Source organism: Podarcis cretensis (genome assembly GCF_951804945.1).
Source record: "Podarcis cretensis genome assembly, chromosome: 13".
NCBI classification, from domain to species: Eukaryota; Metazoa; Chordata; class Lepidosauria; order Squamata; family Lacertidae; genus Podarcis; species Podarcis cretensis.
This window is the reverse complement of record NC_137182.1, coordinates 5,769,547-6,346,262: the sequence shown is the minus strand read 5'-3', so window position 1 is coordinate 6,346,262 and position 576,716 is coordinate 5,769,547. Positions and strand designations below refer to the sequence as shown.

The 576,716-nt window shown below is 45.2% G+C and overlaps 3 protein-coding genes and 6 long non-coding RNA genes across 22 annotated transcripts; 5 read left to right on the top strand and 4 right to left on the bottom strand.

Annotated features, from left to right (window-relative positions):
- Positions 1-33,598: 33,598 nt before the first annotated feature.
- On the bottom strand, positions 33,599-90,451 carry LOC307200982 (uncharacterized protein). Its single transcript, XM_079950092.1, has 6 exons — positions 90,307-90,451; positions 69,542-69,671; positions 57,960-58,046; positions 57,759-57,826; positions 57,331-57,637; positions 33,599-33,749 (listed from the first exon to the last, which is right to left on the bottom strand). The coding sequence occupies exons 1-5, from the start codon at positions 90,402-90,404 to the stop codon at positions 57,340-57,342; spliced, it is 681 nt and encodes a 226-aa protein (XP_079806218.1). The 5' UTR covers positions 90,405-90,451; the 3' UTR covers positions 33,599-33,749; positions 57,331-57,339.
- LOC307201135 lies at positions 69,582-72,754 on the top strand. The gene is made up of 2 exons (XR_013832573.1): positions 69,582-69,663; positions 71,293-72,754. It is a non-coding gene; the product is annotated as an uncharacterized lncRNA (long non-coding RNA).
- Positions 75,141-80,129, top strand: LOC307201142. Its single transcript, XR_013832581.1, has 3 exons — positions 75,141-75,274; positions 78,007-78,231; positions 79,387-80,129. It is a non-coding gene; the product is annotated as an uncharacterized lncRNA (long non-coding RNA).
- An 11,873-nt stretch (positions 90,452-102,324) lies between the features above and the next one.
- Positions 102,325-443,300, top strand: FHOD3 (formin homology 2 domain containing 3). 10 transcript variants are annotated; one of them, XM_079949220.1, is made up of 28 exons: positions 102,325-103,200; positions 150,476-150,582; positions 156,454-156,518; positions 270,195-270,262; positions 282,171-282,276; positions 317,570-317,664; positions 324,321-324,432; positions 340,257-340,351; positions 343,415-343,558; positions 346,405-346,637; positions 352,001-352,366; positions 354,290-354,367; positions 359,377-359,496; positions 367,785-367,919; positions 370,058-370,108; positions 374,620-374,834; positions 381,725-381,901; positions 387,046-387,938; positions 395,653-395,811; positions 396,718-396,900; positions 398,432-398,551; positions 401,351-401,512; positions 411,401-411,591; positions 412,990-413,182; positions 423,557-423,580; positions 426,102-426,279; positions 429,684-429,845; positions 437,850-443,300. In XM_079949220.1, the coding sequence occupies exons 1-28, from the start codon at positions 102,340-102,342 to the stop codon at positions 437,930-437,932; spliced, it is 5,376 nt and encodes a 1,791-aa protein (XP_079805346.1). In that variant the 5' UTR covers positions 102,325-102,339; the 3' UTR covers positions 437,933-443,300. The 10 variants fall into 10 exon arrangements, with proteins under 10 accessions (XP_079805346.1, XP_079805341.1, XP_079805348.1 ...); XM_079949215.1 differs by having other exon boundaries at positions 381,725-382,042; XM_079949222.1 differs by lacking the exon at positions 352,001-352,366 and having other exon boundaries at positions 381,725-382,042.
- On the bottom strand, positions 348,043-357,970 carry LOC307201127. The gene is made up of 3 exons (XR_013832566.1): positions 357,642-357,970; positions 352,267-352,326; positions 348,043-349,303 (listed from the first exon to the last, which is right to left on the bottom strand). It is a non-coding gene; the product is annotated as an uncharacterized lncRNA (long non-coding RNA).
- A 483-nt stretch (positions 443,301-443,783) lies between the features above and the next one.
- Positions 443,784-448,571, bottom strand: LOC307201110. Its single transcript, XR_013832549.1, has 3 exons — positions 447,693-448,571; positions 445,320-446,215; positions 443,784-444,980 (listed from the first exon to the last, which is right to left on the bottom strand). It is a non-coding gene; the product is annotated as an uncharacterized lncRNA (long non-coding RNA).
- A 29,582-nt stretch (positions 448,572-478,153) lies between these two features.
- On the top strand, positions 478,154-525,126 carry RPRD1A (regulation of nuclear pre-mRNA domain containing 1A). 4 transcript variants are annotated; one of them, XM_079949962.1, is made up of 7 exons: positions 478,154-478,348; positions 494,968-495,097; positions 496,000-496,106; positions 496,205-496,299; positions 497,691-497,817; positions 497,925-498,100; positions 500,137-500,219. In XM_079949962.1, the coding sequence occupies exons 1-7, from the start codon at positions 478,198-478,200 to the stop codon at positions 500,161-500,163; spliced, it is 813 nt and encodes a 270-aa protein (XP_079806088.1). In that variant the 5' UTR covers positions 478,154-478,197; the 3' UTR covers positions 500,164-500,219. The 4 variants fall into 4 exon arrangements, 3 of the variants coding, with proteins under 3 accessions (XP_079806088.1, XP_079806087.1, XP_079806086.1); XM_079949961.1 differs by having other exon boundaries at positions 500,125-500,219; XR_013832471.1 differs by having other exon boundaries at positions 478,155-478,348; positions 497,925-499,119; positions 499,321-500,219.
- LOC307201148 lies at positions 491,061-496,044 on the bottom strand. Of its 2 annotated transcripts, XR_013832586.1 has the most exons (3): positions 495,955-496,044; positions 493,889-494,000; positions 491,061-491,195 (listed from the first exon to the last, which is right to left on the bottom strand). It is a non-coding gene; the product is annotated as an uncharacterized lncRNA (long non-coding RNA). The 2 variants fall into 2 exon arrangements; XR_013832587.1 differs by lacking the exon at positions 495,955-496,044 and having other exon boundaries at positions 493,889-494,147.
- A 3,845-nt stretch (positions 525,127-528,971) lies between the features above and the next one.
- On the top strand, positions 528,972-531,650 carry LOC307201187. The gene is made up of 3 exons (XR_013832628.1): positions 528,972-529,247; positions 529,941-530,150; positions 531,569-531,650. It is a non-coding gene; the product is annotated as an uncharacterized lncRNA (long non-coding RNA).
- The last annotated feature ends 45,066 nt before the right edge of the window (positions 531,651-576,716 follow it).

Sequence of the window (576,716 nt, the reverse complement as noted above, 5' to 3'; positions counted from 1 at the left end):
CAGGACCCACACTGTGAATTGTGCTCACAAATGTACTGGGAGCCACCGTAGATCCTTTAGGACCAGTGTTCTGTGGTCCTGCCAGCTGCTCCCAGTCCCCAATCTAGCCGTTACTACATCTGCTGGCTCCTCTCAGATATGCCTGAGCCAATCTGATCTGAGGGGAATCCCTTCCTGTCCTCCAATATGTGGGATAACCCGTTGGGTCTTCTGTTAGAGCTTCATCAGGACCAAACCCCATCTCCCAGGCGTCCCCCTTGAAGGCATTTCCATTTCCAAGGCACGGGATCCCTCCCCAACTCAAGAACCTGGCATCTGAGCTCCTCCGACCTTCCTGGTTCCTCCTCATGACTGAGTTCCTAGGACTCTACAGATCTCTGCTAATGGGAGCTGTTTCCAGAGCCCCTAACAAACTACCGTTCCCAGGATCATTGGGGAGGGAAGACATCTGCTTTTTAGAACATGCGCTTCAGGTTACAGACTCCACTAACCCAGAAATAGTATCTCGGGTTTAGAATTTTGCTTCAGGATGAGAACAGAACAGAAATTGCATGGTGGCGGCGCGGCAGCAGCGGGAGGCCCCTGAAACTGTTCTTAACCTGAGGTACCACTTTAGTTAAGTGGTACCTCAGGTTAAGAACAGTTTCAGGTTAAGAATGGACCTCCAGAATGAAATAAGTCCTTAACCCAAGGTACCACTGCACTATTAGTAGTAGTAGTAGTAGTAGTAGTAGTTATTTATACCCCGCCCATCTTCCTGGGTTGCCCCCGTCACTCTGAGGTAGATGGAGCAATCTAAGGTCTAAGTCCCCTTCCTGTGTTTCTGTTTGGGAGGGGCTATAGCTCAGTGGCAGAGCACCATCCGGGCACCCAGAAGGGCCTTGATTCAACTCCCTGCTTGGCTTCAGGTGTGGGGATGAGAAGGCCCAGCGTGCAGGTTCAATCCCCATCTGGGACAGCTGCATCCTCCTGCAGGGGGTTGGACTAGATGATCCTCAAGGTCCCGTCCTGCTCTGTGATTCTATGAGTCTAAGGATGCAAGAAGTATTGTCACTCCCGCTGTGCTAATCCAACAAAGGCACACAGAGAGACAGATTGAAGCTCGGCCACGAAATGTTCAGTCGCCAGAGGTGAATATGCAGGAAAGCGGCTGGCCCTTTGCCTGGCAGAAGACCTCACCCACTGGGCTGCATAGACAGCTGCCTCAGGAGCCAGATCCCGGGTCCCGGGAGCTCCAGACTGCCTTCCTCTGGCCTGGCTGGCAGCAGCTCACCTGGGGATCAGATCAGAGTTTCCCAAGCCTCACCTGGAGATGCTGAGGACTGACCCTGTGGCCTTCCACAGGCACTGAGCTATGGCCTAAAAATACCCCTGGGTGGCTCCATCCTTGGTCTATCTAGGCCAGGCTGGGAGCAACTGCTACCTGCCACCCTTTGGAGAACCATGGCCAGCCAGTTGACAGCTGGGATGAGGAACCCAAGGCCCACCATCTGATTCCATGAATGCTAGAGATGGCACAGAGAGAGAGGCAGAGACTGTCTCTTGTGGGGAGGGGACTCTGCAATCTTGCAGTGCAGCAAACACGGCCCACTTTGCCTTGTCCCACGATCAGCTGCAGCTCTAAATATACCATATTTTCTCGTGGGGATTAGAAATTTGTCTTTTCAATTTTTCAATTTAAGATTAGAGCAAGGCGGGCTGTTTTAAAATCGTAATGTGCCTGCCAGGTGGTGGTGCTCCAAAAACATCCCAAAGTGCGTGACCCACGACCAGCTGCAGCTCCAAATTTACCATATTTCCCCATTGGAACTAGAAATTTGTCTTTTCAAATCTTTCCTTCCTCTTACCTGTTCTTTTCTCAAGGGAGGCTTGGGCAGCAGCAGTTTCCCCAAGATTCTTTTAAGTCAGATTCCTCCACTTGAAACAAAAACAAAAACCACCTTGCGGTTTTATCCTACTGTGTTCTAAGCAGCATTTGCAGTATTGCCATAATGTCAAGGGTGTGAATGTACTTAGGGGGAAGCCTCGTAACAACTACATACACACACACACACACACACACACACACACACACACACCTCTGATTTGACAAGCTCTATTGTGAAGTCGACGGTTCCTACGTTTCGGGGGAACTCCAGCCATTGGGAAGAAGCATGCCTTACGCCACCGCCTCATAGGGAACATAACAACTATGGTCCTCCTTTAACAAGTGGCTCCTTGGTAGAGCATCTCCTTTGGAGACAGAAGGGCCCAGATTCAATCCAGATAGGGCTGGGAGATGCTGGGCCTGAAATCCTGGAGAGCCCAGCCGGCGTAGACCATGCACCGAACAAGGTGTGGCCCCTTTGTCTGCATCTCTTGCCTCTGGTGTGGGTGAACAAGGCACCTCCCGGTGGGCTGGATTTGGTTCTGGCGCCTCCAACCACCAACCCAGAAGACAAAAAGCTTTTTTACCCCCTCACAAGGACGTATAGGAGGCCTAGAGGGGCCAATAGTGCACATTTGATTAACCAGTCATGTTGCTCGTCTTTTTCTTGTTGGCCGAGACCCAACTGTGACCTTGCTAATGGCACTGCACCATCTTTTAAGATTTGCTGGACTTTGAAAATCCAAAAGAGGTTTCCCATCTGCGCATTGGCTTTGTACACACCGAGCAAAATGAGCAAGGCGGCTGAAGGCCTCACTTTTTTCTCTTCTGTGCTCCCCCCCCCCCCCCAGAACAACCTTTTTTGTACATTTTTAAAAATATGGTTCAAGCCAAATCGCTCTTTATGTTTGCAAAGCTGTATGATGTTTTAATGTGCTGTAATACATTATGTTATTCATATATTGTTATTGGTGAAAACATTTGTATCAGTGAGACAGTTTGTAAATGGTAATCAGTGCTACAACTTTGTCCTTCAGCTCTGGGGTCTGGGGTTGTTGTCCTTTGCAAGTTCTCTCTCCCCCAACGCCACCCCTCAAAATCCCAAGCTCTGCAAAAAAGGGCCCAAATGGCCTCATCCCAATGGAAAACTGAAGCCTCTTGTCAGTTTAAAGACAATGGGGTGATGGATGTTGTTCCGGACTTGGTGGCGGAGTATGACATATCTATGGCAGCAACCAGATAAAGGGATTTCTCTGATGCTACTTGCATATTGCACCATGATTGCATTATCTTCCTTCCTAATGGTTTCAACACCATGGCTGCTGTTTTTTGTACCACAGAACTCAAACTGTGTTTAGATTTTTTCAGTGAGGCCAAAATTAGAAGTGACATTGAATTTGTTTTTGCATTTTACAGGCGCCATTTTTGCAAAACCACAAATAGCAGCTGGGTGGGTGGGTGAGAGCAGCTTAACCCTTTCAATGAGAGGGAAGCTCCCTTGGGCGCCGCTGGTGGCTTTCCAATCCCAATGTCAATAGTAGTTTCAAGGGAGGAATTTCCCTTGTGACTGAAACAGGGGAGACGTCCTTCCAGTCTGCTGTGATCCTGATAACAATCAGCCCTCTCCTCCTTGCATTTTAAAAAGCTACTTGTTGCATTCAACTTCATATCTAGTTTGTTCCTGGCAGGGCTCTCTGAGCACTCCCCACACCAGATAATCTCTCAATTTCTTTCAAGTGCAGCCCTACCAGTGACTGTGCAAAAACATTTAACGCCATTTTAAAACTGCCAAGAAAAGATGGTTGGGGTCAAACTGAGCCCATCTGCATAACTCCTCCTTTTGCAGAACATTCTGATTCTGTTCAGATGCATTCAGATCCATTTTAAAACTGCCAACTCATCTCCTCTGGGCTTCGGAGCTCCTCCTACCTTCACCGTTCCTTCTCATGATCGCTGATGGGCACACTTGTAAGTCCCTCACCATCATCTGACAGGCACCCCTCTTGCAGGCCACCATAATGCTTGCATGCAAATCAGAACTTTGTGACATCAGCCGGCAAACAGGGGCCAGGCTGCTGGGTTGTCAGGCAGCTCAATTAAGAACAATAAAATGGGGGGGGGGGGTTTCAAAGTGTGCTGGGATGAGGCCCCCGTGGGTTAGGCCAGAGGGTGCTGTTGGGGTGTGTGGTTGTGCCTCCCCTTGTTCTGCATCTTGCTCCTCTGCCCGTTCCTTTAGCTGCTTGATGGAATCATAGCAGGGTAGATTTGAGAGTGATCATCTAGTCCAACCCCCGACAGTGCCAGGATCCTGCCCACAGCCAGCCCTGGCTGGGCTCCAAACTCCGACCCTCTTCTTACCAGCCAGATGCACTGACCCCTTGCAATTCTGCCTGGGCTGGAGAAAGGGGACAGAGAAAGGTTTTGCTCTCTCTCTCTCTCAGGACATGGATATGAGAGCCACACCATGCAGCCCTCTCAATATCTCAAGGGCCGTCACAGGGAGGAGGGAGGAAGCTTGTTTTCTCCTGCTCCAGAAGCTCTCAGGACCTGAAGCCATGGATTCAAGTTACAAGAAAGGAGGTTCCGACTCAACTTCAGGAGGAACTTTCTGACAGCAAGAGCTGTTTGACAGTGGGGAGAAATCCCTCTGGAGGCGGTAGACTCTCCTTCCTTGGAGGTTTTTGAGCAGAGGTGGGTTGGCCATCTGCCATGGATGCTTTAGCTGAGAGTCATGCATTGCAGGGGGTTGGTCTAGATGACCCTCGGGGTCCCTCCCACCTCTACAGTTCTTATGATGTAAAGTGGTTCCAGTGAGCATTTAAAGCACATGACATTTCCCAAATGATCATTGTCATTGTGACTTTCTGCTCGAAGAACTACAATTCCCAAAACCCCTGACAAACTCCAATTCCCAGGATCGTTCAGGGGAAGACACCTGGTTTTTAGAACAGGGGGGAGAACCTGCAGCACACTTCCCCCAATTCTCTAGGAACCAGGAATCGGGAACTCAAGTCCTTCTAACAGGATGACTTGTCAGAGCAGGCTTATAAAATTTTGTTCCCAAAGGTGCCTCCCCTCTCTCTACTGAGCGATGGCAAGAGTCCATGGGGTTCCAGGCTCTCACCTTTGGAGAATTGTGACATGGCGGAGACTGTCTTAACTTCAAGAAATACAGTTTATTCACCTGTTTACACCCTCAGTTTGCATGGAGGGAGTCCAGATCTTACAGCAGAGTCCATCCAAGAGGGACTTGTCCCCCAAACAGGGCAGCCAGCCTTCCCAAGTTGGATTCCAGACTCTGCTCCTCCTCCTCCTATTCCTTCCCTTGCTCAAAGCCTCAGTTTTCCTCACCACGCACCATTATCCTGGCTCCCCTTCACATCCCCAGTCTCTGTTCACACCGCAGGGCAAGGGGAAAGGACTTCTTTTGCTTTTCCAGTTAGGCTCTCCTTGTCCTTCAATTATTTCTTAAAGAACCTTGCTTGGCCAGGTCCTTTTGCGAAGGATAGCCCAGTAAGTCCTCTGCAGCTTGTATTTCTCCCTTCACATCCCAAATAATCCCAAACCCCACCATTTATTAATTTCTAGGGTTTAGTGGGATCCTCCCTCAATCTATAACAATATTGTGCATAATACTGTAATTAAGGTGACTGTATTCAGATTCCCAAGGGAATGTCAAGCAGGGCGGGAGGGGGGAAGAGAGAGAGTGGAATTCTGGGGGAGAGTGATGATTGGAGGAGGCTTTGAAAGGGAGTTTGAATGTTGGAGGGCGAGGCAGTTGAGAGTCAGTTGAGAGCAGTGGGTTCTGGAGGGAGGAGATCAGCTGGGCTGGGCAGATATTCAGCTTAGGATCAGTATGGGAGTCATTTGATGGTGGCCAAAAAGGAACAGAGACGCAGAGAGGGACTGAGTCTCCCATGGAGGCTGAGGAATGTGGCAGTCCCATTGCCAGCGAAGAGGGGCTCTGCCAGCTGCCCAGGAACAGAATAACCTCAATTCAGGAGGGCCATGGAGCCAGGCTTGGCTTGGCTTGTATTCCTAATTCCCAGACGCCTCACACCACCCTCTGGGAAAGCAGCTTTACAGACCTGGGCTATGCCTGATTATCATCTCCCCAAGCAACTTAGAAATGAAATGCTGGTACTCAACGAAAGAAGTTTAAAGACTCTCTCAAGGCAGATCTAAAAGAAATGTTGTGTAAGCAATTGGGAAATGCTGCCCTGCAAACGCTCCAAGTGGAGAACAGCCTTTACCAGCGGTGTCATGGACTTTGAAGACACTCGAACTCAGGACAAAAGGGAGAAACAAGCTAAGAGGAAGGCACGCTTGGCAAACCCTCACCATGATCAACTCCCACCAGAAACCTATGTCCCCACTGGGAAGGATGTGTGCACCCAGAATTGGCCTCCACAGTCACTTATGGGCTCACTGTTAAGACCGTGTTCATGGAAGACAATCTTACTCGGCTACAAGTGATCACCAAAGAAGAAGATGATAGATTTGGGGCCTACGGCCAATTTCATGGAAAATCCTCCTGGGAAGATGCCTTGCATGGGAAGATGTTCCCCCTCCCCCCCCCCCATTCGTCCATCACTTCCACCATTGTGCTCCCCCAAAGCCGACACCCACCCAGCAGGTGGAGGCGCACCTTGGGGAGGGAGATAGTGTCACGGGGCAGGAATCAGCTTCACCTGCTGAACAGCAGCCTGAAGGGGGAGAAGGGGGGTGACTTCACCTGCAGCTTCAAGGACTCTGAGGAGAAGGCTCTAATGAGAACCAGCTGGCTCCAGCCTTCTTAAGCAGAACTCCCAGTAGCAGCCAGAGAAGGAAAGGAAACAGCTCGTTATTTTTTTTATTTTTAACACTGTTTATTATGAAATATTATTTGATCATTGGCATATCGCAAGCAACCAGTTGCTCTAATTTCTTTATTTAGTTTTAACATGTGCCATTCATGCCGCTCTCCTCTTTCAGGGAAGGGCACATTCAGACAGCAACCAGGACATCCCAGAAGACATGCAAGGCACTGAGTAGCATGGATTCTTCCAGCGACATGCAAGGACTTGACAATCCAGAAAAGCAAGACCGAAATGTCATGCAAGACTCAGTTTGGCTCTTGTCCATCACTTTGGGAAGTGGCGACGAAGACCATTCTCTGGAAGTGTGGCCCTATGAAAAAAATTAATCTGAATTTTCAGCCTTAAGCCTTGGTCCAGAGGTCACCTTGAGACCTGCTTACTCACATCAAAGTTCAAATGTTGAGAGAAGTGCTTAATCAAGAAGCTGGTGCATGTTATCACTCTTTCCTGCTCACACATATTTTGGGAGTCAATCCAGAAACGCAAGACTGGAATGCCACAGATGACAGAGTTTGGCTCTTCTCCATCAGCTTGGGAAGTGGCGATGGAGACCATTCTCTTGAAGCGTGGCCCTGTGGAGGAATCCACTTCCGGACGAGACCATCTCTTTTCTCCTCTCATGCAGGAAGGTTCTCCCATTCTCTGTTGACACTCAACTTGTAGGGTGTTCTCCCAGCCCCATGCAAATCTTTCCTTCCTCTTACCTGTTCTTTTTATAAGGGCGGCTTGGGCAACAGCCACAGGGGACCGTGTTCCTACGACTCCCCAAACATGTTTCAAAAGGACCCCTTCCTTCCTTCTGCCCCAGTACCTGAGGGTCCTCACGTCTCTCCAGGGATCTGGCCAGAACAAAGTAGACCCACTGGCGAGGGAGTCTGGCCAGCTGACCCAGGGAAGGAGGGGGACAGAACAAGCACCCCTGCCATGCTGCCCATGCCCACGTCACCAATGGCTGCCAACAATCGCTGCTCCTGCCTGGACACATAATGGCCAGACCCCAGCTTGGAAGGAGGGGGGCGAGGGGCTGGGGAGAGACAGGCCTGCTCCCCCCCCACTCTAAAACTCAATTGGCATTTCCCCCTACCTGAACTCTGAGCCTTTCCACACTTTGCCTCCCTGCGGGGGTCTTCGTCCTTCCCCCTGTCCCAGTACCTCTGGGGTGAGAGGCCTTTGTCTGGGCTCCAGTCCCTCCCGGGATGCAGTGGCTCCCAGGCTGAACCTTCTCCTCGCTGCAAAACAAACGGAGACATCAGCAGGCGCCTGGCTCCCAGCCACGCTAACCCCTGTATGGGGCAGGAGGGGGGGCCTGGGAAGGGGGCATTTCCTCCTACCTGATCTTATCAGCTGCCCCAACCTGACCTGCTCCGTACAGGTGTCTGAGCTCCGTCCCGGCCGGCTTGGCACAGAGGCAGCAGCCCAAGTCTCCCCCGGCTCCGGAGTAACTCTTGAGGTGTTTTTGATGGGGCGAAACCTTGGCTGCTACTTCTGCGCCAAGTAGGGCCAGGAAGGAGCCATGCCCGCACGGGGAATGGATGGAGGGTGAGGCAGGCGAGGATCAGGGGCCGGGAACCGCAGTGATGGTCTGTTGCTCTTCGTCCCAGGAGCAGGCGCTGGAGCCTCATCCCTGGAGGCGTGGTCCTGTGGAGGAAGCAGGAAGCATCTGATGAGAAGGGGCAGGGGCGGATGAAAAACTACTGCCCCATTTTTGATGACCCCCCAAAAGAAGTTCCACAAGGACCCCTTCCTGCTGTCCCAGTACCTGATGTTCACCACGTCCCTCCAGGGATTTCGCCAGTACGATGTAAAGGTTGGGGAAAGGCTGCCTCCCTGCAGAGAAAATGGAGGAATCAGCAAGCGCCTGGATCCCAGATGATAGCACCAGTCTGGCGCCTGAGGGAGGGGGGACACAGGAAGGAAGCATTCCTAAAATATGGGGCACTCAGTTGGCATTTCCACTTACCTGAAGTGGGAGCCTTTCCCCCCTCGTTCTGGCGGGACTCTCGTTCTGGCGGGCCTCCTGCTTGGAGGAGTTCCAGATAAATATATAGATGATAATATTTATTATTATCATCTATATATTTAGACATATTTATGGACATATTTTTGAGCCGATTTTGTGCCCCATCCCTCACCTGTTGGGGGCCCACCTCACCACCCCCTAACTACGGCCCTGCCTGTACCACCCTACGATTTGGCACCCCTCCCTCTTGTTCTTCTGCATAGTTTTAGCCCCCTCTGCAGCGTGATGCCCAGCGTGAGCGCCCCAGTCGTGCCATCCTAAAACTGCCCTAGCACAGCCTTGGCAGAGGACCCCACTCCTTGTCCTGGCCAGGTGGACCACAGAGAAACCCTCTCCATAAAACTATAGGGATCTCTAAATCAGACCTTCCCCCTCCAGCTAGCAAGAGCGCTGGGAATCACTTCCCCTGCCACACAAGGTCACAACATGCCTCCGGATTTGGGTGGGTTTCCCGGCACCTCTGGGCTGCTGCTGGGCTGGTTGCGGTTTCCCCAAACCACAGCCCTGCAAATGAACAAGGACATTGTACTCTCTAGGGAACAGGAGTCCCGTGGGCCGTCCCCAATGATTTCCTTCAGGGGCACATTGCCCTCAATATTTTCTCCCCTGCCAGTCTGCCTTCCCAGCTCCCTCCCTTCCTCACTCTTCCACATCTCTCCTTCTCCTGTTTGGCACAGAGCAGACTGGCAGCAGACCAGGGGCAGGCAAGCCAGTGGAGGCAGGGCCCTCCTGCGGTGGAGACATAGGGCCCCCGGGGGGAGCAGCCCCCAAACTTCCGTAGGAACAACCTGAGTGCTGCTGAGGGTGTCTGGCCAGCTGACCCAGGGAAGGAGGGGGACAGAACAAGCACCACTGCCAGGCTGCCCATGCCCACGTCACCAATGGCTGCCAACGATCGCTGTTCCTGCCTGGGCACATAATGGCCAGACCCCTGGCATGGAAGGAGGGGACGAGGGGCTGGGGAGAGACAGAGGCAGAAGGCAAAGTCTCCCCCGGCTCTGGAATAACTCGGGAAGTGTTTTTGACGGGTGGAAACCTTGGCTCCTCTTTCTGCGCCAAGTAGTGCCGGGAAGGAGCCATGCCCACACGGAGAAGGGGCAGTGGGGAAGAGATGCCAGGGTTGCCAGCCAGGAACCGCCGGGATGTTCTCTCGCCCTTCATCCCGGGAGCTGGAGCTGGGGCCTCATCCCTGGAGGCCTGGCTCTGTGGAAGCGTGGCTCTCTGCCCATGCCCACGTCCCCATTGGCTGCCAACGATTGCTGCTCCTACCTGGCTTGGAAGGAGGTGGGTGAGGGGCATTTCCTCCTACCTGATCTTATTAGCTGCCCCACCCTGAACTCCTCCGTACGGGCATCTGGGCTCCGTCCCTTCCGGCCTGGCACAGAAGCAGCAGCCAATGTCTCCCCCGGCTCTGGAATAACTCTGGAGGTGCTTCTGACGGGGGAAATATTGTCTGCTGCTTCTGTGCCAAGTAGGACTGGGAAGGAGCCATGCCCACATGGAGAACAGACGGAGGGGGAGGCAGGCAAGAGTCAGGGGCCGGGAACCGCCACGATGGTCTCTTGTTAATAATCCTGGCGCTGGAGCCTCATCCCTGGAGGTGTGGCCCTGTGGAGGAAGCAGGACATCACATGAGAATGGGCCTCTGATGGGCCAAAAACTATGGAAGGACCCCTTTGTTCCCTCTGCCCCAGTACCTGAGGGTCGTCACATCTCTCCAGGGATTTGACCAGAACAAAGTATATTTTGGGGAAAGGCTCCCGCCCTGCAAAGAAAACGGAGACATCAGCAGGCTCCTAGCTCCCAGCCACGCTAGCCCCAGTCTGGGGCAGTAGGGGGGGGGGACCTGGGAAGTGGCATTTCCTCCTACCTGATCTTATCAGGGCTCCCCACTTCTCCTCCGTATGGGCGTCCGACCGGCCTAGCACAGAAGCAGCAGCCAAAGTCTCCTCCCTCTCAGAAATAACCCGAGAAGCTGTTTTAAAGGGAGGAAACTTTGGCTGCTGCTGCTTCTGCGCCAAACAGGGCCGGGAAGGAGCCATGCCCCACGGAGAAGGGGCAGTGGGGAAGAGGTGCAAGGGATGTCTGCTGGGAACCGCTGGGATGTTCTCTCGCCCTTCATCCCGGGAGCTGGAGCTGGAGCCTCAACCCTGGAGCCTGGGCCTGTGGAGGAAGCAGGATACAGTATGTGAGCCAAAGCCCGCTAGAGACCTTTCCCTTGAAACGATAGGCTGTGTACCCACCATACCTTTAGGGCTCATTCCCACTTCCCCTTGGGTCGTGTGCCCAGCAATCTCTGGAGTGTTAACAGATTTGCTCTTTGCTAGACCCCCCAGCCTGGTTTGCAAAAGTCAGCCCAGGAATTCCTTGTCTGGCAGCCTGTACTTTCATTGATATCCCAATTTATCAAAATTCTACCTTTTGTGTATTTCTGGGGTTTGAGGGGGGGGGGTCTCCTGCAAATGTATAACACTATTTTGCCTGCACTGTTTTAATGCCACTATTGATGTGAACCGATGCATGATTATAAAGTAAATAAAGCTTATTTTTAAAGTTCCCATGTTGTTGATGCCTGATTCTTTCTTAAGTGGGGGAAAGGGGGAAAGGCAGCTAGCTTCATGGCTGGACTTGCTCAAAAGAAGGTTTTGCAGCCTGATTCCTATCCTTTTAAGTTTGTCAAGGATGGAATTTTAAAACTCTGTTTTTAAAGAACCAGGTGGCAACCCTTCTTCAGGTATACAGGACCCACACTGTAAATTGTGCTCACAAATGTACTGGGAGCCACCGTAGATCCTTTAGGACCAGTGTTCTGTGGTCCTGCCAGCTGCTCCCAGTCCCCAATCTAGCCGTTACTACATCTGCTGGCTCCTCTCAGATATGCCTGAGCCAATCTGATCTGAGGGGAATCCCTTCCTGTCCTCCAATATGTGGGATAACCCGTTGGGTCTTCTGTTACAGCTTCATCAGGACCAAACCCCATCTCCCAGGCGTCCCCCTTGAAGGCAAGGCACAATCCTGGGACACTCAACACCCAATGGTTTTCCATTTCCAAGGCACGGGATCCCTCCCCAACTCAAGAACCTGGCATCTGAGCTCCTCCAACCTTCCTGGTTCCTCCTCATGACTGAGTTCCTAGGACTCTACAGATCTCTGCTAATGGGAGCTGTTTCCAGAGCCCCTAACAAACTACAGTTCCCAGGATCATTGGGGAGGGAAGACATCTGCTTTTTAGAACATGTGCTTCAGGTTACAGACTCCACTAACCCAGAAATAGTATCTCGGGTTTAGAATTTTGCTTCAGGATGAGAACAGAACAGAAATTGCATGGTGGCAGCAAGGCAGCAGCGGGAGGTCCCTGAAACTGTTCTTAACCTGAGGTACCACTTTAGCTAAGTGGTACCTCAGGTTAAGAACAGTTTCAGGTTAAGAATGGACCTCCAGAACGAAATAAGTCCTTAACCCAAGGTACCACTGCACTAGTAGTAGTAGTAGTAGTAGTAGTAGTAGTTATTTATACCCCACCCATCTTCCTGGGTTGCCCCCGTCACTCTGAGGTAGATGGAGCAATCTAAGGTCTAAGTCCCTTTCCTGTGTTTATGTTTGGGAGGGGCTATAGCTCAGTGGCAGAGCATCTTCTGGGCACCCAGAAGGGCCTTGATTCAACTCCCTGCTTGGCTTCAGGTGTGGGGATGAGAAGGCCCAGCGTGCAGGTTCAATTCCCATCTGGGACAGCTGCATCTTCCTGCAGGGGGTTGGACTAGATGATCCTCAAGGTCCCGTCCTGCTCTGTGATTCTATGAGTCTAAGGATGCAAGAAGCACTTGCACTCCCACTGTGCTAACCCAAAACAGGCACACAGAGAGACAGATTGAAGCTCTGCCACGAAATGTTCAGTCGCCAGAGGTGAATATGCAGGAAAGCGGCTGGCCCTTTGCCTGGCAGAAGACCTCACCCACTGGGCTGCATAGACAGCTGCCTCAGGAGCCAGGTCCCGGGTCCCGGGAGCTCCAGACTGCCTTCCTCTGGCCTGGCTGGCAGCAGCTCACCTGGGGATCAGATCAGAGCTCCTACAAAGGCCCCTGGGTGGCTCCATCCTTGGTCTATCTAGGCCAGGCTGGGAGCAACTGCTACCTGCCACCCTTTGGAGAACCATGGCCAGCCAGTTGACAGCTGGGATGAGGAACCCAAGGCCCACCATCTGATTCCATGAATCCTAGAGATGGTACAGAGAGAGAGGCAGAGACTGTCTCTTGTGGGGAGGGGACTCTGCAATCTTGCAGTGCAGCAAACACGGCCCACTTTGCCTTGTCCCACGATCAGCTGCAGCTCTAAATATACCATATTTTCTCGTGGGGATTAGAAATTTGTCTTTTCAATTTTTCAATTTAAGAAATTTAAGATTAGAGCAAGGCGGGCTGTTTCAAAATCGTAATGTGCCTGCCAGGTGGTGGTGCTCCAAAAACATCCCAAAGTGCGTGACCCACGACCAGCTGCAGCTCCAAATTTACCATATTTCTCCATTGGAACTAGAAATTTGTCTTTTCAAATCTTTCCTTCGTCTTACCTGTTCTTTTCTCAAGGGAGGCTTGGGCCGCAGCAGTTTCCCCAAGATTCTTTTAAGTCAGATTCCTCCACTTGAAACAAAAACAAAAACCACCTTGCGGTTTTATCCTACTGTGTTCTAAGCAGCATTTGCAGTATTGCCATAATGTCAAGGGTGTGAATGTACTTAGGGGGAAGCCTCGTAACAACTACACACACACACACACACACACACACCCCTCTCTGATTTGACAAGCTCTATTGTGAAGTCGACGGTTCCTACGTTTCGGGGGAACTCCAGCCATTGGGGAGAAGCATGCCTTACGCCACCGCCTCATAGGGAACATAACAACTATGGTCCTCCTTTAACAAGTGGCTCCTTGGTAGAGCATCTCCTTTGGAGACAGAAGGGCCCAGATTCAATCCAGATAGGGCTGGGAGATGCTGGGCCTGAAATCCTGGAGAGCCCAGCCGGCGTAGACCATGCACCGAACAAGGTGTGGCCCCTTTGTCTGCATCTCTTGCCTCTGGTGTGGGTGAACAAGGCACCTCCCGGTGGGCTGGATTTGGTTCTGGCGCCTCCAACCACCAACACAGAAGACAAAAAGCTTTTTTACCCCCTTACAAGGAAGTATAGGAGGCCTAGAGGGGCCAATAGTGCACATTTGATTAACCAGTCATGTTGCTCCTCTTTTTCTTGTTGGCCAAGACCCAACTGTGACCTTGCTAATGGCACTGCGCCGTCTTTTAAGATTTGCTGGACTTTGAAAATCCAAAAGAGGTTTCCCATCTGCGCATTGGCTTTGTACAAACCGAGCAAAATGAGCAAGGCGGCTGAAGGCCTCACTTTTTTCTCTTCTGTGCTCCCCCCCCCCAACAACCTTTTTTGTACATTTTTAAAAATATGGTTCAAGCCAAATCGCTCTTTATGTTTGCAAAGCTGTATGATGTTTTAATGTGCTGTAATACATTATGTTATTCATATATTGTTATTGGTGAAAACATTTGTATCAGTGAGACAGTTTGTAAATGGTAATCAGTGCTACAACTTTGTCCTTCAGCTCTGGGGTCTGGGGTTGTTGTCCTTTGCAAGTTCTCTCTCCCCCAACGCCACCCCTCAAAATCCCAAACTCTGCAAAAAAGGGCCCAAATGGCCTCATCCCAATGGAAAACTGAAGCCTCTTGTCAGTTTAAAGACAATGGGGTGATGGATGTTGTTCCGGACTTGGTGGCGGAGTATGAAATATCTATGGCAGCAACCAGATAAAGGGATTTCTCTGATTATCATGCTACTTGCATATTGCACCATGATTGCATTATCTTCCTTCCTAATGGTTTCAACACCATTGCTGCTGTTTTTGGTACCACAGAACTCAAACTGTGTTTAGATTTTTTCAGTGAGGCCAAAATTAGAAGTGACATTGAATTTGTTTTTGCATTTTACAGGCGCCATTTTTGCAAAACCACAAATAGCAGCTGGGTGGGTGGGTGAGAGCAGCTTAACCCTTTCAATGAGAGGGAAGCTCCCTTGGGCGCCGCTGGTGGCTTTCCAATCCCAATGTCAATAGTAGTTTCAAGGGAGGAATTTCCCTTGTGACTGAAACAGGGGAGACGTGCTTCCAGTCTGCTGTGATCCTGATAACAATCAGCCCTCTCCTCCTTGCATTTTAAAAAGCTACTTGTTGCATTCAGCTTCATATCTAGTTTGTTCCTGGCAGGGCTCTCTGAGCACTCCCCACACCAGATAATCTCTCAATTTCTTTCAAGTGCAGCCCTACCAGTGACTGTGCAAAAACATTTAACGCCATTTTAAAACTGCCAAGAAAAGATGGTTGGGGTCAAACTGAGCCCATCTGCATAACTCCTCCTTTTGCAGAACATTCTGATTCTGTTCAGATGCATTCAGATCCATTTTAAAACTGCCAACTCATCTCCTCTGGGCTTCGGAGCTCCTCCTACCTTCACCGTTCCTTCTCATGATCGCTGATGGGCACACTTGTAAGTCCCTCACCATCATCTGACAGGCACCCCTCTTGCAGGCCACCATAATGCTTGCATGCAAATCAGAACTTTGTGACATCAGCTGGCAAACAGGGGCCAGGCTACTGGGTTGTCAGGCAGCTCAATTAAGAACAATAAAATGGGGGGGGGTTCAAAGTGTGCTGGGATGAGGCCCCCGTGGGTTAGGCCAGAGGGTGCTGTTGGGGTGTGTGGTTGTGCCTCCCCTTGTTCTGCATCTTGCTCCTCTGCCCGTTCCTTTAGCTGCTTAATGGAATCATAGCAGGGTAGATTTGAGAGTGATCATCTAGTCCAAGCCCCGACAGTGCCAGGATCCTGCCCACAGCCAGCCCTGGCTGGGCTCCAAACTCCGACCCTCTTCTTACCAGCCAGATGCACTGACTCCTCACAATTCTGCTTGGGGTGGAGAAAGGGGACAGAGAAAGGTTTTGCTCTCTGTCCCTCAGGACATGGATATGAGAGCCACTGCATGCAGACCTGTCAATATCTCAAGGGCCATCACAGGGAGGAGGGAGGAAGCTTGTTTTCTCCTGCTCCAGAAGCTCTCAGTACCTGAAGCCATGGTTTCAAGGTACAAGAAAGGAGGTTCCGACTCAACTTCAGGAGGAACTTTCTGACAGCAAGAGCTGTTTGACAGTGGGGAGAAATCCCTCTGGAGGCGGTAGACTCCCTTTCCTTGGAGGTTTTTGAGCAGAGGTGGGTTGGCCATCTGCCATGGATGCTTTAGCTGAGAGTCATGCATTGCAGGGGGTTGGTCTAGATGACCCTCGGGGTCCCTCCCACCTCTACAGTTCTTATGATGTAAAGTGGTTCCAATGAGCATTTAAAGCACATGACATTTCCCAAATGATCATTGTCATTGCGACTTTCTGCTCGAAGAACTACAATTCCCAAAACCCCTGACAAACTCCAATTCCCAGGATCGTTCAGGGGAAGACACCTGCTTTTTAGAACAGGGGGTAGAACCTGCAGCACACTTCCCCCAATTCTCTAGGAACCAGGAATCGGGAACTCAAGTCCTTCTAACAGGATGACTTGTCAGAGCAGGCTTATAAAATTTTGTTCCCAAAGGTGCCGCCCCTCTCTCTACTGAGCAATGGCAAGAGTCCATGGGGTTCCAGGCTCTCACCTATGGAGAACTGAGACATGGCGAAGACTGTCATACCTTCAAGAAGGTATTCACCTGTTTACACCCTCAGTTTGCATGGAGGGAGTCCAGATCTTACAGCAGAGTCCATCCAAGAGGGACTTGTCCCCCACAACAGGGCAGCCAGCCTTCCCAAGTTGGATTCCAGACTCCCTCCTCCTCCCCTTGCTCAAAGCCTCAGTTTTCCTCACCACGCACCATTATCCTGGCTCCCCTTCACATCCCCAGTCTCTGTTCACACCGCAGGGCAAGGGGAAAGGACTTCTTTTGCATGTCTAGTTAGGCTCTCCTTGTCCTTCAATTATTTCTTAAAGAACCTTGCTTGGCCAGGTCCTTTTGCGAAGGATAGCCCAGGAATTCCTCTGCAGCTTGTATTTCTCCCTTCACATCCCAAATAATCCCAAACCCCACCATTTATTAATTTCTAGGGTTTAGTGGGATCCTCCCTCAATCTATAACAATATTGTGCATAATACTGTAATTAAGGTGATTGTATTCAGATTCCCAAGGGAATGTCAAGCAGGGAGGGAGGGGGGAAGAGAGAGAGTGGAATTCTGGGGGAGAGTGGTGATTGGAGGAGGCTTTGAAAGGGAGTTTGAATGTTGGGGGGGAGGCAGTTGAGAGTCAGTTGAGAGCTGTGGGTTCTGGAGGGAGGAGATCAGCTGGGCTGGGCAGATATTCAGCTTAGGATCAGTATGGGAGTCCTTTGATGGTGGCCAAAAAGGAACAGAGACGCAGAGAGGGACTGAGTCTCCCATGGAGGCCGGGGAATGTGGCAGTCCCATTGCCAGCGAAGAGGGGCTCTGCCAGCTGCCCAGGAACAGAATAACCTCAATTTAGGAGGGCCACGGAGCCAGGCTTGGCTTGTATTCCTAATGCCCAGACGCCTCACACCACTCTCCCCAAGCACCTAGAAAGCAGCTTTACAGACCTGGGCTATGCCTGATTATCATCTCCCCAAGCAACTTAGAAATGAAATGCTGGTACTCAACGAAAGAAGTTTAAAGACTCTCTCAAGGCAGATCTAAAAGAAATGTTGTGTAAGCAATTGGGAAATGCTGCCCTGCAAATGCTCCAAGTGGAGAACAGCCTTTACCAGCGGTGTCATGGACTTTGAAGACACTCGAACTCAGGACAAAAGGGAGAAACAAGCTAAGAGGAAGGCACGCTTGGCAAACCCTCACCATGATCAACTCCCACCAGAAACCTATGTCCCCACTGGGAAGGATGTGTGCACCCAGAATTGGCCTCCACAGTCACTTATGGGCTCACTGTTAAGACCGTGTTCATGGAAGACAATCTTACTCGGCTACGAGTGATCACCAAAGAAGAAGATGATAGATTTGGGGTCTACGGCCAATTTCATGGAAAATCCTCCTGGGAAGATGCCTTGCATGGGAAGATGTTCCCCCTCCCCCCCCCATTCGTCCATCACTTCCACCATTGTGCTCCCCCAAAGCCGACACCCACCCAGCAGGTGGAGGCGCACCTTGGGGAGGGGGATAGTGTCACGGGGCAGGAATCAGCTTCACCTGCTGAACAGCAGCCTGAAGGGGCAGAAGGGGGAGTGACTTCACCTGCAGCTTCAAGGACTCTGAGGAGAAAGCTCTAATGAGAACCAGCTGGCTCCAGCCTTCTTAAGCAGAACTCCCAGTAGCAGCCAGAGAAGGAAAGGAAACAGCTCGTTATTTTTTTTATTTTTAACACTGTTTATTATGAAATATTATGTGATCATTGGCATATCGCAAGCAACCAGTTGATCTAATTTCTTTATTTAGTTTTAACATGTGCCATTCATGCCGCTCTCCTCTTTCAGGGAAGGGCACATTCAGACAGCAACCAGGACATCCCAGAAGACATGCAAGGCACTGAATAGCATGGATTCCTCCAGCAACATGCAAGGACTTGACAATCCAGAAAAGCAAGACCGAAATGTCATGGAAGACTCAGTTTGGCTCTTGTCCATCACCTTGGGAAGTGGCGACGAAGACCATTCTCTGGAAGTGTGGCCCTATGAAAAAAATTAATCTGAATTTTCAGCCTTAAGCCTTGGTCCAGAGGTCACCTTGAGACCTGCTTACTCACATCAAAGTTCAAATGTTAAGAGAAGTGCTTAATCAAGAAGCTGGTGCATGTTATCACTCTTTCCTGCTCACACATATTTTGGGAGTCAATCCCGAAATGCAAGACTGGAATGCCACAGATGACAGAGTTTGGCTCTTCTCCATCAGCTTGGGAAGTGGCGATGGAGACCATTCTCTTGAAGCGTGGCCCTGTGGAGGAATCCACTTCCGGACGAGACCATCTCTTTTCTCCTCTCATGCAGGAAGGTTCTTCCATTCTCTGTTGACACTCAACTTGTAGGGTGTTCTCCCAGCCCCATGCAAATCTTTCCTTCCTCTTACCTGTTCTTTTTATAAGGGCGGCTTGGGCAACAGCCACAGGGGACAGTGTTCCTACGACTCCTCAAACATGTTTCAAAAGGACCCCTTTCTTCCTTCTGCCCCAGTACCTGAGGGTCCTCACGTCTCTCCAGGGATTTGGCCAGAACAAAGTAGACCCACTGGCGAGGGAGTCTGGCCAGCTGACCCAGGGAAGGAGGGGAACAGAACAAGCACCCCTGCCATGCTGCCCATGCCCACGTCACCAATGGCTGCCAACAATCGCTGCTCCTGCCTGGACACATAATGGCCAGACCCCAGCTTGGAAGGAGGGGTGTGAGGGGCTGGGGAGAGACAAGTCTGCTCCCCCCCCCTCACTCCAGCACTCAATTGGCATTTCCCCCTACCTGAACTCTGAGCCTTTCCACACTTTGCCTCCCTGTGGGGTCTTTGTCCTTCCCCCTGTCCCAGTACCTCTGGGGTGAGAGGCCTTTGTCTGGGCTCCAGTCCCTCCCGTGATACAGCGGCTCCCAGCCTGAACCTTCTCCTCCCTGGAAAACAAACGGAGACATCAGCAGGCGCCTGGCTCCCAGCCACGCTACCCCCAGTCTGGGGCAGGAGGGGGGGGGACCTGGGAAGGGGCATTTCCTCCTACCTGATCTTATCAGCTGCCCCAACCTGACCTGCTCCGTACAGGTGTCTGGGCTCCGTCCCGGCCGGCTTGGCACAGAGGCAGCAGCCCAAGTCTCCCCCGGCTCTGGAATAACCCTGGAGGTGTTCTTGATGGGGCGAAACCTTGGCTGCTACTTCTGCGCCAAGTAGGGCCGGGAAGGAGCCATGCCCGCACGGGGAACGGATGGAGGGTGAGGCAGGCGAGGATCAGGGGCCGGGAACCGCAGTGATGGTCTGTTGCTCTTCGTCCCAGGAGCAGGCACTGGAGCCTCATCCCTGGAGGCGTGGTCCTGTGGAGGAAGCAGGAAGCATCTGATGAGAAGGGGCAGGGGCGGATGAAAAACTACTGCCCCATTTTTGATGACCCCCCAAAAGAAGTTCCACAAGGACCCCTTCCTGCTGTCCCAGTACCTGATATTCACCACGTCCCTCCAGGGATTTCGCCAGCACGAAGTAGACGTTGGGGAAAGGCTCCTTCCCTGCAGAGAAAACAGAGGAATCAGCAAGCGCCTGGATCCCAGATGATAGCACCAGTCTGGCGCATGAGGGAGGGGGTACAAGGGAAGGAAGCATTCCTAAAATATGGGGCACTCAGTTGGCATTTCCACTTACCTGAAGTGGGAGCCTTTCCCCCCTCATTCTGGCGGGCCTCTCGCCCAAGGAAGAAACAAACTCTGTTATTCTGATTGCTTGGAGGAGTTCCAGATAAATATATAGACCCCACTCCTTGTCCTGGCCAGGTGGACCACAGAGAAACCCTCTCCATAAAACTATAGGGATCTCTAAATCAGACCTTCCTCCTCCAGCTAGCAAGAGCGCTGGGAATCACTTCCCCTGCCACACAAGATCACAACATGCCTCCGGATTTGGGTGGGTTTCCCGGCACCTCTGGGCTGCTGCTGGGCTGGTTGCGGTCTCCCCAAACCACAGCCCTGCAAATGAACAAGGACATTGTACTCTTTAGGGGACAGGGTCCCATGGGCCGTCCTCAATGATTTCCTTCAGGGGCACATCACCCTCAATATTTTCTCCCCTGCCAGTCTGCCTTCCCAGCTCCCTCCCTTCCTCACTCTTCCACATCTCTCCTTCTCCTGTTTGGCACAGAGCAGACTGGCAGCAGCCCATGGGCAGGCAAGCCAGTGGAGGCAGGGCCCTCCTGCGGTGGAGACATAGGGCCCCCGGGGGGAGCAGCCCCCAAACTTCTGTAGGGAAAGCCTGAGTGCTGGCGAGGGTGTCTGGTCAGCTGACCCAGGGATGGAGGGGGACAGAACAAGCACCCCTGCCAGGCTGCCCATGCCCACGTCACCAATGGCTGCCAACGATCGCTGCTCCTGCCTGGGCACATAATGGCCAGACCACTGGCATAGAAGGAGGGGGCGAGGGGCTGGAAAGAGACAGAGGCAGAAGGCAAAGTCTCCCCCGGCTCTGGAATAACTCGGGAAGTGTTTTTGATGGGTGGAAACCTTGGCTCCTCTTTCTGTGCCAAGTAGGGCCGGGAAGGAGCCATGCCCGCATGGAGAAGGGGCAGTGGGGAAGAGATGCCAGGGTTGCCAGCCAGGAACCGCCGGGATGTTCTCTCACCCTTCATCCCGGGAGCTGGAGCTGGGGCCTCATCCCTGGAGGCCTGGCTCTGTGGAGGCCTGGCTCTCTGCCCATGCCCACGTCCCCATTGGCTGCCAACGATTGCTGCTCCTGCCTGGGCACATAATGGCCTGACCCCTGGCTTGGAAGGAGGGGGGTGAGGGGCTGGGGAGAGACAGGTCTGCTCCTCCCCCCCACCAGCACTCAATTGGCATTTCCCCCTACCTGAACTCTGAGCCTTTCCACACTTTGCCTCCCTGCGGGGGTCTTTGTCCTTCCCCCTGTCCCAGTACCTCTGGGGTGAGAGGCCTTTGTCTGGGCTCCAGTCCCTCCCGTGATGCAGTGGCTCCCAGGCTGAACCTTCTCCTCGCTGCAAAACAAACAGAGTCATCAGCAGGCGCCTGGCTCCCAGCCACGCTAACCCCTATATGGGGCAGGAGGGGGGGCCTGGGAGGGGGGCATTTCCTCCTACCTGATCTTATTAGCTGCCCCACCCTGAACTCCTCCGTACAGGCGTCTGGCATCCGTCCCGGATGGCCTGGCACAGAGGCACCAGCGAAAGTCTCCCCCGGCTCCGGAATAACTCTGGAGGTGCTTTAGATGGGTGGAAACCTTGGCTGCTGCTTCTGCGCCTAGTAGGGCCGTGAAGGAGCCATGCCCACATGGAGAACAGACGGAGGGGGAGGCAGGCAAGGGTCAGGGGCCGGGAACCGCCACGATGGTCTCTTGTTAATAATCCTGGCGCTGGAGCCTCATCCCTGGAGGTGTGGCCCTGTGGAGGAAGCAGGACATCACATGAGAATGGGCCTCTGATGGGCCAAAAACTATGGAAGGACCCCTTTGTTCCCTCTGCCCCAGTACCTGAGGGTCGTCACATCTCTCCAGGGATTTGACCAGAACAAAGTATATTTTGGGGAAAGGCTCTCTCCCTGCAAAGAAAACGGAGACATCAGCAGGCTCCTAGCTTCCAGCCACGCTAGCCCCAGTCTGGGGCAGTAGGGTGGGGGACCTGGGAAGTGGCATTTCCTCCTACCTGATCTTATCAGGGCTCCCCACTTCTCCTCCGTACGGGCATCCGACCGGCCTAGCACAGAAGCTGCAGCCAAAGTCTCCTCCCTCTCAGAAATAACCCGAGAAGCTGTTTTAAAGGGAGGAAACTTTGGCTGCTGCTGCTTCTGCGCCAAACAGGGCCGGGAAGGAGCCATGCCCCACCGAGAAGGGGCAGTGGGGAAGAGGAGCAAGGGATGTCTGCTGGGAACCGCTGGGATGTTCTCTCGCCCTTCATCCCGGGAGCTGGAGCTGGAGCCTCAACCCTGGAGCCTGGGCCTGTGGAGGAAGCAGGATACAGTATGTGAGCCAAAGCCCGCTAGAGACCTTTCCCTTGAAACGATAGGCTGTGTACCCACCATACCTTTAGGGCTCATTCCCACTTCCCCTTGGGTCGTGTGCCCAGCAATCTCAGGTGTGTTAACAGATTTGCTCTTTGCTAGACCCCCCCAGCCTGGTTTGCAAAAGTCAGCCCAGGAATTCCTTGTCTGGCAGCCTGTACTTTCATTGATATCCCAATTTATCAAAATTCTACCTTTTGTGTATTTCTGGGGTTTGGGGCGGGCTCTTCTGCAAATGTATAACACTATTTTGCCTGCACTGTTTTAATGCCACTATTGATGTGAACCGATGCATGATTATAAAGTAAGTAAAGCTTATTTTTAAAGTTCCCATGTTGTTGATGCCTGATTCTTTCTTAAGTGGGGCAAAGGGAGGGAAGGCAGCTAGCTTCATGGCTGGACTTGCGCAAAAGAAGGTTTTGCAGCCTGATTCCTATCCTTTTAAGTTTGTCAAGGATGGAATTTTAAAACTCTGTTTTTAAAGAACCAGGTGGCAACCCTTCTTCAGGTATACAGGACCCACACTGTGAATTGTGCTCACAAATGTACTGGGAGCCACCGTAGATCCTTTAGGACCAGTGTTCTGTGGTCCTGCCAGCTGCTCCCAGTCCCCAATCTAGCCGTTACTACATCTGCTGGCTCCTCTCAGATATGCCTGAGCCAATCTGATCTGAGGGGAATCCCTTCCTGTCCTCCAATATGTGGGATAACCCGTTGGGTCTTCTGTTACAGCTTCATCAGGACCAAACCCCATCTCCCAAGCGTCCCCCTTGAAGGCATTTCCATTTCCAAGGCACGGGATCCCTCCCCAACTCAAGAACCTGGCATCTGAGCTCCTCCGACCTTCCTGGTTCCTCCTCATGACTCAGTTCCTAGGACTCCACAGATCTCTGCTAATGGGAGCTGTTCCCAGAGCGCCTAACACACTACAGTTCCCAGGATCATTGGGGAGGGAAGACATCTGCTTTTTAGAACATGCGCTTCAGGTTACAGACTCCACTAACCCAGAAATAGTATCTCGGGTTTAGAATTTTGCTTCAGGATGAGAACAGAACAGAAATTGCATGGTGGCGGCGCGGCAGCAGCGGGAGGCCCCTGAAACTGTTCTTAACCTGAGGTACCACTTTAGCTAAGTGGTACCTCAGGTTAAGAACAGTTTCAGGTTAAGAATGGACCTCCAGAACGAAATAAGTCCTTAACCCAAGGTACCACTGCACTACTACTACTACTACTACTAGTAGTAGTAGTAGTAGTTATTTATACCCCGCCCATCTTCCTGGGTTGCCCCCGTCACTCTGAGGTAGATGGAGCAATCTAAGGTCTAAGTCCCTTTCCTGTGTTTCTGTTTGGGAGGGGCTATAGCTCAGTGGCAGAGCATCTTCTGGGCACCCAGAAGGGCCTTGATTCAACTCCCTGCTTGGCTTCAGGTGTGGGGATGAGAAAGCCCAGCTTGCAGGTTCAATTCCCATCTGGGACAGCTGCATCTTCCTGCAGGGGGTTGGACTAGATGATCCTCAAGGTCCCGTCCTGCTCTGTGATTCTATGAGTCTAAGGATGCAAGAAGCACTTGCACTCCCACTGTGCTAACCCAAAACAGGCACACAGAGAGACAGATTGAAGCTCTGCCACGAAATGTTCAGTCGCCAGAGGTGAATATGCAGGAAAGCGGCTGGCCCTTTGCCTGGCAGAAGACCTCACCCACTGGGCTGCATAGACAGCTGCCTCAGGAGCCAGATCCCGGGTCCCGGGAGCTCCAGACTGCCTTCCTCTGGCCTGGCTGGCAGCAGCTCACCTGGGGATCAGATCAGAGCTCCTACAAAGGCCCCTGGGTGGCTCCATCCTTGGTCTATCTAGGCCAGGCTGGGAGCAACTGCTACCTGCCACCCTTTGGAGAACCATGGCCAGCCAGTTGACAGCTGGGATGAGGAACCCAAGGCCCACCATCTGATTCCATGAATCCTAGAGATGGCACAGAGAGAGAGGCAGAGACTGTCTCGTGTGGAGAGGGGACTCTGCAATCTTGCAATGCAGCAAACACGTCCCACTTTGCCTTGTCCCACAATCAGCTGCAGCTCTAAATATATCATATGGGGATTAGAAATTTGTCTTTTCAATTTTTTTTAGTTAAGAAATTTAAGATTAGAGCAAGGCAGGCTCTTTCAAAATGTGCCTGCCAGGTGGTGGTGCTCCAAAAACATCCCAAAGTGCGTGACCCACGACCAGCTGCAGCTCCAAATTTACCATATTTCCCCATTGGAACTAGAAATTTGTCTTTTCAAATCTTTCCTTCCTCTTACCTGTTCTTTTCTCAAGGGAGGCTTGGGCAGCAGCAGTTTCCCCAAGATTCTTTTAAGTCAGATTCCTCCACTTGAAACAAAAACAAAAACCACCTTGCGGTTTTATCCTACTGTGTTCTAAGCAGCATTTGCAGTATTGCCATAATGTCAAGGGTGTGAATGTACTTAGGGGGAAGCCTCGTAACAACTACACACACAAACACACACACACACACACACAACACACACCTCTGATTTGACAAGCTCTATTGTGAAGGCAACGGTTCCTACGTTTCGGGGGAACTCCAGCCATTGGGGAGAGGCATGCCTTACGCCACCGCCTCATAGGGAACATAACAACTATGGTCCTCCTTTAACAAGTGGCTCCTTGGTAGAGCATCTCCTTTGGAGACAGAAGGGCCCAGATTCAATCCAGATAGGGCTGGGAGATGCTGGGCCTGAAATCCTGCAGAGCCCAGCCGGCGTAGACCATGCACCGAACAAGGTGTGGCCCCTTTGTCTGCATCTCTTGCCTCTGGTGTGGGTGAACAAGGCACCTCCCGGTGGGCTGGATTTGGTTCTGGCGCCTCCAACCACCAACACAGAAGACAAAAAGCTTTTTTACCCCCTTACAAGGAAGTATAGGAGGCCTAGAGGGGCCAATAGTGCACATTTGATTAACCAGTCATGTTGCTCCTCTTTTTCTTGTTGGCCAAGACCCAACTGTGACCTTGCTAATGGCACTGCGCCATCTTTTAAGATTTGCTGGACTTTGAAAATCCAAAAGAGGTTTCCCATCTGCGCATTGGCTTTGTACACACCGAGCAAAATGAGCAAGGCGGCTGGAGGCCTCACTTTTTTCTCTTCCGTGCTCCCCCCCCCCCCCGAACAACCTTTTTTGTACATTTTTAAAAATATGGTTCAAGCCAAATCGCTCTTTATGTTTGCAAAGCTGTATGATGTTTTAATGTGCTGTAATACATTATGTTATTCATATATTGTTATTGGTGAAAACATTTGTATCAGTGAGACAGTTTGTAAATGGTAATCAGTGCTACAACTTTGTCCTTCAGCTCTGGGGTCTGGGGTTGTTGTCCTTTGCAAGTTCTCTCTCCCCCAACGCCACCCCTCAAAATCCCAAGCTCTGCAAAAAAGGGCCCAAATGGCCTCATCCCAATGGAAAACTGAAGCCTCTTGTCAGTTTAAAGACAATGGGGTGATGGATGTTGTTCCGGACTTGGTGGCGGAGTATGAAATATCTATGGCAGCAACCAGATAAAGGGATTTCTCTGATTATCATGCTACTTGTATATTGCACCATGCTTGCATTATCTTCCTTCCTAATGGTTTCAACACCATTGCTGCTGTTTTTGGTACCACAGAACTCAAACTGTGTTTAGATTTTTTCAGTGAGGCCAAAATTAGAAGTGACATTGAATTTGTTTTTGCATTTTACAGGCGCCATTTTTGCAAAACCACAAATAGCAGCTGGGTGGGTGGGTGAGAGCAGCTTAACCCTTTCAATGAGAGGGAAGCTCCCTTGCGCACCGCTGGTGGCTTTCCAATCCCAATGTCAATAGAAGTTTCAAGGGAGGAATTTCCCTTGTGACTGAAACAGGGGAGACGTCCTTCCAGTCTGCTGTGATCCTGATAACAATCAGCCCTCTCCTCCTTGCATTTTAAAAAGCTACTTGTTGCATTCAGCTTCATATCTAGTTTGTTCCTGGCAGGGCTCTCTGAGCACTCCCCACACCAGATAATCTCTCAATTTCTTTCAAGTGCAGCCCTACCAGTGACTGTGCAAAAACATTTAACGCCATTTTAAAACTGCCAAGAAAAGATGGTTGGGGTCAAACTGAGCCCATCTGCATAACTCCTCCTTTTGCAGAAGATTCTGATTCTGTTCAGATGCATTCAGATCCATTTTAAAACTGCCAACTCATCTCCTCTGGGCTTCGGAGCTCCTCCTACCTTCACCGTTCCTTCTCATGATCGCTGATGGGCACACTTGTAAGTCCCTCACCATCATCTGACAGCCATCCCTCTTGCAGGCCACCATAATGCTTGCATGCAAATCAGAACTTTGTGACATCAGCTGGCAAACAGGGGCCAGGCTGCTGGGTTGTCAGGCAGCTCAATTAAGAACAATAAAATGGGGGGGGGGTTTCAAAGTGTGCTGGGATGAGGCCCCCGTGGGTTAGGCCAGAGGATGCTGTTGGGGTGTGTGGTTGTGCCTCCCCTTGTTCTGCATCTTGCTCCTCTGCCCGTTCCTTTAGCTGCTTAATGGAATCATAGCAGGGTAGATTTGAGAGTGATCATCTAGTCCAACCCCCGACAGTGCCAGGATCCTGCCCACAGCCAGCCCTGGCTGGGCTCCAAACTCCGACCCTCTTCTTACCAGCCAGATGCACTGACCCCTTGCAATTCTGCCTGGGGTGGAGAAAGGGGACAGAGAAAGGTTTTGCTCTCTCTCTCTCTCAGGACATGGATATGAGAGCCACACCATGCAGACCTGTCAATATCTCAAGGGCCATCACAGGGAGGAGGGAGGAAGCTTGTTTTCTCCTGCTCCAGAAGCTCTCAGTACCTGAAGCCATGGATTCAAGTTACAAGAAAGGAGGTTCCGACTCAACTTCAGGAAGAACTTTCTGACAGCAAGAGCTGCTTGACAGTGGGGAGAAATCCCTCGGGAGGCGGTAGACTCCCTTTCCTTGGAGGTTTTTGAGCAGAGGTGGGATGGCCATCTGCCATGGATGCTTTAGCTGAGAGTCATGCATTGCAGGGGGTTGGTCTAGATGACCCTCGGGGTCCCTCCCACCTCTACAGTTCTTATGATGTAAAGTGGTTCCAATGAGCATTTAAAGCACATGACATTTCCCAAATGATCATTGTCATTGTGACTTTCTGTTCGAAGAACTACAATTCCCAGAACCCCTGACAAACTCCAATTCCCAGGATCGTTCAGGGGAAGACACCTGCTTTTTAGAACAGGGGGGAGAACCTGCAGCACACTTCCCCCAATTCTCTAGGAACCAGGAATCGGGAACTCAAGTCCTTCTAACAGGATGACTTGTCAGAGCAGGCTTATAAAATTTTGTTCCCAAAGGTGCCACCCCTCTCTCTACTGAGCGATGGCAAGAGTCCATGGGGTTCCAGGCTCTCACCTTTGGAGAACTGAGACATGGCGGAGACTGTCTTACCTTCAAGAAATACAGTTTATTCACCTGTTTACACCCTCAGTTTGCATGGAGGGAGTCCAGATCTTACAGCAGAGTCCATCCAAGAGGGACTTGTCCCCCACAACAGGGCAGCCAGCCTTCCCAAGTTGGATTCCAGACTCTGCTCCTCCTCCTCCTATTCCTCCCCTTGCTCAAAGCCTCAGTTTTCCTCACCACACACCATTATCCTGGCTCCCCTTCACATCCCCAGTCTCTGTTCACACCGCAGGGCAAGGGGAAAGGACTTCTTTTGCATTTCCAGTTAGGCTCTCCTTGTCCTTCAATTATTTCTTAAAGAACCTTGCTTGGCCAGGTCCTTTTGCGAAGGATAGCCCAGGAAGTCCTCTGCAGCTTGTATTTCTCCCTTCACATCCCAAATAATCCCAAACCCCACCATTTATTAATTTCTAGGGTTTAGTGGGATCCTCCCTCAATCTATAACAATATTGTGCATAATACTGTAACTAAGGTGATTGTATTCAGATTCCTAAGGGAATGTCAAGCAGGGAGGGAGGGGGGAAGAGAGAGAGTGGAATTCTGGGGGAGAGTGGTGATTGGAGGAGGCTTTGAAAGGGAGTTTGAATGTTGGGGGGGAGGCAGTTGAGAGTCAGTTGAGAGCGGTGGGTTCTGGAGGGAGGAGATCAGCTGGCTGGGCAGCTCTTCAGCTTAGGATCAGTATGGGAGTCGTTTGATGGTGGCCAAAAAGGAACAGAGACGCAGAGAGGGACTGAGTCTCCCATGGAGGCTGAGGAATGTGGCAGTCCCATTGCCAGCGAAGAGGGGCTCTGCCAGCTGCCCAGGAACAGAATAACCTCAATTTAGGAGGGCCACGGAGCCAGGCTTGGCTTGTATTCCTAATGCCTAGACGCCTCACACCACTCTCTCCAGTTACCTGGAAAGCAGCTTTACAGACCTGGGCTATGCCTGATTATCATCTTCCCAAGCAACTTAGAAATGTAATGCTGGTGGTCAACGAAAGAAGTTTAAAGACTCTCTCAAGGCAGATCTAAAAGAAATGTTGTGTAAGCAATTGGGAAATGCTGCCCTGCGAACGCTCCAAGTGGAGAACAGCCTTTACCAACGGTGTCATGGACTTTGAAGACACTCGAACTCAGGACAAAAGGGAGAAACAAGCTAAGAGGAAGGCACGCTTGGCAAACCCTCACCATGATCAACTCCCACCAGAAACCTATGTCCCCCCTGGGAAGGATGTGTGCACCCAGAATTGGCCTCCACAGTCACTTATGGGCTCACTGTTAAGACCGTGTTCATGGAAGACAATCTTACTCGGCTACGAGTGATCACCAAAGAAGAAGATGATAGATTTGGGGTCTACGGCCAATTTCATGGAAAATCCTCCTGGGAAGATGCCTTGCATGGGAAGATGTTCCCCCTCCCCCCCCATTTGTCCATCACTTCCACCATTGTGCTCCCCCAAAGCCGACACCCACCCAGCAGGTGGAGGTGCACCTTGGGGAGGGGGATAGTGTCACGGGGCAGGAATCAGCTTCACCTGCTGAACAGCAGCCTGAAGGGGGAGAAGGGGGAGTGACTTCACCTGCAGCTTCAAGGACTCTGAGGAGAAGGCTCTAATGAGAACCAGCTGGCTCCAGCCTTCTTAAGCAGAGCTCCCAGTAGCAGCCAGAGAAGGCAGAGAAGGAAAGGAAACAGCTCGTTATTTTTTTTTTAACACTGTTTATTATGAAATATTATGTGATCATTGGCATATCACAAGCAACCAGTTGATCTAATTTCTTTATTTAGTTTTAACATGTGCCATTCATGCCACTCTCCTCTTTCAGGGAAGGGCACATTCAGACAGCAACCAGGACGTCCCAGAAGACATGCAAGGCACTGAGTAGCATGGATTCCTCCAGCGACATGCAAGGACTTGACAATCCAGAAAAGCAAGACCGAAATGTCATGGAAGACTCAGTTTGGCTCTTGTCCATCACCTTGGGAAGTGGCGACGAAGACCATTCTCTGGAAGTGTGGCCCTATGAAAAAAAATAATCTGAATTTTCAGCCTTAAGCCTTGGTCCAGAGGTCAGCTTGAGACCTGCTTACTCACATCAAAGTTCAAATGTTGAGAGAAGTGCTTAATCAAGAAGCTGGTGCATGTTATCACTCTTTCCTGCTCACACATATTTTGGGAGTCAATCCAGAAATGCAAGACTGGAATGCCACAGATGACAGAGTTTGGCTCTTCTCCATCAGCTTGGGAAGTGGCGATGGAGACAATTCTCTTGAAGCGTGGCCCTGTGGAGGAATCCACTTCCAGACGAGACCATCTCTTTTCTCCTCTCATGCAGGAAGGTTCTCCCATTCTCTGTTGACACTCAACTTGTAGGGTGTTCTCCCAGCCCCATGCAAATCTTTCCTTCCTCTTACCTGTTCTTTTTATAAGGGCGGCTTGGGCAACAGCCACAGGGGACCGTGTTCCTACGACTCCCCAAACATGTTTCAAAAGGACCCCTTCCTTCCTTCTGCCCCAGTACCTGAGGGTCCTCACGTCTCTCCAGGGATTTGGCCAGAACAAAGTAGACCCACTGGCGAGGGTGTCTGGCCAGCTGACTCAGGGAAGGAGGGGGACAGAACAAGCACCCCTGCCATGCTGCCCATGCTCATGTCACCACTGGCTACCAACGATCGCTGCTCCTGCCTGGGCACATAATGGCCAGACCCCAGCTTGGAAGGAGGGGGGTGAGGGGCTGGGGAGAGACAAGTCTGCTCCCCCCCCCTCACTCCAGCACTCAATTGGCATTTCCCCCTACCTGAACTCTGAGACTTTCCACACTTTGCCTCCCTGCGGGGGTCTTTGTCCTTCCCCCTGTCCCAGTACCTCTGGGGTGAGAGGCCTTTGTCTGGGCTCCAGTCCCTCCCGTGATGCAGTGGCTCCCAGGCTGAACCTTCTCCTCGCTGCAAAACAAACGGAGACATCAGCAGGCGCCTGGCTCCCAGCCACGCTACCCCCAGTCTGGGGCAGGAGGGGGGTGACCTGGGAAGGGGCATTTCCTCCTACCTGATCTTATCAGCTGCCCCAACCTGACCTGCTCCGTACAGGTGTCTGGGATCCGTCCTGGCCGGCTTGGCACAGAGGCAGCAGCCCAAGTCTCCCCCGGCTCCGGAGTAACTCTTGAGGTGTTTTTGATGGGGCGAAACCTTGGCTGCTACTTCTGCGCCAAGTAGGGCCAGGAAGGAGCCATGCCCGCACGGGGAACGGATGGAGGGTGAGGCAGGCGAGGATCAGGGGCCGGGGACCGCAGTGATGGTCTGTTGTTCTTCGTCCCGGGAGCAGGCACTGGAGCCTCATCCCTGGAGGCGTGGTCCTGTGGAGGAAGCAGGAAGCATCTGATGAGAAGGGGCAGGGGCGGATGAAAAACTACTGCCCCATTTTTGATGACCCCCCAAAAGAAGTTCCACAAGGACCCCTTCCTGCTGTCCCAGTACCTGATATTCACCACGTCCCTCCAGGGATTTCGCCAGCACGAAGTAGACGTTGGGGAAAGGCTCCTTCCCTGCAGAGAAAACAGAGGAATCAGCAAGCGCCTGGATCCCAGATGATAGCACCAGTCTGGCGCATGAGGGAGGGGGGACACAGGAAGAAAGCATTCCTAAAATATGGGGCACTCAGTTGGCATTTCCACTTACCTGAAGTGGGAGCCTTTCCCCCCTCGTTCTGGCGGGCATCTCGCCTAAGGAAGAAACAAACTCTGTTATTCTGATTGCTTGGAGGAGTTCCAGATAAATATATAGATGATAATATTTATTATTATCATCTATATATTTAGACATATTTATGGACATATTTTTGAGCCGATTTTGTGCCCCACCCCTCACCTGTTGGGGGCCCACCTCACCACCCCCTAACTACGGCCCTGCCTGTACCACCCTACGATTTGGCACCCCTCCCTCTTGTTCTTCTGCTTAGTTTTAGCCCCCTCTGCAGCGTGGTGCCCAGCGTGAGCGCCCCAGTCATGCCATCCTAAAACTGCCCTAGCGCAGCCTTGGCAGAGGACCCCACTCCTTGTCCTGGTCAGGTGGACCACAGAGAAACCCTCTCCATAAAACTATAGGGATCTCTAAATCAGACCTTCCTCCTCCAGCTAGCAAGAGCGCTGGGAATCACTTCCCCCTGCCACACAAGGTCACAACATACCTCCGGATTTGGGTGGGTTTCCCGGCACCTCTGGGCTGCTGCTGGGCTGGTTGCGGTCTCCCCAAACCACAGCCCTGCAAATGAACAAGGACATTGTACTCTCTAGGGGACAGGAGTCCCGTGGGCCGTCCCCAATGATTTCCTTCAGGGGCACATTGCCCTCAATATCTTCTCCCCCCGCCCCCCCCCCCGTCTGCCTTCCCAGCTCCCTCCCTTCCTCACTCTTCCACATCTCTCCTTCTCCTGTTTGGCACAGAGCAGACTGGCAGCAGCCCATGGGCAGGCAAGCCAGTGGAGGCAGGGCCCTCCTGCGGTGGAGACATAGGGCCCCCGGGGGGAGCAGCCCCCAAACTTCCGTAGGAACAACCTGAGTGCTGGTGAGGGTGTCTGGCCAGCTGATCCAGGGAAGGAGGGGGACAGAACAAGCACCACTGCCATGCTGCCCATGCCCACGTCACCAATGGCTGCCAACGATCGCTGCTCCTGCCTGGGCACATAATGGCCAGACCACTGGCATAGAAGGAAGGGGCGAGGGGCTGGAGAGAGACAGAGGCAGAAGGCAAAGTCTCCCCCCGGCTCTGGAATAACTCGGGAAGTGTTTTTGATGGGTGGAAACCTTGGCTCCTCTTTCTGCGCCAAGTAGGGCCGGGAAGGAGCCATGTCCGCACGGAGAAGGGGCAGTGGGGAAGAGATGCCAGGGTTGCCAGCCAGGAACCGCCGGGATGTTCTCTCGCCCTTCATCCCGGGAGCTGGAGCTGGGGCCTCATCCCTGGAGGCCTGGCTCTGTGGAGGCCTGGCTCTCTGCCCATGCCCACGTCCCCATTGGCTGCCAACGATTGCTGCTCCTACCTGGCATGGAAGGAGGGGGGCGAGGGGCTGGGGCGAGACAGGCCTGTTCCCCCCCCCCACTCCAGCACTCAATTGGCATTTCCCCCTACCTGAACTCTGAGCCTTTCCACATTTTGCCTCCCCTGTCCCAGTACCTCTGGGGTGAGAGGCCTTTGTCTGGGCTCCAGTCCCTCCCGGGATGCAGTGGCTCCCAGGCTGAACCTTCTCCTGGCTGCAAAACAAACAGAGACATCAGAAGGCGCCTGGCTCCCAGCCATGCTAACCCCTGTATGGGGCAGCAGGGGGGGACCTGGGAGGGGGGCATTTCCTCCTACCTGATCTTATTAGCTGCCCCACCCTGAACTCCTCCGTACAGGCGTCTGGGATCCGTCCCGGCCGGCCTGACACAGAGGCAGCAGCGAAAGTCGTCCCCGGCTCCGGAATAACTCTGGAGGTGCTTTAGATGGGTGGAAACCTTGGCTGCTGCTTCTGCGCCAAGTAGGACCAGGAAGGAGCCATGGCTGCACAGAGAACGGACGGAGGGGGAGGCAGGCAAGGGTCAGGGGCCGGGAACCGCCATGATGGTCTCTTGTTAATAATCCTGGCACTGGAGCCTCATCCCTGGAGGTGTGGCCCTGTGGAGGAAGCAGGACATCACATGAGAATGGGCCTCTGGTGGGCCAAAAACTATGGAAGGACCCCTTTGTTCCCTCTGCCCCAGTACCTGAGGGTCGTCACATCTCTCCAGAGATTTGACCAGAACAAAGTATATGTTGGTGAAAGGCTCCCTCCCTGCAAAGAAAACGGAGACATCAACAGGCTCCTAGCTCCCAGCCATGCTAGCCCAGTCTGGGGCAGTAGGGGGGGGGACCTGGGAAGGGACATTTCCTCCTACCTGATCTTATCAGGCCTCCCCACTTCTCCTCCATTCGGGCATCCAACCAGCCTAGCACAGAAGCAGCAGCCAAAGTCCCCTCCCTCTCAGAAATAACCCGAGAAGCTGTTTTAAAGGGAGGAAACTTTGGCTGCTGCTGCTTCTGCGCCAAACAGGGCCGGGAAGGAGCCATGTCTGCACAGAGAAGGGGCAGTGGGGAAGAGGTGCGAGGGACGTCAGCTGGGAACCGCTGGGATGTTCTCTCGCCTCATCCCGGGAGCTGGAGCTGGAGCCTCAACCCTGGAGCCTGGCCCTGTGGAGGAAGCGGGATACAGTATGTGAGCCAAAGCCCTCTAGAGACCTTTCCCTTGAAACTATAGGCTGTGTACCCACCATACCTTTAGGGCTCATTCCCACTTCCCCTTGGGTCATGTGCCCAGCAATCTCAGGTGTGTTAACAGATTTGCTCTTTGCTAGACCCCCCAGCCTGGTTTTCAAAAGTCAGCCCAGGAATTCCTTGTCTGGCACAGATGTGCAGCCTGTACTTTCATTGATATCCCAATTTATCAAAATTCTACCTTTTGTGTATTTCTGGGGTTTGAGGGGGGGGGGGTCTCCTGCAAATGTATAACACTATTTTGCCTGCACAATTTTTAATGCCACTATTGATGTGAACCAATGCAAGATTATAAAGTAAGTAAAGCTTATTTTTAAAGTTCCCATGTTGTTGATGCCTGATTCTTTCTTAAGTGGGGCAAAGGGAGGGAAGGCAGCTAGCTTCATGGCTGGACTTGCTCAAAAGAAGGTTTTGCAGCCTGATTCCTATCCTTTTAAGTTTGTCAAGGATGGAATTTTAAAACTCTGTTTTTAAAGAACCAGGTGGCAACCCTTCTTCAGGTATACAGGACCCACACTGTAAATTGTGCTCACAAATGTACTGGGAGCCACCGTAGATCCTTTAGGACCAGTGTTCTGTGGTCCTGCCAGCTGCTCCCAGTCCCCAATCTAGCCATTACTACATCTGCTGGCTCCTCTCAGATATGCCTGAGCCAATCTGATCTGAGGGGAATCCCTTCCTGTCCTCCAATATGTGGGATAACCCGTTGGGTCTTCTGTTACAGCTTCATCAGGACCAAACCCCATCTCCCAGGCGTCCCCCTTGAAGGCATTTCCATTTCCAAGGCACGGGATCCCTCCCCAACTCAAGAACCTGGCATCTGAGCTCCTCCTACCTTCCTGGTTCCTCCTCATGGCTGAGTTCCTAGGACTCCACGGATCTCTGCTAATGGGAGCTGTTCCCAGAGCGCCTAACACACTACAGTTCCCAGGATCATTGGGGGGGGGGACATCTGCTTTTTAGAACATGCGCTTCAGGTTACAGACTCCACTAACCCAGAAATAGTATCTCGGGTTTAGAATTTTGCTTCAGGATGAGAACAGAACAGAAATTGCATTGTGGCGGCGCGGCAGCAGCGGGAGGCCACTGAAAATGTTCTTAACCTGAGGTACCACTTTAGCTAAGTGGTACCTCAGGTTAAGAACAGTTTCAGGTTAAGAATGGACCTCCAGAATGAAATAAGTCCTTAACCCAAGGTACCACTGCACTAGTAGTAGTAGTAGTAGTTATTTATACCCCACCCATCTTCCTGGGTTGCCCCCGTCACTCTGAGGTAAATGGAGCAATCTAAGGTCTAAGTCCCCTTCCTGTGTTTCTGTTTGGGAGGGGCTATAGCTCAGTGGCAGAGCACCATCCGGGCACCCAGAAGGGCCTTGATTCAACTCCCTGCTTGGCTTCAGGTGTGGGGATGAGAAGGCCCAGCTTGCAGGTTCAATTCCCATCTGGGACAGCTGCATCTTCCTGCAGGGGTTTGGACTAGATGATCCTCAAGGTCCCGTCCTGCTCTGTGATTCTATGAGTCTAAGGATGCAAGAAGCACTTGCACTCCCACTGTGCTAACCCAAAACAGGCACACAGAGAGACAGATTGAAGCTCTGCCACGAAATGTTCAGTCGCCAGAGGTGAATATGCAGGAAAGCGGCTGGCCCTTTGCCTGGCAGAAGACCTCACCCACTGGGCTGCATAGACAGCTGCCTCAGGAGCCAGATCCCGGGTCCCGGGAGCTCCAGACTGCCTTCCTCTGGCCTGGCTGGCAGCAGCTCACCTGGGGATCAGATCAGAGCTCCTACAAAGGCCCCTGGGTGGCTCCATCCTTGGTCTATCTAGGCCAGGCTGGGAGAAACTGCTACCTGCCACCCTTTGGAGAAGCATGGCCAGCCAGTTGACAGCTGGGATGAGGAACCCAAGGCCCACCATCTGATTCCATGAATCCTAGAGATGGCACAGAGAGAGAGGCAGAGACTGTCTCGTGTGGGGAGGGGACTCTGCAATCTTGCAATGCAGCAAACATGGCCCACTTTGCCTTGTCCCACGATCAGCTGCAGCTCTAAATATACCATATGGGGATTAGAAATTTGTCTTTTCAATTTTTTTTATTTAAGAAATTTAAGATTAGAGCAAGGCAGGCTGTTTCAAAATGTGCCTGCCAGGTGGTGGTGCTCCAAAAACATCCCAAAGTGCGTGACCCACGACCAGCTGCAGCTCCAAATTTACCATATTTCCCCACTGGAACTAGAAATTTGTCTTTTCAAATCTTTCCTTCCTCTTACCTGTTCTTTTCTCAAGGGAGGCTGGGGCAGCAGCAGTTTCCCCAAGATTCTTTTAAGTCAGATTCCTCCACTTGAAACAAAAACAAAAACCACCTTGCGGTTTTATCCTACTGTGTTCTAAGCAGCATTTGCAGTATTGCCATAATGTCAAGGGTGCGAATGTACTTAGGGGGAAGCCTCGTAACAACTACACACACACACACACACCTCTGATTTGACAAGCTCTATTGTGAAGGCAACGGTTCCTACGTTTCGGGGGAACTGCAGCCATTGGGCAGAGGCATGCCTTACGCCACCGCCTCACAGGGAACATAACAACTATGGTCCTCCTTTAACAAGTGGCTCCTTGGTAGAGCATCTCCTTTGGAGACAGAAGGGCCCAGATTCAATCCAGATAGGGCTGGGAGATGCTGGGCCTGAAATCCTGCAGAGCCCAGCCGGCATAGACCATGCACCGAACAAGGTGTGGCCCCTTTGTCTGCATCTCTTGCCTCTGGTGTGGGTGAACAAGGCACCTCCCGGTGGGCTGGATTTGGTTCTGGCGCCTCCAACCACCAACCCAGAAGACAAAAAGCTTTTTTACCCCCTTACAAGGAAGTATAGGAGGCCTAGAGGGGCCAATAGTGCACATTTGATTAACCAGTCATGTTGCTCCTCTTTTTCTTGTTGGCCGAGACCCAACTGTGACCTTGCTAATGGCAGTGCGCCGTCTTTTAAGATTTGCTGGACTTTGAAAATCCAAAAGAGGTTTCCCATCTGCGCATTGGCTTTGTACACACCGAGCAAAATGAGCAAGGCGGCTGAAGGCCTCACTTTTTTCTCTTCTGTCACGCCCCCCCCCCCAGCTATTTTTGGTACCACAGAACTCATGTAGCACCCTGCTTGTGGTTAACGCTTAGCTGGAATGAAATATTCAACGCAGCAATAGAGAAATTAAAATAATAATTTATTTGTCAGACAAATAAATATGAGGCACAGTGGTATATGGTTACCAAGCTCTGGCCTGGCCTCCTGCCATTCTGGCCAGCACTTATATTTCCTTAATCCAGCCCCCTTGCTCCTCCTGTGGCTGCCTCTGTCCAATCAGCCTGGTTGAAATTCCTATTGGCTGTTTGCTAGAACCAATCACAAAAGATACACCCATTTCCTTCTGTCCTTTTATGGGAAACAAAAAGCTATATATTCTTCTATCTATTAATGACAAATAAGTAGTAATATATCTTACATGTGTCTCAACAAGGAACCTTAATTACCAGCTCACCTCGCCCTATTGCCCTCCAAAACAGATGGTTAATCTTAAATTTTTATCTTAAACAGATGTCAAGGATCATCATTGAAAGATCTCCTTCTCTTGGAGGTCTTTTAAACAAAGGCCTGACAACCATATGTGTGCTCTAATGATGTTTCCTGCTTGGCAGGGGGGGCTAGGCTGGTGGCTGATGGCCCCTGTGATCTTTTCCAACTATATGAAATAAGAATCTAGCATAAGGATTTAACATTTCTTAGCTTCTAATTCCTTTGCATAATTACATTTAAGCCAATATATTTTTAATACATAACATAGATAGCTTTTTAGAAGAATAAACCTTTTCAAAGTAAGGAACAGTTTCCAGCCTCAAAAATAGAAAGAAAGAAAACCTATCTTCTCCAGCCAAGCCAGTTGCCTTTTTCACTGCTCTTGACCTTTGAACCTTAGGAAAATATGGCTCAAGTTTAATGGGAGGCACATGGTTTTATTTTACTATTTACCCACTCTTAATTATGTTTATCTCCTTTTTTATCTTCTGTAATATGTAGGGTCAGTGTAACCTTGGCTGTCAGCCTGTAATTCCCTTTTTACGACTTTGAGAATTGTTTTCTGCTATAAATCAGGGGGGCCCCTTGTCTAGGAGGAAAAACATTTTGCCAAGGTTCTTAGGCAGCTGCTCTTCTGCCTGGCATGAAACATTTGAAGATCTTTAAGCTCATTTTAAGATACAGGCCCTGATCAAGCCTCAATAAAAATGCAGGCTTATGATTAGATGCCTCACTCAAACTGTGTTTAGATTTTTTCAGTGAGGCCAAAATTAGAAGTGACATTGAATTTGTTTTTGCATTTTACAGGCGCCATTTTTGCAAAACCACAAATAGCAGCTGGGTGGTGGGTGAGAGCACCTTAACCCTTTCAATGAGAGGGAAGCTCCCTTGGGCACCGCTGGTGGCTTTCCAATCCCAATGTCAATAGTAGTTTCAAGGGAGGAATTTCCCTTGTGACTGAAACAGGGGAGACGTCCTTCCAGTCTGCTGTGATCCTGATAACAATCAGCCCTCTCCTCCTTGCATTTTAAGAAGCTACTTGTTGCATTCAACTTCATATCTAGTTTGTTCCTGGCAGGGCTCTCTGAGCACTCCCCACACCAGATAATCTCTCAATTTCTTTCAAGTGCAGCCCTACCAGTGACTGTGCAAAAACATTTAACGCCATTTTAAAACTGCCAAGAAAAGATGGTTGGGGTCAAACTGAGCCCATCTGCATAACTCCTCCTTTTGCAGAACATTCTGATTCTGTTCAGATGCATTCAGATCCATTTTAAAACTGCCAACTCATCTCCTCTGGGCTTCGGAGCTCCTCCTACCTTCACCGTTCCTTCTCATGATCGCTGATGGGCACACTTGTAAGTCCCTCACCATCATCTGACAGCCATCCCTCTTGCAGGCCACCATAATGCTTGCATGCAAATCAGAACTTTGTGACATCAGCTGGCAAACAGGGGCCAGGCTGCTGGGTTGTCAGCAGCTCAATTAAGAACAATAAAATGGGGGGGGGGGTTTCAAAGTGTGCTGGGATGAGGCCCCCGTGGGTTAGGCCAGAGGGTGCTGTTGGGGTGTGTGGTTGTGCCTCCCCTTGTTCTGCATCTTGCTCCTCTGCCCGTTCCTTTAGCTGCTTAATGGAATCATAGCAGGGTAGATTTGAGAGTGATCATCTAGTCCAACCCCCGACAGTGCCAGGATCCTGCCCACAGCCAGCCCTGGCTGGGCTCCAAACTCCGACCCTCTTCTTACCAGCCAGATGCACTGACCCCTTGCAATTCTGCCTGGGCTGGAGAAAGGGGAGAGAAACCGTTTTGCTCTCTCTCTCTCAAGACATGGATATGAGAGCCACTCCATGCAGACCTGTCAATATCTCAAGGGCCGTCACAGGGAGGAGGGAGGAAGCTTGTTTTCTTCTGCTCCAGAAGCTCTCAGGACCTGAAGCCATGGTTTCAAGTTACAAGAAAGGAGGTTCCGACTCAACTTCAGGAAGAACTTTCTGACAGCAAGAGCTGCTTGACAGTGGGGAGAAATCCCTCGGGAGGCGGTAGACTCCCTTTCCTTGGAGGTTTTTGAGCAGAGGTGGGTTGGCCATCTGCCATGGATGCTTTAGCTGAGAGTCATGCATTGCAGGGGGTTGGTCTAGATGACCCTCGGGGTCCCTCCCACCTCTACAGTTCTTATGATGTAAAGTGGTTCCAATGAGCATTTAAAGCACATGACATTTCCCAAATGATCATTGTCATTGCAACTTTCTGCTCGAAGAACTACAATTCCCAGAACCCCTGACAAACTCCAATTCCCAGGATCATTCAGGGGAAGACACCTGCTTTTTAGAACAGGGGGGAGAACCTGCAGCACACTTCCCCCAATTCTCTAGGAACCAGGAATCGGGAACTCAAGTCCTTCTAACGGGATGACTTGTCAGAGCAGGCTTATAAAATTTTGTTCCCAAAGGTGCCTCCCCTCTCTCTACTGAGCGATGGCAAGAGTCCATGGGGTTCCAGGCTCTCACCTTGGAGAACTGAGACATGGCAGAGACTGTCTTACCTTCAAGAAATACAGTTTATTCACCTGTTTACACCCTCAGTTTGCATGGAGGGAGTCCAGATCTTACAGCAGAGTCCATCCAAGAGGGACTTGTCCCCCACAACAGGGCAGCCAGCCTTCCCAAGTTGGATTCCAGACTCCCTCCTCCTCCCCTTGCTCAAAGCCTCAGTTTTCCTCACCACACACCATTATCCTGGCTCCCCTTCACATCCCCAGTCTCTGTTCACACCGCAGGGCAAGGGGAAAGGACTTCTTTTGCATTTCCAGTTAGGCTCTCCTTGTCCTTCAATTATTTCTTAAAGAACCTTGCTTGGCCAGGTCCTTTTGCGAAGGATAGCCCAGGAATTCCTCTGCAGCTTGTATTTCTCCCTTCACATCCCAAATAATCCCAAACCCCACCATTTATTAATTTCTAGGGTTTAGTGGGATCCTCCCTCAATCTATAACAATATTGTGCATAATACTGTAACTAAGGTGATTGTATTCAGATTCCCAAGGGAATGTCAAGCAGGGAGGGAGGGGGGAAGAGAGAGAGTGGAATTCTGGGGGAGAGTGGTGATTGGAGGAGGCTTTGAAAGGGAGTTTGAATGTTGGGGGGGGAGGCAGTTGAGAGTCAGTTGAGAGCGGTGGGTTCTGGAGGGAGGAGATCAGCTGGCTGGGCAGCTCTTCAGCTTAGGATCAGTATGGGAGTCGTTTGATGGTGGCCAAAAAGGAACAGAGACGCAGAGAGGGACTGAGTCTCCCATGGAGGCTGAGGAATGTGGCAGTCCCATGCCCAGCGAAGAGGGGCTCTGCCAGCTGCCCAGGAACAGAATAACCTCAATTTAGGAGGGCCACGGAGCCAGGCTTGGCTTGTATTCCTAATTCCCAAATACCTCACACCACCCTCTCCAGTTACCTGGAAAGCAGCTTTACAGACCTGGGCTATGCCTGATTATCATCTTCCCAAGCAACTTAGAAATGAAATGCTGGTGGTCAACGAAAGATGTTTAAAGACTCTCTCAAGGCAGATCTAAAAGAAATGTTGTGTAAGCAATTGGGAAATGCTGCCCTGCAAACGCTCCAAGTGGAGAACAGCCTTTACCAACGGTGTCATGGACTTTGAAGACACTCGAACTCAGGACAAAAGGGAGAAACAAGCTAAGAGGAAGGCACGCTTGGCAAACCCTCACCATGATCAACTCCCACCAGAAACCTATGTCCCCACTGGGAAGGATGTGTGCACCCAGAATTGGCCTCCACAGTCACTTATGGGCTCACTGTTAAGACCGTGTTCATGGAAGACAATCTTACTCGGCTACGAGTGATCACCAAAGAAGAAGATGATAGATTTGGGGTCTACGGCCAATTTCATGGAAAATCCTCCTGGGAAGATGCCTTGCATGGGAAGATGTTCCCCCTCCCCCCCCCCATTCGTCCATCACTTCCACCATTGTGCTCCCCCAAAGCCGACACCCACCCAGCAGGTGGAGGCGCACCTTGGGGAGGGGGATAGTGTCACGGGGCAGGAATCAGCTTCACCTGCTGAACAGCAGCCTGAAGGGGGAGAAGGGGGAGTGACGTCACCTGCAGCTTCAAGGACTCTGAGGAGAAGGCTCTAATGAGAACCAGCTGGCTCCAGCCTTCTTAAGCAGAGCTCCCAGTAGCAGCCAGAGAAGGCAGAGAAGGAAAGGAAACAGCTCGTTATTTTTTTTTTTAACACTGTTTATTATGAAATATTATGTGATCATTGGCATATCGCAAGCAACCAGTTGATCTAATTTCTTTATTTAGTTTTAACATGTGCCATTCATGCCGCTCTCCTCTTTCAGGGAAGGGCACATTCAGACAGCAACCAGGACATCCCAGAAGACATGCAAGGCACTGAGTAGCATGGATTCCTCCAGCGACATGCAAGGACTTGACAATCCAGAAAAGCAAGACCGAAATGTCATGGAAGACTCAGTTTGGCTCTTGTCCATCACCTTGGGAAGTGGCGACGAAGACCATTCTCTGGAAGTGTGGCCCTATGAAAAAAATTAATCTGAATTTTCAGCCTTAAGCCTTGGTCCAGAGGTCACCTTGAGACCTGCTTACTCACATCAAAGTTCAAATGTTGAGAGAAGTGCTTAATCAAGAAGCTGGTGCATGTTATCACTCTTTCCTGCTCACACATATTTTGGGAGTCAATCCAGAAATGCAAGACTGGAATGCCACAGATGACAGAGTTTGGCTCTTCTCCATCAGCTTGGGAAGTGGCGATGGAGACCATTCTCTTGAAGCGTGGCCCTGTGGAGGAATCCACTTCCGGACGAGACCATCTCTTTTCTCCTCTCATGCAGGAAGGTTCTCCCATTCTCTGTTGACACTCAACTTGTAGGGTGTTCTCCCAGCCCCATGCAAATCTTTCCTTCCTCTTACCTGTTCTTTTTATAAGGGCGGCTTGGGCAACAGCCACAGGGGACCGTGTTCCTACGACTCCCCAAACATGTTTCAAAAGGACCCCTTTCTTCCTTCTGCCCCAGTACCTGAGGGTCCTCACGTCTCTCCAGGGATCTGGCCAGAACAAAGTAGACCCACTGGCGAGGGAGTCTGGCCAGCTGACCCAGGGAAGGAGGGGGACAGAACAAGCACCCCTGCCATGCTGCCCATGCCCACGTCACCAATGGCTGCCAACAATCGCTGCTCCTGCCTGGACACATAATGGCCTGACCCCTGGCTTGGAAGGAGGGGGGTGAGGGGCTGGGGAGAGACAAGTCTGCTCCCCCCCCCTCACTCCAGCACTCAATTGGCATTTCCCCCTACCTGAACTCTGAGCCTTTCCACACTTTGCCTCCCTGCGGGGGTCTTTGTCCTTCCCCCTGTCCCAGTACCTCTGGGGTGAGAGGCCTTTGTCTGGGCTCCAGTCCCTCCCGGGATGCAGCGGCTCCCAGGCTGAACCTTCTCCTCGCTGCAAAACAAACGGAGACATCAGCAGGCGCCTGGCTCCTAGCCACGCTACCCCCAGTCTGGGGCAGGAGGGGGGTGACCTGGGAAGGGGCATTTCCTCCTACCTGATCTTATCAGGGCTCCCCACTTCTCCTCCGTATGGGCGTCCGACTGGCCTAGCACAGAAGCAGCAGCCAAAGTCTCCTCCCTCTCAGAAATAACCCGAGAAGCTGTTTTAAAGGGAAGAAACTTTGGCTGCTGCTGCTTCTGCGCCAAACAGGGCCGGGAAGGAGCCATGCCCCACGGAGAAGGGGCAGTGGGGAAGAGGTGCGAGGGACGTCAGCTGGGAACCGCTGGAATGTTCTCTCGCCTCATCCCGGGAGCTGGAGCGGAAGCCTCAACCCTGGAGCCTGGCCCTGTGGAGGAAGCAGGATACAGTATGTGAGCCAAAGCCCACTAGAGACCTTTCCCTTGAAACGATAGGCTGTGTACCCACCATACCTTTAGGGCTCATCCCCACTTCCCCTTGGGTCATGTGCCCAGCAATCTCAGGTGTGTCAACAGATTTGCTCTTTGCTAGACCCCCCCAGCCTGGTTTTCAAAAGTCAGCCCAGGAATTCCTTGTCTGGCACAGTTGTGCAGCCTGTACTTTCATTGATATCCCAATTTATCAAAATTCTACCTTTTGTGTATTTCTGGGGTTTGGGGGGGGGTCTCCTGCAAATGTATAACACTATTTTGCCTGCACAGTTTTTAATGCCACTATTGATGTGAACCAATGCAAGATTATAAAGTAAGTAAAGCATATTTTTAAAGTTCCCATGTTGTTGATGCCTGATTCTTTCTTAAGTGGGGCAAAGGGAGGGAAGGCAGCTAGCTTCATGGCTGGACTTGCTCAAAAGAAGGTTTTGCAGCCTGATTCCTATCCTTTTAAGTTTGTCAAGGATGGAATTTTAAAACTCAGTTTTTAAAGAACCAGGTGGCAACCCTTCTTCAGGTATACAGGACCCACACTGTAAATTGTGCTCACAAATGTACTGGGAGCCACCGTAGATCCTTTGGGACCAGTGTTCTGTGGTCCTGCCAGCTGCTCCCAGTCCCCAATCTAGCCGTTACTACATCTGCTGGCTCCTCTCAGATATGCCTGTGCCAATCTGATCTGAGGGGAATCCCTTCCTGTCCTCCAATATGTGGGATAACCCGTTGGGTCTTCTGTTAGAGCTTCATCAGGACCAAACCCCATCTCCCAGACGTCCCCCTTGAAGGCATTTCCATTTCCAAGGCACGGGATCCCTCCCCAACTCAAGAACCTGGCATCTGAGCTCCTCCGACCTTCCTGGTTCCTCCTCATGACTGAGTTCCTAGGACTCTACAGATCTCTGCTAATGGGAGCTGTTTCCAACCTTCCTGCAGGAGGTTGGACTAGATGATCCTCAAGGTCCCGTCCTGCTCTGTGATTCTATGAGTCTAAGGATGCAAGAAGCACTTGCACTCCCACTGTGCTAACCCAAAACAGGCACACAGAGAGACAGATTGAAGCTCTGCCACGAAATGTTCAGTCGCCAGAGGTGAATATGCAGGAATGCGGCTGGCCCTTTGCCTGGCAGAAGACCTCACCCACTGGGCTGCATAGACAGCTGCCTCAGGAGCCAGGTCCCGGGTCCCGGGAGCTCCAGACTGCCTTCCTCTGGCCTGGCTGGCAGCAGCTCACCTGGGGATCAGATCAGAGCTCCTACAAAGGCCCATGGGTGGCTCCATCCTTGGTCTATCTAGGCCAGGCTGGGAGCAACTGCTACCTGCCACCCTTTGGAGAACCATGGCCAGCCAGTTGACAGCTGGGATGAGGAACCCAAGGCCCACCATCTGATTCCATGAATCCTAGAGATGGCACAGAGAGAGAGGCAGAGACTGTCTCGTGTGGGGAGGGGACTCTGCAATCTTGCAATGCAGCAAACACGGCCCACTTTGCCTTGTCCCACGATCAGCTGCAGCTCTAAATATACCATATGGGGATTAGAAATTTGTCTTTTCAATTTTTTTTATTTAAGAAATTTAAGATTAGAGCAAGGCAGGCTGTTTCAAAATGTGCCTGCCAGGTGGTGGTGCTCCAAAAACATCCCAAAGTGCGTGACCCACGACCAGCTGCAGCTCCAAATTTACCATATTTCTCCATTGGAACTAGAAATTTGTCTTTTCAAATCTTTCCTTTGTCTTACCTGTTCTTTTCTCAAGGGAGGCTGGGGCAGCAGCATTTTCCCCAAGATTCTTTTAAGTCAGATAGCTCCACTTGAAACAAAAACAAAAACCACCTTGCGGTTTTATCCTACTGTGTTCTAAACAGCATTTGCAGTATTGCCATAATGTCAAGGGTGTGAATGTACTTAGGGGGACGCCTCGTAACAACTACACACACACACACACACACACACACACACAAACCCCTCTCTGATTTGACAAGCTCTATTGTGAAGGCAACGGTTCCTACGTTTCGGAGGAACTCCAGCCATTGGGGAGAGACATGCCTTACGCCACCGCCTCATAGGGAACATAACAACTATGGTCCTCCTTTTAACAAGTGGCTCCTTGGTAGAGCATCTCCTTTGGAGACAGAAGGGCCCAGATTCAATCCAGATAGGGCTGGGAGATGCTGGGCCTGAAATCCTGCAGAGCCCAGCCGGCGTAGACCATGCACCGAACAAGGTGTGGCCCCTTTGTCTGCATCTCTTGCCTCTGGTGTGGGTGAACAAGGCACCTCCCGGTGGGCTGGATTTGGTTTTGCATATTGCACCATGATTGCATTATCTTCCTTCCTAATGGTTTCAACACCATTGCTGCTGTTTTTGGTACCACTGAGGCATCTAATCATAAGCCTGCATTTTTATCAAAGCTTATATTTTTTGATCAGGGCCTGTATCTTAAAAAGCTTAAAGATTTTCAAATGTTTCATGCCAGGCAGAAGAGCAGCTGCCTAAGAACCTTGGCAATGTTTTTACTCCTAGACAAGGGGGCCCCCTGATTTATAGCAGAAAACAATTCTCAAAGTCGTAAAAAGGGAATTACAGGCTGACAGCCAAGGTTACACTGACCCTACAAATTAAGGGTTGATAAATAGTAAAATGAGCCATATCTTCTTCCTAAGGTTAAAAAGGCCAAGAGCAAAATTGAAAAGCAACTGGTCTGGCTGGCAGAAAGGGAGCATTTTTGGGAAGTCTTTTCTAAAGCTGTTTCTTTCTTAAACTAAGATCCTTTTAAGATTTCTTTTCCTTTTAAAAGGTTATTTATGTATTAAATATATTAGCTTAAATATAATTATGCAAAGGATTTAAGAAATGCTAGATTCTTATTTCATATAGTTGTAAGAGTTGTATCTATCCTGAAATTAAGTCAGCCACCAGCCCGGCCTCCTGTCAGACAGGAGACGCCATCGAGCACTCCTGATATATGGTTGTCAGGCCTTTTGTTTAGAAACCTTCAAATGAAGGAGATCTCTCAATGTTGATGTGAACTCAAAATCCTTGACATATGTTTAAGATAAAAATTCAAGATTAACCATCTGTTTTGGAAGGCAATAGGGCAAGGAGGGCAAGAGGTGAGCTGGTAATTAAGATTCCTTGTTGAGACACATGTAAGATATATTACTACTTATTTGTCATTTATAGATAGCTCTTTGTGTCCCATAAAAGGGCAAAAGGAAATGGGTGTATCTTTTGTGATTGGTTCTAGCAAGCAGCCAATAGGAATTTCAACCAGGCTGATTGGACAGAGGCAGCCACAGGAGGAGCAAGGGGGTTGGATTAAGGAAATATAAGTGCTGGCCAGAATGGCAGGAAGGCAGGCCAGAGCTTGGTAACCATATACCACTGTGCCTCATATTTATTTGTCTGACAAATAAATTATTATTTTAATTTCTCTATTGCTGCGTTGAATATTTCATTCCAGCTAAGTGTTAACCACAAGCAGGGTGCTACATTTTATGGTGCCCCTGTGACTCGGATAAGTGGTCTGCTGGAACGCAGCCCCTTCGCCCTACTGGGCAGGGTACAAGAGGGAGGACCACGAACTGCTTACCCAGCGCTCACTGGGAAATTTTTCCAGGGGAACGCAGAAGTCTCGTCTGTCTGATACCCTGCTCACTGGCGGCGACGGACTTGTGGGAACCAGAGAAATAAACAGGGAACCAGCCAAGGGTAAGTGCACAAAGGGATTTTTGGCCCTCCAATTAATTGGGAGGAAGAGAAGTCTTGATCAAACTTCTGCATCTCAGTAAGGAGAAACTGAGTACGCTAGGTGGCTGGGTACATCGGATGGTGATCTGGTGTAGGGAAAGGTTGGGAGGTAGAGTGTGGTGAAGTATCCAGCGCATTGTATGTGTGAAAAAGTACAGAGCAATCTGTAGCTGACCTGAGTGTGGAGTGGGCAGTACTCCGGTTCCTAGTAAGGCGACTTCACTAGGCGAGGAGCCTCACAAAGCGCATGTGTGAGTGACTGAGTGGATACTTCACAGGGCCATACAATGGGAGTTGGGGGTTCAAAGGGGGGAAATACACCTCTTGAATGTATGTTAAATAATTTTAAGAAAGCCTTCTCAGGGGCATATGGAGTCAAAATGACGCCAGAGCGCTTGAGAACGTTATGTGAATTAGAGTGGCCGAAACAAAAATACTGGATGGCCATCTCAGGGAACCTTTGATATAAATTTAGTAAGCAAACTTTGGTCTAATATCGCCAAAGAAACTGGAGGGTGCCCAGAACAATTTTCATATATAGATTCTTGGCTGAGCACATTAAATAAAAATCCTCCATGGATAAGGGAATGCAAAGTCAAACGATGCAAATTATTGGCTGTAAAAGCCGAAGCTAGGAAAGGAATCTTGCCAAATAAACTTAAACCCATTTTTGAGGGGCCAGAGGAAGAGGTGCTTCCACCTCCACCCTATGCTCCACATCGAAGGGAGCCTAATCCAAACACTCCACCAGTTGTAACCCCAAGGCAAGAAACTGGAATGAATAATGGGGGTGGAGTCACAGAGCTTGATTCCTTGATAGATTATGATAAATATCTTCAGGAGGCATTGGAGTCCTATAATAAAGCCCAAGCAGAAGTGGTTATTCCACCTGTGACTCCTAATAGACCTCCATCTACAGTCTCCTTTAGTGGAACAACTGATTGCCCACCCCAAACCCCTGTACATCCAAGTCCCAGAGAAATATTACAGAAGTTACAGGGAGACCTTGATCGGTCAGCAAGCAATACAGCCAGGCGTATAAAGCTGCTAAAAGAACGCCTTGGGACAAATACCATCCCCTATGATTTGAGGCCCCTAGAGCAAAGTGAAGAGAAAGGTCACGTAGTAGCCCCTCTTAGAAGAGTATTTGATGCACTTGAGGAGCCTGTGCTGGTTAACGGGCAACCCGGACCACGGCCACCTCGAACTTCGACCCTGCAATATATTCCATTCACGACTACGGATCTGATGAATTGGAAAACACACACCCCATCTTTCGCAGAAAAACCTCAGGCTATGATGGTCTTGGTGACTTCAATAGTAAATACTCATAGTCCTACTTGGACAGATTGTCGCCAGCTCCTAAATACTCTTTTCACCACTGAGGAAAGGAGAGACATAATTGAAAAGGCACAGATATATTTGCGTGAGCAGGCCAGAGTGGGAAATATTTTTAATATTGATCGTCATCTTCAGGACAACTTTCCCTTGGAAGATCCTAATTGGGATCCAAACAATGCAATTCACCTGGCCAGACTTACCACCTACCGCCAGACACTTGTGCAAGGTATCCGCAGGGCATGCCAGAAGCCCACTAATATGTCTAAAGTCTCAGAAGGGTAGATGTGTTACCCATAACACTGTTTCGTGTTCGGTGTGCACCCACAAAAAGACTTAAGTTGTCACCTTTTGAGCTCCTGTATGGGAGGCCACCCTCCTTTGTTCAGGATATTCCAGCTGACCTTAAACAAATAGGAGACCATGTGACACAGGAACAAGTGCAATCTCTCTCCTGTGTTTTTGTCTCTCTCCCGTGTTGTTTTTGTTTATCTTAACAGGTGGGCCCTCGAGCGCACGCCGTGCAGCATTGCCGAGCCGATTCATCAGTTCCAGGCTGGCGATAGCGTATGGGTGAAAGAGTGGAAACGCGATCCACTTGCACCTAAGTGGCGTGGACCTTACACCGTCTTGCTCTCTACTCCAACAGCGGTGAAGGTAGCTGAGGTGACCCCCTGGATTCATCACTCTCGTTTGAAGAAGTCCGAAGGCAGTTGGACGTGCAAAGGTGACCCCTCTAATCCTTTAAAACTGACTCTCTCCAAAAAACCCCTGTATCTAGCCCTACCGGGAACGGGCTAGGTCACGGGCAACATTAGACGACTGGCCTGCTGCAGCCACAACCTGGAAGCTGGCTGACCTGCGCACGCCTGAAGCTTGAGGAGCGTCTGAAACAGCGACTGTGAATGGAAAGATTCTCTTATACAATTGATTGACTGCCCCCTTGTGGAACAATTATAAAGGATATTACTCATTGGGGATCCTCGGGATATATGTTTTGGTCTTGGTGGTTCCCCATTTTTGTCACTGGGGGAATTATATTGGGGCTAATATTTATTTGCTATCACAATAAGGTAATTTTTTGTGGAAGGAATGCATATACTAGACATCAACATGATTTTATTATTAATCCTAATCCCTTGGGAAGGGGAAGGGTCCTTGAATCTGACCAAATTTGCTAAATATGGATTCCGCCATGACCACAATATGTGGGTAGGCTTAGCTGAGATGGTAGCCAATGTTGCAAATAGGACTAATTGCCTTGTTTGCTCTCTTGGGCCAGGTGATTCAGAGGGAGGTATGCCCTTATTACCAATACCATTAAATGCCATTGGTATGGTAAGCGAAATGCCACACCAAACAGAAGTACAGAATTTCCCCGGATGGAACTCAACTAAACCAATACGAGTTATACCTGTGCAAGGGGAATTCTGTGTGCATAAATCATCAGATGCAGCTGATCCTACCATGATAGGCTCTTCCCATTGCCACTATACTTGGGATTATATTAAGAATAGTCAAACCTGGGCAAACGGTACTACCTATCGAACTCGGAATACCTTGCCCTGTGCACCTCCTTTTATTCATGCATGGAAAATGGTATGGAACATAACTGTGACAGAAGAAGGCAATCTAACATACTGCACTGTGAACTCTCTACCCCTTTTGATATTTCGCCTTCTGCACTCCACGTACCAAAAACCTCAGACCCGATGGTTGTGGTGGATATGTGGAGAATGGGCATACAAGAAACTCCCTTCCAAATGGAGTGGGACTTGTTTCTTGGGATGGGTATTACCACCAATGTGGATTATGCCCACTAGTTCGGCCAAGCGTACACGAAGAAACGCTGACATTTCTCATATAGCAGGAGGAAGTACCCAAAGTTGGAGCGGTACTGATGATTGGCCACCAGAGCGCATTATAGCCTATTATGATCCTGCCTCCTGGAATCCTGGTGAGCTCATACAAGGAGCACGGGATCCTATTTATAATCTAAACAGAATAATTCGATTGCAAGCAGTAGTGGAACTTGTAACCAATGCAACGGCCCAGAGTTTGAGACTTATTGCACAACAGTTGGATGAAAGTAGAGCCGCCATTTTGCAGCTGAAAATGGGAATGGATTATGTACTTGCCAGGCAGGGAGGCCTATGTGGAGTCTTGAACTTGACAGGGAATGCCTGTTGCTTTAACATTTCTGATAATGGTGAGGCAATCCGTGTGTTGGCCACAAAGATAGAGAATATAGCACATGTCCCAGTACAAACATGGGAAGGATGGGATATGGGATGGCTCACCAATTGGTTACCTAATGTCGCAGGACTCAAAGGGATACTATTGTCTTGCTTGTTTTTCTTGACAGTAGTGGTAATGGTTTTATGTATGGTGCCATGTATCATTTCATGTTTTAGAAGTACAATTAGCAAGATGATTTCAAATGAAACTTTACCTCATATCATGGCCCTATACAGAGCTTTACCTCAGGAATATGATGAAGGTCAAGCTATCAAGGACACTTGGGATGAAGGTCCTTGAGCTTGAAAGGGGGGAATGAGGCATCTAATCATAAGCCTGCATTTTTATCAAAGCTTATATTTTTTGATCAGGGCCTGTATCTTAAAAAGCTTAAAGATTTTCAAATGTTTCATGCCAGGCAGAAGAGCAGCTGCCTAAGAACCTTGGCAATGTTTTTACTCCTAGACAAGGGGGCCCCCTGATTTATAGCAGAAAACAATTCTCAAAGTCGTAAAAAGGGAATTACAGGCTGACAGCCAAGGTTACACTGACCCTACAAATTAAGGGTTGATAAATAGTAAAATGAGCCATATCTTCTTCCTAAGGTTAAAAAGGCCAAGAGCAAAATTGAAAAGCAACTGGTCTGGCTGGCAGAAAGGGAGCATTTTTGGGAAGTCTTTTCTAAAGCTGTTTCTTTCTTAAACTAAGATCCTTTTAAGATTTCTTTTCCTTTTAAAAGGTTATTTATGTATTAAATATATTAGCTTAAATATAATTATGCAAAGGATTTAAGAAATGCTAGATTCTTATTTCATATAGTTGTAAGAGTTGTAACTATCCTGAAATTAAGTCAGCCACCAGCCCGGCCTCCTGTCAGACAGGAGACGCCATCGAGCACTCCTGATATATGGTTGTCAGGCCTTTTGTTTAGAAACCTTCAAATGAAGGAGATCTCTCAATGTTGATGTGAACTCAAAATCCTTGACATATGTTTAAGATAAAAATTCAAGATTAACCATCTGTTTTGGAAGGCAATAGGGCAAGGAGGGCAAGAGGTGAGCTGGTAATTAAGATTCCTTGTTGAGACACATGTAAGATATATTACTACTTATTTGTCATTTATAGATAGCTCTTTGTGTCCCATAAAAGGGCAAAAGGAAATGGGTGTATCTTTTGTGATTGGTTCTAGCAAACAGCCAATAGGAATTTCAACCAGGCTGATTGGACAGAGGCAGCCACAGGAGGAGCAAGGGGGCTGGATTAAGGAAATATGAGTGCTGGCCAGAATGGCAGGAGGCCAGGCCAGAGCTTGGTAACCATATACCACTGTGCCTCATATTTATTTGTCTGACAAATAAATTATTATTTTAATTTCTCTATTGCTGCGTTGAATATTTCATTCCAGCTAAGTGTTAACCACAAGCAGGGTGCTACACCACAGAACTCAAACTGTGTTTAGATTTTTTCAGTGAGGCCAAAATTAGAAGTGACATTGAATTTGTTTTTGCATTTTACAGGCGCCATTTTTGCAAAACCACAAATAGCAGCTGGGTGGGTGGGTGAGAGCAGCTTAACCCTTTCAATGAGAGGGAAGCTCCCTTGGGCGCCGCTGGTGGCTTTCCAATCCCAATGTCAATAGTAGTTTCAAGGGAGGAATTTCCCTTGTGACTGAAACAGGGGAGACGTCCTTCCAGTCTGCTGTGATCCTGATAACAATCAGCCCTCTCCTCCTTGCATTTTAAAAAGCTACTTGTTGCATTCAGCTTCATATCTAGTTTATTCCTGGCAGGGCTCTCTGAGCACTCCCCACACCAGATAATCTCTCAATTTCTTTCAAGTGCAGCCCTACCAGTGACTGTGCAAAAACATTTAACGCCATTTTAAAACTGCCAAGAAAAGATGGTTGGGGTCAAACTGAGCCCATCTGCATAACTCCTCCTTTTGCAGAACATTCTGATTCTGTTCAGATGCATTCAGATCCATTTTAAAACTGCCAACTCATCTCCTCTGGGCTTCGGAGCTCCTCCTACCTTCACCGTTCCTTCTCATGATCGCTGATGGGCACACTTGTAAGTCCCTCGCCATCATCTGACAGGCATCCCTCTTGCAGGGCCATATAAGACTTGCATGCAAAGCAGCACTTTGTGACATCAGCTGGCAAACAGGGGCTAGGCTGCTGGGTTGTCAGGCAGCTCAATTAAGAACAATAAAATGGGGGGGGGGTTCAAAGTGTGCTGGGATGAGGCCCCCGTGGGTTAGGCCAGAGGGTGCTGTTGGGGTGTGTGGTTGTGCCTCCCCTTGTTCTGCATCTTGCTCCTCTGCCCGTTCCTTTAGCTGCTTAATGGAATCATAGCAGGGTAGATTTGAGAGTGATCATCTAGTCCAACCCCCGACAGTGCCAGGATCCTGCCCACAGCCAGCCCTGGCTGGGCTCCAAACTCCGACCCTCTTCTTACCAGCCAGATGCACTGACCCCTCGCAATTCTGCCTGGGGTGGAGAAATGGGAGAGAAACCGTTTTGCTCTCTCTCTCTCAGGACATGGATATGAGAGCCACTCCATGCAGACCTGTCAATATCTCAAGGGCCATCACAGGGAGGAGGGAGGAAGCTTGTTTTCTCCTGCTCCAGAAGCTCTCAGTACCTGAAGCCATGGTTTCAAGTTACAAGAAAGGAGGTTCCGACTCAACTTCAGGAAGAACTTTCTGACAGCAAGAGCGAGCTGTTTGACAGTGGGGAGAAATCCCTCGGGAGGCAGTAGACTCCCTTTCCTTGGAGGTTTTTGAGCAGAGGTGGGTTGGCCATCTGCCATGGATGCTTTAGCTGAGAGTCATGCACTGCAGGGGGTTGGTCTAGATGACCCTCGGGGTCCCTCCCACCTCTACAGTTCTTATGATGTAAAGTGGTTCCAATGAGCATTTAAAGCACATGACATTTCCCAAATGATCATTGTCATTGCGACTTTCTGCTCGAAGAACTACAATTCCCAGAACCCCTGACAAACTCCAATTCCCAGGATCGTTCAGGGGAAGACACCTGGTTTTTAGAACAGGGGGGAGAACCTGCAGCACACTTCCCCCAATTCTCTAGGAACCAGGAATCGGGAACTCAAGTCCTTCTAACAGGATGACTTGTCAGAGCAGGCTTATAAAATTTTGTTCCCAAAGGTGCCTCCCCTCTCTCTACTGAGCGATGGAAAGAGTCCATGGGGTTCCAGGCTCTCACCTTTGGAGAACTGAGACATGGCGGAGACTGTCTTACCTTCAAGAAATACAGTTTATTCACCTGTTTACACCCTCAGTTTGCATGGAGGGAGTCCAGATCTTACAGCAGAGTCCATCCAAGAGGGACTTGTCCCCCACAACAGGGCAGCCAGCCTTCCCAAGTTGGATTCCAGACTCCCTCCTCCTCCCCTTGCTCAAAGCCTCAGTTTTCCTCACCACGCACCATTATCCTGGCTCCCCTTCACATCCCCAGTCTCTGTTCACACCGCAGGGCAAGGGGAAAGGACTTCTTTTGCTTTTCCAGTTAGGCTCTCCTTGTCCTTCAATTATTTCTTAAAGAACCTTGCTTGGCCAGGTCCTTTTGCGAAGGATAGCCCAGTAAGTCCTCTGCAGCTTGTATTTCTCCCTTCACATCCCAAATAATCCCAAACCCCACCATTTATTAATTTCTAGGGTTTAGTGGGATCCTCCCTCAATCTATAACAATATTGTGCATAATACTGTAACTAAGGTGATTGTATTCAGATTCCCAAGGGAATGTCAAGCAGGGAGGGAGGGGGGAAGAGAGAGAGTGGAATTCTGGGGGAGAGTGATGATTGGAGGAGGCTTTGAAAGGGAGTTTGAATGTTGGGGGGGAGGCAGTTGAGAGTCAGTTGAGAGCGGTGGGTTCTGGAGGGAGGAGATCAGCTGGCTGGGCAGCTCTTCAGCTTAGGATCAGTATGGGAGTCGTTTGATGGTGGCCAAAAAGGAACAGAGACGCAGAGAGGGACTGAGTCTCCCATGGAGGCTGAGGAATGTGGCAGTCCCATGCCCAGCGAAGAGGGGCTCTGCCAGCTGCCCAGGAACAGAATAACCTCAATTTAGGAGGGCCACGGAGCCAGGCTTGGCTTGTATTCCTAATTCCCAAATACCTCACACCACCCTCTCCAGTTACCTGGAAAGCAGCTTTACAGACCTGGGCTATGCCTGATTATCATCTTCCCAAGCAACTTAGAAATGTAATGCTGGTGGTCAACGAAAGAAGTTTAAAGACTCTCTCAAGGCAGATCTAAAAGAAATGTTGTGTAAGCAATTGGGAAATGCTGCCCTGCGAACGCTCCAAGTGGAGAACAGCCTTTACCAACGGTGTCATGGACTTTGAAGACACTCGAACTCAGGACAAAAGGGAGAAACAAGCTAAGAGGAAGGCACGCTTGGCAAACCCTCACCATGATCAACTCCCACCAGAAACCTATGTCCCCACTGGGAAGGATGTGTGCACCCAGAATTGGCCTCCACAGTCACTTATGGGCTCACTGTTAAGACCGTGTTCATGGAAGACAATCTTACTCGGCTACGAGTGATCACCAAAGAAGAAGATGATAGATTTGGGGTCTACGGCCAATTTCATGGAAAATCCTCCTGGGAAGATGCCTTGCATGGGAAGATGTTCCCCCTCCCCCCCCATTCGTCCATCACTTCCACCATTGTGCTCCCCCAAAGCCGACACCCACCCAGCAGGTGGAGGCGCACCTTGGGGAGGGGGATAGTGTCACGGGGCAGGAATCAGCTTCACCTGCTGAACAGCAGCCTGAAGGGGGAGAAGGGGGAGTGACTTCACCTGCAGCTTCAAGGACTCTGAGGAGAAGGCTCTAATGAGAACCAGCTGGCTCCAGCCTTCTTAAGCAGAGCTCCCAGTAGCAGCCAGAGAAGGCAGAGAAGGAAAGGAAACAGCTCGTTATTTTTTTTTAACACTGTTTATTATGAAATATTATGTGATCATTGGCATATCGCAAGCAACCAGTTGCTCTAATTTCTTTATTTAGTTTTAACATGTGCCATTCATGCCGCTCTCCTCTTTCAGGGAAGGGCACATTCAGACAGCAACCAGGACATCCCAGAAGACATGCAAGGCACTGAGTAGCATGGATTCCTCCAGCGACATGCAAGGACTTTACAATCCAGAAAAGCAAGACCGAAATGTCATGGAAGACTCACTTTGGCTCTTGTCCATCACCTTGGGAAGTGGCGACGAAGACCATTCTCTGGAAGTGTGGCCCTATGAAAAAAATTAATCTGAATTTTCAGCCTTAAGCCTTGGTCCAGAGGTCACCTTGAGACCTGCTTACTCACATCAAAGTTCAAATGTTGAGAGAAGTGCTTAATCAAGAAGCTGGTGCATGTTATCACTCTTTCCTGCTCACACATATTTTGGGAGTCAATCCAGAAATGCAAGACTGGAATGCCACAGATGACAGAGTTTGGCTCTTCTCCATCAGCTTGGGAAGTGGCGATGGAGACCATTCTCTTGAAGCGTGGCCCTGTGGAGGAATCCACTTCCGGACGAGACCATCTCTTTTCTCCTCTCATGCAGGAAGGTTCTCCCATTCTCTGTTGACACTCAACTTGTAGGGTGTTCTCCCAGCCCCATGCAAATCTTTCCTTCCTCTTACCTGTTCTTTTTATAAGGGCGGCTTGGGCAACAGCCACAGGGGACAGTGTTCCTACGACTCCTCAAACATGTTTCAAAAGGACCCCTTCCTTCCTTCTGCCCCAGTACCTGAGGGTCCTCACGTCTCTCCAGGGATTTGGCCAGAACAAAGTAGACCCACTGGCGAGGGAGTCTGGCCAGCTGACCCAGGGAAGGAGGGGGACAGAACAAGCACCCCTGCCATGCTGCCCATGCTCATGTCACCACTGGCTGCCAACCATCGCTGCTCCTGCCTGGGCACATAATGGCCAGACCCCAACTTGGAAGGAGGGGGGTGAGGGGCTGGGGAGAGACAAGTCTGCTCCCCCCCCTCACTCCAGCACTCAATTGGCATTTCCCCCTACCTGAACTCTGAGCCTTTCCACACTTTGCCTCCCTGTGGGGGTCTTTGTCCTTCCCCCTGTCCCAGTACCTCTGGGGTGAGAGGCCTTTGTCTGGGCTCCAGTCCCTCCCGGGATGCAGCGGCTCCCAGGCTGAACCTTCTCCTCGCTGCAAAACAAACGGAGACATCAGCAGGCGCCTGGCTCCCAGCCACGCTAGCCCAGTCTGGGGCAGGAGGGGGGTGACCTGGGAAGGGGCATTTCCTCCTACCTGATCTTATCAGCTGCCCCAACCTGACCCGCTCCGTACAGGTGTCTGGGCTCCGTCCCGGCCGGCTTGGCACAGAGGCAGCAGCCCAAGTCTCCCCCGGCTCCGGAATAACTCTTGATGTGTTTTTGATGGGGCGAAACCTTGGCTGCTACTTCTGCGCCAAGTAGGGCCGGGAAGGAGCCATGCCCGCACGGGGAACTGAAGGAGGTTGAGGCAGGCGAGGATCAGGGGCCGGGAACCGCAGTGATGGTCTGTTGTTCTTCGTCCCGGGAGCAGGCACTGGAGCCTCATCCCTGGAGGCGTGGTCCTGTGGAGGAAGCAGGAAGCATCTGATGAGAAGGGGCAGGGGCGGATGAAAAACTACTGCCCCATTTTTGATGACCCCCCAAAAGAAGTTCCACAAGGACCCCTTCCTGCTGTCCCAGTACCTGATATTCACCACGTCCCTCCAGGGATTTCGCCAGCACGAAGTAGACGTTGGGGAAAGGCTCCTTCCCTGCAGAGAAAACAGAGGAATCAGCAAGCGCCTGGATCCCAGATGATAGCACCAGTCTGGCGCATGAGGGAGGGGGTACAAGGGAAGGAAGCATTCCTAAAATATGGGGCACTCAGTTGGCATTTCCACTTACCTGAAGTGGGAGCCTTTCCCTCCTCGTTCTGGCGGGCCTCTCGCCCAAGGAAGAAACAAACTCTGTTATTCTGATTGCTTGGAGGAGTTCCAGATAAATATATAGATGATAATATTTATTATTATCATCTATATATTTAGACATATTTATGGACATATTTTTGAGCCGATTTTGTGCCCCACCCCTCACCTGTTGGGGGCCCACCTCACCACCCCCTAACTACGGCCCTGCCTGTACCACCCTACGATTTGGCACCCCTCCCTCTTGTTCTTCTGCATAGTTTTAGCCCCCTCTGCAGCGTGGTGCCCAGCGTGAGCGCCCCAGTCGTGCCATCCTAAAACTGCCCTAGCGCAGCCTTGGCAGAGGACCCCACTCCTTGTCCTGGCCAGGTGGACCACAGAGAAACCCTCTCCATAAAACTATAGGGATCTCTAAATCAGACCTTCCTCCTCCAGCTAGCAAGAGCGCTGGGAATCACTTCCCCTGCCACACAAGGTCACAACATGCCTCCGGATTTGGGTGGGTTTCCTGGCACCTCTGGGCTGCTGCTGGGCTGGTTGCGGTTTCCCCAAACCACAGCCCTGCAAATGAACAAGGACATTGTACTGTCTAGGGGACAGGGTCCCATGGGCCGTCCTCAATGATTTCCTTCAGGGGCACATCACCCTCAATATTTTCTCCCCTGCCAGTCTGCCTTCCCAGCTCCCTCCCTTCCTCACTCTTCCACATCTCTCCTTCTCCTGTTTGGCACAGAGCAGACTGGCAGCAGACCAGGGGCAGGCAAGCCAGCGGAGGCAGGGCCCTCCTGCGGTGGAGACATAGGGCCCCCGGGGGGAGCAGCCCCCAAACTTCTGTAGGGAGAGCCTGAGTGCTGGCGAGGGTGTCTGGCCAGCTGATCCAGGGATGGACAGAACAAGCACCCCTGCCAGGCTGCCCATGCAGAAGGCAGAGGCAGGGGCAAAGTCTCCCCCAGCTCTGGAATAACTCGGGAAGTGTTTTTGATGGGTGGAAACCTTGGCTCCTCTTTCTGCGCCAAGTAGGGCCGGGAAGGAGCCATGTCCGCACGGAGAAGGGGCAGTGGGGAAGAGATGCCAGGGTTGCCAGCCGGGAACCGCCGGGATGTTCTCTCGCCCTTCATCCCGGGAGCTGGAGCTGGGGCCTCATCCCTGGAGGCCTGGTTCTGTGGAGGCCTGGCTCTCTGCCCATGCCCACGTCCCCATTGGCTGCCAACGATTGCTGCTCCTACCTGGCTTGGAAGAAGGGGGGTGAGGGGCTGGGGCGAGACAGACCTGCTCCTACCCCCCACTCCAGCACTCAATTGGCATTTCCCCCTACCTGAACTCTGAGCCTTTCCACACTTTGCCTCCCCTGTCCCAGTACCTCTAGGGCGAGAGGCCTTTGTCTGGGCTCCAGTCCCTTCCGGGATGCAGCGACTCCCAGGCTGAACCTTCTCCTCGCTGCAAAACAAACGGAGACATCAGCAGGCGCCTGGATCCCAGCCACGCTAACCCCTGTATGGGGCAGGAGGGGGGGCCTGGGAGGGGGGCATTTCCTCCTACCTGACCTTATTAGCTGCCCCACCCTGAACTCCTCCTTACGGGCGTCTGGCATCCGTCCCGGATGGCCTGGCACAGAACACCAGCGAAAGTCTCCCCTGGCTCCGGAATAACTCTGGAGGTGCTTTAGACGGGTGGAAACCTTGGCTGCTGCTTATGCGTCTAGTAGGACTGGGAAGGAGCCATGCCCACATGGAGAACAGACGGAGGGGGAGGCAGGCAAGGCTCAGGGGCCGGGAACCACCATGATGGTCTCTTGTTAATAATCCTGGCACTGGAGCCTCATCCCTGGAGGTGTGGCCCTGTGGAGGAAGCAGGACATCACATGAGAATGGGCCTCTGATGGGCCAAAAACTATGGAAGGACCCCTTTGTTCCCTCTGCCCCAGTACCTGAGGGTCATCACATCTCTCCAGGGATTTGACCAGAACAAAGTATATGTTGGTGAAAGGCTCCCTCCCTGCAAAGAAAACGGAGACATCAACAGGCTCCTAGCTCCCAGCCACGCTAGCCCCAGTCTGGGGCATGAGGGTGGGGGACCTGGGAAGGGACATTTCCTCCTACCTGATCTTATCAGGGCTCCCCACTTCTCCTCCGTACGGGCGTCCGACCGGCCTAGCACAGAAGCAGCAGCCAAAGTCCCCTCCCTCTCAGAAATAACCCGAGAAGCTGTTTTAATGGGAGGAAACGTTGGCTGCTGCTTCTGCGCCAAACAGGGCCGGGAAGGAGCCATGTCCCACGGAGAAGGGGCAGTGGGGAAGAGGTGCAAGGGATGTCAGCCGGGAACCGCTGGGATGTTCTCTCGCCCTTCATCCTGGGAGATGGAGTGGAAGCCTCAACCCTGGAGCCTGGCCCTGTGGAGGAAGCAGGATACAGTATGTGAGCCAAAGCCCGCTAGAGACCTTTCCCTTGAAACGATAGGCTGTGTACCCACCATACCTTTAGGGCTCATTCCCACTTCCCCTTGGGTCGTGTGCCCAGCAATCTCAGGAGTGTTAACAGATTTGCTCTTTGCTAGACCCCCCAGCCTGGTTTTCAAAAGTCAGCCCAGGAATTCCTTGTCTGGCACAGTTGTGCAGCCTGTACTTTCACTGATATCCCAATTTATCAAAATTCTACCTTTTGTGTATTTCTGGGGTTTGAGGGGGGGTCTCCTGCAAATGTATAACACTATTTTGCCTGCCACTATTGATGTGAACCGATGCATGATTATAAAGTAAGTAAAGCTTATTTCTAAAGTTCCCATGTTGTTGATGCCTGATTCTTTCTTAAGTGGGGCAAAGGGAGGGAGGGCAGCTAGCTTCATGGCTGGACTTGCGCAAAAGAAGGTTTTGCAGCCTGATTCCTATCCTTTTAAGTTTGTCAAGGATGGAATTTTAAAACTCTGTTTTTAAAGAACCAGGTGGCAACCCTTCTTCAGGTATACAGGACCCACACTGTGAATTGTGCTCACAAATGTACTGGGAGCCACCGTAGATCCTTTAGGACCAGTGTTCTGTGGTCCTGCCAGCTGCTCCCAGTCCCCAATCTAGCCGTTACTACATCTGCTGGCTCCTCTCAGATATGCCTGAGCCAATCTGATCTGAGGGGAATCCCTTCCTGTCCTCCAATATGTGGGATAACCCGTTGGGTCTTCTGTTAGAGCTTCATCAGGACCAAACCCCATCTCCCAGGCGTCCCCCTTGAAGGCATTTCCATTTCCAAGGCACGGGATCCCTCCCCAACTCAAGAACCTGGCATCTGAGCTCCTCCGACCTTCCTGGTTCCTCCTCATGACTGAGTTCCTAGGACTCTACAGATCTCTGCTAATGGGAGCTGTTTCCAGAGCCCCTAACACACTGCAGTTCCCAGGATCATTGGGGGGGGGGAGACATCTGCTTTTTAGAACATGCGCTTCAGGTTGCAGACTCCACTAACCCAGAAATAGTATCTCGGGTTTAGAATTTTGCTTCAGGATGAGAACAGAACAGAAATTGCATTGTGGCAGCAAGGCAGCAACGGGAGGTCCCTGAAACTGTTCTTAACATGAGGTACCACTTTAGCTAAGTGGTACCTCAGGTTAAGAACAGTTTCAGGTTAAGAATTGACCTCCAGAACGAAATAAGTCCTTAACCCAAGGTACCACTGCACTAGTAGTAGTAGTAGTAGTAGTAGTAGTTATTTATACCCCGCCCATCTTCCTGGGTTGCCCCCGTCACTCTGAGGTAGATGGAGCAATCTAAGGTCTAAGTCCCCTTCCTGTGTTTCTGTTTGGGAGGGGCTATAGCTCAGTGGCAGAGCACCATCCGGGCACCCAGAAGGGCCTTGATTCAACTCCCTGCTTGGCTTCAGGTGTGGGGATGAGAAGGCCCAGCGTGCAGGTTCAATCCCCATCTGGGACAGCTGCATCTTCCTGCAGGGGGTTGGACTAGATGATCCTCAAGGTCCTGCTCTGTGATTCTATGAGTCTAAGGATGCAAGAAGCACTTGCACTCCCACTTTGCTAACCCAAAACAGGCACACAGAGAGACAGATTGAAGCTCTGCCACGAAATATTCAGTCGCCAGAGGTGAATATGCAGGAAAGCGGCTGGCCCTTTGCCTGGCAGAAGACCTCACCCACTGGGCTGCATAGACAGCTGCCTCAGGAGCCAGGTCCCGGGTCCCGGGAGCTCCAGACTGCCTTCCTCTGGCCTGGCTGGCAGCAGCTCACCTGGGGATCAGATCAGAGTTTCCCAAGCCTCACCTGGAGATGCTGAGGACTGACCCTGTGGCCTTCCACAGGCACTGAGCTATGGCCTAAAAATACCCCTGGGTGGCTCCATCCTTGGTCTATCTAGGCCAGGCTGGGAGCAACTGCTACCTGCCACCCTTTGGAGAAGCATGGCCAGGCAGTTGACAGCTGGGATGAGGAACCCAAGGCCCACCATCTGATTCCATGAATCCTAGAGATGGCACAGAGAGAGAGGCAGAGACTGTCTCGTGTGGGGAGGGGACTCTGCAATCTTGCAGTGCAGCAAACACGGCCCACTTTGCCTTGTCCCACGATCAGCTGCAGCTCTAAATATACCATATGGGGATTAGAAATTTGTCTTTTCAATTTTTTTTATTTAAGAAATTTAAGATTAGAGCAAGGCAGGCTGTTTCAAAATGTGCCTGCCAGGTGGTGGTGCTCCAAAAACATCCCAAAGTGCGTGACCCACGACCAGCTGCAGCTCCAAATTTACCATATTTCTCCATTGGAACTAGAAATTTGTCTTTTCAAATCTTTCCTTCGTCTTACCTGTTCTTTTCTCAAGGGAGGCTTGGGCAGCAGCAGTTTCCCCAAGATTCTTTTAAGTCAGATTCCTCCACTTGAAACAAAAACAAAAACCACCTTGCGGTTTTATCCTACTGTGTTCTAAGCAGCATTTGCAGTATTGCCATAATGTCAAGGGTGTGAATGTACTTAGGGGGAAGCCTCGTAACAACTACACACACACACACACACACACACCCCTCTCTGATTTGACAAGCTCTATTGTGAAGTCGACGGTTCCTACGTTTCGGGGGAACTGCAGCCATTGGGGAGAGGCATGCCTTACGCCACCGCCTCATAGGGAACATAACAACTATGGTCCTCCTTTAACAAGTAGCTCCTTGGTAGAGCATCTCCTTTGGAGACAGAAGGGCCCAGATTCAATCCAGATAGGGCTGGGAGATGCTGGGCCTGAAATCCTGCAGAGCCCAGCCGGCGTAGACCATGCACCGAACAAGGTGTGGCCCCTTTGTCTGCATCTCTTGCCTCTGGTGTGGGTGAACAAGGCACCTCCCGGTGGGCTGGATTTGATTCTGGCGCCTCCAACCACCAACACAGAAGACAAAAAGCTTTTTTACCCCCTTACAAGGAAGTATAGGAGGCCTAGAGGGGCCAATAGTGCACATTTGATTAACCAGTCATGTTGCTCGTCTTTTTCTTGTTGGCCGAGACCCAACTGTGACCTTGCTAATGGCACTGCGCCGTCTTTTAAGATTTGCTGGACTTTGAAAATCCAAAAGAGGTTTCCCATCTGCGCATTGGCTTTGTACACACCGAGCGAAATGAGCAAGGTGGCTGAAGGCCTCACTTTTTTCTCTTCTGTGCTCCCCCCCCCCCCAACAACCTTTTTTGTACATTTTTAAAAATATGGTTCAAGCCAAATCGCTCTTTATGTTTGCAAAGCTGTATGATGTTTTAATGTGCTGTAATACATTATGTTATGGGACGCAGGTGGCGCTGTGGGTTAAAGCCTCAGCGCCTAGGACTTGCCGATCGAAAGGTCGGCGGTTCGAATCCCTGCAGCGGGGTGCGCTCCCGCTGCTCGGTCCCAGCGGCTGCCAACTTAGCAGTTTGAAAGCACCTCCGGGTGCAAGTAGATAAATAGGGACCGCTTACCAGCGGGATGGTAAACGGCGTTTCCGTGTGCAGCTCTGGCTCTGGCTCTGGCCAGAGCAGCGATGTCACGCTGGCCACGTGACCCGGAAGTGTCTCCGGACAGCGCTGGCCCCTGGCCTCTTAAGTGAGATGGGCGCACAACCCCAGAGTCTGTCAAGACTGGCCCGTACGGGCAGGGGTACCTTTACCTTTACCTTTAATACATTATGTTATTCATATATTGTTATTGGTGAAAACATTTGTATCAGTGAGACAGTTTGTAAATGGTAATCAGTGCTACAACTTTGTCCTTCAGCTCTGGGGTCTGGGGTTGTTGTCCTTTGCAAGTTCTCTCTCCCCCAACGCCACCCCTCAAAATCCCAAGCTCTGCAAAAAAGGGTCCAAATGGCCTCATCCCAATGGAAAACTGAAGCCTCTTGTCAGTTTAAAGACAATGGGGTGATGGATGTTGTTCCGGACTTGGTGGCAGAGTATGACATATCTATGGCAGCAACCAGATAAAGGGATTTCTCCGATTATCATGCTACTTGCATATTGCACCATGATTGCATTATCTTCCTTCCTAATGGTTTCAACACCATTGCTGCTGTTTTTGGTACCACAGAACTCAAACTGTGTTTAGATTTTTTCAGTGAGGCCAAAATTAGAAGTGACATTGAATTTGTTTTTGCATTTTACAGGCGCCATTTTTGCAAAACCACAAATAGCAGCTGGGTGGGTGGGTGAGAGCAGCTTAACCCTTTCAATGAGAGGGAAGCTCCCTTGGGCACCGCTGATGGCTTTCCAATCCCAATGTCAATAGTAGTTTCAAGGGAGGAATTTCCCTTGTGACTGAAACAGGGGAGACGTCCTTCCAGTCTGCTGTGATCCTGATAACAATCAGCCCTCTCCTCCTTGCATTTTAAAAAGCTACTTGTTGCATTCAACTTCATATCTAGTTTGTTCCTGGCAGGGCTCTCTGAGCACTCCCCACACCAGATAATCTCTCAATTTCTTTCAAGTGCAGCCCTACCAGTGACTGTGCAAAAACATTTAACGCCATTTTAAAACTGCCAAGAAAAGATGGTTGGGGTCAAACTGAGCCCATCTGCATAACTCCTCCTTTTGCAGAACATTCTGATTCTGTTCAGATGCATTCAGATCCATTTTAAAACTGCCAACTCATCTCCTCTGGGCTTCGGAGCTCCTCCTACCTTCACCGTTCCTTCTCATGATCGCTGATGGGCACACTTGTAAGTCCCTCACCATCATCTGACAGGCACCCCTCTTGCAGGCCACCATAATGCTTGCATGCAAATCAGAACTTTGTGACATCAGCTGGCAAACAGGGGCCAGGCTGCTGGGTTGTCAGGCAGCTCAATTAAGAACAATAAAATGGGGGGGGGGGGTTTCAAAGTGTGCTGGGATGAGGCCCCCGTGGGTTAGGCCAGAGGGTGCTGTTGGGGTGTGTGGTTGTGCCTCCCCTTGTTCTGCATCTTGCTCCTCTGCCCGTTCCTTTAGCTGCTTGCTGGAATCATAGTATGGTAGATTTGGAAGGGACCCCAGGGGTCATCTAGTCCAACCCCCGACAGTGCCAGGATCTTGCCCACAGCCAGCCCTGGCTGGGCTCCAAACTCCGACCCTCTTCTTACCAGCCAGATGCACTGACCCCTTGCAATTCTGCCTGGGCTGGAGAAAGGGGAGAGAAACCGTTTTGCTCTCTCTCTCTCTCAGGACATGGATATGAGAGCCACTCCATGCAGACCTGTCAATATCTCAAGGGCCGTCACAGGGAGGAGGGAGGAAGCTTGTTTTCTCCTGCTCCAGAAGCTCTCAGCACCTGAAGCCATGGATTCAAGTTACAAGAAAGGAGGTTCCGACTCAACTTCAGGAAGAACTTTCTGACAGCAAGAGCTGCTTGACAGTGGGGAGAAATCCCTCTGGAGGCGGTAGACTCCCTTTCCTTGGAGGTTTTTGAGCAGAGGTGGGAGGGCCATCTGCCATGGATGCTTTAGCTGAGAGTCATGCATTGCAGGGGGTTGGTCTAGATGACCCTCGGGGTCCCTCCCACCTCTACAGTTCTTATGATGTAAAGTGGTTCCAATGAGCATTTAAAGCACATGACATTTCCCAAATGATCATTGTCATTGTGACTTTCTGTTTGAAGAACTACAATTCCCAGAACCCCTGACAAACTCCAATTCCCAGGATCGTTCAGGGGAAGACACCTGCTTTTTAGAACAGGGGGGAGAACCTGCAGCACACTTCCCCCAATTCTCTAGGAACCAGGAATCGGGAACTCAAGTCCTTCTAACAGGATGACTTGTCAGAGCAGGCTTATAAAATTTTGTTCCCAAAGGTGCCGCCCCTCTCTCTACTGAGCGATGGCAAGAGTCCATGGGGGCTCTCACCTATGGAGAACTGAGACATGGCGGAGACTGTCTTACCTTCAAGAAATACAGTTTATTCACCTGTTTACACCCTCAGTTTGCATGGAGGGAGTCCAGATCTTACAGCAGAGTCCATCCAAGAGGGACTTGTCCCCCACAACAGGGCAGCCAGCCTTCCCAAGTTGGATTCCAGACTCTGCTCCTCCTCCTCCTATTCCTTCCCTTGCTCAAAGCCTCAGTTTTCCTCACCACGCACCATTATCCTGGCTCCCCTTCACATCCCCAGTCTCTGTTCACACCGCAGGGCAAGGGGAAAGGACTTCTTTTGCTTTTCCAGTTAGGCTCTCCTTGTCCTTCAATTATTTCTTAAAGAACCTTGCTTGGCCAGGTCCTTTTGCGAAGGATAGCCCAGGAATTCCTCTGCAGCTTGTATTTCTCCCTTCACATCCCAAATAATCCCAAACCCTACCATTTATTAATTTCTAGGGTTTAGTGGGATCCTCCCTCAATCTATAACAATATTGTGCATAATACTGTAATTAAGGTGATTGTATTCAGATTCCCAAGGGAATGTCAAGCAGGGAGGGAGGGGGGAAGAGAGAGAGTGGAATTCTGGGGGAGAGTGATGATTGGAGGAGGCTTTGAAAGGGAGTTTGAATGTTGGGGGGGAGGCAGTTGAGAGTCAGTTGAGAGCGGTGGGTTCTGGAGGGAGGAGATCAGCTGGCTGGGCAGCTCTTCAGCTTAGGATCAGTATGGGAGTCGTTTGATGGTGGCCAAAAAGGAAGAGAGACGCAGAGAGGGACTGTGAGTCTCCCATGGAGGCCGGGGAATGTGGCAGTCCCATGCCCAGCGAAGAGGGGCTCTGCCAGCTGCCCAGGAACAGAATAACCTCAATTTAGGAGGGCCATGGAGCCAGGCTTGGCTTGGCTTGTATTCCTAATGCCCAGACGCCTCACACCACTCTCCCCAAGTACCTAGAAAGCAGCTTTACAGACCTGGGCTATGCCTGATTATCATCTCCCCAAGCAACTTAGAAATGAAATGCTGGTACTCAACGAAAGAAGTTTAAAGACTCTCTCAAGGCAGATCTAAAAGAAATGTTGTGTAAGCAATTGGGAAATGCTGCCCTGCAAACGCTCCAAGTGGAGAACAGCCTTTACCAACGGTGTCATGGACTTTGAAGACACTCAAACTCAGGACAAAAGGGAGAAACAAGCTAAGAGGAAGGCACGCTTGGCAAACCCTCACCATGATCAACTCCCACCAGAAACCTATGTCCCCACTGGGAAGGATGTGTGCACCCAGAATTGGCCTCCACAGTCACTTATGGGCTCACTGTTAAGACCGTGTTCATGGAAGACAATCTTACTCGGCTACGAGTGATCACCAAAGAAGAAGATGATAGATTTGGGGTCTACGGCCAATTTCATGGAAAATCCTCCTGGGAAGATGCCTTGCATGGGAAGATGTTCCCCCTCCCCCCCCATTCGTCCATCACTTCCACCATTGTGCTCCCCCAAAGCCGACACCCACCCAGCAGGTGGAGGCGCACCTTGGGGAGGGAGATAGTGTCACGGGGCAGGAATCAGCTTCACCTGCTGAACAGCAGCCTGAAGGGGGAGAAGGGGGAGTGACGTCACCTGCAGCTTCAAGGACTCCAAGGAGAAAGTGCTGCTGTGAACCAGCTGGCTCCAGCCTTCTTAAGCAGAACTCCCAGTAGCAGGAAAGGAAACAGCTCGTTATTTTTTTTATTTTTAACACTGTTTATTATGAAATATTATGTGATCATTGGCATATCGCAAGCAACCAGTTGATCTAATTTCTTTATTTAGTTTTAACATGTGCCATTCATGCCGCTCTCCTCTTTCAGGGAAGGGCACATTCAGACAGCAACCAGGACATCCCAGAAGACATGCAAGGCACTGAATAGCATGGATTCCTCCAGCAACATGCAAGGACTTGACAATCCAGAAAAGCAAGACCGAAATGTCATGGAAGACTCAGTTTGGCTCTTGTCCATCACCTTGGGAAGTGGTGACGAAGACCATTCTCTGGAAGTGTGGCCCTATGAAAAAAATTAATCTGAATTTTCAGCCTTAAGCCTTGGTCCAGAGGTCACCTTGAGACCTGCTTACTCACATCAAAGTTCAAATGTTGAGAGAAGTGCTTAATCAAGAAGCTGGTGCATGTTATCACTCTTTCCTGCTCACACATATTTTGGGAGTCAATCCAGAAATGCAAGACTGGAATGCCACAGATGACAGAGTTTGGCTCTTCTCCATCAGCTTGGGAAGTGGCGATGGAGACCATTCTCTTGAAGCGTGGCCCTGTGGAGGAATCCACTTCCAGACGAGACCATCTCTTTTCTCCTCTCATGCAGGAAGGTTCTTCCATTCTCTGTTGACACTCAACTTGTAGGGTGTTCTCCCAGCCCCATGCAAATCTTTCCTTCCTCTTACCTGTTCTTTTTATAAGGGCGGCTTGGGCAACAGCCACAGGAGACCGTGTTCCTACGACTCCCCAAACATGTTCCAAAAGGACCCCTTCCTTCCTTCTGCCCCAGTACCTGAGGGTCCTCACGTCTCTCCAGGGATTTGGCCAGAACAAAGTAGACCCACTGGCGAGGGAGTCTGACCAGCTGACTCAGGGAAGGAGGGGGACAGAACAAGCACCCCTGCCATGCTGCCCATGCTCATGTCACCACTGGCTACCAACGATCGCTGCTCCTGCCTGGGCACATAATGGCCAGACCCCAGCTTGGAAGGAGGGGGGTGAGGGGCTGGGGAGAGACAAGTCTGCTCCCCCCCCCTCACTCCAGCACTCAATTGGCATTTCCCCCTACCTGAACTCTGAGCCTTTCCACACTTTGCCTCCCTGCGGGGGTCTTTGTCCTTCCCCCTGTCCCAGTACCTCTGGGGTGAGAGGCCTTTGTCTGGGCTCCAGTCCCTCCCGTGATGCAGCGGCTCCCAGGCTGAACCTTCTCCTCGCTGCAAAACAAACGGAGACATCAGCAGGCGCCTGGCTCCCAGCCACGCTACCCCCAGTCTGGGGCAGGAGGGGGTGACCTGGGAAGGGGCATTTCCTCCTACCTGATCTTATCAGCTGCCCCCACCTGACCTGCTCCATACAGGCGTCTGGGATCCGTCCTGGCCGGCTTGGCACAGAGGCAGCAGCCCAAGTCTCCCCCGGCTCCGGAGTAACTCTTGAGGTGTTTTTGATGGGGCGAAACCTTGGCTGCTACTTCTGCGCCAAGTAGGGCCAGGAAGGAGCCATGCCCGCACGGGGAACGGATGGAGGGTGAGGCAGGCGAGGATCAGGGGCCGGGAACCGCAGTGATGGTCTGTTGCTCTTCGTCCCGGGAGCAGGCGCTGGAGCCTCATCCCTGGAGGCGTGGTCCTGTGGAGGAAGCAGGAAGCATCTGATGAGAAGGGGCAGGGGCGGATGAAAAACTACTGCCCCATTTTTGATGACCCCCCAAAAGAAGTTCCACAAGGACCCCTTCCTGCTGTCCCAGTACCTGATATTCACGACCTGATATTCACCTCCAGGGATTTCGCCAGCACGAAGTAGACGTTGGGGAAAGGCTCCTTCCTGCAGAGAAAACAGAGGAATCAGCAAGCGCCTGGATCCCAGATGATAGCACCAGATAAATATATAGATGATAATATTTATTATTATCATCTATATATTTAGACATATTTATGGACATATTTTTGAGCCGATTTTGTGCCCCACCCCTCACCTGTTGGGGGCCCACCTCACCACCCCCTAACTACGGCCCTGTCTGTACCACCCTACGATTTGGCACCCCTCCCTCTTGTTCTTCTGCATAGTTTTAGCCCCCTCTGCAGCGTGGTGCCCAGCGTGAGCGCCCCAGTCGTGCCATCCTAAAACTGCCCTAGCACAGCCTTGGCAGAGGACCCCACTCCTTGTCCTGGCCAGGTGGACCACAGAGAAACCCTCTCCATAAAACTATAGGGATCTCTAAATCAGACCTTCCTCCTCCAGCTAGCAAGAGCGCTGGGAATCACTTCCCCTGCCACACAAGGTCACAGGAGTCCCGTGGGCCGTCCCCAATGATTTCCTTCAGGGGCACATCACCCTCAATATCTCCCCCCCCCCCCCCGTCTGCCTTCCCAGCTCCCTCCCTTCCTCACTCTTCCACATCTCTCCTTCTCTTGTTTGGCACAGAGCAGACTGGCAGCAGCCCATGGGCAGGCAAGCCAGTGGAGGCAGGGCCCTCCTGCGGTGGAGACATAGGGCCTCCGGGGGGAGCAGCCCCCAAATTTCTGTAGGGAGAGCCTGAGTGCTGGTGAGGGTGTCTGGCCAGCTGATCCAGGGATGGACAGAACAAGCACCCCTGCCAGGCTGCCCATGCAGAAGGCAGAGGCAGCAGCCCAAGTCTCCCCCGGCTCCGGAGTAACTCTGGAGGTGTTTTTGATGGGGCGAAACCTTGGCTGCTACTTCTGCGCCAAGTAGGGCCGGGAAGGAGCCATGCCCGCATGGAGAAGGGGCAGTGGGGAAGAGATGCCAGGGTTGCCAGCCAGGAACCGCCGGGATGTTCTCTCGCCCTTCATCCCGGGACCTGGAGCTGGGGCCTCATCCCTGGAGGCCTGGCTCTGTGGAAGCGTGGCTCTCTGCCCATGCCCACGTCCTCATTGGCTGCCAACGATTGCTGCTCGTACCTGGCTTGGAAGGAGGGGGGTGAGGGGCATTTCCTCCTACCTGATCTTATTAGCTGCCCCACCCTGAACTCCTCCGTACGGGCATCTGGGCTCCGTCCCTTCCGGCCTGGCACAGAGGCACCAGCGAAAGTCTCCCCCGGCTCTGGAATAACTCTGGAGGTGCTTTAGATGGGTGGAAACCTTGGCTGCTGCTTCTGCGCCTAGCAGGACTGGGAAGGAGCCATGCCCACATGGAGAACAGACGGAGGGGGAGGCAGGCAAGAGTCAGGGGCCGGGAACTGCCACGATGGTCTCTTGTTAATAATCCTGGCGCTGGAGCCTCATCCCTGGAGGTGTGGCCCTGTGGAGGAAGCAGGACATCACATGAGAATGGGCCTCTGATGGGCCAAAAACTATGGAAGGACCCCTTTGTTCCCTCTGCCCCAGTACCTGAGGGTCGTCACATCTCTCCAGGGATTTGACCAGAACAAAGTATATTTTGGGGAAAGGCTCTCTCCCTGCAAAGAAAACGGAGACATCAGCAGGCTCCTAGCTTCCTGCCACGCTAGCCCCAGTCTGGGGCAGTAGGGTGGGGGACCTGGGAAGTGGCATTTCCTCCTACCTGATCTTATCAGGGCTCCCCACTTCTCCTCCGTACGGGCGTCCGACCGGCCTAGCACAGTATCCGCAGCCAAAGTCTCCTCCCTCTCAGAAATAACCCGAGAAGCTGTTTTAATGGGAGGAAACTTTGGCTGCTGCTTCTACGCCAAACAGGGCCGGAAAGGAGCCATGTCCGCACGGAGAAGGGGCAGTGGGGAAGAGGTGCGAGGGACGTCAGCCGGGAACCGCCGGGATCTTATCTTGCTTTTCATCCTGGAAGCTGGAGCTGGAGTCTCATCCCTGGAACCTGGCCCTGTGGAGGAAGCAGGATACAGTATGGGCTCTCATGTGAATGGGCTCTCACTGTCTGCAGATTCCCCAATTATTGCATTGCCACACCATTACAGTATGGGCTCTCATGTGAATGGGCTCTCACTTTCCGCTGAGTCCCCAGTTATCATGTTGTCACACCATGCTGCTGGGCAAACTCGCAGGGCATGAAATTGCTGGTGGCTCCTGAGTTTTTAATGTTCGCAGTTGTACTCTGTGTCCATCTGGGAACTGTAGCATCACACGCGAGCTGAGACCAGGAATAGCCAGTGGTGGTGGCGGCCCCGTGTTGTCACAGAGGATACATATGGGAAATGCCAGGGAACCCAGAAGTCTAAACTGACAGATTAGGTCTTTTAGCAGGACTCAGGGACCGCCCTGGACCCCCAGCCTTTCGCTCTTGCCTCCTTGCCTCAAATTAAAGAGTTTAAGGAACCTCTTTTCAAAGGGTCACATGCAGTGATGGTGCAGAGAAATAATGCAAAATAAATCTCACGTTTCTGCCCTGTGTGAGCTAAAGCCTGCTAGAGACCTTTCCCTTGAAACCATGGGCTGTGTACCCACCATATCTTTGGGGCTCATCCCCACTTCCCCTTGGGTCATGTGCCCAGCAATCTCAGGAGTGTTAACAGATTTGCTCTTTGCTAGACGGGCCAGCCTGGCATGCAAAAGTCAGCCCAGGGACACCTTGTCTGGCACAGTTGTGCAGCCTGTACTTTCATTGATATCCCAATTTATCAAAATTCTACCTTTTGTGTATTTCTGGGGTTTGGGGGCGGTCTCTGGCAAATGTATAACACTATTTTGCCTGCACAGTTTTTAATGCCACTATTGATGTGAACCAATGCATGATTTATAAAGTAAATAAAGCTTATTTTTAAAGTTCCCATGTTGATGCCTAATTATTTCTTAAGTGGGACAAAGGGAGGGAAAGCAGCTAGCTTCATAGCTGGATTTGCTCAAAACAAGGTTTTGCAGCCTGATTCCTATCCTTTTAAGTTTGCTGTCAAGGATGGAACTTTAAAACGTTGTTTTTAAAGAACCAAGAGGCAACCCTTCTTCAGGTATACAGGTCCCACACTGTGAATTGTGCTTGCAAACGTACTTAGAGCCACTGTAGATCTTTTAAGACCGGTATTCTGTGGTCCCACCAGCTGCTCCCACCCCCCAGTCTAGCTGTCGCTACCTCTGCTGGCTCCTCTCAGATATGCCTGAGCCAATCTGATCTGAGGGGAATCCCTTCCTGGTTCCTCCTCATGGCTGAGTTCCTAGGACTCCACGGATCTCTGCTAATGGGAGCTGTTTCCAGAGCGCCTAACACACTACAGTTCCCAGGATCATGGGGGGGGGGGGCGGGGAGAGACATCTGCTCTTTAGAACAGGGATGAGGAACCTGCAGCTTCCTCACACCCATTTCCTAGGAACCCAAAATGGGATGTTGAAGTGCTTCTTAAAACAGGATGATTGCAAGGAGCAGCAGTGCTTTTCTTCAGCCGGAATTCTCCACAACTCCATTCCAGCACCTTAAAAAAAAAAAAAAATTATTATTATTGCCCAACTTTCCGCTGCTTTTCCCCTTCTGGCTGGGAAAAGAGTCTCCCCCCCCCCCCCCCGTCAAAGCAGCTAAGATGTCTTGCTGCTGCGTGCCCAGGGAAGGGCCGCCCTTGCCCGCTGCAGTGGACACCTCGTGTGTAAAGAGAGGGATGCTAATTGGGAAACAGTGCAAGAAGAAGCGGTCAGCTTCTGGGATGCTGATTCCTGGATGTCCTTGCATCTGTGTGGATGCAGGAATGGCTGGGCAGGATCCCTGGTCCATTTGTGGGAAAGAAATAAAGCTGCCATTCGGGAATATCTTTATCAGCACCACCTACAATGTCACAGCGTGGTGAATAAGACTTGGGAATACCCAGGAATGTTTCTCTGAGTGAACTGGAGGGGAAGCAGAGTAACAGGCTGGGGTGCAGTGGGGAGGGAAAGTGGGCATGATGGAAAAGCTCAAAATTGATGCAGGAGGTATAATGCAGACTTAAGATGAGAATTATTTTAGGGAGTTCAATGTGGAATAGAATAGAATAGAATAGAATAGAATAGAAACAACCAATTTGGGCAACATCTGGAGGGAAAGGATGGTCTCCAGTCCTAATCTGAAGGCTTGTCTTCTACTTAAAAATAAATTCCAACAGTTCCATGGGGTTTCCTTCCAAGGAAAACGTGCCTGGATTGGGGACCTCGATGGCTAGCAGAGGTCAGCAAACTTTATCAGCAGGGGCCCGTGTCCTGTCCCTCAGACCTTAGAATCATAGAATCATAGAGTTGGAAGAGACCACAAGGGCCATCGAGTCCAACCCCCTGCCAAGCAGGAAACACCATCAGAGCACTCCTGACATATGGTTGTCAAGCCTCTGCTTAAAGACCTCCAAAGAATTAGACTCCACCACACTCCTTGGCAGCAAATTCCACTGTCCAACAGCTCTTACTGTCAGGAAGTTCTTCCTAATGTTTAGGTGGAATCTTCTTTCTTGTGGTTTGGATCCATTGCTCCGTGTCCGCTTCTCTGGAGCAGCAGAAAACAACCTTTCTCCCTCCTCTATGTGACATCCTTTTATATATTTGAACATGGCTATCATATCACCCCTTAACCTCTTCTTCTCCAGGCTAAACATGCCCAGCTCCCTTAGCTGTTCCCCTTGTGGGGAACCAGACTATATTTTGGGGGGAAAATATATGAATGTATTCCTATATCCCACAAATAACCCAGAGATGCATTTTAAATAAAAGGACACATTCTACTCATGTAAAAACATGCTGATTCCCGGACCTTCCATGGACCGGATTTAGAAGGTGATTGGGCCGGATCCAGCCCTTGTGCCTTAGTTTGCCTACCCATGGGCTAAAGCCATTTGTGTTTGTGGCAATACTGCTGCTCTGAGACCTTCCAGAGCAATTGCTTGTTAGTGTAGGCTAATAATAATAATAATAATAATAATAATAATAATAACAATAATAATAATAGTTATTTGTACCCTGCCCTGGTTGTGCTCTCTAAGCACTCTCCACACCAAACAATCTCTGAGTTTCTTTCAAGTGCAGCCCTACCAGTGACTGGGTAAAAACATTTAACGCCATTTTAAAACTGCCCAGAAAAGATGGTTGGGGATGAAACTGAGCCCATCTGCATAACTCCTCCTTTTCCAGAACATTCTGATTCCGTTCAGATGCATTGTAAGTTTGTTCCATCTGGGCATTCCAAGTATGTGAAAGCCCCACCCACAGCCCCCAAAACTCTTATTCAGCAACCTGTCTGGTGTCTGAGACTTTATCAGGTGTTGTCCACACAGTTTCAAGTTTTCAAAGACCACAAGGACTAGAAATCTGCCTATTATTTATCTTTATTTTTTTAAAAAGGTAAGATTAGCAGGAAGCTGGATTTTGTACCCTATTATACCTTCTGTTGGGACGCGGGTGGTGCTGTGGGTTAAATCCCCGCGACGGGGTGAGCTCCCGTTGCGCGGTCCCTGCTCCTGCCAATCTAGCAGTTCGAAAGCACGTCAAAGTGCAAGTAGATAAATAGGTACCGCTCCAGCGGGAAGGTAAATGGCATTTCCGTGCGCTGCTCTGGTTCACCAGAAGCAGTTTAGTCATGCTGGCCACATGACCCGGAAGCTATACACCGGCTCCCTCAGCCAATATTTTTTTTTCTTTTTTGTAATAAATTTTTATTCACATTTTAAAGATTGCAAAAAATACAAAACACAAAAAACACTCAGACAAGAAAAGAAAAAACCAATACATATAGGTGAAAAACAAAAAGAAAAAGATAAAAGATAAAAAACAAATCCAACCTTTAACTCACTTTCTTACATTCACTTATTTCCTTGACTTCCTCACGCCTCCCATTTTTGTATTCTAATTCAATTAGGTATTCCAGCAAATCCTTCCAACTTTGTTTTTATCCTAATAATTTGTCTTAACATATTCTAATTTTACCTTCTCTCTTTCAACAATTCATTTTTACTTAATCCTTTATATCTTTTCTGCTGAAACCACATAATTTTCTTTTCCCAACATCTTTCTAACAGTCCTTAATTTTACAATATTTTTGAAGATAAACTTTAAATTTTTTCCAATCTTCTTCTACCAACTCTTCTCCTTGGTCCCGGATTCTGCCAGTCATCTCAGCCAATTCCATGTATTCCATCACCTTCATATGCCATTCTTCCCGGGTGGGTAGATCTTGTGTTTCGGCTCCCTCAGCCAATAAAGCGAGATGAGCGCCGCAACCCCAGAGTCAGCCACAACTGACTCCCTTTACCTTTACCTTTATACCTTCTGTAGTTTTTGTTGTTTTGTACATCAGTTGCAACATGAACACGATTCTACACAGACACACACAATGGCAAAGCGTGTTGTTTTAAAATCCTAATGTGCCTGCCACGATGGTGGTGTTTCAAAAACATCCGAGAGTGCAACATGCTGCATTTGCCTCAAACCCTTGTCTTTTATTCTGTTCTTCCCTCGTTGAAGAACTCTTCATAGTCTTGGGATTTCACGTTTGGCGGATTTCGAAAACAATGAACTCTCAGGACTGGCAAGTACATGCAGAACTGCTGGCATTATTCAGAACTGGGCATTATCCACACATGATCCTGTATGATCTAATACCACAGTTGCTTTATTATTATTATTATTATTATTATTATTTATACCCTGCCCATCTGGCTGGGTTTCCCCAGCCACTCTGGGTGGCTTCCAACCAAATATTAAAAACAATGCATCAATTGTTTGTATGCAGACATAGAGCCACAAAATACAGCCACCAAGCAGTGCATAGAGAGCATCAACCACTCAACCACTTAGCCACGTAATAGCAATGGGTGCAAATCGAGGACAGAAATTGCAATTTCTCAATTGCATGCTGTAGCTCCAGCAGGTCAGGTGAGCCTGCGTTATCTCTGCAATTACCTGTGTTCTCCCTGTGCTAACAGAGCAATTGAAAGGAAAGCTTTCTGGGCTGTGTACAACAGACAGAACATAAAAATGCAGAAATACACAGGATCCTTATTTGCAGTGGGTGAGGTGCAGCCATGGCAGAAACCAGTATCTCCTCCAGCTGGCATTCTGTGCCTCCTTTTTAGTTGTTTTCTCGCTGCGTCATTCATCTGTTTTGACATCCAGGTAACATCAACAGCTAGAAGCCAAGTCAGGAGAGTAGGCAGGGGAAGAGAGATCAAGGATTCGGAAGAAAGAGGGACCTCAAGCAGTTGTGGAAGTTGTGCTGGGACCCGTTGGGTTGCCTCACAAGTCTGCATAATGCATTATTTTTGAAGAGGATACCTGGATTAATCAAATCAAATGCCTTTCTTGGCATCACAGTATAAAACATTTCAAGTCACCGGGATAATTCAAAGGACAGGGGTGAAGCTGTTGAGGGTCATAAGGTCACACTGTGATCGTGTGCACTTAGATATTCTGCTTCGCCCTGTCTGTTCCCTGAAAGGATGGGCCTTTTGGGTAAGATTGTGGCTAAAAAGGAGGCTACTAAAAAAAAAAAAAAGGAAATTGCAAGAAATACCAACAATAGAAGAATGGCAGATGAAGATGATGAACTTTTCGGAGCTGGCTGACCTGACTGGAAGAATCTGCAACCAGAAAGAGGAGGAAACACTGGAAGACTGGAAGAAATTTTAAAAATATTTAGTGAGATACTGTAATATAAGATAATTAGGAAATCCCTAGAAGTAACAGATTAGGCTAAGGGATAGAAAAAGATTAATAATAAAGATTATTATGGATGACAATTGGAAGTAAGGTTAAGAAGTTTGTAATGAAAGAAGATACTGATGTTATAAATATGAATTTGGGAACTGCTAAATATGTAATATGATGAAATCCAGACTGGAGGATGTCGAGGAAGTCTTTTAGCAATGTAAATACACCAGGGAATAAGAAGAAAAAAATCTTCTTTTATTTTGTGTGTTTTTATTGTTGTTAAGTTTTTATGTTGTGTCAAATGTAATGTTTTTCTTTTGTGTTTTTGTCTATGTGTTATAAGAGAAAACTAATAATTTTTATTTTATTTTATTTTATTTTAAAAAGGAGGCTACTAAAGCAGCGATATCTTTGTCCCGATCTGCCAGGAGAAACCTCATTTGACTTCTTCTCGGAGTACTAGGCTGGAAGTCCAACATTTTGCTCAGCATCAGTTGGTGAGGTCTGCTGTGTAAAGGGCAATCTAAGAGAATGTGGTCCATTGAATCAATACCTGGATTATAAGTACGCCAAATGAACACTCATGACCTGATGCATTAGTATCAAGCTGTGTCACAAGCTGGACACGGAGCTGCTTTCAGAATATCACCAAGGTGAGTAGCATAGCATTTTGGATCAGGGTGTCACAATGTCAGAAGCGTCAGTTCAGAAAGCTGAATTCAAGGGACGCGATAACTGAAACCAGCTCTGGCCACGTGGTGGCAGCAAAATACACTTTTTGAAAGCATCTGCATTACATTCTATGAGGGATTGTCACTAACTAAATGAATACTTGTCATTTGGAAGGCTATAGAAGGGCAAGAAGCAAGTTTCAATTTTCATTGGGGATCTATCAATACCAGCCTTGGATTGTATTAGATAAAAATTTTACTTGGACATGTGCTGAGCTCCATGTCGAGAACAGTCATCCTGGATAGCTCCGTCAGTAGAGCATGAGACTCTTAATCTCATGGCTGTGGGTTCAAGCCCCACGTTGGGCAAAAAGATTCCTGCACTGCAGGGGGTTGGACTAGATGATCCTTGGGGTCTCTTCCAGCTCTACAATTCTGTGATCCCTTCTATGCCCACATACTCTGAGACTAAAGGTTTAGTTGTACCCATTTATTTCCAGTTCGATTTTCCCCATGCGGTCTGGAGTGGACTCCCTTATTTCAACCCCAGACACTTTTCAAGAATTGTTCCACTAATTCTTTGAATTCTCTCTCCTTATTTTGATTTAATTTGGGAAGTATTCTCGCTCTGGTAAGAGTCTTAGAGGCTGTGTGCTCATTTCCCAAAGTGCAACAGCTCGAACTCTTCAGAGCTTGCGTTGCCCCAGCAGAGAGCTCAGGTTTTTGTGTGTGTGTGTTTGCATTTATAGAAAATTTTATTCATTGTTTTTAAAAGATGGCATGTCAAGTCATCAAGCACAAGGAAAGAAAGATCAGACAGCAAATACTTGGGTCATATATGGCAAAGAACAAGATCATTCAATCTAAAATGTCCTTTTTCTATAGACTTTTTAATATCTACAGTTCCACAGTTGCAGACATGAAACAGTAATTGCCCTGAATAGAGACGTATTTCCTGATATATATATATTTAAAAAATACCCAATTACAAGACATTTGTACTGACAGTAAACACAGAACAAAAGTAATATATCTAAGCATTTAATGTGCCTTTTTTACTGAGGTAGGTGAGAGATTGTGTGTATCAAAACAAGCGCTGTATGACTACCGTTTAATATGGTTTACTTGAACCTACAGGGACACAGGTAAGAAAAATTTCCATGAACAGAAGGATGGAGTATGTGCGCATTATAAGAAACCAAGTTTGTGTTCAACCAAAAGATGAGAATCTCCCATTACTTCACTCTGTGCCGGGTCGTTCAGAATATCCTCAAAACCAATGCAGTCACAGTTGCCTTTCCAGATATCCAGGGACAAGTTAGAACTAGGAAGGAAAGGAAAATGCTAGACCTGCTTCACTGCTTGGAATTCCATCTGCAGCTTCAGTGGTTCATGCAGCCCCGGAATATTTCTCAAAGTAGAAAAATTCATTTTATTTTGATTTAATGGAAAAAAATATCTGATAGTTCGAAAGGATGAACAGGGAAAAGTTCACTCTTCACATTAGTAAAGCCTCTATTTATCACATCACAGCTTTCAAATGCTCCAGCAGCTGAAAAATAAAAAACTGGAATACAGTACTTCAGTTGAGATCCAAACGCTCTGGAATTCATCTTTGCACCATCCCCCATTGCCTCTTCCTTCTGCCAGCCGCTGGGGAGCTCATTGACGGCGTCACTGGGGAATCCTCAAGCCTTTCCTTTTTATTAAAAAAGCAGGGGAAAAAGGATATTGGTCAAGAACAATGGGAGTTGTAGTCAAGCAACCCCTGTAGGAAGGGCCCCAGTTCCCAAACTCATCTTATTAGTGTAAGCCTTTTTTTAGAACTGCCTCGACAGCATGATCACTTATGCTCAACCTGTAGGGGGTTCTCCCCACCCTGTGCAAATCTTTCCTTCCTCTTACCTGTTCTATTTGGCAGCAGCCACAACAATGAAAACAGGAGATCCTAGAAGAAAGAAGGTATATTTGAAGCAGGGGAGAACTCGACATTAAGAACTGCTTTGAGGGGAGAATCCCTGAACATGTGAAACTCTGCCAGCGGTAGCAGATTCACCCAATCATCCTGGGGATATCTAAGGAAGCAGCAAAGATACACTTCCAGGACTGCTCTGTCTGCCTGTCTCCTCTCTCCTCACTTCAGGGCCTTTTCCCCTTCGGCAGCAGCCACAGCTGTGTATAAAGGAGATACTGGAAGAAAGAATGTTTGAAGCAGGAGAGAACTTGATGCTATGGGCTGCTTCGAGGGAAGAATCCCTGAACATGTGAATCGGCTTTCACAGACTGAACGCCAGGGACAGAACTGTCACGGCTAAAAATTGGCCACTGTTTCTTTAATGCTTAAAAAGCTGGGTCAGCATGTGTCAGTAGTTTGCACCGGGTTGTATATATAGAGTGAGAAATGTTAGTTTGGTGTTGGGTTGGTGGTTAGTGAAAGCTGGTAGTGTTGATGTGTGTGCAGTTGGTCAGTTGCTTTTGCAGAAAGACTTTTAAGAATAAAAGCAGAAAGCACTCTGCAAGGATACTCTTCTCGTGGACTCTTTTATGCCAACAAAGGTCCGAGGACCAGGCTGAGGCGACAAAGGGAGGTCAGAACCTTTTCTTTTCTTTTTACAAATACTGACAAGAACGTCCCCTCAGCCGCCCATCCAGCTGTCACACCCACCCCCAGGTACTTAAAGCCCATCCCGCTGCGGAGCTCACAAGAGCTGCTTTTTGGCAGGAACAATCAGATGACCATGAGATGCAGCAGAAGAGCATCTCTGACTGCAGGGCTTCAAAAGAGGACTTCCTGTTTGTCTGCCATGGCGATCGCCTGTGCCAATTACACTGGAGCCCTTCCATGCTGGTAACAGAGGATAATATGGGAGTAATTATCCTCCCAACCCCCCTGGGGTTGGGGGAGCTCTTCACCTGCAGATTGTCCGATACCTGCTGCCTGTCCAGAAGGAAGGGGGGCAGGGGGAGCTGGGTGTACACTGCACGGCTGTGGCAACTCTCCCAAGCCGGTGCCACGAGCAGAGAACACCTGCTTTTTAAGATAAAAATTTGGACTTAATTAACAGGCATGCCCTGAACCAGAGGAGAAAAATAACTTGCTAATTTAATCAGCCACTGAGAAGGAACTGATCTGGGGAAAGAGTTTAATCATGACCAAAATACAACGGCTTGAAAATATAAGTGGATGCTATCTTAATTACAAAACAGACTGGTGAAATTTTGACTATGAGTCTGGCAATGATCATTAAGGGAAAGATGAAAGGAATTCCTGATGGTGCTATCGTTTTAGCATGGAGGTATCGTCTCATTAACAGCTGGAAGAAGTCCAAGAGGGGAGTTCTGGATATCTGCCCAGGATTAATGGCGGACAATGACGCAGTTAAAATATCTCCGAGAGCAGAAAACGAAACTAAAGATCGCTGAAGAGCAGAAACAACCATACAAAGGACTGGCCCACTCACTGAAATAATTGATGGATTACTTGTATAGCCCAAGGGGGAGGCGAGCCTTTTTAAATTCTCTTTTGATATATATGTATTCGCAGTTTTACCTGGTTAACCTCTCCCAAAAGGCAATGACTTGAAATACACAAGTGGGTTTGAAAGAACTCTGCTGCTGTTCCCTCAGTGGAAGGAAGGAAAAAATCCTCGATTAGAGCTACTTTGTTTTTGCAGAGGTACCAGGATGTTGGGAAATGAGACAAGGCTATGAAGGGGAATTCTGGAGAGCTGCCCTAAGCTAATGGTGTCTTTCTTTCTGGGATCTGGCGCATAATGGCTCCTGAAGGCAAAACCAAAAATGGAATTGCAGGAAGTGTATAATATCAGGGGAAAATATTTCACCAGAACCATGAAGACGAAAGTTTGAACAGACCAGTGGTTGTAAACATTAATGAAAATTAAGTGAAGGATTAAGAAGAGAAGAAGAAGAGTTTGGATTTGATATCCCACCTTTCACTCCCTTTAAGGAGTCTCAAAGCGGCTAACCTTCTCCTTTCCCTTCCTCCCCCACAACAAACACTCTGTGAGGTGAGTGGGGCTGAGAGACTCTTCAGATGTGAGTGTACAACTGCGGACTAAAAGCACCAAGGGTCTGACACCATACAAGGCAGCTATGCTTATGATGCAAAGGTTACAAGGAGGATGGGTTGAGTGAATTTATGGAGAGAAGAAGAAGAGGAGGAGGAGGAGGAGGAGGAGGATGAGTTTGGATTTGATATCCCACTTTATCACTACCCTAAGGAGTCTCAAAGCGGCTAACATTCTCCTTTCCCTTCCTCCCCCACAACAAACACTCTGTGAGGTGAGTGGGGCTGAGAGACTTCAGAGAAGTATGACTAGCCCAAGGTCACCCAGCAGCTGCATATGGAGGAGCGGAGATGGGAACCCGGTTCCCCAGATTACAAGACTACCACTCTCAAGCACTACACCACACTGGCTCTCGGGTGGTCAAAGGCTACTAGTCCTGATGGAGGCAACAGTACTTCAGAAAAGCCGTTGCAGGAAGTCCCAGGTGGGCAGAGGGCTCTTCCGCTCAAATCCTGCTTGCGGCCTTCCCACACACATCTGGGTGGCCTCTGGGAGAAGAGCAGGCTGGACCAGGTGAGCCCTTGGCCTGATCCTGCAGGCCCTTCTTGTGCGTTTCCTAAGGCCCCCTTCCTTTCCCCTGTCCCAGGTGTCCTCCGTCTGGGCTCCAGTCCCTCCCAGGACGTGGCGGCTCCCAGGCTGTGTCTCCCCCTCACTGCAAAGCAAATGGAGACATCAGCACCCCTGCCATGCTGCCCATGCCCACATCACCACTGGCTGCTGAAGCTTGCTGCTCCTGCCTGGGCACATAATGGCCTGACCCCTGGCTCGGAAGGAGGGGGTGAGGGGCTGGGGCGAGACAGGCCTGCTCCTCACCACACTCCAGCCCTGTTTCACTCAGGTTGGGGCCACAACCTCCTGGCACAGGTGGGGAATGGATTTCCCATGGAATCAACTTACCACGACTTCCAAGATGCTAGATCTGGCGGCCTCCCCTTCTTCCTCGCGGTGCCACAGCAGCCTCTGTGGCCTTCTGGGCTTAGGACCTAGGAGACAGAAAGAAGCCCCTCTTCACCGCATGCCCATGGCAATGTCGACTGGACTACCAATCCTAAGCCCAGGCCAGGTTCAGTTCCCCCATCAGGTGCCCCCTTCTAGAACCCACCGCTCTCAACACTCTCAACTGCCTCCCCCCCCCAAATTTAAACAACTCCCTTTCCAAGCTTCCTCCAAGCTTCTCTCTCCACCAGAATTCCTCTCTCTTCCCCCCTCCCTGCTTGACATCCCCTTTGGAATTCTTAATTGTAGTAGTGCAAAAACAGAGGAAGAGGTTACAGATGGGAAATGTCCGAGAATCCCAAAGTCTAAACTCAGAGACCCTGGCTTATGTTTCACAGGAGGACTCAGGATCCAGCCTGGACCTCAACCTTTCATGGTTACCTGCCCATGTCATATTAAAGATTGTAAGGCCCTTGGGGCAGGAACCTTCTTATCAAGGGTCACACACAGAGATGGTGCAAAGAAAGAATACAAAATAAATATCACTAGGCTCCTGCCCTGTGCAGGCTGAAGCCTGCTAGACACCTTTCCCTTAAAACCAAAGGCTGTGCACAAACCATCCATTTGGGGCTCCAGCAGCATGAAAAGGAGCTATGTCTGCAGAGCTGCATTGCTGGCAGGCAGGGACTCAGACCTTAGAAAGACAATTGGCAGAGAGGGCTCTGTGTGAGGTCCCTTTCCCTGCTCTCCTGGAGAAAAAGGAGCATATTGCTCCCCTCTCTCTTCCTTGGACCCGGGTTGGATGCAGACATGCCTCTTCCACATGTCCCAGGTGCTGGCCTTGGGGGCTACAGTTGAGGACCTGCCAAGCTGTCAACATCTGTGGAGATGTCAAGCTAGGGAGCCAAGACACATGTACCTGTAACAGGTAACAACAACAACAACAAATAATTTATGTCTCTCCACTCATCTCCTCTGGGCCCCAGAGCTCCTCCTACCTTCACAGTTCCTTCTCATTATAGCTGATGGGCACAATTGTCTCAGTAAGTCTCCCACCATCATCTGACAGGCACCCCTCTTGCAGGGCCATATAAGACTTGCATGCAAAGCAGCACTTTGTGACATCAGCTGGCAAACAGGGGCCAGGCTGCTGGGTTGCCAGGCAGCTGAATTAAGAACAATAAAATCGGGGGGGGGGGGGTCAAAGAGTGCTAGGATGAGTAAAAGGCGAAAGATTTATACGATCTGAAGAGAAACCAGAGTTATTATTATACCAAATAATGGAGGCATATAATTTGGATAAAAAAGTTGGCTTCCAGGTGGAAAAATCAAAATTGGAAACAGAATTTTTAGATCCCAAAATTAAGAATTTGTCAAGAATGTATAACTTGCTGTTGAAATGGAACACTCGGGATGAAACGGTGAAATCTGCTATGATTAAATGGGCACAAGATGTTGGACATAACATAATGATGGCTGACTGGGAACAGTTATGGACCACAGGTATGAAATTTACGGCATGTAATGCCCTAAGAGAGAATTTAATGAAAATGATTTACATGACACCAGTCAAGCTTGCAAAAATTTACCATTTGCCTGAAAATAAATGTTGGAAATGTAATGAGACTGAAGGTACATTCTTTCACCTTTGGTGGACATGCCCAAGGATTAAGACATTCTGGGAGATGATTTACAATGAAATGAAAAAGGTATTTAAATATACCTTTCTGAAGAAACCAGAGGCCTTTCTCCTGGGTATGGTTGGCCAATTGGTGCCAAAGAAGGACAGAACTTTTTTTATGTATGCAACAACAGCAGCAAGAATACTCATCATGAAGTATTGGAAGACACAAGATTTACCCACCCGGGAAGAATGGCAGATGAAGTTGATGGACTATATGGAATTGGCGGAAATGACTGGCAGAATCCGAGACCAGGGAGAAGTGTCGGTGGAAGAAGATTGGAAAAAATTTAAAGATTATTTACAGAAATATTGTAAAATTAATGAGCTTTAGAAAAATGGTGGAATTAAGTTATATGGCTTTGGCAGAAATGTTATAAGGAACTAGGTACAGATAGACTGTTAATGTATTAAAGGGAAAAACCAAGGTCAGAATATGTTAAGATTAATTACAGGACAGAAAACAGAGGAAGATGGAAAGGAGTTGCTGAAACAGTTAATTGAAGTGGAATACAAAAAGGGAGGCATGAGGAAGTCAATGAAACAAGTGAATGAAAGATAAGCTTGAAAATATTGGAAGTGTTTTTAATTGTTCTTGTTTTGTTTTGTTAATTCAATGTTTTATGTAGTGTTTTTGTTTCTGTTTTTGTATTGTATTATATTGATTTGTTTAATTCTTTTTCTTTCTTTTTGTAATCTTTAAACTCTTAATAAATATTTTTTTCAAAAAAAAAGAGTGCTGGGATGAGGCCACCGTGGGTCAGGCTAGAGGGTGCTGTTGGGGTGTGTTGTTGTGCCTCCCCTTGTTCTGCATCTTGCTCCCCTGCCCCTTCCTTTAGCTGCTTGATGGAATCATAGCATAGCAGAGTTGGGAGGGATCCCAAGGGTCATCTAGTCCAACCCCTGACAGTGCCAGGATCCTGCCCACAGCCAGCTCTGGCTGGGCTCCAAACTCTGACCCTCTTCTTACCAGCCAGATGCACTGACCCCTTGCAATTCTGCCTGGGCTGGAGAAAGGGGAGAGAGAACCGTTTTGCTCTCTCTCTCTCTCAGGACATGGATATGAGAGCCACACCATGCAGCCCTCTCAATATCTCAAGGGCCATCACAGGGATGAGGGAGGAAGCTTGTTTTCTCCTGCTCCAGAAGCTCTCAGGACCTGAAGCCATGGCTTCAAGCTAGAAGAAAGGAGGTTCCGACTCAACTTCAGGAGGAACTTTCTGACAGCAAGAGCTGTTTGACAGTGGGGAGAAATCCCTCGGGAGGCAGTAGACTCCCCTTCCTTGCAGGTTTTTGAGCAGAGGTGGGAGGGCCATCTGCCATGGATGCTTTAGCTGAGAGTCATGCATTGCAGGGGGTTGGTCTAGATGACCCTCGGGGTCCCTCCCACCTCTACAGTTCTTATGATGTAAAGTGCATCCAATGAGCATTTAAACCACATGACGTCCCCGTCCCCCCCCCCCAATGATCCTGGGCATTGCGGCTTTCCTCTCACAGAACTACAATTCCCAGAACCCCTGACAAACTAAAATTCCCAGGATCATTTACGGGAAGACACCTGCTTTTTAGAACAGGGAGAACCTGCAGCACACTTTCCCCAATTTCCTAGGAACCAGGAATGGGAAGCTCAGGTCCTTCTAACAGGATGACTTGTCAGAGCAGGCTTATAAAATTTTGTTCCAAAAGGTGCCGCCCCTCCCTCTACTGAGCGAAGGCAAGAGTCCATGGCTCTCACCTTTGGAGAACTGAGACATGGCAGGGACTGTCTTACCTTTAAGAAATACAGTTTATTCACCTGTTTACACCTTCAATTTGCATGGAGGGAGTCCAGATCTTACAGCAGAGTCCTTCCAAGAGGGACTTGTCCCCCACAACAGGGCAGCCAGCCTTCCCTAGTTGGATTCCAGACTCCCTCCTCCTCCTCCTCCTCCTCCTCCTTCCCTTGCTCAAAGCCTCAGTTTTCCTCATCACACACCATTATCCTGGCCCCCTTTCAAATCCCCAGTCTCTGTTCACCCAGCAGGGCAAGGGAGAAGGACATATTTTGCATTTCCAGTTTAATAATAATAATAATAATAATAATAATAATAATAATAATAAAAATAAAAAATATCTTTATTGTCATTGCCCCCTCTTGGGGACAACGAAATTACTTGGCTGCTCCATCCACCCAGGTAGGGCACTCCACTCAAAATCAGAACAACTGTAAAAACACTAATTAAAACAATACAGTATAATACAGCAAGGAAGATTAGATGACTTTCGAAGTCCAGGTTTCCCATTCAGGGCCAAGATCACTCTGGAGAAGAAGCTGTTCTTGAGACGGCTCGTTCTTGTCTTCATCGTCCTGTATCTCCGTCCCGACGGCAGGAGCTCGAAGAGACAGTGACCAGGATGCGATGGATCTTTTACTATGTCCAGTGCCTTCCTCTGGCACCTTGTGGCATAAATCTGCTCTAAGGTGGAAAGTGGGCAGCCAACAATGCTCTCGGCTGCCTTAACAACTCTGTACAACCCCTCTCCTTGTCCTTGAATTGTTTCTTAAAGGCCCTCACTTGGCCAGGGCTTCTGCATAGGCTAGCCCAGAAATTACTCTGCAGCTTGTATTTCTCCCTTCACATCCCAAATAATCCCCAATTCGTACCACTTATCAATTTCTAGGGTTTGGGATGTCCCCCCTCAATCTATAACAATATTGTGCATAATACTGTAACTAAGGTGATTGTATTCAGATTCCCAAGGGAATGTCAAGCAGGGAGGGGGGGGGGAGAGAGAGAGTGGAATTCTGGGGGAGAGTGATGATTGGAGGAGGCTTTGAAAGGGAGTTTGAATGTTGGGGGGGAGGCAGTTGAGAGTCAGTTGAGAGCGGTGGGTTCTGGAGGGAGGAGATCAGCTGGCTGGGCAGCTCTTCAGCTTAGGATCAGTATGGGAGTCGTTTGATGGTGGCCAAAAAGGAACAGAGATGCAGAGAGGGACTGAGTCTCCCATGGAGGCTGAGGAATGTGGCAGTCCCATTGCCAGCGAAGAGGGGCTCTGCCAGCTGCCCAGGAACAGAATAACCTCAATTTAGGAGGGCCACGGAGCCAGGCTTGGCTTGTATTCCTAATGCCCAGACGCCTCACACCACTCTCTCCAAGCACCTAGAAAGCAGCTTTACAGACCTGGGCTATGCCTGATTATCATCTTCCCAAGCAACTTAGAAATGTAATGCTGGTGGTCAACGAAAGAAGTTTAAAGACTCTCTCAAGGCAGATCTAAAAGAAATGCAGTACTGTATAAACAGTCAGGAAATGATGGCCTGTGAGTGCTCCAATTGGAGAACAGCCTTTATCAACGGTGTCATGGACTTTGAAGACACTCAAACTCAGGACGAAAGGGAGAAACAATTTAAGAGGAATGCATGCCTGGCAAGCCCTCACCGTGATCAACACCCACCCGGAAACCTATGTCCCCACTGTGGAAGGACGTGTGGATCCAGAATTGGCCTCCAAAGTCCATTATGAACTCACTGTTAAGACCGTGTTCATGGAAGACAATCTTACTCGGCTACGAGTGATCGCCAAAGAAGAAGATGATAGATTTGGGGTCTACGGCCAATTTCATGGACTTCATGGAAAATCCTCAGGGGAAGATGCTTTGCGTGTCCATGCTTCCCCTCCCCCCGGTTGGTCCCTCACTTCCACCATTGTGCTCCCCAAATGCCAGCACCCACCCAGCAGGTGGAGGTGCACCTTCGGGAGGGAGGTAGTGTCATGGGGCAGAAATCAGCTTCACCTGCTGAACAGCAGCCTGAAGGGGGAGAAGGGGGAGTGACTTCACCTGCAGCTTCAAGGACTCCAAGAAGAAAGTGCTGATGAGAACCAGCTGGCTCCAGCCTTCTTCAGCAGAGCTCCCAGTAGCAGCCAGAGAAGGCAGAGAAGGAAAGAAAACTGCTTGTTAGGGTTTTTTTTTTTTTCCTTTTTACTGCTGTTTGTTACGGAAAGACTCCCTCCCTGCAAAGAAAACAGAGGCATCAGCTGGCTCCTAGCTCCCAGCCAGTCTGGGGCAGGAGGGGGGACCTGGGAAGGGGGCATTTCCTCCTAACTGATCTTATAAGATCTCCCCACTTGACCTCCCTACAGGCGTCTCGGCTCTATCCCGACCGGCCTAGCTCAGAAGCAGCAGCCAAAGTCTCCTCCCTCTCTGAAATAACTGGAGTTGCTGTCTTAATTAGGGGAAACTATGGCTGCTGCTTCTGCGCCAAATAGGGCCGGGAAGGAGCCATGCCCACACAGAGAAGAGGCAGTGGTGAAGAGGTGCAAGGGATGTCAGCCAGGAACCGCCGGGATGTTCTCTTGCCCTTCATCCTGGAAGCTGGAGCCTCATCCCTGGACGCATGGCGCTGTGTTTCCAAAGGCCCCCCTCCTCCCCCCTGTCCCATTACCTCTGAGGTGAGATGCCTTTTTCTGGGCTCCAGTCCCTCCCGGTATGAGGCGGTTCCCCACCTGAACTTTTCCCTCGCTGCAACGCTAGCCCCACTCTGGGGCAGGAGGGTGGGGCACCTGGGAATGGGCATATCACCCTACCTGATCTTATAAGCTCTCCCTACTTGGCCTCCGTATGGGCATCTCAGTTCCATCCCAGCAAGCCTAGCTCAGACGCAGCAGCCAAAGTCTCCTTGCTCTCTGAAATCTGTTGAGATGCTGTTTTAATGGGAGGAAACTTGGGCTGGTGCTTCTGCGTCAAAGATGTCTGAGATGTGGGAAGGAAGAAGGACATTGTATTCTTTAAGATATCCGGCATAGGCATCCACTCTAGAGGACAGGGGTCCCATGGGCCGTCCCCAATAATGTTCTTCTGGGCCACAGCCCACTCAATATTTTCTCTCCCTCCTCCTCCTGTCTGCCTTCCCAGCTCCCTCCCTTCCTCACTCTTCCACATCTCTCCTTCTCCTGTTTGGCACAGAGCAGACCAGCAGCAGCCCAGGGGCAGGCAAGCCAGTGGAGGCAGGGCCCTCCTGCGGTGGAGACATAGGGCCCCCGGGGGGAGCAGCCCCCAAACTTCCGTAGGGAGAGCCTGAGCGTTGGCGAGGGTGTCTGGCCAGCTGACCCAGGGAAGGAGGGAAGCAGAACAAGCACCCCTGCCATGCTGCCCATGCCCACGTCACCACTGGCTGCCAACAATCGCTGCTCCCGCCTGGGCACAAAATGGCCAGACCCCTGGCTTCAAAGGAGGGGGACGAAGGGCTGGGGAGAGACAGGCCTGCTCCCCCCCACTCTAGAATTCAATTGGCATTACCCCCTACCTGAACTCTGAGCCTTTTCACACTTTGCCTCCCTACGGGGGTCTTTGTCCTTCCCTCTGTCCCAGTACCTCTGGGGTGAGAGGCCTTTGTCTGGGCTCCAGTCCCTCCCGTGATGCAGTGGCTCCCAGGCTGAACCTTCTCCTCGCTGCAAAACAAACAGAGACATCAGCAGGCGCCTGGCTCCCAGGGACAATAGCCCAGTCTGGGGCGGGGGGGGGGGGGACCTGGGAAGGGGCATTTCCTCCTACCTGATCTTAGCAGCTGCCCCCCCCCCCTGAACTGTGAGATGTTCTTGATGGGGGGAAACCTTGACTCCTCTTTCTGTGCCAAGTAGGGCCGGGAAGGAGCCATGTCTGCACGGAGAAGGGGCAGTGGGGAAGAGATGCCAGGGTTGCCAGCCGGGAACCGCCGGGATGTTCTCTCGCCCTTCATCCCGGGAGCTGGAGCTGGAGCCTCATCCCTGGAGGCCTGGCCCTGTGGAGGCCTGGCTCTCTGCCCATGCCCACGTCCCCATTGGCTGCCAACGATTGCTGCTCCTGCCTGGGCACATAATGGCCTGACCCCGGGCTTGGAAGGAGGGGGGTGAGGAGCTGGGGAGAGACAGGTCTGCTCCTCCCCCCCACCAGCACTCAATTGGCATTTCCCCCTACCTGAACTCTGAGCCTTTCCACACTTTGCCTCCCTACGGAGGTCTTTGTCCTTCCCCCTGTCCCAGTACCTCTGGGGTGAGAGGCCTTTGTCTGGGCTCCAGTCCCTCCCTGGATGCAGCAGCTCCCAGGCTGAACCTTCTCCTCGCTGCAAAACAAACGGAGACATCAGCAGGCGCCTGGCTCCCAGCCACGCTAGCCCAGTCTGGGGCAGGAGGGGGGGGGCCCTGGGAAGGGGCATTTCCTCCTACCTGATGTTATCAGCTGCCCCACCCTGAACTCCTCCGTATGGGCATCTGGGCTCCGTCCCTTCCGGCCTGGCACAGAGGCAGCAGCCCAAGTCTCCCCCGGCTCCGGAATAACTCTTGAGGTGTTCTTGATGGGGCGAAACCTTGGCTGCTACTTCTGCGCCATGTAGGGCCGGGAAGGAGCCATGCCCGCACGGGGAACGGATGGAGGGTGAGGCAGGTGAGGATCAGGGGCCGGGAACTGCCATGGTGGTCTCTCGTTCTTCATCCCAGGAGCAGGCGCTGGAGCCTCATCCCGGGAGGTGTGGCCCTGTGGAGGAAGCAGGACATCACATGAGAATGGGCTGTGATCAGCCAAAAACTACATCTTTGCACTGTCGCCCAATGCCTCTTCCTTCCACACTCTGGAATTCATCTTTGGGGAATCCTCAAGCTGGTTTTTTAATTAAAAAAAGGGGGGAAAGGACAGTGGTCAAGGACAATTGGAGCTGTAGTCAAGCAACCCCTATAGGAAGGTCCCCAGTCCCCAAACCCGCCTTATCAGTGTATGCCTTTTTTCAGAAATGCACCCAGAGCATGAACAGGTACGTTCAACTTGTAGGGTGTTCTCCCTGCCCCATGCAAAGGTTCCCTTCCTCTTACCTGTTCATTTTGGGGGAGGTTTGGGCAGCAGCCACAGCGGTGCAGACAGGAGATCCTGCAAGAAACAAGGGATCTTTGAAGCACTGCTTCTTGGCCTCGAATCCTGTTTGCTGCTTTTGCAGTGGCATCTGGGTGGCCCCTGGGAAAAGAGGAGGCTGGACCAGGTGAGCCCTAGGCCTGATCCTGCAGGCCCTTCTTGTGTGTTTCCTAAGGCCCCCCTCCTCCCCACTATCCCATTACCTCTGAGACAAGAGGCCTTCGTCTGGGCTCCAGTCCCTCCCAGGATGCGGTGGTTCCCCGGCTGAACTTCTCCCTCACTGCAAAACAAACGGAGACATCAGCAGGCGCCTGGCTCACAGCCCCGCTAGCCCCAGTCTGGGGCGGGGGGGGGGGGGGGAGGACACCTGGAAAGGGGCATTTCCTCCTACCTGATCTTATAAGGGCTCCCCACTTCTCCGTACGGGCGTTCGACCGGCCTAGCACTGAAGCAGCAGCCAAAGTTTCCTCCCGAGAAGCTGTTTTAATGGGAGGAAACTTTGGCTGCTGCTTCTGTGCCAAACCGGGCCGGGAAGGAGCCATGCCAATACGGAGAAGGGGCAGTGGGAACGCGCTGCGAGGGACGTCAGCCGGGAACTCCCGGGATGTTGTCCGGTTCTTCATCCCAGGAGCCGGCGCTGGAGCCTCATCCCTGGAGACATGGCCCTGTGGAGGAAGAGGGACATCCTATGAGAATGGGCTGTGAATGGCCAAAAACTACTAACAGAACATCAGCTCAGTACTCTTTCAGATGCCTTAGCCACACCAAATATTGAAAGGCTTCTCTCTCCACTTTCACTATCATGGAGAATCATAGCAATCCTGTAGTGTGTTCAGGGTGCTAGGAATGGGAGCTGTCCGAAATGGTAGGTCCTTGACAAAGGACAGGTCCCAGGATTCCTTGGTGGAAGCCAAGAGCATGAAAGTGGTAGAAGAGGCCTTGGAATGTCTGGTGTGGTGGATGTTTTCAACAGAAAGCCTGACGCTTTTGTCGGGGCTAAGTTCTGAGGATCGCATCTCAAACCAGAATCTCACAGGGTCAAAGCACATGGGGGGCAGGCTGGGATTGCCAAAGTCTCTTTTCCCGGACACCCGCCTGCTTTCCGCCCCCTTTTTGATAGATATTTGGGCCAAGAACAGAAAGCTAAATGCACGCAAGTTAGATGCGCCAAAGTTGCTGGCTTTCTGGAATCGTCAAGGAATGATGGACACATGCCACTGCGAACCAGGGGGAACTTTTTTAAGCTGTGTGAACAAGATCACATTGCCGATATCGCAAGAGCCGCCTCCTTGCGGGAATAAGGAAGCCAAGGAGAATCAGATGCCCCACAAGAGCATCTTGGATGAGGTGGCTTTCAAAGAGGGTGAAACAACTGCCTGGTGGAGAGTGTTATTGCAAGGCAACCAGGTTGGAGGGAGGAATGCTTCCGAAAAGCACTTTCTGGAAGCCACAGGTGGAGAGAGTGTTCCTATGACCCCCAAAAGAAGTTGCACAAAGACCCCTTCCTTCCTTTTGTCCCAGTACCTGAGAGTCACCACGTCCCTCCAGGGATTTCGCCAGAACGAAGTAAACGTTGGGGAAAGGCTCCTTCCCTGCAAAGGAAACTGAGACATCAGCAAGTGCCTGGCTCCCAGCCATGCTAGCACCAGTCTGGCGCATGAGGGTGGGAGACATGGGAGACATGGGAAGGAAGCATTCCTGTAATATGGGGCACTTAATTGGCATTTCCACCTACCTTTCCTCCTTTGTTCTGGCCAGCCTCTCTCCTAAGGAAAAAACAAGCTCAGTTAGTCTGATTGGTTGGAAGAGTTCCAGATAAATATATAGATGATAATATGTATATATTTCATTCCAAGGTTCATTATGGTAACTGAGACGACCAGCTGAGGTTGGCTAGAATCTCAGGCATTTCCACTTACCTGATCTTAGCAGCTCTTCCCACTTGGCCTCCATATGGGCGTCTTGGCTCCATCTCAGCTGGACTAGCACAGAAGCAGAATCCAAAGTCTCCTCCCTCTCCGGAATAACTCTCGATGTGCTTTTAATGGGAGGAAACCTTGACTGCTGTTTCTGCGCCAAGTAGGGTCAGGAAGGAGCCTTGCCCACATGGATAAGGGGTGGAGGGGGACCCATGTGAGGGTCAGGGGCTGGGAACCGCCGGGATGGTCTCTCATCCTTCATCCCGGGAGCCGGAGATGGAGCCTCATCCCTGGAGGCGTGGCCCAATGGAGTAAGCAGGATATAGTAAGGGCTCTCATGTGAATGGGCTCTCATTTTCCTTGGAGTCCCCAATTATCATTGCTGCTGGTTAAACTCACAGTGCATAAAATGGCTGGAGGCTCCTGAGTTTTTAATGCTTTCAGTTGTACTCTGCATCCATCTGGGAACTGTAGCGCCACACACAAGCCGAGACCGGGAATATCCACTCAAATTAAAGTTTAAGGAACCTCTTTTCAAAGGGTCACACACAGTTATGGTGCAGAGAAATAATGCAAAATAAATCTCACGTTTCTGCCCTGTGTGAGCCAAAGCCCTCTCGAGACCTTAAAACCAAAGGCTGTGTACCCACCATATCTTTGGGGCTCATCCCCACTTCCTCTTGGGTCGTGTGGCCAGCAAGCTCAGGAGTGTTAACAGATTTGCTCTTTGCTAGACCCCCCCCCCCAGCCTGGTTTGCAAAAGTCAGCCCAGGAATTCCTTGTCTGGCATAGTTGTACAGCCTGTACTTTCATTGAAATCCCAATTAATCAAAATTATGCAATTGATCAATTTCTAAAATTTAGTTGGGGGGGGGGTCTCCTGCAAATCTATAACAGTATTTTTCCTGTACAGTTTTTAATCCCTGTATTGTTGTGAACCAATGCATGATTATAAAGTAAGTAAAGCTTATTTTTAAAGTTCCCAGGTTGATGCCTGATTCTTTCTTAAGTGGGGCAAAGGGGGAAAGGCAGCTAGCTTCATGGCTGGACTTGTTCAAAACAAGGTTCTGCAGCCTGGTTCCTATCCTTTTAAGTTTGCTGTCAAGGATGGAATTTTAAAACTCTGTTTTTAAAGAACCAGGTGGCAACACTTCTTCAGGTATACAGGACCCACACTTTGAATTGTTCTAGCAAACGTACTGGGAGCCATCGTAGATCCTTTAGTGTTCTGTGGTCCCGGCAGCTGCTCCCAGTCCCCAAGCCAGCTGTCACTAGCTCCTCTCAGATATGCCTGAGCCAATCTGATCTGAGGGCAATCCCTTCCTGTCTTCCAATATATGGTCATCTGTTAGAGCTTGAGCAGGACCAAACCCCATCTCCCAGGCGTCCCCCTTGAAGGCAAAGCACAATCCTGGGACACTCAACACCCAACGGTTTTCCATTTCCAAGGCACGGGGTCCCTCCCCAACTCAAGAACCTGGCATCTGAGCTCCTTCTACCTTCCTGGTTTCTTCTCATGGCTGAGTTCCTAGGACTCCACGGATCTCTGCTAATGGCAGCTGTTCCCAGAGCCCCTAACAAACTACAGTTCCCAGGATCATGGGGGGGGGGGAGGAGAGAGACATCTGCTTTTTAGAACAGGGATGAGGAACCTGCAGCTTCCTCACGCCCATTTCCTTGGAACCAGGAATGGGAAGCTGAAGTGCTTCTTCTAACAGGATGATTGCAGGGAGCAGCAGTGCTTTTCTTCTTCTGTACTTCCATTCCAGCACCTTAAAATTTAAGTTTTTGTTTGTTTGTTTGTTTGTTTGTTTGTTTGTTTGTTTTGCCCAACTTCCCCATGCTTTCCCCCTGCTGGCTGGGAAAAGAATCCCCCCCCCCCCCGTCAAAGCAGCTAAGATGTCTTGCTGCTGCGTGCCCAGGGAAGGGCTGCCCTTGCCCGCTGCAGTGGACACCTCGTGTGTAAAGAGAGGGATGCTGACTGGGAAGCAGTGCAAGAAGAAGCGGTCAGCTTCTGGGACGCTGATTCCTGGATTTCCTTGCAGCTGTGTGGATGCAGGAATGGCTGGGCAGGATCCCTGGTCCATTTGTGGGAAAGAAATAAAGCTGCCATTCAGGGATATCTTTATCAGCACCACCTACAATGTCACAGCGTGGTGAATAAGATTTGGGAATACCCAGGAATGTTTCTCTGAGTAAACAGAGAAGCAGAGTAACAGGCTGGGGTGCAGTGGGGAGGGAAAGTGGGCATGATGGAAGAGCTCAAAATTGATGCAGGACTGCAGGAGGTATAATGCAGACTTACGATGAGACTTAAGCAGGGTCAGAGCCTCAGCCACTTGGCTTCCTGGTGTAGCTGAAGGAGGCCCCACTAAAAAGAAGCAAAAGAAACGGGACAATGGGAGTTGTAGTCAGACATCACCTGTAGGAGGAACCCCAGCTCCCAAACCCATCTTACTAGTATAAGCCTTTTTTCAGAAATGCATCCAGAGCATGAACACGTACACTCAACTTGTAGGGTGTTCTCCCCGCCCCATGCAAATTTTCCCTTCCTCTTACCTGCTCTTTTCAAAAGGGAGGCTTTCGCAGCAGCCATGGTGGTAAAGACAGGCGATCCTGGAAGAAAGAAGGGATCTTTGAAGCAGGGGAGAACTCTTCACTAAGGGCTGCTCCGAGGGAAGAATCCCGGAACACGTGAAAGGTCTGTCACAGACTGAACGCCAGGGACAAAAACGTCCCCTCAGCCGCCCATCCAGCTGTCACACCCTCCCCAGGGACTTAAAGGAGATCCCATTGCTGAGCTCACAAGAGCCACCTTTTGGCAGAAACAATCAGATGACCAGGAGATGCAGCAGATGAGCATCTCTGACTGCATGGCTTGAAATGAAGGTTAGGCAACTTAACGGAGGAGAGGGCAGTCAAAGGCTGCTAGTCCTGATAGATCTGCTCTGCCACCACAGTCAGAGGCCCAGCTGGTCCAGCCTCCTCTTTTCCCAGGGGCCACCCATTTGCCTGTGGGAATGCCAGAAGCAGGATTCGAGCAGAAGAGCCCTCTGCCCGCCTCAGACTTCCTACAACGGCATTTCTGAAGCATGGTTGCCTCCAACCACGGAAACACAGCAGAGCCACCAGGGAGACTTGAATGAGATAGTATCCCCAGAATATGAGAGATCAAATCAAACAATAAGGTTGGAGGATGGATGGCGGCTAACAGATTGAGGTTGAATCCTGACAAGACAGAAGTACTGTTTTGGGGGGACAGGAAGCGGGCAGGTGTGGAGGATTCCCTGGATGGGGTAACCTGAACGACCAGGTGCGCAGCCTGGGAGTCATTTTGGACTCACAGCTGTCCATGGAGGCGCAGGTCAATTCTGTGTCCAGGGCAGCTATGTAGCAGCTCCTTCTGGTACGCAGGCTGAGACCCTATCTGCCCACAGACTGTCTCCCCAGAGTGGTGCATGCTCTGGTTATCTCCCGCTTGGACTACTGCAGTGCACTCTGCGTGGGGCTACCTTTGAAGGTGACCCGGAAACTACAACTAATCCAGAATGCAGCAGCTAGACTGGTGACTGGGAGCGGCCGCAGAGACCATATAACACCCGTCTTGAAAGACCTACACAGGCTCCCAGTACATTTCCAAGCACAATTCAAAGTGTTGGTGCTGACCTTTAAAGCCCTAAATGGCCTCGGTCCAGTATATCTGAAGGAGCGTCTTCACCCCCATCATTCTACCCGGACACTGACATCCAGCACCGAGGGCCTTCTGGTGGTTCCCTCACTGCGAGAAGCCAAGTTACAGGGAACCAGGCAGAGGGCCTTCTCGGTAGTGGCACCCTCCTTGTGGAACGCCCTCCCACCAGATGTCAAAGAGAACAACAACTACCAGACTTTTAGAAGACATCTAAAGGCAGCCCTGTTTAGGGAAGCTTTTAATGTTTGATGGACTACTGTATTTTAATATTTTTTTGGAAGCCGTCCAGAGTGGCTGGGGAAGCCCAGCCAGATGGGCGGGGTATAAATAATAGATTATTATTATTATTATTATTATTATTATTATTATTATTATGGTCCAATGAAGGGAAATTACCAAACCACTTTTCTGATCTAGTAAGACATATGGAGTTAATATAGCTATGTAGATTAGAACATCTAACAGGGTGCAAGTATACTTTCCATTCAAGTTAACAAAATAGTTCCAGTAGACTAGATATGGTGTGGGCGTCCAGAGATTAGGGATGAAAAAGGGTGAAAAAGGTGGAGATCCAACCGAGAACCATCTCAGACCACAATTTGGTGCTCCTGGATCCAGTTCTGGCACCAGAGTCCTAGGTCACCTCAGTAGCTTGGAGTGTGCTTAACCAGCTTGGGTTGTCAAAACTACATTTATGGAGCTAGTCATACCTTGTAGTCCATGTGCCGGTAACCCCCAGACTGGATCACTGCAACGTGTTTGATGGGCTGCTGCTGAGCTTTGTCCATAAACTGTAGCCTATACAAAACCTATACATCTTGGGACCAAGCTATCTAAAGGGTTGTCTTACCCCTGGGATTTTTGTAAACTAAAGAAATCGAGCGGTTTCCATTCCTGACCTCTGACAAACATGCCATCGTGCTCCTGCTTCTGACAGTAATCTCCCTGGTCACAATCCTTTTTGCATACCTGCCATGCAATTAAGACACAGCTGTATATTGCCTCTATAAAACACATAATCTCTCCTCAAGCATAAGCTGAAGGAAAGCGATGGCAAAGAATACAATACGAAAAAGTTGTTTCTGGTTTCCCACAAATGCAACTGGTCTCAAGTTGGAAAAATGGAGATCTAGCCAACAAATTAAGTTTGCAGAATTACTTTTGCATCAGTAAGAATGGGGTTCACAGACCTGCTATGTAAATGATTGAATTTCTACCAGGCAGCTCACACATGTTATATCCAGGGTCTATGAAAAAAACAAATATTCCAAAGCGATCATCCAATTACTGACATGTCTAGCAGTGTTTAAAGCAAATCTGGCTGGCTTGCATGCATATTTGTTGGGAACCTGGGTGGCCTTTTGCTCCACAAATATACTTTTAATAACCTCCCACCATACATTTTATTTTTAATAAAAATGGAGGAAATTAAGGACAGATACATTGTTATTTTAACAGTAAGGTTCCTTCAACAATGGAAACAACCATATTTCACATAATACATTTTTAAAATCTCATAGAACTTCCCTTTTAAATCTAATAAAATCATCTTATCAGTTATTTTTCATAATATTGCTGGTTTTCTGCCCCAACAGTAGCAATCAGGGGGGAAATGAGGGTGAGGCTTGAGTATTGCTCACAGTGCATGCATGTTCCCATCTACTCAGAGGTAAGTCATATAGCATTTGATGGTGCTTGCCCTCCTTCGAGTGCGTATAGGACTGCACCCTGAAGCATATATTTTGTGATCATGCTCTTCATATGGTTTATGATCCAATTTCCCCCCATTAAAAATAGTTCATTTGCCACAGCATATATTTCAAACATTCTCATAATCTTGAAAACACATCATACACTCCAATTTCATTAAATGTGTGGGTCCGTTTTGTATAAATATGTTGACCACGTTTCCCAGTCCCTTCACATTTAAAGTAATTACACTGATGTCAATATGTTTCCAAGCACAATTCAAAGTGTTGGTGCTGACCTTTAAAGCCCTAAACAGCCTTGGTCCAGTATACCTGAAGGAGCATCTCCACTCCCATCGTTTTGCACAGACACTGAGGTCCAGTGCCGAGGGCCTTCTGGCGGTTCTCTCATTGCGAGAAGCAAAGCTACAGGGAACCAGGCAGAGGGCCTTCTCGGTAGTGGCACCTGCCCTGTGGAATGCTCTCCCACCAGATGTTAAAGAGAACAACAACTACCAGACTTTTAGAAGACATCTGAAGGCAGCCCTGTTTAGGGAAGCTTTTAGTGTTTGATGGACTACTGTATTTTAATATTTTGTTGGAAGCCGCCCAGAGTGGCTGGGGAATAAATAAGATGTTGTTGATGTTGTTGTTGTACTCATTCTGACAAGTGGTTATTAATTATGCCCCCATTAAATTGTTCTATACAATTATTATCCTTATGGCATATACCGGCAGGCGACTGCCCTTGCTGTGCAGGCAATGTCAGCAAAGCAGGTTCTTGGACGCTAGTTTCTAAGATTTCCTGTGCTAAGGATCTACAGTTCCCAAGTCCCTGATCCATGCTGCTTTTAAGCGTCCCATATACTGTATGCAGTTGCTGCCTCTTTTCTGCAGGCAGATGTGCCGTTACATACACTGCTAAGTCCTTCAGCTCCTGCCATGAGTCAGCAGGAGTTTCTGGGTGAATCAGCGCAACCTATGCAGCAAAACGAGGATCTCCAGCGAGCAGTGATCCTGCTGTCCTATGTGGTGAACCAATTCCCACTCCTCAAGCTCCCTCCTTGAGGGCCAGGCTGATGTTGTGACCATACGTGCTCCATTGTAATGCCACCCCCCCAAAAAACAAATCAGAGATGTTCCTTGCCAAAGGGGACGAGTGTGCTTATGTTGTTTCATATTTCAATGGATAGTTCCTTATGTGGGGTGGTACTGAGGATAATGGGTTCTTGTGATGTCTCCTTGGATTCTAAAATCGATTGTAGTACTTTTGAACTCTGCAGAAATCTTTAAAAGACTAGATTTCAAAAGTCCAAGTCTTTCTAGAATCCCTTGTTGCTCTTCCATTGGGAGGTCTTGAAAAGAGCCTTTCAGATTCTGCTCCAGGTCACAGCAACAAGGTTCAAACACAGAAAAAGTAGGAGCTACCAACATGAGGTTGTGTGAACTTTTAAGACCTCTCCCCATTTCCCATAATACATTTTTCAACAGCATCATCGATACATCACAAATATGTCACAAAGGGGGAATGTTTGGCATGTAGATACATGAGTCAGTAACCTCAATTCCCAACACCTTTTTACTACCCTCTTCCCCAAAGAACAATAAAAGTATTTACACATCCCCCCAGCTGCAAGGCTTTCCTGCCGCTTCTCCTTTGAACGTATCAGGATTCAATCCACCATCCCGATGGATTTCTGTCTGCGGTATGTCCTGCCTCCTATTGTGTGGCTAAATTCACACCTTGACCTTATGCTTAGGGGATTATAGAGGCAGGGGCAGGGGCCATGGCAGAGGCCATTAGCCCTTGGAACCAAATTCAAGCTGTTGAATTTTGGAGATTATTTGATTCTATATTGGATAGTCAGAGGAAACAGTACAATACATGGTATTGCTACTATTCTATAGACTCCTTTCCTGAGCCTCTTTGCTGCTGTGTAAAAGGTTGTTGTCCTGACCTTAGTTTGAGGCTGTGGTGGGGACTTGGGATTTTTTGGGAGTCGATAACTTTAACTGGTTTTAACACAACTATTTCCCCCCACTTAATCTCTGTTGTTGGTGGAACACTGAGCTGGGATTCCAAAGCTGACCTCAGTCGGTGAGCAGGTTTATAGGGGATGCAGTTCCTCAGCTACTTTAGTCCCCGAGCCATTTATGGCTCTATAGGTAATAGCCAGTCCCTTTAACTGTGCCTTGCTAGGGATGCGGGTGGCGCTGTGGGTTAAACCACAGAGCCTAGGGCTTGCCGGTCAGAAGGTTGGCGGTTCGAATCCCTGCGATGGGGTGAGCTCCCGTTCCTCAATCCCTGCTCCTGCCAACCTAGCAGTTTGAAAGCACATCAAAGTGCTTTCCTGCGGGAAGGTAAACGGCGTTTCCGTGCGCTGCTCTGGTTTGCCAGAAGCGGCTTAGTCAAGCTGGCCACATGACCCGGAAGCTGTCCGCCGGCTCCCTCAGCCAATAAAGCGAGATGAGCACCGCAACCCCAGAGTCGGCCACGACTGGACTTAATGGTCAGGGTCCCTTTACCTTTTAACTGTGCCTTGAAACAAACTGGAAAGCAGTGTAACTTGAACAAGACTGGTGTGCAGTGCTGGATTTACCTATAAGCTAAACAAGCTGTAGCTTAGGACCACACTCTCTTGGGGACCCGGAAAAAAATTTAAAGGAAAAAAATCTGGATGTACATTTCCAAAATATAAGATAAAAAACAAATAAAATAAAATTTATTTACAGCAAGAGTGTTTTGTGTTGTGTAGGCTCCTGCGATGTAAGTCATGTGCCCCACCTGCTCCCTAAAATATCGCATATAAAGGGACCCATTACCTTCAGTAGCTTAGGGCCTCATCAAATCTAAATCTGGCCCTGCTGGTGAGATATGGTCAGAATACTTAACCAAAATTATTTTGGCTGCATTTTTTGAACACTATCCAAGGACAGTCCCATGTAGACCCACATTAGATTCCCATATCCATACTAAGTTACAGCGTGGAGCATGTATAAGAGTGACCAGATCTGCTTTTCTATATGGGATTGTCAGAAACATGAGCTACATGGCACCCACTTCATTGCTGCAGGTTTATAGGCTGCTTTTCTGGGCCCTCTTGGCTGTTGTGTATGTATGGCGCTTGTGTAAACGGTCCTGGTCCTGGCCTTAGCTGGAGGCTGTGGTGGGGACTGCGCCCCGCATTCCTGGTTTGAACGCAGGGCTCCCCCAAAACGCCTCGCAAGGATGGAGGCGCATGCAAGGCCAGGCGATGCTCCGTTCTGCGGGATCTTCCTAATCGCGCCCAGCGGAGGGCGCCGCCTGCAAGCGGCATTTCTCGTGCGGCTGCAGCAGCGTCGGGGACGAGCGGAGGCTTCCCAGAAGCAGCCGCTTCTCCTCCTCCTCCTCCGCCTCCTTCTCCTTTTCTTTCGCGTCCCGCTTCGGTGCGGCGAGCGCGCAGCCGAGAATGGAGCCGCTGCTGCTGCTGCTGCTGCCGCCGTCGCCGCCACTCGGAGCCCCGCCGCTCTCCGCGGAGCCCCTGCGCGCCCCTTGGGCATCGCCCCGCGCGCGGTGACCTGGCCCTGCCGGGACGCGCAAGGCGCGCGGGCGGCCGCCCCCGGCGCCTGGTCGGCCGGCGCGCTCTGCCTCCTCTCTCTCGCTGCGCAAAGGCGCCCGGCTCGGCGGGGGCGCGCGCTTGAGCCTCTCGCTCCTTGGAGAGCTCCTGGGAGGCGGCGAGGGGGCAGACTTTCCTCCTCTGCCGACCCAGCGGCTGGAAACAACTTTGGGGGGCGAAAGCGGGGTGCCGCGGATCTTTTCTCTCTTGGCTTGGAAGCTCCTTCCAAGTGTCTTTTTGGCGCTGCCCGGCACGCTCTCCTTTCCCGGCTGGGCTCTCCGCCTTTCTTGGGTTGTTCTTCGCCTTCCTTGCATGGATGCACCATGGCCACCGCAACGCTGGTTTGCAGGGTGCAGTTCCTCGACGACACCGACCCTTTCAACAGCACCAATTTCCCCGAGCCCACCAGGCCGCCGCTCTACACTTTCCAGGAGGATATCCCCCTGGGCACCCAGTTGGCCGGGGTGCACCGCCTGCTCAGAGCCCCGCAGAAGGTACGGAGGGGGGGGGTCGTGGAGGGAGGGGCTCCTGGGAAGAATGCGGGTCGTTTTTGCGGGAGGCTGGACCGGGCTGGAGACGGCAAGGGAAGACCCTCCAAATGTGCACCCCCTTGAAAGTGCGCGCGCAAACAAGATCTTAAAGTGCCCTTGGTGTTGCGTGGAGCTCTGCAGAGTAACGCAAGGAAAAGTTCCCGTTCTCTCTCTGACCCCAAGGAGCTTATGTTCTGAATGACTTGTGCGGGGGGGGGGGGGATGGTTGGGATTACCACATTGTGCATGTCTTGTGTCCGGGCAAGACTTTTTTCCGCCTTCTCCCCAAACACTAGAAATCAGTTACCAGGTGAGATCTGTTAGCAGCGAGCACTTCGCCTAACACATAATTAGCGTGTGGAATTCATTGCCTCAAGATGTGATGATGGCCATTGAAGAGATTGGGGGAAGGAAACCACGGAGCCTTTGTTTATCTATCAATGGCTAATAGTCGTCGTGGCTATCTGGATCCTCGAGATTCAGAGACCGTGTACGTTTGAAGGGCAGTTCAGGGACCACAGAGATGGCCAGGTAACAGCAGGGCAGAGCTCTTCACTTCACGTCCTGTTTTTCAGAGTCACTGGGCTGGCTACTGTGAGGAAAGGTTGCCTGGGTTTTTATGATGTTGTGTCAAATTTGTACCAAATATTGGGCCGAACCACCTGCTGACTTGTTATCTGTGTTGGTTTAGTGCGGCAAGGCTTTTGAGCCGATCCTGTATTTTGGCACTCTGAACATCCTATCTCTGATGTTCTCCTAAGGGAGAAAAGCGACGAGTGATGGAAACAGTGGAAGTTGTGGCATCAAGAAATGCAAAGTGTAAGGTGTAAGGGAAATATTTCAGAAAATGCTTAGGTGGGACATGCAGTGAAGATCACCCTCCAGCTTGTGGGCTGGTTGTCCACTGTAAGGCCAGATTCTTGCTGTAGATGGGCCTCTGGTTTGGTCCAGCAGGGTTCTTCTTACGATATGTGGTGCCATGTTCTACCCTGTAATATTTCCAAAAGAGAATGAGACCTTCTCAGGAATATGGTTGCTACACAGGTGATACGAACACACTGACTGCTATGTATAATGCAAAGTTCTATTTACAAACTTCGATAGAAAAATAATACTCCAATGCAGTGATTTGCCACTCAATAGGTTCCTTGTGGTTCTGTGCCACTTGCCATTCAATGGATCTCAAAGGGACTTACAAGCAATGAACAGCAACAGCGACTTCACATATCACCTTAGGACAAGTTATATAATATGATCAGCAAATCATCAATGTTCTTTTTTTGTGTAAAAAGTTAAGACACTATCATCAATGTAACAGACACAAATTAGAGGTGTCGTGTGTTGATGTTCACTGGGCTATTTGATAATTTTGGACACTGCTGCAAACCTCTTTCTACATATGTGTGAATCTCTTTTTATTTAAACCAGTTTGCGCCAATCACATCGACAGTGAAGTCTTCCTCTTTATCCAGTGTGCTTCATTCTTGTTTATATCTCAATGTGATGCACACATTCTGTATAACTGTGTGCTTGTAAATTATCTACAGAACAGTTGTATGTCCAAGAGCACCACTCTCTCTATTGCCGTTTTTGTTTGATACTGTGTGTTTTGCTATGTAGTCATCTCTCCCCGTTTGATATTGCCCTCCTTGGTTATATTACCTTGTTTACGCCTTGTTTTCCTCTATCCGGTAATATGTCCATGCAAAATAATTGCTTCGTATTTTTGCATCTCTAATAGTGTAGAAGCAGAAACTAGTGCCTAAGTGAGGACTTAGAAGTGAGGCAGTTTGTTCTTGTGCATGTTTATTGAGAAGCAAGTCCCAATGAATTCAGTGGAAATTACTCCAAGGAATGTATGCTTATAGGATTCAAACCTTACTAATTAGGGTGATGTAGAGTATTTTCTTCCTTTAGCTTGTGGGAGGGAGGAATCCGCAAAATTAAGTTCCACCGTTCCTTGGTGGAGAGGAGAGAGCCTGTAATACAGTATGCTTGCAAAAAATAGTTCTGGCACTTAGATTTATGTTTGGAGGTAGAACTGGAACTCTTGTCTTCTGCCCAGTAGGGAAGGACTGTACCTGAGGGGTTCAGGGAGAGGCTTTTGCTAATAGTGTAAATGTAGAGCAATGGTGTATTGATGCCATAGCACCACGGAGGTGAGGATAGAAAGTCTAATGGTCAGTGGGGTCAAGTGCATCTTGAGATCTTTTGCATGTGTCTCCTGTAGTTGCTTTTCCTGGACATTGGTGGCCATTTCTAAAAATGCTTCTGTGGATGTTTGTAGCAAGTGGTGGAGCTTCGAAGATTCTCAAAAGTAAAACACAGGAGGTGTAGTGTTTTAGTGCAGGATAGTGTGCACCCTGGAAATGATCTCTTTCAGATTCTGCCTTCTGGAAGAAGGTACAGGGTTATAAAGACTAGGACTAGCCGCCTGAGAAACAGTTTCTATCCAAATGCAATTTTCGGTTTAAACGCAGTGTATGGTAATCTCTATGGGAGTATATTGTATTTAATTATGAGGTATCAGAGTTTTTAGGGGTTTAACCATGCTGGGATAGCAGGCTTGTTGGTTTTTGAATGTCTGATGTAGATTTTTTTCAGTTTTGTTGTTGTGTATGGGAAAATGACAGTAAAGATTATCATATCCAGCATTGCTCATACTTCTCAAAAACTTGTGCTCAGTTTCCTTTTGCCTGGAGTAAAAACACAGAATATGCTGAATGCCTTTTCTTCCTCTTTAATTAAAGTGAACATGTTTGAAAACCCAGAGGCTTTGATAGCTGGGCTATTTGTTCCATGCGAGAGTGTTTTGAGAAAGAAGTGAGGAATTCCTCAAGAGAAGCAGGGGTTATGTGGAATGGATGCCTCTGGATCTCAAGAAGGATCTTTTTGGGACAATACATTTGGCATCTGTGCTAATTAATGCAGCTTGGTGTCTCCCTTAATAATGAATTTGCACTGTTTTTCTAGCTCCTGGAGAGATTGCTTTCCATTTCCACAATAGCTTTACAGGGCAGACATTCCTCCCACAAGTTCACTATAATTACTGGAGATTTTGAAGCTTTTAAAAGAGGTCCACCATAGAGCCAATGTGATACACTTGCTCCTACCAGCAACCTGCTTGGACTGTCATGCAATCTTGGGCAGTGATATATATTTCAAGACGTATGGTGAAGCTGGGGGGAGGGCAAGCAAATAAAGGCGTGTTTAAGCTGTCGCTGTGGTGTGGTTCTTATGAGCTGACAGTTGCGCCAAGGCTTTTGTTAAAAATAGCAGTTAAGTCTACTGTCCTTGGAACACTTGATACCCTTTCAAAAGCTACAACATGTAGCATAGCAGTGAGTCAAGCCATAACCTTTTGTGAAAACCGGCCTTGTAGTTGTGCCTGCATCAACTATCTTTCGATAAATGTAGCTCTCTGTTCTTGAGGATCTGGACTATGGTGCCAACGCATTTGGAATATTTGTGTACAGTTCTGGTCAATTCACCTCAGAAAGGATATTGTAGAGTTGGGAAAGGCTCAGGAAAGGCCCACTGAAATGATAGAGGGGGCTGGAGCGACTATGAAGAAGAGTTGTCGTGTTTGGGACTTTTTAGTGTAGAGAAAAAGGCAAGCGTCAATTTGATATATATTTATAAAATTATGCGTGGCAGAATTATACCATTCTTCGATTTTATATTCTGCTTGTCCCTTCCACTTCCTTGCTATAATAATTCGTGCAGCTGTCAATAAATTTGTGAGCAAGTCCTTCATAGCCTGTGAACCTTCCACCCCACCCTAAATTTATAATAATGCTGCCTCTCGACTTTTTGTCAGCTTTAACCCAGTGATTTCTGTTATCTCCTTAAACACACTTTGCCCCCTCCCCAATTGTACATATTTACACCCCCACCACATGTGAATGTAATTCCCTGTTGCCTGGCATCCCCTTCAACTGTTTTTTTCTCCATCTCTCATAGACATCCTTTTGTAGCTGAGAGTTTGCAGATAAAAGAAAGCGCTTCTTCACACTATGGAACTCGCTCCCTTGGGGGGAGAAGAGACACGTTTGCAAAGTCCCCCCGCCCCCGTACCAGTTTTAATCCTGTAACTTGTAAAGTGACTACTCACCCACCCCCCCAACACACACACAAACACACACAGTGGAAATATGCATTAAGTGGCCAGAGCCCATCACAGCTCTGCATGTTGTATTGCAGCAGTGAAGATGAGACAGATGCAGTATGCACTTAATTTTTAATGTGCAAACATCCAGCCCTAACGTAATGTATACAGTGGTCAATCCCCCACATCAATCCAGAGCTTGCTTTGCAGCCTATAGGATGGGAAGCATCCATCGCTCAGGAGCAGAGCATGTTTTGCATGTAGATGGCAGACCCTCCAAGTGTCCCTGTTATCCAGAGATGTCCCTCATTTAGAGAAGCCGTCCCAGTTTCTGATTTGATCCACTTTCCCTTAGGATGTCCCTATTTTCATTGGAGAAATGTTGGCGGGTATGGAGTTATCCAACCCCTGAGCTGTCTGAAGACAATCCTGTATAGGGAAGTTTTTTGTTTTTTAAATGTTTAATGTTTTATTATATTTTTATATGTGTTGGAAGCCGCCCAGAGTGGCTGGGGCAACCCAGTAAGATGTGTGGGGTATCAACAGTAAAATTATCATTATGGAATGGGATGCCCCTATTTTCATCGGAGAAAAGTTGGAGGGTATGAGACGGTTCTGGGTTCAGTCTCTGGCACTTGTGGTTTCAGGATGGATCTCGGGCAAGGCTTTTGACCTAGACTTCTTACCACCGACAGAATAGGCAGCACTGAACCAGTCGTTTGAATCACTAGAAGGCAGTTTACTATGCTGACCGGCAAATTTGACGAAGGGTTTAGGGTGTCACAAGGGACGCGGGTGGCGCTGTGAATTAAACCACAGAGCCTAGGACTTGCCGATTAGGTCGGCGGTTCGAATCCCTGCAACGGGGTGAGCTCCTGTTGCTCGGTCCCTGCTCCTGCCAACCGAGCAGTTCGAAAGCACCTCAAAGTGCAAGTAGATAAATAGGTACCGCTCTGGCGGGAAGGTAAACGGCATTTCCGTACGCTGCCAGATCCGTGTTTCCGTATGCTGGCCACATGACCCGGAAGCTGTATGCCGGCTCCCTCGGCCAATAAAGCGAGATGAGCGCCACAACCCCAGAGTCGGCCACGACTGGACCTAATGGTCAGGGCTCCCTTTACCCCTTTACTTAGGGTGTCACAGATTGATAGTAAATGGCATCTGCAGAACTTTCTATTAAAATTCAAGAAGGGTAGGAATGGTCGATTCAGTATGTGAGGAGGGGAAGGGGTCAGTCACCACTGAGGAGATTTATAGTTCTTCAGGGTAGCTTGCAATGATAAAATTGATTAGTGCAAAGGAACAATATGAAAGAAGAGCAAACCTCTTGAAGCCAAACAGAGGTGCAACAAACTGAAACAAGCAGGGCAAAACATTGTCTCAGAAATGGAAAGCATCTCAGAAATGGACAACAGCCATTCCTAAACGAATCTAAAAGAATCCATTGAAATAAGTCTATTCAGTGACCATTTAAGAGCAGTCAGTGAAAGGGACAGGTATTCCTTTGTTGAGAGGCTGTTCCAGACCATGGACATTACAATCAAAAGCCCTCTCCTGTGTACCTGTCTGCCAAGCCTCAGTAGCCTTACTTGAAATCCTCCTCCTGCGGTCAGAGCTCTTGTTTAGGCTCATGGGGGGCAGGGGAATAAATTCCTGTCCGTTTTAGGAGTTTAAAGGTCAAAGCCAGAGCCTTGCGTTGAGCCTGAAAGCAGATTAGTAGCAGGTGAAGCTGGCAGAGGATGAATGTAATATGATACAAAACCCCGGCAGCCACGTTTTGAACCAGTCGAAGCTTACAAGGGCAGCTCCATCTACTATGGTAATCTAGACAAAAGCACATCAGCCAATGCTGGGTTTGGTTTCTCCAAGACGTAGTACTGTTGGCATATAAGATGAAGCTGTTTTATTATTATTATTATTATTATTATTATTATTATTATTATTATTTAAATACCCTGAATTCTGCCTGCATATGTTTGCACTGGATGCTGCTGTGTGTGATTAAACTGAGATACTTGTACAGCTTTGCATGGACAAAGTGTGATTTTGCACATGCAGATGTACGGTACCCACTGCCAGTGTGATATCCAGGAAGCTGCATATTGGAGATGGAGATGGAGATTTTTGTCTTTTTTAAAAAAAGAGATTCTGCATATGTGGTACCATGCCTGAACCAAGACTGCCATGTTTTACCATGAATTTATTTATTTCTGTTGGTTGAAGTTAGTGCCATCAGGTGATAAGCAGGAGGATAACTTCTTAAACCTTGATCTCGAGGTTCACAGGCCTGCATTTGAACCTGTATTTAAATCTCAGATTTGCTCCTCGCAGCCCTCTCCTGCAATCTGACGCTTCTTTCCTGAACTTAGTTAAATTTGGTAGTTTACTTATTAATCCAATCTCTTAAGTGTGTGTTGTATGCACAAGCACACATTACATTCATTGCAAGGCACTGTGTAACGTTTTTTTTATGATGCTTGTGCCCTCTGAAAAAGACATGGGAATACATGACACGGCATTTTCAGAAAGTGGAGAGCACCCCAGCCATAATACTTGCCTGCTTATACTGTGCATAGAATCTAGGAAGCAGCAAGTTCTCTTCTCAGTGTTCATGCAATAGGTAGAGAAAGGGCTGGCCCCTGCTGTTGTACGCCACAACAGCAGCAAGAATACTCATTGCAAAGTATTGGAAAACACAAGATCTACCCACCCGGGAAGAATGGCAGATGAAGGTGATGGAATACATGGAATTGGCTGAGATGACTGGCAGAATCCGGGACCAAGGAGAAGAGTCGGTGGAAGAAGATTGGAAAAAATTTAAAGTTTGTCTTCAAAAATATTGCAAAATTAAGGATTGTTAGAAAGATGTTGGAAAAAGAAAATTATGTGGTTTTGGCAGAAATGACATAAAGGTTTAAGAAAAAATGAATTGGTGAAAGAGAGAACGTAAAATTATAGCATATTAAGACAAATTATTAAGATAAAAACAAGGTTGGAAGGATTTGCTGAAATAACAATTTGAATTAGAATACAAAAATGGGAGGTGTGAGGAGGTCAAGGAAATAAGTAAAGGAAAGAAGGTTATGTAAAGGTTTGATTTTTTTTTATTGTTTAATTGATTGTATTATTTTTGTCTTTTTTATTTTTATTTTTTTATTTTTTATTTTTGTAACCTTTAAAATTTGAATAAATATTATTTTTTTTTTTAAAAAGAGAAAGGGCTGGCCCACCCATGGGGCAAGGTGAGGCAACTGCCTCAAGCAGATCTGGCCTCCAAGGAATGCATTGCCTGCTGCCTTGGCAGACTCCCTGCTCCATTGCTGCCTCTACAGTGGTCTCTCGGTGAATACTACCACCTTGTTCCTGATGTAATAATAATAATAATAATAAATAATAATAATAATAATAATAATAATAATAATAATAATAATAATTTATTTATACCCTGCCCTCCCCCCAGCCAAGACCGGGCTCAGGGCGGCTAACAACCAATAATAAAAACAAGTTGATTAAAATACAACTTAAAAAACAAGATTGAAATACAACATTAAAACATTAAGATGCAGCCTCTTCACAGGAAGAGAAAGTAAAAAAGAAAGAGGGGGAGGGAATCAAATTGATTCTAAGCCAAAGGAAAGGCCAGGTGGAACAACTCTGTCTTACAGGTCCTGCGGAAAGAAATCAGATCCTGGTTTCATGAGGCAGAGTGTTCCACTAGCGTTCAGTGTTGAAAAGGCCCTGGCTCTGGTTGAAGCTAATCTGACTTCCTTAGGGCTAGGGACCTCTAGGGTGTTGCTATTTATGGACCTTGAGGCGCTCCGTGGGGCACACCGGGAGAGGCGGTCCCGTAGGTACGAGGGTCCTAGGCCGTGAAGGGCTTTAAAGGTCAAAAGCAGCACCTTAAATCTGACCCTGTACTCCACCGAGAGCCAGCACAGCTTGTACAGCACTGGGTGAATATGCTCCCGTGGCAGAGACCCCGTGAGGAGCCTCGCTGCAGCATTCTGCACCCGCTGGAGTTTCTGGGACAGCTTCAAGGGCAGCCCCGCGTAGAGCGACTTACAGTAGTCAAGCCTGGAGGTGACCGTCACATGGATCACTGTGGCCACAATAGATCTTTATTTCCCCCTCATTCCCAATGTAGATATTTGTTCCCTGCTTCTTTCCGATGTAGATCTTCACTCACCCCTTCTTCTCTAGTGGGAGGGGAGGGAGCACTGTTTTGTGGTTTGCCTCAGGCGCCAAAATGTCTTGAGCCATCCCTGAATGGAGGTAACAGGGCAAATGGGTGCCCATGTACAGTGGTGCCCCGCAAGACGAATGCCTCGCAAGACGGAAAACTCGCTAGACGAAAGACTTTTCCGTTTTGGAGGCGCTTCGCAAAACAAATTTCCTATGGGCTTGCTCCGCAAGACAAAAATGTCTTGCGAGTTCCTGCGGGTTTCCCCCCCCCCCTTTTCTAAGCCGCTTATCCGCTAAGCTGATAAGCCGCTAAAAGCCGCTAAGCCGCTAATAGCGCTAATCTGCTAAGCCGTCAATGGGCTTGCTTCGCAAGACAAAAAAACCGCTAGACGAAGAGAATCGCGGAACGGATTCTTTTCGTCTTGCGAGGCACCACTGTACCATGCTCAGTCTGTATGCGTGAACCCTGGCCCGGGCGAAATAGGTTATCCGTTTCCACCGCTATTGCCATGCCTCATTTGTTGCCTTTGGTTACTGTAAAAACAAAAGGGCAGGTTTAATAACAAAAATATTTTATTAGAAGAGGAATGGCAGATGAAATTAATGGACTATGCAGAATTGGATAAGATGACAGGGAGAATTTGAAACCAGCGGGACCAGAAATTCTTGTAAGATTGGAGTAAATATGTGAGTTATTTGAAAGACAATTGCAATCAACTGACTAACGCTTGTAGGACTACAAGACGTTTTGTTAGGAGAACAATATGAAATATTACAGAAAAGATTTATGAGAATGGATTTAAATTTATTGACTGTTAAAAGTAATAGTTAGGATAACAAATGTAAGATTAAGAGAGGAGGTTTGAAAAGCATTAGACGTGGTTGATGGAAGTCTCAGGCTAAAATAGCCAAAATGATGTATAAGATAAGATGAGATGATACGTTCTGTTTGGAAAATATATGTAAAAACAAATAAAAATGTATATAAATAAAAATATTTTTGTTTAAAGGCCATGTGAACCTAAAATTGGTAGCTGATGGTGACTGTAATAATAGAAAAGTATACTATCCTGAGTGCATGAACCTGGACTCTTGAGTCAGCACTTGTGAAACAGGAGAACTTCTAACTGTTGCCCTTGAGGAAGATTTTTTTTGTTGTTGAAACGTGTTAGGTGATGTACTTTTGCGAATAAATTCTACACCTGGCGCTCTCATTGACATCTTCCTCAAAGAATGGGAAGCCTTTCTAGAAGCAGGAATCCTGTGGAACGATCAAGACCTAAAAACTTACTCGTGTACCTCTTGGATCACTGAAACTCTCTGCCCTCAAGGTTTGAAATAGCTGCACTCCAGGATCCACAATGAAAGTAGATTTTTTGGCACATAAAATCATTAATTAATGGCCAGGCTGCTTCTTCTTTAAAAAAAAATAAAGGTCTCTGTTTTTGTTTTGTTTTTAAGGTGGGAAAATGTGCTGTACTCCCATTTATAAACTTCCTAACTTTCCACTGTTCTATTAAGAGTGAACTTGGTGGCACTTTCATTCTGCGTAAGCATGCATAGGATCAGGCGGTAAAACACACTGAGCATTGTTTGCTTAATAAAGCTCTCCTGCCTGCTATAATGCAACTTTTGCAGTTCTGATGACAGACAGAATGTTCTTGCAGGGAACTGTTACCATTTTGAAATGTCTGCTCTGTTTTTCTAAACTGCTAGTCTGTGCAGAACCTCTTCAAAGAAAGAAAGATGGTTATACAATCCTGCCTTTGTATGAATATTTTACTCTTATTTACAACTTGCTTATTGCATTCAGTCTGTCACCGTTTAAGCGAACAGTTTTAAACATGAGAACTGGCGGCATTTGCAAGGACTTGCATGTCAAAAAACGGAGGCAATTAAGCTTAACCTGCAGGCCCTCTCCTTTGCTTTTAATCTAGAATCCCTGCTAGTGCGAATTAGAAAAGATAATTAGTGCCCTCCCCATAGCCTTTCATAGTGACTTGCCCCGCTTTCTAAATACTAATGCTTCCTAAATACTAATCGGGAATTGTGTTGATCACCAAAACAGAGTTTAAGACTTGATTCAACGCCGTTCATTTGTTTTAATTTAAAAAAGAGGGAAGAGAAACTCACCAGTCCTAAGGAGACCTAGTCACCTTGGTGTCTTCGGGGAGTCCTTTAAAGGTAAAGGTAAAGGACCCCTGACAGTTAAGTCCAGTCGCAAACGACTCTGGGGTTGCAGGGCTCTTCTCGCTTTACTGGCTGAGGGAGCTGGCGTTTGTCCGCAGACAGTTTTTCCGGGTCATGTGGCCAGCATGACTAAGTCACTTTTGTCAAAACCAGAGCAGTGCAATGAAACACTGTTTACCTTCCCGCTGGAGAGATACCTATTTATCTACTTGCACCTTGATGTGCTTTCGAACTGCAGGTTGGCAGGAGCTGGGACAGAGCAACAGGAGCTCGCTCCGTCATGGGTGTTCGAACCACCGACCTTCCGATCTGCAAGCCCTAGGCTTAGTGGTTTAGACCACAACGCCACCCGCATCCCAATGGGGAGTGCCTTCACTTTTCCAGAGGAGATGCCCAATCTCTCGCTTAGGCAGAGTACTGTAAAGCTAGATTTTGAATAGGTCAATTGGACTTTGGGAGAAGCCTCTGTTTGTAGAAGCTGTGTAGAAACCAAGAGATGTTCTTTATTAGATGTTGGTGCTCCGAATATCTGTGGCTTCCTTGCCCATAGTTGTGGGTTTCCTGACATGCTTACTCATAAACCTCTCTCTTCTAAATAGCTGTGGGCACCTCATGTTCTGCTTGGTGATTAGTCAACACTTTGGTCTAATTTCCAGTGCACCACTGTACTGGGGTTCTATCACTGCCTGAAAACACATTAATGTGTATACTGAATAAGATTCTTTGTTTCTGTCTTGGCTCTTCCTAGTGCAGGGGTGGGGAACCTGTGGCCTGGCAGATCTTAGAATCCTAGAATTGTAGAGTTGGAAGGGAACTTGAGGGCCATCAGACCCCAGCAATGCAGGAATCTCAACTATGACGGATGGCCACACAACCTCTGCTGAAAAACCTGCAAGGAATGAGAGTCCACCATCTTACAAGAGAGGCCATTCCACTGTCTAACTAACAGGAGGAGCGTGGATTTGATATCCCGCTTTATCACCACCGGAAGGAGTCTCAAAGCGGCAAACATTCTCCTTTCCCTTCCTCCCCCACAACAAACACTCTGTGAGGTGAGTGGGGCTGAGAGACTTCAAAGAAGTGTGACTGGCCCAAGGTCACCCAGCAGCTGCATGTGGAGGAGCGGAGATGCGAACCTGGTTCACCAGATTACGAGTCGACCGCTCTTAACCACTACACCACACTGGCTTTCTCTTGCCACCAGAAAGTTCTTCCTGGTGTTTAGTTGGAACCCCTTTCTTGTAACTTGAATCCATTGGTTTGGAGCAGATTCCATGTGACAGCCCTTTAGATATTCAAAGATTGCCGTCCTATCTCCTTTCAGTCTCCTTTTTTCCCAGGCTAAGCATACCCATCTCCCTCAACCATTCCTCATTAGGCTTGGTTTCCAGACACTTGGTCATCTTATCATTTTGTTAGACTACAGTTCCAGTCACCTCTGACTACTGGCTGGAGCTGAAGGGAGGTTGAGTCTAACAACATCTGGACTTGTGTGTGTGTTTAATTTTTAATGTCAACATTTATATTTTGATGGAATCTGGGGTTTTTTATTTCTTGTATAAAACAAGAGGATGAGCAGACCTGAGGGGTTGACTTTCTTTCCTCTGCAGCCAGCAGTGAAACTAAGCAGCTTGGTGGACACCTAACCCTAACCCCAACCCTAACTTTTAACCCTAACCCTAACCCTCCTCCACTGGGTCACTTGGTCACTTGTATGGCACAACTGGTTGCCTTTGACGACAAAGTAAGTTAAATACAGGCCAGTTGCTGCATTTTGTATATTTTTCATTGGGAACCTCTGAATGCACGAAAGGTGTTGCGTGTTAAGATCCCCAGCAGCTTTCCAATAATAAAGACACAATTAACACGGAATTTAGTTTTAGGTTATTGGCATAATTTTGGCCACAACTTCATTGATTACAGATAGTGAGTGGTTTGTTTAGGCATTGGTTCCCGGCTAGCTGCACCTGACCTCAGCAGGACAGCACTGACGGCTGGGCTCCACCATATTGTCAGTGCAGGTAAACACTGTGGGGGAGCATTGGTACGGTCACCTGACTCAACCTCACCCCAAAATACTCCCAGGGACTCTTGTGTGGCCATACCCCCCCGAAAGAGGTTGGCAAACGCAAGGCGAGTCCCTGGGTTCTTCTAACGGAATACACCGCCAGACCTTACAAAGTTGTGACAGTTTGCTACACGGCAGGCAAAATCAAAGTTGCACCAGCCAATCAGCCAAATGGGAAAATTACCGGGCCCCCGTCCCCAAAACAGACGACCCACGGCGGCATAGCAAGGTCATAATGGACCCTAAATACAGTGGTGCCTCGCAAGACGAAAAGAATCCGTTCCGCGAGTCTCTTCGTCTTGCGGTTTTTTCGTCTTGCGAAGCAAGCCCATTAGCGGCTTAGCGGCTTAGCGCTATTAGCGGCTTAGCGGATTAGCGCTATTAGCGGCTTAGCGGCTTAGCGGATCAGCTGATAAGCGGCTTAGTGGCTTAGTGGATCAGCTGATAAGCGGCTTAGCGGATCTGCTGATAAGCGGCTTAGCAGCTTAGGAAAAGGGGGGGAAGGGGAAAAAACCCCGCAGGAACTCGCAAGACATTTTCGTCTTGCGAAGCAAGCCCATAGGAAATTCGTTTTGCGAAGCACCTCCAAAACGGAAAACCCTTTCGTCTAGCGGGTTTTCCGTCTTGCGAGGCGTTCGTCTTGCGGGGCACCACTGTATAAGGAGGGTGGGCGGGTTATTCAATGCATGAAGCGAAAAGAGGAAGCTCTACGCAATGTTCAATGGTATATATAAAGGTCCCTCAGTTAATACACAAAAAATCCCATTGGCCAGTTCTGCCAAGCAACTGAAGGACCACCAATCAGGTTGTTATGGCTATCCAATCGCTCCCACCCACACGACAGTGAGATCAGTGCTGATGATCTTACCACTGTGACCCGATTTGTCACACACAGAGAAAGATGCAAAGAGGTCGTATATTTCGTTAAAGCGGTTTTGCACATTATGTTTTCCAGCATTCTTAGGGCCTGCTACTGTTATACAGCATTTCTTTGCAATAAATCAGTTTGGCTTACCCGGTAGATACATAGAATATACAGAAAGACTGTTTTAGCATTGACTGTATCTAAGGGTGAGACTTTCAGTCTTTTGGAACATCATTTTATTTCCTTCCCCACGTTAACGTCTGTAATGGTGCTCTGTCGGAAATAGCCAGCACATACCTATTTGAGACGGTCAATAAATTATCTCACTCATCAACCAGGGGAAGGGGGATGCTATTTAGAAAAATTGTTACAAAAGATGTATTTGGTGTTTTTAAAGGGCAAAGTGTCAAGTGTGATAAGAGGGGTGGGGGGTTAAAATAAAAAAGACTTTTTATAACCTTGAAAAGGGGAGAGAAAAGAGGCCGGGTGCTCTCACTCTCTCTGTATGTGTGTATGTATACAGTGGTACCTCGGGTTAAGAACTTAATTCGTTCTGGAGGTCCATTCTTAAACTGAAACTGTTCTTAACCTGAAGCACCACTTTAGCTAATGGGGCCTCCCGCTGCCACTGAGCCACCGCTGTGCTATTTTTGTTCTCATCTTGAAGCAAAGTTCTTAACCCGAGGTACTATTTCTGGGTTAGCGGAATCTGTAACCTGAAGCGTCTGTAAGCAGAAGCGTCTGTAATCCGAGGTGCCATATGTACACAATTGACACTTGGGTTGGGAACGTGATCCGTCCAGGATGCACGTTCACAATCCGCAGCGGCATGTCTGCGCATGCGCGGGTTGTGATTTGGCGCTTCTGCACATGCGCAAAGCGCAGTTTAGCGCTTAGGTGCATGCACGACCACCGAAACCCAGAAGTAACCTGTTCCAGTACTTCCGGGTTTCGGCAGTCCGTAACCCAAAAAAACCTGAAGCGTCTGTAACCCAAGGTAAGACTGTATATACAGTGGTACCTCAGGTTACATACGCTTCAGGTTACAGACTCTGCTAACCCAGAAATAGTGCTTCAGGTTAAGAACTTTGCTTCAGGATGAGAACAGAAATTGCACAGCGACGGTGGGAGGCCCCATTAGCTAAAGTGGTGCTTCAGGTTAAGAACAGTTTCAGATTAAGAACGGATCTCCAGAACGAATTAAGTACAGTGGTGCCCCGCAAGACGAACGCCTCGCAAGACGGAAAACCCGCTAGACGAAAGGGTTTTCCGTTTTGGAGGTGCTTTGCAAAACGAATTTCCCTATGGGCTTGCTTCGCAAGACGAAATGTCTTGTGAGTTCCTGCGGGTTTCCCCCCTTTTTTCCCCCTTTTCCTAAGCCGCTAAGCTGCTTATCAGCTGATCCGCTAAAAGCCGCTAAACCGCTAATAGCGCTAATCTGCTAAGCTGTCAATGGGCTTGCTTCGCAAGACGAAAAAACCGCTATACGAAGAGCCTCACGGAACGGATTAATTTCGTCTTGCGAGGCACCACTGTACTTAACCTGAGGTACCACGTGTGTGTGTGTGTGTGTGTGTGTGTGTGTATTTACTCCATTTACTGAACTGTCTGGCCAAGTAAATGTTGTTGTAGGTTACCCCGATAGACTACAGTGTTTGAATTTCACGCTCCCCCTTTATAAAGGCACCGAGAAGCATGTGCCTCTGTAATGGAATGTGACATTTGTTTAAACGTGCACAGGAACACTACATAGCTCTTTCAGAAACATAATGCTGTATTTACCATGCATTAAACTCCAGGAGGGAATTAGGTTGGCAGGATGTAATTATGCACCTTGGAAGTCAGCCAGCTAGGCAGGTTAGCATATCTCTGCACTTTGGAAAGCACTAGGAGGTTCTAGGCAAGGCCTGGGATCTACCCCCTTGTTTGGCAATTAAAAGGTCATAATCTGCAACACCAGGCTTAGATTCTCTCTCCCCCCCTCCCCTCCCCGCTTTTCAACATCAGCACTTCTTATAACACCTGGGTAGGGTTTAGTCATATTAACTCTGTATTGTTACAGCAGTTTAATAATGCAGTTTAATAATGGTGTTGAATGCCTTTAGGGAAGGAATGGGTTTTTATTTTAGCTGTAGGATTACATCTTCCAAAGCAAAAAAAAAACCCTTTAAAAAAATCTTTTTAAAAAAAGAAGTGGCTAAAGAAGAGGTATCAAGAGGTCAGTGTAGGTTGTGCATGACTTCACTTCAGTTTTATTTCTTCTTATAACAACTAGAGGCAGGCACAGAACAATGATTTGGGTTTGGAACTCACTTTAGAACTTTGGATAGTGAATTGCATCAAGAGAAGCCTCACTGTGCCTTGGCCCTGAAGCAAGCTCTTTTCAAGGAACCTTGAAGCTTCCAATCTCTTCCCATTGATCATCATGCAGAACAATGGGCTCTGGGCATCCTTTGATCAGAATTGGATGGAATTTAAGAATGGTGGTCCAGTTTGCCCATTGTTGTTGTTGTTTAGTCGTTTAGTCGTGTCCGACTCTTCGTGACCCCATGGACCAGAGCATGCCAGGCACTTCTGTCTTCCACTGCCTCCTGCAGTTTGGTCAGACTCATGGTTGTAGCTTCGAAAACACTGTCCAACCATCTCGTCCTCTGTCGTCCCCTTCTCCTTGTGCCCTCCATCTTTCCCAACATCAGGGTCTTTTCCAGGGAGTCTTTTCTTCTCATGAGGTGGCCAAAGTATTGGAGCCTCAGCTTCACGATCTGTCCTTCCAGTGAGCACTCAGGGCTGACTTCCTTAAGAATGGATAGGTTTGTTCTTCTTGCAGTCCATGGGACTCTCAAGAGTCTCCTCCAGCACCATAATTCAAAAGCATCAATTCTTCGGCGACCAGCTTTCTTTATGGTCCAGCTCTCACTTCCATACATCACGACTGGGAAAACCATAGCTTTTACTATACGGACCTTTGTTGGCAAGGTGATGCCCATAACCACGGCTTAATGAGCAAGCCTGCTGGTCCATGTTTTGAAAGCCATGGGGTCCTCTGGTCCTGCTGTATTACTGGGAGTTAAGCCATGGTTTGACTTGCTGTTGTGTGCAAACCCAGGCTTGTGGCTTGTCTCCCTCGAACAAACCATGACCACCATGCCAATAGCAAACATTGGTTACAGGTTCGTTTGGAGCAAGGCGAACCACAAGCCCAGGTTTGCACGCAATGTTAAGCTAAACCATGGCTTAGCGGCTGATAGCATAACAACAGGAGGACTGGGAAGTGGAGCAAAGTACAGCGGTACCTCGGGTTACATACACTTCAGGTTACAGACTCCGCTAACCCAGAAATAGTGCTTCAGGTTAAGAACTTTGCTTCAGGATGAGAACAGAAATCGTGCTCCGGCAGCGCGGCAGCAGCAGCAGGAGGCCCCATTAGTTAAAGTGGTGCTTCAGGTTAAGAACAGTTTCAGGTTAAGTACGGACCTCCAGAACGAATTAAGTACTTAACCTGAGGTACCACTGTAGTTGTCACTTTTTAAATGTGAAGCAGACCATGGTAGCTACTTCAGAGAAAATCAAGACTGCCAAATTTCAGATAGATTGGGAACGAGTGGGGTGCAAGGGCTGTTTGCGGTTGTTTCTTTTTTAAAAAAAGGATTTCTTCCCCCCTGTTTTGTGGGGAATTCATAAAACATGCTGCAAATCATAGAGGAGGGACCTATGCATGTAACCTGCTTCGTGAAAGTAAGCAAGTTACTTTCAGGAAGCAGGTCAGGAGGCCTGATGAGTGAAAATCCAGCTTAGCAGAAAGTGATCTTATTCTGTCCTTCAAAAAGCCTTGCTGCATTTATAGTAGCCACAGTACCAAGCACCAAGTTACAAAAGAGTAGCAGAAAATATTTCTTTGGACACACATCGCTCATAATTTTATATATGACAGTGTTAACAGGATAAGAATAGCAGAGAATGGATGAACAGACAGTATTTTTCTCTGATCATCCTGCTAAAATACTTTCAAGTTGTAGGTATGCACATGTATATTTTAGATCCTGAACGTGTTTGACTTTGGACTGCACTGGCATGTTGTCAACTAGACCAGTGTTTCCCAACCTTGTGCCTCCAGCTGTTTTTGGACTACAATTCCCATCATCCCTTGCCACTGGTCTTGCTAGTCAGGAATGATGGGAGTTGTAGTTCAAAAACAGCTGGAGGCACAAGGTTGGGAAACACTGAACTAGACCACTACTTTAAGACTAATGATCACCTCTGAAAAATAAAGTACAACCCAGTCAAGGTTAAGGACCTTTGAGGCTGCCATTACAAGTGCAGATAAGCCCCTGTTCGGTGGTCCACCTCTTGACTCCTTGCCCCCCACCATTAAATGCTGACACATGTGCCACTGTAATAATCTCTTGCAGGGCCAACGTGCAACACTTTCAGTCTGAAGGGGGCCGGTGTGAATAGGCCCCTTTCAGATTGAATCCAACAGAGCGTTGGGTCCTTCAGACGGCACAAAAGCAGAGCTGCTAAGAATTACAGTGGTACCTCGGGTTAAGAACTTAATTCGTTCTGGAGATCTGTTCTGAACCTGAAACTGTTCTTAACCTGAAGCACCACTTTAGCTAATGGGGCCTCCTGCTGCCACCCTGCCACCACTGCGCAATTTCTGTTCTCGTCCTGAAGCAAAGTTCTTAACCCAAGGTACTATTTCTGGGTTAGCGGAGTCTGTAACATGAAGCGTCTGTAACCCGAAGTGTCTGTAACCCGAGGTACCACTGTAGCAACACAGTGAGAGGAGCACAGTGAGAGGGCTATCCAAGGGCAAAGTGACCACCAAGGGCGAAGTGAAATATACAAGCCTGGGAGCTGGTGCTTAGACTGAGCTTTCAGAGACCAATGTACGGGCCACCAATGTTACCTGAGGAATTGATCTACTCAAAAGGAGCATCCCCTTACTCATGCAGAGTCTGATCAAGCCTGCACTTCTAGGCATCTGGCCTGCATTCCTAAGGGCTAGATAGTCCCTCGATGTCTGCCTCTGACATGGGTTGTCCACATCTTGAGGGGAAAGATGGAAAGATGGACTGCTGTCTCCTCTGAGATCCCTGGTTCCCCTGATATGCCTCAAGCAGTGTTAGAAATTCAGATATATAAGCTAGCACACATGAATTGACCTATTCCTACCTCTTCTTCTTAATGTTGACATGGACCATTGATAACGTAAGAATATTCTTCTCAAACGTGAGCATGGCAGTGGGATGGGGGAAGTGAAGACAAGCAAGAACAATTTACTATAACGTTGTTCACTGCTCCTGCTCAAGCGGCAAAGAAAAAGCATTTTGGGTTCTGAAATTCATTTTGATTGTGCAGATAAAATATAACTGATAGAATTCGACAGCACATGGTATTAGGGTGTGTAAACAGTCGAGAGCCAAGGATTCCCAGGCATGCACCTCCAGATGGTGGGGATGTCAGGAGCCATCCTGGCATCCAGGCATCTTCACATGGTCCCTCACAAGTGGCCGAAAGCCATTTGCAAAATGTGCCTGTCACCTGGCTCGTTTTGAGCACTGCTCCCAAAGCTACAATTCTATAATCTCAACTACATTGCATGGCTGTAGCTAATAACAATTTGCTTGTCTGAGTATGCAAGAAGGAGAAACACACACAGGAGAAATGGGAATGGTATTAACTATGGACTGAGGTGGAGGTTTTTAAACTGGTCTGTGAGTTCCATTTGGGTGGCCTGTGGAAAGGCTGCAGGGCAGTCAAATATATCTGTACTCAGCCCTGCACTTCCCTTGATGTGATGATGGAAGACTAAGATGCCCAGCAAGGGGCCCATGATGCACATGGCAGCGCAGAAGCAGAAGATGTACGTCTTTTGCTGCGCACAAGTCAGCTGGCTCGATGGAGATATCAGTTGCCAACATGGCGGCCATAAATCTCCCCGTGGTTGCAATTGGACCCATGCCAGTAGCAAATCATGCCCGACACCTGGGGAATTTCCAACACTGGCCTCAAGTTTCCTCAACACATGATGTTTCTCTTGGGGGTTACAGGTAATCCCCTGAAGCAGATTCCTCCATTGGGGGAATGACATGGGACCTAAGATGTGGGACCAGCTCGACTGATTTTAGGGAGCCCATAGGTACTGAATGGCTGAATAGGGCTTTACTTAGAAGGAATCCCTATGGAAATTAATGGTGTAAAGACGTGAGAAAACAGGTAAGCTTAGATTCAAAATAATTTCAACAGATGTAGTTTCGTGCTTGAATCTCTCCAACTTAAATCTGTAGAACTTATCACTCAGAAAATAATCAAACCGAGATCAGTGGGACTTACTCCCAAGTAAGTCTGAACAGGACTGAAGCCTAAATAGTGCTCTGCTTTGTTGGGATCATGTCCAGCATTCCCAAATTAGATGACGTTGGCTAAAACGTATTTTCTCTAGAACTGCCCAGCTGACTTTGTTTTGACTATTTCAAAGGAATCGTTTGGCATAGTTGATCTCAGCTCAGCTTTGGTATTATTGTTGTTGATCGTTTTGCCCAGTGAACAAGTAGCAGGTTGACGGCAATTTACCTCAGGAAATTGGTGCAGAGGAAAAGGTTTAACTCATCCTCTATTATGACTCCAAACCAATTTTGCAGACCTATGGCTGTTTTCACCCATCCAGTGAGTTGGTGTTTTCTGAGGAGGGGAAGAAAAAAATAGAAATGTTGGCAGATCCAATCAGAGGTCTTCCCTATCTCATCCAATCTGCTAGGTATTCCGAATCCTGACCCTATTGATCATACTGCTTGTAGTGATCCCTCTGGAAGATTGTCCCCTCCATTCATGGAGTAAAGAGTGTGGGCAACAATGGGAGTGGTCTTTGGCCTTCAAGACTTCTCCACCTTGTGGTCCTGGCTTTAGTTTGGAAATTTTACATAAACTATGAGAGAGTTTCTCTAAAAACCTTTTCAGGTTGTCCCAGTGTCTGGAGACTGCAATAGCTAGGGCACTGGGAGTAGATTGTGATAACTGACACATTAATTGGGTTGTTGAAATAAAATTCTAATGTGCTACTATTTCCCCTGATGAACTTGGCTTGCTTTTCTTTTTCTCATAGTGCAAATTTCAACATTTCTTGAATGTGTTACAACACGTAATTGCATTGGCCTATATTCAGTAACCCGGCTGCCTGTAATCCCAGTCACAGTAAGAATGCTGACTGATTCATGGGGTAAAAATAGCCTTTTACTCAGACCTGGTATATGTTATCACTTGCTCTGTGCTTCAGCTAATTGTTGATCATTTTTGTTTTAATAGACGCTGACAAGTACATGGCTGTATTGATTCACATTGAAAATAAGTAATGTGAAATATTGCCCTTAAACTTGGTACCTCCCAGTGTTAGAAACTGGGATAGAAAAGCTAGGAGCCAAATGGCTTCTGGGACCTGGGTTGTGGGTGCCAAAACAGAATATCTAGTCACCATTTGGGGGGAGGGGGGTCAGCAACACTTTTTATTTATTATTTTGATAAGCATGAACTAATACACATAAGCGGCACGTTGTTAATATCACATTTTTAACTGAGGGTCTGTGCTTGTGTGGTAAAAGGTAAAGGTAAAGGTACCCCTGCCCGTACGGGCCAGTCTTGACAGACTCTGGGGTTGTGCGCCCATCTCACTTAAGAGGCCAGGGGCCAGCGCTGTCCGGAGACACTTCCGGGTCACGTGGCCAGCGTGACATCGCTGCTCTGGCCAGAGCCAGAGCCAGAGCCGCACACGGAAACGCCCTTTACCTTCCCGCTGGTAAGCGGTCCCTATTTATCTACTTGCACCTGGAGGTGCTTTCGAACTGCTAGGTTGGCAGGCGCTGGGACCGAGTAACCCATGTTAAAACTGTTAAACAGTAGAGCATCCTTTGGTCAAGATGGGCATCTAAGTATTTCTTATCAGTTAAGCCAAAACAGCTGCTGTCCCAGTGCCTATCCTCCAATATATGGCTTTTAAGCCCACATAAAAGTAAAACAGATAAAACGGATATGCTCCTTGCATAACTAACATTAGCTACTGAGCCCAACTGACTTTAAAACTATTCGGAATAGAAAGAAATTAAAACTAGCACAGAGCATACTCCAGGACAAGCGGCCTTAGTCGTCACCAACTTCACATGCAAAAGCGAAAGCATGATACAACAAAAGCGACTATGGATGGTTTGCATTACTCACTGCTCACTTGAAGTATCAAATGCAAGGCTGGTGTTTCCTCAGATCCGTGACTCTTGGGAAATGTTGTGGAAGGCAGCAAATATTTTAAAAAAGCATGCCAAACCCTGAAGATCAAGGAACAAGCTTCAGCATACTTGTCTGTGATGATATCACCGCCAGACAATATTGGCTATTTGCCCACAATACATGCTCCTGCAGCTGAAATGTCGACTGTATATGAGGTCCTAAACCAGTCTATCAACATGATGCAGTCTCTGCAGTTGTCCAAGATTGTGTGTTTTTTTGATCAGGCACTTCATTCCCAGAGCTGTAGAAATCACCTTGACTCATCCAGAGAAATTCAGATATACCACCATAATTAGAATGGGTATTATTTCACACCATATGCCCATTTTGGCCACAATTGGTAAGCGGTTTCAGGATACATGATTTATACATTGCCAGGCACAATTGCAGAAGGTTCAGTAGCAGAGGAGGTCAGAAGTTTAACCATGCAGTCAAACTTCACAAGCTGGTTTATGAAGCACTCATGGGATAGCATGGCATGGTTCTTTGGTCATTGTTGAAAAACATGCGTGCATGCAGAAGGTATGGTATATCTGGATGAAATGCTGTACAGCTTAAGGAACCTTTGGCATGATGCATGCATAGTCTCACTGAAGGAAAGTCCTTGGTAAGCAATCAGGGATTATGGAGTTCCTTGAGGACTACCTGGGATGTGAATTTTGGGCAGGCATAGGCAAACTCCGGCCCTCCAGATGTTTGGGACTACAATTCCCATCATCCCTAGCTAACAGGACCAGTGGTCAGGGATAATGGGAATTATAGTCCCAAACATCTGGAGGGGCGGAGTTTGCCTTTGCCTGATTTTGGGTATTGTATCTGGCACAGTAGAAATTCTGCTGGAGTTAATTTACAAGAAGGTAAATAGGTGCTTCACTTGACATGCAACCCTGCAGTGGTCCCATAGTGTTTTGCCCATGGCAGACTGAATTATGCATGCTGCCTTCCATACTGTTAAGCCCATAGGCTTCTGTAGTTCAGCATCCTGTTAGCCCACAGTCACAAACTGGATGCCTGTAAAGTGCCCATAAACAGCACATACACACCATAGGACTCTCCTACTATTGCTCCCCAGCAGCTGGTATTATTATTTATTAAATCTGTATACCGCCCTTCATCCGCAGATCTCAGGGCAGTTCACAACATAAAAACACAATATAAAAGCACAAAATACATGATAAAAACAAACCAATAACCCCCCTCCACCAAATACATTTAAAGGGGATATAAGATGTTAATCAGCCCAAGGCCTGGTTGAAGAGGAATGTATTCAGAGATACACTGCTCTTTATCCTGGAGTTTGCATAGAATCATCACAACTAATAGCTTTTGGTAGCCTTGCCCCCTCTCCTTTCACTGCTTCCTAAATGGGCATTGCAGCAGTGAATCACCATCTTGCTCCAATTAATAACGCTGGTGCAAACTGGTTGGCATGATGACAGAACAAGCCTGAGCTTCTTGCTTCTCAGTCTAAGTGCACGGACTTCATGTTCTCACCTTAGGCCAGCAAGGAAGCATCAAAAGTGCCCGGCCGCCTTGCATCTCTTAATTAGGAAAGTTGTTGCATTTCCTATAGGGTTGTGTTGGATCTGTGCCAACAAACAGCAGCAGATCGTGTGGAAATTAAGCAGCTGAAGGTTATCTCACCACTTTACTCTCCATGCCAGGAAAAGCTTCACCTGGGGCTAGGAGCAGGAGCAGTAAACAAAATGGCAAGCCTAATTTCACGAGATGGTGTTAAATAAAAATAATTTATTATTATTATAATTATTATTATTATCCATAGGCCATCTGTCTGACTGGATTGCCCCAGCTAATCTGGGAGGCTCCCAACAAAATATTAAAAACACAATGACACGCACACACACACACACACACACACACACACACTGGTTGGAGTGAAAAGAGATCTGTACATTTTTATGAGCCAGAAGAAAAGGAAGGGCTTGGGGATGTATTCTTAATCATGTTCTGTGGCAGGGAAGCTAGTTTATTTTCCTGACTTTTCTCTAAAAAGTTCAAGGAGCTGAGAGGAAAATGCAAAGTTGGATATTGTTGAAATCAAAGAATATGCCTATAAAAATAGACAGGACATGGTGTGTATCAGTCCTGCACAACTTGTGATTCAAGAAAATGAAATCAGGCCAGAAGTAACATATGGCTGCTCACTGGACCTACTGATGGGGAAAACTCCCTATATTATTTCAGTTTTCCTGCCTCGTAGCCTCATGTATCCGAGGAAACTTCACCGAGTCAGTTTGACATCCTTGGTTTTAGGAACTGAAATTTACATGTGCTTTAGAATAGGTGTAAATCTGATGTTCTTTGGAATGTGCATCCAGCTGCAGATGCTGTTCTTTGCTTTCAGTGGCTTGTGTGTGTTTTGGATTTGTATTCTCATTCCTCAACCCCTGCCGCTAGCTTATGCAGGGGTTTGGGCACCCAGCAGCTGTTGTACATTTCCCCTCTTCAACAGGAAGCAAATCAGAGAGAATGGAAGGTGGCTTTGTGTTAGCTGTCCATACCCACAGAACTTTACCATGTGCATGGAAAACCTTTTGGATTAGCTTTGAAGGACCCCGTAAAACTTCTGTGGTGCCCGGGACCTCAAAAACAGGGCTTGTCGGGCATTTGACAGGCCACAATCCACATCGGATGGGCTGTGTTTAGTTTTGTGAGTCATAAGTAGTGCTGGCCTAGCACACATGGAACCTTCAAGGCTTTGCTGTGGAGTCAGAACATTTCTTCAAAGATGTGACCTTTGACTGGTTTTGCTGGGACAATCCTTGGTAGTCTGTGAGCACTAAAGGAAGTGGGCTCCAAGTTTCTTTGAAGTGGTTTAAGTAAATGTGCATATGGTTCTCCCCCACCCCCACCCCCACCCCTGCTCCTCCCCAAACACCACTGAAACTAATTGCTTAGTTCTCCTTGTGTTGTTTTTGTTTTCTGTTCTTTTTGGAGAAGCACTGGGGATGTTGAAATCCCCAGACACAGAATGCTTATTAACCCAACAAAGAATTCTAGCAAACGTCTGTAGAGTCTGATTCTCATAAACACCAGATGAGTTGGTAAGCCTGGGCTTGGGCTGTGTCGTTTCAGACTGCAGGTGGAGACTTCTGTGATGGAATGTGCCTCTCTACACATAGAAAATGTGCGTGTCAGGAAGGAGAGTTCTAGGCTCGTGTTCTAGACTGGCTCCTTCCTTGTTATCCTTCCAATGGCAGTTGAAGACTTTCTTATCCCAAGAAGCTTTTGGAAACTGCCTGTTTTTAAGGAACGGGCTGGTATTGTGATGTTTCTATTGCAATCACCTGTATATTTTTAATAGGCATTTTATATGTACATATGAAAGCACCCCCGGGTGCAAGTTGATAAATAGGGACTGCTTACCAGCGGGAAGGTAAACGGCGTTCCGTGTGCTGCGCTGGCTCGCCAGATGCAGCTTGTCACGCTGGCCACGTGACCCGGAAGTGTCTGCGGACAGCGCTGGCTCCTGGCCTATAGAGTGAGATGAGCGCACAACCCTAGAGTCTGGCAAGACTGGCCCGAACGGGCAGGGGTACCTTTACCTTTTATGTATATAGTTTCGATTCTATCAATGTTTAATTGCTTTTTAAGTTGTTATTTTTCCTATGTTTTTAGCTGTTCTTATCTGTGAGCTGCCTTGAGTCCCTGTCAGGGGGAAAGGTGGGGTATAAATAAATATATAATAATGGTAATAATCTGAGTTTCCAAGCCATTGCTCTGTTTGCGTATGGGGATTCTCAGGGAGGATGGTGCATAAAAATTTGGTTAGCCTATATATATGGAGCAGAAATCATGATTTGGAGTTTATACCATAATAAAAGCTATGGTTTTCCCAGTAGTGATGTATGGAAGTGAGAGCTGGACCATAAAGAAGGCTGATCACCAAAGAATTGATGCTTTTGAATTATGGTGCTGAAGGAGACTCTTGAGAGCCCCATGGATTGCAAGAAGATCAAACCTATCCATTCTGAAGGAAATCAGCCCTGAGTGCTCACTGAAAGGACAGATCCTGAAGCTGAGGCTCCAATACTTTGGCCACCTCATGAGAAGAGAAGACTCCCTGGAAAAGACCCTGATGTTGGGAAAGATGGAGGGCACAAGGAGAAGGGGACGACAGAGGACGAGATGGTGGGACAGTGTTCTCGAAGCTACCAGCATGCGTTTGACCAAACTGCGGCAGGCAGTGAAAGATAGGAGTGCCTGGCGTGCTCTGGTCCATGGGGTCACGAAGAGCCGGACTCGACTAAACAACAACCATAGTCAACAGATAGAATGCTTTGACATTGCATGTGAACTATTCCAACATATTCACACTGTTTCAATTTGCATAGTCCGTTTACCAGCACACCGTGCTATAAAAACCGGACCAGGGTAGATCTAGCAGGCAGCAAAGAATAATTAGCAGTGTTAAATACCCCAACTATTTCTATTTACTAGGGACAGTCCTGATTTTCTTGTTCGTGCTTCTTTTGCTTCATGGGAAGTCTGTGGGATTTTCAAAAGGCAGCACACTGCAGGCTATTTCAGAATAAACGAATACCACATATTCTGCTGGCACCGATAGCATTCAGAGAAAAGCCTTCATTCATGGGTAGTGGGGTGGTAGGGGATGGACTGGTCTTAGAATAGAGGTGCAAATACATAGATGTATATATCCCTCTTTTCATCTGGGATAATGTGAAAGGTGTTTTAGTGTTTATGGTGTGTGTGTGTGTGTGTGTTGAAGTTTAGGTGGAAGGAGGGCTCAGGCAGTGGGCCTTGGTGTAAGAATATAGGTGTGTTTGTGCACGTTCTCACCTGTGAAATGTTAGTGCATATGTAACTAGAGTTCCTGGATCCTTCTTAGTTGGCAACTACAAACAGTCCACAAAGTTTGTTTGCTTAAGGCAAGCAAACGAATGTAAAACCAAATCAGAAATGCTTCACAGTGTTTCGGTCGCCACAAACAAGATTGTAACGAAGATGGTCATGGATTCTGTACATGTCCTGCCTTAAGGGAAATACAGGCCAAATTTTGTTAACGTTAATTAAATAAAAAGAGCAAAAAGGAGCGTTGACTTGGTCCTATGCAGCTTCCTGTACATTTGTTTCCATGGTCACTCGTTAAAAGCATTTCTTGATGCACACAGTCACCATAGCTGTAAATCCTGGTAAAACAGGAAGAAAGCTGAGTAGAATTTCAATCTGTTTCTTTTCTTTTCTTTTGAGGGCACTCTGCTAGCCGGACTGCTTGCTTTTCAAAGAAGAAAAGGAGAGAGTGTTGTTTTCCTTCAGAAAGAGTTGAACTCTGGCAACCAAATGTGGGAACAGGGCTTCCTAAAGGGAACAAAGAACATGATTATCAGTTTTACTTCACTGCGTCTAAAGAAAAACGTCCTTTCTCTTAGTGGGAAACTGATGTGTTTGCACCATGTAAAATAAGAATATAAAATAAGTCATCTCCATATTGCATGGTCCTCTGTGCGTGGAATGCTAATTTTGTAAAGCAAGGCTGCTAAACTTCCCATGAATATTTTAAACGATGGTTTCCAAAGCTTGTTGTGCTTCAGAAACTGACGACTTTTGCTGTGGGTTGCTTCATCTCAAAAGCCTCAGGATGATGTGTCTCATGGAAGCTATTTGTTTGACAATATTTCTCAATCTAAAGGGGGGGGGGATCCCATAGAAATGGATGGAGTAATCTGGGGGTCTGCAAAAGAAAAAAAAGGATAGAGTACAGTTTTTAAGTGGGGTGCATAAAAAGAAATAGAGCTGGGTTCTGAGATTCTGGCAGTTTACATCTCTCTGGAGGTCTGATGGGGGGCAGTGGGTCTCAACGCTGGTGTGTTTAAGTTGCCCCTTTACCTACGTTACAATACTTGTAAATAAATATGAACAGTAGCAAATGCCATAAGCTTGCCGTGACCTGCTTCCAAAGGAAACCAAATCTAGGTAAGCACTAAATCCCTTCTCAGTGCTCGGAGAAATTGGGAGAGTATCCTATAGATAATGAAATAGATCAGTTTAATCTGTTCTATAAACATAATTAAGTGAACCACAATGACTGTTCCAAATGCACACTTTAAACCTGTTTTTTGCTTACAGTAAATAAATAAAAATCACGACGCTTTCAGAAACTTAAACCAGTGAAAATGTCACAGTCTTTACAAATTGCTAACCCAATAAAAAGCATTTTTTTTAAAAAAAACAAACAAAACTAAAGCCCCTTCTATGACCCACATGAACAATATTTTTTGCTGCTCCTTACCCATTTTCAAGGGACGCAGGTGGCGCTGTGGGTTAAAGCCTCAGCGCCTAGGACTTGCCGATCGAAAGGTCGGCGGTTCGAATCCCTGCGGCGGGGTGCGCTCCCGCTGCTCGGTCCCAGCGCCTGCCAACCTAGCAGTTCGAAAGCACCTCCGGGTGCAAGTAGATAAATAGGGACCGCTTACCAGCGGGAAGGTAAATGGCGTTTCCGTGTGCGGCTCTGGCTCGCCAGAGCAGCGATGTCACGCTGGCCACGTGACCCGGAAGTGTCTCCGGACAGCGCTGGCCCCTGGCCTCTTAAGTGAGATGGGCGCACAACCCCAGAGTCTGTCAAGACTGGCCCGTACGGGCAGGGTTACCTTTACCTTTACCCATTTTCAAAATAATTTTAGGCCATATTGCCTGCTAAAGGGGTTGTTAAAATGTGGTAAGTTTATTCTAGCATGTTCTCCCAAACACTATACTGAGAGGTGGCGCTCTCCCAGTTATGAACCTACCCAAAACCTTAGATCTTTTTCCAGCAGCCCTTCTCTAGGTCCCCCCTCTGAAGGAGGCCCAGAGGGTGGTGAGAAGGCAGGGCCTTTCCAGGCGTGGCTTCCCATCTGTGGAATGCTCTCCCCAGCGAGGTCCGCCTGGTGCCTTCACTGACATCCTTTTGGCTGCAGATAAAAACTTACCTCTCCCCTCTCCTGATCTTTTGATAGACTGAGATAACACTGTTTTATTAATACTATGCTACCAAGCTTCCTGTTGCTGTTATTGTGTGTTTTGTAGTTTTTTATGGTATAATGTATTTATAATCATGTTTTAAAATGTGCTGTAAATTGCTTGGAGACGTTTGGTTAACAAGTGACTAACAAGTCTAATAAATTGATAATAATAATAAAACCATGCTGAGTATAACCTCTAAAGCTCTAAGCCAGCATAGCTGTCAACGTTTCCCTTTTTTTAAGGGAAATTCCCTTATTCCAAATAGGATTCCTCGCAAGTAAAGGGAAAAATTGACGGCTATGTAAGCCAGGCATGGCCAAACTTGGCCCTCCAGCTGTTTTGGGACTACAACTCCCATCATCCCTAACTAACAGGGCCAGTGGTCAGGGATGATGGGAACTGTAGTCCCAAAACAGCTGGAGGGCTAAGTTTGGCCATGTCTGCCCTCAGCCCAAAGATAGTTCAGGTGTTGCCACTTCCCTCTTTTAAATCAATTTTAATCCAATCCAGTGGTGATCCCTGGTGGAAAAAGGGGCTCTGTGTACAAGTTACTGCCAGTGAAAGGGGTCTCTTCTCTCTGACTTCACATCCCTAAGGTGCTGTCCCATGGGAAATGGAACAAGCTTGTTTCCTCCTCTGGAGGGTAGGACTCAAACCAATGGATCCAAGTTACACGAAAGGAGATTCCGACTAAACATCAGGAATAGCTTTCTGACAACAAGAACTGTTAGACAGTGGATTACGCTAAGTTTTCCACTGTCCAATGAGCTTGAAAAGACCTGGTGAACTTTTTTTTGTCACATTGACTATGCTTCTCTGAGGTAGCTATCCATTTCACCAATAACACATTAATAAGTTTGGTGTGTGCTCGCCAGGTAACAAGGGCAACAGTTGTAATAGTAACAGAAACAGTGCAATGCTCTTGGGCATACCTGTTATTTAGCTAGCTGCAGTACCAAATAGACTGCTGCATGTAATTTAACCATTAACGCAAGAAAAATAACGCTCCAAGTCACTGAATGTTAAAATATATCCATCACATTGAAATGCAAATATGCAAAGAAGTACATATGATAAGTGGCATATGTTTTAAAGAATACACGTCACCTCACAGAGTGTTTGTTGTGGGGGAAGAAGGGAGAGCCGCTTTGAGATTCCTTAGGGTAGTGATAAAGCGGGATATCAAATCCAAACTCCTCTTCTTCTTATGTTAATGTGATTGCTACAGATTGGCTACAAACTGCCTGAAGATTAGGGTGATTACTGAGAACCTAGTGCATGTAGAAAATGTTCTGTAGTAGTGCACAAAAACATCAAATACATTGACTTTCTGCACAATGTAAACAAGATCCTTCAAGATGTGAAATCTCATTGTTTATGTGTTGTCTAGAATGCATGCTCCCCCTTTTTAAAAACACAAACCCTCTCCTTTTCATTCTTGGGTGCATTTTCCATAGAGCACAGACCACAACCTCCATTCTGACAACCTGAGAAACACCTCCCATTCACTAACTTTAATAAAAGTTAAGGAACCGCTTGCGATGTCCGCATCTGAATTTTTCAGATGCTGGGATGGTGGTGATCTAGCTATGCTAGACTTCCCCCTGAACCTGAAAGCCTGTTGAGCAGACAGAGGAGTGACTGTCAAGTGAATAACAGAAACAGTTCCAGAGTTTTGGTGAAGTAGAACAGATTTATTCTGCTCTGTGCCAAAGCAGAACCGGGAGGCTCTGCTCACCCCTAATTACAGTCTCTGTGGGGCCACTTTTCACGATTCAGCCTGAATGTGACCTATAAAATAGGACCAAAGAGAGATATTTCCAGCAGTCACCACTTTCCCCATTCCCCTATCCCAAATCATGAAATTCCCTCCATTAAAAATTAGCAAAATTCAAAGTCTGATCGGAGTTTCTTGTTTGTGCTGCCTTTTGGAGGGCAAGGTTAAGTTGAAAAGCAAAACAAAGTTTGATTGACTATGACTGAATGTTATTCTGCTTTTATTTTTCTTTTGTTTTTTCTACCTGCTCTGAGGCTTTGGTGTGGGCAGGTCTTTAGAATAAATGTTTCCTTGAAGTTAGTCTTTGAATATCGTGTTCTGCCAGTTCCTTTCTGCAGCAGAAACAATAGGTAGTATCCAACTAAGACATACGGTACTCTTGAGTTGGCCAGTTGAATTCAATGGTCTTGGTCATGCCCATTGATTCAGTTGGTCTGATGGCTTAGCTGGAGAAAACCCATCCCCCCCCTTTGATATTCATTTATTTTTACTTTAGTCAAAGGCTTTTGCAAGAAGTGATCTTTAACATCTAGTTTAATTCTGCTGCAAATGAAAGAAAGAAATAGATGTCAGAAAACATAGAAAGTGTTTCTGTTCTATAAAGACATTATCACATTTGCCCTTTCCTTTAGCAGCTTGTTTACAGGAGTCATGATGTTCCCCTCCCTTAGCCTGATTAGCATCAGAGAAGAGGTGCTAAGTAACACTGAAAGTTATTAAATTGGCTCCATTTGTTGTTGTTTAGCGTTTAGTCGTGTCCGACTCTTCGTGACCCCATGGACCAGAGCACGCCAGGCACTTCTGTCTTCCACTGCCTCCCGCAGTTTGGTCAGACTCATGTTTGTAGCTTCGAGAACACTGTCCAACCATCTCGTCCTCTGTCATCCCCTTCTTCTTGTGCCCTCCATTTTTCTCAACATCAGGGTCTTTTCCAGGGAGTCTTCTCTTCTCATGAGGTGGCCAAAGTATTGGAGCCTCAGCTTCACGATCAGTCCTTCCAGTGAGCACTCAGGGCTAATTTCCTTAAGAATGGATGCATTTGATCTTCTTGCAGTCCATGGGACTCTCAAGAGTCTCCTCCAGCACCATAATTCAAAAGCATCAATTCTTCGGCGCTCAGCCTTCTTGATGGTCCAGCTCTCACTTCCATACATCACTATTGGCTCCCTTTGGGCATATGTACTCCTAGCAGCACAGAAACAACAATTGTCCCAAATACTTCATGTACCTATTCTTTCTCAAGCCAAGTAGACATTTGCTCTTGAAGTGTTGGGATTCAGCCTCCCAATTTTTGGCAGAATTTGCTGATCCACAGACTTAAGTGCAGAAGGCTTTTTCTTGTAAAGTGGTACCTCGGGCTAGAGACGCTTCAGGTTACAGACTCCGCTAACCCAGAAATAGTACCTCGGGTTAAGAACTTTGCTTCAGGATGAGAACAGAAATTGTGTGGTGGCAGCGGGAGGCCCCATTAGCTAAAGTGGTACCTCAGGTTAAGAATGGACATCCAGAACGAATTAAGTTCTTAACCCGAGGTACCACTGTATAGTGTCCCCTTCCCACCCGCTCCTCAGAAGCACTTTTCATCCATCCCCTGCAATTTCTTCTCCCATTCTCCTTTCACACGCACCTTGTACCTCTCCCAAACAGCCAGTTCCTTTCATTCCTCCTCGTTTCTGTTCATTAATTCCTCCTATAGCAGGGTTCTTCTCTTACCCCCTTCCTTAATTAATTAATTGAAATATCAACCTTTTATTTCAATTTCTAATTTCCCAACAATGCCTACCTGGGCACTTTCCCCTTAGAGACCTTCCTTCCCTGCTCCCTCTCTGAATTTCTTTATCTTCTGGCCACCTTTACTCAGCATGCAAGGAATTGCTGGTGCTACAGTTGGTGCAACCAACTGGCTATGGCTGGAGGGTGGGGCAGGACAGGGAATGAAGCACTGGACAGGCTGCAGCACTGAGGTCCACTTGAAAGTGGCCCAAGGTCCACTGGTTGAGAAACACAGCTCTAGTGGTAGCCAAATATTATGCCTTGATCCTGTTTGGGGAATATATCCCAAAGCTACAGGAGCTACTTTGGCTTCACTCATGCATAGCAAGAAAGTCAGCACCAAAGGCAGGAATTTTGTAGTGTCGTATATTGTCTTCCTTACGTCCTTTGAAAATGTGCTTGAAATCCTGACGTACAGAGAGGTACCTTAGTTGCGGAAACACTCTGCGTATTTTCATAGGCAGGGAGTAGTTCTGTTTGTAAAGAGATTATTCATTCAAAGATTTGGAGTCTAAATTACTATTGTGTTTTGATAGTATGCATGATTAAGTATTTATATGAGTGAGCCCTTAATCTGTAAAGCACTTTAAGGCTGGAAACCAGCCATAAAAGTCCTAACATGTAGGCATTAATTTGATAACTACTCAAGTTTAAAAAAAACACACACCAAAAACTCGCACATATAAATTTTGAGAGTGTAGTTAAATTTTATGTTAGTTGGTGTTCTGTAGGTGAGGGCATTTGGCTTTAGAGTTAGCTTTCTGTGGCATGTCGGTTATTTTTCTTTGACAGATATTTAATATGGGAGACTAATTAGGGGAAGTTTATGCCTCAGAACTCTAGCACTGCTGTAAAAATCTAAGATGTAAAGTGCTCCAAATCTGGGGCTTGGAGTTGATGAAGCCATGCTTTCTAGCATTTCTGTGCAGCTACAGGAGACCTTTAAGAGGTGCTGTTGACAACAGTGCAAATCACCAGAGGTTGAACAAAAGTTCCCGCTGCTTTGGCAGGGTGCTTTCTTCAAGGCTCAGCTGGGCAGATGCAGTTTAAAAAACTTGCGAGGAAGCCTTTTTATTCTCCCTCCTCAGCTCAGGGCCTCTAAGCCTTCGGTGGTGAATGGAATTCCTAAGTGGAGGAGTGGGAAGTGTCCTTTTTGACATTTAGGGCGAGATCCTGCATGCATGACATGGAGTAAAAATCAGGGATAAGAGCCAGGGATATGCATTAAGCTGTTTGGACATAGACTTGAGAATAGTTTGTCATCCCTCTTCCACTCAGTTTAGAAAAGTAACACAAAACCCACCCACAAAAGGAAGGACTGTGCCACTGTATTCTGCTCTGGTCAGACCTCACCTGGAGTACTGTGTCCAGTTCTGGGCACCACAGTTCAAGAAGGACACTGACAAACTGGAATGTGTCCAGAGGAGGGCAACCAAAATGGTCAAAGGTCTGGAAACGATGCCATATGGGGAACGGCTAAGGGAGCTGGGCATGTTTAGCCTGGAGAAGAGGAGGTTAAGGGGTGATATGATAGCCATGTTCAAATATATAAAAGGATGTCACAGGAGGGAGGGAAAGGTTGTTTTCTGCTGCTCCAGAGAAGCGGACACGGAGTGTGGTGGAGTGTGCCAAGGAGTGTGGTGGAGTCTCCTTCTTTGGAGGTCTTTAAGCAGTCCCAGCTCCTGCCAGCCTAACAGTTTGAAAGCATGTCAAAGTGCAAGTAGATAAATAGGTACCGCTCTGGCAGGAAGGTAAACGCGTTTCTGTGCGCTGCTCTGGGTTCGGTGCTCCGTTGCACCAGAAGCGGCTTAGTCATGCTGGCCACATGACCTGGAAAAACTGTCTGCGGACAAAGGTTGGCTCCCTTGGCCAGTAAAGTGAGATGAGCACCGCAACCCCAGAGTTGTTAGTGACTGGACTTAACTGTTAGGGGTCTTTTACGTTTACCTTTTAATGGAATCATTGTGGGCTCCTTGAGACTGCCCAGTTAGCCATGTCTTAATCTGGTCTTGGTAATTTTGGTTTGACTTCACCCCCAAAGGCTTACTCTTCCACTGTCTCCCAAGGCAGACGGATGCCAAGCACCACCATTGCAGACCACAGGATTCATCCATCAGCAGCCAGCTGCCCTGCAGCTTGGAGCTGGACAAAGAGAAGAGGCAAGACTTGCTGAAGTCAATTTTATTTTACAGTGCCTTTGTTAAGCCACCCTGGACTTCTCTTTCAAAATGGATATAAAATATGAATCAATAAAATGTTCCCAGCCTCTTTTATTACATCTTGTCTCATTCACATGACTCAAGGACTGGGGTTTTGCCAGACCCAGAATCGTTGCCAGGATTGTAACTTTCATGCAAAGGAACAGCTCTTGGGTCCAGCAACTGAGGCATTATGTTTAAAATTGTGCTAACTTTCAGGGGCTCTGTGCATGTGACTTTAGGTGGGGCGGAGGGGAAGAGGAGGTCATGCTTCTAAGACGTAAGTTTGCATGCTTTCTGTTGGTTGCCAAGGAAATTATTGTGATATTATCTGTGCATCCAGCGGAGAATAAAATGGTTTGAGGAGGGGAGGGAGTGAAGCCGATTAGCATACAAATGGCTGTTTTTAAGTGCCCACACAAGACAGAAAAGAAATGCACGGGCAAATGTTTTAGCTCAATCAAGCCTTTCCCCAAGAAAAGGGGTCCTTTAAATTGATTTTAAAATACCAAGGGAAGGAAGCAGCGAGAACAGTATCAACTTCTCCTAAAACTGATCAAATCCTATGCCTGAATATAAGGCAGATGTTTGGTGTTTCAGAACTTTTGGAATGTTCTTTAACACTGCACATTTCAGAATTAGGAAGGGGTTAACACGGGTGGCACTGTGGTCTAAACCATGGAGCCTAGGGCTTGCCAATGAGAAGGTCGGCGGTTTGAATCCCTGCGAAGGGGTGAGCTCCCGTTGCTCGGTCCCTGCTCCTGCCAACCTAGCAGTTCGAAAGCACCTCAAAGTGCAAGTAGATAAATAGGTACCGCTCCAGCGGGAAGGTAAATGGCGTTTCCGTGCGCTGCTCTGGTTCGCCAGAAGTGGCTTAGTCATTCTGGCCTCATGACCCGGAAGCTGCACGTCGGCTCCCTCGGCCAATAAAGTGAGATGAGCGCCGCAACCCCAGAGTCGTCCGCGACTGGACCTAATGGTCAGGGGTCCCTTTATGTTTACCCAAAATAGGATTGATTCAGCAAGTCAGTAAGTGGAGCTGTAACCTGCTGAAGGTGTTTAGAAATTTTGGGTTCATGCTTGCATGATTTAGATTGCTTGGTTCAAAGCAAGTTCTGACAGCCTTGTTGGGCTTCCAAAGTTTCCTCAGTTGGAAGATCAGTAATGAAGGAGACGCTTCCCAGAAAGAGGGCTTGTCAGCTGCTATTGATGAGTTCAGAGGGAGCGATGGCAATACCCAAGAGGCCTTGACCTCTGACCCCACATGGACCGGCACTCAGCCTCCCTGGATTCCCAGGAATCCTCTGAAGCGCATGAAGATGCTTAGGGCCTCCTCAGCAGTCAAATCAATGAGGGGAAGGTTCCCTGAAAGTGGACAACTGAAAGCGTTTAGATGACAATTGTATAAAAACCGTGGGCTTCCATTTAAGGAAGCTGCCAGGCCTGATCATTTCAGGGCTTGAAAAATGAAGGATGAAACTGCATGTTTGGGAGTTGGGTCCACCTGTATTTTATAAATGGGGTGGTGGTAACCCCTTGGCACTTCCCACTGGCTGCTTTTCCTGTTTCTCGGATGGTGCAATGTTTATGCCTTTGAAATGCATGGTGGGCTGGCTGCCAGGAGGAGCTTTCATTCATGCAAAGTACACTAAAATAGGAAGCACAGAACAGAGGGGAGAAAAGCAGTGGGTTTTAGGTGGGGAAAAGCAGCTCTGGCTTTTCCTTGTTTGTTGTTGTTCTTTGTTTTTGAATGCTGGCAAATAAACCCCCCTCCTCAATTCCCATATGCACATGGGGTTTAAAGCAGGGCCCTGAAAAGACTTCTTAGGACAAACAAAAAAAGGTTCCCTGAAGTTTCCGTTGGCATGGCAACAAGTGTGTTCCTTTTCAGTTGATTTATCTGCCTGTTTTTGCTTTTCGAGGGGGGTGGGGGGGAGAGTAAGTGGGTGGAGGGGAGAGATGCTTGAGGGCCTCTGTGGTACTTAAATACATGTGGCTACCATGTGTCTGAGGCAAATGGCGTTGCCCCCCCCCCCAGCTCTTCCTCGCTTCCTTTCTCAAGTGGGTCAGCCTGAAGCTAAAGGACCGCAAAAGCGCGCACGCTCACACACACACACACACACACACACACACGAACAAAGCTGGGGCTAATGAGTTAGTTTTATTCAAAGCCAATGTGGAATTTCTATTGTCCTTGCTGAAAGCAGGAAAAAAGGGGTTTAATTCCCTTCAGGTATCTGGTGAGGAGCAGGCTTCTGCTGCCTTTTGTCCTCACTCCTCCACCCCACCCCACCCCCCAAAAAAAACCCCATTCTGTTTAAAAGGAGCTGCAGAATAGAAGGAAACTAGAACATTTTCTGTTGCTTAGCAGTAAGAGCTGCGTTTTGTGAGGGGAAAACGGGTCACAGATTTTTAGGGTTTTCCCTCCCCAGTTTCTTTTTATAGCTGACCAACTGAGAAATCAGCATTATTTCTGTAGAGGTAAAGCCAGGTTACAAGCCTTTGCTTAAAGCTGGCTAGTTTTGCAATTCAAAGAAAACAAGCCTAGGTTAAGGAACACTCCAAAATTGACTGTTAAAGGCAACCTTTCCTTGGATTTCACTAAGTCCTGTGTGACTTTTCCCTGAGCAACCGAACCTTCCATATCTCTGGAAGCATTTTATTTTATTATAATTTATTACCCACCCTTCACCCTGCGTTCCCGGGGCAGGTTAGACTTTACAGCACAGCGTTACAACACAAGATTAAAAGCAGTTTAAAGCAACCTGCAATTACAGAAATAAGATATAGATACCCCTGCTGCCTTTTCCCTGGTAATTGATGGATGCATTAGAGACGACAACTTACTCATGCTTCTAAACTGGGTCATAATAACTCTAGGCTCTTTGTTAAAAGGCTGTACCAAAGGAGCTGAATAGCTAGTGGTGATTTCAGATAGTGTTAGTTGATGAACAGCCTTGATGGCAAGGGCATTGCTATGCGGAAAGTGCTCTGAATCTCCATCCCCACTGAGCTAAGCAACTGCATCTTTGACCATCTCCACTTTGACTCCAGCCTTACACTGGGGAGGGTCCTCCATGATCACCATCTTCACCCCATGGGTGTCAGGAACTGGGCAGAGGAAGAATGGTGGAGACCACCTCCCACCTCTGACCCTTCCAGGGAGGAGGAAGACAGCATAGTTTTACGACAGGGAATTGAGGGAGGTCGCAGCTCAGAGGCAGATGAGGGGGAAAGCTGGGAAATCGTGGGACAGCCGGAACAACACCCAGCTGAGACGTTGTCATTAGACAGCATTCCAGACCCTCCATCTCCCAGAACCTGGCGAGCCTTAAAAGTAGGAGAGCGAAGAGCTCAAAGACAGAGGGCTGTTAGCGGCACCCGTAGAAGTGACGGATGAGGAAATGGGAGAGACGGGGTGGAGATTCACTCAGGACAACACCATTATCCAAGAGGCTGGGTTCTATAGCCTCTCTCTGTAAAGACTGAAATAAAAAAGGGCTGTAAGAAACTTTCCTTGTCTTTATACTTTCATGGGCAACCAGCCGGGAGCCGCTGACAGTGGGGTAAAATCGACCCTGTTATAATAATTTTAAGGTCTTATATATAAAAAATAGATGTTCATAAATGGACCAATCAATCACATACAGATGTGTGGACCACATGTCTGAAACCCACAGAAAAGTCCTGAAACCATTTTCTCTCTCCCAAATATTTCTCTGCAAGGTCGAAGGAAATGGGAAATCTCCCCATTGTCTCTTTCACAAATCCTGTCTTAAGGGCACATTTAAGATATGAATAGGGTGCGAGCCTGTGACCTGTGACCTGGATTCAGGAACTGAGTAGTTATCATAACAAAAGAGTGGCCAGGTAATCCAATCAGGTAACCTGGCAGACACGGGACGTGGGTGGCGCTGCGGGTTAAACCACAGAGCCTAGGACTTGCCGATCAGAAGGTTGGCAGTTCGAATCCCTGCGACGGGGTGAACTCCCGTTGCTCGGTCCCTGCTCCTGCCAACCTAGCAGTTCGAAAGCACATCAAAGTGCAAGTAGATAAATAGGTACCACTCTGGCGGGAAGGTAAACGGCGTTTCCGTGTGCTGCTCTGGTTCGCCAGAAGCGGCTTAGTCATGCTGGTCACATGACCTGGAAGCTGTATGCCGGCTCCCTCGGCCAGTAAAGCAAGATGAGCACCGCAACCCCAGAGTCGGTCACGGCTGGACCTAATGGTCAGGGGTCCCTTTACCTTTACATTTAAACTGGCAGACAGGAAGAAACAACACACCCAGATTTCTGCCCCTCCTCTGATGTTTCTGGGGGTGGTCTTGGACTCCAGGGTGGGCAATTTAAAATGTTTATATAAGGGCTTGCATGCAATGCTCGGGGTTCCTCCCCCCCCCATGTGTGGGGGAGAGCGCCCTGTTGCAACAGCTTTAATAAAGATCTGGCTTACTAGCTGCTTTGCTTCTCAATATTCTCTGTTTGCTCTATGTTGTTTTCTCCTACCGATAGAGAACCTACAAAAGGACTGTATATGGGCTCTTGGGTACTCCGTAAGGGATAAAGGAGCAGTCCGTCCCCCCATAACAACCCCAATATTGGTTGGCTTCACCATCTCAGTCTTCTTTTTGACTTTCATGACACTAGGCTGGGTGGCATAACATGTCTTGTTCAGACGCAGGTCAGTGGTCACCACTGCTGGCAGCTTCAGACGCATCATTTCTAGACCCCCATTCAATTTCACGCTCAGCCTTCAGCTAGTCCTCATCCAGAGTCACTTCTGAAGCAAATGTCCCCTGAGGCCAGTCATGAAATGCTGTGGTCAGTTGCCCTGCCTGGTTACAGTTATTGCCAGTGTCCGGTTTGCCCAGAAGCAGAAGGTTGATTCCTTCTGCCTTGACCTACACAGCCAGGATCTTGGAAACCTGGAAGGGGCCGAGGCTGTTGTAGTCTTTGGCAGGGGTCTCGGCAGGCAGCTCTCGATCAGCCCACCATGACGAGGGCCGTGCAGATTGTCTCCTGGCACTGCTGTGGACCACAGCCTACAGCATGGGTAGGCAAACTAAGGCCTTCTCAATCCGGCCCACAGATGGTCCGGGATTCAGCGTGTTTTTACATGAGTAGAATGTGTGCGTTTATTCAAAATACATCTCTGGGTTATTTGTGGGGCCTGCCTGGTGTTTTTACATGAGTAGAATGTGTGCTTTTATTTTAAATGCATCTCTGGGTTATTTGTGGGGCATAGGAATTCGTTCATTATTTTTTTCCAAAATATAGTCCGGCCCCCCACAAGGTCTGAGGGACAGTGGACCGGCCCCCTGCTGAAAAAGTTTGCTGACCTCTGGTACAGCATCCGCCTCTGAGGAGACAACCTTCTTTTCCTTGAGCTGCACAACTTCCTCCGCAGCAATCTTGCAGAAGGGGATTGTTGAGTGCTTGACACCATCTGCCACCATGCCTGTTTTCACCACACCTTCACAGTGTAAACACTGACCGCTTCACTCCCACCATTGCCCTTGGCCCGGCCGCTGCCATCACGCCCCACGCCCAGTCACCCTCTCAGCTTAAGCCCCTCTACCTTAAGGTCATTAGATCGTGTCATACCTTGTGGGCCCACAGAGAAGAAGTCCTTGCTCTCTGTTATGCAACAATCCATCGGGCATTTGAAGAGCAGATGGGGAATTCCTAATGGAATTTCTCAGGAACCTCATGCCTGTGAGTCCTGAGTGTAACACTTTGACGTATCACAGGTAGAGGAAGAGGCCTTGGAGGAAAAGAACTTAAAAAACCCAAACCTTCCAAGGGGAGAGTCCAATGTGAAACTACCAATTCTGGGCTGCATCAATAGGAGTATAGCATCTAGATCAAGGGAAGTAATAGTGCCACTGTATTCTGCTCTGGTCAGACCTCACCTGGAGTACTGTGTCCAGTTCTGGGCACCACAGTTCAAGAAGGACACTGACAAACTGGAACGTGTCCAGAGGAGGGCAACCAAAATGGTCAAAGGCCTGGAAACGATGCCTTATGAGGAACGGCTAAGGGAGCTGGGCATGTTTAGCCTGGAGAAGAGGAGGTTAAGGGGTGATATGATAGCCATATTCAAATATATAAAAGGATGTCACATAGAGGAGGGAGAAAGGTTGTTTTCTGCTGCTCCAGAGAAGTGGACACGGAGCAATGGATCCAAATTACAAGAAAGAAGATTCCACGTAAACATTAGGAAGAACTTCCTGACAGTAAGAGCTGTTTGAAAGTGGAATTTGCTGCCAAGGAGTGTGGTGGAGTCTCCTTCTTTGGAGGTCTTTAAGCAGAGGCTTGACAACCATATGCCAGGAGTGCTCTGATGGTGTTTCCTGCTTGGCAGGGGGTTGGACTCGATGGCCCTTGTGGTCTCTTCCAACTCTATGATTCTATGATTCTACCAGGTTACAACTTATCAAGAAGTGTAATTCATCTGTAGTTGGGAGTGCCCGTAGGCAGTGATATTTTGGAATGAGATACTCAAAATGATCAGCACCATAACTGGGCAAACAATGGTTAAAACATGGGAACTAATGCTACTTTCACTGTTTAACTTGGAGGCTGGGAATGTAGTATTTAAGGGCTTGATTACATTCGTTGTTAGTCACTGCCAGGCTTGTGATAACACAATAGTGGAAGCACAATAGGACTCTTACTACAGAGCTCTAGTATGGTAAACTTTGGAAAATTGCCACAGCGGCGTGGCTTAGGCATCAATTCTTAGTTATCAAGGTGAAATGGGATGCCTTTTTTTCTTTTTTTCTTTTTTGCAGAACGGAGTAGTTTTGTTTTTCATGCTAATAAGACAGTATAACGACACCCAAGCCCAATATGCTACAATTCGGAAAAATTGCAATTCAGGTGTTAGAGAGACCATCAGTTTCCCTCTAAATTAGTTCTGTAACAAGAGAGAATATTACGTTATTTCAGCTATTGTGCCATTGTGGTTGTTGGGTCTTTTATGCAGAGTTTCTTTTGTTTTCTGGTGTTTGCTTGATAAATGTAAATAAATGTGGTTCTCAAGATGATTTTTTTAAAATAAAAAAAAGTACAATTATGTAATCTCTGCATTGAGGCGCAATAATGGTTTTCTACCCCAAGGTAGTGATTAATTAACTTGGCAGTGTTTGCCAAGTGTTTGCATTAGGGTTTTTGCATTATCATTGATAGCTGGTCTTGTGAATGATCATTGGGCGCATTTTGCATACATTAAGCTTAATTCTCACAGACTCTTGACCAGCCCAAGCCAGCATGGCCAATGTTCAGAGAGGAAAGCTTATCCCATGATAAACTTGTTAGTTAGTCTTAAGTGCCTCAAGACTGACTCTTTGTTGTGCAACATATATTTTATGTGCACACATTAAATTCTAGGGATATACCTAATAATGCATGTGAGGTCTACATTTGGGATAGACAAGACTGAAAAGCTTTTCAAGTTTCAATTTAAGCTTTTCAAGTTTCAATTTAAGGTTGCGTTAGAGATCAGAGAGACACTTTCAGAACTTCTGGTTCTTTTACTTGAATAGATCCATATTAAGAAGAGGAATTAATTTACCCCTTCCAAAAGAAAGTTTCTCTTCTATGCTCATCACACCATCAGATCCAGTACTTTGAAACTGGAATACTTACTTAATGATGTAAGAAACAGAAAACATTTCATTCAACTTGAAAGTAAAGCAATTCATTTAAAGTCTGGGAAAGCTGTGGTTTTGTTCACTGTGACACCCAGGGCCCTCCCCATTTTTGTAGTTCTTTGGAAAGGTATAGGCCTGTTAGAAAGCAAGCTTCTTTTCCCCGAATTACACAACTGAATTTGTAGACGTTCTAATCACCCTAGTGATGGAAGAGTTGTTATCCAATTAGAGGTGCCTTTTTGTCTTTACAATTTCAGTTGTTACCCAAGGCTACTGAGGAATTATACAGCTATTTGCCTGGTTATTAGCTGTGAATTCTCTAAGGATCTGGTTTAGTATCCATTCATTTGTTCTAGGTTTGACAGCATTTCTGGTTGGAAGAACACCCTATCAGTGGCTGGGTAGCTTCAAAATAACTAGCATTTGGTCTTGGTTCAAAAAACATCACAAGCCTGAATTATATGGTTCAAAACCAGCAAAAGAGTCTTGTGTCACCTTAAAGCCTTAACAAACCTCTTAATCTCAGGGTTTGGGGTTTGAGCCCCACTTGGGGCAAAAGATTCCTGCTTTGCTGGAGTTGGACTGCTAGATGATCCCAGTGGTCCCTTATGGCATAGGCTTTCGCAGGCTGCAGTCCATTTCATCAGATGTGTGAGGTGTACATTGTGGAAGGGGAATGAGTCAGAGGGAAAACCCCCCAAAAGGAGCAGACATGTCATTTCCCTCTGACCTCAAGCCCCTGCATTCTTCCACCCTCAGCTACGCTTGTCAATTTAGGATTACATTTCATGCATCTGATGTATTGGACCACAGAAGTCTATACCATAATAAATATATTATTCTATAAGGGGCCACAAAACTCTTAGCGCATTGCAGCAAAAGCAACAAAACCTGGGCCTTTTTATATGGTTTAAGTTGCATCTAGCAACACTACTTGCAAATGCTGGTCAAAAATAAAGGGAGAGAATAGAGAAAGGGTGGTGATCATGATCCCCCACTGTCCCCCAAGAACTGAAAAAGGGATTACTGCACATGCAGTTTTCGCATGTCTCATTTTTGCATTCTATGCATTGTTCTTTTTAAAATAATATTTATTAAAGTTTCAAAAAAGTTACAAAAATCAGAAAAAAGAACAAAAATACAAAATACAATAAAAATACAATAAAAATAAAAACAATTAAAAACAAACCAACTTTCCCATATCTTGTCTTTCATTTACTTGTTTCCCTGACCTCCTCACACCTCCCTTTTTCGTATTCTAGTTCAATCAGTTATTTCAGCAAATCCTTTCTATTTTTACTTTTATCTTACTAATTTATCTTAATATATTATAACTTTACATTCTCACCTGTTAATAATCCATCTTTAAATACTCCTTTATAACATTACTGCTGAAACCACATAACTTCATTCCAACATCCTTCTAACATTCCTTAATTTTACAATATTTCTGTAGATAGCCTTTAAATTTCTTCCAATCTTCTTCTACCGACTCTTCTCCCTGGTCTCGGATTCTGCCAGTCATTTCCACATTGTTACACACCACTGCAATCTCTGAGCGGTGTGAGATTCCATGGGTTCCAGAAGCTCACCCAGGGTTCATGTTTCCTTTTGGAAATGAGACACACCAGGGACTGTGGTTCTTTTATGATATATGGTTTATTTACACATATATACAACTTGAGCCTACGATGGAGGGGTCGGAACCATGGGATGGAAAGCCATCTGGCTTGGCCCCAGCCAGAGCGTCTCCCTTCTCAGCCTTGCCACTGCAGAGATCCATCAGTCATCCTCCTCCGACATGCGTCTGCGACTCATGCTACTGGGCATGCAAGAGCACACATTACTCAGCAGAGTAAACACACAACAGATCAGGCTCAAGGCATGGATACTATACTAAACTACGCATTTATTATACATAAATCAGGACAAAGAAAAACATGACCTCTCTTCTTCTTGTTCTTCTCAGAGAGAGAGAACACAAAAGCAATGCAGAGCGGATGTTCCGCTCACGGGACTCCAGCAATCTGTGCTGGAATGTGAACAGACATGTGACATGTAACAATCCCACATATCTGCAGCAAGGGTGGAGTGGAATTCCCAACAACATTAACACCCCAGGAGGACCTTGCTTCCCTCATTGCTGCAACCTTGGATTAAAAGAGAAATCAAACATTGCTGCGTCTCTCTCAGTTCCCAGATTGATGCTTTTGCCTTCTAGGCCACATTTTACTCTCTGCTCTAAACTCTGGCTATGCCTTTCTAACTATCTAAGAGTTGAGGGAGGGCCCCTACCCACCAGCCATCTCCCACAGAGCCCCTTTACTTTGTTCCCCTTAATGGCCCTTCACCCAGGCGATTGCCTCATTAGGAAGGCGATCAATTTTTACACTTGCTAGAGCCACAAAACTGGTTTGGTCAAAAGCTTGGTGATGCTAAAGGAAAATGTGCATAATCCAATATTTATATTCCTTCTAGATTTTAATTCCTAACACCATGGGGAGACGGGTTTACATTTTCTGATTCCATATATAACTTCTCTGGAATTTTCTATATGAAGATTTACAATGTCCAAAAGTGTGATCAGGATCAATGACTAACTTATCTGAAAAATTGTAATTGTGTGTGCACAGTATATCAGCTGTCGTACAGGCTATGTTAGGGACGTGGGTGGCACTGTGGTCTAAACCACAGAGCCTAGGGCTTGCCGATCAGAAGGTCGGCAGTTCAAAGCCCTGCGACGGGGTGAGCTCCTGTTTCTTGGTCCCTGCTCCTGCCAACCTAGCAGTTCAAAAGCACGTCAAAATGCAAGTAGATAAATAGGTACCGCTCCAGTGGGAAGGTAAACGGCGTTTCCGTGTGCTGCTCTGGTTTGCCAGGAGCGGCTTAGTCATGCTGGCCACATGACCTGGAAGCTGTACACCGGTTCCTTCAGTCAGTAAAGCGAGATGAGCGCCGCAACCCCAGAGTCGTTTGCGACTGGACCTAACATTCAGGAGTCCCTTGTTCCTTTTACATGCTATGTTGGCATTCTTTTGCTGCGAACATGGGAATAGGAGTTTAATCTCTAATAGGGTATGGTTAAAATCATGTGTGCCCAGGCCTCTTCGGAGCTCAGTTTTTTGGAAAATCATCTATAGCAGGCTATAAACCTCTGAACTCTGATTTGCCTAGGCATTGATACATTCAAGTTTCCTTTTTGTAGAGGAAGGCCTGTCTCGACTACTTAATTGCACATGTCAGATGAGCCAAATATTATACTACTGTGTATAAAGAACAGTATCTTTATTTTTTGTTTGTTTTTTAACAAACAATTGAGATAGAAATCTGGCGCACACATAATCCCAATTAAGATCTTAAATTTACTTTGAAAGTGTTGGTTTAATTTGCTGAACTAAGCTCTGTCTCAGGAAAGCATGTACAAAGAGATGCCAAAGAATCTTGCTTCTCATCCTGGAAGCAGAGAGATTGCTTTGATCAGGTTTTGCATGGTCCAGACGTAACACTTAATCATAGTTATCATGTACCGTGGTTTGTGATCCCATGTGATTTCCCATCCAGGTTTGGAGCCTAATCCTTATGTCTGAATACTTAAAGGTAAAGGTAAAGGACCCCTGACAGTTAAGTCCAGTTGCGGACGACTCTGGGGTTTCGGCACTCATCTCACTTTATGGGCTGAGGGAGCCAGCGTTTGTCCACAGACAGCTTTTCAGGTCACGTGGCCAGCATGACTAAACCGCTTCTGGTGCAATGGAACACCATGACGGAAGCCAGAGCTCATGGAAATGCTGTTTACCTTCCCGCCAGAGTGGTACCTATTTAGCTACTTGCACTTTGACGTGCTTTCGAACTGCTAGGCTGGCAGGAGCTGGGACAGAGCAACAGGAGGGGATTCGAACCGCCGACCTTCTGATCAGCAAGCCCAAGAGGCTCAGTGGATTAGACCACAGCGCCACCCGTGTCCCGCTGAATACTTAACTATGACTTAATAATTAACTGTTGGAAGGAAAACAAATTATGATTAATTGTTGTGTCTGTAAAGAAACAAGCAGCCTCGACCTATGAGAAGAATATTGACCTTCCTATCTTTCATCCAACAATAAAGTGATCTGCTAAAGAAGAGCAGAAGTGGTTCTCTGCGTTGAATAAAATGTTAAGTTCCACAAAGAAATATGCAAGTGATCAAAAGTGAGCGAGAAAGTGCGGGTGACAGAAACACACTGAGATTTTTTGCTCTTGTGAAAAGGATTGGTTGTCTCAGGAAACCACCCTGCGATAACCTCCGAATTACACCTAGCATCCATATACTTGGAACAATAATGTCTGTTCCTACTGTTTAAAGTTTTCTTAGAGGAGTAGGTGGCAGTTAGCCCAACATCTCTGGGGGAATTTGAGGTACTGGTATTAAGTCATAGAATCATAGAATCCTAGAGTTGGAAGAGACCACAAGGGCCATTGAGTCCAACCCCCTGCCAAGCAGGAAACACCATCAGAGCACTCCTGACATATGGTTGTCAAGCCTCTGCTTAAAGACCTCCAAAGAAGGAGACTCCACCACACTCCTTGGCAGCAAATTCCACTGTCAAACAGCTCTTACTGTCAGGAAGTTCTTCCTAATGTTTACGTGGAATCTTCTTTCTTGTAGTTTGGAACCACTGCTCCGTGTCCGCTTCTCTGGAGCAGCAGAAAACAACCTTTCTCCCTCCTCTATGTGACATCCTTTTATATATTTGAACATGGCTATCATATCACCCCTTAACCTCCTCTTCTCCAGGCTAAACATGCCCAGCTCCCTTAGCCGTTCCTCATAAGGCATCGTTTCCAGGCCTTTGACCATTTTGGTTGCCCTCCTCTGGACACGTTCCAGTTTGTCAGTGTCCTTCTTGAACTGTGGTGTCCAGAACTGGACACAGTACTCCAGGTGAGGTCTGACCAGAGCAGAATACAGTGGCACTATTACTTCCCTTGATCTAGATGCTATACACCTATTGATGCAGCCCAGAATTGCATTGGCTTTTTTAGCTGCCGCGTCACACTGTGAATGTGTGCTTCGACCGGGGCAGCAACAATCTGAGGGTTTGTGCTAAATTGTATGTAAGCTGGTCTGGAGGCTGGAGGCCTTGAAACTGATACAGTGAACTACAGTGTTTCCTTTTCTTTTTCAGCTTGATGACTGCACATTGCAGCTGTCTCACAATGGTACCTACTTGGATTTAGAGTCTACCTTAGCAGAACAAAAAGATGAATTTGAAGGTTTCCAGGAGGATTCTGGGTAAGTTGTACATTAGAAAGGTGTGGAAACATTGATTTCCGCCGAGGTTTCTGTAGGGGAGAATTGGGTTGCATGATGTGGGTTTTCTCCACCACTGGAAGGAAGGTAAAAACCTTTTGAGAGATACTTTAATGGGGAGACAAGCCCCCCTGGCTCCATTTCCATTTTCTGCCTTTGCCACTGGAAGAAGGTTTCTGGCCTGTTCTAGGCATGGCAATAGGAAAAGGTGGGGAAACCATCTTAGAAGGGATTTTTATGCCTTTGTCTTTGTTTCTTGGATTCCTTCTGCTGTCCGTACCAGGTGCTATAGCTCAAGAAGGACTGTAGCACATGATTACTTTCTTGGAAGTACAGTGGTGCCCCGCAAGACGAATGCCTCGCAAGACGAAAAACCTGCTAGACGAAAGGGTTTTCCGTTTTTCAAGGCGCTTCACAAGACGAAATTCCCTATGGGCTTGCTTCGCAAGACGAAAACATCTTGCGAGTCTTGCGAGTTTTTTCCCTCCCCCCCTTTTTTCTAAGCCGCTAATAGCCGCTAAGCCACTAAGCCGCTAATAGCCGCTAATAGCGCTAAGCCGCTAATAGGGATGCTTCGCAAGACAAAAAAACCTCTAGACGAAGAGACTCGCAGAACGGACTATTCACCACTGTAGGGAGCTCTTTCTACTTGCTGTTGCTACCAGATACTGCTTTGTTAAGAAGCTGTATCCAAAACAATAAACATTGTTAAGTGGAGCTCTGAGTGGCACCAGAAGACTGTGTTATATCTGTGGGTATTTGGAAAGCATTCTGTTTTCTGACTGCTAGTAGGTTTTAAAAATATTTTTGTATACCATGCAAGGAGAAAATGAAAGGAGGATGGTAATACATTGTACAGTGGTAGCTCGGGTTAAGAACTTAATTCGTTCTCGAGGTCCGTTCTTAACCTGAAACTGTTCTTAACCTGAGGTACCACTTTAGCTAATGGGGCCTCCTGCTGCCGCACCGTCTTCGTGGTGCGATTTCTGTTCTCATCCTGAAGCAAAGTTCTTAACCTGAGGTTAGCGGCTGTAACCTGAAGTGTCTGTAACCTGAGGTACCACTATGCATTTTGGCAGGTGAAACCATGCTCTTTCCAGTTGAGCATCACATCCCATTATTTCAGTTCTTCAAGTACAGTGGTGCCTCGCAAGACGAAAAGTATCCGTTCCGCGAGTCTCTTCGTCTAGTGGTTTTTTCGTCTTGCGAAGCAAGCCCATTAGCGGCTTAGCGGATTAGCGCTATTAGCGGCTTAGCGGATAAGCGGATAAGCGGCTTAGAAAAAGGGGGGGAAGGGGGAAAAACTCGGAAAAACTCGCAAGACATTTTCGTCTTGCGAAGTAAGCCCATAGGGAAATTCGTCTTGCGAGAAGCACCTCCAAAACGGAAAACCCTTTCGTCTAGCGGGTTTTTCGTCTTGCGAGGCATTCGTCTTGCGGGGCACCACTGTACAGTGTATGGTTAACATTTTACTGAGAAAGCACGGTCCCCTGAGGGAGTGTACACTTAAAGAAAATTTGTCTCCTCTCACTTTAAAAAGCCCTCTGAGATCTCTGTATGGCATCTTACTAGGCAAAGTGCTTGTTCCAACTTCATAGCTGAGATATTGCAGCATGAGAGACAGGCAGAGGCAGTGTTGAATGGGAAGACCAGATGTGTGTATGCTCTAGACCTGGAAACTGGCATGCCAATCACTGATCCCCACTATGTCCTGCCACATTTCAACAATCAATCAATCAATCAATCAATCAATAAAAATGGGGCGGACATCCATACCAAAAGGAGATGACTTCTATGGATTCCTACATTGTCTGCTTCCTCTTCACATACTGGTTCCTGGGAGTGGCCATTGCTAGTTGGCTCCCACTACTACAAGGACTTGGAGCAGGAAAAAGTTGGTACTACAGCTGAAAATTATTGTCCCCTGCAGTAGTCGTTGCAGTGCTCCTGATTATCCAATGGGTGCACATCAGTAATAATAATAATAATAATAATAATAATAATAATAATTTTATTTATACCCCGCCCTCCCCAGCCAAGGCCGGGCTTAGGGTGGCTAACAAGCAATAATAAAAACAAGTTGAATGATTACAACTTAAAAACAAAATTAAAATACAACATTAAAATATTGAAACATTAAAATATTAAAATGTAGTCTCATCGCAGGAGGAGAAAGGAAAAGAAAAAAGAAAGAGAGGGAGGGAGGGAGGGAATCAAATTGGCTCCAAGCCAAAGGCCAGGCGGAATAACTCTGTCTTACAGGCCCTGCGGAAAGAAATCAGATCCTGCAGGGCCCTGGTCTCATGAGGCAGAGCGTTCCACCAGTTCCGCCAGAGTTGAAAAGGCCCTGGCTCTGGTTGAAGCTAATCTAACTTCCTTAGGGCCCGGGACCACTAGGGTGTTGCTATTTTTTTTTTAATTCAACATTAATACACATACAAACATACATTTCATACAACATACCTACATATATACAACATACCTACAACATACCTACACTCAATCCCACAGATAATGAAAGAAAGAAAGTAATAGAAGTAGAAAGAAATTGCAATTGAGTAGATTGGAAGTCTAACACAAAGGGTGAGGGGTGGTGGATGGTGATGGGAATTATCTGTAGGGTGTTGCTATTTATGGACCTTGAGGCTCTCCGTGGGGCACACCGGGAGAGGCGGTCCCGTAGGTACGAGGGTCCTAGGCCGTGAAGGGCTTTAAAGGTCAAAAGCAGCACCTTAAATCTGACCCTGTACTCTACCGGGAGCCAGTGCAGTTTGAAAAGCACTGGGTGAATATGCTCCCATGGCAGAGACCCCGTGAGGAGCCTCACTTCTGCATTCTGCACCCGCTGGAGTTTCTGGGACAGCTTCAAGGGCAGCCCTGCATAGAGCAAATTACAGTAGTCAAGCCTGGAGGTGACCGTCGCATGGAACACTGTGGCCAGGTCGGGGTGGGAAAGGTAAGGTAAGATAGTGCTCCTGACTTATCTAATCTGCACATCAGCTCTTTCAGCAGCAATAATTTCCATGCTCTTACTTGGATTTTCAGTTGTGGGCATCAGGGTTCGATTTACTTATTTAAGAGTATTGCAACAATATATGTGTGAAAACACTGAAAGAGCTTCAAGGGAGAGCTTTGGTAAAGTCATTCCTTGATGGGGAAACGTAACTTTGTCAGCAGGGTGTACCGTATTTTTTGCTCTATAAGACTCACTTTTTCCCTCCTAAAAAGTAAGGGGAAATGTGTGTGCGTCTTATGGAGTGAATGTAGGCTGTGCAGCTATCCCAGAAGCCAGAACAGCAAGAGGGATTGCTGCTTTCACTGTGCAGCGATCCCTCTTGCTGTTCTGGCTTCTGAGATTCAGAATATATTTTTTTCTTGTTTTCCTCCTCCAAAAACTAGGTGTGTCTTGTAGTCCAGTGCGTCTTATAGAGCGAAAAATACGGTATATGCTAGTGGAGTTCTCCTGGTGTGTTCAGTCCTGCTGGCACAGCTCCATCTTAACACCAGCTGAGCATCCTCGGGATGTAGTGTAATTTATGGGTATAATTCCACCCTAAGGCTGTCCCCCTATTTGGTCTGACTTGTGAGTAAGTGCCATTATGCTTTGTGGGGCTTCTGAGCAGAGGGGCTGCGTGGGACTCATCTTAATGTATTGTTCTGTATCTCTGCTCTCCTGCAGCAAAGGATGGGCTACAGAGGTAGCTGTTAGCTCACTATTCAAATAGTGACAGAAAAGCTAACTAGCATTGTGATGTCATATGATGACGCCTGTAGCATGGTTGACTACAATAAACATAACCATCCTCTTGGACTAGAGGGGTTTTGACTGCCTTATTTATAGGACAGTTGAAAGGACTATGAATTACACAAGAGCATGCAATTCTCAGTGGATTGTATGCATAAGCTGTATCAAAAACAAACCCCTGTGTTGCAATAAGAACTAATCACAACAATACAAACACAACACGTAGGCTAACAGTGAGTAGAAAATATATAATAGAATAATGATATCATTCAAATTATAGGAGTAAGCCAATCAAAGTTCATATGTACAATATAACAGAGTGGTAGCAAGGACCGTCAAGCCGTGTGTTCAAAACAGATGTCTAAGGACAGTCTCACAATAGTCTTTCAAAAGTATCAACAGAAGACATCTCAAAAGTTTCAAGAGTAAAGTCTCTCAATAGTTTTTCAAAAGTTTCAATGGAAGACATTTCAACTATTGAGAGAGACTTTACTTTTGAAACTTTCAAGACGTCTTCTGTTGATACTTTTGAAAGACTATTGTGAGACTGTCCTTAGGCATTTGTTTTGAACACAAGGCTTGACAGTCCTTGCTACCACTCTGTTATATTGTATACAGTGGTACCTCGGGTTACATACACTTCAGGTTACATACGCTTCAGTTTACAGACTCCGCTAACCCAGAAATAGTACCTCAGGTTAAGAACTTTGCTTCAGGATGAGAACAGAAATTGTGCTCCGGCAGCACGGCAGCAGCAGGAGGCCCCAGTAGCTAAAGTGGTTCTTCAGGTTAAGAACAGTTTCAGGTTAAGAACGGACCTCCATAACGAATTAAGTACTTAACCCGAGGTACCACTGTATAAGAACTTTGATTGGCTTACTCCTATAATTTGAATGATACCATTATTCTGTTATATATTTTCTACTCACTATTAGCCTACGTGTTGTGTTTGTATTGTTGTGATAAAGTTGTATCAAGCCTGAGTAGGACTTCTCTACAGCCCCATTCAGACGTTTTCCCTAAATGTGTGGAAATAGCACATGGAGAGAGTGCTAGTAGGCCATGCATGATCTCCCCACTCCTAATTGTCCCCGCGTGCCCTGGGCTTGCCCACTCCACCGTATCAACCTTACCACACGAAGCAGAGAAGGTCGGGGGGGGGGGTGTTGTTCTGAAGTGCATTCGCCACCTGAACAAGCTTGGAAGCCTCCCTCTGGAGACCCAAAAGTGCAGGATTAGTGACAGCCGCAACAGGAAAACAGGAAACAAGGGCAAGCCTTAAGGTGTGTTGTTTAACTGTCCTATTTAGAGATGCTGCCAGGATTTGTGAGTGCTTGGCTTGGAATGTGAACTTTGGCGACTTGCACTGTTTCAGCCTTCGGAGTTCTCGCTTGAGCCAGAGGAGAGCTGCACCCTTTTACCCCCCACTTGTTCGTCCACTGTTTAGAGGGTGCAGACTGCAACTTTAGCAACAACAGCAGGCTGATGAGGTCTGACCTTGCCTCTTCCCTGGCACCTTGTAATACGGTTGCAGCAGTGACCCTGGAGCCCTGGGCAGTGTAATTTCCCCAGGATGCTTGAAAACGTCTGACAGGCGCTGCTGCCTCCCTCTGCCAGAGCAGCCCCATTAACCTGCTTGGTAGGCAAGGGGACTTGAGAGGGAATTGGACCCAAATGTGCCGCCCCGCAACACCATTAAGCAGTTTTCTGACTTGTAGAGAACTTGCTCACTTGGATGAACCCAAGTACAAACTGAGCCCAGGGAGCTCATCATTCCTAGCTGTGTTTGTTTTTTCATGTATTTGATGAATATGTAAACATTTCTGTTCGTCCTTTCTGGCAAAGAATAAATAAGCCAAATGGACTGTTTTCCTGGTGCAAATCGGATGAACAATTAAAACTGTGTGTGTCTACCCCTATCCCTATTTGTATAGGTATAACATATTCTTGTTTAATGTGGTAATAAGAGTCCTTGCAGTTTCATGCATGCTTTTATAAAAAAATGGAATAACTGCCATTGCTGAGAGTGTATACAGTATATTAGATGATTCACTGAGATTTGCTTTAATTAGTTCATCATTCCCCCCCCCTATTTTTAACCCCCACAGCAGGGGCAAGAAGCACAGTGTCATTTTGAGGACCCAGCTTTCGGTCAGAGTCCATGCCTGCATTGGTAAGTGAGTTTCCAAGTATTTTGATGTGGTGAATGTGTGGGAAGCATTCCAGAAGCAAGAAGCTGTAGCAGATGCACAACTTTACCTTCTGTCATTCTGTTGCTTCCTGAAAACATGTTGTCTGCCCTCCAAAGGGTCCATGTAGCTACAAAATAAAAATAAATAAATAAAAATGCACAGCAGTAGAATAATTCTTATCTGTTTAATGAATGCATGCAAGATAAATTTTAGATCTTGTAATTCTAAGGAGCAGTTTTGAGTCCAGTGATAACATCAGAGCTCGGATTGGGACTTGGCGATGACTGTACTTGCCCTTCATGCCACAGAAAGTGAGCTTTGAATTCCATGTGCCTTTCTGGGTCAAATCAAGAGTCACCTAGCCCAGAGTTTATCTATATTTTGATTATTTTATTATATCCACTTGCTTTAATAATTCTGTGCTCTTTGACCATGTTTCAGGTCTGCTCAGTTACTAGCTCATAAATTTGGAAGCAGGGTGAATATTGGGTGTTGTCGTTGTTTTCGCCAGAGGAGCACACTTTTGCTATGTGTAGATGTTCAAGAATATCTGTAACAAATTTTTTTGCATGGCTCATCAAACTGCAGTTATTTGTATCTGCCTCATTAGGCCTGCTGGTTTGAGATGGTGAGCTGTGGAATTGTAGGCTGGCAGCAAGCTACTGTATTTTAAGAGGCAGATAATATTTATTGCTTTAAATCGTGCAGCTCTTGGCCAGGCAAACTGTCATTATTGCTGTGTCAGTGACTGGAAATAGAATAGACTATTGCTGTCAAAAGGGAAACCAAATGAAACCAGTGTGTAGAAGGCAGCTCATGCGTATCAAGCCCTGCCAACTCAGCACAAGTGAACGCCTGTGTTTTGGAGCAACGTGCATTGCGGCACTGGGTGTCTTTTTAAATGGGACATTACTTGTAGCAGGTGATAGCAACCATGAGAGGCGGTGGTGTTTATTAGGACTGGATTTTCCTGGGAGGCCTGTGTTCAAATTCCTGACTGGACATCCACTGAAAAGTCACTTTCTCAGCTGCCCTTTGGATGAATTTCAGAATGTAGGAGCATATGAAGCTATCTTACATGCTGTCATATAATAATACCTTTATTGTCAATGTACAACCTGTGTACAGTGAAATTAACCGAGACTCCCTCCCTCCCACACAAACACTCAATCTCATTGCACTCTGCGTGCTTGTCGTACAACACACCAACCCCGAAAGTCAGTTGCACTATATTATTTTCCGTTCAGCAGCCTAACAGCCCACGGATAGAAACTGTTTTTAGCTTGTTGGTATGACTGATTATACTTCTATATCTCCTGCCCGAGGGTAGAAAATTAAAGAAGTGCTGGCCGGGGTGTGAATCGTCCCTGAGGATTTTTCTCGCTCTCCTAAGGCAACAATCCCTTGTGATGTCATCTAGCAGGCTCAGGGGGCAGCCCATGGTATCATGTGCTGTGTTCACCACCCTCTGTAAAGACTTTCTGTCCGTGGCTGTCAAGCCAACGTATCACACTGTGATACAATATGAAAGGACACTTTCTATTGTGGACCAGTAGAAGGAGGTCATCAATTGTTGTTTAACATTGTTCTTTCGCAAGACCCTGAGGAAATGGAGTCTCTGTTGGGCCTTCCTAAACACCTGAGTTATATTGTTTTTCCAAGTGAGGTTTTCACTAAGGTAAACTCCCAGGAATTTAAAGGAAGAGGTTCTCTCCACATAACCCCCCCCCCCCCTATATACAACGGGGCTAGTTCCCCTCTCTTCCTCCGAAAGTCCAACACCATCTCCTTTGTCTTGGTAATATTTAGGTGCAAGTTATTCTCTAGGCACCATGTAGATACTTTTTGAACCTCCACCCTGTACGCTGATTACCGTATTTTTTGCCCTATAGGACGCACTTTTTCCCCTCCAAAAATGAAGGGGAAATGTGTGTGCGTCCTATGGGGCGAATGCAGGCTTTCGCTGAAGCCTGGAGAGCGAGAGGGGTCGGTGCGCACCGACCCCTCTCGCTCTCCAGGCTTCAGGAGAGCCGCAGCGCCAGTCCCACAAGGTCGGGGGACAGCGGGGAGGCGGAACGCCGCCATCCCGCTGTCTCCCGATGTGGTTTGGAGGCTGACGGCGGGGAGACGCGTGCTTCTCCCGGCCGCCAGCCCTGCAAGCTCCGGGGACAGCGGGGAGGCGCAGCACGTCCTCCCCCTGTCCCCGGACCCGGTCTGCAGGCGGGCGGCGGGGAGAAGAGCGCTTCTCCCCGCTGCCGGCCCCACAAGTGCCTGGGGGGGAAATAATTTTTTTTTTCTTTATTTCCCCCCCAAAAAACTTGGTGCGTCCTATGGGCCGGTGCGTCCTATGGGGCGAAAAATAAGGTATTTCATAATCTAGAAAAGTCATGTTTGCTGCTACTTGCAGAGGCCTTTCCCAGTGCTCCTCCCGCCTGATGTCCTTGCAACTGCAAATGTTGGGGACTGAATCTGGGATTATTATGTGCAAAAGCAGCTGATCTATATTTCTTCCCAGACTTATTGTCTGTGTGTTGTAGCACAGAGTCTTTTTTCGATTAACACGTTTATGTCAACATGGTGAAATGCATTCACAATTGGGGGAGAGACTATATAGCCCTAAGCATAAATTGGTGGGTGCAGTCGCAGTCTTGACTCCAAAACCCACAGGAATCTGGAGATAAAGCCTTGGAAAGTAAAACAAACACTTTCTTGCTGCTAGCAGGTAGCATCCATTTGATTCTATCTTCACATCTGTTGGTGTGGACCTGGATGGAGGCTGATGGTCTGCCAGCCAAAGTTTCAGTGAAGAGCGGTAGGGGGGTAACACCTGAAAGTTGCCTCTGGTTAGTAAGTCAGGAAGCATCTACAGTTGTACCTTGGAAGTTGGATGGAATCAGTTCTGGAAGTCCGTTCAACTTCCAAAACATTCGAAAACCAAAGCGTGGCTTTTGATTGGCAGCAGAAGCTTCTGCAGCCAATCAAAAGCTGCAGAAGCCCCATCGTATGCTTGGCTTCCAAAAATAGTTCACAAACCGGAACAGTCACTTCTGGGTTTGCGACATTTGGAAGCCAAAACGTTTGACTCAGAAGGCGTTCGAAAACCAAGGTACGAATTTTTGAGGGGGCTCGGGCCCCCTCAGGCCCCATGGAGTCGGCGCCTATGGCAATGCACACTCAAATAACTGTTGTAAACTGCATGTACTTTACAACACTAGCCTGCAGCCGCTCTCTCCTCTCTCACAGATATAATAAAAGACCCGTTGGCTGGTCCAACAGGATGCTTATTTGAATAGCAATTATACAACATTCTTATCAGATATTTGTAACACCCATAGTTGCAAGGTTAGTGTGGGACTCCACAACATACTTTTTGGCCGTGGGCGGCTTTCCACATTTCTGGTTGTCAACTGCAACACAAACACAGGAAATTTTGCACATATAAAATGTAGCAGAATTCTTGACATGGCTCCTGTCGGGAGCTCTTTCCAAAGGCTTTATGATGGTGAAACGGATTCTTCCACTCACCCACGCATACTAGCTGACTGAAGAGCGACATGGGTTATCATGGAATATCCGTGCTTTTGCTTTTAGGGAAAGTCTAACACTGATACCACGAGCAGCGTATATATTAAACTAAAGCTAGTCTGAAGGAAGAAATGACAGTACAGTGGTACCTCAGGTTACATACGCTTCAGGTTACATGCACTTTAGGTTACAGACTACGCTAACCCAGAAATAGTACCTTGGGTTAAGAACTTTGCTTCAGGATGAGAACAGAAATCATGCAGCGGCAGCAGGAGGCCCCATTAGCTAAAGTGGTGCTTCAGGTTAAGAACAGTTTCAGCTTAAGAAAAGAACTCCAGAACGAATTAAGTACTTAACCTGAGGTACCACTGTATATTCTGCCAGCCAGGAATACCTCTTTACCTCTGTTCAGAACCAGAATTACCAATTTCTCTCGTAATTCAGACTATGTGACCGCCCAAGTCCCGACATTTGTTTCCTGTCTATTCACATATCGACAAGAAATGAAAGCCTTCAGTGGTCTCTTGCTCCAGTTCCATATCATTCTGCCCCTGTGCTGCCTTTGGGCCAGAAGGGGTGGTAGTGAACCACTTGGGGTGATTAAATGAGCTAGCCTTTTATTTTAAACTGTGGAGCCCAGGTAGAGCACGCTTCTTTATGGAAGTGAGCCATGGACAACTTACAGCTGCCAGGATCAGTGCCTTAACACAGGGGCCAGTTCCCTCCGTGGGCTGGATTGTCCGTTCGCCTGCAATGATAGTTAATGATAATTAAGAGTAATAGGAAATTAAGTAATACAGAATAAGTGATAAAGAACAGAAAATCATCAGAGGTGTTGATGGAAGTCAAAAATATTGTATAAGATAAGAAGTTATGTTATATGAATGTTGGAAATAATGTGTTAAACTAATACATATATATATATATATATATATATATATATATATATATATATGAAAGAAGCATCTCATTGTTGGGACTGATCATGCCTGATTTGCATGGAGAAGCTATTTTAAAATGTGGGTTTACATGTGATAAAAGGCTTGTAGGAAAACCTAAGACCTCAGAGTGTCTTGGAAAATTTGGCTGAATTAATTTACCTCCAGAATACCGTATTTTTCCATGCACAGTATGATGACACCCCGCCCCAATTTTTAAGTTTTATACATGGATTTATACAGTAAGTCTTGGGTTAGCTGGCGGCTCCTGATGCCTCCTGCGCCACCAAGGGTCGTGGAGCTGGCTGGAGAGGTGAGATGGTGGCAAGGCAAGGAGGGAGCTTGGCTGCGGCATGGAGCCATCGGCTCTCACCGGCTGAGGCGAGACACATACGCAGGCTGGAGAGGCAAGGTGGATCAAGTGGTGGGTTGAAAAAAAGCTCAACAACTTTTGGGACAATTTCTCCCAAAAGCTGAACAACTTTAAAATAATGATTCTAAATTCTGGGCTCCCCAAAGTAGGGGTCGTCTTATACATGGGGTCGTCTTATACACCAAAAATACGGTAAATCAGGTAATTTTTAGTTAATATTGGGGGAGCTTTTGCATGCTCACCTATCTCTGTTCTAAAACAAAAATAAACAAATCTCTGCTTCCAGGTAAGCATGCATCAAATTGCAACCTTAATCTCTTATGGCTTTTTAATACCCTACCCCTTTGACGATGTTTGCTGCGCTAAGTACTCAGTGGAAAAGTGAAAATTAGAGGCCCCTCTGGTGTATTTACTGGTGTAGTAGTCGGAAGCAAACAGACGCACGGTTTCTGGAAGCCTTCTCAAAAAGTCAGATATGGGAAAAGCAACGACAGCTGGCTGCCGTCTTACTCAGATCGTACTCAGCTTCATCTTCTTAGAGCAGCTTGGACTGTTCAGAATAAGATTTCCTGTCAAGGGAGGATTGAGGTAAACCGAGGACCAGGGCTGCGATGCGAAGCCTGACCTACCCCCATTCCCTGTCAAAGGCAGAAGTCTTTTACCGCCCAGCCTGCTAGTATTCTCTTGACATAAGGTCATGCTGAAGCAAACATCTTTCTCTCTTCCCACCTATCCAGCTTTCCCACTCCCTCGTTCTTAAGATTTAGGACTTTGCTACTTGGACCATCAAAATCTTAGTAGCAGTCAGATTAACTCAATCATTTTTATTTTTATTTGCTTTATGTACTAATTTGAAAGTTTAGTTTTACAAATAATTAAATGTAGAATGATTTTATCCTTTGCCATCTCTTCAGAGATTTTTTTTAAAATACAAAATATCCAAAGAAAAATTAATCCTTTTCTTCAAAAACCGCTGTATAGTTTGCAAGCATACTTAATAGTTTTTTTTTTAGCTTTGCTCCCAAAAAAACCTGAGTAACAGAAAACAAGCTAATGATTAACATACCTACCTTTATAGAGTTTATTCAGTGCCCCTTTTTTTCTGGTTTAATTTTTAAGAGGACCATAAATATGAAAATGAGCACCAGGTGTTCTTTCCCAAGTCAGCCATTAATATTCATTAGGTTAAATTGGGCCCACGCCCTTTTGGTACATTTCTAATCAACATCATTTGTTGATTTGTACATTTCTAATCAACATCTAAACTTACCCCATCATGGTTTACACAGTTGCTTTCAAATAAAGGACCACCTCTGGGTAATTAAGAAATGGCACCAGATGCTGAGGACTCAAACTTCAACCAAAGCTCCAGTCAGCATGGTGAATGGTTGGGGAGAATGAGAGTTGAAATGTGGGATATCCACAGCAGGTTAGCCTCTGCTAGGTGCATGCAGGAGCTGGATTTGATCAGCACAAAGCCTTAACGCAGCAGAGGAAAGTTTGCTCTGTGCACCTGCTCAGCACCTCGTCCTCTGATGTAGAGCCCTGAAGTTGGGCCCTTGTGGAATGACGTGGATCGTTCATATCTGCAAGAAGCCACCCAGCTTCCTTAGGTGCATAGAAGGGTATGCATTAGCCTGCCTCTGCAATGTCACTTCTTCTAACAGATGCATATATTGTAGATGTACACATTGGTTCTACCCCAATATTCATCAGATTGAAGTATATGTGCTGCTCAGCGGATAAGAGCAGTAGGCTTAGATCATCTAGGCGCAAATTTGCATTCTCAAATGAAAATCCAAATTTTGTTCTATAGAATTTTACTTGCAGGAAATTCTGATCTGCATCGGCACGTGAAGTGGGGCAGAGGGGCTCTTCTTGAACCTGGATGGGTCTAGAAACCTGACAATTGGCCTAGCTGGAATTGACTTTACAAAGTTAAGAGCTGCATTCATTGTTCCGTCCCCTTTTCCCTTTGAACCCACCCCATAACTGACATAAGAGAGCCAGAGTGGTGTAGTGGTTAAGAGTGGTGGACTCGTAATCTGGTGAACCGGGTTCGCTTCCCTGCTCCTCCACATGCAGCTGCTGGGTAACCTTGGGCTAGTCACACTTCTCTGAAGTCTCTCAGCCCCACTCACCTCACAGAGTGTTTGTTGTGGGGGAGGAAGGGAAAGGAGAATGTTAGCCACTTTGAGACTCCTTACGGGGAGTGAAAGGCGGGATATCAAGTCCAAACTCTTCTTCTTCTTCTACCCCAACAGAAATAAAGGTGGAGGAATTGGAAGGGGTCCCGAGGGTCATCTAATCCAGGGGCTGGCAAACTAAGGCCCAGGGGCTGGATGCGCCCCCCCCCCGGCTCATAAATCCAGCCCACGCCGCAAAGCCAGAACCTGCCATGAAGCCGAGACTCCCGGTGACGGTGACGGGAGTAAGAGGCCGAGTGGCGGCGGCTCTGCTACCCAAACGCCTGGTTTACCTCAGCGGCATTTGGCAGAGACATCCCTGCGCCGCACTGAGATAAACCAGGTGCAGCGTCTGATTGGTTGAGCCACCGCTGCTCGGCCTCTTCCTCCCATCGCCATCGCCTGGAGTCTCGGCTTCGTGGCGGCTTCTGGCTTCGTGGTGTGACCTCCTGTCGCCGTCATCATCGCTGTTGCCGCCCTGGTGCTCCTGTGGGCCAGAGAGTGGAGCAGATGAACTTGATCTGCCTACCCATGAGAAGCAGCAGCGGTGGTGGTGGTGGTGGCAGCAGGAGCCCCTGGGAAGGTAAGCGCAGTGGCTAGGGCTGGAGAGGAGGACTACTTGACCCTCTCGCCTCTTCTTCCAGCTCCCCCGCCCCCCAGTGCTGCTTCTCCAGCCCGCCAGAAAAATTTTTGCCGACCCTTCATCTAATCCAACCTTTTGAGACCCCAAAGAAAGAGTGGCTGTAAATTTTCACCAGTCTTTCAATCTCTGGAGAACACGACAAACCAAAGAGAGGTAAAATAGGATCATGGGAGGATGTATGGATGTATGTTTAGATGTATGTCTAAAAATATCTATCACTTTTTCTGTGTAACAACTTAAGTAATGATGTATATGATGTGATGGTTTATGTATGTATGTACAGTGGTACCTCGGGTTACAGACGCTTCAGGTTACAGACTCCGCTAACCCAGAAATAGTACCTCGGGTTAAGAACTTTGCTTCAGGATGAGAACAGAAATTGTGTGGTGGCAGCGGGAGGCCCCATTAGCTAAAGTGGTGCTTCAGGCTAAGAACAGTTTCAGGTTAAGAATGGACCTCCGGAACGAATTAAGTTCTTAACCCGAGGTACCACTGTATGTATGTATGTATGTATGTATGTATGTATGAAAAAACAACAACTAGGCAACAAAAAGAAATGCGAAACAAATCAAGATTTTTGTAGGTCCAAATGCTATTACTGCCCTCCTTGAAAATGCACTTGGGGGGATGCCATCATGCAGTCCAGGCAAAATTTTTTTCCTTCTTTTCTGAGCCGGGAATGGAATCTCTTGATAGCAACTCTTATTTTAAGTCAGTTCCTACATTTTCTCAGAGAGGAGCCTACCTTTCCCCCTTGATTTGTCTATCAGTTCTGGCAAAAGGAAGCTGAAAACCAGAGCTCAGTATAGAATTTCAGCAAGCGAACCTAAGCCCAGTGTGTTCAAAGTGGAGTGCCTTTTCAGTTTTGAACACTCCTTTTCTAGATTTAATGCTAATTTCATTTGGTATATCATATCATCTATGTTTACTTTCAGAAGTTTCACTTTGGATCATTGAAATATAGGTCAGTACTGGAACCTCTGGAACATTGCAATACATAGAATGCTGAAATGGCTAGATTTCTACGTTAGCTGAGCAGCGTGGGTGGCACTCTCTATAGATCATAATCTACTAACGGGTTAGCGGAGTTTGTAACCTGAAGTGTTTGTAACCTGAAACGTTTGTAACCCGAGGTACCACTGTACATGTTTGCCTGTCTCATAATACTCAGCTCTGTGGTGACTTCCTCCAAGAGTTCCTCTCCAGCTCAGAGTATAAAATGCGATTTTATGCATGTGTTCTCAGCAGATCAGGCGCCCAAATTCAATTGCTTTCTCAGCACATACACAAACATTCATTAATGTTTAAACTCTTGCTGAAAGTCTGGTTGATCACTGTGAACTACTTGACCAAACCACTGGACCCAGAAGCCACCCACCCGTTCCTTCTGCTGATTATATTCCCTGGCCTTTGGGAAATCCCCTCAGTTTTACCTTGCAAACATTCTATGCGCTTTTCCTCTGCCATCTAGATAGAAAGCCTCCCCTTGTTTCCAGGTGTGTGTGTTCTGGGGAGGAAGAGTTGCATTTCTGGCTCTCCATCGTAGCTGGTGCTTGGAACTCCAATTCCCGGGGAACAAGACAAAGGGGTGCATGCATGTGACAACGTTACTAGCCAGGAGAGAACTGCCAGGAATACAATCTGGCCTCCCTGAGTCCTAAGTAAGAAGAGCTGGTAAATGCCAAACTGGTTCTGAATTGTGCAGAGGGAAATTCACCCATCACTTTTGACAGCCGTGCAAATACCTACTTTTTGAATCCATAGTACAGTGGTACCTCGCAAGACGAATGCCTCGCAAGACGAAAAACGCGCAAGACGAAAGAGTTTTCCGTTTTTTGAGTCGTTCCGCAAGACAAATTTCCCTATGGGCTTGCTTCGCAAGACGAAACGTCTTGCGAGTTCTTGCGAGTTTGTTTCCTTTTTCTTAAAGCCGCTAAGCCGTTAATAGCCGCTAAGCCGCTAATAGCCGCTAATAGCCGTGCTTCGCAAGACGAAAAAACCGCAAGACGAAGAGACTTGCGGAACGGATTAATTTCGTCTTGCGAGGCACCACTGTATAGAATTGCTGGCAATGAAAAGAAAACTACTTGGCAAGAATGAATGAATGCCTTGGACTATCGTGAGGATAGATTCTGGCTTTTAGAGCCCAGCTAGATGTGGTTTGTTCAAATCGAGGATCAGTCTCTGAAGGGCATTTAATAAAGTTTTGTTCTTGAATTCTTTAATAATGCTTCTCTATGGGATAATTCAAAACATCACAAAGTTTATACATGCGTAAATATTCTATTATAGGTCTATACATTTGGAATCTTTAACAGGGTGTAGGGGTGGAAAATAAGATTTACATGTTACCAGTGTTTCCTTTGCTTGGCCCCTTTGGAGTGGGTGACTGAATGTCAGATGGAATATTGGTGGATTTTTCCAATTGGTGGTTTCCCCAAATTCAGCATCTTCAATTTTTAGAGTAATACTTGCATGGTTATGCATTTACACCAGTGCTACAAAGGCTAAATGAACATTGGCTAAATGGACATTTTGCATTGGTGGCAAAATGAACATCTTGGCCTTTTGTGCAGTGTGATTAAAACAACAACAATTCTGTAATCTCTACTCAAGACAGGTGTCGGAATTGAATTTCCTCAGGGCAGAGGGAATATTTTTGAACACTGACTTCAGTGAGTTCTGGAAAAGCAACTGAGAAAAGATGAGAGAAAAGCGAATACTACTTAGCATGTAATTATGTGATGCTCCCCCAGCCACCCACCCATTTTTCCTTGCACCAAATGTGTTAGAGACAGGGAACAGTTGCTCAGTGTGATAAGTTTCCACCTTTCACTAGGGAGGCCCAGAAATAGCTGCAGAAGCTTAGTAAGCAGCCGTCTGCAGTCCCTATGCCCCTGGAACCACTAAAGGTATGCAGGGCATGGCAGTGGCAATTATGCCCAGGTGAAGATTTCACAGGGAGTGCAGGTGTTTAAAAGGCTGAGCCTACCGTATTTTTCACTCTATAAGATGCACCAGACCGTAAGACGCACCTAGTTTTTGGAGGAGGAGAACAAGAAAAAAAATATTCTGAATCTCAGAAGCCAGAACAGCAAGAGGGATCGCTGCGCAGCAATCCCTCTTGCTGTTCTGGTTCATGGGACAGCCACGTGAAGCCTCTTCAGGGCAGAGGGATGAAGGCTCCCCCTGCCCTGAAAAAGCTTTGCGCGGCTAAGCCAGAAGCTAGAACAGCGAGAGGGAGTGCTGCGCAGCGATCCCTCTTGCTGTTCTGGATTCCGGGATAGCTGCGCAGCCTGCATTCACTCCAGAAGATGCACACACATTTCCCCTTACTTTTTAGGAGGGAAAAAGTGTGTCTTATAGAGCGAAAAATGTGGTATATGGTAAAACGTCTTACCATGCATATTTGAGGTACGATTTTATTCCATTTGCAAACTGAGTGCTCAGCATTTGTATATGGGACAGCTAAATGCACATCTGTTTATAGGTTGGTAAATGCACAGCTTCAAATATGGATTCCAGGAGACCTCTATAATCTGAGGCAAATGCACCCTTTGCTCATGGAGTTGCATAAGCAGAGCAAAGGCATTCATAGCCACGGCCAGAAAATCCAGGAGCAAGGCTGGATCCAGGAGCACTCTCTAATGGCAGTCGCGGGGGGGGGGGGATCCTCAAAAGATGCCCAGCATCCTCCCAAAGTCTGTATCTTCATTGCCAGATCAGTAGTATTACTGACTAAAATGGAAAAACAAAAATACTTGCATAACTCTGTAGACCAGTGTGGTGCTCCTATACTTCATTTCCCCTAATCTAAGAGGTGGATGGTCTGTGTAGATGTCTTGCAGTCCCACTTGCCAGACCTTGATGCCTGATTTGGCACATCTGCCTGAAATGCCAGCGCTGTGTGCTGTGGTGTATTTTGCTGATGCCACACTTACTTACCCTAATTACTTGGCCTGATCCTGCTGTGCAGTAAGCTGTTAGTCATTACCGGCTGGGCAAATAGTTACCCTTTCTTGTCTGGTCCAAACTGTTGACTCCGATAGACCTGTATGCTAAAAAGTGGTACTGTACTTAGAATTCTAGCATCTCTTGAATTACTCACAAATCCCTTTCCTGTGAGACAGTCTATTCAGTGAAATTTAAGAGCACAGTGACGATGACTTGTGTGTTCAGTTAATAGTTAGGGTTTTCTTCCTTCATATATTAAATTATTGTAACTGAAAAAGAAGCCAAGATTAGCAAATTTGCTCTTAAATCAATCCATATGCTTGCGTATCCTGTTTATCAGGTTATTTCAGGAGTTCGTTGTCAAGCAGCCTTACCCCTAGTTGTCTAATCTCGGCTCCTGAGGGCCTCCAAAACTTATTGTATAATCTTTTCATGTGAAAAAATCATACATATTTTGTAGAATTTATTTAGATTCTGTTCGATTCTATAAGCTTGCCTGTATGTTCATGGGTCTGTTATCAGCTCTCAATAGAGCACATGTGTGTCACAGTCTACTACTATGTTCTCCTGTCCAAATCCCACTGAAATGAATGGTGCACTGCTTGGCCACAGAGCTTTTCCATTCATATTGATGGAGTTCGTGAAAGAGAACTTCTTGTACAAGTGCTCTGAAGAAAAATGACTATTTTAGATACAGCAATAATAAGGTAAAAAGGTAAAGGACCCCTGGATGATTAAGTCCAGTCAAAGGTGACCATGGGTTTGCAGTGCTCATCTCGCTTTCAGGCCGAGGGAGCTGGTGTTTGTCCACAGACAGCTTTCCAGGTAATGTGGCCAGCAGGACTAAACCGCTTCTGGCGCAGTGGAACACCGTGACAGAAGCGAGAGCGCACGGAAACACTGTTTACCTTCCTGCCACAGCAGTACCTGTTTATCTACTTGCACTGGTGTGCTTTCAAACTGCTAGGTTGGCAGGAACTGGGACAGAGCAATAGGAGCTCACTCCATTGCGGGGATTCAAACCGCCGACCTTCCGATCGGCAAGCCCAAGAGGCTCAGTGGTTTAGATCACAGCGCCACCCACATCCTGATACAGCCTTAACAGTGAGTTGCGATGGAAAACAATGACAAGAGAACACTGAGCCTACCCATGCACAAATAAAATTGGATAATTTAATCATAAACTATAGTAACTCCTGAAAAGCTAATGAGGCTGCGCAAAGAGTTTAGTAATGACCTGAAAATAAAAAAGGCATGTGTAAGAATTGGAAGGAAGGATAGATCACCAAGGAGGAGTGCAGATGACTAGCCCAGACGTGTTGGGACAGTGACAGCAAAACTAAAGGTCAGAATGAAAAGAGACTGGCAAGAGTTGCTAAATGCAGAGGTAGTCCTCATGCTGCCCTCCACATATGATGTGGAATACAACTCCCATCAGCCCTTGAAGGAAATATGATGAATGGGCAAGAATCATGGGAGTTGTAGTCCCGACACATAAGGAGGGGAACTGTGTTGGCCACCCCTCTAAAATAAACAAGAGTCTCATTCAGCATAACAAAGAAGTGGGAAATGCATTGCCCCCATCCAAGCGAATCTTCTCCTGTGAATTTTTTGCATGGCTCTTCCATCTCAACACACATTTCACAGTTGTGGTGGCTGGGCCATATAAGCCATCCCCTTGCATACACTTTAATTGATATTGAAGTATGTTGTTCTAAAAACCGAAGAAGATTGATAATCAGTCAATTTGTCATGTTTAAAGGTAGTTGTTCACTGGTGATGGGCAGCTAAATGCAACCTGTGATCATCACCGGAGGCCCTTCTTCGTATGTCTCCCTCACGAGAAGTCCGGAGGGTGGCAACACAAGAACATGACATTTCTGCAGTGGCTCCCCATTTTTATCTCGTGAACTGCCCTAAGATCTATGTATGAAGGGTGGTATACAAATTTAGTAAATGAAAATGATAATTCTCCTCCTCTTCCACTCACTGCAATCTGGCATCTTCTTGGTTTCCGAAAAGAGCAAACCAGAACCCTCACCCTGAATTGTGTTTAAGGTATGCGGTATAGGTGTACATACCGTATTGACCTGAATATAAGCCACACTCCCCCCCCAAAAAAAAAAAAAATTCAGACTGTGAAAAAATAAAGTCTGGCTTAAATTTGTGTCCTTACAAAAATTGGCTTTTCTGATATCACTGCTGAAACAGACATACAGTAAAACGGAACGGGTGTGAGTGCCTGCGGAATTTTAATGGAGCTGCTTATATTTTTTCTTTTTCCTCCTTGAATTTTAAAGGTGCGACTTCTTTGTGGATATGGCTTCTATTTAGGACAATATGGTACTTTCTTTATTTCAATCCAAAGACCCACAAAAACAAATTTGAAAGCAATTTCAAAAGCAAAGAACAGCAGAAATACGGAAAAGACATTACTAGGCAGTCGCTGTGTTTTATCGAAGACATGTTGATTTCTAATGCTTACTACCTATGGGAGAATATTTTCCATGGCCAGGGTTACATATTTTACTATACAGTGGACCCTCTGGATACGGATTTAATTTGTTCTGGGGGTCTGTGCGCACCCTGAAAAATCTGTAACTAGAGGTGCTCCTTCTGTGCGCAGAGCGCTTTTGCGCATGCATGAGCAGCGAAACCAGGAAAAATACTTCCAGGTTTGCCGCTTTCACAACCCAAAGATTATGTATCCAGAGAGGTACGTAACCCGAGAGTCCACTGTACTGTGGGCTGTATAAACAAGCCAGGCACCAATTAATTAAGGATGCGGGTGGCGCTGTGGGTTAAACCACAGAGCCTAGGACTTGCCGATCAGAAGGTCGGCGGTTCAAAACCCTGCGACGGGGTGAGCTCCTGTTGTTCAGTCCCTGCTCCTGCCAACCTAGCACATCAAAGTGCAAGTAGATAAATTCGAAAGCACGTCAAAGTGCAAGTAGATAAATAGGTACCGCTCCGGCGGGAAGGTAAACGGCGTTTCCGTGTGCTGCTGTGGTTCGCCAGAAGTGGCCATATGACCCGGAAGCTGTACGCCGGCTCCCTCGGCCAGTAAAGCGAGATGAGCGCCACAACTCCAGAGTCGGTCACAACTGGACCTAATGGTCAGGAGTTCCTTTACCTTTACTACTGGTAAATTTACCTGGAAACACTGATCTCTTTTATCTGAAGTATCTCCTTGAGGTTTAGGTGTGACCGTAATCTATTCGCAATGTGGATCTATGGCTGAGCATGTGAATTCAAATTATGGCAGCCATGTGTATGGCCCCCTCATGGAGGCCTCAGTTTTCACAACTGAGCACTCTCTGGGCCATGAGCCTGGCTCATGGGGAGCATGGCACAACGCAAAATTAGACAGATAATCCTTATGTTTACCATGGGACATCAGCTGTGTTCTGCTGGTCCTGATGTAAGAGTTGTAAGAAATAGCAAGCAGTGAGTAGTAAGGAATGAGATAGGTTTTAGGTTATGCTATGCTTCTAATAGGTTGTGTTATATTCTGGATTATGTATGTTTTAATAGATTATGTCTGAATAGGATGAGAGTGTTGAAGATACGTGCAAATGTGTATGTGAATCCGGTCTTGGGTGTTTGATTTTCGTTGTTGTGTATACTGTGTATATACGGACAATGACAATAAATTTATCTAATCTAATCTAATCTAATCTCACACACTAATACTGCTACTGCCTAATAGCAGCAGGGAGTATTCCTCAGTGGTATCAGGTAAAATCAAGGTAGCCACATCACACTTGTTTCACAGGAATCACTTAGAAGGTACCTGCACACCCCCCCCCCCCATAACTTTCTTTCTAGGATGGCTAGAAACCTTCCCCCCCCCCCCCAGATGAAAGCTCAGCACCTGTGCAGGGACAGTAATGGAAGCCTTCACAGGCTGCATGATACTGTGGGCACTGGGTTGGCAACCCCAGCCTCATCACCTTATCATTTGGAAATCTTTATGAAGGGATGGATGCCTGTATTTTTATACCACACGGGCATATGTTTGCCAACATGGGCGTGCCTTATGAAGGCACTTTTGTGCCTTTAGAGTAAGAGGCAAAGGAACCCTCAGTAAGTACTGTTGGAATTCTTGGATTTTGTACTTTGTGATTTTGCAGGCCAAAATATAATATTGCAGCCTTTGAAAGACAGAAGTACAGTGCATAGTCCTGCAATTTCTATGTGTCAGGAGGTTATTATATTACATCTTAACTATTCTCTTGGTTGAAGCTAGACTTGCTCGGTGATAACCAGTTTATCTAGAATCGCTGCTAAAGAATAATTAAGCTGTTGTAATTGAGTCCTAATGTTCTTCGTATAGATAGCAGAGTTTTGAAAAATGAAGTTTTGAAATGACTTCGAATTTCAAATCACACATTTAAAAGAAAAAGAAAGTGACAGTAATTGCTAAAAGCTCATCTGACATCAAGATAATTTCAAGTTTCATGCTGCGAAGATTTAAACCTCTTGATGCTAGATTATGGTGTCATTAAAGTATTTTGACTCTCTTGGCTGCACCTAGTCTTTTCATAGCAGGTGACGGTTCTTCTCAGAACCGTGTAACAGGTATACTGTATGTGGCCTGTGACTCGTAGCATTTGGGCTTCTTTGTGCATTTTTGCCAGACATTGTGCAAAATAAGTCAAACCAGAGGAAGTTCTATTTCCTAAAGTGGTTGTGGAATGCATTACCACTCTGATTAGTACACGTGAACTCTCATACGGTTTTATTAAATTCACCTCACAAATCTCGGCAGCAAGTACCGTATTTTTTGCTCTATAAGACTCACTTTTTCCCTCCTAAAGAGTAAGGGGAAATGTGTGTGCGTCTTATGGAGCGAATGCAGGCTGCGCAGCTATCCCAGAAGCCAGAACAGCAAGAGGGATTGCTGCTTTCACTGCGCAGCGATCCCTCTTGCTGTCCTGGCTTCTGAGATTCAGAATATTTTTTTCCTTGTTTTCCTCCTCCAAAAACTAGGTGCGTCTTGTGGTCTGGTGCGTCTTATAGAGTGAAAAATACGGCAGCTGCAGAACTCACAAGACCCTGCTTTAAAAATTATGTTTTCCTTATAAACGGTCTCCTCATTCTTTTTCTTCTTTTTTCTTTTAAACGAGATGGGTAGTAATTGTCTGAAATAGCTTAAACCTCTTTCTTTCTCTGTCACTCTCCCCTGGGCATATTTTAAACATTTAACATTCCTAGGACGTGGCTTGTATAGCTAATTATATCTTACTGAAGTTCTCAGCTGTGGGAAGAGAGAGAAAGTGGCAGAGAGAGAAGCGAAGCCCAGATGTACCAAAAAATACTTTTATTTTTGATGCAAGATTGATTTCATATTGGCTGCTGACGACCCTACACAGCGCTAGGGTTGCCAGATCTTCAGCATCTCAGGTGGCTTCCTGATTACCTGTTTATTGAGCCTCCATCCTAATTTGTTTGCTTGGAGATTTGTTGAACTTGGCTGCTTATCACACATTCATTCTGATTGGTTTGCAGGGAGATTAGATGATGTTGCATTTAGCAAAATTTCCCCATCACTTTCCTTGTTGCAAAAAAACCCAAAAAAACTATTGGGGGGTGGGAGTGGCTTGCTCCTTTAATTGTGCAGCCTGAACTTCTTGTTGTTGTTGTTTAGTCGTTTAGTCCTGTCCGACTCTTCATGACTCCATGGACCAGAGCACACCAGGCATTCCTGTCTTCCACTGCCTCCCGCAGTTTGGTCAAACTCATGTTAGTAGCTTGGAGAAAACTGTCCAGCCATCTCGTCCTCTGTTGTCCCCTTCTCCTTGTGCCCTCCATCTTTCCCAACATCAGGGTCTTTTCTAGGGAGTCTTCTCTTCTCATGAGGTGGCCAAAGTCTTGGAGCCTCAGCTTCAGGATCTGTCCTTTCAGTGAGCACTCAGGGCTGATATCCTTCAGAATGGAAAGGTTTGATCTTCTTGCAGTCCATGGGACTCTCCAGAGTCTCCTCCAGCACCATTATTCAAAAGCATCAATTCTTCGGCAATCAGCCTTCTTTATGGTCCAGCTCTCACTTCCATACATCACTACTGAACTTGCTGGTATGTAAATGAATCCTACACAAAAATAGTGACAGTCTTTGTGTGCAGTAAAGCATACTTATGTTCATAACATCTTAGTGATACATCAGAATATATTTTATATAGTATACTTGCTTATAGATTCTTCCCCCTCCCCAATACTTCCCCCCCCCCCCGTTAAATCTTCCTTTCATAAGCTTGGAGAAATGCAACTATATTCAAAATAATAATTCGAAAGAGGGCTTATCCCACCCTCTGCAATAACTCAAATAGAGGCTGACTTGGGCTGTGAAGTAACTCAGAATTGAGAGCTGCTGCCTTCACAGAATCATAGAGTTGGAAGAGACCACAAAGGCCATCGAGTCCAACCCCCTGCCAAGCAGGAAACACCATCAGAGCACTCCTGACATATGGTTGTCAAGCCTCTGCTTAAAGACCTCCAAAGAAGGAGACTCCACCACACTCCTTGGCAGCAAATTCCACTGTCGAACAGCTCTTACTGTCAGGAAGTTCTTCCTAATGTTTAGGTGGAATCTTCTTTCTTGTAGTTTGGAACCATTGCTCCGTGCCCGCTTCTCTGGAGCAGCAGAAAACAACCTTTCTCCCTCCTCTATGTGACATCCTTTTATATATTTGAACATGACTATCATATCACCCCTTAACCTCCTCTTCTCCAGGCTAAACATGCCCAGCTCCCTTAGCTGTTCCTCATAAAGCATCGTTTCCAGGCCTTTGACCATTTTGGTTGCCCTCCTCTGGACACGTTCCAGTTTGTCAGTGTCCTTCTTGAACTGTGGTGCCCAGAACTGGACACAGTACTCCAGGTGAGGTCTGACCAGAGCAGAATACAGTGGCACTATTACTTCCCTTGATCTAGATGCAATACTCCTATTGGCTTCACCAATTGCCAAGTTTTGGGAGTGGGGTCCTTGAATGTGTGTTGTAGGCTGACATGTATTCTCTCTTTTTAGTTTGGCCAAATCGTTTTTATGACACGTACAGTGCCATTTCCTTTAAAAGGAACCCTGAAATATCTTCACAGGGGCAGGGGTGGGGAATGCTTGCCAAATGTACCCCTATTAGTTTGTGTCAGCCCTAACTGTTGTGGGTGGGTACGATTGGTCAGCCACAACACCCGATTGGTAGGTCCCTCGTAGCTGTTGCAGTCTGGCCAATGGGACGCAGTCCAAACGGTTCAAGGGTCCTATTTATGCCCATGCATGTGTCCCAGAGCTTCCTCTTTCTGCGCGTGCATTCGGAACACCCACCCACCTTTCCCTACTTTTAGGGCTTTGCACTTGACCTGCTATGCCGTCGTGTGTTGTCGGTCGTTGGGACAGGGGCACGGCAGGAATTTTCCCCCACTTGGCTGATTGGCTGTTGCCATTTGGATTTCGTCTGCCGCATAGCAAATCGTCACAACTTGTAAGGTTGCGGATAGGCTCTGGTTCAGGTGATAGGGATGGGGGAGCGCTCTCGCCATCCCTATGTGAAGGGTATTCCGTTAAAGGAATCCAGGAACTCAATGGTTTGGTCAACCTGAGAGGGGGTTGTGCCCGTGCCTGAGTCCAGGGGGACATTTGGGTGGCAGAGTGAGCCCGTGCCCAGCTTTCCGCTTATCCAGGTGTTCACCCTTGGCTGACCTATGCTGGACCCCTGGGTCAGCGCTACCTGCATGGCAGGGAGCTAGTCGAACCAGAGCCTATGCAACCAGTCACTTTCTGTAATCAATAAAGTTGTGGCCTAAATTCTGCCAAAAACCAAACCAAAAATTTGAGTCAAGTGTGAATTTATTTAGGGGGAAGGTTTCTGGGTCTGAATACGCAAATATTAGTCAAGGGTTCAGCATGTGTTCCACTGCTGGGCTAAAGGAGGGAACCAAAGGGAAATCGATCAAGGAAGTCACTTTAATTAGATCACAGCAGATCTCATCAAAGCATCCAAGCTGGCCTTGCTTGCTGGTTTGAACAACTGGAAGACTTGCTCTTTTTAGCTACAAGTTGCCTTCTCCTTGCTTCCTGTGTGCCTTTGTGATACCTCTTTCCTCAGCTGTGCAGGAGGCAGACTTCACCCTAGCGCTTAGCTAAATCGCAGCATTATCCAGTAGGTGCCAATGTCACATGAACAGCCACATTCCACACAGCAGTCATAGTGGCAAAGTATCAGTAATGTGGCCAGTTTTGTTTTGTTGTTGTGGTTAATAATAATAATAATAATAATAATGATAATAATTATTTATTATTTATATCCCGCCCATCTGGCTGAGTTTCCCCAGCCACTCTGGGTGGCTCCCAATCGACTGTATTGTATTAAATGTATTGTATTAAAAACAATACAGCATTAAATATTAAAAACTTCCCTAAACAGGGCTGCCTTCAGATGTCTTTTAAAGATAGGATAGCTGCTTATTTCCTTCACATCTGGAGGAGGAGGAGGAGTTTGGATTTGATATCCCGCTTTATCACTACCCGAAGGAGTCCCAAAGCGGCTAACATTCTCCTTTTCCCTTCCTCCCCCACAACAAACACTCTGTGAGGTGAGTGGGGCGGAGAGACTTCAGAGAAGTGTGACTGGTCCAAGGTCACCCAGCAGCTGCATGTGGAGTAGCGGGGAATCGAACCCAGTTCACCAGATTACAAGTGCATTGCTCTTAACCACTACACCACACTGGCTGGGATGATCCATCTGATGGGAGGATGTTACACAGAGCGGGTGCCACTACCGAGAAGGCCCTCTGCCTGGTTCCCTGTAACCTCACTTCTCGCAATGAGGGAACCGCCAGAAGGCCCTCGGCGCTGGACCTCAGTGTCTGGGCTGAACGATGGGGGTGGACACGCTCCTTCAGGTATACAGGACCGAGGCTGTTTAGGGCTTTAAAGGTCAGCACCAACACTTTGAATTGTGCTCGGAAACGTACTGGGAGCCAATGCAGATCTCTCAGGACAGGTGTTATGTGGTCCTGATGACCACTCCCAGTTACCAGTCTAGTTGCCGCATTCTGGATTAATTGCAGTTTCCAGGTCACCTTCAAAGGTAGCCCCACATAGAGCGCATTGCAGTAGTCCAAGCGAGAGATAACTAGAGCATGCACCACTCTGATGAGACAGTCCGCGGGCAGGTAGGGTCTCAGCCTGTGTACCAGATGGAGCTGGTACACAGCCGCCCTGGACACAGAAGCAATTGAGTACTATCTGACTGAACACCGCAGGAATAATTCCTGTGGAAATTCCCAGCCCTTCCTTTCATGCTATGGTGAAGTTTTCCAACTAGTCTTTGGAGATGGAGGATGGAATATCTCTACAACAGAATTAGTACTGTGAATGAAAATGTCTGGGCTGTACTTAATTAGCGAAAAACAGATTTGCAGTTATTGCAGACTCAAAATTGTTGTGGAGAAAGTTGATGCTACAAAAAGAAGCATGTTTACTAAAGCAGCCTAGATTTGTATCATATACAAGATGTACCTTCAGTACTAAGAGCTGCTATACATCGATTAGAACGGCACTGAGTGTTCTCTGCCACTTTCTTAAATGCTTCACTACCTGTTTGTCAGCTGCTTTGTACCCTTTTTATACATAAGGACATTTTCATAGGAATGTGAGCCTAGGCAACAGGGGGATCAGATAGTGAACATGATGGTGTCCAAGTAGCCAATCATATTTGAGAAGGCATTGGTCGCCGACCTCACTCTTTATGGGCAAATACTTTCACCCCTTTCTGCAACCCCTCCTGAGCTGATGGCATATTCAGCAAGGGTTCCCTGCCCCCTATTTTTGCTGAGCCTAATTCACAATCATAGGCAGTACAATATTTTAATGCTCCCACAATCACAAGTTCCTGCACATAGAAAATTAGCGCGACAGTTAGAAGGCTATGCTGAAACCCTTTTCTCTGATTTTTACAAACAGGGAGACGGGGTTCTTACTGCGTGGGAATCATTCAGACAAGCACTTTTCCACTTGTAGATAGGAAGTTCAGATAGTCTGAAATGTTTTTGCTGCGTAGCTGAATTTAACCAGACAACAAGCTAATCCCTTAAATGGAGCATATTAATAGCACAGATAGTTAAAATCAACCAGTTAGACTTGCTGATCTTCATCGCAGCTGGAATTAATGGCAGATGCATCCAAATTGCTTAAAACAAATCCTGACTAGACATTAGACCAAAGTTGTCATTTAGCATCTGATGCAATAGACAAAATTCACTTGATCTAAACCCCCTTTAATTCCTCTAAAATCTGCAAGCCTACGTTAGGGAAAGAAAACTCTGTCAACTTTTGCCACTCCGTGTATAATCTTAAAGGTCTGTATCTCATTTTCCTTACTTGCCATTTTTCTAAACTAAAATGCCTAAATGTTGTAGTCATTCCTCATAGAGGAGTTGATCCAATCCCTTGACCATTTTCCCAATTCCGCTTGAGATTCAGGGTTTGCATGAACCAAATGCACACTCCTCCTGCTCCTCCTATTCTTGTTTCCTTAAACAAAGGAGGAGGAAACAATAACAGTATTGTTCAACAGCTGTGCATGAAGGGACAGGGCTTCAGCCCGTCTGCAGAAGTCAGTAATTGGGTGGAGTAACAAAAGCCACCTCTGTGAGTGTCGCTCACTTTAGCACTTATTTAAGAAGCAGGCAAACTTCCTTGGCAAGTTGGTTGCTGGTTTTTACCCCAAGTTAAGTTTATGCAAGTGCAAAATAACTCAGTTTGCACAAAAACGTATTGGACATAAGACTTGATTTGGGAGGATCACTCTTAATCGGTTTTTGCATCTTTTCTTTGAGGCTCTTCTTTCCATATGTAGACTTAAGCAAGGAATGGGAAGAACATCAGCACCAAAAGGTAATCCATTTTGATTGTGCATAGGGCCATTGTGGTTGTTTTTTTTTGCATAAAAGAAAAAGGAATCAGTTTTCATTTTTGATTTCACAGTAGCCCGTCTTCTGTCCTTGAACAATTGACCTTTAAGCCACTTTGCTCACGCTCCTTGTCTGTGTCTGAGTGCAGGTTCTAATGAAGAACTTGACAGTTGAATGCTTTTGCAGAGAGGGCTGTAACTTACAGTCGTCCATTTGATTTCATGCTTTGCCACTACTCACTTTAACATGTCACTGAGTTTGAACCAAAGGGCAATGGAGACATCACTGATGACCTTCACTTCCTAGTGAGCTGAAGACAAATTATGACATAAAAAGCAAGCAAGCTGAAGCTTGTGTAGGTAGCGGAGATAAATGTATGGTGATATATGTTATTTCACTGTTCGTTTTTGTGGGAATTCAGAGACGGGTCAAATTAATATATGAAATTGTGGTATGTTGCATAGTTAGCAATTTGGGCCACAGGTGCAGAGGAGTTGGTAAAACAGGCCAGAGCTTCAGAAGGTATGAAGACTTCAAAGAGATTGCTTCGTACCCTTGGATAATGCCACAGCAGAGGCAGATACATGGTAATTGTTGTTGTTTAGTCGTTTAGTCGTGTCTGACTCCTCATGACCCTATGGACCAGAGCACTCCAGGCACTCCTGTCTTCCACTGCCTCCCGCAGTTTGGTCAAACTCATGTTGGTAGCTTCAAGAACACTGTCCAACCATCTCGTCCTCTGTCATCCCCTTCTCCTTGTGCCCTCCATCTTTCCCAACATCAGGGTCTTTTCCAGGGAGTCTTCTCTTCTCATGAGGCGACCAAAGTATTGGAGCCTCACATGGTAATAGAGGTGTGCATCTGTTTCAGATGAAGCCTACATCCAAAACTATGGTGGATTGCTTTGGAATGATTCAGGCTTTGTCCAAGCCTCAAGTCCACCGCAGAGATTCAGAGGATGTAGACAGGGTTAGATAGTCTTAAACCATCAGAAACCTCTCTCCCCATCCTCTAACTTTCTATTGCAATACAGTGGTACCTCTAGTTATGAACCTAATTTGTTCCGGAGGTCCGTTCTTAACCTGAAACTGTTCTTAACTAGAAGCATGCTTTCGCTAATGGGGCCTCTTGCTGCCGCTGCGCCACCGGCACACGATTTCCGTTCTCATCCTGGGGCAAAGTTCTCAACTCGAGGTAACTCTTCCAGGTTAGCGGAGTTTGTAACCTGAAGCGTTTGTACCTCGAGGTACCACTGTATCTGAAAAACTAACTCACCAGTTGTGTGTGGTATGGGGAACATAAATCCTGCTTTTTTGCAGTGTGTCAGTATTTGGTATATCCATGGAATAAAGCACAGAGAACTCAGTACCTCTTTATCTTGAAATATATATAGTTTTAGACACTGACCTAAACAGCTTACCCCCTCCCACAAGCAACCACTTCTGGATGAAATGTTCCATTGGTTAGGGTAACGATCCAACCCATCTGTATACCTGCAGAAGCATAAAAGACTAAGTTAATCCTATGATTTGAGTAACTGTTACTTATTTGTTATCATTACTGAAGAAAACAACAGCATAAAGTAATAATAATAATAATAATTTATTATTTATACCCCGCCCATCTGGCTGGGCCTCCCCAGCCACTCTGGGTGGCTTCCATAGAAAGCAAAAATACAATAAAATATCACACGTTAAAAACTTCCCTGAACAGGGCTGCCTTAAGATGTCTTCTGAATGTCAGGTAGTTGTTAATCGCTTTGACATCTGCTGGAAGGGTGTTCCACAGGGCGGGCGCCACTACCGAGAAGGCCCTCTGCCTGGTTCCCTGTAGCTTTACTTCTCGCAATGAGGGAACCGCCAGAAGGCCCTCGGCGCTAGACCTCAGCGTCCGGGCAGAATGATGGGGGTGGAGACGCTCCTTCAGGTATACTGGACCGAGGCCGTTTAGGGCTTTAAAGGTCAGCACCAACACTTTGAATTGTGCTCGGAAACGTACTGGGAGCCAATGTAGGTGTTATATGGTCTCGGCGGCTGCCCCCAGTCACCAGTCTAGCTGCCGCATTCTGGATTAGTTGTAGTTTCCGAGTCACCTTCAAAGGTAGCCCCACGTAGAGTGCATTGCAGTAGTCCAAGCGGGAGATAACCAGAGCATGCACCACTCTGGCGAGACATTCCACAGGCAGATAGGGTCTCAGCCTACGTACCAGATGGAGCTGGTAAACAGCTGCCCTGGACACAGATTTGACCTGTGCCTCCATGGACAGCTGTGAGTCCAAAATGACTCCCAGGCTGCGCACCTGGTCCTTCAGGGGCACAGTTACCCCATTCAGGACCAGGGAATTCTCCACACCTGCCCGCCTCCTGTCCCCCAAAAACAGCACTTCTGTCTTGTCAGGATTCAACCTCAATCTGTTAGCCGCCATCCATCCTCCAACCGCCTCCAGACACTCACACAGGACCTTCACCGCCTTCACTGGTTCTGATTTAAAAGAGAGGTACAAAACTAGTATAAAATTAATATTAAAAAAGCCAAAACCAGCATAGGGAAAAATCAGTGCCAAGTATACCTACAAGCATATAATTAAATATAAGACCGTGATGTCCCCCAAGGCCACCTGTGCCTGAAGCGGCAATGTTGGCTCTAAGACCGGCCAAACTATTGTACCTGGTTCTTTAAAGAGAGAGCAACTCTATCCGAGCAGGTTCAGTATCACTCAGCCAGACAGACAAAACATCCACCAGCAGTTACCTTTATTTGGTGTGGATTGCGTTTCAGTTTGCTGGCCTTCATCCAGGTTTGAGTTTATTGGCCTTCGTCCAGTCCCCTACTGTGCCAGGAGGCGGGCCTCACCTAGATTTGATGGGAAGAAAATACAGAGCTGGGTGTCACATTTTGGGATGGGGACGACTCTGGTTCGTTCCCTGTTATTAGGAAAAGTTATTCCCCCTCCCCATATGTACACACCTTGACCCATGCACAGGTGATTACATTAAGCTACGTAATCAGTGAACCAATCTACATACGAGTTTTTCCAGTACTTACAAGGTGATCTGAGAGCTGCCTCTTTCTATAATTTATTTTATTTTATTTTATTTTATTTTTTTATAATATTTTATTGAGTTTTACAAAGAACAAAGAAAAAAGAAAAATTTTACAATCCAACATAAAAATCCACAGATGTTACAAAAAAAGAAAACACCCGAAAAGGAAGAAGAAAAAGAAAAACACATAAAAAAGCAAATTTAGCATAAAAAAACAACAACTCACTTTCCGATTATAACCTTCAAAACCTTATTTTCCTTATTTCCACCCGCCTCCCGTTCTTGTATTCCATTTAATAATTGATTCAGCAGGATCATTCATTATTCGTTTTCATCATTTATCCCTCCCTTTGTACTCTTATTTAACTTGATCACTAGAACCCCTTCGTTTCATTTTCAATGTCCTCCATATTCAAAGGTTTTACAATGTTTTTGTAGATAGGCTTTGAACTTCTTCCAATCCTCTTCCACCTGCTCTTCTCCTTGATCTCGGATTCTGCCAGTCATTTCAGCCAGTTCCATATAGCCTATTACTTGCATCTGCCATTCTTCCAGGGTGGGTAGATCTTGCGTCTTCCAGTGCTTCGCGATGAGTATTCTTGCTGCTGCTGTAGCATACATAAAAAAGGTTCTGTCCTTCTTTAACACCAATTGGCCAACCATACCCAGGAGAAAGGCCTCTGGTTTTCTCTTTCTATAATTTATTTTACAGCTTCTTACTGCAGCCACTATCTCCTCTGTGACCACGCAGGAAAGCTACATAAATGCTCCCATGAAGTGACTGTATGCCATAATGTGCAGTCTTTTCTTAAGGAGCTGCATAGAGAAAATGATGGCCTCCCCTATATGGGAAGCCATCCCATCTTCTATGTGGGAAGCCATCCCAGCCCCCAACCCCCAAAATTTCTGATATCTTTAAAAGTCCCACTACCTTCAATGAAAGGTCGGCGGTTCGAATCCCTGCGGCGGGGTGCGCTCCCGCTGCTCGGTCCCAGCGCCTGCCAACCTAGCAGTTCGAAAGCACCTCCGGGTGCAAGTAGATAAATAGGGACCGCTTACCAGCGGGAAGGTAAACGGCGTTTCCGTGTGCGGCTCTGGCTCTGGCTCTGGCTCTGGCTCTGGCCAGAGCAGCGATGTCACGCTGGCCACGTGACCCGGAAGTGTCTCCGGACAGCGCTGGCCCCTGGCCTCTTAAGTGAGATGGGCGCACAACCCCAGAGTCTGTCAAGACTGGCCCGTACGGGCAGGGGTACCTTTACCTTTACCTTACCTTCAATGATGATCATTTCCATGTAAGCATACATAGAACTGCTGCCATAGTGATGGGAATTAGTGAAAACTCACGAGAAAATGGTCAGTTGATGAAGAAACATTCCACTTACAGGATCAGTATCTCCCAGTCACCAGTCTACAAGAAAAAAATCCACCTTTCATAATCCAGACATTACCTTACAAAAGGACAATATGAGTGGGCTCTCTGTGGCCTCACCACAGCAAAAAGACTGATTCTGATGAATTAGAAAAATAAAAATGCGTCTCCCTTCTACGATTGGATTGAAGACTTATACAAACTTATACAAACAACTTGCATATGGACAAATTCAATGATATTTGGAGTCCATTCTCACAAATACATTTAAGATCTGTTGAAGTACAGTACAGTCATACCTCGAGTTGAATGTGCTTCGGGTTGAGCGTGTTCGAGTTGCGCTCCACGGCAACCCAGAAGTAACAGAGCACGATACTTCTAGGTTTCGCCGCTCGTGCATGCGCAGACGCTCAAAATGATGTCACGTGCATGCGTGGAAGCGGTGAAACGCGACCCGCGCACGTGCAGACGCCCGTCGCATCTTGCGTTCCGTTCAGGATGCGAACGGGGCTCCAGAACGGATCCCGTTTGCATCCGAGGTACTACTGTAACAACTTTGCACTGTTTGGGGTTCCCCCCCCTCCCCACTTTACTTTCCCTTCTACACAGGTGCTGTTTCTCTTTTTCTTTTTCTCTCTTTTCATTACGTCTCACCATATTTAGGGACACGGGTGCCGTTGTGGTCTAAACCACTGAGCCTTGGGCTTGCTGATCAGAAGGTCGGCGGTTCGAATCCCTGCAAAGGGGTGAGCTCCCGTTGCTTGGTCCTAACTCCTGCCAACCTAGCAGTTCGAAAGCATGCCAAAAAAAAAAAAAATGCAAGTAGATAGATAGGTACCACTCCGGCGGGAAGGTAAACGGCGTTTCGGTGCACTGCTCTGGTTTCGGGTTCTGTTGCGCCAGAAGCGGTTTAGTCATGCTGGCCAAATGACCCGGAAAATCTGTCAGTGGACAAATGCCTGCTCCCTCGGCCTGTAAAGCGAGATGAGCGTTGCAACCCTAGAGTCATCTGCGACTGGACTTAACTGTCAGGGGTCCTTTACCTTTTTAAAAATATTTAGTGCACATGTAATTATGTACTTTCAAATTTCAATAAAGATATCTGGGAGTGTGGGGACAATAATTCAGACATTATCTTTTTCTCTTGGTGTCATATGTGAGGCATGACATTTCCTGAACATTTCTGCTTTTGTATTATTATTTTCACATGATCACAGCAGTGCATTCAAATATTGTTTGAGGAAAATTTTGGTGTCTTTGAAATGCCGTAGAGAAAACAGGAAGTTTTTATTCTTTTCAACTGGGGTGGGGGGGAGAATATGCCAAATGATAATCTCTCCTCGTGCTCCCCTTCCACTGCCATTGCATTTTCCTGAAAAGTCTTTTGTAATAATCCCCAGGACTACTTTATGTGGTTGGGATTCTCAACATCCTAAAGAGATTAGGGATCTCTCTCTCACTCTCTCCCCCCCCCCCCCCCCCGTGAGAATTCCAGTCCAGCTCAGTGAGCCAAGCTTTTTATTCTCCCTCCTTGAGGTGCATTGAAAGATCTTTGATGTCATTTACATGTAAAAGAAGGCCTCAGTTCAGAAGCTCCAGTGCAAAAGGCCTTTGCCATCCCTGTCAAAGGGGGTTGTGGGAAAACAGCAAAAGCTCTGGGTGGCTTTGTGCGGCTGCCTTTGTTCAGAAGCTGAGTGGCATCAATGAAGCACTAACTGTACAAGAAGCGGAAAGTTATTAAAGCAGGCAGAATTACACCAAAATAGGTGTGCAGGGAAGATTATTTTCATCTACCGATAAAAGGGGGGGGGAACCGGGGGGTACGGGACGATGACCCACCACCTTACTGGAGTAATTAAAGTTGCATTATTGAATGTTTGTACACAAATCTGCGTATGTCAGATGGCCAGCATTAAATCTCTCTCTCTCTTAGCAAATGCCAATACTGAGTGTAATAGCATTTCTGTAGTCTTTGGATTTTTGTTTGTTTGTTTGTTTCAGTATATTTATAGCTAACACTGCAAGACAATGAATGACCCGCAATTTGAGAATAAGGTATTACAGTATTCCCACAGCAGTCAGTTTCACTTGCATCTTGACTAGGACATATAACTGGCAAATATATTATTATTATTATTATTATTATTATTATTATTATTATTATTATCATCATCATCATCATCACCATCATCACCATCATCATTATTATCATAATTAAAAAATATTAGTTGTGTATTAGTGTGCTTATTGCATCATTGGTGTCAGAATGAGAAATGCCATGGAACACAGTTTTTTGAGGGTGCAGGTTCAGTTTGATGAAGTACTAGTTATTGTAGACAAATACTATGAGCCAGCTAAACCACTGCAATGTTTAAATATCTTTATCTTTAAAATGGATACCCCCCTGCATATATTTCCATTAGTTTTCAATTTGGCAAAATACAGATTCGATGAAAATAATTTGTGTAAACAGTGAGTAAGGAAAGCATGCACGTTTTATAGCAGTGTTTTCCAAAGTGGGTGATACCTCCTCCTGTACCACTGAAATCGTCCGGGGGGCAGGGGCGGCAGTAGCCTTGGGTGTAATTGGGGGACGCTGAATAAAAATAAGGAGGCAGTAGAAGCATAAAAAAGAAGAGAAGAGAAGAAAACTGTCTGTGCATGTTTCATCTGTTGTACAACACCTCCCTGGGATTTGGCCAATGGCAGGTGGGCTGGATCCGACTGAGCCTGCAGGCTTCACTCCAGTTCACCCCATGGGTTTTACTAAATAATTTTATAATTTCAAGCTTCAAGGTGTCTTATTTACAGCAACTCCTTTCTTAACTGTGTTGTAGGACATAGGTAAAAAAAAAAAAAGAACACAAATTTTCACTGTATCTTTCTGTTGGTTCACTTAAAGGTGGAATAGCCCAAGTCTTTTTCCACCTGCCCCCTTTCCACCCTCTTTTTATACAGTGGTACCTCAGGTTAAGAACTTAATTCGTTCTGGAGGTCCATTCTTAACCTGAAACTGTTCTTAACCTGATGGGGCCTCCTGCTGCCACCACACGATTTCTGTTCTCATCCTGAAGCAAAGTTCTTAATCCGAGGTAATATTTCTGGGTTAGCGGAGTCTGTAACCTGAAGCGTCTGTAACCCGAGGTACCACTGTATTTTATTTTTTTGCCAAGCACATAAAGCTGTATGCACACAAGTTAAAAGTTTGTAAGTTGTGAGTTACCTGAATGTAATATAAATAAGTTGTTCCCGTTGTTCAGTAGCTTATGGAGGAAACATGATTTACTGTTCTAGACACCGACTGAAAAACTTTTTTTTTTTATTTCAGCATGCCTCCACAGACATATAATTTACTTTTCTATGTTTGTTTTGAAAGTTTTGCTGATTTTTATCTGTTCTCCTGATAATTATATTGTGTGTACTTGTTTTTTAAAAAACAAAAACCCAGTTTTTAATAGCCCTGGCAAATTATAATTTTATTGTATAAACTGCTTGGGGAGTTTTATGAATGAGCAAATAAATAATGATAGATAATCTGTTCACACCCACCCCCTTTTACTGTGGCTTGGTATGATGTTTGGAATTGAGTATCTAGTATCTAGTTAAGTACATTGTGTAATTGTTTCTTTGTTCATGCAAAACATATATTTAGCCTTAAAAAAATTGGCTAGGCTTCATTGTAGAGAAGTGCTGTGCGAAAGTACTCTTCAACACCTGTGGGACTAAAATTCTGGCCCCACAGTTTATTCTCTTGAGATATTTCAGCAGGTTGCATGAGAAAATATTTATTTTCCAAAGTTTGTGGTTGCTGTATTTCAATCAAAGAGAATTATGAGTGTTAATTAGGCCTGGGACCTGTATGAGGAGCAGACCATGGTGCTGGCTTCACTCAGCAATACATTGGTACCTCAGGTTAAGAACTTAATTTGTTCTGGAGGTCTGTTCTTAACCTGAAACTGTTCTTAACCTTCAGCACCACTTTAGCTAATGGGGCCTCCCGCTGCCGCTGCGCCATTTCTGTTCTCGTCGTGAAGCAAAGTTCTTAACCCGAGATACTATTTATTGGATAGCGGAGTCTGTAACCTGAAGCATCTGTAACCTGAGTTACCACAGTATATCGCTTGTGAAACCGCCACCGCTCCTGGGTCCCTCTGCTAGCGACTTCCTCCAGCGAGTGTTGCTAGCAGAGGGACTCCGGCGATAGCGGAGCAGTTAAAGCAGGGGTCAGCAGACTTTTTCAGCAGGGGGCCAGTCCACTGTCCCTCAGACCTTGTGGGGGCTGAACTATATTTTTTTTGGGGGGGGGGATGAACCAGTGGCGTAGCGTGGGGGGTGCAGGGGGGGCTGGCCGCACCGGGCGCAACATCTGGGGGTTAGGGTTAGGGGGCGCAAATCCACGGGTTAGGGGGCACAAATCCACGGGTTAGGGGGCGCAAATTACTTGCCTTGCCCCGGGTGCTGACAACCCACGCTACGCCACTGGGATGAACGAATTCCTATGCCCCACAAATAACCCAGAGATGCATTTTAAATAAAAGCCCACATTCTATGTATGTAAAAACACACTGATTCCCGGACCGTCCGCGGGCTGGATTGAGAAGGCAATTGGGCTGGATCTGGCCCCTGGGCCTTAGTTTTCCTACCCATGAGTTAAAGGATCCCCCAGCCCAGCTCCGGCAGGGGATGCACCTGGGATGGCTCTGCTGGGCATAGGGAGCCCTCAAAGGATCCCCAGTGCTCTCCGTGATTGTTCACAAGTGGGATGGGCATTGGGGATGGCTCAGCTGGGGATTGGGAGCCCTCCTGCGCCCCAACTGAGCTGTACAAACAAGCTGCTTTGTCCCAGCCCACTGGGTGCTGGGGTGAAACAGCCTTAGCTCCTGTGGTGAGAACTGTGGCAATTTCTCCAAGCACTTCACAGTCTGAGGCCAAGACAGCTTGTTTTTTCAACTTTGCGGTGAAAGTTTGGCTGGTGATGTTCAACCTGCAATGTTAAAAAGCTGATATCTCCCCATCCCTAGTGTGAATCCCTCACTTTGACCTTCAGATGTCCATCAATCATAGATTGAGAAGCCAATAAAAGTCTTGTTTGGGCTATGGCAGTGATGGCCAAAATTGGCCCTCCAGCTGTTTTGGGACTACAACTCCCATCATCCCTACCTAACAGGATGATGGGAATTGTAGTCCCAAAACATCTGGAGGGTCAAGTTTGGCCATCACTGGGCTATGGGGAAATATTACATTGAGCTTTCTTTCATAGATATTTATTTCTGGGTGTGAATGTATGGAATGTCCACTATGAAGATTTGGATGTTTCTGAGAGATACTGTTTTATTGCAGACAAAATTAGAGGCATTTAACTTTATGAACAGAATGTTCTTTAGAACAGTATGAGAAGTAAATAGTAGAAGCAAAAGGCAGCGCTGAGAAAATGTTGGTCCTATTCTCACAATTCTGTACCCGGAAGTGACCTGGAGATATAATAAAAGTAATGATGAAGATGATGGTGATAATAATAATAATAATTTATTATTTATGATAATAAATTATTATTTATACCCTGCCCATTTGGCTGGGTTTCCCCAGCCACTCTGGGCGGATCCCAATCAAATATTAAAAAAAAATACAACATTAAACATTTAAAAATTCCCTAAACATGGCTGCCTTCAGATATCTTTTAAAAGTGGGATAGTTGCTTATTTCCTTGACATCTGATGGGAGGGTGTTCCACAGGGCAGGTGCCACTACCAAGAAGGCCCTCTGCCTGGTTCCCTGTAACCTCACTTCTCGCAGTGAGGGAACCGCCAGAAGGCCCTCGGCGCTGGACCTCAGTGTCCGGGCTGAACGATGGGGGTGGAGACGCTCCTTCAGGTATACAGAACCGAGGCTGGAAGTTGTCACTAGAAGGGCAGAACAGGGCACAGTGGGGTGTTCGAGTTGCATGTGATTTCAACAAGCATGCAGTGATCCAGAATGCAACACCCATGCAAAAAAATAAAATAAAATAAAAGAGGGGAAAATGAATGCACACTGAGCAGGGCTTCCTTGAGTCTTACTTTGCAATCAATAAGCTTCCTGAAATAATTGGGGGAAACTTGTAGCGTCTTCTCTTTATCCATGCATTTTAAAGAACCAAGAACAGAAAGGAGACAGGAATTTATTCTCCCTCATCCCCCTCCTCTGCATGCCAAGCAAGCCCCTGCTTGGAAATGTTAAAGAATGCAGTTGATCATGACTTTGAAAGAAGAACCATTGTTAGAAACCTAACACCAAATGGGATTTGAAACCACCTTCCTTGCCAGATGCAAGATTCAGTTACCTCGTGCTCTTTGCTCTCATTTCAAGGGGAAAGGATCTCTCTCCATCCCAATGGGAATTTCCACACTTCTGAGTTAAAACAGTCACACGTTAAAGGAGTCTCCGCTACCTGGTGTGACAGTGGCTCTCCTAAAGTAGCAAATCCTGCTAAGGAGCATTTGCGGGCTTTGTCCATATGGTTGCGTTTCTGCAGGAATTTGCAGAGTATGCTCCCAGGGGAGGCAACAGGCTAGAGGCGAGGTGTGAATTGTGGTGGTGAGTTTTGTGGGAAAGAATGTAAACGGAGGGAGTACCAAATTTAAGGGCGCCGAATCTCACTCACACACAGATTCCACTCCTTGAGACGCGTGTGAGGGTAATGTCGGATAAGAACATGATTTGTGAACCAGGAAGTTGCCTGATGAAATCTTGCCTCCGTGTGCTCCAGCTGCTCCTATTTATCAAGGGTAGTTTCAGTTTCCTGGTACCTTGTGGAGCCTTTTGAGGAAATTTTGGAAATGATAATAATAATAATAATAATTTGGTATGCAGAAATTAGAGTTTTGTAAGCCGCTTGGGGTCCCTTTTGTGAGGAAAAGAACCAAATACTGTTGTACCTCAGGTTACATACGCTCCAGGTTACATACGCTTCAGGTTATGGACTCCGCTAACCCAGAAATATTACTTGGGGTTAAGAACTTTTCTTCAGGATGAGAACAGAAATCGTGTGGCGGCAGCGGGAGGCCCCATTAGCTAAAGTGGTGCTTCAGGTTAAGAACAGTTTCTGAAGGAACATTCTTTCACCTTTGGTGGACATGCCCAAGGATTAAGACATTCTGGGAGATGATTTATAATGAAATGAAAAAGGTACTTAAATATACTTTCCTGAAGAAATCAGAGGCCTTTCTCCTGGGCATGGTCGGCCAATTGGTGCCAAAGAAGGATAGAATTTTCTTTATGTATGCGACAACAGCAGCAAGAATACTCATCGCGAGGTACTGGAAGACACAAGATTTACCCACCCGGGAAGAATGGCAGATGAAGTTGATGGACTATATGGAACTGGCGGAAATGACTGGCAGAATCCGAGACCAGGGAGAAGAGTCGGTGGAGGAAGATTGGAAAAAATTTAGATTATTTACAGAAATACTGTAAAATTAAGGAGCTTTAGAAAAAAGGTGGAATAAAGTTATATGGCTTTGGCAGAAATGTTAGAAGGAACTAGGTATAGATAGATGGTTAATGTATTTAAAAGGGGGGAAAAACTAGGTTACAATATGTTAAAATTAACTATAAGACAGAAAATAGATGAAGATGGAAAGGACTTGCTGAAATAGTTAATTGAAGTGGAATACAAAAAGGGAGGCGTCGAGGAAGTCAATGAAACAAGGGTATGAAAGTTAAGATTGAAAAGATTGGAAGTGTTTTTAATTGTTTTTGTTTTGTTTTGCTAATTTAATGTTTTATGTAGTGTTTTTGTTTTTGTTTCTGTTTTTCTATGTTTAACCTTTCTTTTTTCTTTTTGTAATTTCCAAAATCTTAATAAATATTATTTTTTAAAAAAAAGAAGAAGAAGAAGAACAGTTTTAGGTTAAGAATGGACCTCCGGAAGGAATTAAGTTCTTAACCCGAGGTACCACTGTAATCATCATCATCATCATAATTGCCCTGGAAGGTGCATTCTGAGTCCCAGAAGATCAGCGAATGAGCAGACAGGACACCAGGAGTTGGGATGAAGTCAGGCCAACTCTTTATTGGCCGCAGTAGGCAGGGTCTGCGTTGGCAGCGCAGTAGGACCAGGATCAGTTCTTCATTCTATTCACCCCCTGCTAGTGGGATGGGATCTGCTGGGGCTGGCCCATGCCAAACCCATTCTATGGGAGTCTCCCAGTGCTGAACCCTGTCATGGTGCAAGCCAAACTGGCAAGGTCCAACTGGGAGACCAGGGTGAGGATTTCATACAGGCAGAGACCGAACCCGAGCTTGGGGCATGTTAAGGCCAGTCTTCCCCTCAGGCCTTCCTTCCCCGTGTTGATCCTGCCCAATGCCAGTTTCGCCCCATACAGTGGTACCTCTAGATGCGAACGGGATCTGTTCCAGAGCCCCATTCGCATCTAGAAGCAAACGTAACCCGTGTCTGCGTGTGTGCAGGTCACGTTTCGGCGCTTCTGCGCATGCGCGTGATGTCATTTTGAGCATCTGCGCATGCGCAAGCGGCGAAATCCGGGAGTAACGCGCAACTTGAACGCGCTCATCTCAAAGCACATTCAACACGAGGTATAACTGTACATGCAACATTAATGTACCTAATGAAAGGAAGCCATCGTTTCACTAAGGGGAAGGCGAAAAAACTCCCAACCGAGAGTCAACCAGGTTGGGAGAAAAACCTCCTTTCTGGCCCTGTCAACCAGCAGCCCAAATTGTTCAACAACTCTAACCTGAAGGTGGGTGAGTGGGAAGCTTTTGGTGCTAAATCACCCCAAACTTCCCGCCAGGGGCCACAGGAGCAAGAAGTTGCCCTTTTCTTGTGTCACCAGGGGCTCATGCCACCAGGCAAAACTGCCCTGAGCGGATTGGGCCCGGAATGGAGCTCACACCAAAATCACTGAGATACGTAGACACGTGTAATGGTTCTAGGGGTTGCTCATGAGTAAGTCATCGCCACACCTGGCTGAGTTACCTGGGTGAACCCTATTCTGTCTGGACAGCCACTTACCCGTGGCTGTCTCAGTCACTGGCAGAATCTGTCAGTGGGCGTTTCTTGAACTTCTTCCAGCAAAGAAGCTCTTTGACGCCTAGTCTCCGCCTACTCTCCCTGCGCTGAAGCCTTCTCCGCAGGGAGGGTGTGGGCAGCGGAGGACCCGTGCTCTCCCTGCTGGTCTCCGGCGAGGAGTCATGGAGCCACCTCGCCAATTCCCCCATCTGCCCCCCTTCTCCACTGGTGTTACGCTGATTTCCCTCCCCAAAAGATGGGCTGCTTCTCTCCCTCCTGGGACGCTCTCCGTAATCACTCTGGAGCCCTCCCTCTCCCTCTGGCTCCGATGGCAGTTCCCTGACAACACGTTAGTATGCAACTTCATAAACATGGCCAAGAACTGTTTTGGGGTTTTTTAACCAAAGACAATCTTATATCAACACCTCAGTTTATCATCCAGTTTTAGAGTGATGCATGCCTGTTCTGGTACCTGTGCATCATTTGCAGATGTCCCTTTTAGATCGCCCAAATTCTTCACCAGGTGTTCACCAGCAGTGGCATTATAGCTGACTACAACAGCACATTGCTTACGTACCCTGCGTTAGTGCATCAGCTCACAATCACTGTATTTTTCACTCTATAAGACGCACCAGACCACAAGACACACCTAGTTTTTGGAGGAGGAAAACAAGAAAAAAAATATTCTGAATCTCAGAAGCCAGAACAGCAAGAGGGATCACTGCGCAGTGAAAGCAGCAATCCCTCTTGCTGTTCTGGCTTCTGGGATAGCTGTGCAGCCTGCATTCGCTCCATAAGACGCACACACATTTCCCCTTACTTTTTAGAAGGGAAAAAGTGAGTCTTATAGAGCAAAAAATACGGTATCTCTTCCAACAAATAATATATTGCGGCAGCCTCCGCTGCTCACCCCAAACCAGGATGTTAAGCTCATTTTCTGCATGTAGGAACAATCAATCATGTGAGTTTGCACCTGGTATTTGAGGTAGAACCATACTTCAAAGTAGTGAACAAGTCTATCCAGTGAGAATGAGGCCATGTTCTCTGATATGTGATTGGCAAAGAATTATCCTTGTTTGCATTATGGCACAAGTGGATTCCATGAGGCCAAAAAGATTTTGCTTGTGCAACCAGAAACCCTTTTGTAAAGAAAATGTACGAGTATGGCAAGCCCTTTCGTGTGCAGGTCTTCTGATTGGGCTACCTGAATGCAGTTCTGTACTGGATGCATAAATCCAGGGATGAACAAAAGATCCCTGAGGAATTTTCCTGTGTCTCCCACTGCATGGTTGAATTTAGCTCAACACATTATATCTATTAAAACTTTCCTCTCATTATCTGAACAATATACCGTATTTTTTGCTCTATAAGACTCACTTTTTCCCTCCTAAAAAGTAAGGGGAAATGTGTGTGCGTCTTATGGAGCGAATGCAGGCTGCGCAGCTATCCCAGAAGCCAGAACAGCAAGAGGCATCGCTGCTTTCGCTGCGCAGCAATCTCTCTTGCTTTTCTGGCTTCTGAGATTCAGAATATTTTTTTCCCTTGTTTTCCTCCTCCAAAAATTAGGTGCGTCTTATGGTCTGGTGCGTCTTATAGAGCGAAAAATATGGTATATCTATTTTCTAAATTAATAAAATCAAATTGCCTGTTTTTTTGCAGTTCTGATTATGTCATTCAGAATTGGAAGACTTATGTAAGGTGTAGACACAGCTAACTGTTTTATCCATTTTCTTGTTCCATGTTGTTACTAAGTTTGCTAATTAACTTATTTTTTTCAAAATCAATCAGTTCTTTTAAAAAAGAATCCACTTGCAATCTCTTAGGATGTTGCCACAATATTGCAAACATTTGGCGGTTGTTTACACAGCCATTTTTCACTTTTTGCTAATCATTAAGAATATTCTGCATTGATTTTCAGATACTGTCCTTTTGCTTCCTGTCACTTAAGCAAGGAATTAGCTGGAAAACCCATTGGGATATGAAGTCTGTTTGCTTTAGTTAGGATTGGGTCCCTGTGATTTGTGTTTTCATTTTTGGTTTCTCATATATAGATGGCTGCTGCAGAGCAGTCTTGACCTTTAGGTTCAAAATCGCTGATGAGTAGTTTGCAGAATAATGACTGAAGCATTTCCAACTAACATAAGCTCATGATTTTATGGTTCTCTAGGGGGGATTCATGAGTAAACCACCTTTTTTGCCCTACGTGTGTGTGGCTTTTAGAATTCTATAACAGATTTTTCTTACCTTGTTAGAAATTCATCACCAAGCCTTCTGTAGAGAGGGGGAAAAGCATGCCTGCTTTTTCCAGACGACTATGGATCAGATCCAGGAAAATATGTAGGCATAAGCCACCTTAATGGGTATACTGTGTCGAAGTGCCTGTTAAATCATAACATGTTGTTCTGTGTTGCTAATTACTCTTGAAAATGCAATACAGCAAATGCCCTTCAAGGCATGCTTTGTTTTCTTTTTGCAATTTAGAGCACAATGCTATATTTGCAATATGCTGGTCGAGAAGCTACCATTTTGAAATATGCTCAGAGTCCTGCAGTGATTTCATGCTCTTTATTGCAGCATGCAAAACAGTGATTGAATTTCCCTCCAAACCTCAGGCTTTTATATACATTATTTACACGATGATTCCCATCTGATTGGCTGATTCTGCTTCCCTCTGGGAGCCTGATTGGTCTTCTCCTGCAGGCCAATCAGTTGTTGCATTCTAGGATCCTACCAGCCTAATAGGCTGATTCTGCTTCCCTCCTGGAGCCTGGTTGGTCTTTTCCTGCAAGCCAATCAGTTGTTGCATTCTAGGATCCTACCTGCCTATTGTTCTAGGATCCAAGCTTAGTACATAACACATTTTCAACCTGAGGGATGCATTCCTTTGTGAAGAACCTTCTGGTGCACCAATGCTGATGAGGTCAAAGGCCAAACTGGTTTTCACCTCTTAGTTTTGTGCAGTAGGCCAATTTCCAGCCACACAAAAAGCCAGAGGTTTCTGCATACACACCAACACACATATTTCCAACCTCCATCTAGCTGTGCAAGAGGTTTTATCACAGTTCTTCTCATAAACACTTCAAGTAAAAGCAATGGAGGCACACCCTGAGCAGAACAAGTAAATGGTGTGGTTTGCATCGAGGGTGCAAGCTAGTGAGAATCCATACTGCTATGGCACATTGTCAGTGGAGGGTGCTAGCATGTGATGCAGAAAATTGTTAGCACACTAATTAATTATACTGATGTGTTTTAAATGAGGCATGACAAGATGAATAGACAAGATCCAGGAAGTCAGATCCTACTGTCAGGGTAAGGGAATATAGCCCTGAGGCAGAGAGAGGTTTCTACTGGGCTTTTCTGATGCCTTATGTGCATTGGTAAAAGGTAAAGGGAACCCTGACCATTAGGTCCAGTCGTGACCGACTCTGGGGTTGTGGTGCTCATCTCACATTACTGGCCGAGGGAGCCGACGTACAGCTTCCAGGTCGTGTGGCCAGCATGATTAAGCCGCTTCTGGCGAACCAGAGCAGCCCACGGAAATGCCGTTTACCTTCCCGCCGGAGTGGTACTTATTTATCTACTTGCACTTTGACGTGCTTTCGAACTGCTAGGTTGGCAGGAGCAGGGACCAAGCAACCGGAGCTCACCCAGACGCGGGGATTCAAACCGCCGACCTTCTGATCGGCAAGTCCTAGGCTCTGTGGTTTAACCCACAGCGCCACCCGCGTCCCTACACTATGATACAGAGCCATAAAATAAAAACTTCCAAGGGCTTTATCTGGTTAAATGCTCTGTGCTCATTCTAGGTTAGAAACAAGACTTAATGTGGGTGGTTTCTGCATGAAGACAGTAAGTGGATCTATCCCCCCCTCCCCTTTTCTGGGCTGCAACAGCCTTAAATAGCAGCTGTTTTTCTTGGCTTCGGGCTTCTTCCGGATGGAGGGTTATTTGTTTAGGCCAGAGATGTTACCGTTATTTACACATACACACACACACGTGTGTATGAGCAAACACATGCACACGAAGGTCCCATTTCCCTTTTGGGGTTCAAATAAATATTTTTATTGCCCTGACCCACTTAACCCCTTCCTTTTGTTTAAATAGGCACATGTTTACTAAAGAGGAGGTGATTGTTCATTTGTAACTGCCATGCTGCTTTACCAACAGTTCTTAATTTTTTTAAGTATAAATGCTTTCTGTCCCCTTTGAAATTACTGCTGCATTTATGTCTGCTTCCTGTCTGTAGGGTCTTAAATTTGATGCAGGTGTGTGCTTAACTGTATGAAGTTTTACAGTTGCCGTTTTCTGTTCAGTTGTACCATTTACTGAGAATCTGAGAATCTGTACATCTCCATTGCATTGTCATCTGCTTCGCATCTGCCCTGCTTTCTTTTAAAAAAGGAATAGTGCCTGGTGTACATAGGCTTGATCTAACACGCAACAGAATTGGCAGTGGGTGACATGAGTCCAGTGGCGTAGCGTGGGGGGTGCAGGGGGGGGCGGCCGCACCGGGCGCAACATCTGGGGGTTAGGGTTAGGGGGCGCAAATCCATGGGTTAGGGAGTGCAAATTACTTGCCTTGCCCCGGGTGCTGACAACCCACGCTACGCCACTGCATGAGTCCCGAAGCAGTAGGGTGGACAGACTGTGGCTGAAGAGATCACACTTTTGAATGCTACAGTGTGTATGTGTGTGTACCAGGGCCGTCTTACCCATAGGGGTGCGGGGCACCAGGCTGAGAGTCCAGGGCCTGAGAGTTGAGTCTGGGGAAGAGCCCACAGTTTGGTTCAGGGCACCAAGGAGTCCGGGGCGACTGAGCCAGTGAGACGCCAAGGTGGCCGGCCGGCTCCGCCCTCCTGTGCTCCTGGGATTGAGCAACCTAGGGGGTGGGGTGGGCGCCAGGCACATCTTTGCACCCTGGTGCCGCATATGTTTAAGACAGCCCTGGTGTGTACATATACCCAGTGGCGACGGCAACACATCAGGGATGTAACTGTTCTAACCTACCTTTCTTCATCATGTGCTAGTTTTCTGCTTGCAGGAACTTTTTGTTTTGCATTCAAAGATGCATGATCTCTGATCTCTTCTCTCCCCGTTCCTCCCTTCTAAACTGGTACATTTTGTTCCACCACTTGCGGGACTTTGTTGCTACATTGCCGCCTCGTTTTCACTCAGAATGTTTGGGTTAGAAGGCAGGTTTTTCTCACGCTTTTAATATGTGCTTTGTTCCTGTTTGTTATGACACAGGACTGGAATGATAGAAACAGGACAACTGTATACAAGATTTCAGATGCTGTAAACAAAAATTGGAACAGCTTGGAGGGAATTTTTAAAATTAGGTGAAAGATTTGTTTTCCCACCCTACAAGTGAAGGGTCACATTTTTTGCATCCTTTGCTTCCCCACATCCTTTTGGCTTTGTGGCTTAACAAAACTTTGCCCTTTATAGTCCAAGCAGTCTTTGCAAAGCCTCAGTGGCAGTCTCTCAGGGTTGTAACAGGTGGTCCTAAGCACCCACAAGATAGAGGCCCAAGATAGGGTAGGCAGGTTGCCATATATGCAAGTAAATAGCTGGGAGATCTATGTTAAGATATGAAATCTGAAGTCAGCAATCTGTTTTAGTTGTGAATGTTTATTTTAATTTTTTGCTGAAACTTTTATTGTGTATTTTAATTGTGCTTTTTTTTTTAAAAAAAAAGAATTGGTTTTATACTTGTAAACAATTTAGAAGCCACCTTGGCAATTAAGTGGTACAGTGGTACCTCGGGTTAAGTACTTAATTCATTCCGGAGGTCCATTCTTAACCTGAAACTGTTCTTAACCTGAAGCACCACTTTAGCTAATGAGGCCTCCCGCTGCTGCCGGAGCACGATTTCTGTTCTCATCCTGAAGCAAAGTTCTTAACCTGAAGCACTATTTCTGGGTTAGCGGAGTCTGTAACCTGAAGCGTATGTAACCTGAAGCGTATGTAACCCGAGGTACCACTGTACATAACAACAACAACAACAGAAATGAATGAGGCATCTGTGAATTCTGATGTGAAATGATCTGATTGGCACCTGCCAAACTGGAACATAGTTACTCTTCAGTTTGTGTACTTTTCCGAATTTTCATGAAAATAGATAGCAAAAGGGGGGGGGGATTAATTTTGCCCTCAGCCCTTTGTAACCTTCTGTGTTTCAGTGGGTATCTATAAATAGCTGACACCCAGCTGACAGGTTGCTGAACATAGAAAGAAGACTTACCTGTGAGCGTTTTCAGTTGTCCGAGTTGTGAGTACACAGGAAACTGTCCTGTTGAAGCAAGGGATTTATGCAGTGTGATGAATCATAGAAAATATCTCTGTATACATGGGCTCTATAGAGGCTGAAGTGATGTGTCTTCCTATTTCATGCATATTTCAGAACCGTTCTGCAAGATAACCGAAATTAATATGAATTGTATGTCTGTGTGCATGCCACTCAAGGATTGATTGCAATATACAAAGTGAATACCATCTAAATCTGAAAAGCGAAAGCTATTAAACAGTTCCTCCAGTATAAAGATAATGGGGAAATAACTGCCAATATAAGTTTCTGTATTTTGTTTTTCAAACAGCATAGCTTCTTGCTTCAGTTGCTCTTATAATGTGAATGGTAAATATTTTGTTAAGGATACTTTTCTCGACCATGGAATTCTTCCTTCCAACCTCTCCTGATAGGTAGCTGTTGAAATTTGGCTGGCCATTTGCCAACTAAGTTCATATGCTTTGCACGTAAAAAGCCGGTTCTCACCCATAGTTTTACTTACATCAGGGATTCATTAAGTTCAAAGAGGTAGCAGGACTAGGCTACAAAAAAATACGGTGTTAATTTCTTTTAAAACAAGATCAGAGACAAGAAAATAGTGCTAAAACACGCAGAACGGTGTGCCCATCATTCTTCTACTAGTTACATTTCCCCTTTCTTTTTGCATTCTGCAAAAGTGATGTAGCTCTCAGTATCAGGTTTCCAGATTTCTTCAGTTTTTCAGCATCTCCCCCCCCCCCCCGGTCCCTGGGAGAGATGGTCAATGGGGGCCTGGGGGCTTCTTGTTTTCTTTCCAAACAGAGGCCTGTTGAGTACAATAGGGGTAGTGAAAATGTTTTAATTTATCATTATAAAAGGAAAGAGTATTGAATGCAGCAACAGCAATGGATTTTGCCTACCCTTCAGCATTTGGCAGACTGGATAACGGGTCAGTAGGTTACACTTACATTTGTTTTATGTTACAAGGATGTGGGATTCATAATACGATATTGAGCAAGTGAAGTGAATGGACCCCTTTCATAGAATCATAGAATTGCAGAATTGGAGATTTGGAAGGGGCACTGAGGACCATCTAGCCCAACCCCCTGCAGTGCAGGATTGCACAGCTGTCCCATACATTATCAACACTGCTCTCTAAACAACTGAGCTACCTAATAGGTAAAAAAGGTAAAGGTAAAGGATCCCTGACAGTGGAGTCCAGTCGCAGACAACTCTGAGGTTGCGGCGCTCATCTCGTTTTACTGCCCAAGGGAGCAGGCGTTTGTCCACAGACAGTTTTTCCGGGTCATGTGGCCAGCATGACTAAGCCGCTTCTGGCGCAACGGAACACCAAAACCAGAGCAGCACACGGAAACACCGTTTACCTTCCCACCAGAGCGGTACCTATTTACCTACTTGCAATTTTTGACATGCTTTCGAACTGCTAGGTTGGCAGGAGCAGGGACCGAGCAACGGGAGCTCACCCTGTTGCTGGGATTCGAACCGCCAACCTTCTGATCAGCAAGCCCAAGAGGCTCAGTGGTTTAGATCACGGCGCCACCCGCGTCCATCCAATAGGTATCCAAAGCTATTACTTTGTATGGGGTGACTTCTAGGTAGCTCTGCTAAATAGTTGCAGACAACACTTGATCCGAACCCATAACTCCAGTGAAGTTCTGGCCCAGATCATAATGGGCTTGCCACCAGATTTCCCTCCCTGCTGCATTTGCAGATTTATCTATTCTGTTTGTAGCACATAATTTAATAGAGTTTTTTAAAGCTGTTGCTTAAAGTCCATCTGCACACCTATAATATTTGTTTTGTATATTCAGATTATATTTTAACTTGATATTGTAATCATGTACTCTTGACCATGTATACGCATAAAGGTCTACCCACATTGGTAACTGTTGACACCTTTTATCATTTTCTGAATGCAGTATCACCTGACTTTATATATTCATGCTGTTTCACTCGAAACAACGGCAATGAATATATTGCCTTTTTTTGCGTAGAACTAACGGATCTTCGAGGCAGCCACTCAAGACTGCTATCATGCGGCTTACATGCAGGATGTGTTTTGCATTCTACAAACCATGATTTCTCTCTCCACAATTGCATTTTATCTTCTTTTCTCTGGTGATTCCTTTCCTCCCATTTTTGTTCTGCAATAATGATAATGTATGCTCTGTAAAAAACCTATGTATCTTTGAAAGAAACATGTTTTGCCATTCAGTAATTGCAGCTTGTACGGGAGCCTCTTGAAATTATTGGCTTTCTGGTCAGCGTGGTTGCCATGATTCTCAATTTAAAAAAACAAAAACGAAGAACAAGGACCCTGATTGCTCTATTTTTGCCCATGTTGTTTTAGGCTGATCTGTAATTTTCAGTTCAGTGGACAGTGGGCCAGCTGGATCAGCCTTGGAAAGCTTTGTTTCCATTCTCCTCCTTTTGAAATGGCCCTTGATATCTTTTTCCAGAGGGATGGCTCTGTTAGTCCGTTGCGGCACCTTTGTTGTTGTTGTTGTTTAGTCGTTTAGTCGTGTCCGACTCTTCATGACCCCATGGACCAGAGCACGCCAGGCACTCCTGTCTTCCACTGCCTCCCGTAGTTTGGTCAGACTCATGTTTGTAGCTTCGAGAACACTGTCCAACCATCTCGTCCTCTGTCGCCCCCTTCTCCATCTGCCCTCCATCTTTCCCAACATCAGGGTCTTTTCCAGGGAGTCTTCTCTTCTCATGAGGTGCCCAAAGTATTGGAGCCTCAGCTTCACGATCTGTCCTTCCAGTGAGCATTCAGGCCTGATTTCCTTAAGAATGGATACGTTTGATCTTCTTGCAGTCCATGGGACTCTCAAGAGTCTCCTCCAGCACCAGAATTCAAAAGCATCAATTCTTCGGCGATCAGGCTTCTTGATGGTCCAGCTCTCACTTCCATACATCACTACTGGGAAAACCATGGCTTTAACTATAAAGACAAACAAATTCATGATGGCATAAGCATTTGCAGATTACAGTCCACTTACGTCAGATGCATAAAGTACAGTCATATCTCCGGTTGAAGTAGCTTCGGGATGAATTTTTTTGGGTTGCGCTTCACAGTGACCTGGAAGTAATGGAGCATGTTACTTCTGGGTTTTGCCGCTCGTGTATGCGCAGACGCTCAAAATGACGTCACGCTCATGCGCGGAAGTGGCAAAACACGACCCGCGCACGCGTAGACACACAGTCACATGTTACGTTCGCTTCAGGATGTGAACAGGGCTCCGGAACGGATCCCGTTCACACCCAGAGGTACCACTGTATGGTTACCAGACATCCCCGTTTCCCGCGGACAGTCCCCAGATTTACAAATCAGTCCTCTGACAAAATCCATCTATTTAGCAGGAAGTGTCCGCGGACTCATTGAAAAAAATCTGGTAACCTTAGCATAAGGTGCAATCCTGAATTATATTTATATATAACGACAAATGGGGGTGTTGGGGGGGGGTGGAGTTAGGAAACTCCCTTTCAATCATGGCCCAGACAGCGACTTCATGAATGAGCTTCTACTGTCAATTCAAGACATTTCCCTTCTCCCAGGCCTCTGATTGTTAGCTGTGATAGTTAGCCGCTCTGATCTTTAATTGTTGCCTGGTTTTGTACATTATTATTATTATGTACATTTTTGTACATTTTTATTATGTGTACACTTTTATTTGTGTTTATGATTTTTACCTCAGTTGCTTATATTGTACTGTTGCAGGTGCGTTGAACAGGTAGACCGTGATATAGATCTCTGGCCCCCAAAACCGGGGCTTTCCTCCTCTCCAAAAAAAGCTGAACAACTTGGACTGGAAACCCCCCCCCCCAAAAAAAAAATTGGGGTAGATCACTGCCAGTTTTTAGCTCTGTGAGTAGATCGCAGTCTCTTGGGAGTTGTCCACCCCCGTGTTATAGGATCTTTAGAAACCAGTTTGTGGTCTTTACTTTTTGAAGAGCAGTATGCAGATACCTAAATGGAAAAAAGACACACGATAAAACAGCTCATGGTTTTATTTATGATATTCATATACCCCATACGTGTTTTCAAAACGGTTTGCAAAGGAGTTAAAAGTATAGAAAAACTTACAAACTCCTCCAAAGGACAGCTTCCTTTGCTCCTGTAGTGCTACTGTATTCTCAGATAGTAGCAGTGACCTTAATCAGCTTGGACTGAAGAACCGGCTTTGACTACTACTCAGAAGTTTGCTTTAACCATGGTACAAATGTTGGCATGTAGAAACACACAATGTCTGATTCTCTATTTTTGAAAATGTAAAGTCCAGCAATTACCCTGCAAGAAGGGAGAGGGAGAGAGATACATAAGGTAACCCCCCCTTTTTTTTCCTTTTTTTGAAGGCGGGCCTTTTCACCCTGATTTTATGCTTTCAACAGCACTCCCATAATTTATGAGTTTTTTAACCATACCGCCAATTTGCAGTGTCAATTTCAGGAAGCATATATTGCAATAAGCAATCTGGTGACTATCAAAACATTGTTCTCGTTTGGTATTTGTCAAAGGATTCATTCTATTTTCTTTTTCAAAGTCCCCATGCCTTCAAATGAGTAACTGTGGTTCTTTTGGTGTACCACATGCTCCAGAGACAAACAGCTGCCCTGTATACTTGTCTCTATCCTCCTTAATTATGTGTGTCATTTCTGAGAGTGCCTTAATTTTACCATCACACTGAGAGGGGGCTGCTTTTGCAAAACAAATAAAAATAAAAAAGGTACTGATAGTTAACCAGCAGGGACACATCAAATGCTGAATGGAACTGGAGACACAGAGTGACAAGTCTCCATCATGTGTATAGAAAGCAGGGAGATAACATCTTTCCGGTGGGAAGTATCCCACAGAGCGTATTCTCCTTCACGGAGAGCACGTGTTGTGGTGGGGTCTAACAGGACACCCCCTCTTGGTTACTGGGCGGGACCATTTGGATGGCCATGACTGTGTTTGGGCCAATTTGGGTTGTTTGGGAGATTTTGATGTTACCATTTAGAGGGTTGGCCCGAAGGTTATATATTCTTGGCACACAGCTTTTTTTCAGTCTTTTTTGCTGCGTGCATCGGAACGCCCGCCCACCCTCCCTAATTTAGGGCTGTTGCATTTGACATTGCTATGCCTGGCTTTTGGGGCAGGGGCCTGGTAGGAATTTTGTCCATTTGGCAGATTGGCTGGTGCCATTTGGTTTTTGCCTACTGAGTAGCGTAGCAAATCATCACAACTTGTTATGGTTAGGCATTGGTTAAAATTTGGTTGGTGGATAAGGGTTGGCAGTGCCTGCCCCTCCAATGCTGCTGCTGCAAGGGAATTCCGTTAAATCCAGGGGTTTGCCATGCTTTTGTCTGAATCCCTGGCGTGGGGCTTGGGCTGTGCAAGCCCCTGGGAGCATGTGGGGAGAGGTGAGGGCCTGGGGCTCAGCTCCATTTTCTTCCCAATATTGTTTTCCCTCACTGGCTTTCACTGGAATCCGGAAGTCAGTTCTGTCCCTGGACGGGGACAGATAGTTGGAACCAATGCCTAAGCAACCACTCACATTTATGTATTTTAATAAAGTTGTGGCCAAAATTATGCCAAAAACCTTAAACAAAAATGCTGTGTGAATTGTGATTTATTTAGGGGGTGGCTTGGGGACCTCGACACGCAAAATCCCTTTAGGCAGAATAACAGGGTTATGTTAACCACTGGGCAGCCCTAAACCACTGGACACCCCCTACAAAACCTATAGTAAAATTTATCACATGGTTTCATTACATTGTGTTTTTCTCTCTTATTGGCTGTCTTTGACCAGGGCAGATAAGCACACAGCAAGATGACATCAGTTCACATGTGACGTTAAACCATAGTTAAAAACAAACTATGGTTTGATGTGAACAAGCAGGGCTCATGCTACTGAAAAGTTCTTGCTCCACTTCTGCTGGCTGCTGGGAAAGCGTGTTCTCCTTCATGGAGAGCACGTGTTGCGGTGGGGGCCGCCAGGACACTCCAAAGTTGTGGGGCGGGCTAATTGACCGTTGGCCACTGATGCAATTGGGCTTCCCTTGTCGTTGGGTTAGAAGTTAATGTTGCCATTTGTTGATTGACAGCCAGAAATGCTAAAACTCCTTGCACAAGGCCAGGGCTTCCTCTTTTCGCCTGTGCATCGGATTGCCCCCCCCCCCCCATATTTAGGGTTGTTCGCTTTGACCTTGCTATGCCTGTCATGGGGTCGTCTGCTCTTGGGGCAGGGGCCCGATAGGAATTTTGTCCATCTGGCTGATTGGCTGGGGCCATTTGGTTTTTGCCTACTGCGTAGCAAATTGTCACAACTTGTAAGGTTGCTGTTAGGTATTGGTTTATGGTTTGGTTGGTTGAGGGGCATGGATTGGCTGTTTCTGCCCCTCTAACGCTGCTGCTGCAAGGGATTCCGTTAAAGGAATCGGAGGCTAACTATTGCTTGTCCACTCTGACAAGGGGGCTTGGGCCATAGCAATGAGCTCCTGGTTGCATTTGGGGTGAGGGCAGGTTCCCTGCTCCATCGCTACCCCCAAGTGTATTCCCCTATTCTGACTTTCGCAGGCGTGCGGAATGTCAGTCTGTCTCCCATTGGGGGGGGGCAGATAGTCGCAACCAATGCCTAAGCAAGCACTCACATTTTTGTATTTTAATAAAGTTGTGGCCAAAATTATGCCAAAAACCTTAAACAAAAATATTGGTGTGATGTGTGAGTTATTGGGGTGGCCCTGGGGACCTCGATATGCAAACATGCCAGAGTTTGGTTTGCCATGGCATCTGAACCCGCACTCGTGGTTTCTTTCTCTTCAGACAAACCATAAGCTGTAACCAAGGTTTGTTCTTGGTTTAATGCTTGTGGTTTGTGTGGGGGAAACAAACCTTGAGCTTGGGTTCCAACATCACAACAACAAGCCAGACTCCAGCATGTTTGCTAGCAGCACAAGAGGAATGGAATGAGAACTCTTTAGCATCCTGTTTCGCACACTGACTGTTCACATTAAACCATCAATTGTCCTTAACTGTAGTTATTTGCACCGTGTGAACTGGGCCTATATCTCAGGGAGGAGGAAAGCCCACAGGGGGATCCTTTTGTGGTTGTTGCTCACAGCTTGTTGTTTTATCAGAATATTAATCTCTGTTCATTGAAAATGAGGCTGGAGTTTAATAGCTTCTGTATTTTATCTTCTAATTTTCTGATTGCATATTAGAATAGATATGGCCTTGACATTCATGATTTAAATCCCTAGCCAGTAAGACTTGATTTAAATCTCCCCCCCCCTTTTATTTTTTTTACAGAAAGACTCATTCTTGTTGGTATAATCTTAATATTTACAACCAGATGAAGGTTTCATTTTTGGAAAAATAAGTTTTCAGAGTAGTTTTTACAGTTATATCAAAATTTACTGATTTGGTTATACTATTAGAAACACATTATGAAATTATTGTGAGGTTTAATAAGTTAACTATGTTTGGACAACTTTTCTTCTGTACTTTATTGGAAGGAGAAAAATAATCATTTCCTTAATAACAAGCTACACAATTTATTTAACTAAAGCAATAATATTATAGCATATGTATCCATGTTTGCTAACTGATGTGGTTAAACGATTTAAAAAACAACAACAAGCCTTAGACTGAGTTTTAGCACACATGAAAAACTTAAAACAAATCCTTATTTCCTGATGAATAGCCTTTGGACTATGTTGTTGTTGTTTAGTCGTTTAGTCGTGTCCGACTCTTTGTGACCCCCTGGACCAGAGCACGCCAGGCACTCCTGTCTTCCACTGCCTCCCGCAGTTTGGTAAAACTCATGCTGGTAGCTTCGAGAACACTGTCCCACCACCTTGTCCTCTGTCGTCCCCTTCTCCTTGTGCCCTCCATCTTTCCCAACATCAGGGTCTTTTCCAGGGAGTCTTCTCTTCTCATGAGGTGGCCAAAGTATTGGAGTCTCAGCTTCAGGATCTGTCCTTCCAGTGAGCACTTAGGGCTGATTTCCTTCAGAATGGATAGGTTTGATCTTCTTGCAGTCCATGGGACTCTCAAGAGTCTCCTCCAGCACCATAATTCAAAAGCACCATAATGTAACTTAAATAGAAAACTATCTTTAGAAATGTTTTTCCTCCAAAAGCATTTTATTTTAAAAATCTGATTAAAAAAAATAATAATCGGATATAGATATGTAAAATTCAATTAATTTTTTTTAAATCAGATTTTTTAAAAAATCATTGATTGTTATACACCCTGATTTATTCACATATTTACACCTGAGTTTCAATGGAGGGAGTCCAGATTTTACACAGCATAGTCATCTCAAGAGGGTCTTCTTGCTCCCCACTGCAGTACAAGGTCAAAGGCATCTCTCCCAGCCACTCTCTTTGCATAGGCCAGCCCAGGAATTCCTCTGCAGCTTGTATATTCCCTTCATACCCAAATGATCAAAATCCTGTTATTATTTCCTGGGGTTTAGAGGGGGGGCCCCAAACCTATAACACCACCCCCTTTTAGAAAAAGGGACATATTTCCATAGATGTGCAAAAGAAATAACACAGAACTTACTAATGGGAAGAAGAAGAAGTCGTCCCAGCAAAACAAGAATGGATACAAAAACTTTTGGAATATGCAGAAATGGCAAAACTTAACCGGGAAAATAAGAAATCAAGACAACAAACTTTTTATAAAAGAATGGAAATGGTTTATTGAATATTTCTAAATAAACTGTAAAGAGATAAGAACATTGGCAGGATTATTGTAATAACCTTGTTATCATTGTTGACCTAAAGAGGGTTGGAATTAATTAGCCTTTTGAGAGGAGACAACTGAGAGCTTGATGTAAGAACAGAATATAATAAGGTAATTAAAAATAAATAAATAAATCCAGAGAAGTTGCCATGTTCATCCATTGCAGCAAAAGGTATGTAATGCCCTTAATATGGTGGAAGCTTCCATGAACAATATAGCTCACTTCATCAGATGCGTAAAGTATTATCCTGTATTACAAGACTAAGCTGAACTCTTCTCTTTTTTGCTTTAAACTTCAGAGTCAGCAACTGGGTGGGAAAAGGCAAGGCAGGCAACCCCCAAAATATTATGAAGGCTCACAAAACTGGTTTTATTTGTTTGTTTTTGTTTGGTAAGAAGTATTTAAATGGTGTCATTCAAGGTCTACTTACCGTGACTTCAACCAACCAATCTGCAAACAAGAAATTAGGTTCTTTCACATTTTACTCTGCTGAAAGTAACAAAAACATCAGACTGTATTCTTTTGAAACCTTTGAAGTATTGCATATAACGTTCTCTCACTAAAGAAGTGTGCATGCACACGAAAGCTTATACCAAGAACAAACTTAGTTGGTCTCTAAGGTGCTACTAGACAATTTGTTTATTTTTTATATATATAAATATATATATATATATATATATTATATATCAGACTAACTGATATATATATAAATATATATAAAAATAAAATATTTATATATATTTATATTTATATAAGATATATATATATATATATATATATATATATATATATATATATATAAGATATATATATTTTTATATATCAGACTAACGGCTACCTACCTGAATTTAGAGCCTTCCAGTCAGCTAAATTAGCCACTTCCCATTTGTGATACTGCGTGGAGTCAATGAGAATGACAGATGGGGAAAATAGGGGCCAAGAGAGGCCGTTTCTCCACAGCTTTTAGTGCTCTGCTAAACAGGTAGAACCTTGGAAACAGGTGGAGAAACAGCTTTATTTAGTGTGCAATCAAGATTTATGTGATCCAGCTTCTGTGCTGAGTGGGCACACCGCTTAATTCCTTCCTGTATGAGTGGGACAATAAATCAGCCTTGTGTTACAGAGGAAAAGTCAATCAATTCTACAGACAATTTCTTGGCTTCAGAGCGGCAGCAAAAAAATGTTGAGTAATCCTTAGCACAGTGCAAGAAAACCACACTGCCAGACCCTGCAATTTGCCATACCTTTTCCCATATAATTGTACATCTCTTTTATCTTTCTTCGGAAAATGGCTAGTCAGATGGTGACCTCTCTCCTTTCAATATTCACCAGCTACACATTCAGCCCCAATGCCAAACTGTGGCTGAGGGAACTTAAGCATGGTTCAACGTTGTGCCTGAATTGACAATCGCATTTGCAGTCTGTACTCAAACAAATATTTAAATGTAGTCTGATGTGGAATTTAAAACCATGTTCTGTATTTACTATGGGTCATCCTCCTCTCACTATATGCTTCACACGATGAAGTTCAGAGACACCCTGAACAGAACAAATATATAAAAGGATGTCACATAGAGGAGGGAGAAAGGTTGTTTTCTGCTGCTCCAGAGAAGCGGACACGGAGCAATGGATCCAAACTACAAGAAAGAAGATTCCACCTAAACATTAGGAAGAACTTCCTGACAGTAAGAGCTGTTTGACAGTGGAATTTGCTGCCAAGGAGTGTGGTGGAGTCTCCTTCTTTGGAGGTCTTTAAGCAGAGGCTTGACAACCATATGTCAGGAGTGCTCTGATGGAATTTCCTGCTTGGCAGGGGGTTGGACTCGATGGCCCTTGTGGTCTCTTCCAACTCTATCATTCTTTGATTCTATGATTCTAAGATCAACTTAAGCAGAAAGGAGCCTTCCTTCAGTAACATTGTGCTACAAAAACCAGATGGAAAACCACAAACATGAGGTCTTTTCTCAGCTGCTAATAACACAGTTACAGAGCTAAAATCTTTTAAATACAATTCCTTAAAATCTAATATCTTATAACATGAGGTGCGAAGTACGGAAGATGCTGCACTTTGAGGTCTTTGCAGTGCATTCTCTGAGTCAGCATATATGACTAAAAGCCTGACAGTTTAAGAAAGCCAAGACAGACCTCTCATACAGGAAGCCACAGATTTGAATCCGACATAAGAGGGAAATTAGTCAGGCCCCATCTTCCTGGTTCCTTGGTCCAAACACAAACCCAGCAAAATTCTTTTACAACCACCACTGTTTTACAATGAATGGGGGAGGGAGTGATGGCCCCTTTGGCTCTAGAGTTTTATATCATTTTTGAGGACCTCAAAATGTTTCTGCTTGTTGTTATATGGATTCCTACCCTAGTGTGTTGGCGTTCGTGAATTTTCAAGGCTATTGTAAGCTTTATCTGAATATCTCTTCTTTAAAGTATTGTTCGAGGTGACAAGTTTTACTATTTTCTTACGGCTTTTTGTAAGCCACCCTGAGTATTCTGTAAAGCCATATGGTGGGGTGGAAATTCATCTAACAGATTTCTGTTTGAATTTTCCCTGATCATTACTTCATTCTTCTCACTTTTCAAGTATTGTGTTTCATATCACACAACCTTAAAATCACAACCCATGATTTTAAACCCTTTTTATATGCCTCAATACAGCCATTTCTGTTTTCAAACAAGGCTTGGTTGTGTTGTTTACATAATTTATTTGGATGTTTTCCTGCTCATGGGAGAACTTCCGCCTTATTTATTTTTGGTATTACTCTCAGCAAATTTCTTTATTTTTAGTCAAAGTGCAATTAGATAAATAGGTACTGCAAGAAGGTAAACGGTGTTTCCGTGCAGTGCTCTGGTTCGCCAGAAGTGGCTTAGTCATGCTGGCTACATGACCCAGAAGCTGTACGCCGGCTCCCTTGGCCAGTAAAGCGAGATGAGCGCCACAACCCCAGAGTCGGCCACGACTGGACCTAATGGTCAAGGGTCCCTTTACCTTTAAAGAAGTCTTGTAAACACACATTTATTGTTTTTATTTTGAATCCACCACTTCTGGGTATCGGTTTTGTAGCTACAAATTGAGCATGGAAACCAAAGGAGGAAAAGGCACAAATTTCAAGAAACAGGGTGGTGGGTGGCAGCGAAGAAGCATATGTTGGAATACATTGGGCAAATAGAATCATAGAATCATAGAGTTGGAAGAGACCACAAGGGCCATCGAGTCCAACCCCCTGCCAAGCAGGAAACACCATCAGAGCACTCCTGACATATGGTTGTCAAGCCTCTGCTTAAAGACCTCCAAAGAAGGAGACTCCACCACACTCCTTGGCAGCAAATTCCACTGTCCAACAGCTCTTACTGTCAGGAAGTTCTTCCTAATGTTTAGGTGGAATCTTCTTTCTTGTAGTTTGGATCCATTGCTCCGTGTCCGCTTCTCTGGAGCAGCAGAAAACAACCTTTCTCCCTCCTCTATGTGACATCCTTTTATATATTTGAACATGGCTATCATATAACCCCTTAACCTCCTCTTCTCCAGGCTAAACATGCCCAGCTCCCTTAGCCGTTCCTCATAAGGCATCGTTTCCAGGCCTTTGACCATTTTGGTTGCCCTTCTCTGGACACATAGAATATTGATTCTTTGTACCCTTGAGATTTCACCTCTCCCCCCCTTTTTTTTCCTAGTGGGTGCTGTAAGTACTCCTGAAGCTCTCCCTTTAGGGCCCAATATGCAGAAAGAGGGAAGGACAACAGGACGTTGAAGCCTTGCAAAAATTGCATCCCAATCTTCAAAATCCTCTTGTTTAGTGATAAAATTTATAAGCCAGCCTGAATTATAAGCATTGCAGAAATACATTCAAGATGTTTGCTTGGATGTAGCAGGATATCAAATATTATCTTTAGAGGACCTAATTTCCAACAGGCTTTCAGTTTACTCAGAGGACTGTTTTTAAAGTAAAGGAAAAGGAATGGCGGTGTTAAATTTCTAGTAAGTTTTACCATATTTCATTTGCTTTGTTCAGGAGCTGTATTGTTGAAGTCTAAAGTATTATTGTATACCATAGAAGTCTGTGTTTTAGGGTTCAGATGGCTATGGACCATACCTCCATTTAATCTCTCTTTTTTATGTTGTTGGCATCTGTCTGTCTCTAGAGACCATGGTGTCCGCCTGGAGAATCACAGCACCTGCTGCAGCTGCAGAGACTGATAACTTGTATTTTTTTTTTTATAATAATTTTTATTAATTTTCCACACAAGTAATAAAGAACAATATAAAACAGTATAACTTCAAGCTCATCGGTTCATACCCTTTTTTCTTTGACTTCCCCATACCTCCCCATCCCTGCATCCTTATTTAATAATTCTTTAGCAACCCTTAGGTCCATTGTCTTAATTCCCTTTCATAAAAAATTTCTTAAGTTTTTTATTTACTGCTGCAATTCTTTACTTCTTACCCCCTGACATCTTAACATTCCTCAATTTTGCAATTATTTTTAAGATATATTTTGAATTTCTTCCAGTCCTCTTCCACTGTCTCTTTCCCTTGGTCCCGGATTCTGCCCGTCATCTCGGCCAGTCCCATAAAGTCAATCACCTTTGTTTGCCATTCTTCCAGAGTAGGTAATTCTTGCATCTTCCAATACTTTGCCAGTAGAATTCTTGCTGCTGTAGTGGCATACATAAAGAAAATCCTATCCTTCCTTAACACCACTTGGCCCACCATGCCCAAGAGGAAAGCCTCTGGTTTCTTAGGAAAAGTCCACTTAAGGACCTTCTTAATTTCATTATAGATCATTTCCCAGAAAGCTTTAACCTTTGGGCAGGTCCACCAGAGGTGGTAGAAAGTGCCTTCAGTCTCATTACATTTCCAACACTTATTACTAGGCAAATGATATATTTTTGCAAGCTTGACTGGGGTCATGTACCACCGGTAAATCATTTTCATAATATTTTCCTTTAAGGCATTACATGCAGTAAATTTAATATCGGTGGTCCATAACTGTTCCCAGTCAGCAAACATGATATCATGACCGATATCTTGTGCCCATTTGATCATAGCTGATTTCACCATTTCATCCTGTGTATTCCATTTTAACAGCAAGTTATACATTTTTGATAAGTTCTTAGTATTGGGTTCCAGCAATTCTGTTTCTAATTTTGACTTCTCTTTCTGAAATCCTATTTTCCTGTCCTGTTTGAACGTCTCATTTATCTGATGGTAGTGCAACCAATCTCGAACCATAGGCTTTAGTTTCTCATAACTCTGAAGTTTCACCCTTTCGCCATCATATTCTAAAATCTCATGATATTTTGGCCATTTAGAATCCATATTAAGCTTTTTTACTTCCCTAGCTTCCATTGGTGACACCCACCTAGGGGTTTTACTTTCCAACAAATCTTTATATCTAATCCAAACGTTATACAATGCTTTCCTTACAATATGGTTTTTAAAACTTTTATACACCTTTACCTTGTCGTACCATAAGTATGCATGCCAGCCAAAACTATTGTCATACCCTTCCAGATCCAAAATGTCAGCGTTCTCAAGAAGTAGCCAGTGTTTCAACCAGCAGAAAGCTGCTGATTCATAATAAAGTCTTAAGTCCGGCAGGGCAAACCCCCCTCTATCCTTTGCGTCAGTTAAAATCTTAAATTTAATTCTGGGCTTTTTGCCCTGCCAGACAAATTTTGATATGTCTTTCTGCCACTTCTTGAAACAATCCATCTTGTCCACAATCTGCAACGTCTGGAATAAGAACAACATTCTAGGCAATACATTCATCTTAATAGTAGCGATTCGACCTAACAAGGAGAGTTTCAACCTTGACCATATTTCCAGATCCTTTTTAACTTCTGACCAACATTTTTCATAATTATCCTTAAATAAGTTCACATTCTTGGATGTTAAGTTTACCCCCAGGTATTTTACCCTTTTTGTTATTTCCAAGCCTGTTTCATTCTGAAAACTCTCTCTTTCTTCCATTGTTAAATTTTTTCCCAACACTTTCGTTTTTTGTCTATTCAATTTAAAACCTGCTACTCGACCAAATATTTCAATTAGTTCTAATACTCTTTTAGTACTAGTGTCTGGCTGTTGCAAGGTCAATACCAGGTCGTCTGCAAATGCTCTTAATTTATAATGTCTAGCTCCGACCTGAACTCCTTTAACCAACTGGTCCTTTCTGATCATGTTTAACAAAACCTCCAGGACTGATATAAAAAGCAAAGGGGATATTGGGCAACCCTGTCGTGTACCTTTTTCTATAGGTATTTCTTCTGTTACCACGTTATTTACAATTAATTTGGCCTTTTGTTGAGAATATATTGCACCTATACCGTTTTCAAAACCTTGGCCTACCCCCATCCCTTGGAGATTCTTTTTCATAAAGGTCCAACAAATGTTGTCAAAGGCTTTCTCCGCGTCCACAAAAATCAAAACTGCTTTCCTATTAATGTCAACGTCCAGCAGCTCCAAAATGTCTATAATGTTTCTCACATTGTCTGACATATGTCTACCTGGGAGAAAGCCTGTTTGGTCCTTATGAATCTCTTCTGCTAACACTCTTTTCAATCTTTTTGCCAAAATGTCTGCAAAAATTTTGTAATCCACATTGAGTAAAGATATAGGGCGGTAGTTTCTAACCTGGTTCTTCTCAGCTTCTGTCTTCGGTATAAGTGAGATAAAAGCCTCTTTCCACGATTCAGGTGCCTTTTTCCCCTTCAGAATTTCATTGCAAACTTCCTTCAATGGTTGTATCAGCCATTCTTTCAGCATTTTGTAGTATTTGGCCGTCAGGCCGTCTGGTCCTGGTGATTTTCCCAATTTCATGTTTTGAATGGCACCCTCTATTTCTTGTTCTGTTATTTCCTCATTTAAGATCCTTTTACTTTGTTCTGGAATTTTTGGTAGACCGTATTTTCTGATGAATTCTTCTATTTCTTGTTCGTTAATTGGCCCTTGTGCATACAATTTCTTGAAAAAACTTTGAAAACAATTGTTGATCTCATTGGGTTTGTGGATAATTTTTCCATCCATTTCTAGACTTGTTACAGTATTCATTTTCTGCCTTTTTTTCAGTTGCCATGACAGAAGTTTCCCACATTTATCCGCTGATTCAAAAGTTCTTTGTCTCATTTGCTTTATCTTCCATTCTATTTGTTGGTTCATAAGCTCCATGTACTGCATCTGATAAAACTTTATTTCTCTCAAAATCTCATGGGACTTTGGTTTAGACCTCAACTTCTTCTCTCCTTCTTTTATTTTTTCTAAAAATTTTTCCTTCTTCTCATTTTGTTGCTTCCTCTTTATAGAATTTTGTTGAATTAGGAAACCTCGCATCACGGCTTTGCTTGCGTCCCAGATTATTCTTTTTTCCACATCTGTTTTCCTGTTGATCTCAAAGTAATCTTTTAATGTTTTAAGGGCCTTCTTGTGGATCTCTTCATCCTTAAATAGGGTGTCATTCATTCTCCATCTAAAGGATCCAGTTGTTGTTAGTTTCATCTCCATCTTCACCGCGTTATGGTCGGAGCACGTTTTTGGACATATTTCTACTTTTTTTGTTCTTGGCGCCAGACTGCTAGAAATCCAAATTTGGTCTATTCTTGTCCATGTCATTTTTGCTTCAGAGAAGAAAGTTCCCTCCCTCTCTAGAGGATTCTTTGTTCTCCAAATATCAATCAAGTCCATTGTTTCAGTCATTTCGAAAAAGATCTTTGGTAGTCTCCCTTCTTTTGAAATCACTTGTCTCTGTGCTTTGTCCATGTTTGTTGAGACAACTCCATTCATGTCTCCCATCATTAGGATTTTATAATCTAAAAAGTCAACTAATGTCTCATGCAACTTCCTGAAGAATTCGGCCTTCCCTTCATTTGGGGCATAAACTCCCACAATTAGTATCTTTTCTCCTTGAATTTGTATTTCAATTGCCAGGTATCTTCCTTGAGACTGATAACTTGTAACTGCTAGCTGCTGCTTTGCTTTTCTGTAATTTCCTTAGAGACTGAAGAGTTGATTAAAAAGTAAAACAAATCCATCCATCCATACACACACACACACACACACAAATTACATATTGCAATTTTTATTATTTTTATTTTTTAAATTTATATACTGCCCTATACCCAGATGTCTCAGGGCAGTTCACAGAACAAAAATTCTACTTTAAGAGTAGAATAATAACAAAAAAGCCAACTAACATCAAGAATTGGGAAGTGTGCTACAATTGATGGTTTGATAATTTGCTATATTTCTGCATTCCAAAATCTTATTAATTCCCTTTACATTCTGGTCATAATAATAATCCCTTATACAACAACTGCAATACTAATAACTTATCTTTGTGTTGACACATTAAATGATTTATAAAACTGCAAGTGAGGAACTCAAAAACTACCATACTTCTCCATGTATAAGGCTAGGATTTTTTCTTTAAAAATGATGCTAAAAAGTGGGGCCGTCTTACACATGGATAGTGCATAGGGTGGGCATTTGATTGGTTGCTGCCGCTGCTGTCAGCAGCTGTTGGGCATGTTATTGGTTGCTGTGTCAAGGGGTATTGTGGGTGAGCATTTTTCGGCAATCCCCCCCAAAAAACGCTCAACCACCCTGTGCAATCCTCCCCCCCATTTTCTTAAATCTGAGTCCCCCAAAATAAGGGGCATCTTATACAGGGGAAAATACGGTATATCCTTGTTCTTTCTGTGTGTGGCAATTATTCTGTCCGTGGTGTTTCTTCCTGTCCTTGTAAGATGTCATGTCTTCCTTTCCCCTGGTTGTTGCTGTTATCCGCCATGCCTTGGGTGGAACTGATATCCTACTGCTGTTCCAGAAATTTCTCCATCGCTCCATCCAGTGCTTCGTTGTTTTGCAACTTTAACAATAGCTGCAAAAGTCACTTAGTTCCAATAAATAACCTGTTTTCACCATTTACCCCCTCAGCCTGGGAAGAAGAGCAATCTGTATCAAAACTTCTAATGCATACCTGTACATTGTACAGGTGAAATTCAAAAAATTAGAATATCGTGGAAAAGTTCGTTTATTTCAGTAATTCAACTTAAAAGGTGAAACTAATATATGAGATAGATTCATGATATGCAAAGCGAGATATGTTAAGCCTTTATTTGTTGCAATTGTGATGATTATGGCGTACAGCTGATGAAAACCCCAAATTAACAATCTCAGAAAATTAGAATATTGTGAAAAGGTGCAGTAGCTATTCAATCCATAACACCTGCAATGGGTTCCTGAGCCTTTAAATGGTCTCTCAGTCTGGTTCAGTAGGAAGCACAATCCTGGGGAAGGCTGCTGAGCTGACCAGATGATATTCTAATTTTTCGAGTTTCACCTGTATATTCTTTAAGGCCTATGTGCATAAAGTCCAATGTGCAGAGGCCCAAACGATGTGTTTTTATGTGTTGATAGTGAGGTTTGAAATCCTTTGGGAGGAAGGCAGGAATTTTAAAATACAAATACATGGGGGTTTAAATGCGCACAAGGTCCATGAAAATGTTGCATCCAACACAATGACATCTGAAGGGCACAGATGCAGAACAGCTTAAGTCTTGTGATAGAAGTGGGCAGGCACAATCTATTCCTCAATCTCGTGTCCTCCTTCCTGAAGTACAGTCAGCTTTCTTTTTAAAAAAATATTTTTTATTTGATTTTACAAATATAAAGTTAGAGCAATACAATCACAAACTTCAACAGTTAAAAGATTTCCTCAAATCTCTGGATTTCCCAACTTCCCCTCTGTGGGTCCTTTTGTGGGTCTACTGTATCTTTTCCAATAAAGTGTGTTCTCCATCATGGAGAGCGCGGGTTGCGATGGGGTTAACCAGACACCCCCTGTTGCTGGGCAAGTTGGTTTGTTTGACCCACTGTGTGATTGGACTCCTGGAGTTGCTGGGGAGAGTGTGATGTTGCTAATATTGATTGACATATATATATATATATATATATATATATATATATATATATATATATAGGTTGATATATATTCCTTTCACTGCGCTCATCGGATCACCCGCCCACCCTCCCTTAATTTTAGGGAATCTGTTGCGTTTGACCTTGCTATGCCTGTCATGGGGTCGTCTGCTTTGGAGCGGGGGCCTGGTAGGAATTTTGTCCATTTGGCTGATTGGCTGGTGCCATTTGGTTTCTGCCTACTGTGTAGCAAATCGTCACAACTTGTAAGGTTGCGGTTAGGCATTGGTTTTAGAAAAAAACATTTATTTTTTTAAAATAATTTTTATTAACCGGCCAATCAAATCAAATTAAATCACATCACATAAATTCCGAATTACAAAGCCGAATTTTAAATTTTGTAGAAAAAAATTGGTTGGTGCCGGGGTATGGATTGGCTGTGCCTGCCCCTCCAATGCTGTTGCTGCAAGGGTATTCCACTAAAGGAATCCAGGGGTTCACCATGCTTTTGTCCGCACCCCTGTAAAAGGGGCTAGGGCCACGCAAGAGCCCCTGGGAGCATTTGGGGAGAGGTGAGGGTCTGGTACCCAGCTCCATCTACTCCCCATATAATGGTTTCCCTTACTGACTTCACAGGCTTGCGGATGTCAGTTCTGTCCCTGGGCGGGGACAGGTAGTCGTAACCAATGCCTAAGAAACCACTCACATTGTTTGTATTTTAATAAAGTTGTGGCCACAATTATGCCAAAAACCTTAAACAAAAAATTATGATGTGAAGTGTGAATTTATTTAGGGGTGGCTTGGGGACCTCGACACGCAATCTACATTTTATATAATCTGCATAGTGCTTGCTACATTACAATATCTGCATAGTGCTTGCTACATTACAAGTGTTATTACAATCCTGCTACTGTTTTCATCTGCTTACAGTGGTCTCCAAGATAAGATGTAGAGTCAGCTTTCAATTTATGCTGGGATTATGTTTTGGGGACACCATGTGAAGCCAAAATCACATATGGTGGCGGAAGAAAGGGTTTTTTTTTGGGGGGGGGGGTCATTTGCTGTTCCACCTCAGGTGATGGAATGTCTTGGGCTGACCCAGTTTATCCTCGTTTTTAAAATGCCTAAAATAATATAAAGAAAATTGCTCTAGCATTTTAGACTGGCCAGACCACATGCAGAATAATGAGCAGAGTAATCAGAATTGATCTGTCATCTCCACCGCGGTTTCAGTAGTCCATTATGTAGGAGAAGAACAATTTCCGCCCCTGTGGTATGTCTGTAGTCCGCAGTATAATATAGATGCCTCTCAATTGCTTCCTTTCATTCTTATATGCATTTTTATTAGGATAACATAAACAAATGCATGCAATTTACAGGATTATTTCCTGCTACAAAACATTTTAGTGGCTTCCTAACAAATGCTGGTTGTGTTATAAAGGATGGAAAAATAAATCCCTCTTTTTAAAAAACCCAGAGTCTCATAGAATCAAACTTTTAACCTTAGAATTTTTTTAAAAAACTCAGTTGCCTAATGAGATACTTGGGATAATTATATAGTTGCAAGGATATCTTATGTACTTAAGGTGACTGGATTTTTTGCGGGGGGAGGGTTGACCCTTATCGTGCCTAAATAGTCTACACATCATAGCATCAAGATGATCATTCCAATCCGTTTGAAATTTAATACAGAGAATCTACCTAATAACGGGCATCATCTGGCCAAATTTCAGAGAAACTTACACAGTGGTACCGCGAGTTAAGTACTTACCGTATTTTTCGCCCTATAGGATGCACTTTTTCCCCTCCAAAAATGAAGGGGAAATGTGTGTGCGTCCTATGGGGCGAATGCAGGCTTTCGGTGAAGCCTGGAGAGCGAGAGGGGTCGGTGCACACCGACCCCTCTCGCTCTCCAGGCTTCGCGGACCTCTCCGCAAGCAGCGGGAGCGCTCCCGCTGCTTGCGGAGAGTTGCCTGCGTGCTGAAGCCTGCGCGCGCTGAGCTCAGGGCGTCCAGGCCTCGCGGACCTCTCAGCAAGCAGCAGGAACCAGCGCTGAGCTCCCACAGCTTGCAGAGAGCTGCCTGTTTGGGGGCTGGGGTCGGGGGAAGCTCAGGCGGGCCTCCCCCGCCCCCGCCCCGCGCCTGGGGGGGAAATAATTTTTTTCCCTTTATTCCCCCCCCCCCCAAAAAAAAAACTAGGTGCGCCTTATGGGACAGTGCGTCCTATAGGGCGAAAAATACGGTAATTCGTTCCGGAGGTTCGTACTTAACCTGAAACTGTTCTTAACCTGAAGCACCACTTTAGCTAATGGGGCCTCCTGCTGCTGCCGCACCGCCGGAGCACAATTTCTGTTTGCATCCTGAAGCAAAGTTCTTAACTCGAGGTACTATTTCTGGGTTAGCGGAGTCTCTAACCTGAAGCGTCTGTAACCTGAAGCGTATGTAACCTGAGGTACCAGTGTAATAGCAATTTAAATATTTTATTATTATAATTCAGGGAAAGTCCTGTCCTCTGCATTGCTTGTCCCCAAATACCTTCTTCAATGGCAAGTATTGCAGTGCCTGTGCTGCAGGGTTTTTGAGATGAGGAGGAGAGTGCAGTGCATCTTACTGCAAGCTTGAATTGAGAGTGTAGCATTTCCCAAAGAAAAGCATGAGACGCTTAATCTCAGGCTTGTGGGTTCAAGCCCCACGTTGGGCAAAATATTCCTGCACCGTAGGACTAGATGACTTTCATGGTCCCTTCCAACTCGACAATACTATGATTCATTACCAGACTTAAGTAAACTGAACCACAGCACCTGATGATAGTACAGTGGTGCCTCGCAAGACGAAATTAATTCGTTCCGCAAGTTTTTTCTTCTTGCGAGTTTTTCGTCTTGCGAAGCACGGTTTCCCATAGGAATGCATTGAAAATCAATTAATGTGTTCCTATGGAGACCGCTTAGGGGACGCAGGTGGCGCTGTGGGTTAAAGCCTCAGCGCCTAGGACTTGCCGATCGAAAGGTCGGCGGTTCGAATCCCTGCGGCGGGGTGCGCTCCCGCTGCTCGGTCCCAGCGCCTGCCAACCTAGCAGTTCAAAAGCACCTCCGGGTGCAAGTAGATAAATAGGGACCGCTTACCAGCGGGAAGGTAAACGGCGTTTCCGTGTGCGGCTCTGGCTCGCCAGAGCAGCGATGTCACGCTGGCCACGTGACCCGGAAGTGTCTCTGGACAGCGCTGGCCCCTGGCCTCTTAAGTGAGATGGGCGCACAACCCCAGAGTCTGTCAAGACTGGCCCGAACGGGCAGGGGTACCTTTACCTTTACCTTTTATGGAGACCGCTTGCCAGGCTGGCGGTGCGGAGAAGGGCTTTTCTCCCCACCGCAAGCCTTCAGGACAGGTACGGGAACAGAGGGGAAGGCGCACACCGGGGCTTGCGGTGGGAGGAGGGTTTTTCCTCCCCACACCAACATTCAGAACAGCATTCTGAAAGTTGGCGGTGGGAAGGAAAACCCTCCTCCCCACCGCAAGTCTTCAGGACAGCCATCCGAAGGCTGGCGGCGGGAGGAGGTCTCTCCGCCCCACCGCCAGCCTTCGGAGGAGGTCCGAGGACAGTGGGGAAGACGCGCTGCGTTTCCCCGCTGTCCCGGAGATTTCCCTATGGGCTTTCGTCTTGCGAAGCAAGCCCATAGGGAAATTCATTTTGCAAAGCGCCTCCAAAACGGAAAACCCTTTCGTCTAGCGGGTTTTCCGTCTTGCGAGGCGTTCGTCTTGCGGGGCACCACTGTACATTTGTTTGTTGGTTTGGGTCTCCCACCATGTATGGGTCTTCCTTTCCCTTTTTTGTGGCTCTCCCTCTGCCTTTGAAAGTCGCAGTATCTGTAGGTTCCTCTCAGAGTTTGTGATTCTCTTGCTACATTTCTGACTCTCTCAATCTGTGGGTCTAGCTGCCTATGTGGGCCTCTCTCGTGACTGCGTCTACATGTGATCTTTTCTTTCTCCCAGATCACAGCCATGGGTTTGCTTGATTTGCAGTTTATGATGCGGGTGGCGCTGTGGTCTAAACCACTGAGCCTCTTGGGCTTGCCGATCAGAAGGTTCGAATCCCCGTGATGGGGTGAGCTCCCATTGCTTGGTCCCTGCTCCTGCCAACCTATCAGTTCGAAAGCACATCAAAGTGCAAGTAGATAAATAGGTACCGCTCCAGCGGGAAGGTAAATGGCATTTCCATGCGCTGCTCTGGTTTCGCCAGAAGCGGCTTAGTCATGCTGGCCACATGACCCGGAAAAACTGTCTGCGGACAAACGCTGGCTCCCTCGGCCAGTAAAGCGAGATATATTTATATACCAGGAGAAACCATTTCTATATAACCAGGCCTTTGATTGATTGAGCATTCTATGGCCTTTAAAATATGTTTGTGGGAGGGGAAAAGTTGTTTTGTTTTTATTCTTGTTTTATTATGTATTTTGTGTTTTCATTTTGTATTTTTATGTTGTGAACCCCCTGTGAATTTCTGCTGAAAGGCAGTATACTACTACTACTAATAGAAGGTGGGGAAGTTGGCTACCAAGCACTTGAGATTAGTGTATTTGTAGATACAGCCCCTCCTTTTCCTTTTATTTTTAAAATAAGACTTTAAAAATAACAGTGAACTGCTATCATGTGCAAAGTAGGCAGCATAATCCCTCCAGCTTCTTACACGTATAGAAAAGCCCAGCTAGGGATATTAGGGTGTTGTTTTTTAAGGAAGTGTGTGTTAAGTTGTGGGTGGACATATCAGACGACACAGCGATTCTTCAAACAGCTCTTGTTTATTCACAGGCCAGGACAGAACTGAACTGAAGGGCTCAGTCAGCCTGCTTATATAGAGCTCCAGTACAACGTAACTGTAACAATTTTCTAAAACTATCCAATCACTGAATGTCACTTTCGATCCCTTATTTGCATAACTATCTACAGTATCCCCCTGCTGGCCCAGGGTGAGAACTTCAGTACATAACAGTGCGGACACCTTGCAAAGCTGCAGAATGCAGACTAGCAGAGAAATTATTTGTAGAATGTAAGGGAGATCACTCACAAAACACCTTAGCCACCTTAGAAAGAACTCCTGCACCACACCCACACAAATTTTACCAAATGTTTCTCTCCCCTTTGGTAATATTTGCATGCAATTTCTTTACTCGTTAATTGATCGAGAATGGCTTGGGGGGGGGGAGGAGGATAAATTTTTGGCACAGCACTGGTCCTCCTCTCCTGCTGAGTAAAGGAATTAGTGGTGCCTGATATGGAAGACTAGTGGGACACGACGCATGCTTTCACTTCAGCGGTGATAACATTTCGGGCTACTGCTGGTGCAGTTATAAGGAACTTCTGGGCCTCAAAATAAATCCTTTATGCATTGATTATTTTTAGCAGAGCTTGACCTTTGATGATACATGACTGCCTTAATAGGACTTTGTTTCTGTAAAGTGAAAAGGTTTCTTTCCGGGAGCCAAGTGTTTTCTGTGAAGTTGCAGTCACAGCTTGATCAGACCAAGGAACCCTGCAGATAGTGGTGCATTTTAGTTTTGGCTACCTGTCTAGCTTTCCATTGCTATAGCCTGATCCTGCAGGCAGCTGTTATGGTTTTATATTGGGTATAAGTGCTCCCAAGTACTGTAACTGGGTATAACATTGCAGCCTAAGTAAGTAACACAGCACGTCAGCTGAAGAAAACAGAGAACTGACAAACTTCTGATTTCTCAAAGCTTTTTATAACAGCAGTAACAGGGAAATAGCTTTCAGAGAAGCGTTTACTGACTTAGTGTTACCATAAAGAATTTAAGATCTTGGATGAATTTATTTTTCTTGCGACAGATTCCATTCTTTAAAATACAAAAACTTATCTTCTTTGCATATGCCTGCAGTTGGCTAGATAAGATCTTCAGCCAAAAGAGGCGGAAAGTAATGGTCTTTTGGTCTTATGCACATTTACTTGGAAATAATAATATTAATTAATTAATTATAATATTTATACCCCGCCCATCTGGCTGGGTTTCCCCAGCCACTCTGGGAGGCTTCCAGCAGAATATTAAAATACAGCCTATTCTCAAGTAAATAGGTTTAGGATTCCTTCCCTAATATTTCAATTTTTATTATTATTAAGAGCCATTTTAAGGTACTGCAACAGAGTTTTCTGTGGATTGTGCTATCGGCGCTGCTTGTTATTTCAGTTCGGTTATCTGATTGGCTGTTTTAAAGCACTTGTGTTGTTGCCCTTGTTATTAAACTTCATTTTCATGGGTGTTTTGAAATAGATGGGGCAATTATCTTGCAATTGTGTTAAGATAGAAATCCTTTACCATGAATGGCACATGCAACAGAAATGTGTGTCACTTCTAGGTAAAGGTAAAGGTAAAGGTACCCCTGCCCGTACGGGCCAGTCTTGACAGACTCTGGGGTTGTGCGCCCATCTCACTTAAGAGGCCAGGGGCCAGCGCTGTCCGGAGACACTTCCGGGTCACGTGGCCAGCGTGACATCGCTGCTCTGGCGAGCCAGAGCCGCACACGGAAACGCCGTTTACCTTCCCACTGGTAAGCGGTCCCTATTTATCTACTTGCACCCGGAGGTGCTTTCGAACTGCTAGGTTGGCAGGCGCTGGGACCGAGCAGCGGGAGCGCACCCCGCCGCAGGGATTCGAACCGCCGACCTTTCGATCGGCAAGTCCTAGGCGCTGAGGCTTTAACCCACAGCGCCACCTGCGTCCCTGTGTCACTTCTAGGCAGGTGCAAAAAGCCCTCACGGTCCTGGCTTTTGCAAAATATTAGGTCAACTCTCTTTTCCAGTCTTGCAGTGCTTCTGCTGGCCCTCTCACTCAGGTGTTGTTCTCACAGAGGAAATCTTGTGACTGGGGTAGACTTCTTCAGACTGCCTGATGGAATGTTCCTCTGTAAAAAATGAAATAAAATAAAAAATCCTCCTAGACAGAGAATCAGCATGTCGGTAAGATTGCTACGCTAGACCACTTCTTCCTGACAAACCAGCTTTCTTTTTGTAAAGGAAAGGCATTTGATCCTGTGAGCTCCCACCTGCAATCTGAAGTGAGAGAGACCAGACATGGGTTCACACCTAATTAGACTAGTGCAGGGCCTGCCCAGCTTGTGATCCTCCCAGAAGACAATCTCAGAGAGGCAGCAAAGATGGGATTTCTATCAAGCCTGTATGGGAAGTCATAAATGGCTGGTGTGCTATATTTGGCTTGGTGGGTCAGAAGTTGGGCAAGCTTGGACTAGATGTAAGCTAAGATTCAGTGGGGCTACATAAGTATTTGTCATGATCCGGTTCACGGGCAATCAAAGTCCCAGCAGGGGACGTCAGGACCGGGGGCAAGATGGCGGGGTGGGAGCAGGAACGGGGGTCCAGAAGCCAGGAGTCAGGAAGCCAGGAGTCTGAGGGTCAGAGAGCCGGAAGTCAAGAAGCCAAGGGTCCGAAAGTAAGGAGTCACGAAGTCATGGGTCCGAGGATCAAGAAGCAAGGAGTCACGAAGTCAGGGGTCCGAGGATCAAGAAGCAAGGAGTCACGAAGTCAGGGGTCCGAGGATCAAGAAGCAAGGAGTCACAAAGTCAGAGGTCCGAGGATCAAGAAGCAAGGAGTCAAGAAGTCAAGGATCCAAGGATCAAGAAGCAGGGAGTCAAGAAGCTGAGGTTCAAGGATCAGGAAGCAAGAAGCCCAAGGCAGGAAGCGTGTTGCTGTGGCAAAGAGCCAAAGGGAAATTCTGACCTCATATCCTTTCCCAGCTCTTGCCACCAGGTGCTGTGAGTTACCAATTGGCCTCACCTGTGAGGCCGCGCCTTGCCTCTTCAGAACAAACTTAGGAAGGCCCGAATCCTGCAACGTCCTATTGGTCACAGGGCCTGGCTCCTGCACGCACACCTGACAGTATTGCAGCGGCACGACCTCATAGTTTGGGCTTGCGACATACTTGCTGAAATAGTTGGCCACCGCTGGTCTACACAACCAGTGAGCTGGCGAGAGTCAACAACGTTCTTGACTCAACTGTGTTGCGAGGATAAAAGCCCAATTGAGCGAGAGCAGGGTCATTTCAAGGCTGCAGTGCAGAATTCCCTGGAAACAGAAATGGCCCACGAAAGACCTGAGAAAGTAGGTAAGGGTTTGTGACAGAAAAGCCCACCCTTCTCCATGTAGCCAATAGCGGTTACATCAGGATAGCAGGATAACCTGGGAAGGTAGCTCATCTCCGCTGCCTTGTGGGATATCTTTGGAAGACAAAAGGCTATGGAGTAAATCCTAAGACGTTTGGTTGGTGCCTTGAACCATCCATTTTCACCTCTCCCCCCCCCTTTGGAATTTCCTGCTCCCCCTCCCAGGGGTCCATATGGCCCCTGGCTGGGAAACACTTGTCTAGAGTACCATATGGTGACAGAAGAAAGTAAGTATTTTATGTTGGTAGCCTCTAGTGCAGGGGTCAGCAAACTTTTTCAGCAGGGGGCCAGGTCCACTGTCCCTCAGACCTTGTGGGGGGCCAGACTATATTTTTTTTTTTTGGGGGGGATATTGTAAGAGCACCACGAGCCCCGGTGGCTGCTTACCTGTGTCTTGTGAGTGGCAGGGGGCGGGGGCGGGGGCGGTGGGATGATGAGCGGCACGCGAAAGGGCTCCGGAGAGGGGCTGCTTAAAATGGCGGCCGCTCAAGCACTGCTGCTGCTGCTGCTGCTGCTGCTGGCACCAACAAAGCCCAGCCCCTTCCTCCTCTAGGCAGGGCAGGGAGAAGCCAGGAGGAGGGAGGGAGGAGGCACTGCCGCCGCTGTGTGAAGGAGAGGGAGGGAGAGAGAGGGAAAGAACATGTGTGCTGGCAATCCATGCAGTGATTCCCAGACCATCCGCAGGCCGCATCCAGAAGGCAATTGGGCCTGATAAAGCCTACGGGCCTTAGTTTGCCTACCCATGCTCTAGTGCAGTGTTTCCCAACCTTGTGCCTCCAGCTGTTTTTGAACTACAACTCCCATCATCCCTGACTAGCAAGACCAGTGGCAAGGGATGATGGGAATTGTAGTCCAAAAACAGCTGGAGGCACAAGGTTGGGAAACACTGCTCTAGTGGGTATCCCAAAAAGTCTTTGGTGGGTTGTTTTTTGTTTTTGTTTTTACAGCCTATCAGACATGGTACATACATAGAGTCTTTTAGTTATTCACCTAATTACTGGGATTTTGATAATCTTTGAAGGCCAAGGTTCCCCCAAGACATGGAACATTTTTGATGAGTCATATACTTTATTTTGGAGTGGTAGCTTAGGTCCTTACGTCCAGACAAATCGTTTCACACCTCAAGTTGTCAGGGAGGTACAGAAACTGAAGTAGCAAAGCTAATTCATTGGACCCAACCCATAGGTCTGTGTGCTGCTGGCCACTTATGTCTGTACACTTATGTACACATAATTCTAGCTATATCTCCTGCTACCCAGGCAGAAAAAGCAGTGTACGAATCTGTACTGACTAATGTGATAAAGCTGAATTACTTCCTTTCCCTCGGAAATGAATGAATTATGATGTAGACATAGCTGACAGGCTGTCTGTTGTCGCTGCTAAAATGAAAAATGTCTGGTTAAAAACATGTAAGCAAGCAGGGTACATTTTGTTTATAAAAGGTTTGGCAGTGTGAACCAGAGAGAGAGAGAGAGATTCTAGCTCAGGGGTAGGAAGGTTGGCAGAACCAGGCAGAAAGGCACCAAGGCAACGTATAGTATACATAGTTTGTCTAGACTCGTTCCAGTGTAATATTAAATGCATTTATGCTGATTTACACATCTGTAAACCTCTAGTAAGCTATGAGTGAGAGTGCCCTGATTCCTGTAGGAATTATTGCTATATAGGCTTGAAGCTACAAAACAGCATCTAAAGCAGCTGTAAGTGAATGTGTGTTTTATGTAACCCTGAGCAAACTAGCTTGCGGTTTGTGACAAAATGCCATATTGCCCTAAAACCATTGTGAGTTCAACCCTATGGCAATTTATTTTGCAATTCCTATACAGATACGCTAGGTAAAATCAAAGTAAAGGGACCCCTGACCATTAGGTCCAGTTGTGGCCGACTCTGGGGTTGCGGCGCTCATCTCGCTTTATGGGCCAAGGGAGCAGGCGTACAGCTTCTGGGTCATGTGGCGAACCAGAGCAGTGCACGGAAACGCCATTTACCTTCCCGCCGGAGCAGTACCTATTTATCTACCTGCACTTTGAGGTGCTTTCGAACTGCTAGGTTGGCAGGAGCAGGGACCGAGCAATGGGAGCTCACCCCGTCGCGGGGATTCGAATCGCCGACCTTCTGATCAGCAAGTCCTAGGCTCTGTGGTTTAACCCACAGCGCCACGCTAACCAGTGACCAAATAATATGTGCTGCAGCTGCCAAAGTTATGGACTTTCCCCAATCCCTCCTTGTGTCTTCTCACATTGTTTTCCACTTCTAGAGTTAAAAGGAAAGCATACAGAACACCATTTAACAGCATGAGGTGTTAACTACATGCTTCCTAATATAATATGGAAAACTAATATGTGACTGAACAATTAAGAATGTTAGGCTCACTTGACCTTAATTGAAGTTAACTCGTTTTCTGGTTTCTAATCTGCTTAGTTGTCTTATAGTATTTGTCAGCTTTTAATTAAAAAAAAAACTGTATTAAAAAAAGAGTCAAGTAATGAGCCGGTGTGTGCAGGAGTAGTACTTTGTTGTTAAAGGTAAGAAAAAATTGTCCCTGTTTTCATTTGTGCAGTGTTGGAGGGCATGTATCAGATTATCTTTATGGATGATTTTGGTCCCTTGCTTTCCTTTGTGTGCATTTATGGGGAAGGGGATTGAAAAAGTTTAGTTAGATGTTGGAAGTTTAACTGAGGCATTCAGAAGAACCCCAAAGACCTTATTCTCAGTGTAGGTAATGAGTTCATATACAGTGGTACCTCAGGTTAAGAACTTTGTTCTGGAGGTCCGTTCTTAACCTGAAACTGTTCTTAACCTGAGGTACCACTTTAGCTAATGGGCTTCCCGCTGCTGCTGCACCACCAGAGCACGACTACTGTTCTCATCCTGAAGCAAAGTTCTTAACCTGAGGTACTATTTCTGGGTTAGCAGAGTCTGTAACCTGAAGCGTCTGTAACCTGAAGTGTCTGTAATCTGAAGTGTCTGTAACCCAAGGTACCACTGTAATGGAATGTGGATCCAAAAATAAATAAACACAACATATCTCCTATACAGAGAAAACTAGAATGTTGGGCTAGAATCCTTCTTAGTTTCCTGTGTCCTGGTTTTTTGCTTTTTAAAATATGGCAACCCTATATCCTGCATATAAAGGTAAAGGGACCCCTGACCATTAGGTCCAGTCGTTATTGACTCTGGGGTTGCGGCGCTCATCTCGCTTTACTGGCCGAGGGAGCTGGCGTACAGCTTCTGGGTCATGTGGCCAGCATGACTAAGCCGCTTCTGGCGAACCAGAGCAGCGCACGGAAACACCATTTACCTTCCCGCCAGAGTGGTACCTATTTATCTACTTGCACTTTGACGTGCTTTTGAAATGCTAGGTTGGCAGGAGCAGGGACTGAGCAACGGGAGCTCACCCCTTCGTGGGGATTCGAACTGCTGACCTTCTGATCGGCAAGTCCTATGCTCTGTGGTTTAACCCACAGCGCCACCCACGTCCCTATATCCTGCATATACAGATAAGCTAAACAATGACAAATTACCAAGCAAGTTCTAACAGGTTGCTTATTTGAATCATTGGGAAAATGTTAAAAGTGCATGTATACAAAAAGTTAAGTGGAGTACACTGTGTGTGTGAGAGGGGGGGGCGGCGGCACAGAAAACTTTGATTCTAGATCAGGGCTGTCCAATTTCCAAGAGACTGTGATCTATTACCAACCAAAGTTGTTCAGCTTTTTGGGGAGAGCCAAAGTTTTTGAGTTTGTTTGGTTTTTTCCTAGACAAACGATTATAAACTTGCAAGGGGGGGGGGAGATCTAGGACAAAATGAAGATTCTTTTTGGTGGGAAGTGCATGTTGAGCATATCCAGAACATCACTTATTGATTGACTGAAAATATTTAGCAGGAGATCCAAGACATTATGGACTCTTCATTATTGATTTACTTATATTGGAGATTTTTGGACTTTCCATAACTGAAAGTTTCATGCTAGATTAAGCTTTTGAGAAGCAGATTTGGTACAAGAGTCCCATAACAGATGTCCCTGTCCGGTAATGGACAGCATATTACAACCTTTGAAAACTGATATAACCTGCAATTTATTTCTGTTTAGAGTATGCAGTTAAATTTTTGTTCCAGTTCATGCTACCCAAAATCTCACTGGCAGCAGTGTAATCTGAAACCCAAACAGAAGCTGCTGATATGGCTAACGGTAAAAGCTGTGAGCTGCAATGTCCCCAGTTCATATCTTTCCTTAGCTTATAATTCATTAGACACCTTATTCGCTCAAACTCAGCTATGTGCAGATAATAATAGTACCCAGTCTTTTTTGGAGTGGCAAATGAAGTACTTAGATAAATATGTTAAGTGCTTTAAACAACACACACATGCTAAGTATTATTACAGTGGTACCTCGCAAGACGAATGCCTCGAAAGACGAAAAACTCGCAAAACGAAAGAGTTTTTCGTTTTTTGAGCTGCTTCGCAAGACGGATTTCCCTATGGGCTTGCTTCGCAAGATGGAAACGTCTTGCAAGTTTGTTTCCTTTGTCTTGCAAGTTTGTTTCCTTTTTCTTAAAACCGTGCATTCACTTCGAGGAGCAACTCATAGCACGCGGGGTGGTAGCCTTTTTTGAGGTTTTTGAAGACTTTGGTGATTTTTGAAGCTTTTCCAAAGAAAAAATCGCAAGACGAAAAAACTCGCGGAACGAATTAATTTCGTCTTGCGAGACACCACTGTACAATGATTCACTAAGTGCATATTTCTATAAAAGTACTTGGGATTTTTGTAATTGGATAATTTTAGTAATTTTCTGAAATGATTTTGTTCACATAGGCTCACAAAAGTTACTAACTCCTCCTATCCAAAGAAAAACACCCACCAAATCTGTCAAAAGGACAGAGAGCAGCAGCCCATTGCATTTCTGTGCTTGGAATAATAATAATAATAATAATAATAATAATAATAATAATAGTAGTAGTAGTTGTTGTTGTTATTTCCCCATCCACTCTGGGTGGCTTACAGCTTTCAGTGGTGCCCCGCAAGACGAACGCCTCGCAAGACGGAAAACCCGCTAGACGAAAGGGTTTTCCGTTTTGGAGGCGCTTCGCAAAACGAATTTCCCTATGGGCTTGCTTCACAAGACGAAAATGTCTTGTGAGTTCCTGCAGGTTTTTTTCCCTCCCCCCCCCTTTACCTAAGGCGCTAAGCCGCTTATCAGCTGATCGCTAAAAGCCGCTAAACCGCTAATAGCGCTAAGCCGCTAAGCTGTCAATGGGCTTGCTTCGCAAGACGAAAAAACCGCTAGACGAAGAGCCTCACGGAACGGATTAATTTCGTCTTGTGAGGCACCACTGTATATAGAAACATAGCATGGGAGAGACATTACTCCTTTGGCTGCTTGGTCATCTGCCTGGAATGCCATGTGGCCTGTCCTCAATGTGAAGACCAAGACCTGGTTTAAGTTGTGGTTGCACCTTTTAGCAGGACACTTCCAGTCAATGCCACACCATGGCCCTGCAGAACCATGTAACTTAATACTACAACGTAGGGTCTTTTTGGAGTCCTAAATATAATGAACCAGTGCAATGTAGGGAATCCAGTATGCCGAGAAATAATGCACAAGAAAACCACCAGTGAAGGCATCTGTGAGTAGCACATGAAATGCCCAGTGTTGTGCTGATCAGCCAAATGAAACATCAGCCGATAAATGTGTGCCCTGTAGGTTCCGAAGATAGATGCAGATATAGGTTAGGGCAGGAGTGAAGAATATGGAGCCCTGCAGATCATGTTGGACTACAACTCTCATGATTCCTGACCATTGACTATGCTGAATGATGGGTGGTGGAGTCCCACGGTAGCTGGGTGAAGGGCTACACATTTCCTATCCCTGGGTTGGGCTGTCATTCAACTAAAGAAATGTTTGTTGATTAATGAAGTAGGAGATTTAATCAGTTAATAAGCTGATTAAGTCTGCATCAGTGTGCATATTGTTAAAACAAGTTTTGAAAGTAAAATTATTCTTAGATATTGTATTGTATTGTAATATATTATAATGCATGTTGTTCAGCGGCGTAGCGTGGGTTGTCAGCACCCGGGGCAAGGCAAGTAATTTGTGCCCCCTAACCTGCCGCCGCTGCCAGCTTCTTCTTGCTGCTGCCTGGGCTGGGGTATTTACGGTAAGGTAGCCACGGCGGCGGCGGGTCCATGTCAGGTGATCTGAGGCGAGTTGCCGCTGGCGCTGCCGCCCAAACGACGCCGCTTGCCCGGAGGAGGAGGAGGGCAGGGAGGCGAGGAAAATGCAACATGGCCCAGCAGCTGCAGCAGCAGCGGCGGGGCTGTGAGGAGGGGCTGCCTGGCGCGCCCTCCGCGGCCCTGACGCGCGGGGACCGCGGCGAGCGCTGAGAGCCGCTGCCTGCCGGACACCTTCAGCCCGGACACACGCACAGCTCGTCGGTTCCGCGAGACATGGGGCTCTGCTACAGCCTGCGCCCGAGGCTCTTCAGCGACTCCAGAGGCAGCCCCTCCAGAGGCGCCGGTCTCCCCTGGCTTGCGGACAGCTGTGCGAAGCCCGGGCGCGCTCTTCAGCACGCCCAAGGCATCAGAATGCAGGCAGCTCTGCGCGACCCTCCGGAGGCTGGCGTGGTTTGGCGCCGGGCTCCGGAGGGTTGCACAGAGCTGCGCGGAGCCCGGGGGGCAGGCAGCTCTGCGCAACCTTCCGGAGGCTGGCGTGGCTTGCCGCTGGGCTCCGGAGGGTTGCGCAGAGCTTCCTGAAGCCTGGAGAGTGAGAGCCTCTTGCTCTCCAGGCTTCAGCGAAAGCCTGTATTCGCCCCATAGGACGTACCTACATTTCCCCTTCATTTTTTTTTTTGGGGGGGGAGTGCGTCCTATAGGGCGAAAAATACGGTATTGGTGTAGTGATCCATACAGTACAAGGGCATACTATAAAACAATCTTTATGTTGAAAATAACCGTAGCTCGTTCTTTATTGTTCAAAGGGTTATACTGTAGTCGCTTTCCAAGTTACAGTGCTTCTGTTGTTGTTTAGCCATTTATTCGTGTCCGACTCTTCGTTACCCCATGGACCAGAGCATGCCAGGAACTCCTGTCTTCCACTGCCTCCCACAGTTTGGTCAAACTCATGTTGGTAGCTTCGAGAACACTGTCCCACCATCTTGTCCTCTGCCGTCGCCTTCTCCTTGTGCCCTCCATCTTTCCTAACATCAGGGTCTTTTCCAGGGAGTCTTCTTTTCTCATGAGGTGGCCAAAGTATTGGAGCCTCAGCTTCAGGATCTGTCCTTCCATTGAGCACTCGGGGCTAATTCCCTTAAGAATGGAGAGGTTTGATCTTCTTGCAGTCCATGGGACTCTCCAGAGTCTCCTCCAGCACCATAATTCAAAAGCATCAATTCTTTGGCGATCCGCCTTCTTTATGGTCCTGCTCTCACTTCCATACATCACTCCCGAGAAAACCATAGCTTTAACTACATGGACCTTTGTCGGCAAGGTGATGTCTCTGCTTTTTACAGTGCTGTAGCCTCGGGTGAGGATTGATCGAGGTTATTTCGGCAAATGGAAAACCACCGAAGGGCCAAACATGTCAATACTGAACATTTCGTTCCTCAGTTCCATGGCGCTGAATGACGTGCCAAGATCAGTGTGACCTAATCGTTGCCCCTCTAATTAGCATTTGGAACAAATGCTTCATGCCTGAAGGGTTTTATACATCCTTCTGGTTGCAATCCATGCAGGCCTGGATTCAGGAAGCCTCTTACGGACAACCTTTAGGATTGTGTTCAGTAGAAAAGTGCTCAAAGTTCTGACACAGCTGCACAAAATCAAACAACTTTACAGTGGTTGCCCTAAAGAGAGATGAATTATGTTGCAAAAATTAAGGTGTGCATTCGATTCGATGGCACATTTACATTTGCCAGCAAATACTTTTTCAGGTTTCAAGGTTCTGGAAATTGAGGTGCGTACTAGATTCGATGGTGCGTTAGACTCATGTAAATACGGCAAATTCTCATAAAGATGGTAAATCTCTTTCTGGGTTGCGGAACTTCAGATTGCAGGTGACATCTCACATGGTGGAAATCTTCTCCTTAATGGAGAAAGCTAGCATGAGTGTTAGGCTTAGAAATGTTTTTTCTGACAGCTCATTTTCTGTGTTAAAGGATTTATTTCTTTTCTTTCTCTTAATATGGAAGGATATTGAGTCATGTGGATACCCAGCTGTGATGGCACAGCCCAGACACACTTTACTACTAGTGAGAACTAGGCTTTAAACATGCATCGAAACAGTTTTTCCAAGCACAGTAGGGCAAGCCAGAGATATAATTTTTTTGTGTTTTTCTCTGCAGCTGCAGTTAAAGAGTCATAGTATGTACAGTATATTGAGGGTGGTCGTGGTGGTCTGTGGGCAGAAAAGAGCCCACCAGCTGGTTTCTTTTTGGTGCCTGGGCACCTGTTTGAGGATTGAAATGCTGACAGCTCAGAAGTGGCATATGAGAAAGTCTGATACATGTGCCACTTCTGAGCTGGCACTTCCTCAACCCTTCAGTGCTAAATGGAGACCTGTCCCGGGGGGCTCTGTAATGTGATGGGGGCGTCTAGCATATGTCTCCATTTAGAGCAGGGAGGACAGAGGGGTTGCCAGTTCTTTGCGGCGAAATATCCCACGTAAATTCCTTGGGGAAATGGTCCTCCTCATACGGGAGAATTCCAATTCAGTGTCTCAGCCCTCGCAGTTCTAAATGAAGACTTCCGTGTCTCTCCATGTAACGTTGGAAAGTCTAGGGCAGGGGCCAGCAAACTTTTACAGCAGGGGGCCGGTCCACTGTCCCTCAGACCTTGTGGGGGGCCAGACTGTGTTTTGGAAAAAAATATGAACGAATTCCTATGCCCCACAAATAACCCAGAGATGCATTTTAAATAAAAGCACACATTCTACTCATGTAAAGACATGCTGATTCCCGGACCTTCCGTGGACCGGATTGAGAAGACGATTGGGCCGCATCCGGCCCCCAGCCTTAGGTTGCCTATCCATGGTCTAGGCAGCCTTTGATCTTAGGCAGCTGCTTTTTAAAGAATAGCTAAGTTTAAGAGAATATTATTTCTAGATCTGGAAAATTTCACATTAACACCTCAATCCTACCTGAGCAAGTCTTGGTTAGAAGGGGGTCTCATTGAGTCTAATGAGACTAACCCCAACATATGGCTATGGGATTGTAGCCTAAGTTTTAAAAATTCTTATCTCTCCTTTAATGCACACTATAGCTTTTGCAAATGCAACATTTCCTGTTAGATTTGCCTGCAGCTGCTTGCCAAATACTAACTTGTTGTTGCCAGATATTTGTTGCCAGATATTTTGTTGCCGCTAAACAGGAAGAAAAAGTTAACCTGCAAACAAGAAACATTAAATAAAGTGAGGATAGGGAGGGTGAATCTCCAGAGCCCACTGCCTGGCTATTGTCGGCTCCACCCCCTATTTATAAATGGGGATAGCCCCATATAAATAAGAAACTTGATTACTGAGGCTGGGCGTGAGCCTCCCAAAATTAAAACTGAGAGGCAAGCCAGCCCCTGTTCGCCATTAAGCTCCCTGGGAACTGTAGCGCCACGCGCAATCCCGCAAAGGGCACCCACAATGTAAAGTGTGAGCGCTCATTTTCTGTGTTGAACATGCTTAGCCCAAACTAGGACATGGCTTGTGACAGGCAGTACATCTTCTTGACCAAACTGGTTGGGAATCAACACTGCCAAGGGCAACAGTGACCCCCAAGCACCCCCCCACACACACCCCCAGCATGGAAAGGGAAGACATACCCCTAAAAGCACCAGTCAACTCCATCAACCTCAGGTTGAGGGAAGGACGAAATCATTCCCGAGGAAGCATTTTTATTTGACACAACCTAGCCAGGGAGACTGCTGCTTCTGCAATTTCCAGTGATATTCCTATCATTATGCATGGGAAATGTGAGGCAGGAAGGCCTGCGTTTTGCAAGGATCCTTGTGGGGTTTTTGTTCATTCAAAACTGGATTTTAGTATGCTAGATTTCAATACAGTTTCATACGAAGTTGCAATATTTTTGCTTTTGCTAAATGTAATTTCCCCTCATTTTCAGATATACAGTGGTACCTCCGGTTGCAGGCAGGATCCGTTCTGGAGCTCCGGTCGGATCCTGAAGTTTCTGAAACTGGAGGGACCGCTTCTGCGCATGTGCGTGCGGCGGCAGACCGTAGAGCGCTTCTGCGCATGCACGCGTTGCGAAACACTTCCGGGTTAGCCATTTTCTCAACCCAAAGTTTACATTACCCGAGGGTAACGTAAGCCGAGGTGCTACTGTATATACCGTATTTTTCGCCCCATAGGACGCACCGGCCCATAGGACGCACCTAGTTTTTTGGGGGGGAAATAAGGGGGGGGGAATCCTTTATTTCCTCCCAAAAACCAGGTTGGGGAATCCAAACCAGGTCGGGGAACAGTGGGATGGCGGCGCTTCACCTCCCCGCTGTCCCCCGAGCTTGTGGGGCTTGCGGGAACTCCTGCAGGGCTCCCTAGGCTGCAGGTGTCTGCCCGAAGCGCGGGGCGCTCTGCTTCAGCGCGCCCCGCGCTCCGGGCAGCAGGCTGCTATCCGCAGCCTAGAGAGCCCTGTGGGAACTCCCTCGGGCTCCCCAGGCTTGCTGATAGCTTCCTGAAGCCTGGAGAGCGAAAGGGGTCAGTGCGCACCGACCCCTCTCGCTCTCCAAGTTTCAGCGAAAGCCTGCATTCGCCCCATAGGATGCACACAGATTTCCCCTTCATTTTGGGAGGGGAAAAAGTGCGTCCTGTAGGGCGAAAAATACGGTACACACTTACACTTTTTTTTGTCTGAAGGAAAACAGGCGGTGCTTTTACATTTCATCATCTGACCCTCTCTCCTTTTTGTTATTGCTTTACATTAGTTTTATTAAATGGTAATGTTATACAGTAAGCCTGCAACTTAAGCACATTGAACTTGTGAGCATTCAGCTTTACATGCTTGGCTAAATAAATAAATGGGTGCAAATGGGCAGGAGTCTGGGGGGAAAGACTTTGGCAATCCCACCAGTCCATTCACCCAATGTGTTTTCACTGTACGTGATTTTTGCTTTAGGCACAATCCTGTGAATTTATCCCTGTGTAAGTTACAGGTTTCCCATATATTTTAACTTGACCTGAGTGGTGTGTTCCCACCTCCAAAATGTGTGGGATATAAAAGTTTAAATAAATTAATGTGGAATCCTAAAATACCTCTTAGAGAAATCTGAATTGGCATAGCAATTATGAGGTTGGTTTTAAAAAAACAAACAGACAGAAACAATGGCTTATTTGTTTCCTTGTCTCTTTTTTATTATCCAGGAGTAATGAAATTGTTCTCTTTTCTTCCTTTTTTTAAAAAGGGAGGATTTTACAGTTTGGCTGACATTCACTTAGAAATCAAAATTAGGGTTTAGTCACTATTAATACCAGAACTGGACAAAATAGAATTACAGACTGGAAAGACTGCCAAACTTAATTGACAAGCAAACAGGAAAAAACTTCATTTGCTCCAGTGAATTGACAATTCATTAGGATGAAATGCAAGGGGATGTATTAGATAATAACTGAAGAGCTTTTCAAGTGGATGCTGAATGCTGGACCATTGTGTTCTTCAACAGAAATGTCATTTAAAATAAAAGATTAAAAACAAAAGACCGCCTTATAAAAACGTCCTTGTAGTTTTAATGTTCTCTTGAGTATTCATGACCTTCTCAGTGAATGCCATCTACCCACAACGATATCATTTGCATCGGTGATGATTGCCTGCATGAACACATTAAATGTTTATTGCAAATTTATTCACAGATGCAAACTAAAGTAGGTTTAAAGCATACACATTCACAATGCATCTATTTCAAACCCAGCAAATCATAATAAATATATCTCTACAATTCCTATAAACCATGGTGCACTACCTAGTCCAGGCTTCCTCAGCCTCGGCCCTCCTAATGTTTTTGAGACTACAATTCCCATAATCCCTGACCACTGGTCCTGCTAGCTAGGGATCATGGGAGTTGTTGGCTAAAAACACATCTGGAGGGCCGAGTTTGAGGAAGCCTGACCTAGAAACTTAGCAAAAATCATTATGTGGTCTATATTCCCTAAATTTAATATGTCAATCTTTCCATATTAACAACAAATCATAACTTATTTAATTACTCCTAAAATAGGTAAAGGTAAAGGTACCCCTGCCCGTACAGGCCAGTCGTGTCCGACTCTGGGGTTGCGCGCCCATCTCACTTAAGAGGCCGGGGGCCAGCGCTGTCCGCAGACACTTCCAGGTCACGTGGCCAGCGTGACAAGCTGCATCTGGCGAGCCAGCGCAGCACACGGAAATGCCATTTACCTTCCCGCTAGTAAGCGGTCCCTATTTATGCACCCGGGGTGCTTTCAAACTGCTAGGTTGGCAGGCACTCCTAAAATGCAATATCTAAAATCCAGTATGCACTTTTTTGAGAGTAGCTCCTATTGAGCATAAAGGTAAAGGTAAAATGACTCCTGACCATTAGGTCCAGTAGTGACCGACTCTGGGGTTGCAGCGCTCATCTCACTTTATTGGCCGAGGGAGCCAGCGTACAGCTTCTGGATCATGTGGACAGCATGACTAAGCCGCTTCTGGCGAACCAGAGCAGCGCATGGAAGCGCCATTTACCTTCCCGCTGGAGCGGTACCTATTTATCTACTTGCACTTTGACGTGCTTTCAAGCTGCTAGGTTGGCAGGAGCTGGGACCGAGCAATGGGAGCTCACTCCGTCGTGGGGATTCAAACTGCCGACCTTCTGATCGGCAAGTCCTAGGCTCTGTGGTTTAACCCACAGCGCCACCCGCGTCCCCCCTATTGAGCATAATTCACTTTTTTTCTGAGAAAGTTCCTCATGGGGCAAGATGTTTGACAGTGGAACAGATTGATGCAAGAAGTGGTATAGGGACGTTTAAAGAAACAGGTGGCTGGCCATCTCTTGGACACCGTAGCACATGCGGAACCTGTCCCAGAGGGCAAACGTGGCCCCTGAAGCCTCTTCTGGCCCCCAGGACTCTACCCACACCTCTTCCCAGCCATGCTTCATACTTTCATTGAATGCTTTTTCCCAGCTGAAATGTGTCCTTGACCTCTGCTAATAACTTTTGTTTGCCTAGATGGAAGATAGGTAAATGAGTTTGTGCAGAAATTAGACTACTGTACAAAAGTAAAATTTAATATTTGTTGCCCCTGGAAGGCTGATCTCACTTTTGCCTCTGGAAGGTTGCCCAGAAGGAAATGTAGCCATCGGGTGGACAAAGGTTTCTGACTCCGGCTGCAGTAGAAGATTTCTTCCATCAGGTCTCACCTTCCCTGAGATCAGTGCTTGCCTCTCAACAGCTGCAACACAAATCTATTTTGTGTCTTGGCTCAAGTAGTTTACTATTTAAAATTAATGATCTAATTTCCTGTAAAAATGTAAACATCACAGAAGACACATATCAACTCAATTACCACAGACGGAAATAATTAGAAACACAGACACGGCGTATTAAAGTCAGATACTTAGAACAGAGCTTCATTTAGAAGCCAAGCAAGCCTCTTTGTTGATGACACTGTGATTGCTATGTTGTTAATTTAGAATCCTGTTATGTCTTGTTGAAAATGAATGAACACATTAATTAAACACACATTTAATTGGCGTACTTGGTAGTTAAATAGGAGGGGAAACAGTATAGAAATGAAGTACCTTATCATTGAAGAAGATGTAGCAGCCCCTTGCTTTGCCGTTTCCTATTCCTTGTGGGGGCTTGCTGATCAGAAGGTCGGTGGTTCGAATCCCCGCGACGGGGTGAGCTCCCATTGCTCATTCCCTGCTCCTGCCAACCTAGCAGTTCGAAAGTCCAAGTAGATAAATAGGTACCACTCTGGCGGGAAGGTAAACGGCGTTTCCGTGCGCTGCTCTGGTTCGCCAGAAGCAGCTTAGTCATGCTGGCCACATGACCCGGAAGTTGTACGCCAGCTCCCTCAGCCCATAAAGTGAAATGAGCGCCGCAACCCCAGAGTCGTCCGCGACTGGACCTAACGGTCAGGGGTCCCTTTACCTTTACCTTTTTTCCTTGCCCCAGCTCCTTGCAGATCCCAATGAATTCTCCTTGGGGTACAGTAGAACCTTGGTTTGGAACGTAATCCATTCCAGAAGACCGTTCAACTTCCGAAACGTTTGAAAACTGAAAGCGGAAGCCTTAATTCAATACGGAAACTCAAAACGGAAGCCTCGTTGGATGTTCCGGTTCCAAAAAACATTTGAAAACTGAAGCGTCCTGGGTTTTCAGCGTTCGGGAGCCAAAACGTTTGAAAACAGGGCCATTCAAAAAATGAGGTTTGACTGTATTATCTGCTTATATGCAGCTCCCATTCATTACACAAGGGATGCCATAGGCAAAATTCTTTGTGGACTGTACCCACCAGATATCAAACTGCAGACACATTGCCATCTATTACAGCCTTCAGGTGTCTTATAACTTATCTTCCCATGGATCAGGCATGGCCAAACTTGGCCCTCCAGCTGTTTTGGGACTACAATTCCCATCATCCCCGACCACTGGTCCTGTTAGCTAGGGATGATGGGATTTGTAGTTCCAAAACAGCTGGAGGGCCAAGTTTGGCCCTGCCTGCCATAGATGGTGTGTTGTTCTCACACCACCTGAACTTTAAGCCTTTAAGTCTTAGTGAACTACTTTCAAATTTGAGCAGGCTCTCTGCTCCATCTTCAACAGCAGTGGAAGTGCGCCCTTTCGGGGTTGAAGTCAAAACTGTTGGAGAGTTACAGCACCTTCTGTGGTTGAAGAGATTGATGCAGGAGAGAGATGTTTTATTGCAGCTGGGGCAGGTGGAATGCACCCTGGTCTTTCTTCTCTCTGTGCTTCTCCCAGCTGTCATGACACCTACCACAAATAAGCTGAATCAGCGCTTCCCATTTAAAATTTGACATTCCTGGTTATTACATTAAAAGTAGTGCTGGCAAATATCATCTACCCCACCCATTTCACAGTGCTGCTTGCCTACTTATAAAGTGGGGATTTTCAGTTGGCAAATTTTAATAATTTTTAGCATAGATGGATGTTTCTATCTAAAGCTCTTGATGTGGGAGCATAACAATTATTATTATTATTATTATTATTATTATTATTATTATTATTATTATATCAATTAATTAAGTTTTCTTTTGTCAAAAAAGTAAAAACCCTATGCTGCCTTGTCAGTAATATAAAACTACCCCCCCCCCCAAGCCTCAAGAATTAGATCTCAACCTCCTGAAGATTTTTTACCTATTTTCTTGGTGGTGTGTATTTTCTACCTCCTCCACAAAGAACATCCACTGAAAATTGTGGCCTGAATACTTCAGCAGAAGCCTCGATAAAACACAAACACATGTTTCTCTACCATTCTAAATGTGCGTCCTTTGTGCATAACGTCAGTAGGCAAAGGAAATAACAGTATTCTGTTGGGGTATTTTAAAATCGACATCAGATCATAGAATTGTAGAGTTGGAAGAGACCATGAAGGTCATCTAGTCCAACCCCCTGCTTTTGTCCTGACTCGAACCCACAACCCTGATACAGTGGTGCCCCGCAAGACGAATGCCTCGCAAGATGGAAAACTCACTAGACGAAAGAGTTTTCCATTTTGGAGGCACTTTGCAAAACGAATTTCCTATGGGCTTGCTTCGCAAGACAAAAATGTCTTGCGAATTCCTGCGGGGGTTTTTTCCTCCCCCCCCCCTTTTTCTAAGCCGCTAAGCCAATAAGCCGCTAAACCGCTAATAGCGCTAATCCGCTAAGCCGTCAATGGGCTTGCTTCGCAAGACGAAAAAACCGCAAGACGAAGAGACTCGCGGAACGGATTCTTTTCGTCTTGCGAGGCACCACTGTATTAAGAGTCTCATGATCTACCAACTACTGATCTGTTCAGGGAAGTGCTGTGGTTGAGCAGCTGAAGAACGGCATCTGTTTCTGGCGACCTTTTCCTCTTAGTTCATGGGTAGATTTATGGGAGCATTGGATTTACTGCTACTATTGCACTTTAACGAAGGTTCTTCCTCCTCCAGCTGAAATGCAACCTTCAGCTTTTAATTAGAAATGCAAACAGTCTTACAAAAAAAAATTGGTTGCAACAGATCCCAGGTGCAATCTCTAGCATGTCCACATACCTTTCTAAAATGCTAACTAGTTCCTGTGGGTTAAACTGAAGTCTGGGCCGCCCTTTTTTTTAAAAAAAAAATAATATTTATTAAATTTTGTATAACCAATAAAAGACATTCATAATAACATAATATTTTCCATTATCCACATTTCAGTCTCAACTTTGGACTTCCTCACATCTCTTGTTCCTGCTTTCTAAACATAAATTTTACCAGCAAATTATTAACTTGATTTAAATCATATAATATAATTTTCCAATATTTAATGTCTCAAATTTTGGAATTTAACATACTCTTATTGAAGCTTAATCATAAAATATTAATTATCCCAAATTTATCTTTTCATCTTCCGATTAAATTTAAATTTATATTCTTTATAACTAGCTTGTTGAAGCCATGTTTTTGCTAATCTTACATCTTTCTTAGCAATCATACAATTTACAATATTTTTGTAGATAGTCCTTGAATTTCTTCCAGTCTTCCTCCACCAGTTCTTCTCCCAGGTCTTGGATTCTGCCCGTCATCTCCGCCAGTTCCATATAGTCTATCAGTTGCATCTGCCATTCTTCTAGTGTGGGTAATTCTTGAGTTTTCCAGCTTTTAGCGATGAGTATCCTTGCTGCTGTTGTAGCGTACATAAAAAAGGTTCGATCCTTCTTTTGCACACTCTGACCAACAATGCCCAAGAGAAAGGCCTCTGGTTTCTTAGGGAAGGTATACTTAAATACCTTTTTCAGTTCATTATACATCATTTCCCAGAAAACCTTCACTCTAGGGCAAGTCCACCAGAGGTGATAGAATGTTCCTTCAGCTTCTTTACACTTCCAACATTTATTATCAGACACATGGTATATCTTTGCAAGCTTGACTGGGGTCATGTACCACCTGTATATCATTTTCATAATATTTTCCTGGGCCGCCTTATGCATATCTGGCACAGTGGTGCAAAGATCCCTCTGGCGCCCCCCGTTTCCCAGAGTTGTCGACCTTTGCCCAAGCCCCTGCAGGTATCGCCCTCCTCCCGCGGAGGCTTGGGAGGCAAGCTGCACACCTGCCAGCCATATGGTTGACTAGGCGCAGCTGGCGGGCATGCAGGGAAAGGGGAGGCCGCCGGCAAAGCCGCACAGCTCCCCCACTCGCTGTGGCGCCCCTAAGAGGCCGATGTCCTGGCGCAACGCGCCACTAAGCCCAATGGGAAATACGGCCCTGACTGAAGTAGATGGACCCATAGTCTTGACACGTGCAAGGCAGCTTCCTATGTTCTTTCTTGGATAAATCAGAGAATACTGATAGCGTTTGTACTGTTAGTTTTGTGAACTCATAATAATAATAATAATAATAATAATAATAATAATAATAAATTTATTATTTATACCCCGCCCATCTGGCTGGGCTTCCCCAGCCACTCTGGGCGGCTTCCAAAAAAATATTAAAATACTGTAATACATCAAACATTAAAAGCTTCCCTAAACAGGGCTGCCTTCAGATGTCTTCTAAAAGTCTGGTGGTGGTTGTTCTCTTTGACATCTGATGGGAGGGCGTTCCACAGGGCGGGCGCCACTACCAAGAAGGCCCTCTGCCTGGTTCCCTGTAACTTGGCTTCTCGCAGTGAGGGAATCGCCAGAAGGCCCTCGGTGCTGGACCTCAGTGTCTGGGTAGAACGATGGGGGTGGAGACCCTCCTTCAGATATACTGGACCGAGGCCATTTAGGGCTTTAAAGGTCAGCACCAACACTTTGAATTGTGCTCGGAAACATACTGGGAGCCTGTGTAGGTCTTTCAAGACCGGTGTTATATGGTCTCGGCAGCCGCTCCCAGTCACCAGTCTAGCTGCCGCGTTCTGGATTAGTTGTAGTTTCCGGGTCACCTTCAAAGGTAGCCCCACGTAGAGTGCATTGCAGTAGTCCAAGCGGGAGATAACCAGAGCATGCACCACTCTGGTGAGGCAGTCCGCAGGCAGATAGGTTCTCAGCCTGCGTTCCAGATGGAGCTGGTAAACAGCTGCCCTGGATACAGATTTCACCTGTGCCTCCATGGACAGCTGTGAGTCCAAAATGGCTCCCAGGCTGCACACCCGGTCCTTCAGGGGCACAGTTAACCCATTCAGGACCAGGGAATCCTCCACACCTGCCCGCCTCCTGTCCCCCCAAAACAGTACTTCTGTCTTGTCAGGATTCAACCTCAATCTGTTAGCCGCCATCCATCCTCCAACCGCCTCCAGATACTCACACTCATATTTCTATTGCCCATTTCTGTGGACTGGCTTTAACAGGCCAATCTATTAGAAGTGCTTGTCCAACTTTACGGATTTTCAATTATTGGAATAGTTTGCTGTTTTACCAATAGATATCGTATGGTGCACGTTTTACACCCTTGATGTGCAATTGTTTACTTGTAAGTAAGACAGGTTTCTGTTAGCGGGGATACAGGGCTTGGTTAAGAGGGGCAAGACTTTTGTTGGGGGTGGGCAGAACCGACATGATTGGTCAGTTAGTTAAGTAATTCTATTGTTTTTATTGATCGGAGGGGGGCAGCTGCCCCCCTGCCCCCTTGGCTGTGTCCAGTTACATCCCAGTGAGTTCAGTGAGGTTTGCTTCCCAGCCTTGCACACTTAATCATTCGCTGCTAAAACAAGAAGCTGAGGAGCGGAGCGATCACAACACCGAGTGTTTCCCAGCCTTCCTTTTATGGAATGTGGCTGAGCGAGTGTGTGATGCTTTGTTCTGTGAACTGCGGAGAGGACAAAAATAGCATGTAATCGAGAACTAGAGAAACAGATCAGACGTTCAGACTGGGATTGGTTTCCCTCCACTAACGTTTATGGGCTGGGTGATTTCCAAAAGCACTTGCAGTTTGTTAGCTATCAATCATCCCTTTGCATTCCCTCTTCAAAAGTGCCCGAGAACAGATTGCAGAATTTTTTGAAACATGGAGATGATTCGACAAAAAGGAAAAGAAGAAGCTTCAGAAATTAGCACCCTGATTAGCTGTATAAAATATGCCCACTTTTCAAAAAAAAAAAAAACACCTCCTCTTACATGCATAAAAAACCCTGAAATTGCTGTTGTAACTCTAATTTGTATGTAATCGCTCTCTTAATATTTGCAGTTGGACAAAGTCTGCATACCAAACACTGCTGAACAGTTTTAATTCTTGTTTCAGTTCCCAAACATGAAGCATGTTTCAAAACACGGGTTGTGAGCCACCCAGAATCAAGACATTCTAAGTCTTATTCATAGAAATTAGCAATGCAAACCTATACACAAGTCTGCCCAGAATAGAATCCTGTACCCTTTTAATTTATAATCTCCGGTTTTTGATGAAAACCTTGGTTGTGTGTCGAGGTCCCCAGGGCCACCCCAATAACTCACACATCACACAGAATTTTTGTTTAAGATTTCTGGCATAATTTTGGCCACAACATTATTAAAATACAAATTTGTGGGTGGTTGCTTAGGCATTGGTCACGACTATCTGCCCCCCCCCCACCATGGGGGACAGACTGACATTCCACACAATGTGAAAGTCAGAATGGGGGAATACACTTGGGGGTTACGCGGAGCAGGGAACCTGCCCTCACCCCAAATGCAACCAGGAGCTCATTGCTATGGCCTGAGCCCCCTTGACAGAGTGGACAAGCAATAGTTAGCCCCCAATTCCTTTAACGGAATCCCTTGCAGCAGCAGCAGCATTAGAGGGGCAGGCACAGCCAATCCATGCCCCTCAACCAACCAAACCATAAACCAATGCCTAACCGCAACCTTACAAGTTGTGACGATTTCCTACACAGTAGGCAAAAACCAAATGGCCCCAGCCAATCAGCCAGATGGACAAAATTCCTACCGGCCCCTGCCCCAAGAGCAGACGACCCCATGACAGGCATAGCAAGGTCAAAGCGAACAACCCTAAATATAGGGAGGGGGGACTGGCAATCCGATGCACGGTCAAAAAGAGGAAGCCCTAGCCTCATGCAAGGAGTTTTAGCATTTCTGGCTGTCAATCAACAAATGGCAACATTAACTTCTTCCCAACGACAAGGGAAGCCCAATCGCATCAGTGGCCAACGAACAATTAGCCCGCCCCCAACTTTGGAGTGTCCTGGCGGCCCCCACTGCAACACGTGCTCATTGAGATGGAGAACACGCTATGTAAACCCTGCAGGATTTTCATGGTGTCACACAACGAACTCCTCCATCTCTAAATATGCTAGCATGCAACAGATTTATTTTTTGAGTGGGGAGGGTCATAGTTAAAATGTGAAGGCGGGCTGTAGAAATGATAATAAAAAAAGCCATACTTCATGTGTATCTTGAGATAACCAGACTGGAGAGCAATATAAACCTAAAATCTGCTCAGGTTGTGTGTGTGTGTGTGTTACCATATATGCTATGGGATTTTGTAACAATGGCCAAGCATCTGCAGCCAGCTGTCTGCACAATCTTGACATCACAGTGGTTGACTGGTGATGATGTCACAGATGGACCATGGTGGAGGAGCTTGGAATTGAGTGCGCTGAAGGACAAGAGCAGAGTAGGGCATGGACTTTGAACCAGGAGCCTAGGAAAAAAGGTAGGGTAGGCAAAGGAGAAAGCAGGTCTTATGGTGGGAGGGCAATGTTATTTCTAACACATTTATCCTGCCCTTCCGCCAGGGTGCTCAGGGTTGCTGGTTCCCTTTTTTAAAAAGAGATTTTCAATTTTGTACATTTCAATAATTTTACAATCATTTTAACATTTCAAAACATGACTTCCTTCCCCCTCTTTCTGCGGTTCCTTAAATTTGTTTTTAATATTTTCTGCATATCCAAATTAACTTAATTTGCACATTTATGTATCTACTTTAAATATATACTCTCATAAAACTGCAGGTTGTTGCAATAATCCTGCCAATGTTTTTATCTGTTTACAGTTTGTACATATTCCATAAGCCATTCCCATTTTTTAAATAAAAAGTTTGGTATCTTGATTTCTTATTTTCCTGGTAAGTTTTGCCATTTCTGCATATTCCATAAGTCTTTGTATCAATTCTTCCTTTACTGGGACTTCTGCTTCTTTCCATTTTGGGGCAAGTAACATTCTTGCCGCTGTAGTTGCATACATGAATAAATTTCTATACAGTTTGGGTAGTTCTGTCCCTATAATTCCCAAAAGGAAAGCTTCTGGGTGTTGTTGTTTTTTACAAACATTATTTTAAACATCTTTTTTCAATTCATTATATATCATTTCCCAATAAGCTTTAACCTTACTACAAGACCACCACTTATGATAAAAATAATCTTTTCCTCTTTATATTTCCAACACTTGCTTGATTTGGATTTATTCATTTTTGCCAGTTTACTCGGTGTTAGGTCCCATCAATATATCATTTTCATATAATTTTATCTTAGACTATAACATGCTGTAAATTTTATATTCCACAATCATCCCCATGCTTCCATATCTTTATTTTGACCGATATATATTGCCCAGTGTATCATTGAGGATTTTACTTGCTCATCCTTTGTCTCCGATTCCAAAAACATCTTCTACATTTTAGACATCACTTTTACATTACATTCCAACAGCTCTCTCTACAGTTGCAATATTTGTCCCCCTTTTCTTGTCCCTCTTGATGAACCCATGAAGTAGGTTAGGCTGAGAAATGGACAGCCGCCAAAGTCAACCAGTCAGAGGTGGAGCTAGCTGCTCCAGCACCCGAGGGCGGGGCTAGTTGCCCGCAGGGGCATGGCAAGCGTCCCAGGGGGGGTGCTACCCTCATCAAGTGTCCCAGGGGGGCGGGGCGGTGATGTCACCCCCCAGGGATGACACCACACCCACCACCCACCCCTTCCTCCACCAGTGCAACCAGTGCTCCGCAAGACTGAACTGGGATTGGAACTGAATCTCCCACTTCAAGGTCTGCTCACTTTCCCACTGTTTATTACCTCTGTTTTGTTTAGGAAGGTGGCATTGAAAGGATGGATGGTTGTGGAGGTTTAAGGTTAGGAAAGGTTTTAAGTGTGTGTACATGGAGAAACTGTAGGTCTAGCAAAGTTTGATGTGTGGGAGTGGGTGTGTCAGAATATGTGGGCTTCAGAAAGGAAAAGTGGAATGCCAGAAGGTGAGGAGCTGCAACGGTTGGGCTCAAGCCTCAGGTTAGAGCTCCAAAGTCAAGTGATTTTCATTTATCGGGCCTTCTCGGTAGTGGCACCCACCCTGTGGAACACCCTCTTGTCAGATGTCAAAGAGATAAATAATGATACGACCTTCTGTAGACATCTGAAGGCAGCCCTGTATTGGGAAGCTTTTAAAGTGTGATGTTTTGCTGTGTACATTTTTGTATATTCTGTTGGAAGCCACTCACAATTGCTGGGACAGCCCAGTCAGATGGGCAGGGTATTATTATTAACAACAACAACAACAAAAAAAAATCTTTCATTTTGTACCTTCAGGTGATATTTTATTTCCTTTTACTAATTGAAGGCAGCTTTTAAAGTTGGCATCCGATATACGTACTGCATTCTGAGCAATAATTAAGTAGCTGTGTGGCAGTTGATTAAAGGTGACAGGACAGCAATTTCTGTTAATGAGTATTTCTTTTAAAAAAGGTGGCATTTATAAAACCATGTAACATGATAAGGCTGCTTCTGTTTCAGGCTCTATGTGAAGTGCAAGGCTATTTTTGTTCCGTTAGCAGCTGTTTGGTAGAACTAAATATGAGAGACTGATTTCCTGTAGGGAATAATCCAACACTTGCCTTTTTAGTGCTGCGGTGGAAGAAAGTTGTTTCAAAGTACCCCGGTATTGCTGAGTACCAGTCAAACACTGAATGGACCGTCTAGAAGGGCTGAGAGCTGGGGGCACTGTTATACAGTGGTTTCGCTCCTTCCTCCTGTGCCGTGTTCAGAAAGTGGTGGTGGGGGATGAGTGTTCAGACCCCTGGGCTCTCATTTGTGGGGTGCCTCAGGGTTCCGTCCTTTCCCCCATGCTTTTTAACATCTATATGAAGCCGCTGGGAGAGATCATCAGGGGGTTTGGACTGGGTGTCCATCAATATGCAGATGATACCCAACTCTACCTCTCTTTCAAATCAGAACCAGTGAAGGCGGTGAGGGTCCTGTGTGAGTGCCTGGAGGCGGTTGGAAGATGGATGGCGGCTAATGGATTGAGGTTGAATCCTGACAAGACAGAAGTACTGTTTTGGGGGGACAGGGGGCGGGCTGGTGTGGAGGACTCCCTGGTCCTGAATAGGGTAACTGTGCCCCTGAAGGACCAGGTGCACAGCCTGGGAGTCATTTTGGACTCACAGCTGTCCATGGAGGCGCAGGTCAATTCTGTATCCAGGGCAGCTGTCTACCAACTCCACCTGGTACGCAGGCTGAGACCCTACCTGCCTGCGGACTGTCTCGCCAGAGTGGTGCATGCTCTAGTTATCTCCCGCTTGGACTACTGCAATGCGCTCTACGTGGGGCTACCTTTGAAGGTGACTCGGAAACTACAACTAATCCAGAATGCGGCAGCTAGACTGGTGACTGGGAGCGGCCGCCGAGACCACATAACACTGGTCTTGAAAGACCTACATTGGCTCCCAGTACGTTTCCGAGCACAATTCAAAGTGCTGGTATTGACCTTTAAAGCCCTAAACGGCCTCGGCCCAGTATACCTGAAGGAGCGACTCCACCCCCGTCATTCTGCCCAGACGCTGAGGTCCAGCGCCGAGGGCCTTCTGGCGGTTCCCTCATTACGAGAAGCAAAGCTACAGGGAACCATGCAGAGGGCCTTCTCGGTAGTGGCGCCCGCCCTGTGGAACACCCTCCCATCAGATGTCAAAGCGATAAACAGCTACCTGACATTCAGAAGACATCTTAAGGCAGCCCTGTTCAGGGAAGTTTTTAATCTGTGATATTTTAGTGTATTTTTGGTTTCTATGGAAGCCGCCCAGAGTGGCTGGGGAAACCCAGCCAGATGGGTGGGGTACAAATAATAAATTATTATTATTATTATTATTATTATTATTATTATTATTATTAAAAAGACAGGTTGGACGGTGGGGTTTTTTAAAAATGTGCATAAAGGCTGAACCCAGTTTATGAGCTGTCAAGGTAGTTAACTCTTACAGTCAGTTCAAACAATCCTTGTAGATCTCTTTATGTTAGCTAAGGGATGAGGAACAGCAAGTCATTCTCTTCTCCAGCGAGCTTCTCTGTTGTTGGATGGAGAGACGTTCAGAATTTGTCTGAGGAATACTGCTGCTGGTTCCTTTTGCCTCTTCTGTAACTGAGAAACTCCACTGAAAGATAAAAGTCAAAATTCCTATGGAGACGGTGTAGGAATTCCAAGGCTATGTTAGAAACTGAAATATGAAAACTAGGAGCTAAATGGCACCTTAAACCTAGGTAATCGGTGCAACAACGGAATGTCTCGGCGCACTTTTTTAATAACAAGAATACAAAGCTGAAAATGAATGAACTGCAGCTAAAATATTATGTTCATTTTTCACATGGTCTAGTCCAGTCATGTCCAAAGTCTTATTTCGGGGGCCTAATATCCGTCCCGCCGGTTGATTAAAAAAAGCTCAACAACATAGTTTGGCCTTAACGCACATTCACTTCATCAAATCTGGCCCTCTTTGAAAAAGTTTGGGCACTGCTGGAGTCCCTCCCCTGCCCACCCCCCTAATATTCTTAAGAGTGTCTGTTCTCCAGTCTTCAGAGAGTAGCTGAAAGTGGGGAGGCAGAAAAAGGTCCCCCTTTCCTTCCACTCTGCAGTTTTAATCTGAAATCTTAGGCGCAGCACTGTGCCCAGAGCTGAGAAGCTGCCCGCCCTGTCACAAAATGTGCCTAGAACAGTGGGAGTTTTGAACACTGTTACAAGGAGATAATACACATGAAGCAGTTAGAACACTCTTCAAGGCCAAAATAATGTGGTGAGTTGCAAACATTTATATCCAGTTTAGGTCGGGCTAATCTTCCTCTGCTGGTTTTCTTGCCTGCAGTCACCTTTCTCCTGCAGTGCCAGCACAACTGGCATTTAAGTTGCAGGTGCTACTTCTTTGGCCATCAAAGGGGCTGTGTTAGTCCACCCCAGGGGTCAGCAAACCTTTTCAGCAGGGGGCCGGTCTACTGTCCCTCAGACCTTATAGGGGGGGCAGACTATATTTTTTGGGGGAAAATGAACAAATTCCTATGCCCCACAAATAACCCGAAAATGCATTTTAAATACAGTGGTAAAAAGGTAAGGTAAAGGTACCCCTGCCCGTACGGGCCAGTCTTGACAGACTCTGGGGTTGTGCGCCCATCTCACTCAAGAGGCCAGGGGCCAGCGCTGTCCGGAGACACTTCCGGGTCACGTGGCCAGCGTGACAAAGCTGCATCTGGCGAGCCAGAGCCGCACACGGAAACGCCATTTACCTTCCCGCTGGTAAGCGGTCCCTATTTATCTACTTGCACCCGGAGGTGCTTTCGAACTGCTAGGTTGGCAGGCGCTGGGACCGAGCAGCGGGAGCGCACCCCGCCGCAGGGATTCGAACCGCCGACCTTTCGATCGGCAAGCCCTAGGCGCTGAGGCTTTAACCCACAGCGCCACCTGCGTCCCTAGTAAATACAGTGGTACCTCGGGTTAAGTACTTAATTTGTTCTGGAGGTCTGTTCTTAACCTGAAACTGTTTTTAACCTGAAGCACCACTTTAGCTAATGGGGCCTCCCGCTGCCACAGCGCCGCCACTGCACAATTTCTGTTCTTAACCTGAAGCAAAGTTCTTAACCTGAAGCAATATTTCTGGGTTAATGGAGTCTGTAACCTGAAGCGTATGTAACCTGAAGCGTATGTAACCCGAGGTACCACTGTAAAAGTACACATTCTACTCATGTAAAAACACCAAGCAGGCCCTACAAATAACCCAGAGATGCATTTTAAATAAAACGACTCTACTCATGTAAAAACACACGGATTCCTGGACTGTCCGCGGGCTGGATTTAGAAGGCAATTGGGCTGCATCCGGCTCCCGGGCCTTAGTTTGCCTACTCATGGTCTACCCTTTACCGCAATGTTCTTCTTCGGAGGTTTGGGGTGCAGCCATGCAGTGACCTTTGGCCCCCTGGCCAGGGACAGAAGCCAGAGTATTGCTATGCTTCACCTGCACCCACCTGTGCAGGATTTGTTTGCTTACGGTTAGCGGGACAGAGCAATGACCTGTTTTGCAAATAAGTTGATGTAATGCATGTGAGTTTCGTCTGGAGTATTCTGAAATCTTTTTTTGGAAAAGAAGAGCAGAGGAGAAAAACCTCGGTGGGATTTCTGTGGAGCAAAACGGGAAGAGAGCGGAATCCCAGCCCCGGGCAATCTGGCATCTCCAGCAAGCTCAGAGCTGCATAAGTATGTGTGTGTGACATTTAAAACAAATGTGGGATGCAGCTGATCTTGAAGCAATGACTTCCAGACCGCGGAGGATATGGAAAGTTTGATAAAACACCCTTTTGAATATAGGAGGACACTCCGGACTCTGAAATAAAGGGATGCGTCGACCTAAAGCCGAGTTTAAAAAGCTGATTTGTGCTCTGTGACTTTGCTTTCCCCTAGTGCCTTCCCCCAATGGCAGTTAGGTGCTTTAAAATAAAATAAAATGTGTAAGACATATCCAGGTTGGGTCATTGCTACGTACTTGTTAGCTGCTCTGAGGGATGGGGACTTCATTTCCATCCCTTTGTAATTACGAGGGAGATTGTAATTAAAAACGCAACTCTTGTATGTCCAGCCTTGAACCCTGCCAGTGACTGGAGGGATGTCAGGCAGGCATTCTGGTTGTGCACTAGCTCTGAGATTACAAATCTGCTCACCAGATGGGGTTGCTGAACATGTCCTTATACAGGGGTGAGTTGTGGCAAAACCTATCCTTTCAGCTTTACCACAGAGTTATTGTGCCTCAGGAAAAGAAACCTGATAGACCAAAGGCCCCTTCAGTTGAACTTTCTGTTCTCTGGGTGGCCTGTGGAATGCCTGTGGAAGCAGGACATGAGCACAGTAACACTTTCTCACTCATGTTCCCCAGAATCACATTTAGAGGCATTTTGCCCCTATTTGTTGTTGTTGTTTAGTCGTTTAGTCGTGTCCGACTCTTCGTGACCCCATGGACCAGAGCACACCAGGCACTTCTGTCTTCCACTGCCTCCCACAGTCTGGTCAGACTCATGTTTGTAGCTTCGAGAACACTGTCCAGCCATCTCGTCCTCCGTCGTCCACTTCTCCTTGTGCCCTCCATCTTTCCCAACATCAGGGTCTTTTCCAGGGAGTTTTCTCTTCTCATGAGGTGGCCAAAGTATTGGAGCCTCAGCTTCACGATCAGTCCTTCCAGTGAGCACTCAGGGCTGATTTCCTTAAGAATGGAGAGGTTTGATCTTCTTGCAGTCCATGGGACTCTCAGGAGTCTCCTCCAGCACCTTAATTCAAAAGCATCAATTCTTCGGCGATCAGCCTTTGCCCCTTTTACTGGAGGTAATTGTCTCTTTCTCAAGAGAACTGGGCAGTGTGCATGAAGGCCCTGGGCTGCCCAGATGACAAGACCCCCATCTTGGCCTTGCTGATGTGGTCCAAAGGAAAGCAGAGCAATACGTTTGGCATCAGCTTGGCTGCAGGAGTTGCTGGAAGGAGACATACAAGGTGCCATAAAACTACCTTAGGGACTCCATTCCAGATTTGTGTAGGGTTTACTCCTTAGCCTTTTCTTCTCCCAAAGATATCCCACAAGGCAGTGGAGGTTGAGGATCAGTTTTCCTTCCCTTAGGTGGGCCACCTTCCCAGGTTGATGATCCCCATCTGCGCCTCACTTCCCTCCACAGCTCATACAGAAAATGCCTTCTTGACCATTGGACCCACTCTTGATAGAGCTGTAGTGGGGGGGGGGGGCAGGGGGGCCGTGGCTCAGGCTCCCTGACAGCTGAGGTGCAGCAGCAAGTGGGTTGGTCTAGCACAGCCTTTCTCAACCTGTGGGTCCTAAGATGTTGTTGAACTACAACTCCCATCACCCCTAGCTAGCAAGGCCGGAGCTCAGGGATGATGGGAGTTGTAGGCCAACAACGTCTGGGGACCCACAGGTTGAGAACCGCTGGTCTAGCAGGCAGGTGGATGGAGCCAGTGGGCAAGGAGCTTGTTGGAGGCGGGCTCCATTCATCCTCTGTTCGGGCTCCACACACACACCCATGGTGCATGCCCCCACCCCAGCTGCCCAGTCCACTGGGGGGCTGCAACGCTTGCCCCATGTGCCAGCAACTCATGCTGTGCCACTGACTTTTGGTATTATGTGCTGCATCTGTCACAGCCTGCCTTCACATGCAGGTGAAGTCCCTAACACACTGAGGGCTACCCTCCCAGGTTTACCCGGTTAATCGAAGCCGTTCCAAGGGGGTGGCTTCTGTCACATGCTGACAGAAGCTTCTAGCAGCCTCTTGTGGGATTTTAGTGCAGGGTGAGGTGCAAACTACCCCAGAAGGAGCGCAATGTTTTCCCCACCAGTTGTGGAAGTGGGGAAACACACAAATGGGCCTAGGGCAGAGGTAGTCTGTGTTGTGCCCTGCAGGTGTCATTGGACTCCTGGCTTCGAGGTCGGACGAACTGTGGGAAGGAAGCTAAGAATTTGAGGTGGTGGAGACTATGGGCTGAGAAGTTGAAGAAGAAATTGAGAATTATGGGGGCACAAACCATAAATGCTAGGGTAATGGTGGTGCAAGAAGACCCGAATAAAGTAGTTGAGGACTTAGTTTTGCAGTCAGTTCATATACTGATTCTAGGTTTCTTGTTATATTTTGAAAACAGCAAGCCTAGGCAAAAGCTGTCTTGTGGTTGTTACCCAGGCCAGCCAGCTCATTTGAGAACAACAATAAATAGAGCCTTCAGTCCAGTGAAAAACTCGGCCAGTAGAGATTCAGCAGGAGCCTTCTGTGCCATCTGTTAAAGGCCAGCTGAAAATCTGTTATATTCTGCCAGGCCTGTGCAGGGAATTAAGAATGCATCCTTCCACATTGGTCAATTGATATCGGATTTTGATCTTTTTAAGGTGGCTTTACGGTACAGTTTAATGTGCTTCTGTTGCAAACCACTTTGATCCAGTTTATGAAATAAGCAGCATAAAATATTTTTTAGATTTATAAGTAAACAAATGCATGCTGTTAAAAAAATGCAACGCATCCTTTCATCAGATTGAGTGCATTAGTTTACCCTCTGACCTCAAACTGAGAGTCCTTTTAAAAGAACCTTCTGATTTTGGAGGGGAGAGGGATTTTTCCAGCTCTCTCAAATGGTTTATGGTACAGTGGTTGTTGTTGTTGTTGTTGTTTAGTCGTTTAGTCGTGTCCGACTCTTCGTGACCCCATGGACCAGAGCACGCCAGGCCCTCCTGTCTTCCACTGCCTCCCGCAGTTTGGTCAGACTCATGTTTGTAGCTTCGAAGACACTATCCAACCATCTCGTCCTCTGTCGTCCCCTTCTCCTTGTGCCCTCCATCTTTCCCAACATCAGGGTCTTTTCCAGGGAGTCTTCTCTTCTCATGAGGTGGCCAAAGTATTGGAGCCTCAGCTTCACGATCTGTCCTTCCAGTGAGCACTCAGGGCTGATTTCCTTAAGAATGGATCGGTTTGTTCTTCTTGCAGTCCATGGGACTCTCAAGAGTCTCCTCCAGCACCATAATTCAAAGGAATCAATTCTTCGGCGATCTGCCTTCTTTATGGTCCAGCTCTCGCTTCCATACATCACTACTGGGAAAACCATAGCTTTTACTATACGGACCTTTGTTGGCAAGGTGATGTCTCTACTTTTTAAGATGCTGTCTATGTTTGTCATTGCTTTCCTCCCAAGAAGCAGGCGTCTCTTAATTTCGTGGCTGCTGTCACCATCTGCAGTGATCATGGAGCCCAAGAAAGTAAAATCTCTCACTGCCTCCATTTCTTCTCCTTCTATTTGCCAGGAGGTGATGGGACCAGTGGCCATGATCTTCGTTTTTTTGATGTTGAGCTTCAGACCATATTTTGCACTCTCCTCTTTCACCCTCAATAAAAGCTTCTTTAATTCCTCCTCACTTTCTGCCATCAAGGTTGTGTCATCTGCATATCTGAGGTTGTTGATATTTCTTCCGGCAATCTTAATTCCGGCTTCGGATTCATCCAGCCCAGCCTTTCGCATGATGAATTCTGCATATAAGTTAAATAAGCAGGGAGACAATATACAGCCTTGTCGTACTCCTTTCCCAATTTTGAACCAATCAGTTGTTCCATATCCAGTTCTAACTGTAGCTTCTTGTCCCACATAGAGATTTCTCAGGAGACAGATGAGGTGATCAGGCACTCCCATTTCTTTAAGAGCTTGCCATAGTTTGCTGTGGTCGACACAGTCAAAGGCTTTTGCATAGTCAATGAAGCAGAAGTAGATGTCTTTCTGGAACTCTCTAGCTTTCTCCATAATCCAGCGCATGTTTGCAATTTGGTCTCTGGTTCCTCTGCCTCTTCTAAATCCAGCTTGCACTTCTGGGAGTTCTCGGTCCACATACTGCTTGAGCCTTCCTTGTAGAATTTTAAGCATAACCTTGCTAGCGTGTGAAATGAGTGAAATTGTGCGGTAGTTGGAGCATTCTTTGGCACTGCCCTTCTTTGGGATTGGGATGTAGACTGATCTTCTCCAATCCTCTGGCCACTGCTGAGTTTTCCAAACTTGCTGGCATATTGAGTGTAGCACCTTAACAGCATCATCTTTTAAAATTTTAAATAGTTCAGCAGGAATACCATCACTTCCACTGGCCTTGTTATTTGCAGTGCTTTCTAAGGCCCATTTGACTTCACTCTCCAGGATGTCTGGCTCAAGGTCAGCAACCCCACTACCTGGGGTGTACGAGACATCCATATCTTTCTGGTATAATTCCTCTGTGTATTCTTGCCACCTCTTCTTGATGTCTTCTGCTTCTGTTAGGTCCTTACCACTTTTGTCCTTTATTATGGTAATCTTTGAACGAAATGTTCCTTTCATATCTCCAATTTTCTTGAACAGATCTCTGGTTCTTCCCATTCTGTTGTTTTCCTCTATTTCTTTGCATTGCTCATTTAAGAAGGCCTTCTTATCTCTCCTTGCTATTTTTTGGAAATCTGCATTCAATTTCCTGTATCTTTCTCTATCTCCCTCGCATTTTGCTTGCTTTCTCTCCCCCGCTATTTGTAAGGCCTCGTTGGACAGCCACTTTGCTTTCTTGCATTTCCTTTTCATTGGGATGGTTTTCGTTGCTGCCTCCTGTATAATGTTGCGAGCCTCCATCCATAGTTCTTCAGGCACTCTGTCCAGCAGATCTAAATCCTTAAACCTGTTCCTCACTTCCACTGTGTATTCATAAGGGATTTGATTTAGATTGTATCTTACCGGCCCAGTGGTTTTTCCTACTTTCTTCAGTTTAAGCTTGAATTTTGCTATAAGAAGCTGATGATCTGAGCCACAGTCAGCTCCAGGTCTTGTTTTTGCTGACTGTATCGAGCTTCTCCATCTTTGGCTGCAGAGAATATAATCAATCTGATTTCGATGCTGCCCATCTGGTGATGTCCACGTGTAGAGTCGTCTCTTGTGTTGTTGGAAAAGTGTGTTTGTGATGACCAGCTTGTTCTCTTGACAGAACTCTATTAGCCTTTGCCCTGCTTCATTTTGCTCTCCAAGGCCAAACTTGCCAGTTGTTCCTTTTATCTCTTGGTTCCCTACTTTAGCATTCCAATCTCCTATAATGAGAAGAACATCCTTCTTTGGTGTCACTTCTATAAGGTGTTGTAAGTCTTCATAGAATTGGTCAATTTCAGTTTCTTCCGCACCAGTAGTTGGTGCATAAACTTGGATTACTGTTATGTTAAAAGGTCTGCCTTGGATTCGTATCGAGATCATTCTATCATTTTTGAGATTGCAACCCAGTACTGCTTTCGCAACTCTTTTGTTGACTATGAGGGCCACTCCATTTCTTTTGCGGGTTTCTTGCCCACAGTAGTAGATATGATGGTCATCCGAACTAAATTCACCCATTCCCGTCCATTTTAGCTCACTGATGCCCAGGATGTCAATATTTATTCTTGCCATCTCATTTTTGACCACATCCAACTTACCCAGGTTCATGGTTCTTACATTCCAGGTTCCTATGCAATATTTTTCTTTACAGCATTGGACTTTCCTTTCGCTTCCAGGCATATCCGCAACTGAACGTCCTTTCGGCTTTAGCCCAGCCGCTTCATCAGCTCTGGATCTACTTGTACTTGTCCTCCGCTCTTCCCCAGTAGCATGTTGGACGCCTTCTGACCTGAGGGGCTCATCTTCCAGCGTCATAACTTTTATATGCCTGTTGTCTTTGTCCATGGAGTTTTCTTGGCAGGGATACTGGAGTGGCTTGCCGGTTCCTCCTCCAGGTGGATCACATTTGGTCAAAACTCTCCACTATGGCCTGTTCATCTTGGGTGCCCTGCTCGGCATAGTTCATAGCTTCTCTGAGTTCTTCAAGCCCCTTCGCCACGGCAAGGCAGTGATCCATGAAGGGGTATGGTACAGTGGTACCTTGGGTTAAGTACTTAATTTGTTCCGGAGATCCGTTCTTAACCTGAAACTGTTCTTAACCTGAAGCACCACTTTAGCTAATGAGGCCTCCTGCTGCCACAGCACCACCGGAACATGATTTCTGTACTCATCCTGAAGCAAAGTTCTTAACCCAAGGTACTATTTATGGGTTAGCGGAGTCTGTAACCTAAAGTGCCTGTAAACTGAAGCGTATGTAACCCGAGGTACCACTGTATTCAAATGGGGATTAGAAGTCACCATTGCCATCTAAGTCTTATTTTTCACTAAACTCTAAGAGGTTTATCTTGCTTGAACTGTATCATGAGTAAAAGAGAGGTGTAAGAAGTGGTAGTGGATGATTTCCCCCTACCATCTTTGCAGTCCTCAAACGACTTACAAATATGTATTAAAACACTCGAATGTCTTTTTTTTATTTTTTATTAATTTTTTAGAAAAATTTTCTTTTACAAATTTAAATAACACATTCACATCCACTATAATGCCAAATTCTTTTGGACTTCCCCCAGCTCCCTCCACAATCCTCATAATTTTATATTTATTTCACATTTCCTTTATAATTGTATTGCCAGTTAATTAATCTTTACAACTCTTATCCCTCCCACAATACCCTTTGTCATCACAAAGCCTCTTTAAATCCAACTAGCGTTGTCTGTTCATCACAAATATTTTCCAGATAAATCGTAAACTTTCTCCAGTCCTGTGTGAACTTGTGATCTTTCTGGTATCTGATTTTTCCTGTCAGTTTATCTAGTTCAGCAAAGTCCATCAATTTCCATCTCCATTCTTCCAATGTTGGTAATTCTTCTTGTTTCCATTTTTGAGCCATTAAAATTCTTGCCGCAGTCACTGCATATTGAAAAAGTTTATAATCACTTCTATTAATTTCTCTTCCTGTAATTCCTAACAAGAAAGCTTCTGGTTTCTTCACAAACGTGTATTTAAACATCCTTTTCAACTCATTATATATCATTTCCCAGAAGCCTTTTACTTTCTTACACTCCCACCACATATGGTAAAATGTCCCTTCCCTCTCTTTACACTTCCAACATTTGTTACATGTCTTATACATTTTTGCTAATTTTACGGGAGTGATATACCATCTGTATACCATTTTCATAATATTTTCCTTTATCGTCATGCATGCAGTGAATTTCATATTTTCCTTCCACACCTTCTCCCAGTCTGCTAACTGTATATTATAACCAAAATCCCTGGCCCAGTGTATCATAACTGATTTAACTTCTTCATCCTTTGTTTGCCATTCCAGTAACATTTTGTACATTTTTGACAATACCTTGTAGTCATTATTAATTATTTCCTTCTGAAATCTAGACTCTCCTTCAATATATTTCCTCTCTTTACAATCCTTCTTAAACATATCATTTGTTTGGAAGTAGTGCAACCAATCATATACATATTTTTTAACTTGTTCATATGGCTTCAGTTTCCATTTCCCCCCTTCTTTAATTACAATATCTCCATAAGTCATCCAATCCTCTCTCATATTTATCTTTTTAACACTCATGACCTCTAGTGGGGATAACCAATGTGGTACATTTGGTTCCAAAATATTTTGGTACCTATCCCATATTTCTATAAGGGCACCTCTGAAAATGTGGTTGGCAAAACTTTTATGAGCTTTCTTCTTTCCTAACCATAGATAGGCATGCCAGCCAAGCCTATTATCAAACCCTTCCAAGTCCAGTAGCTTATTGTCTTTTAGTGTTATCCAATCCTTTATCCACCAGAGACAAGATGCTTCATAATAAAGTTTCAGGTCCGGCAGGGCGAAGCCACCTCTTTCTTTCGCATCAGTTAGTAGTTTAAATTGTATTCATGGCTTTTTGCCCTGCCAGATATATTTTGAGATCGTTCTTTGCCAATCTCTGAAGATCTTTGTCCCCTTGATTATTGGGATCATTTGAAATAAAAACAACATCCTTGGAAGCACACTCATCTTGATTGAAGAAATTCTGCCCCAAAAAGATAATTTCATCCTACTCCACACTTCGAGGTCTCTCTTAATATTGTTCCAAATTGTCACATAGTTGTTTTGGAATAAGTCAATGTTTTTTTGGGTTAACCATATTCCTAAATATTTTACCTTCTTCGCCACTTCCATCTCTGTTTCTCTTTGCACTTCTTCAATCGCGCAACACTCAAATGTCTTTAACTGCATTTTTATTGTATTAATTTCCAAGTGCTTTCCCCATTGAACTATTGTTTAGTGCAAATGGCATAGTCTAATGCATCTGATTGATTGGCAAATGTTTTCTGGGCATCCTGCCATCCAGCAACTGTTAGAACATGGTTGCTTGGAAAAGACACAGAAAAGAGAATGTTGCACTCCAAAGTGTTGCTGACTCTGGTTTGACAGTCATCCCTCTTCCCAAGGAATTCTGGGAATTGTTGTTCTATATGGAGGGATGCCTCTTTTAAGAGGCAATACCCCTGTATGGGAGAATTCAGAACCCCACCATGCTATAGATACCAGAATTCTTTAGGCAGCAATATCATTACAATTCCATTTTGTTTTTTCATTTTTAAATGTTATGATACTATCATCTGTTTCATTACATATTTACACATAAAATCTGCTTTCTTTCTTTCTTTCTTTCTTTCTTTCTTTCTTTCTTTCTGGATGCAAACAGTTCCCTTTATGGAAAACAGTTACATAGCTAAACAAGGCCTTAAATACTTGTATGTACAGTGGTGCCTCGCAAGACGAAATTAATCCGTTCCGCGAGTCTCTTTGTCTAGCGGTTTTTTCGTCTTGCGAAGCAAGCCCATTGACGGCTTAGCGGATTAGTGCTATTAGCGCTATTAGCGGCTTTTAGCGGCTTTTAGCGGCTTATCGGCTTAGCGGACAAGCAGATAAGCGGCTTAGCGGCTTAGAAAAAGGGGGGGAAAGGAAAAAAAACCCCACAGGAACTCGCAAGACATTTTCATCTTGTGAAGCAAGCCCATAGGAAATTCGTTTTGCGAAGCACCTCCAAAACGGAAAACCCTTTCGTCTAGCGGGTTTTCCGTCTTGCGAGGCATTCGTCTTGTGGGACACCACTGTATACTACATCTTGTAGAGTAGAGGAAATAATCTCATTACCAATAAACCCTGATCTTATCCAATATTTTCCTTACAGTTGTTGACTTCATTGCAATATATGCTGAATTCCTTCAATTGTTTAAACAAATGGGATTCATCTGGTTGAACTGAAGACACTTAGGTATCCAATGGAAAAACATAGAACTTAACGTTGGATGTTTCTGAAGCTATATCCATATAAAGGTTTGGCATAACTTGGATACCCAAATCTCAGATTCCTGGGCTGGATTCAATGGCCCTTGAGGTCCCTTCCAACGCTACAATTCTATGATTCTATGATTCTGCTAATACTGCAAATTCAGTTACATCAATTTGTGCATTTTATAACCAGTTGCTTTGTGCCTGTTCCTGGCAAGCACCACACCAAGTTGCAGAGGGAGCAGCAGAATAGCCTTGCCCTATTATTTGCTTATGTCGAGAAAGTGTTTGTTCTTACTTGCCCAACTAGAATGCCGCAAAGCAGTTAGACAACCTGAAAGCAAGAGTTGTGGCAGTCTGCTATTTCTGCTCCTTTTGGTATATCTGTTTCTCAGTTGTTGTGTAAGTAGATTATTCAAGTGTAAAGGCGGGGGACAGACAAGAGAGACCAGCAACAAAATGTTTCGGTGTGGAGTTCTCCTGTTCAAGGAAACAGGCAGTCATGCTCTCTTCAATGATACCCCATTGCACCCTCTGCCTCTGGTTTTCCTTTCCTTCCCATCAGTAATTCAGCATCCCATGGCCACTGGGCATGCTCAGTGTTCATTGCAATACCTGATCTCAGGTTTCACTCCTGCTTAGGGTCTGTAGGGCAAGGATTAAAATCTCAGGGTGGGGGTCTAGAAGGAACGGAACAGGCTGTTTTAAGCTTGGCTTCATGAGAGGTTTTTTTTATCAGTTTGTTCTGCTGCTATCTACCATGTCCTTTAGGATGCAGCTAGGTTCTGCGCTCCATGGGATTCCAGTTCCCAGGTATCTGTGCCTCCATCCCCGAGGAGAAACCCATACCTGCTGCCTTGTGGAACACATTCAGGAGAAGAAAAGGCTAAGCAGCAGGGACGTCTTGTCCATAGAGGCAAGTGTCACGGGATGCCAGGGCGCCAAGTTCTGGAGGGCGTCAGGGAGGAGGCGGAGGCTGGATGTGGCACCTCCCGGCATTAATTCACTGCCCTCGCCCACCTCCACAATCCCGCGCCTAGAGCCTCCGCCTGCCATGGCCATCGCAGCACAGGCACCAGGGAAGAGGCGGAGGCTGGGCGCAGCGCCTCCCGGCATCAGCTCACCCTCGCCCGCCTTGCTGAAGCAGCACTGTGCCCGGAGCCTCCGCCTCTTCCTGCTGGAGGAGCCGCCCTCCAGCTGCTGCCCTTCTCCTCCAGCCTTGCAAAGCTGCCAGCAGCACTGTAAAAAGGTCAGCAACTCTGGGAAATGGGGGGGGGGCGGCGGCAGCGCTGGAGGGATCTTTGCACCACAGCGCCACATATACTTAAGACGGCCCTGCTAAGCAGTAAACTCTACACAAATCCGGAGTAGAGTCCCTAAGAAAGTTGGATGACAGCTTGTATGCCTCCTCTTCTGGCAACTCCTGAAGCCAAGCTGGTGCCTAATAATAATAATAATAATAATAATAATAATAATAATACAGTGGTGCCCCGCAAGACGAATGCCTCACAAGACGGAAAACCCGCTAGACGAAAGGGTTTTCCGTTTTGGAGGTGCTTCGCAAAACGAATTTCCTATGGGCTTGCTTCGCAAGACGAAAATGTCTTGCGAGTTCCTGCGGGGGGGGTTTCCTCCCCCCCTTTTTCTAAGCTGCTAAGCCGCTTATCAGCTGATCCGCTAAGCCGCTTAACAGCTGATCCGCTAAGCCGCTTATCAGCTGAGCCGCTAAGCCACTAAGCCGCTTAACAGCTGATCCGCTAAGCCGCTTATCAGCTGATCCGCTAAGCCGCTTAACAGCTGAGCTGCTAAGCCGCTAATAGCGCTGATCCGCTAAGCCGCTAATGGGCTTGCTTCGCAAGACGAAAAAACCGCAAGACGAAGAGACTCACGGAACGGATTCTTTTCGTCTTGTGAGGCACCACTGTAATAATAATTTATTTGTACCCCGCCCATCTGGCTGGTTTTCCCCAGCCACTCTGGGCGGCTTCAACAAAGAATACAAATACACTAAAATGTCACACATTAAAAACTTCCCTGAACAGGGCTGCCTTCAGATGTCTTCTAAATGTCAGGTAGTTGTTTATCTCTTTGACATCTGATGGGAGGGCGTTCCACAAGGCGGGCGCCACTACCAAGAAGGCCCTCTGCCCGGTTTCCTGTAGCTTTGCTTCTCGCAGTGAGGAAACCACCAGAAGGCCCTCGGCGCTGGACCTCAGTGTCCGGGCAGAACGATGGGGGTGGAGACGCTCCTTCAGGCATTGTTCTGCATTCCTTTGGATCACATCAGTGAGGCTGAGAAAGAGGTCTTGTCATCTGGGCAGCTCAAGATCTCCAGACACACTGCGCAGACTTGCACCCTAGGGAAGTCACTTTGGTGCTGATAACACAACAAAAACAACACAGGAGACAGCAGTTATAAGTTACTGGTCTCTGCAGCCACCGCGGGCGCTGTGTTTCTCTGGCAGTTTGGCTTCACCCCCAGAGGTTGCACTCCATTGTCTTTCAAAACAAGAATTTAAACCCACCCACCCACCTTAAAGGTAAGGTAAAGGTACCCCTGCCCATACGGGCCAGTCTTGACAGACTCTGGGGTTGTGCGCCCATCTCACTTAAGAGGCCAGGGGCCAGCGCTGTCCAGAGACACTTCCGGGTCACGTGGCCAGCGTGACATCGCTGCTCTGGCGAGCCAGAGCCGCACACGGAAACGCCGTTTACCTTCCCGCTGGTAAGCGGTCCCTATTTATCTACTTGCACCCGGAGGTGCTTTCGAACTGCTAGGTTGGCAGGCGCTGGGACCGAGCAGCGGGAGCGCACCCCGCCGCGGGGATTCGAACCGCCGACCTTTCGATCGGCAAGTCCTAGGCGCTGAGGCTTTAACCCACAGCGCCACCTGCGTCCCACCCACCTTACCTATGGCTGAATCCTAAATATATATTAGAGGCATGGACAGTATGTGTGTGGGGGGGGGGGGGTTCGTATTTATGACCCTGGGACTCGGCCCTGAACCTTGTAGCCTGGGTTTGGGCCATGGCCTTGTGAGCTAGCCATTTCAAGTCACTCATCAAATCTATCAGCACCCCAGATTTTAACTGGAGTAGTGCCTTGTACCGAATTCTATGGCAAGCCCTACCAAAATAAGCATACGGAAATAGTTTGTTTTTCAGCAACAGACTCTGAGGATGGCCTGAGCGTTAACTGACAGCTGCCTGGTTGTCGGGGTTGTTTCTGCATTTCGCGTTGCACAACATGATGGTACATTGTCAGATATCTGAGGAGAGCTAGCCCTCGCTTGTTGGATAACCACTGATCAATGGAATAAGTGATCTACTGCAGCACTTTCCAATAAGGGTAATTATATGCTGTCAGCACTCTTTGTGAACAAATAATGAGGAAAGCATTGATTCATTGGTTTGGCGTGGGGAAGGGAGCCCTTTTTGAGAAGCGCCTGTGTGCAAATCCTGAGAACTTGCTTCATGGCTCACTTCACAGCCAGTTCGTATTATCATGTTTCAGGTCTCTGGGAGCCCAGACAGTCTGAACAAAAGAAATTACTTCATTTCTTGCGATAAGTTATTGAAACCTAGGAGAGGAATGACAGAAATAATTATGTGCTGATGATATGTTTTGCATTCAAATGGTTTGCGTGAGGTTTTGTAGTGTAGGTACAATACTGGTTTTGCTAGACCAGTGTTTCCCAACCTTGGGCCTCCAGCTGTTTTTGAACTACAATTCCCATCATCCCTGACCACTGGTCTTGCTAGCTAGGGATGATGGGAGTTGTAGTCCAAAAACAGCTGGAGGCCCAAGGCTGGGAAACTGTGCTAGACTGTGGTGGAAGCACACAGGGCGAAGCAGAGAGGTTTCACTCCAGAGATCTCCCTCCCTGGCACCTTGAATGCTTTTTGCAATCGTGTCCCAAGGGCCTAAGAGCAAAAAGGCCCTAGTACAGGCATAGGCAAACTCAGTCCTCCAGATGTTTTGGGACTACAGCTCCCATGATCCCTAGCTAACTGGACCAGTGGTCAGGGATGATGGGATTTGTAGTTCCAAAACATCTGGAGGGCTGAGTTTGCCTATGCCTGCCCTAGTATGTACAAAGGCACTTTGTGGTGGAAATTGCACCACTTGGTCATAGCAGTGAAAATCTGTTGTGAGGTTGCGTGTTGACTGCATCCTTTCAAAATGATTATCTTCATCACCTCTTTTATGTGCTAGTCATCTATCTGCATTTATCTACCTGTCAGAGAAAGGGAGAGAACACTTGACAACTTTATTCATCCGATTGCATATAGGCCATGGTATTTTGCTTTAATCAGACCACCATTTAAAGTCAGAAACTATTTTTTCTCTGCTGAGTATAAATTGTGTCTCCCCTGGAGTAGTCAGGGAGAAAACGTGAAGGCTTCAAATAGTGTGTGTGTGTGTGTGTGTGTGTGTGTGTGTGTGTATATATATATATATGTGTGTGTGTGTGTGTGTGTGTGTGTACACACACACACACACACACACAGTCAGATTAGATCAAACCCTATGAATTTGTAACAGGCGAAGCTGCATAACCTCAGCAGACATGCAGAAGAGTAGCATTAATGTACTAATGGGCACTGTGCCTGTGGCTGATCCCCCTCACAAAATGATACATTTTGCTGGGTCTGGGAGTAAAAAGGAAAGTGCATTGTCTTGCCAATAGATTTATTATTGGCTTTTGTAGACAAAAACAAAGCTCAGACGAAAGCCTTGTTTTGGCGTCGCTCCAAGGTATTTTTTCTTGCTCTTGCTGGACACCAGTTAAATTTGTCTGACATTCAATGAAAGAATGGCACGCTGCAATAATTAGTTTTATATGCCTCCTGAAAAACGTCCAGACATTTACTTTGTTCTGTGTTTTCACCCTCTGCACCGAGCAGTTGACTTTCGTTAGTGATACACAATACAGGATGCACTCAGTGATGAATCAGACTGGGAGGGACTGGGGATGTTGTAGCACCGGCAGCTGCTCAAATGCACAAGTTCTTTGCACTTCCAGCTGTTGCAGTGCTGTTGCAGTGCGCAAAGGAGAACATGTAGAGAAAAGTTCATGAGCCACAGAAGCACATCTAGTTTTCAGATCCTTCCAGCGCAAGTTGCTCTTTGGACATGACAGAAGCAGTACAACAACCCAGAAGTGAGACATGTGTCAATCAAACAGCCACTGATTTAAATCAAGTGTGCCACCTGCGGTTCCTCTAACCTCTAGCTCTCCTTGCACAAATTGCGACCCATGAAGCTGAGCATCAGACAGTGAACATGCATTATGGCCTGCCATGCATGCACATGGCGAAAAGAAAAAGGGTTATCGTGCTCCTGGCGAGCTGACACACGGGGCTATGTTTGGCTTGATGCACCACAACTTGCACATGTCTGCATTAGAAGAGCAGTTCCAGGTAAAAACAAATGCATTGCTAAATACAGTTCTGTGAAAATGATGATATTGTTAACTGAGATAATTCAGCTGGTGGAGCATGAAATTCTTAATTTCAGGATTGTAGGTTTGAGCACCACATTGGGCAAAAGATTCTTGCAATGCAGGGGATAGGACCAGATGACCCTCATAGCCCCTTCCAAATCTATGATTCTATAGAAGTCACAGAGTATTCAGTGTGTGTTCTTTCTCTCAATAATTTATCTGAATCATAGAATCGTAGAATGTTGGCTTTTGCTTGAACAAAAGGAGAAAATGTTAGTGAACTTTAACTGATGCCGCCTTTGGATTTTTTAAAAAGTAGCACTACTAGGCAAAGGGACGTGGGTGGCGCTGTGGTCTAAACCACAGAGCCTAGGACTTGCCAATCAGAAGGTCGGTGGTTCGAATCCCCGTGACGGGGTGAGCTCCTGTTGTTCGGTCCCAGCTCCTGCCAACCTAGCAGTTTGAAAGCACGTCAAAGTGCAAGTAGATAAATAGGTACCACTCCAGTGGGAAGGTAAATGGCGTTTCCGTGCGCTGCTCTGGTTCTCCAGAAGCGGCTTAGTCATGCTGGCCACATGAACCAGAAGCTGTACGCCGGCTCCCTCAGCCAATAAAGCGAGATGAGCGCCGCAACCCCAGAGTCGGTCACGACTGGACCTAACGGTCAGGGGTCCCTTTACCTTTAATGAGGCTAGCACTCTTATGTGGATCCTCCCTATTCCCTGTTTAATTCTGTCTGAATTCTTATTTGAGGACACTGGGTGAGTCCTGAGGTTTTGCAGCATGGTGTTTGGGTCTTAAATTCAATGGCACTCTTCATTCAGAAGTAAACGGATTATCTGTTGGGTCCGAGAAATAAAATGCATTTGGTCATGACGCTTTAGGTCATCCTTATGTATTACGAGTTGTGGTAGTGTAGCAACAGAGACATACTACCTTGAAATGTGAAATCTCATGTGAAGGTATATAATGCAACAGTCTTGCTGAAGCACTGCTGATCAAGGTCTATTCGATGCCTGGATGGCATGTTTCCTGGGAATCCCGTGTACACCATGCTGACTCTTGTGATGAAATTAAAATCTAGTTCTGCATCTCTTCAAAAACACACAGGCAGATAGACCCATCTTTGGACAAACTGTATGCAATTGTATGAGAATGAAGGGAATTTAATTCTAACAAAGGCCAGATGGTGGTATCTTTCCAAGGAATAATTTTGTTCCTATTTAGCACGTGAAGACAATACAATTTTAAAAATAAAACCCAGCAAGTCCCGTCCCACCCCACAAAAAACCCCTATTATCCTTTCAGCTTTCCTGACAAGACTTTACTTTATCCAGCCAAGAAACATAATGTACTTGTACACACCAGTGAATTGATTCTTGGGCTAGGATAATTAAAGTGTGTGTTTGGGTCCGTGATTACAAGAGACATTCCTTTTTGCAATGTTTTGTGCTGGGAATTTGTCGGCTCCGTAAGGAATAAGAAGTTGTGAGAACTGCGAGAGGGATAAATGGGCCACACATTCGCTCTTCAGCGCCAAGGACAGAATATTGCTTTGGAGGTTTACAAACAACTGCTGAGGCGTCTCTTTCATATTGGCTGAAACTATTTGGATCCCAGCAAATGTCCGTTATGTTTCGCTTCTTTCAGAGAAGAGAACCAAAAGCATTTGCTTCCAAAACATGCCTTTTCTGCTTATGCAGAACATATGGGGAACAAACCAGTGGGATGACTTCCAATGGCCCCTCGCAGAAGTGAATAAGCTCCACTGGGGCCCATTCAATAGGCATTGCTGCTGGATTGCACCCTTTGCTGTTGCGTTCAACTCTGCTGCCATTTTACTTGTTGGGTTTTGTTGACCCCAGTAGAACAATGATCCTCCCATTTTCTTTCTTTCTGAGAAGTCTTTCCAATGCGCCCATGTGCTATCCTTGTGGAAGCTGTGTATGTAGACGTCTAGTTCTCCTATTCAAAAGTGAGGAAAGGAATTCTGGACACTCATGGTGACTATGATCCTACAATGTTTTAACCATCTGGCATAACCTGTCTTTTGCGAGTATATTGTTGGGTCTAGGTTCAAAATCAACCATCAAGCTCTATTGGGCAACCTTGGACTAGTCAACATTGGCTCCAGATAAACTGTAACCAATATTTGTTTGTTACTTGGGGTTTCTTGGGGAAGACAAATCACGAAGCTGGGCTCCTACATAATGCTAAGCCAAACTATGGCTTGGCTGCAGGTAGTGTGGCAACAGCAGGACTCAGGAAAGAACAGAGTAGGCACAGTTTTATCTCTGGCCATCAGCATGCTTGAATATTCATGTTAAACCATAGTTTGGCTTTCCATTGCGGCCATTTTATAAATTAATGTTTAATTTATTGATTGATGTTTAGTTACCCCCTCCCAGTTAAATGGTGGGACTGATAGCAAGCAAATACACCAGGAATCAGGATCACTGAAGAATCTACCCTTAGCAAGGTATATAGATGCTCCAGCTCCTTCCTTCCATTCTAGCCATGTCAACAGGGGCAGCGAGATGAGATCACATAACAACCGTCCTAAAAGATCTGCTTCCTGGTTCCCTGTGTGCTGTTGGGCTTGGTTCAAGGTGATAATGATGGTTTACTAAGCCCTGTATTTGCAGCAACAGCTATTCCAGTAGCCAATTTGATTCCTAAGATTGACTGAGCAGGGAGCAGGGCTCTGTTCACAGTCCCCGCCGGCATTCAGAGTGAAGAGACTTGCAGAAGTGTTTTCCCCATGATAGGGTCCCAACCCCGCCGGAATGATTTCCTATTTGAGGTGTATCCATCTCCTGAACTGTTTGGTTTCAGACTCCAACTGAAAACATGATTATTTGCACCAAGATTTCACAGTCTGATAAATAAAGGGAGTGGTACTCATCAACAATGCATGTATTTCTATTTTAATTGATCGTTGTAGTGTTTGTATGTTTTTAGTGCTGCTCTATTGTGCCTTGCTCATATGTTTGATGTACGTTGCATTACTGAGGAATATTGATTAAAAAACCTCACAAATAATTCCATGCAGCTCCCTACAGTCATGAGAACTGAATTTTACATCAAACTTCCACTAAACTTTTTTCTTTTGTCTTTTCTTTAGAAAAACTCTACAATTCAAATGGACGGGAGCTGAGGCGGGCCCTCTTCTCCCTGAAACAAATATTTCAAGTAAGTGAGCCTTTGTTCAGGTTCTTTTTGTCTGCCATTCAAGCTGGTTTCCATAAGATTACATAGGTACAGCCTTGTTTAACAGGAAGCTAGAAGATATTGGAAGCAGTTATGGGCAGGCAAGCACATTATTTACCCATTTTGAGTGTTCCCCCAGGTCCTTGACTTCATTTTGTCTGGAAGGGTAGATGGAGCAAAATACCTTTTGCACCCCATTCACTTTTGCACTCACCACCCATGGTGAAAAAAAGAGAATCCCAATGGCACTATAAATACTCTCCCTCTCTTAAAAGGAAGGTTTTTTCTTGCTTCCTGAAATACTAGTGGTGACAGCAGTACCCTTTGTTCTGCGTGCTCCCCCTTTCATCCTGCAATGTCAGGGGTTGAAAGGGGGAGGGTGCAAAACAGCAGGCAGAGTGGGTGGGTCACCTGCCATTTATTGTGGCTTGACACCCCTCCTCCCTTTCATTTTTGCAGTCCCGGGCAGGCAGCAAAATGATGAATAAATCCTATGCATTTTCTGTTGGGCTGAAATTTTGAATGCTGGGTTTAATTAATAAATAGGTGATGCAGAAGAGACCACACTTCCACACACTGATCTAAGTTATGTTTTTTATACTTATTTCTGTAAGAGTTTTTTCCAAAAACCTTGATGAATTATGTATCATGTCGTGCAAATATTAGGCAACGGATTGTGAGCAAAATTGGGTATAAAATCTCTCTCTCAGTTTCTCTCTCTCTGTGCACACACACACACACACACACACACAAACACTCATATACACACAGCATTATGTCATGAATCCATTAATCATTGCTAACAATTGTGCTTTTCAAAGCTTTTAGAGCATCTCTTTTTCAGTCTGTTGAAAAGATTAACTTGAAGGTGTTCAGAGTCATAGAATCTTATCAGCGAGAGAAATAAAATGTCACACACTTCACTCCTAAAGAGTCATCAATCATCCTTAGGAGAGGAGGAGTATTCCCCAATTGCTTCATTGATCTGAGGAAGGAGGTGTGGCACACAGAACACCCTGGTTCATGAAAAGAATGATGGATGACTCCTCAGGGATGGGAGTAGATGAATTTGATTTAGGGGCTTCATTTGTAGCTCGCCAGAGCTTTCTGTATTCAGCTACGAAAAGAAGAGAATACCCTCTGTCTGATGACTTCAATCTTTTCTAGTAAATTGCTTGGGTTCTGTCACAAAGAGGAGAAAACATTTTATTCCCCCCAACTTCTATGTTACAGACTAGTACTTTGAAATTTTGTTTTCATCCTTGTTGTTTTCTGTTGACAAAATTCCTTTCACATATACAGTGGAACCTCAGGTTGCAGACATAATCTGTGATGGAGGCATGTCCACAACCCGCTGCACTTGCATCCTGAAGTGCTGCGTATGCGCAGGCGCGATTTGGCCTTCTGCGCAAAGCGCTATTTAGCGTTTCTGCGCATGCGCAAGTGCCGAAACCCGGAAGTAACCTGTTCCGGTACTTTGGGGTTTCCCGCGGTTCGCAACCCAAAAACATGTAACCTGAAGTGTTCGTAACATGAGGTATGACTGTACAAGCCAAAATAGGTTTAGGATTGTAGTCATTGATTTAAATTATCTATTGGGACATTGTATCACACATGATAAACCACTGGTGAACAGCAGTGGACTTCTCATGGTGTGGAAAGAAGAAGCCTTTGACAGCTTGCTTTTGAGGAGAAGGGTGGACCTACCAAAACCTACCTCCTCATATAATTAGACTCACCACCTCCTGACGGGGAGAACGTCCCCCGAAGGTACCACCGCGCAAAGGGGTACACATGCCCTGTTTTCACTTTAATTGGGGAGAGGGGCCATGATTGATGAACGGGAGTAATCTTGCCTCTGGAATTGGTGACTGTTCAGGTGAACATTCTTAACATCTCCTTTCAGGCATTCACGCTCTGTGTGCACAGGTTGGGAGCGGAGCGAGTGGGGCTGGTGCATGCAGGAACATTCTCAGTAGGACTGGCAACTGTGGCCTCTACACAGTTTGTGCCCACATGTGTGCAACTGTGGTCTTGGACTTGCCTAGGGGTGAACTTCCATTGCTCTGTCCCAGCTCCTGCCAACCTAGCAGTTCAAAAGCACACCAGTGCAAGTAGATAAATAGGTACTGCTGCGGCAGGAAGGTAAACGGTGGCTCCGTGCGCTGCTCTGGTTTCTGTCACGGTGTTCCATTGCGCCAGAAGCATTTTAGTCATGCTGGCCACATAACCTGGAAAGCTGTCTGTGGACAAGCGCTGGCTCCCTTGGTCTGAAAAGTGAGGTGAGCACTGCACTCCATAGCCACCTTTGACTGGACTTAACCATTCAGGGGTCCATTACCTTCCTTACAATGGTGTTTGTAAAAGTCAGTTATTGTTAGGGTTGTGGCCTCATTTGGCAGTCTTAGCGGCTGTTTTTGAATGTGAAACTAAAACGACCACTAACAATAATTTAAAACAGAAAATCAGCTAGAATTTCTATGATGCCCAAGTATTAAATGTCATTGTTGTTCTGTAGCAATACTGGTTTTGCCTGGTTGCGGTTCCCTTCCATTAAGTGCTGTTACGTAGATGTATTATTTGTTGCAGCTGAGGAGAGCTTTTGATTTTAAGAACTCTTAGAGCACAATCCAGGTTACATACCGTGGATCTTAGTTAGGTTTACTAAAAAAAAAAAGTTAAACGTGCTGAATTCTCCTTATTTAAATTAGTGGAACTTCAAAGTCCTTAACTGGCTGGATTGCATACTTAGTTTCCAGTTTAGTTTTATTATTCAAATATTCTTGAATGTGATCCACAGCTTGACTTTACAATTTTCATGTGAGGCTATTTTCTCTTATTTGCTTGGTTATTGAAGTTGATTACACGCATACGTAAATAATTTTATTTGTATGCCGCCTTTCCATAGTTAAAACAATGCTCAGGGCAGCTTACAACATGGAAAAAAACACATAATCCAAAACATTAGAAAAGTAGTGATAAACACCCCCCAAAAATGCCCATCAAAAAGTACACAGCCAAATTGAACAACTTCCGCATAAATCAAGTAAGATCTAAGATAAAGATGCAAAATTAATTGAAACAAAATAAAATAAAACAAAATAAAAATTCTTTCCAGTAGCACCTTAGAGACCAACTAAGTTAGTTATTGGTATGAGCTTTCGTGTGCATGCACACTTCTTCAGAAACACTGAAACAGAAGTCACCAGACCCTTAGTGAGAGGGTGGGGAGGGGTATTATTCAGAAGGGTGGTGGGAATGGGTGATTGGCTGATAGGTGTGGTAAACCTGCTGACGACTGTTAACGACTGCAATTGGTCTTACAGGAAAAAGCAAGGGGTGAGATGGCTAAAAATAGCTTTATCATGTATAATGAGATAAGAATCCAATGTCTCTATTCAGACCAGGTTTCTCCATGGTTTTAAGTTTGGTGATAAGTTGCAATTCAGCAGTTTCTCTTTCCAGTCTATTTCTGAAATTCTTTTGTAATAAGACAGCTACTTTGAGATCTTGCATAGAATGTCCTGGGAGATTGGAGTGTTAATTTATGCAAAATTTATGCAAAATTTATATCAGCAACAGCAACAACAACCCCCCAACCAAACCCTCTAAACAACTGAAAATGGCTGAAAATGGGCGGGATGGAATGGGTCAAGGGCAGACTGGGGAAATCCCCACTTATGTCCTGTAAGGGAACCCAGTGTACAGTGGTGCCTCATAAGACGAAATTAATCCATTCCGCGAGTCTCTTCGTCTTGCGGTTTTTTCGTCTTGCGATGCACGGCTTTTAGCGGCTTAGCGGCTATTAGCAGCTGTTAGCGGCTTAGCGGCTTAGAAAAAGGGGGGGGAGGGGAAAAACTCGCAAGAACTCGCCTGACGTTTCGTCTTGCGAATCAAGCCCATAGGGAAATCTGTCTTGCGAAGCACCTCAAAAGACGGAAAACTCTTTCGTCTAGCGAGTTTTTCGTCTTGCGAGGCATTCGTAAGTGGCTTCCACTGGGGAAAGAATGTGGTTGGTCAAGGGAGCTGTGGACATAAAAAACTTGCTTTAGGCTATTCATCCTGGCAGCCCTTAAACCAGAGGGTATAAACAAATATAGCAACCCACTATTTGTATCCCCACCCCCAAAACGCATAATCCTGCAAATTTTAACCAGTCTCCTTAAAGTTATCATTTGTTGCTCAGGGGAAAGATGTAAGGAAAGGTAATAAAACTCAAGAAGCAGAAAAACTTCCTGTAGTCTCAACTTAGGCAGGCATTTGTTGTTCTTGGGCTATTCTTCCTACCAGTGCTAGAATGTGTTTCTGTTCTTTGAATGTGAAGATTCTTCATAGTTTTGGATGGTTCCTGTCTCTTTTGCCACTTTAAATCAGCTTCTTCCTCTGAGGAGTCAATCACATTCCCTGCACGATCAGCTTCATGGGAACTTGGGAGAGTGAGAAAACCTGTGTTTGTTCTGATTCAGCAGTAAAACACTGGATTCTCCGGAGAAAGCTCCAGGACAAAACAAAATCCCTGCTTGGACATGGATCTGGAAAACGTGGACCCCTGCCTAGAAAGTGCATAGGAAAACTAAGTGGGGATGAGCCCTAAATTCATTTTCAGGAAAGCAGACTGTGGATAGCCGAGGAGGAACTTAGCAAAGACCGATTCTGTAAGCCTCAGTGCAACTGGAACAGACCACTAGGAATATATAACAACTTCACTGGCACCCAGTTATTTGCCTACTCCTGTGTGAGTGCCTGGAGGCGGTTGGAGGATGGATGGCGGCTAATGGATTGAGGTTGAATCCTGACAAGACAGAAGTACTGTTTTGGGGGACAGGGGCGGGCTGAATGGGGTAACTGTGCCCCTGAAGGACCAGGTGCGCAGCCTGGGAGTCATTTTGGACTCACAGCTGTCCATGGAGGCGCAGGTCAATGCTGTATCCAGGGCAGCTGTCTACCAACTCCACCTGGTACGCAGGCTGAGACCCTACCTGCCCACGGACTGTCTCGCCAGAGTGGTGCATGCTCTAGTTATCTCCCGCTTGGACTACAGCAATGCGCTCTATGTGGGGCTACCTTTGAAGGTGACTCAGGAACTACAACTAATCCAGAATGCGGCAGCTAGACTGGTGACTGGGGGCAGCCGCCGAGACCACATAACACCGGTCTTGAAAGACCTACATTGGCTCCCAGTACGTTTCCGAGCACAATTCAAAGTGCTGGTGTTGACATTTAAAGCCCTAAACGGCCTCGGCCCAGTATACCTGAAGGAGCGTCTCCACGCCCATCGTTCTGCCCGGATGCTGAGATCCAGCGCCGAGGGCCTTCTGGCGGTTCCCTCATTGCGAGAAGCAAAGCTACAGGGAACCAGGCAGAGGGCCTTCTCGGTGGTGGCGCCTGCCCTGTGGAACGCCCTCCCATCAGATGTCAAAGCGATAAACAACTACCTGACATTCAGAAGACATCTTAAGGCAGCCCTGTTCAGGGAAGTTTTTAATGTGTGATTTTAGTGTATTTTAGGTTTCTGTGGAAGCCGCCCAGAGTGGCTGGGGAAACCCAGCCAGATGGGCGGGGTACAAATAAATTATTATTATTATTATTATTATTATTATTAATGTTTGTTGCCCTCAAAACCTTAAACAGCCCAGACCCAAGTTACCTTAAGGACCACCTTCTTCCTGTGCCCCTGCTTGCTCCGCTCATCAGCCACCAGCTCTCTGCCACTGCACCCACATTAACCCCCTAAAGCAGGCATAGGCAAACTCAGCCCTCCAGATGCTCTGGAACTACAACTCCCATCATTCCTAGCTAATAGGACCAGTGGTCAGGGATGATGGGAGTTGTACAGTCATATCTTGGGTTGAATATGATTCAGGTTAAGCGTTTTCATGTTACGCTCCACGGTGACCCGGAAGAAATGGAACACGTTACTTCCGGGTTTTGCCGCATGCGCAGACGCTCAAAATTATGTCACGCACATGCGCAGAAGCGGCAAAAGGCAGTCGCGTGTTACGTTCTACTCAGGATGCGAACAGGGCTCCGGAACGGATCCCATTTGCATCCAGAGATACCACTGTAGTCCCAAAACATCTGGAGGGCCGACTTTGCCTATGTCTGCCCTAACGCTCCCCTTCCCACTGGTGCAGCAGGTGAACACATTAAACTGCCCTATACTGAGTCAAACCAGTGTCTTCCTCTTCTGGAAGTTCTCAAAGGACAATCTAAACCCAAGACTATCTAGCTGAGAGGCCAGGGAATGAAGCAAGGCCACACAACTCCCTCCCGGCGAGGTTTCTCTTGCTCTTTCTTCTCTTTTTAAGTTTCAGGCATCTGGCAATGCCTGCATTTTCCTGCAGATGTTTGGGGCCTCTTGATTGTGCTGCTGATAGTGGTCTTCTTTGCTAGGCTTCTGCTGTTTTTATTAATGTGCTGTTGAATTTTTCTTCCCTGGTTTTAATCTGCGTTTTCTCCTTTTAAAAACTGTTAGCTGCCTTGTAGATTCTAAAGAAGAAGATAGGTGCAGCTTTAGCAGAAGTGTGCTGGTTCAAAAAGTATATAGAATATACATTTTTTCTCTTCCTTTTAAAGGTGTTAACAAACCATTATCCAGCCGATTTTTCTCTAAAGGATGGGTTTCTGTTCTAATGAGCAGTATACATCAAAGTCCTGAAATTTCCCTGTGCCTTTTGGTCTGTATTTTCCTCTTTTGCCACCAATTCTGCTGTCATCTTAAACTAATTTATATCCCTGGAAGAAAGAATCATAATCCTCAAACTCTAATCCTCCTTAAACCAATTTGATTTTTCTGTCCTGCACTGGGTTTGATGTGCAAGATAGCTTTTCTCTGGTAGTGAGTGAAACATAGTCAGCTTGTGTTCGCAGGTCTTCCAGATAAAAGTCACATTAGAAAGAAGGAAAGAGTAGTTGTGGTTCAGTCTGGGCCTTGTTAAGTAGCTGGTTGCACCTAACTAGAAAGTGTAGCTGTTAATAATAAGAAAAAACATCTATCTGATTAATATTTTGAAGATGATTTTCAAAAAACCAGTATGAATAATTGTTTTCCCAATTGTTTCTCTGAAGCAGATGTAGGTACCGTATTTTTCGCCCTATAGGACGCACTTTTCCCCCTCCAAAAATGAAGGGGAAATGTGTGTGCGTCCTATGGGGCGAATGCAGGCTTTCGCTGAAGCCTGGAGAGCAAGAGGGGTCGGTGCGCATCGACCCCTCTCGCTCTCCAGGCTTCAGGAGAGCCCCACCGCCAGCCCACAAGCTCGGGGGACAGCGGGGAGGCTCAGCGCGCCATCCCGCTGTCTCCCGACATGGTTTGGAGGCTGGAGGCGGGGAGAAGCCCGCTTCTCCCCGCCCCCAGCCCCGCAAGCTCCCAGAGAGATGGCGAAGCTGCACGTAGCTTCGGGATCGCTCTGGGACCCGTTCTGGGGGCTGGGGACGGGAAAGCCCACCCCCAGCCCCGCAAGCTTCCAGAGCGAGCTTCCAGAGCTCGGGCTTCCCCCTCCCCCAGCCCCGCATGCTCCTAGAGCGGGCTTAGCGCAGCTCTCCGCAAGCTGTGGGAGCCCGGTGCGACTTCGCGCTGGCGTCCAACGGCTTGCGGAGAGCTGCCTGTTCTGGGGGCTGGGGTGGGGGAAGCTCGGACTTCCCCCGCCCCAGCCCCGTACCTGGGGGGGGGGATAATTTTTTTCCCTTTATTTCCCCCCCCCCCCAAAAAAAAAATCTAGGTGCGTCCTATGGGCCGGTGCGTCCTACAGGGCGAAAAATATGGTAAGTGTTAGGAAATGAGTCTAAATAGTCCCCATTTGACACACCAGATAAAGTAGTAAGAATCTTTTCTTTCCGTTTTACTTAAAAGGAAAAGAAACAATGGGTTTCTGTGTATATTACTTATAAACAAAGTTGTAGTGCTATCTCACACTCATTCTGAAAAAGCACAATATTACTTGCAGTTGGCCTCTTGACGAAACCTTTGAGGAAGCACATTAAGGCTTCATTCTCCTCCCCACGCCCTGCTTTTGACCTCAAACCATCTGAGTACATCTACTATAATCAAATAGATGCAGTGAGCATGGAGGTCTGTTATATCACAGTGTTTAAGGAACAGTTTAGTACAATAGTGCAGATGGCATAGACTATTAGGCCAGAATTAGCCTCCGCAAATCAAACGAAACAGAAGTAACTTTTCCGCCATCTCAAAAACAATGCTTTTTAATGGAGACAGTTGACATATTCAGTTGTAAGTTATCCAAGAGAAATAAGAATGTACTTGCATGTGTGAACTGGCCCTAAATGTGAAGCAGAACCTATCCACTTAGCTGTATTTTCTGGGTCCTATATAGTCACTTTGATGCTCAGTTGAAATAGGGGTATATGTACAATAAGTTGGAAAAATAATTTTCCAATTAGCAAGTTTCTGGCATGGAAAATTCATGAATCTTCTGTTTCAGAAATGTGTTTTTGTTACAGTAAGCCCTCTTCCCTCGATGCTAAAATACAAATGGACAGTTATATAGTTCATCCAGTTCTTGTTCTCATAATATTCTTTCCTCCTTTCCTCCTATAGACATGGAAATCTAAGACTGTCGTCATGCTCTGCAGTTTGTGTGACTGCCAATAGGAAGCCATGACAATCCCAGCATGGCAGACAGTAGGGCAAGAAAGCAGCATTGTTGACAGGCATTTAATGGAAGAGGGAGAGGCGCTTCGCAGACTGATTTAGCAAGCCGCTCTTTTCACCATTAAAATGTGACTGCGGGGGGGGGGGAGGCACTTCTCAGAGCAGCTCTGCAACCTGCTGTGTGAAGCTGCCAGTGTGGTGTAGTGGTTAAGAGCAGTGGACTCGTAATCTGGTGAACCGGGTTCGCTTCCCCGCTCCTCCACATGCAGCTGCTGGGTGACCTTGGGCTAGTCACACTTCTGTGAAGTCTTCCAGCCCCACTCACCTCACAGAGTGTTTGTTGTGGGGGAGGAAGGGAAAGGAGAATGTTAGCTGCTTTGAGACTCCTTCGGTTAGTGATTGTCAGGGAACTGACATCGGAGCGAGAGGTGGAGGCAAGGCTCCCGAGCGATGCAGGAGAGGGGACCAGCAGAGGGGAAGGAATTCAGCGCAACACCAGCAGAGAAGGGAGGGAGATGGAGAATTCGAAGAGGGGTCTCCAAGACTCTTTGCCCGAAACCAGTGGAGAGAGCATGGGCACACCTCTGCCCACTCCTTCCTTGCGCAGAAGAGTTCCGCGCAGGGAGAGTAGGCGGAGACTTGGCATCAAACAGCTTCTATGCTGGAAGAGGTTCAAGAAACGCCCACTGACGGATTCTGCAAGCGACTGAACGGCCACGGAGTGAAGGGCTGTCAGCCGAGGCATGGTTAGCCAGGCAATCTAGCCGAAAGTAATGGCAACTTACGCACAAGTAACCCCTTATAACCATTACAGTGATAAAGCGGGATATCAAATCCAAACTCTTCTTCTCTTCCCCACCTTTAAACACGGCTGCAGAAAAGTTCAATGGGGGAGTGAGTTGCTTCACACAGTGTTTTAGCAAGCTGCTCTGTGAAGCACCTCCTCCCTCCTTGGAAAGGGGTTGGGGGGTGAGGTTAGCTGTGTGGGCAGGGAGCTGGTTATATACTGTTTTTATTTGATTTTATAATATTTATATGCCACTTTACTGAGCAAAGCTTGCCCATGTACTATGTTTAGATGGTAACCCCTTTGGTCACTCAAGAACTAAGCCTGTTCTTGAGTGATTGCTCATTGTGCGCTGATTATTACCATTTGTAGCTGAATAATTCAGAAAGGAGAATTCCAGGAGATTTCCATGTTTGGCTGCTTTTCTCATCAGTGCTTTAATGCTGGCCGATGAAGGAGGCAGACCATAAATCTTAGCAATATTACAGGACTGCTCCGGTTTTCTGCCCAAGGACAACACATCCTTCTCTCCTTCCTTCCTTTAGCTGTTACCACACATATTCTGAAATGTGTCAACATTTTGATCATAATTTGTACCTTGGCTCCTATTTTCAGTTTTCAACCCAACCCAGAGACTCATGCTGGTAGAATAGCCTTTTAAATTTTTGGTCACTCATGTTAGAAAATCAGTAAGTTAATGGGATTAGAAAGACTGACTACTTTATTTCAGAAGTTATGTAAACACAGTCCTTTTAATGTAGGGGAAACTAGTTTGGATTCTTTTCATCTGTCTTTGCACAGTCCAGATGTTTGGACCTTCTCACAACCCCATCACATTATAGATGCATGATAAAAAAAGGTCATGTGTAGAGTGCAAATGTCTATGGCATGATGTTTATGTTCTCTTCCTTCACACTTCCATTCCCTTTCCTTCCTTTAAAAAAGATACATTAAAGCCTTTTGAAGTTTAAAGCTTAGATTGTTTATTCAGTATTGTTAAAATCAGTCTGGTTAAAATGTCTTTTATGAAATATGTGTTTTAAATTCAGATCAGATCCTGAAGTATTGTTGTTGATCCCCGTTAACTCATTTGAATATTTTGTTAAATTCAATCCTGCCATATATCTTATACATCACTGAAATGTCATTTTGAGTATGGAAATGCTAATTTTGGTTATACAGTGGTACCTCGAGTTAAGTACTTAATTCATTCCGGAGGTCTGTACTTAACCTGAAACTGTTCTTAACCTGAAGCAGCACTTTAGCTAATGGGGCCTCATGCTGCCGCTGCGCTGCCGAAGCACGATTTCTGTTCTCAACCTGAAGCAAAGTTCTTAACCTGAAGCACTATTTCTGGGTTAGCGGAGTCTGTAACCTGAAGCGTATGTAACCTGGAGCGTATGTAACCTGAAGCGTATGTAACCTGAAGCGTATGTAACCCGAGGTACCACTGTATTGTTTGCATCATACAATATTTGAATTTTTAGGATGCATTACTCTTAAAGTGCTTGCAGAAAGGTGGCATACAGGTTTTGAAAAATAAAAGATTGAGGCTGAACAGAATTCTCTAGGGAGGGAATTTCACAATTGTGGGGTATGGCAGGTTCTTGAATCGTGCAGGTTTGTCACAGCTCACCCCCACAACATGACTCGGGTCCCTGCTAGGGCTGGGCGATGTCTGGTCTTCCAAGTTGTGATATATCAGCAGCTAAATACCTCAATATGCTGATATATCATGATGTCTTGAATGTATCTCAGCTGTTTCTTCCTTCCTCATATTGCGCAGTCCGGGTTAAAGCCTCAGCGCCTAGGGCTTGCCGATCGAAAGGTCGGCGGTTCGAATCCCTGCAGCGGGGTGCGCTCCCGCTGCTCGGTCCCAGCGCCTGCCAACCTAGCAGTTCGAAAGCACCTCCGGGTGCAAGTAGATAAATAGGGACCGCTTACCAGCGGGAAGGTAAAGGCGTTTCCGTGTGCGGCTCTGGCTCGCCAGATGCAGCTTTTTCACGCTGGCCACGTGACCTGGAAGTGTCTCCGGACAGCGCTGGCCCCTGGCCTCTTAAGTGAGATGGGCGCACAACCCCAGAGTCTGTCAAGACTGGCCCGTACGGGCAGGGGTACCTTTACCTTTACCTTTACAATGTGCTTCTCCAACTTACGCCTGAGCTGAAGGGGCATCAGAGCCTTAACTGCTCATCTCGGGGGGGGGGGGGGAGCTTCCAACCCCCCAGTGCCAATGCCTCTCCGTCAGCCTATTTTGAAGCTTTGGCAATTGAACTCTACTCTCAAATGAGACGTGGACCGTTGTCATGTATATCTGCTACATAATAACCACCTCTCATATCACTTGAAAAATCAGTATAAATTTGTGAGCCGTGCTTACTGTTTGTTTGTTTGTTTGTTTGCTTGCTTGCTTGCTTGCTTGCTTGCTTGCTTTTGAAAAATGTTAAGTAGCAACTCATTTCTCTTTTTTGCCTTTTTCCTTGATATAGGATGACAAGGATTTGGTTCATGAATTTGTTGTGGCAGAGGGCCTGACCTGTTTAATAAAAGTGGGCGCTGAGGCGGACCAGAACTACCAGAATTACATCTTGAGAGGTACGGAAGTTTATTTCACAAGCTGTTTTTGCTTCAGTGCAGCGTTTTCTACTCCAGCCCATTCAGTTTTAATAGTGCTGCTTAGTTGCAAACTACAGATTTCACAGTTTTCCTGTTTCTTATTAAAATACATTATTTGTTTGAAGAAACCCAACCCTTACTCCATGTCCTTTCACCTTGCAGCCGACCGGATTTTACTTCACCTGGCATCCAGCTGCCTTATTTACTATTACTTTCAAACAGGCTTGTATTTAAGCACCATTCTGGTAGCCCATTGGCCACCAAGTGTTGCTTGTAAGCAATTTGCATGGCTAGTGGAGAAGTGACATCACCATTCTGGCTCCCCTCTGTAATCAGCATGGAAACTAAGTGTGATTCCAGAGGAGGAAAGCCATGAGATCTTCATCCAGCATAGAAATGCAATGTGCTACTGCAAAGGACGTGGATGGCACTGTGGTCTAAACCACAGAGCCTAGGGCTTGCCGATCAGAAGGTCGGCAGTTCGAATCCCCACAACGGGCTGAGCTCCCGTTGCTTGGTCCCTGCTCCTGCCAACCTAGCAGTTCGAAAGCACAAAGTAGATAAATAGGTACAGCTCAGGCGGAAAGGTAAACGGCGTTTCCGTGTGCTGCTCTGGTTCGCCAGAAGCGGCTTAGTCATGCTGGTCACATGACCAGCTGTATACCGGCTCCCTCGGCCAGTAAAGCGAGATGAATGCCGCAATCCCAGAGTCGGCCACGACTGGACCTAATGGTCAGGGGTCCCTTTACATTTACCTTTACTGCAAAAGGAATGGGACTCTTCTTCTTCCTCTTCCCAGTCACCAGTAGGCTAGCAGACATTATTTTCAGGCTGGGCTTATTCACAAGGCTACTTTCAAACACTTTCTACTCCCTGTGCCCCCATTGACTTTTTTTCCATCTCACTTTTCTTTCTCTTCTTCTAACATCTCACTTCTTTACTTTTGGACTGTAAGTCTCTGGCCAGGCCTGTGTTATTCTTAATTATTGAGGGCACCTATCAATCTTAGACTTGTCATAAATAAAGAATACCGACAACAACTTGCATAGCTCACTGACTTGCTCAGTTATTTATTTAAAGTGCCTGCTTTTTTCTAGGCGCTATAAAGCGATTTTAAAAATGACACAGGCCCTGCCCTCAAGCTTACACTGTAAAAGACACAAAAGGAAAAAGGTATGGGGAAAGGAAGGGGGGGGGACGACGACCAAATTCAGGTAGCAAAACTTCTAACTACATAATAAGTGGCATCAAAGAGACAGTATAGGGAACCAAGGATCCAAGTGGAAGTTAATTCCAGCTGATTAAGGGTGCCTTGTTGCCCTGCCTCACCTTTCTCTCTCTTTCTGCCTCTGTCCCCACCCCACACCCCCAAAGTTGCTGGGTGAAATGGCTGCTAATAAGAGAGAATTCTGGGAGCAAAGGGACAATATGGCGGTTGATGTCAGCCAAGCCAAGCCAAGCCAATGGGATGGTTGTGTTGTCTCATATCTCCCTCTACTGAAACCAGGTGGAATGTCTGCTAATGCATTAATCTTTTTAAGAGCCTTTGCACATGTTCAAGAATCTCTGTAAATTGAGTGCACGGCATGCTCAAGACCATAGGTAGGCAAACTAAGGCCTGGGGACTGGATCTGGCCCAAGTGCCTTCTAAATCAGGTGATTGGGGATGGTCCGGGAATCAGCGTGTTTTTACATGCGTAGAATGTGTCCTTTTATTTAAAAGGCATCTCTGGGTTATTTGTGGGGCATAGGAATTGGTTAATTTTTATTTTATTTTTCAAAATATAGTCTGGCCCCCCACAAGGTCTGAGGGAAGTGGACCGCCCCCCCTGCTGAAAAAGTTTGCTGCCCCCTGCTCAAGACCATAGGGTCTGCCTCCATGCATCTATTGTTGTGGTTATAAATTGTTTCTGTAAACTAAATAAAATATACCTGCATAAAGTAATGTACAACCTTATGTGTACTAGGTTGTACAGTCTAGATGCCAGGTATATGCATGTAGAGATGTGTGCCGTATTTTACAGTAAAACAGAACATGTAGAAGGGTGATGAGTCAGAAGCACAAGTGCTGAATGTGTCTTTTTATTATCTGTGGCCTTTGCGTCAGGCCTGAATACAGAATAACTGGTCTATGAATGTGGAAAAGTTAGCTTTTTCACTGAGTGTACTAGGGAAGTACAATGGAACTCTGTTCTTTATGCAATTGTCTACTCAACAAAAGGTTGTGTTCTCCGTCGTTCAGATTCAAATCATGGAAACCCAGCCAGATGGGCAGGGTATAAATAAAATTCTTCTTCTTCTTCTTTTTATATTTATATTTATCTTTCATCTACATTCAGTCAGAGGAAAATGTTTTTTAAGTGTCCAAAGCGGAGTTTGGTGGAGATGTTGACAAAAATTACAAACCACATATGTGTCCTAATGAATTAGAAACATGGGTCAAAATTTTGTATTCCATGAAGGTGGTCTGCTAGTGGAAGATCAAGCTTCTCAGGCCCCAGGTCAGTTCAAGGATGCTTCTTGGGTTTTCACAAGTTTTTCTGTTTGGTCCGAATCTCCTTTCCTGGCATGTCTAAAGTCCATTTCGGGGGCCTAAATTGGCCCACTGGTTGGTTTAATCTGGTGCCTGTGGCAGTTTATTTCCTGGGTTAAAATCGTAAAAAAAAAAAAAAAAACCAACCTCAGCAACGTCACAACAACTTTGGCTGGCCCTTACGGGCCTTTACTTCATCAAATCTGGCCCTCTTTGAAAAAAATTTGGACACCACTGCCTTCAGATAGTTGAAGATGGCTATCCCATCTCCTCTCAGTCTAGTCTTCTCCAGGCTAAACATATCCAGCTTCCTCAACCATTTCTCATTAGGCTTGGTTTCCAGACCAGTTTTTCCAGCTGAAGGCTCTGCATGCAGATGCTTGCAGAGCAAAAACAGCACAAGCTACACATAAAAAGTAGTTGCCACTCAATGAGGGAATCTGAGGTTTGAAGAAGTAAAAACAAACAAAAACAGAACAATAAATGAAGAGTGTGAAAAAGTTAACTGCTCCCCTTATGCAGTGGTACCTTGGTTCTCAAACGTCTTGGTACTCAAACAACTTGGAACCCAAACACTGCAAATCTGGAAGTAAGTTTTCCGGTTTGCAAACTTTTTTGGGCAGCTGAACATGCTCTGTTTTGAGTATTACGCTTCCGTTTTCAGTACGCTGAGGTCTGTCTGATTTTTATTTTGCGTTTTTGTTTTTGCGGCTCTTTTTGTTTTGTTGTTGTGATTGTGTGGAACCCAGTTCAGCTACTGATTGATTGATTGATTGATTGTGTGTGTGACTGCAGTACATTGTTTATTGCTTCCATTTTATGGATCAACGGTCTCGTTAGATAGTAAAATTCATGTTAAATTGCTGTTTTAGGGGTTGTTTTTAAAAGTCTGGAACGGATTGATTCCTTTTGCATTTCTTTCTATGGGAAAGCCCACCTTGGTTTTGGAACGGATTAAGTTTGAGAACCAAGTTACCACGGTACAAAGGGAGAGGGAACGGAGAGTTCATGGCTTGGGATAAAGACAGGGAACAGCGCACGGCCCCAAAGGGGAGGCTGTGCAGTGTTTGACCTTCTTAGGTGATACAGGCCTAAAGTTAACAAGATTTAAGGCCAGAGCGCATAGCTTTCAGGGAGGGGTGCACTGCAACATTTTGTTATGGCGTCCTGCTAATACCTTATAGTACCAGATTCTGGGATCATACATTGAGAGGGAGAGCTCTTGCCTTCATGGCATCCCTGTAAACTTCCTTGACGTATTTCTGGTACATGGGGGGCAGTGTGCTCCCTTGGAAACAAGGCAGCTAAATAGTTGGCCTGTTTGAGCTGTCCTTATCATGTAATTTCTAGCATTGCTTCATTTTTCACTGGTGAGTCATTTTATATGGATGTATCTGATCGAAAGCTGAATACACCTCGTGTTGTTTTGATGTTGTTTTCAAAAGAGATTTCTAATCGAATTGAATAATGCCATCTGTGTCAAAGATCAGTTCTCAAAATGATCCATTTTCGGCAGTCACTAATACAGTCAAGCCCTTTAACGTTCGCTCTGTCATGGGAACTCAGTACAGTTTCATCTAGATACATTCTTTTAGTTGTTCAGTGTAACTTTATCATGTTTTGCTTGAAGGCTTCTGATGTAAACTCTGATTTTATAGGCAGAGCTTACTGCCAGGAGTGACTGTGCCTCGTTTTCTTTAATTAGCAAAAAGAAAAGGAGATAAAAGTTGGCTTTTACGTAAAAGACCCATAAACCAAGGCCATTGTTTGCAGAAATGTTACACTGCTACAGTGTGAGAACATTGTACCTCTTTGTTAGAAATTTACAAAGGAGCATTGCAGAATAATTTAAGCATGATTTTGCGGTAATAACTGTCTGCAGGGACGAGATGGTAGTGGAAGCAAGAAGATAGTACATCTTTTTTATTGGCTATAAATAACAATTGATTTTTAATGATTAAAATATTTATTAAGCACCTTAGAGACTCTTATCAGAGCTAAAAGGGACCATTGCCCTGACCACAGACCTTTTATTTTGTTTTCATTTCATTCTTCTGAATAATATTTTAATGGCTTAAATATCTCAAGATCAAAGGCTTCTTTGATATGTTCATCTCAAGTCTTGTATTCTAAACTTGTTGTTGTCACTTCTACCATTTCACTTCTTGACGTGGTGCATCCTGTATCATAACTGGTGTTGGGTGGAAGATAACCCCATAAATCACTTGCTCTGCTTGGGTTATATGCACTTCTTAAAACAGTTTCACATAATTGACAAAAAACACAATCCTTTACAAATCATTGGAAGGCAATTGTATCTATCTTTGCCTTTCTACTTCTCTTTTTCATGTTGCCCTTTTCTGGCTTTATCCTGCTATAACATGCTATCTTACCCGTATTGGTTTTGGATATTTTCTTCTCTCAGGCAAGTTGATAGTGGAGCAGGTATCAAGCAGTGATGGGCATTAAAGGTTGAAGCCAGCGTCTTGAATTGAGCTTGGAAGCGAAGTGGTAACCAGTGCAATCTATCAAAACCCATAGGCTACGTTCCCAGCAAAAATCCTGGCTGTTATATTTTGAGCAACCAGAAGTTCCAAAATGTCTTCAAGGACAATGCCAAGTGCAATGCATTAGAGTAGTCTTAAATGGGATGTTACCAGAGCAAGGATCAACATGGCTAGACTGCCCCTGTCTGGGAGAGGCTACAGTTCCTGTAAATGGGATGCAGGTGGCACTGTGTGTTAAACCACAGAGCCTAGGACTTGCCGATCAGAAGGTCGGCGGTTCGAATCCCCGTGACAGGATGAGCTCCCATTGCTTGGTCCCTGCTCCTGCCAACCTAGCAGTTCAAAAGCACGTCAAAGTGCAAGTAGATAAATAGGTACCGCTCCGGCGGGAAGGTAAATGACGTTTCCATGCGCTGCTCTGGTTCGCCAGAACCAGCTTAGTCATGCTGGCCACATGACCCGGAAGCTGTACGCTGGCTCCCTCAGCCAGTAAAGCAAGATGAGCGCCGCAACCCAAGAGTCGGCCACGACTGGACTTAATGGTCAGGGGTCCCTTTACCTTTACCTTTACCTTTTACAGTTCCTGTAACATTTGGAACTGTGTGCATTGCAATGGAATTTAAGGAACGTACTAGCCAAAAGTTCACTGCAGGCTTCCATGATGTATGGGGATGCGATAGATAGATAGAGAGATAGATAACATAATGCAGAGCGCTACTTGAGTAACGCAGGTTAGCGTGGCGCTGTGGGTTAAACCACAGAGTCTAGGACTTGCTGATCAGAAGGTCGGCAGTTCGAATCCCCGCGACGGTGTAAGCTCCCGTTGCTCGGTCCCTGCTTCTGCCAACCTAGCAATTTGAAAGCATGTCAAAGTGCAAGTAGATAAATAGGTACCACTCCAGCAGGAAGGTAAACGGCATTTCCGTGCACTGCTCTGGTTCGCCAGAACCAGCTTAGTCATGCTGGCCACATGACCCGGAAGCTGTACGCCGGCTCCCTCGGCCAATAAAGCGAGATGAGCGCCACAACCCCAGAGTCGGTCACGACTGGACCTAATGGTCAGGGGTCCCTTTACCTTTACCTTTACCTTTACTTAACATCCAGTGGAACTTCTTATTGTTCCTTTCTGCAGCAAACCACCAGCAACCACAGACCATGTTATGTTACTTTTGAAACCCATCCCTGGAAACACAAGACTCTAGATTGTGACTGCTGAAATATGGCCCAAGTTACCTTTGACTGTCGTTAAATATATTTCTCAAATCGTAATGAGTTTAGCCTGCCATCTCTTAAAATAATACCCCCTGCTTTCAGAAAGGATCTACAAATCACTGGCAGAATTGCCTATGCATCCTCTGCCATCTGCTGATTTCAGTAGCAAAACAGCTCGATTGCAAGTTCCCCATGTGTGCATTGACTGCTACAGCTATTTATAAAACAAAAGGCCTGTGATGTCACCTGAGCACTAGTTTTAGAACAAACATTTGTGCTTGTTCATTCTGGGAAATCGGATTCCTGAAACAATTCAAGGTTGTGGATGTTCAAGTAGAATGCCATCTGGTTTATGTTTGTCATTGTGTGTGCAGAGTTACAGAAAGGTTCTTTGGTTAGTTAGAAGAGACCAAAAGCAAGGGCTGAGGTGACCACAACAAGCGACAGAAGGAATTTTGCTTTGAATAAATCCTGCTTAAAATACTTGTTTTAGTGATGTCAGTGAAATTCCTCAGGAACAAATTTCAGTGGCTCATTAAACTCAACCTTAAAACTGAGATGAACTTTAATAATTTCTGACACACTCCTCTACCTCAGGCTTTGATCCAAGCCAGAGGAGAATTTGCCTACCCTCCTATTTGCCCTGTAGCCACTTTTCTCTCCCCCTTTTCTAGAAGGAATGGGAGGGGCAGGCTGTAACAGGTTGTGGTTATTTTTTTCTGAGCCCTTGAATTGACTTTGAAAAATTACCTGAATTTTTCTGACACCCCGATTTACATATAAGGACACCTAGGGTAATCTCCTAATTCATCCAAGGTGAGTTTCCAAGAACTTTCCCATCTCAACTTGGTTTATGTAAGGCACACGGTACATATTATGCATTTCATTAACATAACTTTAATATCTCTCATTCTCTGGGCAGAGTATGGGGCGGGGAACAAAAGCACAAAATACAAAAATACAACATGAACATAAACTCAGAACTTTGACAATAACATTAGAATACAATCAGTTTTTGCTGTGATCTGATCTGAGATTCACCACTGGATCACTGGCTGGTTCATGCAAAGAATGTTGGAGCATGTAAATGATGATCCAACAAAACAACACCTATGGCCCTAACTGTGAATACACATGATCTCATAGCAATTAATGCTTAACTAATTTGGGTTTTGTAAATTATATGTATAATGGTTAATCACAGGGGTCCTCACCCAACAACCAGTAGATCATGCACAATTGAAGTAAAGCCACTCCTGAACCACCAACACTGAATCAAGATCATAGAATCATAGAGTTGGAAGAGACCACAAGGGCCATCGAGTCCAACCCCCTGCCAAGCAGGAAACACCATCAGAGCACTCCTGACATATGGTTGTCAAGCCTCTGCTTAAAGACCTCCAAAGAAGGAGACTCCACCACACTCCTTGGCAGCAAATTCCACTGTCAAACAGCTCTTACTGTCAGGAAGTTCTTCCTAATGTTTAGGTGGAATCTTCTTTCTTGTAGTTTGGAACCATTGCTCCGTGTCCGCTTCTCTGGAGCAGCAGAAAACAACCTTTCTCCCTCCTCTATGTGACATCCTTTTATATATTTGAACATGGCTATCATATCACCCCTTAACCTCCTCTTCTCCAGGCTAAACATGCCCAGCTCCCTTAGGCGTTCCTCATAAGGCCTCCGTGATGCACTGCAGCTCCTTGCTACCCGTGCTATCACAACAATTTGCTATAGGAAGGAGCTGCTGGTTTCTTAAACCCGTAGGATTTTGATAAGCATCAGTTCGCCTGTAGGAGAAATAGGTCAACAGATGACGCCATAGCTACAGCCTTTCACCTTGCAGCGAGTCATCTGGAGAAACCGGGGAATTATGTTAGAATGTTGTTTATTGATTATAGCTCGGCTTTTAATACCATCCTTCCAGACATTCTTATCAAAAAGCTAATGGAACTAGACCTTTCTTCTACCATCTGTGACTGGATTAAAGACTTTCTGAGGGATTGGACACAAACAGTGAGGATTGGGCCTGTTACAGCTACCTCCCTGAACCTCAGCACTGGCACCCCACAGGGATGTGTGTTGAATCCCGACTTGTACTTGTTGTTTACATATGACTGTATTTCATCTGATCTATCCACTGTAATTATTAAGTTTGCAGATGATACTACCATAATGGGTCTAATTACAGGTGGAGATGAATCAGCGTACAGGGGGGAGGTTCAAAAAGTATCTACATGGTGCCTCGAGAGTAACTTGCACCTAAATATTAGCAAGACAAAGGAGATGGTGTTGTATTTTCAGAGGAAGAGAGGGAACTAGCCCTGTTGTATATAGGGGGGGTTGTGTGGAGAGAGTCTCTTCCTTCAAATTCCTAGGAGTTTACCTTAGTGAAGACCTCACTTGGAAAAACAATATAACTCAGGTGTTTAGGAAGGCCCAACAGAGACTCCATTTCCTCAGGGTCTTGCGAAAGAACAATGTTAAACAACAATTGATGACCTCCTTCTACTGGTCCACAATAGAAAGTGTCCTTTCATATTGTATCACAGTGTGGTACGTTGGCTTGACAGCCACGGACAGAAAGTCTTTACAGAGGGTGGTGAACACAGCACATGATACCATGGGCTGCCCCCTGAGCCTGCTAGATGACATCACAAGGGATTGTTGCCTTAGGAGAGCGAGAAAAATCCTCAGGGACGATTCACACCCCGGCCAGCACCTCTTTAATTTTCTACCCTCGGGCAGGAGATATAAAAGTATAATCAGTCATAAAGGTAAAGGTAAAGGTACCCCTGCCCGTACGGGCCAGTCTTGACAGACTCTGGGGTTGTGCGCCCATCTCACTTAAGAGGCCAGGGGCCAGCGCTGTCCGGAGACACTTCCGGGTCACGTGGCCAGCGTGACAAAGCTGCATCTGGCGAGCCAGAGCTGCACACGGAAACGCTGTTTACCTTCCCGCTGGTAAGCGGTCCCTATTTATCTACTTGCACCCGGAGGTGCTTTCGAACTGCTAGGTTGGCAGGCGCGGGGACCGAGCAGCGGGAGCGCACCCCGCCGCAGGGATTCGAACCGCCGACCTTTCAATCGGCAAGTCCTAGGCGCTGAGGCTTTAACCCACAGCGCCACCTGCGTCTTTAATCAGTCATACCAACAAGCTAAAAACAGTTTCTATCCGTGGGCTGTTAGGCTGCTGAACGGAAAATAATATAGTGCAGCTAACTTTCAGGGTTTGTGTGTTGCGTGTCGAGGTCCCCAGGACCACCCCAATAACTCACACATCACACAGAATTTTTTGTTTAAGATTTTTGGCATAATTTTGGCCACAACTTTATTGAAATACAAATTTGTGAGTGGTTGCTTAGGCATTGGTCACGACTATCTGCCCCCCCCCCCCACCATGGGGGACAGACTGACATTCCGCACGATGCGAAAGTCAGAATAGGGGAATACACTTGGGGGTAGCGATGGAGCAGGGAACCTGCCCTCAGCCCTCCCCAAATGCAGCCAGGGGCTCTTGCAATGGCCTGAGCCCCCTTGACAGGGTGGACAAGCAATAGTTAGCCCCCAATTCCTTTAACGGAATCCCTTGCAGCAGCAGCATTAGAGGGGCAGGCACAGCCAATCCATGCCCCTCAACCAACCAAACCATAAACCAATGCCTAACCGCAACCTTACAAGTTGTGACAATTTGCTACGCAGTAGGCAAAAACCAAATGGCCCCAGCCAATCAGCCAGATGGACAAAATTCCTACCAGGCCCCTGCCCCAAGAGCAGACGACCCCATGACAGGCATAGCAAGGTCAAAGCGAACAACCCTAATTCTAGGGAGGGGGGGACGGGCAATCCGATGCACGGTCGAAAAGAGGAAGCCCTAGCCTCATGCAAGCAGTTTTAGCATTTCTGGCTGTCAGTCAACAAATGGCAACATTAACTTCTTCCCAACAACAAGGGAAGCCCCAATCGCATCAGTGGCCAACGAACAATTAGCCCGCCCCACAACTTTGGAGTGTCCTGGCAGCCCCCACCGCAACACGTGCTCTCCATGAAGGAGAACACGCTTTGTGCAACAAGCACACAGAGTGCAATGAGACTGAGTGCTTGTGGGGGGGAGGGAGGCTCAGTTAATTTCATTGTACATTGTACATTGACAATAAAGGTATTATTATTATTATTATTATTATTATTATTATTATTAGTCTTGTGTGTTGCCAATGCTACTCAGTATGCTCAATAGCTGAATAGTCCCAGTGCAGCACTTTTTCAGGTGACACACGGAAGCAATGGCGTTTCACCTTGCCCTAAAAATCCTCAGAATCTGCAGCGGCCCTTCAGCCTGAGAAAGGTCTCACAGGAACGACTTGCTTTTTGGTGATCCTATGATCCCTGGCATCTGCCATGTGACAGAAATTCCGCAATGCTGTCTACGTAACTCTTTATGTTGCTCATCGCTCAAACTGTTAAAAAATAGTAGGGGGGGAAAGGAGGGCGATGTCTGGTAAATTGCATTTATCCAACTGGAGTATTTTGTTTGAACAGCTTTATAGTGATATGCCCGGAAAGTATTCCAGAACGATAGTCTGACTTAAGGTGCAAAGTAATTAATCCCCACCATCACAGTTATTTGTGGGTGTAATTCCAGGTGTACCCTACTTGCATACATGTACAGAGATCCATCATGAGAACATAACTGTTCCTCACAGCCTGCGACTGGTCATGAAACCACTGCTGTGTCCATAAGGATACAAAGCTAAAAATAAACAGAGCTCTCCCTTCTTCTTTGTATGATTCAAAAACTCATCCTTTCCCATTCATGTTATGCCTGTTACTGTTGCTGTAGACCTCTAAGGTTTCTCTGCAGAATTTAGGAATAATAATGCCATGCAATTATGGGTTTCCCTTGTTTTGAAATCTGAGGGGCTCAGGGTGGCTTCATATTGCTTTCTGTCTACATGAAAATGAATCTCTCTGTTTATACTAATGAAATTCCCATGAAATGTGACACCCAGGGCTATGTAAACTATACCAAAAATGAGGAAGTGAACCATATTTTCAAAATGTACGTTCTTAACTGAAGGGCAAAAACTACTACAGTACATAGTTTTGAACAACAGTCTGTTGGTGTCTTTAAAAACACACTGGACCTTGTGAGTTTTAACTGCTGGAAATTCAATTATCAGTTTATAAAAGCAACCCACTGATGCAGTGGGGGCGTGTGTGCAGAGAGGGGGGTGTAAGAAAGAGTTTCTTTTTAATTAATATTTGAATTATATGGTGGCAAAGCCTTATTCCTGATAGAAAGCGGTTTGCTTGTAGATCCATGGTTTAAGCAAACTATGATCAGTGGCTATGTAAGGCATTTGAAGTTTAATGCCCCAGACCCAAACTCCACTGTGCAGATTTGTTTCACATCTGCTGCAGAGAGTATGCACATTCGAAATGGCTTTAAAGGCCTAGAATTCTCATGCAACTGGTTGCCTTGCAAAGAGAAGAACACAAACTTATTTCCTCCAACGGTTGCTCTGGCAGAGGGAACAAGACAAGACAAGACAAAACCAAATTGAAGCTTTGGGTCTCTTTCCCTCTGTGAATGATCTTCCTCGGAGAGGGAGGTGGAACACATGTTGCCAGGTGGCTCCCATCCATGTTATACATGGGTCTAGTGCAAATGTGTTATTTTGTAACTTTGCAAGCACATAATTGTGTGTACAGAGATTTCCATCTTGTGTATTTTTAAAAGCAAGAGAGAATCTTGGGCACCCCAGAGACAGCAGTCTGAGTATTCAGTAGCTAGTGATTAGGGACAGGGACATAGAAGTTTCCAGGCTTCTGCGCGTCCTCCTTGCATTCTGGACCTTCCCAGTCCTTGCTAAAAATGAAACAGCATCCAGAATAACGCCAAGTAAGTAAATATTGCTAGGCACAAATAGCCTTCTGCAAATGTTGCGCTGACCCTGAATGTGTCCAGCAAAGCAAATGGCATTCATATGTGGGAACAGCCAATTAACATATCCAATCATAATCCAATTAAAATAAAAAAGACCAAATTATAATCCAAATTATAATTGTTGATTTTTCGGGGCTTCCCATAGTCTGGACCTTTGAAGCATATCTCCAAATCTCAGCCCTGCCTCTCCTCGATGCTTCCATATTTTCCACATCCCAATATTAACACTTTAAAGTTTACCCTGTACAACTTTTAACCTGTAGTTAATTGCACTGGAGTACAAACCTGACTTTGGTACCGAGGATTGCTGATGTGTAATATGTAGCTGCTGTCGTGTATCTGGGGGTTAAGACCTACTAAGAAGTTAACGTTACCAGCGCAACTTTCAGTTAACAAGAACGCATTACTTGGCGTTTCCAGTTTACTCTTGAGTCTGAATAAGCACCTGAGGGCTCTGGGGCCAAATCCCAGCTTCCTGAGAAATACAGGCTACCAAGCAAGAGACAAAAAACGTGTCTTGTCAACTGCTTGCTTGTGGCTTGGAAGAGGAAGCTGCACATTCTCTCAACTTGCAGTTTGACAAGCATCCACAAAGAAAAGGCACACAGCACAACCATCTCCTTTGCATCTGAGTCAAACATGGGTGCTGGGAACAACAGCTAACTAGAATGGGAGAAGAAAATTAACCAAACTATTCCTCTTCTCCCTATCCATTTATTCTTTCTTTGCTCATCGAGCTGAGATGCAGTTTGCCCTAAGCTGTAAGGTGCAAGGACAACTCAAATGATAAATAATGACAAAACACTTTGCAAAACGGGACCGTGAATTGCTCATTGCTGTGCAAGGGTTTCTATAAAAAAGGTAAAGGACCCCTGGATGGTTAAGTCCAGTCAAAGGCGTCTATGGGGTTGAGGCGCTCATCTCGCTTTCAGGCCAAGGAAGCTGGTGTTTGTCCACAGACAGCTTTCCAGGTCATGTGGCCAGCAGGACTAAACCGCTTCTGGTGCAACAGAGCACTGTGACGGAGACCAGAGTGCACAGAAACACTGTTTACCTTTCCGCCACAGTGGTACCTATTTATCTACTTGCACTGGCGTGCTTTCGAACTGCTAGGTTGGCAGGAGCCAGGACAGAGCAATGGGAGCTTACCCTGTCGTGGGGATTCAAACCACCAACCTTCCGATCGGCAAGCCCAAGAGGCTCAGTGGTATAGACCACAGCGCCACCCGTGTCCCATAAAGGGTTTCTATAGAGGGCAGGGGAACATAAGGTACTAAAAACGATGACTCCAGTACAACAAGGAATTGCCAATAATTCATTCAGAAATAAGAAATCTTGTCCATCAATTTGAAGATGTGTGATATTTTAACTTTTATTTTATTAAATACATGGTGCATTCTAGCTACAGGCCACTACACAAAGATTTGCAGTCCAAAAGATTTGCAATGTGGAAATGAATAAAGTGAAGCCGAGGAAGTGGAGGGAGATTGAGGCAGGGATAAGTAAGAGAAGAATACGTGGTAATTACAATCGCACAAATTTTGGTTGGGTCACACTTTCGCAGGCGTGGGGAACCTGTGCCTTGTTCCAGATGATTTACAAGGGGAAATGAATCATAGAGTCATAGAATCATAGAATCATAGAGTTGGAAGAGACCACAAGGGCCATCGAGTCCAACCCCCTGCCAAGCAGGAAACACCATCAGAGCACTCCTGACATATGGTTGTCAAGCCTCTGCTTAAAGACCTCCAAAGAAGGAGACTCCACCACACTCCTTGGCAGCAAATTCCACTGTCGAACAGCTCTTACTGTCAGGAAGTTCTTCCTAATGTTTAGGTGGAATCTTCTTTCTTGTAGTTTGGAACCATTTGCTCTGTGTCCGCTTCTCTGGAGCAGCAGAAAACAACCTTTCTCCCTCCTCTATGTGACATCCTTTTATATATTTGAACATGGCTATCATATCACCCCTTATCCTCCTCTTCTCCAGGCTAAACATGCCCAGCTCCCTTAGCCGTTCCTCATAAGGCATCGTTTCCAGGCCTTCAGTTTGAGTTGGCCTTCAGTTTGTAATTGGGCTGAAAGAACTTTAAACAAGTGGAACATTTACCAAATGCATCTTGATATAGGACTCAATAAAACAAAGAAAGATCTGAGTGTTAGAGCCATGTTAGGGATAAGGACTCTTCCTGCTTTTCCGTAAATGGAGAAATGCAGCAAATTTTTACATGAGGAAGCATTTGAAAATGCAAGCCCACACCTGTATTCTGAGGTTGTGCAGCTAGAGATGTTAAGGGTTGCACTTGGGATATTTGGCATGCACACAATGTGCTCGACCGTCAAGCTGTATAGCAGAAGAAGCAAGAAATTGTCAGTGAGTGCCAAAATGCATTAGCCATAGGGATGCCAAAATATATTAGCAATATTCTGTGAAGAAGAGAAGTGTATCAAGGAAGAAGTAAGTGAACACTGGTATAGAGTAACCTTCGCTTGTGCAGTTCCTGACTTTTCCATTACAGTGGTACCTTGGTTCCCGAACTTAATCCGTTCCAGCAGTCCGTTCAACTCCCAAAACGGTTCAAAAACCAAGGCACGGCTTCCGATTGACTGCAGGAGCTTCCTGCACTAAGCGGAAGCTGCATCAGACTTTCGGCTTCTGAAAAACGTTCGCAAATATTCACTTCTGGGTTTGTGGCGTTCAGGAGCCGATTTGTTCGAGTACCAAGCTACCACTGTATTCTGTAGTTTATTAGGAAAACCTTTTACAGAATAATAATAAATCATAATAAAATTTTATTTATATCCCGCCCTCCCCAGCTGAAGCCGGGCTCAGAGCGGCTAACAACAGTAAAATAACACAACATTCTAAAATCATTTCATTATAAAATCAGTTCAAATCAAATTAATGGCAACCATTGGGCTAGAGTTCTGTGAGGATTGCCAAAGGAAGAGGTCAGACTGTGCCTTGGCCAAAGGCCTGGTGGAACAGCTCTTTCTTGCAGGCCCTGCGGAAAGATGTCAAGTCCCGCAGTCTCTTGTGACAGAGCGTTCCACCAGATCGGGGCCGCAGCCGAAAAAGCCCTGGCTCTGGTTGAGGCCAGCCTAACCTCCCTGTGGCCCGGGACCTCCAAGATGTTTTTGTTTGAAGACCGTAAGGTCCTCTGTGGGACATACCAGGAGAGGCGGTCCCGTAGTCCTAAGAGAGGCTACTGCCTGCACCTTTTGCACCCTCATGAAACAGCTCTGTAAGCCAGGGCCGTATTGGAGATATCCTTACTAAGACTCAGGTAAATGATATGTTATGAAATGAGAGAGTCCTATTTTAGCATCATGAGCCGTCCTAGAAATGTCCCATACGCTGATGAGTCAAAGCCAAATTGCATTTTGTAGTTGGCCCCCGTCAAGCTGTACACAACTTGTCGTGCATGACATTTCATGATTGCGAGCCACAATAAGAATAAATAAACAGATAATAATAACAAATCATAGACAGAATGATGTATTATTTCTATCTCCTGCTTTGGTTGAGATATCCAGAGTGGCTAGCAGTTAAGTTGTTGTTTTTTTAAGTAAACATAAAATACAATTCAAATAATCAGTTTAGAGCACAATGCTGTGTGTGTTTTTGCTGCATTCACTGGGTCTCCTAGCAAGCGTGTTTTGGATTGAAGCCTAAAGCCAACAATATAAAACAGATGATACATTAACGCAGTGTTGTTGGGGCTATAATTAAAGTTTGCTTAACATTTTGAGTTCCTTCATGCCAGCGATAAAGAAAGGCTTAATGATGTAATGTATGAAATTAGCATGATTTGAAGTCACCCCCCTCACTTGATTTCTTTTTTAAAAAACAAGCCAAGCAATCTGTCACCAAAAGCACAGTAAGATAATGTTGGAAACTGTAGTTAACTGGTAATTTCCTTTCTTTTGGCTATAATTAAAGATAGCCACAATTTGTTTTTCTTGATGATATTTGGCAAAGAAATTCCCAAATGTCTATCTTAAAGGAATGCAGAGTGCCATCAGATCTATGTGTTGTTAAAGCACTGATAGTTTAGGTGAAACTCAAAAGGGTGTGTCTAATTTTGAGTCGACCCCAGGCCAGTCTGCCTAGATCCAAAGCAGATCTAGATGTAAATAGTTAGGCATGACTGGTTGCGGCAGATTGCAAATGGTGGTTCACAATTGGATGTGCATCTACTCAAACTAACTGAATCTAGATAGACAGCATTTGCATTCAGATATGCACCTGTGAACAGGGACGCGGGTGGCGCTTTGGGTTAAACCAGAGCCTAGGGCTTGCCGATCAAAAGGTCAGTGGTTCAAATCCCCGCGATGGGGTGAGCTCCCGTTTCTCGGTCCCTGCTCCTGCCAACCTAGCCGTTCGAAAGCACGTCAAAGTGCAAGTAGATAAATAGGTACCGCTCCGGCGGGAAGGTAAACGGCGTTTCCGTGTGCTGCTCTGGTTTGCCAGAAGCGGCTTAGTCATGCTGTACACCGGCTCCCTCGGCCAATAAAACAAGATGAGCGCCGCAACCCCAGAGTCGGTCACGACTGGACCTAATGGTCAGGGGTCCCTTTACCTTTACCTATGCACCTGTGGTGCTTCCTCTCTTGCCCTGCAACAAATCGCTGTACAATGGTACCTCTGGTTATGAACGCTTCAGGTTATGAGCTCTTCTAACCCAGAAGTAGCTGCTCCTGGTTGCGAACTTCGCCCCAGGATGCAAACAGAAATCGCACACTGGAGACACATGTGCAGCAGGAGACCCCATTAGCAAAAGCGTGCCTCAGGATAAGAATGGTTTCAGCTTAAGAACGGCCCTCCGGAACGAACTAAGTTCATAACCAGAGGTATCAGTGTAGAACTTCTACTTGCAACCACCTCTACTTGGGCCCGATCCAAGTTGCGACCGCGACAAACCCAGAAGTAAATACTGGGTTTGCCGTGATTTGCGCACACGCACAATGGCTTCTACTGTTTACGCACATGCAGAAGCGGCTGCCGCCGTCTGCATATGCGCAGGAGCGTGCTGCCGCCAAATGCACCTGCGCAGCACGGCACTTCTACCAGCGACCCAGATCGACTTACGGGCGGACGTCCCAAACTGATTACGTCCGCAAGTAGAGGTTCCACTGTACTTTCGAAGCCACAGGTTCACCTTGTTCCACACCAGTCAAGACTTTAGCTGGAGCAATATGTCCAAGCTGAAGTCTTGACTAGTGTGGAACAAGATGAACCTGTGGTTTGGAAAGTCTGGGTGCCACACTTTAAGAAGTATGTAGACAAACTTAAATGGGTTCAGAGTGTTAATATTTCACACCTCCCATGCTGCAGATGAGGGACGCAGGTGGCGCTGTGGGTTAAACCACAGAGCCTAGGACTTGCTGATCAGGTTGGCGGTTCGAATCCCCGCAACGGGGTGAGCTCCCGTTCCTCGGTCCCTCCTCCTGCCAACCTAGCAGTTCGAAAGCACGTCAAAGTACAAGTAGATAAATAGGTACCACTCTGGCGGGAAGGTAAACGGCATTTCTGTGCACTGCTCTGGTTCGCCGGAAGCAGCTTAGTCATGCTGGCCACATGCTGTACGCCGGCTCCCTCGGCCAATAAAGCGAGATGAGCGCCGCAACCCCAGAGTCGGTCACAACTGGACCTAATGGTCAGGGGTCCCTTTACCTTTATGCTGCAGATGAGATTGGTGTAAATCACATGCCTGTCTGGGAAGAGTGTGGGAACTGAAGACAGTCTTATCTCTTCCGCTGTATGTACTATTGTACTGTACTTTCACTTTTACTTGTTCCTGTTCTTCACTTGGAGCTGGAGAGAGAGAGAGGACACCATGATTCCTTTGTCTGTACATAGTGTGTAAATAAATATGTTGATTAGCTCTACGATGTCTCGTGCTTCTTGCTGTGTTATGCTAGAAGATTAGTGTGCATATATCATTTGATATATGTCGCTGAAGCGCACTGGAGAATACGGGGAATGCCTTTTCCAGAGCTCCGCATACCGGAGGATGCTTGGAGTTTTGGGGGCTGCAGGGGCACCCCAGGGCGTTTTCCAACACAGAGAAGGGCAGCAAAGCTGTTCATTCTTATAAGGAAATGTTGAAGGAACTCTGTATTTTACCATAGAAAGGAGAACATAACATGCTTGATGAGCTTTTGCATAGGAGTGTAGGTTTCCAGGGAACATTAGGAGAGACCTATTAACAGTAAGAGACAGTTTAACATTAGAATTATTTATCTGGGGTATAGGTGATCTTTCTCTCTGTACGTCAGGTTTAAATCAGAGTGATTCTCTGCTCTGAGTTTCTTGAATCAAAAAGGGTTCCTTCCAATTCTATAATTCCATCCGTAAGCTTATTAAACATGCCACAAAATCAAACACAGGAAATGTTAATAAATGATTGTTTATAACTTTTTAATATTTAATAATAATATATCAGCACATCCCCACTGCTACTAGACTTCAGAGTTATGTATAGCTAAAATACCATTGAGATTGTTCATTTACTTGGTTGTCCAATATACTGGAAAACAAACTTCCTGGAATGGAAGGAAGGGCATGGCCCTTGGACAGGTTCCACCATTGTCAGCTTGCTAACATTCTGATCTTCAGACTTTCACTTTTGCACTATTTGAGGAAATGAGACCTTCCTGTATAAAACCTCTCCCAAAGCGCTGACTTTGTCCCCATTTGCCTAAAATTGTCAGGCACAGAAACCCCAAATGGGGTCACATAGTTTGTGTATACTGTACGCACTTTTGTATTTCAGTGTGCTAGTTGTTCAAAACATTCTTTTCCTCTTAGGTATTTTCACATTTTTGAAATCGCAATATAGAAAAGTAACAATTTCCCCCCCACTCCACTTAAATGAAAGGTGGGTTTTGTGGGTGAGCTCCCCCCCCAAAAAAAAAAAACCCCCAAAGAGCACATTTTCCCCTTCTGTTTATAGTGGTTTGCTGCTCATGGTTTCTCCCTTCCTGCTTCCCCAAGTGCCATATTCTGCACCAAGCTTTCCTCTTATCAGGGATCACATAGGAAATGCAATTATGTCACAAGAGCCATGCCAGTTTCCTTAAAAATTGAAAATATGTAAGTTATAGCAAAATGGAACGTCCATGTACCATAGCAGTGTATTCTTCAGATACTGAGGTCAAACTGTCCTCCTGTTTTTATGAGCTCCAAGAGGCTTCTGGCTGGCTTCTGGTATAAGCCAACTTTGATCTGATCCTGTAAAGCTGTTGTAATGCGGCTTGGCATGCAAAGATGGAGTGAGATTTACCTCTGAAAATTTTCCAAGGAAGCATGTTGATTCTAGGCTTTGTTGTTGTTTTTAATAATAAATCACAACTTTTCCCTGACAATAATAATCACACAAACTGCCTTTTATATTAAACATACTCTTAGTTTCCGCTCCATTTTAATCAAGGATAAGAAGCATTAATAACCAGAGCATTCTTAAATTTTCTGTGACGTTGACGACGGCAATTTATCACTGAGCAAAAGCATATTCTATACTTCTCTGGGAGAATCCGTAAAGATGTTGTGCAGGCATTAGCAATTGCATTCCTGCAAATGATTCTTATTATTTGCCTTAAAATATTCTATTCATAACTTATTATACAGAAACAAACATAGTTATAACGTTTAGGTTTGGGTTTCACTTGCCTTGGTGCTCACAAGTCATCTGATACACCACCTCTGTTGACTTGCTGCCAGCAGCCATTTGTTAATTAGCTTTGTCATCTGAAGTCAGCCTGATTAAGAGATTGTGAGTGGATTGCAGGATTATCACATTCCCATACCCTATCCTCTCTTTTCTTGAGAGCAATTTCCCCTAGACCTTTCCTTGCTGCCCTTAACCAGAGTTCATGCACGGGGTGGAAGCCAGTTGAGAGCACTTCAGATGCACACCTTCCCATCAACCTCAGCTTCCAAGCACCTGACCACTTGCACGATGGAGGCAGCCCATACACATACTGGAAACTTAAGGGAGGCGGGTGGCACTGTGGTCTAAACCACTGAGCCTCTAGGCCTTGCTGATCAGAAGATCGACAGTGCAAGTCCGCGCAATGGGGTGAGCTCTCGTTGCTCTGTCCCGGCTCCTGCCAACCTAGCAATTCAAAAGCAGACTAGTGCAAGTAGATAAATAGGTACCACTGCAGCAGGAAGGTAAACAGTGTTTCTGTGCACTCTGGTTTCCGTCACGGTGTCCCGTTGTGCCAGAAGCGGTCTAGTCATGCTGGCCACATGACCACGAAAGCTGTCTGTGGACAAACGCCGGCTCCCTCGGCCTGGAATCGAGATGAGTGCCCCACCCCACAGTTGCCTTTGACTGGACTTAATCGTCCAGGGGTCCTTTACCTTTCTACCTGCACTGGAAACTTGCAGAAGAGGGCAGGTTTTGAGCTCTGAACAAAGATCATGAAGAAGAAACACAGGATATTTGCATCTAACTGATGTTCTTTCACTGGTCCTCTGGTCACAAGCCACGCTGGTCTTCTTCACCACAATGCAAATGTTTATCTTTTATTTGCCGCAGTCTACAAGGGAGTGAGGGACGCGTGTGGCGCTGTGGGTTAAACCACAGAGCCTAGGACTTGCCGATCAGAAGGCCGGCAGTTCAAATCCCTGCGACGGGGTGAGCTCCCGTTGCTCGGTCCCTGCTCCTGTCAACCTAGCAGTTTGAAAGCACGTCAAAGTGCAAGTAGATAAATAGGTACTGCTCTGGCGGGAAGGTAAACGGCGTTTCTGTGCGCTGCTCTGGTTCACCAGAAGCGGCTTAGTCATGCTGGCCACATGACCCAGAAGCTGTACGCCGGCTCCCTCGGCCAATGAGCACAAGCGAGATGAACACTGTAACCCCAGAGTCGGTCACGAATGGACCTAATCGTCAGGGGTCCCTTTACCTTTACAGGGGAGTGAAGAGAGAGCTTTGGCCCCACTCTTGAGACTAGCCAGAGCATGTGGTTTCCTGGCTCTTCTAAGCTCTAATACTTTCCAAAATGCTGTTCTGCACAGACTCACATCTCATATATGTGACTTCACAGAGATCACATACTGTTGTTAAACTATGGAATTTGTTCTCACAAGAGGGAGTGATGTCCACTTAAAAGAAGATTAGGCAGGATAAGGCTACCAATGGCTACTAGCTGTGCTGGCTTTGTTCCACCTGTACTGCTAGAGACTATATGTCTCTGAATCATTGTTACTCTGCGGGGAGTGCTTCCCACAAGCATCTTGTCAGCCACTGTGACCAGAAGACGTGCAAGTAGATCAGTCACTGGCTGACCCAACAGGCCCTTCTTATGGCCATTTGAAGACTGTCAGCTACAGCTAAGCAACCTGTATTTTTCTAGTGAGCAACTTCAATATTGGGTGGTTCTGCTAGAGGCTGCTGCAGTGGAGGATGCAAGTTCGAGAGCTGGCATGAGGAACCCTTTGAAAGTGAAAATATGAAATGTTTCACTTTATATGCCTTCTTTGCCTCAGTCTTCTCCGATAAAGAAAACAATGCCCGACCTGAAGAATTTGGAGCAAATGATTCAGCAGAGGAAACACAGCCCAGAATAACTAAGGAGATAGTACAAGAATACTTGGCTAGTTTAGATGTATTCAAGTCTCCAGGGCCAGATGAAGTGCATCCAAGAGTATTAAAAGAACTGGCAGATGTGATCTCAGAACCACTGGCAGTCATCTTTGAGAATTCCTGGAGAACAGGCGAAGTCCCGGCAGACTGGAGGAGGGCAAATGGTGTCCCTATTTTCAAAAAGGGGAAAAGAGAGGACCCAAATAATTACCGCCCAGTCAGTCTGACATCAATACCAGGGAAGATTCTGGAGCAGATCATTAAGCAAACAGTCTGTGAGCACCTAGAAAGGAATGCTGTGATAACCAATAGTCAGCATGGATTTCTGAAAAATAAGTCATGTCAGACCAACCTGATCTCGTTTTTTGACACAATTACAAGCCTGGTAGATGAAGGGAACGCAGTGGATGTAGCCTACCTTGATTTCAGCAAGGCATTTGACAAGGTGCCCATGATATTCTTGTAAAGAAGCTGGTAAAATGCGGTCTTGACTATGCTACCACTCAGTGGATTTGTAACTGGCTGACTGACCGAACACAAAGGGTGCTCATCAATGGTTCCTCTTCATCCTGGAGAAGAGTGACTAGTGGGATGCCACAGGGTTCTGTCTTGGGCCCGGTCTTATTCAACATCTTTATCAACGACTTGGATGATGGACTCAAGGGCATCCTGATCAAATTTGCAGATGACACCAAACTGGGAGGGGTGGCTAACAGCCCAGAGGACAGGATCACACTTCAAAACGACCTTGACAGATTAGAGAACTGGACCAAAACAAACAAGATGAATTTTAACAGGGAGAAATGTAAAGTATTGCACTCGGGCAAAAAAAAGGAGAGGCACAAATACAAGATGGGTGACACCTGGCTTGAGAGCAGTACATGTGAAAAGGATCTAGGAGTCTTGGTTGACCACAAACTTGACATGAGCCACGCGGCAGCTAAAAAAGCCAATGCAATTCTGGGCTGAATCAATAGGAGTATAGCATCTAGATCAAGGGAAGTAATAGTGCCACTGTATTCTGCTCTGGTCAGACCTCACCTGGAGTACTGTGTCCAGTTCTGGGCACCACAGTTCAAGAAGGACACTGACAAACTGGAACGTGTCCAGAGGAGGGCAACCAAAATGGTCAAAGGCCTGGAAACGATGCCTTATGAGGAACGGCTAAGGGAGCTGGGCATGTTTAGCCTGGAGAAGAGGAGGTTAAGGGGTGATATGATAGCCATGTTCAAATATATAAAAGGATGTCACATAGAGGAGGGAGAAAGGTTGTTTTCTGCTGCTCCAGAGAAGCGGACACAGAGCAATGGCTCCAAACTACACGAAAGAAGATTCCACCTAAAGATTAGGAAGAACTTCCTGACAGTAAGAGCTGTTTGACAGTGGAATTTGCTGCCAAGGAGTGTGTTGGAGTCTCCTTCTTTGGAGGTCTTTAAGCAGAGGCTTGACAACCATATGTCAGGAGTGCTCTGATGGTGTTTCCTGCTTGGCAGGGGGTTGGACTCGATGGCCCTTGTGGTCTCTTCCAACTCTATGATTCTATGATTCTATGATTTTCCTTACTTTATTTTCTTTATTGAATTTGCATACCACCCTTCATCTAAAGATCTCGCGAAGGTTCACAGCATAAAAATATAAAATAAGAACACAAAATACATAATAAAAGCAAGAAGAGAACCAGCAAATAACTCCCCCTCCCACAAACACATTTAATAATAATAATAATAATATCCGGCAGAATTCGTGACCAGGGGAAAGAGACAGTGGAAGAAGATTGGAAGAAATTCAAGATATATCTTAAAAATTATTGCAAAATTGAGGAGTGTTAGATGTCAGGGAATAAGAAATAGAGAATTGCAGCTGTAACTAATAAGTTAAAGAAAAAGGAATGTAATGAAAGTGAATTAAATAATTAATTATTGGAGAATTGCTAAAAAAATGTTAAAAATAAGGATGCAGTAAAAGGGAGGTATGGGGAAGTCGGAGAAACAAGGGGTATGAAAACAGGATTATGAAATTATACATGTTTTATATGTTTTTGTTTGTGTATGTGAATGTGTTGTTTGTTTTTATTTGTGTTGGAAAACCAATAAAAATTATTTTAATAATAATAATAATAATAATAATAATAATAATAATAATAATAATAATAATTTATTTATACCCCGCCCACTCTGGACGGCTTCCAACAAAATATTAAACAGGGCTGCCTTCAGATGTCTTCTAAAAATCTGGTAGTTGTTTTTTCCATTGACATCTGATGGGAGGGCGTTCCACAGGACAGGCGCCACTACCAAGAAGGCCCTCTGCCTAGTTCCACGTAACTTTGCTTCTCGCAGTGAGGGAACCGCCGGAAGGCCCTTGGCGCTGGACCTCAGTTTCTGGGCTGAACGATGGGGGTGGAGACGCTCCTTCAGGTATACAGGACCGAAGCCATTTAGGGCTTTAAAGGTCAACACCAACACTTTGAAATGTGCTCGGAAACGTACTGGGAGCCAATGTAGGTCTTTCAAGGTGTTATGTGGTCTCGGCGGCCGCTCCCAGTCACCAGTCTAGCTGCTGCATTCTGGATGAGTTGTAGTTTCCGAGTCACCTTCAAAGGTAGCCCCACGTAGAGCGCATTGCAGTAGTCCAAGCGGGAGATAACCAGAGCATGCACCACTCTGGCGAGACAGTCCGCAGGCAGGTAGGGTCTCAGCCTGCGTACCAGATGGAGCTGGTAAATAGAATGTTGATCAGCCAACCTAAACCTGGCTTTGAAAGAACGTGCGTTCCTGGATGACACCGCTGTTACTCCTGGAGCAGGGCGGAGTCACTGTCATTGCCAGAGAGGAACAAAGGCATGTTGTTGAACAACTAAAACAGAAGGTCTGAATATCAGGCATGTCACTTTCAAACATACTTTCATTCCATCCATTTCTGCGATAAAGGTAACTACTGCAAACAACAAAGCACATAAATTGTCCTTTCTTTTTAATGAGCGCTCCCTGGATCCTTGATGACAGTTTCACTTTTCCTTAGCTTTTGTTTGATTAAATGGAATGTGTCACTCAGCCTAGAATCAACCATTTGGTTCTGCACTATTGCATTCGGTATTCTTTGATGCACATAAAGGGCCTTTTCTTAAATGGGGACTGGTGATGTGTAGTGGGTGTGAATCATTTTTTTAAAAAATGATAATAATGTGGACTTCAGTAATGACAACAAAGATGACCAGAGGTGAAGGAGGAATTTGTTCACTTAGTCCAGTTGATTAGATGTGTAGAAGAAAGTACTGACGCACGATTGTCTTTAGTAAAAAGAGGAAGAAAGTACTGTAAGTCTCTCTCCTGTACATAACTATTAAAGGCACAGAAAGCAATCAAAGTCGTTTCTGATTTTGCCTGCCCCCATGTGTTACTTCACAGGCCTTTGAAGGCATTGCATTTTAAAATGTAAAATATTTGGGCCAAGTCTCCCTAAGGCATCGACGTATTATAGTTACATTAGCCTTTTTAGCAGACTCGCATTTGGCTTTTCGTCTACCAAAGCCCCCAGATAGGACCGAAAACAATCGTTTCAAGTTACAAGAGATTCCCACTAACATTAGGAACAACTTTATGCTAGTAAGAGCTGTTAGACACTGGAATGGACTTCCATGGAAGGTGGTGGACTCAACATCTTTGGAGGCTTTTAAGCAGGGGTTGAATGGCCACCTGTCGTATACGATCTAGTTGTGGTTGCCTGCATTCCAACTCCACAATCTATGATTCTGTTACCTTTTCCACATGTGATCCTGTCAAGCCATGTGCCACGAATCCTGTGTGCATCTGATTTCTCCTGCCTAAATGCAGAACTTTACATTCATCCCCAATGAAATCTGTTTGGTTGTCAATACCACATTCAGTCCTTTTTCCAAGCACAATTCAAAGTGTTGGTGCTGACCTTTAAAGCCCTTAATGGCCTCAGTCCAGTATACCTGAAGGAGCGTCTCCACCCCCATCTTTCTGCCCAGACACTGAGGTCCAGCGCAGAGGGCCTTCTGGCTGTTCCCTCACTGCAAGAAGCCAAGTTACTGGGAACAAGGCAGAGGGCCTTCTCGGTAGTGGCACCCACCCTCCCACCAGATGTCAAAGAGAAGAAAAACTACCAGACTTTTAAAACACATTTGAAGGCAGCCCTGTTTAGGGAAGCTTTTAATGTTTAACAGACTGTATTTTAATACTTTGTTGGAAGCCGCCCAGAGTGGCTGGGGAGACCCAGCCAGATGGGTGGGGTATAAATAATAAATTTATTATCATTATCATTATTATTTTCTACAATATTATCTACCCCTTATCTAGTCATCTATTCCAGCATCCATTTTTCCACCATGGCCTGCCAGAGATGCGTTTGGGTAGCCCACTGGCAGGACACAAAAACAATAGCCATCTCCAGCTGTTGTTCTCTGTCGTGCTCCCTATGGATCCCAGAGGTACCATTTAATCATCATGACTTATAGCCATTGACAGCCTTAATCTCTATAAATTTGTCTAACCCCCCTTTATAGTCATTTAAGCTAATGGCTATTTAGTTTCATTAGATGAATCTGGGTTCTAGTTTAATCAAAGTGAGAGAAACTCTTTTTACTTAATCCACGCCAGGGGATTGTATGTTACTTTAAAAACCTATCATGTCCCCACTTTCTTTTTCGAAACTAACTGTAAAAAAAGGTCTCCATCAGTTTCACCTTTCAGGGGAGTTGCTGCTGGTCACTGGTAATTATGGTATCCCCTTTCTGCACTGTTTCCAGCTCTACAACATCTATTTTGAAGTGTGGTGGCTGAAATGTATACAGCATTCCAAGTATGGTTGCATCATAATTGTTTGCGCTGCTAACAGTATTTTGGGCAGCACACTTTCTAAACACATTTTGCATTTTCCCTGTGTTTTTCGAGTTGAGTACCACCTTAAAAGTTAGGGGAGGGGGAAGACTTAAGCATAGTTGCTTTGAACAGATACCAGCATTCCAAGCTGATGTTCTGTACATAATTAGTAGTGATTGATAAAAGAAAACTCACACCTGCAGCTCCTTTCTTTGCAAAGTCCAAATGAGCTCAAAAGTAGCTTCAACGTGTGGAGCACAGTGAAGAAAATAATTTTCTTCCTGTTTCAAGATTTGGCACATCATGCCCCTCTCTCCATTCCCTCCAAATCAGGATTATGCTTTGCTTATCTTAAGAAGCGGCTTAGCACTATAATGTTCATTTGGAGGTTAAATCCTTGAATTGCATCTCAGGAGATTTATGACACTAGGCTGTGTTCCCACCCTCACCCAAGCAGTCCTGCTTCCTGGAGCTGTATGATGATCACCAAATTGCTCAGGGAAACATGAGCTGAATTGTTGGAAGGGACCCGGGTTAAACCACAGAGCCTAGGACTTGCTGATCAGAAGGTCGGCGGTTCGAATCCCCGTGACGGGGTGAGCTCCCGTTGCTCGGTCCCTGCTCCTGCCAACCTAGCAGTTTGAAAGCACGTCAAAGTGCAAGTAGATAAATAGGTACCGCTCTGGTGGGAAGGTAAACGGCATTTCCGTGTGCTGCTGTGGTTCGTCAGAAGTGGCTTAGTCATGCTGGCCACATGACCCAGAAGCTGTACGCTGGCTCCCTTGGCCAATAAAGCAAGATGAGCGCCGCAACCCCAGAATCGGCCACGACTGGACTTAATGGTCAGGGGTCCCTTTACCTTTACCTTTACCTGGTGTGATGGCCTGGAACTCGGGCTCGGACTCAGAACCAGAGGAGTCTCAGTCCGCACTGGATCCTTTGCCTCAGACGGCAGCTGACCAAGTCTGGGGCCTGATCCTGAAGAGCCCCAGTCTGCACAGGTTCCCCTGCAACAAGCACCAGCTGGGCCGAGTCAGGGGCCTGAGCCTGCCCTGGCTCCAGATGCGGGGATTACCTCGTTGTCTTCAAGATTACCTCGTTGTCTTCAGCTGGGCAATCACTTACAGCTGCTCCACTACCAGTTGGGTCAGAAGAGGCTGAGGCAGCCTCTGGGTCTAGTAACCCACCAACATCTCCTGAGCTGCAGAGACTAAGGTCTGAGAGAAGGAGAGACCTGAGTACTCGCAGGAGGAGTGCTCGCCTTCAAGCGAGACAGGGAGGTGAGTCACTGGGGGATCAGGACCAGCCGTTACCCCGACAAAGATAAAAGGCTGTCAGACCCTGTCCCAGGTTGCGGGAGCAACATTGCTGTTTGCTAGAACCTGCCTGAGACCCTGCACCCGACGTAGCCTGGTTTCCTGCCTGGGCCCTGTCGGACTGACTCCTCCCGGAATCCTTGGATTCGGAACCGGACCTGGACCGCGTGGCTTGGGTTAACCCCCGGGCCCAGCACACCCTGAGGGTCATCCGGTCCAATCCTTTGCAATGCAGGAATCTCAGCTAAAGCATCCATAACAGAGGTCCACTCAGCCTCTGCTTAAAAACCTCAAATGAGGGAGAGTCCTCCACCTTCTCATTATGGTTGAAAAATTAACTCGTAATAGTAACAAAACTGAATTGACCGTATGTGCCACAAAGGGCATAGTACCCAAGTCCACCATTGACTTTAGTCCTGTATGAAACAGCAAAACTTAAATATAAGCTTCTCCATGCCACAGAAAATACTCTATTCTGCGAGATCAAGTTGCTGTTGACATTTCTGTCAGAGACTAGTAATGTTGTAGTCACGTGATCCAATGGTTAATTGAGCAGGGAGAGACATGGAGAAAAGTTCTTTTTGAGGTTGGCTGGCCTGGGTGACTGAGCACCCAGTGATGCTCAAGGCTGGGTTTGGATTGAGACCATAGCTGTCAACTTTTCCCTTTTCTTGCGAGGAATCCTATTCGGAACAAGGGAATTTCCCTTTTAAAAAGGGAAGAGTTGACAGCTATGATTGAGACCCAGGTTTTTCTGGTTCAGAGGAAATGAGAAAGGGAAGCATATTTATCACTACAAAAATACAAGAGAGAAAACGACTGTTTTTATCAGAAAGTGTTACATCCTATTGGCGCTTGATATATTTTAGAAACTTTTTTTTTTTAATGAAAGGAACCCATGAGGGAAAATCAGTGATTATTTTATGACATGCCTCCAAACCCCATATCTGCTTGTGTGTGTGGAAATGCTCAGAACAGATTTTAGGGGTGTGGTGGGACCATGTGGGGAGAGGACGGAGTTGCGTTGCACAGCCAAAAGTCCTCCCACTAGCAGACTTTCTTCATTGAATACTGCCCATTGTATTGTATCTTTTTCTGGAGGAATTTCAGCAGTTACAATGATAATGCCACCAAAAACAATCTTTATTTTGATATCTGCTAATCAAAATATTGATCCAATAATTACAACAATGTACTGTACACTGAAGTGCATCTGGAATAACAAATAAACAAGGCTAAAAGCCAGAATTTATATGATGATAGGAGATCTCCAAGTCCTGTTTTTAGCGCTGTTTTGTATAGTAAACGGTTTAAACTGGGTTATAGACTGCATAGCTTATAGCAAAGCTTGAACAAAATATATTGAGAACACCTTTATATGAGATACTATGGGGGGCTGCAACAGTCAGTTAAATATAACTTATTTTCACAGTTTGGATTCTGGGAAAAAATCATTTAAACCTAGTCCTTCACTTCTGGAATTTATCTTGGATAAAATAAAAGAGGCGAGACATCTACAAGATTTCAAACATGGAAAGCATCAAACTTTTTAGAATACAAGATCTGGTATATCAAAGGGTTCATGATTTCTTACTCAGAAATTAAGAGGAGACTACAAGGCAGGAATCCCCCACAGTTTCATTATTTTCAAATCCAATCTTGTTTGCATTGACATTTTAGATCATGTGAACAAATACGAGTGAACCTAATTTGAAATGTAAAGAATGAAAAAATAAAAAACAGACATTAGCAAAAGTTCAGCTTGGAGCCTGAGCAAGTAAGAGTCTGCATGGCTAAATAGGCTCAATAGTATAAGGGAAAGCAACCCAGTGGATATGTGGAAACGTCTTCAGAAAACATTGCACAGGTTTTCCCCTAAATATGGCAAATCGGGTCCTCCCTTAAAGAGGGCACGTACTGCAACGAGACCTGGAAACCGACACCCTATGTTGTGGGCGGGTACGATTGGTCAGCCACAATACCCGATTGGTAGGTCCCTCGTAGCTGCGTGCAATCTGGCCAATGGGACGCAGTCCAAATGTTTCAAGGGTCCTATTTGTGCCCATGCACGTGACCCAGAGCTTCCTCTTTCGGCTCGTACATTTGGAACACCCGCCCACCTCTCCCTACTTTTCTTTGCGCTTGACCTTGCTATGCCGTCGTCTGTCGTTGGGAATTTTCCCCACTTGGCTGATTGGCTGTTGCCATTTGGGTTTCACCTGCCGCGTAGCAAATCGTCACTACTTGTAAGGTTGCCGATAGGCTCTGGTTCAGGTGATAGGGATGGGAGAACACTCTTGCAATCCCTATGGTGAAGGGTATTCCGTTAAAGGAATCCAGGGACTCGATGGTTTGGTCAACCCCTGAGAGGGGGTTGTGCCCGTGCCTGAGTCCAGGGGGACATTTGGGTGGTGGAGATAGCCTGTTCCCAGCTTTCCGCTTATCCAGGTGTTCACCCCTGGCTGACCTATGCTGGAACCCTGGGTCAGCGCTACCTGCAACGGTGCAGGGAGCTAGTCGAACCAGAGCCTATGCAACCAGTCACTTTCTGTAATCAATAAAGTTGTGGCCTAAATTCTGCCAAAAACCAAAACCAAAATTTGAGTCAAGTGTCAAAAAGAGACAGGCGATTCCCACCCACTCCAGTACGTGGCACAAATGCAGTTTGGCAAAACTATTGGAGGAAAATAGGAAATAATCTTAGCTTGAGTCTTTGAAATTCCATAACATCAGGATTTCCGCAACTTCGTCTTAGACCATAATGCCAGTGCAGTAGAGCTGGTTTAAATCTCTTAAAATTTAAATGTTTGGGGATAGTTGTCTACCATGATTATAATTTTGAAGAATCAGCTACATGTGAAATAAAGTCCTCCATAGATGCTCACTCTAGAGCAGGGGTGGGGAATCAGTGGCTCTCTTTTTTTGCATCGTAGGGGGTTGGACTACATGACCCTCGGGGTCCCTTCCAACTCTACAATTCTATAGAATCATAGAATCATAGTTGGAAGAGACCACAAGGGCCATCGAGTCCAACCCCCTGCCAAGCAGGAAACACCATCAGAGCACTCCTGACATATGGCTGTCAAGCCTCTGCTTAAAGACCTCCAAAGAAGGAGACTCCACCACACTCCTTGGCAGCAAATTCCACTGTCAAACAGCTCTTACTGTCAGGAAGTTCTTCCTAATGTTTAGGTGGAATCTTCTTTCTTGTAGTTTGGAACCATTGCTCCGTGTCCACTTCTCTGGAGCAGCAGAAAACAACCTTTCTCCCTCCTCTATGTGACATCCTTTTATATATTTGAACATGGCTATCATATCACCCCTTAACCTCCTCTTCTCCAGGCTAAACATGCCCAGCTCCCTTAGCCATTCCTCATAAGGCATCGTTTCCAGGCCTTTGACCATTTTGGTTGCCCTCCTCTGGACACGTTCCAGTTTGTCAGTGTCCTTCTTGAACTGTGGTGCCCAGAACTGGACACAGTACTCCAGGTGAGTACTATGATTCCACGTTGTTCTTCTACAACTCCCATTGCCCCTGCTTCTTTAAGTTGCTTCTTAACAAATAAATCTTGATGCTTGTATTCCAAGGACCGTCAGCAACTGATGATGTTTACATTTGATAAAGCTCCTGGATGCGACTGACAAACATGCCGTAGGTCAATGTGCCTGAAAAAAACAGATTGATGACATCCTGTAGATTTTTAAAATTATTATTCTGTAAAACATCGTTCTTTTGCCAGTTGTTTAAACAGCAACAGACTTTTTTCTTCACGTGCTCACAATTTCCCATCAAAATCCGCAATGCTAACCTGAAGCTATAGCAGATACGATCGAATTCCATAGTCTTGGAAGAAGCTTCTGATAAGATTTTTCAGTAGCAGATGAAAATAGCCAGGAATTTCTTTTGAACATTGTTGTGGTTTCTTTGCATGGGGCTTATTAAAGGCTTGGCTTTTTTATGACTATACTGAGCGACAACCTGAAAGCTGGGGAGTAATGCAGTCCAGAATTTACCTAGATACTTAGCCAGCCTTTGTTGTTGTAATGACCATGTGATACTTTAAAGACTGACTTTTAGAAGTCTTGATTTATGTTCCTTATTAATCTGAAAAGTATGTGTGGGGCATAAAATTTGTTTCACATTTTCTTCAGATGCAAATGAAATCCTTTCCTTCTGATCCAAGAAGTTTCACTACAAAGAAGCAGCTTGGTGACCTTATCTGATTCTGATCAAAGGGCAATTTTCTTTGTACTGAAGAGAAACAAAAATAATATTCATTAAGCCATTCTCTAATTGCAGCTGGATAGCAGTTGTTCTGAATTACCTAATAATAATAATTAAAAAAAAACTCTGGATCCCTTTGATGTAATGTTAATAGTCAGTGGATGGCGATGTGCATTAAAGTCTCTTTATTGTTCACTGACATTTAGGTCAAATCAATAGACAGCCTTGAGCAAACCACATACTGGTTTCCATATGAGAATGGTCAACCCCATACTCACCAGACTGACAGATGGGAAGGTTATCTTACCCCCAGCCACACTGTCCAGTGCTGAAAGGGATTACCTGCATCAGATGCACATCACAGCTATATGTACAGTGATGGGGGAAAGTATTTGACCCCCTGCTAAATTTGCCCATTTGCCCTCCGACGAAGAAATGACCAGTCCATAATTTTAATGGTAGGTTTATTGTAGCTGCGAGAGACAGAATAACAACAGGAAGATACCAGCTAGCCTGACCTCTGACTGGCTGATGGGGGATCAAATACTTATTTCACTGATTATAATGCGCATCAATCTCTGACTTTTGTCTTCTGGGTTTCTGGGGGTTTCCTGTTGTTATTCTGTCTCTCGCAGCTACAATAAACCTACCATTCAAATTATGGACTGGCCATTTCTTCGTCAGAGGGCAAACGGGCAAATTTAGCAGGGGGTCAAATACTTTCCCACCGCACTGTAGCATTCTTGGAGAATCTATGAGTGGTCCCAGTTAGGATGCAAATACAGTGGTACCTCAGGTTACATACGCTTCAGGTTACAGACTCCGCTAACCCAGAAATATTACCTCGGGTTAAGAACTTTGCTTCAGGATGAGAACAGAAATCGTGCTCCGGCGGTGCGGCAGCAGCAGGAGGCCCCATTAGGTAAAGTGTTGCTTCAGGTTAAGAACAGTTTCAGGTTAAGAACAGACCTCTGGAACGAATTAAGTACTTAACCCGAGGTACCACTGTACACATTCCACTCTCTAGAAGGGCAGCCAGCCGATGGGTCCAGAAGCACAGCATTCTGTAATGCGAGGGGCTCTTGATCCTTAAAACAGATCTGCAAGCCTGCCTTTGTGTGTAGATCTCACACTGAATTGGGATGTAACCTGTTAAGAGGGAGTTACAGCTGTTGGCTGGAAAGTGACAAACAAGGCAATGACTGGTTGCATGTTGCTGTGGATTGTGTGAGGATGGTCTACATGGGCTCTCAAAAGAGGCCTGAAAACACACACACACACACACACACACACACACACACACACACCAAGGAACATGACAATGGCGTTCTAGTTTGTGGTAAAGTGGCCATGCATGGGAACAGCTGTAAAAGCAACTGCCATTTCTCAATGGCCATATTGCTTTGTTATCACCAATTTTACCTCCATCCATGTTACAACTATGTTACAACATGTTACTACAATGTCATTGAGCATAAAGTTATGCACACTGGGACCAAACCAAAGAAAATCTAAAGTTCACATCTTGTGGGGTCTGACCTGGTGGTTCAGGAATGAGACCTTGGAGTCATGGCAGATAATTTGAAGATGCTGAACCAGTGTGCATAACCTGTGAAAAAGAACACATCCATGCTACGGCTAATTAGGAAAGAGATAAAACTGCCAATATCCCGCTCTGTGATGCAAGTGTGCTTGGAGTACTGTGTACAACTCTGGCCTCCTTCCCTCAAGAAAGACATTGTGGCAGTGGAAAATGCTCAGAAAAAGGCAGTCATAATGATCAAGGGGATGGAGAACTCCTCTATGAGGAGAAGTTACAACATTTTTTGGGGAAGGGGTTAGTTGAGAGAAAAAGTGAGCCTGAGGTGACATAATCAAGGTTTATAAAATTATGCATGCTGTGGAGAAAGGGAGTAGGGTCACCTCTCTCACAACAAACACTTTTGACATCAACTTCCTAAGGAGGTTTCGGTGAGACCCCAGGAAAATTTTGGAGGCTGATAAACGGCAGCCTGGCAAATATTTAGTCTTTCATCTAGTGGTGGCGCAGAAGGGTACATGAGAGGAGTACACTCTGCTGTGGCCTGGTCTCCCTTCCCCAGGAAAGCATGGGCCCACTGAGGGCTGCAATGTCTTTCTACATCACTCTCACTCTCTGTCTCTCTCTCACACACACACTCACATATTGTTGTTGTAGTTTAGTCGTGTCCGACTCTTCGTGACTCCATGGATCAGAGCACGCCAGGCACTCCTGTCTTCCACTGCCTCCCGCAGTTTGGTCAAACTCATGCTGGTAGCTTCGAGAACACCATCCAACCATCTCGTCCTCTGTCGTCCCCTTCTCCTTGTGCCCTCCATCTTTCCCAACATCAGGGTCTTCTCCAGGGAGTCTTCTCTTCTCATGAGGTGGCCAAAGTCTTGGAGCCTCAGCTTCAGGATCTGTCCTTCCAGTGAGCACTCAGGGCTGATTTCCTTCTGAATGGATAGGTTTGATCTTCTTGCAGTCCTTGGGACTCTCAAAAGTCTCACATATACAAAAAGGTAAAAGACCCATGGACGGTTAAGTTTGACTATGGGTTGTGGCACTCATCTCACCTTCAGGCCCCGAGGGAGCCGGCGTTTGACCTCAGACAGCTTTCTGAGTCATGTGGCCAGCATGACTAAGCCGCTTCTGGTGCAACGGGACACTGTGACGAGTGCCAGGGCACATGGAAACACCATTTACCTTTCCGCTACAGCGGTACCTATTTATCTACTTGCACTGATGTGCTTTTGAACTGTTAGGTTGGCAGGAGCAGGGACAGAGCAATGGGAGCTCACCCCGTCGCATGGATTCAAACCACTGACCTTCTGATCGGCATACCACATACCTTCCGATCGGTTTAGACCACATATGCACCCCCCCTTCACATGCATCCATTCAGCACATCAGCTGAGGTTGCATTTCAATTGCATTTGCATCCATGTGCCCTCTGGACGAGTTAGTTGAGGTTATCCAGAATGGTGACCTACTGTAATTTGGAAGCAGAAAGAAGTTTTGTGCCTTTTCTCACTCAACTGGATTTTGCTAACTTTCCTTATCTTCTTTATTTCCTTAGCACTGGGACAAATTATGCTATACGTAGATGGGATGAATGGAGTAATCAATCATAATGAAACAATCCAGTGGCTGTACACTCTCATTGGGTCAAAGGTAAGAAGAGTCCCATCTATTGAAGACTTTTAAAGATTTTTCCGTGTGTGTGTAGACAGCTGTGATACACACACACACACGGAGAACGCGCCAATGACTGAAAAATTCCACTAGTTTGATGCTTGCCACAAGCAGAGGAGTACATGTGCAAAGGCAATGCTAATTCCATTTATAGTGGCACATTCCTCTCTCTTTTCAGCTCGTGAAAATAATCCATAGGGCAGTGTATGTGGAATTAGCTTCCTACTACAGAATGGCAGCCCAATGGGACTACATGTTGCTGGTTTGAAAGTGCTGCCTTGGCTACCAGTGAAGTTCCCATGGGAAATGTTAGTACCAGCATACAAGGCATGAATGGGACCCAAGTACCTATAAGGGTGCCTTCCTCGGTACCAGCCATCTCAGTCCCTATAATTGGCAGGCGAGACCTTGGTGGTGGTGCCACCCTTGGGGGCTGCCCGCTTCGCATTGGCCCATGACGGGGCCTTCTTAGTGGCAGTGAAATGCCCTCCTATCTCCCTCATTATTGGCTTTTGGGAGGAATTTAAAAACATTCCTGTTTGCCCAGGCTGTTCATGGCCCAAAAGCACTGTTCTTGGCAACCTTAAAATCACTGGTTGAGAGAATGTTTTAAAGGTTTTTTAGAATGTATGGGTTTTAGGTGGGGGGGGAGGGGGTTCCCATTTTTGGCTTTGTTGGGAGGTAAAAGGTAAAGGTAAAGGTACCCCTGCCCGTAGGGGCCAGTCTTGACAGTCTCTGGGGTTGTGCGCCCATCTCACTTAAGAGGCCAGGGGCCAGCGCTGTCCGGAGACACTTCCGGGTCACGTGGCCAGCGTGACATCGCTGCTCTGGCGAGCCAGAGCGGCACACGGAAACGCCGTTTACCTTCCCGCTGGTAAGCGGTCCCTATTTATCTACTTGCACCCGGAGGTGCTTTCGAACTGCTAGGTTGGCAGGCGCTGGGACCGAGCAGCAGGAGCGCACCCCGCCGCAGGGATTCGAACCGCCGACCTTTCGATCGGCAAGTCCTAGGCACTGAGGCTTTAACCCACAGCGCAACCTGCGTCCCTGCGTTGTTGGGAGGTATGGCGGAATAAATAAATAAACAAACTACACATGCTGCCTCAGTGCCAAACATACAAATCCCTTTAGTGAACAAAAGGATGGTTCTTGCTGTAGTTAAGGAGGCATTAAAAAAAACAACAACCCACATATAGCCTGTGAAGTATTGAGGGAAAATCTAATCAAGATGTTTTATAGACAAAAACAGATCTGTGCTGGAGGTGTGGTAAAATGAAGGGGACACTTATACACGTATGGTGGACCTGTGAAAAAATCAAAAGCTTCTGGAACATAGTACATGACGAGCTTAAAAAAATGTTTAAGTATAACTTTATGAAAAATACAGAAGCTTTTCTACTAGGGATAACGGACGCAGGTATAGCAAGAGAAGATCAGAAAATATTCCTCTAATGCCACAGGAGTGGCAATGATCCTAATTGCTAAAAACTGGAAAAAAGAAACTGTGCCAACAAAAAAGGAATGGCAAGACAAACTGTTAGAGTATATCGAACTGGCTAGATTAACAGAGATCATACTAGACAAGAGTTTCAAAAAGCATGGGGGAAATGCAGGGAACACTTCACAAAACAGTGCCCTAAAATTCATACCTGGACTTGTTTCGATTAACGTCTGCAGGAGACTTTGTGGATATTTAAGTTATAATTAGAAAAATCTCAATAATTATTCATAAAGGAAACAGTTTATAAGAAGCAAATAAGGAGGCCAGATACAGGATAAAGGAAGTCTTTTATTTGGTTGTTTGTATTGTTGTATGTTATGCTTATTGTATGTTATGTTCACGTTTAATGAGGGTAGATTTCTGTGTTGGGGGGTGGGGGGTTTATGTTATGTTGTAAATAAAATTTCCAATAAAAAATAAAAAACTCCACAAACACTCTTAATATATGCTGCCAATTGGAAGAAGTGCAGTAGTCTTGAATATTAACTCAGAGCAGACCTTTCTCCTTACTAAGAATCTTTCATATGCGCACAAACACATATGGTGTAAAGTGAATAAAAGGAAGAGACATATCTCAGAGATGCCGGAAACGATTACTGTTTAATATTATATACTTTTATTCTAATGCTTTATGCCCCCATCTGTCAAATACATTATTAGGGCAACTTGCCAAGGAAATAATTTCCGCAGAAGGAAGTAAGGCCTCAACTCTCTGAGGTGCCATTTTTTTATCACCTTTATAGCCTCTATATGTGCCAGTCCTGATGCACCAAAATAACTGAACCACGGCAAGGACAGATCAGACCACAGCAACCCTGATTGAGTTTGCTCTTGCTAAGGAATGGTAATACTTCCCAGTGAGGACATTCAAAGCAGCAATCTTAGTACAGGGAAATCCTGGGATGTTTAAATTTCCCTCCTTTGCTATAGAAAACCATCGCATAGCGCCACCTAGCAGAACAACTAAAATATATTGATATGAATAGAACACAGACGCTGCACGTTTTTATACCTAAACACCACACACTCACCCTGAAAAGGTCTGGACAGCATTCATAATTGCTTTATTTAAGACTTCCTAATGCAATATAATTTCCATGCATATATTAAGTATTATTTTTGGGGAGGAAATCTTCAGGTCTTGTAAGTCCTCTCGATCAATAAGAAATGTCTTGAACATTATGCGCATGCATAATATTAAACCTTTTATATTAAGCAATTTTTGGTTTCCCTTATTTGCATGTTCAGAACCAGAAACATCCCCCCTAAATAAATTCACACTTGAGTCAAATTTTGGTTTTGGTTTTTTGGCAGAATTTAGGCCACAGCTTTATTGATTACAGAAAGTGAGTGGTTGCATAGGCTCTGGTTCGACTAGCTCCCTGCCATGCAGGAAGCGCTGACCCAGGGTTCCAGCATAGGTCAGCCAAGGGTGAACACCTGGATAAGCGGAAAGCCAGGAACAGGCTATCTCCGCCACCCAAATGTTCCCCTGGACTCAGGCACAGGCACAGCCCCCTCTCATATAGGGATGGCGAGAGCGTTCTCCCATCCCTATCACCTGAACCAGAGCATCTCTGCAACCTTACAAGTTGTGACGATTTGCTATGCAGCAAGCGAAACCCAAATGGCACCAGCCAATCAGCCAAGTGGGGAAAATTCCTGCCATGCCCCTGTCCCAACGATAGACGACACATGACGGCATAGCAAAGTCAAGCGCAAAGCCCTAAAAGTAGGGAGAGGTGGGCGGGTGTTCCGAATGCACACGCCGAAAGAGGAAGCTCTGGGTCACGTGCATGGGCATAAATAGGTCCCTCGAACTGTTTAGACTGCGTCCCATTGGCCAGATTGCACCCATCTTCGAGGGACCTACCAATTGGGCGTTGTGGCTTACCAACTGAACCCACCCACAACACAGGGTGTCGGTTGTCCAGGTCTCACTGCAATACGTGCCCTCTTTAAGGGAGGACCCAGTTTATCCTCTGCTGTTGTCAACATACTCCCAACTAACGTATTTGCAGAAGAAAGTCAGTAGAGACAAGTATGGTAGCAGGTGAGAAATCACAACCACGTTCTTAGTTATGCACAGTGTGCCACTGAAAAGCTGTGGAGCAGAGAAATAGAAGATAATTGAGTCACGGAATTGTAGAGTGGGAAGGACCCTGGGGGTCATCTAGTCCAACCCCTGCAATGCTGGAATCTCAGCTAAAGGCTTCCATGTCAGATGGCCACCCAACCTCTGCTTGAAAACCTTCAACAAAGGAGAGTCTACCACCTCTTGAGGGAGACATCCGCTGTCAAACAGCTCTTACTATCAGAAACATTATTCCTGTTATTTAGTTGGAATCGTCTTTCTTGAATCCATTGGTTTGAGTTCTACCCTCCAGAGCAGGAGAAAATAAGCTTCCTCCATCTTCCATGTGACAGTTAAATCTCCCAGGTTTCCTGTTCCAAGCTGGACAGGAAGCTTCTTTAAATATTTGGAGACTGTCCCTAAAATTTACATTATATCCTTCTTGTTATCATCATTGCAATCTGTATGTTTGGAATATTGAGAGCAAGTTGAGAGCCTCTCTAACCCCACACCAACATCCAGCGCAGCAGAGTTATTTTTAAAGCCCTCTTAACAGGAGTTAGGTTTTTTTTAAAAAAGTTTATTCCTGTGTTTGTGTAGGTATTAAATTAATGCAGCATAGCTCTGATGACTTCACCCAGAATGAAACATATCAAGGCCTACATATTTTTAGCAAGTTTCTGTCATTATTATTGTGTGGTTGGAAAAATAGGATAAACACTAGGGGGTTTCTCTACATCTGTAGCTGTAGCGTTTGGAAGCTGCCCAAACGGTTTCTGAGCCATTCTGTGTCTTTCGAATTTGACTCAATATTTTGGACCAGTTTAGATCTATTGAAAATGAAACTGGTTTCCCCCCCCCCCAACCTCATTTGCTATAATAGGGAATCTTTCTTTTCACTGAAGTGGGTGAAATTTGTAGGCACAGCAGACTCTCTAGAGTAGATTAAAGCCTGTCAGATTTTAGGCAGGTACATGCAGAATTTTTTGTTCGGGGCCCCTTTAGAATTTGATATTTTAAAGAGAGACAGACAGACAGACAGAAAGACAGAAGGTATCTTATTTTCTGTCAGACTTGGATGCAAGTTGCAGACATGGTCACCTCTTCTAAGGAGATGAAGCCTACTAAATTTTTGTTCTCACTCAAGGGCAGATTTTATGATAATAACTGGTAGGCTAGAAAAAGGGTGTGGATAGCCAGCATCTCATCATGAATTATCCTGTGTGCAAAGAAGCAGCACTTCCTTTTTATATCCGATTCACAGAATGTTGGTTTTTCAATCAACAGTAAGCCAGATTTCCTTGGTGTGGACGTAACTGGGATCTCTCTGGGGTAATGCAAGCCAGGATCTTGGTGTGAAGATGGTGTTCTGTGGGAACTAGGGGAATGTGTATTTGGTCCTAGTAAATGCTCATGGTCCCACTCAATGAAATTAGTTGCTGAGACTAAAAGTCCCTGCATCCACAAAGCCATTGGTGTTTCCTTCTCTCCAGGGCTTCCTCTGTTGGACACAGAGGAGTGAAGAAGTTGGCTGAAATGGGCAGAGGAAAGACAAGCGGTACGCAGGCACAGTCTCCAATTCCTTGCAGGAAGCCCTGGAGAGAAGGAAACACCAATGACTTTGTGGATGCAGGGACTTTTAGTCTCAGCAACTAATTTCATTGAGTGGGACCTACAGGGCATGAGCTGCAGTGCTCATTAGGACTGAAGCACAGGCAAAGCTGCCAAGATCGTGTTTATCTAATAAAAAGTTAACTCCAACTTTGAACTGTGTGATTTACTGATTGGCTTCCTCCTTTACACGGGACGCGGGTGGCGCTGTGGGTAAAACCTCAGTGCCTAGGACTTGCTGATCGCAAGGTCGGCGGTTCGAATCCCTGCGGCGGGGTGAGCTCCCGTCTTTCGGTCCCAGCTCCTGCCCACCTAGCAGTTCGAAAACACCCCTAAGTGCAAGTAGATAAATAGGTACCGCTTTCTAGCGGGAAGGTAAACGGCGTTTCCGTGTGCGGCTCTGGCTCACCAGAGCAGCTTCGTCACGCTGGCCACGTGACCCGGAAGTGTCTCCAGACAGCGCTGGCCCCCGGCCTCTTAAGTGAGATGGGCGCACAACCCTAGAGTCAGACACGACTGGACCTAATGGTCAGGGGTCCCTTTACCTTTACCTTCCTCCTTTACAATGGCATTACAAACCCTTTTTTTTTTTTTTGTAAAGGACTGCAACAATTGTCTGAATTAGGCCATTACAAGAAAGATTCATTTCTTTATTTGGGGAGGGTTTTTAATTTCATGGCGGAGCACAATGCTTCGGATGTATTATGTTTTGAATTCAATCCCTGTTACCTCTCATGTAAACCTGTGGATTGGGTTGGGCCAATCAATGATCTGACTCCAGTAAGTCAACTTAGAATGGTCACAGATTTCCTTCCTGCCATAGTGGTCCTTGTTTTAAAATCCTGGCCTCTCATTTTTAGCTGGTGTCAGGTTGACCAAAGATTGAAAGGACAGCAGTTCTGTGTCAGGGAACTGCCATCGGAGCCAGAGGCGGAGGGAAGGCTCCAGAGCGATGCTGGAGAGGGTCCCAGCAGGGAGAGAGGCAGCCCATCTGCTGGGGAAGGAAATCAACGTAACACCAGGAGAGAAGGGGGGCAGATGGGGGAATCGGAGAAAAGGCTCCAGGACTCTTCACCGGAGACTAGTGGGGAGAGCACGGGTACTCCGCTGCCCACACCCTCCCTGCGCAGAAGACTTCCGCGCAGGGAGAGTAGGAGGAGACTTGGCGTCAAAGAACTTTTTTGCTGGAAGAAGTTTAAGAAACGCCCACTGACGGATTCTGCCAGCGACTGAGACAGCCACGAAGTGAAGGGCTGTCCAGACAGAAAGGGTTCAACCAGGCAACCAAGCCAAGAGTGGCGGCAACTTACGCATGAGCAACCCCCTAGAACCATTACATTCTGTTCGCTGACTCTTAACAGAGGGCCAGCTTGTATTGCATTAAGAAAGCAGCATGTCTGCCAATGTCAGCCTGATGAGTGACAAGCTCTCCTCTCTTTCCTCTTGCAGTTTCGTCTGGTCGTGAAGACAGCACTGAAGTTGCTCCTTGTTTTTGTGGAGTATACAGAATCCAATGCACCACTTCTGATCCAAGCAGTGTCCATAGTGGATGACAAGAGAGGTGAGTTAGAGTACCTGCCTCTAGTTGCGCTTCAAAGGAAATAATGAAATGGTTTGTGGTTTTGCTACCACAAAACAACCCTACAAAAGCAAATCATACTCTCTTTCATGTTCTCAGGAGCAGATTTCAAGTAGAAAACAAAATGCTTGTAGGCCACACCATGGCATAGCTTGGCATAGCTTGGCGGGGGTCAGAGGGGCTGCTAACCAGGGTGCAAAATTTTGGGGAGCTGCAAAATTCCAAAAGAAAAATAAACCACTTTTAGGTTTTTTTAAAAACAACCAAGCAATGTGTAAATTTCATTAAATTAATAATAATAATAAAATAAACAGCCTCCGCTGTCATCTCCCAAGCTGGAGATCTCTCCTTACTGGGAAGACCCTTCCCCATCAGCCTCACTGCCACCCAGCCCTGACAGGAACCATGGGTTAGGCAGTGCAATACTTGCCTTGCCCCGGGTGCTGTCAACCCATGCTATGCCACTGATGCCACAGACATGTGTGAAAGTGTATGAATTGGAAATTTGCCTACAAAATGCATGGCTAATAGTGTCTGGGAAAGGTTATTTATTTATTTATTTATTTCTACATACATACATACACTGCCCATCTGACTGTGTTTCCCCAGCCACTTTGGGCGGCCTCCAACAAAAGATTAAAAATACATTAAAAACACCAGTCATTAAAAACTTCCCTAAACAGGGCTGCCTTCAGATGTCTTCTAAAAGTCAGATGGTTGTTTATCTCTTTGACATCTGATGGGAGGGCGTTCCATAGGGCGGGCACCACTGCCGAGAAGGCCCTCTGCCTGGTTCCCTGTAACTTTTCTTGCAGTGAGGGAGCCGCCAGAAGGCCCTTGGAGCTGGACCTCAGTGTCCAAGTTGAATGTTGATGGGTCCCGCACTCCTCCTGTGTTTTGTAGGTAAAAGCCCCATTGTTTATAGATGCAGAATATGACAACAAAACGTAATACGGGGGACATGTTCTCCTGTCCTTAAATTTTGATTAGTAGGGTATTCTCATTTTTCTCCATTTTAGTGTTTTCCTGATTTGGTAGGTGAGGTTTCAGGCAATCCTCAGAGAAGCAGTTACAGATAGGTAGCCGTGTTGGTCTGCCATAGTCAAAACAAAATAAAAAAATTCCTTCCAGTAGCACCTTAAAGACCAACTAAGTTAGTTCTTGGTATGAGCTTTCGTGTGCATGCACACTTCTTCAGATACACTGAAACAGATGTCACCAGACCCTTCTATATAGTGAGAAGGTGGGGAGGGGTATTACTCAGAAGGGTGGTGGGATTGGGTGATTGGCAGATAGCTGTGATGAGCCAACACTATATAGATGGCCCACTATATAGAAGGGTCTGGTGACTTCTGTTTCAGTGTATCTGAAGAAGTGTGCATGCACACGAAAGCTCATACCAAGAACTAACTTAGTTGGTTTTTAAGGTGCTACTCAGAGAAGCAGTTAGTGTTGGTGTGGTGCACATCATTTCAGTGGTGTGGAGAGGGTGGAGCTCCCCATGGCAGTGGGGATGCAGTGAGAGCTACTGGCCAGAGGGCTGTAAAACCTGTCACCAAGGCCTTTGCAGTTTATCTTGAGGCAGTCATGGTGTGCTGCCTCAGCCGAGATGCACCTGACTAGGCCATCTGGGCAGTGAGCTCCTTCATGAGGGTAGGGCAGGCATCCATTGGTCAGATTCAGCCAGCCATGCCCACTGTGAATTTTATGCCCGTGCATTTTCATCTTAATGGTTTCATGCCCTCTTGAATTCTCTCTTCAAAGTTCTTTTCCATTTCCTCTTACGGTACTTGCTGACTATTGGCCTCATGCCAGTGTTTAGCCTATGATGGAGTTTGGAGGTGGAATTATGGCTGATGACACCAAGCTTGCCCTCTGATTGGCCCTCATGAAGGATTTAATGTGCATTTATGCCACTTAGAGGACCTAGTGTTATAAGAATTCTAAGGTCTCAGATATAGAATAAATGTTCATAAATGCACACATCTCTAAATGTGTCTGAAATAGTACGGAAGAGCAATCCTGAAGACATTTTGACTCTCCCAATGACCTCAAATATTCCTCTGCAGTAAGGGAGGCAAAAGGGGAAAGCCTTCCCATTGTATTTTTGCTTACAAATCCCTGTCTTAAGGGCATATTTGTGTAGGAATAGGGTGAGCCTGTGACCTGGATTCAGAAACCAAAGTATTAACCATCACCAAAGAATGGCCAGGCTGCCCAGGTAATGCAATCAGTGACCATTATGAGGTATCCTGGCAGACAGGATTTCTGCTGTAGACCGCCTCCTATGATATATGTATGATGATTTTAGGGTGGTCTTTGGCTAAAGGGGTTGGGCAATGTCAAAAGTCTTTAAAGGTTCCTGCACACTTTTGTTCAGGGTCTCTCCCTCCTTGGAAGGAGGGGAGGGAACTCTGTTGCAGCAGAAAAATAAATATCTGCCTTGCTTTCCACTGGATCCTGCCTCCATCCATTCTTCTCTGACCAGTCATGGCCTTAAGGGACTCAGAGTCCCATGGGGAGTTAGGCAGCAAAAGCCAAACCCCAATTTAATAATAATAATAATAATAATAATAATAATAATAATAATAATAATAAATTTATTATTTATACCCCACCCATCTGGCTGGGCCTCCCCAGCCACTCTGGGCGGCTTCCATAGAAACAAAAAATACAGTAAAATATCACAGATTAAAAACTTCCCTGAACAGGGCTGCCTTAAGATGTCTTCTGAATGTCAGGTAGTTATTTATCGCTTTGACATCTGATGGTAGGGCATTCCACAGGGCGGGTGCCACTACCGAGAAGGCCCTCTGCCTGGTTCCCTGTAGCTTTGCTTCTCGCAATGAGGGAACTGCCAGAAGGCCCTCGGCGCTGGACCTCAGCGTCCGGGCAGAACGATGGGGGTGGAGACGCTCCTTCAGGTATACTGGACTGAGGCCGTTTAGGGCTTTAAAGGTCAGCACCAACACTTTGAATTGTACATCACTAGAAAGAGATCTGTATGATTGTTGTATTTCATCACTGCCATCCTTGGATATGGCAGCCATTTCTCAGGCTTTCTCTCCAGAATTGAACCCAATTTCCCATTCCCCCATTGGTCACCATGGTTATGCACAGCCCAAAGAAGGGGTTCAGAAAGTTCTAGATGTTCATTGACATCTATTAGATCCAGAATTAGCACAGTGGAGTGGCCAAAGGAAGCATAACTGACTTAATAAAGTGTTCACAGTTTCTATTTAACACCCATGTGTAGTTATGCATGTATAATTCAATCTTTCTAGCTTGAGCCCCATTGAAATGGATGGGAGTTGCAGAAAAGCTTCCATTCATTCAATGGTGCTCTGAAAGCATGCTGGCTTTAGCTATCTTACTTGGGAATCCTTTGATCATTCTCAGAACCAGTTGATCAAGTGCAGGCCTGCTTTTGTGGACACCTGGTGCTTTAATGGACATTTTGTTCGGTGAGTTATAATCTTTTAACATGTGCAGTGCACATGATTGGCAAAAGCGGAGCCACTCCTAATAATTCAGCCCCAGTTTTCCTAGTACAGCTGTGTTGCTTCCACACTGCTGTACATCCAAATGGAATTGAAAACTCTGTAGGAACATCCGGCTTACAAATGCTCCCTGCAGTTTTGGAGGAATGTGTTAAGAGGCAAGCAAGAGTTCAGCCTATAACATGTACATTATTGTCTCTCTTCTGCATTTCCCCCCACAATACAGAGTGCTCTTCTTGCAGGACAAGCACCTCAGTATTGTAAACTTAAATCTTCTAGTGTCTGCCTTTCCAAATGAGAACAATCACTTCTCCCCCAATTACCTATTGTAGTTGTTTTATAGCTTCTGAGCACTAAAATGTTTTTCATGCTAATGAGCTGTAGAATCATAGAATTGTAGAGTGGGATGAGACCAGTTCAGCCCCCTGCGATGCAGGAATCACAACCAGATCAAATATGACATGTGGCAGTCAACCCTCTGCTTAAAACCACACAAGGAAGGGGAATCCACCACCTTCAGAGGACGTCCATTCCACCATTGAACAGCTCTTCCTGTCAGAAAGTTCTTCCTGTGTTTAGTCAGAATCTCCTTTCTTGTAACTTGAATCCATTGGTATGGATCCTACCTTCCAGAGCGGGAGAAAACAACCTTCCTCCATCCTCCATGTGACAGCCCTTTAGATATTTGAAGGTGGCCATCATATTTCCTCTCAGCTCCATCTTTAAGAGACTGAAAATACACAACACAACTCCCTTAACCGTTCCTGATAAGACTTGGTTTCCAAGCCCTGGCTGAACTTGGTTGCCCTCCTCTGCACACCTTCCAGCTTGACAATATCCTTCTAAATTTTGGTACCCAGACCTGGACACATTACTCCAGGTGTGGTCTGACCACACTATTTCAGAACATGTCGTTTAGTGGTTGTTGTAGTGTACCATTTACATTATGCCAGCAGCACATGAAGAACATTCGCATGCTGAGGATCTTACAATCTATCTTTCAAATGTGTAGGGGGAGAGACTAGTGGGAAGGGGGAAAGGCAAGAAAAGCAAACACCAGGAGGTATTTGTTTTGGGGGCTGCTAGCAACCCGCGGGATGCAGGTGGCGCTGTGGTGTAAACCACTGAGCCTTGGGCTTGCCGATTGGAAGGTTGGCGGTTCGAATCTCCACGACAGAGTGAGCTCCCGTTGTTCAGTCCCAGCTCCTGACAAAAGCACGTCATAGTGAAAGTAGATAAATAGGTCTACTGGCGGGAAGGTAAACGGTGTTTCCGTTCGCTGCTCTGGTTTCGCCAGAAGTGGCTTAGTCATGCTGGCCACATGACCTGGAAAATCTGTCTGTGGACAAACGTCGGCTCCCTCGGCCAGTAAAGCGAGATGCGTGCTGCAACCCCAGAGTTGTTCGCAACTGGACTTAACTGTCAGGGGTCCTTTACCTTTACCTTTACCAATGTAAAAAGACTTCTCGTCCTTTCTTTCATTCTTTCTTCATTGTGACTTCAGATGGCCGATGGCCTCATCCACTGCATCTTTGGTTGCTGGCTTGGAGTTGCACTTGCTTCAGTCGTTCCATAGTTTGGATCGTTGTACTTCCAAATATTTCCCCTGACAGTGGTTTGGCAGCGATATGGGAAGGGGAAGCCCCATCTGCAGGCAGTCTGGCCCCCTGCGGCATGATTGTGACTGGCTTGAATTGCTTGCATCTTTCTGACATTACAGCATATCTTGGTAGATCTGTACCATTTTATCCTTACACCACAGCTCTCTGAAATGCCTTGGGGCTTCTAGATGTTAATCTCTAGGGCAGACAATCAGAGCACTTTCTTTCACTTGCCAGTGTACCCATCAATTTCAGTGTCCCCCTCCATTACATGCGAGGGCTTTTCCCCCCTGGAGGGCCTTGTTCCTCCTGCCATGTCAGTTTCTCTCTCAGCCTCTCACACCTCATAGTAACTGAACTCACTGGGCAGTTTGGGTTTTTTTTGCTGAATGCCATATTGTTGTCGTCTACAACTCCCTCAGGTTCTGGATGTTTCAGAAGCAAATTCTGCACTTTAGTCTTAGGAGAGCAGTGGAGTTAAGTCCCAGTGGGCAAGCTCAAAAAAATTTTGGTGGGAGGGTGGGGTCTTACCTTTCAGTAGAAAGTGGCGAGGGGCTTTTCCTTCGTTTCTTTTTATTGCGTGTCAAGGTCCCCAAGCCACCCCTATATAAATTCACACTTCACACCATAATTTTTGTTTTAGGTTTTTGACCTAATTTTAACTTTATTAAAATACAAACAATGTGAATGGTTGCTTAGGCATTGGTTACGACTACCTGCCCCCGCCCAGGGACAGAACTGACATCCGCAAGCCTGTGAAGTCAGTAAGGGAAAACATTATATGGGGAGTAGATGGAGCTGGGTACCAGACCCTCACCTCTTCCCAAATGCTCCCAGGGGCTCTTGCGTGGCCCTAGCCCCTTTTACAGGGGTGCGGACAAAAGCATGGTGAACCCCTGGATTCCTTTAGTGGAATACCCTTGCAACAACAGCATTGGAGGGGCAGGCACAGCCAACCTCATCCCCTCCAACAACCAATGCCTAACCGCAACCTTACAAGTTGTGACGATTTGCTACGCAGTAGGCAAAACCCAAATGGCCCCAGCCAATCAGCCAGATGGACAAAATTCCTACCAGGCCCCTGTCCCAAAAGCAGGCGACCCCATGACAGGCATAGCAAGGTCAAATGCGACAAACACCCTAAAATTAGGGAGGGTAGGAGGGTGATTCGATGCACGCAGCGAAAGAGGACACTCAATGCTGCACCCAGAGCATATACCGTATTTTTCGCTCTATTGGACGCACTGGACCACAGGACGCACCTAGTTTTAAGAGGGGCAAATCAAGGGGAAAAAAATATTTTTTCCCCCCGACCCAAAGAGCGCAGCCTGTCTGCTTCTCCCAGAGCTTCTCGGGGCTGCGGGGGAGGCCCGGGTTCCCCCCCCCAGCCCCAAAGAGCAAAGAAGCCAAGACAGCGAGCGGGATCCATAGCCGCGCAACCTCTCCAGCCAGGAGCTAAACCTCTCCAGCGCGGCTAAAGAAGAAGACAAGGCAGCAAGCGCGATCCATCCGGCTCGCTGCCTTGGCTTCCTCTTTAGCCTTGCGCAGCATCTTTAGCCTTGCGCCACGGGATGGATCGCGCCCGCTGTCCACCGGGGCTGGACTAGATGACTCCTGGGGTTCCCTTCCAACCCTGCAATTCTATGACCTCGGAAGGTGTTGGGGGTCTCCACCACTGGATGCTTTTAAGCAGCGGTTGGGGGACCATCTGCCTGGCGTTCTTTAGCTGTGATTCCTACATTGTGAGGGGGCTGGACTAGATGACCCTCGGGTGGCCCTCCCAACTCTATACAGTCCTATAGTTCTGCGGCAGGAGATCCAAGCCACTTCACACAATGCCCACTCCCAATTTTCATCGGAGAGACACTGGCTTCAGTGTCTAGGTAGGTACCCCCCTACCTGCCACACTTCCCCCACCCCACTTAAGCTGAGGGAATTCCTGCCCAGAGAAGCTCCTAGGTGAGGCAAGGGTTAAGATCTACCTCTGGTGGATCGCGGAGAGGTGTGCAAGGCTAAAGAGGAAGCCAGGGCAGCGAACGGGGTGGACCGCAGAGGTTGCACAAGCCTTTTCTAGAGGAGGGAGAAGGGACTGACTGGTGGTGTCAGTCCCTTCTCCCTCCTGGGGAAAAGCCCGCAAGAGCCGCGTGAAGCTTGTGTGGGGCTCTTGGGGGCTTTTCCTGCTTGCCTCCCTCCCTGCATTCGCTCCATAGGACGCACAGACTTTCCCCCTTAGTTTTTAAGACGGAAAAAGTGCGTCCTATGGTGCGAAAAGTACGGTATTCAACCCAGGCTGTCAATCAAACTTGGCAACATCAAACCAACCAACTTGCCCAGCAGTAGTGGTTGTCTGGTTAACTCCATCACAGCCTGTGCTCTCCATGAAGGAGAACATGCTTTACCATTTACACCAAAATAAAAATTCCTACTGCTGCATAAGGCTCAGCTGCGCTTTATTGCTGTATAATGCTGTATTGTTTTTAATATTCAGTTGGAAGCCGCCCAGAGTGGCTGGGGAAACCCAGCCAGATGGGCGGGGTATAAATAAATTATTATTATTATTATTATTATTATTATTATTATTATTATTATTATCCTAGCCACATTTCAGGGACAGGAATGATGCAGCATCGAGCAGTGGCATTCATGGGGGGCAAAGATGGCTACCTTGTTGTAGTCATATGCTCCCCTCAAGAATGCATTTGTTTTGGGAGGGGTCCGTTCATACTCTTATTCAAAGGAAAGAGCACCACCCTGAAAATTATTAAAAGTCACCGAAAATCTAACCCCCCCCCCCCACTAAGGATGAATTCTTTCATGAAAGTGTGGGGCGGGGGGGGGGATTTCTTTTAAATAATAGGCCATGAAGAAATAACAAAAAATAGAAATAGCAATATATGTTAGAGAGATTCATTTTCTAAACCATATGGTGCTATACCATATACTGGCCTGATGAGGCTAAGAAAACAAATATGCTGAAACAATTAAAAAGTGGAATGAGGTCTGCAGTTATTGTCTGTAGCAGAGGAAAGCAATCCATCCAGCAGGGGGAAGCAGTACATTTCTTATTCCTTATTTCATCACTGCCCATTTCGTTTCAGCATTTTAAAGACTTCCATTCTGATTTACTGAAAAGTTAGGAAAGACTCACAATCAAGAAGGTCGTGCAGTGACGAGGCCGTAGGTTACTTTAAAAATGTAGGCTATTCCTCCGAAGATTTAGAAACGGAGAAGAAAAAGTAGGTTTCCCAGCTTTCCCTTTTATTTTATTTTTTTTAGCTCTGATTAGCTTGCAAGATCAATCATTGCAGAAAAGATACAAAGTCGCAAGATCAAGATGAGAATGGATAAATCCCAACAGCTTTTGAAGGGGGTTGATCTTGAAATGTAACCCCATTCCAGGTGGCCTTTTTATATAGCTGGTGGAGGAGCCTTAGTTCACATATTTATGCGCATGAGTTGATTCTGCATTCTATAATAATCAGTGTTTGATGACTCATAGCTGAATTTATGAACTTAGTCCACTGCTGTGTTTGATCAAAGTCTTGTTGTGAGTGTTAAACCCAGCTTCGCATACACACATGACGATGTGAACCCATAAGCCTGGCACATTTAAACCCCACACCCATAGAAATCAAACCCACACTGAAATGTCTCTAATTCATGATCAAAGGCATGCAGTGTTGCTCATCAACCCATTTTATTCAGCTCATACTATCAGCTCCTGGTACTGCTGGCCCTGCAGTTCAAATGGAGTGGGATCTATGTTGGGGTGGATGGGGAGTTATGTCTGTATGTGTGGGTGTTCACTAGACTTTGCTGGTTGTTGAGGGGTGAGCTTTTTAGAGTGGAGTCCGTAAGACGGTTGGATGTCTCCTTGTACACCTCATCCAGTGTGGCGTAGTGGTTAAGAGCGGTGGACTCATAATCTGGTGAACCGGGTTCACTTCCCCGCTCCTCCACATGCAGCTGCTGGGTGATCTTGGGCCAGTCACACTTCTTTGAAGTCTCTCAGCCCCACTCACCTCACAGAGTGTTTGTTGTGGGGGAGGAAGGGAAAGGAGATTGTTAGCCACCTTGAGACTCCTCCGTGTAGTGATAAAGCGGGATCTCAAATCCAAACTCCTCCCCTCCTCCTCCTCCTTCTTCCTCTTCTTCTCCCTCCTCCTCCTCCTTCTTCTTCTCCTCCTCCTCGTCCGGGCAACTCCTGCAGCCCAGCTGGTAGCCACATGTACTGCTCTGCTTTCCCAGGCATGTCCAACAGGTCGATTGCGATCTACTGGTAGATCACGGGGTGTTCCTGGTAGATCCTGGTTGATCTCTGGCCCCTCAGTGATCTTCTTACAAAAAAACAACACCACCCAAAAAAACCCCCAGCCAACTTTGGCTTCCTGAAAAAAAGCTCCACTGCTTTGGGTAGATCACTGCCAGTCTTTTTACGACAATGAGTAGATCACTGCCTGTTTTTTTATACTGTGAGTAGATCGCAGACTATTGGGAGTTGGACGTCCCTGCTTGGACAACATCAGCAAGGCCAAGTGTGGGGGTCTTGTTATCTAGTTAGTCCAGGACCTGCATATGCACAGCCCAGGCTTGCGCCCAGGGGATGTCACTTTGGTGTTGCTAACGCAGACGTTTGACTTCACCCCTGGAGGTGCACTCCACTGTCTCTCAAGACAGATGGGTGACAGCAACAACGAGAAGAAGCTTTTTTGAATGTATATTCTCCAATGCATTCTCCAAACTTGTCATACCCAAATCTGTTACGAAGGGTCAGATAAGAAACTTTTGCAACGGTTTGTTGCACTAGCACAGATAATAGTACTTCACTTAATATAATGTTGTTCAGGTTTGTGGAGCTGGAAAAAGCTGTGATTTTCTGCTGTGCCGGTATAGTATAATTATTTCATTGTACTTCCTCTGTGCAGAGAACCTCTGTATCTAAGAAATGTGATATTGATAGCAGCGTTGTACTGCAGCAGCATACATGAAGTGGGAGCGTTTGGGTAGATGTTTGTGTATCTCATAAGCTTTTGGAACTGGGTCAGAGATAGAACTGATTCTGGAATATTTCTAGCCCAATGCAGTTGCATGTGAAAGTTTGCTCCCATTTTAGGGGGTAGCAGAATTTGGGGGCATCTCATGCTCTTCAATTTCTGATTCCTTTGGATGAGTCAGGACAGGTGATAAGGAACTCTGAGATGTAGGTAAACTTTCGGTATGTCACGATGCATTTCCACATGAGCAAATATAAACAATAGGAAGTTCAAAAATTAAGGATGTACAAAATAACATATTGTAAACAGCCCTGTCGTACAGAAAAGCCAGTCCAACACAAGAATTCTTTGTTTTCTGACATTAAGTTATAATAATTGCTCCCACCACAGAGGTTCGATCTCAGTGTCCTTTGTGCCAGTGGTGTGCAAAAACATCATACAAAATCCACAATTAAGAGCAAAAAGAATTTACGGTAATACTTTTATATATATGGGTGGATTTACATACTTGAATCATATTTATTCACTCCTGTGAAGGCCCTGATAGAAATAAATAGATTTTATTCAAATGTCGTTTTTATGCAGGTTCCTTTGCATTGTATTTTGGCTTGCTCTGTATGTAGCCCTGGCAAACACACAGAAAAATATTATATGACACTCCTTTATGATTGCCATGCAGAGACACATATGGAAGTGTGCTTTTGTAGGCCACAGGCAGAATATTCTAGAATGCTTTAGATGGGAGGAAGCACATTCTGAGAAGACAAGTAGTCTGTCTGTTAACTAAAGCATATTTCTGTCATACGGCATGGATTAAAGTAATTAATTTGTCATGTTACTGGCTTACGGTTACCCCCAAATGGCATAAGTATATGTTAGAATCATATATCTATCCTTCTTGTTTCCAGTTTCTCTCTCTTCATTAGAAACCACAGGCAGTTATTTCTGCAGTGTGGGTATCATACCCACCTATCGTATATCTTCTGTGAACTTACATACTCAACCCAGCGCACAGAATATATGGAAAGTTGAGCTGAAAATAATAGAAAAGTGTTTGGTTGCACAGTATTTCTCGTATTAAATATTAAAGGACAGTAACATTTGCACATAGCCAAATGGGTGTGCCCAAAAATAGTGATGATGATAATAATAATAATAATAATAATAATAATAATAATAATAATAATAATAAATAAATAAATAAATAAATAATATAAATTTTATTTATATCCTGCCCTCCCCAGCCGAAGCCGGGCTCAGAACAGCTAACAACAGTAAAACGATAAAACATTCTAAAATCATTTCATTATAAAATTAATTCCAATCAAATTAATGGCAATCATTGGGCTAGAAGTTCTGTGAGGATTGCCAAAGGAGGGGGTCAGACTGTGCCTTGGCCAAAGGCCTGGTGGAACAGCTCTGTCTTGCAGGCCCTGCGGAAAGATGTCACGTCCCGCAGGGCCCTAGTCTCTTGTGACAGAGCGTTCCACCAGATCAGGGCCACGGCCAAAAAAGCCCTGGCTCTGGTTGAGGCCAGCCTAACCTCTCTGTGGCCTGGGACCTTCAGGATGTTTTTGTTTGAAGACCATAAGGTCCTCTGTGGGACATACCAGGAGAGGCGGCCCCATAGGTATGAGGGTCCTAGGCTGTGTAGGGCTTTGAAGGTTAAAACCAGCACCTTAAACCTGATCCTGTACTCCACTGGGAGCCAGTGCAGCTGGTATAGGACCGGGTGAATGTGATCTCGCAGCGAGGACCCTGTAAGGAGTCTCGCTGCGGCATTCTGCACCCGCTGGAGTTTCTGGGTCAGTCTCAAGGGCAAAGAAACCTCTTCACAATCAGAGGGATCTGATGAATGAGAGCTGGTTTACATGTCACAACTGCCACATGGCGCTGCTGGAACCAGCATCCCCTTGTGACTTCTCCCATTCAGCTTATGGTGCCTAGAAACACAATGTAGTGCCATCTAGTTGTGTGTTTTCCCACCTGCCATCATTGACTTGCTGCGGTAGATGCAGAGAAAGGCTCCACGTGATGTCATAGGGAATGGTACTTGCTACTGTGATGTCATGATGTCTTAGAATGATAGAACTAACCTTTTTAGAACTAAAATATCCGCCTGATGAAGTTAAACAACAGATCAACAGAGCCAGACTGATACCCAGAGAGAACTAGCTGCAAGACAGACCCAAAAAAGAAAATAACAGAACACCACAAGTAATCACATACAGCTCCCAAGTTAAAACAGTTCAATGCATCATCAGAGATCTACAACCTCTCCTAGATAATGACAGTTCTCTTTCTCAAGCTCTGAGAAGAAGACCTTTCATTGCTTATAGACAGCCACCCAATCTTAAACAACTCCTCACCCACAATAATACAGCAACAAGACTTAACATGGACACTGGTACCAGAGCCTGCAATAAACCCAGATGCCAACTTTGCTGCCACATACACCCAGACAACACCATTACTGGCCCCAACAACATCAAACATACCATCTCAGGCCTATTTAATTGCCCATCTTCTAACATTGTGTATGCTATCAAATGCCAACAGTGTCCTTCAGCTCTCTATATTGGACAAACAGGACAAACCCTATGCCAAAGGATAAATGGACATAAATCCGACATCAGGAATCACAAGACAGAGAAACCAGTAGGAGAACACTTCAATCTCCCAGGACATTCTATACAAGATCTTAAAGTAGCTGTCATATTACAAAATAATTTCAGAAATAGACTAGAAAGAGAAGTTGCTGAATTACAACTTATTACCAAACTTAAAACCATGGAGAGACCTGGTCTGAATAGATTGGATTCTTATCTCATTATATATGATAAAGCTATTTTTGGCCATCTCATCCCTTGCTTTTTCCTGTAAGGCTAATTTCAGTCGTTAACAGTCGTCAACTGGTTTACTACACCTATCAGCCAACCACCCCTTCCCACCACCCTTCTGAGTAATACCCCTCCCCACCCTCTCGCTATATATAAGGGTCTGGTGACTTCTGTTTCAGTGTATCTGAAGAAGTGTACATGCACACGAAAGCTCATACCAACAATAAACTTAGTTGGTCTCTAAGGTGCTACTGGAAGGATTTTTTTTTAATTTAGGATCATTCTAAGTCATCTAGTCCAGTGTTCCCCAACCTTGGGCCTCCAGCTGTTTTCGGACTACAACTCCCATCATCCCTTACTAGCAAGACCAGTGGTCAAGGATGATGGGAGTTGTAGTCCAAAAACAGCTGGAAGCCCAAGGTTGGGGAACACTGATCTAGTTCACCCCCCTGCAATGCAGGATTCTCAACTAGATCTTATATGACAGATGCCCAACAAAACTGTGCTTACAAACCTCCAAGGAATAAGAGTCTACCATCTCCTGAGGGAGACAGTTCCACTGTCAAACGGCTCTTACCGTCACAAAGTTCTTCCTGATGTTTAGTCAGAATCTCCTTTCTTGTAACTTGAAGCCATTGGTATGGGCCCTACCCTCCAGAGCAGAAGAAAACAAGCTTCCTCCATGTGACAGCCCTTTAGATATTTGAAGATGCCTATAATACCTCCTCTCCATCTCTTAATGGTTCCTCATAAGGCTTGGTTTCCAGACCCTTGACCACCTTGGTCACCCTCCTCTGCACACGTTCCAGCTTGTCAATATCCTTCTTAAACTCTGGTGCCCAGAACTGGACACAGGAATACAGGTGTGGTCTGATGAAGGCAGAATAAAGTGGTACTATTACTTCCCTTAATCTGGACACTAGACTTCTGCTGATGCAGCTTAGAATAGCATTGCATTTTTGGCTTAGATCTGTTTCATCATCTGCCAATGTGGAAATATGTGTATTATGGAACTTTTTTATGTAGCACACAACAACTTTTTATATCTCAGCAATTAACTTATTTACTAATCCATATTTACCTTCCTTGCATGTTTCCTTTCAAAGTTAATGTGTTTTGAGAGGGCTAGCCCTATTTGCAAAAACTGCAAAGAACATTGAGACACCTTAAAGACAAAGGTTAATGAAGTTCATCACAAAGCCATCTATGCCTGCAAACCTAACCATGCCTACTCAGAAGCTTTTTCTGCTATTGCATCACAGTGTTGACTCTTGTTAAGCTTGTGGCCTACTAAGTCCCCTAGATTGTTTTTGCCTGTACGTTGGTACCTTGGTTCTTGAACTTAATCCGTTCCAGGAGTCCGTTCGACTCCTGGAACCATTCAAAAACCAAGGCGCGGCTTCCGATTGGCTTCAGGAGCTTCTTGCAAGCGGAAGCCACATCAAGCGGAAGCCACATCAGACGTTCGGCTTCCGAAAAACATTTGCAAACCAGAGCACTTACTTCCAGGTTTGCAGCATTCGGGAGCCAATTTGTTCGACAACTAAGCCGTTTGGGAACCAAGGTACCACTGTACTACTAGCAAGTCGGGTGCCCCCTATCTTATATCTCTGCAGCTGGTTCTTCCTGCCTAAGTGTTGAACCTGCCCATTGCAGGCATAATATAGTCCAGCTCAATCCTTTTGAGAAGTTGGTAGCAGGGCTGATTTTAGGTAATAGTGGACATGCTTGGTGGGCCCTGTTCCCCCCAGAGGGATTTTCTCCTCCAGACCACCCTCTCTGCTCCCCACTTCAGGAGAAAGCAAATGGCCACGCAGCTGCTGTGACTTCTGCTCCCCATTACCTGCCTCTTCCTCTCTGTGGCAGTATGGATTGGGTCCAATCACCACTGCAGTTGACGGAGGGGGGAAGTAGACTGCCTGCGTCCCCTCCTCACCCTTGTCAATTCCTACTTGTCCCCTTTTGTCATGGGACTGCCAAGGAATGCCTTGGGGGGGGGGAGGAGAAGAGTCAGAACGGGAACAGTCAGAAAGAGCCAGCCAGGAAATGATGGGAGGGGGAGAGGGGGAGAGAGCAGGAGGCAACCAGGAGTTGTCAAGGCTCTTCAATGCTGAAGCAGAGCCCCAGCACCGCACAGGAAGCTCAGGGACAGACAGAGAGCCTATGCCTGTGCCTTCGGCACAGGAAAAGAGAGGGTTAAAGCAGTGTTTCCCAACCTTGGGCCTCCAGCTGTTTTTGGACTACAATTCCCATCATCCCTTGCCGCTGGTCTTGCTAGTCAGGGATGATGGGAGTTGTAGTTCAAAAACAGCTGGAGGCCCAAGGTTGGGAAACACTGGGTTAAAGCACAGAGATCAGAGACGTCCCATGAGGTTTCCCCGCCTCTTCTGTTGGAGGAAAAGACCACTCCCTGAATCTGAACCGGACGATTCGGATGCATAAGTTGTACTATGCTGCTTGTACCTGTGTGAAATAAAGAACTGTAAATATATATCTGAGTGAGCAGAGGGTGCTTCTTGCGAAAAGCGTACAAAAACCTTCACACCTTTGCCCCACAAGGAGAAGGCAAGTGACTGAGCAAGCAAGGTGCAATGGGGAAAAAGAGAAGCAGAGTCCAGGGGGCTTTCAGAGATGGAACTCTTGCCACCTGCTATGTTGACCCGCTAACATCAGCCATGCTCAGTAGGATTTGTTTCCACGTACCAAATGCATAGCGTCGAACTGTGTCAAATGTCCATGCATTATTTGTACTACGGTATTACTCACATCTGTACTGAACAATTTATTTGGCATCTAACCCTGCATTGTGGGACCCCAGTTGTGTGATACACTTTGATCTTCTTGCCTAATAAGTTTTTGTTCCCTTTTTAGGTGTCAAGCTATGGTCCAATGTTATGGAGATCCTGGAAGAAAAGGATGGGGTTGACACAGAACTTCTAGTTTATGCAATGACTTTAGTGAACAAGGTTTGTTTTAAATTTGGATTTGTGTATTCAAACATATAGGGCAAAACTTCCTATGGCACCTGACCCTGGCGTTTGAAAACACGCTTTTAAAATCTCCCTTTAACATTCCAATTAAAAGACAATTTAAAAGGCTCAAAAAATAATAATAAATAGTTGTCCCACTGCAAAAAAGCCACAAATGTAAATATGTATATGCTTGTGAGAAAAAACTTAGCTAACAGCTGCTAATTGTTGAATGATATCAAATAAGAGAATGTATTTTTAATTTTAAAAAACACACCTGACCTTCCACTATTCCCTGGGAAAGATAGGATACATTTAGAATGAAAAATGTACTGATACCTCAGGGCTTTGCATAGCAGGTGAGTGTTGCTGAAACTTGTCTGTAGGCTATGGCTTTATTTGATGTTATGGTGCCAGGAGAGCCATGTACTTTGTGCCTTAAAATTTCTTGGTGGAGTCAGTGACTTCATAGAAGGATGCTTGTTACCTCACACCATGTACTGTGACTTCATTTGAGATAGTTTCATGTGCTGTGCCTGACACAGCTTCAGATATACTTTAGCTGCCTTTTAGCATGGATGACCAGGAGAGAGTTGGTTAGACACATGGTATTATGCGAAGAACCAGGACAAGTTGGACCAGCTGAAAGTACCTCTAAGTGTTGTGCTGAATGTTTGCTTCTGTTCTGTTTTGAGCAATGGCCTCAGCATTAAGGTTACAGAGGTAGGTACCCTGGACAGCTCCCCAGCAGGCCTCAGGCTGGACGCACCATAAATCCAGATGTTCTTTCAGTGGCAGTCACCTTCAGATTGAGCTTTAAATGAGAGCCATAGCTCTGTCTCAGTAGTTTATTTTGCTTTCTGTGAGAGAAGCCCTGCCTTCTTTAGCAATCAGCTTCAACTGAGTTAGGAAAACTGGTTCTTCTAGGGCGTAGGAGACAAAATCTTCCAATTCAGAAGAGGGCAACCCAACCACCTCAGGCCAAGGAGGTCCTGACCACAGTAGGTTCATTTTGTCCAAGTACTTCTGGTGTACTATGTACACTTAGGGCTGATCCTGAAGACAATTTCCTCTCCTACTCTTAATCCATGGCCTCGTCCCCAAGGGTCGTGGTACCTTCCTGATACTGGGTACCTCATGTAGGCTGATGTAACGATCCCCTCAGTGCCTGTGGGCCCAGGATGGCAAACCATGGAGAATAGATGAAGAGGAGGGAGGCAAGGAGGAGTGGGGGGAGACTGGAACAGGTGGAATACCTTTTCTCCTTCTGAACACATCTGGCTCCAGTGTTGACACAGGAGTCTCAGCTCCTTCCCAATCCCAGTTCAGTTGGACTCCAGCTGTGCCAGTTACAGTTTTGATGAAATGTGGCACACACCACAATACGCTTCCTCTGTGGAATTGCTACCAGGAACACAAGGCTGACTGCTCAAGCCCACGATTTTTCCTTCTTTTTGTAACTTGAAGGAACACTCTCTAGTCCTCCTCCCCACCACCATATATGGTGTCATCTGAGATCCACCTAGAGGTCATAGGGACTCTTTGTATAATGTACCGAGCATCCTCGTGGGGGAAATAAAGGGACTTTGTAATTCTACTTTCTAAAAGTGTCATGTGACACACACAAAATCTGCCTAGCAACTTGAATACAGAAGATACCTGGCAGCCCCTCCCCCCACTGGCTAAACCTCATTCAGCGGTGAATCCAATAATATTTCCCCCAAAGCCATAGATGTTTTTATATTTATAAAATAACCTCTTTGCCTCCCCCCACTTTCCTGTACCTTATACAGTGGTGCCCCGCAAGACGAATGCCTCGCAAGACGAAAAACCCGCTAGACGAAAGGGTTTTCCGTTTTTCGAGGCGCTTCGCAAGACGAATTTCCCTATGGGCTTGCTTCGCAAGACGAAAACGTCTTGCGAGTCTTGCGATTTTTTTCGCTTTCCCCCCCTTTTTCTAAGCCGCTAAGCCGCTAATAGCCGCTTTGCCGCTCAGCCGCTAATAGCCGCTAAGCCGCTAATAGCGCTAATCCGCTAAGCCGCTAATAGGGTTGCTTCGCAAGACGAAAAAACCGCAAGACGAAGAGACTCGCGGAACGGATTCTTTTCGTCTTGCGAGGTACCACTGTATCCTGTCATTCTCAGCTCTTTCAGAAGGCAGAGACTTCTGCAGGTCAGTCCTAAGGGTACATACAGGAAAGGAAGTTCCATCAAGTTTAAGTGAAACTTACTCTTACAATGTGTGTTCAGAATAGTAGTCTTAGAGCCTAACCTATCCATGCCCACTCATAAGAAAATCAGCACCACTTACCTAGTTATGTGTAGGACTTCGAAGCCTAGTGAAAAATTATTGTTATTTGAAGAATAATGCAGTCAAACACTTTAAAGCCCTTTTGATTTTCAGTTGGAGAATTGTATATTCCTAAGGTTCTCTGCCGCGGGACGCAGGTGGCGCTGTGGGTTAAAGCTTCAGCGCCTAGGACTTGCCGATCGAAAGGTCGGCGGTTCGAATCCCTGCGGCGGGGTGCGCTCCCGCTGCTCGGTCCCAGCGCCTGCCAACCTAGCAGTTCGAAAGCACCTCCGGGTGCAAGTAGATAAATAGGGACCGCTTACCAGCGGGAAGGTAAACGGCGTTTCCGTGTGCGGCTCTGGCTCTGGCCAGAGCAGCGATGTCACGCTGGCCACGTGACCCGGAAGTGTCTCCGGACAGCGCTGGCCCCTGGCCTCTTAAGTGAGATGGGCGCACAACCCCAGAGTCTGTCAAGACTGGCCTGTACGGGCAGGGGTACCTTTACCTTTACCTTTTTAAGGTTCTCTGCCAGAAATCAGTGGTATTCAAGAACATGCGACTTTGCCTGGATCATGTCCTTGTTGCCTGGGACAATTTGTTAATGTTTCTGTCGCCAAGTACTGAACCTTCCTTCCTTCCTTCCTTCCTTCCTTTCTTTCTTTCTTTCTTTCTTTCTTTCTTTCTTTCTTTCTTTCTGATCAGCACGGTCAACATAAGTGTAATTTGTTTTGGAGCAAGAAGCCTGAAATGTTTTGCCTTTTGCCTTTCAGACACTGTCTGGCTTGCCGGACCAGGATTCCTTCTATGATGTTGTTGACTGTCTGGAAGAACTGGGGATAGAAGGCATCTCCCAGAGACACTTGAATAAGAAAGGAGCAGATTTGGACTTAATCGAGCAGTTCAACATTTATGAGGTAACAGAACATGCCCTGCTCTCTGCATCTTGCAACTCGGTGTACTTCAAAGTTGAGCTGGGCGGGGGAGGGGGGATGTGACCAGGGTAATATTAGTCTAGCTATTTTTATTTGAAAAGTCAAACATCTGGTTATGCTACACAGTGACGGTGCAGGGTATTTAATAGTAAAACACACCTCATATAATAATAATTCATGGTTAAGAAACGGAAGAAAAAATGAATATGTTTATGGTCCCTTTGAATGTGCTCTTGTCGGCAATTAAACTATTTTAATGCTGATAATTTCACATCCCATGTAAAAGCGTCCAGCATTCAACAAAAGCTCAGCTCAAGAGTGCTGCACCTGTGATTATTCTCCATCTTGATGGCCCTTCAAGCCCACTTTCATGAATTTAGATTGGATTAATTATTGAGCTTGTGCAGCAACTGAGTGTAGATGAAGCTACATTCATCATCATCATCATTTATTATTTATACCCCGTCCATCTGCCTGGGTTTCCCCAACCACTCTGGGCAGCTCCCAACAGAATATTAAAAACATGATAAAGCAAACTATTGTTTACTTTACATCTTCATTTAAAGTAATCAATAGTAGAGTACTTATGTGAAGGATAGAATATGAATGGGAAAGACAGAATATGAGCTTCTCAGTACTGAAAAAAACCCTTTCAGACTTTATAAACTGAATGCTATGCACTATGAAAGAACATCTCTCTGTTAATGCATCTGAAATTACTTTACTTTATTTAGTAACAAATCCTCCTCTGGAAAACATTAAGCTACATTCTCTGCCATTGAAATGCTGGAGATCTTAGGTTCTGTAAGCCTTCATAACAGGAAAAAAGTTCTGAAAGACCCAACAGAGATGCCTTCTCCACTCCCCTGGGGTAGTGGTGTTTTTAGACCACCCTCCCACCCTGTAAGGCACAATCCAGAACATCTGAGAGGGAAGTGACTAGGACTGAATTGTCATCAGAGGAAGAAAAGGTTCCTGGTATACTGAATAATTGTGTTCGGGTAGATGGCTGGGAAATGGGAGTTTCAGGGTCTCCCTCTCATATCTCAGTTGGTAAGGGAAAACAAAGCCCTCTTCTTCACAAACACCAACCTCTTCACCCTGGCTGGACATTCCAGTACAGTGAGGGGGGGGAAGTATTTGATCCCCTGTTAAATTTGCCCGTTTGCCCTCTGACGAAGAAATGACCATAATTTTAGTGGTAGGTTTATTGTAGCTGTGAGAGACAGAATAACAACAGGAAAACCTCCAGAAACCCAGAAGACAAAAGTCAGAGATTGATGTGCATTATCATGAGTGAAATAAGTATTTGACCCCTTTTGGAAAAGATGACTTAGTACTTGGTGGCAAAACCCTTGTTGGCAATTACAGAGGTCAGATGTTTCTTGTAGGTGGCCACCAGGTTTGCACACATCTCAGGAGGCATTTTGTCCCACTCTTTGCAGATCCTCTCCAAGTCAGTCAGATTTCAAGGCTGATGTGTAGCTACTCGAACCTTCAGGTTCCTCCACAGATTTTCAATGGGATTAAGGTCTGGAGACTGGCTAGGCCACTCCAGGACCTTAATGTGCTTCTTCTTGAGCCACTCCTTTGTTGCCTTGGCTGTGTGTTTTGGGTCCTTGTCATGCTAGAATACCCATCCTCTTATTTCACTCATTATGTTGTTCTTTAGTCGTTTAATTGTGTCCGACTCTTAGTGACCCCATGGACCAGAGCACGCCAGGCACTTCAGTCCTCCACTGCCTCCCGCAGTTTGGTCAAACTCATGCTGGTAGCTTCGAGAACACCATCCAACCATCTCGTCCTCTGTCGTCCCCTTCTCCTTGTGCCCTCCATCTTTCCCAACATCAGGGTCTTTTCCAGGGAGTCTTCTCTTCTCATGAGGTGGCCAAAGTATTGGAGCCTCAGCTTCACGATCTGTCCTTCCAGTGAGCACTCAGGGCTGATTTCCTTAAGAATGGATAGGTTTGATCTTCTTGCAGTCCATGGGACTCTCAAGAGTCTCCTCCAGCACCATAATTCAAAAGCATCAATTCTTTGGCGATCAGCCTTCTTTATGGTCCAGCTCTCACTTCCATACATCACTACTGGGAAAACCATAGCTTTTACTATACGGACCTTTGTTGGCAAGGTGATGTCTCTACTTTTTAAGATGCTGTCTAGGTTTGTCATTGCTTTTCTCCGAAGAAGCAGGCGTCTTTTAATTTCGTGACTGCTGTCACCATCTGCAGTGATCATGGAGCCCAAGAAAGTAAAATCTCTCACTGCCTCCATTTCTTCCCCTTCTATTTGCCAGGAGGTGATGGGACCAGTGGCCATGATCTTCGTTTTTTTGATATTGAGCTTCAGACCACATTTTGCGCTATCCTCTTTCACCCTCAATAAATTATAATGCACTCATTATAATGCACATCAATCTCTGACTTTTGTCTTCTGGGTTTCTGGAGGTTTTCCTGTTGTTATTCTGTTTCTCACAGCTACAATAAACCTACCATTAAAATTATGGACTGGTCATTTCTTCGCCAGGGGGCAAACGGGCAAATTTAGAAGGGGATCAAATACTTTCCCCCCTCACTGTAACCTGTGAGTATTCCAGCATCCGTCTCTTTTTTTCTGTGGTCCCTGATATTTCCAGCAGGGATGGGAGCAGAAGGCACGTCTTCTGAACTGCACGTAAGTGAACAAACAGATTGCACAGAAGTGCTTTGCGAGGCCAGATAGCTCCACACGACCCAGAAAGTGAGGCACATATGAATTAGTATCGGACTGGGGACGGCATTTGCCATTGTGCCGCCTGCGGCATTCCTTTTAATTCTTCATTCTTTCAGATGACCCTGAGGCATGAGGATGGTGATAACAATGGTGAGCCCCCGCCCAGTGGCCGCAAAGATCGGAGAAGGTCCAGCTTTGGCTGCAATGAACGAAGGGGGCTGGAACGCAGGAGGAGCCGGAGGCATTCTGTCCAGAGTGAGAAGAAGACGGTATCTGCCCCTCCCAGCCCCTCTCCTCAAGCAAGCCTTGGGGGGAGCCATGGGCAGGGCGTCGAAAGCCTCAGCGAGAAGTGAGTGCAGGGAAATGGTCCTTGTTTCTCCCTGCTTTGTACCTTTCCGTTTCGTTCTTGTCCGGTAAAGATGGGATGCGGGAGCCTGTAGTGCACATTCAAATGATGCTTTCAGGTGTCTGATTGCAGCTGGAAAGAAAAGGTCCCCTCTGCCCCCTTACCCCAGCTTTGCAGCTGTTTTCCAGGTCTGTCTCCTTCCTTGGCAGATGGAAAATGGCGTTATATGGAAACAGCTTTCATATTATTAACAAAGCTGTCAATTCATTTTAGGAGTTTTGTCTCTCGACACCCGCTTAGGTTTTAAGGGAAACAGCTACTCTCCGGCACACATTAGATAGTTTTCTTCAACGTCTCTTCATTTATGCTTTGTGACCGTATCAGAATTGCTGCTTCTATATGTATCAAACTATCTCTGTCTTTGCCAATGTTGTTGTCGTTGTTGTTGCTGTTGCTGCTGTTGCTGCTGGCATCTCTCTGTCTCAAGAGACACTGGAGGAATGTGCTTTTGTGGGTGAAGTCATCCTGTTGGAGAGTTACAGTGCCTGCTGTGGCTGTGGAGACCGATATGGGAGAGACATGTTTTGTTGCAGCTGGGGCAGATGAAGGTGTCCGCTTGTGCTGACACAGATGCACCATGGCGTTTCTTCTCTCAAAACTCCTCTTAGCAGTGATTCTTCATGCTGTGGATACACAACCTTTGCCAATGTGAGGGTGTGAGAAACTGCAAAGTCTTGTGCATCTCCCGAGCTGCCAAGCATGAGTTTTTGAATCCACACAATGTATTCATCTAATTTTTTCTTTTCTTTGCAGAGGGCTTATAGTGACAACAGAGTCTTTTTTCAGGTTTCTGAGTATAATCGAAGGAGTAAAGATGCTTCTCTTTAAAATGAATGTGACAGCATAACATCTCTGCCTGGTGTAATATCATTACGGGCCAAACTGGATGTGACACTTGCTGCTTTTGTTGTTCACAATTATTAGCACATGCAGAGGGGGTGATTTTAGTTGTGGCCAAGGAGAGGGGGCTTTAACCTTTTCCTCCCCCACTACAGTACCAGTGAAAATTATTTATTGTTTGTATTACATATTGAATTTATATGCTGCCCTACACCCGGAGGTGTATGGGCCCTGCAGCTGCTATTAGCTTTGATTGTTCATTTCAGTGAGATGGAAGCTATACAGAGACTTGGCCTTTCTGAAGGCGAATTTAGATATTGTGTCTTAATGACAGCCAATACAGGAACCACTCGCGTGCCTCTTTGCTCACTTAATAACGTACAAAGAAAACAATAATGTAGCATTCAGGATCTAATGGTTGGATCTAAGTCTAGTATATGTGAATCTGACTGTGAATGACAACTCCTTAAATCAGGCTTCCTCAACCTCAGCCCTCCAGATGTTTTGGCCTACAACTCCCATGATCCCTAGCTAGCAGGACCAGTGGTTGGGGATGATGGGAACTGTAGTCTCAAAACATCTGGAGGGCTGAGGTTGAGGAAGCCTTCCTTAAATACTACATTATTAGGAAGTATACATAGATGAACCCCAGAGCAGTGTGATGACTAATCGCTATGATATTGGACTTGGGCCAGTCAAACTTGCATTCAAATCCCAACTCAACTACGAAGCAAATGACTCTGCCACTAACCAGCTATTCCTGCAAATCTTGCAGGTTCTTCCTCCTTAATCTCAAAGATTATTAGGATCTGAGGCTCCAGCAGCCTGGTACTCTTGGCTAAGCATCTGTTTTAGCCTTCTCCTCTCTTCTGTCATACTGCCCCTCAGTTCACTGAGTCCACTACCTTTGTAATGCCATCCATTTACCTATTTCTTCAAGCGCTTGCCTCTCAATCAAATATTTTCAAGGTGGCTGGACAAGACGCCCTCCAGCACCTCACGTGCTTCTATCCTGAAGCCTTCTGCTCCATTCCATGCTTCCAATAAGTCGTTGAGAATTCACAGAGAGGCTGTGAGGGATTTCCTCCATGCGTGCAGAGACGTATGTACACAGGCTTCATGCCCAAGGGAGGGGGCAGATTGTGTTCAAAGCTTTTGATCAGCATGTGGTCAAATTGCCTGCTTTTTCAAGCTTAGGCAATAAAACTATGGGCTGCAGCATTTAGACTGGGCAAGTGGAATTTCAGTAATAAATTGACGGCAGAAGCAGGCGAATTTGGAAGGAAATAAAAATGATACCTACTTATGACTTATAAAACCTTCCTTTTTGATGGAACATTTTCCACTTTATGTTTGTTCACCTGCAAGGAGTTGAAGAAGACTGTTTTTCCAAGCGCAGCGCAAAGGAGAAACAGATCTGATATTAAAATATTGAAAAATAGGGAACTAAGTAAAACAGAAAGTGCCTAATAATCAGCTCTCATAAATATTATATATGATATGTAATATATAAAAATAGAGCTAGCAACACAGAGGCAGGTGTAGCCCCTGTTTACTTCAGTGGAATCAGGACTGCATCCAGCAATATTGAACAAATATTTCCGTGCAGTAAGTCAATGCATTGGTGCTTTAATTATTTCTCTCCTTTTCCTTTCCTTCTCTCACTCCTAGTTTTATTTGGTTCTGCTGAAGGTATCTGCTCATCTCATTTTTCTCTTCTATATTATGTGTTTCTGTCCATCTGCATGCCTCTTTCCATTGCTTTGGTTCTAGAGAGGAGGAGGAGGAAGAGGAGGAGGAGGAAGAGGAGCAACCAGTCACAGAACCTAATTCAGAGGAGGAGGGGGAGGAAGAGTCCTCTAGGCAGGTCAAAACCAGGTACTAGGGTGGTGCCCTTCCTAACACCTTAAAGAGTGCCTGAACTAAACATCTCACTAACTTTAATAGCTGATAACAGCCCTTCAGAATATTTGCTCTGTCCTTGTTAAATGTATGATTGAACCCAGAAGCATAATATTATCTCTTCTTAAATATTTATGTTTAGCATCCTTCCTGTTTCCCCCATGGGCGTAGCTGCCCCCCTCAATAAGTACAAATCAATACAAATCTGAGGTTCTGCCCCCCAAAAAAAACCAAAATTCTGTCCCGCTAACAAAAATCCTCCATACCCTCCCTACTGGTAGAAAGGTAGCTATTTAAATGTTTTGTTTGTAAACTGAACGTGCTTTATTTATATTTTTCTATTTTTTATCATTTATACGATACGATAAGCTTTATTGTCATTGCCCCATACAGAACAACGAAATTGAAAAATCTGCATAAGACATTCAAAACCCAAAAAGCCTGCTATCCCAGCTATCCCAACCTGGTTAGTCCCCTAAAAACTCTGATACCCCATTTTTAAATACAATACACTCCCATACAGACTCCTTACAATGCGTTTAAAACCAAAATCGCATTTGGGTAGAAACTGTTCCTCAGGCAGCTAGTCCTGGTCTATATTCTGAAGTCCTAACACTAGTCTTTATAACCCTGTACCTTCTTCCAGAAGGCAGAAGCTGAAAGAGATCATTTCCGGGGTGTGTACTATCATGTGCTATCTTCCGCTTTCTTATGGCACCTGGAAGCATAGATTTGATCCAAGGTGGGAAGTGTACACCCAATTATTCTCTCCGCAGTCTTTACAACCCTGGATAGCATTGTTTTTCCCCTGGCCGTGCAGCTCCCAAACCACACACACAGACCATAAGTTAATACACTCTCCACAGTACAATGGTAAGATGCCATCAACAGGTCCTTTGAGAGATGGTTTTTCCAGAAGATTCTCAGAAACTATAACCTCTTCTGTGCTCTGTTCATCAGGTCTTTGCTGTTTTCTCCCCAGGTTAGGTCATCTCTCAACTCCATTCCCAGAAATCAAAACACCGAGACCTGTTCCACACACTTCCCCTCAATAATAAGTGGCTGAATATTCAATTTACATTTCCTAAAGTCCACAATAATCTCTTCTGTTTTCTTTAAGTTAAGGAATAAGTTGTTTTTCCTGCACCACTCCCCCAACTGCTCATACAAAATACATTTACATAAAATGATAGGAACATAATGAAATATTGTTGAAGCAGAAAAACATAGAATCCTGGAGCTGGAAGGGACTCAGAGGGTCATCTTTCTAGTGCAACCTCTATCAATGCAGGAATCTCAGCTAAAGCATCCATGACAGATGGCCATCAAACCTCTGCTTAGAAACCTGCAAGGAAGGAGAGTCCAGAACCTCCCGAGGGAGATCCATATTCCATGTATTATAACAAGTAAACAGCACTTATTTGACCCCATTTATTTGACACAAAAGGGGAAACCTACAGATACAGTCCAAAAGGTGCACAGGGAGTTCTGTAATATGGGAGAATTTTAAAAAGCAAGTGATCCTCGCTGACCTGGTGCAAAAAGATCTTGTCATCCGAAGGAGCCCTGGCTGCCTTGATAAAACACTGTAGCCCCCCACACTACTTCAATATATGGATAATTTATATTAAATAGTTTAGGGAAACAAAGTATTTTAATTGAAACTGGAGATAATACAGGGTCTTTTTTCAATGATATACACCCCTTTAAAGCTTTTATTTGGTACATTCATCTTTTCTTTCTTTCTTTCTTTCTTTCTTTCGTTTTCCTTGACTATTACTGTGATTCATCTAACACAACATTAATTCCACCTTTTAATATAGAATAAAAATATTTATATTATAAAATTCACATGGAATGCTTTATTGTGTGGTTCCCCACCCCCTAACATTCCCTTTAATTGTCCAAGAGTTTGCTACTGGCATATTACACCCCCCCCCCACACACACACACCCATAAATATGTAAAATAAATTCCTCAAGTGATCAAATATTTCACTCTGCTATTCGGTAACATTTAAAACGGATGCCTTAAAATCAACCAAACATTGTTTCCTGATTGGCTGAACAAAAAGTTATCTTTTGATATTCCTTAGTCTTCAATCCTATTATAGTAAATTATCTTATGAACGGGTAAAATTGTTACAGCATGATATTAGAGGCATCATTTTAGCATGCCCCCATGAAACACCTGGAGCTTTTGGATACCTGTTCTGAGAGGCATAAAGCAAGCTCCCTCATCCTGAAATTCTCGCTCTTCATCTGATCTTCATTCTGCAGAGAAGAGACTTAGGCGCCCTAGAAATTCCTTGTAACGGTACTGCAGGGCGCCATTTGGCAATCGTAAGCTGTTCTCCGCTGCTTTTCAGAGAAATCTGAAGACACCTTGGGAAGAGATCCCAAGAGACCTCTCCACCTTCCTTACCCTCTCAGGGAAGTTTATAAGCATACAAGGCATCTAAACTTCTCTTTTGTGTTTTCACCATTAACCCATCTATTCAGATGCTTCCATTAATGCCATTTTCTCTCCTTTCCTGTTCTGCCTTTCCTCCTTTCCTTTCCCAGAAGGCTTCCAGAAGGACAGGAGGTTGGACATGGTTCACAGAGTTCTGAGACTTCCACCACCTCAGGTGTATTTTCTCAGGATGAGAGGCTTCCCGTGGGCTTTAGGGCAGAGAATTCACCCAAGAACTCATCATCATGCCCTGTGCCTGATCCATTTGCTTCACACCATTGTTCTCTCCATTCATCACCCTCATCTGTATCCATCAGCTCTTCCCAGAATTCATCATCCGTCACACCAAAGGCATCCCCAACTGTCAATAAATTACCTTACGTCCCACACAGCCCCTTTCATCTGTTCTCCTATGATCTTGAAGCACCTCCAGCAGCTGTTAAAGAGAAGGAAACAGAAGGGATGAGGGAACACAGGTAGCACTTCTCAAGAGTTTCATAAAATAGTCTGTGAGATAATTGGAATGTTATGTTCAAGAAATATTCAATATCCAGCACACCCAACTCCCAAGAGACCGCTATCTACTCCCAGTATTAAAAAAAACCTGGCAGTGATCTACCCATTGTTATTGGAGGGAGGATGAGCGTGGGGCGGTGTGGAAGGGGAGAGAGGCAAAAGTTGTTCAGCTTTTTTTGCGGGGGGAGGCAAAAGTTGTTCAGCTTTTCTTTTTGGGGGGGGGGGAGCCAAGAATTAACTACGGCTCTAACAAGCGCATAAAACAATAAAGCCAACTAAGGTTGGAAGCAAACTATTAAAAAACGCCCTTTAGACACAACGTTGGGACAGAGCAAGGGGGGCCGGGGGAGGAAACATTCATTATACATTGCTTTTATTCCCGCAATCAGTAAGGGTCATGCGATCGACCGTGATCGACTACGATCATTCAAGGGTCTACCTGTCGATCGCGGTCAACCTGTTGGACATCGATGTTCTATATGGATGGTTATCATGCCAGGACATCATTTTGGGTGGTTTCTTACTTGGACTTCTTCTGTCATTATTTTGCTCATTTTACCTCCAAACTTTGTCCCAAGTAGACATTTCAGATCCTGTGTGCAGTGGGGGATTGGAATCAAACCATCCAAGTGTACCCTTATAGCATACCTACCCCTGTTCAAAGTTCATATGTTTGCATTGGACCCCACACCCATTCAGCTCAACACATGCTTCAATATTATGATATATATACATAAAGGTAAAGGCAAAGAGACCCCTGACCGTTAGGTCCAGTTGCAGACAACTCTGGGGTTGCAGCGCTCATCTCGCTTTACTGCTTTTCTGGCCGAGGGAGCCGGCGTGCAGCTTCCGGGTCGTGTGGCCAGCATGACTAAGCTGCTTCTGGCAAACCAAAGCAATGCATGGAAATGCTGTTTAACTTCCTGCCTGAGTGGTACCTATTTATCTACTTGCACTTTTTGCTTTCGAACTGCTAGGTTGGCAGGAGCAGGGACCGAGCAACGGGAGCTCACCCCATTGCAGGGATTCAAACTGCCAACCTTCTGATTGGCAGGTCCTAGGCTCTGTGGTTTAACCCACAGCACCACCCGCGCCCCTATAATCCCAATAGCCTTATACTAAGCTAGACTATATGTTCATCTAGCATAGTATTGTTGGCACAAACTGGCAGCAGCCTACCTATTTATCTACTTGCACTTTGTGCTTTCGAACTGCTAGGTTGGCAGGAGCAGGGACCGAGCAACAGGAGCTCACCCCGTTGCAGGGATTCAAACTGCTGTACACCTGTAATTATTCATTATTATTAATAATAATAACTATAAACCTCAAACTTTTGGCACTATCCAAAAACTAAAATAAAGGTTCCATTCTCTCCCATAGACACACAATATAATCTACATCAGGGGCAGTGGCACAAAAGGAAGGATTGGAGATCAGTTGATTTGAGGTCAGGTTATATTTATATGTGTAGGTTCAACGCAAGCTTTTCTTTCTCAGCCTTCCCTTACCAAGAGCTCTTTGGCTCCGTCTAGATAAGCAGTTCCTCACATGCTGAGATTCTTTTCCTACCGTTTCTCCCAAAATAGTGGAGGTGACAATTGGGAGTCTAGAGAGCCTCTCGGTGCAATTGTTCATGGTTTATTCCTTATTTTGTCATCATTCCTGCTTAACCTCCTCCGGACCATAAGCTTGATATCTGAACTATGTATTGTATTAGAATTCTGTTCTTTTTTCTGTATGCCATAGCAATGTTAACCAAGGTACAACCGAGTATAAGTGAGCAAACTGTACTTCTTCCATACATATTTCATAGCTGCTCAGTGTGTATTCTTTTTCCCCCTGTCAAACACATCTGTAGTAATTGTTTCTCCTTTCTCCTGCAGTCCTTCTGAAAACCTGCCTGTGAACAAATTTTCTGACTCCTTCGATCCTTTTAATTTCCACTCTTTGTCTTCTCTTAGGTGGGTGATTCTTCTTCATACAGTATTCTTTCCTTGTTATGGGATGCTACTGAATTTAATGTCTTCCTTTCCTTTCCTTTCCTTTCCTTTCCTTAGCTTCAGCATTTTGATTCCTTATACCAGAATACTGTCATATACAGTGGTACTTCTGGTTATGAATGCTTCAGGTTATGAACTCCACTAACCCGGAAGTAGCTGCTCCTGGTTGTAAACTTTGCCCCAGGATGCGAACAGAAATCGTGCGCCAGAGGCGCGTTCGCAGTGGGAGACCCCATTAGCAAAAGCACGCCTCAGGATAAGAACGGTTTCAGCTTAAGAACGGACTTCCGGAACGAATTAAGTTCGTAACCAGTGGTACCACTGTAGTTCTGAAACCCTTGCTGGTCCAATGAAAAATAATATCAGATAAGACCACATGGTTAACACCATGCTTTATTCCCCCAATATCTGAAGCATTGAATTCATGGACACCAATAGCAAGTTGCTAGGCCTCATGGAATAGAAGACGCAAAGCAAAATGTGCCAGCAAACCTCTAAGTCAGCAGTTCTCAACTTGTGGGTCCCCAGATGTTGTTGGACTACAACTCCCATCATCCCTGAGCTCTGGCCTTGCTAGCTAGAGGTGATGGGAGTTGTAGTTCAACAACATCTGGGGACCCACAGGTTGAGAAAGGCTGCTCTAAGTGATTTCTATGAGATGACCCAGCCTGTTTTAGCCCATAGGTGACAAGTGAGTTCTCTGGACACCAGGCGATGGGGAATCCCTGAGATCCCAAGACCTGCCGTTTTTTCCTGCCCTTAAGTGCATATTTCTCTTTCCTAATATCAGTCTCATTTTTCTAATCACTGGCATATCTGTAGTTCAAAGATCTATTATTTCCCCTCATCGCCCTCTGCCCTTCCTGTCAAGCAGGATATATCTTCTGTGTGGTGAGTTCATCTGAAATCAGATAAACCCTAAAAGTTTTCGCCCCCCCCCAAAAAAATACCACTATATCGCTTGTGTGGGTGGATGTCAAAGGACCCACCTCTCAAAAAGGCAAGTGGAAAATGCAAAAACTTTCCAAAGAGGACTTATTTCCAAGTAAGCATGCAGAGGATTGTTAGCATGTAAGCTGCTTAGAGATCATTTGATTGTGATTTGAGGTATGCCTTTAAAATATGTAATTTGATTGATGGTATTTTTATCCCACTTTGGCAGAATGCATGCATGATATTGTGGTGTTAGTACAGTGGTACCTCAGGTTAAGTACTTAATTCGTTCCGGAGGTCTGTTCTTAACCTGAAATTGTTCTTAACCTGAGATGCCACTTTATCTAATGGGGCCTCCTGCTGCCGCTGGAGCACCATTTCTGTTCTCATCCTGAAGCAAAGTACTTAACCCAAAGTAATATTCCTGGGTAATATTCCTGTTCTTAACCCAAGGTAATATTCCTGGGTGAAGCGTATGTAACCTGAAGTGTATGTAACCCAAGGTACCAGTGTATAGTTCATGGGAAGGCAAACTAAGGCCCGGGGGCCAGATACAGCCCAATCGCCTTCTAAATTTGGCCTGCGGATGGCCCGGTTTTTACATGAGTAGAATGTGTGCTTTTATTTAAAATGCATCTCTGGGTTATTTGTGGGGCATAGGAATTCGTTCCTTTCTCCCCAAAAAATATAGTCTGGCCCCCCACAAGGTCTGAGGGACAGTGGACCTGCCCCTTGCTGAAAAAGTTTGCTGACCCCTGATATAGTTCCTCAGTGCACCTGGGGGTAGAGTTCAGTGAATGTGACAATTCTGATTTCTCTCAGTTTTTGTTTTTTGTTTTTATGCCCTTAAGTTCAGTTCTCCACATTTCCACATCAGTTTAGGATATTTGTTTTTGTGAAGATTCATCATCATTCAGATACACATTTTTGTTTGCAGTTTTCCCCAATAGACACATTTTTATAAAGTAATTTCCCCCCCCCCCATACACCAGATGTTTGTGTGTTGTTTTTTACTGTATATTCATTTCTATACACACCTTGCTGCAGTGTATGCAATTTTGTGTGTGTTATTTTTTTTATTATTATTATTATTATTATTTAAACTGTACTACAAAATTTTAAGTTATGGCTGTGTTTTGGTTTGAGTATTGTTTTGGAAAGTTTGAATTAGATATATTTGCCATTACATGTGAAATGGATTGAATTTCACCCCCATCGAAGTTCATCCCCATCCCTGCCTGGGAGTAATTTGAATTGAATGTGTGAGACTTATGTATCTAAGTAAACATTCAATAATCAGGCCAGATTAAGATTGGTTGAAGCCTTGGAGTTATGGTCCTGGTGGTGGGGACATTGCCAATGTGCTCAGAGTATTTTCATCGTTATTTTCTTTTATCAGTTTTGGCGAACTGGTTTTAGTGTAGAGATAGGTAGCCGTGTTGGTCTGCCATAGTCAAAACAAAATAAAAAAATTCCTTCCAGTAGCACCTTAAAGACCAACTAAGTTAGTTCTTGGTATGAGCTTTCCGTATCTGAAGAAGTGTGCATGCACATGAAAGCTCATACCAGGAACTAACTTAGTTGGTCTTTAAGGTGCTACTGGAAGGAATTTTTTTATTTTGTTTTGGTTTTAGTGTGGTTTTGTAAATTACTGGGATAGGATTAATTTATAAATCTATCTAGTTGCCCAAATGTTTTGTTGGTGTTCGTTTTGCTCTAATTCTGTGTGGTTTGGTTTATAGTTGGCAGTGTGTTAGCACTGGGGGTTTGTGCCTTTTTAACAGCTGTGTGGCAGGGCATGTCTCTTATAGGGAAGGACAATTATGTGGAAAGCTTCACCTGCTGGCATTCTGTCTATTAGACGTCTTGTTACGTGTGTGCTCCCCAATTTATTTCTGGGCCTTTCACCCTGACCTTCAAAAGATGGCATGAAATTGCACGTGACAAAGTATGTGCATATTTTAGGCACATCTGTAGCTTTTGTGAGTTCTTGAGAGAGCCCAGTCCATGTATCCATTTATTTATAAGATTTCTTGCCCACCTTTCACCATAAGGTCTGAATTGATGTAATATACGTGGAACAGGAAAACAGGTGCTAGTGCTGTTCTGCAGATACGTGGGCACGATCTTACTCACTTGTGGGGAAAAAAAGGCTATACAGAAGTAGGTTTTATAATAATGGTCGTGTTTGTGTGTGCGCGCGCATGCGTGCGCGTGCACGCTCTTTGGATTGAGTTTCAGTTTTCTCATGCAACACACCATTGCCTGCTCCGACCATGATGATAAGTCCTCTATGGCTTACCTGGAACCAGACTGTGCGAACATATGGGCTCCCAGAGAGAAGCTTTCTTCTGTTTTGCTCCTTATTTCTCTGTGATTGTGCATAAGAGAATCCTGCGTGTCGCTTTTTGTTTCCCTCTACATTAAAAACAGGGGGCTCCTTTATCCTCTAACCCAAGAGCACATTTTGAAACTTGAGAAACTGCTGTAGGCACCAGTCACAAAATGGCTTCCATGGTGATGTGATGTAACACACAGCATGGTTGCCGGAGGGATGTGGGAGGGGATGTATTTGTAGGTGGAGGAGTAATGAGGAAAAGGGCAGAGGAGATGCAGTACTGGTACAGGAAGAAGGTAATAATAATAATAATAATAATAATAATAATAATTAATTTTATTATTTATACCCCACCCATCTGGCTGGGTTTCCCCTGACACTCTGGGCAGTTTACAGCACAAGTCTGCTTTCACATGTCTTCTAAAAGTCAGATAGTTGTTTATTTCCTTGACATCCAATGTGAGGACATTCCACAGGACGGGCGCCACTGCTGAGAAGGTCCTCTGCGGAACCTTCACTTCTCGCAGTGAGGGAACCATCAGAAGACCCTCAGAGCTGGACCTCAGTGTCTGGGCTGAACGATGGGGGTGGAGACGCTCCTTCGGGTATACTGGGCCAAGGCCGTTTAGGGTTTTAAAGGTCAGCACCAACACTTTGAATTGTGCTCGGAAATGTACTGGGAGCCAATGTAGGTCTTTCAGGACTGGTGTTCTGTTTTCTCGGCAGCCACTCCCAGTCCCCAGTCTAGCTGCCGCATTCTGGATTAGTTGTAGTTTCCGGGTCACCTTCAAAGGTAGCCCCACGTAGAGCGCATTGCAGTTGTCAGTGTTAATCTGCGAGGGAGCCTTGAAGAAAGGCCATTGTGCCTTAAGATCAGGAGGGCATCCTGTCAAGGAGAAAGGGAGAGAAGAGTACTGTGAAGGCTGATCAGAAGGCGCTATGGTGAAGGCAAATGGGACAAAGTAAAGTGTTAAGTTGTGGGTGAACATATCAGACGACACAGTGATTCTTCAAACAGCTCTTGTTTATTCACAGGCCGGAACAGAGCTGAACTGAAGGGTTCAGTCAGCCTGCTTATATAGAGCTCCAGTACAATGTAACTGTAACAATTTTCTAAAACTATCCAATCACTGAACGTCACTTTCGATCCCTTATTTGCATAAGTATCTACAGTATCCCCCTGCTGGCCCAGGGTGAGAACTTCAGTACATAACATGAAGTGTAGTCAGAAAAACAGGAACCTGAGAAAACACTGGGTGGCAGAGAAACAAAATTGCAGCTGGGCAGAGATGATAGGACTGGGGGTGGGGACAACAACCTATAAATATGGTCTAGAGATGTGAGGGATTGTGCACTATTAGCAGAAATGATGTGAGCAGGAAAACGAGAGTTGGAGGATGAGCGGTGGTTGACCAGACAGTCAAGGATGCATAGATTTGGCAGATTTAAACTGGAATTCTGCCAGTTGTGAATGTTGTGACTGGGCAACAAAAACCAAACAGTGCTGAATATTACAAATGCATTTGTACTGACTGGGCGGTTTGTTTGTTTTTGTCTGTGGACCTCTAGCACACTATTAACCCCGGGAATAGTACATTTCAAAATTGCACCCATTTATAGTGCATTAATGAAAACAGCATGTTGTTGACCTGTTTATGAAGTGACCTTTTCCGCTTCTCTGCACTTCTGTCAACTTCAGGTACAGTGGCTACAGCAACAACTCCTGTTCTTCCACGTTACCTCATTCTGGATTAAGTACACCTACAACACCCAATTCTCGCCATGCTACATCGCCACCTGAAGAGGCCAAAATTGAGAGGTTGGTAAGAAAACAGCGTGAACATAAAATAGATTAATTAATTGGAAATAAGTTAAAATATCGATATGCTTGCCTTGACCGAATCTGGTTTCAAAGTGGTTTATAGAGTTACATTCCTAGAAGAGTTCAGCAATGGATCCAGGTTGGTCTAGGTTTGGCTTTCCTGCACTAGGCAGTCGATTGTATTCAAGGCATCATTCAACTCTTGCGATTCTATGAAAGATGTTGTGGTAGTGGCAGTGGAAAGATTTCAGACAGAAAGAATAATTTGCAAGTTGAGAGGGGGCTTGCCAGTGTATTTGATTGTTACACATCCATTGCTGAAGGGTAGGATATAAATATAACAAATTAATTACAGTGGTGCCCCGCAAGACGAACGCCTCGCAAGACGGAAAACCCGCTAGACGAAAGGGTTTTCCGTTTTGGAGGCGCTTCGCAAAACGAATTTCCCTATGGGCTTGCTTCGCAATACGAAATGTCTTGCGAGTTCCTGCGGGTTCCCCCCCCTTTCCCCCCCTTTTCCTAAGCCGCTAAGCCGCTTATCAGCTGATCCGCTAAAAGCCGCTAAACCGCTAATAGCGCTAATCCGCTAAGCTGTCAATGGGCTTGCTTCGCAAGACGAAAAAACCACTATGCGAAGAGCCTCACAGAATGGATTAATTTCGTCTTGCGAGGCAACACTGTAATCATTACTGGCAGCCATTTCTTCTTTCTTTCCTTTTTCTGTTGGATTTTTTGTTAGATTTTATTTATATGCAAATTCAGTACAGTAATACATAACTTTAACAGCATTAATATACAAGTTTACTTTTGTCTAGGAGTTTGTTTCATGGGCTATTCATATATATATTTTTAATTAAAGATTTTCTTGATTTACAAAAGTCGTTATCTTCTTTCTTGAACTTTTATTTTGTCACTCCTTAATAGAGCAGCAGCAAATCTCCTCTCAGTAGTTAGCACAAGCCCTTAGTGCCATGAAATGAGATCAGGATGTGGTTGCTGCTAGGAGGTTTTCTGCAGCAATGAAACAAAGTTAACCTCCACTCACCAGAAAGTTCCCCACCTCAGCCTTTGAAATAATTTCACAGACACATACAAATTTCCAGAAGATTCCCCAAATCACAGAGTGTCAAATTGGAAGGTGTTGTTTTCACAGTTCTAGGGTCATGTGAAAAGAAGAAGAAAATGTTTTCTTATGCCAAAACTTTATTTTACAATATGCTGGAGTGTTGCTATTCTGCAAAAAGGTATTTACACAGAGAGAGGGCGTTGGGGAGAAAAGGTTTTTTTGTCCAGGGAAGTGGGTGATGTTATTATCTTATGAGTGTATTCTTGCAGAATTGGAAAACAAGATAATAACCATAAAGTATAATGAAAAGAAAGAACATTGGCCAAGAGGCCATAAAATGCAAGAGGAACAGTTCCCCAATTAGGAAGCAGCAAAGAGTTAATCGTTCTTTCGCCGCCTCCCCTTCCCCCAAAAATCCAATCCACTCCAATCCAAATCAGGTCCCCAATGGCTTCTGTTAGCCTAAGGTGGAGCCACTGGGAGAAATAATCCCATTCTTTGAGCATTGTAAAAGTTATTGTAGAGACATTGGAAGAATTATGCCTCAAAAACACTTAAACCCATAATTGGAGAGGAACAGTGGTTAGTTGTTTAATTTATACTTTTAGTATGTTAGAGTTAATGAACTTCTGGAACTGGAAGTGGGTGTTATGATCACAGTGCAGATGTTCAAGGCTCCCAGTACAGTTTAAAGTGCTTGGTTGATCCTTAAAGCCCTTCATAGCTTGGGACCAGGGTACCTGAAGAACTGATTGGGACCTTTACAGTGCCCCTGCCAACGTAGGTGGGGTGGTCCCTTTTAGGTGGCACCACCTCAACTATGGAACATTCTCCCTTGAGATGCCCACCTGGTGCCTACCTTGACGCCATTTGGCTGCCAGACAAATGTGTTTTTGCTTTCCTGAGCTTTTGATGCAGCCTGTTGTATCTCTGCCAGCCAAGTTTGTGTTTGCTTTATGTTTGCTGACTGCTTTTATACAATTCTTTTCAAATTCCGTGGTTTAAATATTTTGTTATTATTGTAAATTTTATTTTTTTTTGGGGGGGGGGGGAATGCTTGTTGGGTTTTGTGTGCCCCAGAAAGAGACAGACAGACAGACACAGCCCATTCCTCCATCGGTCCATGTTTTCCTGGAGACCAGGCCACAGTGGTCCCACCCTCGCTACCGGATGAGAGACTATTTACCAAGCTGCCGCTTATCAAACAGCCTCCAAAATCTCCCTGGGATCTCTCTGAAACCTCCTTAGGCAGCATGATGTTGAAGCTCTAAGCATGGAAGTGTTTAGAATAAGCTGAGACCACAAAGGGATTATGAAACAAGAGTATATTTCACTTTTATAAGATGTATGCACCACATGACTAAAGAAGTAAAAACAACCCCAAAAGCCCTCGAAACAGTATAATACATGTAAATGTTAGAAAGAAATGAGATGCCTAATATAACAAAAAACCTGAGATATTTCCTTTGGAGAAAAAGCAGAGTAAAATCGGTTAAACATATCCACTTGCCCATAACTATTCAGTCCCTGAACTTACCTAAGCTCACAAGTCAGCCTTTGTTCCTTGAAATCCCAAATCTTCTCTATATCATGTAAGATCCCCTTGATCTGCTCACCTCCTGTTTGTCTGTGTGTTTAAATGTCACCTGTCAGTTGTGCTCCTCCCCTTGGGAAGCTTAGAGCTTTAAAATTTCCCACCCTCAGAGAGACATGTGTTGTTAGACACATCAGCAGTGACAGACACCTATGCGTTGATGTCATAGTAGACTCAGGGCACATGCTAGAGTTTCAAGTTAACCATGCACTCCTCAACTAGCCATATAAGCAAGACATACATTCCCATTATATACACAAGCAGTCAAGGAGAGTAAAGGCTGATTCCTTCACAGTGCGAATTCAGAAACAGCTCTCACCAGCTGTCGCACTACAAGGCTGGACTCATTTCTCTGCAACCTACCCCATGCCCCACCCCCAAAGAAATCTTTGTGTTTATATAAGTGTTTATAAAATGTATGCTAGCCTTGGGGGGTCCTACTGGACAAGTTCTAAGTGCAGTGCAATCTTATGTCGCCGGTTGTAGAGAGATACTGGCACATTTACAGCTCCACCTTTGTGACTGTGACTTCTTATTAAGCAAAAGAAAAGGAAGCGATCATGCCAGCCTGTAACTGAATTTCTACATCGCCAGGAGAGATGCATTTCTGGGGACAAAGGGGCAAGTCTGAGTGCAAAAACTGTTTACAGTGATATCTCTGTGCCATCAGTAACATGTAGCGCCATCCTGAAATTAACAAGGGTATTGTAGGGTTCACAAGTTTTGCAAAACACTGGAGGTTCTGTTGTGTTTGTGTGAGGGATGAAATGGTTCCTGAAAATTACTTGGCTTTGCCTTTTTTCGAAGTTGTTTGTAGCCATTGTCTGCCCCATCTGCTGCTACTTTGGTACCATTTTTAACCCTAATCTTTCCGTCCCCCCCTTATCATTCCCTTCCTGGGATAATCCGAGCATTGGCCAACCTTGGGATCTAAAATTTCAGTGCTGCCCTGTGCAAACCCTGTGCCACCCCCCACCTTGCATTATACATCATCGTTGTGGTGCCCCTGAGGCTCTAATTTAAAAAAAGGTAAAGGACCCCTGGTCAGTTAAGTCCAGTCCAAGGCAACTATGGGGCTGCGGCGCTCATCTCGCTTTCAGGCTGAGGGAGCCGGGGTTTGTCCACAGACATCTTTCCAGGCCATGTGGCCAGCAGGACTAAACCGCTTCTGGCACAATGGAACACCGGGACAGAAACCAAGGCAAACAGAAATGTGTTTACCTTCCTGCCACAGCAATACCTATTTATCTACTTGCACTGGTGTGCTTTCGACATGCTAGGCTGGCAGAAGCTGGGACAGAGCAACGGGAGCTCACCCTGTCGTGCAGATTCGAACCGACGACATTCCAGTTGGCAAGCCCAAGAGGCTCAGTGGTTTAGACCACAGCGCCACCCGCTCCCTATTCCCTGATTCTCTATGCCCAGTGCGACTGAAGCAGTTGTGCTCCCCTAAATCTGCCTCTGATCCAAGTCGATCAGGAACCATGTAATTGGTGCAGACAGAACAAATATTGCTGAGCGAGAATGAGGATTGTGCTTTCTGGACTGATCCCAAAGGTCCAACCAGTCAGAAGTGCATTGCCTCGCTTTGTTGTCATTTGTCATTTATCAAAGCATGAGAGAGATTGTCTTTGGGGAAGAGTTGTAGAGCAACTCCTTTTATGCAGACGGTGCTAGGTTTAATCCTCTGCCTGAAACCCAGGAGAGCTGCTGCCAGTTTGTGCCAACAATACTGTGCTAGATGGACATATAGTCTATCTTAGTATAAGGCTATTGGGATTATAGGAATGTGGGTGGCGCTGTGGGTTAAACCACAGAGCCTAGGACTTGCCGATCAGAAGGCCGGTGGTTCGAATCCCCACGACGGGGTGAGTTCCCATTGCTCGGTCCCTGCTCCTGCCAACCTAGCAGTTCGAAAGCATGTCAAAGTGCAAGTAGATAAACAGGTACCGCTCCGGCAAGAAGGTAAATGGCATTTCCGTGCGCTGCTCTGGTTCGCCAGAAGTGGCTTAGTCATGCTGGCCACATGACCCGGAAGCTGTACGCCGGCTCCCTTGGCCAATAAAGCAAGATGAGCGCCGCAACCCCAGAGTCGGCCACAACTGGACCTAATGATCAGGAGTCCCTTTACCTTTACCTTTATTGGGATTATAGCCATTTCCCTTGTTTCTGTGCCAGTTGCCTTGTTTAAATTGTGTATTTGCAAGAGTTGGTTTTTTTTTTTTTGTTTTTTTTTTGCTAATTTAAAGGAAGCAGCACAATTCTTGCCCACCGCCCACCCCCTGCCATTTGGAGGCAGTTTGCCAAGAGAGTAGAAGGATTCGCCTCTTTTAAGATGGGGAATCTCTTATAAAATGATGAGCAGGGAAGAGATTCTCTGCAGAAGCAGCCCCCTCATTCTTCTTTATGGCCTTTGGAGCTGGGCAAAGGTTTTCGCCCCCTTCAACAGTGCCACCTTGAAAAGCCAATGATAAAGGGGGTTGCTTTTGTCGTCTGATGAATGTTTCACAACCTTTTTTAGCTCAGACCTAGCAGTCGCACAACGATATTGCATCTGTAATTTTGTGCCAGAAACAAGGTTTATGGGATATCGGGTTTTAGACCCCCTTATGTAATGTTTATCCACGTGGGATGTAACAGATTCAAATTCAATGCGCAGAAATTGTTTAAATCCTGCTTGCATTGATCTGCTGCCAGTGGGGCAAAAGCTGTCACGTCTTGCGTAACTGAATATTTGTATGCACATCTACAAGTCAAAGTGTTTTAAAATAGTGGCAATGGTCACCTAGCTTATTTTGTTTTTTAGAGAAAGGGGCTGCAATTCCTCCTTTCTCCCCAGCTAACCCTTTCATTCCAAACTTCAGATATTGCGAATGCCTTGATGAAATAGATCAAGAGAACCTCCTTTACATCTGCTTTCACTTACAAATATCTGTAAAAATGCACCCACTAATTACAGTGGCAGCAATCTTGAGACTCCAAAGCAAGAATTTGATAAGCCCTTCTGAAATGGCCCATCTTGATTTCTTTTCCTGGAATTGGAGCTTTTAGGTAACGTCCTATAAGGAAAAAGGGACCACCCTCGGTTTCAGAGAGTAAAGTTACATGTGGTCCTTTGATTACATTTTAACAGATGGCTGTATCAAAGTTCAAATCACATAGCCAGCAGTGAGCCTTTTATTCCACTGTTGATTCTAGAAAAAGAGCCTCACTTTTTTATTTTATGTGTCATGCAGCGACCCCCCCACCCCCCGGGGTTGCCCCTTGCAATTTCCTGTATTTGTCACATTGGGGGATCCCACCCAATTAGGAATCAAGTACTGAAAGGATGATACCATGATACTGCTTAGCCAATCCGATTTAGCTATGTGATAATGTTACCAAAAGTGAGGCCAATTTAAATGAGTAAGCAAGCACGTCTAGAGGGAGGGCCAAAAAATAATTGAAACAGGGATGTAATTCTCAGCACTTCAGAAGGTGGTCATGGAAAACATTTAGCAGTTTCAGTTCAGCCATAACAATAACTTCCTTCTTTGTCTTGTTTTAACTTGCATGTTTTGTCTCTGTCATTCCAGCGGGGTGCTGCTTTGCCTGAAAATTGCTAATAAGCAGTTTTCTTAATGGGCTTTTATCATTTTATTCTTGTGTTAGCTGTTTTGACTTTTTGGATTGCACACTGGTATGTGAGTTACAGAAGGGTATTAAATTAAAAAAATAATATGAATAGTATCAAGTTATGGCAAAGGCATAGTTGTAAGAAAGGCATCTGTGCGGCAGTCGCCACACCCACCTTTGCAAAGCAATGCCTGAGTCCAGAAGGGCCCATCTCAGATGTTGCCTTGCAATGCCTTGCTCTCTGAGAATGGACATAGCTTCCAACCGCTCCCTAGGAGCTGCAAAGTCATAGTGGTGACACTCCTAGCCAGTGACTGACAACCAGTCCTGGATTTACGTATAAGCTAAACAAGCTATAGCTTAGGGCCCCACTCTCTTGGGGTGCCCCAAAAATTTAAAGGAAAAAAAAACACTGGATGTACATTTCCAAAATATAAGATAAAAAACAAAAAAAAACCTACATACAGCGGGTGGTGCTGTGGTCTAAACCACTGAGCCTCTTGGGCTTGCCGATCAGAAGGTTGGCGGTTCAAATCCCCGCGATGGGGTGAGCTCCCGTTGCTCGGTCCCTGCTCCTGCCAACCTAGCAGTTCAAAAGCACAAAGTGCAAGTAGATGCAGAGGTATCGCTCCAGCGGGAAGGTAAACGGTGTTTCCGTGCGCTGCTCTGGTTCGCCAGAAGCAGCTTAGTCATGCTGGCCACATGACCAGCTCCCTCGGCCAGTAAAGCAAGATGAGCGCCACAATCCCAGAGTCGTCCGTGACTGGATCCTAATGGTCAGGGGTCCCTTTACACCTTACATACCAGCAACAGTGTTTTGTGTTGTGTAGGCTCCTATGATGTAAGTAATGGGCCCTGCCTGCTAGCCTGCTCCCTAAAATATTACTTCTTAACTGTATTTCAGTTTAACAATCACTCTGATAAAATACATACTTTGTTACGGGCAAATAGCTTTGGATACCTATTAGGTCCATCAGTTACCATATGGTGATGACAATTTGTTGTTGACAAAGGACAGTTGGACATATAAAGGGGCCCTTTATATCTCCAACTCGTATGTTAGGGCCTCGTCAAACCTAAATCTGGCCCTGCTGAGAACCTTTTGTGCTGGAATGAAGTGTGGCATCCAGCAGTTACAAAAGAGCAGCATCAGATTTAGGGGAGCGCAGGTGGTTCCCCCACACAGGGTGTCAAGCCAAGAGGGTGCAAAATTGAGAAGGTCCAGAATTGAGAAGATCCATTTGAGAGAGCCAAATTTGGCCTGGCTCAGAGTGCCATATTAGCAAAGATTACCAAGGTCCACCCCTGAAAATAGCTTGTTTCAATGAAAGCGTTCTTTACTTTTGGGCTGATCAAATTAGTGAATTTACTGGTAATCCTTTCCCATTGGCCCTTAGTGTAATACTGTATTGGGTTGTTGTTGTTGTTGTTGTTGTTATTTTAATCAGAAGCCCTACCAGAGTATGTGCAAAATGGGTAATTCACCTTTTAGCATGAACCAGAGTGGCCATAAGTCACATGTGGAAAAGACTGGCTGCTGAGATGTTGGGATAAAGGTAAAGGTACCCCTGACCGTTAGGTCAAGTCATGAACGACTCATGGGTTGTGGCGCCCATCTCGCTTTACTGGCCAAGGGAGCCGGCGTACAGCTTCCGGGTCACGTGGCCAGCATCACTAAGCCGCTTCTGGCAAACCAGAGCAGTGCACGGAAACGCCGTTCACCTTCCTGCTGGAGCGGTACCTCTGCATCTACTTGCACTTTGTGCTTTCGAACTGCTAGGTTGGCAGGAGCAGGGACCGAGCAACGGGAGCTCACCCCATCGCGGGGATTTGAACCGCCAACCTTCTGATCGGCAAGCCCAAGAGGCTCAGTGGTTTAGACCGCAGTGCCACCCACGTCCCAAGATGTTGGGATACAGTATATATGTATTTAGAATGAGAAAAAGTAGACAGGTGAAAAGCTATTTTGTTGAAAAATATGAAGTGATGTGATTTCTCCTTGGTCTGCAGGCCGTCTTTGGGTGGTCTCCTTACATCGTCGTATCGGCAGCACCAGGAGTCTTTGGCAGCGGAGAGAGAGAGGCGACGTCAGGAGAGGGAGGAGAGGCTGCAAAGGATAGAGCGGGAAGAAAGAAACAAGTTCAAGTAAGACAGAAAATCATTTGTTATCTTAATATAACTAGAGGTGAAAAGTCATTTGCCGTATTCAATATATGCACCCTTCCATCCGTCTTCCTAAATGGTAGCATCTCCACCCTGACCTGCATTTGCACATGAAGAGAAATTTGGAATTGTAGCATCTGATAAACCAGGCATAGGCAAACTCGGCCCTTCGGATGTTTTGGGACTACAACTCCCATCATCCCTAGCTAAGAGGACCAGTGGTCAGGGATGATGGGAATTGTAGTCTCAAAACATCTTGCAGGGCCAAGTTTGCCTATGCCTGTGATAAACCACCTATTTGTCTGGGTATTTCTCAGTTTCCATTCCCACAAGTCACAGAGTACGCAGTATGAAGTGCATTTCATAAAATACTGCTCTTCATAGCTTTGACACATTTAAATCCCTGTAGCCCTTGTCAATTAGCTGGAGTATCTGGAGTCAGTTGAAATATTATTATTATTTTCATTATTATTATTATTATTATTATTATTATTTAAATTTGTATACCGCCCTATACCCACAGGTCTCAGGGCGGTTCACAGGGTAATTGAATGAAACTTTATTTGTGTCAGCCATCAGCCATAGCAACAACAAAAACCATTGCAATATACACAGAACAAAATAAAAAGTTGATTATATATAATCCCTTGTCTTCACAGTTTTCAATCCATTGTCAATTCTCTTAGGTCTATTGAACCACATTGATTACTTCAGAAGCTGTTTGTGACCACATACAGATAAATGCTTATTTAAAAACATGAAAAATCGGTTTTCATTGCGTGCTGCTGATTCCCCCCCCCCCCCCCGCAATAATGGGATTTGTTTGGCAGAAAAATCACTATGACATCGATAGGATTAAATGTGTTCAGCTGGTGAGACCTACTTCATCATCATTTCGTTATGAGATCTGCGTGTAAATCTGCTTAACATAGTAGTGCAAGATGATGCCCTAATAATTTCCAAAAGAGAAAAATAATTTGCTAGTTCTGTAATGAAACAGAAAAGCTCAACAACTTATCAGTGACTAAGAAGTCAGTAAAGTCAGAAGGAGACCAAAGAGTCCCCTGCCTCTGGCCTGTTAATGAAATAGTCATCTATGTAAAGGGAATATTTTTGTGTGGAGGTATCTGAAGGGATGTCACCCGGACAATAAGTTAGTGAGAACTTGCCCTTTAACTGTCACCTATCTAAGAATGGAGGGAGGTGGGTGGCGCTGTGGATTAAACCACAGAGCCTAGGACTTGCTGATCAGAAGGTCGGCGGTTCGGATCCCGCGACGGGGTTAGCTCCCGTTGCTCGGTCCCTGCCAACCTAGCAGTTCGAAAGCACATCAAAGTGCAAGTAAATAAATAGATACCGCTCCGGCGGGAAGGTAAACGGCGTTTCCGTGCACTGCTCTGGTTCGTCAGAAGCGGTTTAGTGATGCTGGCCACATGACCCGGAAGCTGTATGCCGGCTCTCTCGGCCAGTAAAGCGAGATGAGCGCCACAACCCCAGAGTCGGTCACGACTGGACCTAATGGTCAGGGGTCCCTTTACCGTTTACCTATCAAATAATGGATTCTCAAGACTGCCCCCCACAGTGCAATTCACATAATCTTTGGAAAGAATCTCCGATTGGTTTTAGGACCACCCCATGAAATAAACAACTGAATGTTAATTGTTGCCATTTCTATGGTGGCTGTACACCTGAACAAATATTTGTGTGTGTGGTTTTTAAAAAATATTTACTATAAATCTTGATACGTTTCTCAAGACATAGAGCTCAGGTCAAAACTTGATGCAGGTTGGAGACTTAATGGCATTTGCTTAGAGCATGGCACTCATAACGCCAAGGCCACAGGTTCAAACCTTTGTCCCACACCAGGATTTTGTGACATATTCTCCTATGAAAAACACCAGTTATCAGCATAGTACCAAAGAAGTGTGTGTGTGACAATGTGTCCTTGACATTTAAAAATTACACCCATCATCACAGATTTCTTCTACCAAAGAATGTATTTTAATCTGAGCTCTTTTACTTTAGCTGCTTTCATTTCTTTCACTGCTTGCTATGTTCTTCTTTTCCTGCTTTTTATTTAAGTTATTTTCCCTGTAACTTTATGCACCTCTGTTTCTTAGTCGTAATTATCTAGACAAAAGAGAGGAGCTAAGACAAGCAAGAGAAGAGAGGTCGGTACTTAACACTGTTTTTGGCTTACTTGCTTTTTTACATTTCTTATGTCATTTATTGAGAGATGCATGGTTTTGTAAACATGCTTCCAGTTAGACTTGTAAAGAATGGCTTAAATCAGAAATGCATGTGCTATTTCATTCTGGCAAGCACAGACATGATAAAGGAAGATGTTCATTACTGAATAATGGGCATGTAACAAATAATTGTTTGGATTGCAGAGAGAGAGATGGAGGGAGAGAGGGAGAGAGAAACTTCTGAAACTGTCAGCCAAGACTTTCAGCTACTTCACAAGAAGCCTATAGCGGAGAAATCTGCAAAAGAAGTGGCATGGGAGGTCTGCTGAGTTTGGAAACTAGGTTTGATTCAGAACTTCCACCAGACCTTCAGGTGGCTGTTGTATGGCTAGAATGGCGAAGGAAGGACAGCACTCTATTTTGAGTTTTGAGAAACTAAGAATCCCATGTAGAGAGCTTCTACAGCCATAGGTAAAAGTCACATAGCCTCAATAATACGAGAGCAAAGTGCTACCTGCAATTTTTATAGTATCATTTGCAGAAAGACAGGCTAACATGACTGCCTCTTTAAGCAGATAGGACTTATTGATCATGTTGCACACATTGCATATGTTCCCCATCCTTCAGTCCATGCCAATGTCCAAACATCGCTCCTTCTAATAGTGAAGTCAGGCGGCGAGTTTTGGAAGGGTTACTGAGAAATAAGAGGTTTGATATCAAAAATGCTTGGGAGATCCCCAGGGTTTCCAGAAATACAAAACACCATTTGAAAAAAATACCTAAAACTACAACCTGCCAAAAGACAAACAGAGGCTGGATACAATCAGTCAGGCCATGCATCCGTAGCAGTGACCAGAGGAGGAATGACTGCTGGCAGGAGTGCAGAGAGAAGAACTGCCATGGTGCATCTGCAGCAGCACAAGCGGGCACTTTCATCTGCCCCAGCTGCAACAAAACATGTCTTTCACTACAAGACTCTACAGCCACAGCAGGCACTATAGCCCTACAACAGTTTGACTTCACCCTCAAAGGCAAACTCATCCATTGTCTCCTGAGACAGATGGATGCCAACCAACCATTTCCTTGCAGCTAGCTAGCTGGTGGCACTGTGGGTTAAACCACAGAGCCTAGGGCTTGCCGATCAGAAGGTCAGCGGTTCGAATCCCCGCGACGGGGTGAGCTCTTGTTGCTTGGTCCCTGCTCCTAACTAACCTAGCAGTTTGAAAGCACGTCAAAGTGCAAGTAGATAAATAGGTACCGATCCAGCGGGAAGGTAAACGTTGTTTCCGTGCACTGCTCTGGTTCGTTAGAAGCGGCTTAGTCATGCTGGCCACATGACCCAGAAGCTGTACACCGGCTCCCTTGGCCAATAAAGCGAGATGAGCACCGCAACCCCAGAGTCGTCTGTGACTGGACCTAATGGTCAGGGGTCCCTTTACCTTTAGCTTTAGCTTTAGCTTTACTTCACCATGTTTTAGATAAACGATCCTTTGGAGAAATGGTGGCCAACCTTCTTGGCAAATGTGCCAAAGCATATGCAGCCCTCCTTCGCCATCCCTTGGAATGGTTTTCTCCTAACCTACTAAGGGAGGGAACAGGTGGCAGTACAACACGGAAGAGTCAGATAGCACTGCAGCCATGATTCCAAGCTGTAGGCAGACCCACTGCTCTGCCTGTTTCAATCCAAATAGGCTACACACCCCTGCTACCTGTGTCACTTATGAATACATCTACTCCAGGGGTTGTCAGCCTGGTCCCTACCACCCACTAGTGGGCGTTTCAGGATTCTAGGTGGGGCAGTAGGGGGTTCTATGGCACAAGCTGAATCCTCCTTCCATCGGGCACTGGTGGGCAGTAAGGAAATTTTACCATCAAGAAAGATGCATTAGTGGGCAGTAGATATAGAATCATAGAATCATAGAGTTGGAAGAGACCACAAGGGCCATCGAGTCCAACCCCCTGCCAAGCAGGAAACACCATCAGATCACTCCTGACATATGGTTGTCAAGCCTCTGCTTAGGTAAAAGGTAAAGGTACCCCTGCCCGTACCGGCCAGTCTTGACAGACTCTGGGGTTGTGCACCCATCTCACTTAAGAGGCCAGGGGCCAGCGCTGTCCGGAGACACTTCCGGGTCACGTGGCCAGCGTGACATCGCTGCTCTGGCGAGCCAGAGCCGCACACGGAAACGCTGTTTACCTTCCCGCTGGTAAGCGGTCCCTATTTATCTACTTGCACCCGGAGGTGCTTTCGAACTGCTAGGTTGGCAGGCGCTGGGACCAAGCAGCGGGAGCGCACCCCGCCGCAGGGATTCGAACCGCCGACCTTTCGATCGTAAAGTCCTAGGCGCTGAGGCTTTAACCCACAGCGCCACCTGCGTCCCAAGCCTCTGCTTAAAGACCTCCAAAGAAGGAGACTCCACCACACTCCTTGGCAGCAAATTCCACTGTCGAACAGCTCTTACTGTCAGGAAGTTCTTCCTAATGTTTAGGTGGAATCTTCTTTCTTGTAGTTTGGATCCATTGCTCCGTGTCCGCTTCTCTGGAGCAGCAGAAAACAACCTTTCTCCCTCCTCTATGTGACATCCTTTTATATATATTTGAACATGGCTATCATATCACCCCTTAACCTCCTCTTCTCCAGGCTAAACATGCCCAGCTACCCATGATCTATTCATTTGGGAGAGGTAACAGCTTAGCTCTCATAGAGAATCACAATCTATTGAACTGGCTGTGTATACTATAAATGCTAGAAACATTTCCTATTTTATAGCCATCCTTTACAATCACTTTCCAAAATCTGTGGGCACTTCTACATTACATGGAACCCTAATTGCTTAACATTGAGAAAAAGCTTGACTATGTTACTGAAAATGGTTTTGCACACCCTTGAAACCAGATCCTGCAACGCTGCATGTGGCATAATGTTTATGAAAGATATCTTCGTATCTGCAATGGCTGTGCACTTGGAACTACATGTGTACGCATGTATTGACTATATAATTTAGTATTTCCTGAATAACAGGCACTGTTATTTTCCGGGGGTGGTGGCAATGCAGCCTCATCCTTACTGAATGCAATGTTCACTAGCGCAACCTTTCCTTGTTTATATCGGCTCCTAAAAGCGTCCACCCCAAGGAGGAGGAGACTGCTTGCTGTGCATCTGCATGATTCACTCATCTTGCTTTCCGGTCAGCTTCCACTGAGATCTGGCAATCTACTCCATCTCTGCATTAGGCGCGATTGGATCATTCCACCCCTCTTAATGCAAGATGCAGCAGAATCGCCCACACTCAGGGGAGGCTTCCCATTGCATTTGCATTTCTGCATTAGTCTCTTGTCAGTGTGTACCTCTTTTCAAACAGTGACACGCGGGAGGTGAGGTCCTCTGAGCCAGGTAATTTTTACTCTTTCACACTGTAAACCATTTCAGGTGTAAAACTGAAGCATGCTTCCAATTATACAGAAGGAAGATCTCTATCTTGCCCCATTTCGTATTGTTATGAAATGCTTAGTGCAGTCAGATACTGGAAGCCAAACAGAGTCAGGGATGCAAGAAGTTAGTTCTGATTCACCTTTGTGAGCAGTTCGCTTCTGAGTAGGGCAAACGGAGTTAGGAGCCTACTTTTACATCTGCATCAATTAATGTACTCCATGGGCAAATAATGGTGGATAAAATTAGCAGACATCTGGAAGACACACATATTCCGAAGCTATTTTGGTCTGAACATATAAAGAATTGTATGGAGAATATGATTGGTAGCTGGTCTTAATAAACAGTTAGCAAGTCTTGCCTGCCTAAAATGCAAAACAGATGTATCTTTGTTCTTTTCAACTGACTTTGATGAATAAACTATATGTGACGTCATATCCAAGCTATTGAATGTCTTGAGTCCGGCCGAGAAATCTTTTAGAATTAAAAAAAAAAGTTTCCATTGTAGACGCTCGAGAGAACAAAGTGAATTCCAGTGCACTGCTCTTGGAGCAAATAGAAGCAGGTTCAGAGACTCAGACAGTTTTTAGTCCAAACATTTGTAAGTGGTATTATTTTCTGCAAGATCTATTTTCCTGCAAGGCACTAAAATTTCCTCCCCTTTCTCTTCAGCAAGACTGGGTCTTTTAACATTTGGGGATCTGAGAGACATTTTTGTGAAGGAAAAGGGAAGAGCTGGTAAATGTTTCCATGGGGAAGAAGACAATTTTCTTCAAAGTTCAGCATCTGAGGATTGCTTAATATTATCCTTTTGTTCGACATCAGCACTATAAACGTCTCTGGGTTTTGCTTGTTTTTCGTCCGTCCGTCCCCCCCCCCCCTTTGCTCTGGTGCCTTCCATCCCGGGCCCCCCTCCCACCAAAGTTTAGCCCAGCAGTCAGTTTTGCCGTGTACCTCACGCGTCAGGAAGTCAGAACTTTCCTCGCAGGTGCTTCAGCTATAAACAAGCACCGGCAACCGTTTTCTCCTTCTTTACGAAATCCCTTTGGAATTTGACTTCCAGATACAAATACTTGGAGAAATTGGCAGCTGAAGAGTATGAGAAGGAGCTGAGAAGTCGGAGTTTATGTCGGGGCAAGAGTGACTTGTCCTTGAACCTGGGCTCTTCTTCAGTCCCAACCTCTCCCATTCCGACATCTGCGAGCCCCACTTCAACAGATTCTCAGGAGGAGCCAAAGTCCCCTGTGACAACTCGCAGGGCATCTCAGACCTCAGAAGGTAAGTGCCAATGAACTCTGATAGGGGAATTGGCATCTCTTAATTGCTTCTCAGTTCTTTAAGCAGATACACCAGTATAGATTTCAAGGTTTCATAAAATGTTGATATTTTTGCTGTCAATCCTTTCTCTTAGATATAGGTTTGATACCTTACAAACAAATGACAACATTTGGTATGCTATTCTGATTTCACTGATTGCATTTGGTGTTGTGACTCTGGTATATCAATGCTCACAAAGTCAAAACACTTAAAGTATGTAGAAAGTATGTGCTCCAGCTAAAATTAAACATGTTAGATAAATTGGCTTCAATGGAAGATATCAGCATGGGGGACTTAAAATGTTTAGTTTTAGCTAGACTGCACCTTGGAATTGCCTATGTGTACCTTGGGTGGCTTTTAACATCTTGTCCCCTTGACCCCAAGAGCCAAGCTGCTTTTGAAACTCTTGAGAATTTCAAAATTGGTGACAGGAAAGTGGCAAACTCGCGTGTACACATTCCAATTCGAATGTTCCTGAATTTATATTTTATATGTATTAGGTTTACATTATTGTTAATCATATTTTTAATTTTTAATAGGAAATATGGGGTGAAAATATAATTGTAATTATTAATATTATTATTATGCTTAAGGAATCTCTGGTGTGATGATTTGGTACCAAAATAAGTGGCAAGGCAATAGTGAATGGGAAAACAGAGATGAAAAGTTGTTTTTATTGGTGGGGGTGGCATGCATACAATCTTAGATGTATAGCAGAACTCTTAATAGGTTTATAATACACCAAATGCAATTACGTGGGTAAAAAGTGAAGAAGAAATCAGAAGCATTATCTAACCCCCATTAATCACTGTTAAATCACATTTATTTCAATGATGAGTTAAAGCACATGCCTAAATCATTCCTATTGAGATCCGGGGGACAAAAACACTTATTTTGGCTGGTTTATGCACATGATCAGCATCTTACGTAGTTTCTTTGGAAATCTGATGATGAATGCATTGTCTATATATGTGACTTCTGTATTTGAAGGTAAGATTGTTCACTTCTTCCTCAGCAGGAATCAAATACTGAAAATACTTTCTGTTACGATGCATGAATATTTCTGGGGCTGCTGCATGGTGAATGCCACTTCTCACTATCATAGTATCATAGAGTTGGTACATCAAAGGTCTTCCCCCGCTGATTCAGGAAATCCACTACAACGGGTAGCCATCCAATCTCTACATTAAAATCTCTGGCAAAGGAGAGTCTACTGCCTCTTGAGGTAGACTGTTCCACTGTTGAGCAGCTTGCACCACCTGAAAGATCTTCCAAGCTTTCAGTCTAAATTCTTTTCCTTGTAATTTGAGCTCATTGGCTCAAGTCTGGCCCTCTGGTGCAACCCAGAACAAAACTGCTCCAAGATCTATCTGACAGCCCTTCATGTACTTTGACTTGATGATGCCTCTATGACTTGAGCTCTTTGGCTTTGTTGGCTGCTATTGCTTGAAGCATGCTGTTAAAGAACTACCATCTGAAGGAGAATGGATATTGTATGCTGACTTAGGGTGTGCTGCTGTCAAACTTGATTTTAGTTTGCATGGTTTCTATTTTTTCTCAGTATTGGAGAGTTCCTGCAAAGATTGTGTGTCTGTGAAATCACTTTTATTCAGAATGGCAGTTATTCAAGCCCAGTGTCAGGATTTTAAAAAAAACACACACACACACACAACTCACCTCATTTCCCCCTACCATTAGGATTTTTCAAATCTCTGCATGGAGAGCAACTATCTCTTTTATGATGATTATTTTAGCATATGTCTCTGGGATTCCTTCCAAACATTACATTATAAAATGGAGCTCTTTGGTATGTGTGGGGAATAGATTTATAACAGGTGCATAGGCTAACTCTCTGTGGTTGATGTGTGGAGTTGCTTTCAGCAGATGGCAGGTGTTTAGGGTTTTTCCAGAGGGGCACCTGACGCAAATGAGCAATGTTGTGGAAATTTGCACAGGTGAATGAGATAAAGACGGTGTTAAGGGAAACATCCATCTCTGTAAAGATCTCTGAATGCAGATGGTCCATGCCTTGAAACTGCTGTCATAGGCATAATTACAAGGAACGAAACCCTGTTGATCTTAGTTTCCCAGCAAAAATTATTCACTTGAATGAATGTGAATATTTTGGATTCAGAAAGGGTTACAAGTCCCATCTGAATGTTGGAGAGGTGCACTTACATTTCCATTGTTACTTTGAAAGGCTGCAGCACACTGAGAAATTAGGAGCAACCTTTCTCAAATCCGTTGTTTACCCATGAAGACAGTCTGTTTTCCAAATACCGAGAGTTCACGCAGGTTCACGTGCTCCACATTACGTATCTCCACCACACTTTTCAATAGCATTTGGATTATTTGCATTTCCAAAACTTTGCTTCGTTTCCGTAATGGGATTTTGAGAAATTTGAAGACTACTCAATTCACAAATCTGGCCAGATTGTTTATGCTATATATAAAAAACAACAACCGTAATTTTTAAAAACCCTACAAGTAATGTGGAATCTTGATTTTCTCCAGGGAAGATGGGATGGCTTGGTCCATGAGAATGAAAGTCATGTTAGAAAACAAACGTTGCCCCCAAATAAGGGGGAAATTACATCTTCAGTTGTTATACACACATGTATATTTGACATGCACAAAGCAATTCTGTTTGTTTCCCCTTTTTCATACTAAAAGAGGCCACCTACATTATTTATGGGAAATGATTGAATGCAAAATCAAAACTGCAGATGCTTCATTAGTAGTGGAATCCTATATATGTCTCCTGAAATGTAAGTCCTATTAAGTTAATTGGGGCTTAATCCCTTGTAAGTGGGTGTACAATTCCAGACTTACCAGAAAAATGCAGTAGGTTAGTGAATAGTCTAAAATGTAGACTGAACCCTTGGTAAATAAAGGAAATAAACTGTGAGACAGAAGTTCCTAGAATGTCTGACTGACTAATCTAGATGTGAAAACTGTAGACTGCTTAGAATTTTTGCTACAGTTAAGCCAAATACAGTGGTGCCTCGCAAGACGAAATTAATCCGTTCCGCGAGTCTCTTCGTCTTGCGGTTTTTCCGTCTTGCAAAGCACGGCTATTAGCGGCTTAGCGGTTTAGTGGCTTAGCGGCTATTAGCGGCTTAGAAAAAGGGGGGGAAGGGGAAAAACTCGCAAGAACTCGCAAGCGGTTTCGTCTTGCGAAGCAAGCCCATAGCGAAATTCATCTTGCGAAGCACCTCAAAAGACAGAAAACTCTTTTGTCTAGCGAGTTTTTCGTCTTGCGAGGCATTCGTCTTGCGGGGCACCACTGTAGCTGGATGAATGAATGGATAGAAAGACTATTGGATACAGCTGCTGTGTGACATGTTAGCCGTTTTTTTCATGGGGAAACTCCTAAATGGGTCTGACCAGCCTTCCCATACCTGGTCAGGTTAGGTGGCACCAATTGTGATTTCTGGGGCTGATGGGAATTGTAGGTGAAGGGTGGGTCAGACAAAAGATTATGTAGTAACCCAACATTCAGCTGCCTTTGGTAGTTCACAAGCAGGTTATGAAGGGGATAGTTTTCCGTTATTGTTTGTCCCCAGCATCTGGTAATCCGTGGTAGAGTTTGGCTCCATTCATAGGCTGTGAAACTCCTAGCGGGGAGGACTTGGCAAGTTTTGGGACTGTTGCATGTGGTGGAGGCAGTGAAATGCACCAGAGGACAGAAGTCTAGATTTTTCTGCCTCCTGATTCAATTCTAGGGGGCAGAGAGAACTTGAATTCCATTGTCCCTGTCAAGAAATGCCCCAAGTTTATAAAACCTCTCACTATTTTGAGTCAGACCCAACTCTGGTCTGATTCAGTTAGAGTCAGCCTGAAATACTAAATATTCCTTCCAGTAGCACCTTAAAGACCAACTGAAATATTAGTAATGTTGGCAAATTCTCAAGGGCTTTTAATTTTAATTCCTCCAAATAAGAATTTGCCACCAATACTAGCAATCAGAAGTGTGCAGTTGGAATGGGGAACATGGGACTGTTCAGATGTTCTTGACCTCTCGCTCCCATCAGCCCAACTAGCATGGTCAGTGGTCAGGGATGAATGGTGTTAGAATCCAACAACATCTGAAGAGCAACATGTTCCCCATCACTGATGTAGCTCTCATGATCTGTAGAACTACATTCTGTGTATCTTGCTAGAATCAGAAAAGCTTCAAGTTCTCTGTTCATGGGTCATCCCAAAAGCTTCAGCTGTATTTCAAATTGGCATTGTTATTTACATTGTTGTTACATGGTGAACTTGAATTTTGCTGATATACTAGCTCATATCTATATCTATATCTATGAGTCAGTTCATTTGAGAGGTAGAAAATTAAGAAGATATGTCAAATCTCAAAATCGTTTTTCCTAATAGTCATCCACCTCTCAGGAGTTGTTGCTGAAAAATCTGAAAATAGACTTTGTTGCATGGCATTAGAAATTCATGTTCTGACCTCCCTTTAGAGCAGGGGTCAGCAAACTTTTTCAGCAGGGGGCTGGTCCACTGTCCCTCAGACCTTGTGGGGGGCCGGACTATATTTTGTAAAAAAACAACAACAACAACAATGAATTCCTATGCCCCACAAATATCCCAGAGATGCATTTTGAATAAAAGGACACATTCTGCTCATGTAAAAACAAGCTGATTCCCGGACCATCCGCAGGCCAGATTTAGAAGGCGATTGGGCAGGATCTGGCCCCCGGGCCTTAGTTTGCTTACCCATACTTTAGAGATTCAGGACGTAATTAATCAGAATGTACTCCTGAGTAAGTAACCTCAAAACAGTGCTCTTGCTCACGTCTAGTTCATCTCAGTGGGATTTGTGCAGGAGAACTTCCTAATACCTTGTGTGTCCCAAATGCCCACTAATGTCTTAAACTAATTTTGCAGTACCTCATTTTTTTAGTGGTGTTTTTTTCAGATGGTCCCCATTTTTCCACCATAAAGTTACACTGCTTAGGTTGGACTCCCTTTCCTTTCCTTTTCTCTTCCTTTCTGAGTCATCTGAATTCTCATCAGAAAAGAAAAGATCACTGCAGTCTCTGTTCTGACACTGCGTACACCGCAAAAATAGAACTGCCAGGCCGGTCAGAAGGAAAAATCTAGAACTGTATCGTAGTTTAACCAAGAGGTGATTTCACAACTACACAAAATTAACATACATATTCACATTTCTGTCACTTCTGCATGGCCGTTCTGTCTTTGAGAACTGTGAGCTGCTTGACTGAATACCTGTGGGTGCCTTCTAGTTTCTTTACATTGCAATATAGAAATCTTGCATGTGAAAATCTGCTGGTTTAGCTGAAAATGATGACTAAATTTCACTCTGTCAGTGATCAAATGAGGTGGAGGAGATCAACTGCATCATCAACAATATGTGTCAGACGCCAGTTAAGAGACAAATTTATGCCACTTGCCAAACAGCTAGAAGCTAGATTTGTGCCAGATGCCAAGCCAGTGCTTTATGTAGCTATTCCGAAATAAATTGCCATGAGGGAACATATGCTTCTTGTCAACAGTGCATGACACTGCCCTTTCAGAGTTGTGCTGCTCTAATAAAACTAACACATGTGTACTCTAAACATGTTTTAAGGGATGCAGGTGGCGCTGTGGGTTAAACCACAGAGCCTAGGGCTTGCCAATCAGAAGGTCGGCGGTTCGAATCCCCGCGACGGGGTGAGCTCCCGTTGCTCGGTCCCAGCTCCTGCCAACCTAGCAGTTCGAAAGCACATCAAAGTGCAAGTAGATAAATAGGTACCACTCCAGCGGGAAGGTAAACGCCATTTCCGTGCACTGCTCTGGTTCACCAGAAGTGGCTTAGTCATGCTGGCCACATGACCCGGAAGCTGTACGTCGCCTCCCTCGGCCAATAAAGCGAGATGAGCCCAGTGGCTTAGTCATGCTGGCCACATGACCTGGAAGCTGTACGCCGGCTCCCTCGGCCAATAAAGCAAGATGAGCGCCCCAACCCCAGAGTCAGCCACGACTGGACCTAATGGTCAGGGGTCCCTTTACCTTTACCTAAACATGTTTTCAACAACAGAGCATACAGCAACCGAAAACGATCTTGTCCCTTTTTCCTGTTGCTCCCTGCTTTTAAAGAGGGAAATAATAATTTGTTTGGAGTCATTTCGTAACCTTTTAGCACCCAGTGTAGATGGGATTATTAAATATTTGTACTTAGACAGTGGTGCCCCGCAAGACGAACGCCTCGCAAGACGGAAAACCCGCTAGACGAAAGGGTTTTCTGTTTTGGAGGCGCTTCGCAAAACGAATTTCCCTATGGGCTTGCTTCGCAAGACGAAAATGTCTTGCGAGTTCCTGCGGGTTTTTTTCCCTCCCCCCCCCCCTTTTCCTAAGCCCTTAAGCCGCTTATCAGCTGATCTGCTGATAAGCCGCTTAACAGCTGATCGCTAAAAGCCGCTAAACCGCTAATAGCGCTAATCCGCTAAGCTGTCAGTGGGCTTGCTTTGCAAGACAAAAAAACTGCTATACGAAGAGCCTCACGGAACGGATTAATTTCGTCTTGCGAGGCACCACTGTATTGTTGAAATTTCACATACACACACATACTTATAAATGCTTTAAAGTTTGACCAAACTTTATTCAAGCAGAAAATGGCAGATTTCCGGTGTGTCTCATGAGCAAGGCCCTCCTTCAAGGGCTATTACATGAGCTCTGCCCTGCGAATGCCACACTCAGCCATTTCTTAAAAGCAGCCTCCGATACCAAGACCCCTTTCTCTTTTCACTCACTTGGAGAAATGAAGGCTGATGGAACTCACTTGACTGTGCGAAGCACGAAACACTGTTTTTAAGCGAATCTTTCTCCATTATTCTTTTCACCAGTGAGTGCCAGTGAACCTGAATGTGAACCAGAACCTGAGCCAGAGGCAGAAACAAAAACAGAGCAGGAAGACGGGGCAGACTTGGAGCAGGGGGCAGAAACACCCCAAGAAGTAGAGGTTGCAGAGGTGGAGCCAGGAAGCGGAGTGGCGCAAGGTCCAGAGCAAGAGGCAGAAGAAGGTGCAATACTAAGTGAAAAAGAGAGGCAGAATGAAGAAGTGAATGAAAAAGACAATTGTTCTGCATCCAGCATATCCTCAGCAAGCAGCACTTTAGAGAGGGAGGAAAGGGAGGAAAAGTTGGCCAGTGACAATGAAACTGGTAAAGTGAAGTATTTTCTCCATAACAGTTGACCTTTTTTTTGTAATTTTAAAACAGCAGCTTCATTTTAACATTTGTTGTAAGAGAAGTATTGATCTGTTTTTGTTTACTGGTGTGTCCTCCATTGAAAGCCTCAGTTCCTAGACATTTTGGGCACAGGGTTCAGTAGAGGTTTTCTGCGCAGACTCACAGAAGAAGCAGAACTTTAATTAAAAGGCATTATTCCGTGGGGATAGTATTCTTGAAGTTTCCTTACTAGTTAGAATCTTGTTACGAAAACAGCCATGATTCACATTTCAAGACTCCTTTTAAGTTCGCCTTTAGGAGAGGGTCTCGACTTGTGGAAAACCTTCCCTGCTATCCCCCCCCTTGCTGAAATGTGATGCTGCATGTTTGGGGCACTTGTCTGCCAAAGATGTTTTGCCATTTTCAGATGCGTAGGTCTTTCTGAATTATCCGTTCACGTATTACTTCAGATCCTAGCATGACAGTTCACTCTTCCCCACTTTAAATCCCAGACACCTGGCTTATAATTGCATGTGGCTTCTGACTGAAAGGCTCAAAGACTGGTGCGCTTTTGCATATGGCGTTGGGGTAGGGTTCATCATTGTTCCCTCCTCAGTTGCTGCCTTCCTTGCTATCGTATATTTCTCCCGATTCCATGTAATTACAGTGGTGCCCCACAAGACGAATGCCTCCCAAGACGGAAAACCCGCTAGACGAAAGGGTTTTCCGTTTTGGAGGTGCTTCGCAAAACGAATTTCCTATGGGCTTGCTTCACAAGACGAAAATGTCTTGCGAGTTCCTCCGGGTTTTTTTTCCTCCCCCCCCCTTTTCTAAGCCGCTTATCTGCTTATCCGCTAAGCCGCTAATAGCGCTAAGCCGTCAATGGGCTTGCTTCGCAAGACGAAAAAACCGCTAGACGAAGAGACTCGCGGAATGGATTAATTTCGTCTTGCGAGGCACCACTGTAACTTAATACAGAACATTTTGTGCATCAAACTCCCCCTTTTCCTTAAAATGACAACTCTGCAATAACTGTTTGACAACTTATTGCTATGTTTGGAGGGCTTTTGTCCACACGATGCCTCTTCCATCCCTAGTGGTCACTCTTAGCAGGTTCAGAGTGAAATCACAATCACAGATGGCCTTGCTTCTCATTAACCTTTCTAAGGAGAAGGGCAAGAGTGCTTATCAGTAGTGCCTCTCCTTGTTTTCTCTGCTATCCTTCTTTTTATCAGATAATCGGATATTCACATTCACTTTTATGGGGCTGCAGTAATTAGGTGCAGATTTCCACTTTTCTCAATGTAGAATGTGTGTAACCTTGGCAGGCACTTCTCTTTTAATGTGTTCAGCATGCAGCATATGCAGCCCAAGAGGTATCTGGGAAAGAAAATATTTCACTCTCTAGAAGCTATGCAAGAAAATGAAAATCACATTTTGGACTCTAGTGTCCAAACCCACTCTACAAAAGTTACTGCCCCTTTTAAAAGACTGTTTCTTTCTTGACACATACCCAAAGGATATAACATACCCAAAGGATGTTATATTCTTCTTAAAGTTTCGTTTCTCTGTACTTTTGTAAGGATATGAATGTATGAGAGGGAGTGAAATAGTTAATAGAGAGTTGCTCCATATCTGTATCTCATGCAAGTTTCCGCATTTGTGCTGTTTTTCATGGGTTTGACCTTTCTAAAATCAAGGCCAGGCAATGGGAGGAAGTGCATGGTCCCCCGGATCTGGCCCAGGAGCCCAAGGTTTCCCAACCCTGCAATAAGGAAAATGAAATGGCGCCTTGGTTTTGTAATGGAATTTTCTGATTCTTATTTCCCGTATTGTCTTTTGCTCACTTCAGTTCTGGAAAAGGATTAAAATAGATTGGCATGATTTTGTCTTTTTTAGCAGATGCTACTGAGAATACTAAAGAAGACATTTATAAGAGCGCAAGAGGAGAGGTTCTAGAAAGGCATTTTACTCATTTTAATGACGAGATGAAAGGGTTGAGATGGGTACAAAATTAATCTTGAGTTGCAAATGAATTGAAATGCCCTCACCCTGCACCAGCTTGTTAGCAGGCCGAAAACTAGGGGCTTCCTCTCAGTGTGTTGGCGAGAGCCACAAAGGGGAGCAAGATGTCTGCATCACTATTGCTGTAAGAACAAATACAGTGGTACCTTGGTTTAAGAACAGCCCTGTTTGCGAACTACAGTCATACCTCAGGTGAAAGTTGCTTCAGGTGGAGTGTTTTCAGGTTGCGCTCCACGGCTACCCAGAAGTAACAGAACGCGTTACTTCCGGGTTTTGCCACTCGTGCATGCGCAGACGCTCAAAATGATGTCACGCACATGCGCAGAAGCAGCAAATTGTGGCACGCACAGACGTGGGTTGCGTTCTCTTCAGGATGTGAACGGGGCTCCGGAACGGATCCCATTCGCATCCAGAGGTACCACTGTATTCAGTTTACAAACTCCGCAAAACCGGAAGTAGTGTCCCTGTTTGCGAACTTTACCTCAGTCTAAGAACAGAATCCGAACGGTGGAAGGGCACCGGTGGCAGGAGGCCTCATTAGGGAAAGCGCGCCTCAGTTTAAGAACAGTTTTGGTTTAAGAACGGAATTCCAGAATGGATTAAGTTCATAAACCGAGGCACCATTGTACTTGATAAGAGGCTTCCATTCGCTTTGGGGAAATCCTGAGACTTTTTCTTTTTACCAGATGCTGGCTGGGAACACATTCAGTTTCCTCTGTGCTTCCTCAGTTTGACATTTCAATAAACCAAATATAAAGGAAAAGGAGCTAATTGCCCATCATGGGGATTTTTGGGGGCTTCATGAACACAAATGGGTGTTTTGAGCACAGCTGAGCTAGAAATTCTCAAGCAAGCTGTTTTAGCTGAAGATGTGTGCCTTTGAGGAAGATAAAATGTTTCGTGAAAGCTCTCCCCGAGACTTGCCTCCGCTTTTTATACTACCTGTTAGTACCTACTCATGACTTTGATAGCAGTTAGCCTGCTTCCATTGTTGCTGCTGAGAGCCATCCCCCCAATCTATTTTTACCCAGAAATTTCCAGATTGAGGGCACAAAGTGTTGCCCTTACTTTCATATAGCTTAATCTAATTGGCTGTATTGCATTGGCATCATGCAGCAAAACCTCATTGCACTGGCATCTAGTGAAATCGCATTAGCTAAAATGCATTGACCTAGAGTCTAGGACTTAGGCAAAGAGATTATAAAGGGAGTCTGCATAAAATTTGGCTTATTGTAAGTCAGGAAGCTTCCCAGAGTTTGGCCAGGCAGGCTCAGAAATTCAATAGCTCCCTTGCTGTCAAAGTTCAGAATTTCCCTGTGCTGGTAGCTCTGGAACTGTTCAGTAATACAGTGGTGTCCCGCAAGACGAACGCCTCACAAGACGGAAAACCCGCTAGACGAAAGGGTTTTCCGTTTTGGAGGCGCTTCGCAAAACGAATTTCCCTATGGGCTTGCTTCGCAAGACGAAAATGTCTTGCGAGTTCCTGCGGGTTCCCCCCCTTTTTTTCCCCTTTTCCTAAGCCGCTAAGCCGCTTATCAGCTGATCCGCTAAAAGCCGCTAAACCGCTAATAGCGCTAATCCGCTAAGCTGTCAATGGGCTTGCTTCGCAAGACGAAAAAACCGCTATACGAAGAGCCTCACGGAACGGATTAATTTCGTCTTGCGAGGCACCACTGTACAGTGTTTTTTGTTCATGTATATGAACTTATTGAAAGCCCCAAAACAGTAACTGGGCACAACAATAAAACTAAGCACACCATCTACTTGACTTGCCTTTGCCTCAATCAACAGTGCTCCTCTTTGCACCATCATACCTGTCCTCCCTAGTACTCTGGCCTGAAATTATCAATCCAGTTGAGAAAACCAGGCTTCAAATGTGCTTCCTTGCTTTTTCAATAACTTCACTAATGTCCAGAATCGTTGAGTGTAAGATACCAATCGCTTTTCAGTTATCATCCAGGTGACGATGCTTACTATGCACAGAACAGTTACCATGGCAGTATGTTTAGAACAACATGGGTGGACATGGGTAGCGCTGTGGTCTAAACCACTGAGCCTCTTGAGCTTGCCAATCAGAAGATCAGCGGTTCAAATCCCCCCAACAGGGTGAGTTCCCATTGCTCTGTCCCAGCTCCTGCCAACCTAGCAGTTTGAAAGCACGCCAGTGCAAGTAGATAAATAGGTACCGCTGTGGCGGGAAGGTAAACAGCGTTTCCGTGCGCTCTGGCTTCTGTCATGGTGTTCCGTTGCGCCAGAAGCGGTTTAGTCATGCTGACCATATAACCCAGAAAGTTTTCTGTGGACAAATGCCGGCTCCCATAGCCTGAAAGTGAGATGAGCGCCGCAACCCCATAGTTGCTTTTGACTGGACTTAACTGTCCAGGGGTTCTTTACCGTTACCTTTTACCTATGCGCAGAACAGTTACCATGGCAGTATGTTTAGAACAGCACGTTGGCCCTTAAAAACTTGGGGGGGGGGGACATCAAAAGATTCAAAGATACTGAAATTATATATGTTTTGTTTTGTTTTGTTTTGTTAATGAAAGCAAAAAAGCAATGTCAAATACATAGTTTTCTCCTTTTCGTTCCTTAACTAAGCTTTCACCTGAAAGATTTCCCAAAACCCAGATTATGTAGGACCTAGGAATATGCTGTTTTATTTCTAACTCTCCCAGACAGCCCCATTCATTCCAAGTTTCATGTTGTTGTGCATGTATTTATGAACAGGCAAGAGGGCCTTCTTGGTAGTGGTGCCCACCCTGTAGAACGCCCTCCCATCAGATGTCAAGGAAATAAACAACTGTCTTTACTTTTAAAAGACATCTGAAGGCAACCCTGTATCGGGAAAATTTTAATGCCGTCCAGAGTGGCTGGAGAAACCCAGCCAGATGGGTGGGGTATAAATAATAAAATCATTATTATTGTTATTTGAACAACCTCCTGACCCAGTTCCGTTCAATGTGTGGTTTCAGGTCCATGGTTACAGACCATTCAAGATGTTGGTGTGAATGACCAGTGCAGCAACATTCTCAATAACAAGAGGTTCATGTTGGACATGTTGTATGCCCATAACAAGAAGCCCAAGGATGAAGAAGATAAAGAGCTGGAGGAGAAGGAGGAGAAAAAGGAGATGGTGGAGGCAAGTGAAGACTCTATCACTAGCCTGGCCAGTAGGATCTCAGTTCTGAAGGCTACCAAACAGGCCAAAGATGAAAGTGTCAAAAGAATGGAGATTGGGAATTTGGACAACCAGGGCAGCGTCAAGGCCTTTGCAGAAAGATTCAACAATGGTGAACTGGCCAAGACCTCCAACTTTCCTGAGAGTGATTTTAGTGAAAAGGTCTCTGAAAAAACACCAGTGCAGCCTAAGAAGGAATCTGACTATATCTGGGACCAACTCATGGCCAATCCCAGAGAACTGAAAATCAAAGATATGGATTTTACAGATTTACGGGATGAGGATGATGTGGACATCTTGGACGTGGAAATGGGTTCTGGTGACTCCTTAGCTCCCCCTCCTCCACCCCCACCTTCCTTTTTAGGTTTGCCTCCTCCACCCCCTCCCTTGTTTTATGGGTGTCCTCCTCCACCCCCACCCTCTGGTAATTTATTGGCACCCCCATCCCTCTTCGGCATTCCTCAGGGTTTAGGATCGCCCCCTCTTCCCAGAGGTCAGCCAGCCTTTATAAAAAAGAAAAAAACAATCCGTCTATTTTGGAATGAGGTGAGGCCATTTGAGTGGCAGTGTAAGAACAACAAGCGCTGCAAAGGATTCCTGTGGTCAAAACTGGAGCCTATTAAGGTGGACACTTCCAAACTAGAGCACCTCTTCGAATCTAAATCCAAGGAGCTTCCTGTCACCAAGGTATTTCTCTTGATTTGCATTGATTTTGATCATATTTTATGTGTCTAAACCAAATCTGCCAGCTCTTCATGATAAAATAATTCCAAGAATTATTGCAAAATTTCCCAATATAGTTAAGACAGTTTTGCTTTACAGCTTGCGGACCATGTTAGCTGTTAAGAAATGCTCCAAAATAGGTTTGATTCCTTAAATGAAGTCAAATATTCTGTGCAACATCTGTACAAGTAGTCAACTGTAATTTTCTAGTTGATGTAAACTGGAAGAAAGGAAGCCTTAGTTTTCTTTACTGTTTTCTTTGTCTTTTATCATTTAAGGCAGGCATAGGCAAACTCGGCCTGCCAGATGTTTTGGGACTACAATTCCCCTCATCCCTGACCACTGGTCCTGTTAGCTAGGGATCATGGGAGTTGTAGTCCCACAACATCAGTAGGGCCTAGTTTGCCTAAGCCTGATTTAAGGCCTTTGGGCAGACACCTGAAAGGTGCTTCTGGATTTGGGCAGAGGAGAGCCTGAATCTGAATTCTAGTTTTTGAGGCCTCATTGTGCAAACAACTAATTTTAATGCATGTTATTTGAGAACTGTTGTTTATTGTTTATGCTGCGAGATGTTTGCAAATCCACCACATATTTTTACTTTGGTTTATATAAGTAGTAGAAGTAGATGGGTGGGGTATAAATAATAAAATTATTATTATTTATTAACTTCTACATAATTCTGTATAGTGTAGCAATAACTCTAGTGCAGGAAGTAAGTCAGATGTGTTGTCGTTTGTAAAACCTTCTGTGTCCATTCCCCATCTGTATATGCAGTCTATTTATATTATGGCCTGGTCCGCATGTCACATTAAACCAGGGGTGCCCAAACTTTTTTCAGAGAGGGTCAGATTTGATGAAGTGAACGTGTGTGAGGGCCGACCAGAGTTGTTGACCCTTTTTTTTTTAGGATTTTACCCCAGGAAGTAAATTGCCAGAGGGGCTGGATTAAACTGACCGGTGGGCCGGATTAGGCCCCCAAAATGGACTTTGGGCATGCCTGCATTAAATCATTGTTAAAGCAAACTATGGTTTAATGTGAACATTAAATGTGAACTGGGCCTTCCGTTGAAGCATTTCATTCCACTTGACAGATTTCCATCTGATGCGCTCCAGTCACTCATAGAACTACCTCCAGTCTTTGTCTTTCTAGACCAGTAACTGTGGATGATGGGAGTTGTAGTTCAGCAACATCCAGAGGCAGGCATGTCAGCTTTTGGGTGTTGAGGCATCTTCTTTGGCCCCCACAGTATTTGTTGGAAGAGAGCCAGGCCCCCTCAGTGTTGAGGGGGTGCAGGAGAATGAGCGTGGAGCTGAGCACAGGGCAGCTTCAGTATCTTGCTCCTCCAGAGCGCTCAGCCTCTTCCAGAAAATGCAACATCGCACACACACATGAGATATCACACATGTGATGGGCCCCCTCAAACTTGGGGGCAACTTGGAGCCTCTATCTGGAGGACCAAAGGTTCCCTGTGCCAGCTCTAGGCCTAGCGTGTTGACAACTTTTAAACATTGGAGAAGTTGTATTTTGTAGACCCTGATGTTGGGAAAGATGGAGGGCACAAGGAGAAGGGGACGACAGAGGACGAGATGGTGGGACAGTGTTCTCGAAGCTACCAGCATGGGTTTGACCAAACTGTGGGAGGCAGCGGAAGACAGGAATGCCTGGCATGCTCTGGTCCATGGGGTCACGAGGAGTCGGACACGACTAAACGACTAAACAACAACAACAACAGGCATCCCAAAACATCTTAGCGTATGGCTAAAGAGGTCTCAACTCAATATACTGAAGCCAGATCTCTTCCAGTCAATAGCTACAGAGATTATAAAGGCTTCAATGTTCATCTGCCTTGGGGACAGAGGCTGCCCTTTCCTCCTGCCCCTAAAGTTTATCTGACTGGGGAGGAAAGAATTGGTCAAACTACTGATTTTCATATCTACATCTTCTGTACTTTAGTTTCTCTATGACCATAGTAAGTGCCTTGGTTGTCCAACACTGGCTTTGATTCTGCAAGTGTGATTGGAATTTGTACAGTGGTGCCCCGCAAGACGAATGCCTCACAAGACGAAAAACCCGCTAGACGAAAGGGTTTTCCGTTTTTCGAGGCGCTTCGCAAGACGAATTTCTCTATGGGCTTGCTTCCCAAGACGAAAACGTCTTGCGAGTCTTGCGATTTTTTTCGCTTCCCCCCCCTTTTTCTAAGTCGCTAAGCCGCTAATAGCGCTAATCCGCTAAGCCGCTAATAGGGTTGCTTCGCAAGACGAAAAAACCGCAAGACGAAGAGACTCGCGGAACGGATTCTTTTCGTCTTGCGAGGCACCACTGTACTTAAATTTGATAACCGTATCAGAAAAAGCCCTGTGCTTTTGTAGCTTGTGCATAAATATATCAAATTCTGGTATTTCTTCAGTTTTAGCGCCTTGAATGTCTATGGGCCAAAATTTTAAAAGGTTTTAACTGCTTAGGTTGTCATTATCTTTGATTAAAGCATCATTCTGGATCAAGGGTGGTCATGATCCAAGCACAGGAAAGCACGATTAATTCCACTTACCTTAACGTGGGTGGGTTAAGCCCAGGCTTAACTTTACCCTGTTCATGGCACACACAAAATTTACCATTTCGTGGCAGAAAAAAATAAGCAAAGCTTGATATTGGAGCCTGACTAGATAGCGAAAGAGAATGTTGCTTTAGTTGAGATTCCTTCATTGCATAGTTGGCCCTGATGACCCTTGGAGCCCCTTCGAATTCTAGGATGCTATGAAATGCAGAGCCGGGGGGGGGGGCATGAGAAATGTTCCACATCTGACTAAAAAGAAATGTAATAGGTAATGGGATGGGAAATGTTACTAGATCCCTTTGCAATGGGGATATAAACGTCTGTCATAGTTGCTTCCTTTGGGTGAGTAGATTATAGATAAGGAGATAACATAGGTGTTATTCTTATATTCTGTATGGAGTGTGTTTAAATGCTTTCATCTGTGGCCAGTATAGTAAACTAACTGCCTAGACAGCTTAATCAGGAACTTCAACTGTATCTGATGGATCAGAATTCATTGTAAATTTGGGTTACTATAGGACATGCAGTAGTCAACCAACAGTATTGTAAGCATCACTGGTGTATCCGGGGAAATGAAACAGAACCAGTAAGCGCAGGATGATGACGACGACAACGATTATATTTATTTCTTGTACCCCACCCATCTGAATGGGCTGCCCCAGCCACTCTGGGTGGCTTCCAACAGAATAAAAAAAAAAAACATTAAAAAAGACTGGCTAGCTTTTCAGATGCCCTTTAATTCAGGGGTCAGCAACCTTTTTCAGCAGGGGGCCAGTCCACTGTCCCTCAGACCTTGTGGGGAGCCGGACTATATTTTTTGGGGGAAATGAGCGAACTCCTATGCCCCACAAATAACCTAGAGATGCATTTTCAATAAAAGCACACATTCTACTCATGTAAAAACACGCTGATTCCCAGACCGTTCGTGGGCTGGATTGAGAAGGCAACTGGGCCGGATCCGGCCCCCAGGCCTTAGGTTGCCTACCCCTGCTTTAATTGAATAACTTTTTTGAAGAAATGCCTGAAGTAATGGATATTATTGTTTGAAGTCTTGTTTATTCTGTTAAATATTCCTCCAAGAAGACCCTAATTAGAGCACAATAAGGCCAACATGTACATACAGTATATTATTTTTAATGTGATCCCTTTGAGATCACAAGAACAACTTTTGCAGGAAGCTCTTAGAAATAGGAAATAATCAATATATTTTTGTGGAATTTTTAATCTTTTTTTTTAAAAAAATAGCCTTTTAAAAAGATTAAATTATGTAACTTAACCTTAAAATGTAAACTAAGTCCATCATATGCTATATCATATTAAAACCCATGAAGTTCTGAAGAGATTGGTTTTGAAACATATCAATTCCAGGCTGAGCTTTTAAGGTTTTTGTGTAGTCCTGCAAGGCCAAAATTGTCAATTTTTTGAAATTTCAAACCCTCATAACTCAAAAACTGAATGAGATAAAAATTTAAAATTTTAGATTTAAACTTAGTTATGATCCTTTAACAAGTGTACAAAATTTTAAGAAAATTGGAAAACATGAGGTTAAAAAAAATCATCAAAAATTGGACCACTTGATATGAAATGACCCTGCCACTCATCTGACGGAGCAGCTTTCATATTCCCCCAACCTAAGGTGTGAGCACTAATTCTAAGTATTTAGGTTGTATGTGGGTGGGTGGGTGTGCGTGGATGTATGGAGAGTCTGACTGTAGATTGTGACATCCAGGTTAGTATTTGAAATTCTCCGGTAGGTTTCCTCCTTTTGAGGTGGTCCACTCCTTGCCCCACCAATAGGAATAAGTGACATGAATGACCCACTTATCCTCTCCTTGGAAGACACTTTTTTGAAGAAGCCATTTGCCATGCAGGCTCCATGAAGACCATAGAGGAATTACCATATTTTTCCGTGTATAAGACAAGCTTTTTTGACCCAAAAATGAGGTTCAAAATTGAGGCTCATCTTATACACGGGTAACGGGACGCAGGTGGCGCTGTGGGTTAAAGCCTCAGCGCCTAGGACTTGCCGATCGAAAGGTCGGCGGTTCGAATCCCTGCGGCGGGGTGCGCTCCCGTCGTTCGGTCCCAGCGCCTGCCAACCTAGCAGTTCGAAAGCACCTCCGGGTGCAAGTAGATAAATAGGGACCGCTTACCAGCGGGAAGGTAAACGGCGTTTCCGTGTGCGGCTCTGGCTCTGGCTCTGGCCAGAGCAGCGATGTCACGCTGGCCACGTGACCCGGAAGTGTCTCCGGACAGCGCTGGCCCCTGGCCTCTTAAGTGAGATGGGCACACAACCCCAGAGTCTGTCAAGACTGGCCCGTACGGGCAGGGGTACCTTTACCTTTTTATACACGGGTAGTGCTGAGGGGGGACGTGCAAATGGTTTTTTTGGCGTGAGCCCGAGATTGTAAGTGGTGATTGGCCGATTGATTGTTGGGGGGGGGGGGATGCCGAAAATCGCTCAGCCACCAGAACACAGCACACAACTGCTCACATTGCAGCTGCCTGATCGCCGCCATTAGCCCTCTTGCTTGCTGCTGCGGCAGCCAATAGACGCATTCTGTTTGAGAACCAAGGTACGACTGTGCTACCACAAGGGCTCCTGTTTAGGCATTTAGTTATGCAATGTTGAATGTTATCTGTTAACTCTGTTTTATCCTGTTTCCCCTTTGTTTTTGTCTAAACCAATTCATGAACCAAGAACACTGACCACTAATAATAGATCAAATGTTGCAGATATTACAGCAGTCTTAATTGTGCTGTTTTTGTGATACGCAAATGACGTGATAAAGCTTGGTCTATTTATTTGTATCGTTTATTACGATCCTTGTTTATAAAACCCAATAAAAAGTGACTCTAATAATAGTAATAACTGTAATGGCAAAGTTTTCCGCACACAGTGGCAAAGGCTGCGAGCTGTTCTGAGCACTCTTCTGAAAATGCAGAGAGCCCAGCTATGTGTCTGCGCTGATGAGACACTGCCATCTAAGTGGCCTGTATTTCTTGGTTCAGTAAATCTGAGCAGGTGCTTGACAGAGGCATGCACGGAAATTGGGATGGAGAACTTAGACTCCAGTTAAGATCAGAAGAGGGAAACAGAGGTTTGCTCTTATCTCGCAGCGCATGTTCTGAAATACAGCTGCAACAAATCTTATTTCTGTTTCTGAGTCTTAATTTGTGGTTGCGTGTTCAGACCTTGAAACCTCCCCCTTAAATAAATTCAGACAATACTCAAATTTTGGTTTGGTTTTTGGCAGAATTTAGGCCACAACTTTATTGATTACAGAAAATGATTGGTTGCATAGGCTCTGGTTCGACTAGCTCCCTGCACCCTTGCAGGTAGCGCTGACCCAGGGCACCAGCATAGGTCAGCCTAGGGTGAATACCCGGATAGGCAGAAAGCCGGGAACAGGCTATGTCCACCACCCAGATGTCCCCCTGGACTCAGGCATGGGCACAACCCCCTCACAGGGTTGACCAAACCATTGAGTCCCTGGATTCCTTTAACGGAATGCCCTTCACATAGGGATGGCGAGAGCGTTCCCCCATCCCTATCACCTGAATCAGAGCATATCCACAACCTTACAAGTTGTGATGATTTGCTATGCAGCAGGAGAAACCCAAATGGCACCAGCCAATCAGCCAAGTGGGGAAAATTCCTGCCGTGCCCCTGTCCCAATGACAGACAACACATGGCGGCATAGCAAGGTCAAGCGCACAGCCCTAAAAATAGGGAGAGGTGGGTGGGTGTTCCGAATGCACGCTCCGAAAGAGGAAGCTCTGGGTCACATGCATGGGCATAAATAGGTCCCTCAAACCATCTGGACTGCATCCCATTGGGCTGATTGAACTCAGCATCAAGGGACCTACCAATTGTGTGTTGTGCCTATTCAATAAAACCCACCCACAACACAGGGTTTGGTTGCCAGATCTCACCACAACATGTGCCCCCTTTAAGGGAGGATCCAATTTTCCACAACGTTTGACTCTAATGGTTACTCCCCCCATGCTGGCTTTCAATACATTTCTCATTAGCATTGCAACGAAGTCAAGCAAAGGTTGCTTCTGAAGGGAACTTGCAGCAGAAGTGATACTTTTGAAGGTTTGGAAACCAGTAATGGCAGAGTCCATGTTTACCATGATTACTGTGCTGGCAGGGGCTGATGGGAGTTGGCCAGAAATTGTGGCGGGTAGCAGATTGGAGGAGGCTAGCCTACAGCCTGACACAACAATTCACATTTCACCTATCGAATTTCATCTATTGCTGGGCATCAAAAGAGAAAATCAGAGATGTCTGACATTGGGCAGCAGCAGCAGCTAGCGGTTTTTCAGCATGACACATTCTGAGCAAGCCCAACCTGGGTACTGAGAATCAAGAACTTCTATAGCAGTGCTCTTAAGCGTCCACAACCATTAACTCACTCAAGTTCCTTTTTTGAGGAGAGAAATGGGACTATGGCCAAGTATAAAAATAACTAGTTAGATAGCAAGATTCCTCTCCCTTCACTATAAGGTAAAAGGTAAAGGGACCCCTGACCATTAGGTCCAGTCGTGACCAACTCTGGGGTTGCGGCGCTCATCTTGTTTTATTGGGCGAGGGAGCCGGCGTACAGCTTCCGGGTCATGTGGCCAGCATGACTAAGCCGCTTCTGGCGAACCAGAGCAGCACACGGAAATGCTGTTTACCTTCCCATGGGAGCGGTACTTATTTATCTACTTGCATTTCGACGTGCTTTTGAACTGCTTGGTTGGTAGAAGCAGGGACCGAGCAACGGGAGCTCACCCCGTCACGGGGATTCGAACCGCCAACCTTCTGATCGGCAAGTCCTAGGTTCTCTGGTTTAACCCACAGCACCACTCGCGTCCCTTCCCTTCACTATAGCTGCTCCTAATACCTAGTGCTGCCAGTATGGACATATGCCATAGTCTTTTGAAGCATCGACAGCCCTGGAGATAAGCTCTATCTATAGAGTGCATTTCAGGGGTGACTGTAGATTGATGTCCGTGCTGATAATGCAGTATAAAGTCATGCTGATGCATGCCCTTAAAGTGTTGCCTGCCGAGTGTATAAGCTTTGTTAAACAAATAAATAAAATAGCTCCCTCCCCATTTTCCTCCCTCAGAAAACTGCTGCAGATGGCAAGAGGCAGGAAATCATTGTGTTGGATTCGAAGAGGAGCAACGCTATTAATATTGGCCTGACGGTACTGCCCCCTCCAAGGACGATCAAGACTGCAATTTTGAACTTTGATGAATATGCCTTAAACAAGGAAGGAATAGAGGTATTGAACGGGGAGGGAACCAATGAGCAGGGGTGGCCCAAGACATTTTGGCACCTGAGGCAAACCATAAGATGGCACAGGCTCCCCTGGCCAGGGAAGAAGGGGCGAGTTGTTAACTTTGGGAACATGGGTGGAATAAAGATCTACACTGGGAACAAGGGTGAGAAGAAACCAGCAGCACCTCCTATTCGCCAAGATGCCACTGGAGAGGCTGCCAGCCTGGGAAGGCTGTCAGAAAGGAGGCATGTTTGGCCTCCAAGGAGCACGCTTTACCTGTTGTTGCTGCCACCATGGCAGCAGGAGATGCATTCATTGGAGGCCAGATCTGCTGCCTCTGTGGATCCTGCCACCTGAGGTGATTGCCTCACCTTGCCTCACAGGTGGCCCTGAGGTTTGAGCTAAGAGCTTATCATTATTTATAGGTGTTTGGGGTTGGACATATATCCACATTCTGTAGCAGTGCCAATCATATGTTTGGAACAGGCAGGGAAGAGGACCTGTGTTGTCTTCATTCCTCCTTGTTTCCTGACCTCCTGAACACATGGTTGTGATCTTTGCTAGCCCAACGACCGGGCTTCTACAGGTGTCGTCCCTCATGCTGCCCCAGGGCCTGCACACAGAGCACCTGTTCGTGCAGATGGATCCATAGTCAACAATGGACATGCAGGCACAAACCCCCTTCCTCCAGATTGTGTCAGCTGCTTTTGTCAGCTGCTTTGAAAAGCATAGGCGGAAAATTATGATGATGGTAATGTGATGCTTAATGTTTCTCAACACTTGGGTCTTTGTGTCTTCAGAATGTATTAAAAAAGTATTTCAACTGTAGTGAGCACAGATTAGATTGGATTAGCTGCCTCTGATTTTTAGCCATGTGTATGTAGTTTGTCATTTTTCTTGTCTTTCTAGAAAATCCTCACAATGATTCCCACAGAAGAGGAGAAGCAGAAAATTCAGGAGGCTCAGCTAGCCAACCCTGATATTCCTCTGGGCAGCGCTGAGCAGTTCCTTCTGACTCTTTCTTCCATCACTGAACTTTCTCCTAGACTTCAGCTCTGGGCATTCAAAATGGATTATGAGCTTGTGGAAAAGGTAATTCCTAGTTATCAGAAGCAGGCTGGTTATATGAAAGTTACTACAAATTTGCTTCTGAGACAGTAATCACTCAGAAAGGTCTATTGACATAGAGTAAAACTCAAGCTACACCTAAGGAGATCTGTGATTTTTTCCTCTCCCTTTTGAAGCCTGAGCAGGTTGGGAGTTGGAAGTGGAGAAAGGGGTTTGCAGAGACTTGGTTCCTGCAGTTTCCCTATATTTTCCCCTCCAGGTGTGAAAATGTAGTTTAGTGAGGGAAGGGTTAATCTGAGAAAGAACAGAAGAGGAAAAGGTAAGCACACATTCTCCACTGCAAGTCACAACTTACCCAATTTGATTCCACCCACCCTTTGGGAACACTCCAAAGAAAGAATAATAACATTGTTTATACAGTGGTACCTCCACTGAACAGGATCTGTTCCGGAGGCCTGGCTGTATCCTGAAAACTTCATAACCGGAGGCGCCCTTCTGTGCGTGCACGTGGTGCGACTGAGTGCTTCTGCGCATGCGCGTGCGGTGAAACCCGGAAGTTGGGTTTGCCGCGACCGTAACCCAAAGATTCTGTAACCTGGAGGTTACACAACACAAGATACCACTGTAACTGGAGCCTAAATGTGTACACTTGGCTTCTGTGACTTGAGTCTCCCACTGAGATCCAGCAAATGAGTGTTGTCTTCTGGAAAACCAGTTTCTAGAACCACAGCTGCTTGCAGAAGGAGCAGGTCTTTGTTGGTGGGAGAGGCATCCCCATATCTCTGGCCCTGACACGGAGATTTGTATGTGTGGCGCCAAGCCTATCCTAAGCCTGCTTCTGCTTCTCTTCTTTATGGTTGTGGCTGAACTCAGTACAGATTTCCCCTTTTTTCCTTCACACTGATATCTAGCTAATGGTATGAAGTGTGTTGATAATGTAGCCCTCATGCTTTTCATGTGGGGGGCAGGGGGGGCAACAGCATTGTCCAGTAAATTCAGTTAATGCTTGATGAATCGAAAGCAACCATTATTATAATTCATTGCTGGAGGTCTTTATTCTTCTTTCTCAAATGCCAAGAAGGAAAAAAATAAATAAAAGAAGAATCATTCTCATGAGGCCGAGTTAAGAATTTGATGTGCCTGATTTCAGCTGGGATAAATTTGTGGAAGTCTAGTAAATCGAGAGTGAAGATCAGCGCTGCACTGTTTGAAAATTCCAAATTCTTACGAAGTGTGGAACAAAAGGGGAAATGGGGCCTTAGGCTAACTAAACAATTCAGGGGTACATCCTATAGCAGCCTTCATGTTTCTCAGAATCGTGCATCTTGCTCAAATTAAAAAGCAATTTAACAGGCATGTCCGAGTTTAAATGACTCCAGTTTACTGTTAGGGTTGAAAGTGGCACCAACTTTGGGAACATTCAGTAGCTGAGGAGGGAGAGACAGCCTTGCAATTTTACATTCTATGGAGCACAGCTTGGGAATTTTTGTAATAATTAAAAACACTGAATTGATACACGATATGTTGCATTTTCTTTATTTCCTGTTAATGTCAGGAGGTTGCAGAACCACTTTTGGATTTGAAGGAAGGAATGGACCAGCTTGAAAACAACAAAACTTTGGGATTTATCCTTTCTACTCTACTAGCCATTGGAAATTTTCTCAATGGAACCAATGTAAGCTTTCCTTTCACTATTGCCTAATTGTTATTGCAGCGGATCTGACTGGATAGATGAGGACATAGGAGGAAATCACAGGGAGGGAGAACTCTGAGAAGGAGGCAGCCTTCAGTTTGCCGTCTTTCTCCCTGCCTTGCATAGAGCTGTTCTGAAGAGAAAAGAGAAAAGAAAAACATGGGTTGAGAGCATCTGCATTGGAACTGTGGTGCCACTGGAGGTGGCAGAAACACTGGCCGTAGTAGCACCACCACTGGTCAGACTCCTCCTGTCTCTTTGCCTAAACTGGCTTTGCTTTTTAGTCACATGGAAATATGCTGTAACCTTGAAAAATACGTATACGGGTGTAGAGAAGTGAGGCCCTGCAACAGAAAACAATAGTCAGGTGTTTATCACAGTCAACCCATCAGTTTGTTTATTTATTATTAATTATTACATTTGTGAGCTGCTTTATCATGCCAAAGCGACCTAAGGTAAAGGTAAAGGGACCCCTGACCGTTAGGTCCAGTTGTGGCCAACTCTGGGGTTGCGGCGCTCATCTTGCTTTATTGGCCGAGGTAGCCGGCATACAGCTTCCAGGTCATGTGGCCAGCATGACTAAGCCACTTCTGGCAAACCAGAGCAGCACACGGAAACGCCGTTTGCCTTCCCGCCAGAGCGGTACCTATTTATCTACTTGCACTTTGACGTGCTTTCGAACTGCTAGGTTGGCAGGAGCAGGGACCGAGCAATGGGAGCTCACCCCGTCGCGGGGATTCGAACCGCCGGCCTTCTGAGTTCTAGGCTCTGTGGTTTAAACCCACAGTGCCACCCACGTCCCCAAAGCAACCTACAGCCATACAAAAGACAATAAACCTCATATAGATTAAAACCAAGAGGAAAGAGAAATACATTAAAAACATCCCACCCACTTCTAAAATTGTCCACAGATAGTTAAAGGCCACGGGTGGCGCTGTGGGTTAAACCACAGAGCCTAGGACTTGCCGATCAGAAGGTTGCCGGTTCGAATCCCCACGACAGGGTGAGCTCCCGTTGCTCGGTCGAGACGAGCGCCGCAACCCCAGAGTCGGCCACGACTGCACCTAATGGTCAGGGGTCCCTTTACCTTTACCTAGTTAAAGGCCAAAGGCCTGGTTATACTGAAATGGTTTTTGCATGGCGCCTAAAGATACAGTGGTGCCTCGCAAGACGAAAAGAATGCGTTCCGCGAGTCTCTTTGTCTTGCGGTTTTTTCGTCTTGCGAAGCAAGCCCATTAGCGGCTTAGCGGATTAGCGCTATTAGCGGCTTAGTGGATCAGCTGATAAGCGGCTTAGCGGATCAGCTGATAAGCGGCTTAGCGGATCAGCTGATAAGCGGCTTAGCGGATCAGCTGTTTAGCAGCTTAGCGGATCAGCTGATAAGCGGCTTAGCGGATCAGCTGATAAGCGGCTTAGCGGCTTAGAAAAGGGGGGGGGGAACCCACAGGAACTCGCAAGACATTTTCGTCTTGCGAAGCAAGCCCATAGGAAATTCGTTTTGCGAAGCACCTCCAAAACGGAAAACCCTTTCGTCTAGCGGGTTTTCCGTCTTGCGAGGCATTCGTCTTGCGGGGCACCACTGTATGTAACAAAGGCCTTTCAGGCGAGCCTCCCTGGGGAGAGCATTCTACCTCAGAAAAGGCCCCTTCTTGTGTTGCCACCCTCTTGTGGAGGACAAACCCTCCAGCATTTCTCTGATGATAATAATAACAACTACTACTACTACTTTACTATTTAGACCCCGCCCATCTGACTGGGTTGCCCCAGTCACTCTGGGTGGCTTCCAACATATATAAAAACATAATAAAACACTGAACATTAAAAAAACTTCAGATGGCTCAGGGGTTGGATAACTCCATACCCTCACAACATTTCTCCAAAAATAGGGATGTCCTAAGGACAAGTAAAATTAGAATCAAATTAGAAACCGGAATGGCTTCTGTAAATCCAGGACTGTTCTTGGAAAATAGGGACACTTGGAGGTCTGGGAGGAGGCACACAGAAGGGACTCAGATGATGATCGCAGGGTCCAGGTCAGTTCATATGGGAAGAGGTGGTCCTTGAGGTATTGTGTTCCTGGGTCATTTAAGTCTTTGACAAAATACAAAGCATAAAACATAAAATCACAATCACAATAGAACCTATTATTATTTTTTACTCTTCTTCTTCTCAAACGGTGTTAGAAACTGCAGCAAAATAACACAAAGGTTTTCCCTCTGCATGGCTGCATGGACGGCATCTATCTTTTAAGGGAACCATAGCAAATTTGCCATCTAAACTATTTGGAGGGGAAACAGTAAAATGGGACATTAAAATGCAACACAGTTAGAAAGGAGTCTTTCTGTTTGGGTTCTCTAGCTATTCCTTTGTATTCCCAAACCCATCTGGGTTTTGTTTTTGTTTTGTTTTTTTGTCTCCCAGCCCCTGCAATACTCAGTCAGAGTGTACTCAGTCCTCAGTGGTCTGTTTGGGCTATTTTAGGGTGAGTGCAGCATTTTGTGACTACTGAAGTCATCACTGGGTTTGTTGTTTTTTGAAAAAAGAATTAGCTCCATTAACATTGATGCTTTCAGATGAATGCTAACATGTAAACTATGTATAAATCTGATTTTGCAGCTGTTTAGTAACATGTTCCATTTTAACCAAGGGTCTCCTGAGATCATCATCTGAGTCTCTTTCCCCTCAGACATGGTATATTAAAAAAAATAAAAAATAAAGGAGATTGGCATGTAGAAGTGAATGCAACATGTTGTTTTTATTTCTTTTCTTTCCTTCACATAGGCCAAAGCCTTTGAACTGAGCTACCTCGAGAAAGTTCCAGAAGTCAAGGACACAGTGCATAAGCAGTCTCTCCTTCATCACGTCTGTACGATAGTGGTGGAAAAATTCCCAGACAGCACGGACCTTTATTCTGAGATTGGGGCCATCACGAGGTCAGCCAAGGTACATTTTTGTGTGCAAGGAAATCTCCTTTTTCTATGACAGAAGGGATCTTTATCAGTTTCTGTAAGGAACAAAAAATGGTTTAAGTGTAATATCCAAGTTTTGCTTTCATGCTGCATTTCTCCATTCTTCCTTATAAACCGTGAGCTTAGAAATATGACTTTGTTTTATGTCATCCACTTGGAATGTTTAGGATATAGGAACTTTCTCTGGCATTTTTCCTCATTTTTCTGTCAAATGGTTTTCTCATCAAGGGGTGGTTTTTTTGTGTGTGTTTTTAACAAGCAGTCTATTCCGAAGTGAATGCATTGCTTTTAAGCTATAAAGCAATTAATAGAATTGATATCTGTCAGAACTATGTACAGATAGGTAGCCGTGTTGGTCTGCCATAGTCAAAACAAAAAAAATTCCTTCCAGTAGCACCTTAAAGACCAACTAAGTTAGTTCTTGGTATGAGCTTTCGTGTGCATGCACACTTCTTCAGATACACAGATACACAGTGTATCTGAAGAAGTGTGCATGCACACGAAAGCTCATACCAAGAACTAACTTAGTTGGTCTTTAAGGTGCTACTGGAAGGAATTTTTTTTGTTTTGTCAGAACTATGCCACCCCAGCAAGCAGTTGAGATAATCTTTTAAGTTTTGGCTTCTCTTTTGTGTACAGAAAGCAAAGTGTGATGCCTTCTCAGTTCACAGGGAAACAAGACAGGTTCTTGGAAACGGTGCAATGCTTTTGCATGACACCCCCAAACTGTGAAATAAGCAGTTTAACAAAATCTGCCCTCCTGCATCAGCTGCTCAGCAATATTACAACACTGTATATTACTACACTACACTCGATCTTAGCCAAAAGGCCGAGAAGCGATAGATTCTTTTAGAAGAGAAGAGGGGAAGTTAGGCATTGAGATAGTACAAGCATCTATCAGTCACTAGCAGTATATAATGAAGAGCTGGGTCTCTATAGATGAGAAACGAGTAGAAGGGAGACTATATAACCCTATAAATGTACAATAGATTTTGAAAGAAGCAATACTCACAAATAAGCCTTTCACAGGGATGGTTCTTCAAGATTCACAACTGCGGACCTTTTAAAATGTCTGCATATTGTCACAAACCTATCAAACCATTGGCAGGCAGACATTCAGTAGGTGGTGAATCATTATCTTGTTCCAGTTCCTTTTCGGATGTTTCTACATCAACCATCTCTGATCTTGTCTGTATTGCCAGAGAGGAGAGGAATTCCAAGACGGGTGTGTTCCTACGAACCTCTGTGGTCTGGAATACCCTGCAAATATCATTCAGCTTCTCAAGAGGTCCCACACCTTCTTGAATTGTGTCACTTTGTCACAAGCGATTCTATTACACCTGCGTTTTGTTTTCCACAGACTTCCGGTTGCCTTCACCCATGGAACCTCTATATATGATTTCCTCTATTATTATTATTATTATTATTATTATTATTATTATTTACGATACAATATCTTTATTGTTATTGTCCCATACAGAACAATGAAATAGAAAAATCTACATAAGGCATTCAAAAACCCCTAAAAACTCTGAAACCCAATTTTAAAATACAATAGACTCCTATAGAGACTCCTTATACTGTGTTTAAAACCAGAATTGCATTTGGGTAGAAACTGTTCCTCAGGCAGCTAGTCTTAGTCTTTATAACCCTGTACCTTCTTCCGGAAGACAGAAGCTGAAAGAGATCATTTCCGGGGTGCGTACAATCCTGCGCTATCTCTGCAGCTTTCTTGTGACACCTGGCAGCCTAGATGTGATCCAAGGTGGGAAGAGTGCACCCAATTATTCTCTCCGCAGTCTTTACAACCCTGGACAGCATTGTTTTTTCCCCGGCCGTACAGCTCCCAAACCACACACACAGACCATAAGTTAATACACTCTCCACAGTACAATGGTAAAATACCATCAACAGGTCCTTTGAGAGATTGTTTTTCCAGAGGATTCTCAGAAAATATAACCTCTTCTGTGCTCTGTTCATCAAGTCTTTGCTGTTATCTCCCCAGGTTAGGTCATCTCTCAACTCCATTCCCATTTTATTATTTATTGAATTTCTATGCAGGCCCTATACACTGAGGTCTCAGGGCGGTATACAAATTTTGAGCATTTACCTGAGCTGGTGTTAAGAGAGAAATGATCCACCCCACCCACCTGTTGGGGGGGTGCGTTTCAAGCCATTTGTGAGATAATGGCCTCCTGGTTGTGTAGCAACAGTTAGCATATCTTGCCATTGTTGTGACTGTGTCACAATGCCATGCGACGTTGCTAAGCAGCATGCTCAGTCTCAATCAGAGGGAAGGAGCCTGCCTGCTTTTCCCTGCCCTTCAACAGGAGAGTTTTGGCAGCAGCCTTTATCAGCTACGGACACTGCGGTTAAGCACTCAGTTATCCAGATGTCAAGGTGGGATGAAGGAGAAAATATAGATGTGGCATGTTCTCAGGTGATTTAGTTGTATGGGCAAACTAGAATGTGAAGCAGGCTGTGGCTCCACAGCACTGGTTAAGGGCAGACCATGGCTATTCTAGCCATCCCTTTTGGATGGTTGTGCAGGGAGTGAGGAGGCAAAACTGGTGCTGTGTTAAAAAGTGAGGTATTATTTACTTACTTACTATACCCTGCCCATCTGGGCAGCTCCCAGCCGAATATTAAAAACACAATACAGTGGTACCTTTGTTTACAACCATAATCCATTCCGGAGGTCCATTTGTAAACCAAAACAGGTGGTAACCCAAGGTGTGCTTTCGCCAATGGGGTGTTCCAAAAAAAAAAAACTGTTCATAATTGTCAGGGGTTCAGGAGCAGAGGCACAGGGAAGAGAGGAGATGGAGAGCGAAGGGGAAGAATCCGAGGGGAGCGTAGGAGAAGAGGACAGTGGACCGAGGGATTCCATGAGCCTCTCCAGCGAATCGGAAGACTCACAGAAGGGGGCGCCAGTGGCCAGGGGTAGGGGGTTCCCAAGGGGAACGCCCCAGGAGCAAGGGGGCAGCGGGGACTCCCAGAGCAGTAGTTGGAAATCAGGACCAGCTTCCCCACCAGAGCAGAGTGGGGGGGAAGAGTCCCAAGGATCGGGGCCAGTGCATTCCCCACCAGGAAGAGAAGATAAGGCAGGGCTGACCACACCTCCATCGGAGAGTCAGACAACGGAGGGGAGGTCAGATCCGGCCAGTATCCCGGAAGAGGGAAGCAGTGACAGAAGTAGTGTAACGGTCAGGAGGAAGGTCACTGGGTTGGCGCGAGAGGCAAGTTCAAATGTACAGGAGCGCGGGACAGCAGAGAGTGAGGATTGGGAACCGGGTCCTAAAGCCCGCCGGAGGGAAGGGGAGGAGCTAAGCGACTCAGCGTCGGAAGAGTCCAGAAAGGGCAATGCCCCAGCGGGCAGGAGGACCCAGAAGAGGAGAGAGCAGCGTAAAAGGTGGAGCAGGGCTAGGATCTTAAACTGGTGTCATAGGGGAGGAGACTCAGACGGGACTTCGCCGGTCTAGGCTTTAAGACGTAGAGCTGCGCGCTGCGGCTTTGAAATGGAAACTAATCCTCAATAAAGACTTTTGTACATAACGACAGCCTAGCGTTGGTCCTCTGTGAGCTGGGACCTAGAGGCAGCTCTGACAATAATAATAAAAAATGGGTTGTAATCCAAAAAAAAAGGTTGCAAACCAGGACACGCACTTCTGGGTTTGACGTGTTTGTAATTCCAAAACGTATGCAAACCAAGGTACCACTGTATAGCATTAAACATTAAAAACTTCCCTAAACAGGTCTGCCTTCAGATGTCTTTTAAAAGTAAGATTGTTGCTTATTGCCTTGACATCTGGTGAGAGGATGTTCCACAGGGCAGGCGCCACTACCGAGAAGGCCCTCTGCCTGGTTTGGATGCCTGAGTTTGGGTCCTATAAACTTTAGAATTCGAGTTCCTCTCAGAAACATTTTGTCTTACAGTTCTTTCCAAGTCTTTCCAGTTGTTTTCTTCCATGCTATCCAACCTTATTTCGTGTAGCTTTGTTCATTCCTATGATGCCTGAGGTCTCTTTCTTTGGAACTTTTCTGGACATTGAGAAACAGAAGAAGCTTACTGTAGCAAGCCCCATTCCCACTTCTTATAGCTGCCACAAATCAGTGATCCTGAAGCTGGAAGCCATCCAGGCTGCTAAATGGCACAGACTCCCAAAATAGGAGAAATCGTATTTAAGAAAAATTGGCATAAATAAGCTTTGGGCATTTTCACTGAGGGTTACGTTACAGTGACCCGCACAACTCTGAAGAAGTTAAACAACAGAGACTTAGATATTTCACCTGCATACCTTTTCCTATGTGAACTTCGGTGAGAATAAAAATTAATTATATCCAGGCAGCGAGGGAATTCCCAAGCCACAAAAGTGGTACATAAGCAGAACATTCAGAAACAAAATTATGACTCAAGTCACAGAAATGTTGCAGGCCCAAATGCGGACAGTTCCAACGAGAAATAAAGGTGGGAGACACCCATGGTAATTGGTATGGCTGCATAAGGAGCTTACAGATGAGCCAAGTGTTAAGAACGGCAAGTATAAGAAAGGGGAGATCAAAAAGGAGGAGTATATATGAGTTGCAGGCAGACTAAAGCTCAGAAAGAGCTCAGGCTTGCAAGAGAGGTTAAAAATAATAACAAAAGGTTTCATTGGCTGTGTTTGAAGCAAGAGGAGGAACAAGCTCATGGTAGGTTATCCGTGTGGAGAAGACAGAGAAAGGCTATAGGGTGTCATAGAAAAGGCAGAACTGCTCAACGCCTACTTTGCCCAAAGTGGAAAGGAAAGTGATGCCCAACCAGGTGATAACAGAGTAAATGATAATAAATAAATGGGAGCTGTAGCCCCAAATAGGAAAAGAGATGGCAAGAGAACATCTAAAGGTAAAGGACCCCTGACAGTTAAGTCCAGTTGCAAACGACTCTGGGGTTGCGGCGCTCATCTCACTTTAGTGGCCGAGGGAGCCGGCGTACAGCTTCCGGGTCATGTGGCCAGCATGACTAAGCCACTTCTGGTGAACCAGAGCAGCTCATGGAAACGCCATTTAGCTTCCCGCCAGAGCGGTACCTATTTATCTACTTGCACTTTGATGTGCTTTTGAACTGCTAGGTTGGCAGGAGCAGGGACCGAGCAACGGGAGCTCACTCCGTTGAGGGGATTTGAACTGCTGACCTTCTGGTCGGCAAGCCCACAGCGCCACCTGTGTCCCAAGAGAACATCTAGCTACTTTAAATAAATTCAGATCTCCAGGGCCCAATGAGCTGCACCCAAGGGTACTTTAGGAGCTTGCAGATGTAATCTCAGAGCCTCTGCCTATAATCTTTGAGGATTCTTGGATAACACGTGAGGTCCCTGCACACTGGAGGTGGGCAAATGTTGTCCCCGTCTTCAAAAAAGGGCAGGGTGGTGATGGGGAAAACCCTGTATGTGCATTTATTTTAAAGTATTTACAGACTGCGGAAGCAGAAAACTCCTAAGTAGCGTGTGTAATAAAATTATTGCTACAGCAGTTAGAATCCACAAAACGTTTTGTTTTTTTTAAAGCATCCATCAGTTGAATAAACTCTGCTTATGCTCTGTTCACTTTATATTCTAAGTATACAAGTGTCTTGCAGGCACAAAAGTGTTGCATCTAAACCAAAGGAAGCCCTTAGGCAAAGCTTCCAATTGTGTAGTCCTTTCTAAGATTCTGAATCCCTGAGTCTTATTCCCACTGTCTCACCAACATCCCTGCCCCTGAAAGAAAAACACTGAAACTTTTGGGCCATATTGCATTGCTAAATCAATTATCTGAGAATCATTCCAAGGCTTCTTCTTTTGACTTTTAGTGTTGCTTGATTCTTTCTTTCTTTCTTTCTTTCTTTCTTTCTTTCTTTCTTGTTTTCTGCATGTACATTCTGATCCACATCACCTTTTTGTATATTCTCCGAGTTCTTGGCAAAATATGCTCGGTTTGGAAAATAATATTATTTGGTCCTATCATTTGTTCACAAAAGATCCCTGAAACTGCTTTTCTCCCAAGTAGGAAAACAGCTTGGGGTGGGATATGTGATTCTGAGCAGAAAAAATGGCGTCAAAGCAGTTGGTTTACCCACTAGCTCCTCCTGCCAGTATTTCCCACTACGTGTTGCAGTATACAAGTCTGCTTGTCGGGGTTTTTTCCAATAAAAAATATTTTTTAAAAAGCAAGAGATTGCTGATATGGTTCCCAAATATCCAGCGTGGCTCTGAGTCACAGCACAAAGCACACGCTTCACAATTAGATGCTCCTTAGAAAACATCTATGCCAATGGTTTGACCCAGATTTTTGTCCCGAAGCACATATACAATTGAGCGAATATGTCCTCATTTTCTAAATGAGTCAGGATCTTGAAAGAGCTTCATATTTCACATTATTTACTATTCCTACTGAGGCCAAGGAATGAATTGTACTTTAAAGTTAGGTAGGAAAAATCCCATCACCAGACTGGCAAGTACAGGAGACTTTTTAAAAAAAGAAAGAAGCCAAATACCTCATTGTGCTTTTGGGAGGCCATAATTTGGGCCATGAATGATAGACACTTAACCAGAGCAAGAGTCATTTCCTTTATCATGTGGTTTGGTATTAATTTTCTGAGAAAAAAATGAAGTTGCAAGAATTGTGGGGGAAAGGTGGAGCAAGTATTTTGTTGGTTTGTTTGTTTAATTTGTATACCACACTTCATCTGTAGACCTCGGGGCGGTTCACAGCATAAAAATACAAGATAGAAAACACAAAATACATAATAAAACAATTTATAGCTAGCCCTTGTAATATCTCTGCAGCCTGTAATATATTTATCCAGTGTTCAATCTGGCCAGCCTAAATGCAAGGAATAAGTGGGGTTCGACCTGGTAGCGGGACGCGGGTGGCACTGTGGGTTAAACCACAGAGCCTAGGACTTGTCAATCAGAAGGTCAGCGGTTCAAATCCCCGCGACGGGGTGAGCTCTCGTTGCTCGGTCCCTGCTCCTGCCCAGCTAGCATTTCGAAAGCACGTCAAAGTGCAAGTAGATAAATAGGTACCCCTCTGGCGGGAAGGTAAACGGCATTTCCGTGCACTGCTCTGGTTTGCCAGGAGCGGCTTAGTCATGCTGGCCACATGACCCGGAAGCTGTACGCCGGCTCCCTCAGCCAGTAAAGTGAGATGAACGCCGCAACCCCAGAGTCGGTCACGACTGAACCTAATGGTCAGGGGTCCCTTTACCTTTACCTTACTTTCTTGGCAGCAGTGTCCCTGCCACTTACTCTAGGGTGGGGCTGTGGGAAGGTTGGGGCTCTGTAGGTGCCCATTGCTTTCAACTTTACACCTCACAGCCCCAAACTCACTGCCCTAGAAAGCAGCCGGGACCATTGTGTTGACAGGGCAAGTCTGTGTCAGCTGGTTCCTTTCCTACAGAAAGAGAAATAGCTGGGATTTGCATGTTCTTAACTGAACCTGGCTTCTATTCCGTTGTAACGCAAACGGTAGCAGTTTGAGCGTATGTGTTTCCACTCAATGGTAGCTTTTGTGTAGTTAAACCGCACAGAGCTCCCTGTTTGTAGCAACATAAACCAAGCTGCAGGGCTCTGCCACTTAAACACCTTTTATGGTTAATGAACAGGAGAACCCTCATCTCGTTTACTTTATTAAGGAATTTATTGGCTTCCCCTACATTAAGCTTTACTAGCACGATTACACTGTGTTGACACAAGACTTTCAAAGTTCAAAAGATATCTTCCTGCACAGACGTACAATTGCACTTGTTCAAAAGGAGCTGTAAGGAATCACTTCCCTAAACAAAACCGAGGTCTGTTAGGCCTCCATTGCTCCCATTGTCATCAGGCCAGGAAAGCATGAAGCGAAAAGGAGTAATGGGTCAGGCAGCCATAGACTAGAGGGGTTGATGGAGATCATTGTGGTCTGCAGGGATACACTTGGGTCCAGAGCTATTGGCACAAGTTAGTCTTAGAAACCAGGGCCACTCAGCCATGAGGCAAGTTGAGGCAATAGCCTCAGGTGGCAGAATCCACAGGGACAGTGTCAGATGCTGGTGGTGGTTGATAGTGAGTAGCCAGGCAGGACTCCGACTGTCTTTTACAGGTTTTATTGTGCAAACTATTTACAGTGCAGATCCCCAAAGTTCATGTCCGTCTTAGTCACTTGCAGAATCCGGGAGTGGCCCCTTCCGGTTTCTCCCCCAGCACAAGAACTTCGGCACCCCAAGGCTCCTCCTCTCCTCCTTACGTTTCACCCCTCTGCGCAGGCTGGGCGACGGAAGGGGCGTGCGTCCCTCCTGGCCAGCCTGGTGAGGCGCTGGGGCTCTCGGCAGCATCCTCGAGCCTTTTCCTCACTTGACTGGCCCCTTCCCCCTCTTCTCCACTGGAGGTGTGGCTTTTCCCATCGCTGGAAGAGGAGCTGCTCCTCAGGAGCTTCGGAGGCTCTCTGTATCCCAACGGCCCCCCTGCCTCCCTCCCCTGTTCTGATGGCAATCCCCTGACAGACAGCAAATTGGCCGCTAAGGAATGCATCTCCTCCGGCCGCAGTGGCAGCAATAGTTTCAGCATGCTCCTTGGAGGCTGGATCTGCCATCTCCTCAGCGGCCCCCTACCCACGCCACCTCGGCAGCGGATTCTTGGCAAATAGGAGGTGCAGCTGGTCTCCTCCCATCTTCGTTCTCAATGTAGATATTTATCCCTCCCCTTGTTCTGATGTGGATCTTCACCATAGAAGCCAACTCCCAATTTCAACACACACACCCAAAGTTGATGGGCATTGCCATTCAAATGGGGTGCGCATGCCCACGCCGTGTGATCAGTTATGTGGGGTGGGGCCTCCTCACACACAATATTTTATTCACGTTGGCACCCCTGATCTCCACTCACCCCTTCTCTCCTGCCTGGGGGCAGGGGGCACCATTGTCTTAGTGAAATGTCTTGGACCGGCCTTGTTAGGAGCACAGTACAACTGACTCAAAGATGTTTTCAAATTGGCACCCCAGGTATTCTTGGCCAAAAAGCAGGCAAGGCTCAAAGCCTTCAGGAAATGGTTGGATGGAAAATGATAAATTTATCCAGTTCTCCAGGTGAGAGAAACAACAGGGAAGCCTGTCAGGTGGTCAAAACAGAAAGAGCAAGACCAAAGAAATAGACACAAGAAACAACCGCCCAACTGCACTCACATCCATGCAAAACCTGCCTGGATTTCCCAGGTGACCTGCTCAGCAACCAGCCAGACTTCCAACTGGCCACAAACAACAACTAGGACTGAGGCACTGGAACAAACAGGGCCAGAAAAGTTCAGCCCAGGGGGTCCGATTCTTACAGTTTAGTAGCAGCTTGTTGTCTACTGATGTTGGTAGGCAGATTGCAACCACAAGCAGTTAGCAAACAGGGTGTCATTGAGCCCTAGTGAGCTGTCATATATGACTAGTAGACTGTTTTGTGTCTTGGGTCATGTAGTGTGGACTAGATTTTGTAGGATTTGTATGTGATGGAAAACAAGATGCCTCCTCAGTTAAATTATTAACTAAGAAATTGTTAGTGTGTACATATACAGTAGAACCTCGACTTACCACCGCCCCACCAGTGAACAATTTGACTCAACGACCGCGGCAAACCCGGAAGTAAATACCGGGTTTGCCACAATTTGCGCACACGCAGAAGTGGCTTCTGCCATCTGCACATGTGCAGAATGGCGCTTCTACCAGCAACCCAGATTGACTCATGAACAGACCTCTGGAACGGATTCCGTACCTGAGTAGAGGTTCCACTGTCCACTAAAAATTGTATATAGTGATGATGATGATGTGTGTGTGTGTAGAAATATATATAAATCTAATCATTTTTCCCCTTCTTGTTAGGTTGACTTTGAACAACTTCGGGACAACTTATGTCAAATGGAGAAACGGTGCAAAGCATCATGGGATCACCTGAAGGCCATAGCAAAGCATGAAATGAAGCCAACTCTAAAGCAAAAGATGTCTGAGTTCCTTAAAGACTGTGCAGAAAGAATAATAATTTTAAAAATTGTCCACAGAAGAATAATTAACAGGTAGAGTACCAGGGAATAATATGGATGATGTACCATTGAGATGTCTCATAAAATGATGATATTCTAAGCTGTCTGGGCAAATCTGCTGAGGAGTAATAATAATAATAATCATCATCATCATAATTTTTATTTATACCTCGCCCTCCCCAGCCAAGGCCGGGCTCAGGGCAGCTAACGCAGTAATAAAAACAAGTTGAATGAATACAACTTAAAAACAAGATTAAAATACAACAATTAAAATACTGAAACATTAAAATATTAAAATGCAGCCTCATCACAGGAGGAGAAAGGAAAAAGAAAAAAGAAAGAGGGGGAGGGAATCAAATTGGCTCCAAGCCAAAGGCCAGGTGGAACAACTCTGTCTTACAGGCCCTGCGGAAAGAAATCAGATCCTACAGGGCCCTGGTCTCACGAGGCAGAGCGTTCCACCAGACCAGAGCCAGTGTTGAAAAGGTCCTGGCTCTGGTTGAGGCTAATCTAACTTCCTTAGGGCCCGGGACCTCTAGGGTGTTTCTATTTATGGACCTTAAGGTCCTCCGTGGAGCATACCGGGAGAGGCGGTCCCGTAGGTACGAGGGTCCTAGGCCGTGGTCAGGTCGGGGCAGGAAAGGTAGTAGTGAGTTTTTAGCAAAGCTGGGGTGAAGTCATTACAGAGAGAGGCTCATAATTGAGCCTGAGAGAGTCAGCTTGATTTACCCCTGCTATAGGCCTAAGAAGATCCTGTTGCATTCCCAATGACAATTTCAGAAGTGCAGCAGAATCTACTTCCACTTCACCCCCAGTGAGCCTCCAAACTCCTCCAATGAGCTCGACCCACTAGTATAAACAATAAATAAAACATCAAATAGTACAAAATCAAATTGAACAATTTCCGCATAAATCATAAGAATAAAATAGAGATACAACAGCAGCTACCAAAAATCTCCAACCAAAACCCAACATGGTACTCCAGTCTGAGTCTGTTCAACAGCCACAGCTTTTGTAGCTGGAGTCAGTCCTGGCCCCTCCCTCCCAAACCAGGTGGGGAAAGGGCCTGCACGGCAAGGAGCAGGTCTTCCAGGACTCACGGCCTAGATAGTCTCTGGCCTCTTCAGCAACTTCAGCTTTTGTAGCTGGAATCAGTCACAGCCCACCCTCCCAGACCTGGTGGGGAAAGGGTCTGCAAGGATGGTTGGGAGCAGGTCTTGCAAGAGTTACAGCCAAGATAAATTCATAATTCAAAAGCAGATTATCCACTGCATGCTCCTCTGACTTACTCTATCCTATAAACAAAGGCATTTCACCTAGATCATGCCATATTCCCTAAAACACCACCGCTACAACAATCCCTGGGGGGTTGAGGGGCTTTCCCTTACTTGTTGGACGAAAGCTACAGATCACTCAATTCTGTTTTTCTAGGTTCCACTCCTTCTTGTTATTTATGGGATACCCGCCTTACGCCATCCGCGAAGTCAACATCAATAAGTTCTGCAAAATTATTAGTGAGTTTGCCCTGGAGTATCGCACCACGAGGGAGCGTGTTTTGCAACAGAAGCAGAAACGAGCCAACCACAGAGAAAGAAACAAAACCAGAGGGAAAATGATCACGGATGTAAGTGGCAAAGTAAAATCTCATTCAGCAAAAGTACATAGAGTTTTGTTGCTGGCAAATGACATACTATAAGATCCATTATCCAAACTGCTATCTCTCATTTCTTCTTTTTCAAGGAACTCTTCTATGAAAGTAGAAGGTTGTGCTGCATAACTCATCCTCTCCAAGCAGCAGGACCTAAAGGAGCTCCTTTAGCATACTCCTCTTCCAGAATTAGGGCACCATGATCATACATAGACCCATTTAATCAGTACCCAGGCATATGTCATCTCATGGCTGCATCCCAGCATCCAGCAGTAAGATCAGGCGTGAGCCACAGGATCACACGCTCTCTTACCGGCAGCCCCTGACTTCACACAGGGGCATATGAAGGGGGGAGGGGGGCCGCCCTGGGCACTGCCCTGCGGGGTGACAAGGTGGCCCGCTGCCTCCCCCCCAGCTGTAGAGTGGCGGAGGGTGCACATGCAGTCAGTGTGGGCGCCGCTCGCACACAGCGTCCATATGGGCGTCTGTACGGGCTGCCACTCACACACAGTGGCTGTATGGGCTGCCGCACATGTGCAGTATGTACGGACGCCACGCATGCGTCATCGGGTGGTTCTCCCCGCCCCTCGGCATCCCACCTCGGTTGACGGAGAGGGTTCCTCAGGCACTGCCCGCAAATGCTGCTTCCCTTACTGATCTTAGCTATGTTTAGACTGATGCCAGTGTGTAACCAGCACAAACCAGCAAAGGGAAGTGGAGCAGGAAAGGGAAGGGGAGGTGCTGGCAAGGCAGGAAGTACATCGACTCGCAGACACTCCCAGTTTCTTAACAACAAATACAGTGGTACCTTGGGTTACATACGCTTCAGGTTACATACGCTTCAGGTTACAGACTCCACTAACCCAGAAATAGTACCTGGGGTTAAGAACTTTGCTTCAGGATGAGAACAGAAATCGTGCTCCGGCAGCATGGCAGCAGCGGGAGGCCCCATTAGCTAAAGTGCTGCTTCAGGTTAGGAACAGTTTCAGATTAAGAACAGACCTCCAGAACGAACTAAGTACTTAACCTGAGGTACCACTGTATCAGGAATAGGAAGGTATTCACACGCACGGTGGCGCTTCTGTGGTGGAGAACAGAAAGTGTCCATCTGCACATGGACTGGATTATGGTGCCAGGCAATGGCCATTCAATCTTATATATTCTCTTTCAGTGCAATTCTATTTCCCAAGCCCCTAAGTCAGCCAGAGCTGCACTTCCTCAAACTTGACAGCACTAATCTCTCTCCTTGAATGTCATAAAATACTAGCTAACCACTTGTTAAAGGGTGGTTTCTGGTGACTACTTATTATGTCATCTGATAGGAAGTGCCTACAGAGGGTGGCGAATACAGCACAAGATATTATGGGCTGTCCCGTGAATCCGCTGGATGAAATAGCGGATGAACGTTGCCTCAGGAGAGGGAGGAAAATTCTCAGGGATGATTCACACCCTGGCCGGCACTTTCTTGATCTCCTGCCCTCAGGCAGAAGATATAGAAGCATGATTAGTCGCACCAACGGGGTAAAGAACAGCTTCTGTCCATGGGCTGTTAGGCTGCTGAATGAAAAGACAACAATAGGGCAACTGACTTTCGGGTTTGGTGGGTGTGCGTCAGTAAATGAGAGAAATTAAGACTAAGAGAGCTGAGTGGGGGGTGCTCGTGTAATCTCACTGTATACAAGTTGTACAAGTGACAATAAAGTATTTCAATTTCAATTATATGTACTGATAACCATAAATGCTATTTAAATGTAATGGTGGGGGGACTGTGCTGGCACCAACCAAATTTTAAGTAGCAGAAGTACAATATTTTGGGGAGGTTGCTTGCACTCAATGGTACACGAGGTTCACCTCTGAATCAGAATCTGATGTAGGATGGGGAGGCTGGAGAGACATATTTTAAATAACTGGCTGTTTATTTCATTTTTATAAACACTACAATTCTGATTTTAAGTTTTAATGATTAAAAATAGGTCTGTGCGTTTAGCTTTAGAGTTTCAAGGTTGAAATAAAAAAAAATCTATGTGATTCTAGTTCTAATCGGAATTATTAATTTGAGTTTCAAGGTTGAAATAAAAAAAAATCTATGTGATTCTAGTTCTAATCGGAATTATTAATTTGAGATTGGAATAGATGTTACCTAATAAGGATTGCTAATTGGGCTGCAGGGAAAGGGATGCACAGCCTATTTTTATAAAAATAAGATTACTTTTTCTCTGTCAAGTGACCTTTAAAAATCCCCCAGGACTTTTAAATCTTCTTTTAAGTTGATGCGGTTTTATTCAGTCCAAAAAAAGTTTAAAGAAGTGCCAGTACTTAATAAAAGTTTCCAGCTGTCTTCAAAATCCAACTCTGGAGTCTCCATTAGATGTGAATGTTTTGTTGCATATGGAGCTACCTCTATCTGGGCTTTGGCATGGGCAGCACTGCTCTGATTAGCAGCGTGGCCAAAATCTCGGGCAAACTAAGTAAAAGAATACAATAAAAAAAAAACAAATACCACCACTCCAGTATTATGGATCCAAATGGGCATGGGTTTAAATCACTGCCTCCCTATCATTTGTAGATCTTTCCTGGCAGTGATCTCTCAGACACTGGAAATTTGACTCATATTGAATAACTTTCAAACTGTATTGTTATTACACAAGGATTGTTTTCTTTTAAATCTGGCACCCCATTAAGAAAGTGGACGTTCCTCCCCCCCAATAATATTATATACTTTTGGCAAAGCTTAGCACTGCACATATTTTAAGTCCAAGGCAGGGGTCAGTGGACAGTCTGTTGCGTGACCAGGCGGCGACAGCCCCAGCCCCTGGGGATCGTAAGCAAGGAATAAAGACTCGGACAACGTATATGGAATTAAAATTAGGCCACAACTTTATTAAACTTCCGAAAGTAGGAAAACCTTGGCTTAGGCCTTGGGCATGTACCCCTCCCAGCCCCCCAATCGAGGGAAACTGGGGCTCATCAGGGTAAATGGGATATGGGGGTGCTCTGCAGGACGTAAGAGTAGCAGGCAGCCCAGCCCATATCCCTGCACGCAGGGTAGTTCACTGACAACCTTTCAGTGTATGGCCAGTGGCACCCATATATATAACCCCTTTAAGAGGGGACCCTGGAATCACCGTCATAGGGGGGTGAGTCACCACTTCACGCCCCCCATATAGGGAAGAAAAGACTAAAGGATTCCACCCAATGCCATAACCGCCAAAGTTGCGACAAATTGCTACGGGGAAGACAAAACCTGCCAATGCAGGAAAATTTCTTCCCGGTCCTTCAACAGCAACCAGTCAAAGACCGTAGCAGTGCCCACTAAACAGGAAGAAAAATTTAACCTGCAAACAAGAAACATTAAACAAAGGGAGGGTAGGGAGGGTGAATCTCCAGAGCTGACTGCCTGGCTATCGTTGGCTCCACCCCCTATTTATAAATGGGGCTAGCCCCACCTCCCAGCAAGAAACTTGATTACTGAGGCTGGGCGTGAACCTCCCAAAATTAACACTGAGAGGCAAGCCATTAACCCTGTTTTCCATTATGCTCCCTGGGAACTGTAGCACCATGCGCGATCCCGCAAAGAGCACCCACAATGTAAAGTGTGAGTGCTCATTATCTTCAGAACCTTCTGCATTCATGAGACATGCTTATTCATAATCTCTTTCTTTATACATTTTATATATGTATTATCTGTGTGTGTGTGTGTGTGTGTGTGTGTGTACGTGTACCATAGATATGCAAGTATGTATGTATGTATCATATAGTGCTGTAACGGCTCCATCAGCAGAGGATATTGGTTCATGCTCTGAACAAATGGCAATTGGCTTTTCCATGGATTGTCATTTGTTCCGATTTAGCGCTAAAGAGCGAGTTTTCCAGGGGAAAGCAGCTGGGCAAAGGCAAAACCACTCCACCCCGTGCCTAGTGGAAGGGTAGACAAGCCCAGAGACAGGTTTATTGAGGGGAAAACAGAGCATGAAATCAGGCAAGGCAGAAAATGAATGGGAAGCAACTTGTTAGATCCCTTAATTACTGTTATAACTTTTAAGTATTATTGGCTAGTAAAAAGAGTTCCAGGGGAAAATATTCATTCTGTTTCAAGGAGATAGTCTTTTAGTCTTAATAAAATAAGCAAGCTGGTGGAATTATCTCATGTGTAGGATGTAAAGGTGCAGTCAATATTCTGACAGAGGACTAATGGCCTCCATGTTCTAACCGGTTGCTGTGACAACCAGTTTGTTGGTTGCTGGTAGTTTTGAAAGATAACTGCTCAGTTGCAAGTCACCTAAGGACCAACTTCCCTCTGGTATAGTTTTATTTGCTTGTTATGTAACCTAAGCCTGCTTTCAGGTACAGTTCTGTAAACCTGAATGAATCTGAGAGTAAAATAGTTTTCTATTAACATGAATCAGATTCGTGTGTGTATTCTTTAAGAGGGGTTCAAAGGGATTTTTAACCAGGAAGGAATCTTTATTAGTAGAGCTCAAACGAGTCAGCAACAAGCTGATCACTGCATAAACTTATAAAGGGGATTGTTTAACTCTGCTAAAGTAAACCTTCCCACATCATGGACAAATACAGTGGTACCTCAGTTTAAGAACAGCCCTGTTTGCGAACTATTCGGTTTACGAACTCCGCAAAACCGGAAGTAGTGTCCCGATTTTCAAACTTTACCTTGGTGCAAGAACGGAAGCCGAATGGTGGAAGGGCACTGGCGGCAGGAGGCCTCATTAGGGAAAGCACGCCTCGGTTTACGAACAGCTTCAGTTTAAGAATGGACTTCCGGAACGGATTAAGTTCATAAACCAAGGTACCATTGTAACCTGTCATGTTGTGCCCCCAAGGGGACACTCAGATTTGGGACACTACAGTGGTGCCTCGCAAGACGAAAAGAATCCGTTCCGCGATTCTCTTCGTCTAGCGGTTTTTTCGTCTTGCGAAGCAAGCCCATTGACGGCTTAGCGGATTAGCGCTATTAGCGGCTTAGCGGCTTTTAGCGGCTTAGCGGATAAGCAGATAAGTGGCTTAGTGGCTTAGAAAAAGGGGGGGAAGGGGAAAAAACCCGCAGGAACTCGCAAGACATTTTCATCTTGCGAAGCAAGCCCATAGGAAATTTGTTTTGCGAAGCACCTCCAAAACGGAAAACTCTTTCGTCTAGCGAGTTTTCTGTCTTGCGAGGCATTCATCTTGCGGGACACCACTGTACTGCCATCGTGCTCCAATCTTTTCTTTTTTAATGAATCATACCAAAAATCCTGTTTAAACTTCTAATAAAAGGTCTCTGGTGTGAGCCAGATAGGCAGAGGGAATGGTTTATAATTAATAACCTCACCAGGAGGATCAAGGATCTTAGTGGGATACAGTGCATCACACTTATTTCTATTTACATGTGTTTGCATCACTTCCACAGATGTAAATTGAGACTGCCAAGTCCCATCTGGCAGTTCCCTGACCTCCTGAGGAAAATAATGTGCAGCCAAAATAGAAATGTTGTCTTTAAAATTGATGGTTGGATCAAAAAAAACATTTGTCTATACTTCAGCATTTCTGTATCTGTGACACAGTATATATCCAGTCTGTCATTAGAAAATTTCGTTATTTCCATTATATGCCAGGTGCCATAAGAAAGCGGCAGAGATAGCACAGGATAGTACGCACCCCGGAAATGATCTCTTTCAGCTTCTGCCTTCTGGAAGAAGGTATAGGGTTATAAAGGCCAGGACTAGCCGCCTGAGAAGCAGTTTCTATGCAAATGCAATTCTGGTTCTAAACGCAGCATAAGGGGTTTCTACAGTGTAGTGTATTTTAAAATAGGGTTTTAGAGTTTTTAGGGGTTTTTGAATGTTTTATGTAGTTTTTATGTAGTTTTATGTAGTTTTGTGGTAGTTTTATGTAGTTTTTATGTAGTTTTATGTAGTTTTGCGGGACGCAGGTGGCGCTGTGGGTTAAAGCCTCAGTGCCTAGGACTTGCCGATTGAAAGGTCGGCGGTTCGAATCCCTGCGGCGGGGTGCGCTCCCGCTGCTCGGTCCCAGCGCCTGCCAACCTAGCAGTTCGAAAGCACCTCCGGGTGCAAGTTGATAAATAGGGACCGCTTACCAGCGGGAAGGTAAACGGCGTTTCCGTGTGCGGCTCTGGCTCGCCAGAGCAGCGATGTCACGCTGGCCACGTGACCCGGAAGTGTCTCCGGACAGCGCTGGCCCCTGGCCTCTTAAGTGAGATGGGCGCACAACCCCAGAGTCTGTCAAGACTGGCCCCTACGGGCAGGGGTACCTTTACCTTTACCTTTATGTAGTTTTGCAATTTCATTGTCCTGCATGGAACAATGACAATAAAGACAATAAAGATATATTATAATCTGAAAAGATAGGAAGCTTTCCCTGAAATTCTGTCTAAATCTGCCTCCTTTTCTTCAGATAATCCCTTTTTGTCTTGAGAACTATGGCAATAAGAATACTGCTTTTCTCTTCTTTGTGTCCAGCATTTTTGCACTAGACCAGATTGAGGTTAGCATAGAGAAATTTTTTTTTAATATCAAGATGTCACAAGAATCCCCATTCAAGATATATCTGGACAAAAGTCATAACACAGGAAGGATGTATGCCCATGTTTACTTTATGATATGTTTAATCCATGTGGCAGTTACATTAAAGATCAGAATTACAAATGAAAATTGTAATATGGAAAGCATATTACTAAGAAATAGTGTCTGGAGTTTGCCTTTTTCCTCCTCCCTCCAAAGTCCGTTTCCTTGTGTCATGCCTTTCACATTAGAAGTTTCAAGAGGGGGACTGTCTTGTTACTATTCTGGGAGTGTTTCTCAGCTGAAGAGTGGATTAAGAATGTTTTAAATAAACGTATCTAACCAAACAATAATGCAATATTAGAAACAAATATGCCACACTACAATCCACAATCCTTTTTTTTTTTTTAAGTCAAGCATCCCCATTCATTTTGAAGGATTTACTTGTGGCCCATTCCATCCCAAAGGTATCATGTGACTGGCATTAATATTTACATTCACTTTGCCACCATTTAGTCAATAAATAGCAAATGGCCATTGAAGCACACAAAGGCCCAACAACAGTACAGACCTTGTATGGTTTAAATCTCTTGACAGGATGTACAGATGATTAGAAGTACAAATATTTTACCTGTCCCCGAATGACCTTTTAGATTTCTGCCATTAATGCTAGGGGGTTACTTATATAGTATTGTTTTCTGGAGGGATATATTTTTACTGGCAATGAATTAGCTTGCCATAATGAGAATAAGCAATTGGAGCATACCTACAGAGGTTCCGTTGGATAAAGGCTGGCTATCTTTCAGTGTCGCTAGGCCCAAAGCAAAACAAACAGCTCCCTCGTGGAACAAAACATACCCTTAAAAAGCAATGCTAGCCTGCTGTCGTCCGTCTCTCCCACAGCTAATCTTTCTTGCATTGAGTGTGCCGAAAACACCATGAAAGACAAAACAAACGAGTCCTTCATTTTTCAATTGTGAATGTTTCTGGAACAAAGAAATGAAAAGAAATGGATAGATTCAGATAAAATAATATCTGAGAAAGACTTTTTGTTAATGATTGGGTGCAATTCAACTAAAGTTAGACATAACTGATGGCCAAACTAGATGCGATATAGGAGACACGTGAAGTGTTTCCCATCTTAATTTTTATTTTTTTACTTTGTTGTAGCCATAGGGTGGACAATCCACATCTTATTGCAACAGGGCCACAGTGCAAGGGATCTTTTAACCACCCCCTTTGGGCTAATTTCACAGTCAAAACAGATCACAGCTGCTTGGGGGGGGGGAGACTGCCCAGGGGTGAGATGTTGCAGCACCAGGCCACTGCCTCCATCAAACTTGGAGCCCTCTGCTGTGTCAGAAAAGCATGAAGATCTGTAGGGTGCAGGACCAGTTTCCTATGCCAACTGCCATGGTTACAAGTGACCCAGAAGGGCCTCCACCACCCCCCCACTGCCCTGCAGTTGGAAGCAGTTTCAGCCATTGCTGCCTTCTTTCCTGGGGCGGCCATGATGATAGGACCCAACTACCAGTCCTTTGCACAGAGGGTGCTGGCAGGCCCTTGCCGCTGAACCAGGCTACTATGTCTTGGCTGTTCATCTTCTCAAGTGCGCACTAAGACACCAACAAGTGGGTTGTCACCCTCCACTCGCTTGAAGAGGCAGAAGAATGTCATCACTCCAGCCTGATGCTTGCTGCATCCCTTCCTTTGGATGAGCAATTTATGTTTCTGCCTTGCTTGAATCACTATGATTCTATTATCTGTTCTGTTTGTATCGCCTTCCACAATACAAACTGGGCATCACACAACAAGGTCCTAACACTTATTAGGGAGTATTGAACACAGTGGTAAAGGTAATGGGACCCCTGACCGTTAGGTCCGGTCGCAGATGACTCTGGGGTTGCGGCGCTCATCTCGCTTTATTGGCCAAGGGAGCCGGCGTACAGTTTCCGGGTCATGTGGCCAGCATGACTAAACCGCTTCTGGCAAACCAGAGCAGCGCACGGAAACGCCGTTTACCTTCCCGCTGGAGTGGTACCTATTTATCTACTTGCACTTTGATGTGCTTTTGAACTGCTAGGGACAGAGCAACGGGCGCTCACCCTGTCGCAGGGATTCGAACTGCTGACCTTCTGATCGGCAAGCACTAGGCTCTGTGGTTTAGACCACAGCGCCACCCTTGTTAGGTGCCAACACTTATTAGGGAGTATTGAACACAGTGGAACTTACTTCTTTGTAAACATCCGTAGGGTTTATGGACACTCCAGCAGAGAGAAGCAGAGCCAGAACAGCACAAAGCCGGTCAGATAGCTCCTCCTTTGTGGGAGGTAGTTAAGGTAGTCAAGTATTCTGCAGGCTTTGCCCTAGATCAAGATGTTAGAGAAACTGTCCCATCACCCTGATAATGTGCCTCAGATTAAATTCTCACTGCAATGTCTCAGTTTTGACCCATTGTATCAAGAAAGGCTTTGACCTAAAATCCTCAGATTCCTCCTCTTCCTCATCATGGGCACCAGAGATTTTCACAACTGTATTTTGACCAGTTGTTGTGCATCCCAGTAGAACATTCCTTGAGGGCTGAATGTCATGCTAAGTCCCTCACATGGAGTTGCATTGCCATGACAGCAGCTCCTACAGAAGCTTTTACCACCTGATTCCCACGTCACACTTTTCTACCAGTGGCATGAATATTCTCCACACAATCTGCATGTTGAAAGATATTCTGCAATCAGTGACACACAAAATTTCCTAAATATTTTCATTTGATAGATTTAACAAGAGCCGGTTCCCATTAGATGAGTTTTGCTTAGATTCCAGCGTTTTCTCCTTCTTTCTGCAGTCCCTTATGATGGAACTCTTATTATTTCAAAGAGAAGGCTAGAGAGCCACTTTCTTAAATGGTAACTTGCTATGTGGAAGTGGTTTTTATGTGAGATTGCTTTCACACAGGCAGTTCTTCATGTAAAAAACAGAAGGTATATGCAGGGTTGTGCTAACTCGACTAAATGTTTGAGCCTGCAAGGAAGACTCAAAGGCTAGTAGCAGTAGTAGGTTTTTGCTTTCTGTTGCAGAGTAGCATGTTTTCTTGAGTTCTTTGGAGTTCTTTTTCTTTTTGCAATTATGTGTGATGTGATTATGGCTGGATCTAGACACATAAAAAATGTGTTTCAGTTAAAAGCATTGTAAATTTAAACAGGGAAAACAGGTAGAGAAAAATGGGACTCCTGGTGGCACAATGTTATATTGCACATACAGTACAGTGCATATAAATCACTTTTTCTTTACCAGTCTAGTTGAGTCCTTGGTTACTTCCAGTCTCTGCTGGTGAAATATTGAACTATTTGGACTAATACTGCCCCAGGGGCTGGGTGTGAAAGGCTGATGAATAGATGGTTGGTTGTGCCTTGATGACCTTCTGGTCTGCTGACCCAGCGTTTTCAAGAGGTGGCACTTAGCTGATATCATAGTGGGAAAGTTTTTTACATAATCTCATTAAAAAGATTTCTAGGAGAAACTGAGATAGCTGTAGCCATGAGTCCTTGCAGAAAAGCAAGCATGCCAAGAGTTACGTTGTGCTCAGAGCTCTCTATCCATCAAACCTCCAGGTCAACTTCTAACCACCCAAATCTGACGTGACTATTCCTGGCAAAGGAACTGCCTGCTTTTTCCATGTAGAGGATTTATGGTGCCACAATAAGATATATATTCTCATTTTGCCTCTGTCATGTCATTGCTTAAACAGCCCCACAATTGTTCATGTTTTGTCAGTACTGTACTTCCTAAATGCTGCTTTCTGTCCTTTTCTACCCTGTCCTTTGCCTCCCTCTGGTAGACTGATGAAGAAGATGACACTGAGGTATGGTTCTGTGAAAAGAGCATGCCCTCTTCAGGCCCTCTGTGTGCTGTGAGATCTGCTAACAACAAAAACAGACTTTCGTTATCATGCATCAGATGTTCCATAACCCTCTAAATATCCGTACTATCTTTAACATGAGATATTTAGACCGCAGTGTGTTTGGTTTATAGTCCACCGTATGCAGTTTTTCATAATGGCATTGATAAAGAGCATGGCAGTGGTGCAGCTCAAGTCCACGGTTGCGCAGCGTGAAGGCCCTGCAAACATCCATCCAGATTGTGGCAGATGATGGGGACAGTGGCATGTCAAAGCCCAATGGGGCTTGTTTATTCAGGATTCTAGTTGTGGCTAGTTCATACCTTTCTTTCATTCATTCTTTCTTACCTCCTTTTTTCCTTTCTTACCTCCTTTTTCCCTGAGAAGGGATCCAATGTGGCTTACAGATAAAATAAGAACAGCTAAAAACATTGGGGAGGGAAACAAAAATTAAAAAGCCATTAAACATTAAAACAATTAAAACTATATATCTGTGTAAAAGGTAAAGGTAAAGGACCCCTGGACGCTTAAGTCCAGTCAAAGGCGACTATGTGGTGCGGCGCTTATCTCGCTTTCAGGCCGAGGAAGCCAGCGTTTGTCCTCAGACAGCTTTCCGGGTCATGTGGCCAGCATGACTAAACTGCTACTGGCGCACAGAGGACCGTGACGAGTGCCAGAGCACATGGAAATGCCATTTACCTTCCTGCTGCAGCACTACCTATTCATCTACTTGCACTGGTGTGCTTTTGAACTGCTAGGTTGGCAGGAGCTGGGACTGAGCAACAGGAGCTCACCCCGTCGTGGGGATTCGAACCGCCGACCTTCTGATCAGCAAGCCCAAGAGGCTCAGTGGTTTAGACCACAGTGCCACCCATGTCCCTCTGTATGATCTACTAAAAACATACCATCACAACAAAAGCAGCACAGCACCATCCCTTTCATTAAAAGCAGTCTGTCCCCCAAAGCCTGTTGGGATAAGAAGGTCTCACTTAACCTGCTGCTGGAAAGACAACAAGGAAGGAGCTAGTCTAAGTCTGGGAGCAGCCACCGAGAAGGGCCATGCAACTTCAGCAGAAGGGAGGGGTGCCTTTTTCACAGCCTTGTCGAGAGCAGGGAAATCTTCAACTAAACATCCACAAGTAAACTCCCTCACACCTAGTTAGCCTATCAGAGCACATGTTGCCACTGCAGTGTTGCTGTGCAACACCTTCACCACCACTCTGCTTGGCTAACTGACTTTCTAGTAACAGAGTTAACCCTTAGTTACACACTGAATGATTGCTGCTGCTGCACTTCAAACCATAATTGCATTGACAAGAGCAATCAATCAGAATAAGTAGCATTGTTAAAAAGAGTCTCCTCCTCCTAATTTCCTCCAGTTCATCTAATTGATGATGATGATGATAATGATGATGATTTGTAACCTAATATGCTAGGGAACTTGGGAAACAAAAACCACCCAAGTTGCCTAGCATCTTGGGTTAGAATAAAATGCATTGCTGCCAGTCCAGGGCACTGTGGCCTTCAGCTGGGTGAAAGCACACAAAGCAGGGCAGACAGAAGCCAGCAGAAAGAAGAAAAAGCAACTCCACCCACCATCAGACTCCAAAAGAATTTTAAAAAAATTGATACAGAGTTGTGACAGGAAGAAAGAGAGAAAGCACTATTCACTTGAGTTTGTGCTCTTTATTAGCAGATGTAATATAATTATTGGGATTATGGATTAATTAATTATAATTGTATGGACTATTACCTTTTTACCTTTGAATCCATACCAGAGATACTCCAAAAAGGAGAGGGAGTGAGAGAAACTGGATTGAGGGAAAGTGTGGAAATTCCGTGATTTGTACTTCATAAGGACAATAGAGGATTAATGGAGGCACTGGAAGCTTACTTACCACATTAAACATCTGTAGGGTTGAGCCTGCAGAAGCAGCCTAAACCATTCGCAAATGCCTTCTGAAAAGGCTAAGTCTTCCTTGAGATTTCAGAGCAAACACCCAGTGCCAGGTGGGCCTCCACAAAGTTGGCTCAACTGCTGTCAAAAGAGACTCCCATCAAACTTCAGTTGGTAAAGGCACTTAGAGCAGAAACTCAGATGTTGAACAAAACTCACACAGGGGGAGATGGCATGCGTGTCTGCAGAAATTTTTCGGGGTAGGGTGAGGAATGTAGATACAGTACTCCAAATTAACAAACACAGCTCACATCAGGATGAGAGGTCTGCCATTTCTGGTACATCGCATGACTTAACTAACTGGTGTTGATTTTAAAATAATAATAATAATAGCTAAACTCTGCATTTTGCTACCTGTAAAATATGAGTATGAATTATGCACTCCCTGTGGTGGAAACGGAAGGATTATTGTCCGTTTGCTAGAACTGCAGCGAGAGTAAGAGAACATCTTTGAAGGACTGATTTCTTATATTTGCTAATGTTGTGTGATTTTATAAATTAAAACTGGTGGGGAAATTCTTTCCACAGACTGGGAAATTCTGTGGCAGCAGCAGCTCTCCTCCACCTCAGAACCAACCGCAGGGGCTACAATATGCAGAAGATGCAGTGGAACATGAGAATATGAAGGCCGTCTTGAAGACTTCCTCACCAAGTGGGGAGAACACCACCGTGCTAGGAGTGCGCACTCGAAGTCGGGCAAGTCGAGGTGAATACTTTGGTTTTGTTTGGGATACTGGGGCCATATGTTACTGTTTCCTACTATTATTCCGGCTGAAGGCTCATATTTGAGGTACATAAGATATGCTGTGTACAGTTTATTGAGAAACTCTATAGAAAGCTATTGCTGTCGCCCTTTGAGAAAAGTAGATATGAGTCAATGAAGCTTCAAGGCTAGGAGATTCATTGTCAGATTTCCTGCAGTTTCTTTAAAAAACCAAAAACTTCGAATAGCTGCATTCTTGGGTAAGTACTATCACACAGACACAAACACACACACACCATATCATTCCTGGGTGAAGACTCCCTTCCCTGCTACAAATAAAATATACCTTGCTATTTGACTTGTGTGAGGGGGACGCAGGTGGCGCTGTGGGTTAAAGCCTCAGCACCTAGGACTTGCCGATCGAAAGGTCGGCGGTTCGAATCCCTGCGGCGGGGTGCGCTCCCGCTGCTCGGTCCCAGCGCCTGCCAACCTAGCAGTTCGAAAGCACCTCCAGGTGCAAGTAGATAAATAGGGACCGCTTACCAGCGGGAAGGTAAACGGCGTTTCCGTGTGCGGCTCTGGCTCGCCAGAGCAGCGATGTCACGCTGGCCACGTGACCCGGAAGTGTCTCCGGACAGCGCTGGCCCCTGGCCTCTTGAGTGAGATGGGCACACAACCCCAGAGTCTGTCAAGACTGGCCCGTATGGGCAGGGGTACCTTTACCTTTACCTTATTTGACTTGTGTGGTGCAAAACATAGTACGTTTCACCCAATGAGGCTGCTTGGAGGAAGTTAGTCCATGGGATTTGTAGGAAGAGTGCAGAGCCAGCCCACCCATGAGGCAGGCTGAGGCAGCTGCCTCAGATGGTGGAATTCAAGGGGTGGGGGCCCTGCAGGCACCCTGCCCGCCCACTGGAGAAGCGAGGAGAAGCAGCAGTGGCTTCCTGGTTCTGGCAAGATCTCACAGGGCTCCCACGAGATATTGCTTGAAGTCGTCCCAGCCGCCACTTTCTCCCATGAGGAGAAGCAAAACGGGATGAGACACCCCTGGAAAAGCAAGTGTGCACATCTAGTCAAAGGTCTTTGTGGGCGGTCCCCATTGTGGAGATTGTCATTTCTTCAGAGGGTGCTGTTTTGAGGACTTCTCGGTTTGGGGGCTCCATATTGGGGTCCAGGTCTAATCGCTCTGAAGCTTGAGTCACTGGCTCTCTCAATCCAATTGTCTCTTCCCGCTCTTTGTCATGGTCCTGTTCTCTGTTCAAAGTTGGGTTCATGACCCAAGTATTTTATATTGTGTGGCTGCCCTGGGATCTGTTGGAATGAAGGCTGCGATATTAAGTAGCCTGCCATAAATAAACCACCTGCTTGCAACTTCAAGGAGCAATTTCCACTGAGGAAGAATTAACTCCCCACCTCCAGTGAGCTACAATCCTGATAAACATCTCCTCCTCTGGCTGCTGTTAAACATTTGAAAAGCAGTGGTAGATCCAATCAAGAAACTTGTCTCATTAGGTTTAGCTCCGTTACGCCCGAGATCCCAAAGCAGACCTAGGAGAAGAAGCCACAAATCTCCCTTCAGCTGCACATGTAGACGGACTCACTTTCCAATTTGGTTTGGTGTGCCATGACTAAATCCACTCAAGAACGATTTGTGATAGTCATACAAAAATGAAAAGATCTCCCAAATAGTTATTTTAATTATAACCAAATATCCACATGAGTTTCCACTAAAGCAGTTCAACGTATTGGGTAGCTGCTTCAAGCATTCTAGGCCTTTTATACTGAAGTGGGGATGCCAACCAACAAAGATGAGATCATGATCCTGCTTGTAATTTGAGTGAAGTATTACAGGAATCTTGAAGCCATGAGGAAATTCTTAACATCAGATGCTATTTTCAAAACCCGAAGCCAATTTAGAAGAGGACTGTCAACAGTCTTTGTTGCTGATACATCCATCCATTTCTGTTTCACATTTTCACTGCCAAATAATGGTTTTGAAATTCAAATGAGGGAGCACATCACACTAAGCCAAACCATGTCTCGGCACACCCCCGCTTGCTCTCGAGGAGACCAAGATTTGGATTAGCTTGTGAGCTGAACCTGAGATTTTCGTTGAAGTCTGTTTTCCTTAACTATGATCTATATAACCTTTGCATCATTGTTAAAGGTCATGGTTAAACAGGAGAAGAACATAATCTTGGTCCCAGATTTGGGCAACACATTCAGGCAAGCCTTGCCTAGGTGCTGTCCTGTGCTGACCTGAGAAGTGGGCCTGAGCTCCTTGCTAGGAGCTGCTATCTTCATGCAGCCATTCTGAGCCAAAGTATGGCTTGTGTGGTGTGCATACCACACTCTTGCTGTGTGGTGCAGACTAGCCACAGAGAGAAAGAGAAATAATTGTGGGGAAAGTTGTTGCTTTGTGTGACCATTGCTTGTCACAAAACAATTTCAGAAATTCAGTGGCTTGTGCTCAGTGGGCTCTGTCTTTCTGAAAGCTCACCATTACAGGTATAAAGTAAAGGTAAAGGTACCCCTGCCCGTACGGGCCAGTCTTGACAGACTCTGGGGTTGTGCGCCCATCTCACTTAAGAAGCCAGGGGCCAGCGCTGTCCGGAGACACTTCCGGGTCACGTGGCCAGCGTGACATCGCTGCTCTGGTGAGCCAGAGCCGCACACGGAAACGCCGTTTACCTTCCCGCTGGTAAGCGGTCCCTATTTATCTACTTGCACCCGGAGGTGCTTTCGAACTGCTAGGTTGGCAGGCGCTGGGACCGAGCAGCGGGAGCGCACCCCGCCGCAGGGATTCGAACCGCCGACCTTTCGATCGGCAAGTCCTAGGCGCTGAGGCTTTAACCCACAGCGCCACCTGCGTCCCATATATTACAGGTATATTCCTGCTTAAATCTTTATCCAGTTATATCCTATTCAATTGTAGCAGGATTAATGGAGAACACAAATATTGTGTGTGTAGCAGAGATTCATAATACATGCATGGGTATACCTGAAAAAAACCATACCTGTGGTATGTGAGTTCACATTTGTACTCCCATCATTTCCCAGCTATTGTTCCCTCTTCAACTTCTAATACTGTACACACTGGTTTAATTACATAAATTACAGTTTAAAAATCTTTTGGGTGGTGGTGCTCCTGGGTAAGCCCTGAACCAAATTATTATGTGGCATGGAACCAACCTGATGAACTATTACTCACATTTGACCTAGTTCTAGGAAGTTTTCTGGGGCTCTGCAAAATTCGACAAGGCATTTCACAGACCAGAGGTTAGTGAAACGGAACCTGAATCTTGGTGGCCGATATTATAAAATATTAGGACATGCTCTTACTTGTCAAAACCATCAGAACAACGTGGAATATGAAATCATGGTGTGTTGCCCATTCCATTTTCCAGGTCGCGTTGGCTCGTGGAACACTGGCAATGATGATTCACCTAATGCTACAGATGATGCAGCAGACGAGATCATGGATCGCATCGTCAAGTCTGCCACACAAGTGCCAAGTCAGCGAGCAGTGCCTAGAGAAAGGAAGCGGTCAAGAGCAAACAGGAAGTCATGTAAGTACACCTGATGAACCAGTAAGTAGAACTGATTGTCCTTTTTGTTTTGTTTATGTACGTGTACACAGGTGCGTTCCATATGCTGTAGAAAAGATCTCTAGGAAGCCAAAAGTACAGTAGCATGCTCCCTTGAGCTGCTGATTTTAGAAGGCTGCTGGGATGCAGGGGTTGGCTAAAATTGCAAAGAGTCAAGGAGTGAGACATGTGGATTTCATTAAGGGTCCTCCAGCTTTGTCGCCCATAGTTTGACTACTGCATTTATTTGATAGTTGAATGAATGTTGTTGTTGTTGTTGTTGTTGTTGTTGTTTTTAATATGATTTTTATTGAAATTTACAATCACCAACCAACCCCCACCACCCACCACCAAAACATCACATCTTGTTACATGTATCCTACTTTGTGTTTCATAGATCCATTAGCTTCCGTCCTTCCCTTCCACCAGTTTTCCTATTCCATTCTATAGTTTACAGATTCTTTAATTATAAATTATGCCATGACATGAGAATTATTTCAATCCTACCAACGTTTTCGTATTTGTACAATTCTCACTTATATAAACCATAAATTTACTCCATTCTTTTTGGTACTTTGTCTCCTCCTGATTGTGAATTCTGTGTGTCAATTTAGCTATCTCAGCATACTCAACCAACTTTATCTGCCATTCTCTTATCGTCGGCATCTCCTGTTGCTTCCACTTTAGAGCTATCAGAACTCTGGCTGCAGTTGTTGCATATAAATAAAATCTTTGATCTATCTTTTTAATCCCTTCTCCCACCAAACCTAGCAAAAATTCTTCCGGCTTTTTGGGAAAACTGTACTTAAACATCTTTTTTAACTTGTTGTAAACCGTATCCCAAAACTCTTTTATTTTATTGCAAGACCACCACATGTGATAGAAATCACCGTCAAGAAATCCTTGCACTTCCAGCATCTTTTACTACTTGTTCTATACATTTTTGCCAAGTTGGTGGGAGTGAGATACCAACGATAAACCATCTTCATAACATTTTCTTTTAAGGCAGAACAAGCAGTAAATTTTATGCTCTCATTCCAGAGTTTGGCCCATACATCATATTCTATGTTATGTCCTAAATCAATAGCCCATTTTATCATAGCCTCTTTTATAAATTCATCTTTTGTGTTCCATTCTAGTAAGAGATTGTACATTTTTGATAATAGCTTGGATTTACTCTCTAAAATATCTATTTGAAATTTCGATTTTTTGTCCTCAAATCCTATTTTTTTTATCCTCTTTAAAGACATCATTGACTTGATGGTATTGCAACCATCCTGTCAATTTTTCAGCAATACACTCATAGGGCTTTAATTTCCAACCTTTTTCAGCCTTCATCAAAATTTCCTCATATGTGGCCCCTCTTCCTAGTATGTTCAGTTTTTTAGCTGTTAATATAGCAATTGGTGACAGCCACCACGGTGTTTTCCTTTCCAACAAATTCTTGTTTCTTTCCCAGACTTCAAATAAGGCACCTCTTATCACATGATGCACTTTTGCCTTACCACACCAAAGATAAGAGTACCATCCAAATCTATTGTTCAACAATAGAATGAATGTTGTTTTTTAAACTGTCACAGGCATGTCTGTATGCAAGGTCAAGACCTTTTATTCAGACAGAACTCTATGACAACTGAAGAAGTCTTCATATTAGCATTCGAACTAAGAATAAAAAAAATTAATTGCCCAGACCCTGCTGCCCCCTGTCCAAGTGCAAAGTTCCATGCATACAGTAGACAAACCCTGAGACTGGCTACTCCATAGAACAGAATTCTTATTTTTGATCCAGGGCTAAGTAGCATAAGACAGTTGTGTGTTCCCGTACTTCAGTGTCCTCACAAGTCAATAGGGCATCTGCTCAGAAGCGCACTCAAATTTGCACCACCTTAGGCTCCGCGTTAGAAGAAAGGTGGAAATATAAGCGTAAGAAAATAAAAATAAAATAAAAAACACATGTGAAGTGCTTATCGTCCTGTATTGTTTGGCCCTCGGAACAGTTTCAGACATTACTGAAAAGTGCTGCCTGCCAAAGATGCAGTCATTCCTGATTTTGGCGGCACTTCAGAAGTTCAAATGGGAACTTGCTGTGGCTATATTTGTACCCACAGCCTGCACATTTTCCTTGCCCAGCTCTTCTTTGGGAGTTCTCGAGAAGCACCACTAGCTGAATGCAGAAGCCAGTGGACCATTTGGCTAGCACCTCTTAAAATCCAGGGCCACTCTGTAAAACTGTGCGCACATTTAATTGCTGTATAAATGAGTAAGAGGCATACAGTTAGTCCTTCAGCTTTTTGATTTGATGTATGTAAAGACACATTTTTAGAGGGTTTTAAAGGCATTGTAGCCTTCCCTGAGCCACTGAGATAGGGTGGAATAGAACTCCAATCAATAAAAACCAGCTTTCTAATGCCCTCTTCATTCTTTTAGCATTTTTGTGACGTTAGACCAAAGGAGAGACAGCAACAGAGAGTGAACAAAGTGCAATGAATTGGCAGTCAAGCTGGTTAATGCTGTTGCAGATTAAGAGTGTTTTCACCAAGCTGCCCTTGGTTCTCATTAGCTGGCATGTGCTTAAGAGCACATTTACTGTTAAGTTGTGGGTGAACATATCAGACGACACAGCGATTCTTCAAACAGCTCTTGTTTATTCAGAGGCCAGAACAGAACTGAACTGAAGGGCTCAGTCAGCCTGCTAATATAGAGCTCCAGTACAACGATACTGTAGCAACTTTCTAAAACTATCCAATCACTGAACGTCACTTTCGATCCTTCATTTGCATAACTATCTACAGTATCCCCCTGCTGGCCCAGGGTGAGAACAGTACATAACATTTACTTTCCCCAAAGTGCTAAAGGAGGAGATCCTGCATGTGGCCATTTCCTTGGAAAGGTAACGCAGACATTTGTATAGAGCGGGCAAACATCCCAGCAATGCAAATGAGCTGACACTGGCTTTCCCTTCCTTTCCACTGCAATTCTCAGCAGCCCTTCCCCCATCATGGACTTGAGGTTCTCCATACGTTGGCATCACTCACTTATAATTTGCCCATGTGCTTATTCCTTGCAGCTTGCCTCAGAATCATAGAATAGAATCATAGAATCATAGAGTTGGAAGAGACCACAAGGGCCATCGAGTCCAACCCCCTGCCAAGCAGGAAACACCATCAGAGCACTCCTGACATATGGTTGTCAAGCCTCTGCTTAAAGACCTCCAAAGAAGGAGACTCCACCACACTCCTTGGCAGCAAATTCCACTGTTGAACAGCTCTTACTGTCAGGAAGTTCTTCCTAATGTTTAGGTGGAATCTTCTTTCTTGTAGTTTGGAACCATTGCTCCGTGTCCGCTTCTCTGGAGCAGCAGAAAACAACCTTTCTCCCTCCTCTATGTGACATCCTTTGATATATTTGAACATGGCTATCATATCACCCCTTAACCTCCTCTTCTCCAGGCTAAACATGCCCAGATCCCTTAGCCGTTCCTCATAAGGCATCATTTCCAGGCCTTTGACCATTTTGGTTGCCCTCCTCTGGACACGTTCCAGTTTGTCAGTGTCCTTCTTGAACTGTGGTGCCCAGAACTGGACACAGTACTCCAGGTGAGGTCTGACCAGAGCAGAATACAGTGGCACTATTACTTCCCTTGATCTAGATGCTATACTCCTATTGATGCAGCCTTGTATTGGACATTTCTTCTGTGTAGCTGCTGTCCATTCTTATCCCCTCCTCTATATCAAGGCCCCATGTGTTTCTCATCTTTGCCAGGCCTCCTTTGCTCCTGGGGAACTGGGGAGCAAAAAAATGATGGTAATGAATATGCTATATATTATTCCATGGTGCTGGTTCTCGTTTGTGTTCAGTGGAAAACATCAACAGGGAATAAAGACTCTGTTGATGTTTAGGCAGAAGCCCCTTTCCACTAACCTAATAAATCCCAGCTCTCTCACCAGCCTGATGTTCAAAATCTCAACATGACATTGAATTGAACCAAAGTCAGCTTCAAAATGGATCCATTCCTCAATTGTTTTTGGATCGCTGCTACGGAATGAAAGTTTCATGCAACTGAACCACATATACCTGAAATGCTAGGTTAGCGTCAATTAAGCATACAGCTCTTAGGCTTTTTGCAAGAGCGCTATTCACAAAGCCTACATTCATATCCGTCTCACAGTCCTAACAAATAGAGATATGTTACACTCATCAACCAATTAATGCTGGTGCAAACCTGCCTTAAGAAATCCAAATTTATCCCATCCATTTGAAACCGTGGAATGACTTCTCTCTTGAATATTTAAGCTCACATGAGATCTTGGCAGATTCGTTATTCCATGGGCACATTTTGTGGTGCATGTGTATTTCTTTTTATATATATAAATTTTTATTAGTTTTTTAACATACCATTTTCAACAATAATTAAACATCTTAATCAATTTTTTTGAATTCCATCAGTCCTGTCTGAAATTTTTTCAATCTAATCTCTTAGTATGCATTTCTTATTTTCCCTGTTACATTTCAAACTCATAACCAGTATCTCTATCTTTTTCTACTTTGTAACACTTCGTATACTTCTCCTTACAAAACTTCTTGCAGTCCTACTAGCGTAATTTGATTACAGTTGCTCTTCAAATAATTCATATACTTCTTCCGATCTTCTGTAAATCTCTGGTCCCGCAGGTTTCGAATCCTTCCTGTCATTTTGTCCAATTCTGCATAGTCCATTAATTCTGTCTGCCATTCTTCTTTCATTGGAATTTCTTCTTGCTTCCATTTCTGGGCTAACAATACTCTTGCCGCTGTTGTTGCATATAAGAACAATTTAACATCTTGCCTATTAATGTCTTGGCCTATAATACCAAGTAAAAATGCTTCTGGTTTTCTTAGGAATGTATATTTCAACATCTTTTTCATCGCATTATATATCATTTCCCAGAGGTTCTTTACTTTCTTACATTCCCACCACATATGATAAAGTAGTGCATGTGTATTTCATTTGTAAATATCTTTCATGAATTCCCACATTCTTAAACACACAAAGCAGTCTGAGATTGAAGTTCTTAAGAATGTGGAAACAGAATCATAGAATCTTTGAGTTGGAAGGTATCTCGAGGGTCAATGCAGGAATCTTAGCTACAGCATCCATTTAATAGTTATGCTTGAAAAATTGCACTGCGTGATGTGATTTTTTTTTTATAGCATTCACAACATATATAAAAAAATCTATGATTTGGTATGACAAAATTAAAATGTCTCCAGAATACCTTTAAAATACCAAATATTGATGTAAAGCACAATAATAAATAGTAGTCCTGCATGGATAAACACATGCTGGATTGCTGAAAGCAGTGTGGATGATGACCAGCTTGACTGAATTTTGAGGACAATAGTCAGAGGTTTTTTTATCCGCAGTGTTAGACCTGAATTCTACTTTAGTCAGATGTTGGTTCTGTCAGCTTCATTTTGTCCTTGTTCCTTCATCCCTAAATTGCTTGGTAGAAGCATTGTGATACTTTGGTAGTATTAAAAATATTTTCAGTAGCTTACAGCGGCTGCCAGAATATTGGAAGAGTGAAGAGATTCCCTCAGTGTTAGAGTGGCAAACTAAATTTTGTCAATATATTGAACTAGCCAAGATGACAGGGTCAATCAGAATGCAATCAAAACAAAAATTAAGAAAGGAATGGAAATGTGTTGAAGAATATATTGTACAAAATCATTCTATTAGAAATCTCTGGATACAGTAAGTATAGATTGAACCCATTAAGTTAAGAAGCTGTGTTTTTAACAGATGATCATTCTAATGAACAAAAATGAAGACAATATTAGAGTTGGGGGTTTTTAAGTAACAAGTTGGATATCACGCATGAGGGTGAAGGAAGTCACATGGGTATTCGGGTAAAAGGGGAGGTGGTTATAGGGTTAGGTGTGGGGAATTTATAGAAATAATATATGTTATGTAGAATGTTGAATGTGTATGACAATTAACATGTAACGTGAATTGATTTTAAATAAATAAATAACTATATTTTCAGTAGCTTATCTGCAACTGACATCCACAGGGTAGGATATCACTCCAGGCTATATTGATATTGCCTAAATGTGTCTGTTTCCCAGCATTTGGGAGCTTGAGTGAACATGGGAAGGCCTTAACACCTGTTAAATGGAAAGGCTTTTCATTCATTGAATTTGATTAAGTTTTGAGAAAGCTGCACTTGCAACTTTCTCATCCGTTTGGGCTGCCAACTTTTGCTAGTCCATTACCAAGCCCAGGCACCAGCTCAGCACATCTCTTCCATGTAAAGGAGAAGTCAGGTGCATGTCACCAGCATACTGATGACAACACACTCCAAAACTATGGCTGACCCCACTCAGAGGTTTCATGTAGATCAGGTATAGGCAGACTCAGCCCTCCAGATGTTTTGGGACTACAATTCCCATCATCCCTGACCACCGGTCCTGTTAGCTGGGGATGATGGGATTTGTAGTCCCAAAACATCTGGAGGGCCGAGTTTGCCTATGCCTGATGTAGATGTTACTGTGATACCAAACCCTGAAGAATCTCGCACCAGAGGCTCCATGGGGTCAAACAATAACTTCATTTTTTTTGGAGCCGGTGATCCAAATAGGAACACAATCCCTTCAAAGCAGTGCCTGCTGCTCCAAACTCCGACAGTAACTCCCAAAGAATACCATGCTGAATAGTACTGGAAGCTGCAGAGGTCGAGGTGTATCAACAGGGACATATTTTCCTCTCTCTGTCCCGACACAGTCTTCATAACAGGGTGACCAAGGTGGTCTCAGCGCCAAAAGCAGGGTGCATTCCAGACTGAGATGAAACAAGAAGAAGATGGCAATGGATGGTAACGACCCACTGAAGAATTTTGCCAATGAAAGGGATGTTAGTGACCAGATCTTCCAGGTCCGGGGAGACCTTCCTAGTCTAGTCTCCTTGCCATCTTTTTCAGGCAATCTGGGACAAAGCTGTCTTGCAATGAGGCCGTCACTTCCCAGGCCACCTGCTCTCTGCCAGATTTTACAATTAATAATAATAATAATAATAATAATAATAATAATAAAAATAACAACAACAACAAATCTTTATTTATACCCCGCCCTTCCCAGTTTAAAAACCGGGCTCAGGGCGGCTAACAGCAAATATAAAACATTGATTAAAATGCAACTTGAAAACAGCATAAAACAGCATAGAATACAACATAAAATGCAGCATCAATATCAGTAAAATTCAAAAATTCAGGGGTCATTTTTTTTTGGGGGGGGGGGAAACCCCAGTCAGTAGATATCGAATGATCACCAGGGCTAACTGGCCAAGTTGGTCCTACTAGGGCCAGCAAGGAGATCAGGGAAGAATTTAAATGTGGGGTCCCAGAAAGGGTTTCTTCATAGAAGAGGAAAGGGAAAAGGGAATAGAGGATCAAGCTAATTCAAATTGAAGGCTAGGTGGAATAGCTCTGTCTCACAGGTCCTGCGGAAGGAGATCAAGTCCTGCAGGGCCCTGGTCTCATGGGACAGAGCATTCCACCAGGTTGGAGCCATCACTGAAAAAGCCCTGGCCCTGGTGGAGGATAGCCTGGCTTCCTTAGGGCCCAGGACCTTTAAGCTATTATTATTCATGGACCTTAGGGTCCTCTGCGGGACATACCAGGAGAGGTGGTCCTGTACAAGCCACCTTGGGCAAGGGACAAGAGCACAGGTGGTCACCCTCACCTGTCCAAGCACCTTTTCCATATCCTTGAGCTGTGCTAATTGAAACCAGTCCAGACAGTGGACCAGAACTGGACCGGACAGTGTTGTGGGCAGCTCTTGGTCTTGATTTTGTACATTGGGATATTTCTCTGTTAGAATGCACAAATCACTCTTCAGGAAGGGAAGCTTTGATTCTGTACTTGTAGCTGCTTGTTTGGCTGGTTATATTTTTGTGTCTAGTTGCACCTTCATCCTTTCTTTCTTTCTTTCTGTTTTGTGACTGCTCAGTAAGGAGGACACTTAAGAGCGGACTGACACCAGAAGAAGCCAAAGCACTGGGTCTGATGGGCACTTCAGAGATGCAGGTGTGATAACAGCATCCGTGTCAACTCCAAGAAGAGTCGTTGTCATATACAGGCACAGGCACACAGGCTGCCAACAGTCTTTCAGTTTAGCATTCTCCCGTCAGTTCCATTTGCTGCTTTCCCCATCATCTTTTAGATTCATTTTCTTAATACTGAAGCAGGCTAAAAAAGGCAACACAAAGGGCTATAATAAAAAAAAAAGTGTGTAACAGACCAGTAAAATTAAGTCAGGGCTGTGGGGGAAGAGGTGATGTGGAAATTGCCTAATGTTGTTCTGTCTTGTTCATGCTGCATTGATGTGGTCTCTAAGAAGGTTTTCCGTATTTTGTATTTTGTGAAAGGTGTTTATGTTCATTTTCCTCGTGACCTTTTGTAATAATTGTAAAGTACTATATTTTGTCAGTTCGAGGGCAGTTCTTTAAATAGGCAAACTAACTTCTGTCACAGTTGCAATGACCTCTCTGAAGACAATGTTGTTAAATAGAAACATGCCATGAATTTTTATCTTTCCACCAAAGAATGTAAAAATGTATGTCTACTTGTGTATATATCGAGTATGTGCGTGCATGTGTGCATGCACACACAACGTGCGCACACACACACGCCTACCGAGTCCAGGTGCCTTCAATTTTCACACATCCTGTCCTGCATGAAGGGAAATCCTTTTTACAGGAACTCATTCCACTAGGACATTTTTATCCCGGGACCTCTCACAAACATGTACATGCACATTCAACATAATAGCACAGGTGCACAGGGATAGCACAGAGTACCTCTTGTCACTCAGCTGTAGAGATGTATATATAAATTATAGCAGTATGCCAGCAACTATCCAGAGACAAAAGAGGATTTGCTGTCAAGGTCAAGTAGGAGTTTTGTGCACATGCGTGGGCTGATTAGGCTATTTTCTTAATCTGATGTAGCAAAGCATAACTCTGTCAAGCCCACTGGATGAATTATACAAAGGTCCTGCTACGCTCCTTTCCAGTTAGATTTTCAACACCACCACAAACCATGAAAACAACAACAGAGAACGCAAGACAACAGGGAATAGAGACAGTTTCCGTCCTTGCACATGGAAACTGTCCCCCATCCCCCAAATCATGGGGATATTTAAACATCCAGAGATTTCCTTTCCGAAGTGTACGGAATGTAGTTTAAAGAATGTATATGAGAGGGGTTCCTTCTGCTTATTTCCAGGGCTTTCATGAAGCAGCTCTTTAGAAACACCCTATCGTGGAAATATTCAAGAATCAAACACATTCAGTGTTTCCCCTTTTCTTGAAGACTGGTATAAAAGGGAACTTTTTACACTTAAACATACCTCTAAGCTAGTGGTACTAAAGAAGGCATAACGATTGCATCACTGTTACCATGCCAGCCAATGGCTCAACACTTGAAAAACAAACTTGAGAGAAAGTTGCACATCATTCTGGCGGATTACAGTCACAGCCTTTATGCAGAAAGCCAATTACTGGCCATACAACTATAAGAAAAGAGTGTGAGAAATTCCATCTGTACGTTGCTTCTCTCACTCAACTGCTGGATTTTACTGTTGCTATTAACTTTGACCTTGCCCCTCTAAGGGGATGTTTGTCTCTTGTAACAGCTACCGTAGGGTTCCTGGATAGTGTGTACTCCCTCAATTTTGACATACTGTTTATTTAGTGATTCTGCAATGATATGGAAGGGTTGTTTTTTTTTTTTTTAATAAACCCAGTCAGTGTGCATTTTTGACTAAGGAGGGAAAGGCATTGGCCAGTAAACTGAAGGGAATTGAATGTATTTAATCAATATTTCATTTATTTCAGGAGACTGAGGTTAGTCTCTGGCAGAGGGGTTCCTAAATCCTTGCTATCAAAAGCATATCCCCCACCTCCTGTATCAAAGGATCTTCTTCCATAATAAAGTAGTAAGTTATTGCAAATTTCCAAAACGGTTTGAGAAATGACCTGAAACACAGCTGGTAAACTGGTTGAAATGCTCAGGCACAAAAACAATATTTATGTTTACAATTGCTACAGATCTTATGCTCTAGAAGAGCACACACTGTCATTTTACATTAACCAGGTTTTTTGGTGGTGGTGGGGAACCATCCTAAATGGTTGCATTTACCTGTCTGCTTGACAACATCCATTTGGCCATTTTTATGATTACTGAGATTTATACCTACTTTTCAGTCAAATTCCCAGTGTAGCTTATGAAATTTCATTTCTTAACAGGCACTCTTGTCATAAGCACTTCAGGTACTTATTGAGCCAGAACAGATTAGGATTATACGAAGATACATATATAATTTTTTTCTAGAGAGCAGGGGTGAGAGGTCCTGCTTCCCTGTTCCTGTAAAATATGGTGTCCTTAACTGCCTACTAGTTAGACAGTAGCCCAGTATTCCAAAAAAGCACATTTTATACATGACAGCAAACAAATGTACAACTGGTCCTTCAAGGATTGCAATGTTGCTCTTTTTATTTACCATTGGCAAATAAAACCCTCTCAGATATTTCGCCAGAATATTTTTATAATGCCAGTGGAGTTGTCCCACAGGAAATGTTTTCTAGGTTGCTGGTATGAGTTGGGATCCAAACAGCCACTTGAGCTCACGCACAAGGATTTCACTGGCCCAACCAAAGTCGTGTCATTCTCTTTGAAAATCCAGTATCTATCCCAAACAACCATCTGTTTTGAAACTACTGTTTCCAAAACAGTTTGCAATGCAAAATAGTGGTGGGCCGGCCTTCTTTTTGTATGGAAACACTAACATATACCAATCCAGGAGCTCATGAAATGAGTTTCATTGAATCCTCACTACGATCACCCATTTATTAAAAGTTTGGCCATAGGTACTCATCTGGGATTGACAGACCTCCTCATGTGTTCCGAATGAAATGTGCTCATGATTCTGGTTTGCATGCAAGAAAGAGACACCACCAAGGGAATCTATACCTTCGTTTTGTTTGCCTTAAAGGTTTTCAGTAATGTACTCCAGTTCTCCCTTGCTGCCAAGGGACTGTTCACACATCTGCATGATGTTATGCTGTTCCTTTGATAAGGACATAGACAGATACTAGCATTTATCAGGTGCTGCCAAAAAATCTAATTGTTTCAAGGCTTTGAAAGTGAACAATATCCAAGTCAATCCTATCTTCAAACTGAAGGATAATCGTCAGTGGCAACAGTACAGTAGCTTTTGAGCCATGCAGCAGAAATGCCCAAAGGAATTCCATGCAACATGCTTCAAAACGTACTATCACAGCAGAACCTACATTTTTCACTCACCGCTGCTTTGTTGGTTCAAACATCTACATAACAGATTTCAGATGCTATGTAACAAGGGAATCTATTTGTCCGCTGAGCCCTACCTGTCATTTTCTCACAAGCCTTAGTAATTGTTTTCTTGAGTTCAAAAAGAACTCTCAGCTAAAAATGGCAATGCAAAGAATTCCTCAGCATGAATAGTGTAACATTCGGAAAAAATGCACCAAAAGTAACCAAGCAGTTTTCTCTAGAAGCAATATCTATTTTGAAGTCACATGGTTCAGTCTCCCCTCCTATTCTGAATGGCGGTTGTAAAAGCAAAAATGTTGAAGGTGTGGCATGTGGGATGCTTCAGGTCACAGCGCAAAGCCTGGCAACATGATCAAGGCTATCCACTGCCTTTAACTCATACAGCATTCTGTAGAGTTCATTCTTCAAAAACGTTGCTAGCTCCTACTAACTTCAGCTGAACTTCTAAATCTGACCCCCATTTATTAAAAAAAAAAAATTTCAGTCGATGGCCTTGAAATGAATTGCTTTAGGTTGAATATTTGCAGCTCTCCCAATCCCCATGTGCACTTTTCATTCGTCCGTCAACACTCAAAGGTTTTCTAGAAAGCCATACTCAGGCAATTATTAGCCAGGAATGCAGATACCATTTTAGATTTGTAAACTGATGCAGTCCTGTTGCTGGACGCAAGAACATGGCAAGTAACATGCACAGTGCAAGCCTATATATGTTTTCTCAGATGTAAGCCCCGTTGAATTTAATGGACTTACTGCCCGGTAAGTGTGTTTAGGCTGGCAGCCTAGGTGGGTCAGGTTTCTTAGTTTTATATATATATTGTTGCTAGTAATATTCAGGGAAAGTCATGTAACGTTAATGAGACTTGGATTTTGGACACGATCCACTGGGAAGTTCTCCTGTGCAAGTTCCATTTGAGTGCTCTTTCCCATGCATTTCAGGAGCACATTCATTTGTGCAGGAGAGCCTTGCGGTGAATTCCTTATCCAGTCTTCTACACCTTTCAAATAGTTTTGGATTCCTCTTCCATCCAGATTGTAAAGCAAAAGATTGCACTTTCACAAATAGCCTCCGTATTCTGTAAAGCACAGAGAGCTTTGTGTTTTCCTGGTCAAAATGAAGCATTTCTTTATTAGAAGTTGTAGTAAAAATAATTTCCACATTCATTAATTAATGTGAAGTGGGGGTGGAGTTCACATGTCGTTACTTAACAATTCACCTAGATACATGACTAATTCAGAGGAGCATTCTAAAGACTGTATAATTTAAACACATGCAAGGGGAGAAATCCTTTAATTTTGAAATACTTTGACTTTGACTTTGCTACCTAAAGCATAGGTATGGATGGCTTACAACTATCCATCACTAAGTTTTAACAGCTGTGAAATACAATATTTTTTTTTGTGAATGAAGAAGCCCATTTGTGATGTTGGGTTACATTTCCCTTTTCAAAGGACTGTCTTTGGACTGCTTGTGTCTTTTCTGTGAACTGGGAATTTAAAAAAGATATAGTTCTAAAGTAGAAAAGGACACGTTTCTAGACAAAGAATTATTGTAAAAATGTGTAAATGTGACTAGACTTTGTTTTGTGTGTAGCATAGTGTAAAATAAGCTTTTTTTCCAGCAGTGTTATTCTATGAATTGTAATTTAAGAACAAGCCATGCATGGTCAAATATATATCCTGCAGGGAACACACACGCACACCATTGTTCATTTTGTTGTTTTCCTGGCTGTAGGCAAAGACCTGTAAAATGTTGAATTTAATATTTCATCCTCACAGTTTTACTTAATGAAGAACTTGAATTAACCCCCCCCCCAAAAAAAAAAATCCTGCATCCCAGCACACTGATAATTTGTCGCAATCTTCATCCAGTTTTGGCACTACATTGAGTATAACAGGATTTTCCTTTTAAAAATACTCAACACCTATCTCTGCTCCCAAATTACTCTTCTGTTTTAGATTTAAAAAGTTTGTGCCATGCAGGCTTAGAATATTGACCATTGACCTGTGCCCAGAAATCTGATATAATTTTAAAGTTCACTTCTACCGCATTATGTAAACACATCATGCAATAAAGCTTTCTAATGCACTGCTTTTTCTTTTTATGGGAAGGGGGGGGCGTGTATTTGTATTAATTTTAGTCTTCATCCAGACCATCACTGAACAGGCATTGTTTCACTTCTCCGTTCCCCTTTTCATGATGCAAAATGTTAAAAAGGAACTCTTGGTCTCACTGGCTGTCCCTGGTAAGAAGGAGGTCATCACAGAATGGTCACAGAAAGGTTGGGAAACATCTAACATATTTTGACTACAGAAAAGGGAATAGAATGGAAGCTGCTGCTGCTGGAATGAAGAAGATGGAGACATTGCGCTAGATGTAAACAGACCACTGAAAAGAAAGGAAGGCTCACAGGTAGTGATGGAGAATAAATTTATCAGTGGGATGAGGTGAGCAAAATATGTCCTGGCCACATGTTGCTTCCTCCTATATAAGTGGCTGCCATAATTGCTTTGCCCCAGTATGCATGGAATAACGTGAATCCTGTCGTCTCAACTAGGGTACAGTTTTCCCAAACTAGACTGGTTGCAAATACGAGAACCACAACTACCACTCCATTCATACCCCATTGCTTCTGGGTTACCAACTGAGTGGTTAGGCTACCAGATTTAGCCCAGGGACCTAATGTGGTATCACTGTGTTTGATATGATAATAAAATATACAATACGTTGGCAGATGATTTGTCCCCCCCCCCCAAAAAAAAACAACCCAGTAGCTTGCTATTTAAATACTCCTTTGTGGGTGGGAGTGGGAAATCTGCATTCCAGTAGGCCTCAAGGCATATGCACTGAGCCCCTATCTGACTGTTTTAGCATTCCAATTTTACTGGTGCAAAGTTAAGAGAGCAAAGGGCTGTCTGCCAGCGATGCAGTAATGCTTTTTAACATATGGGTTGGTTGGCTAGACACTTCTCCCTTCTCTTCTTTCACAGCAGATCCATTAGCAGTCCTAAATTCCAGATGTGCACTGACAACACATACATAGATTTTACTAACTCGAAAAACCCAGTCAGAGCTCATTTTTTGGTCTTAGGGAAGCCTGTGGACTCCAGCCAGGGAATAACTATGTCTGCAGATTAATGCATTAAACAGCTGTGCACTAGAGCGGTGGCCTCCTCCTCTGGTAACTACGTATCTTGCAAAAACAGTTGAAATCACACTTTCTCTTTCCCATTTTAGCATTCCCCCCTAATGCACTTTAACTTTTGAAATTCACTGTCCTTCTGAAGGAAGGATTATTACGGCCTAGTGATGGATATACACCTAAAACGGGGAACCTCTGGCCTTCCAGGTAGCGTTGCCCCAGCTAGCATGACCAATGGCAAGGGATGATGGGAGTTGTAGTCCAACAACATCTGAAAGGCCAAAGTTTTCCCATGCCTGCTGTAAGGGAAAACCATTTTGGGGTGTTTTGTTGTTTATTAAATGTGTATACCACCCTTCATCCGAAGATCACAGAGTGGTGTTATGTGATCTTCTCTTACGGAATTTAGGCAAGAACAGAAACCAATAGAGTCTGTTAACACAACCCACCTCATCAACAGCATTTGCACATGATCCTCACCTCCACGTTCCCAAGCTGATCCCTTTGCTTCTCATAATCTTTTTCACCCTTGGCAAGAGCGCTTTGATTTCTTTCCGAATCCCCTTCACAATGCTCCATGTCCTCGCAGAACCAGTATAACAGACTGAAACATGTCCCTTCCAAACCTAAGCCATAGACAAATGTTAACAGTAGAAGTGGGAGATTACAGTAACAGACCCTTTTCACTTAGTTATGCCTACCGCTTGGTTGCTTTCATGTGTAAATGAGCAACAAGGGATCACATACACAAGGTGGAATTTTCGTAATTCCCCAGATTATTTCAAGCAATACTTTCAATACAGTCAGTTCACACAATTCAGCTTCAAATTGTCAAATGTTTAGGAGGTTATCTCTGCAGATTTTCTGTGCTACAAAAAACCTGTCCCAAGGAACATACGTTCTAAATTTAGATGGGGAAGACAACAGAGGGAGATGTTAAATAGGGAATTAACGGAAGCACATACACTCAGACTTTGCTTTAGTTGAAGACTTGGATGTTGAATCACAGAGAAAGCTGGCACATATGTGTTCAGAAGAGCAGTTCCAGGCATAAGGGGTGGCAAGTGAAAGTGAGCAGAGCAGGAGACCCTCAGATGCCTTAGGATGCTACAGTTAGAGGTCACAGGCAGTGAGAGACACAGTTTTGAAAGATAAAAGTGGAAAGTGAGTCTATGCAGAACCTTAAATATAACAAGGAGAGAAGTTTATGCTGTCATTTCAGAGCTCACTTCTAAAGTCCAGACTCCATCAAATGATAGGCTAGGCTAACTGTGTCTCTATCCAACATTGCTTTCACTGCATTTATTTTATTTCTTGCCAAGACTTTGCAAACTGCTCACAGGTTTGGAATGCTGGAACTTGCCGTAGCAGAGATAGGGATGAAAGCAGGTGATCACAAGGCAAAAGACAGACATGAATTCAATGCCGTGTCCCTTTTGGTGCCACACAAGAAGAAGACATTCCATTAATGCTACGAACTCTCCTCCAATCTTAAACTGGCCACCTTAAAATGAAGCTATGCTTTGATAACTTAATAAGCTACATACGCAAAGCACTCAAAAGGTACCGCAGTGAAAACACTGAACAAAATTATGAACATTAACTTTTAGAGAACTCAGAGACTCCCTTGTGACCCTTTGAGGTGTGTTGCTCCTGCCTTCATATGTGTAAAGAGGGAGTTCTGTAATCTTGGCAATGGGGTAGCAAAAGAAAATGATTGTTAGAAAAAGACCCTGTATATCTTTTCAGTGACTGATTCCCCCCCCCCCATAAAATTGCGGAAAATTACTGACCTCATAGAGAAAGTTATTTTTTGCAAGACAGCTGTACTGTGATCTCTAGGTAATATGTCTGTCTTCATCTAAAATATAAATTTCATGTGTCTAGAACAATTCAGGAGAAACAATTTACCCAAATCTGAAACCAGTGATTAACCATCGTTATTTATTTATATAAAACATTCATTGTGTTGGTGGCGATTCCCCTGAGGGTAGAATGGAAGATCCCTTAACCCAAAATATACGCTTTCAAAAACAAACTGATCTGTGTGTTTAGTATGGAAGGTATTGAGAAACTCTTGGGTGATTTAGCTCAAGGGTATTTTGGAGCTCTAGGAAAATACCCAACCATGCATAGTCAGTTCACTTTTACTTGCAGCATTGCAAAATAATATTTCATGCTTAGTAGGCTATGTTTTATGCAGAGAAACTTTTTTAAAAAAATTATAGCATCAGCTAACATTTTATAGCATTACCTTACATTTTCAGAAGGTAAACTTTTTCAGAAGGTAACATTAAAATTCTTTGGCTTTCCGAGAGCTGTTTACATGCTTTTTAATTGAGCATAGATTTGCCCATCTAAATGTTGTCCAATGACAAAAATAATAGCAGGTTTGAATTCCTCACACCCAAAAACATATTTTTAAGACCCCTCGCTGAAGCAATTTGCAAACATTAAGTTTCACCACCTAAAATGACACACCCTATTACAGTAAGTCACAGCAACCCATTAAGAGATCTGTGGTGGGCAGATAGAACTGTGCAAGGCAACATTCCTGCAGTACACCCATGATTCTAGGCTCAAGATCTTAGGAAGCACGCATCCACTGAAGATGCATGAAGATGCATATGTTAACCCTTTCTTCTGTCCAGTTGGTAAGCCAATAGATCTCCTGGAGCAGGAACAAATTGTGCTATCCCTACACTGGCTTGTTTATTCAACTTCCAGGTGGGAAGGACCAGGCTGACCCATCCCTTATGTCTTGGGGGGGGGGTAGCTGAGGCAAAATCCCTCCTCCTCATAAATCTGAAATGGTTCTGGAACAAGCAGATGGAGACAGCACCAGCCCACTCTTGCCTCTGCCTCTCCTTCAAAAAAGAAAAATAGAATGCTGTGTTTGTGTGCTAGAAGTGTGTGTGAGCCCGGTGGTGGAAAACAGGAGGGAGAGTGGAGCAGAGGAGGAGCTGGAGACGGACGTGGAGGAACCTGCAGGGAAAAGTTCGATTTAAACATGAGTTTGTGTGGTGTCATTTTCTTTCTGCTTTCAGTAGCTGTGTGGAATAAGGTCTTGACTTCTATCCAGGATGAGATAGCCAATACAAACTAGCTGGCTAGTTCACTGTTGGCTGATAAATAACAGGAAAACCCCATAAATGGATACCCTTTCCCCTGACATCACATGTGTAAGGATGGCCAATCACTGGAATCCACATGGTTACGTGCTCTTGCCCAAATCCATTCAGATTCCAAAATCAATGCAAAACAAGGATAACCCAACGTTCTTCCCCTTATTTAATCCTGATTCCCTCTCCTTTTCTCCCCTTCCAGTCTTTCTTTACCTCTGCTTCTTGGCAGATGGTAACAAATGTGTTTACTTTCAGCTGGACAAGAAATGGCTGCTTCATCCAACAGTGATGTCAGAACAACAGGTGGTCCTATTTGGAGAAAGAAAGAATTGATCCAAGCTTCTGTCTCTGCAATGATATTTTGTCTTTGCTTGTCTGTTTTTTCAAGATTGATATTCCATTCTGTAATTGGAGAAATCAAGGGTGATTGCATTCCTCACCTCCCTATTAATGTTTTCCACTCCTTTCATGCCTGGGATATAGTATTGGTATTGATAAACACTGGATGCAGACATATTACATTCTATTTTTTTCCACTCGGTCAAAAAACTTTCATGATCAAATTCCAGAACAAAGCAGGCACCATCCTCACAATTTTTGGGCAGCACCACAGTGTCCTTCACTTCCCTTTGACTACTCCTAGGTTGGGAAACGTATGACCTGCAGACTGGGTGGAATCTGCTACTTCCATTCATCCAATTGCAGCAGGCTGGAGTCTGTGACAATATTTGGGAGAATCCATTTACAGCCGTTCTCTTGTGCTGACAGTAGGGTGGAGGAGCGAGACCCTGGGGTCACAGTAGATAACTCAAGAAAGGCATCGACCCAGTGGGTGATGGCCATGAAAAAGGCAAATTCCATGCTAAGGATCGTTAGGAAAAGAATTGAAAATAAAACTGCCAGTATCATAATCCCATTATACAAATCTATGATGTGACCACTTTGGAGGGATATGTACAGATCTGGCTGCCACACTTCAAAAAGGCTATTGTCAAGTTGGTAAAGGTTCAGAAAAGGGCCACCAAAATAATCAAGGAGCTGGAAGGATTCCCCTATGGAGAAACAGCAGCGTTTGAGACTTCTTGATGCAGAGAAAAGTAATAATAACAACAACAACAACAACAACAACAACAACTTATTATTTATACCCTGCCAACCTGTTAAACATAAAAAGCTTCCCTAAACAGGGCTGCCTTCAGATGTCTTCTAAAAGTTTGGTAGTTATTTTTCTCTTTGACATCTGGTGGGAGGGCATTCCACAGGGCGGGTGCCACTACCGAGAAGGCCCTTTGCCTGGTTTCCTGTAACTTGGCTTCTCGCAGCGAGGGAACCGCCAGAAGGCCCTCGGCGCTGAACCTCTGTGTCCGGGCAGAACGATGGAGGTGGAGACACTCCTTCAGGTATACTGGACCAAGGCTATTTAGGGCTTTAAAGGTCAGCACCAACACTTTGAATTGTGCTCGGAAACGTACTGGAAGCCAGTGAAGGTCTTTCAAGACCGGTGTTATATGGTCTCGGCGGCCGCTCCCAGTCACCAGTCTAGCTGCCGCATTCTGGATTAGTTGTAGTTTCCGGGCCACCTTCAAAGGTGCAGCAGTCCAAGCGAGAGATAACCAGAGAATGCACCAATCTGGTGAGACAGTCTGCGGGCAGGTAGGGTCTCAGCCTGTGTACCAGGTAGAGCTGGTAGACAGCTGCCCTGGACACAGAATTGACCTGTGCCTCCATGGACAGCTGTGAGTCCAGAATGACTCCCAGGCTGTGCTCCTGGGCCTTCAGGGGCACAGTTACCCCATTCAGGACCAGGGAGTCCTCCACACCCACCCACCTCCTGTCCACCAAAAACAGTACTTCTGTCTTGTCAGGATTCAACCTCAATCTCAACCTCAAAAGGTGAGGAAGAGGTGCTATGACAGAAGTTTATAAAATTATGCATGGCATGGAGAAAGTGAATAGAGAAAGGGTTTTCTCCCTTTTTCATAACACTAAAACTCATGGATATCCTATGAAGCTGAACACTGGAACAGATAGAAGAAAGTTTGGACTGAACACCAGGAAGAACTTTTTGACAAGAACTCTTCTACATTCTGGAAGAGAGAGGATGCCTGAGTGGCAGTGAGCAGAGAGGAAGAGAAGGGGTAGCACAGACAAAGATTTGAAAAAGTCATTCAGCTGCCACCTCTAAATGATCTCCATCCTTTGCTCTCAGGGCTTCCATCTCCTTCCAACCTTGTGCTGCCAAACTGCTTGGATTGCATTCCCTCTTGCTTCACTTTGTTTAGCTATTTCTGCTTGTTAACTGTGCTGAGTCACTCTTTCCCCTTGGAGTGGCGCTGATGCGGAGATCTATTTCCATGCTTCAGGAATGATTCCTCCCACAGGGGGCAAAAGGTATCTGGTCTGTTTTCTAAAGGTGGGCTGTGAGCTAGTCTGCCTTGAGTTGTCACATTTCATTGCCTCGCGATAGAGGGTCTGGAATCCTTTCCCCCACCTCTCCTTCATTTGCAAAGTACCAGCATCCTCAAGGAATTTGCTGCATGAGGTTTTAGTACCGATCCCAGCTTGGGACAGGAAAAGCCATACGGCATTTTTGTAAACCATGTGATGACTCAGTTATCCATTGCCCTGATCAGTGTCAGCACTGAAGTAAACAGGCTGTCTTGTTCTGCTCTTGGAACATACAGGCTATAGGTAAAGGTAAAGGGACCCCTGACCATTAGGTCCAGTCGTGGCCGACTCTGGGGTTGCGGCGCTCATCTCGCTTTATTGGCCAAGGGAGCCGGCATTTGTCTGCAGACAGCTTCTGGGTCATGTGGCCAGCATGACTAAGCCACTTCTGGCGAACCAGAGCAGCGCACGGAAACGCCGTTTACCTTCCCGCCGGAGCAGTACCTATTTATCTACTTGCACTTTGACGTGCTTTCGAACTGCTAGGTGGGCAGGAGCAGGAGCTGCTGGTACATTGTACCCATAAGTAAAGGTAAAGGGACCCCTGACCTTTAGGTCCAGTCATGATCAACTCTGGGGTTGTGGCGCTCATCTCGCTTTATTGGCCAAGGGAGCTGGCATACAGCTTCTGGGTCATGTGGCCAGCATGACTAAGCCGCTTCTGACGAACCAGAGCAGCACACGGAAACGCTGTTTACCTTCCCGCCGGAAGGTATTTATCTACTTGCACTTTGACGTGCTTTCGAACTGCTAGGTTGGCAGGAGCAGGGACCGAGCAACGGGAGCTCACCCCGTCGCGGGATTCGAACCGCCGACCTTCTGATCGGCAAGTCCTACAGCGCCACCCGTGTCCCGTATACAGGCTATAAGTAGCACTAAATTTATGGTGGTGTGAATGGTTCACCCACACAGGGTGCTGAGCTGAGGGGGCACAAAATAATGCATCTGAGAGCATGCACAGAACAGAAAGCAAGACTTTGCTTGAACTCTGTTCCAAAAGGAATTATTGTGAAAATAAGAAAGATTTTGGGGTCGCCAAGTTTTGTCCTCACTCAGGCTGCCAAAGGCCACCCCTGCTATAAGCCATAGCGAACTATGTTAGGCAAAGATCAGAATATGACCTGGATGGTCGCCAGATTCTGTGTACAAATCTGTAGGCGCAGACCATTGCCCAACTCAAGAGAGTCCGGCGTGAAAATCCCCAAACTTGGTTCCATGGGTGACTCCAAGTCAACTCCCTGGGATAGTTTATTGTTGTACATTGTTTCTAAATTTATTGTTTTACATTGTTTTACAATTGTTTTAATTGTCTGTTTTAACCATATTTGCACATCAGTTCCTAATGTTGTGAGTGTTCTCTATTTCAGAGGCTTCTACTCTGCAGCCTCTTATAGTTGTTTTAACTGCGAGTCTTTTATTTCTTATGCTCCTACAGTTGTTTTAACTGCGTGTTTTTATTTGTTTTTAGTTCTTATCTGTTTTAATTATCAGTTTTTACCCATACATTATCCGTGTTTAATCTTGTATTTTATTCAGATGTTTTATCCTATGCTTGTTTCTTTGTCCTTATTTGCTCTAACAATTATCAGTTAAAAAAAAAATCCTAACTGCTATTTTATTTATATCTTGTTGTTGTTGTTGTTGTTGTTGTTGTTGTTGTTTTGTTTTGTTTTGTTTTGTTTTGTTTTGTTTTGTTTTGTTTTGTTTTTTATCCTGGTCTGTGACCGTAATAAAGTTCATTCATTCATTCATAGCAAACGAAATGCCAATTGGCCCACATTTGGCTCTGTTCTCCACTCGGCATGCCCTGTGGGCCAACAGCTCTTCACAATGGAAAGGTCTTCTGCCCCAGGACCAGTAAGTCAGTACTTTGGGGTAGGACTATGGTCTCTGGGCAATGGTGATGATTCTGGGGTGCCCCCTATGCCTTTCAGCCGTGTTCCTTAGCTTCCTCTCTTGTGATGATTTCACTGCTCATATGCTGGCTCTACAACAGGGAGGGGATCGATCCTGCACTGGGCCACCCTGATCCAGTGGCATAGAATAATTGCCTCCACCACGGCGCCTTAATTTTTAAATGCACTCTAATTGGATACGTGTTGAGGATCACCGGCCAAGGCCAACAGAACAGCTTGCTCTAATGATTACTCAGAATAAAGTCCCATTGCTTTGAGCAGATCTTCCTCCCAAGGAAATGTACTTAGGACTGCAGCCTTCATTGATCATTGGCTGCAGAATGGGTATTGCAGCAGCTGCTGTCCCCTGAGCTGGCTCCAAAGTACTGAGAATCATGGGGTGGGATGGAGAGGGAAGGTGAAAAGGAGGGGAAATCTGTGGATTTTTTTCCCTGTGGATCCACACACGAAAGCTGAAAGTAGTGCTTAAAATCAAACAATGCTGTATTTACTGTAAAAAGAGAGGGGGGGGGAAGAAAATCAGGAAAAGGAATTTGAGATGTAACAAAAAAAAGGAAAAAGAGTAGGATACAGAAACTGCAAACCCCCCAATGTACACATTATAATTTTTCCCATTTATCACACAAGTCGATGTTCAATGGAACTTGCTCTCAAGTAAGAGTGCATAGTTCAGAAATAGTTATGCTATTTAGTCAGCAATAGGCTCTCTCTTTTAGTTTGGAGCTAAATGTACCGTATTATATACTGTGGATTGATTAATTTATTCACTCTTTCCAGCTGGGTCAATAGCAGAAAGTTGTTGCTTTTTTGTGCCAAAATTCAAACTATACCTTTATAGGGAAAATATCTTCCCTTCTGAGTTTTATTAGACTCTTTCCCAATTAGAACAGCAGGCAGACATAAGGCCAAGAAGTGCAGCTGTTCTGTGTCATCTGAAGGCACCAGCTACCCTCAGCAAACCTCCATAAGCTTGATATTTCTCTTGTGAATATCACCAATAAGGTTAAGAAGTAAAGAATGCTTTTTTTTGGTCAGAACGATTGTTTCATCCTCTTGTTGCATGCCACCCTCCATCTCCAAGCAGTGTGATATTCCAGAGCTTTGTGTTTCCTTCCAGAAATGAGGCGCAGACTGTTTTATTTACACATATGTACAGCCTGAGCCTACGATGGATGGGTTCACAGCATTACCACTCCAGAGTCACAGCCTTGATTTCAAAACAGCCTTGGATTCCCTTGCATGTTTCCTCAGAAGTTAGTTGCGTGGCGGGTTCCCGCCCCCCCCCCCAGTGGAAATAAAGACATATGACACAATTATTAAGGTTAATGGGATAAATAAGGCCACAACTTTATTGGTTACAGGTGCTGAGCTTCAGCCCGTCCGCTTGAAGTCTGGGAAGGCTTAACCACCAGTAGGGGGAGTCCTACTGGTGGTTAAACCTTATGAGGCAACGATGCCTTATGAGGAACGGCTAAGGGAGCTGGGCATGTTTAGCCTGGAGAAGAGGAGGTTAAGGGGTGATATGATAGCCATGTTCCAATATATAAAAGGATGTCACATAGAGGAGGGAGAAAGGTTGTTTTCTGCTGCTCCAGAGAAGCGGACACAGAGCAATGGTTCCAAACTACAAGAAAGAAGATTCCACCTAAACATTAGGAAGAACTTCCTGACAGTAAGAGCTGTTTGACAGTGGAATTGGCTGCCAAGGAGTGTGGTGGAGTCTCCTTCTTTGGAGGTCTTTAAGCAGAGGCTTGACAACCATATGTCAGGAGTGCTCTGATGGTGTCTCCTGCTTGGCAGGGGGTTGGACTCGATGGCCCTTGTGGTCTCTTCCAACTCTATGATTCTATGATTCTATGCTGATGCACATCAACTAGGAACTCCCCCCGGGTCATAGATAGGGGGCGTGCCTTAGGCCCTCACCTCCCCAGGCTTTGGACAGGCCACGCCCCCCCGGAATCCTTTATCGGATTACCCTTCAATATACGGGGCAGGTGATAGCGCTACCTCCCCTCTTCCATCTGCAGAACTATACCAATGCCTAACTGCCAATACCAAGAAAGATGTGACGATTTGCTACGAGGCAGGCAAAAACCAAGTGGCTGGTGTCAATTTACCAAGTAGAAAAATTCCTACCAGGCCCCTTAACAGCAAGCAGCCAAGGTCCATAGCAAGGTCAAGGAACAAAAACCTTAAAGGGCAGGAGGGTGGGAAACAGGAACAGCTGGTAGGCGGGAAAAGAGGCCTGTGATAAATAGGGCAGGCCATGCCCCCAGAGCCAGCCGATTGGCTGGCCAGGGAGTGATGCGTGGTGGGGGCGAGAAGCCCGCAACCCCACCTCCTCTTCAGGGCGGAAGTGGCTTTCCACTGCATGTACTTGGTCAAGGGAAATTTCTTCCAGTTCTTCTTGAAATAACTTCTTGGGACCACCACGCTCAGTTCACCTAAGCCAATTTTTCCCTAAGAAGCACTGTGAAACTAGTTTTCCCTTTCTGGGTTTGTATCTACGACAAAGATGACTTGATGGTAAAGATATGATATATGCGCTTAATGTCTGTGAATCAGTACAGGTACACTCAGACTGAATCATGTTCATCTTTAGATAGTGAAGCTGAACTGAAAAAGCATGTCAAATGCAGAATACTGACACAGAAATAATATGCACTGGGAAATTACATGTCATTACGTACTCTTCATTACCACAAAAGAAAAAAATGTACCTTGGGTTACATACGCTTCAGGTTACATACCCTTCAGGTTACAGACTCTGCTAACCCAGAAATAGTACCTCAGGTTAAGAACTTTGCTTCAGGATGAGAACAGAAATCGTGCTCTGGCGGCGTGGCAGCAGCAGGAGGCCCCATTAGCTAAAGTGGTGCTTCAGGTTAAGAACAGTTTCAGGTTAAGAATGGACCTCCGGAACGAATTGAGTACTTAACCCGAGGTACCACTGTATATAAAAAGAGCTCAGCTGTCAATCTAAGAACCTTAACTATGACCACAACAATTTATATTTCTACACTGTCAGCTATATAACTACGGACAATCTGCATCACTCCTAATTAAGATTAGGCCAAACCTCCTTCGCTTTATGTCACTTTAGGCCTGCTGTTTGTTTTTCCATTCTAAGCCCAACACGGAATGATAGCCAATGTGTCAACTTAATTACAGTGAAGAAGTAAATTCGAGGCACAACCACGTCACCTAATCACAAAAAGTTGAAAAATGAAAAAAAAACACATTTTAATATACATAAAAAGCACTCTCTTCTGCTGTTGCTAAGGTATGCAGGGAACTATTTTGCTGGATTTGCACTTTGTCAATTTTAAAAACAAACAAGCAGAAAACAAAACATTCTGAAGATTCCCTGGGAGGGATACATACGTGAACTGTGCATCCTTAGTACACACTTTGAAATGAATCTATCTATAAATGTTAAACATATAGGATTGATTACAACATCCTACACGCAAAGATAACAAGCTTCTTTAAAACATGGAGAGAGCCAGTTAGATGATCTCTAAAGAAAGAAAATCTGGAAACTTAAGAAGGTTCAGGATAATACATCTCTCCAGGAAGAAAAGGAAACAGAAAGTGGTCTATTGTTATTAATCAATCAATCAATCAATCAATCAATCAACTTTGTATACTGCCTTTCATCCCAACAAATCCAAAACAGACCAATAACTCACCCCCCCCCCCGCATTTAACACATTTAAAAGGCAATAGAATGTTAAATAGCTGGTTATAGAGGAATGTTTTCGCCTGGCGCCTAAATATATCTAATGAAGCTGCCAGGCGAGTGGAAGAGGCTACACAAAGAAGTGTCTCAGTTGATGATCGCAGGGTCCAGGTTGGTTTACGTGGGGAGCAGAGTTCTAAGTTCCTCTGGTGAGAAATTAATGAAAGAAATGAAGGGAGACCAGAACCTGATCATTTTCATGAACTGGAGTCAGAAAATGGCTGCAAATTTCCTGGTAACATACTAACAGCAAAGTTGTTGATCATAAAATTTTGCTTGTGTTGTGTATTGTTTGTGACAAATGTTCCTGGAGCTTATTTAAATATTTGCAGTAAATCAAAGGGTTTCAATAACTGGAAGCATTTGAACCCAATTGGATCCAAATGTGGGTTTATTTAATGGAAGAACTTAGAAAATAAAATCGAAAGCGGTAAACTTATTGATGATTCCCTATGAAAGGCAATTCAGAAAGAAAAAGAGAAATGGTCACACATTTTGAATGTTATTTAGACATTCTGTTTGTGCAAAAAATAATATTACTCTTGTGGAAGTACAGCAATTGCTGGCAGTCCAAACATGGGACTTTCTCTAAATCTCATTGAATTGATTAGCCATAATTCAGTGCAGTTGTCATAAAATGGACTTTCTACATATTTTACATAAAATACAAAATGATTTCCTCCCATTGTTGGGGGGAAGTGTTCACGGTGAGATAATTTATACGATTAGAAAAAAAGCGTAATCCTTGCTACCTAATTGTAAATTCAGATGTTTCTTACCATGACCATATTTGTCACATTATCAGCTACGTCCATCTTTATCCTGGAAACAAAACCAGAGTCAGGCAGTGGTTTAAGTAGACAAAACCATGAACAGATTAAAGCAAGAAATCAATATTAAAGATGCCCAAAGAAAAGAATACAGTAATGGGGCAAATGGCAAATATGTGCACAATGGTATTGAAGCCCTTATATTAAATGATTATTCAGCATAAATTGTACTCTAGACCCACTGAAATTAGTGGCATGACTAAGTTAGGTTCATTCACTTCAGTGGATCTACTCTGAGCAGGACTTAGTTTGATACCACACAAATTTGGCAATATTTATCATTTTGGTTCAACTGTTTTTTGTTTTTTTTTATTGCATTTTTCTCCTTAGTTTCAAGGAGATATATTGTTTCATATAATTTCTAGGCCATTGACTGTAATAAGGTTGATGGCAATGATGAAGTCATAACAAAAGAAATCACAAATAAATGTGACAAAGAGGAACACTTCGGCACAGAGCAAATTTGATCACATAAAATTCTGTTGCTTCTTCACACACGGGAATCAGCCTTAGAAAACTTCATCAATTCTTGCAAACACTGCTGTGCTGAAGGAAGAGAGTGTATCTCCCCTTCTGTTTTTATAAGGTAAATATGGAAACCTTCTTGCTTGTCTACTATTTGAACTAAAATAGTAAATACATGAACAATAGTAAACATTATAGTGAAGTAGAGAATGCTTTTAAACAGTCACAGTGACCTCTAATTTTATGGCTTGAATAAACCTGAACGGAGCATAAGTAAGGGAATTTCAAGAGGCCTAATAATGCAGTTGGTATCTTGCTCATTGGAATTTTTATTATTATGCCACTGATGAAATACATGGTGAACAAAAGAGATTTACGGAAAGTAAATAGCCGGAGGCAGCAATAAAGAAGCAGAATAGCATCAGATCACTTCTCTGATACACGGCATAGTATTTTGACAGATGAGAAAGTGAAGCAGGGGTTTTTCCCCCCAGTGATCTTTAAACCAGAACCCAACAGAAATCAGTGGAATTTGGCCTGCAGTTAAACGGATGAAGGCCTCCAAGATTCAACAAAGGAAAATAAATGTTCCACTTACATATTAAAGCTACTGTCCTAAACATATTGATTTGGCAGTAAATTTAATTAAAACCAATGGAGCTTATGTCTGAGTACATGGGAGGGCAGTGATGGGTAAGCATTTGAAAGAAAGCATTTCCTTACATTCCCAAACTGGGATATTTATGAAGCTTATCCTATCTATTTTCATATTATATCATACAATCGTCATATTTTTTATTCAGTAAACTAGGAAAATTTCAACGTCTATTCACTGTCATTATTTTATTGTATTTATTAACTCATTTATATTCTGCACGGTCCTCATTTAGACAGTTCCAACAATTAGTGCACTGTCATTGCAATTTATATCTTCCAATATCAACTTTAACCAACTGATCTATTTTTTTTTCCAGTGAAGGGGTCTTGGGAATAATATTTATTGGCCAGTGTTTGCGACTCAACATTTTATTAGAAAGCCCTGCTGTCAAATGATTTTTCTGCTTTCCTCAAAGTCCCCAAAAGAAAGGTAGGTCAGACACACAACATTATTTTACTTCTTTGTTACTACAACTTCTCAGATGGGTACATTATATGTATATATCTAATGTGAGAATTTGTAACAAAAGGACGTACATTAATTCTCAAACCTGAGCCTTTGTAATTTCACTCCCACGTCCCCCATCTCAGATCTGGGGGGGAGGGGGATAACTACCTACAATTAATACAAGACTAAAAAGCTGCGACAACATCTGGAATACAGATGCTTTTTATAGACATTATTATTTGAATGCTCTTTACCAAAGACCTTGTGGTCATGATCTTCTTCCCATTTCCTCTACAATGATAGTAAGACTACTGAAACTCTAGAATAAGCATTTTGAGAATGACACTATTGCCACTATCTAAAAGCAAGTTGCTGAGTCAACCTTATGATTTATCCTAATTTCATGGCAAATTGCTTTGGCCCTTTGGTAACCTAATAACTTAAATAAACTAGGGGCTTCTGTTCACACAGCCAGTCAGAAAGCTTCTGGGCAACCATTTGCAAAAATGTGCTGATGACTTTGTTCTTCATAGCTATTTTACAGATAGAATCAGCGTGTTTAGGGGTGAATCCAGACTTAGCCCACCTGTAGAAATCAAGGGAACTGAAGTTAGTTACTGTGTGTTTTCCTCTCAATAAAACTAGCTGCTTGTTTATTTTTTTTATTTTTATTTTTTTTAATTCTTTTTATTCAGTTTCATTTGCTACATACACAAAAAAGAAATAAATTAAAGGAAAAATACATCTACACATAAAACAAGGAAAAAATAGAAAAAGAAAAAAAGACTGATACACATAACAAATTTAGGCACATAATTTAGATACACAAACTGACTTCCTTCCCTGCTGATTTCGGGTTTCTTGATTTAAAAACTTCATTTTCTACAGCTGGTATTAATTACTGGTTTATACATCGTAAGTTTTATAACAGACCTGCTATAGTTGGTAAGTTTTTATAATTTCCTTCAATATAGACCATAAATTTATTCCAATCACCAATTAACTTTGTATTTTTTTGATTTCTAATTTTTTGCGTCATTTTTGCCAATTCAACAAATTCAAATAATTTTGTTTGCCAATCCCTCACTGTTGGTATGTTTGTGCTTTTCCAGTTTTGAGCGATTAGTATTCTGGCCGCTGCTGTCGAATATTGAAATAGAATTTTATCTTCTTTCCTAATTTCTTCTCCAATAATTCCTAATAGAAAGGCCTCTGGTTTTTTAGGGAATGTGTACTTAAATATTTTTTTTAATTCATTGTAGATCAGATTCCAGAATTTCTTCACCTCCTCACATGTCCACCACATATGTATGAAATTACCTTCTTTTATTTTGCATTTCCAGCAGGCCTTATTTCCGGTCTTGTACATCTTGCTTAATTTTACTGGTGTTATATACCACCTATATATCATCTTCTCTAGGTTTTCTCTAATTGTAACACTTGCCGTAAATTTTATTCCATCATTCCATAATTTTGACCATTTTTCATATTCTATGTTGTGCCCCAGATCCATCGCCCATTTTATCATAACCTCTTTAATTTCTTCGTCTTTTGTATCCCATTCTAGTAATATATCGTACATTTTAGATAGTAACTTGGTTTTGCTTTCGATTATTTCAATCTGGAATTTGGATTTCTTTTCATTCATTCCTACTTTTTTATCTTCCGTCCATATTGCGTTTATTTGATGGTACTGTAACCAGCCTGTTAATTTTCCTTTCATATCTTCGTATGGTCTTAATTTCCAGCTGCCTTCAGATCTTATCAGTAGATCTTCATATGTCAGTCTTTGCTCTTCCATATTTACTTTTTTAATTATTAGGATATCTGTTGGGGACAACCACCAAGGTGTTTTCCATTCTAAAAGTTTTTTGTTTTTCTCCCAAACTTCATATAATGCTCCTCTAATAATATGGCTTGAAAACCCTTTGTGAACTTTCTCTTTATTTGACCACAGATAGGCATGCCAGCCGAACCTATTGTTAGACCCTTCTAAATCTAATAAATCGGTGTTTTCTAGGGTTATCCAGTCTTTAACCCAGCACAAGCAAGCGGCCTCGTAGTATAATTTTAGGTTCGGAACTGAAAACCCCCCTCTTTCCTTTCGGTCTGTAAGTAGTTTAAATCTGATTCTCGGCCTTCTCCCCTGCCATATGAATTTCGAAAGGGTTTTCTGCCAATCTTTAAATATTTTAGGACCTCTAATTACTGGAATATTTTGGAACAGGAACAACATTCTTGGGAGTACGTTCATTTTTATTGCCTCCATCCTGCCCATCCACGAGAGTTTGACTCTATTCCAAATATCTAGATCTTTTCTAATTTCCTTCCACGTAGTTGAATAGTTGTCTTGGATTAAATTTATATTTTTTGGTGTGAGCCATATTCCCAAATATTTAATTTTTTTTGCCACCTTGATTCCGTATTGTCTCTCTAATTTTTCTCTTTCGTCTTTTCCCAGATTCTTAATCATCATTTTTGTCTTTGATTTGTTCAATTTGAAACCGGATAGCTTGCCGTATTCCTCTAATACCTCCAGCGCTTTGCTAATACTTTCTTGCGGCTCTACCAAGGATAACATTAGGTCGTCTGCATAAGCTTTTAATTTATATTCCTTTATTCCTACTTTAATCCCTTGGATCTCTGGTTTTGTTCTTATTTTGTTCGCTAACACTTCTAATACCATGATAAATAAAAGCGGGGAGAGAGGGCATCCCTGTCTTGTTCCTTTTTCGATTTTAAATGTATTTGTAAGGTTATTGTTTATAATCAGTTTAGCAGATTGGCTTGAATATATTGCCTCTATTCCTTTCATAAACTCGCCCTCTATCCCTGCTTTCTCCATGGATTTTAGTAGGAACAACCAAGAAACGTTATCAAACCCCTTTTCCGCATCTATAAAAATCAACGCCGCCGGTACTTCATTGTTAGTTTCCAAATATTCAATTATATTTATAATGTGTCTTACATTATCTTTCAAAAACCTATTTGGAAGAAATCCTGCTTGGTCTTTGTGGATTAAATTTACTAAACACTTTTTCAATCTGTTCGCCATGATATCTGCAAAGATTTTATAATCATTATTTAATAAGGATATCGGTCTATAATTCTTGATATTCAATTTATCCGTATCCGGTTTAGGGATTAGCGTAATATGAGCCTCTCTCCAGGACTCTGGTATTCTTCCTCCTCCTAAGATGTTGTTCATAGTATCCCGAAGCGCTGGTATCAAATAATTTTCTAAAACTTTGTAATATTTGGCAGATAGACCGTCCGGTCCCGGGGCCTTTCCCAATTTCATTTTTTTTATAGCATTCTGGATTTCTTCTGTTTTTATAGGTTTGTTTAGCTGAACTCTTTCTTCTTCTGTTATGGTCTTCCCTCTACAATCCTCTAGATATTTTTCTATTTGGGTTGGGTCTTCCTCTTCTTTTTTATATAGCTTCTCATAAAATTTGAGAAAAGTTTTTTGTATTCTTTTTGGATCTTCTATCACTTCTTCCTCTATCTTTATTTTATTTATCACATTTTGTTTTTGTCTTCTTCTCAGTTGCCAGGCTAATAATTTTCCCGTTTTATTCGCTGATTCGAAATATTTTTGCTTCATTAACTTAATTTTCCATTCGATTTCTTGGTTTGTTAACATTGAGTATTGTGTTTGTAGTATTTTTGTTGTTTGTATGTTTTGTTCATCTTTCAGGTTTTCTGTTAATTTTTTATCGCACCCTCTTAGCTGTCTAAGAATTTCGTCTTTCTTTTGCTGTCTTATTTTCCTCTTATAGTTGTTTTGTTGAAAGAAGAAACCTCTTAGGACAGCCTTGCTGGCGTCCCAAACTACTTCTATGTTTGTTTCTGCATTGAGGTTCAGCTCAAAGTATTCTTTTAGGGTTAGTTTAGCTTTTTCAATAACTTCTTCGCTATCTAATAAGTATTCATTCAGCCTCCATCTAAACCCCCCCTGTGATACACCTTTTATTTCCAATGTTATCGGATTGTGATCGGAGAGGGTTCTCAGTTGAATTTCACATTTTGTAGATCTTAAGGTAAGTTCCCTCGAAATCCAGATTTGGTCTATTCTGCCCCAGCTTTTGTGTACTTCTGAGAAGAAGGTAAACTGCTTTTCTGTTGGATGCTTGTGTCTCCAGATGTCTGTTAAATCCATGTTTTCTTCCAAGTCTTCAAATGATTTTGGTAGCTTCCCTTGATTTCGTTTTTTCTTTTCTGTTTGTCTATCAATTTCTGGTGTCGGCACTGCGTTGAAGTCTCCCAATAATATCGTCCTGTTACTTTCTAGTTCTAATAAGACTTGTTCTAATTTCTTAAAAAATTCTAATTTATTTGAGTTTGGGGCGCATATATTTACCACATTTAGTTTTTCCCCCTGGAAGTTGATTTGCACCCCCAATATCCTTCCTTCCTCATCCTTGTAGATCAGTTTAGGTTCCCATTTTTCATTGACATATGTTACTACTCCTCTTTTTTTCTCTACCATGGAGTTTATAAATTCTGCTCCTAATTTCTTATTTATCAAAATGTGTTTATGCTTTTTGGTCACGTGAGTCTCTTGTATACAGATTACATCCAGTTTTTTCTTTTTCAAGACACTTACAATTTTATTCCTTTTGGTTTTTTCATTCATACCATTTACATTCCATGTTAAAAATTTTAGGTTCATTATTACGTTTATCTACTAATAGACCAATAAGTTACCAATTTAAATTCGGGTAGTTTTGCTTTCTGTTTCTTCTTCCTCTTCCGCTTCTTCTTCCCCTGCTTCCCCTTCTCCTTCCTCCTCCTCCTCCCTCCCCTCTGCTCCCCTCTCCCTCTCCCCTCCCCCCTTCTCTTTCGTGTCTCCTCTCTCCTCAATATCTCCACTTTTCCCTCCATATCTTTCCTCCATCTTCCCGAGATCTTTCTCATATCTACGCAAAAATTTACCCACTTCCTGGCTTTCAGTGATCTTGAATCTTTTTTCCTTATAGAAAAAGGAGATCCCTTCAGGGAATTCCCATCTATGTTGTATGCCGTTCTTTTTCAGAGTATTTACTAACTGTTTGTATCCCTCTCTTTTATGTAGAAGCCTGGTTGGTATTTCTTTGAAGATAATAATTGGTCTACCTTCAATTATTAGTTTCTTTTGGTAGCTTTCTCTTAAAATTATGTTTCTCATCTCTATCGATTTGAAAATCACTAAACAGTCTCCAGGAACCTTTTTCAATTTAGTTTGTTTGGACCTTATTTTTATTCTAAAGGCATTTTCTATTGTTTGTGCAACTTCCTCTTCGTTCAGTGCTAACCACTTCGCCAATTCTTTAGTCATTTTTCCTTTAATGTCCTCATTAATTTCTTCACCTACTCCTCTGAATTTTAGGTTTAACTGTTTTTGTTTCATTTCCATCATTGCTAAATTGTCCAAAACCTGGTCCTGGCTCCTGCTCAGTTCTCCAAAATTCTCTTTTAATTTTTCCGCCTCCTTTCTCTGTTCTTTCATCTCTCTTTGTATTTTTTTATTTGAGTCTTCTAAGGTCTTTGAACGAGTCGTTAGTTCTTTTATCTTGTTTGACAATTCCCCTACCACACCCTCTATCTTCTTATCAATCGATTCATGCATCTCTCCTAATTTTCTCTCCATATGAATTTCATTCTGTTTAAATTCCTCCTTTATTTTCAACCATAATATATCTAGATCTTTAATTTCCTCTTGTCGAGATGCTTTCCTCTCTGATGGTGTTCCTACTGACTTTTTCCCATTCTTTCCCGACATTTTCCCCGCCTTCACTCTCCCCCACCCTTTATCTTCAGTTTTCACACGAGATTTGATTTCTTGTGTCTCTCCCCTAGCTGCTTGTTTAAACATTACTGTGTTACACCAATATGCTGGTTTGCTTATTCTGGATTGGCTGTCTCAAGTAAGGATGGTTGAAATACTTTGGAATGAAAATTCATGTGCTGCGGTTGTCCTCCTGAGGCTGCCTGCAACAAACCTATATGTGAGAGTGGAGAGAAACTTGCACAGTGACGAAAGACCCTTTGAATTTTCTGCTGCGGTTCCTTGCCCTGGTGCTGAAGGGGCAAGCTATTCTTCGATTTCTATAAATGAAATCCATTTATAAATACACACTAAGTCTGGGGCAGTATTTCTAAAACTGAAAGCGGTAGGCTGCGGTGTGCTTTTTGGTGAATCTGGAGATCATGATGAAAATAGAGAATAAATGCCACAATAAAAAAATAATATACAACTTTTATTAAAGCCATTAATTTAAATACTGCTGCAAGCCACCCCAGGGGTTCCAGGTGCTTACCCAGGGTTCATGTTTATTTTTGGGAATAAGGCACAGCAGAGACTGTGCCGTCTTTACGATATATGGTTTATTTGCACATATAAACAACCTGAGCCTACAATGGAGGGGTTCACAACATTAACATCCCAAAAGGGTCTTGCTTCTCCCATATCAACGGTTTGGGATTCCAGCAGACGTCTGGTTTCTCTCTCTCTCTCTCTCTCTCTCTCTGCTTGCTGCTTTGCTTCTAGGCTTCTAGGCTGCTCCCCCCTCCACACTGCTGCTCCCCCCTCCATACTAAACCCTGGCTTTTTTCATCCTCACTATCTACAAGTTGAGGGTGGGCCCTGTAGTTGCTATTTTCTTAAAAGGGGAATTGTGAATTTGCTAATCATATGCAGAATTTTATGTCTAATGAGACTCTGCTGTGAGCAACGGGTCTAGTTGAGACCTCCGGGTATAGGGCGGTGTATAAATTGAAATAATAATAATAATAATAATAATAATAATAGTTCTAAAGTAAGTTTGCCTAGGATTGTAGTCTAAAGCACATACTTTTTTCTCCAGCTGAAATCAAAAGGACTTAGACATGCCTAAATTTAGCTGGATTGCACTCAATAGCTCTATTACCAAGAAAATCTGAACACTGAAGGCAAGCATTAATAGTGCAATTTCACCATTCCAGCTTCTGTTAAGAGTTTCTCTTCATTCATGTCCATTTAATAAATTATCACTGCAATCCCATCCTCCTCTAGGGGGTCCCAGGATTAAGCAGGATTAATTTGTGACTTTTCCTGGAGCTGGGAAATGGTTGTTAACTGCTGTCTGGGTTATCCAGTTCTGGAGAATTGTTTCCTTCATGCCGTCCGATTTCCCAATAAAAGGTCTCTTTCTCTTTTATGGGTCTTTTAAAATGTCTTTCCTGCAAAATGCAGCAGATGCCATTTACATGTGCACAGGAGATGTTTCTTGTTTAAATAATGTTTCAAAGAGCTTTAAAAGGCTCTTTGGATATGAGGCAGGCCCACCAGGGACACAAGGTTTGGTCTTGCACACTGGCATTTCTGGTGCTTTTTTTTTTTGTTTTAGAAAAAGAGGTGCCGGAACCCACCATGAACACCTCCCTTGTTCTCTTATAATAGCAATGGCACCAACCTGAATGGTGCTGGACCTGAGTTTTGGCTGAAAAAAAGTCCTGGGCATTTCACACATTGTAGTTTGCTAAACTTTCTGCTATTAAGCATTCTTAATAATTACATTAAATATTGTAGGATTTCTATCTGTAAAATAAAATGAGTAAATGTGTTCTAAGTAGTAGTAATAATAATAATAATAATTTATTATTACGGTCAAAGACCAGCTTGTATTTTAATATTATTAAAATAGAAATTACATAGAAGGGGGGGGGCAATAGGCACCCTTGCCTGACTCCCTTAAAAGTTTTAATGGGGTCTGTTAGGTGTCCTAGAAGGCAACACCTGACTCTTGTTGCGTGAACTGCCTGGATTAAAAAACGGGAGCCTTCTGTCTACGGTGGTACCCTAAAGTCTATCCCAGAGTCTAGTTATGGGGACTGTGTCAAAGGCTGCTTTTAGATCTACAAAGGCGGCGTAGAGTGTTATTTGTCAGACAAATAAATGAGAGGCACAGTGGTATATGGTTACCAAGCTCTGGCCTGGCCTCCTGCCATTATGACCAGCACTTATATTTCCTTAACCCAGCCCCCTTGCTCCTCCTTTGGCTGCCTCTGTCCAATCAGCCTGGTTGAAATTCCTACTGGCTGTTTGCTAGAACCAATCATAAAAGATACACCCATTTCCTATTGCCTTTTATGGGAAATAAAAAGCTATATTTATAATTGGCAAACAAGTAGCCATTAACCTCTACAAGGCACCTTAATTACCAGATCACCTTTGCCCCCTTAATTCTAAAATAGAGCAGATGGCTAAAACAGATGGTGGCTAATTTTATTTTAAACAGATGTCAGAGATCTTTGTGTTCACATTCTCATGCATCATCAATGAAAGATCTCCTTCTTTGGAGGTTCCTTTAAACAATGTCTGGAGTGCTCTGATGGTGTTTTCCTGCCTGACAGGGGGCTGGGCTGATGACCCCTGTGGTCTCTTACAACTATATGAAATAAGAATCCAACATTTCTTACTTTCTAAATCCTTTGCATAATTACATTTAAGCCAATATATTTAATACATAACATATATAGTTTTTTTTATAAGCAAAGACGTTTTCAAAGTAAGAAAAAACTTAAAAACACTTTCTTCAGAGAGAAGCCCCCCTTTCCCTATTTCCATTAGCTCTTGCCCTTAGGAAAATGTGGCTCAAGTCTCTAACGGGAGGCACAATAATTCTTACTATTTACCAACTTAATTGCAGCTTGATTGTATTCTGTAATTTGTATGGTCAGTTTGACCTTTTGCTTCCAGCCTTTTTATGACCGCAATAAACCAGAGGGCCCCTGCCCAAGTGCTTGCCAGCTGCCTGCTGGTTTCCTGCCTCGAAACATTTGTGGATTTAAGCTAATTTTTAAGATACAACCTTGATCAAAATATAAGCCTTGATTAAAAATGCAGGCTATGATTAGATGCCTCATTAGCATTAGGCAGCGATCTATCGTGGACCTTCCGGGTCTAAAGCCCGCTTGTTCTATTGCCAGAATGCCTTCATTTTCTAACAATTCAGTAAACTTTTTAAGTAGGTGCTTTGTGTAAAGTTTACTAAACACACTTAGTAAGCTAATCAGCCTATATTTCGATAGGTAAAGGTAAAGGTACCCCTGCCCGTACGGGCCAGTCTTGACAGACTCTGGGGTTGTGCGCCCATCTCACTCAAGAGGCCAGGGGCCAGCGCTGTCCGGAGACACTTCCGGGTCACGTGGCCAGCGTGACATCGCTGCTCTGGCGAGCCAGAGCCGCACACGGAAACGCCGTTTACCTTCCCGCCGGTAAGCGGTCCCTATTTATCTACTTGCACCCGGAGGTGTTTTCAAACTGCTAGGTTGGCAGGCGCTGGGACCGAGCAGCGGGAGCGCACCCCGCCACAGGGATTCGAACCGCCGACCTTTCGATCGGCAAGTCCTAGGCGCTGAGGCTCTATTCCCCTTTTTAAAGAACTACAGTGGTGCCTAGCAAGACTAAAAGAATCCGTTCCGCGATTCTCTTCGTCTAGTGGTTTTTTCGTCTTGCGAAGCAAGCCCATTGACGGCTTAGCGGATTAGCACTATTAGCGGCTTTTAGCGGCTTAGCGGATCAGCTGATAAGCGGCTTAGCGGCTTAGAAAAAGGGGGGGAAGGGAAAAAAACCCCGCAGGAACTCGCAAGACATTTTCGTCTTGCGCAGCAAGCCTGTAGGGAAATTCGTTTTGCGAAGCGCCTCCAAAACGGAAAACCCTTTCGTCTCGTGGGTTTTCCGTCTTGCGAGGCGTTCGTCTTGCGGGGCACCACTGTATTATGGCTGTTCCCCATTCCCTTGGGATGCAATCAGTCTCGTCTATGTGGGTAAAGAGAGAGGCTAAGAAAGGTGCCCACCAATCCACCTGTGGTTTTAGCATTTCTGGCTTAATGCCATCTGGGCCAGGGGCTTCGGTGTTCTAAGTACTTTATTCCTGAGTAATATGCTGCCTATATATGCTTTATACATGTAATCTGCAGCTAGGTATGCCTTCTTGGATTATTCACTTCTGGAGTCTTGACAAAATAAATATGATCTATGTTGGTCAGGTATCATGTATGCATTTATTGCTATTTTTAGATAGATTGGGTGGTTTCTATAGGCTGCACCGCTTTACTTATGGGCTTTGCCTCCTGGTGCATGAGCTGGATCCCTTTACCTCTGCTCTTTCTGGGATTCTGTCCTTTGGCACAGGATTGTACCCACATGCAGCTTTATTTATCACGTTTATAGCCTGCCCTTCACCAAGTCATCCCAGGATAGGTTTCAAAAACATCATAAAAACAAATACAGGTCTTATTTAAAAAAATAATCTCATTTTATATTAAGGTAAAACAAGAACATAGCAAAGGCTTGCCAAATTTATCATTTATTTTGGCTCCAATCCAGCTAACATTTGTTGTGACTAAATCTTATTGAAATGCTTGCAAGTGACCAGGCTTGATTTAGTTGCAACAACTTACCTTGGTTGTAAGTCTATTGAACAGAGAGGGCCGTACCACTAAGTAAACTTGCTTGGTTGTAAGTCTATTGAACACAGAGGGCCGTACCACTAAGTAAACTTGCTTGGTTGTAAGTCTATTGAACACAGAGGGCCGTACCACTAAGTAAACTTGCTTGGTTGTAAGTCTATTGAACACAGAGGGCCGTACCACTAAGTAAACTTGCTTAGGGCTGTGCTAAACCTTGTTGCATTGATATCAAAGGGACTCAGTCGTTTCAGGTGGATTATGAGCTTTTCCTTTACAGCAAAGAGCCCTGGGAGAATAACATTCATGAATAAAGCCTGAGAGGCTTGTAACACCCAGAAAAAGTTGAGCATCTCCATGTGAGAACAATAAGGCAGGAAAAACTGACAAAATAGTAACCCGGTGAGGAAAGCAAAACAGAACATACTGTTCTTTGATAGTACTCTATGTGCATTCTATGGATCTGGAGATCTTGGCACCTGGCGACTTCAAGAAATTTACAGTCTAGTGACATGTTGTACAGACAGGTAATCTGGGGAGCATGCACATTTTTTTCCATTTGATACAATGCAAACGCTCCCAACTTTCTGACAAAATTCCCTTTAGTGGATAAGACCTTCATGAACTTTTTTTTAATGGTAGGGTGGAAAACTGCCGTCTCACTCTGCAGAATTCTCTGCTTACAATATTACTTTTTAGATCCTCTATTTTCCATCCATCTGTTATAACTGCCTGGAAAACTGCCAGGTTTGTGGTGCTGTGACATCAAGGAGAAAGAGGTAAATCTCCTGTGCAACGAAATAAGACATCTCACACACATGAAGGAGGACAGAGTAACTAAATCTCCTGCCACAGGGACTTTCCCCTTATACTACTGTCTATAGCAGCTTTTCTCAACCTTGGGTTCCCAGATGTTACTGGACTACCACTCCCATCATTCCTGAGTGCTGCCCCTGCTGGCCATGGATGATAGGAATTGTAGGCCGCCAACATCTGGGAACCCAAGGGTGAGAAAAGCTGGTCTTACAATATCACAGCTGGGAGTGTTGTTGGGGTTTCGTTTGATTTTTCTGCTTGATGTTTTGCCTGCTGAAATGGAAAGGTCTTTGCCGAGTGCCTGAAGTTCAACAGGGATGATGTAATGCTGCCATATCATTTGCAGGGCTGCTGTTACAGAGATGATGTGTATGTGGTCTTCTTTAGATGCTCTAAGGCACTATATAAAGATTAAGTATTATTAAAATAACATAATAAAACAATAATAAACATCTATAAAAGCCTAATTATCTCATCCTTAAACTCTCTTCTAAGCTAGAAGACTATAGAAGTAAGAACTAACTAACTTGCTGATAGACGACTATTCCCCCCCCCCCATTGTCTTTTATTAACTCTTCTGTCGATGGTATTTGCATCCACCAGGATATCAGGAATCCTTCTGGAGAGATTCCTTAACATGAAGCCTGACTCTAATCTTCTGTTAAAGGTAAAGGTAAAGGTACCCCTGCCCGTACGGGCCAGTCTTGACAGACTCTGGGGTTGTGCGCCCATCTCACTTAAGAGGCCAGGGGCCAGCGCTGTCCGGAGACACTTCCGGGTCACGTGGCCAGCGTGACATCGCTGCTCTGGCGAGCCAGAGCCGCACACGGAAACGCCGTTTACCTTCCCGCTGGTAAGCGGTCCCTATTTATCTACTTGCACCCGGAGGTGCTTTCGAGCTGCTAGGTTGGCAGGCGCTGGGACCGAGCAGCGGGAGCGCACCCCGCCGCAGGGATTCGAACCGCCGACCTTTCGATCGGCAAGCCCTAGGCGCTGAGGCTTTAACCCACAGCGCCACCTGCGTCCCTTTAATCTTCTGTTAGATTCCATTAACTTGCTCCTACCCACCCATATTTCCTTTACATATTCATACAGTGACCAGAGTCTTTGTTCTTTTTACTGATTTGTGCTTTATTTTCACAATCTCTTGCTCATTCACCTTTAAAACTGATTTTTTAATATAATAAAAAACAAAATAATGCAGAGAGCACCCATGAATGCACAAAAGACTTCCTGCAGGAAAAGTTCATTGTAATCACACAAGGAGTCCGGAAGAATTGCCCAGTGTGGAGATATGGCTGGACTCACATCCCTGAAGCCCAACTCTATTTTGATGACAACGTCTGAAGAGGGCTCTCAGATCTGGTATTCCAATCCCCAAGTCTCTAGACTCTCATGAAGGGCTGTTGACCATTCTAATGCCTTTTGTGGGAAGTTCTGAGTGAGAAAATGTTGCTCTTCCTGGAGTCAGAAGCGCCTGAAGGTACTGGCACCATTAAAAAAAAACCTACACAAAAAACCTGCTGTACCCTCTCAGGTTTCTCTGAATCTGACTGCATCAGGGCGCTTAGAAAAGTGAATTAAAACCTGTTATTACGGTAATTCTATCTAATGCTAATAGTGACCTCTGCTGTCTGTAAATATAACAACACCATTGTCCCATATTCCTGTCCTTATTCAAAATGTAAAAAACCGAAAAACAACTACAGTTCCAGGCTCCCTTGGTACTTTCCAACACAATATTCTTCCCATCCAGACCCATATGCCGCCAAATCCCCCTACCTGTGTAAACCCTCTTCAAGCATTGTCACTAGAAGAGGAACCACGGGTAAAGCAGGGCTCCTGCTAGTCTTTTGTGTGATTAGCAAACTTCTGCAGTGAGGAGCTTTGTATATCCATGGTGATTCCCCATATAATTGAGAACAATGACATCTCAGGGTTTTCAATCATGCAAGGAGCATGACTTAGCTTAGGGCCGGCCCAAGACCTTTTGATGCCTGAAGCAAGATGTGCCACGGATGCTTTACCACACCACAGATCATTGCTGAGGCTATTCCATGTCAGTATATGGAAACATCACCGCTGCAGACAGCCAGTTTGTTGACATCACATGATGTGTCTATCTGTGGGAAAGAAGAATTTCCCAGGACATTCACAGGCTGGATAAGTCTTTGTGAAGAGTGTAACTTGAAACCTTCTGTGTGCGCATGTTTGTCAGACCTGCTAGAAGAACTGAACTGAAAGGACGTGTTTTTCTCTAGTGCTGTAATGTCAGAAATAAACATCATGTAAATAGATTTCTGACTTATTTTATTTCCCCTGCGGAAGCAGGAGGGAGGGGTTGTGCATTTTACCCACGCTTGGGAAAATGTCGCCTATCAAAATCTCCCTGGTCTGTCCGAGATATTAGCCAGAGGAGGTTACCGGTAAGCAAGCCCCGAGGACAGTGAGAGGGGCCGGCCTCTATGGAGGGGGCTTGCAAACCAACATTCCACACCCTTAAGATAATTCAGATTCCATCCTGGGACAATCTGTTATGCTATTTTTGCTGCAGTAACTATTGCCCATGTAGTATGTATAAGCAGCACCAACAGTTATAAAAATTAGCAATGCATAGTATCTGTGGAGTAATCATACTGTTACTTACAGCGGTACCTTGGTTCTCAAACTTAATCTGTTCTGGAAGTCTGTTCCAAAACCAAAGCGTTCCAAAACCAAGGCACGCTTTCCCATAGAAAGTAATGCAAAACAGATTAATCCATTCCAGACTTTGAAAAACCCCTAAAACAGCAACTTAACATGAATTTTACTATCTAACGAGACCTTTGATCCATAAAACGAAAACAATAATCAATGTACTACACTATAAAATAAAACAGTATTGTAGATGATAAGAATTAAAATTTTCTTACTTGCACTGATGATATTGTTTGGATGCGGGGGGTTTTATCCATTTCCGCAGTCACACAATCAATCAGCAGCTGAACTGGGTTCCACACAATCACAAAAACAAATTAACTGGAAAAGCCTCAAAAACGCAAAACAAAAGCACCAAACTTAATCTGTTCTGGAAGTCCATTTGACTTCTAAAATGTTTGAAAACCAAGGCGCAGCTTCTGATTGATGCAGGAGCCCCGGAAACAATAGCTGACAGCCACATCGGACATTTGGCTTCTGAAAAACGTTCAAAAACCAGAACTCTTACTTCTGGGTTTTTGATGGCGTTTGAGAACCAAGGTACCACTGTACTTTCTAGAGAGGAAAGTGCAAGGAGCTGGGGAAAGTGCCACCCTTTCACTGCTTGGCCATGCTCAACTCACATACCAAATATACTGTTTCTAAGAGTTGGCAGCTCTATGGCATAATCAGGTTCTAGCTCATGACATCACTAAGCCCCACTCTGTGACATCACCAAGTCTAAGCTCTTGCATTTTAAGACTTTGGGATGCTGGGAATCTGGGGGCACTATATCCAGCTGACTTAAATACACCAAATCTGTCACACAAGTAAGACAAGGCTTTCACAGGTGACTGCCATGAAGCAGTGGCGTAGCGTGGGGGGTGCAGGGGGGGCTGGCCGCACCAGGCGCAACATCTGGGGGTTAGGGTTAGGGGGCGCAAATCCATGGGTTAGAGGGTGCAAATCCACGGGTTAGGGGGGCAAATTACTTGCCTTGCCCCGGGTGCTGACAACCCACGCTACGCCACTGCCATGAAGGTAACAAAACTACCATGGAATCTCCCTGCTGAGTACTGTGGGAAAAGCCTTTGTCTGTGTACTGCTCAAGGGATTAATCACTTGCTGACAGGGTCTATCCCAGGTCAAAATGCGGCTTTAGAACTCAGAGGTCAACCTCACCAGCCAAAAAAAACCCCTCTTTTTAATAATTTTTGTAATTTTTTTTTCATAATTTTATACATTTTAACATAACCATTTCGAACATTAAAGTACAAGGTTCTTTGAACCTTCGAATCTCCTTCCCTCCCTCCATGGTTCCGTGTTTAAAATTAAATTTGCTGCATCTTTTACTCTTACCTGTTAAATAACCATAATTATCATAAATAATTCCACGTTACAAGTGTCATTACATCCCTGCCAAAGATTTTAACTGCTTACAGTGGTCTTTTAAGTAATTTACAAATTTACTCCAGTCTTTAGAAAATACCAGGATGATCAAGTGTTTTCAAAAAAAGAACCTCTTCAACTGCTCAATAAGATAGTGTGGGAAATTTGAAGTGGAGGTGAGAGACCTCCCCCACCACAAGCCTTGCCTCTCCACCCTATGAGGCAAAGACAAAGAGCCTCTGCTGCACATTACCAAATGTAGCAATGCACTGATAAATGTATCTATGTACTGACACAATGGGAAAACTTTAGAAACTCACAATTCCAATGGTGTTTAGGACACAGGAAAGTGAGGTATAAGGGGAGGGGTGAGTGAGCCCACCATAATCCCAGGGATGTAAGTCACATCTGCAGGGCCTTCCCAAGGAGTCATGACCGCTGACATCCTGCCCCAAGAGTGTCAGGCAGATAACCATCTCAGTCACAATGCCTACCCGCCCCATAGTAGGACAAGACAAAGGGGTGTGTTAGTCTTAGGCACCAGGGAACTGCCAATGCCTTCCTTTGTACAGTGGTGCCCCACAAGACGAATGCCTCGCAAGACAGAAAACTCGCTAGACGAAAGAGTTTTCCGTTTTGGAGGTGCTTCGCAAAACAAATTTCCTATGGGAAAATGTCTTGCGAGTTCCTGCAGGTCCCCCCCCCCTTTTCTAAGCTGCTAAGCCGCTTATCCGCTAAGCCGATAAACTGCTCAAAGGCGCTAAACCGCTAAAAGCGCTAATCCGCTAAGCCGTCAATGGGCTTGCTTTGCAAGACGAAAAATCCACTAGACGAAGAGACTCGCGGAATGGATTCTTTTCGTCCTGCGAGGCACCACTGTACTATGATGGAGTAAGTGTGAAAGGCTATACTTGAGTGACAGGGCCATGCCTGTATCTCAGGTTCTACCTGAGACCACACCTTTTTCTGTGACATCTCTATGAAGTTTTGATGATGAAGTTTTGATTATGGGGAACTTTGGGGAACTTTAAAATACGGATGTAACTGTTGTCTGGGTCTTCTTTGTGGCAGCAGGGATTCTTGTTGCAACAATAAAGATCAGGCCCGCAGGCCCCTGTCTTGCTTCTATCTCCTGGCAGAAGTCTCTTGCTTGTGACCCCCGACCTGAAGCTATGGGAGCCAAGGTTAGGTGATTGCAGGGTGCTCCAAGGACTCTCAACAGGATGCCCACCGAAGTGCCACACAATGACCACGTCCTTCCACAGGAACACGGAGTAGCAGAGTCCTGTATGATGGCTCGTCCATGGATGTCTTCCCTTCTCCTTTCAGGCACCTACCCAAACCATAATACCTTACTCAGAGGCCCTGGGCGGTGTTCTTTTGAGCGTACTGTACAGTGGTGCATCGCAAGACGAAAAGAATCCGTTCCGCGAGTCTCTTCGTCTAGCGGTTTTTTCGTCTTGTGAAGCAAGCCCATTGACGGCTTAGCGGATTAGCGCTATTAGCGGCTTAGCGGCTTTTAGCGGCTTTTAGCGGCTTATCGGCTTATCAGATAAGCGGATAAGATGCTTAGAAAAAGGGGGGGGAGGAAAAAAAACCTGCAGGTTTCAAACTGGGCCCCACTGGCTGGCCCTGAGTCTCATAATTACTAGACCCAAGTTGCCCTGTCCTTGCATGAAGTCTTGGGTTTGCAATTTAGGGAGAGGAGAGACTGGCCGCTGGGGGGTGGGCAGGCTGGGGAGGCCCCCTAGATTTAGAGGCCCTAGGCTTCAGCCTACTTAGCCTATACATAAATCTGTCATTGATGCCACCCTTCTTCATTTCAAATATAAGGTAAAGGTAAAGGGACCCCTGACCATTAGGTCTAGTCGCGGATGACTCTGGGATTGTGGCGCTCATCTCATTTTATTGGCCGAAGGAGCCAGCGTGCAGCTTCCGGGTCATGTGGCCAGCATGACTAAGCTGCTTGTGGCGAAAGCAGAGCAGCGCACGGAAATGCCGTTTACCTTCCCGCCGGAGTGGTACCTATTTATCTACTTGCACTGGCGTGCTTTTGAACTGCTAGGTTTGTAGGGACAGGATACCCAAATCCTGTCTGTAAAATCACCCCAGGCCTCAAAACTATCCAAAATTCCCTTTGTCTTCTAAAAATACAAAACAGCTTTTCTCTGCTTGTCTCTGCTTTTTTCACAAGATGCTGTGCATAGGCAAAATGTTACAGTGGTGCCCCGCAAGACGAACGCCTCGCAAGATGGAAAACCCGCTAGACGAAAGGGTTTTCCGTTTTGGAGGCGCTTCGCAAAACGAATTTCCCTATGGGCTTGCTTCGCAAGACGAAAATGTCTTGCGAGTTCCTGCGGGTTTTTTCCCCTTCCCCCCCCCTTTTCCTAAGCCGCTAAGCTGCTTATCAGCTGATCTGCTAAAAGCCGCTAAACCGCTAATAGCGCTAATTCGCTAAGCTGTCAATGGGCTTGCTTCGCAAGACGAAAAAACCGCTATACGAAGAGCCTCATGGAATGGATTAATTTCGTCTTGCGAGGCACCACTGTACTTTTAAAGGCTAATGAATAGGCTCTGTTCAAAGCAGGCCTGAGAAACGAATCTTATCTCATTCCAGTTGCAACTTCTTGGACATGCTTGGACATGCTGAACCACTCTCATTCCCCTTTCCTGGGAAGGGTGCCAAGAGTCCACAATAGTCCCAAGACAGCTTTCTGTTCATGCTCAGATAAACTCATGGGTATGACTCTGGAAGGAGGAGAAAAGGGGGAGGGAACTGGAAAGGGGTATATATGTTTGTGCACATGACTGTGAATTCGTGCTTGTTTTGTGACTTATCACACTTGCTCCTCTGCCCACCCGGGTTGGCAGAATAAAAACTCTTTCTCTGGATTTAACCCCTTGGTGTTGTTTGGCTCCTTTTCGTCGCTGCTCGGGTGCAACATTTTCCTACCCGTGGTTTAAAAGGCCTAGAAAGGCTACAGGTTGGCAGGAGCTGGGACCGAGCAACGGGAGCTCACCCCGTCGCGGGGATTCAAACCGCCGACCTTCTGATTGGCAAGCCCCAGGCTCTGTGGTTTAACAGCACCACCCTCATCCCATCATTTCAAATATTTGTTGTTGTTGTTTAGTCGTGTCCGACTCTTCGTGACCCCATGGACCAGAGAATGCCAGGCACTCCTGTCCTCCACTGCCCCCCGCAGCTTGGTCAGACTCATGCTGGTAACCTCGAAAACACTATCCAACCATCTCGTCCTCTGTCGCCCCCTTCTCCTTGTGCCCTCCATCTTTCCCAACATCAGGGTCTTCTCCAGGGAGTCTTCTCTTCTCATGAGGTGGCCAAAGTATTGGAGCCTCAGCTTCACAATCTGTCCTTCCAGTGAGCACTCAGGGCTGATTTCCTTCAGAATGGAGAGGTTTGATCTTCTTGCAGTCCATGGGACTCTCAAGAGTCTCCTCCAGCACCATAATTCAAAAGCATCAATTCTTCGGCGATCAGCCTTCTTTATGGTCCAGCTCTCACTTCCATACATCACTACTGGGAAAACCATAGCTTTAACTATACGGACCTTTGTTGGCAAGGTGATGTCTCTACTTCTCAAGATGCTGTCTAGGCCTGTCATTGCCCTTCTCCCAAGAAGCAGGCGTCTTTTAATTTCGTGGCTGCTGTCACCATCTGCAGTGATCATGGAGCCCAAGAAAGTAAAATCTCTCACTGCCTCCATTTCTTCCCCTTCTATTTGCCAGGAGGTGATGGGACCAGTAGCCATGATCTTCGTTTTTTTGATGTTGAGCTTCAGACCATATTTTGCACTCTCCTCTTTCACCCTCAATAAAAGGTTCTTTAATTCCTCCTCACTTTCTGCCATCAAGGTTGTGTCATCTGCATATCTGAGGTTGTTGATATTTCTTCCGGCAATCTTAATTCCGGCTAGGGATTCATCCAGCCCAGCCTTTCGCATGATGAATTCTGCATATAAGTTAAATAAGCAGGGAGACAAAATGCAGCCTTGTCGTACTCCTTTCCCAATTTTGAACCAGTCAGTTGTTCCATATCCAGATCTAACTGTGGCTTCTTGTCCCACATAGAGATTTCTCAGGAGACAGATGAGGTGAGGCCTTAATTTCAAATATTAAAGGTAAAGGTACCCCTGCCCGTACGGGCCAGTCTTGACAGACTCTGGGGTTGTGCGCCCATCTCACTTAAGAGGCCAGGGGCCAGCGCTGTCCGGAGACACTTCCGGGTCACGTGGCCAGCGTGACATCGCTGCTCTGGCGAGCCAGAGCCGCACACGGAAACGCCGTTTACCTTCCCGCTGGTAAGCGGTCCCTATTTATCTACTTGCACCCGGAGGTGCTTTCGAACTGCTAGGTTGGCAGGCGCTGGGACCGAGCAGCGGGAGCGCACCCCGCCGCAGGGATTCGAACCGCCGACCTTTCGATCGGCAAGCCCTAGGCGCTGAGGCTTTAACCCACAGCGCCACCTGCGTCCCCTAAAAGGAGACATGCGTACTTGCATCCGTGTATATATTCTCCCACACACCCACCCATGTACACGTATCCCAAACACGCAACTCCATATATACATCCACCCTCCCCCTCAGGTGAGGAGCCTCTGAGGCGACACACCTGCCGCCCCTCCCCCCCTCCCACACTCCCGCAGCAACCGTCCTTCCCGCGCTTTGTGGCGTCACGCGGAGGGGGCGTGGCCCTGCGGCTGCGGCGGGGCGTGCGTAGCGGCTGCTCCGCCGCCATTTTGTCTCGGTGAGGAGGAGGAGGAGGAGGGGGAAGGCGGGAGGGGCGGCCTGCTTCTCTCTCTCTCCTGCTCCCGGCGGCGGCGGCGGCGGCGTCGGGTTCGGTTCCAGCTTCCCTGGAGAAGCTTCAGGCGGGCGTGGCGATGTCTGCGTTCTCGGAGTCGGCGCTGGAGCGGAAGCTGCTGGAGCTGAGCAACTCCCAGCAGAGCGTCCAGACCCTGAGCCTGTGGCTCATCCACCACAGGAAGCACTCGCCCCTCATCGTCGCCGTGTGGGAGCGGGAGCTGCGCAAAGGTGAGGCCGCGCGGGGCGGAGAGGAGGCCGCGCAGGTAGGCCGCCAGCTGGATGTGAGGGGGGAAAGGTCGGCAGCGGCGGTTCCCTCTCTTCCGCCTCCCTCGCCGGCCGGAAGGAGGGAACGGGGACCAGCCGCCTCCAAGGCGGTCTCCGTTGCGGCCCGGGAGGAAGACGCTTGTGCAACGGCGGAGGGACAGGTGCCGGCGCCCCCTAACCATTTCGGCGGGGTGGGGGATAGGAAAGGGGGCGCGGCGAGAGGAAGGGCCGCAGAAGGCCCGTTCCCCGTGTTAGGAAGTACTTTGGAACTCCCTGCCACTTGAGATCGAGCAGGCGCTCTTTGCGGCGCCTGCCCGAGAACGCATTCCCGTTTCGACGAGCCTACCCCTCCAAGAGGGTTAGAAATGCGGGCTCATTTTACTCGGTGACTTTTGCGCGTTTTAAAGTCTTTCTCGGTTTGCCTTAACCTTTCTGTAAACCACTTTGAGGGTTGGCTTGTTTTTTGCATTAACAGTCAAGAGGTATATAGATTTTTGTTAGGTATAGGTGCGTTAAGGCAGTGTTCCCCAACCGTGGGCCTCCAGCTGTTTTTGGACTACAATTCCCATCATCCCTCGCTAGCAAGACCGGTGGTCAAGGATGATGGGAATTGTGGTCCAAAAACAGCTGGAGGCCCAAGGTTGGGGAACACTGCGTTAAGGTACTGTGCACCACAATCCTAAACTAAGGCTCACACCAGCCTTTCTCGACTTTGGGTTGCTATATGCTGTTGGACTAGGGACGCGGGTGGCGCTGTGGGTAAAACCTCAGCGCCTAGGACTTGCCGATCGCTTGGTCGGCGGTTCGAATCCCCACGGCGGGGTGCGCTCCCGTCGTTCGGTCCCAGCGCCTGCCAACCTAGCAGTTCGAAAGCACCTCCGGGTGCAAGTAGATAAATAGGGACTGCTTACCAGCGGGAAGGTAAACGGCGTTCTGTGTGCTGTGCTGGCTCGCCAGATGCAGCTTGTCATGCTGGCCACGTGACCCGGAAGTGTCTGCGGACAGCGCTGGCTCCCGGCCTATAGAGTGAGATGAGCGCACAACCCTAGAGTCTGGCAAGACTGGCCCATACGGGCAGGGGTACCTTTACCTTTACCTATGCTGTTGGACTACAATGCATCATCCCTGACCACTGGTCTTGGCAGCCTGGAATGATGGGTGGCGTAGGCCAGCAACACCTGGTGAGCCAAGGTTGAGAAAGGCTGGTTACACTCACTGGTGGAGGAACGGGAGGGGGCGGCACCGCTATTCCAGTAGGGTGGCATCGCGGTGGGGCCCCCAGACACACACCCAGGATGCACATTGCATGGGGGGGGGGGCTGCCACGTCCCGTCTGCTCTCTTCCCCCCAGTAATAATAATAATAATAATAATAATAATAATTTATTATTTGTACCCCGCCCATCTGGCTGGGTCTCCCTAGCCACTCTGGGCGGCTTCCATAAAAACCAAAAATACACTAAAATATCACAGATTAAAAACTTCCCTGAACAGGGCTGCCTTAAGATGTCTTCTGAATGTCAGGTAGTTATTTATTGCTTTGACATCTGCTGGAAGGGCGTTCCACAGGGCGGGCGCCACTACCGAGAAGGCCCTCTGCCTGGTTCCCTGTAGCTTTGCTTCTCGCAATGAAGGAACCGCCAGAAGGCCCTCGGCGCTGGACCTCAGCGTCCGGGCAGAACGATGGGGGTGGAGACGCTCCTTCAGGTATACTGGACCGAGGCCGTTTAGGGCTTTAAAGGTCAGCACCAACACTTTGAATTGTGCTCGGAAACGTACTGGGAGCCAATGTAGGTCTTTCAAGACCGGTGTTATGTGGTCTCGGTGGCCGCCCCCAGTCACCAGTCTAGCTGCCGCATTCTGGATTAGTTGTAGTTTCCGAGTCACCTTCAAAGGTAGCCCCACGTAGAGCGCATTGCAGTAGTCCAAGCGGGAGATAACCAGAGCATGCACCACTCTGGCGAGACATTCTGCAGGCAGGGAGGGTCTCAGCCTGCATACCAGGTGGACTTGGTAGACAGCTGCCCTGGATACAGAATTGACCTGCGCCTCCATGGACAGCTGTGAGTCCAAAATGACTCCCAGGCTGCGCACCTGGTCCTTCAGGGGCACAGTTACCCTATTCAGGACCAGGGAGTCCTCCACACCTGCCCGCCCCCTGTCCCCCCAAAACAGTACTTCTGTCTTGTCAGGATTCAACCTCAATCCATTAGCCGCCATCCATCCTCCAACCGCCTCCAGGCACTCACACAGGACCTCCACCGCCTTCACTGGTTCTGATTTGAGAGGTAGAGCTGGGTATCATCTGCATATTGATGGACACCCAGTCCAAACCCCCTGATGATCTCTCCCAGCGGCTTCATATAGATGTTAAAAAGCATGGGGGAAAGGACGGGACCCTGAGGCACCCCACAAGTGAGGGCCCAGGGGTCTGAACACTCATCCCCCACCACCACTTTCTGAACACGGCACAGGAGGAAGGAGCGAAACCACTGTATAACAGTGCCCCCAGCTCCCAGCCCCTCTAGACGGTCCAGAGGGATGTTATGGTCGATTGTATCAAAGGCCGCTGAGAGATCCAGCAGAACTAGGAAACAACTCTCACCTTTGTCCCTAGCTCGCCGGAGATCATCAACCAGCGCGACCAAGGCAGTTTCAGTCCCATGATGAGGCCTGAATCCCGATTGGAAGGGATCCAAATGGTCCGCATCCTCCAGGCGTGCCTGGAGTTGTTCAGCAACCACGCGCTCAATCACCTTGCCCAAGAAAGGAAGATTTGAGACTGGGCGATAGTTGGCCATACTGGCCGGGTCTAAAGATGGTTTTTTAAGAAGCGGTTTAATGACCGCCTCTTTCAGCGGATCTGGGAATGTTCCCTCACAGAGGGAAGCATTCACCACCCCGCAGAGCCCATCGCCCAGCCCTTCCCAGCTTGCTTTTATTAGCCAGGATGGGCAAGGATCCAGGAGACAGGTGGTTGGTTTCACGCGTCCAAGCAGCCTGTCCACATCCTTGGGGGTAATGGATTGAAATTGATTCCATGCAACTTGACCAGACAGAGCTCTAGCACTCTCCCGCCCCGGCACTGCTCCCACGGTGGTGTCTAGCTCCTTCCGAATATGAGTGATTTTATCTGCAAAAAACTTTGCAAAATCGTTGCAGGAGATCTTGGGGTCTTTACAAGGCCCCGTGGTAAAGGTGGTTCCGTTAAAGTACGAACCACCTGAATGAGTCTCCTGCTACTATTTTCTGCAGATGCAATAGAGGCGGTGAAGAAAGTCTTCTTCGCCGTCGCTATCACCACTTGGTAGGCTCGACGTTGAGCTCTAACCTGTGTCCGGTCAGATTCGGAGTGAGTTTTTTGCCACCGACGCTCTAGCCGTCTCAGCGATTGTTTCATCGCCCTCAGCTCCGAAGAAAACCACGGAGCTGTCCGGGCTCCATGCAGTCGGAGAGGGCGCTTCGGAGCCAGACAGTCGATAGCCCTGGTTAACTCCGCATTCCAGCGGGCCACCAGGGAATCAGCTGAAAGGCCATCAACATGGGATAAAGCATCCCCTACCACTCTCTGGAAACCATTTGGATCCATTAAGTGGCGGGGGCGGACCATCCGAATTGGTCCCACCTCCCTGCAGAGGGGAAGGGTCACGGAGAAGTCCAGTTGCACCAGGAAGTGATCTGACCATGGCACTTCTTTTGTTTCACTTTTACTTAGTGTCAGATCACCCACGTCACTAGAGGTGAACACCAGGTCTAAGGCATGTCCATGACTATGAGTTGGGCCAAACTTATTCAGGGACAGCCCCATGGAGGCCATGCTTTCCACGAAGTCCCGAGCAGCCCCTTGTAAGGTCATGTCGGCATGGATGTTAAAATCTCCTAGGACAACCAAACTAGGTGTCTCCAGGAGAAAATCCGCCACGACCTGAAGCAGCTCGGGCAGGGAATCCTTGGTGCAGCGGGGAGGTCGGTACACCAAAAGGAATCCTGTACTGCCCCTATTGCCCAACTTCCAGAACATGCACTCAGAAAACTGGATCTTCCCAGTAGGACGCCTGGTGCAAGCTAGTGACTTCCTAAAAATCACTGCAACCCCCCCTCCCCGCCCACATGACCTGGGTTGCTGTGCGTAAGAGAAACCTGGTGGGCAAGCAGCGGCAAGGACAGGCCCATCTGCTTCCTCCAACCAGGTCTCTGTCACACATGCCAGGTCAAATCCTCCATCCACAATCAGGTCGTGGATGGCAGTGGTTTTATTCATCATTGACCTGGCATTACACAGCAACACCTTCAGGTCATGTAGGTTTCCCCTGTTGATTCCAGTATCCATCTGGTCAAGGCCAGACCCGGAGGCAGGGATAGTCTTCAAACAACGACTAAACCTGCCTCCTCGGTAATGACGTGGTCTGGTCTTAGCGTAACTCCGCCTCCGGTAGTGGAGCATGCAGCTTCGCCATTGGTTTCACTGAGCAGGGCTTCCCAAAAGTGGGTCTCCAGCTGTTTTGGGACTACAGTGGTGCCTCGCAAGACGAAATTAATCCGTTCCGTGAAGCTCTTCGTATAGCGGTTTTTTTTTTCTTGTGAAGCAAGCCCATTGACAGCTTAGCGGATTAGCGCGTTTAGCGGCTTTTAGCGGATCAGCTGATAAGCGGTTTAGGGCTTAGGAAAAGGGGGGGGGAGGGGGAAAACACCCGCAGGAACTCGCAAGACATTTTCGTCTTGCGAAGCAAGCCCATAGGGAAATTCGTTTTGCGAAGCGCCTCCAAAACGGAAAACCCTTTCGTCTATTGGGTTTTCCATCTTGCGAGGCGTTCGGCTTGCGGGGCACCACTGTACTGTCATCCCTAGCCACTGGGTCTGGTAGCTAGGGATGATGCAAATTTTAGTCCAAAAACAGCTTAAAACAGTTTTGGAAACCCTGCACCAAGGCCCTCCTTGTATGTCTGTTAAGTCTCAGCCACTGCTGATTTCAGTATGTCACTCCCAGATAAGCATGTTTACCCTCCAGGGACAGACTGGGAGGTTCCACCCAAAATTTAAGAGGGTGTGGAGCCCTTGTAAGGAGGGTTTCCATAATAGCTGTTGATGGGCGTATGAAAATGACATTGTGGGTCAAAGTGATTGTCTTTTATGGGGTGGGGTGGGGGGGATAGAAACAAAAAAAAATCATTTGTTGCTGGTCTTGCAACATTACCATTTTCTGATATCTAATTATAATGTTTTTGTTGTGGGGAAGGGGATTGGGAAAAATGGAGCAATATTCAGTTCAATCTCTATGCAGCAGATAGCTATACAAAAATGCTATTACTTTCTAAACATAATTCGAATCGCTTGATCTAAATGGTGGTACATAAATATTACAAAGGTACAAGTTTTGACTGACCCTTGTAACCTAGACAATTCAAGGCAGATGTACTGTATATAGGATTGCTGTACTTAGCATTGCACTTCTGTGGGAATTCAGGCAATGTTCATGCTCTCATCTGTGGCTCCAAATTTGGGGAAGACAACTGGGCTTATTTTGGGCACAGTGCAGTTGGGATGCTTTGAACACCTTGGCCACACCTGCTTGCCAAAATGGTCAGCTGCAACATTGGAAGTAGCGAGATAAGCTTGCACTTAAAATACAGTAGTAGACAACTGAAGTGTTTGGAATTCTTTGGTTGCCTGAACAGCTAGTCCCAACCTTGGTCTCGCTTGGAGATATAGGTGGGAATTTCTCTTGTCATTGCACTTAGCACTCTGAACTACTATGAGGTTATCCCAACTTCAAGCTATAAAGGACAATTTGTTTTCTCTTACCAATTTTGCCAGTGAAAGCAGTGGTGAGTGGAAATGTGGATGCCTGATCAGGGTGAGGTGAGATTAGATTTGAACTAGGAATTCCTTGGTTACCATTAGTTGCATGCCATAATATGTATTTCAACCATAGTTTTGCAAAGTGCTAGGAATTCTTGGGGAGACTGTTGCCTCAAGTTCATTGAGATGCTCAGAATCGCAAGTACAGTGGTACCTCTGGTTAAGTACTTAATTTGTTCCGGAGGTCCGTTCTTAACCTGAAACTGTTCTTAACCTGAAGCACCACTTTAGCTAATGGGGCCTCCCGCTGCCGCCACCCCGCTGGAGCACAATTTCTGTTCTCACCCTGAAGCAAAGTACTTCAGGTACTATTTCTGGGTTAGCGGAGTCTGTAACCTGAAGCGTATGTAACGTGAAGCGTATGTAACCCGAGGTACCAGTGTATAAGTGAATCGGCAGGCGGTAAATGAATTGGATTTTATGCTAGCCAGCCTGTTGTGAAACTTCCAGCATTGCTCAAGTATCAACCAACAATGAAGTGTACTTGAGGTAATGTTTTTATTAAGAAGGTTGAGACTGGTAACACCTAGCAAATGTACTAGTGTGGTGGTGATATAATTAAAACCTAAAAAGGGGCCAAATCCCAATATTTTAAAAATACATTGTCACTGTCAAAGTGGTCTGCTGAACCTTGGTTCACCTCAACAACTGCTTTATACATTTTCACAAAAAGAAATGGATGTAATACTGGCTTCAGACCTTGTTTTAATGCAGGGGTCAGCAAACTTTTTCAGCAGGGGGCCATTCCACGTCCCTCAGACCTTGTGGGGGAGGGCGGACTATATTGGGGGGGATGAACGAATCCCTATGCCCCAGAAATACCCCAGAGATGCATTTTAAATAAAGCATACATTCTACTCGTGTAAAAACACGCTGATTCTGGATTTAGAAGGTGATTGGGCTGGATCCGGCCCCTGGGCCTTAGTTTGCCTACCCATATTTTAATGGACGTGAAAAACTCATGAAATAACTTATCCCTCTGGGAATTTTGGTTCTTATATTTTCTTCCCTTTGGGGTTTAGTTCAACTGTTGTTTGTGCATCACTTCAATCTTCCTGTAGCAATTATATGCCCTACCATATTGTGGCAAAACTATGTGGCTAGCATTTAAAATGTTTTTTGTTGACACAAGTTTTTTATGTCAAGTGCAACTTTGGAGTTATCCCCCCTTGCATTTTGGAGTGTGTGTGTGTTACATTAGGACCATATTTTATACATTTGCTCCATTTTACTTGATTACTTGGAACAATTGTATTTATTACTGTTGTGTGTTGCCGAGAGCATTTTTGGAAAGGCACCTAATTTTAATCATTTTACTATTTCCTATAAATATGTTTCAAAAGGTGTATTGCAGGGTTTTATTTCAATATTTGAAACTAAGAATTCCTAAATAAAAAAGTACTGTAGCTTGGTTTTAGCATTATATTGACTATGGGTTGCATCCAACCTAACTTAGTTTATTTCGTTCTGAGGTATGTGCAAGTAACTTAGGTTGAATTAAACCCGATATTGTTAGAGTTTAAAATAACTATATTATTAAATGTAGCCTTGAATCTGAATTGCCTATGTATTTCTGATATGGGTGTCTTAATTTGGGTTGTGGTAATTCATGATTATCACCAGGACCGAACCGATACAAGTGTGTACTTATTTTCTTAATGCTTTTATTTCTGAAGGCAGAATATACCACCATAATGACCATCTGGCAAGTTTTCTCTTGCCAGTGTATTTATAATTATTTGCTTTTTAAATTCACCTTACCTTGGCTTTGTGCACTGCCCAGTTCTATTTCCAATCCTCCACCTGTGCAGTCATGAGAAGTTTGGAGATTTATACTTCAGATTTCAGTTATCCACAACTAAGTGTGCTTAATTTTAACAATGTTTTGTTTACATGTGGCAGCTTCGTAAATGATGGCCTGAAGCTCCTTGCTTTCAAACAAGCCATCGTTGATATTAAAAACAGTTTGCTGTGTTCCGATGACACAAAAGCTTTCAATCTAATTTTGGTCATCCTGCAGGAGACCTGGGAAAAGTTAGGTTCAGTAATGAACCACAAAAAAATCCTTCATTAATTGTCTGGAGCAAGACAAACAACAAACCTATGTTTGGACGCAACACCTAAGTAAAAGTGTGGCTTGGTGCAGCAGAACTGTGGCGGAGAACAATAGTCATAGCCTTTGTTCCATGAAACTACATGTTTGGTCCAGTGTTAGAAACTGAGATGTGAAAGCTAGGAGCTAAATGGCACCTTAAACCTAGGTTATGGGCACAACAACAGAATGTCTAGGCACACTTTTTTATAACAAGACTAGAAAGTTGGAAATGTATGAACTGCAGCTAAAATATTATGTTCAATTTTCACATGATCTAGTCCTTCCCCTGCCCACCCCCCTAATATTCTAAAGAGGGTCTGTTCTCCAGTCTTCAGAGTAGCTGGAAGTGGGGAGGCAGAAAAAGGTCCTCCTTTCCTTCCACTTTGTAGTTTTAATCTGAAATTTTAGGTTCATTACTGCACCCAGAGCTCAGAAACTGCTCATGCTAATGAAATTCCCTGTCACAAAATGCGCCTAAAACAATGGGAGTTTCAAACACTGGGGTTTGGTCATCTGTGCCAAGCCATGATTTTGTTTAGTGTTTCGTGTGAACCAGATCTGCTTAGTTTTCTCTACCAATTGTAATGTCCAGCTTCATCTCATAAAAAATCCCAAACTTCCTTGTTGATAACTGAGTGTTACCCTTTAGTGAGTGCAAGCAGATTTGTACTTCGTGGATTTCAAAAACAAATATTTGAAAAGCTCTCGGACTAAGAGCCAGAAGCCCAGACAAAATGTTTTTGTCTGGTGCCAAAAGCCGGACAAAGAGGATGCCAGGAGACCATTCTGCAAGCAGGTAGCCAACACTGAAAAGGCCCATTCGCATGTTGCCACTCTCTGGACCTCCTGTGAAATGGGCATACAGAAAAGAGAAGGGCCTGAGATGACGTTTGCAGGGTCTGGGTCTATTCCTATAAGGAGAGGTGGTCCTTGAAAAATAAAAGTTATCAACATTTAAGTAGCTGTTCATACAAATTGCAGTACTTTGGCTCTGAATTAATATTTCATTCTTAAAAATGAATTCACCTGGTGTATTTCTTAATTTTTATTTAATAAGATGGAGTCTATGTAGTGTAACACTTAGCTGAGGAAATCATCATTTGATCAATAGTCAGATTGTTTTGTTTTAATTTTTTAAAGGTATGGCTGGGGAAAGGAGAGAGATACTTTGGGGAATTAGGATTCTGTTTCTGTTTCTGCATCTAATGTTAAAGTTGAACAGGACACAGCAAAATAGTAGATAAAGGATAAAGACAGTGATTCCTTCTTCCCAAATGCTAGACAGCACAGATCAGAAGAGTTTTTGCACTTTATCTGTTAAAGAGTATGACTTGGATGGATCTGGACACAGTCATACTTCAGGTAGTTTCATTGAAAGGAATAAAACTTGTGCATCATGAATTTAGTTTCATTGAATTTATAACATTCCTACCACTCTAGCAGTTATGCTAATCTTGGGCAACAATCTTACACAGGTGTAAGTTCCTGCATATGAAAGAAATAATTTGACAGTTCTGATCACTGTTTCCATTCCACCCCCTCTGACTGTCACTGTGGGAAATGCGAGTGATTTAAGATAGTGCCTTATGATAAAAGAACCATAGTATATATGTGCTGCTGTTAGCTCAACAGCCAGTTAATATTCTTCTGTAATGACTAACACAATGGCTTAAACAGTCACAACAAACATATTGCTAGGGCTGTGAAACTGTTAATGCCTCCTTGAGTGATTGTTAGCTAATTAATTTTGCACTGAAGGAAGTATCAGTTCCTCAGTCATCAATTTTGCAGAATTTTTCAATATACAGCTCATTATATGTTGATACAATGTGGCCTTTGAATAGTTTTCTTGTATTTTTTTCAGTCTTAAGTGCATAGTTAACACAGAGTTAAGTGATCACGTGTATGCTACCATCCCAGAGAAATTATGGCTAACATTCAGTTGGTGCAGACAGAATGGTAGCCATAGTTAGTGCAGACGAGGGAAAGAAAGTTCAAGTAGGAGAGAGAAGGATCACAGAAGCCTGAGGGGTTTTCCAGATCTGAAAGTGCATCTGCACTGAGCCTTGGAGGGGGCAGGGAAGTAAATAAAGGGGCTTGGCTTCTCTGGGGAAAATGTATGGCCTAGGTAATTAGAATCATAATTAGGCTGGAATGTAAGTTCACCACTAATTAGTTGATTCTCTCTTTTCAGCAGAATTTGGTACACAATTCAGATTTTTTAACAACCATCATGCAGGGTAGAAACTTTTATCTAATAGCTATTATTTTACCATTACTAACTTCTGCATTTGGATTCTTAAGACTTGTCAAAAGCTTGTAGAGTTAGGAATCCATCAATGCTTGCTGATCTCAATACACAATTTATATTCCTTCACCATCTGCCAAATCAAACTCAGTGCCAAAGGTCACCTCAATTCCGACATCCCTAATACAAAATGGGTGTATTCTTGTCCCTTCTCTTTTTTTAATTTATTTTTTTCAGATCTTCCAGAGCACATTAAAAAATAAAATAGATCACATCCCCCCAAATCAGTCAAAATCCAGTTGCACTTTTACTGTACCTTGGTTATCAAACAGAATGCATTCCGGGAGTCCGTTTGACCATTTGACTCCCGGAACTGTTCAAAAACCAAGTTGCGGCTTCTGATTGGCTGCAGGAATATCCTGCAGCCAATCAGAACTTGCAGAAGCCGTGCCAGGCTTCCAAAAATAGTTCAAAAACTGGAACACTCACTTCTGGGTTTCAGTTCTTCAGGATCTGGTTTGTTCAGGAGCCAAGGTGTTTGAGATCCAAGGTACGACGGTATGCGAATGATGCAGCCTTATTATCACTGACGAGGATAGGTCTGAAACGTCTTTTACTGTCTCTGGTTTTCTATTGTGAAGCCAATAAAGCTTCAATAAATTATAATTCCCGGAAATTAGAGAAATGGAAAATAAGAGGATAAGAAATCCAGCAAGTCAAGATGCACAGATACCGTGGGATTTTTTTCCAGAGCAACTCAGTTTGGTCCAACCATCACACAAGTGCTATAAAACAGGCAAAGTGTATCTCCTGAGCAGTAGCTCACTTTTATTTTCAGAAAGGTAACCAATTTATACCAGCTACTATTGAGATTTTTCAAACTAAAGTGTTGTCCCAGCTACATTTTGAGATCCCAATATAGATACAAGCATATAATAGTCATTTAGATAAGATACACTCAAGTTTCTTGAGACATATCCTGGGGCTCCTAAGTTCAATCAAGTATGAGACAATGCGTATAGAACTAGGTATACAGACAGTGGAATATTGGGTATGGGCTAGCACTATAAAATACTATTTGCATTGCCATTTTCATTGCCAGCCTTTGAGTCTGCTTTCTGACTTACTAAGGGACTCTTATAAATCCAGATGGTTCGAACTCTTACATAGCAAAATCTATTGGTATTGACTTGGAACTGTTGTATAAGTCAAATGAGCAATATATTTATCGCAATATTCAAACCAGATTAAGGGACATTGAAAAACAAAACATCGAGTCAGCTGTAAATAAAATTTGCTTCCCCTAGTTATATGGATTAAATGCAACAGGATCATCACTTATATTTAAAAATAAATAATTCCAGTCCAGCCTTTACATTAGCCTAACTGAACGTTTTCTCCTCAGCTTTTTCAAGGGCAGACATTTAAACATTTCCAGAAATAATACACATTGCAGATGTTCTTTGAATGTGCCAAACACTGTAGAACATATTCTATTCTACTGTCCATTGTACAACTAGCTACACAGATGTGTGCTATCCCCTTTTTGAGGAAGTGTAATATCACGGCACAATGAAAATATCAGATTCTATCTGTCTGACGTTAACCCGGAAGTAACTGCAAGGGTCCTAAGTTTTTGTCAATAGTATATCTTAGAGTGGTGAATGGCACTATTTAGTGGGAAGAAATCCCAATGAATTCCTTGTTATTATATATTTTAAATGTATATATTTTTAATTTTTATATATGAATGTTTTTATGATGGACTATATTTGTAATGCCTAATAAAGGTTTGGTGAAGTAAAGTAGAGCTGTCAAAACAAGCAGAATTTTGCTATATAAAATAAATGAATTTTTTTTTTATAATAATATTTATTAAATTTTGTATAACCAATAAAAAACATACATAATAACATAATATTTTCCATTATCCACATTTCATTCTCAACTTTGGACTTCCTCACATCTCTTGTTCCTGCTTTCTAAACATAAATTTTACCAGCAAATTATTAACTTGATTTAATTCATATAATATAATTTTCCAATATTTAATGTCTCAAATTTTGGGGTTTAACATACTCTTATTGAAGCTTAATCATAAAATATTACTTATCCCAAATTTATCTTTTCATCTTCCAATTGAATTTAAATTTATATTCTTTATAACTAGTTTGTTGAAGCCATGTTTTTGCTAATCTTACATCTTTCTTAACAATCATACAATTTACAATATTTTTGTAGATAGTCCTTGAATTTATTCCAGTCTTCCTCCACCAGTTCTTCTCCCAGGTTATAAAATAAATGAATTTGCATATAGTTGCTGATCTTATTCTGCTTCTGCTAGTCATGGGCAGGGTGCTGGAAATATGTTTATCACTGTGGTTGCACTCATTCCCCCCCCCCCCCCAGTTATATTCAGCGTGACGTTTGCATTGGCATTCTTCAGGGCAGCCTTGGAAATAAGCTTCACAAAGGTTATTTGCTGCAAACATGTTACTATCCAGTGTGGTCGGCTACTCTATGCTGGGTATGGAAGAGGATGCTTCTTTTCCTTGGCACCTATTGGTTTCTGTGTGGAGCAAAAAAGAGTGCAGAACATCCCATCTCCTCCTACAAGGGTTGGAAAATAGAAACTTTTATGTAAACAAGCTTGGACACCCAATATACAATCCACACCTCTCTTAAGGTACAGTGGTGCCCCGCAAGACGAATGCCTCGCAAGACGAAAAACTCGCTAGACGAAAGAGTTTTCCGTTTTTTGAGGTGCTTCGCAAGACGAATTTCCCTATGGGCTTGCTTCGCAAGACGAAACGTCTTGCGAGTTTGTTTCCTTTTTCTTAAAGCTGCTAAGCCGTTAATAGCTGCTAATAGCCGCTAAGCCGCTAATAGCCGTGCTTCGCAAGACGAAGAGACTCGTGGAACGGATTAATTTCGTCTTGCGAGGCACCACTGTATTGAATCTGCACTCTTAAAGAGTGTTTCTCTGGAGGGTGTAAAGTACAGCCAATGCGGGTAGTAGTAGCCTGCGGACAGGGTCTGGCCTTCTGAGAATCCCAAGGGCTTGGTTGAGGAGTCTGGAGGGCACCACCCTCTTGTTTAAGAGAACAATAAGAGAGAGAATGAAAAGTCTGAATACACTGAATTATAACTATCAGATATTCCTTTCTCTGAGAGACTTTTGTAATCTCTTTTCAACATCTGGTGAAAATTTTTATATTTTCCCCAGATTCTTGTATGTCTCTTAATGCCGCAAATTTTAACTGCTAGCTATGATTTATTTTTATTGTTTAGGTGAGGGGCTGTATTGATAGGGATCTGGGGAATGAAGTGAAGGAACCATTGAAAGCCTGCTTCACAGTTTGCTTTATATTTTGCAGATAAATACACTCACATTTGCACTAACTGGCATACTGTAGTTTTAACAGAGTTGGATGTAGCCAAGACACCATCTAATCATGTTGGAATGGAAAGGCAAAGCACAGGAGACTTGCAAAGGAGTTTGTGTGTGTCCCCTCACTTCCCCCTTTCACCTCTGATATCGGGGATGGAAAGAAGTAGTGCAGGGAAGCTCACAAAGACAAGGAATTTTGACAGGTGAGGTGCCCCTCCCACCTGTCAAAGTTGACCAATGGGAGTCAAAAATATTCCCCACCATAGTGTAAAGCTTAGACCTAGTGATCAGGGTTAATTATAGTCCAGTCTCTAACCTTCCCCCTTTTGAGTAAATTACTGGAGAATGAGATAGCTTTTTCAGGTTTTTTCTAAAGAGGATACTGATAATCTGGATTCCAACCTGGTTTCAGGATGGATACATATGTTAGGGAATGAATTGGATGAGTTTCTAGAACTCTTGGTAGCTTTCAGTATCATCAGCCATGGTATAAATGAGAGTTTAGGAGGCACAATCATCTATATCAGGCAGGCATGAGGAGCTTCTCAGCCACGGGTCAAACATGGACCACCAAGGCTCCTCATGACTAGAGATGGGAAGATCTGGAAAAATTGGGGGGAAACCAGGTTCTTCCCCCCCCAGCCTTTTTTCATGGGGGGAGGGCAGGGAAAAACCTGCCCCCCAATTTTCCTGCTTTTTCCCCAGGCTTTCCCATCTCTACTCATGACGTCAGATGTGGGGCAGGTAACAGTGGGGAGAGGCACACTCCCGATGGCTGAGCACTGCCCTTTGCAAGTGTCCTCACACTTCCCCTTTAAACATCTGGCACCAGGAGTTTAAAGAAGTGTGGGGTGCCTTGCAAAGTATAAAGATGACAACTCCCCTTGCATGACAGCCAGCTGCTTTGGGACCCCACACAAGCGATGTTGACAGGGCAGGAAAACCCAGCTACCAATCATGTGAAGTCATAATGGCATGTGATTGTGACTGAGTTCTGGAAGACATGCTCCCTGCATTGCAGGCATTTTTCCACCTGGCCTGAGAAGGCAGTGGCTGGACTGACTCCAGCTACAAAAGCTGAGGTTTCTTGGGCTGAGGTATTATTGTAGGGGGCAGTGGTCATTTTTTTATTGTTAATTTTTAAAGATCTTTATTTTAGTTCTTAGTATTTACAAGGAAATTGTTCTGTTTGGTTGTGTACTTTCTGATGTTTAATTTATTGTTTATGACTTTCGTTATGTTTGTAATTACCGGTATGAATTTTTTCACATTGTAAAGCACTGTGAACATGGAAAGGTGACATACAAATAAAATGATGTAGGTATGTATGGAGCCAAAGGGTTCCTCACCCCTGATCTATAATAAACTCCCGGGGCAGGTCATCTGATGGTTTGGGCTGTGCTGTCAACTTCAAGCCATTTACATGTACCTAAACTTCTCTTTCCCATGTAGAAATCTCTAGGAGCTTGTGGAACTTTTGAACAGGCCTATGAAAGTTGTTTGTACTGGGTGAGGGTGAACAAAATGGAACATATTGCAGATAAAATGGAGTCAGTGGGGGCTGGAAAGCCAGCCAGCCAGAGTGGAGGTGTACAACTGCTCTTGATTGGCGTTGCACTACTGTAATATGCTGTATTTGGGGCTGATTTTAATGGTGTTTCCGAAACTTTAATTGCTGCAAAATGTGGTAGCCTGGATTATGTTGGCAGTTGGAATACTGGTTGTTCGTGCATTTTGAAGCTCAGCACAAAGTGCAGAGAAAAATATGGCCTCACACTATTTCGCACACAGAAACTGAGGTTTCTGATACACCTTAAGAGAGCTAATCTGCACATCAGATCCTAAGGAAGGGACACCCCAGAGCCTTTGACAATTCGAATCACAAACACACTGTGTTCACTTTTACCCCTACCGTGAACATGGTGTATGTTGGCTGGGACATGGGGCATGTGTAATCGTTCTTGTAGTAGCATTTAGGCTGCGGAACAACCTCCAATTAGAGAGCTGCTTGTCCTCATTGGGTGCTGTAAAAATAAAACACACAGATAATAGATGGATAAATATCTTGAAAGAAATACAATTGCATTGGTCAGTAATAAGCTTTTAAATATTCCACATGAGTACATTAAGAGAAAACTAACCTTAATGCCACATGTAACATTCTTGTTAAAGGTACTAGGTAAAGGTAAAGGTACCCCTGCCCGTACAGGCCAGTCTTGACAGACTCTAGGGTTGTGTGCTCATCTCACTCTAGAGGCCGGGAGCCAGCGCTGTCCGCAGACACTTCCGGGTCACATGGCCAGCGTGACGAAGCTGCTCTGGCGAACCGGCACCAGAGCAGCACACGGAAATGCCGTTTACCTTCCCGCCAGTAAGCGGTCCCTATTTATCTGCTTGCACCCGGGGGTGCTTTCAAACTGCTGTTAAAGATACTAGGGGTAGGTTAATTTATTTATTTTATCTATGGGTAAGTCAAGGAAGTCAACAGTGTGTGCCCAAGGCTATTATGTTGGATTAGGTTCCTTATTTGGGTACCTGTTTTTAAATCTTTGCTTACTTAGAAAGTTCAGAGGATAGTTGTGCAGAAGTTCCTGTTTCATATGGAAGCAGGGTTATAATTACAAATCAATGATGTGAAGTTTCTGGAAATTAATGAATTGAAATATTTTCCTATGTAAATTAGGATAAAACATATTACAAAATTTTCAGTTTGCTTTAGAAAACTTTCTCATACCTTTACAGGGTGATCTAATTTACCATGCTTATTTCTCCTGTATTTAATAAATTGAAACTGCCAAGCTCGTCTAATGCTATATTTGCAATTGGCATCCATTCATTGTTAATGAACTTACAAATGTATAAGAAAAATAAAGCACTAGGGGGGGAAATCCACCCCACATCACTGATACTAACATTGGGGAAATCCTTATTGTCATTTGCTTCAGTATTATTATAACATCCCTCTCCCCCACCTTTTTTTTCTTTTTTCAGCAAAACCAAACAGGAAGCTTACATTCTTGTATCTGGCCAATGATGTAATTCAGAACAGCAAAAGAAAAGGACCTGAATTTACAAAAGACTTCGCACCAGTCATAGTTGAGGCCTTCAAACATGTTTCCAGGTACAATTGTTCTCTTCCCCAACCCCATGGAAATGATTTTTATTGGAATATTTGGGAATATTTATCACAGCAACTCAATACCGTACACTACCCTTTTATTAGATTTTTTGAGGGGATGAAACTACTGAAAATTGTTTGCTGATTTTTAGCATACCTCAAAAGTGGCGTGAATAACAGATGTACTTTGCTGCGATAATAGCCTAAAAAAAGTTAATTGACTTTAGATTTGAGTATTACTGTTTATTTAGCTCCAGTTGTCCACTTCAGTATGTGTTTTATTCATTCATTATGTTGCTAATCAAGGCAATGAATGGTTTATAATTCATGTAGGAAAGAGGAATGTTTTAGCTGTTACTTCTTCTTTGGCAATCACTCATAGCTGAGTAAGATTGTCTTACAACTGTTTCTAAAGAAATCAAAAGAATACATTAATATGGGGATTTCAGTTTAAACTTCATTTACACAGATCTAGTATCATGGCCACAAATATTTAGATTGGTAACAAGTAATCAATGAACTGTTCGTTCTGTGTATCAGGAAGGTATTATGCTTTCAATTTCTTGTGAAGTGTTGCTGAGTAGAAAAGTTTTTTGGAGATACTTTTTTCCTCTCTCTACACCTTTATGAGAATACCCCCCCCCCCGAAAGCCACAGAGTGGTTGGTCTGATAATGCTTTACACATTTTAGTGAGCTATTTGAAGCAGGATTGTTGTATCTTAGTAAACTGGGAGATGAATTCTGTTTACCAGCTGAACATTCAGCTGTTTAACTACCCCAACATTCTATTGAGATGTGGTGACTTGAAATTTCATACATGGTTTGGTTTGAATTCTGGTATCTGTTAACTCTGCCTTACCTTGCCATGTATTAGTGCTGTATTTGCTTTTTCTCCCTACCACAGCGAGACTGATGAGAGTTGTAAGAAGCACCTAGGTCGAGTGCTGTCGATTTGGGAAGAAAGATCTGTATATGAAAACGATGTATTGGAACAGCTTAGGCAGGCTTTGTGTAAGTAAATTTCAGCTCATACAACTTTACTTTTTATGGTTCACATATCTTTCCAGCAGATTTTTTATGTCTCTAATTTTATTCTCTCTAATTTCTAGATGGCGATAAAAACCCAAGAAAGCGCCCATATGAACAGATAAATGTGGAAGACAATAATTGCTCAACTCAAAGTTCTCCATGTGACCCTCCACAGGTAGAAATAATCTGTGAAAGTGAAAACGTAGCTGGAGTGTTGCTTCCAAGTGCTGGATTTACTATCTCCAAACATTTGATTTGATTTTTTTAAAGCAGGTGTGTGGAATCTCCAGCCCCTGAGCCTCATTATGTCTGGCACAGTTTCCATTTTGACCCACGTAGCAATTTCAAAAAAAACCCCCAATGCTACGAGAAGGACTTTGAATCCAAGTTGCCCTCCCCTCCAGAGGGAGAAATGCTAAACTTAAAAAGGGGCTCCCTGTGACCTCTGATTGGCAGTTACAGTATCCTCCTTTCCATGTTGACGTGTCAGCCAACTGACATTATGATAGCAGGTGATTGGCAGGCTGATCCTACCCAGTTGGGTGGTAGATGGGGAGATTTAGAAATGTATCCTGAAAGGGACTGCATGTGGGCACATTTTCCTGCTATGGTGACAGTCTGGGTAGAAGTGGCCAGTAATAATCTTTGCTCCTTCAGTATGAAGCTTTCCTCCAATATCATTGCTGGTATTGAATAACTGCCTTGTATAGAGCTTTGCTGCCTAGATGGATATAGTTGCAATATTGCCCATCTAATATGTGTATTGTACAGAAATGAGTCTGGATATGGGGGGCAGGGAGAATGTTTCGTCACACTACCTTGTTATAAATTTATAGGGCAAAATGTTTTTAACCTTTCAGCAAAAAGCATGATAAATAATGTATGAAGCCTTTGCATTAGTTTAGATAGTATCCATCTTATGAATAATACTGTTTCTTAAAACATTTGAAAATATGAATAGTAGTAAGTTGCTTGGGGCTGAAATTCTTAGGAGAAGAAGATTTACTTTCAAATCAATACCTGTTAATCCTGGGTATTGTCAAAATAGGTTCTTCATTGTGATTGCCATGGACAAGTAGATCTAGGGGAAATGGAGAAGCAGGAGTCCACACAGTTGTAGGGAAATGTTTAGTCTATTTTGTATTAAAATGTTATGTTCTCACAGAGGTCATCATCGTTCCCTTTGTTTCCGATGCTCAGGCTGTAAGTGCTGTTGCAACTTGGGGGAACCCTGAGATTTGCAGTAGTGCACAAAAATGTTTCAAGGAAATAGCCTAAGTGGGGGGTGGGCATCAAAACCAACCTAATAAGGACTAAACATATTCAGTAGAATGCTGTCGTATCTGGGAAAGAAAACCTGCTTTTTGGTATAAGAATGACATGGAGCAACCAGGAAAAAGCAGTGGCTGGTTTGATGGAACCCACAATAGGAGCACACCGCAATATTTTGATGCAGGTCCCACTGTCTAAAAAAGAAAAATCAGTGCTTTAGGTTCTTGTCTCCAGTACTGTTGCATTATATGTTGATGCTTGATTGTTTTTTAAAGTATGCTTTCTCCCTCATAGACTGCAGATCTCATAAGAGCATTGCAAGAGTTAGAAAATGCAGCTTCTGGGGATGCAGCAGTTCATCAGAGAATAGCCTCATTACCTGTAGAGGTTCAAGACGTGTCCCTGCTTGACAGAATAACAGGTAAGGGAAGTAGTACCATTGGCAGACATGTAGCTCAGGACAGAATGTTAGGACTTGCCAAGATGATATATAATGTGTTGAATTATGAATATTGTTTTTCTTTCTAGACAAAGAATCAGGAGAGCAGCTTTCCAAGATGGTAGATGACGCATGCATGTTGCTGGCGGATTACAATGGCAGGTTGGCAGCTGAAATAGATGATAGGAAACAGCTAACTCGGATGTTGTCAGACTTTCTGCGATGCCAAAAAGAAGTCCTCTCAGAGAAAGAGCAAACATTGGAAGTGCGTGACTTTGTTGTGGTAGTTCTATTCTTTAGCTTTTTTTAATTAAAATGCTTGACCATGTTTATAAACTTCCCTTAAAGTTTAGTTCTAGGTATTAGATCTGTTTTCTTGTATCTTTTTCTTTCCAGCAGGTGACTAGGAGGGCTTCTGTCACTTGAACTTTTATTCACCATTTAATGATTAAGTATTTGCCGATAATCTTATTGTATATACCAGTCCAGGGGGTGGGGGGAATAGGCGTTAAGATTTGACATGTAACATTTTATAAATTTCAAATGACTCCTTGGACATGTTTGATATTAGTAGATATATTTTAGGTATATATATTTAGTGCATAATTTCCCAGTGATTTATTTCCCAGAATACATTACAGTGCAGTCCTAACCATGTTTATTCAAATTCAAGTCCTATTTAATTCCATGGAGTCCCAGGTTAGGATTGCAGCCTTAGTTGCACTTGCTTCCCACCAAAACAATGTGACTTTGTTAGGACTAATTTTTCCCATTGATTTCAGTAGGACCGAAGTTGAATTCACTTAGCCTAGATCCAACCCATAGTCTCCACTAGCAAGTCTGCACAAGAAAGCTTTTGGTGAATTAAGCTAGATGCATATTTGTGAATCTTAATAGGATACACATATGACTTTTAAAAATGAATGTTATATGCTGGTGAAACAGGTTAATGAAATGAGGATTACCGTATTTTTTGCTCTATAACACGCACCAGACCATAACACGCACGTAGTTTTTAGAGGAGGAAAACAAGAAAAAAAATATTCTAAATGAAACAGTGGATGTATGATTTTTGTGGTTCATGCTGTGGCCACAGACATGTGACCTGACAGTGAGTTTGGAGTAGCCCAGTGCAAAAATCCTGAGGATCCATGTGGATCCATGCTTTGTAACCACGTTTTTGCACCACTGCGACCCCAGGCAACAGTGGGTGTCTGATTTTTTTGGTGCAAGATGTAGCCATGGACATGCTATGTGATCTGATGGTGAATTTGGGGTGACCCAGTGCAAAAATCCTGAGGATCCATGTGGATCTGTGCTTTGTAACCACGTTTTAAGTGGGGAGGGAATGAAAAGCACTCAAGGGACAAGGAGCATGCGTGGGGTGTGTGGAGAAGGATGCTGCTAATAATGCTATTTAGCGAGCTGAGTGGGGAGGAGAGAGGCACAGAGAGCCTGCTTGCTTTAAAGGAGCCAACCGGACAGTGTAAGCGGCTCCTTTCCTCTCCCGCTTTGCTCCTTTAAAGCAAGCAGGCTCTCTGTTCCTCTCTCCTCCCCACTCAGTGGCTCTTCTCCCGCTTTGCTGTTTCAAAGCGAGCCACGGAGGAGGGAAGGAAGGGGAACCATGGATCCTCTGCTCACAACTGCAGCAGATCCCCCCGGCACCCGTAGGCATTCGCTCCATAACACGCACAGACATTTCCCCTTACTTTCTAGGAGGAAAAAAGTGAGTGTTATGGTGCAAAAAATACGGGTATTTATTTTAATTTTCTTTCCTCAGATGTATATAACTATTATTCAGAAGTTTATTATTATTATTATTATTATTATTATTATTATTATTATTATTTAAATATATTCTAATGAATGTTCCAACAGCCCTAGATGACAGCTCTGTGTTCCTACTATGGTGCTTGTTTTTTGAGGGGTGGTAGTGGAATAGCATTAGGATATTACCTAAATTAAGGTAGTTTGTAATGTTGGGTTATGTGCATACTTGCTTTCCCCCCCTTCAGCTAGGGAAGTAACAATGTTAGTTTTAGCAGAGAGCTATTTATAAGAGTTGCAACTATATTGACAATTTCTGTTTTGGTTTAATGGCTTAAAATTATATCCGCAGTACATAATGACCCCTTCCTAAAATTAATTGTGCCTTAAACGTAACAGCAATAACTTGTTACAAAGTAGAACAAACCCAAACATTGTTCATTAAGGTTCCTCTAACCTTTATGTGGGTAAGTATTGTTTTATAGATTTTTTTTTAATCCAGCTTCTTTAACAACTATCTAGCTTTTGTTTCAGGTGAGGAGCATGGACCATATCTTCTAATGGTGGCATCTTCCATTAGTAATGCATCCTGCTAAAAATAAAATTCAGAATCAAAATCCTGCTTTGTCTCATGTTTTTGAAGATTGACAAAACATACCTGCAGATACCTTTTGAACATACTAGGCATATGTTGCAGACACCATCTAAACAAAATGGAATACCTAAAGCAAGCCACATAGCTGCCAATTTAATATTAATTTGCTGCTCATTTTTGCTAGAAATTTGAAGGCTCAATTTTATTGAATTTAAATTACTAATTCCTCATGCATTCCTGATAGATTGCATCTGTTTAGAATTAAAATATGCATATTGAGCCCAAGAGCCTCTAGCAAGAATGTTTGAGTTCACTTATTGCTAGCAACAGAGGAAATTTTATGTGATCTGTTGAGGTGATGTTTACCTTGTGCTGAACTTAACCTCTGTTGACAACCACTATATCACATTAGCAGTAGCTGATCCCTTATAGTCATAAGAGCTATATTTTTATCTAATTCAGCATTCTTTTAATAACAGCAGCTGCTCACAAACTGCATGAAGGCAGTGCTCCCTCCTTGATGGTTTCTCCCCAGATATTTAGAGGTGTGTTGCATTGGAAGAGGGTGGTTCCATTAAGCTTCCATTTTTAAGAGTCATTGGCCTATCTTCATGAATTTAATCCTTTCTAAAGCCGTCACCACATCTTTTGATAGTGAATTTAACACATGATGTCCCACTATGCTGAAGTTAGCAGGTCTGAGCCTAATCAGTGTTCGGATGTGCACTGCCTTGAGTTATATAATGGAATAAAGGTGGGGAGAGGAGAAAAAAAGGCAGAAGGATCTTTTCCTGGCCAGAAATTCACCACATGTCATGCAATCAATAGTTGCCATTATCTTAATATATGGCCATATGAATTTGCCCTTGTTGCATGTACCGTGTTGGCCCAAATATGTCGCACCTGAATATAAGCTGCATCTTTAAAATTGGGTGGGGGGGAGAGAGACAATACCCAAAAATAAGCTGCACCCTTAAAATTCCGCAGTCACTCACACCCATTCCGTTTTACTGTATGTCTGTTTCAGCAACGATACCGTAAAAGCCCATTTTTGTAAGGTCGCAAATTTAATCTGCACTTTAACTTTTCACGGTCAGAATTTGGGGGGGAAAGTGAGGCTTATATTCAGGGCAATATGGTAACAAACTGCCACTTGGTTTTTTCCAACTTTGGCTCTATCGTGGTACATATACCAGGAGTGGAAAGATTGATCTAACTGATTTGCATAGCTGCATAGCTGTTAAGTGTGCATGCATCCATTGAAATAAGTCAGCCTAATCATTTGTGCTCCCATGTGAATAGCAAGCTGAAACCATTCTTTCACAACTTAAACCTGTGAAAAAGGATTGTAGTGCCTGTCAGTCAAGCGTGAAGAGAGGGTTTGCATAATACAGGGTAAAGAAGAAATTCCATCTCTGTGTAGGGCCCTTTGTGGAGTGACTTTAGTGGAGGTTGGGCCACCCATGTCAGAGTGATGGCCAAATTTTGCAGCTAACACAGCAGTTGTGATGGAATTTAACTTCATTGTGATTAAAAAATAGAAGTAAAATTTCAAATCTAGTTGCTCTCTCAGTGTGAGCAGAATAACTTAGGAGGTTTTGACTGTAAGCTATTGTCTGCAAGTGTGGTATGACATAAGAAAATCTAAATTAATGTGAATGGCTATTAGCTATTAACATTGGTACATTTAGGGGCAACATTGGGTGGAAATAAAAGCTGCCTGGTGAATTCAGTGGTAGGCCATGGGAGAAGCCCATCTGTACCCGGATATCTCCACGTTGGAGGCAGTTTTCAAGGGCCAAGTGGGAACTCTGAAAAATGGCTGTTAGTAGGCACATGCACATAATTAAGTAAATAAGTAGGGCACATAATTAAGTAAATAAGACCGGGCTCAGGGCGGCTAACATCAAATATCAAATACCTTAAAACAAACAATTGATTAAAATACAGCTTAAAATTTAGAATCAGGATAAAATTAAATGACTGCCCACGAATTACAACCATAGGGATCAGGAACCTCAAGTATTCATCAGGGCCAGCTGTCCATGTTGGTCCCACATGAACCGATAAAAGGGCTAAAGAGGTAATTTACAGGGTCCCATAGAGGGGGGTCAAACGGCCTAGACCGAAGGCCAGGCGGAACGGCTCCGTCTTGCAGGCCCTTGCAGGAAGGATGTCAAGTCCCGCAAGGCCTTGGTCTCCTGTGCTAGAGCGATAAATATACATTAATCAGATGGTGGGAGGAATAAACAGAATCTTGTGCTGATAAATCAAACTTCTGTGCAGGATAGATTATGTAACTTCTTAAACAATTAGTTTTGCATGCTTCCTTCCCCACTTTCCTCCACTTTGGATTCTTGTGGCTCATGTCTTGTCATAGATTATAGGAAGTGGAGTGGATTAATCGAAAAAATGCAGCAAGTAGCATGCTAGGGACATAGGATGTAGAATTCCTTACAACCCTTCGCAGGATTTCTGTATCATGTGCATGTTCATGATGCATGGTACAAATCTGTTTCTTCTGGCCACACATCTGATTTTTGTCACCTCCAAGAAAGGCAACCTATTTTTATTCATCTTGTCATTGATGATCATCTAGACAGACTTCAAGTGCCCTTCCCCGAGCCCCCATCTTTCTGTAATATCTTCAGATTCCTTTTTTCACTGAGTGGTATTCCATGCTTCATGTAGTGATGGCTCCTCCCAAATGAAGATACTGCACTATGTAGGGTAGTTTCAGGTAGGTAGCCGTGTTGGTCTGATGCAGTCAAAATAAAAAAATTGTCCAGTAGCACCTTAAGAGACCAACTTAGTTTGTTCTGGGTATAAGCTTTTGTCAGAACAAACTTAGTTGGTCTCTAAGGTGCTACTGAAGAATTTTTGAATTTTTTTATGTAGGGTAGTGTTTGGCTTCCAGGGGTTGTATGTTGTCATATCAAAGCTGCAGCCTAAAAAATTTTTTTAGGCTGGTAAAGGCTGACAACTGGTTCAGTATGCCTCTGGATTCAGGTCAGTTCCAGTCCATATAGGGAAGTGTACAGTTCATATTTACTGCAAGTTAGTGTGAACCACTACAAGGTTGGAACAAGTTACCTTTTCCCCAGACCCACCCTATTCTGATCATAAATTTTTAAAACTGATTTTTATCATTGCTTTTACACAGTTGGAACCTGCCCTTGGTATTCATGGTGAGAGGCAAATAAGATTAATAACAACTTACATAATTTTGTAACTCACAAGCTCCATGAAGCCTGTATGAAATAAAAATAGCATTCAGTATTAACAGTTGTCCTAAATTCCAGTAAATTATACCCTTAACCCTTGAAATGGCAGGCCTTTTGCCTTTTACTTCTCAGACTCTTATAAGGAACTAAAGTAGAAACCAAATCAATCCCAAAGTACAGTCGTACCTTGGAAGTTGAACGGAATCCATTCCGGAAGTCCGTTCAACTTCCAAAACGTTCTGAAACCAAAGCACGGCTTCTGATTGGCTGCAGGTAGGTCCTGCAGCCAATCTGAAGCCGCGGAAACCCCGTTGGACGTTCCACTTCCAAAGAACGTTCGCAAACCAGAACACACACGAGTTTGCGGCGTTCAGGAGCCAAAATGTCCGAATACTAAGGTGTTCGGTATCCAAGGTACGACTGTATAGAATTTTAGAGTTGGAAAGGACCCACAGGGTCATCTGGTCCAAATGTAAAACAAATAAAAAATTAAAATGTACATATGCGTAGGAATAAAGGCACTTTTTCAGGTCAAAGCTAGTGAGTATACTACTGCACACAAACCCTTTAGTCTGGTAACAAATTAATCTTTATGGTTCATAGAATTGTAGAGTTGCATGGAAAACAAATTTCATCTGTCCCAACCCCTTGCAGGATTCTTTTGTCCAAAATGAGGGCTGGAACCTATGCCCTTTTGACATCCTATGTCCTTTTAAAATGTGGGGGTTGGGGGAGAGTTACTGGGTTGCACTGATTAAAGTGGTACCTCGGTTTTTGAACATCTCTGTTGACGAACATTTTGGTTTTCGAATGCTGTAAACCTGGAATTAAATGCTTCAGTTTTTGAACACACCTCGGAAGTTGAACACTCCATGCAGCTTCCACTGAGTGTAGGATCCTGAGACCTAGCTGTTGGCTATTGAGGTTTCGGTTTTCAAATGTTTGGAACAGTCTTCCAGAATGGAGTATGTTCAAAAACCAAGGTACCACTGTATATATTTTGTGGTTTTATATTTTGATTTTGTTCTGTGAACTGCCCTGAAACCTCTGGGTATAGGGCGGTATATAAATTCAAATAATAATAACCCACGACCCTGAGATTAAGAGTCTCCTGCTCTGTTGACTGAGCTATCAGGGAGATCTTCTGGCACAGGTTTTTGGTTCATTTTAGCTCCCCACATATACTTTGCACATATACTTTCCCTGTGAAGGGAATAAGCTCATCTTTTTATAGTATAGGGCAAGTAAGGTTGCATTTGTATGTACAGTGGTGCCTCGCAAGACGAAAAGAATCCGCTCCGCGAGTCTCTTCGTCTAGCGGTTTTTTCGTCTTGCGAAGCAAGCCCATTGACGGCTTAGCGGATTAGCGCTATTAGCGGCTTAGCGGATAAGCGGCTTAGCGGCTTAGAAAAAGGGGGGGGGAAGGAAAAAAACCCCGCAGGAACTCGCAAGACATTTTCGTCTTGCGAAGCAAGCCCATAGGAAATTTGTTTTGCGAAGCACCTCCAAAACGGAAAACCCTTTCGTCTAGCGAGTTTTCCATCTTGCGAGGTATTCGTCTTGCGGGGCACCACTGTATACTGTGTTTTAGGTAGATTATGCCTTGCCACTGATTATTGCGCAGTTGTAGCCTTAGCCTCTACTCTCTTCCCCTTCTGAGTCACTTAGCTATGGAAGGCTTTCAGTTGCATCCAGTACAGTGCTAAGTAACCATCCGGTCGGCACAAGGATTTCTTTTTGTGCAGCCAGACTTCTCCCACTTGCCTTCCCCACCCCCTTCCTAAATGTGTTTTAGGGGTTCGCCCAGTCCTCCAGAGCAGATTTGTGAAGAGCATGGCAGGAAGGAGGAAGTTCTGCTCAAGCGGAAGCCCTTGTGCTGATGGGACACTGGATTTCAAGCCTTGGAGGTCATGGGAAGTGGAGGCTGGGAAGAATAGCTGCACTTTCTTTGTAGAAGTACAGCAGTGGCTGCTTACCCAGTCACAGGATGGGCTACAGTTGTAATGTAGAAATGCTCCCTTGGAGGAGGAAAAATGGTGATTTGGGGTCAGTTTCAAACTGACTGCACAGAAACCCATTCCTTCAGTAGCCCATCATGGCTATCCCTCTTGCCCCCTTGTGGGCAAAAGGCCTTGTACCATCCCCTGGCTGGCCGCTATGAATTGCCCTATAGCCTACTATCCACAAATTTGAACTGCCCTCTTGGGCAAGTTGGGGAGCAGACCAGAGTGGGGAAGTCTTCAGTCCGTTGCTACAACACCGCCTCCTTTGAGGGCAGCAGGTGCTCAAACTGACTGCAGTCAGTCTGCCATGCTCCACCAGGGGCACTCTGGAATGGGGCTGATGACCCTTAAGCCAAAAAGCCGAGTGCGGTCTGTGGAGCATGATGTGGTGGCAGTTTTATAGCATCATAGAATTGTAGAGTTGGAAGGGACCCCAAAAGTAATCTAGTGCAGCCCCCTGCAATGCAGAAATCTCAACTCATAGTCCCCCATCCAGTTTGAAATCATTCTGGACCCTGCTTAGTTTTGCAAACGTGATAATAGTTTTATCGTGCTACTAGGAGGTTTATCCTGCTTGTTTTTTTTCCTCTACAGCCCCAAATGATAAGACATGGCATAAACCTGAGCGCATAATAAGCCCCCTGCTGGATTAGTCCAAAGTTCCATGGGGGAGCATGTGTGCCCTGGATGTGGAACTGCCATAGCATTGCATTTGTTTGTTACCCATGTGCTCATCCAGGAGTTGTCGTTACTTCTTGGTTTCTGTAATAGAGTGACAAGTTGCATGCTTGGGTTTCTCTGGTCCATGGGATCACGAAGAGTCGAACACGACTAAACGACTAAACAACATAAGCACCTCAGGGTATAATACTAGATACAGCTCACTAATAAATTCCTAGCTGGCACCTGTGTACAAGGGATTAATGCACAGATACCCAAATTTCTGGCTCTAAGATAGACATATATGTAAGTTCTTTCTAAATATAGCAAAGAATTATTATTATTATCATTTTAAATGACCAGAGGATCAAAGCTGATAGGATGTTGCTAGAATAAATTTCTTCTCAAAAGACCAAATAGCCCATTGCATATTATTTATCTTTTAAGTGCTTTAGTACTATATACAGTCTTGAGCATTTTATAGAATGTTTACCAATAAAGTAAATAAGCATAAAAGAGCATCCCCTGAATAATAGTACTGGCATTTATCTCCATGATGACAACACATTTCTTATATTTAGGTGTTGACCGAAATCCTATTTTTGACTAATGCCATTTCCCCCGACATTTTCCACTCTGGCCCTTAAAATGTATAAGAAAGCAGTGGCCCTTCAGATGCTGTTGAACTCTGTCATCATTCCCTGACCAAGCTGACTGGGGCTGCTGGGAATGCAACAACATCTGGAGTGACACACGTTGACCACTCCTGCTTTAAAAATACTCTGAATTTTGTCACAAAGCAAATACATTACAATCTCAGTAAATTGTACATGCTGAGTGTTCCAGATTTATGATTGGCTGGTGGTTTGCGGCCTCCTTACAGGGGGCCTGAGAGATCCCCACAAGGATAGACTGTTGAAGGCTCTTTCTAGAGTAAATAAAATTTAAAATCCACCTCTGGACTCTGGTGTAACTATTAAAATGTGTCAGGGTGAAGAGAAAAAGGAAGCATTGTCAGGTAAGGGATAGGAGTTCCTGGATTTCCATTTCTATGGGCTATCAGTCAATTCAATACTATAACGAAATTGCAAATTGTAGCTGTTCTTGGTTTTGATCAGGACTGTTCTGCTTTCTTTCCTGAAGGCTGTTGCTTCCTGAGCCTTTCCTCCATGTGGTTTCTTAGCAACAACAGTTTTGTATACTAGCACAAGCTCCCCCTCATGCCATGCTTTCTTCAGCTATTGGCCTTCTCTTTACTAGGCCACCCCACCTGTACTTATGGAATCATGACCTCTTCCCAACAACAGGATCCAAAAATGTACCCTGCACATGGCAACCACGCAGATCCATTCCCTGCCACCAGTCCTTGAAGCCACATGTGGTGGGTTGGTAGAGCCTAGCAAGAGCTGCATTGTCGGTGAGCACTTTGCTGATCTCAGTGGTTGCCAGAATTGCATTTATGCCCACCACTTCTAGATTTGTAGGAATGATTTAATTATTCTACCCTGTCTATTCAAGCCTAGCTGAGTCAAAGAGCCAGCAGACTTTCAAGCTGCCTCATGTAGTCAGTGGAGGGCTTCTGAGAACAAACCGGACTAGTAAACTTCATTGCAGCAAAATGTAAGAAGTGCTGGTTGGAACACCAAAATATGGCTTCAGAAGCCGGATTCTTTTAATGCAGTGTCTTTCAATACTTTTATCCTGTTCCAGTTTGTCTGTCGTTGCCTCAGGGCTGCTTGAAGATTTTAGAAGTGTGTGTGAAGGGGTGATCTTCATTAGTTGTCATTAAAATACTAGGTGAGAGCCAATATAATTTAGCTCTTTGAGTTAATTTCTAAAGCTTTCAAAATATTTTAGATTGGTCTGTAAAAGAATGCTTTCCTGATGTTGGACTTCACAACTCTCATTAGTCCCAGCTAGCATAACCAATGGCCAAAGATGGTGGCAATTGGACCACAGCAACATCTGCACTGCCACAGCCCCACTCTAAAAGTATTTAAAATATGTACTGTACGGCCTGCTCTTCACTACCAAAAAAGCATCCCACAGTGGGTTTCAACCATAAAGCATTAAAAGCAAGCATAGTAAAAGCAAATTAATAACATCAGTGAAATTTCATCACATCCAACTGAGTGGACAGCAAATCGCCCAGAGGCCTGAGTAAATAAATAGGTCTTTAGCTGGCACAGAAAACTAAAAACTTAGCACCGGCCTTCTAGAAAGGGGGTTGCACAATTGGGGTGTTTGCACTGGGGGTGCCCTCTTCCATGTCACGGCATGCTGAATTTCAGGCACCACCAGAGGGATATCCTCTACAGATCTTTAAAGCACAAGCAGGACTATATGGGGTGCAGGTTCTCTGCTAGGTTTCTATGTCCTAAGATGTTTAGCGGTTTTAATGTCAATACAAGCACCTTGAAGCTGATTCAATAGCAGCAGTAGCCAGTGCAATTTCTAGCAGGCTGCCATGTTCTGCACCATGTAGAGTGCATTGCAATCGTCCAGACCTAGGGTTGTTAGTGCATGGGACAAACTATCCCCACCCAGGAGCAATAACGGTTCCTGTGCTAACTGAAACTAGTGTAAGGTTCTTCTCACCAAGAAAGCTACTTGTGCCTCCCATAAAATGCTGAATCCAGGAGGACCCCCAAGCTACGTTCCTGTTCTATGAGAGGGAGGGTTGCCCAGTTCTGAACAGGCAATATTCCCAATTTCCAAACCTGGGAATGCTCGCTCACAGTACTTATCAGGATTCAGCCAGAGCTTATAGGCTTTCATCCAACTCACCACTGTGTCAAACCACTGACCAGAACCCAGACAGTGTCTCCTGACTAATGAAACTGAAGGAGCTGTATTAACATGTTCCCCCCTCCAGCTCCTTGCCAGAGGAGCTGAATCAGAGTGGAGAGGCATAATTTTTGTGCCCCCTCCTGGGCCTTCGCCCTTAGCAGGGAGTCAGCCTGTCCAACCCCTAGGTAATGCCCCTGCATCAGCATCTTGGTGACATCTCACTCCAGATCTAATGAGCACTACTAGTAGCTTCAAATAGATATTAAACAGCACTGTGGACAGAATGGGACCAGGCACCCCGCAGCATAACTGCTATGGAGCTGAGGTACAGTCTCCCAATGCTATTTTCTGGAAAATGGCCCTGCAGGTAGAAATGGAACCACCACAAATCAGCAAGGTCACTCTCTTCAACCCTCCCAATAAAGGACTTCCATCAGGACAACCAGAGCTGATCTGGTTCCCAACCTGGAATGAATCCAGATAATTGGTTCCATCCAAAAGCATTAAGAGGTACCACCCTCTAGAGCAGCGGCTCTCTACCTGTGTGTCCCCAGATGTCGTTGGACTACAACTCCCATCATCCCTGAGCTCTGGCCTTGCTAGCTAGGGGTGATGGGAGTTGTAGTTCAACATCTGGGGACCCACATGTTGAGAAAGGCTGCTCTAGAGCACTTACCCTTAAAAAGGAATTCTTGCAACCAAGCGATGATTGTCAAACACTTGTTCTACTTGGGTTTCTTGGGGAGCAGGCAAACTGTAGCCTCCATGAGGAGTGCAGGCACCCTCCCCTCTTGCACAGATGTATTCACCACACATTGGAATCACCTAGTTAATCCCTTCTGGCTGGATCTAAACAGGACAAAGGCTGAGAGGGTGTGTAGAACAGCCTCTAGCATCTTATGCACAGCCATTGTTCGTTTGCTATGTTTATGTCCCACCCATTCTCCAAGGAGCTCAAGAAGATGTACATGGTTCTCCCTCTTCCTGTTTTGTTCTCATAGTGACCTGTGAGGTAGGTTAGGCTGAGAGACAGTGATTGTCCCAAAGTCACCCAGTGAGTTTCATAGCTAAATGGAGATTCGAACTTGGGTCTTCTGGGTACAGTATTCTAAGTACTACACCACATTGGTGCACACTGTTGTTCTTTGTGACCTATTAGTGATTATACAAGTTAACCAAACCATCAGTTAATCATTGTACACAAAGGTCCTGATACAGCTCTAGCCATGCATAAAAACGTATTGATTTGCAACTAGTTTCCCCAGAACGTACATGAGGATGTGCATTAAAATGCTCAACACATGGAATGATGCATTGTGGAAGGACACTGGGTGAACATTTGGATCAACATCCAGTTTTCACCTGTGATTTTTTACCAAATGAGTGAAATGTTACGTCATAGAATAGTTTCTCTCCCTGCTGTTATCTCTGCAGTTTGAATTTGTTTACTCTTCTTCACTCGCAGCTCTAGCTTTGGGGCAATGACAGCTCCTGAAGATACAGCTATGGAGGAGTGTGAGTTTACATACAGCACTAAACTACGGTCAAAGTTCTCTAGTGTTTAAAAAACCAACTATGAATGTGGTTAATGAGCAACCTTTAATCATAGTTATTAAACCATAGTTAAATTGCTGGGCTGGGTTTGCACATAGCACTAAGCTATGGTTTAATAAACCATGGATTAGCATTATGTGTGAACCATGCCACTTTGCGGGGCTGCCTTTGAACTGTGTTCAGAAGTTTCAACTGGGACTAAAATGTAGCTGTAAGTTTCAAACAGAACCTTCTGTAGGAACAGATAAAACGAAACGTCAACTTTACTGGCTTCATGTTTGCTTCTGGAACCAATTCAAAGTGCTAATATTATCCTTTAATGCTCTATATGACATGGACTAGGATATTTAAAGGACCCCTTCCACACGTACACAGTTGCTCTTTCTTTGGTCTGCAGATACACATGCTACTGATCATGCCTTTAGAGACTAACTGGGTGGGTACTGAGGACTGACCTTTTTTATTGTCGCAGCCAGATTATTGAACTCTCCTTCAGGCTGTCCACCTGACACACACACACCCCATGTCCACCTCTTTTTTCCTCTGGTTTAGTTTGTAACTTCTCTGCTGATATAAATTCTGCTAGGATTACAATTATTTTGTACTGTATTTCTTTGCTTTATATGCATTCTTGTATTCAGAGAAAAGTGGGCTTATGAATACCAATTGTTGGGCATTGTGAGTAGAAGAGTAGTAGTATGCTCCTGCCTTGCTTGTGGGCTTTCCATACTCATTGTTAGCACCTGGAAGAACAGGCTGCTGAACTAGATAGGCCTTCTGATCCAGCAGGGTTCTTCTTAATTTTTTTTAATAGAAATTTATGCTCATTAGATTAGGATAGCGCCTAAACGCATTCTACTTAAGGTAAATATTGGAGAGCAAAAAATTGCTGGGTTGGACCAGTACAGTGAAAAAGGGACTTTGTTCCTATACAGTCATACCTTGGGTTAAATTTGCTTCAGGTTGAGCATTTTCAAGTTATGGTCTGTGGCGACCCGGAAGTAACGGAGTGCGTTACTTCTGGGTTTCGCCACATGCGCAGACGCTCAAAATGATGTCACGCGCATGCGTGGAAGCAGCAAAACGCAACGCGCAGACGCATCTTACGTTCTACTCAGGATGCAAACAGGGCTCCGGAATGGATCCCGTTCGCATCCCGAAGTACCACTGTACAGTGATAAAAAATTATTCTAAGTATTATAAACTGTGAAATATCAATGTGATCTGCCAGCCACAGATGTCAGGACATAAATGGAGTGAGAGAATATACTAATGATTTTTTTTTCAATGGCAAGTAGCATGGCTTTATTTGGAAGCCTAGTTAAATAGTTGCCTAGTTGTAAGCCTAGTATTGTCTAAAGGGCTTCTCAACTGAGACACCATCCAACAAAGCAGAAAGACAGTTGGGTTATTGCAGAGTTTGTATAAATAAAAAGATGCAGCACATAGTGTGCAGTCTATAACCCAGCTACTGCAGAGACGATTCCTTGTTATATAAAATTGTCCTGGAGGAAATAGCTTCCAGACTGAAATGTAATAAGAGACTAATTCATAAGGCATTAAGTTGGATTCTGATTACTTTTGCATTCCTCTTGTTAGTAGATATTTTGCAGAACAACCATAAACATAACACTGCCCATCATAAAGTCCTTCTAGATCATCCCAACCTGTGCAGATCGTGGACACCGTTGAAATAATTCTAAGCTTAATGCAGTATATTTTCTTAAAAAATTGATTTGAATAAAATGTCATATTTAGGGGAGAGGCCATAGCTCTGTGGAAAAGTACATGCTTTGTATGGAGAAGGACGGTGGGGTTCTTACCATTTCCAGTTAAAAGGTTCTTGTGTCACAAGACTGGGAAAGACCTCTGCTTGAAGCCATGGAGAGCTGCCATAGACAACATTGCTTCAGTTGTTTCAGTCAATATAAGGCAGTGTCCTATATCCATGTCAGTTTTCAAAATAGACAAAATCAGTACTGACCACTTATATCCTCTTTCTTTAAAAAGAAAAGAACATTGGAGCAGCTTAGGTGGAGATCCAAGTGGTATCCAGTCCAGGCACCGAGTAGGCCCATGCCTGCTTCACTTCAGTAATGCTTCAGCATGACATAGTCCCAAATTACAAAATAAATTCCAGATTGCAAATTTGGAATTCCACATAGTAAATCTGCTTTTGAATTTACTTGGGGCTGTCACTCCTGCTTACTTTGCTCAACAATCCCACCTACCGGTCTACCCTTTGCCACCTTCCTTCTCCCAAAACCTGACCATATGCTCCTTCCTTTACACCTGACTAATCCCTGCTGTCTTACACCTCACCCACCCCCTTGCCTAGCCCCTCACAGTTCACCCAAGCCTTCCACACTTACCTGGGCCACCTACCACCCACTCTGCTCACTTGCTCACCTGCCTATTGTTCTGCAGTTGCCATGGCTGCCTATTGGCTATGAAGTATAGCATGACAGCCTTACAATTTTATTATATAGTAAGAAAATTATGACATTTGCTATGCTACTTATTCTACTTAAGCCTTATATTTATTTCACTAATTTTCAAAATATAAGCATAAAAAGATGTTGGGAGGTGAAGGGCCTAAGAGGATTCATGCCCCTTTAAAAGTTGCACAGGAGTGAGGATGTGCTGGCAGAGGCAAGGACAAGTGACACGTATATTCAGGCCTGCATCAGGCACCACATACATATAAATCTGCTATGAAGGATGCAAAGAAAATCCATGCCCAATAGCTATACCTTGTTATTTCAAGGTCTGTGCCAGAGATAGCCAGTGTGGTGCCGTTCATATATTTGTGGATGGCAGCTCCCATCAGCATCAGCCCAAATTGTCAATGTTGGATAATCTTTATCAGATCTTGAATTGTGCCATTGGGGAATACGACAGATTCATTTCCAGGAGAGGAAATTGCAGATTGTCTTTCTGTCAGCTCTCCACTAACACAAGATGGTGATTTATAGTAGCCAGACATTGGCTATTAAATCACTCTGGAAATAAGAGTGGTCAAGGGAACAACCTCAGATGCTCTGATCAAAGCCGTTTTCTGCTGTCTGCACCTGGAAACTGAGTTGTTAATAACATCAAAAGTATCCAGTATGGCACAGGTACTTTTGAATCTCCCATTGACTTGTTGGTATTGTTTGACAGTTGATGGCTGAACAATTTAAAATGATCAGATCAACATTAGATGAAAGGAGAGGGGGACAAAAGTGAATCACAGAGATAAGAAATGAAAAATGGAACGAGCTTACCTAGAGATTTCAGACTAAATTGATGAAAACCTGACAGGACTGGATGATGAATCAGCAAAATTGGAGAAAGCAGATGGTGAAATGAAAATGCCTCTTATACATGGGTTTGGAGGAGAAGAGAAAGATAAAATCATAAATGGAGAGATGGAGAATCATCTGGATTTGGTATTGATGGAGTTGAGTGGAAAAAAGCTTTGAGAAAGCTTCAGTCTTATCTTCTCTTCATTTCTGGAAGAAATAAAGTATTCTGCATACTATTTGGAGCAAATTCAGAGAATGATGCTATAAATTTATGCTACTATCTCTGGAAAAGACTGGAAGAAACAGAAATGTAAAGCCCTGGAGGAGCAGATCAGGATAAATGCAGTAGGAAATGGAAACACAACAAGAGATGAAATTTGAATATACAGAACTGGGCATTAATTAAAGGATATATAACAAGAAAAGAATTATGGAATATGATTCCAATATGTGATCACAGTGGAGAAATTTTAATATGGGCATGGAAGGAAGAATTTACTATTAATGAATATGGAGGCATGGTGGTGAGAATTATGGAGGGAAAGTGGAATTTAAAGAAAAGACATGGTTGATATTTACTGCCACTAATAATAATAATTCAGGAACCCCTCTTGGACTTTTCGTGGGGAAAAGAAATGAAATGTTTTTGAGAGACTTCAACTGAAAAGAAACATTATTTAACAGAAAGTAGAGAAGACTGATTTTATCTTGGACTGAATGTCTTCTTTTTTTTATGCAGCTGGCAGATAGAAAATTGGAAGTCCTTTTATTTTTCTTCTCTTTCAACTTGCTTCTTTCTCCTGCCCTTTTCTCCCTCCCTCCCTTTGTATCACTTCTTCATTTTCTTCTCTTTTCTTTGGTATCCTTCTGCTCCGGGCCTTTATTAATGTCCAGGGATTGTATAGCCAAGCATGTGGTAGATGGTTAAGGGAAGACCCTGGGTGGGAGGCAGGAAAATGTTGGTCTCCCAGGGTAAGAGGCTGGAAGCAGAAAGGAAAGATCCCAGATGAGAGCTACTGCCTTCTGTGGGAGGTAACAACTGATTGGTTCAAAATTGGGAAAGGAGTATGACAAGGCTGTATATTGTCTCCCTGCTTATTTAACTTATATGCAGAATTCATCATGCGAAAGGCTGGGCTGCATGAATCCCTAGCCGGAATTAAGATTGCCGGAAGAAATATCAACAACCTCAGTTGGCAGATGACACAACCTTGATGGCAGAAAGTGAGGAGGAATTAAAGAACCTTTTAATGAGGGTGAAAGAGGAGAGTGCAAAATATGGTCTGAAGCTCAACATCAAAAAAACGAAGATCATGGCCACTGGTCCCATCATCTCCTGGCAAATATTTATTTATTTATTTATTTAAAATAATATTTATTAAAGATTTTCAAATATAACAAAAAAAGAAAAACATCCAAATTTAAAACCTTATTTTCATTGGCTTCTTTCCAGGACTTCCCCTCCCCTCCCCCTCTTGTATTCCAGTTCTTTCAAATAGATTCAACAAATTCTTACCCCAAATTTTAAAATTATTATCATTGGCCCAATTTAAAAAATATTTTCCCATCCCCTAAAATCGACCTGTTCCCTTCCGCGAGTTCCCCTCTTTAATATGCAATACAGAATTAGGATAAACAGAAAAATAGAAAAAAGAATAAAATGTAATTTAACACCCTTTGGATTCCAAATTTCCCTCCCCCCCCTTCCCGGTTGCGTTCCCAATGTCCGTCACTGTCTACTGTCATCCTGGAGCTCCCACATCTAAACCACAGTCCTTCACCAATCCGCTTTGCCGTCTTTTTATTAGTCTTTGCCGTCTTTTGGTCATCTTTGATTTCACATGTCCGATCTTGGAAGGAGTCTATCTTCCAACTTTATCCAGTTCTTGTTATTCTTGTTGTTCTTATTGTTCTCTCTCCTCCTCTTTTTTTTTTTCCCCTGCTCTCCTGCAGAAATGTTCTAATTCCAAAAAGTTTCTAATTCCTCTGCAGAGGCTTTGTTATTCAGGAACAAAACATTACGTCAAGTCCCTTCCATTCTTCAATAGATAAATCTATTGTCTCCTTTAGTGTGTAGACCTCTGTAGACAAAATAGTGTTCCATTTCTGCAGTTTCCCAGGCGATAAAAAGTCCTAGTCAAATTCAATGCCAACAATACTTGTAGTGTCCCACAGCTCCTCTAGAGGGATTATAATAACTCAGTTTCCTTCCCGATCAGACCCAACAGTCAAAGTAACTTATTATTCCTTGTTTTAAACAATTTATATCCAGTTTGTAACAAATGTGACCAGCAAAGTCCTCGTAACAAAGTTCTCTTTTTGTTCTTCCGCTTTGACAGCTCCTTTGACAGCTGTCAAAACCTCTATTTCTCCTCTCCCGGCGCTCTTACGGATCGCTCCCGGGGTTTCCGGGGGGGGGGTTGCATTTTAGTTCACATTCCACTTTTCTCTTCCAGCCCAGTCTTATAATTTTCCATCGCGAAGTTAATAACTTTATCAAAAAAAAAAGGTTGCGCTCGATCTTAGTTGTCAAATCCTTTGTTTTAGCTCCTCTACAACAGGGGGGAGGCTGACTTCCTTTTTGCACCTCCCCCGCTCGCTCCGAATTTAAAAAGAATTTCCCCCCTTTTTTAATCCAAGTTCCAATTACTCACGGGTTATTCTTTTAAAGTCCAAATTTTCAATGGAAGAAGTCAGCGCTCTCCGTCGAATGGCATGCGGCTTCGCTCGGCAGGGGAAGCGGAGGACTCACAGCACCACCACCCCCCTGTCACCCGCTCCGCAGCCTTTAAAAAGGCTCCTTCGCGGGTCGGGGGGGGCGCAAACGGTGCCCGCCGAGTCACCATGCCCATGGGTTTCAGCGCCCATGGTTTTTAAGGGTCCTCGCGTCGCCGGCGCGGTAGAACCCAGCCCCTGCTGAGCAGACTCCCTCCGGAGCTCGGAGGGAGTCCGCCATTCGGCGATGGCACCAACCCGGAAGTCCATCTCCTGGCAAATAGAAGGGGAAGAAATGGAGGCAGTGAGAGATTTTACTTTCTCGGGCTCCGTGATCACAGCAGATGGTGACCGCAGCCACGAAATTAAAAGACGCCTGCTTCTTGGGAGAAAAGCAATGACAAACCTAGACAGCATCTTAAAAAGTAGAGACATCACCTTGCCAACAAAGTTCCGTATAGTAAAAGCTATGGTTTTCCATGTAGTGATGTATGGAAGTGAAAGCTGGACCATCAAGAAGGCTGATTGCCGAAGAAGTGATGCTTTTGAATTATGGTGCTGGAGGAGACTCTTGAGAGTCCCATGGACTGCAAGAAGATCAAACCTCTCCATTCTGAAGGAAATCAGCCCTGAGTGCTCACTGGAAGGACAGATCGTGAAGCTGAGGCTCCAATACTTTGGCCCACCTCATGAGAAGAGAAGACTCCCTGGAAAAGACCCTGATGTTGGGAAAGATGGAGGGCACAAGGAGAAGGGGACGACAGAGGACGAGATGGCTGGACAGTGTTCTCGAAGCTACAAACATGAGTCTGACCGAACTGTGGGAGGCAGTGGAAGACAGGAGTGCCTGACGTGCTCTGGTCCATGGGGTCACGAAGAGTCGGACACGACTAAACGACTAAACAACAACAAGGGTCAAGAACTCCCTTTAAGAAATGACTCTGTATTCCAAGTGGGCTCTCCATGCCCTCACCACCGCAAAAAGACTGATACTGATGGATTGGAAAAATAAAAATGCGGCTCCCTTCTACGATTGGATTGAAGACTTATACAAACTCACAACATATGAACAATTTGCATGTAAACGCAGACTTGCCATTGAAAAATTCAATGAAATTTAGAATCCATTCTGACAAATACTGTAATAGGTCACAATCTGGTGAAGTACAATAACAACCTTGTAAAGTATACAGTTTTGGGTTTTCCCCTTCACCGCTTTATTTTCCCTTCTACACGGGTTGTGTTTCTCTTTTTCTTTCTCTTTTATTTACGTCTCACAATGTTTAGTGCACATATAATTATGTACTTTTTGAACTTTCAATTAAATAAAAAGAGAGGACTGTATTCGACTTAGTCTAGTTGTATTTTTTTGTAGCATCTTTTGTTTTTTTGTTTTTTAGATTAGGCTTTTATATCTTATAGTATTATGAAAAACTTTTTTTAAATTCTTATATTTCATCCCTCCCCCCAAAAAGAAATAGACAGCTTCACCTATCCCTACTTCTCAAAGAGTTGGTGTGTATTTTAACCCAATTTCTAAGCTTTTACAAAGCATTTTTATATGCAGATCATTTTTTTAAATTATTAAAAGCCACATAGAGGCAACACTCCACCTTTTTACAGGTCCTGTTGTTTGTCGTTCGCTTTCTTGATGAGCAAAATGTCAGAAAGTGGTATTTTGCTCTCACTTGTGCTATGCAGTTTCACTTGCTTAATTTCTGCATGCTAAAGACACAAGTATAGGGCTAGCAAAGAAACCCATTGCCTCCGTAATTGCTGACTTTTCATATAATGCAGTGGTGGCCAAACTTGGCCCTCCAGCTGTTTTGGGACTACAATTCTCATCATCCCTGACCACTGGTCCTGTTAGCTAGGGATGATGGGAGTTGTAGTCCCAAAACAGCTGGGGGGCCAAGTTTGGCCACCACTGATATAATGCAAGACCAGTCTAGAAAATCATTGTGAGAGCATAAAAATCCACCCTATCCTGGAAAAAATGTTGCTTTTTTGCATGAGGAAAAGACAGTCTGTACTTGAGGACAGAACGTGAACAACTAAGAGAAGCCCTGCAAGGTTTGACAGGCAGCCTATATGAGTCTGCACACTGGCCGTGAAGTAGTTAAGAGGGGAAAATTGCGTTTTGAGAACTGTTTGAGAACAAGTAGTGAATGGGATAAGTGTGGAAGGGAGTCTCTAAAGTTCTTCTTGTCTTTCAGGAATACAAGCGCAAGTTAGCCAGAGTCTCTCAGGTACGGAAAGAACTCAAGTCACGGATCCAGACCCTTCCTGACCTTTCACGACTCCCCAATGTCACAGGAAGTCAGGTGCATCTTCCATTTGCAGGAGATGTCTATAATGATGATTGACATTCAGATGTTCCCCTGGAATGAGGAATTGGGCAGATGGATTGATATTATTTTTGTATATTTGTTGAGAGTAGCACTTCAGTGTTTTAATTTATAAGAAATGTCAAATGTTGCTTTGTTTACTATGTTACTGAAACTGTGGTGAAGCAGGTACTATCTAAGAGGCAGAATCTCTGTGTTATTATGTTTAAAAGAAAGAGTGATTATTACAATTTAACTTTTGTACTCACTTTGATTAGATCCAGGAGAACATTGTTTCTATTTTGCTTTTTCTTATGTGATCTTTATTGGATATAGGTCTAATAATTTAAACTAATCATATAAGACTCTGCACATAGTAAGTGAAGAAATGCAAAAATAGGTCTTTTGACTCCTGCAATTTGGGTTGAAATGTGACAGTAGTTTTTTTTCTTCTCCAAAAAAGTCATTGTCTTAATGTCCTTTTAAAAACTTTTGAATACAAATTATATTAAAAACAGATGTTGAATGACCAAAAATGACCGTAGTTAAGTGAATTAGAATGCTAAATGATTTAGAATTTTAATAGTAATCACTCCTCCTCTCTGAAGGTTGATTTTTTTTATATAGTCAGCAACCATATGTTTGCATTGTAATCGTTTTCTACATAAATCCAAATAGAAAAACCTCATCTTAGAGGACAAACAGGTCAGTGAGTGTAATCCTCATCTGGAAGGAATTGGAATGGTTAAAAATGTTTAGAAGTTCAATCCTATAGCTGTCTACTCAGAAGTAAATCCCACTGTATTCAGTGGCTTAATCTAGATTTAAGTGTGCAAATGATTGCAGCACAAGAACATAATTCTGTAGTGTGCTTTATTCATTAGCTGGAGCTCTGAGCATCTTTTCTCTAATGGGGAACTCATCTAATGAAGTCAGCTTGGAAGGTTACTGCCATGTTAATTGCAGAAAAGCTCCAACAAATCACTCCCAAGCCTGGAGTGTTAACATGGGGAAAGTTTATTCCTGACTACTCAGGGTGAGGAAGTTCACACTGATACATGGCCACTGCCTTTCAGCATATTTACCTATTTGCTTGCACATACAGCTCTCCATTTTGTCTATGGGCAGTGGAGTCTAAAGATGGGGTGGTTCTTACCATCTGGGGCCAGTGTGCACATTTGCTGCAGATGCTAGTCACAAAATTGCAGTGCATGGTTTAGGAAATTGGTTGTGGGCATGCCCCCCATCAGCAGGAAAAAGACATCTACTATTTGTTTCATTCTTGTTCAATGATGCTCTCAAAAATTACTTTAATACATTAAGGTAAAGGGACCCCTGACCATTAGGTCCAGTCATGACCGACTCTGGGGTTGCGGTGCTCATCTCGCTTTACTGGCCGAGGGAGCCCGGTGTACAGCTTCCGGGTCATGTGGCCAGCAGGACTAAGCTGCTTCTGGCAAACCAGAGCAGTGCATGGAAACGCCGTTTACCTTCCCGCTGGAGCGGTACCTATTTATCTACTTGCACTTTGACATGCTTTCGAACTGCTAGGTTGGCAGGAACAGGGACCGAGCAACGGGAGCTCACCCCATCGCGGGGATTCGAACGGCTGACCTTCTGATCAGCAAGTCCTAGGCTCTGTGGTTTAACCCACACCACCACCCGCGTCCCTATTTGACCCGCCTTACACCACCAAATTAGGTCAAAGTTGCAAAACTTAAAGCCCCAAATTGGACATTATGTATATTTGGCAATTTATTTTACACATTTAATGTACTTTTCCACTGTCACTTATTTGTTACCAGCGGTCAGCATGGCTGATCATATTCTAGGGTCATTGGCAATCTGAAAAGGCTACCTCATTTATTCACCCTGGGTGGTGAATTCATCCCACCCCTCAAAGACATAGATTTTATGTTGCAATGTCAGATACAGAAGTGATTAGCAGGTATGAGCACTCCTTTCTATGACTATATTACGATTTAAATATAGGAAGTGGCCTTAAGTGACACCGCCCTGCTACCTGGCAAACATAACTCTTAATCGTCACCTCTAAAATTAGAACAGTGAAGTTATTCACATTTCCATCACTGAAAAAATGTTGAATGCTAGTGGCAGATAAAACAAATTATTTCACAGGAAAAATGCTATTTTGAATATAGCTACTTAAATATGTGAAAATATAATACCTCTTTTTGGGAAACTCAAAACAGTTTAATGCAGCTTGCTGCTGCTGCTTCTGTCTTATTGTAGCAGTTTTGGATTATACTTAAAAAGCATTTCATTGTCAGTTTTGAATGCTAAACTGAGGTGCATCCACTTCTGTTACCTATATCATGTGCTGTTTGCAAAGTTTGATCCAGCAGAGGTAAGCACATCTAAGATTGATTAATTTGAACGGAAAATGAATTATATGCTTAAATTTCAGGCAGAGAAATTAGTGGGGAATAAAATTGCTCAACTTTTGCATCTTGCTGTAATATTTATGGAAGATAACTGCAAACTATAAGGGAAAAAAACACTTTGCTTGTATTTTGAACAGCTTGTGCCTGATAGTTTGAAGTTTTATTGTATTATCATAGTCCTAAAATACTGACAGACACATGTCAGAATGCAGCAAGATGAAAGGTGGTTGGTAATCTCAGTTTATGTTTCCCATTTAAAAAATGAGGGGAAGGAGAGGGATTTCATGGAGTTGAAAATTCTCTATGCTGTTAGGACTTTTCATGGTTCAGACACACTGTAATATTTCTGCTTTTTCTAATCCATTCCATTCCAGACATCAGGAGGTTATAATATCCACATTTAACAAAGCATATAATTATAATTTCTTTTTCTCCAAAGGACACAGGAAAATTCCACTCATACCATGCAGAATTGCATAAGTTTAAAATATAAACCTCAATTTGTTTTGCATCTGCTTTTTTGCATGCAATGTTTAGCCACAGATTAGTGTTACGTATATGAGCCTTTGGCTAATGCACTCCCACCCCTTAATTGGAATAAGCCAATTTGTGACTAGTAATGATGCCTGCTGGTTTCACTAAACCATAGCAAACTGCAGTGCTGTTTTTCTAGAACTTCTGCCTTGTTCTTTTAGAATGGCAATAGTGTCCATCTGAGAGGTGCTGGAGCTGAGCTCCTGTGAGCTCCGGTTGAAGAAAAGCCCTGGTAGACAGTAAACCACAGTTCCATGTTTGAACATAACAAAAAGATACATTTGAAAATGGAAGTGAAAGCTACCAATTTTCCGTTCCCTCCATGAGCATTGCTTTGATGAGGAGGGGAGAGCAATGAGTCTGAGGCTTTTGCACTTAATTCTAACATACAGTGGTACCTCTGGTTACGTACTTAATTCGTTCCGGAGGTCCGTACTTAATCTGAAACTGTTCTTAACCTGAAGCACCACTTTAGCTAATGGGGCCTCCTGCTGCCGTGCCACCGGAGCACGATTTCTGTTCTCATCCTGAAGCAAAGTTCTTAACCTGAAGCACTATTTCTGGGTTAGCGGAGTCTGTAAACTGAAGCATATGTAACCTGAAGTGTATGTAACCTGAGGTACCACTGTATTACAACTTCACACACCTCACTATTTTCCTTTGTGTGTTGTGGGGAACTCATTTATAAATAAGCACTGGCTGAAACAAATTTTCCCACCTATTTGGAAGTCAGTAATTACAAATGGAACCCTGCAACTAAATGCTACCATGCTGAAAGTTCAGGCTTTCAGCTACTCCATTCCACCTTATTCCATCCACCAGCCCCAATCCCCTCCTACTGCCTTCAACAGTCAGTACAGAGGATGGTAAGTCCTTTCCCCACCCCATTATTTAAGGGATTTTTGAGATAGAGTGGACCCACTTGTGCCTGGTCCCACCTACACTGAATTCTTTCATTTTCATTGATCTCTCTGCGGAGCGCTCTCTTCCACCCCTGGGCACATTTAAATGACGTGTCCAGACAACAGCACACCATTTATCTACGTTTCTCTGTCTTCCATTAAAAACTTCCCTGAACTAAGCCTTCAGATGGTTTGTAAAAGTCAAATAGTAGTTAGTATCTGTTTGACATTTGATGGAAAGGTGTTCCACAGGGTGGGCGCCACTACCAAGAAGGCCCTCTACCTGGGTCCCTGTAGCTTCACATCTCGCAATGAGGAAACCACCAGAAGGCCTTCGGAAGTGGACCTCAGTGTCCGGGCTGAACAATGGGGGTGGAGACGCTCTTTCAGGTATATAGGCCAAGGCCGTTTAGGGTTTTAAAGGTCAGCACCAACACTTTGAATTGTGCTTGGAAACTTATTGGGAGCTAGTATAGATTCTTTAGGACTGGTGTTATATGGTCCTGGCGACTGCCATCAGTCACCAGTCTAGCTGCTGTATTCTTGATTAGTTGTAGTTTCCAAGTCACCTTCAAAGGTAGCCCCACATACAGCGCATTGCAGGAGTCCAAGCGGGAGATAACCAGAGCATGTACTACCCTGGTGAGACAATGCACAAGCAGGTAGGGTTTCAGCCTGCGTACCAGGTGGAGCTGGTAGACAATCGTTCTGGATGCAGAACTAATCTGTGGACAGCTGTGATGCAGAACTAATCTGTGGACAGCCTCCGTGGACAGCTGTGATTCCAAAATGACCCCCAAGCTGCGCCCCTGGTCCTTTAGGGCAGGCATGGCTAAACTTGGCCCTCCAGCTGTTTTGGGACTACAACTCCCATCATCCCTAGATAACAGGACCAGTGGTCAGGGATGATGGGAACTGTAGTACCAAAACAGCTGGAGGGCCAAGTTTGGCCGTGCCTGCTTTAGGGGCACAGTTACCCCATTCAGGACCCACACCTTCCTGCCCCCTGTCTCTCAGAAACAATACTTCTAACTTGATGGAACCATTCCATTCTATTCCTTCCGTCTCTTTGCCAGGGTTTTATTTTATCCTTTCTCAATATTCTGTGTCATGGTTATTACAGGACTGTTTGCAGAGTCTCTGTCCTCCCCCAAGTTTCTTTTCCTGCAATTCCCACTTGTGTGTACCTCAGGATTACTGTGAGTCTGCTGGAACTTCTCTCCTGTTGCATTGGTGGTAAGCACAAGAAGACACTCAATGTTTCTTCTTCATGTATAGGTGCTTATATGGTGCTTCCTCAGTTTTATATTTGAAAACTTAATACTTGTTCTAACGCATGTAACATGGTTGCATTAGTTTGTGTTTAGGCCTCTTGGTTCCTAAAATTAGGATCACAAGTTACTCCTACAAAGTTGAATCCACCCTTCTATTTGGAGCAAACCTGCTTTAAACAAGGACTAAGGCTTTCATGTAGGGACGCAGGTGGCGCTGTGGGTTAAAGCCTCAGCGCCTAGGGCTTGCCGATCGAAAGGTCGGCGGTTCGAATCCCTGCGGCGGGGTGCGCTCCCGCTGCTCGGTCCCAGCGCCTGCCAACCTAGCAGTTCGAAAGCACCTCCGGGTGCAAGTAGATAAATAGGGACCGCTTACCAGCGGGAAGGTAAACGGCGTTTCCGTGTGCGGCTCTGGCTCGCCAGATGCAGCTTTGTCACGCTGGCCACGTGACCCGGAAGTGTCTCCGGACAGCGCTGGCCCCTGGCCTCTTAAGTGAGATGGGCGCACAACCCCAGAGTCTGTCAAGACTGGCCCGTACGGGCAGGGGTACCTTTACCTTTACCTTTAAGGCTTTCATCCTTCAGTCACTGATTCCCAGTGGAGAATAAATTACACACATGCTGAAGACCATATTTTACAGTTGGTGACTGACAAGTGTAGTTCATGACACTGGCCCACTATACCACTCAATTGAGTCAATCCAAATATGTGTAATAGTAATCCATTACCAATTATCTGAGCTGTTTAAACCATCACAATAAGTCTGTCTTGGCTATCTTACTAGTTGCAAGTCTAGATCTTTGGACGAGATCTAAAGAGCTGTTTAAACTCTTGCAGTGGATTTGCAGTAGCCCAGTTAGTTTGATTTCCCCACTTTTGAGTAGCTGATCCCTATGCCGTACGAATAAATCTGCTTCCAAGACTTCCCTCAGTTTCAAAAACAGTTTGCTGTGTGGTGGTGGAAGGGGAGTTAGTGCTCTGCAAGAAAGAAAAGTTTAAAGGTATTTTTGGCTCACCGAACTGGTTTCACAGTTCTTTGAACCCTAGCCTGTCTTCATCTTTTGTTCATTACGAACATTATAGTGGACATGTGTTTATGTGAATATTACGAACTATTAGCACTTTTAACTTGTGTGCAACAATTCAGCTATTATATGTTAAGCATAATTCGTTATTGAACATTGTTGACTGAATTTGTAAATTCCATCTACTAAGAGCACATGTTTTCATATTGAAAATAAAGATTAAACACGCTATTTGTACTGTTTCATTCTGTGCTACAGTCCATGTGATTTCAAGCCCCACCCCCAACATACACTTAAGAGTTTTAAACCCAGACCCTTAATATATTTTGGGTTACTTATTATACTTTTTAAATAAAGTATACGGTGGGTTAACATTTTCAGAATGGTAGGGAAAAAAATATTATGAAAAGGAGATGGCTTAAAAAGTTTTGCATCTCAAAGAATGCCATGCCTGCCAACTTGAAGGAAATGAATTTGCCAAAATCCTCCCCTGGAAGAAGAGGAGTTGGCCTGCTGGGCAACTTCACCCAATGGGTAGCGGTGGTGACAGGCTATTTAAGCTTGCTCTGCTCCACAATCTTGCTTCTTTATTCGGCCCCCACTCTTTTGCAGTATGTGCCTACAGGCTAGTCACCTGTTTTCCAGAGTCTGAGTAGGATTTTTTGGGGAAACCCTAATTGACTGGGGTTTTCATTTTTTTTTCACCTACTCCATACTGCTGGGTGATGTTTTTTGGAGTGGCGTTCCTTCAGTTTGGCTAATTGGCATGTGGGCCGAACAGGTGAGAAGATGTCAGAAATAATGGAACACTTACCTGAAGCAGTGTTGGGTTGTGGGCATCCCTTAGTCACTGTTGTCAGGCATGGCCTGTGGGTTCAATCTGGGGGTGCCCTTTGACCTGACAGACACAATGGGGCCATGGTAACCTGACAGAAACAATGGGGCCATGGTAACCGGACAGACACATGGTGTGCCTGTTGGACTTTCATACCCAAGGTCCACGCAGCAGAGAGGGGGCATCTTGGGAAACCTTGCTGTGTGTATCCAGAATGCAGCTGTTAACCTGCTCAGGTGATGGGGGTAGAAATTACCTTCATCCACTAATGAACACTTGCCTGGACCTAAGTTGATTTGGTTACATTGGTTGAATCCAACTACCGTATTTTTTGCTCTATAAGACTCACTTTTTCCCTCCTAAAAAGTAAGGGGAAATGTGTGTGCATCTTATGGAGCAAATGCAGGCTGCGCAGCTAACCCAGAAGCCAGAACAGCAAGAGGGTTCGCTGCGCAGCGATTCCTCTTGTTGTTCTGGCTTCTGAGATTCAGAATATTTTTTTTCTTGTTTTCCTCCTCCAAAAACTAGGTGCGTCTTATAGAGCGAAGGTGCGCCTTATGTTCTGGTGCGTCTTATAGAGCGAAAAATGTCATAGTTGATTGGTTTTGCAGATCCTCAAGTTGTAATATTTAAGAAATATAACCTATTTGTCCACATTTGGTTGTCCTGACCGCCTTCCTGGTGTGCTGGCAAATGCCCTGTTTCGTACATTTAGTCAGGAGAGAGGCGCTGAAATAAAAAGCAGAGGAGTCGCAGACTCTCCATGGCTTTCACCAAAAGCCACATGTTTACAAGTGAGCAATTATGTGAGTATTTGGTTTGCATCTATTTACCCACCAGTGTTCTTTTCCTTTGTTTGATATTTTTTGGGACAGACTATTGATAAGGTAAAGGTAAAGGGACCCCTGGGCGTTAAGTCCAGTTGTGGATGACTCTGGGGTTGCGGCGCTCATCTCGCTTTATTGGCCGAGGCAGCCGGTGTACAGCTTCTGGGTCATGTGGCCAGCATGACTAAGCCACTTCTGGCAAACCAGAGCAGCGCACGGAAACGCCGTTTACTTTCCCACCAGAGCGATACCTATTTATCTACTTTCACTTTGACGTGCTTTTGAACTGCTAGGTTGGCAGGAGCAGGGACTGAGGAACGGGAGCTCACCCCATTGCAGGGATTCGAACCACCGACCTGATCAGCAAGCCCTAGGCTCTGTGGTTTAACTCACAGTGCCACCCGCATCTCTTTCAGACTATTGATACTGTCCTTTAATTAGACACACTTATGGTACACCAATTCTTTAATGATAGTCAAAGTGACAAGAAGTGGTTTTTGTGTGTGTGTGTGTGTAGCTTCAGGGCTAAGCAACCTTTTCAAATGAGTGTAGTTGAAGTTGGCACTTGGAGGTGGAAATCAGTGTTAATACTTCAGATGCGGAAGTTCTGAGATGGAAGATTGCATACAAGAGGAACTATGATTATAGATAAATGCTGTGAAATTTATAAGCCATATTAAGTGCTGAAACAATCCAGATAAAAAGCACCTTGCATATTTTAAAGAAAACACATCTCTCTATGCACATACTATCATGTCTGAAGACTTTTTTGTTCCCAACAGGATTTTGGGAACTGGCTGATTTAATGAAAGGGCTGAGTCCGGTGCTGTTTTTATTGTACAGTGGTGCCCCGCAAGACGAACGCCTCGCAAGACGGAAAACCCGCTAGACGAAAGGGTTTTCCGTTTTGGAGGCGCTTTGCAAAACGAATTTCCCTATGGGCTTGCTTCACAAGACGAAAATGTCTTGCGAGTTTCTGCGGGGTTTTTTCCCCCTTTTCCTAAGCCCTAAGCCGCTTATCAGCTGATCCGCTAAAAGCCGCTATACCGCTAATAGCACTAATCCGCTAAGCTGTCAATGGGCTTGCTTCACAAGACGAAAAAACCACTATACGAAGAGCCTCACGGAACGGATTAATTTCGTCTTGCGAGGCACCACTGTAATTATTTGTATGGTTTTAATGTAGATAGATATAAAATTCTATCCATGTTAAATTGTCGTTGTCTCGCCCCACCCCCACCCCCAATGTTTTAACTGTTCTTATTTTTAGCTGTAAGCCGTCTTGAGTTCCTGCCAGGGAAAAAGGTGGGGTATAAATAAACCACATAGTATTATTATTATTGAAATAAATAAAAAAAAATCCAGTAGCACCTTCTAGACCAGGTATGTCCAAAGTCTGTTTCGGGGGCTTAATGTGACCTACCGGTTGGTTTAATCCGGCCCCTGTGGCAGTTTATTTCCTGGGGTAAATTCCTAAAATCCAATAAAAAGCTCAACAACTTTGGTCGGCCCTCACTTCATCAAATCTGGCCCTCTTTGAAAAAAGTTTCGACACCCCTGTTACAAACCAACTAAATTTGTTCTGGCATAAGCAAAAGTGGGCATGCACACGAAAGATTATACCAGAACAAACTTAGTTGGTCTATAAGGTGCTACTGGGCAATTTTTAGTTTTTTTAAAAAAATTATTTCAACTGCGTCAGACCAACATGGCTAAGGTAAAGGTAAAGGTACCCCTGCCCGTACGGGCCAGTCTTGACAGACTCTGGGGTTGTGCGCCCATCTCACTCAAGAGGCCAGGGGCCAGCGCTGTCCGGAGACACTTCCGGGTCACGTGGCCAGCGTGACAAAGCTGCATCTGGCGAGCCAGAGCCGCACACGGAAACGCCATTTACCTTCCCGCTGGTAAGCGGTCCCTATTTATCTACTTGCACCCGGAGGTGCTTTCGAACTGCTAGGTTGGCAGGCGCTGGGACCGAGCAGCGGGAGCGCACCCCGCCACAGGGATTCGAACCGCCGACCTTTCGATCGGCAAGTCCTAGGTGCTGAGGCTTTTACCCACAGCGCCACCTGCGTTGAAAATATTTTAATAATATTTTTATTATTATTATTTTATTAATATTATTATTATTATTATTAAAAGCCATACCAGTAAGTAGCCTGGCTGCATTATTCTGGACTTGCTGAAGTTTCCAAACCCTTTTCAAAGGCAGCCCCACACAGAGCACATTGCTATTTGCAAGATTTCAGCTCTGTTCAGTCATATGTGGGTGGCGGCGTTTAAACTAAGTTTAAAAATCTTACAAGAATGACTTTGTCTCTAACCCAATAAAAGCTCGCTGCAAATGTGTAACCTCACAGCAATGTACTAAAAAAAATTTGCCATACCTTTCCCTACATAGACAATGTGCCGGAAAATCAAATGCACATGTGATGCCACTATGGAAGATACACCTAGAGGAGGCCAGGATTTCATGCATCGTCCCAGGCAACTGTTGCCAAGGAGACAGGAATGTTGTGCAGGGAGGCGGGTAGCAGCTAACCTGTAGGGAGGCGGGGCAGTTGGGCAGGAGAAGAAGAGAGACGAGGTGTCCAACAGGAAGAGAAATAAGTGTTGCTAAGATCCTATGGAGAGTATTCACTGAGAAGAATCTGTGATCAGATGTTGGAATCTGACATTGGTCCAACTAGGTAGTGTTAGATCTGGGAATTAGGGATGGGGGGGGGTGACTTTAGAAGGCAATGTGTCTTCTTCTGTTACTATTATTATACCTCACCTTTTCCCTTGACAGGGACTCAAGGTGGCCTATAGAAAAAAATAACAACAGCTGAAATCACAAGGAAACAGCAATTAAAAAACCATTAAAAATTGATAGGATTAAAACTACACACACATAAACACACACACACACACATCTAGTAAAGGTAAAGGTAAAGGGACCCCTGACCATTAGGTCCAGTCGTGGCCGACTCTGGGGTTGCGGCGCTCATCTTGCTTTATTGGCCGAGGGAGTCGGTGTACAGCTTCCAGGTCATGTGGCCAGCATGACTAAGCCGCTTCTGGCGAACCAGAGCAGCGCATGGAAACGCCGTTTACCTTCCTGCCAGAGCGGTACCTATTTATCTACTTGCACTTTGATGTGCTTTCGAACTGCTAGGCTGGCAGGAGCAGGGAGCTCACCCCGTTGCGGGGATTCGAACCACCGACCTTCTGATCAGCAAGCCCAAGAGGCTCAGTGGTTTAACCCACAGCACCACTGCAAAACCATGCATACAAGAAAAACAGCCCAGCGCACAGTGAAGCACACGACTAGATTTCTGTTCTTCCTGCTTTGTTCCCCACCACTCTGTTTTCTGCTTCTATGTCTGTGTTACGTACGTCAGAGCAACAGGCAGCAAAGAATGGTGTGCCAAGCCCGATTAGAAGCAGAGGAAATGCTCTCAAACATGTGCCGCTTCACATTTTAATCTCACTTGAACCTTAGCACCTTCGTGACTACAGGAATAAAATAAGAGCTTGCTTCTTCTGCCCTGATACTAAATGCATCGACCTGCAAATAGAAGAAGAATGAGGAGTATATTTTCAAAATGAAGGTAACAGCCATGCAGACATGCCAAGCTATTCAGTCAAAACCTCAAACTTGTGACACTTGTGGCACTAAGCGTACACCTTTCTGATCCTCTCCTACAGGTGAACAGAACATGGATTTCATATCGAGGGTTTGAACAGCTTACAGTTCACCTTCATTCCCTTGTGTGCATTTTCTACTAGTCTTTGTGCCTTTAAGCTTAACGATCGTAAGTGTTGGGTGAAATATACAAAACAATTCACATTTCACTACGTCTGTTTTGACATTAGTCTTCTTAAGTGTATTTTAAGTAGCTGTAAACATCATGAATGCTGGAGGTGGGGGCGATGCCAAGGATCATTTGACTGGGCGCATTTGGGAAGAAGGACGAGATAAAAAATTAATAATAATAATTTGGATGGATGTGAACTGTAGGGAAGATACAGGAAAAAAGAGAGGAAAAAGTTTTCCTTATATGCACCTGCCAAATCCACACCCAGAATATATCACACTTTCTGATTGGTCAAAGCACTTCAGTTTAGTAAATTTTTTAATTATTATTTTTAAAAGTCTTATTTCTTGTTTCATTTTTTCCTCAAAATCAGTGGGATTAGGTGTAACTTGAATCCATTGGTTTGAGTCCTACCCCCTGGAGCGGGGGGGAAACAAGCTTGCTCTCTCTTCCATGTGACAGCCCTTCAGATACAGTGGTGCCTCGCAAGACGAAAAGAATCCGTTCCGCGATTCTCTTCGTCTAGCGGTTTTTCGTCTTGCGAAGCAAGCCCATTGACGGATTAGCGCTATTAGCGGTTTAGCGGCTTTTAGCGGATAAGCGGATAAGCGGATAAGCGGCTTAGAAAAAGGGGGGGAAAGGGGGGAAAAACCCACAGGAACTCGCAAGACATTTTCGTCTTGCGAAGCAAGCCCATAGGAAATTCGTTTTGCGAAGCACCTCCAAAATGGAAAACTCTTTCGTCTAGCAAGTTTTCCGTCATGCGAGGCAATCGTCTTGTGGGGCACCACTGTATTTGAAGGTGGCTATAATATCTTCTCTTTTCCAGGCTAAACATAACCAACTCCTTCAACCATTCCTCATAAGGCTTGGTTTCCAGACCCTTGATCTTCTTGCTCACCCTCCTCTGCACACATCCCAGCTTGTCAATAACCTTCTTAAACTCTGGTGCCCAGAACTGGACACGGGAATCCAGGTGTGGTCTGATCAAGGCAAAATAGAGTTACTCCCCTTGATCTGGACACTAGACTTCTGCTGATGCAGCTTATAATAGCATTGCATTTTTGGCTTAGATCTGTTTCATCATCTGCCAATGTGGAAATACGTGTATTATGGGACTTCTTTATGTAGCACGCAACAGATGTTTATATCTCAGCAATTAACATATTTACTAATCCTTATTTACCTTCCTTGCATGTTCCCTTTCAAAGTTAATGTGTTTCGAGAGGGGTAGCCCTATTTGCAAAAACTGCAAAGAACATTGAGACACCTTAAAGACAAAGGCTAGTGAAGCTAGGGACACGGGTGGCGCTGTGGGTTAAACCACAGAGCCTAGGGCTTGCCGATCAGAAGGTCGGTGGTTCCAATCCCCATGACGGAGTGAGCTCCCGTTGCTCGGTCCCAGCTCCTGCCACCCTGGCAGTTCAAAAGCACATCAAAGTGCAAGTAGATATATAGGTACCGCTCCAGCGGGAAGGTAAACGGCGTTTCTGCGAGCTGCTCTGGTTCGCCAGAAGTGGCTTAGTCATGCTGGCCACATGACCTGGAAGGTGTACGCCAGCTCCCTCAGCCATTAAAGCGAGATGAGCACCGCAACCCCAGAGTCAGTCATGACTGGACCTAATGGTCAGGGATCCTTTTACCCTTTACCTTAGTGAAGTTCACCACAAAGCCATCTATGCCTGCAAACCTAACCATGCCTACTCAGAAGTTACCTTCATTGGATTCAGTAGAACTTGCCTCCTGGTAAGTGGGGTTAGGATTGCAGCAGCTCTCACTAATTTGACTTCACAATTCAGTATAACTGATATCCCCAACCTTCGGCCCTCCAGATGTTTTGGACTACAATTCCCATCATCCCATCAATTTCCACTGGTCCTATTAGCTGGGGATCATGGGAGTTGTAGGCCAAAACATCTGGAGGGCCGAAGCTTGGGGATGCTGCAGTATAACCTTGTCATCCTCTCTCATTTACCTCACAGAGGAATCAATGAGGCACAGTTTTGAAAATAACAATAACAGCAATAATAATTGGAAGCCACTCTGAGCTGCTTCCAACATAATAAAAACAGCAAAACATCAACCATTAAAAACTTCAAAATACAGGGCTGCCTTCAGAAAGTTGTGTAGTTGTTTATGTGTTTGACATCTGATGGGAAGGCATTCCACTGGGTGGGCACCACTACCAAGAAGGCCCTCTGCCTGGGTCCCTGTAGCCTCACATCTCACAATGAGGGAACTGATAGGAGGCCCTCAGAGCTGGACCTGGGTCCAGGCTGGATGATGGAGGTGGAGATGCTCCTTCAGGGCCGAGGTTGTTTAGGGCTTTAAAGGTCAGCACCAACACTGAATTGTGCTCAGAAACATACTGGGATCCAAAGTAGGTCTTTTAGGACTGGTGTTATATGGTCCTGGTGGCCACTCCCAGTCACCAGTCTAGCTGCCACATTCTGGATTAGCTGCAGTTTCCAAGTCACCTTCAAAGGTATCCCCATGTAGAGTGCATTGCAGTAGTCCAAGCGGGAGATAACCAAAGCATGTACCACCCTGACAAGACAGTCTGCGGGCAGGTAGGGTCTCAGCTGACATACTAGATGGAGCTGGTAAACAGCTGCCCTGGACACAGAATTGACCTGCACCTCCATGGGCAGCTGTGAGTCCAAAATGACTCCCAGGCTGCGCACCTGGTCCTTCAGGGGCACAGTTACGCCATTCAGAAGTCCCACACACCTGTCTGCCCCCTTTCCCCCAGAAATAGCACTTCTATCTTGTTGGGATTCAACCTAAATTCTTGACCTCCATTCATCCTCAAACTGTCTCCAGACACTCACGCAGGACATTCACCGCCTTCACTGATTCTGATTTAAACAAGAGGTAGAGCTGAGAATCATCCACATACTGGTGAACACCCAGCCCAACCCTCCTGATAATCTCTCCCTGTGTCTTCATATACATGTTGAGAAGTATGGGGGAGACGATGGAGCCCTTCTGCACCCTACAAGTGGGTGTCCAAGAGTCCGGACAATCATCCTCCCCAAACTGGAAACAAGTCTCACTGAATTCAGTGGGATTTTCTTCTGAGTAGGCATACTTAGGATTGCAATCTTGATGCATATAATTTGCCTTTAGCTGCCCCGCCCCCCGATGTCAGAAATCAGAAGAGCAAAGAGGCACCTAGATACTGTGGCAGTCCTTTCAGTCAAAGGCAAGTACCTTGTGTTATTGACTTCCCTGTGTGTTCTCTTTCAAAGTAAAAAAAAGTAGTTAAAGGCAGATCAATTAGCTATCTCCCCACAGGGTTCTAAACCCCTTTTCATCTTTATAACAGCATCAAAGAAACATGAAAAAAGACATTAATTACGCATAATCTGCAGACTTAAATTAAAATGCTGTGGACAGATGTGGATGGCATTCACTTCAAGGAATCCCATCCCTGAACACTGAGTGAACACGCAAACACAGGGAATTTCCGTATCTGTGTCTGCTTAGAGCAGAATTCTCCACTATCCCTACTCCAGTATTATTCCCCCCAAAAAATTGTTAGGTGTGGGACTGGAGAGGAGTCCGCCAGCCGCAGGAAGTTCAAACTGCAAGTATACCAAATACCGTATTTTTTGCACCATAACACTCACTTTTTTCCTCCTAGAAAGTAAGGGGAAATGTCTGTGCGTGTTATGGAGGGAATGCCTACGGGTGGCATGCCTACGGATTTTCCTCCTCTAAAAACTACGTGCGTGTTATGGTTGGGTGCGTGTTATAGAGCGAAAAATACGGTACATCCTTCTCTGTTGTGGCATCACAATTTTTGGAATGATCTTCAAATAGTAGCCTGCTTGGTCTAGTGTTTACTAGAGGTTGTTTTTTAAAAAATAAATAAAATAAAACAGATTTATTTCACCTGCTGATGGAGGATCTGAAATTTCATGCTGATTATTTCTGAATTTTATCCAGTAAAGCTGTTTTAAATTACTGCTTTCATATGGCTCTGTGTTGCACATCACTTTGTGTAGTCTTGAACAGAAAATGTATAAATAGCTTCAAGGCAAAAATGTCCCCTCCCCTTTGGAAGAACATATTTGATTAGCAGGCTTGTTTTACCATCTGTTTCTGTTGATCATTTTAGGCTTACTGTGGTTAGAAAGCAAACTGTAAATCAAACTGGTATTTTATCATCCAAGGTGGAGAAATAAAAATGAAACCCAGAAAAATTTGGTCCCTATGTATTTGCTCGTTATTGATTTTAGGCAGGACCAGGAACCAGAAAATAGAAGTGCATGGCTGCTATCAACATCTGTTGCATAGGTACGTTAACTTAAAGGCCAGTAGAGGGCAATAGAGATGTTCCATTTGAGATACATCTTAAGAAATTTGCAGTGATAATATGTTTACCAAAAAAGGGGGGGAAATCAGGATGAAAAAGAGGAGTAGGGAAGATAGCTCGTTCACTTTAGGAGTGAGGATCTGCCTTTGATAGACCACCGAGAGAAGCTAATAACCAGCAGAGAAAGGACCCTTCTCTTCAAAATGTGTACCTTCATTAGGACATTTGGCAAATGGTACAGAGAATGAAGTCAAAAGGAGGACTGAGAGATGCCAGGATGATTTGGTGGGAATGGAACCGAGGAAAGAGGATTTCAAAGAGCCTTTAGCTGATGGAGGTGAGAAGACAGATGCATTTGCTTTTGGGGGAGATCAAAGGCAGCTTGAACTGGGCTGACTGGGACTTACCTGTACGAAGCTGAGAGAGAGGGGTGGAGAATGTCCTCAGAGTGTTGCTTATGACAGAGCGGTCAGCTGTTTAGATGGTCTTCCCTCACTGTCTATGTTAAGAAATTTGCCAGTGCTGTGAATGGTTTGATGTTACCTGGACTGATACGTAGTTGGCACTTCGAAAGGCTGAGGATTTCGTGCCAGTTTTTGCAAGGAATCACAGGTTACTGTTACTGTGCTTTGAGAGGGCTCCTTTCTTTCAGCCGCAAACTTTGGAATAAATGTATCCCTGGAGCTACTTCTCAGCATTTCAAGCGTAAATCATAGGTGGTTCCTATTAACCCTTTTGTGCGAGGAAGGACTGTCAAATGAAGAAAAGATCCCGGAAGGAAAAGAAGAGCAAGGATTAAGACACAGAAATCAAAGGGTGAAGAGCCAGGGGTCAAGTTGAGAAAGAAGCACAACAATTCAGTGTCAGCCGCCTGGCTCAGTGGTGGAACGTCTGCTTTGCATGCAGAAGAAAGGCAAAAAAGATGAGCTTTGGGCAGTTGTCAAGGATCTAACTGGAGAATAATTGCCTGGGACATGAAAGGTAACAGGAAGCCAGCTTGAGTTAAGTTCTTAAACTTCATTTATTTCAATTGGAAAATGCAACTGTTTACTGCAGGTTTACTACAGTGTCCATCCACCTGAACTGGTCAGGGGTTTAAAACAGATTTTTTTAAAGTTAGAAGGGACCACCTGGTTCATCTAGTCCAACCCCTGCAATGCAGAACTCTTTTGCCCAGTGTGGTGCTTGAACCCATAACCCTAAGATTAAGAGTCTTGTTTGGAGAGGGTCACAGGCCCTCCATCCAGTGTGAGAGCCAGTGTGGTGTAGTGGTTCAGAGCGACAGACTCGTAATCTGGGGAACTGGGTTCGCTTCCCTGCTCCTCCACATGCAGCTGCTGGGTGACCTTGGGCCAGTCACACTTCTTTGAAGTCTCTCAGCCCCACTTACCTCACAGAGTGTTTGTTGTGGGGGAGGAAGGGAAAAGGAGAATGTTAGCCGCTTGGAGACTCCTTAGGGTAGTGATAAAGTGGGATATCAAATCCAAACTCCTCCTCCTCCATCCCTGATTTGCTGGATGATAAGTTATTACACATGGGACGCAGGTGGCGCTGTGGGTTAAAGCCTCAGCGCCTAGGACTTGCCGATCGAAAGGTCGGCGGTTCGAATCCCTGCGGCGGGGTGCGCTCCCGCTGCTCGGTCCCAGCGCCTGCCAACCTAGCAGTTCGAAAGCACCTCCGGGTGCAAGTAGATAAATAGGGACCGCTTACCAGCGGGAAGGTAAACGACGTTTCCGTGTGCGGCTCTGGCTCGCCAGAGCAGCGATGTCACGCTGGCCACGTGACCCGGAAGTGTCTCCGGACAGCGCTGGCCCCTGGCCTCTTAAGTGAGATGGGCGCACAACCCCAGAGTCTGTCAAGACTGGCCCGTACGGGCAGGGGTACCTTTACCTTTACCTTTAAGTTATTACACATATGCAATTCCTTGGTCTCTATGGTTCTCCAAAGTGCTGGGAGAGAATCTGACCATGCATACCTAGGGAAACAAGTCTAGTGATGCAGGGGACTAGAGAAGTTTATTGCTTGTATCCACCCAGAGTTGAACACCTGCTCAAGACTGCACTTATATACACAGCTGTGTCTGAGTCACCATGCATAGGATTGGGCTACAACTCCCATTGAAATCAGTGAAGATATGCCCAGTTCCTATGTGTGTTTACGTGAAAGTAAATTCCCCCTATATTCTCCTGCCCTCATTTGCAGGGGAGTGAGCAGAGGGTGGTAGCAAAAGGGATTGTGGGCTAAGGATATGTAGAAGTCATGTAAGGAGCATCACTAAAGAACCATCAGCCTCAAAATTGAGGGTTTTTCAAGCTACCTCTCCTGTTCTGCCTGTGTCATTTCTCCAACAGAGAATTGATATCTCTGAATTATGTGATTCCTGCCCCCTGCACAGCCTGTTGTTAGGAACTCAGTTGCTCTGCCAACTTCATGAAGGTGACTGGGAACATTTTCAGTGCCTGGGGCTTGACTAGGTAACCCACAAATCATTAACTGATGGACAAGAAATTGCAAGTTGCTAGGTTCAGTTCAAGCCCTCTATTTCTCCTCTTTCCCTTCTATTAAAAGGCAGTTTGTTCAGCTATCAAAGAGTAAAGAGAAATGAGATAGTTCTGAAGTATATCCCACCCCAGCTTCAAGGAAATTCAGATTCACGTACATTTAACCTGTAAACTTGGAACCACCAAAAACAAAAGTTACAAACAGATGACTACCCTGCATTGTAGTCAATGTCAAATTTCATACAAATTTAGAAATAGATCAACAATAATATACATGAGGATGTAAGGAAGTAGAGTTTAGCTTTTAAGACTGCCTTGACAGCTACTTTTTAAAAAATAAACATCATTTGTATCAATTTTCTGATTAAAGCATGTCAAGAAGTACAATTAATGCAAGAAAGAAAACAATGGAACTAACACAAAACACAAACAACTTGGGTAGATAACTTGTGGTACAGGCATTTAGCTGCAAGAAAACAGAGGGACCTGTCAGCAGGAAAACTTCTCCAATGTGTAACAGATAAAAGAATAATTAATCTCTCTCAGTCAAGACCACTCCCCCCAGCCACTGTTAACTCTGAAGGGATGCTTCAGATGTTTTAAACTTCCTGCAATTAAACCAACTTCTACAGGAGTCCACAAGACTTACTAGGTAGCTGATAGGTATTCTTGTCCTTGCTGTCATCCATCTGTCTTGAGAGACAATGGAGTGCGTCTCCGGGAGTGAATCTAAACCAATGGAGAATCACAGCATCTTCTGTGGCTGCAGAGACCAGTACAGTGGTACCTTGGTTTATGACCTTAATCCGTTCCGGAAGTCCGTTCTTAAACCAAAGCTTTCTTAAACCAAGGCGTGCTTTCCCATAGCAGCGTGGGACTCAATTTTCAAATGGAACACACTCAACAGGAAGTGGAACATGTTCTGCTTCCAAGGCAAAGTTCACAAACCAAAACACCTACTTCCGTGTTTGCAGCGTTCTTAATCCAAGTTGTTCATAAACTAAGCTGTTCTTAAACCAAGGTACCACTGTAACTCTTAAATGCTGCCCCTCACATTGTTTTTGCTGTTTTAGCAGCATCGAAATGACCTCTCTGGTATGGAGGTCCTAGGCTACCCAGGCGGCCTCACTAAAACGGTTCAGAGGAAAGCAGAGCAATATATTTGGCACCAGCTTGGCTGCAGGAGTTGCCGGAAGGAGGCGTGCAAGGCGCTATGCAACCACCTTAGGGACTCCAGATTTGTGTAGGGCATAGTCCTTAGCCTTTTCTTCTCCTGAAGGTATCCCGCAAGGCAGAGGAGGTCTAGGTTGGTGAGCCCCATCTGCCCCTCACTTACCTCTACACTGTTAGGTTTCTGTTTGTGCCACTGTGCAGTGCTTGGAGTCACAAGACTCTGTTTACATTCCAGAGATTCCAGAGTGTTGGAAGTCTCACGGGAGACGGATGTTGATATTACTGGTTTCCTGTTTCTTTGTACCAGTTGCCTCTCTGCCTTCACAGAGAGAGGATGTATATTTCTTTTCTGTCTGCGTAGTTAGAAATAAAACTCTTAGCAATGTAGCTCATATTTCTCGTCCTGCTGCTGCTTGCTTGGTTACTCTGCGTAATGGGAACGTGCCTGGAGCCTCATCAAAGGCTCAGGTCGTTAATCACTGTCGGAGTACTCGACTGGAGGTGTAGCTCAGTTGAACGCAAGTTCTGACATACAGCGCGGGCAGAAACTGCCTTATTGACTGTTGGACCCACTATTAGTTCAGGCGAAGCCACTGGAGCCTGTCTTCACCTGCAGGGGAAGTTCCTTACACACTGAGAGGTTGGCTACCCTCACCTGGCTACCCTCACCTGATTTAGCCAGCCAGTTGAAGCCGTTCCTGGGGTGTGGCCACTGTTGCATGCTGACAGCTTCTAGGATCCCCAGCTGAGAGCTGAGTGCAGGATGGGGACCAAAGGTGGACAAACTGCCCCACCAGGAGCATGACATGTCCCCCACCAGAGGTACTACCCCTCCCCTAACGCCCCTGCTTGGTTGTCACTAGCATTCCCCTCCCTTGCCTCCTCTGGTGTGCACAGAAGGTGCCAAAGAGAGGCAGAGGCTCCTTTCACTTTTGAAGGTATAGTGAAGAGGCTCCTGCTGTTTCTTCCTAGCTAAAACTGAGTGGAAATGAAACTGCTAAGGAATGGGTCCGAGGTGTCTGGAATTCCTTCTAGTCAGAGGGCTGAAGGCTCTGGTTTGTGCATGTCTGGGCCTGCCACTCCCATCAGCCATGCAATGTCAAGTGGAGACAGAATAACAGCAACTTGTATTAGGATAGGTGACAATTATTATCCCATCATTGCAGAGCTGAGAAATAATGGCTTCCGTAAGGCAGCTATAGAGCTTGTGATTGCAATGGTGTTTTTCCGCCTGGGATTTCCCAGCTCACCCTCTTTTCTTCCAAATTATTTTTATTCATTTTCCAAATTACTACAAATCAAACCAAATTAATTTAATTTAATACAATTTCTTAAAATCAGGTTTCCCGCTCCTGTTCCGAACATGTGATCCTCATCATTTCTTACCATAGACACATCATTTCTTATTTAGAGTCCAGTTGACATCCTGCACTTGCCATTAAACCATTCTTCCAGCTGGCTGCTTTTTTCACCTTACAAACACCACCTCTGTTGCATCTTATAAATAAGTAATCCATTTCATGTGTGTAGTCCATCATGTGAGGGGACGCAGGTGGCGCTGTGGGTTAAACCTCAGCGCCTAGGACTTGCCGATCGCAGGGTTGGCGGTTCAAATCCCCGCGGCGGGGTGCGCTCCCGTTGCTCGGTCTCAGCGCCTACCAACCTAGCAGTTCGAAAGCACCTCCGGGTGCAAGTAGATAAATAGGGACCGCTTACCAGCGGGAAGGTAAACAGCGTTCTGTGTGCTGCGCTGGCTTGCAGTAAAAGGATGATGGAAACAAAATTCATACTGTGTGGAAGTATCACTGGGACCTACTCTCTCCCTGCCTGGGAAGACTATGATTTCCACATAGCAAATTCATTATATTCTTTCTCATTGGGTGTCTAAGGTTGCCAGGTGCTGTTCCTTTAAAAGCTCAGAGGCATTGCCACTTTACAACATCCCCCCACCCTCAGTTCTCCCACCTGTGGAAGAATAGCAAGGCAGGAATCTACACTCTGATGCTTGTGCTACTAAGTTCTTAAAGAGCTGGGCAGCACCAACCCGAAATGGGTGTTTAATGGCCGCCTATTTCCACCTGTCATGCTTCTGTATTTTTTAACAGCAAACCACCATGCAGAAACACTAGGTCTCATTTTGTTTTTAACAGTGGACAGAAAGGCAGAAATCTAATCAAGTGAAACCTAAAATTTCTGCATATGAGACTGCTTCTATGGGCATAGGGTTCCTGAGGAATGGGATGGCAACTTTAACTAGGTCAAAACAAAATAAAAAAATTCCTTCCAGTAGCACCTTAAAGACCAACACCTGAAGTGTGCATGCACACGAAAGCTCATACCAAGAACTAACTTAGTTGGTCTTTAAGGTGCTACTGGAAGGAATTTTTTTATTTTGTTTTGACTATGGCAGACCAACACGGCTACCTATCTGTAACTTTAACTAGGTCAGTTGTTCTTAAACTGTGGTCCTGAGACCACAGGAAAATACTGGAGAAATAAGTTGGAGGTCTTTGTTCCAGAGCAGTAGTGATAAACCGTGAAGTGCTCTTCATGACAGCTCTGAACTTTTGACCAATGCAGACATGATGTCTCAATTCTAAGTCAGCTTTCCTGATGGAAATACTTGATGGCAATTGTGGGGGACTCGAAATCTTGCTCACCATCTAGTGACATTGTGGTTGGTCACAATAAGAGGATTTTGGAATTTTCCAAAATAGAAGTGGCAGCTTAGCCCTTAGCCATGCATGCTAATGTAACCTCTCTGTTCCTCCACTTAGCTAGGGTTGCCATATTTTGAAGAGCAAAAAAGAGGCTGCAGAGCCACCTCGCCTTCCGCAGCGCATGCACGTTGTGGATGCAACATCATGCCCTTCAACATTTCTACAACGAAAATAGAGACATCCTATTCTATATTAGTAATAGTAGCACTACCCCACCCATCTGACTGCATTGCTCCAGCCACTCTGGGCAGCTTCCAACTTATATAAAAACATAATAAAACATTAAACTTTTTTTATAAAAAAAAACAGAGGTGGAACTAGCTGCTCTGGCTCCCGGAGCAGTTCACATGCTGTGCACCCAGGGGTGGGGCCATGGGGCAGGGCGAGCATCCCGGGGGGGGGGCAGAGTCCCAGGGGGTGGAACGAGCCGCCCATAGGGGGTGCAGCGAGCCGCCCATGGCGGGCTGCTTCCTGGGTGGGGGTGAGGGAGCCACACCGCTTTGCCAGCAGCTTTCCTCCCTCCCTTCTTCCTTTTGGCAGCTCAGGGGAGGCTCCCCCCCCCCAGGAAGCAGCCCAGGAGCTGGGGCAATGGTGCACCACCCGCCCACAACTCCCAAGCCTCCCACAAGCTGTCAAAACGAAGAGGGAAGGGGAGAAGGCCGCCGGCAAGGCAGCACAGCTCCGCCCCTTTTCCTGACATTTCGGGGTAGGCTTGGGAGTTGCGGACGGGTGGTGTGCTGAATGTCATGGCCCTCAGTGATGACACCTGGGGCGGACCGCCCCCCTTCCTCCTCCCTGGCCTATACAGGCTGCCTTCAGGTGTCTTCTAAAGGCATAATGGCAAAAAGAAATACAGTCATACCTCGGGTTACAGACACTTCAGTTTGCGTTTTTTCAGGTTACGGACTGCCGAAACCCAGAAGTACCAGAAAGGGTTACTTCTGGGTTTTGGCAGTCGCGCATGTGCAGAAACGCTAGATCACGCTTTGCGCATGCACAGAAGCGCCGAATCGCAACGTGTGCATGCACAGATGCGCCGCTGCAGATTGCGAACGTGCATCTCGCACGGATCACGTTCGCAACCCGAGCGTCCGCTGTACACTATGAAGATCCAAGCAGTGTGGTGATCAAAGGAAAGGAGCTAAAAAAAATTTTTTTTGGGGGGGATGGGGTACCAAGTGCTTCAGCCATTTCTTCCACTCTCCCCCCCAAAAAACTCCCAGCACTTTCTTTGCTGGCTTCTTCAGACTGCCAAGATTTCAGGACACCCTCCCACATACACACAAATGGGGAGAGGGGCTTTCCCTGACTTTGCATGAGAGCTGTGTATTTTAACTGAGGATAGAGGGGAATCCTCTTTCCTAGTAAGCTCTCTCTTTCTTTTCTTGTTGTTGTTGTTTAGTCGTTTAGTCGTGTCCGACTCTTCGTGACCCCATGGACCAGAGAACGCCAGGCACTCCTGTCCTCCACTGCCCCCCGCAGCTTGGTCAGACTCATGCTGGTAACCTCGAAAACACTATCCAACCATCTCGTCCTCTGTCGCCCCCTTCTCCTTGTGCCCTCCATCTTTCCCAACATCAGGGTCTTTTCCAGGGAATCTTCTCTTCTCGTGAGGTGGCCAAAGTATTGGAGTCTCAGCTTCAGGATCTGTCCTTCCAGTGAGCACTCAGGGCTGATTTCCTTCAGAATGGAGAGGTTTGATCTTCTTGCAGTCCATGGGACTCTCTCCTCCAGCACCATAATTCAAAAGCATCAATTCTTCGGCGATCAGCCTTCTTTATGGTCCAGCTCTCACTTCCATACATCACTACTGGGAAAACCATAGCTTTAACTATACGGACCTTTGTTGGCAAGGTGATGTCTCTACTTCTCAAGATGCTGTCTAGGCCTGTCATTGCCCTTCTCCCAAGAAGCAGGCGTCTTTTAATTTCGTGGCTGCTGTCACCATCTGCAGTGATCATGGAGCCCAAGAAAGTAAAATCTCTCACTGCCTCCATTTCTTCCCCTTCTATTTGCCAGGTGGTGATGGGACCAGTAGCCATGATCTTCATTTTTTTGATGTTGAGCTTCAGATCATATTTTGCACTCTCCTCTTTCACCCTCAATAAAAGGTTCTTTAATTCCTCCTCACTTTCTGCCATCAAGGTTGTGTCATCTGCATATCTGAGGTTGTTGATATTTCTTCCGGCAATCTTAATTCCGGCTAGGGATTCATCCAGCCCAGCCTTTCGCATGATGAATTCTGCATATAAGTTAAATAAGCAGGGAGACAAAATGCAGCCTTGTCGTACGCAGTCGGTGGATAATGCCCTAGGGTGGGGATCCTGCCATTGAGACACACAGAGTAAATGAGAGACCCTAAAACAGGGAAGGGAGGAAGGGGAGACAGAGAGAAAACCCCTTGGGGAGTCTTTATTGCCTACTCACAGGCAGCTTACTAGGCATCAGCCTGGCCAACCAGTTGGAGAAGTCTAGGTAGAAGCCTTGGACCTGCTGTTTGATCATGAACCCAATCCCAGCATCCACCATGAGAGCACACCATAGAGATAGAAAAAGCTTAAGATGGATCATCATGGGCATACTTCCTGGCTCTGCTTGAAGAAACCTGGACATTTTGGCAAATTCAAAAAATCCACCCAGAATGAAATTTTACGCCTGAAAAAGAGGGTGAGTCCGGAAAGATCCAGATGTATGGAAATACCAACTTATTTGGTGTGTTAATCCCTGAGAAAAAAACTTATTAATTGAGCAAGCAGTGGATTGGCAAATATTGCCCCAGAAGATGACAACATCTTTGCTACACAACAAATGGTGGTGTTTGGTCCCAACTGTTGCATGTTGTAAAGACCACACAGATTTTAAACAAAAGAAAACCTCAGTCTGGAGAGGTTAAATGATGCTATGTTTTACGGAACTTTGATGCATGGCCAATTTTTTTCTGTTTTGTTGTGGGCTATATGGCCAATGTTTTCCAAAACACCTATTTAAAAAACTGGGATATAAATGAATTTGCACAGTGCTTCGGTTTGGACATCATGGAATCTCAATGGCCCTCATTTACCAAAGCAGCAGGGGAGTCTGTGTAGATTTTTTAACAACAACAACAACAACAACAACTGCAGGGCTTTCAAGGAGGCTGTAAGACAAGACAAGAAAGTTCATCACTGAGAATAAACCAGTTCAGTCAGGTCAGGAATGCTATTGGGCTATGTTTATTCATAGAAAGCATTGAAGGTTGTGGAATCAGAGCTATCCTGGGATATGCTTTACTCTGGTCTAATCAAATTGGCCACTTCCACCCAAAGAGCAATGTTTTAATTTGCTGATGTGTTCCTTTCTAATCCCTGAAGACATTTCTCAGCCTACATTCTTTAATACATTCTGTTCCTGGCCTGCCCATTACAATCTCTGCTTCTAGCAGCTGTGTAGATCTGGACATCATCCCTTCTCCAAAGTGATACAGCTGGTTGATTGGGTATATACAGTATTTTTCACACTGGGAATGGAAGAGGCAAAATGCACTCCTGCGAAGCAGCCCGGTATAGTTTTGTGATTTGCCAAGCCTCATAAGGCATGACAGTCCCACAAGGGGTTCAAAAGGGGAGGGGGGACGCTTCTGACTTTGCTATCTCTGTGGGAGGACAAAAAAATGAGGGCTCTTAAGTACCATGGACTATGAGCTGAGCTGAGCTTGATGGGTCTCCTGTTGAGCAAGTAAAGAGAGAAACTGCTTCTTAGAATAGTTTTTCAAACTTTCTGCTTTCAGGTCAATGTGGGGATGTTCCTATCTACTGAGGAATCCCTCCATGTCTGCCATAGAATTATGGGACCTTTTAGACTTCTGGAAATGGGACAAGGGCTCGAACGGGCATTCTCAATTCATATAAATAGTGTAAACTGAGAGACAGTTCCAGACATAGGAGCCAACTTCTAGGGGCGAGGTCCTTTTGCACCCCTCCCCATAAAATATTTGAGGGGGCCTGGGCCCCGCAACATTGATGGGCACTGCCATTCAAATGGTGTGCATGTGCCATGCCATGTGATCGATTCCGCGAGGCAGAGCATCCCTGCCCCTCCATATTTTATTCAAGTTGGCACCGCTGCTCGGAGACTTGGATGGTCAGTTTTGCACTGCCAAAGAGAGAGAGAGGATTCAGAAGTGCATACATATGTACATATGCACTGATATGTATCGATGCAAATTTAGACATCATGATTATTAGTAGAATTGCAAGGCATCTTACCATTGTGGGGGTGATCTGGCTGGCCATGCGCCTGCTGAGTTTGCTCCCCAGGTGCTGAAATTGTTTATTGGGAAATTTGTGGATCCTGCTTTCCCTTTTCAGACTTGAAACCAGAGTTTGATCAGATAAGTCCTTCAGACTTTGATAGTCCTTCAATAGAGGATTGTTGTTGTTTAGTCATTTAGTCGTGTCCGACTCTTCGTGACCCCCTGGACCAGAGCACGCCAGGCACTTCTGTCTTCCACTGCCTCCCACAGTTTAGTCAAACTCATGCTGGTAGCTTTGAGAACACTATCCAACCATCTCGTCCTCTGTCGTCCGCTTCTCCTTGTGCCCTCCATCTTTCCCAACATCAGGGTCTTTTCCAGGGAGTCTTCTCTTCTCATGAGGTGGCCAAAGTATTGGAGCCTCAGCTTCAGGATCTGTCCTTCCAGTGAGCACTCAGGCCTGATTTCCTTAAGAATGGAGAGGTTTGATCTTGCAGTCCATGGGACTCTCAAGAGTCTCCTCCAGCACCAGAATTCAAAATCAATAGAAGATAGTCCTCTGCAAAGTAGGATTCAGGACTGCCCTATTCTCAAGATACTGCTGCATGATACTTTGTGTGCATGTACATCCCTAAATGTTCTATCCACCCTAGAGGGCAACTCTTAGCCATGCGGGTGTGGGAGAATTCAGGTAAGCATACCATTTTAAAGACCACAGTTCTATACATATTGGACAGACAGGTTAATTATTATTATTATTATTTTAAATAATATTTATTCAAAATTTAAGAGATACAAAGGGAAGAGAAGAAAAAATACAAAATACAAAAACAAAAAAAATAACAACATCAAAAAAGAAAATACACTTACTTAAAAAAAGCAAAAAAAACCAGATTAAACCTTTGCAAAACTTTCTTCCTTAACTTATTTCCTTGACCTCCTCGCACCTCCCATTTTTGTATTTGAGTTCAGATCGTTATTTCTGCAAATCCTTCCAACCTTATTTTCATTTAAACAATTTAATTTATTTTAAAAACCACTTTTACTTTATACAATCTTAACTCTCATTCAAACCTATATATCAATACTTATTCTTAAAACATTTCTCTAAGATCGAAAACGATTCCCTTCCACGAATTTCCCAACAACAAAAAAACAACAAAAAAGCAAATTATATTGTATATCCTTTGAGTTTCCCATTTCCATTCCACCCATACCCCCTTCCCAGTTTCAGTCCCCACCATAAGTCCATCAACTCAAAAAACCATTAGCCTGGAGATCTTACATCCGAGGCTCTTAAATCTCTCTCATGTCCCCTCTGCCAGTCTTTTTGATAGTCCTTAATATTGAAAGCCAAATCTCGGGGAAGCCAGACAGGTTAATTATTATTATCTTTATCAATTCTTAATTTGGTAGTTTGTATGAATACAGCTCCCCCCCCCTAGATGCTGTTGCACAACTATTGCATTAACATCTTAAAAAGGTAGATTAAGAGTGTTCTATATAAAAAAAATTAAGAGTGGAAAGTAACATGTTTCATTTTTTAAAAAAAATGTGTTACAATTCTTTCCCCCCATTTAAGTACTATTGCACAATGGGACACAGGTGGCCCTGTGGTCTAAACCACTGAGCCTCTTGGGCTTGCTGATATGAAGGTTGGCGGTTTGAATCCCCATCATGGGGTGAGCTCCCGTTGCTCGGTCCCTGCTCCTGCCAACCTAGCAGTTCGAAAGCACGCCAAAGTGCAAGTAGATAAATAGGTACCCCTCTGGCGGGAAGGTAAACGGCGTTTCCGTGAACTGCTCTGGTTTTGCCATAAGCGGCTTAGTCACGCTGGCCACATGACCCAGAAAAACTGTCTGCGGACAAACACCGGCTCCCTCAGCCAGTAAAGCGAGATGAGTGCCACAACTCCAGAGTCATTTGCAACTGGACTTAACTTTTCAGGGGTCCCTTTACCTTTACTATTGCACAAACATTTTAATTTTTAACTGCAGATGATGGAAATGGTTTGAAAACAAAACGAAACAAAAAATCTGATAAAAATTTGCCAATCCAAAGGGAAATAGTGAAGATGAGTTGATGCAGATGCATAGCTCATCTGCCTTATACACATGGCGAACTGGAAAACCCACACCTCTTTTTTCTTTCTTTCTTTAAAAGATGTTTGCTAAGGCAATCTCCACCTGCTGTTTTTTATAATCATTTGTTCTGTAGTCTTAGAAAGATGGAAGAAGCATAGGGGAAACCCAGAAGAAGAAAAATTTGGTGATAATATTATATATAAAGCCCTTAAGAGAGAATGGCCAAGCCATAATAATACCAGAATTTCCAGTGTGGAAATGCCAGGCTATAGTTTCACATTGCAGGGCAAGATTAACAGCAGCGAAGAAGGTAGTTTGCTGGAACAGCAGGGAGAATCATGGCTGGGGAGAGAGGAGCAGCATGTACAATGTACACATGCACTCTTTTCTGTTTTTTACTGCAGAATAAAGCTGGCCACAGGCTTGGCAGGAGGAGAGGGGTTGCCCAGCTGTGTGAAGGGGGAAGGGTCTATTCCTATTCCATTCGTTTATCATGATTATTATTTTCCGAATTCATAATATAAAACTCTGCTGTTGGATTTTTTTGGTTCAATGCCACTAACAATATTTCGCTGCAGAAAGCAGCAGTGACACCTGCCTTTCCTGCACACATTATTTTTAATGCCTTTTGAAAATGAGACACCTGGAATCAAATATACAGTTACTTACAATAAAAGAACAATGCTGCCGAAATAGTTTCCTCACCAAAGTAATTTTTATCATCCCAGGAAGCCTTCCGTTTACCCTGCTTCTGCCTTCTGATACCGCTCTATATATTAAACAGCTCAAGTTGAGTCAGTTGCAACGCAGAAATTCAAATAGATGCTTATTATGTTTGTGATTCAACGTGGTACAATATCTGGGAACCTACCATCGCTGATGCCATTTTCCCCACAGGGGGTGGTAGGCAGCTGAGGAAAGGGGGGAAACACAGAGACACAAATGTATGGCAAACGATCCCAAGCCTCTAGGACTAGGTTTCTTGGTGGGATCCTCGCTCAGATTCATTTTCCTGAGTAAATTATTTGTGATGGCCTGGGAATCTGATTCAGAAGCTGAACCTGAGGAGTCCCAGCCTGCACAGGAGTCCCCCTTCTAGGGCCGGCTGAACCAGGGCAGGGGCTTGAATCTGAAGGGCCTGCACCTGTGCCGGATCCTCAGGAGCAGACACCAGATGAATCCACTCTGGCTCCAGAGGTGATTGAGGACCCATTGCCTGCAGGTGCTCCCCTCCCAGCCCTGTCAGGGGAAGGTGAGGTTGCCTCTGGGTCCGCTAACCCTCCAGCCTCTCCTGAGCTGCAGAGGCTCAGGGCAGAGAGGCGGAGGGAACTGGTTTCTCCCAGGAGGAGTGCTCGCCTTAAGGCCAGGAGAGGCGGCTCACCTGTGGGCCGGGACCGCCCCTGGCCTCAGAGGAGATAAAGGCCAGTCAGCCCAGTCCCAGGTTGCGGGAGCAACGTCGTTGGAAACCTGTTTCTGCCAGCACCCAGACCTGTTCATCTGGAGTTCCCGACCACACCCGGCTTCTTGCTTTGGACCCAACTTTGCCCTTGGTGGACAGTCTCCAGACCCTCGACCCAGGACCGGACTCTGACCACGCCTCTCAGTAACCCCCCCCCCCAGGTCCAGCACATTATTAGTGACACCACACTTCCATGAGCTGGGGAGAACCTGCCTTTGGAGGAGAGGGCACTGGAACCACATGACGTTGTGCTTGCAATATCTACGAATCTGGACACAGAAGTGGAAGCAAAACCATTAAGACTCCTCCCAGGAGCCAATACATTTCTTCACATCCGATCCCCAGGGTGAGGCACTCGAATGTTCCCTGCAGGGCATGACTTTGGGGTGGACATTTAGGGCTCCACTCGGCAGACCTGAGCTGGCTCACCACATTTTGAAGTAAGTGAATGAAGTGCTTTCGCATCTCAAGTCACACACAAACACACCGCTGAAATATACTTGGATTCGAGAGTGGATTTCATGCTCTTTATTCAGCTCATTGTGGTGAGGAGGAATGGAAGTTCCCCCAGAATGTCTGCTTTATATACCGTATTTTTTCATTCTATAGGACACACCGGACCAAGGACACACCTTGTTTTACAGGGGGAGAACAAGAAAAAAATATCTCCCCCTCTCTGCTCAGCGCCCCTTCAGCAAAGCGGCAGGAGAAATGGAGCCCCTTCCATTTCTCCTCCCGCTTCGCTGAAGGGGTGCTGCACAGCTCTGCCTCTCTGCTGAAGCCAGGAAAGTCTTGCTCTCCCGGCTTCAGCAAAAGGAACCCGAAGCCTTTGGGGCGCAGTGCAAGTTCCCGCTGTGCTCCAAAGGCTTCAGGCGGCTATCCCTGAAGCCTGGAGAGCAAGAGAGGTCGGTGCGCACTGATCCCTCTCACTCTCCAGGCTTTAGCAAAAGCAACGCGAAGCCTCCGGAGCGCGGAGGGAGCGCTCCTTCTGCACTTCGGAGGCTTCGTGTTGCTATCGCTGAAGCCAAGGAGTCTGCATTCGCTCCATAGGACACACACATTTCCCCTTAATTTTTGGAGGGGGAAAAGTGCATCCTATAGAGCAAAAAATACGGTACATTATTTACACAATGGGCCCCACGTGATTGGCTAATTCCGGGATTCACCTGTAGACCAATCAGGTTGCGGATTCACTTCCACCTGGAGCTGGATTGGGTGGCTCCTGTGGACCAATCTGACTGCTGCATTCTGGACCCTATTGTTCTAGGACCAATCAGACTGCTGCCTTTTGGATCCTATGCAACTCAGTACATAACAACCGCCATAAGACCATCAATTCCATAGCCTAAAGTTATCTAAATGCGCTGCTCAATGCATTGACCCTTCATCTGCCTTTGTCTTGAAACAGCTTTTCGAAGTGCATACCTCGGTCGCCACCTCTTTAGATGAGATAGGTCACCTTTTCTAAAGATCATAAGACTATCCTGCTGGATTAAGCCAATGGTCTAGCGAGCAGAGCACAAGCACGAGAGCAACTCTCTCTCCTCCAGGGGTTTCTGGCAACTGGGATTTGGAACCACAGTCATCACGGCTAGCAGCCATTGATAGCCCTCTCTTCCTCCTAAACTCTGGTCACATCCAGCACTTGTGTCATTTTTTTTTTTTATAAATTTTTTTATTTGCATTTTATAAATTTCCATCCAATTATTCATTTAATCCCGCATACAACAAATTGTGACGGTTTTTTACTTCCTTCAGCGTCTCTGACAATCATCCATATTTATACCTTTAATACACATTCCTTTCTTTCGTATTGCCATTATTCCTCCTTACTCCCATTATTTCTAATAAACAATACTTATTTTTATTTACAGTGCCTCTTTAAATCCCACTAGCGTTGTGTTTACACCACATATATTTTTCAGATAATCACAATGTGTGTGATGTGTTTCCTCTTTTTTTGGGATGCCTAAATGCCCTCCCTAAACTCTGACCTCCTAAGAGGAAAGAATACAAATGTGATAGATAAGGCAACCTGTGACTTTCAGTCCTTGGTTACTTTGAGAACTTTTCAGTATTGGATATCTAGACTGCAAACACATTTGCTTGTTTGAGCCCTTGCACCCTGCTCCCTTGCCTCCTGGTTTTTTGCTCCCAAGGAGGAGATGGGAAGCATTTGTTTCTGATTTTAAACAGGCCACAGAACCCCATGGCAGCTGTCCTCAGAGAACTGTACATTATTTGAACTATGGTTAGTGAGAACAAGCCAGGATGAAACCATGTTCTGAAAGCATAGTTAAAACCAGGGCTTTTTTTCCCCAGCTGGAACTGTCTGAAACTATTGGTAAGTTCCAGCCCCTCAGGTTGCTGCTGTTGCCATGATAAGAGAACAAGTGAGGTGTTCATGGTGAGTTCCAACACCTTTTTCTAGAAAAGTAACACTGTTTAAAACATATCTGTTATGTACTGAAGTTCTCACCCTGGGCCAGCAGGGGGATACTGTAGATAGTTATGCAAATGAAGGATCGAAAGTGACGTTCAGTGATTGGATAGTTTTAGAAAGTTGCTACAGTAACGTTGTAGGGACGCGGGTGGCGCTGTGGGTAAAAGCCTCAGCGCCTAGGGCTTGCCGATCGAAAGGTCGGCGGTTCGAATCCCCGCGGCGGGGTGCGCTCCCGCTGCTTGGTCCCAGCGCCTGCCAACCTAGCAGTTCGAAAGCACCCCCGGGTGCAAGTAGATAAATAGGGACCACTTACTGGTGGGAAGGTAAACGGCATTTCCATGTGCTGCGCTGGCTCGCCAGATGCAGCTTTGTCATGCTGGCCACGTGACCCGGAAGTGTCTCCGGACAGCGCTGGCCCCCGGCCTCTTGAGTGAGATGGGCGCACAACCCCAGAGTCTGTCAAGACTGGCCCGTACGGGCAGGGGTACCTTTACCTTTACCTTTACAGTAACGTTGTACTGGAGCTCTATATAAGGAGGCTGACTGAGCCCTTCAGTTCAGTTCTGTTGTGGCCTCTGAATAAAGAAGAGCTGTTTGAAGAATCGCTGTGTCGTCTGATATGTTCACCCACAACTTAACAATATCACATTTTCCTGGATTCAGGTTTTATATGGGACTTACCTGTTGCAGTTGTGTTGCAAATAGTTTGGGAAGAATGGAAAGAGAGTTAGCAGAACCAGAAACTCAAAATATGAGGATATGCATATAGCTAGGATATTTTTGCTGTTGCATGTGTTCAACTGGTTTTCTTGAGTATTTTCATTACAATTTTAAAAAGAAGCTTACACAAAGCATTGCCAAGCTTTTTATGAGCGAGTGATGGTGTGTGGACTTGCTGAGAATGGGGTGAAAAGAGAAGTTGGTGTGCATTTCATAACTGCAAACTCTGGAACATTGATTTATAGCAATGCAGTACATTCTATTTTCCCCATTCCCGTTGCCTTGGTAATTTTGTTCTCTGACATGCTTATTCAGGCAAGAGCTCACAGTTCCAATCTGATCTAAGTCCAAGTCTTCCAAGCATCTAATTAGCTTCAGACATCTGCCCACCTGGAAAGAAATTAGAGTCATTCAGGGGAAGCAAGTACAATAAAAGTGGGGTCTAGTGTTTAAAATGCAAATGAAGAATTAAGAAGAAAGCAGCTGAAGCCCCTGTTAATCTTCAATCTCAAGAATTGTTAATCTCGTCATCCTTCCTAAATGCATCAAAAATTCATCTCAAATATGATCTGTCATAATTATCCTGTGGAGGCTTAGATTGCTGTACCAAATAAAACCTATACCATTAGCATAGGCGCTAAGAAAAGGTGAATTTGTAGTCTGTGAGGCAGCTATGGCACATTTGTTTACTAAAAATGCATTTCTGAGGGCCAGGAAATAGGATTCCTACCCCACACACCTTGCTTTTCTCAAAATACCAAGCATTGGATCTCAGGTTGTAGATACATACACTGCAGGGGTCTGCATTTCTTCTTCTTGGAGAGCTTCTCTCTGGACAAAAAAGATGAACTTTCAGGAAGGAGTCTCCACAAACTGATGTTTATCCAGATATGCCATATAAAAGTATAGAAATATTTTCCGTGGCTGAGTTTAATACAAACTAAAGAATGGAATGTTCCTAGTGGTTTTAGCAGTGTGGCATTACTGGCGCCTGGAAGCAAATAAGGTATGAAGATTTTTGGAGAAAATCTCACTCCTCAAGAAAGATCAGTCCCTTTGTGTTAGATAGCACCCAGCATCATTATCTGAATCTTATCCAGATCCATGGCATAAAATCTTCTCATTATGTTGACAAACAGCTACTGCCAAATTCAACACATTTGCAGCTAAGCCCCATTGTATTCCCCAAGTTGTCAGTCAGTGAGTTTGAATGGAGCTCAGGAAAACCCCAAACAACCGGATGAGGACTGAGGATGCTCAGTATGCAGAGTATGGAAAGTTGAGTCAGTGGCCAGCAAACAGGGGTGCCAGAGGCAGAGCTTTGAATCAGACCCAAACCGTCAGGAGTTGTTGTGGCTTGAATTGGGAGCCTTTTGGTGTGTCCTTTATGGTGAAGCACCAACCTGCATGTCTCTGCATTGACCGCTTTAACATCTTAAGGCAGGCTTCCTCAACCTCAGCCCTCCAGGTGTTTTGGCCTACAACTCCCATGAACCCTAGCTAGCAGGTCAGGGATGATGGGAATTGTAGCCTCAAAACATCTGGAGGGCCGAGGTTGAGGAAGCCTGTCCTAAGGCCATAGACTAGCTTTGTTCACACCAGGCTGGTCACTAGGTCCTCTTGGGCAGTTGGAGGAACATGAGAAGGCTTCCAGCTCCAGGTGAACATTGCTCAGGTCCTCCTGGGCTTGGTATGCTCCTACACCTTTTGGTTGTCTTTCAGTGCTGACTTGTGGCTTGTTCCTCGTTCCCAGATTGTCAATCAGTTTGGACTTGATCTTCGAGCCTGACTAGTGGCTTGTGTCACAACTTCTCATTCTTGACTCGCTCAGACCCAAGTCCCCTGCAACACTGAGCTGTGTCACGGTCCCAGTGGAGCCATGAAAGGTCTGCTGATTGCAGGTTGGCCGGCCTTCCACAAAGGCAATCCTCCCTTAGGGCAAATTTCCCATCTTCCATACAAATGGAGACAAAGAAGACTCCATTCTAATTCATTACTCTTAAGTGTCCAACCATTAGTGATAGGTAGAGAAGTGGGAATCAATTTTAGACTTGGAAATCTAGCAGGAGCACTGAATTCAATAGGCACTTAAGGATTAATAGTTAGAGCTATCTTGCCAGTTGATTGTCAGTAGGAATTGGCCAGGGGCTCTGTGGCTGAAAAGAGAATGCAGAGCTGCTTTCTAGATAACAAAAGCTATAAAGGGTACACAGATATTAGAAGCAGAGTGCTAGATCTCACTTTTATTTTGATACATGTCAGCTCAGCCACATGGTTTCTCTTATTATTGAACAACAGGTAGAGATGGCGGGGGGGGGGGGTGAGATGGACGGGGTTCTGTTAAGCACCTTTTTGGAAACATAAATTATGATTTCTACAATGGCTGGATAATCAGTTTTTGTCTGTATTATTTAAAGCTTGGATTAAGTGAGTGGCAGCTTTGGCACCCCCCACCCCCCAGTTACCCCCCTACAACAACACCCACATACAATATTGATTCACAGAAAGCTTGTGACTTGTATCAGCCGGTTGATTTTTATGAAGATAGTATCCAGTTGACCATAACCTTATTGCAGATCAGTTTGGGAGACAGCTCTGTTCTTTGGCTTTAAGTTGCCAACTATGTCCATTTCTTCTCTGCAAATCTATTTTTTAAAAAGGTACAAGACAATGTGAACAAATTATCATGGTTTCCTCAGGTCCTATGAAAGGGATAGTTTCCTTGTTGTATCAAATTTTGTTAAATGCTACTTTTGTTTCAGATCAAAAGCATAGGTTCTGGTGGGAACACAATAGAGGAGTTCAGATAGACCAGGGGTCAGCAAAATTTTTCAGCAGGGGGCTTGTGGGGGGATGGACTATTTTTTGGGGGGGGGGGATGAACGATTTCCTATGCCCTACAAATAACCCAGAGATGCATTTTAAATAAAAGGACACACTGATTCCTGGACAGTCCGTGGATTTAGAAGGCGATTGGGCTGGATCTGGCCCCTGGGCCTTAGTTTGCCTACCCATGAGATAGATGAAGAAGATTGGAAAAAGCTCTGGCCAAAGGCATCTTTTTCAACCCAGACCAGGGAATTTACTCTAAAACTTCCAACATGGTTGTTACTTAACACCATGATTAATTTATTTTCTACATAAGGGTGCCAGGATACTGGGACCTACAGACATATGCGGTGTGACTGCCCCAAGATGAAAGGGTTCTGGACCAAAGTGTTTTCTGAGATCCCATTTGATAACAAGATAAATGATTAATCCTTTCCCTCATCTGAATCTTTGAATTTGTTTGTAGATTTGGACTGAGACTTGAATAACAAGGAACTTATTTCATATCTTTCGATAGTGGTCTGGACTAATGTTTAGATCAGATTTCTACCAGGTTGATTGCCATCATCTTTTACTTCTTTTTACAGAAGTAAAAAGACTTTTTGTTTTGTTTTCTGCGCTGTTGATGCCCTGTTAACTAATAAGTTGCTTTAACATCCCTCCTTACCAAAGCACTATGATTTGCAGTAAGAAAAGGGAAATGCTAGTAAAATTATTGCGTTTGGGAACTGTCAACCACAACACAACCCCACCCTCCTTTTCCTCCCCTACCCTGAGATTTTCCTTATATGGGGAGCATGGGGAATGTATACCATTTTTCAGATTCTGTAGTGAAATGCTCATCTCTCCATATTTGAAATCACTGTGTGTGTTTCTTGAAAAGGCAAGAGCTTGGCTTTAGGTGGAATTAAATCTACAAAGCCATCTTGCTTGTTGAACTCAAAAACTTTAAAATTCTAATTACAAGGGGGGAAACGTAATTGTAAATAGAATTATTATATGAGGAAAACGTGGGTGGAAAAATGTACAATTGACCAACAAGTAAGTAGGAAAATGCATTGTTCAAACCTGGTGTGTGTTCACTCCTCCTCAGATGCTTTCATTGATCTAGTTCCGTTGTTCTGTAAAACAGATTTCAGCTGCCCCCTGCAACCCTCCCAGCAGCTGCTTGCAGGAAGAGGGGGGGGGGTGCCATAATTCCCTAAATTAGGAACCTCCCCATTCTTTTTTTCCTTTTGTACTGCGACTATTAGACTGTAAGCCTGAAGGCAGCGACTGCCTTTTAAAATTTCTGTACAGTGTGATTTTTTTTGGCACTTTAAGAGTGATGAAGATATAGTGTCGGTCTGTTTCTCAGTACAGATAGCAACTCTGCCATTTGAGCCAGGATTGCTGTGAGATGCCCTCCGCCTCTCTCACAGCAGCAGGGGTTACAGACCACTGCAGGAAACTGTGAACTCATCAATGCAGTTTAGAAGCAGCCAGTGACAAGTTTCTCACCTTGTGTCTTAAGAAAGAACAGATATCAGCCCCAAACATGTTGCTGTTTGCAATCCAAACTGATCATATCTGGAGATGTGAAGTCCTGGGTTGGGAGGGGGGTGTCAGAGAGAGACTGGAAAAAATGGGGAAATGACAGCCGCACACCCTTGTTCAGCAGGGTTGCCATCTTTTGAAGAGCAAAAAAGAGGACACATTTGCTGGTGGCCAGGGAGGAAGTATGGGACAATGTCCCTTCAAAATATACCAAAAAAAGGGAGCTGGTCTTTTCCTGCATCATGCAAAATTCACACAGGATGTATATGTTTTGCACTTGGTTGTCTAGTACTGCGTATGCAATACAGTGGTACCTCGGGTTACATACGCTTCAGGTTACAGACTCTGCTAACCCAGAAATAGTGCTTCAGGTTAAGAACTTTGCTTCAGGATAAGAACAGAAATTGTGCTCTGGCGGCAGCAGGAGGCCCCATTAGCTAAAGTGGTGCTTCAGGTTAAGAACAGTTTCAGGTTAAGAACGGACCTCCGGAATGAATTAAGTACTTAACCCGAGGTACCACTGTATAAAAAGTAGCCCACTCCCAGACATTACCCCTGAAAAAGAGGACATGTCCTGGAAATATAGGACATATGGCAACCCTGTCCAGGCCTTCATATCTCAAATCCATAAAAACCAGCTTTGGCCTTCTATCTCTTAGTTAAACTCTAGCATGATCAACCAATGTGTATACTGTGTATGCCAGTGAGAATAGAGCAAAATTGTGCATGCCCTCCTGCGTAACCTTTCCCCTTCCCATAATATTGCCCCTTTTGTATTGTCTTAGATACATTTGGAGCATAAAACATATTTCTTTTTCTTGCAGTATAATTAGAACCTCTCCTCTAAGCCAGATGCATTATTAGATTTGCCAAAGCTGAGATTTTTATATAAAAAAATGGAATTGAGAAATGAATTGCTACATTTCTTGGTTTCACGTTGCATTTGCTTTAGATCTTATTATTGACACTGACTCAACTGGAAAACGATAACAGCCTGGTTCAGACATACTCAAGGCTGCATGCAAGAAAGGAGCAGGATCATGCCCTCTCACCCACCAGATGTGTGCCTTTCATTTTTTAAGGATTATGTGTACTGGACTTCATGTATAAATGTTATGACAATTATGGGCAGCAGCACAGCATGTCTCCATGCAGCCCAGGGTGTGGGTGTGTGCGTGCCCTTGCCTGTGTGGGCCCATGCCGGGGGCAGAGCAAGGGGCAAAGGACAAACAGAAGTCCACTGCGCCTGCCCAGCCCCTGCCACCACTGCAGTGATGCCATCCCCGAGTGACATGGCTGTTGCACCCTCCTTGCGCAGCCCTCCCCAGATACGAGCCTTACAAAGCTTGCACAAAGCTGGGGTCAAAGGGTGCACAGTTGACGCGTCCCCACACTGCCCTCCTTCAGAGGCCTTGCAAGGCTCGGATCTGGACAGGGTGGCGCAAAGGTGAGGCTGGGATTAAAGGGTGCATGGCTGCCGTGTCCCCATGTTTCCACCCCTCCCAGCAGCCTTGCAAGGCTGGGATCCGAGGAGGGTGTTGCTGCCCACCCACCCGCACAGGGGGAAACCCAGCCAGCCGACAGCACTTGGTGGGTGCAAAGTAGGCGCCCCAGGCTGGCACCCCAGACCAGCAGCCTCCAGGCCGGGCAGGCCCAGTGTTCCTCTCTACAAGTGTTGGTTTCTCCAAAACCAGGAGAGGAGCACCAGGCTGTGTGAAGGTGCCTGATTTGCGCCCCCTGAAAAATCTGCGCATGGGGCCGCAGCCCCTCTGGCACACACACACCCATGCTATGCCACTGATTATAAGCAATAAAGTGTATCTGGATGTTGCTGCACTCCATGTAGCTTCTAAATTCATCCAAGCTGGTCCATGACTCTGAATCTCTTTCCAAAAGTTGCAGTATTGTTTGATGTGACAATATCCTTATACACACCCCAAATACCCCTCAGGCACTATACCGTTTTGTACCAGAGCTGTCAGGATTTGGCTCATGAAGTGCCCTAGAAACATTCTTTTCGGGCTGGAAGCTAGAGCTGCTAGTGTGGTGTAGGGGTTAAGAGCGGTAGTCTCGTAATCTGGGGAACCAGGTTCGCGTCTCCGCTCCTTCACATGCAGCTGCTGGGTGACCTTGGGCCAGTCACACTTCTTGAAGTCTCTCAGCCCCACTCACCTCACAGAGTGTTTGTTGTGGGGAAGGAAGGGAAAGGAGAATGTTAGCCGCTTTGAGACTCCTTAAAGGGAGTGAAAGGCGGGATATCAAATCCAAACTCTTCTAATAATTTATTATTTATACCCCACCCATCTGGCTGGGCTTCCCCAGCCACTCTGGGTGGCTTCCAACAAAATATTAAAATGCAGTAATGCTTCAAACATTAAAAGCTTCCCTAAACAGGGCTGCCTTCAGATGTCTTCTAAAAGTCTGGTAGTTGTTTTTCTCTTTGACATCTGGTGGGAGGGCGTTCCACAGGGCGGGTGCCACTACTGAAAAGGCCCTCTGCCTGGTTCCCTGTAACTTGGCTTCTCGCAGTGAGGGAACCAGCAGAAGGCCCTCGGTGCTAGACCTCAGTGTCCGGGTAGAACGATGGGGGTAGAGATGCTCTTTCAGAGATACTGGACCGAGGCCATCTGTATACGTACCCCCTGGCTAGTCAGAACTTCAGACAGCACACAGAAACACCTTCTGAAGCTTTGAGACAAATTGTTCCAATATTGTCTTCTTAGTGACCCATATTTAGTGGAGAAAAGACCAACTTTTTGCCCATGTGCTGCATTTCATGAACTTCTTGGGGCTTAAATTGAGTCCCTAGCAAGCACGTGTCTTAGGTTGCAAAGCGTGTTCTCCTTCATGGAGAGCACGTGTTGCGGTGGGGTCTGCCAAACCACCCCTCTGTTGCCAGGCAGGGTTTCTGAAGTGGGCCTAGGGCAACGATTGGATGGGTGGGTTGCTGGGGTAAAAGTTATGTTGCAATTTGGGTGGGAGGGGTAAAAGGTTTTAAATACTTTGCACACAGACTGCAGCTTTCTCTTTGCTGCATGCAACAGATCACCCGCCCACCTGCCCTAAATTAAGGGGTTTTTCGCGTTGACCTTGCTATGCCTGTCATGGGGTCACTTGCTTTTGGGGCAGGTGCCTGGTAGGAATTTTGTCCATCTGGCTGATTGGCTGGTGCCATTTGCAGTGAGGCATTGGTTATAAATTGGTTGGAGAAGGGGTTAGGATAGGCTGGGCCTGCCCCTCCAAGGTTGCTGCGGAAAGGGAATTCCGTTAAAGGAATCCAGGGGCTTGCCATCTTTTCATCCAAATCCATGGAATGGGGCTAGGGCCGGCAAGCCTCGGGGAGCATGTGGGGAGAGGTGAGGGCCTGTGACTCAGCTCCATTTCTCCCCGATATTGTTTTCCCTTACTGGCTTTCGGTGGTGCCTGGAAGTCAGTTCTGTCCCCAGGTGGGGGACAGATAGTCTTAACCAATGCCTAAACAACCACTCACGCTTATGTGTTTCAATAAAGTTGTGGCCAAAATTATGCCAAAAACCTTAAACAAAAATTATGTGTGAGTTGTGAGTTATTTGGGGGTTGCTTGGGGACCTCGACACGCAATCCCGTTCCTGCTTACACAGTGGTGTAAGCTCCACTGAACTTAATTCTGAGAAAACAAGTGTAGGATGTTGCCGTCAACCCGCAGTGAATTTCTTCACTTGTTCCTTGGCCCCACACCCAGAAAGAAAGACAGGGTGCCACATATTAAAGACTTTATCGATTAATTGCGGGGATCTCCTGTGAGGAAAGATTGACTAGTTCAGTCCTGGCAGCCATGCTTAGCCAGGGAGATGGAAGAGTGCCCCCATGGGCAATTCCACCATGGCTCTGAGTACCACCAAGATAAGATATTTCCACCTAAACATTAGGAAGAACTTCCTGACAGTAAGAGCTGTTCGACAGTGGAATTTGCTGCCAAGGAGTGTGGTGGAGTCTCCTTCTTTGGAGGTCTTTAAGCAGAGGCTTGACAACCATATGTCAGGAGTGCTCTGATGGTGTTTCTTGCTTGGCAGGGGGTTGGACTCGATGGCCCTTGTGGTCTCTTCCAACTCTATGATTCTATGATTCTATGATTCTAAGATGATAAGCTCTCCTTTGCCTGCTCAACAAAAGACAAGAAGGCCTGACTGCTCTCCTTCTCTTGCTGCCCAACACAAGAAAGCATGAAATCTCCAGTATCCAAACGATGCCCCCTTCCCAGCACTCAAACCATCTGGTGATGAAGGGTAGGGGCACCTGTCACTACAGCAGGGGTGCTTCAAGATGCTAATTTATTTTTGCTTGTCCACACTACCTGCAAGGAGTGGTGTAGCTCTGGTGCTAATCGGCCAAATAATGCACCACGTGGAAGATTAGATGGAGTATGGCGTAGATGAAAAAAAATGGTGCCTCTTTCAAACCTGGGAGACACCCCAGAAATTCCTGCTCTGCGCCATGTAGCAAGGAACTGGCGAATCATATGTTTGGAGTGGTGGGTGGGTGTCATGGCCAGGTGAAGGGGGTCAAGTAAGAGCTGTTTGACAGTGGAATTTGCTGCCAAGGAGTGTGGTGGAGTCTCCTTCTTTGGAGGTCTTTAAGCAGAGGCTTGACAACCATATGTCAGGAGTGCTCTGATGGTGTTTCCTGCTTGGCAGGGGGTTGGACTCAATGGCCCTTGTGGTCTCTTCCAATTCTATGATTCTATGATTCTAAGTCACTTCTAAGAAGGCCCCTGCCAGTTCTGCTGGCCTCTATAGCGGTGGGGTAAACTTGTCCCTTTAGGACCGGGAAGCGCTTAGTCCTTAAATCCTGCAGAAGTCTCACAAAGAAAGACTTGTTCTGTATATGCCCAATGACTGTTTTTGACAGCACAATGACTGCCTATTGTCAAGGATAATTCTGACTCCGTGTGCATAATTTGCTTCCAGCGCTCTTGTTTTCTTTTGTGACGTGAGCTATGAGGTTATTCTAACGCTAATCATGCACAGTAACTGACTTCTTGCCCTGAGCGGTGGCAAAGAGCATAAATATTGAATGCCCTGATTCTTTTGTCTCAAAACTCTTGCGATAATTTTAAAATAAATGAATGAGCTGAACAATTGTCTGTCACCATGGAGTCAACAGTTCTCTAAAAAAACAGAAAACAGTAGTCCTAATGAAGCACAGCAAAGCTGTCTCAAAATGTATCTTCAAATACCATGTCCGATTTGTTTAACGTATAATGAATGCAAACTTTTAATATTGTTTCCTAAGGCGTCGGCACCTGCCACCTTTTGAGGGGAAAACCCCCTACATCTGGGGAAGCGTAAAGCGTGTAATTTACCAAGCAAAGTGAAACCTTTGGTTTAATTCACCCACTTGGCATTTCTTACTTGTTAATGTGACAACTCTGTGGAACACTGAGATAGTGGAATGACATTTGGTGCTACTATTCATGATACAGTTTTATATTCCACATTCAAATATCAGTGCAACCTGAGTGTGTGTATGCAAATTTGTCACAGTATTGCGTCGGGCACAGTTGTAGCATTCAAACACTCCTGATACAGTGATAGAGAAGAATTACTTTGGCTTGTTGTTTTCCATATGAGTTACTGCTCTGGGCTTGACTTCTTCCAACCAGGACAATAATTCTAATATTGTGCTTCACCCATAAAAAATTGCAAGGTACAAGGAAAGCACAGATAATATGAAACATGATGTATCCTCAGACCATTGGCCTGTCTACCTATCCAGACTGCACATCATGTTTCACCTTGTACCTTGTTCCATCCTGCTACTCTGCAAATAAGTGTTTCTGTAGGGCAGATTCTGCTAAGTGCTTGATATCCCAAAGAGATAAGAACTACTATTTTGCACTCTTCTTGGTTGGCTAATTAGCATCTGCTTAGTGCTGCCTGCTGTTTAGCATTTAGCATTTTTCAACACTAATTATGAGAGTTACTGAACATGGTTCTGGGATTTCCGTTACTCACTTTGTGCTAAGTTTTCTTTATTTATAACTTTGTTTTAATGGTGTATGAAGCAAAACAAGAACAAAGCATTAGCAAGGAACCCTTGAGAAGATATAAGTATTGCAGTTCCACTTCTCGTTGTTTAAAACAGGGGTTTATACAATAACTTGGCTTACAGCTTTGAGCCCATCTGTTGGCTTTCTTGGAGGCTGATCTTAATGGAGAGTGAGCCTATTTCAGTGAGATGGTTTTCAAGAGAGGATAGTTTTTCAAAGATATTAAAGGAGGAATGAAGGAAGAATCATTTCCAGTAGTCTACGCATACATTTCCTTTGTCCTCCCACCACATCTTAAAGGTAAAGGTAAAGGTACCCCTGCCCGTACGGGCCAGTCTTGACAGACTCTGGGGTTGTGCGCCCATCTCACTCAAGAGGCCGGGGGCCAGCGCTGTCCGGAGACACTTCTGGGTCATGTGGCCAGCGTGACAAAGCTGCATCTGGCGAGCCAGCGCAGCACACGGAAACGCCGTTTACCTTCCCGCTGGTAAGCGGTCCCTATTTATCTACTTGCACCCATGGGTGCTTTCGAACTGCTAGGTTGGCAGGCGCTGGGACCGAGCAGCAGGAGCGCACCCCGCCGCGGGGATTCGAACCGCCGACCTTTGGATCGGCAAGCCCTAGGCGCTGAGGCTTTTACCCACAGCGCCACGCATCTTACCAAATAGGTTTTGCAAGTTTTCAGGCACTGTGAACCAAAGGCAGGCCCAAGAAATTTTGCTGCCAAGGCAAAGGACATTCCATGCAGGGGCAAACGAAGGCTAACCGACACCTGGGACGGGGCAAACCACCAGCTGCTCACGTGTAGTATCGCATGCGTGGCGTCGCTATGTAGGGCGCATGTGCGGCATTGCTATGTACAGTGCATGCGTGCGACACTGCGTATGCATTGTATGTAGCGGTTCGCCACCCAAGCACTGTATGGACGGTGGTGGGATACTCTGCTCACGGCTGCAGCAGCGGCGCAGGGATCCTCCGCTTGCGGCTGTAGCGGCTAAGGAGGGATCCCACCGCTGTCCATACAACGCTCAGGCAGCACCGTCGGCAAACCACCATGTACAGCGCATGTGCGGTGTCGCCCATGTGCAGCACATGTGTGGCGTCGAACGCCGTATGGACGGTGGTGGGATCCCCTGCTCGTGGCTGCAGCTGCAAACGGAGGGTCCTCCACATGCAGAGATGGCGTGATGGCTGCTCACGCCACCGCGTCCGGGGCGGCAGAGCAAGCCTTCTTGTCACCTCCCCCAGACATGGCACTCAGGACGAACCACCCCTGTCCCCCTTGTGACGCCACTGATCCCATGTACAGAATCTGATGGGCATGGCATCTGAATCTTATTTCAAAGGTTAGTGTCTTCCAGTGCACCTGAGGACAGCAGGCTAGTGACTAACCTGTGGCATAAGCAGTTCTGATCTTCAAAAGAAGAGAATGTCCAGAGGACTCTGGAGGAATAGCAAGGGAACTGCCACTGCTGCCCCGAGCACCTGCCAGCTGAAGCAGCTGCTTCAGTCTACCCAATGGTAGGACCAACCCTGACAGAACCCTTTAAACCTAAGAACAGAGACTGCAGTGGAATGAATGAGTCTACACATTGGGAGTATGTTTCTAGCATGTAAGAAATGATCACCTGCCTCCAACAGAGTCTAATGCTCCAGTAGTAACCAACATACTGAAGTATTGATTGATTGTAAGCCTCTAGGAAGGACCACCTGCCATATTGATAATGATATTGCCACTGTGTTATTTGCCCTGGGTACAGTAAGGAAAGGGACGTGGGTGGTGCTGTGGGTAAAACCTCAGTGCCTAGTACTTGCTGATCGTAAGGTCGGCGGTTCGAATCCCTGCAACGGAGTGAGCTCCCATCATTCGGTCCCAGCTCCTGCCCACCTAGCAGTTCGAAAGCACCCCTAAGTGCAAGTAGATAAATAGGTACCGCTTACCTAGCGGGAAGGTAAACGGCGTTTCCATGCACTGCGCTGGTGCTGGCTCGCCAGAGCAGCTTCGTCACGCTGGCCACGTGACCCGGAAGTGTCTTCGGACAGCGCTGGCTCCCGGCCTCTTAAGCGAGATGAGCACGCAACCCCAGAGTCGGTCACGACTGGCCCGTACGGGCAGGGGTACCTTTACCTTTACCTTTTTACAGTAAGGAAAGGAGCATGGACAAATATGAAATATCAGTTCCCATCTTTTACAGCCTTAGTGCATGCACAAAGAGAGTCTTCTTGTTTCCTTCGACTGTCTTAAGGCTACACTTGATCTGGTTGGAAAGCCCCTTCTTGTTCATGAGTCACAGGTTCATCAGTCCACCTCTCTTACATTGGTGTGTTCGAAATTTGCGAAGGCTTTGCCGTTGAGCATTTCAGATGTACCAGCCTTAACAAGACATTGAAGCTACAGGCAAATCTGGGATAGCTGACATGTTTGCACCAGCACTTAAGATCATAGAGAGTCACAAAAAAGAATATTGTACAGTGGTGCCCTGCAAGACGAACGCCTCGCAAGACGGAAAACCCGCTAGACGAAAGGGTTTTCCGTTTTGGAGGCGCTTCGCAAAACAAATTTCCCTATGGGCTTGCTTCGCAAGATGAAAATGTCTTGCGAGTTCCTGCGGGTTTTTTCCCCTTTCCACCCCTTTTCCTAAGCCACTAAGCTGCTTATCAGCTGATCCGCTGATAAGCCGCTTAACAGCTGATCGCTAAAAGCCGCTAAAACGCTAATAGCGCTAATCCGCTAAACTGTCAATGGGCTTGCTTCGCAAGACGAAAAAACCTCTATACGAAGAGCCTTACAGAACGGATTAATTTCGTCTTGCGAGGCACCACTGTACAGCTAGGAAAGGTGTATAAAAGGGCAATCAAATTGATCGATGAGATGGAGCTTTCCCCCCCACAAGGAAAAGTGACTATGTTTGGGGTTACTTAGTTTAGAGAGGAAAAAATAGCAGCAAGACGTGATAGAGGCGTATACAGGTTTGCATGGTGTGGAGAAAGTGGAGGGAGAATTTATTTGCGTGGTGAGTTCCCACCTCCCCCCAGTGTAAATAAAGACACATGACACAATTATTAAGGTTAATAAGGCCACAACTTTATTGGTTACAGGTGATGAGCGGTATTGGCTTAGGCATTGGTCCTAATAGACTACCCGGCTTCAGCCCGTCCGCTTGAAGTCAAGGTGTAGCACCCTGCTTGTGGTTAACGCTTAGCTGGAATGAAATATTCAACGCAGCAATAGAGAAATTAAAATAATAATTTATTTGTCAGACAAATAAATGAGAGGCACAGTGGTATATGGTTACCAAGCTCTGGCCTGGCCTCCTGCCATTCTGGCCAGCACTTATATTTCCTTAATCCAGCCCCCTTGCTCCTCCTGTGGCTGCCTCTGTCCAATCAGCCTGGCTGAAATTCCTATTGGCTGTTTGCTAGAACCAGTCACAAAAGATACACCCATTTCCTCTTGTCCTTTTATGGGAAACAAAAAGCTATATATTCTTCTATCTATAAATGACAAATAAGTAGTAATATATCTTACATGTGTCTCAACAAGGAACCTTAATTACCAGCTCACCTCGCCCTATTGCCCTCCAAAACAGATGGTTAATCTTAAATTTTTATCTTAAACAGATTTCAAGGATCATCATTGAAAGATCTCCTTCCTTTGGAGGTCTCTAAACAAAAGCTTGACAACCATATGTATGCTCTAATGATGTTTCCTGCTTGGCAGGGGGGCTGGGCTGGTGGCTGACTTCATTTCAGGATAGTTACAACTCTTACAACCATATGAAATAAGAATCCATCATTTCTTAAATCCTTTGCATATTACATTTAAGCCAATATATTTAATACATAACATAAATAATCTTTTAAAAGGAAAAGAAATCTTAAAAGGATCTCAGTTTAAGAAAGAAACAACTTTAGAAAAAGACTTCCCAAAATACTCTCTTCCTTTCTGCCAGCTAGATGCTTTTCCATTGCTCTTGACCTTTGAACCTTAGGAAAATATGGCTCAAGTTTAATGGGAGGCACATGATTTTGTTTTACTATTTACCCACTCTTAATTATGTTTATCTCTGCTTTTTTTATCTTCTGTAATATGTAGGGTCAGTGTCCTCGCTCTCAGCCTGTAATTCCCTTTTTGACTTTGAGAATTGTTTTCTGCTATAAATCAGGGGGCCCCCTTGTCTAGGAGGAAAAACATTGCCAAGGTTCTTAGGCAGCTGCTCTTCTGCCTGGCATGAAACATTTGAAGATCTTTAAGCTCATTTTAAGATACAGGCCCTGATCAAAATATAAGCTTGATAAAAATGCAGGCTTATGATTAGATGCCTCAAAGGAAGGCTTAACCACCAGTAGGGGGAGTCCTGCTGATGCACATCAACTAGGAACTCCCCCGGGGTCATAGATAGGGGGCGTGCCTTAGGCCCTCACCTCCCCTGGCTTCAGACAGGGCCACATCCCCCGGGATCCTTTACGAACTACCTTTCAATATGCGGGGCAGGTGATGGTGCTACCCTCTTCCATCTACAGAACTATACCAACGCCTAACCGCTAATACCAAGAAAGTTGTGACGATTTGCTATGAGATAGACAAAAACAAAGTGGTTGGTGTCAATATACCAAGTGGAAAAATTCCTACCAGGCCCCTCAACGGCGACCAACCAAGGTCCATAGCAAGGTCAAAGACGAAAAAACCTTAAAGGGCGGGAGGGTGGGAAACAGGAACAGCTGGAAGTGGCAAAGAGGGAGATCCCAGGCCACCCCTGCGTTAAATGGAGCAGGCCACGCCCCCCAGGCCAGCCGATTGGCTGGCCAGGGGATGATTCGATCGGGATTCCCTCAATCGTGTGGAGGCTGAGAGCCAGCCCCTGCGCGCATGGTGGAAGGGTGAAGCCCGCAACCCCACCTCCTTCTACGTAGGAAGTGGCTTCCCCCTCCCTTTCTCACAGTCCTTGAACCCAGAGTCGTCCCGTGAAGCTGAATGGTGGAAGATTCAAGACAGACAACAGAAAGCCCGTCCTCACACTGCACATGGTTAAACAATCGCATTTGCTTCCAGAACGTGTAGTCACGGCCACAAAATTAGGTTTAGGATGGGATTAGACAAATTTGTGGTGGCTGTCAATGACCACTAGTCATGATGGCTGATTCTGGGATCAGAAGCATCATGCCTCTCAGCTGGGGAGTAACAGCAGGAGAGTTTTGTTGTGCTCATGTCCTACTTGTGGGATTCCCATAGACAACTTGATGGACACTATGGGAAACAGAATGCTGAGCTGGTTTGGTCTGATCCCGTGAGGCTCTGTGGTTCATTTGCAGGTCTGGAAATCAGCACTAATCCCTAGGGTGCTGAGGCAAAGTTACCCTGTTGGCAATGGGAAAAGACAGCCATCAATCACTAGGTCGGGAAGAGGAAGGAGCCAGGAAAGCCCTAAAGTTTGGTCCTGCAGAGATGAACAGCTGGGCAGGAATTGTTGTTGTTTAGTCGTTTAGTCATGTCTGACTCTTCGTGACCCCCTGGACCAGAGCACTCCAGGCACTCCTGTCTTCCACTGCCTCCCGCAGTTTGGTTAAACTCATGCTGGTCCCTTCGAGAACACTGTCCCACCATCTCGTCCTCTGTCGTCCCCTTCTCCTTGTGCCCTCCATCTTTCCCAACATCAGGGTCTTTTCCAGGGAGTCTTCTCTTCTCATGAGGTGGCCAAAGTCTTGGAGTCTCAGCTTCAGTCTCTGTCCTTCCAGTGAGCACTCAGGGCTGATTTCCTCCAGAATGGAAAGGTTGGATCTTCTTGCAGTCCATGGGACTCTCAAGAGTCCCCTCCAGCACCAGAATTCAAAAGCATCAATTCTTCGGCGACCAGCCTTCTTTATGGTCCAGCTCTCACCTCCATACATCACTACTGGGAAGACCATACCTTTTGCTATACGGACCTTTGTTGGCAAGGTGATGTCTTGGGCAGGAATATGCTGACTTAATTCTCAATCTGATGATGATGATGATGTTTTATTATTTCTATGCCACCCATCTGACTAGGTTACCCCAGCCACTTTGATCAGCTTCCAACAAATTATGAAACCAAGGGGCAGAAGACAGGACGAGTTTTCTCCCCAGCTGTGATGTTCCAAAGCGTATTCCTTAACATTCTCCTATATAACTGAATAGCTGACATTCGCTCATATGGAGGTAACAGCCTGGCACTTGGAGATAACACTGCGGTGCAGGGAAAGTCTCTCCATTACCCCAGATAGCAGTGAACCAGCCTCCACGGGTGGAAGGTATCAGTGTTTAATGAGTCTCTGTGCACAAAGTCCCTCGTAATCTGCACGCAGTGTACCCATCGCAATGATGAACAATTTGCTTCAATATCCACTAGCACGTTTCTGAGTTCCATTGCTTTTTCACAGGCTAGCGTGGCAAAGATGCAGAACCCAGGGGAGGGCCGGGCAGATGCTGTCAGTGTAGTTCTCTTGCGATCCCCAAATTTTTAGAGGGCAAAGCAAAGGGGCTGTGATATGAAATGCAGTTGAGAATAGGGGTGAAAACTTCCCTAGACGAGGAATGTTTAATGTATGGACAGATCTTGCTCCATCTTAACTGGATCCTCAATACACTCATTTGTTTAAGTGAATACTTGCACATAGGGACACCATCATTTGCAATTCCTCTCTTTGTTAAACAGACCAGTAAATTCAATTACTTCAAGAGCTACTACGGTGCTTAGCATGGTTGCATAGTCCAGGCTAGAAATTCCCTGTTGCCTGCCTTAATCTTGTGGTTATGCAGTATCCTTGATTTTACTTTGTTGTTTTGGGAAACCTGTCCCTTGACACACAATTGTTAAGTATGCTACTCTTTGGCGGGTTCCCCCTCTATTTTTGCTGGTTTTCTTTTGCCTTCTATTTTTGTTTTTCTTTGGCCTTATTTCCTTTCCTTTGTTTTTCATTCCAAGAGCAGGAAATTTGAGGTTTGAGGATTTATAATGAAAATTAAAATTGTATATTATATTGTATTCACAGCTTCCAGGCTTCCTGCTTGGAGACCTAGATTTATTTCTTAGCACAATTAATATATTGGCCCCTTTTCGTAATTGCAAACTTTTGGGATGGAAGTATGGCTTAGTACTGTGTCCTGGTACTCTGGTAGTCTTTGAACTGCTCTTTAGCTGATATTTTTTTTACCTATTCTGCTCCAAATAAAAAATTTTTAAAAATCTAATGAACTTGTCCACTGGATTGGACAAAATTAAAACATGATGATTAGGGCTTCCCTTTCTTGAAAACAGTTCACTTAAATATATGGGAATAAAAGTGATGAGTAGAAGAAGAAGAGTTTGGATTTGATATCTGCTTTATCACTATCTGAAGGAGTCTCAAAGCGGCTAACAATCTCCTTTCTCTTCTTCCCCCACAACAAACACTCTGTGAGGTGAGTGGGGCTGAGAGACTTCAGAGAAGTGTGACTAGCCCAAGGTCATCTATAAAGAAAACAAGGAGCTGCGGTATCTAAGTTTCTTTCCTCTCATTTTTCTTTGTTTTGCTTTGGCTTCTGGTTTGGTGGTTTGCTTGGTGTCCTCTACTCTGGATCAGTGAGGGTCTGTACACACAAGATGGTGAAGGACCCTGCTGAGAGGCAGAGAAGGGAAGATCTGAGGGTGGGAGACTGGGAGAAAATGGGAAGTCGCAGGTGAGAACTGGGAGGGTTCACCTCCTTCTGTGTGGGACGAGGATTAATATCTACCTTTGAGAGAGGACTTTTGGGTCCCCCCCCCTCTTTCTTTCTCTGTTTTTCTCTAGATTGATTTATTTTCGCTTATTGTATTTCAAAAAACCTTTAATAAAATCTTATGGGGAAAAGGAGTAAGAACTAGATGTTTAAAACAAGGTTTGAATACAACAAGAAAGGAGTTTGGAAAGCCTCTGTTCTGTTAGCTTGTTGCTGTTGGCTTCCATGTTGTACTCAGCTACACCATTTCTCTTTGTTAAAACTGGTTGGTTTGTTCCCTGTAAAGCAACCCCTGATTGCATCTCTGTCTCAAATTCAATCATCCTCTGCTGCTGGTTAAAACTGCCATTTGCTTCTTGGCTGATGTAGGTGGTTTCTGACCCTTCAGATGATACGGTTGATGTGTGGCACTCTATTTCCAGGTTGGGGTTGGCAATCATGGCTGGCTTTTTGGCTGGGCTGCCAGTATCTCTGGAGGATGGTACAAGGTTGGCCTTATTCTTGGCCAATATGCGTGGGCGCTGTTGTTCAATGTTCTAGCGAAACTCAGACTGAGGGGGCTTCTCCCACAACCGCCACCCCCAGAGGTTCTCGTAGTTCAGCAGCCCTTGGTTGCACCTCCTCAACTGCTCTCCCCAGGGGTTTCTATGGTTCAGCAGTCCTTACTTGTGCCTGCTGACAATTGGGGAGGGTGCCTTGCAAATTGTTGATCTATTGGCCAAGGTATCCATTTGGGGGGAACTTCTGTCCCTCTGGGTTTTCATTCTTTCACCTGCAACAAAGGAACAGATTTGGAAGGGCAAGTGGGTGGATGTTTTTACACCCTGCACAAATCTGGAGTAGAGTCCCTGAGACAGCTGGATGGCATCTTGTATGCCTCGTTGCGAAAACTCCTGCAGCCAAGCTGGTACAAAATGCACTGCTTTCTTTTGGACCACATCGGATCTGACCCAATCGCCTTCTAAATCCGGTCCACAGACAGTCCGGGAATCAGTGTGTTTTTATATGAGTAGAATGTGTCCTTTTATTTAAAATGCATCTCTGGGTTATTTGTGGGGCATAGGAATTCGTTCACCCCCCCAAAAAATATATAGTCTGGCCCCCCACAAGGTCTGAGGGACGGTGGACTGGCCCACAGCTGAAAAAGGTTGCTGACCCCTGCACTAGAGGGTGCTGTGGAGGTCCAAGGGATGGTCAGCTCAAGGTGGGGCCCAAGCTTGGAGGTTATGCTTTTGGAATGGTCAGAGTCTGGGTCACCCGCGGCAGAAGTTAAGTTAGGTTCCCACTCTTCTCATTTCCCCTGCAAATATAGTTTAAATAGGGCGATGTTGTTGAGCTCTTTTTGGCAAATTTGGGTGGGTGGGTGTGAATTTTTTTGAACTATTTTGTGGGAAATCGCCAAAAATGAAACTGCCATATGTCTGGATTTTCCTGGACATTTTTGCAATTTTCGTGCGATTTCCACTACTTCTGACTGCAGTATTCCAGATATGTCTGGGAATTCCTGACATACGGCAACCCTCTCTTCTGGCGGTTCCCTCCCTGCGAGAAGAGAGGTTACAGGGAACCAGGCAGAGGGTCTTTTCAGTATTGGCGCCCGCCCTGTGAAACGCCCTCCCACCAGATATCAAGGAAATAAACAACTACGGTGGTACCTCGGGATGTGAATGGGATCTGTTCCGGAGCCCCGTTCGCATCCTGAATGGAACGTAAGATATGACAGCACATCTGTGCGTGCGCAGGTCGCGTTTCACCGCTTCCGTGCATGCGTGTGATGTCATTTTGACCGTCTGTGCATGCGCGAGTGGCGAAACCTGGAAGTAAAGCGCTCCGTTACTTCCGGGTCGCTGTGGAGCGCAACCCGAAAATACTTATCCTGAATCATATTTATCCCGAGGTATGACTGTATCTGAGTTTAGAAGACACCTGTTAGGGAAGTTTTTATTGTTTAATGCTGTAAAGGTAAAGGTAAAGGTACCCCTGCCCGTACGGGCCAGTCTTGACAGACTCTAGGGTTGTGCGCTCATCTCACTCTAGAGGCCGGGAGCCGGAGCCATCCGCAGACATTTCCGGGTCACGTGGCCAGCGTGACAAGCTGCATCTGGCGAGCCAGCGCAGCACACAGAACGCTGTTTACCTTCTCGCTGGTAAGCGGTCCCTATTTATCTACTTGCACCCGGGGGTGCTTTTGAACTGCTAGGTCGGCAGGCGCTGAGACTGAGCAATGGGAGCGCACCCCGCCGCAGGGATTTGAACCGCCGACCATGCGATCGGCAAGTCCTAGGCGCTGAGGTTTTACCCACAGCGCCACCCGCGTCCCATTTAATGCTGTATTGTGTTTTTAATATTCAGTTGGGAGCCGCCCAGAGTCGCTGGGGAAACCCACAGATGGGCGGGGTATAAATAATAAATTATTATTATTATTATTATTATTATTATTATTAACCCTAATTTAAATAAAATGTGACCCGTATTCAACCCATCACTTATCCTTACTCCTGGGTCTGGTCGCAAATGATTTTCCCAGGGCTTCCTAGTCACTGTATTTTGAGGAAGAGACGCTGAAGTAATTGTTCTGGTCATTTCTGTCCTCTTTGCTACTTTTGCGTGTGATGCTTGCTTGGAAAATGGTGGCCATTCAGGTCTCTGTGCCACTTGCCCACAAATCCAAGTCAGTTTTGCACTTCGGTTCCTGTGGGTTTTGGTGGCACGTTAACAGAACACAAGCCGGAAGCTGCTTTTTCCATTTATCGAAGCTACCTAGCCCCAACACCCATCCTTCTGAAAAATATGCAGGTTGCTTTCCTGGAGACATGACTTACAATGCCTACCATTTCATACAATTCTTGTAAGCCTCACACTGCATTGTCATTTCTTACTTTCCTTTAGAATGCATTTGCAGTAATCAAATTGTAAGATTCACTTTTCCTGGCCCTCGGGCGAAATGCTTTATGAGCAGTTCTGGCACACTCTGCTTTCATGTTCCCTGGCACATCCAAGTAGCCCACCAATCACAGAAAAGCCTTTCTTTAACTTCTCAAAAGCAGATTTATTTCCCCTCAAAACGAGAGGTACACAAAACAAATATGCTCGGGGGAAGCAAAATATCAGCAGTTTTACAAGAATAGACCCTGGCAAAAAGGAAAAGCAGTTTCAGAATTGGACGGCATGCAGCCTCTGATAAAACTGTGTATCCTTGTTTGGAGAGAGACTAAAAAATTCATTTACATGGATTTCACTGGAGCAAGATTTTTGTGTAACCACAATGAGTAAAAGAGGCAGGGAAACAAAGGGGGGCTGGCTGCTCAATGTATCTGTGCTGCCCAAAGTGTTATTGGCTGTCATAACTTTTCTGGTTTCTAACAGGGCCAGCTGGGTTGCGATTCCTCTTTCAACTGCTCTGTAGAAAGGCTGGTAGTTGGGGCATACCTTTTTCTGGGTTAAAATTGGAAAGTCTGCTATTACAGCTTGGACTGGTCCACACTCTGTGTTCTGCACAGTGGCATAGCGTGGGAGGTGCAGGGGGGCCGGCCGCACCGGGTGCAACATCTGGGGGTTAGGGTTAGGGGGTGCAAATCCACGGGTTAGGGGGCGCAAATCCACGGGTTAGGGGGCGCAAATTACTTGCCTTGCCCCGGGTGCTGACAACCCACGCTACGCCACTGGTTCTGCATAAATTGCTGACCTGGGGATACTTCCTGATTGGAAGGAGGCCAAAGCAGAGCAGAGATGCAACTGGCAGCTGTTGGATAATTATTGACAGCCTTGTCAGCATACAACACCTGTGCTCAGAGATCTGCACTGCTTGCCGATCTGATACTGCGCCAAGTTCAAGGGGTTACTATTAGTATATAAACCAGTATTCTGGTCAGACCTCACCTGGAGTACTGTGTCCAGTTCTGGGCACCACAGTTCAAGAAGGACACTGACAAACTGGAACGTGTCCAGAGGAGGGCAACCAAAATGGTCAAAGGCCTGGAAACGATGCCTTATGAGGAATGGCTAAGGGAGCTGGGCATGTTTAGCCTGGAGAAGAGGAGGTTAAGGGGTGATATGATAGCCATGTTCAAATATATAAAAGGATGTCACATAGAGGAGGGAGAAAGGTTGTTTTCTGCTGCTCCAGAGAAGCGGACACGGAGCAATGGATCCAAACTACAAGAAAGAAGATTCCACCTAAACATTAGGAAGAACTTCCTGACAGTAAGAGCTGTTGGACAGTGGAATTTGCTGCCAAGGAGTGTGGTGGAGTCTCCTTCTTTGGAGGTCTTTAAGCAGAGGCTTGACAACCATATGTCAGGAGTGCTCTGATGGTGTTTCCTGCTTGGCAGGGGGTTGGACTCGATGGCCCTTGTGGTCTCTTCCAACTCTATGATTCTATGATTCTATGAAAGCCCTTAACAAGTTGCAACCAGTTTGCTATTGAGAGTAAAGGTAAAGGTAAAGGTACCCCTGCCCGTTCGGGCCAGTCTTGACAGACTCTAGGGTTGTGTGCTCATCTCACTCTAGAGGCCGGGAGCCAGCGCTGTCCGAAGACACTTCCGGGTCACATGGCCAGTGTGACGAAGCTGCTCTGGCGAACCGGCACCAGAGCAGCACACGGAAACGCCGTTTACCTTCCCGCTAGAAAGCGGTACCTATTTATCTACTTGCACTTTGACATGCTTTCGAACTGCTAGGTGGGCAGGAGCTGGGACTGAACAGCGGGAGCTCACCCCGCTGCGGGGATTCGAACCGCCGACCATGCGATCAGCAAGTCCTAGGCTCTGAGGTTTTATCCACAGCACCACCCGCGTCCTAAGAGTACCTTGCCCTAATCGTCAACAGTTTCTTTTTTTAAAAAAAAATCTTTTTATTAATTTTCACTTAAATAACCAAAAAGGAAAACAAATCAACAGTTACAACAGTTACATAAAACACAAAAACACAAAAAGAAAAATAAATAAATATCTAAACATAACATAGAAATAGCGTCAATTTCCATTACAGTTCTTTGTCTTCTCATTTATATCTTTATATCTTTAAATACTTAAATCGTTCCTCTGCACACCTATTGACTTCCATCCCTCCCGGTTTCAGGCTTCTTAATATGAGTAGTTTATTTCTCTTGCAGCTAATAATTGTAATGGTTTACACATTGTAAGATCCATATCAGTCCTGCTGTAGTTTTTAGGTTCTTATAATTCCCTTCAATGTATGTCATAAATTTGTTCCAATCGTTAATAAACTTTGTATTTTTTTGGTTTCTAATTTTTTGTGTCATTTTTGCAAGTTCTATAAATTCAAATAACTTTATTTGCCAATCTCTAATTGCTGGGGTACTTTGACTTTTCCAATTTTGGGCAATTAATAATCTAGCGGCAGCTGTAGCATACTGGAATAACGTCCTATCTTCTTTTTTAATTTTGTCCCCAATTATTCCTAGTAGAAAGGCCTCTGGTCTTTTGGGAAATGTATATTTAAGTATTTTTTTTTAACTCATTATAAATATGTTCCCAGTATTTCTTCATTTCGTCGCATGTCCACCACATGTGGAAAAAATTACCCTCTTTAATTTTACAAGGAGATAAGTATAGAACCTTTAGAAGACCTCTGAAGGCAGCCCTGTATAGGGAAGTTTTAAAATATTTAATGTCTTATTATGTTTTTATATATGTTGGGAGCTGTCCAGGGTGGCTGGGGCAACCCAGTCAGAAGCGTGGGAATAATAATAATAATAATAATAACAATAATAATAATAATAATAATAATAATAATAAAGTGGTACCTCAGTTTAAGAAAAGTCCAGTTTAAGAACCATTTGGTTTACAAACTCCACAAAACCGGAAATAGTGTCCTGGTTTGCGAACTTTACCTTGGTCTAAGAACGGAATTTGAACAGTGGAAGGGCACTGGCAGCGGGAGGCCTGATTAGGGAAAGCGTGCCTTGGCTTAAGAATGGTTTCAGTTTCAGAACGGACTTCCGGAACAGATTAAGTTCATAAACCGAGGTACCACTGTAATAATAATAGAATAGGACATCCCTATTTTCATTGGAGAAATGTTGGCGAGTACCGAATTTTTCGCCCTATAGGACGCACTTTTTCTCCTCCAAAAATGAAGGGGAAATGTGTGTGCGTCCTATGGGGCGAATGCAGGCTTTCGCTGAAGCCTGGAGAGCGAGAGGGGTCGGTGCACACCGACCCCTCACGCTCTTCAGGCTTCAGGAGAGCCGCAGAGCCAGCCCCACAAGGTCGGGGGACAGCGGGGAGGCGGAACGCCACCATCCCGCTGTCTCCCGATGTGGTTTGGAGGCTGACGGCGGGGAGACGCGTGCTTCTCCCTGCCGCCAGCCCCGCAAGCTCCGGGGACAGCTGGAAGGCGCAGCGCGTCTTTCCGCTGTCCCCGGACCTGGTCTGCAGGCGGGCGGTGGGGAGAAGAGCGCTTCTCCCCACTGCCGGCCCCACAAGCGCCTGGGGGGGGGAAATAATTTCCCCCCCTTTATTTCCCCCCAAAAAAACTTGGTGCGTCCTATGGGCCAGTGCGTCCTATGGGGCGAAAAATACGGTATGTTGCATGTGCATTTGTAAGAACTTGATCATTTTGTGTGGCAGTGCC

Coding starts and splice junctions, on each gene's coding strand:
- LOC307200982 (XM_079950092.1), bottom strand. CDS start 90,404: ATGTCTCTGTTTGTTTTGCAGCGAGGAGAAGGTTCAGCCTGGGAGCCA. Junction 58,047..69,541: donor TCCCCGTGCGGGCATGGCTC/CTTCCTGGCCCT, acceptor ATTTATCTGGAA/CTCCTCCAAGCAATCAGAAT. Junction 57,638..57,758: donor AGGGACGTGGTGAATATCAG/GTACTGGGACAG, acceptor CTTCCTCCACAG/GACCACGCCTCCAGGGATGA.
- FHOD3 (XM_079949215.1), top strand. CDS start 102,340: ATGGAGGCGCATGCAAGGCCAGGCGATGCTCCGTTCTGCGGGATCTTC. Junction 150,583..156,453: donor GGTTTCCAGGAGGATTCTGG/GTAAGTTGTACA, acceptor TAACCCCCACAG/CAGGGGCAAGAAGCACAGTG. Junction 395,812..396,717: donor TAAACAAGGAAGGAATAGAG/GTATTGAACGGG, acceptor TTGTCTTTCTAG/AAAATCCTCACAATGATTCC.
- RPRD1A (XM_079949960.1), top strand. CDS start 478,198: ATGTCTGCGTTCTCGGAGTCGGCGCTGGAGCGGAAGCTGCTGGAGCTG. Junction 478,349..494,967: donor GGAGCGGGAGCTGCGCAAAG/GTGAGGCCGCGC, acceptor TTCTTTTTTCAG/CAAAACCAAACAGGAAGCTT. Junction 495,098..495,999: donor GCCTTCAAACATGTTTCCAG/GTACAATTGTTC, acceptor TCCCTACCACAG/CGAGACTGATGAGAGTTGTA.